The sequence below is a fragment of the Phocoena phocoena genome, chromosome 10 (genome assembly GCF_963924675.1).
Source record: "Phocoena phocoena chromosome 10, mPhoPho1.1, whole genome shotgun sequence".
Lineage (NCBI taxonomy): Eukaryota > Metazoa > Chordata > Mammalia > Artiodactyla > Phocoenidae > Phocoena > Phocoena phocoena.
The window spans coordinates 69,724,252-70,300,967 of NC_089228.1; the positions used below are offsets into that span (position 1 = coordinate 69,724,252).

General features: G+C 43.6%; 3 protein-coding genes across 3 annotated transcripts; all 3 read right to left on the minus strand.

Annotated features, from left to right (window-relative positions):
* Positions 1-43,284: 43,284 nt before the first annotated feature.
* Positions 43,285-55,254, minus strand: KCNK17 (potassium two pore domain channel subfamily K member 17). The gene is made up of 5 exons (XM_065885621.1): positions 54,975-55,254; positions 52,041-52,155; positions 49,303-49,463; positions 48,675-48,849; positions 43,285-44,028 (listed from the first exon to the last, which is right to left on the minus strand). The coding sequence occupies exons 1-5, from the start codon at positions 55,245-55,247 to the stop codon at positions 43,721-43,723; spliced, it is 1,032 nt and encodes a 343-aa protein (XP_065741693.1). The 5' UTR covers positions 55,248-55,254; the 3' UTR covers positions 43,285-43,720.
* Positions 55,255-57,101: 1,847 nt separating this feature from the next.
* On the minus strand, positions 57,102-63,508 carry KCNK16 (potassium two pore domain channel subfamily K member 16). The gene is made up of 5 exons (XM_065885727.1): positions 63,296-63,508; positions 59,808-59,922; positions 58,634-58,800; positions 57,638-57,803; positions 57,102-57,319 (listed from the first exon to the last, which is right to left on the minus strand). The coding sequence occupies exons 1-5, from the start codon at positions 63,506-63,508 to the stop codon at positions 57,102-57,104; spliced, it is 879 nt and encodes a 292-aa protein (XP_065741799.1).
* A 14,141-nt stretch (positions 63,509-77,649) lies between these two features.
* KIF6 (kinesin family member 6) lies at positions 77,650-456,705 on the minus strand. The gene is made up of 24 exons (XM_065885960.1): positions 456,640-456,705; positions 452,701-452,810; positions 447,576-447,650; positions 377,405-377,552; positions 372,666-372,775; positions 338,993-339,122; positions 316,422-316,628; positions 307,962-308,105; positions 306,953-307,039; positions 302,710-302,813; positions 260,339-260,444; positions 259,344-259,482; positions 254,797-255,012; positions 153,314-153,422; positions 144,362-144,417; positions 111,075-111,125; positions 92,574-92,658; positions 91,298-91,433; positions 88,878-88,975; positions 88,282-88,289; positions 80,133-80,162; positions 79,712-79,814; positions 77,993-78,099; positions 77,650-77,663 (listed from the first exon to the last, which is right to left on the minus strand). Exons 1-24 carry the CDS (start codon positions 456,703-456,705, stop codon positions 77,650-77,652), a joined length of 2,439 nt encoding a protein of 812 aa, XP_065742032.1.
* Between the last annotated feature and the right edge of the window lie 120,011 nt (positions 456,706-576,716).

Below are 576,716 nucleotides of genomic sequence, written 5' to 3' on the forward strand. Positions count from 1 at the left end.
TTATTTGTTTTTGAAGATTTCAGATAGGTCTCTATTGCCATTTCAATGTCTTTACCTTTAAAAGTGGAACATGATAATATTAGAATTTCATTGCTCTGTGGCAACATCTAAAATTTCTATTGTCCCCAAAACAACTTGGTAACAAGAGAGGCTCCCACTCTGACCAGTTCAGAGGTCACCCGAAGCTATTCCTTAGACAGGGTCATTTTTAGAGTAACATAGCAGGGCGTCAGTTATGGGACCTACCCCCAAACCTTTCTCTCCAACTATCATTGACCCTTGAAATTCTACCATTTGAGAGTCATTCCTTTGTGTTAAACATTGTCCTACCCACTAAGATCTCTTTTCAAACTCAGGGAAGGAGTAGGGCATTAAGACCCTATCACTTTACTTCTGTGGATCTTAACCTTTTTGTTTGTTTGTTTTGGTCACACCTTTGAGTATTTATGCGCCATTTTCTCAGAAAAACGCACTCATGCACAAACCGAAAATTTCTTACAAGTTCTGATGGTTCACAAGAACGCACCACCCTTACCGCCCACCAAAGTTGTTCCTGGCTGGGTGACTCTGTAAGCACCTTGGGCAGGGAGGTTCGGGGTGATTGAGTGGAGCTAGTTGAGAAGGAGAATAGAAGAGGAAAATGTGAGTGGAGAGGGTGGGGGGCCCAGGGAGCTAATTTGTATTTTCAAATTTGCCTGTAGCAATAACAATTAGGTAGCTTTTAAGTGTTCACTATGTGCTAGAAATTTAATAAACACTAAATGAGATAATGCAGGTAAATAAAGCATTTAGTCATTATTCTTTTCTCATTTCATGGTTGCAGTGACACCATGGGGGATTATTAGCCCATTTTACACATGCGGAAGCTGAGGTTCAGGGAGGTGAAGTAACTTGTTCAAGGTAACTTGCTCAGGGTGACCTGAGCCCAGAGAGTGTGGATCTCCTCGTTGACCTGGTCACGTGTCGTCACCACCGCCTTTCCCATGGCCTCCTCCAACTCTCCTGCAGCCTCCTGGTTTCCTTCTGTGCTGAGAATCCTTGCCCTGCTGGCTCAGGTCTTCCCCTACGCATTGTTGGGGTGACTGGGTGTGCCTGTCAGCCCTGTGGGGATATCTCTGTTGCCCTTCTATCCATCAGTGAGCAACTTCCTCTGTAACCTGTTGTGCCTCTTTTGGAGATGGTGGCCTGTCCCCGCTGTTCTCTTCCAGCCTGCTCCCTTTGCTGGTCACCCTCAACACAGATAGGGGTTTTAGAGATAAGAAGTATGGATGGTCAGTGGAAGAATTGCTCTTTGTGTGTAGGATGACGGTACCATACTGATCCTGCCGGTGTCTTTGGGTGACTGTTTACAACGCCTCATATTCATACATTTGGGTATTGACTCATTCATTCCTTCAATTTTTTTTTTTTTTTTAAAGCAACTGCTATATGCCAGACTCTGTGCCCAGCACTGGGCACTGTCCTTGTCCCAAAGGTCCTTTGAATGACCAGGAGACAAAACAGCAGTAAAAGTCTATCCAGGGTTGGGGGCAGGGAGCACAAAGGTGGCAGACTGTATCTGGTAGAGTCAAGTGACTTCAAAGAGAGGCTGACCTTGACATTCATTTTGGAAGCTAGGTAAGCTTCACCAGATGCACTGGGTGAGGGCGGCAGTGTGAAATAAATCACGAAGGCAGAAGGCAAGGACGTGAGTTGGACTCCATGAACTTGAACGCAGAAATATTTTCCATCTTTACTCGCACTCACCTCTAGCTGAAACTCAGCATCCACTTCAATAACAAGTCGCAGCATTAACAGCCTCTGAGACTCGGTCACCCACAGATGTCGTGGTTCTTTGGCTATCACAAGAAAATGGTGGCAGATACCTCAAAATATTGTTACAAAAACAAAGTATGTCAGTTATTAGACCCACTGCTGTAACTTGTAATACAACACGTTAATTAAAACCACATATATTACTATACACAGATGTCATTTTTTTTTTTTTTTTTTTGCGGTACACGGGCCTCTCACTGTTGTGGCCTCTCCCATTGAGGAGCACAGGCTCCGGACACACAGGCTTAGCAGCCATGGCTCACGGGCCCAGCCACTCCGCGGCATGTGGGATCTTCCCGGACCGGGGCACGAACCCGTGTCCCCTGCATCGGCAGTCAGACTCTCAACCACTGCGCCCCCAAGGAAGCCCCTACACAGATGTCATTTTTAAGAACTATTTTGACAATCGTGTTTTGATATAATTGGTTGCCTTTGGAACACAGCACATTTTATTTCAGGCATTTAAAAACATTTTACTAGGATGAAGTCCACAGGCCTCACCAGACAGCTAGAGGAGTGCGTGAAACAAAAAGCAGTTGAAGCACTCTGCCTGGAAGGGCTTCAGCCAGGCAAGAGTCCTGATCACTGCAGCATTTTCAAGAGCTCACCCAGGCATCTGTGCCCTTTAGGAGGCGATGGCACCAGTGCAGGCATGAGACTGTGGGCCCCAGAAGGAAGGTAGGAACAGGGGCAGTGGGAGGCAGGGATGCTTCAGGAGATGCTAAGAAGTTCTGGGGTCTCATCACTGTTTTCGGAGCTCCCCTACTTTACGCTGCTGTAGGCAAGACCTGCAGCACCCCGGAGTTTGGCAACCCAGGATACTCTGCCTCTCATCCCCCACTGCCTGAGTCCTCGGCTTGCATGGGAGCCTCTCCCCTAGCCTGTCTCCCCAACGTCCCTCACCCCCTGGCCGCTCTAAGTAACCCCAGAAGGCTTCGCTCAAAATCACTGTGTCATGCCCACGACAGCCCCATCCGGCCCCAACGTGGCTGCCCCCGAGAGAGACATAAAGATCCCAGAGACAAGCGGCCACTTGTCCACCAGATGGGAGAGGGGCCTGAGGATTGGTGGAGAAGGGGGCGGGGCAGGGAGGAGGATGAAGAGGATGCCAAGGGGAAGGAGGAACCAGGATTCCTGGAATTTCTGCCTTCTGAGCCGGTGCCAAGAGCGAGCCGGGCAATAAGCAGAACTCGGGCGCACACCGGACTTCAGCCTTGGAGTCCTGAGATGTGTTTCTGGGCGATGGCTCACCAGGCGCTGGAGCCCAAACCTTATTACAGGACCTGCAACACGTAAGCCACTATTCATTTAATATTGTAAGAGACCGGAATCCCTGTCCTGGTCATAAAACACCCCGGTCCTCACACCAGCCACCGAAATCTTCCTATTCTTGTGTCAGCGACCCAAGCTGGCTTGGTCTGGAAAAGCCATTGATTGGGACCTTACTTAAGGTGAACATATTGGGGTGAACAATCTAGCCCCTCTCCTCTTACCACCTTACTGTCAGGACAAGGAGGGGACTAGTCTAAGTGATGCCATGATATGAGTCACGGGCACTGTGTGCTTCTCATGTGCCAGGCTCTGAACTCAGCACTTAAACACGTCACTGCATTTAACCTTACAAGGACCCTCTAGGGTGAACCTGACAATTTTTCCCATTTTACCTGCGAGGAAACTGCTGCTCAGGGAGGGGAAGTAACTTGCCCAGTCCAGTAAGTGGGGAAGCCAGGATTGAGACCCAGGGGCGTCTGATGGCAAAGGCCTCTGAGTACTTAAACAGGGTGGGACCCAAGTGAGCTTAGCTCCTCCAGCATCCAGTCCCATGTACCTCCAAAACCAGGCTTTTACCTGCTGGGCCACAGCAGTGCTGGTTCTGCTGCCTACTTTAAAACTGAAAACCTGCAGATATGGCTTTAAAAAAGCTCTTATCTGTTAGGAGTTTCATATTGAAGCATCTACAGATGAAATGATATACTGACTAGTATTTGCTTTAAAATACTTTACCGTAGGGTCAGCAAATTTTTTCTGTCAAAGGCCAGATAGCAAATATTTTAAGCATGTGGCCCACATGATTTCTGTCACAACTACTCACCCTTGCTGGTGTGATGCAAAAGCAGGTATAGACAATACAGAAACGAATGGGCATGGTTGTGTTCCAATAAAACTTTTTTACGAAAAGAGGAGGCAAGTTGGATTTGGCCCATCCCAGCTCTAGTGCAAGAAAAGGAGAGGAACAGATAAGTGAAAAAGATTAACAAAATGTTGAAAATTGTTGACGTTGGTTAAGGGGTACCTGGTGGTTCACTACACTGTTTCCTCTATTTTTGAATATTTTGAATATTTCCATAATAAAAAATTCAAGTCCCCTGGGGAAAAAAGAAAAAAACAAAAAAACAAAAAACCTGAAAACCTTGGGCACAAGGAAAGTCCATCTGAAATTGTCTTCATTTGTCAGGAGCAGATTCCTATACAGGAAAGCTTCCCCATGACCCCCTGATGGACTCATGTCCTAGGCGATGACTGTCAGTGGCCGTCAACCTCCTCGGAAGAGAGACAAAGCAGTGCCCCCGTGGGAAGTAGCCAACACCACCCTGAAATAGACTTACGCCAAACTGAGCTTGAATCTGATCAAGTCTCTAGATACTACTACCATTCCTAGGAAATACAGGGGACAGAGGAACACGTTAAACTACACCACAGGGGTATAATTGGCATAATCCAGGTCAAATGACTTGGTTTCTTTAACCAATAAGTCACAAGAAAAAAAGAAAGAAAGAAAGAAAAAAGATGGGAGGGAGGAAGATTGAGCAGAGACCTATGGATTGCAAGGGACTTTGAAGAGAGCAATCAATTACGTGTAGAGCCTACATTTGGTTCTTGACTGAAACTTTTATAAGTGTAAATGGAGCATAACCTTCAAAATTGTGGATCACTCTACTGTACACCTGTCACTTATATAATATTGTACATCAAGTACCATCTAAAAAATGTTTTTAAAAAGAGACAATTGAAAATGTGAACACCAAATGGACATTTGATGTTTTTAAGGAGTTTTTGTTAATTGTTTGCCTGACCATTGGCTATCTGCTGCCTCTATTTTTTTTTATTATGGTAAAATACACATAACATAAAGTTCACCACTTCAACCATTTTTAAGCATACAATTCAGCGGTATCACGTACACAGTGTCATGCCACCATCACTGCATCCATCCCCAGATATTCATATTTTTAAGGTATAATATGGCATTGTGTCCAAAAGACATTTCCTTTTTAGAGATTAAATAAAATGTCCAAAGAATCTTGTCACCTCTCTGCTTTCCTATCGCTAGAGGATAATGTCCTACATTCCTGACGTGGCCTCTGGATCCAGCCCCTACCTGCCCTTCTAGTCGCATCTGCCACCACCTTCTCAGGCCACTCTCTCTGCTTCAGCCACATGGTCTTCATGCCAGGACCACATGGTGACTTTCAAGGGCACTTTTGCCTTTGTGAGGTTCCTTCTTTCATAAATTATATTTTACAAATGTATTAATATAAAGACCAATGCATGAATATTATATCTAAAACATTTTCTTCAACCCAAAGTCCATTTTTTTCTTCTGGTTTTAAAAGAAATTAAAATATTTGCATGGGCTCCTTTTAGTGTTGTGGGCCCCTGACGCTGTACTGGCGACAGCTAACGGAGAAATCAGCCTGGTCACGAATTCAGTCTCCACCTCCCCAAACACTCTCTCCTCCACCTCCATCCTGGCGAGCCCTGCTCTTCCTTGGAGAAGCCTTCTCTAACTTTCCCAAGTCCCCACGATGAGCTCGTGGCCCCCTCATGTGCACTCATGCTTCCCTACACCCTGGCTTCATGAGAAGCATCACGGTTGAGAATCATGTATTAATGTGTGTGATTCTTTGCTGTCTCCCCCGCAAAGATGGTTGTCCATCTCTGTAATCCCAGCACCCAGGCCAGTGCCTGGTGCTTAATAATAAATATTTGCTGAAGAAATAAATACATTTGAGGTGGGAAGGGACATCAGTGGTATTCTAAAACATTCAAATAGGAAAAAGAAAAATGTCAGGAAAGAAATACACCAAAAGGTTAACAATGTTTATTTCTGTGGGGGAGAGGGTTGGGGGGAGGTAGTAGGAGTTAGAAAGAGTGGTGGGTTTAAGAGTGAGTTTTACAAATTTGCTAAGAGACTAGATCTTAAATGTCCTCACCACAAAAAAGTAATGATAATTGTGTGATGTGATGGAGGCGTTAGCTAATGCTATGGCAGTAATCATATTGCAATATATAAATGCATCAAATCAACAGGTTGCATACCTTACACTTGCTCAGCGTTATATGACAATTATGTCTCAATAAAAAAAGAGAGTGATTTTTATCTTCTGGTTATACTTAAGTGCATTTTCAAGTTCTTTCTCAATGGCCACCTGGTGCTTGTGCCTTAAAAATATTAAAACCAAACAGCAGAGAAGCATTCTTTCCAGACAAGTACTAAAAGAAAAACTCTACTGCCTACAAACTCCTTGAAGCATGGCTGTGTCTATCTTGTTCTCCGTGGTGTCCCTCGTGATGGGCACATTATACGTGCTCAGTCATTACTGTTGACTGACCAAATGCTGATCCTCGGGGTCTGGATTAGAGATGGGAGCTGGTGACAGCAGGAAGGAGGCTGCTGTTTTGCCCCGATAAGGATGAGATGGGGGTGCTGCGCAATCAGCAGAAGGTGGAGAGTACGGGACCTTTCAGAGGTACGATTAGCAGGATACAGAGAGAAAGAATTCATTTTGCGTAGACAACTGGGTGGATTGTGAAGTAGGGATTAAGGCGGAGAGAGTACAGTGCAGGGGGAGAGATAATGAGCTCACCTTGGGCTTTTTACATGTAAGATGCTCTTGGCACACCTGGATGAAAAAGCCAGGAGGGCAGTGAGGATGAAGGACTAGGAGTTCAGGAAACTGAAGAGCCATATTCGGGGGCCACAGCACCCAGATGGCGTTTGTTGGCAGCTGTCTTCTCCCAAGTGGATCAAATTGCCCTGCTCCTGTTCCCAGGCTGGAACACCAAGATGTGGCCAGCTGTGGCTTGCTTCAGAGCTCTTGGAGAGGAAGAGGAAGCTTTGCTGAGACAAGGATGCAAACTGATCCCATGGGGTGAGGCAGAAACTGGGGAGAACTGGTCTAGCCTCTGAACTCAGGACTAGAAGCAAAACAGCCATCAGTTACATGTACTGAGTCAGAGTCCAAGTTGAAGTTTAAGAAAACAAGCACATAGGAACATAGAGAAGCAGATATTCTATTCAGTAACAATCACTGCCTTGGACCAACTGAATCATCCTTCAGCTCATGCCTAGACTGGAACCACTTCTCATTCCTAGTGTGTCCTTGCTCTGAAATGGGCATATGAGTCGCTGGGAAAAGAGGATTCGATGAACAAAGATTCGATTTGACTACAGCTGTGGCCAAAAAGTGGGGTGTGCCTGCAGGGCAAGCCTTCCCCTTGGGCAGCCAGGTTGCCGTGCACCCTGTTCACGCCTGCTGCCTGTTACTGTGCCCCAGATCTCACCATCAGGGGGTGTACTTTTGGGGGAAGGCATGGCAGCCTCCAAGGATCTTATTTCAAAATGTAAATGTCCCATCAGGGTAGCACATCCCAGTAGCTAAGAACTTGTTGTAAATTTGCTTTTCAGTTCTCTTTTCTCCTTGAGGGTTTGCTAGGATCAGCGCCCTGAGAGTAGACAGGAGTTTTAATGAGGGAAGGAAAGGACAGAGGTAGTTGTGTAATTTGGTCGGATGCAGGGGGAGGGAGGGGGCTGGGAGGTGCAGCTTGAAAGCTGTGGGCATGGGGTGGGGGTGGGGTATAGCATGGGAGGGGTCTGCATGAAGTGTAGCTGTTCCAGACGCATGTGGGGACCAGTTGAGCTGATCCTATAAGTAGCTCACATCCTCCATGTGCTTTGTGAATTGTTCTGAGTGGTCCATGTATGTTCCGTGATTTTTTTCCCAACTGTATAGAAAACCTCTTCTTCCAGGGGCCTTTCCTTATATTTCAGTAACCTTTGTTTTTAAAATACATTTATTTATTTTATTGTATTTATTTCTGGCTGGGTTGGGTTTTCATTGCTGTGTGCGGGCTTTCTCTAGCTGCGGTGAGCAGGGGCTATTCTTCGTTGCGGTGCTCAGCTTCTCATTGCGGTGGCTTCTCTTGTTGCAGAGCACGGGCTCTAGGTGTACAGGCTTCAGTAGTTGTGGCTCGTGGGCTCTAGAGTGCAGGCTCAGTAGTTGTGGCGCATGGGCTTAGTTGCTCCACAGCATGTGGGAACTTCCCGGACCAGGAATCGAATCCGTGTCCCCAGCACTGGCAGGCAGATTCTTAACCACTGCACCACCAGGGGAGTCCCTACTTCAGTAAACTCTGAATCGCTTGGCAGTCTCTGCTTTATAAGACATGCCCATTGTTAGCTTGAGGAGAAAAGCCCAGCCAGAAACCAAGCATCCAGCAAGCATAGTGATAACTTCAACAAGTTTTGCACACAACAGCATCTGCAAATAACACAGAGCTCCACAAACAGCTACAGTCTCCACAAACAGCTCTAGGCTCTGCAAACAGCTGTATATTTTAAAACAATTAAAATTTTAAATTGTGATTTAAAAATTTAAATACATTTACAGACCAGAGGCTCTGCAAATAGGGGTAGGCTCTGCAAACAGCTATGGAATATGTGAACAGCTATAGACTTTGCAAAAGAAGGCAGGCTCTGTGAACACCTGCAATCTGCAAGTGCCTGCAGGCTCTGCAAACAGCTACAGGTTCTGCAAACAGTTGGACAATAGGCTAAAAGTATCAACTACAGACCCAAGGCTGAGAACGCTATTAGAGCTTTTGAAACTGGTCACCACTTACCCTTTCCACGAGGAATACATATTAAGATAAAGATAGGAAGGGATGGGAGAAGGGCAAGTAAATTTGATAAATAAAGGTTAGGGGCTCTGGGTAGGTTGAAAACGTGTCAAAAATAATTCAACAAACATTGATGGGGGCATTTTGATGCGCTGAGAATGGTGCGAGGGACAATGAGAAGTGTGGGGAACTATGTGTTCTCACTGATCATGGAAATTCAAACTCCCCCTGGGGCCTTTCTGATAGCCCTTGGGAATACCTGCACACAGCACAGATTGATTTCCTTCTGAGTCATGATTACTGTGTACCTGGCTAATGCCCCTGGTTATCAACTGGAGCAATAAGAACATATTACAATCCACTTGAATACTGCATCCAAAGGAGGTTGACACCCCTGCTGATGGCTGATGGCATCAGGGCTGGGACAGTCTTGTCTGTGGGGACACAGGTACTCTAAGGGCAAAGAGTAGACCAGGACTGGGGGCAGGACTCCGTGCATGACACGACCCCAATACATGATCCCCACGTGTTCCTATGTGACCCTAAGGGTCAGAGAAGCATGGGAATGAGGCCGAAGCATTTGCTTGATTAAAGCAGGCTTGTGGCAGGAGATGATGGGCCTGAGACATAGACACACCAGCTGATGGCTTGGGAGAAAGATGGCAGTTGAGGTAAGAGGAAAGGAGCAGTCCTGGGGGCGAATGCACAGACACTTTCTGGCTGTATGGCCTCGGGAAGATGATTTAACCTCTGAGCTTCAGTTTCATATTCTATGGAAAGTGGGGATAGTAATAGGACCTACCTCATAGCGTTATGATAAGGATTAGATGAGCTCAGATAAATAAAGTGCTCAGAACAGCAATGGCGTATGCTGAGCTCCATCTAGGACAGGTAGGTGACAAAGGTAATGACGGTGATGGTGATGGTGATGGTGGTGAAGATGTTGGTGCAGATGATGGTAGTGGTGGTGGTGATGCCACTGCTGATGGTGATGGAGATCGTAATAGTTTCCAAGAGCTGCTTTAACAAAGTACCACAACTGGGTGACTTAAACAACAGAAATTTATTGTCTCACTGTTCTTTTTTTTTGGCTGTGCTGCATGGCTTGTGAGATCTTAGTTCCCTGACCAGGGATTGAACCTGTGTCCCCTGCAGTGGAAGCGCAGAGTCCTAACCACTGAACCACCAGGGAATTCCCTGTCTCACTGTTCTTTATTGTCTCATAGTACCTGTAAGTCTGAGGTCAAGGTGTTGGCAAGGTTAGTTCCTTCTGAGAGTGTGAGGGAGAATCTGCCTCTCTCTTAGGTTGGATGGCAAGCTTTGGCATTCTTTGGCTTGTAGATCCATTATCCCAATCTCTACTTTCACATGGCATTCTCCCAGTCTGTGTGTCTGTGTCCAAATTCCCCCTTTTTATAAGGACACCAGTCATATTGGATTAGGGCCCATCTTTTTTTTTTGCGGTACGCAGGCCTCTCACTGTTGTGGCCTCTCCCGTTGCGGAGCACAGGCTCCGGGTGTGCAGGCTCAGCGGCCATGGCTCACGGGCCCAGCCACTCCGCGGCATGTGGGATCTTCCCGGACCGGGGCACGAACCCGTGTCCCCTGCATCGGCAGGTGGACTCTCAACCACTGCACCACCAGGGAAACCCTAGGTCCCATCTTAATGACCTCATCTTCTTTGATCATCTGTAAAGACGCTATTTCCAAATAAGGTCACATTCTGAGTACTAGGAGTTAGGACTTCAACATTTTTGGAGAGACACAACCCATAACAGTGATAATGATGATGACTGTGATGATGATGGTGACGGTGTCCTTCCTTTCTCTTGCCTCTCTATGCCTGATTGAACAGTATAAAGAAATTCCTGTTCATTGCCTGGTGTCAGACCTTGCCCGTTTTAGGCCCATAGTGAATACCTACAGCATGGAATTGCAGTCAACCCCACCCTGCCATGACCTTGCTGGGTGACTTTAAGTTGGAGGTTCCCTACTCTCTGTTCTGAGTCCCCTCTCCGATCCAAGACAGAGGACCACACGGGGTGGGAAAACTCAGCCAGGGAAACAGGATGCAAGTTGTTTCAACCAGCATCACTATATTGATATTCCCAAGGTTTGAGCAAGCCAGGCATGAGGCTGTGTTGTTTTATAAGTGTCTGTATAAACAGATGGCAGGGAAACACTCAGTTGTGACAGGAAGGGAGGATAAGGCATGAAGGGTCACAAACACTCTGGCACAGTCTTCATCCCAGCTGAGCCCGGGCTTGGTGTTTGCTCAGATATGACCCTTCCCTGGCCACAGCACGGATTGCATCACCTGTTGCCCCGGGGAAGAAGGGGTTAATCTGGGGGGATGGAAAATAAATAAGCACACACTCCATGGCAACACTGCCACCCCCGCCCCCCACAAACACACACATTGCATACCCTCCGGGAATAATCCCACATTCTAACACATCATATAACAGCAGTCCCCCCCTTACCTTCTGTGCCGTTTGCAAAGCACTCGGGTACACTTCTTTTTTAAAAATTTTAAATAATTCATTTTGAGATCATTTCAACTTTACAGAAACATTGCAAGAACAGTACTAAGAACCCCCCTGTCTCTTTCACCCAGATTCTTTAACATTTCTCCACATTTGCTTTGTCACCTTCTCTCTTTTAATATACACCCATTAATCTTTTTCTGAATTTCAGAGCAAGTTGCAGAAATGACTGCCTGAAAATACAAGAATAATCTCCTGTATGAATCACTCTAGGGCTCTCCAGTGTAGGGAATTGACATTGGTAAGACCCTACCATTCAACCCATAGACCCTGTTCAGATGTCCACTGTCCCAATGATGTCTTTTTCCTCTTCTGGTTCAGGATGGAATCCAGGACCATGCAATGCTAAATGTTGTCATGGCTCATCCATCTTTTTTTTGGGGGGGGGAGGCGTACCGCAGCTTGCGGGATCTTAGTTCCCCAACCAGGGATCAAACCCTGGCCCTCAGCAGTGAAAACGCAGAGTCCTAACCACTGGACCGCCAAGGAGTTCCCCTCATCCATCTTTTTTAATCTAAGTTTGTTCATCTTTCTCTGACTTTTGCATCCTTAGCAGTCCTAAAGAGTTCAGGTACAAACTTCCAGTTATAAGAGAAATAAGTTCTAGGGACATAATGTACAGCATGGTGACTATAGTTACCAATACCGCATTGTATTTTTTTTTTTTTTTTTTTTTTTTGTGGTATGTGGGCCTCTCCCTGTTGTGACCTCTCCCGTTGCGGAGCACAGGCTCCGGACGCGCAGGCTCAGCGGCCATGGCTCACAGGCCCAGCCGCTCCGTGGCATGTGGGATCTTCTCAGACCGGGGCACGATCCCATGTACCCTGCATCGGACTCTCAACCACTGCGTCACCAGGGAAGCCCCACATTGTATTTTTGAAAGCTGCTAAGAAAGTAGATCTTAAGTTTTCATTACAAGAAAAAAAATTGTAACTATATGAGGGGATAGATGTTAACTAAACTTACTGTGGTGATCATTTCATAATATATACATATATCAAGTCATTATGCTGTACACCTTAAATTAATATAACATTATATTTCAACTATATCTCAATAAAACTTGAAAATAAAATAAGATACATTATATCATTTAAAAAAAAAAAGAATTCAGGACTTCCCTGGTGGCGCAGCGGTTAAGAATCCGCCTGCCAATGCAGGGGACACAGGTTCAATTCCTGATCCAGGAAGGTCCCACATGCCGCAGAGCAGCTAAGCCTGTGCACCACAACTACTGAGCCTGTGCTCTAGAGCCCGTGAGCCACAACTGCTGAGCCTGAGTGCCACAACTACTGAAGCCCAGGTGCCTAGAGCCCATGCTCCACAGCAAGAGAAGCCACCGCAGTGAGAAGCCTGCATACCGCAATGAACAGTAGTAGCCCCTGTTTGCTGCAACCAGAGAAAGCCCGCACGCAGCAACAAAAGCCCAACGCAGCCAAAAAATAAAATTAAAAAAATTACAAAAAAGAAATCAGACTTTGTATTCTGCAGGATGACCTTCAACTTGGGATCATCTGATGTTTTCTTCCGACCAGCCCAGACCATGCAAACATTCTTGACAGGACTACCACAGAAATGGTTCTGTGTCTTCATCATTTGGTCAAGTTGCTGGCCGCCAGGCTCCTACATCACAAAGTCAACATCTCCCCTTTGTAATTAATTTATACTTTGTAGGGAGATATTATGGAATTACTCCAATATCCTGATCCTTACTGACGCTCTCCGCACCAGCTTTAGCATCTGTTGACCATCCTGTCTGAATTAGACACCACTTTGGCGGTTACCAAATGGGAATTTTTCTATATCCAGCATTCCTTCTACCAATTTTTAGTTAGCATTCTACTACAAGGAAAACTTTCCTTTCTCCATTTGTTTGTTTATATCTGCATGGACTCGTTTATTCTTATTTTACTTATTTGATGGAAATGCATTAATATTATGTTTATTTTGGTTATCAAATTGTCCCAGATTGGGCCAGACAGACCCCTTTCAAGGTGGCTCCTGTGTCCTTTGACATGTCCTCATCATTGTTTGAGCATTTCCTTACTTTCTGGCACAAGAAAATATTCCAGCCTCATTTGTACTTTCCCTGCTCCAGCCCTGGAATCAGCCATTGCCTCAAGGAGCCCTGGTTTCTTTCAGTGAAGGATAGCATTTAGATACTGAGATCTGGGTGCTCACTGGGCTGTTGTTACTGGGGTATCGTTACTTCTCGGCTCCCTGAAAAGACAGAGCTAGGATATGTTTGTATACACTTTTCATTATTTGCAGTGGTTATGTTTTATAAAGTCGCTGCAAACACCAGATTAGCGAACATTGGGCCACTGAGGGAAAGTGGCAACCAATAGCCTTAACATAGGGCTAAGAGATCTCCTGGCCCCAACGTAACTGGTTCAAATCCAGGGCAGACAGAATATGGGGAAGGAAGCTCCAGCTGTGCAACAATACCCTGCCCAGCCATCAGATGGTGGTAGTGATGAAACTGATGGTGAGGAAGGGGTGCTGGCTGTTTAAGGCGAGGGCTCCAAGCCGGCGGCAAGGCCACTGGGGAAGCCCAATGAATGGCCTCTGTCAAGGGGAGAGCAGGCCTCGTTCATGGGTCCGACTTGGGTTCTCTTTTCCATGACTCAGCCACACGAACTCTTACTATTTTCCACTTGCCTGGGCCAGGGGACTTTCAGGGATCAGTGGCTTCATAACCGGGAGGAATCTGAGGTGGAGCGGGAAAGCAGAGGCCTGTGGATTGGCCCTGTGAGGAGATGGCAAAGGGATGGGGGTAGAGATCCCAGACAGCTGCGTACCCTGAAGAGTCTGACCCCAAAAGGAAAGCAGCCAAACCCCAATTCAGTGGCCAGTCCCAACTTAACTGACTGATTAGGACTGCTGGTGGGGAAAGGGGTTCCTTGCTTGGAATGGCTTAGAGCAGGACTCCTGAGATGGGGCCCTGCCAGCCTGACCGGCAGCCCCTTCTTGGCCTCCGAGGAACACAGTGGAGGTGGGAACAACTACTCACAAGTCTCTGTTTCCGTGCTTCTTGCCCCTGAACCCTCCCTGCCCCCCAACCCCAAGATTTGCTCCTTACCACCCCCCCCCCACAGTGCTTAAACATTTACCAGAGCCTAGTCAGGCGGTTTTCCAGGAGCTTTGGCCCCGTCAGGCACTGATGAGCGCTGAGCGTCACTCAGCGGTCCACGGAGCAGAATTGCTGACGCTGACTTCAATGCCCTCTGCCCCCGGCCCCCTACAAAGGCCCCCACTAAGGTCCACACCACTAGACAACCCTTCAGCCTTGGCCTACCTCCCAGACTCCCAGGAGCCATTGCTCTGAGTTACTTTACCACAAAAGCACCAGGTTTGTCCCCAGAATCCAAGGGGAATGGGGAGGGGTAGATGGGGGAGGCTGGTGGTTGTTATAGCCACAGCCATTCTGAGTGACAGGTCAGGGAGCTGGAGACCTGGCTTTCACATCCATGTGACCTTAGACAAGTGATGTAAACCTCTCTGGGCCCCCATGTCCTCATCTATAAAATGGGAATAACCAGATAGGTAGGTGGATAGATAGATAGATAGATAGATACTAGAAGTTTTGCAAGCCTCAAGGAAGATCATAAGTACTTTTAAATTGCTGAAAATAGGGACTCTCTACAAGAAAATGTTTAACTTCCACCTGGTTTCTTTTATCAGCATTTGTGTAGCTGTGGTGCCAGACGCTGAGGGAACACATGTCCGGCTGTGAAGCCTTATAAGCCAAGAATGTCATAGCTTCGATAGCATTTCTCAATTATTCAAAAGTTTCTGACACTTTCAACACTGATATGTAGTGTTGAGAACTGCCAACATTTTGTTAAAAGGGCATTTCAGCACTTTTTTTATTTAAGTGTTTTTCAGTAAAAAAATATATATCTTAGAATTGTATTACTAAAGATTATATTATAGAGTTCATTTTAATTAAACATAATGTATAAAGACTAACTTTGAGTTTTTCCAATGGAACTGCCACTTACTATCTAAGGAAAAGCATGATTTGTTGGACAACTTCAAAACGACAAGTTATATCATGTTTAGATTAGGGATTGAATGTATTTAAAAGTGGGCTGATACTATTCTATATGTTAGAACATCAACAATTTCAGGACGTGGTGTGTGGAATTCTTGCATTTTCCATCATGAAAAAGCCACCGGTCCCCTCCCATACCTTTCAAGCCTGGTTTCTACTAGGTGGGAGGAAGGGTTCAGGCTGGTTTTTCTAAGCACGTCTCCACTCTTAACACTACACATAGTCTCCACTTCCAATCGAAGCAAGGCCGAATTGGAAGGAATCAGCTTGTTTTCTGGTTCTGTTTTAATATTATTTTGGAAGAACCCAAGATGTCTTGCTGTATTTTAAAATAATTTCAATCAGATGAATGCAAATTGTAAACCTGGCGATAATACGTTGAGGCAAATTGCAAGACTCCTTCCTTGTGAAGTTGCTGTGCTTCAGCATTAGTAGTTTTTTCTCTTTCCCCTTACTAACCAACCAGCCATTGTGGGTAGACATAAAACAATAAATGACAGTATTGAAAAACTATTTAAAGTTGTTTAATGTCGACTATCATGTCCAGTTGAGTAAGAAGATGTGCCCCAGAGAGACAAGTCACAAGGACTGCTTGCTCACTCAGTAAGCACTCCCTTCACTCTAGGGGAAAGCTTTTTAATTTGTTTTAATTTATTTTTAAGTAGCTAATATGGTTAGGTGGTTTTAAATGCCAAAACTACCACAGCAAAGTGGAATTGCTGGGTTAAATTCAACACGCATTTATAATTTCAATAGCTGTTTGCCAGACTGTTTCTCCAAAGGGTTTGTTCCAATTTACTTGCTCAGCAGAAAAGTCTGAGTGCTGTTTCTACACATCTTTGCCAACTCAGGGTGCTGACGAATGTGTGATCTTGGCCAATCTGATAAGTGGAAGTGGTATGTTAGCGCTGGTTTAAATATGCAATTCTCTTTTTGCAGATGAGGTTGGCATCTTTTCAAATGTTTAAGAGTCATTTGAATTTTTGTTCTCCTGTAGATCCTTGATGTCCTTTGCTCACTTTTTTCTATTGAGGATTGTAAGTTTTTTTAAAAACTTAATTTGTAGGAGCTTCTTGTATATGAAGAAAATTAGCTGTATGTTTATGACATTAACCACGAATACTATTCCAAGTTTGTTGTTTGTCCTCCGGGTTTGTTTATGATAGTTTCTGTCATGCAGAACTTATATATATATATATATCTCAAATTTTTTGGAGTGGAATTTATCAAGCTTCTATTTTATGACTTCTAGGTTTTGTGTCCTAATTAGAAAGGCCTTCAGGGTGACCAAAATGATTATTTAATGTATTAAAATAGTAAGAGTTGGAGATGGAACTCATTTCCTTTAAAAGTCCTGGGCTAGGAAGACTTTGGGAGACCTTGCACTTTCACAAGCCTTTGGCTGGTATAAGCTGATTTATCCCAACCTCTGCACTGAACCAGAGTGAAGACTGATACCCAGAGACAGAAAGTCCACCCAGGGTTGGTGTAGATCCAGCCCACCCATCTTCCCACAGTGGGGGCATTGCTTTCTCTTCTCAAGGAACCCCCAGGTGAGGGGAGCTCAAACTGGGCCACATTTCTGCTTACAGCACACTCTCCCCGACTCTGCTGGGAAGGGGAAGAGAGGCTCCCATTGGCTGCAACAGGGAGGCAGATTCTCCGTGGGGAGCTGAGACTGTGCTCAGAGCCTATGCAGGTGGGAGGAGGTCAGCCAGGTGTGGGAGGAGCCTCGGCACCTCCCCGTCCACCATCTTCTCTGGGCCTCGCCCCTCCTGGAGCCCCTCCTGACCTGTCCGAATGCCATTCCTTAGTGCCCAGCACCTTTCCAAGAGCCTTATCCTGAGGATGGGTTCCTTTCATCCATCTCTGCATTTCTAAGAAGCAGTGAACTGTGTTTACCGCAAAGCTCAAGAAGCTCCAGCATCTGCCTTGCTTATGGGGGTCCTTCCCAGGCTGCGATGGACCCCAGCAATGCACTCCCAGGGTCATATATTTTTGTAAAAATTGCCGTTTTGGATTATTTTTCTAAGAGTGCTCCCTCCCCAACTGGGGCTTTCGGCCCCTCAATCCACTTCCGATCTATAGTTAAGCAGAAATAATGGTGGGATTTCAGGCCAGCTAGAGGGAAAGCCCCGTGTGGGAGGGGATCTTCCTGCCGTCTCTAACATCACATCAAGCCAGGGAACCGTCTTAGTCACAAGCTCAGCAGAGCAACGTCAGCCTGTTGCCAGCCGCTCCTTACACCGAGCCTGGCCCACGGCAGGACTTTACTGACGGGGTGAATGGATGAGTGAGTGCATGAGTGACAGCCCCCAACTCCGCCAGGTGTCACAGCAACACTCCACCCGCTGCTTCTCCTCTCAGCCCCTCTCAGAGGATGCAGGGTGGAGAGGAGGAGATGCAGCCAGAAGGTGCTGGTTCCCTCCTCCAGGCCCAGCTCAGCAGCCACTTCCTCTTGGCTCTAGGTAGAGGTGCAGGTGCCCCCCTGGTCCCGGGGGCTGAAGTGGGTGGGTTGGGACCCTCTCTTTATTCCCCCCGGGCCTGAGTGAGTAGGTCGTGGGAGATGTCCTTGAATGAGAAGTGCCCAGGGGGGTCCTGTGGCGGGGAGGTGATGGGTGGTGCAAGTTTCTGAGAGGGAAGGAGATGGGGGGCAGCACCCCACTGTCCACGTATACTCACCACCGCCTCCCTCCATGGGCTTTTGGGTGGTATTTCCCTTCTCCCCTTACCTTCTGTCATCCTGCGCTTCCAACCCTTCCTAACTAACAAGCCTTTCCCGATTATCTCCAACAAATCTGGAACGTGATTAAATCTGTGTGTTTCTTCACACCCATTGTTCTGTCTCCTCTGTTCCCTCCAAGGCTCTGTAATCCCTGCTCCCCATGTCGTGCTGGGGGCTCCTTCCTGATGGGGACGGTGCCTCCTCCCTCAGACTAGGGGCTCTCTGTTCCTTGATAACCGTTGGCATTTAGGTAAAAGTTAAGGGCGGAGCGTCGTGTGGGGAGTGTCGCTCTCAGACGGGGATCCGGGGTTGAGTGGAAACAAGGGGCTGTGACAAAGACCCCAAGAAGGTGTCTGACTTGCACATGGGCTTCCCCCTTTCTTCTTTGTTAATTAAAGAGGTCGTTACTAGGTTACACTTTAACATGCTTCAGAATTCCAAAGGCGTAAATAAAGAGTGCTGAGGGACATCTGTCTCCTCCAGCCCCGTCCTCTAAACTCCCAGTTCCCCTCCTTCCCCTCAAACACTATTGCCCCTGCACAACCACACACAGTGTATATGAAATGGGCGGGGGGGAGAATGCAGAGGGTTATATAAGCTTAGACTTGCCCTTGTATTTAAAAAAATCAATGGTGTGCAACCACTTCAGAAAACTCTTGGTGATATCTTTAAAGCTGACCACCTGCCTATCCTATGACCACACAATTTCTTTTCTAGGTTTCTTTCCAACAGAGATGCACATGTCCGCTCACCACAAGACTGTTCCAAATGTTCATGACGGCATCATGCCTAAGAGTCAATCATTGGAAACGACCAACAATCCATGGAAGGCAGAAAGGATAAATGAGTTACAAGGTATCCTTCTAATGGGACAGCAGTGATAAAAATGATGGCACAACTGGGTGTGTCCCACAAACACGCTGACAAAGGCAGATTCACAAGGGGTGTATGTAACTGTTTATGCAAAGATTTAGCGCAGCCATGATGAATCTACTGTCTTAGGTGTCAGGCTGTGGTGACATCTGCGGGGAGAGAGGGTGGAAATGGGGGCAGCCAGGAGAGGGGTTTCTGAAGTGTTGTGTGTGTCCTTCTCGGCTCGGACCCTGAATCTCCTGTACCTGTCCAGGGTGTACAGTGCACTAGGGTCGAGGACCCACAAGAAAATGGGATGGGGGACATCATGGCAGAGGGAAGTCATTATGTCTGAGAAGCGTGGGGAGCCCCACGGGGGCCATGTGGGCTGGACGATCAGCCCCCAACTTCGCCTGAGTAGCACATTGGCTGCAGCAGGGCTGGGAAGAATGGTGTGCTGGTGAATAAAGCGCAGGATTTGAGTCAAAAGCCTTTCTGTTCAGTTCAACAGACGCCCAAGTACCTGCTCCGTGCCAGGCACAGCCTCGGTTCTCTAGGATCCAAGAGGAGTAAGACCTGGTCTCAGCTCTCACGGGGCTCGCAGTCTGGTGGGAGGCAGATGCGGCATCTGTGTGAACAGCTAACATGCAACATGGTGCGTGCCACCAGGGAGGTGTGTGCCCATGTCACGGGAGCCCTGAGGAGGAAGCCTCTCTCAGGGCTGGGGATCCGACACAGGAGAGCTGAGTCCTGAAGGGAACAGGACCCCCAGGGCCAGCAGAGGTGGTCCAGGCAGGGCCAGCAGGGTCAGAGGCTCAAGGGCGGGAAAAAGCATGCGCTTTGGGGAACTGCATTTTCTCTGGAGCAGAAAGTTTGTGCAGGGAAGTGAAGAGAAGTGAGGCAAGAAACTTGGGCAGGGCAGGGCCCCGAATTGCGAAGAGCTTGATTTACAGTTTGGACAGGAGTCAACCTTTCCCTCCCTCCCTCCCTCCCTCCCTCATTTCTTTCTTCCTTCCTTCCTTCCTTTCTTTCTTTCTCTCTCTCTTTCCTTCTTTCTTTCATTCTTTCTTTCCTTCTTTCTTTCTTCCTTCCTTCCTTTCTTTCTTTCTTTCTTTCTTTCTTTCTTTCTTTCTTTCTTTCTTTCCTTCCTTCCTTCTTTCTTTCTTTCTATCTTTCTTTCTCTCTCTCTCTCTCTTTCTTTCTTTCCTTCTCCCTGTCTCTGTCTCTCTCTCTCCCTCTCTCCCTTCCTTCTTTCGCTTTTTCACTTTTTCTTTTCCCTTTATAAAACCAATACACCCGGGACTTCCCTGGTGGTGCAGTGGTTAGAATCCGCCTGCCAGTGCAGGGGACACGGGTTCGAGCCCTGGTCCGGGCAGATCCCACATGCCGCGGAGGAACTAAGCCCATGCACCACAACTACTGAGCCTGCACTCTAGAGCTCGTGAACCACAACTGCTGAGCCTGAGTGCCACAACTACTGAAGTACGCCTAGAGCCCGTGCTCCGCAGCAAGAGAAGCCACCCAATGAGAAGCCCAGGAACCGCAACGAAGAGTAGCCCCTGCTTGCCACAACTAGAAAAAAGGGAGACCCAGAGGCAAGAGAACACTGGGGTGTATATAGGTGTGGCTGGGGCATGGGGGTGAGTTTGAGGATGACAGAGCTGCAGGGTAGATTTGCAGAAGGGGAGCAGAGGTGGCTGCAAAGCACAGTAGGGGTCGTACTTGAAGGCCAAAGGAAGAATACGGGGCTTTGTCTTGAGGACAATGGGGTTTAGGCAAGAGAGTGCTGTGATAAATTTCATAGCAAATGGAATAGATGTGAGGGGGCAGGGAGATGGGAGCCAGGCAGGTGAGACTGTTAACACCAGGGGATGGAGGGGAGGGTGGTCCGGGCAAGGGCAGAGGCCAAGGGGATAGGAAAGGACAGGAATCACAGAGTCTTCTAAAGGTAGACTGGTCTTGGGGGCCAAGGACTGAGTGGGTGAAGGAGAGAGAAGAGCCTAGCATGCCTCCCAGGTTTCTGGCCCAGAAAACAGACTCAATATGGGTGGAGGGCCGTAAGGATATTATGAAGCTACACAAATGTTACAGCTACTTCTTCTTATTATTCAAATGCATCGTTTGCATGTGGCTCCCAGTCAGTGATGACTGATAGAAGTGGCAGGTGCCCTGCCCCGGGTTCAGCTGGCTCCCAGGCCCCTGCCCTCCCCTTGCCAGCCTGCTCCTTCCTTTTGAAAGGCTCTCCCAGCCAGCGTTCTTGGTCTGTGGATTTGCTTCAGGCTCCTTTCTCCTCTCTCCACCCCCTAGCTCCTAAGGAAGCAAAAAATTTTTCCTTCCTGGCCCTGAGCCCAGCTGTCAGCCTCATTGCATGCGTCCCCTCCCTGTCACCTGCTCCTTACTCACTCCTGCAGGGACATGCCCCACCAGACACAGGCTCAGCCTTCAACTCAATTTCCCTTTCTCCCACCAGCGTTTTCTGCTTACCTGTTGGGTCACTTGCCCTGAAGCCCCTTCCTTCCTCTTTGCTTCTCTCATCTTTCTCCTGAAGCTGCAGCTTCTTTGAAAATCTTCCCAACCCTTCTAGAGCCCCTTGATTCTGCGTGCGTGCACGTACCTCTCGTGTGCTGAGCTATAGGTCGGCTCTGATCCTGACAGGTGGCCACCCTGACCCCAGAATAAGGAATCTGGGCACATAACCAGGTTCGTGCAGGGAGATGTGCTAGACTGGAAGGTCCCCAGGGCAGAGCCTGGTCTGATTTGCTCATTGCACATCCCCAAAGCCTGGCACCCAGGAGGTGCTCGGTAAATATTTGTTGAGAGGAAGAAAGCGGCAGACACAGAGACGTGCCTGCAGACCTCCCTTCAAGAAAGGACTTGCTGCCTCTTGCAAGGAGTGTAGTGAGCTGACGAGTTCAGTTCTTAGCCTCTCCCTGGTCCCCAGTGCGGGGCCTAGGGTGAGGAGAGCAAGGCATCTAGGACACAAAATGTAAGGAGGTACTGGCTCTCAGGACCATGCAAACACCTTTTACTTTTTGCCTGAGACACCTCACTCACCTGTCTCTAGTCTTGGCCTTTGAGGGCCGGCCGGGTCTGAGCACAGCAGTGGTTCTAGGGCCTGGTCATTTCTGCCCAGCTCAGGCCGGACTCCTCCCCTGGGCAATCTTTGCTCAAGAGAAACTTTGCTCTGGTAGAGAACTGTCAGATCTGCCCAATCCTGTTTCCTTTCACTGGAGGGACTCCCCAGGGACCCTTTCCCATGCGTATCTTCATCTCGGCAGCTGCTTCCTGGTGATTACAAAGTAAAGCACACATGCCCCCGGGAGTACCTCATGCCCAGTCCTGGACGTAATGCCTGGCATACATAGATGCTCAATAAATCACCAAGGACTGACTGAATAGCGAAGAGATCCCCAAGGGTCTGAACACCTGGTGGGAATCCAGTGACTAGATATGCTGACCTTGCTAGATGTCTCCAAACTGAGGTTCCCAAGGCACACTTGTAGGCAGTAATGGAGGCGACAGAGCTGTTTCCACGGTTTAAATGGTCTCATGGAATTTATGCTTTTAGATGAGATAAGGTCACTCGGGTTCATGAAAAGGCCCGATCTTTTGCTTTTGGTGGGAATGATATCAGAGTGGTGTGGCAACCCAGTCTTATCTTGGATAAGCAATAATTTCCATCGGTACATGTTTTTCACTGGGTGTAATTGGGGCAGAGGAGAGCAGTAGGAAGCTCAATGGCTTTGGACTGTTGTACCAGATATCCTCAGGCAAATCACTGAGCCTCAGTTCCCCCATCTGTAAAGTGGGATCTAGGAATGTCCTGTTATAGGGGCTGTGAGGTTTAGATGAGACCACAATGTAAAGAGCTCACTACAGTGTTTAGCCCAGAGTAGAGTGGCAGCTACTAGTATCAACAACTAACGCCCATAGTTTGCCCATCACGACCTTTTAAAAGATGGAATTGATGGGCACGAGTGCCGTAAGGCATGATTGGAGGTGACTGGCCTAACTGCTTTGCATGGACCAGGTCGGGACAGAGACCATTCATTTTGAGAATAAGAGAGGACCCCAACTCCGAGGCCACAGCAAACACTGGCATGAGCTGGGCCAAGCTCCCTGGGAACCAAGGCTAAGCTCCCTGGGAGCCAGGGACAAGCTGGAAGAGTGAAGTACAACAAGAATCCTCAAGTTTCCAGCCCCAGGCAGAGCTTGGTGAGGAGTGTGGGAAGTGGAACGGCCTCTGTATTTACAGGATTAGGGTTTGGTCAGCGTCCCAGGGATGTTCATGTAAATCAGCCTGGAGGATCAATATATGCAAATGATTTGGTACCTGGGATCCACCACAAAGATCCACAGACCTGCCTTTCTGTGGGTGACCTGGGGCTTTTTAGAAAGGAGACTCTTCCCTTCTCCTAGGAGGCAGGAGGTTGCACGTAAAGAAAGCCTTTACGTGGTCTGGTGCTCTGTGGAATACACACGTGCACATATGGAATAAAGACTGGAAGGAAATACATCAAAGTGTTCACCATCTTTTTTTCACTTAGGGAGTGGGATAATGGGTAATTTAAATTTTCTTCTTTATACTTTTTTTGTTTTCTCTGAGTTTGTTCTCCATGGCTTGATGATGTAGGTGGATGGAGGGTGGAGTGAAGGAAGTCATCATATATTTTAAAAAATGTATTATCCATTTATCGTGAAGGTGAGGTTCTAGACTCAGCATTTTCGCATAATGGATGAGAATCCACTAGAGCGTATGGTTTCTAGCCAACAGGTGAAAGAAATCCAGCAAGGCTCTTTAAACCCCATTCAGGATGGGAGTAAGGGTGGCCCAGGAAGCCTGAATGATCATCTCAGATTCTCACTTACTCTTCCCTTCTACACAAGGAAGGAAAATGGAGACAGAGGACTGGTTTGCTCCCAGGGCAGTGCTCGGATGAGGTGGAAGCTCAGAGAGGGTATACAGTTTAATACCAGGCTCAGCTTCTCAGCCTGAAGAAGAAGAGTCTGGACACCGAGCCCATTGATAATCTAGTAAAGTTTGTGTTTGGCACTCTCACTCTCTTTCCTGAGCTATCTCTTCGCTTCTTGTCCCTCATCATCTGGGTTTTTTAATAGCCCTCCTCCACTCAAGCCTGACATATTCCCAAATTGTCCCTTTTCATACCCAGCCTCCCTCTCCACTTTACATTTCCCTCACAGCCCTGTTCTTTGCTGTCTCTTTGCAAAGCAGGCTAACCGCTAATTTATACTATAGTGTAAATGACTCCCACTCTGTATTACCATTCATAAAACAGGACACTAAGAAAACCAGTTTTACAATGGAATTCACTCCCTGGAGAAGTCAGTGTAGAGGACCCAAAACCTAGTGCTAGAATCAGAAGCCTCAGTTTCCTCACTTGTGGAAGCATAACAGGGACCTTGAAACTGTCTTGTCTTTTTAAAAATCAGGTCACAAGACACTTTCTCTCTCCATTGTCTCATTTGATTTTCACACTAATCCTGTGGTTATCTGGGCAGGAAGGCCTATTATTCTGATTTGCCTTTCAAAGCTTAGTTCAGATAAGCCTTTCTCCAGGAAACCCTTTTCCCCACCCCCACCCCCAGGCTAATCATTCCATCCTGGGGGCTGGGCAGCCCTCTGAATCTGGCAATGGTTCCTGCAGCTCCACTCGACCCCCCACCTGCATCAAGGGAAGTGACCCCTCATTGTCCCTTTTGTTCCCTAGGGCCTGGCACACAGTAGGGCTTCAGTGGCTGTTCTAGGAACATTGAATGACACCGACTCATCATTCACGGGGGAGACTGCCCTCTGGATTCTGTCTTCCACAGTGTTCATTAGCTTCCTCCTCCATGATCCTCTCTAGAAACTCAGTAGGTGGGCGGTGGGTGGGCTCTAATGACAGTACCAAGCAGGAAAGATTTAAGGGCAGAGCTCTGGACCCCCTCTATAGAGGCTGTCACGCTCAGGGCACCAGTCCTACAAATACAGCTGCTTCAAACACCAAAGAACTTTGAAATTACCTGCCCTGCCCCGGGTCAACTATCATCTTACAAGTGCCCAACACAGGGCTGGCAGTAGGTGCTTCCCTGATGTCAAATGCTAATTCGTGCCCCCTCCCCTTCCCAGAAGGCGAAGGTGGGCAAAGGGGACAGTCCAAATGGGTTTCCAGTATACACTTCTGTGAAGCAGAGGGGCCCCACCACCGCCCACTCCCCCTGCACCTGCAGCCATTGTTTCCTGCTCTCAGGGTTCTGGGTGCCCTTCTCCTAGGAAGGAGTTTGAGAGGTTGGGAGGGGTGCTGCGGAAGCTGGGTCACTGGCAGTGCGGTGATATAAAGCTAGGATTTGGAGCAGGGCAGTCCCAGCTCCACCACTTACCAGCTATGCCACCGGGACAAGCCACTGTGCCTCTTAGCACCCCAATGTCCTCATCCTGTAAAATGGGGGTGATAACATAGTAACACTACGACCTCACTGAACTGTTAAGAGACTTAGGTGAGGAAATATATGTGTAGTGATGGGCAGAGTAAACTAGAAAAGCAATTTTTTTCTTCTTCCGGTTTTATTGAGTTATAACTGCATACAGCGTTGTGTAAGTTTGAGGTATGCAGCATACTGACTTGACTACGTACTTATCACAGTAAAGTTTAGTGAAAATCCACCATGTCACATACATACAAAATAAAAGAAATAGAAAAAACTTGTTTTCCTTGTGATGAGAACTCTTAGGATTTCCTCTCTTAGCTTCCATATATAACAGACAGCAGTGTTCAGTATATCCCTCATGGTGTACATCACATCCCTAGTACTTATTTATCTTATAACTGGAAGTTTGTACCTTTTGACTCAGCCAATTCCACCTCCCCCAACCCCCCACCTCTGGTAACCACAAATTCGATCTCTTTTTCTATGAGGTTTTTTTGGTTTTTTTTTTTTTTTGCCACACCGTGAGGCTTGTGGGACCTTCGTTCTCCGACAGGGATCAAACCTGTGGCCCCGGACTTCCCTGGTGGCTCAGTGGTTAAGAATCCGCCTGCCAATGCAGGGGACACGGGTTCGTGCCCTGGTCCGGGAAGATCCCACATGCCGCGGAGCAACTAAGCCCATGCGTCACAACTACTGAGCCCGCGTGCCACAGCTACTGAACCCCGCGTGCCTAGAGCCCGTGCTCCGCAACAAGAGAAGCCACTGCAATGAGAAGCCTGCACACGGCAAAGAAGAGTAGCCCCCGCTCGCCGCAACTAGAGAAAAGCCTGTGCACAGTAACGAAGACGCAACGCAGCCAAAAATAAATTTATTTAAAAAAAAGAAACAACCTGTGGCCCTTGCAGTGGAAGCACAGGGTCCTAACCACTGGACTGCCAGGGAAGTCCCTCTATGAGTTTGTTTCTGAAGGGTAATTAAACCTACAACACTATGTTAATTCCTGTTACACAACACAGTGATTCGGTATTAGAATAGTAATTTTTATGATCATCTCCGAACACTGTTACCATTGGAGGGCAGACGAAAACTGGGCAGGACTCCTCCAGAGTAGTCTATGCCAGAACCCCCAGGCTGCAGTGACTCCAGGAGCTGCCTTGGCAGGTGAAGTGTACCCAGGCAGCCCTGCCCTCGCTGCTGGCTAGGGCTGGAATGTCCTGGGGGCTTGCGGAAAATTTGGAAAGGGGACCGGGTGCCTTGGTATGTGCAAAGCACAGCTTTCACTGGGCCTCAGAAGCTGCAAGCTTTGGCCAGGCTTTCTAGGTGATGAAATGTGCCTACACTGGGTGGAACCGGTCAGCCACTGCTGCGGCCACACTGCCCTACCCGCGGGAGTGAGAACAGAACAGCGTGTCTCTCTCTGGGTGTCAGCCTGGTCCAGAGCCCAGGGTCCAGGGACAGGGCTGGAGAGTCAGGCAGAGGGACGGAGACAGTGGACCCTGGTGCAGGGCCTTTCCCCTTTCAGGACCTCAGTCTCAGGAAATTTCTAAGGCCCTTTCAGCTCAGGGAGGTCTCCTTCCCCTTTCCCAGGGAAAGGCAGTAGGGCTGGGCGCTCCCTGACCTCTTGCTTCTACCAAGAAAACAGACTGGGCTCTAGTTTCATTTGTTCATTCATTCATTCCTTCGTTCATTCATGTTTTCCTAAGGACTGAGTCCATCCTGCTGCGGTTAAAACACCTAATCTCGAGGCTTGAGGGTCTAAGATAAGAAGAAAAGACACAAACTCCCACCTACGCCGAATCAGTCAGGGGATAGCAAGGGGGCCCCGACAGAGGGCGTGGTGGCAGCTCTGAGGAGCCAGGTGAGGCTGAAGGAGAGCAGGATGTGGCACCCTGGAGGGAAAGGGAGGCTCTTCCAGCTGAGGGGACTTGGTGTCTGTCTGAAAGGGCAGAAATCAGAAGCCCTAGGCAGTGAGTGATTCCCCTCAGACCCCCCAGACTTCCACTGCTGTGCACTGGTCCCTGCCTGGATTTGAGGCCTAGCCCTAGTCCCCAGGGGCTGGACGTCCTCCTGCCCCCACCCCACACAATTGGCCCCGTCAGCGGCTTCAGTGGCTGCCGGTGACCGGCTGAGAGCAGTCCCTGGCAAGGAGGCGGCAGGCAGCTGCAGGAGCTGTGCCAATAGCAGACCCTCTCATCACTCTCCCTTTCGGATTTCATTCCGGGTTCACTCAGCAGTGATTTTCCTACCGCTGAGTCACCCAGGGAAGGACAGTAAACGAGGGTGATTAAACGCGTTGCAGTTCCTGGGATTTCCCAATTCTGTTTACAGCAGTTCAGGGGAATGCCACAGAAATACCTGTGGTGAGATGGGCAAGGGCCCTATGGAAGTACGCCTCTCAGACTGCGGGTTCTCTGAGGGCACAGCCAGGGTCTCCCTGTCAGACCCAGGCTTCCTGGGGACACGGCTCTATCTCCCCTCAGACTGGGGCTCCCTGAGGGCAGGGCTGTGTCTCCCCCTCCTATCGGGGGCCTCCTGGGAGGAGTGACCAACTCTCATTTTCTGTCCCCTGTAGCCGCAGGTCACTGGGTACCTCTTCAGAGGTACAGTTGGACCCACTGTCGGGAACAGACTAGGTGCCTGGTGTCCCCTCTTGGGGTTCCTCTCACATCAGAGGAAGATGCACAGACATGAAGTCTCTCATCTCTCTCCTGTATTCCTTCCTCCTCTTTCCTTTCCCCTCTCCCAGTCAGACCACCAACGCCTGCAACCCTTTCCTCGTCTGTCTCGCCCAGTCATCCCACATTTCCATTCCTGCCCTGCCCTTTGGTCCCCGGTTCCATCCGAGAACAACTCTGCTACTCATTGACCAGGGAGCAAAGGTGGCAGAATCGGGCACCTCGGTGAAACCAGAGTCCAAACCCATGGGGCGAGGTCTGGCCAACCGCCCCTGCTGCTGACGGCTGAGAGAAGCCCCCCCGGGCTCCTCTGGCTCCGTCCTCAATGGGAGCCTGAGGACAGAGAGAACTGGCTGGCGCTTCACCCAGAGGGAGACATAATGGGGATGGTTTGCTGGTCACCGGCTGGTGCTGGGAAGGCGAAGGTCAGCCAACATTTCCACGGTCCCTGACATTGTCGGCCCTGAAGGAAGCTCATCCAGGTGACACCTGGCAGCTACTGTTGGCGGAGACTGTCCTCAGGACCGTGGGTGTTAGATAACGTTGACCTTTCTCAAAACTTCCCACCAAAATGGCACCCAAAGGGGCCAGATCACCTTTCCCCCCAGGGCCTTGGCTCAAAATAGCCTACCCGATGCGCTAGTAGGATCTCAAGCCTTCTATCTAAAACCCACATATAAATGTTTCATTCTATTCCATCATATCTGTGTTTAATACAACATGTTCTTATCTTCCTCACATTCTTTGACGTCTAATGGATGTTGCAAGAAGATGGGGCACATTTATCCTTTGGCTTTGCAGTCCTGCACCCAGTGGTGCCAGTGGTGGGAGCCCAGAGCGAGTGGCACAGGGCCTCAGGCTTAGTCCTACTGCAGACTCACCACCCAGCCGCAGATGTGCAAGAAGGCTCTCCGTCCCTCCCGTTCTCTCTTACCCAGGTGTTCCAGTTGGAGGTCAGTGGTCTCTCGGCCACCGAGGGTGCAGGCAGGTGGGTGAAGGGTCGGGGATCTGCTGCCCTGGGTACAAGGCACTGCAGTTCTCCCTCCCGGAGAGACCAAAGAGGGATTGCACGTGTGGATTAAGGCCGTTGATGCATCCATGGACCATCGGGGGTGTCCGCCACATCTGGTTCCAGGAGGCCGTGTCCTGCCCATGGGCCCGGCCACTTGACAGGCGTGCACATGGGACACAGTAGCTCCTGGCAGAGGCTGTGGGGTGCTGCCTGCCAGAATCTGGGGAAACCCCAAGGAGGAGGTGCTGTGAGAGCCAGGGAGCTGCTGCTTCCCGCTCCCCTATGCCCAAGCAGCCCCAGGACCCACTATTCCTGTCTCCCAGATGCTTCTCAAAACCCATTTCACTTTGTTATTTTTCCCCAGTTTTGAGGTATAATGGACATAGAGCATGGGGTAAGTTTGAGGTTTACAGCATAATGACTTGACTTTACGTATACTGTGAAATGATTATCACGATATGTTTAGTTAACATCCAGCATCTTATATAGATACTCCCCCACACACAAAAAAAGTTCTCATTCCTTGTGATGAGAATTCTTAGGATCTACTCATACAACTCAATAACAGAGAAACAAATAACCCAATAAAAATGGGCAAAGGACCCGAATAGACAATTTTCCAGGTAGGCCAACAGGTACATGAAAGATGCTCAACGTCACTAGTCGTTAGGGAAATGCAAATCAAAACAACAATGAGGTACCACCTCATACCCATTAGGAACCCAGAAAACAACCATGTTGATAAGGATGTGGAGAAATTGGAACCCTTGTGCCCTGTTGGTGGGAATACAAAATGATACAGTCACTGTGAAAAACAGTATAATCGTCTCTTTAAAAACTAAACATTGGGGGCTTCCCTGGTGGCGCAGTGGTTGAGAGTCTGCCTGCCGATGCAGGGGACGCGGGTTCGTGCCCCGGTCCGGGAAGATCTCACACGCCGCGGAGCGGCTAGGCCTGTGAGCCATGGCCGCTGAGCCTGTGCGTCTGGAGCCTGTGCTCCGCAATGGGAGAGGCCACAAGAGTGAGTGGTCCGTGTGCTCCGCAATGGGAGAGGCCACAAGAGTGAGAGGTCCGCGTACCGCAAACAAAACCAAAACCAAAAACAAAACTAAACATCGAATTACCATGGGATCTAGCAATTCCAATTCTGGATACATACCCAAGATAATTGAAAGCAGGGTCTCAAAGATACATGTGTACATCCGTGTTCATAACAGCATTATTCACAATATCCAAAATGTGGAAGCAACCCAAGCATCCATTGATGGATGAATGGAGAAGCAAAATGTAGTATATACACGCCATGGAATCTCATTCAGCTTTCAAAAGGAAGGAAATTTTGCAATATGCTACAACATGGACGGAACTTGAGGACATTACGCTAAGTGAAATAAGCCAGTCATAAAAAGACAAATACCGTATAACTCCACTTACGTGAAGCAGTTAGAGTAGCCAAATCATGGAGACAGAAAGGAGAACGGTGGTTTCCAGGGGCTTCTGGGAAGGAGAAAATAGAGAGTTATTGTTTAATGGATATAAAGTTTCAGATTTACAGATAATCATGGGCTGGCAGATCAGACTCCAATTAAAGCCTTCAGTCTCCACTGGCCCTACAACAGGAACTCCATTATCTCCATCTGGAACACCCTTATCTACAGCCGACAATACTCTCAGGGGTTTACTAGGTCCCAAAGGGCTAAGTCCTGAGGTTAAAGCAATGCAGGGGAGAGAACTGTAGCCTTTTTGTCCAACCTGCCCACAAATCTCACGGCCACAGGTCACTATTGTAAACTGGTACAATACATTCCTCTCCCTGAATATCTCTAAGAATTTACACAAATTGATCCACCTCCTCTCCTAAACTCAGAACAGTGGATGCCCAGCTGCTGTACTTTTTTTTTTTCTCTTAAATTTTATTTATTTATTTATTTTTGGCTGCATTGGGTCCTTTGCTGCTGCATGCGGGCTTTCTCTAGTTGCAGCAAGAAGGGGGCTATTCTTCTTTGCGGTGCACAGGCTTCTCATTGCGGTGGCTCCTCTTGTTGGGGAGCACAGGCTCTTGGTGCCTGGTAGTTGCTACACATGGGCTAAGTAGTTGTGGCTCACAGGCTCTAGAGCACAGGCTCAGTAGTTGTGGCACGTGGGCTCAGTAGTTGTGGTGTGCGGGCTCTAGAGCGCAGGCTCAGTAGTTGTGGCGCACGGGCTTAGTTGCTTCTTGGCATGTGGAATCTTCACAGACCAGGGCTCGAACCTGTGTCCCCTGCATTGGCAGGTGGATTCTTAACCACGGCGCCCCCAGGGAAGCCCGTACTTTTGAGTAACTATATGTTCTCCAGAAGTGACCCTTTGTCTCACAAAGAAGGTCAGTTGTCCTCCATTTCAGAAAAGAAGGAAGAAAGGAAAGAAGGAAGGAAAGAATAAAAGAAGGAAAAAAATACAGACTCTCCTGCTACACCTGAAAGGTGTGGCCAGGTGGGCAGGAGGAAATCCAGGAGAGTGCAGGCACACAGACGCTGAGCTGCTGAGAGGAGCAAGTAAGATGAAGCTGGAAAGTGTAGCTGGTGCTGTGGTCTGAATGTCTGTGTCCCCTCAAAATTCATTTGTTGAAATCCTAACCCCCAAGGTGATGCGATTAGGTGGTGAGGGCTTTGGGATGTACTTAGTCATGAGGGTGGAGCCCACATGAATGGGATTAGTGCCCTTATCAAGGGGAAAGCTCCCTCTCCCCTTCCACCATGTGAGGATACAGTGAGAAGCTGGCTCTATAAGAACCAGGAAGTGGGCATCCACCAGACACAGGCCCCTTGATCTCAGACTTCCCAGCCTCCAGAACTGTGAGAAATGAATTTCTGTTGTTTATATGTCATCCAGTCTATGGCATTTTTTTGTAGCTGCCAGAGCTAAGACACCTGGACTTAGCAACATGGAGGTCTGTCCTCAGAGAGAGACACTTTTGTGTCTCATTCCTCTCTGGAGTTGGGGGAGGGGTGTGGCCAGGTGAGGAAGCTGGGTCAGGGTTTGTCTTTGGAGGCACTGTGGGGTGGTGTGAACACCAGGGCTTTGAAGTCAGGCTGGAGGCTGGTTTGAACCCTGGCCCCAGCATTACCACCTCACTAAAATGAATGAATACGTCAGGCACGTAGGAAGTATTGAGGAAGTTGTAGTTTCATCTCTTTTCCCATTTTCTACTAAGGGTGCCCATGAGCAGTTCATGGTCTCTGAGCCTTGGTTATTGTTTCTGAAATGAAATGCCTGGCTCCATGTGTGCCTCTCTTCCTCCAGCAGGTTAGGCCAGAAATGTTGTCATGGCTATGGTAGAGAAATAGAAAGCAAACAGACTCATAAGCACCTTTTGAGCCTTGGTTGGCATCTCATTTGCTAACGTCCCATTGGCCAAAGCAAGCCACATGACCAAGCCTGTATAGTCAGCCTGACAAGTGTGGACCAAGAAATGCAGAAGACAGCAAGAAAAAGAGTTGATTTGGGGTCTTAAGAATTGCAGTTTGGGAGGCATTGATTCAAGGAGCAACTCAAACGTGCCCCGAGGGAAATAGAAAATGGCAGGGGTTTATAAAGGCAATAGACAAAGACATTCCGGATAAGTTATATACGTTATCTTTACAGAACTATGGGTGGTGCCCACAGGCATTCAGTCACCTGTGGGCAGCAGATTCATTGCTAAGCCGCTGTCTCTAGGGAGTAAAGAAGAAAAGTTCCAGGTGGTCTCAGGGTAACAGGGTCAAAAGTTTATTTTGCATTCAAAATGCAAAATAATGAGCATTGTTACTAAGGCACATCAATATGCATGTGTGGAAGGATGTGTGGAAGGTCCACCTCCTTAATGGCCTCCCAGCTCCATTTTAGACCCTGTGAGGGAATTCCCTGGTGGTCCAGTGGTTAGCACTCGGGGCTTTCACTGCCATGGCCCTGGATTCAATCCCTGGTCGGGGAACTAAGATCCTGTAAGCTGAGCAGTGTGGCAAAAAAAAAAAAAAAGAAAGAAAGAAAAGAAAAGAAAAAGAAAATACAAAAATAGACTCTGTGACATAAGTGACTCCATTTTGTTGTTCATGGTCCATAGATGTCATTGCAAAGTCATACGACAAAGGGCAGGGATCCAGGGAGGCATGAAGATTGGGACTATGTTCTTGAGGCTACACAGCAAGCAACACAGGGCCAGGGTACACAGCTAAAAGCTCAGTAAAATATTAGAACTTGCCAGGAGTTCCCCCCTTCCCTCCCATTTCCCAGAACGTGTGACAACTGATCATTTGAGGACTCTGAGCTAGAGAGAGGAGTAGTTCAGTTAGCTGGGAAGAAGGTTATCGGTTCAGATTAGGTTTAGCTGCCATTGACAGAAAATCGCAAGTGACGCTGTGCTAAATGAGGTAAATACTTCTCTCTCATGTAAACAAAATCCAGCAGAAGCAGCTCAGGGCTGGTACGGCAGCGCCACGATTGATGGGGACACAGGCCCTCCTACGTAATCGATTTCCTACCTTAACACAGCTTTTATCTCACAGTCCAAGAGGGCCGCTTACGCTTCAACCATCACACCTACCTTCCAAAACAGGAAGAAGGAAGGCTGAAAAAGGGAATACTCCCTTTCTTCAAGGACAATTCCCAGAGGTTGTACACACAACTTCTGACTCTATCCTGTTGCAAGCACTGTAGCCATTCTCCCCTTCTTACATAGTAATAGCATGTTTGACTGGTCCTGTAGCTGCTCCTCTAAAGACTACATTTCCCAGCCTCCCATGCAGGTAGATGTGGTCATGTGACTAACATCTGGCTAATAGACTGTGAGTAGAGATGATACTTACAGCCGCTAATTGTGACCTTAAAGGGAAGAAGTTTGATCTTCCTTTCCCTTTCCTCCCCTTCCCACTCTCTGGGATGTGGATGTGATGGCAGGAGCTGGAGCAGCCATCCTATATGATGAGATAAAGGTCTTCTATTGAGAATGAGAGAGCAACAAGATAGAAGGGTCATAGACCACCGATCGGGCATTTACATGAGAAATAAATACATTTCTCCATTACTTGGGTCACTACTATTTTGCATCTCTTGTTTCAGTCGCAAACCAATATCCCTTTTAAGGCACAACCCATTAGTCAGTACTTATCAGAAGGCTACACTGTCTCAAAGGAGCCTGGGAAATGTGGTCTTTATTCTGCGTCAGCCTTGTGCCCATCTAATGATTGGGGGTGCATCATTGAGGAAGAGAAGATCCTGGAGGCAACTCACTCATCCCAGCCACTGGGGGAATAACATCAATATCAATAGACACAGGGTAGAGTTCGTGGGGCCAGACAGACGTTGTGCTGGTGGCTTTGCCTCCACGTCCTGTCCTCATGGAACCCTCAGGGCCAGCCTGAGAGCAGGTATTAGAGTCCCAGTTTTAGAAGTGGGGAGGCTGTGGCCCAAGAGGTTGTGACCTGGCCAAGGTCACACAGCTCCTCGGAGTGGAACTGGGATTCAGACAAAGGTCTGTCTAGGCTCAAGCTCCTAAACCTATACTTGGTCCTTAAAGGGTGCTTCCTGGACCGGCAGCCTCAGCATAAGAACTGGCTGGAAAAGCAAATTGTCTTAGAAGTCACACACTCGGGGGGGGGGGGGTGGGGGGGTGGGGGGTGGGGACAACAACCTGTGTTTGAACAAGCCCTCTAGGGGATAAGGATGTACACTCAAGACTGAGAGGTTTCCAGGTTTCAGGTTTCGGATTGCTCCAAGGCAAACCTGAAAATGGCGCACAGGGGCTCTCACCTCCTCTCTCCCCAGGCAAACCCAACCACTAAGAGAGATTTAACCCTGACCAGATCTAAGCTTCAGTTCGCCTACCAGCCCCGGCCCTGGAACTTGACTTAATTGGTGCAGGCAGTCAGCTCAGGGTGGGGAGGTGGCTTTGTCTTCTCCTCAGGAGACTCCTAAAAGGGGTGGTAGAGAGGGAGGTAGCTGTGGCTCGGCCTCTGGACGTAGTTTTGAGGTGAAAAGGGGAGGTTCACACCATCTTGGAATCAAGCCTCTGGGCATCTGAAGTCTCCTGTTAAATGCACGAGATCACACGTTCTCTCTCTCTTTCTCCCTCAGAGTCCCAGGGCACTATTGTGCAAGGTATGCTTGGTTTTCAGTGGGAAAGAGGGGGATGGGAGTCTATGGCACAAGCTTCAGGGATTTGGTCATTTCTGGTTCCTTCCAGGGCAGGAGATGATGGTGATGGTGATGATCACATCTGTAGCCTTTACTCTGAGCCAGGCTGTTTTCTAAGCTCTTCATACGCATGGACTCATTTAATCCTCACAACCCTGTGAGGGAGGTACTATTATTAGTACCTCTGTTAGAAGGAGAAACTGAAGCACAGAGCACTTAAGCATGTGGCCCACTGTCACAAAGCCAGTAAGCAGTGTAGCTGACCTCTGAACACAGACGATGTGGCTGCAGTGCCCATGCTCTTAGCTGTTGAGCTATTCAGCCTCCAAATAATAGTAAAGACATTTATGGATTTTTTTATAGTCCAGGCACTGTTGTAGGTGATTTATATATTTTAAAAAGTGCAATGTTCTTACCATTGCGTCAAGTGAGATATTTCCAGCAGACCCTTGGTGTTGGTGGATTAGACATTTGTGGTTTGGGTTATTTTTCAAGACTTTGTGTGTGTGTGTGTGTCTGTGTGTATGTGTGTGTGCGTGTGTGTGTCTCACCAGGAAAAGTGGGAAAGGTGAGGCCAGAGATCGTTGCTCTTCCCATGGTGTCATGTTCTAAAATGAACCGGCACATCACACTGTGGTTCCTGGGGAAAAATAAACCAATCCCCACTACCAGTCAAAACAACAATATTTGTGCAGCTCCGGTAATAACCGCTGGAACCACCCTCCCTCCTGGCTTGCTGGCAGCGCCTTGCTCTCAGCTCACTCTCACTCTCAGGGTCCCTGCAGCTTTCTTTCCACAAAGCTCCTGTTCTTGGGCTGACAGCAGCTTCTGGCTGGTTCAGGACTCACCTCCTCCAGGAAGTCTTCCGGGATGGCTCATGCCTTCACTCTGGGTTGGACTCAGCTGTTCAGAACTGGATGCTCCCATGTTATCTCTCTCTTCCATTGACCTCTGTGATGCAAGCCTCTGTGGTTCTCCCTCTACTCCTGTGTTCAGACTTTCTACATCTGTTTTCCTCTCCTCCCAAGTTTGACTGGTCCCTTCTTTTTCTGCTATTTTCCTTTCCTTGCCTTCCCTCTCCTTCTCTTCTCTTTTCTTTCCCTCCCCTCCTCTCTACAGCCCTCCCTTTTTAAAACACTCTTTTCTACCCTTGACCGTTCCTGCTTTAGCTATCTCAAAGTTCTTCTACCTGGACTACTCTCCCTCCTCTTCACCTGTCAACCAGGGACTAGCTCAGAGCCTCATGCCCTGATCCAGCCTTTCCTGATGCCCACAGGCCTGACTGCATCACCTCCTCCTCTGTCTGCCCACAGCTCTCCAACATCTAGTCAGCTCTACGAGTTCAAGCATTTGAATCACTCTCGACTTACTTGGCATCATTTAAACATTTATTGTGCGTGCACCATGTACAAAGCCTGCCTCGTCCTTTGCCTGGAAAACTCCTACTCATGCTTCAAAGCTCTCCCAGACATTGTCTCCTTCTGTCTGGACCCCCTTTCCCACAGCTGGGCAGGGTCCTCTCTCCTGCACATCATAAGTGTGGTTAAGGTACACGGGTCAGATGCTGGCGGTGCCCTATCTGCCCTGCCCTCACTCTGCAGGCTTCTGCACCATGAGTGCTGGGGAGCTAGCACCTCCAGACCCAGGGAGCAGCCCTCAAGCAGTAAGAATGGGATTTGGGGATTACATACCCCAGCTTCCTTGCGCCTCAGGGGGGCAACTCTGAGGCATGCTCCACCCAGGCTCCCAGGGTTCTGCTTTGGGTGGAGCCCCAGCTGCCCACAGCAGTCACCTGCTCGTGGACATTCTCTGCCTTGGTTTCCTTTGCTTCCCTTGCTTTACTTCCTTACTGGTGCTTCTCGGCCCCACTTACCAAATGAACTACTTGTAGCCAAATCTTGTCCCATGATCTGCTTCTAGGAAACTCAAAGAAGGCAAATCATATAGAACTTACTCTGTTCAAATCATAAGACATTTTCTAAGTGCTCGATTCACATGAACTCACTTCATCTATGCAACAGCCTTCCTCGTGAGGCAGATCTTGCTATTATCATTTCCATTTCACATATGAGGGCACTGAGGCCCAGGGAGGTAGGGTAGAGTAGAGATGGTCCCACTTTTCTGGGGACTAAGGCATGTCCTTAGATGTGAGACTATCCCAGGACAGTGTTGGGAGAATCGGGACTAGGCGGTCACTCCAAGGTGAAGTCACTTGCCCAAGGTCACACAAGAGTGAGTGGGAAGATGTGATTGGAGCCAGGCAGGAGCTCCAGCGTCTCCCTCTGGACCTCCCACACAGCACGAGCTGCACTGCATTTTAGATGGGCCTGCTTCCCCGCAAGGTGGTGGGGTCACGTTTTGTACATTTCTGTCTCTAAGTTTTGCACCGAGGAGATGTTTGTTGGTGACTGAGCTGGATGTTGGAGATAATTTAAAAACAAAACCAAAAACAAATGAGTGAGGGCTTCCCTGGTGGCGCAGTGGTTGAGAGTCCGCCCGCCGATGCAGGGGACGCGGGTTCGTGCCCCGGTCTGGGAAGATCCCACATGCCGCGGAGCGGCTGGGCCCATGAGCCATGGCCGCTGGACCTGCGCGTCCGGAGCCTGTGCTCCGCAACGGGAGAGGCCACAACAGTGAGAGGCTCGCATACCACACACACACAAAAAATAATAACAAAAAAACAAAACAAACCTCCTCCCCCCAAAACAAAAACAAATGAGTGAGATGCAACCCCTGCACTAAGGGAGCATCTAGTCAGATAGGGGAGACCTGGTTTCTCAGGTCATGGAGCCCCCAGTCTGATGAAGGGGTTTCCTGTTGGGGGCAGGGTCTGTCCCTTCCTCCCTGACTTCTCTGCAGGGCCCAGACCAGGGTTTCCGGGAGGCTTTTCCCCTTCCCTCGTGCTCCTGTCCCCAGCCAGGCTGAGGTAGGCAAGAGTGACGAGGTTGCCCTGGCACCAAGTCTGGGCCTCCACTCTCGCTACCCAGAGCGTGAGCTGGATCTTGGACCAGGGCAGCTGGATTGGTTCCTCCAAGCATTAATTCAGTGCTTTGAGCCTCTGTCCCCACCATCTGGCTCCAGTTTGGCTCAAGGAGAAGGTGAGAAATTGATGAACTGGGTGCTCGGATCAATCAAGCCCTTGCAGGGAGCAGATGGCACTTTCCAAGAGTTCCTGGCAAAGAAGGTCACGAAGGAAGCATGTACAGTGTGGGCAGGTCTAAGCGATGGTGTGGCTCCCAGGGACTAGCAATAGGGGGGAGTCGTTACCCCCCCAGGCCTGACGGGGCAAGGAAGGGAGGTCTTACGAGAACCCAGCCAACACTGCTACCCTGGGAAAGGGGCCACCAGACCCTGTGCCCTTAGGTGAGGAACACAGCCACTGCTGGACCCAGAGGGAGAGGGGAGCAAATACCCTGACTTTTCCCTGCCACCTCCCCCCATCACTTTCCTTCTCAGGCTTAATCAAGTCTGAAGTCAAAGATCGAATTGGCCTGGGTGACACAGTCCTTAGGGGTCAGCCCCTGTCCCGCACCCTGGAAGGTTCAGGGGCTCAGAGACAGGCAGAGGGTAGATGGGGAGGGGAGCTGAGAGAGATGCACAGCCAGAGGGCTGCTGGCGGCTCCCGCCCACCCCTCTCCGCTGCCCCTCACCCCACCTCACCCCTCCTGACCCGAGAGGCCCTGGCTGGTGGGCAGATCGGGGAGTTGCCCCTCCAAGACTCACACTAACCCTCTCATTTTACAATCTGTCTCCTTGCTTCCCAGAACTTTGGCAAATTTATTCCCTCCATCCCCTCCTTATTTCCTGCCCCTCCCAAGTCCACTGGAGGGGCCAAAGGGCAGGCAGGTCCAGGAGGTTCTCTGGGAAGAAGGGGCGCGGAAGGGCTTCATGAACTGCTAGATGAAAGAGGGTGGAGGGGGAGAAGCTTCAGTCCAAGAAGAAGAGAAAGCGGGGGAAACAAATATTTCTGAGCCCTATTCTGTGCTAGATACAACATGGGCGCTTTCTTATCCCATTACTCATTTCCTCACATTCCTCAAAACATTCTTGAGGTTGGTATCAGGGTTTCAATTTTAAGGATGGGAAGACTGAGGCTCGGAGAGGTTATGTGACTTCTCAAACATTGTACAGCAAGCGATAGAGTCAGGATATAGACTCACGTCTGCCCGAGTCCAGAGAAGAATTAAATGAGGTATAATAAAAGTTGGTCTGAAAAGATGTTGAGAAGGTTGGAATGTGGGCAAAGGCTGAACAGGATCCTACCCCCAGGGCCAGACAGAGGGCAGGAGCCTGGGTCAGTGGCTGGAGGGGAGCCAGTTTGCACAGTTTTGCTTTCGTACTTCTGGAGAATGTTCCGGGGGTAGAGGTGGGGGTGGGCGGGGTGAGGGGAGCGTCCCTGGTGCTCTACAAGAGCCATGTCCAGCTCCAGCTGCTGTTCCTGCCTGCAGGCTGTGAGCTACAAGGGGTCCCGGAAGGCTTGGGAGAGATTTTTTGGTTGGAAGTCGGGGCTGGTAATCTTGGGCAAAGACCCTAGGGCTGAGCTGAGAAGGCCTCGGGGGAGGGAAGGGTGGCTGTCTCCTTGGCTCCAAAGAACAATTTTAAGTGAGATGAGTTTCTCCCAGCAAAGGGCAAAGGAGAGACAGGAGATAAGGGAGTCCTGCACTGTGTACTGGGGGGAGGGAGGAGGGTCGGTGAGGTCAGAGGCCCAGGGACCAGCACCGTATGTACATGGGGGGTGGGATGGACTGGGGCGGGAGGCCCAGGACCAGCCCTGTGGGTGGGCGGGTGGATCTGTGGGCTGGGAGGCCTTGGGGCCAGCAGTGTGGGGGGTTTGGGGAGGGTGGGAGGGGCAGTCTGTGGGGCCGACTTCAGCTCAGTGCTCTCCAGGCCTGGAGCCTGGGGTGGAACCTGGTGTGGTAAGGTCCAAGGGGAATTGGGAATGAGGGAGTCTTAGCACAGCTCTTGCCCCAGACTGAGGCTTCCTCCAGCTCCCTCTGAGCCAAGTCCTTCTCTGTCCTGGCTCCTAAAATGAATGGACATCCCTCCCCAAGCCGGACCTTCAGCATCGTATGGGCCATGAGGGTAGGCGAAAGGGCCTGGTGAACTTGTGTGTGTGTGTGTGTGTGTGTGTGTGTGTGTGTTTGAAAGAGAGAGAGAGAGAGGAGAGAGATCTCCTGGATCCAAACTCTTAAGACAGCCCCAGGAGTCGGGTCGGGCCAGGAGGAACTGCCCTCCCTGAAATGTGGTTAATTAGAAAATCCAGACGAAAGCTGAGGGTGTAGAAGTAGTAAGGCTCAGACTCCCTGAAGCCAGCCTCTTCTACAGATGAGGAAAATGAGGCGTAGAAAGCAGAGAGGCTGGTTACGAACTCAATGGGCTTAAAGGAAGTCTCCCTGCCCCCCAGGCCAGGCCCTCATTACATCCCAGAGGACTGGCAGCAACAGTTAAGGTTACCCAGGGCTTCCCTGGTGGCACAGTGGTTGAGAGTCCGCCTGCCGATGTGGGGGGCGCGGGTTCGTGCCCCGGTCTGGGGGGATCCTGCGTGCCGCGGAGCGGCTGGGCCCGTGAGCCGTGGCCGCTGGGCCTGCGTGTCCGGAGCCTGTGCTCCACGGTGGGGGAGGCCACAGCAGTGAGGGGCCCGCGTACCGCAAAAAAAAAAAAAAAAAAAAAAAAAAAAAGATTACCCACCCACGGGGACCCGTGGCTACCTCTGGTCTTAACATCCATCGAAAATCTCATTTTCCCCATGTTAAAAGAGCATTAAATAAATAGCTCCTTTCTCACAGAGTTGATGGGAGAAGAAAACGACCAAGAGCTTAGAATAGCATCTGATGCTTACTAAGCACAGAATAAATGTTAGGAAGTGGGAACGATGACGACCACGATGATCGTAAAAGATGCCACTGTTTTAAAGGGAACCACTGCTTGACATTGGGTCTGATCTTGTCCCGGCTGTGCTGGAGCCACAGAGCTGGGCAGCCCATCCAGGAGGGAAGGCAGAGGCAGCGGCTGGCTGGTGTGAGGGGGTCTGCCTGTCCCTCCGGGTCGTGGTCCCCTGCACGCAGCACACACTTCCTGGCCTCTGCTAGGAGGTTCCCCTGTGACTCATGCGGGTCCAGGCCCCTCATCCCGGCCAGCAGCACCATGGCATCAGCCTGGGAGCGCCCAAGGGCAGGGCTCCACCCTGCGTCACCACTTGCTCAGCCCAGCCTGCCTGGCCAGCCCCCAGCCCCGAGAGGGGTCCTCAGAGGCGCTGCCTGTCACCTGGCTGCCGGCCTGCACGGTGTCCGCCTCCTGCCCCGGCCACTGGGCCTGCCGTGGACCGCCAGCAGCTGACATGCACGTCATTCTTCCTCTGGGCTGTTGCACATTCTTCTGGTACTTTGCACAGTCACTCGTTTAAGCCCGGGAGATCAGCTCTGCTCTTATCTCCATTTTTCAGAGGAGAAAACTGATGCAAAGAAACTTTAAGTGGTTTGTCCAGGATCACAGGGCTGGTGGGTGAGCCAGGCAGGCTGGCTCTAAACTCACGCCCTTTACAACCACAGTATACTGCTCTGAGGGGCCCCTTTCCTTCCTCCTCCAGGACTTGGTGGCCCAGGCTGTGTGAGCGAATGAATGACTAGCTTCCTTACCCGCACACTGTGCACAGCTCTCTGGCTGACCCTATTGCGGCATCATCGCTCCACGTGGGAAAGACCTCGCCGCCCGTTCTGCTCTATGATTTCTGTCCTAAGGTCGGCTTTTCTGTTCTCGTGTCTTTCCCAGATCCCGACTTCGTTACTCTATTTCTCCCGCCGCTCTACAACCCCTCACTCTTCACCTGTGTCCCCTCCCCACTTCCGGATCTGTACTTAGAGTTCCAGCAACTCTTCTCATTGGCTGTGGAGCAGCTGTCTGTAAGGAACTGGCCAATCAAGAAGCCTTATTCTGCTCCACCCCTAGCACCACAGGTTGTAAGTTCCCTCTGGGGCAGGCATTGTGAGCAGGGGCAGGAGTGTGCACGGGTGAAGGGCTTGGTGGGGAGAGAGGGACTCTGTCTAGAGAGGCTAGGCGTGAGGAGAAAGGGGTTCAAGGCAAGACAGAGTTGGGGCCACAGAGGCCAACCCAGCACTCCAGTCTCTCCCTCTCTCCCAGTTTTGAATTGCTAGGTCCTCCTTCTGGCGTGTGCTAAGTGTCAATACAAGGGATGCTACTTCCAGACCTCCAGCAATCTCTTCCTCACCTCCACTTTCCTCTGCCCAGCCTGTGGGCCTTAAGAAGTGGGCACGGACCCTGCTGTTTACTCGCTGGTGTTTGCTCCTGGGTCTGGCCTTGGTCCACTTTGGCCCAGGTCAGTTGGCACAAGCTGGTTGGTGTAACAGCCCTTCCTTCCTTGGCCAGGAGGCTGCCCCAGACCCAGTTCCAGGAGGGCCCTGAGGCTGAGGGGTTCGTCACAGGGAGGGGCCACATGGACCCCCACCCCCCAGGTCCCTGTGATGCTACCTATAGGATGGTAGAGGGGAGCAGAGTTGCAGATACCCACTGAGGCCAAGAACCCAACTGCCCCAGGCGATCTGTAGGTGCTGCCTGGTACTGCCAGGGCCTCCTGGCTGGGCTTGGGTTCCCGGGTGAGGTGGGGACCACACAGTTATGTGCTGCTTTAGTGGCAACCCTGGGTGAGAGACAGAAATGCTTAGGGTGAGATGCTCTGCAAACAGAAGTGACCTCTGCAAATCCTACCTGGCTTTGCAAACTGTGGTTGGAGCCTTCAAATGCAGTGGACCATGTTGAGGCAGGAGGAGCCCACTGGCCTGTCCTGGGCTTTTCTGTGGTATGAGTGAGTGATAGAGCAAGAATTTAGCAGCCAAACTGGGACCAGCTGCCTGCTGGCTGTATCAACCTTGAGAGTTATCAGCAAATCTTTAGTGAGTTTACCTGGAAGGTCTCTGGGGTTGTGGGGGCCTGCAGTGCAGCCCTCAATCCGTTCCCTCCACCAGTCCTGGGCAAAGTCACCTGGGGAGGGAGTGATTTCTCTTTATGTATACTCCAGTCTCAGAAGCTGCCTTTGTCTCTGGTGCGTGTGTCATCCGGAACTGGAATTAGATTTGGTTATGAGTGACAGAAAAACCCAATTAATAGCATTTTAAATAAGATCAACTTTTATTTCTCTCTTACATAAATGAAGTCTGGTGGTATTCAGTCCAGGTTTGTTATGGTGGCTCTGCAAACATCAGGAATCCAGGCTCTTTCTATCTTATTGTGTTGCCAATCTCAAACATGGCCTCTACCTCATGGTACAACATAGCTGCCAGAGCTCCAGCCACTGTATCAGCATTGCAGCCAGCTAGAAGAAGGACGTGGCAAAGAGGAGCATCCCCCACACACTGAAAGTCACATCCGTAATAAGTCACACAGAATACTTCTCTGTGTACCCTGTTGGGCAAAATTTAATCATGTAGCTGCACCTAGCTTTAAGGGAAGACCAAAAAATGTAGACTTTAGTCTGGGTGGTCTTATGCCAAGCTTAAAATCAGGGATCTTGCTGCTGAAGAAGAAGGTGGAACAAACAGAATATAGCTAGCTGTCCTTTCCACAGTGTGAGACTTGAACAGAGGGTTCTGGGCAATTCATGATTACAGGTCCCTCCAGATAGCAGCCTGGCTGTGGGGAGTGGGGCTCTGCCCCTCCATCCAGGCTCTGTCTCCAGCTTCGGGGCTTGAAGTTCCCCTTAGAGCTGTGGCAGTAGCAGGGATACGATCCTCGTGGAGCCTCCAGCAGGGAGAGGATCAGTTTGATGATCAAGGCCAGCCACGCCATCCCAAAGAGGATCCACAGAGACACTGTGTTCTTGTACCACAGAGGGTAATTCCGGGAGGGGTTCATCCCTGGAGGAGAAGCAAGGTCAGAGGACAGAGACCTGGGAAAGTCAGGGCCATGCTCCCAAAACAGAAACAGACATACATGGCTTGATGTGTCTGAGTAGAATGTGGGAAGTCCAGACCGGGTTGAGATGGCTGGTCTTGTGGTCACCTCCCTTGCATTCTAGGAAGCCTCCCTGGATTAACTCCTAGGGTTTAGAAGCTAAAATTCTTCTTTGTCTTTCTGAAGGACTCTGTGCTATGTCCCAGTGGTCCTCAAAGTGGGGTCCCTGGACCAGTAGCATCAGCATCCCCTGAGAGTTTGTAAAAAATGTGAATGACTGGATTCCACTCCAGACCTACTGAATCACAAACTCGGGGTGGGCCCAGCAATCTGTGTTTTGACAAACCCTCCAAGAGATTCTAATGCCTGCTCTGTGGTTGGCCTGTTTTTGTGTTTGGTTTTCTCATGTCTGAAGGAAGGGAGCTTTCCAGGGGCTTTAGGAAGAACATTCTCATCCCAATGCCCTCCAGCTGCTTCTCCAGCCCCGCTTTGCATGCCTCTCCCCCTTGAGTGCCGTGCTCTAGTCACTCTGGTCTTTCCCCCATTTCTCCATCTACCCTCTTTCCTGCCCCTGGGCCTTTGTACTTGCTGTCCTCTCAGCTCAGAACGCTCTTCATTTCCTCACCCTTCAGATCTCAGCTCAGACTTTACTCCCCAGAGACTAGACCGGGCCCCTGTCTCCCGCAGTCTGTATGTTACTTACCCTCTCTGGGCCTCAGCTTCCTCATCTATAAAATGGAGACAACAAGACAGTCCACCTTCTGGGACTGTCGCGACCATCATATGGGTTCACATCATAAAGTGCTCAGGATGGTGCCTGGCATGTAAGACCTATAGTCAGGCGACTGCTTTCCTCGCCTTTGGATCCCCACACTGTACCCCAGCACAGTCAGGACTGGATAAGGAATGAGTGAGGGAGGGGACGGATGGAGGCTTAGATAAGCTGTGTCAAGAGCCTACTCCATCTCCATCCTCTTCCCTCTGTGCTGGAGGGTCTATCTTATCAGATCAGGATTGTTCAAAGGGCAGAGATCTGGCCTCTTATTTCTTTGACATCGTCTTCTGTCTCAACTCTCTGTACCGCCCACCCCTCTGTCCACCCCCTACCCTGTCCTGCTGGCCCCAACACAACCTCTTTTCCCTGTCTTCCCCAGCCCGAGCCCCTCTCCTGGGCCCCAGCGCGGGGATGAGCCCACAGCCCTGGGCCCGACGTCACTGCCTGGCGGAAGCTGGGATTGGATTAGGCTGATTGGGTTACAGGGCCACCATTCCGCTGGCGGTCCCAAATGAGATCAGCCGTGAGCCAGCTCCCTGCCCGTCAGCTCGACTTGCTTCTGGCAACGGAGGGGAGGAGGTGTTCTTCTCCCCTCTTATTTCATTGTTTTTTTAGCCGAAATCATAAGTGGCAGGAGACCTGGCAGCTGGCAAGGCGCTCAACGGAATTGCAAATGCATTTGGGGGAAGCGGAGGCTGTGAGCTAGGGAGAAGCAGGTGGCTGGGACCTGGGGGCTGTCCCGGCCACGGCATTGGGGCCAAGAGGAGCGACTGTGAAGACAACACACCCTGTGGCTGCTGACGCAGGACAGTGGACACCCAGAGTCCAGGTGGTGGACCTCAGCACTCCCATCCAAGAAAGGGGTTTCGTCCTATCCCTGGAGGACGAGGAAGGCTGAGAGACATGGGGAAGAAGTGACGGTGGGTTGTCCCCTCTGAGCTATGGAAGATATTAGAACATATGTGTATGAGGATCCCTGGCTTGGGAGTCTATCCTAGACCTGCCTGTCCTTGGCTTGCCTGCTCTATGACCTTAATCAACTTCCTTCCCCTCTCTGGGTCTGTAGATGAGGCAGTCAGGGGCTGGTTGTACAGGTTGGGCACTGCACAACCCTAAATGGTTGCCATTCACACAGAGCATGATGAGGATGGCACCCATGGACTGTTCCAGCTTCTGTCCTTGTCCCCCCTTGACTCTTATGACCTTTAAAAATGACAAGTATTATCATGTCACCTGCCCAGCTCCTCTGAAAACCATAAGTGCTTTCCTTTAGTCTTAGGACAGAGTCCAAAATCCGTGACTCGGCCTGTGAGGCCCTCTATGTGACCAGGCCCTGCTTCCCTCTCCACTCTGAGCTCTCCGCTTCTACACTAGACGTGGGCGACCATGAAATACTCTTCCGACCAGCCCGGCCATAACAGCCTCAACCCAGGGCTGTGTGATCTACAGAGGGCAAGTGAGGGTACGTGTGGTCACTTGTCACAAGACACTGAGATGGGTGCAGAGGGAAAAGTGTGAGTAGCACATCTCTGGAGATGTGGTGAAGGGGACAGTTCTGCCTGTTGCCACTCGGTGGGAGTGGGCTGCCCGGCAGTCCCTCTGGACTTAAAGGACCCTCGTAGGTTCATACCAGGCCTTCTCAGTCAGAGTTTTTGGTTGAAGGGGACTCTGGGGGCCCTGCGCCTAATACACCAGCTTCCCTGCCCTGCCAGTCCCTCCTCACTCCTGCAGCTGTGTGGATGTCTCTGCCGCCCCATCCCCCCGCGCCCCCCCCCCCACCACCCCGGTGGTGGCAGAGGCCTTGCTTCACATTTCCAGGTTGCCCATGTCTAGAGAGGCCTGCCCCCTCCTCCCCCTGCCCTGCCTTCCCTCAGAGGGCTGTGGGGCCTCTGGACATACTCACAGAGTGTGTCCTCAGTAACCCCATAAAGGTTCCTCCAGGTAAGCTTCTAGGGGAGCCTGCTGTCAGCTATTCCCATCTAGGACCAAACTTTAGGAGCCCTAGTGATCCATGGGCACAAAGAGACTGCAGTTGGGGGTCCCATTCCCTCTTCTCCTCCCCCCTCCTTGCATGGGCACCCTCAGAGAACAAGGACTTGTGGGTTTAGGACTATCACTGGGGACACATCCTGCGTTTCATCCTTTGAGCCCTGGGGTAAGGTGGGGGGCAGTCAGTGGAGGGGGCCAGCTGTTGCAGGAAAGCACTGAAGGTTTTCAGAGGAGCTGGGCAGGTGATATGATAGCACTTGTCATTTTAAAGGTCATGAGAGCCAAGGGAGGACAAGGACAGAGGCTGTACCATTCCATGGGTGCCATCCTCATCACGCTCTGTGTGAATGGCAACCCGTTAGGGTTGTGCAGTGCCCAACCTGTACAACCAGCCATGTGCAACAGCCCTGCCTAGACTAGGGAAACGGCAGTGGGAACAGAGAGGAGAGGGCATACCCAAAACTCATTCTCTGAGCTCTGAGGTGGGCAGATGGGGGCACGGTGGGCTCAGCTCTCCTCAGATACATCTCTCCTCTCTGAGGGTAGGAGTGATAGCATGACGCACTTGGAGGAAACTGTCCCAAAGCTTCTCTTCCAGAGCAACGGCCTCCCTTCCAAGACAGAGGATATCAGGAAGGGGCAGCATGACGCCCGACACCAGACCTTGCTTCCTGGGGAAGGAGAGGTTTAGGGAAGGGGACTTTGCACGCAGCCCAGAAAGCACTGAGGAGTCTTAGCCATCACCTAGACCAGCCCCTCATTTTATAGACAGGAACACTGATGCCCAGACAGGGGATATGTGAGGCCGTCTGGAAAGGGCTAAGAGTTTTGGAGTCAGGTCAGAAGTCATACCCCACCAGCTGTGCAAAATCTCAGGCAAACGTCTTGGCCTCTGTGAGCTTCGTCCTTCTCCTCAGTAAAATGTGGTGACAATCAACATTCTTGGTTGCTTAATGGGCTATAGCTGTTTGTTACTTTGGTAGGACCTCATTTCAATATTCCAGGCTGGGTTCACATTGTTTCTGCAGGAGAGCAGAAGGGCAGTGCCTCCAACTCACTTTAGGGCCAGAGACCTGAAGGAGGGCACAGAGCCCCTTGAGGCCATGGCCACTGCTCACTTGGTGACCCTTTTGCGGGGGGAGTAAAGGGGGATGGGACTGGGCTGGGTGTCCAGCCACCCCTGCGCCCCGCAGAATGTCCCTCTGTTGCCACCTGCTGGGCAACTGCCACAGCTTTTTAATACAAGGACAGTCGCTTCTGGGGGCCCTTGACTTGACCACGATGGGTGATGACCGCTGATTAAACCCCACCTTGGACCCTCTGGACCACACAGCCCTTTCTTACTGACCAAGTTTGGAGACCAATCGTTTGGGGGTTAGGGGAGGCTGGGATTTTCTGATTCTCCCAGACTCTCCTGCCAGACCCCCTGGGCTGTGATGTGGGCTTCGTGGCCCTGAACCCAGGGGCATTTCGTGGGGCGGGGTGAAGTGGGGAGGAGAGACCCTGGGACAACGATGGACGGGGGAGAGAACTCAGGGCCTCCCTTTATCTGATGAGCTTTAAGAATAATAGGTGAGCCTGGGGAATTCTCAGGCTTTTCAGGATGGCCAGAAGTGTGGCTCACAGCCTGAGGCACAGGGTTCAAACTCCACTTGTCACTTTTTAGCTGGGTGACCTTAGCCCTATCACACCACAAAGGCAAGTTGAACCTGCCAAAGCCCGTGTCCTCTGGACTTTGGGCCCCTAAACCCTTACAGGGCCTGGCACGCAGCAGGTGCCCAGGGACACCGACGATGGGCTGATGAGTGGAGGGCGCCCCTCCCGCCTCCCGCTGGGGGTTCTCACCAATCACGTAGTCGCCGAAGCCCACGGTGCTGAGGGTGATGAAGGAGAAGTAGAAGCCCTCCACGTAGCTCCAGCCCTCCACGTGGGAGAAGAGAAGCGGGGGCAGCAGCAGGAAAAGCAGGAGGCCGGACAGGAGGGCGCTGGAGCCCACCAGCCACCGGGCCTTGGCCGGGTCCTGAGGGTGCACGTAGCGCCCAGCCCCCATGAGGCCTCTGCTCAGTGCATGGGGCCGGGGGCAGACAGCCTGGGGGTGTACCGAGCCGACGGCAGGGTGAGCGCTACCCTCGTAAGAAGGGGGCCGCCTTTGGGGCCTCTGCCCCTGGTGTGAGTTCTCCAGGCTCCTGGACAAGGCCTTGGCTAGCTCCAGGTCCCACTGTGTCTCCCCACTGATGTCCCTTTATCACCGAAGACCCCTGTTCTGGGCAGTGACCCCAACCCCACCACACTCCCACCAGTAACCCCGATTGTTCCCACCAGTGAACCCTTTTACCCACCACGGCCATCATTTTCTACCAGAGACTCTCCCTCCGGGCAGTGACAACCTGGCCATCCACGGCCCTGATTCCCACCACAGCCCCCCATTCTAGAAGTGACCCGTCCCTCGCCCCTGTTCCTGCAGCCCCCTCACCTTCCAGGTGACCCCCAGCACGCGGGCGCAGCTGTGCACCCCCTGCTGCATGAGATGCCCCAGTCGGTTCAGCACCACAAGGTTGAGTGGAATCCCCACGAGAGCGAAGAAGATGCAGAAGAGGCGGGCGCCCATCGTGCGGGGGCTCAGGTTGCCATAGCCTGAGGCCAGAGAGGGACACTGCAGGAGGCCTTTCCATCTTCAGGGGCCCCCGTTCCTAACCCGCTACGGACACGGCAGCTGGTATGTATCATGGCCTTCCCTTCCCACGCAGGGCGCTATACTTGCTCCCTCAGTCCAGCCTCAGCCACCCTTCCCAATGCAGATTATGCCCAGATCGACAGATTGGAAAACCGAATCTCTAGGGGGTGCTGTGTGCGTGGGTACACACCACGGAGTGTGAGAATCCCGTCTGTCCTCGTTTCGTTTCCTCCCTCCCTGGGTGGGCAGAGGGATGTGGGAGAGGGGTGTGGGAGCCTGCAGAGCCTCCAGCCACTTCCTTCAGGATAGACGTTAGTTTCCCATGAGTTCCCTCACAATGGGGTATCAGCCCCCCATGGGCAGCAGGGACTTGCCAGCTTTGCTCGTCACGGTATCTCCAGCACCTAGAACTATCTGGACCATACTGGGTACTCAGTCTTTTCGTTGAATGAATGGATGGGTAGCTGAGTGAATCAATGAGCAAGCTGGTGATGGGTTTTATAGATGACAAATGATTTCAGGGCCCAGGCCCATCCTGCTGGCCCAGAAGTATCTGTGTGCCGGTCAGACCCTGTTTCATTCTAGGGCTTGGAAGGTACAGCCCTCCCAGGCTGCTGGTCCTAGGGTAACAGGGGTGCCAAGGAGGCAGCCCGCCGCTGCGCCTCTCAGGACCCCTTCCTTCTGTCGTGAACTGTCCTACATGTACCCGGTCTCCCATCTCCCCTCTCCCCCTCCTTTCTCTGCATTTTCTCCGTGTGCATGTGTGTCCGTGTGAGTGTGTGTGTGGTTGGAATCAGAATCATGAACTTCCCTCTTGTCCACCTCTGAATGGCTGTCTCTTTTTTCCTGCCGTTTAGAATTCCCACCCTAAGGGTAGGTGCTGTTGGAAAGGGCAAGGATGGCCCCCAGCTGGGTTCTGAACTCCGACCCTGCGGCTTACTGGCTACGTGATCCTGAGGAAGTCGTGCAACTCCTTTGCCTCAGCTTCCTCATCCGTGAGAAGAAGAAGCCTTATCCTTGGAGGCTGGACCATATGGACAAAATGAGATCTCGAGTATAAAAGTACTCCTACGGTGCCTGGTACGCAGACCAGGCGTGTGGGGTAGGGTGGAGGCCCCTTCCCCGGCCCTCCTCCCCGCTCAGAGCCGGCCCAGACAGCTTTAGGGCAGTACAGAGTGCAGAGAAGAGACAGGGACAAAGTCCACATCAGGAATGGTAGAGCTGGGAAGAGAGAGGCTGCGAAACTCTGAATTAGGTGGGCCGGTCACGGGCCCAGGGCAGAGAGTGTAGGAGGTGTGGGGTTCAGAGATGAGAGACCCCCGCACATCTGGGAGACATGGCCCACAGTGACTGTCCATCAACATCCCCTCCTGCTCTGGAGCTCAATAAATGGTGGTAGAGTGCGTATATTTGGAATTCGTTATGTCAGCATTTGTCGAGCACCCACTGTATACTGGGCCTTGTACTAGACCCCGGGGGTGTAAGGGTGAATAAACACCATCCTGCCCCAACCTTCCGGGGCGCAGGGGCCATGGAGTCGAGGGGCCTCCCAAGCATGCTTGCTTCAAGGTGGAGGACTGCCCAAGCCCCAGGGCAGCCTGAGATCTGCTTCCAAGAAGTATTATTTAAAGCCACAGGGAGAGTGCCTCTGGGTGCGTCTGCCTGGCTCCACCCTGGGGAGGAGAGTGACTGGAAGTTTCCTGGGGAGTGGAGCTGGCTGGAGGTGGTAGCCACCAGTGGTGTCCGCCCACCACCTGGTGGTGAGTCTGGTGTCATGCAGGCGCTCGGGCCGGGCGCCCAGGCAGGGTGCCCAGGCAGGGTGATGGGGCAGCCCCTCTGGAGTTATTTCCTGGGTGTCAGAGCCGGAGGGATCTAGGCCACTCTTCTTCCCCAAACAACAGTCCCCAGGCACCCACCCAGGACAAGTTCCACCTCTGCTCTCCTGAGGACAGGCCTAGAGATGGGGGAGGGAGGTCTAGCCCAGGGGTCCAGGTGTGTGAGGGAGGAAAGGCGTTGGAGAGGATGGTGATGGGGTGAGGGGGTGCCTTAGTGAGCTGTGGAGAGGTGGGAAGGGCCGCCTTCCCCAATGCTGCGAACAGGGGGTCAAAAGGCTCTTTTTGGATTTCTGCCCCTCCTTCCTCCCCAACTTTCCCTTACCTCCCCTCTGCCCTCACCACTCCCTAACCCAGGCTGAGTGCTGGGTGGGCCTGGCTGAGCAGACCAGGACACTTACTGTGCCCAGCAGCGTCTTTATTGCTACCCGGGGGGCCCTCAGCTGCCTGAAAGGCTGTGTGAGGCAGAAGTCCCCAGAGCAGCATTTCACAAACCTCCTGGGGACCTGGGTGCAATGCAGAAGCCGATTCAGCACATCTTCAGTGAGCCCAAGGTTCTGCTCCCAGGCGGTGCCCACGCTGCTGCGTCTGTTTACGCTCAGAGCCAGGGGGTCCCAGTAATCCCTCCGAAAGTAACTGGTGTCCTGTCCCTCAGGGGAGGCCGCCCTCCCCAGCCCCGCCTCCCTGGCCCCATCCTGCTCTTACCGATGGTGGTGATGGTGGACACGGAGAAAAAGAAGGAGCCCACAAACTCCCAGCGCCCCATGCTGGTGGTGTTGTCGAGGATGATGTCCCCATTTTGGTAGGCTTGGATGATGCCCTGGGGGAGAGGCTGTAGTGACCACCAGGCTCTGTGGGGTGATGGGGCCCCTGCACCCAAACACACACACACGCGCGCACACACACTCGTGACAATGATCCCAGCCTGTCTGGGGCTAGGAGGCTCTTTCCCTCCAACCAGGGGCTCCCCACGGGCAGGGACCATGGGGATAGCTCCTTCCCCTCTCTTCACCCCAGAACCCAGGTCAGCCCAGGATATCTCACTGGCTGGAAGAACTCCATTTGTTCTCTCCCCTGCTCACTCCTGCTCTTGCAACAAGCCCTGGTACATGTGGTGTATTAGGGGAGCTGAAGATAAAGGAGACGTGACCTCAGTCACACAGGCAGTGCAGCTCCATGATCGCGGGTGAGATATCCAACTTCTCTGCTCCTCAGTCCCCTTCTCTGTAAAATGGGAGTACTAATCGCACCCACTTCACCGAGTCGTTGAGGGTTAAATGAGGTATTAGGTGTAAAGACTTAGAACAGTCTGGAACATGGAACATGGGAAAGGTTAGCAGTTGCTATCATCATCATTACTGCAAATATAATGCTGTTGGAATACAGATAGGGAAAGTGTGCATTCTGATGGCGGTAGGGGCAGAAGGCTTCATGGAGGGGGTGATGTTTTAGTTGGGCCTTCCTTGAGGGTCGGATAGGACTGTTCCTGGTGGAAGGACGTTTAGGTAAATGGGGCCGCAGGAGCAAAGGCTGGGAGGGAGGACTGGGTCTGGGGTGTAGAATAGGGAGACTGCAAGGTAGTTGGCAGCCAGGCCATGCTTGACTCTGCCATGCCAGGGATGGAGTGGCAGGCATCTCCTAAGGTCACCGAGCAAAGGCGAGGCAAGCTCAGGTATGTGTGCTCTGTGGCAACTGGCAGCATAGAAGATGCTGGCAGATGGGAAGGGGAGAGAGTCCTGCAGGGGTGCGTGATGGGGAGGGCCTGGGCTGCATCCTAGCACAGAGTGGCCCAGGAGGCACAGAGAGAAGATATTCAGAAGCCCAGGGCTCTGGCCTTATTTGGTGTGGGTAGTGAGAGAAGCATCTAAGAACTCTGTGAAGGTGTGTGGAGGTGAGGCCAAGGACAGAGATTTAGAACAGGCGGAGGAACAGGGCTGGGAGGAGGAGAACTGCTTGCTCTTGACCCTGTGGGAATTTGAGGGCCGCGGGAAGTTGCACTTACATGTCTGCACTCAGGGGGTTGATCTGGGTTGGAGATACCACATCCCTATTCTTGGGGATGGTTGAATCCACAGGGGCTTGAGGAAGGAGGTGAAGTGGGGGTGGAGCAGGAGGGCGTGGAGAGGAAGAGCTGAGAGCCCCCCAGGGATCCTTGGGAAACACGCACATACACAGATCTGTACTGAGCCGGTACTCATGGTTGACAACCCCAGTGCACTGGCTATGAACCTGTGCATTTGTATTTAACCTCTCTGAGCCTCATTTTATCCATCTCTAAAATGGGGATGATAATAATGGCACCTACCTGTGAGGTAGGTGGGGATGAACCAAGTTAATACAGTAGGAACAGTGCCTGACACACAGTAAGTGCCACACAGAAGCATTTACTATCATTCCCGTTGCCATCATTGTCACGTTCCTTGGGCCCAGGCTGCTGGCAATTGAAGTCCACCACCTTTTCAAGCGGCGTGTCACACAGCCCCCAGGACTAGGCAGTCGGGCTGTATTTGTAGAAGTTGAGATGTAGGGGGTGGAGGTGTCACATCAGATTCTTAACAGAGATAGTTCTTTCCCTGTCCAGCTCCAGGCCCAGCCACAGCGGCCCAGTCTCAGGGCTCAGGACTCTACCTCCAATCCAGTGCTCCGGTCCCTTCCCACCCGACACACTTCCCTGAGACCTTCTGGGGACTAGCTTTGGGCTGGTGACTCTGGCACACAGGCCTTGCCCTCCTCGCCAGAGGAGGCACGGGGACTGCAGGGTGGGGATGTCGGTCTAGGGGCGCAGCTGTCTGCACCCGCTGACCAAGCCACGGTCCAGGACGTTGATGCTTCCGCCAAATCCAAGCAGCGCCGGGTCCCTCGTTGCCTGCCCAGAGTTGAAGGAGACCTCCGTCCATCTGTGAGGCCCTGCCCGGAAGAACCCTCGCCTGCCTGCCCTCCTCCCCAGGCCCCGATGGGTCTCCCCCACCCCCTCAGCAGTCTCTGTCCTCCCTGACCTCTGCATCCTCCCACCCGCCGCCCCCTTCAGCCCCTCCAGGCCTCCGCCCAGCGCTGTCTGCCGTCCTTGCCCCCAATTCTCAAATTTGCACCTGGGTCTCCGGTGGAAGGGGCCAAGGGTGCCCTTTCGCCCTTGGCCCTAGGTCCGACATCGACACAGCGCCGCACGGTCCCAGGTCGACCCCCTCCTGCCACTTCCCAAGCCGGCCAGCGCGCTCTGTCCCTACGCCGCCCGTACCCGGTCGGCCCCGCCAGCCAGCTCTGGACCCCGTTAGCGCGCCCCTTGTCGTCCTCGTCCCCAGATTCGGGTGTGTGCGCCACGCAACTCTCTGGACAGGGAGGGTCACGCCCTCTCGCCCCGAACCGCGGACTCGTGGCGCCGCGCTGCGCATTGCTCTCGCCGGAGCTGGGCTCTTTCCATCGGGGTCCAGCCCAATTCTGGAGTCCCCACTCGGCAACGCGCGCCTCCGTTCGTCCCCGCGTCTGTGCTCTCCACTTTCTTTTGGAGAAGTGCTCCCGGCTTTGCCCTGACCCGAGCCGGTGCGTGCCCTCTCGCCGCATGCCTGTGCACCCCGCGCTCCGCTGCGCCAGCCACCTCCCTACGCCCCACCACGCGCCCGGGCCGCCCCGCTCGCCCCTGACCCGGATCAGCGAGTCCAGCGCCGGGTCATCCAGACAGGTGAAGTTCCGCAGCAGCGCCCACTTGTCGCGCTGGAATCTCTCGCTGGAATCGTGCGCCGCGGGGCTCTCCAGCAGCCAGAACACGCCGCTGCCCAGTGCCAGGTAAGTCAGGTAGGCAAGCAGCAGGAGCCATGTGCTCGGCATCGCGCAGCCCCAGACCCTGCCCTCGGGCGCCTCCGGTGCTCTCCGCCTGCACTCAGCGGGAGAGGCAGGGAGGTCGGAGCCGGGAGCCATGGACCAGGACTGAAGCGGAAAGGAAGGGCTAGGAAGGAACTGGGCTGGTCCGTTCTCTAGCCAACGCCTGCCCGTGCCCAGTTTTCTCAGCAGAGGAGGCGTGCTGGGGAATGGGACAGCCCTGCCCCACTCCCACCGGGATCCAATCCCAGGGACAAAAAGAGGCCCAGCTGTGGGCATCTGGCCCCGCCTCGAATGTGTGTGGAGTGCCCACCCCCAGGCAGGCCTAGCTCTGGGAGAAGGGAAGGGCTGCTGGGTGACCGCAGGCGCTGGGAGAGAAGGGGCCCAGAGCCTCCCAGCGTCCTGTAGCGAACAGTGGGAGGGACTCTTGCAGACCGCACGCAGGGTGAAGAGAAAGTGCAAGCGAAGTTTATTGTCCTGGGGCACTGGGACTATTGCCACGGACTTGCTGCCTGTCGGGTCCTCTCTGGGTCTCTCCCATCACCATCCTTTCCTTTATGTGCCCGAAGATGAGGGGCTCCAGCCAATCACCACTTGCCCATGAACTTGGGAGGCAAGAGGGGCCTTGACCAGTGGGCTTGTCCATTCCCTGCTTCTGAAGAGGCCCCCTCACTCCCTCCTCCACCCAGGATGGAGGACGGGTCCAGGGTGTGTAAAGAGTCCTGGGGGTCCTCAGTGTCTCAGGCCTCTCCTCTGTCTTAGGAAGTCCTGGGTGTAACCTGGGTCTCTTGCTGCTGTAGCTCCTTCCCTAGGTGTCCCATCCGAGCCTCCTCTGCTTCACAGCCTTGCCTCAGTCCTGTCCAGAGGTCCCCAGCCACTTATGGGTCTGTCTTGCTGAGAGAGGTTTGCAGTCCTTGGTGAAGTTGGGCCTTGAGGTGGACTGGTGTAAATCTCTCCTTTCCTCCTGGCCAGAGATGCCACAGTCTGGCAGGAGAGAGACGAGACTGCGCAGGGTATTCCCAAGGGATGCTGGGCCTCCACGCAGGTCATTTCCCGGAAATCTCCTGGGATCAGCGGGCTGGTGTTTTCCCAGGGAGTGTTTGGAAAGGCTCTTAAGAGCCCAGAAGGGGTGATGAGGTCAAGGGGTGCCCTGAGGGGTTCAATGGAGGCCTTGCCCAGGAAAGTGGGCGGGGACACCCAAGCGTGCCCAAGCCTTGTTCACGGACAACTCTAGACCTGTAGGCAAGGGGAACTGGCAGGCTTACAGGCAGCTTGCCTACCCCTCCGGCTGGCAGCTTCCTGAGGGCAGACGTCCTATTTGCATGAAGATGGCCCCCAAGTCCCTGCCTGGCCCTCTCCCATCCTCGACCCTCCCTGCCAGCTGGTCCCATGGGCACTCGTCATACCCAGGTCTGCCCCTCATCATGGGGTTGTGGCCACTGGGTCAGGGTTGCCTCTCTGCTTGTCTAGTCCTTCCATTTGGAGGGCAGGAACATTCACTGTTGTTGCCCCAGAGCCTGGCCCGGTGCCTGACACACAGTGGGGGCCTGATAGCACGCTGTGCATGTATCAAGTGAGGCACAAATAAAGTCGCCCTGTGTTTGCTGTCCTGAACGAGGTCTCTTGGGCGGAGGATGCAGGGAGGGCGATGGAGATTTGGCCACAATGATCCATGTCTAGATTCAACTTTCTCGGGTCACTTTTGAGGGAGGGGCTCTGGGACAACTGTGCACATCCTGCACCCCACACACCTGTCTCCCATCCTGTCTCTACCTCTCTTTTCTGTTACTTTCTTGGATGCTCCTGTCTCCTTTCTCCATCCGGAGAGCCCCTGAGACCAGCTCTGGCTGGGAAGTGAGTGGGTTGGCAGAGGAGGAGGTGTGGCAAGAAATCCAGGGGGCATACGGGGTGACTGGGGATGCTGGGAGGGGCTTCTGTGGCCACTGGGGGGCCTCATGCAGAGATGGGAATCTTCTGAGGTCTAGGGAGCCCATTAGTCTCGGGGGCTCCCCTTTCCTTGAGGCCTCTGCTGAGCAGCCAGAGCTGGGAGCACCTGTGCAGAAGCAGGGGGCCCAGTGGGAGGACCAGTGCCAGCCATGCCAGGCCCAGGAGGATCCAGATGGCTGCCAGGCTCCGGTACACAGAGATGTAATGCTTGCTGGGGTCCGTGCCTGGCCGGGAAGGGGGACATGATAAATGCCAGAGGTCCGAGGGCACAGCCACCCCCCCCACCCCAGGTTCCACAAGGGCTCTCACCAGCCTCCCAATAACAAGGATCGGCAGTGGAGGTCCCTGGGGGAAAGGGTGATGGGTCCTAGACCAGCAATTTCTGAGGATGTTGTGAGAATTCACAGCAGCCTCACAAAGTATTTGTCTCCCCTGAGTACCCAGGGGCTCTCTGGTCCTCAGTAATTACCCACTGCGGACATCTCCCCATCCCCTGAATCCCAGCGGCCCCCACCCCGAGATCTGCGATGCCTCTTTCTCACCGACGACGTAGTCCCCGAAGCCAATGGTGCTGAGGGTGATGAAGGCGAAGTAGAAGCCCTCGCTGAAGCTCCAGCCCTCCACGTGGCTGAAGACCATGGGCGGGAAGATGAGGACGAGCAGCGTCCCCAGGGCCAGGAACAAGGCCAGGCCCAGGGTCTGCAGTAGCTGGAAGGGGAGGAGTCTGTCTCTGAGTCCACTTGGAAGACCCGGGATTGTAAATTGCGGGGTGTGGGGGGGGTGGGGGTGTGGGGTTCTGGGGCAAATTAGGAAGTGGGCTGGGCCATAGCCAGGTCCCTGCCCTGTCCTGCCCTGCAGACCTCTGGGATGGGGGTTGTATCTGTGTGTGTGTTACCTTGCCCAGGCCAGGGAAAGATTCGGTCAGAGGGATTGTGTCGGTGGGTCAAGTTGGAGACTCCTTCAGGTGTGGGGTCCACATGTACAGTCCCCCAGGGAACTCAGATCTGGGACGGAGGATGGTCATCGAACTGTCCCAGATTCCTCTGCACCCCTGCTTTCTTAGCGTGCCTAGCTTTGCAAGGGGCCGATGACAGGTGGGCACTGGTGGTGTTCAGGGTGGCGTGGAGTTTGCTTTTGGGGTTCTGTGCTGCCCAGATAGATCCCCCTTCAAAGAAAACCTTGCCAAGCCACTGGCAGGTGGCCTCCAGCCGGCAGCTCCCTCAGGGTGTATTGCAGCCTGGCCCAAGGGCACACCTTCCCAGGGCCTGACTGAGCCCAGGGCAGAGTCCTGGCCACGTCAGCGCCCACTGCGGGACAGCTGGGCCGGCCGGCACCTGCCGAGCTCCTCGAGGGGTGGACCAAGGCTTTGTCCAGCCTGCAACACAATTTAATTTCTCCTTCTGCCCAGTCCTTTTCTTCCATAGGTGTTGACCCCTAATACCATGCTAGCCAAACTCTTTTCTCAGTGTCAGCTTCTGGAGGACTCCACCTGCAACAGACTCTGTCCCAGCGGGGCTGTGGGGAGGGAGGGGCCCTACCTGGGAGCGCCTGGGCTGGTCCTCCCACCTCTCCAGTGTGGTCAGGTGGGCATGCAGCCCCGTGCCCAGGTGGTTGAGGAAGAGCACGTTAAGCGGGATGCCCACCAGAGCGTAGAAGACACAGAAGACCTGGCCTGCCTCCGTGCTGGGCGCCAGGTTCCCATATCCTGCAGTGGGAGGAGGGTGTGCAAATATGGGGAAAGGAGAGTTCAGAACTGCCTCCCCGACAGACTCTGGCAGAGGTAGGTTTCCCACCACCACTGGGGGTCGGGGCGTGGTGAGGGGAAACCCCTCTGCTCCCGTGAACACCCTTCTCAACCTCTTCTAGAATGATCTCTATTTGTAAGAATCCTGCTTGTCTTTGAAGGCCCATCTCCAAAAACACTGACTCTAGGAAGCCCTCCTGACTGCCACTCTCTTCCTCTCTACTAGGTGTGATCTCCCACAGTGCTTTGTGTCATTCCTATCTATATTCTACTTTGCCCTGTGCTCTTGTTTTTGGCTTATCTTATCCTTCTTTATTGGTTCAGAAGCTCCTTGAGAGCCAAGCTTGGGTCTGATCCAAGTTCATACTCTCCTACCTCCACTCTATCTTTGCTTTGAATGTCACCTGAGTTCAAGGAAGGTGTGTGGAACTGGACTTAATTGAATGGATATGGAGACCGGGGTTAGTGGGGTCTGGGGTTTCCTTGTGGGAGGTGGTGTGGGTTTTCTGGCTGAGGGGGTAGAGCAGATGCTTCACCATATGCCCTGTCCCCTTGGAACACCGAGATAGCACCTGCAGCTGGGTGGACAGTACACGCAGAGGACTCCCTACCCCAAGTCCCTGCTTCTCTCTACCTGAGAGACCTTTGGGCAGGTCCAAAATACCGGAAAATTAATACATCCGGGATCAGCCCTCAACCAGCAGGGGCAGGAGTTGGTAGATAAATACGCCTGCTTCCTCTCCCCTGGCAGGGCTCTCCTTAGCTTCTCAGAGGGTCTCCAGCACTGGTGAACCCAGTCGCCCTAACCAGTCCCCTGCTCATTATTGCAAACTTCGTTGCCTTTTCCTGTCTCAATTTCCCACTTGTCCTGCTTCCCGGAATCGTCTCCTAGTCTCAGCACCTGCTTTTGGGGAACCCAAAGTTCAGCAGGGGTATTGGGGGTGCCCTTCTCCACCCTGACCCTTTACCTATGGTGGTGACGACCGTGCCCGCAAAGAAGAAACTGCTACCGAAGTCCCAGTTGCTGGGGTTGGTGGAGTTGCCTTTGGGGTTCACGCCCTTCACCCAGGCTTCCATGATGACCTGTTGGGGGGGGTGGCATGGGGTGGGAGGACGAGGGGAGCTGACAGCACTGGCTGGTGGCCAGGCTCTCTGCAGGGTGCTTCCGTGTTGTCTCACCTGGTGATATTCTTACTCACACTCCCATTTCAAGGAAGAGGAAACTAAGGCTCAGAGTGGCTGACTTGCCCAAGGTCATTGAGGTCCAAATTCACTGGCTGCTCCACTGGCCAGGGCTGAGTGAGATGTGCTGTGAGTGTGGCTGGTGGAGGGGAAGGGGCCTAAGGAGGCGGAGGGTGCTTACGGACTGGGGTGCAGGTGGGAGATGCCACCTACAGCCAAGAGGGTGAGACTCCATGGGTGGTCAGAACAATGGGAAAATTTCAGGTTGGATGTTCCTGGAAGGGCTTACTTGGGAACTTGAGGTTCGGGACCACGGGAAAGCCATGGGGCTGCCCTCCCATGGGGCTGATTGATTCCGGACAGAGAACCCGGCGCTCTCTGAGCTTCCAGGTGAGCTGGCAGCCTTGCTCTTTGCTGCCCCCTAGTGAGTCCCAGCCCAGGCCTGCCAGAGAAATTCCATCAGAGGCCAGGGCAAAGGTCCTCTGGGTGTGTGTGTGTGTGTGTTGGTGGTGTATATGTATGGTGTGTTGTATACATGTGGCGTGTGCATGGGTGCCGTATGTTGCATGTGTGTGCATGCTGCTGTTTACGGAACCAGAACCCCACAGGCTCAAGCCTAAGCCCCTCTGTCCCCGGGCCCAGCCCTCTTGGAGGTGGGCAGGACTCCCTCGCCTATCTGCTCTCCATCCTCCTCCCCTGTCGCTGTGAATTGTCCCAGGGCAGCAGTGCAGCCTCACCACCTGGTAGATCCCTAAAGGCAGGAAGGAGGCGGTGGGGGAGGGAAAGCTCCAGCCTCCAGTTCCTGTGGGAACCGTTTCCCCGCTGGCTGGGTGAGTGTGCTCTGCCGGGGTGGGATGGCCCCTGAGGGCCAGGCCAGTCTGGGTGTCCTGACACAGGCTGTCTGCTTCTCCTCAATTTGGCAGAACTGGCCTCTTCCCATGTGAACTTTGGCCTCCCCTCTTTCCCACACACCCAGAGAGGCCAGGACTGAACATTCCAGAACACACCCGTTCCCCAGAGACCCTCGCACGTGGGAGAAGCACTTGCCCTAGACCCAGCTGTCCCGTACTCCAGCCTGAGGGTCTCCATTCTGCCCAGGAGGGGCTGTGATGTTGGCGAGGGCACTGGGCGTGGGGTGCCCAACGTGGACCATCCATTCTTCTCTAAGAATCCACGCGTGGTTAGAAAGGCAGACGCGAGTCCCGGGACCTTGGGCAAGGCCTTGTTTCCTCATGGTGTCGGTCTTCAATACTGTTGTTACTACTGTTTATAGCTTTTTTCCTTCTTGTCATCTGAACAGTACAGCTGACCCTCCACATCCATGGGGTCCACACCTGTGAGGTTCACATCCGCGGATACAGCGGGCTGGCTGTCAGGTACTTGAGCATCCACGGGGCTCCAGGAAGCAGTCCCGCGCAGATACCGAGGGGCAACTGTAATCTGTGTTCTTTGGGAATCTTTCTGTTTTTTCCCTTTTTTGGCCACGCCGCGCGGCTTGCAAGATCTTAGTTCCCTGGTTCCCTGGTCCAGGATGGAACCCATGCTCGCTGAAGTGGAAGTGCATGTCCTAACCACTGGACCGACAGGGAATTCCCCTCTGGGAATCTTACCCTAGCGTTCTTCTGCCTCTCAGCTAGACATACCCTGGCAAGTGAGGGTCCCTCCCAAGGGGGCTGAGGACCTCTGGGGAGGCCTGGGGGTTGTTAATCTGTGGCACCACCCTCGGGGCCGCAGTCCAGCCTGTGTCTCTAATTAGGCCCCAGCTATGAATCCCTCCGCCGCTCTCTGGCTCCTGGGTTTCGCCTCTAACCTGGGGCTGAGTGTGGAGGTGGGTCCGGGGCCTCCAGGGCCTCTGCCTTTTACCCGCTGGGTCTTGGGAGGCTGCTGAATCCTTCCCAGCCCCGATAGGGGTGCTGTGGTCCCAGCCCTGTGCTGCTGGGGAGCAAGGAAGTGAAGCCAGAGGCCGGAAGCCTCATTTCCTGGGAGAAAGCGCCTGGACAGGCCTCTCACAGCTCCGGAACGTTCTCTCATCTCCTAGGCCAGCCCACTTCTCGTCTCCTAGGCCAGCTGTTCTCCATCTTCAGGGGGAATTAGTGTGACCTGAAGGGCTTGTTAACACACAGCCTGTTGCCCCCACCCCGAGTTCCTGATTCAGTAGGTCTGCGGTGGGGAGTGACTGGTGGCATTTGTAACCAGTTCCCAGGTGGTCCACACCTGGGACCACACTTTGAGAACTGCTGCCCTGGGTGGTATCCTGTCCCCTGCACTTATGCTAATTTTTGTGTTGAAGAGCAGCCAGGCTTGGGTGCGAATTCTGCCTTTACCACTAACTACGTAGCTTTGGCCAACGTACTCGACCTCTCTGTTCCCCAGTTCCCACCTACAAACTGGAGACAGTGGTAGAGATAGGTATTATAATTATGAGGAAACACATGTAAAACACTGGGCCCCAGGTGATGGATCAGGACTGGTCTGACCCCAGCGTGATGACCCTGCTCCTGCCGTTTTGGGCACGTCGTAAACACTCAACACGCGACAGCTATTGTGATGATTCCGCAGCTGGCTAGTTCCTTTGCAGCGGGTGGGAACACTCAACCCCCTGGTCTCCAGTGCATTCACCTTCCCCTCACAGCACCCTGGTTTTGCCTGGTTTCTGGGAGAGAGGGTGCTGGGGCCCCAGAGTTTGTACAGAGGGGCCCGAGCAGGGGTGACCCGCTCTGCCACCAGAGAGAGGCCCGGGGGGGGGGGGCACCGTAGCTCAGCCACCCCAGCTGCTGCTCATCAAGCCTGGCTCCACGGCAGGCGTGGCGGCTGCCCCTGACCTTTATCTGTGTCTCCAACTCAAGTGTGGTCAGCACAGGGGTGTGATCTGGGGAGAGGGCAGAGGGTGCAGCAGCCCCGGAGTCGGGGAAGGGGAAGCTGTAGGAGCGTGCGGGGCAGAAATGTGTGCAGCGTTGATAGCACTGACACACGTTTCACATTTATGCAGCAAGTGGCAGCTTAGAGAGCACTTTTAATCAGCTGTCAGATGTCTGCAGCATATAAGGTTATTCTTCTCTCCTAGAAGAGGATCAGAGAGGTTAAGTGACTTGCCCAATGTCACACAGCAATCCGGTTGTAGACCTACGGCCAGAATCCGGCACTAGGTCTCATCTGGCTCTCTGTTCCCACCACACTCTGCTTCCAAATAGGACCTCAGCCATAAGTGATGGCTCTGGACCTGCAACGAGACCCCTCTTCTGCCCACCGGCCCACACCAGCATCTTCCCTTCACCTGTACAAACTGCTCCACGGCCTGCTGGTCCAGGCAGGTGTAGTTCTCCAAGAAGCGCAGCTTCTCAAACTGAAACTGGTCCCTGGACTGAGCCTCAGCCTGTTTCTCCAGCAGCTGGAAGATGGTAGCGCCAAGCAGCAGGTAGCAGACATAGGCCAGCAGCAGGGGCAGCACCTGGCCGCCCCAGCAGCTGCAGAGCCTGGTGCGGGGCATGGCGTGCCCAGGACTCTGCCAGGGCCGTGGGGCTGGCTGTGGGTCCAGAGGCGGGAAGCGCCCGGGGACCTGTGCCCAGCCTCCTGCCTGCCTCGCCCTCCTCGGCACAGGTGTCCAGAGGCTGGGGAGTCTGTTTGAACAGCACAGCTCAGCTTGGCTGCACTAAGTACCGTGAGTGCAAACAGTCCTGTCACCCCCCGCCCAGCCTTTTTTTTTTTTTTTCCATGGAGAGCAGCAAGTCAGGGGCAGGGACCCCCTCAGAGACCTAATGGTCCTCCTGAGGCCATCGTGTCTCACCTTCTGCCTCCAAGTTGGATGGGCGCTTTGGGGCCAAACCAGATGCTCCCCTTCACTCTGCCCAGGGCCCCTTGGCAGCCCCCAGCTTCTTACCCATGATAGCTTCAAGCCCCCAAGCTTAGGTGCTGGGGAGACATCAGAATGAGTGTGAATAAACCTTGCACTCAGTTGCCTTGGCTATGAAGTGGAGCTAGAAGGATGGACCCGCCTACTGGGGGAACCTGGGGATGCAGGAACTGGGTAGCAAATTGGGGCAAAGCGAACATACAAGTGACGGATTAGGAACCGTCTGAGGGTTGATGCTCCTAATCAGTTGGATGCACTTGCTTTAGAGCTTTTGCTGAAAATTTTCCTTGCTTGAAACCTTTAGCAGGTTAGCTTGGGAGTTCAAGTATATTCAGAGTCCTGCAACCATCTCCACAATCAATGTTGGAACATTTTTATCACCTCAAAGAGAAACCTTGTACCCTTTACCTGTCACCTCTATTTGCCCATCCTGCCCCCTTGACCTCTGGCAACCTTTAACTTGCTGTCTCTGGATTTCCCTAGTCTGGACATTGCATATAGATTCAATCATACAGTCCGTGACCTTTTGTGTCTGGCTTCTTCCATTAGCATAATGTTTTTAAAGTTCACGCATAGTGTAGCAAGTATCAGTACTTCATTCTTTATGGCTGAATAATATTTCATTGCATAGATGTACCAACATTTCACATATCCATTTATCAATTGATAGATATTTGGCTCCTATGAATAATACTGCTATGAATGTTCGTGTACAAGTTTTTGTTTTGTTTTTTTTTTTTGCGGGGCTGTATGTTTTCATTTCTCCCCTGTATGTACTTAGGAGTGGAATTGCTGGGTGACATGCGCACTCTACGTTTAACTTTTTGAGGAACCACCAGGCTGTTTTCCGAAGTGGCTGTACCATTTTATATCCCCACCAGCAGCGTGTGAGGGCTGCCAATTCTCCGCTTGTGTTTTCTGGTGTTTCCTGTAATGCGCCGCGCCGGCAGACACCGTGAGTTGCCAGCCTGATAGCCTTTCCCTCCTTCCCGGCTAACAGAATCCCACGTTTGTACACGTCAGCCCCAGGCAATGGAGCATGACTGGTCTCACCCATCACGACAGTCCCACTCCTCGCTGTCTCAGGAACAGCCCTGAGAGGGGGCTTTGTGTACGGGCAGTGGAGTAAGTGAAGGTGCATAGGGGTGTGGGGCAAGTGAAGCCAAACAAGGCACTGTAGTCCTGGCCTCCTCCTGGTTCCTGGGGAGCCCTGGCTGGTGAAGCACACCCCGTTGGTTCCCTGCAGGCAGGGAGGCTGTGCTTTCATATTCCCGGCCCAGGCAGTCATCCAGGCGTCCCTGGCTCTGCACCTACAGGCAAAACAGCTCCAGGAGCCGGTGGATAGTCTACTGAGGAGCCCCAGGTGCGGCCAGGCCATTGGAAGCAAACTCACGTTAAAGCAGAGGAGAGGAGCCCAGAAATGGGGAGGGGGCCAGGGGATTGACCGCCCCTTGCAGCCACTTTCCAAGCTCCCTTGCAGCTGGGGCCACCTGTGAGCCAGTTCTGGCCAATTAGATGTGGGCAGAGGCAGCTGCGGAGGTACGGGGCAAAGGTGTTCCATCCAGACCAAGGGTTTGGCTGCAGCCGGCCCCACCTTCCGCCCATCTGCCCTGAGTGCACAGATGACGGCACCTGTTCAGCCACCTCGTGTCCTTGAGGGAAGGTCAAGAGCGTCGCAAAGATGCTCCGCTGGTTTCCACGCCTACCTCAAGATTTTAAAAAGTCTTTCTTTAAAAGAATATTTTATTTACTTGTTTGTGCTGGATCTTAGTTGTGGCAGGCGGGCTCCTTAGTTGCGGCATGCAAACTCTTAGTTGCAGTGTGTGGGTTCTAGTGTCCTGCCCAGGGATCGAACCCAGGCCCCCTGCGTTGGGAGTGCAGAGTCTTAACCACTGCACCACCAGGGAAGTCCCTTAAGATTTCAGAAAGTTTGACACATAAGTCCTATTTGTTTAAGCCAGTGTTACTTCCCAATGGATACATAAGTTTTCTTTTCTTTTAATTGTTCAAGGCTTATTTGAGTTGGAAGGAATAGGAACACACTCTGGTTATCTCAAGTAATTGAAATAATTCGTGGTAGGAAGCCGGGAGCAGCCAGGGTTCTGGAAGAACTGGGCCATGACCTCACTCCGAACTCTCCCCCATTAACGTGCCCTGCCCACCCCCTCGGGGTGCCCCCTCCCCTCATCCTGTCCCAGCAGTGATTCCCTCCCTCTGCTGAGTTCCGCTCTAGGCTGACCCCGGCATCCGGTCGGCACCAGCTCCCGTTGCCCCGTGCTTCTCTCTTTTGGTATTGCTTGGCTCAAATCCTCTCAAAGGCTGGGGGTCCAAGAGCACCTTTGCACGTGAGCCACTTCACAGGTGTCTGGCCGTCCTTGGGTCATGCACGACCCTCAGCTGATGGGCCCCGGCCGGGGGTGGCAGCGTCACACGTACAGGTGTCACTTGGAAGGGACGGTGCAGAGGCAGACACCACGGGCGTTATGTCCAGGGCAAGCAACCATGGTTTGTGTAATGAGAGATGGGGGGCGGGCGGGGAGGGAGAGAAGTCTCATAGGAAACGAAAGCAAGGGGGAGAATGTTACTATTTTCAAGTGTATGAATATCTAGGGAGTGGTAGTGAGGACACGGGGGTCCTCATCTGCTCTAAGGCCAAAACACAGCACACACACAGTAGGTGGAGGTGCAAGCAGCGACGTGGAGGCTGCATGTTATAGGAACACCCCGATGCTGTAAGTGTGTGGAAGGCAGGCCCAGGTGTCCCTGCAGCACCTCATCCTCCTGCGGTTTAGGTGGGGCCCTGGCTGGGGGTTGCGGGCGCCTTCTCTGTAGTCCTGCTGGTTCTGGGTCCCTAAGGCCACCTGGGGGTCTAGAACCATCTTCCGGAAGGCCTTTGTTGCACCCAGAGCTTTCCCAGACAGCACCACACTGGGAAGCGGGCTTGTCTTGGGGCAGAAGGAAGCGTCTGGAGTCACAAATCTCTCCCCCTTGCCTGTTTCCTCCTCGTGTTTTGGAGAGACTGGGAGAGAGAGCTGGCCGTCATCTTGTCACTGCAAACTCACTACGTCCTGGCTCTAAGCTAGGGTTGTACTTCTACCTGCCAGGCTGTGTGACAAGCAGGTCCCATTTTATTGCCCTGGGGAAGTTCCATATGTGAAGAGCTCTCTCTTTACCGTTTGGAAAGCTATCGGCTGCTGTCTGGAGGACTTGGGCAGGTCTTAGTACCCTCTTTATTTATTTATTTATTATTTATTTTTAAACATCTTTATTGGAGTATAATTGCTTTACAATGTTGTGTTAGTTTCTGCTGTATAACAAAGTGAATCAGCTATACATATACATATATCCCCATGTCCCCTCCTTCTTGCGTCTCCCTCCCACCCTCCCTATCCCACCCCTCTAGGTGGTCACAAAGCACCTAGCTGATCTCCCTGTGCTATGCGGCTGCTTCCCACTAGCTATCTATTTTACGTTTGGTAGTGTATACATGTCCATGCCACTCTCTCAATTCGTCCCAGCTTACCGTTCCCCCTCCCCGTGTCCTCACGTCCATTCTCTACATCTTAGCAACCTCTTTAGCCCAAGTATCCTCGCTGGGTCTGGACATGGTCCGCAGGTAGGTGGTGGCTGTTCTCAGGTGGAAGGAAAGGAAGGGAGAGAGGGGTGAGCGCAGCGGGGGAGGACTGTCTGTGACAGGTAGGGGAGGGGGGCTGGCACAGCCGGCGTGGAGCCCTCCCTCCCTGAGGGCCTGGGCAGGAAGGGGTGCCAGGGTCACTGTGGGCCAAGATCTCCACTCCTTTATGGACCCCCTGTCGAGGGCCTCCTCCCACCTGTCCCCTGCCGCTGCTGCTTCCCTTCCGGCAGGGCATTACCTGACTGGAGTTTAAGACAGTCTTTCCCAGGAGCTCTTCTGGCTTAAGGGGGCCACAGAGCTAAAGAACGGAGCCATAATGGTGGACTTGATGGGAGGTCAGCTCGAGAGGTCCTCAGAGCCCTCCGTGCCCCAGAGGGAGCCCCCGCCCGTCCCTCCCTTCACTCGTTCAGTACACGCTAGTCGCTGCCCTCTGTGTGCTGCCACCTGCTTTGGTTACTCCCCTGCCTGGCTGTGGCCTGGCTTGGGTAGGTTTAGGAGGGAAGCCGCAGGCCTGCAGGGACCTCTGCTGCTCATCAGACGTTGCACCTCCTTGCCCGACACCTCCCCACGTGGGCACCACTCCGCCGCAGCCGTAGGGCGTGATTTACAATCCCTTTCAGGGAATTACTGCTGCTAATGGGCTGGGCCAGTTTGTGCTTCCCAAGCGGGGAGGGCAAAATCAATTAATGGAGAGTCCAACATGGCCAGGCCTGATGGCAGAGTGCGGCCTGACATCCGGCAGTGATAAGGGAGATTGGAGGAAAAAGAAGAAAAACACCGCCCCCCCCCCCCAAGATCAATTTCACGTACAGTGGGCAGAGGATGCAGAGCAAACAGAGCAGTTGGACGTGGGCCTCTTTCCGTCTGAATGAGCCTGGAGATGAGGGGAAGGCCAGCCCGCCCACACAACGTCCAACATCGGTATTCTCTCGAGGAGCCACTTAATAGTCACGTATCCGCACAAGTGAAAAAGGCACGTTCTGGACCGGAAGTAAGGGGAGGGGCTAAGGCCCCCCTGGCCCAGGAACCTCCCCTGCAGGGGAAAGGGCAGGTGGAGAGAAGGAGCTCTGGTTTCAGACCCTGCTGGTGACACACGGGGCCAGAGTAACAAGCTCTGTGTGTGGTTGTCTGGGCTCCTGGCGGTGTCCCCGCAGTGAAGGGTGTGGGAGAGCCTCCTGTGTGGAGGCAGGGGGTGCAGGTGTGTGGGGCTTTGTCGGCCCTCCTGGCCAGAGAGTAAGACGTCAGGGGAGGTCCAGCCCGACGGGGTGACCAACAGAGAGAGGGAGGGGAAAGCGGAGGGGAGATTCGAGGGAAAGGCTCAAGACCAACAAACAATCAAACATACCAGTTATTGATCTTGTTCAGAAATTTCCAGTGTTTATTGGAGCAGCAGGATCCCTTTCTCACGAGAAATCTTTCCCTGAGCCCCAACGTGTAGCGCAGTGGAGAGCGGGGCTCTGGTTGAAGTTGGAGGCGGCTCCCATTTTCACCAGCCCAGAGAGCTGGATGCAAGAGCCCCCTCCCCACCCCACGATTCGGAAATAGATGTCCTTGCCTAAGCTGGACTGTCCTCGGAGCAGACTCTGAGGCCAAACGTGGGTGTGAGTAGTTCATGTGGGAAGTGATCCCAGGAAATGATCCCAAGAAAGAGGGCAAGAGAGACAGGGAGGAAGGCGGCCAACGCAGTGTGTGTGACGGAGCAGGTGACTCCTGTGGGCATCGGGGGGCTCCACCTTGCTGGGCTCTCGGGGACACCGTGTAGGGCTCGCTTCAGAGTTGTCCCCCAGGGCGGAAGGAGGCTGGGGTGTTTATCCACCAGCTCCTGTCCCTGTCAGTTGAGGATTGCTCCAGGGCAGGTTACCTCCTGCACTGCCGGCTTGCCCTGCACACGGGTGATCGGAAGGCTCACCTCACCTTTCTCTCTTCTCTTGGGGGTCAATGTCCTGTACTGCCTTTGCTCCCATGTCTGAAAACCATTGTTTTACAGTTTTGTCTGGTCTTCAATTGCTTAAAGAAGGAGGCTAACTCAGGTCCCTGTTGCTCTATCATGGCCATACGTGGCAGTCCCACTTTTTCATGTACGGCGTGCTCTCAAGTGCCTTTCGATAGGCAGCACGGAGGGACGGAATGAACTCTGAGAAATTCCGGGTCTAGTCAGGGACTGTCTCTGGGTTTCAATTTCTGTAGCTGTTCTTACAATTAATGCTTCATAACTAACCACCCCAAGTCTCAGTGGCTAATGACAACCAGCCATGTATTTTCAGGAGAATGGGTCTTTGGGTCAGCCAGGGCGCAGCTGACCTGGGCTGGGCTTGATGGGGAAACTCTGCTCCAGGCTCCAGCGCTGCAGGCTGGGCTCAGGTCTGCTCACTGCATGTTCTGGGATGTAGGCTCAGGGGGCGGCACCTGCCCAGACCATGATCTTCCCAAGCAGATCACTGGCGTGCAAGACGCAGGCCCAACCATGCAAGCACATTTCACGCCTCTGCTTGTATCATATCTGCCAATATCCCACTGACCAAAGCAAGTCACAGGGCCAAGCCCAAATTTAAGGGGTAGGGAAGTGTACTTTGCTCCCATGAGGCCATGGCAAAGCTTTGGATGTATATTATTATTCTATTATTACAGGGGGCGAAGAATTAAGGCTAGGTATTCAATCTACCACAGTTTCTCTATCTGCTTTCTAAAACTCCCTCTTTTCAAGGTCCGAGAAAGTCACATTCCACACCTCCCTCTTCCTAACACTTCCTGCCAAGGGAATGGCAGAGCCAGTTCAGTTCTAGTAGGAACTGGGCTGGGTCACTGGCCAGGCCGCTTTCTGGAAGACATTTTGGAAAGCTCCACATTTCGGCCTGGAGTGAACTCAGATACTCCGGACCTCTTCATGGCTCCACTGAGCCTGGGTGCATCGCTGGAGAGTCTATTCAGAACATTTCTCCCACTTGCAGGGGCCAAAGAGCTTTGGGGTAGATGCACCGTGGTGGGGCAGGTGTCCACGTCAGAGGTCAGCTTCCCTTGGGAGGGACTTTGGGAGCTGTCTGTGTTCCTCTCTTCTTCATTTCCTCTCCTGCCTTAGTGATTGTTCTACGAGGTGGATCTGCACCCTGCATGGGGCCACACCACATGTCCCTGTCAATAAGGCCTTTGGATCCAGGAGATAACTTCTTGGCAGGGGAGCTACAGTCCACATACTGTAAGCGGTTCCAGAGGGCCGGGGCACTAAGGTGTGCCAGGTACACCGAGGCTGTTTCTGACGGACTCTGGCCCACTCCACACCATCCTCAGGGCTCTTGAGAGAGAAAGAGTGTGCGTGTATTTATGTGTGTGCCCTGTGGACTTCTGGGGAGGTTTTTAGAATCAGGCTGTAAGGGCTGCTTGGCCTCCCCTGGTTCTATGGACTTTCCTGAGGACTTATCACGTGCCAGAGAACTGTGAGGGCCACAATGCCCAGTGGGCCTCAGTCACAGAGCCCGAGGGAGGTCGTGGGGGCCTGAGAAGCAGGAGAGCTGGTTCTGACCCTGATACTCATGAACGAGTACCAGCTCGTGCAGGGGACACAGTGATGAGCAGGACAGACAGGTCCCTGTTGTCATGGAGCTTTTAGTCTTGGCGGTGGTGGTGGGGTTTGCGGACCATTAAAAAATAAGCAAATAGGGAATCCCCTGGCGGTCCAGTGGTTAGGGCTCCTCATTTTTGCTGCCATGGACCCAGGTTCAATCCCTGGTTGGGGAACTAAGATCCCACAAGCCACGCAGCATGGCCACAAGAGGAAAAAAAAAAAAAAGTAAATAAAGAAAGATGTCAGGTAGTAATGATGAAAATATAACAGCGTGAGGACCAGGGGGTCACTCTAGTTGGGGTGATCAGGGAAAGCCCCCCGAGGAGAGGACATTTGCCACTAACTGGCTATATATCAACAACTAGGTCCTCCCGTTCGCATTAGTTTTCTAATGATATAAATATATCTAATGATATAAATGAGTTTTCTAATGATATTTCATGACATGAAATGTCATGATCTAGCTTCTCCTGTATGATCCTTTTACCCAGACCTGAAAAGGGGTGGGGGAAGCCGATTATGCCGTGTTCTCTCTCTGCTCTCTCTCTGGGGTGGCGAGGGCCTGCACTTAGGGGACAGAGATAATGGGAGCAGTGGACAAGAACTTTTATTCAGTTGGCTTCATCTCCAGGTGCCATCCCTCTCCCTCCTCCACTCCCCTCCCCCGCTGCAGCTGGCTTGGACCCTTGCTGCCAGGACCCTGAGGTAGGTGGCAGTTCCCCTAGGGGCTCTGGGGTGGGCATGGGGCGGCCCACCCACCGGGCCGCTGGCTCTGTGTCTGGAATGCCGAGAGGGCTCCTGAGACGAGACCCCCCCCCAGACGCTCCCCCCGTGGGAGCGGGGAGAATCGGCCCAAATCCTGCAGAGCCCTAAGAGGCGGGGTGAGGGCGAGGCCCAGGGCACCCACACTGCCCCTCTCAGCTCTCTGCAGAGCTCCCGGAGCCATCCGCTGCTCTCTGGGTGCTGCCATGTCCTTAGACCTTGCAGTGGGGCAGCGGGGGTGGCTCCCTGGAGATACAGCTGATTTCGGCACTGCCTATGGGTCGTCCAGGCCATGGCGGAGGGTCCGGTCTGGGAGGTCAGGACTGGCCATCCAGATGCCCTGGATTCCACTGCCTTGTCTTTGGCTCTGACCTGCTGTGTGGCCTGCCCCAGCCATTCCTGGGCTTCTCAACCAGGGGCTGGGGCAGGGGAGCGGGTGGGTAAGTAGCTAAAAATAACCCATTATTTTTTCCCCCTCATTCTACCAGTGTGAGCTTCCCCTGCCACTACACTAGGATGGTACTATTTCATAATCTCCAAGTTTCTGATCGTCTGCGTGAAACACCACAAGAGTGAGCTAAAGCCCTCATCCCGCCCCAGCACCCTGGCATTGCCTGACCGCCAGCAGCTCCAGCACCCACAGCAAGGATGGCACCGTAAGCCTGCTATCCACCGTAAGCCTGCACCCAGCCTCACTAGCAGCCTCCAAGATATCATCCTTAAAGAAGTAGCCCCTCCACCAGAATCAAAGTCACCGGTGGCCCCCAGCAGCCCACAGATCACTGCTGAAGACAAGGCCTTCATCTGTACTCCGTTCTTGCTGCCACAATGCATGGTGGACGCTTATTGGAAACCTGAAAGGAGACAAGTGTTCTTGGTTAGGCTGTGCGTGGAGCACGGACCCCTCCTGGATGGAAAGGCAAGGGGAGGAGGCTGCAGGTCACCACTCTGGGTGTCGGGCAAGGCACCTCTCAGGGCCTAACCTCTCAGGGCTGCATTTGCTCCCCTTTGCAAAGGTTTCATCTCTCTGAGTCAGGATCCACCCTCGTTCTCCTATCCCATGATTTTCACTGACCCTCCTACTTAATTCTCGCGGAGATTCTCTCCTTGCTTTTTGCCCCAGATGTTCACGATATTGCATGATGTCTCCTCCTGACCATGTGGCTCCATCCTGTAGCCTCCCAAAGCTGGATATGGAGAAGGGTTCTCTGGACTAAGAAGCAGGACCCTTGAGTTCTAGCCAGGATGGTCCCCAACCTGTGGTGTGACTTTGGGCAAAACATGTTTGTTCTCTGGGCCTCACTTCCTCATTTCCAAATCGCTGGAGCAGACAAGGTACCTGGAAAAAGCAACGTAGCTAGCATAGCTCCTTGCTTCACAAAGAGTGGTCCACGGACCAGCAGCACTGGCATCTCCAGGAGCTCGTTAATAAATGCAGAATCTTGGGCCCACCCAGACTCACCGGACCAGAAAAGTGTGAGAACTAGTGAGTGACATGCAGTTAATTTGCTTAAGGTTTGGCTGTCATAATAAGAGCAAAAGGGGATTTCTGAAGATTCTCAGGTAAAGAACACAGTGTTGAAAAAAAATTGCAGCAGGCAGAGGTTGAGGGGTGAGGCAGCACGGGCAGCTGGGTGTGGCCGTGGGGACCCGGCAGTGGGAGAGTGTGGGCGTGGTCCGCTTGCTGTTGCTGGGGGAGAATCGGTAATGCTCTGTGACACATCGAATGTGGCAGATAACGGGGAGGAAGAGATTGAAAACAATTCAAGGCTGTGAGCCGTTGGTCCTTCAGACCTAGTTCTGTGTGCAAAACCCCAGGCAGGACTCACTGTTTAATTAAATGGAGATGGTCCTTAGTTTTAAGACGTTCTTAGCTGTCCTGATTGAATCCCAGGACAGGAAGGGAAAATGTCAGACACACCAGACCGTGGGAAGGTAATGTGCTCTAGTCACCCTGGACCCATGGTTCCCAGCTCTGCTACAGACTGGAAACCCCTGGGGAGCCCTTTGGAATCCTCCTACCCAGGCCACTCCCAGGATGGGTTAAATCAGAATCTCTGGGGTGGGTCCGGCGATTCTGAGGAACAGCCAGGCCGAAACCCATTGCTTTCATCTCTCCATTCCAAGGACTGGCGAGGGCAGGTACCGGGGGCCAGCAGGCATGTGGCTGCTGAGTAAGTCACGGGTCTGATGCTTCCTCTGCCCCACGGACAAGCACCCAGGGCCAGGATTAGTGGGAAGGAGTCTGAGCCAGCCCCCACCCCCGGGCTGTCACAGTTGCCTGCGGTGATGATGGGGGCAGGGCTGGGGCGCAGGGCTGGGCTCAGTGCGCAAGTCACCGAGACACAGCTCCTCACACAGACGGACCTCAGCCCACGACGGATGTGCCATTTCCAGTCCACTCTTTACTTTATGAACCTTATTTAATTGATGGAGCTCTCAGTCTATATTGGGATTTTGTGACTGTAGATTCCCAGAATGGAGGGTACTGCTGCACCCTTTACAAAACAATCACTGGTCTGTGTTGGACCAGTTCTCAGCTCAGAGGCCAATTTCCCCGATGATGGCTCCCTGGCGCTCAGCAGGTTACAGGGGACTTATATGGATGTTATCTCAGGAGAGGCTGACCACCCAGGCAAAGGTGGAATCTGAACTTGACAGATGTGACAGGGAGGCTGGAGGAGGTGACCTGCCCAGGGTCTCCCATGGCGGAGACAGCCCTTGTGTTTGGGTCTCTTCCCTCTCAGATCTGTGTTCTTTCCACTTCGCTGGGAGGGCTCCTGACTGAAGGAGAGAGCCGGGGTTTTTTCAGAACACAGGTGGTGGGGTTGGGAGCTCAGGGGGCTTTGGAGCCTCTTCCTGGCACCAGCTGGAGAAGAGGGCGTCGTGGTCACGGGGGTCACACCAAGGTTCCCGTCCAGACAGAAATACTTCCAAACTCAGGGATTAAGGAAGATTAAAAACAAAACAAAAGGCACTCTAGAAAGGGATTAATCTCTTAAAGCCATCCTTGGCAGTTAGAAACAGCAGATTTGAAGCCATGGATGACTAACGCCCCTTACGGGGGTGGGGGGGGGAGATACACCTGTCCACATGCGCCCCTGGCAGGGATTTAAACGCTCCACAGCTTTTCCACGAATCCTAAGTCAAGTAGATTCATGCTGGCCCTTGGTGAAGTCTAAGAGCTGGACAAGTCGGGCGAGGCTTGTGTTAAATCACTCTTTCTGGGCTGCTGCTCCCAGGCTGACGGTCACAAATTCCCCGTAACGAGCACTTCTGAAGGAGCCCAGGCAGACAGCGCCGCTAAATTAGGAGCAGAGGGGCCCAGGCCAGGGGAGAGGGAGTGTTTGCTTTGGCTGGGGAAGTGCCCGGGCCCCGGCCTGTGTGTTTGCCTGCCAGGGAGGCCTGATAAGTGGGCTGTGTAGAAAGCGCTGCGCGGTGGGACCTGGGCCATCTGTGCATCGGGAGAGGCTGCACCTGCTGCCTCTCAGCCCCGACCTGGCCGGAGAGGGACCCTTTGTCACCCTGTTTTCAGCTTCCTTGTGGCCCCATGGTCACTAAGAACCTGGAATTATTTTCCTTCACTTGAGAATAAAAATTGAACCCTCGAACTTCTGTTTGTTTTGATGAATTACTTCCAGGCTGCTGTTTGTTTGGAGAACAAAGCTCCCCAGCTGCAGGGAGGGTGGAGGCCAAGAGAAAACACCCGCCAGCAGGGTGGCTTTCCAGACAGCATAGTCCAGTGGAGAGAGCACGGGAGGCCAGGGTCCTCCTGGCTCTGCCATTTGTGAGCAGTTTCCTCTCCTGTCAAAAGGGGGATCACACTCTTGGCTCTGGGTAATTTACAGGAGTGTTGAGGGAATGATATGTGCGAAAGGAACGTATAACCGGTAACCTGCCATACGCATTGTAATAAAAGCGCCCCAGTCTTCGGCCCAGCTTTTTGCGCCAGCTGGGCCTGGTGTCAGCAGGAAGACGCCATCCTGACATAGACCTTGGGTGTCTGCCTCTTCTCTTCTGAGAAGGTTGGATGATCACATCTCTATTACGTGTACAAAAGCTAAGTAAACATAACATTAAAGTACTGCTTATTTGTAGACTTCTTGACAGGACAAATAACGGTTGATTTTTATGAATTTGTTCACTGAGGGGTGTGTCTCCCAGCCCCAAAAGCCAACACTCCCTCCACTTATGTCCTGGACATCATCCCCTCCAATTCCTCAAAGAACCTTCTCCTGCAGTTTTGGTCCTCTTTCCCAAATCATAAATTCCCTTCCTGCCCCTGCCACACCCAGCACTGGGCCTTTCCTTTCAGTATATAAGCGAGTCTTCATGACCCTCACGTGTCCCGTTCAGGCAGCGGGTAAGTCCCGGCCACCCTCCCCCTGGACCTTCCTGGGAAGGTGCTTCCCTGAGAAGTGAGCCGCTTCCGGCCCTCCACAGCCTACACTACATACAGCAGCCAGAGCGAGCTTTCGAAAGCACTGATCAGATCACATCACGCTATGGTTCAAATTCTTCACAGAGCTCCCACCACTCCTGGAATGGAAGCCAAGGCCCTTACCCTCACCTACAAGGTCCATGTGATCTGGCCCTGCTCCCTGGCTTGGCTCCCCCTGCCTGTAACCAAGCCAAGCTCTTTCCCCTCCAGGGCTGGTCACGTTCTGCTCTTCCCAGACTGAGTGGAAGGTTCCCTTCCAGAACCGCATGGCTACGCCATCCTCACTCTTCAGCCATCAGTTTCAAGCTCTCCCCCCACCGCCGTGTCCCTGGGGATCTCTACACATTACATATTTCAGCTATTTTAAAGCACTTGTTGGCACCTCGGATGACCTTATGTCTTTGTCGATGTGGTCATTGTCTGTCTTCTTCCTTCCAGAATGTAAAGGGCTTGAGTCTGTCCTGTCCTTGAGTCTGTCTGGCCCCAGCACCGGTACAGGGCCTGACATACAGGTGGTGCCTAATAAATGCAGTGTTCACTCACTGATTGTTCAGTATTGTTCTGTGTCTGATACATATCATTAGAGTATTTGGGGGAGAGATGGGGCCTTGAAGAGCACTGAATCTGAATTCAATTTTTTTCTTTTTTAGACAAGGAACCTGAGGATGAGAGAAGGCAAGTTATGTGGTCAGGGCGTCACGGCAGGTTGGTGGCAGAGATGGCGGGTCCCAGGTCTCAGAAAAGACCTGACAATGGCGCTGATGCTGCTGGTGCTAGTGGTGAAGAAGAAAGAACAGTCAGCGGGCCGGCATCCCAGCGAGGGTGAGGACGATATGATAAAGGTCACCCTTTCCTGGGGTGCCCTGTCCACGTGCAAACCTCCTACTGTCTAAACTGCAGGGAGTTGGCGGTGAAGCTGCGTGTAGGCCTCTCGGGGCAGGAGTCGGACATCACAGGATCCAGGTCGGCTGTTTCACGCATCAGGGTGCCTTGCTGCCATGTGAACGCAATGCCAAGCCTGACTAGTAGCCTTGGCATCACGGTGCTGGGATGAGGCTAAGACTAAAAGCGGGGCTGGGGTAGGGGGCCCCGGATGGAGTCTAGTCCCTGTGGGTCTCCAGGAGAAGGAAGGAGAAGAGAAGGCCTGTCCACGGTGGCTGGGCAGGTGCCAAGATAAAGGGGAGAGGTCAGTGATGGAGGCCAGGAAGGGTCTTCTCTTCCTCATCCTGTTTCTGACACACCACATATTTCTTTTGTAACTGTTACCATGTCCTCAGGCCTGAGCTTTTAAGTGGTGTTTACCTCTCCAACTCGCTGGCAAGGACCACGCTCCAAAAGGAGACTGAAATTTTGAGCCTGGGGTTAAACAAGTTACCAAACCATCACTCAGCCCTTCCTGTTTGGAGAGGGCTGGGCAGAGGGGAGTGGGCTCTGGGGACAGGCAACAAGAGGAGCTGAAGATCTGGAGCGGGGAGAGCAGCTTTGCCAAGCAGGGCAGGGGCACCTGGGCCAGCCACCCCCTTGGCCTGTCTCGGTGTGTCCGATGCTGCCTTCTGGGGCTTTCTCCAGGAGGAGGCCGAGGCAGGCACACATGAAGTGACTGCAAGGCCAGGCCCGAGGCTTTAGGAACATTCGGGAAGCTTCCAGCTTCCTCGGCTCTAGCCTCCCCCGCTCGCCGCCCCTTGACCATGGCCCTGGAGGAGCTGCCAGGGAAGGTGCACTGACCTGTCCTCTGCAGGATGCTCTGTCTGGCCTTGATGAAAGCCAGGATGTCGGAGTCTGTCCGGCTGTCCCCCGTGAGCGGGACCGACGACACTGGCCTCTCCGGGATCCTGGGGACAAGCACAGGTCACACTTTACCACGCCTTATGTTTGGCCCCAGCGCTCACCTTTCCATAGTGCTTTCCCACGTTCACTGACTGGATCTCACCCAGGGGCTGCGGGCTCCTGCCTCCTCGCCCCCCTCCTTCTCTGCAGCCCCCACAGCAATCCTTCTGCACCCAGACGAGGCACGTGTCCCCCAGTCCTTTGGCTCAAACGCTTAGTGGCTTCTCATCACTCTTGGAATGAAATTCAAACTCTGTCTCTGTGTGATGTGGGCCCATACACTGTGCTACGGCCACCCTGCTACTCTGTTACACCAAGTTCCTTCTGGCCTCAGGCCCTTTGCCTCGCTGTCTCCTCTTCCTGGGCTGCTCTCCCCTCAGACCCTTACACAGCAGCACAGACTTTATCTCAGCATCTTCTCCATCCCCTCACCCCACCTTCCTCTCCCTGCACCCACACCCTCCCCCCCACCCTGCCCCTAACTTACCCAAACCAAGCCCATTCTACCTGGGGCCAGATTCCTTTAGCACCCAACTTAGATGTCATATCCTTTAGGATGTGTCCCCACTGCATCCCCATCCCCTACCATGGCTTAGCTAGTTGCTCCTGAGACAGAGATAAGTCTTCTCCCTTCTCTCCTTAAAAACAGAACCATAATATTTAGCCCAGCAAGTTGCCACATTAAAAAACTGCATTTCCCAGGCTTCTTTGCAGCTATGTGTGGTCAGGTGACCAGTTTCTGGCCAATGAGATTTGTAAGAAGTGAAATCCCCTTAAAAAGGGAGGGACGCATGTCACCTTCTCCCTCCTCCTTTTCCATCCACCTCCTATACATAAAAGTCCCCTTGAGAAAATTCAAAGCAAGGTACTCTCCTGGCTCTGCCAAGTGTCCATCCTCACACCTGTCACTCCACATAGCAGGTGACAGTATCCACTCTCTTAGAAGGCAGCGAGGATTATAAATAACAAAGCGTTGTTCGTTATCACATGTAATTTTTGGCGTTCCAGCTGCAAGTCAGTGAGAAGTGCTAAAGCAGATTTGCGGCAGGGAGATTGGGACAGCTCTGGAGCTGTGTGTTCTGTCCAGGGTTGGGAGGGACAGTGGGTGGAATTCACCGCTGGACGGCCTGCCTGCCACGGGAAGAAGGGCATGCAGGTATTCTAGTCAGAGGGCATGGAGACACGTGCTGGGGAGAGGCCTCACCGGCTTTGTTCATCCTGGAGTGAAGGGCTCACAGGCCTGAGGCCAGGCTTCTCAACTCCATGCCCTTCCCTGCCTGGGGACTCTGCACAGGGCTGGTGGGCCACGTGGAACTGCCCCTGGGCTGGCTCCTGTTCCTTTAATGGCCCCAGGTACGTCATTTACAAGGATACATGAAGCCACTCTGCCTGCATGGGGCCCCAGCGACCCTGGGGAAAATTCCTTGGCTCTGGGAGTTGGCATCTGGGAGAGATCCCAGGGAATTCCCGGGGTACCATGGCGGAGGCCTGCCCTGGGCTCTGTGAAGCCACCACACAAGGGGCTCCTTGGGTTGTGAGGGAAGCAGATTGGCGATTTCAGCCTGCTGCACCCACAGCAGTGGCTGTCACAGGTGTCAGAGAGGGAAGACCACAGACCTGTCCTCCAGGGGGGTGCTGGGGCTGCTCTGCTCCTGGCTGTGCAGGAGGGGGCCAGGCGAGGGCAGGATTTTCCTGGCATATACGTCACTGCAAGAGACAAGTCGACAAAAGAAAAAGGTATGGGAGGAGGTTTACAGAAGAGAAATTTAGAGTTTATATCTAGGAGCTGTATGGACTGAAAATTTGTCTCCCCAAAATTCATACGTTGAAATCGAATCCCCAGTGTGATGGTATCTGGAGATGGGGCCTTGGGAAGGTAATTAGTTTGGATGAGGTCATGAAGGTGGAGCCCCCATTATAGGATCGATGCCCTTATAAGAAGAGGAGGAGAGATCAGAGCCGTCTCTCTACCAGGTGAGGGCACAGAGAGGAGGCAGTCATCTGCAAACCAGGGAGAGGGTTCTTACCAGAAGTGGATCCTGCGGACCTTGATCTGGGACTTCCCAGCCTCCAGAATTGTGAGAAATAAATAAGTCCCTGTTGTTCAAGCTGCTTAGTCTATGGCATTCTGCTACGGCAGCCCAAGCAGACTATGGCAGAAGCCAAGAATCCTCTGTTGTGGATGATGATTAGTCAGTTCAAGCTGCTATACCAGAACACCACAGACTGGATGGCTTAAACAACATGAATTTATTTCTCTCTGGAGGCTGCAAGTCTGAGATCAGGGTGTCAGCACGGTCAAGACTGCCGACTTCTCGTTGTGTTCTCACATGGTAGAAAGAGAGTGAGCTAGGTCTCTGGCCTCTTCTCATCAGGGCACTAATCCCATTCATGAGGGCCCCACCCTCATGACCTAAATGCCCACCTCCAAAGACTATCACTTTGGAGGTTAGACTTCAACATATGAATTTTTGGAGGACACATTCAGTTTATAACATTCTGCCCCTGCCCCTCCCCCCATTCAAGTCCTTCTCATGTAAAATACATTCATTCCATTCCACCAGCCCCCGACTTATGCCAGCATCAACTCTAAAGTCCAAAATCTCATCCATTGAAATATCATCTAAATTAGATATGGGTGACACTCAAGGTATGCTTCATCCTAAGGCAAAAATGCCTTGCCAGCTGTGGACCTGTAAAACCAGACAAGTTATGTGCTTCCAAAATGCAATGATGGGACAAGCATAGGATAGACATTTCCATTCCAAAAGGGAGAAACAGGAAAGAAGGAGGGAGTGACAGGTCCCAAGCAGGTCCAAAACTTAGCAGTGCAAACTTCATGAGATCCTAGGGCTTGAGAACGATCCTCTTTGGCTTGACACTCTACCCTCTGGACCCACTGGGGTGAGGGTCCTGTCTTCTGGACCCATGGGTGGAGTTGCTGAGCTCTGCTGGGCAGGGGTCGTGCCCTCATAGTTCTGTTGATCGGCTCCACCCCCACAGCCTTGGGCAGAGGCTGTCTGGACTGCTGAAAGCAAGGCTATCGTCTCCCTTTTTGAAATGGAGGAGGCAGCTGTGATGATCTCTGAATTGCCTTTGGGGTAATTCTTCCCTTGTCTTGAAGGATAGTGCCCATTCACAACAGAATAGTTCTATGGTCCTGTCCTGTGAGGTCCAAGAAGTCCACCAGCCTTCCTTTCTTCCTCCCGTCTCCTTCTGCTTCAGTTCAGTCTGGCAGTTTTTCTGCTGGGGAGGCTGATGAAGTCTGGGATTCACACCCACACTAATCCCCTAGCGTTCTCTTCTGAAGATGTTTTCTCATGTTTTACTGCACGGATAGGCTGAGAGTTTTCCAAATCTTTAAGTTCTAGTTCCTTTTTGCTTAATAATTCCATCTTCAAATCTTTCCTCTCTTCTTGTATTTTGCTGTAAGCAGTCAGGAGGAGCCAAGCCTCTCCCTCAACACTTTGCTTAGAAATCTCCTCAGCTAAATGTCCAATTTTATCACTTGCAAGTTCTTCTTTCCACAAAACACTAGAACATGAACACAATTCAGCCAAGTTCTTTGCCACTTTATAACAAGATCACCTTTTCTTCACTGTCCAATAACATGTTCCTCATTTCTGTCTGAGACCTCACCAGAATGGCCTTTACCATCCATATTTCTACCAACATTCTCTACGTGATTATTTCCGTATTCTCTAAGAAGATAGCAGCTTTCTCTACAGCTCTCCTCTTTCCTTTCTGAGCCCTCACCAGAACTGCCTTTAAAAGTCCATTCGTGACAACCTCAGCATCTTCTAGCACATGCTTCAAAACTCTGACAGCCTCTACCCATTACCTGGTTCCAAAACTGCTTTTACATTTTTAAGTATCTGTTATAGTAACACCCCACTTCTGGTACTAATTTCTGACTGAGTCTCTTTGGGCTGCTATAACAAAATACCGTAGGCCGAGCGGCTTATAAACAATGGAAATTCATTTCTCACAGTTCTGGAGGCTGCAAGTCTGAGATCAGGGTGCTAGCGTGGTTGTGTTCTGGTGAGAGCCTTCTTCTGGGTTTCAGACTGCCGACTTCTTGCTGTGTTCTCACATGGTAGAGTAAGCTAGGACTCTGGCCTCTTTTTATAAGGTCACTATTTCCATTCTCGAGGGCCCCACCCTCATGACCAAATTAGGTCCCAAAGGCCCCTTCTCTTAATACCCTCACATTGGGGATTAGAGTTCAACATATGAATTTTGGGGACACATTCAGTCTATAACAGATGGTTTATACACTAATTTTCATTGCTAGAGCATTGCATGTACCAGCTGTGGTCGTGGAACAAAAACAACAAGGATCACAACCGTCATTTATAGACACTGTCTGCACACCAGGTCCTGGGAGGGGGCTCTGCAAACATCACGCTATTTAATCCTCTCAATAGCCTCACCATCCCCGTTATATAGATGAGACAGCTGAGGCTTAGAGAGGTTAAAGAAATTCTAGAAGTTGCCCAGTGGTAAGTGGCAGTATCTGGATCTAATCACAGCTCTGTGAGGCTTCAGAACTTGTGCTTTATTAACCGGACTCAGCTCTGGCATTCTGAGGAAACACATGCTGGAGACACATGGCTTATCCCTGGCCACATGGACTGACCCTGGGTGGCCCTGGCTGACCGGCTCTGTGCTCCCTGAGTGAGGAGTTAGACCCAACAGCTCATGCAGGTGCAGTTTTGCCCATTTAATTGATGTGCACTCCTTGCCTTGGGTTCTCAGTTGGGAAACAGTGGAGCCCAAGAGCACCCCTTGGGAGGTGGAGAGGCAAGCTATCCTGGGATGTCAGTGACATGAAGGGATCCACTCCCTTGCTTTGCAATGTCCTGCCTAGACACAATATCAGAGCAGAAAGAGGCCTCCGAAGTCACCTCAGAACCCTCATTTCACAGATGGGGACTCTGGGGGTGACTGGCAGGCAGGGTTAGAGACAGGTGCTCTGGCTTTGCTCAGCACGCGTCAGCAGCCCCAGGCTCTCCACAGGCCCAATAACCTACTGTCCCAGCCGTGAGCACCGCTTCCTCTCCAGCTCCTGTCTCCTGCCCTCTCCTGTCTCAGCCAGGGCAGGGCCTCTTACCCTGGGCCTGCCTCCACCGTCTCAGGAATGTAGGTCCTACAAACGGGAAAGGAAATCAGAGCCTGGGATTTTTTTTTTCCCCCCCGTCAGATGTCTATTTCCCAGTGTCCCAGAGACTCTGCTCTGAGTCTTCGGGTGAGCTGAGCATCTGTGCTGTCTGATGAGGGTCACTGTAGGACCAGAGGCAGCCACAAGGTGGCAGGCTCTGCACGCCTTTCTTTGGAGAACAGAGGCAAGTTCCTAGGGTTCCTTCTGAATGGTTCCTGGTGCAGGCCTCAACTAGGGAAGGAGAAAGGGCTTTCCATCCCGCAGGTGCTGCAATGACACCAGGTCACGGTCAGTTTGGAAGCTGCAGCAAGTCTTGCAAGATCAAGCCACTGGCACACAAATGGCTCATGAACTCAATGGTTTCCCGGCCGAGCCTTTTCTAAGATGCCAGGGAGTGCTCACAGGTGCTAACTGTTGAGGGCTGGGAGTGGGTGGAAGAGGGCAGAGATGGAGGTGACAGGACAGATGGGGGCATCCAGCACCCTCTGCAGAGACCCAGCTGCCCATCCCGTTGCCTTGAGCAGCTCCCGCAGGAGGATGACGCAGTGTGATGGCTTGGGGCTCCTCCAGCCCCGAGGCTGCGGGAGCATCCCTGGATGCCATAGCTCGGCCTCTGAACCCTCAGGGTCATACCATGACTTTTGTCCTCTCTCCTGACCCACGAGCCTTTGACGGTGAATTCACTTCTCACGCTGACGTTCCTTCCGGAGACAGCGCACAACAGCCGTCAGAATTAATCATCTCTTCCTTCACAAGGATTAGTAAGTAATATTAATAGTAATTAGGCCTCCTAATGATGGTTGCCCATCAGAGTATTGTGAATTTAGTGTGATCAGCCCACAGGCCCGGAGCATCCCTGGGGAAGTGATGAAATCAGGTTTCTGTCAGAACCCGAGGAGCAAGAGGACCAGCCCCCGGGCTGCAGTGGTTCCATCAGGAGCAGCGTCTCTGGAGCTCAGGGGAGACAGGCAGCTGGACTCTCACTCTCCTGTTCCAGCAGCTCTTCAGTGGCCCCAGGACACTCGCCTGCTCATGGAAGAACAGTGTCAGAGGGACCTCGATGCATCTTACAGATGAGACGAGGGGATCCCAAAGGGGGAGCTGGCTTGCCCGAGGGCCAGCACCCAGAAGAGCACCCTTTGTGAAAGTCTAAACTGAGGGGACTCCTTGCAGGTAACCCATGGTGAGCTGATGGGCACCTTTGAGATCCAAGGTTCTGAACGTCAAGGTTAAGGATCTCTTGGCAAGCACATCCAGGGATCACCTTAACTTGGGATACCTAAGGAATATCTAGGAAGGCCAGGCCAGGATAGGCCCTGCCTCTCAGACAAGGTAGATGCTGGGGGAGGATTCTAACGGTGTTTCCCGAGGAGATCCTAGGAGGCCTTCCCAGTGGCCAGTTCTTAGACCCATTCCAGGGTGGACACTCTCTCAGAGAAGCTGGCAGAGGGATGGACAAATGGACAAACAATAGAGAGTGGCCTTGGCCTAGAGGGAGCGTGGGAGGAGGCGGAGAAAAGGGGGAGAAACAATGTAGGGTGGGAAGGGTTAGGTAGAGAAAGAAAGTGGGGGAGGGCTTCCCTGATGGCGCAGTGGTTGAGAGTCCGCCTGCCAATGCAGGGGATACGGCTTTGTGCCCTGGTCTGGGAAGATCCCACATGCCGCGGAGCGGCTGGGCCCGTGAGCCATGGCCGCTGAGCCTGTGCGTCTGGAGCCTGTGCTCCACAATGGGAGAGGCCACAACAGTGAGAGGTCCGCATACCAAAAAAAAAAAAAAAAAAAAGAAAGTGGGGGAAAGTGAGGGGAAGAAGGGAGTGAAGGAGTGAGGAGGAGAGAGGGGGAGAGAGGGGGAGGCAGGGGAGCATGGGGGGCCGGGGGGCAAGGAAGGAAGGAAAAACCGTGGCTCGACATGGAGCCTGGAGTTCAGGCTGCAGCTGCAGCTCGTCCCATTGTTAACCACAGAGTTCAGAGCATCACGTTCCCTTCCTGGGCCTCAGTTTTCTCATTAGTGAAATAGGATTGATTTCAGGGTTTCTCAACTGAACTCATGGGGCCAATCATCCCATCCTTGGATTGGAGTTCCCAATCCAAGGGAGCTCTGGTTTTCCAGTCAGAGGTTGGCCTTCTTAGGAGCCATAATTTTGCTGTTTGAAAATCTTGGTCTCTTGGGAAAATCAGATCGTGGACACATGGAAAGAGTGGGGACCCCAAGCAGGAGGACCTGGCACTTGGAGGAATATGAGGAAAACACATTTGTACAAAATAGTGCAGAATATGAGTGGGAAACTGTCACCTTCTACTAAACAAGAGGATACGCACGTGTCCCTAAAGGACGGTCATGGTCATTAAGGTTAAAGGAAACTGATGTGAGGAGTGAGGGGAGAGGGGTGGCCGGATGTTGACAGGCCTGGGTTCCAACCCTGGTCTCACCTTTTACTAGCTGGGTGACCCCAGCAAGTTAATTGATCTCTTGGAGCCAAAGTGTTCGCATCTGTAAAATGGGTGCAATGATAGCACATATGTCACACACGTGTTCAGTTCCTGGCCCTTAGGGCCCCCACAGGAGATGTGATTACCGTAAGAGAGGAGAGCCTTGGAGAAGTCTCCTTGGAGAATTTAAGGACGCCAACAACTAATCCTCCACAGTTGGCTGTTCACAGAGAATGTCTGCGAAGCCACGATGACCAGGGAAAGGGCCTCCTCCCTGCCTCACCCCTGGTAGAGCTCTGTGAGCTCTTCTCTGCCAGCATTTTAAAGCAGTGGCAGGTGACTTCTTTATCAGAGGAGGAGCCCGAGACCTTGCCCTTGCCAGTCTCTAGCAGGACCCTTTTCCTCTCACCTGTCCACTGTAACCTTTCCGCCCACAATGAACGGTATCTGAACTACTGTGTGGGAAGGAATTTAGGGGTGCCGACCACTCGTAGCCGAGGCGTCTTAACAGACACTTTTCAGGACACTTGGTTATCTCTGCCGAAGGTTAGAGATCCCACCAGAGCACCGGCTGCCACCACAGATGACAGAGACTGAACAGCGCCCCGAGCCTGCCTGAGAGTCCACTCCCCAAAGACCCTCCTTCCAGCATCATCAAAAGTGCTGGGGGTAGAGCTCAGGGAGCATGGTTTTGGGAGAAGCTCCTATAGGTAACCTGATACACGCCTTTGAAATTCAAGGTTCTGAGCTTCACTTGGCAGGCAAGGTCCTTATAGCCCTGGAGTCGTTTCACCGGGCCTTTCCCAACACACACACACACACACACACACACACACACACACACACACTTCATTGTCTTGAAGCAAAAGAAAAATTGGAGCTGGAGCTTCCTATTTGCTGGGCAGGATACTCCTATCAGTAGGAGCTTGGAAGAGGTCAGAAAAGAAGCTGGAGAAATAGTCAGGGGTTCTGAGAAGCGTCACACTGGGGAGGAGGGCTTATTCTCGTGTGGCAGACACTCGAGAGGCTCGGATCGGAGCCAGAGCCAGAGCAATGACTGGGGGAAGCTCTGGGCTGGCTGGACTAGTGTTTTCCAAACATGCTCTGTGGAGTCCTGGGGTTTCAGGGAGGGGCTGATCCAGCTTCTTTTCTGACCTCTTCCAAGCTCCTACTGATAGGAGTATCCTGCCCAGCAAATAGGAAGCTCCAGCTCCAATTTTTCTTTTGCTTCAAGACAATGAAGTGTGTGTGTGTGTGTGTGTGTGTGTGTGTGTGTGTGTGTGTGTTGGGAAAGGCCCGGTGAAACGACTCCAGGGCTATAAGGACCTTGCCTGCCAAGTGAAGGGGCCTCTGTTTTCCCAAGAGGCTTTGCCATTTTGCATTCCCATCAGCAATGAATGAGAGTTCCTCCACATCCTCACCAGCATTTGGTGGTATCAGTTTTATTTTATTTTAGCCATTCTCATAGGTGTGGAATGGTGTCTCATTATTGCTTTAATTTGTATTTCCACAATGACATATGATGTGGAGCATCCCGTCATACACTTATTTGCCACCTGTATATCTTCTTTGGTGAGGTGGCTGTTCAGATCTTTTGCCCATTTATAGATGTTTTTCAAATATCTTCTCCCAGTCTGTGGTTTATCTTTTCATTCTCTTAACAGTGTCTTTCACAGAGCAGCATTTTCCATATGAATATAGTCAAACTTATCAATTTTTTCTTTCGTGGATCTACACTGCCTTTTAAAACACCAGCGTAGCCAGACAGAACATACCTTGCCGGCTGTTAACCTGGGGCTTAGGGGCTCACATAGGAGATGTTTCCTAAAGCTAGAATACAAGCCGAAGTGCTGGCCCTAAGGGCCAGGTTGGGGGATGTGAAGAGGTCCAGGGAAAATGTCAGCCAGGTGGTGGACAGCTCTCTGGTTGGCTGTTTTGTTTTGTTTTAAGAATAGTTTCAGATTTAGAGAAAAGTTGCAAAGATAGTACAGAGAGTTCCCCTATACCCCATACCCAATTTCCCTCATTATATAATCTTATATTAGTGTGGTACATTTGTCACAACTAAGGAACCAATACTGATACATTATTATTAACTACCGTCTGTTCGTTATTTGGATTTTCTTAGTTTTTCTGATCTAGTTCCCATCCAGGATAGCACATTACATTTGGCCATCATATCTCCTTAGGCTCCTCTTGTCTGTGACAGTTTCTCAGAATTTTCTTGCCCTTGACAGTTTTGAGGAGTACTGGTCAGGTATTTTGTAGAATGCCCCTCGACTGGGACTTGTCTGACGTTTTCCTCATGACTCAACCAGGGTTATGGGTTTTTGAAAAGGAGACCACAGAGGTCATTGCCATTCTCATCACATCATCGGATCAGGGACACCGTCTGGCAACCCTCTCCCCAACCCCTTTTAAAAAGCTCTATTTCACATTTCCAACGTGAGAACTCAGCTCCGCTCAGACCCAGGCAAGGAGCGTTCCTTGGCAGTCGAGGCCGAGGCCCCACTCATGCTGGCCTGGTCTCTGCCATGCGGACAGTGGGCCTGTCTCAGAGATGCAGGATGGATGAGGCAGGTGTCATTGGCTCTACCGCCCGCGCTGTGCGGTTGGAAAGAGACAATAACGTGGGTGGCATGAGAAGGAACCTGCCTTCAGAAGGTGTGTGTGTGGGAAGTATAGTCTGTGCTGGCTCATGCCATCACTCAGGGACACTGGCTCTGGGCGTCCTCGCGGGAGGGTGCCCACGTCTCTCCTGAGTCTGTGCTAGGACAGAGTCACTAACTAGAGGTTCCTGGGTCCTGGCAGGCTGACTCCCCTCTGCCTTACCCAACATCCCCTCCACAGTTCCCCCCTCCCTCTCCCCTCCCACTACTGCCAACCGCTTCTTCCCACCCAGCGGCAGGACCAGGGCTTGCACAGTTTGGTTAAACTGCTTCTCTTGTCACTGTGGCAGTAGGTCCACTGGCTGTCAGAGCCGGAGGGAAAGGGCCGGGGTGGGGGGAGCGGGCGCGGTACTCCAGTAAAGCCTGAGAGCCACTGGCCTGAGTATTTTCAACTAATTTAACAGTGAAAGTCACTCATCTTCCTGGATCAGGCAGCCTACACTTAGAGCATCAAGATTGGGTTGAGGAGAGGTAGGGCATCTTTTCTGGGCATCCCAACCTTGTCGCAGGGTTCTCCCCTTACCTTTTGCTAGAGAGAAGCTGGGACCTTTCGTGCTGGGATTCTGGCGTCTGGGGGAAGGGTTTCATGTGATTCAATGAATTCACTGCTGGGGAGTTTACCTGTTGGTCCAAGAGAAAGTTTCACAGTGTAAGCGTGAATCTAATGACATGGGGAAAATGTCTTTGATGTTATTTCTTAAAGGGAAAAAGCCAGCTAGAAAAGTTGGTATGTACATGTGTGGGAAAAAATAAATCTAGAGGTAGTCATGACCTTAATGAGGGGCATCAAAACATTCTCTTTGGATGGCAGGATAATGGGTAATGTTTGATTTATTCTTTGTGCTTTTCTGTGTTTTCTAAGTTCTCCATATTGAGCCTGTATTACTTTTTAAAGTTAGGAAAAAGTGTTTGAAATGTGATCTGACAGTTCTCCAGAACTCCTTCTGGCTTTGCTTTCCCTCGTCCCAAAGAGATGCTGGCAGAATCGGGAGTGATGCATTCATCGTGCCTCACGCATTGGGGGCAGCTCCAGCAGGGTCCTGGAAACCTTGCGTGTCTCCACACAGGTCTCCTGAGCAGCGATTAAACCCCAGCTGACCTGAGTCTTAGCAGAATGCCCCGCCCTCCTATGTTCTAATGAGGGTTAAGGCTTTTAGCCTGCCCCACTCAGGGTACATCCGCCGGCTATAAAATGGCTTAGTGGCTGCATGGAATTGCTACAGGGCGCCCCATCATCCCTGCTGTGGTCACCTGGTCCCTTCTGTTTCAATGACATCCTGTGGGGTGGAGGGCACAGGGAGCTGACAGCTTGGCTACCCTGCCTTTCACTGTCTATGCAAGTAATAAACGGTCTGAATCCATCAGCCTCGACTGGGTCATACGGGATGATGGGAGAACCCTCATCACTGTCCAGTGGCCGGATGCCCATGGGCACCAGCAGTGGCTGACGGTCTCACCCACTGATGACCTCCCGAGGGAGGCTTCTTAACTGGAGAGCAGGGGCACTGTGAACGTGACTGGGAACCAATGACATCTTTATTCTTCCTAACTTCTACCTGAAATTTAACATATCTTTCGATGATTAAATGTAGACAACAAACCACAGTAGAATGGGTGGTACCAGTGACTCCGCCACCAGTAGAAATTACAGATATTTTCAGATCACGTTACAGTTTTTGCAGAAATCTTGAAATACTGTGTTCACCACTACTTTGAAATTGTGGTAAATATTGAGCCCCCCAGATCTTATTAATTAATGCATCTGTAAAATGGTATACATATTACTATACCATAACTGTGCTACTAAAATATTGTGATAACTGTATTTCCATATTATTGGTTTTATTTGTCATCTTGTGTATTTAACTTTATCCAAATATGTTTCTCCATCGTCTGGTCACGAGGCCACTCGGTAATGTATGGGTTACTGCTCGGTTGTGTCCTTGGGACACTATCTTCGCTGGCTCTCAGTTTCTTGTCCTTAAAATGACACAATCAGCCTGTTAGAGAATTTCTAAGGGTTCTTCCAGCCACAAAAGTGGTAGGATTATGTGTACATCATCTCTTTTATTATACACAGCTGAGGGGTCACATGAGGACAGTTGGAACTGGGGGTGTGTACTAACATTTCTTAACAGGTTCTTTAGCCTTCATAATATTATAGAGAACTTCTAGGAATTTGTCTAGGAAATATGCAAAAATGTATCTTCAAAGACTTTTCTAGTGAAACGACCCCCAAACAACCGAAGCATTAAACAATAGGAGGTTCAATATATTAGAATAAATCCATATGCTTGAACAGTGACAGCACCGGAATGATGTCATGGCGTCATGCCACGGAAGAGGTGGCATGCTGGACAACTAAGTAAAAACAAAAGCCGTTTGTGATACCTGAAGACTCATATGATTCTATTTTTATAAAAGCATAAGGATGTATATGCATAAAAATATAAAATAATATAATCCAACATATTAATATCGATTCTCCTTAAATGGTGGGATTATGGTGATTTTACCTTGTGTTTTTCTGTATTTTCTAAAATTTATACCATATATATATATATATACACACACACACATACGTGCATATATATGGCTGTAATAAAGAACAATCAGTGTTGTCACTGCATCTCAGGAAGCAATGGTGGCAATCCATCGGCTTGGGGAGCTACACCTCCCACTCCCTACATTTCTATGCGTCAGGCACTAGCAAGGAAACAGTGAGCCCCTGACCACTCACGTTCCTTGTTACTAAAACGAGCCCTCGCTTCAGGAGGTAGGGGCTGAGAGCACGTGCACTGCGGGTCTAAGCCCCCATTCTTTTTCCTCTGCTCCCCCCCACCATGGGGCTGGGGGTCTGGCCCCTCCCTGTCTGCCCCGACGCTCCTCAGGCCCCAGAAGGAGGGTGGGCTCTGGGGCAGTGAGGGGCATGGCTGCCAGTACCTGCAGGCTGGTGGCCTCCTCTGCCCACCAGGCTTCAAACTCTTTCTGCAGCTTCACCTTGGCTTTGTCCATGAGTAGCTGCAAATGCTCGATCTCCACCTTCAGCGCCTTCAGGTGCGTGAACATTGCTTTATACCTGCAGTGGAGTCAGAGAGGAGTCCTGAAAGTCACCGGCAGGGAGGGAGGGCTCTAAAGAGACTGGCGGCGGCAGGGCCTGAGCCTCAGAAGCCTGGCCATGCAGCCTTGGTGCCTGGGGCTGGGACCTTACAGTTGCCCACCCAGGCCAGAGTATGGCGCCAGCATGTGAGCCCACAGCCAGGTATTTCTGTCCATGGGCCATGGGGCTCTGTGTGTGACAGGACTAACCCCTCTCCAGGAAGGATGAGTACCATTACTGGGCACTGAAGGGCAGGCATTGCTCTAGGCCCTTGCCGTCTATAAACTCATTTAATCCTCTTCACAGCCCTATGAGGAAGGCGCTATTATCATCATCTCCCCTTTACAGATTTGGAACCTGAGGCATGGAGAGGTTGAGGAACTTGCTCTATGGCACCGAGCTAATAAACAGAGGAGCCAGGGTTTGAACCCAGGCCATCTGGGGGTGGGGGCAGTGTGACGGGGGGCGCTCAGGGTACATGCCTAGCCAGCCCAGGGGTGGGTGGTGTGTGTTATAGTGACAGCATTGCCCCCTTGAGAGTAAGGAAGGTTTCTTGTTTGGTTTACCCCAAACGTCTTCGTGGCAGAGGAGATAGCTGTTGAATGCCTAAATGAATGAATGAACTGAGAAGCTTGTATCAGTGATGACCAGATGTCTGTTTATGCTTGAGGTTCCTCGCTCTGCAGGTTAAATCATTCTGGAGCCCTAAATGGCCGCAGGAGGGTCTGATATTCTCTGGACACCTTGCAGATAAGGAGCCTCAGGAGAGAAGTGGGGGGAAGGAGGTCCTCCATGGTCATACTTCTGGGCTCCCCTAGAGGGCAGCAGCAGACAAGACTCGCCGCTTCCTGGGCTGCAGCCTGGGCTTCGGCTGCAGAGGCTGATCCCAGCGCTGGAGCCTGGCTGGGCCTTCTGCTCCCCACTCCAGCCTCACCCTGCCTCGGCTTCCTGCATCTCACGACTGCCTGCTGAAAGGTGGCACCTCCTCCAGCTATTTTAGGACCCGCTTCCAGAGTAGCTGCAGGCTTGGGACGGGCGTGGTCACCCTGCCCTGCCCCACAGCTCCAGGTGGCCCCGAGGGGCTGGGGTCAGGGTGTGTGTGGCGAAAAGAAAGGGCACCTTCTCTTTTCTTCCTGCAGTTGTGATCGCAGCTTCTCTTCCAGCAGGTCTGGCGTCGAGGGCACGGGTGTGCTCTCTGAGATACCTGGAGAAGGGAGATGCTGATGATTCCCTCCAGCGAGGAAGAAAGGTCAAGGGGGAGTGTGGTTTAGAGCGGATGACACAGTCATCGTGCGTCCCAGGTGAAAGGGGACCCTGTGAGTCCTTCTGGGGCCTTTGGATGGGTGGCTGCTTTACCCACCTCCTCTGGGTGGCAACCTCTGCTCGGCTGAGAGCCCCAGAGGAGGGTTCCATGATTATGCTCCATCCACTGTCCCTCCCACTGTCCCACATCTGTCACGGGAAGGGAATTCTTCCTTATATCGCTACCAATCCTTTTACCGTGGAGTTCACTCGTTTCCTCTTGAGTCCCCAGGGAAGATGCAAAACACCATTTCCCCCTCCTCTGATACTGAGCCCTTCATAAACCAAGAAGGCATCACTAAAACGGCTCACATCTTACTTTGCATCAGCTGAGGTGCCGAATTCTCCAGCCTCAAATCATGTCTCCCGTTTTTGACTTCCCTCTGAAGCAGTGGTTCTAAGCCCGATTAACCCGGTGTGCACCCAGGGCTGAGAACCATGCTCAGACGCCCTGCCCACAGGGCCCTGGCAAGTCCTAGGTGAGGGCTGTGTCCCCAGACACGCCAGCTGTCACTGCTGGTTGCCGGGTTGCCTGCTCTGGTTGCTTGTGTGCTTGTCTGGAGCCCATCCTTTCCTAGCCTGGTGGGTGGGGTCTGTCTATCTTCCCAGGAGGCTCTCGGTGGTTGTACTGCATTTCTCAGCCTCAGAACGTGTCTTAGGAGTTATGCAGCCCCACTTTTTACTCTTTGGAGGGGAGACTCTATCACACGCTAAGTGCTTTCTGGACATGATCAGACTTAATCCTTCTGGTACTCATTGGAGGTATTATTGCTCCCCTTTCACAGATAAGGGCATGGAGCTTCAAAGAGGTTAACCTGCCCAAGGCCACATGGCTAACTTGAGGAGTCTGGATCCAAATCCAGGTTTGTCTGGTTGCAAGGCTCTCGATTCAGAAATTCCTTCGATAACATTTCTGAGGATGGTCATCTGCTTTCTCCCCCCATACTGCTGGGGGTGAGGCTCAGTGCTTTACACTGGGCATACCTCCTTGCGGGCAGCTCTGTTTCCTCTTAATTGGAGGTGAGACCTGCCCCACTAACTTCTTTTCACCTCTCCTTTGGAGCTCTGGAGCAGCACAGTTTGTCCTCCTTCTTAATCTGATGGTTCTTTAAATACTTTAAAAGCAACAGCAACAACAACAAAATACCACATGTGCCTGGAGCTTTATTCCCGGGCTGACTCTGCCTAATTCTCTCACCTGAGGGCTCAGTAGCAAGGTGACTTTCTAATCGATCTGAAGTACAGAGCCTGAATCTGGACATCATACTCCGGATAGGCCCGAGAGGGGCAGGGTAGAGAAGAGTTCTCCTAGCTTTGAAACATTTACGTTCTATATTTCTACAGGAGGTGAATTACTAACAATGACCATTTACCGAGCGCCTTCTATATTCCAGGTTCTGCCAAGTTCTACTAGACGCTGGGCTAGGTGGTCTACTCATCTTATTGCTAATTCTCAAAATAACTCAGCAGGGAAGGCATCACCATCTCATTTCAGTTAGATTCTGAGGCTCGGAGAGGTTGGTGAATAACAAGGTCACAGAGCTAATAAGTGGTAGGGCTGGGATGTGAACCCAATTTTTCTGGTTCCAAAGAGCTAGATGTTTATACCAGGCAGCCCCCTAGCACTGTTTTTGTTTTTCAGCAGCTTCGTCATTGTCATGGTCATGTCAGTTTGTCACGGTCTTCTGTTAAGCTTGCGGTCAGTTTACCCACGTTCCTATATTTATGAGTGGTTGTCGAAACGCATTCTATTTCAGTCTGATTATCCTTTTAATCACAAATGCAACATTTCCCATTTATTGGGGGCTTAGCCTGCTGAGAGGTCCTTATTCTGGCATGCCTTATTCTTTCCCTTTGGGCTGCTTTGATGTCGTTATCTAACTCATTGATAAATACGCTAAGCGGATCAGGATTCTGTTCTTTGTTTGCCAGGCACCTGTGACCCTCTGTCCCTTGTGTCAAGTATCACCTGTGACTTGTAAACTGGCTGAGCAAGTGTCTCACTCATAGATACCATAGACTTCCCAGCCGAAGGCTATGCTGTCCCCCATGCTGGTGCATCTTAGTGGCCCTAATGAGCCAAACTGCCTGTCCTCGTCACCCATGGTCCCCCAGGCCTAGGCACCGGAAGCCCCTCGAGGGCAGGGACTGGTCCCTCTGCTCTTTGTATCTCCCCAGTGCTTTGTTTGTTCAGACTCCGCGTCCAGGGTGCCCTCAATGCTACCCGTGCTCACTGGCCCTTGTCCTCTCTGGGAGACGTCAGACCTGATAAACTGAAGGAAGTATCTCAACACCAAACTGATAACGGTAGGACTTGAAATAGAATATTTCCTTTCCTAATGGTTTCAGAAATGGACACGTGTATCTCCGAGTCTGTTAAAAAAGAAAAGCTGTGGCTCTCCTTTGTCCTTTTAACACTTTTTGATCCCATACCAAGGAACCCCCTGAGAGATGCAGTGAAGACCCTGCTCTGGGGTGAAGCCTGGGCCAGTGAGGAAACTGAGGCCAGATCAGGTAGGACCTTGAGGGCCTGGAAAGGACGTTGGCTTTGAGAGAGCTGAGAGGCTGGAGGGCGTTGCGGAGAGGAATGGTGTGATCTATTCCTTTGATAGCAAAGCCAAGTAGTTGTTTTGCGGGTCAAGACAAAGCTGCTCCAAACTGAAGCATAGTTAATGTGAGGTGGCGCCAGGGTGGTGAAAGGATCTGGGAAAGAAAGCTGGGGCAAGGGAACTTGGGCAGCCAGAATGAGGGCACAGCATACCCCCAAGACACAAGCTACCCGCGTTGCCATGACAACCAAAGGGGCCTCTTGCCAAAGTGATGTTTGCTGAGTGAAATGCATTGTAACCTCACCAGGAGACGGCCCTGGCTGCTTCTGCTGCTTCCTGCGGCTTGGCTTACCAGCCCTCTCTCAAGAGAAAGAGGGGCTGGGAACTGAAAGGGAACCAGACAAAACGACTGAGCAGGAACAGAGGAAAAGGGAGTAAGTAAAGGGCAGTTGCGCTTTGCAGGTCTCCATGCCCGCTGGGACTGTGGCCAGGGACAGAACCTCCAGTCACCTGACGGGAGGCACAAGGAGTCCTCCTTTCAAGCACAGGACTCTGGCTGGGACGGGAGCACTGAAGGTCATAGCCCTGAGTGGCCCATGAGGTCACACTGTGAGTCTGTGAGGGCAGCTGTCTCCCACACAATACAGAAGCGAATAAGAAGGGCTTCATTCCAGCGGCTGTAGATCTGAATGTCACACGGAGGAAGCCCTGAGCAGTCAAACAGTAACTGAAACTTACAAGGGCGTGGTGACTCAAGGGCACACACATCTCAGGCTGACCCCACCTCTGATGTGTCAGGTGTTTGGAACCAGCAGCACAAGAACAAATGGGTGCTTGCTGGGAAGGCCAGCCTCCTGTGGGTCCCCTTATACCTGGCATGATTTCAGGGTCACTGGAAAGATCACTGTACCTTCTCTTCCCACCTCCCCATACCCTACCCCCGGCCAAAACTCTCCTACAGTCAGTAAATGTCTGAAATGTGCAGAATCTCGTTTCTTTCATTCACTGGCTTTCTACTGGGAGTGCACCTGAGAATCACCTAAGGTGCTTGTAAAAGCAGAGACTGCTGGGCCCTACCCCAGACGTTCTAAGTTAGGATTTGATGGTAGGTTCCCCTGTGATTCCGATGCTCGCCCCTTGTTGAGAAACACCGTTCAAGGCTCTGTGTCCAGTTTCAGTGCAAGTACTCCGTGCAGGAGTCACTGAGGATGCAGGACCTGCAGGGGTTCATACAGGATGCTATACGGGGGCCAACATGGCCCTTTGCCCCCTGCCCACCTTCCAGACCTTTGGAAGCCACTGTGGGGCAAAGGAGCTCAGGGATTTGAACCAAGGAAGTCACACTCTCTGTAGGGCTGGGCTGCCTGCACTTGGCCCTTGCAGATGGTGGATATCTGAATAACGATATCCACCATGTGGCTGCTCTGTGGCCCTTATATAACAAGCCCATCACAGATGGGGAAACTGAGTTCTGACAGGGGAAGTCATCTTCCCTGGGATCACACCACTGGTAAAAAGAGCTGGAGTCGGACCCAGCTCTGTCTGACTTCAAAGCTGGTGCTTTTTCCCTTGCAAGCGACTGGCATAATGAAGGCAGCCATGGGGCAGATCACTGAGGCCGGCATTGACTCGTCCTTGGTATCTGAAGGTGATGCTCTTTTCCATGAATGCCTTTCAGGTGCGGGGCCGGGGCTGAGAAAAAGCCTCAGTCTCTCCCCCGAGTGCCAGCCTGTGCAGACTGCCCTTCCCTAACCGAAACCATGGCCTGCACGCTGATCCCACCGGGTATCTGCAGCTCGCCTGATGGGTGCGAGGAGCTTCGCTACCCACGTTCCCCACGGGAGCCTGGCCCCCCCAAGGCAGCCCCCAGAACACCCAGAGCCAGCCTGCTTGTCTCCTTAACTGTGTGTTAGGAATCCTAAGGAAGGCGGTATTGACATTTCCAACCAGGCACCAGCCGAAAGGGGCCCTGTGGTCTTCCAAGGAGCAAAGGCCGGTGCCCTGCGCGGGAAAGGCCGTGAATTACGTGGCTCTACCGTGGCGGACGAGACAGCAGAGCCACGGAGGCATTCCAGCAGGGGGCCTTAGCTAGCCAACTACGGATTCGCTCCCTGAACACCCACTCTGGGCCTCCTTGGGCTACACTGTCTCACAGAGCCCAGATCACAGCCTCACCTTGCTTCCGAAGTCAAAGTGTCTGTTCTCCCCAAGATGGATGATGTCAGTAGCTCAATTACCACAATGGTTAGCAGCTCAGAGGCAAAGATTCTGGCTTCCCGATCAGACCATTTCCTGTTTAATGGCTCAAATTTATTGCCAGCTGGAGTGATCACACGCTGACAGGTGCTTAGGGCCACCATGCCTCTTGGTGTTGATTTTGTGTAACACCATCGCTGTCCACGGCAGGCTCCGACTCAAGGGCGTGGTGAATACCCTGCGGACCCAGGGCTGTGGCTGATCATTGCTCGGGTCCCCACTCCCCACTGCCGTCCTTCCCGCAGGGAGAATGGGGCACTCTCCGAGAGCACAGATGGCCCAGCTTTAGCACAATCAAAATCCTTCCCCATGCCGGTTTGGAGCCTGGACTCTGCCCATGGAAGGCCAGCTGCGTCCCTTCCCTCCTGAGTAACTGCCTCTGCGTCCACTCTGGGCCTCTCTGCCCACGACCAGACCCCTGGGATGGTGGCCTCTCTCCTTCGGCATTGCTCCCCTCCACTGCATTCCCGGAGGAGGACGCGGCCCATACAGAGGGTCAGTGTGGACTTGCAAGCGATACAAGGGAGACCCCAGGAGCATCCCGCATTCACAGGAAAGATGCTTCTAGTCTCTTTACTCACTTCCCGACCACGATCACCTCTGCTCAGATGGGAGCTCTCTCTTTCCCCCAACTCTCCACAGTCCTTTCTGCTGGGACCCCAGCTCCATCTCTGCTTTCCGGTCGGCATTCTCTGGGTGCAGCCACTCAGAGCCTGGCACCTCCTTCTGAGGCTCCTGATACCCTCTCCCCACCCCCTTCAGAGGCAGGCCTGTGCAAAGTCTGCTCCTGCCTGCGTCCAGCCCACCAAGACCTCCTCACTCCTCAGAAGTGTGCCGACATTACTGAACTCAGGGTTTCTCTACGAGCCCGAGTCCGTCGGCAATTCTACCCTCTTGTCACTTTTGCCTCACTGACCAGTGGTGACCACATTTCTTAATCTCAGTGGCTTTTCAGAGAGACATTAGCAGGAAGCTTGGCATCCCTAAAACCCAGCTATATCCTTGTCACACTGGACCCAGCATGTCTGGAGTGCTCTCGGGATACCTGTGACCTGTTGGGGAGGGCAGTTTTCCCCACACCTGTGAGGGTGAGCACAGGCCTTCCTCCTGTGAAAACCTCTAATGATAATGATTAGTGGGGTTTGGTCAATTCTCTTGATTGGCTTGTAAAAGAAATTTTAGGACTTCTAGGAATTGAACTGAGAATCCTTAATAAAATCATCTCCCTCCACTTTTGGAAAACTTATCTGCTACTAGGCAATTTGTAAGCCAATCTGTTCATTTGGCAAAATTTTGTTGTATCTCAGAGTCAAAAGTGAGTTCGGAAACAGACTACACAGTAGAACTGGCACATTTTCAAAGTGATGTGGCAAGAGTGGGCAGACAACCAAAATGCGCACACTGGCGTTAGAAAAGGGCCAGAAGAAATTTCCGGAGATTTTTTTTTAAAGACCCTAGTAGTTTGCCTTCAGCCCACCTTATCCGCTTCACTGGGGGTAATGTGTGTAGAGATCCTTCCCAAGGTAGGCAGAGGGCTTGAAGGAGACAGCTCAGAAAGCTTGATGAGAACTCTTGGGAATCTGTGTGTTTGTGGTGTGGTGTGTGTGTGCACGGTGTGTGGTGTGTGTGTGGTGTGGACAGAACTGTGACTCCCCTCAAGAACTCTAGAGGGTGGGGCATGTGATGCTGTGTGAGAAGCGAGAGCAGAGTGGCTGCCATTTCTGTGGCAAAAGCATGGGCTCCAGCATGGAGGAGAGTCGGTTAGGGTCACCTGAGATCAGAGGCATGCTGGCAGATGTGTCACAACCGGCTCTCTGGAGAGAAAAGGCCCTGATTTGTAGTGTTTGCCAGTGTTTGTGGTGTGACTGATTTCACGCCACCAGCATGATTCCCCTGAATCTGGAGCTGGGAGGAGATGCCCATGGTCAGTGCTCGTGAGCCAGAGCGAGCGGGGTCCGGCACAGCACTCAGACCCTCTGGCACACCACTTAAAACTTAGATCCCTTTTAATAAAGCCACCTAGAGGGACCTTAGGAGAAACAAACCTGGCGGTGGACCACAGGAAGCCTGGGAGAGCTAGGCCTGTTCCTTTTGCGTCTCCAAATCCACTCTCCGCCCTCTCCTCTTCTGCTCCCCACCCCAGGAGCCTGGCTGGTAGAACAGTGGGCTTCCTTGCCCTCCGCCCTCTGGCTGGACTCAGCCGATGGGGAACATGGGCAGGGACTGGAGCATGGGAGGAGACAGGCTGAGGTATTTCTTTCCCCAGACATCTCTGTAGAGGCCACGAGCTGGATGCACTGCTTTACTGAAGGTCACAGCTCCTATCAGATGGCCAGAGCCTTTCTGCACAGCCATTACTTTTTTTTTTTTTTAACATCTTTATCGGAGTATAATTGCTTTACAATGGTGTGTTAGTTTCTGCTGTATAACAAAGTGAATCGGCTATACGTATACATACATCCCCATATCCCCTCCCTCTTGCACCTCCCTCCCACCCTCCCTATCCCACCCCTCTAGGTGGACACAAAGCACTGAGCTGATCTCCCTGTGCTATGTGGCTGCTTCCCACTAGCTATCTAGTTTACATTTGGTGGTGTATATATGTCCATGCCACTCTCTCACTTTGTCCCAGCTTACCCTTCCCCCTCCCCGTGTCCTCAAGTCCATTCTCTATGTCTGAGTCTTTATTCCTGTCCTGCCCCTAGGTTCTTCAGAACCATTTTTTTTTTTAGATTCCATATATATGTGTTAGCATACGGTATTTGTTTTTCTCTTTCTGACTTACTTCACTCTGTATGATAGACTCTAGGTCCATCCACCTCACTACAAATAACTCAGTTTTGTTTCTTTTCATGGCTGAGTAATATTCCATTGTATATATGTACCATGTCTTCTTTATCCATTCATCTGTCGATGGACACTTAGGTTGCTTCTGTGTCCTGGCTATTGTAAACAGTGTTGTAGTGTACATTGTGGTACATGACTCTTTTTGAATTACGGTTTTCAGGGTATACGCTCAGTAGTGGGATTGCTGGGTTGTATGGTAGTTCTATTTTTAGTTTTTTAAGGAACCTCCATACTGTTCTCCGTAGCTGCACAGCCATTTCTGTCTTCAAGTTTCATAACTGCTCACTCCCTTGCCCTCTTAGGCCTGATGCTTCCTGCCTTGCTGCTGTTAGTACCTCTGGGGATCTCCTTTGTGGTTTCCCTACCCTCTGCTCACGCCTTTGTCAACAGGACTTTATTCAACTCTCTTCACAATAGCTAATTTGAATAGTGCCACTTGCTTCCCGTTTGGACCCTGACCTGTACAGGTAAGCAACTGTCCGAATGAGGTGCATCCCTTCGAGACAAGGAACGCCTCCAGGGACCCGTGAAAGTACCCCGAATGGGCAAGAGTCATCTTTGCACATTTGCTGGGCCCAGAGAGCACAAAGCTGTGTTACAATGGCACCAACTGCCTTTCCTCCCTTCCTTCTTCTCTCCAACTCCTTCTGGGGAAACAGCTTAGCAGGCTGAGGGAAGAAGTGAGTTAGAGAGAGAAGGAGCTGACCATGTCCCTCTCTTCCTGGTGGTTGGCCTTAGCTGGGGAAAGGGAGGGAAGTCTTATCTTTGAGTGAAATTTGAACTATTGAGACTCTAGTTACAATACAGAATGACCATTGTGGGTTTCTGTCGTTTTTGTTGTTGTTTGTTTTGCTGGTAATTAACAATGAACAATTGAGTTACTGGGCTGCCCAGTTTCTTCCAGGGGCAGGAGAAGAACTCTCTCCATTGTGAGGATTTATAGAAACAGGGGGAGAGCAATAAAAAGCAGCCTTCACAGGCGCCTCCCCTGTATTGTTCAACATGCAGGCAGACCATCTGCAGCTGTTAGTCCCTCCCAGAGAGTACAAGGCACCTGGAGGAGAAAGTGAATGGCGGCAAACTTTCCGTTTTCCTCTTTAAGTAAAATGATCCTGACGTGAACGGTAGTGAGGAAAATGAAGATGAACTGGAATTGAATTGGGATTCACTTTTTACTACCACTTCTACCAACACAATGATTCCACGAGAACAGTCATTTGTGTTTGATTTCTGAACCGTTGGAATCTAGTCCTTCGTAGAAATTATTATAAACCATTACAAACACAAAAAAATATTCAAAGAATGATATAATACCAATAGTATTTTGGAAAATCTAAAAATCAGCAGTTTGCACAGCTGCCTTAGACTTGGGCTTTGTTTGGAGCTAGAACGGTTCAGAATTGGTGGAGGCCTCCTTGGTGCCCTCCCCTAGCCCCACCCTCCCTCCCTGAAGGTAACATCACTGTCCTGATGGAGCTCCATAGCCTTCCCTTCGTGCTTTTATACTCGCGCTCTGTGTCTCTAGTGCCCTGTAAACGTAACTTAGCCATTTCTTGACTTAAGGGTGGCAGAGTGTTCTCTTTATAACCGTTTGTCGGACTGTGCACCTGTGCTTGTGTGTTTTATGAATCTTTCATGTCCAAAGCTCCTATTCCCTCCCGCCCCGACAAAAAGTATTGAAAATTTTGGAATTTACACAAACGGTATGGGTCCATATATATCCTTCAGCAATTTTCTTTCTTTCAATCACCATTGTGTTTTTGAGATGTATTCACACTGCTACACGTAAATCTAGTTTATCCATGTTGAATTCTCTAGGGTGTTCCACTGTGTGACTGTATCACAGCTCTCGCTCCCTTATCCACCCCCTACTGGGGACCTTTGCGTGGTCTCCTGTCTCGCTCCCTTACGCACCCCCTACTGGGGACCTTTGCGTGGTCTCCTGTCTTGGTTCTTGTTCGTTTGACTGTCTGCTATGATAAGAACAATGCTGCCAGGAGTGCCCCCTCGGGCACACATGTGACACCATCTCAGGTATATGTTCCTAGGCGTGGAATTGCCAGGTGGTGGAGGTTGCATATCTTCTAGATATTGCAGATATCAGATATTGCCAGATTCATCCCCAATGGTTGGTCATAGACTTTATCTATACAATTCACTTCTCCCTGCTTCTCTTTCCCTTTTCTTTTTTTATTTGGAAATTGCTCTGCTCTGCTCTCTGGGTGTCCCCTGCCCACAGCTCTCTGTACAACAGTGCCCTCATGGTTTTCTGAATAGACATCAGTATTTTCAAAGCACCACTTAGAGCTTTATGTCGGTTATTTGGAACACAAAGCACCCATCGTTTGTATCTGAGCACAGACGACCCTGGCTTCTTGTTGGTAGGTCTTCCCCAAACTCATCATCAGTTTCCTTGGGGATTTAGGAAGGTCTTACCCAGCTCCACTATGCTTGCAACAGAATAGGTCCTGCAAAACAGTAAGAACTTTTCTGGGCTGAGACTGGCCAAACACAAGAGAGGACAGAGGGAGGAGCCGGCTGTGGTATATTTTATCAGATACATTTTTGCAGATGAAGTCAAGAGGTTAGAATTTTGTCTACTGTGTTTGATTGTTATGGACTGTGTCCCCTCCAAACTTCACATGCTGAAATCGAATCCCTAATGTGATGGTATCTGCAGGTGGGGCCTTTGGGAGGTAATTGGGTCATGAGGTTGGAGCCCCCATGAATGAGATTAGTGCCTTTCTAAGAAGAGACCAGAGAGCTGGCTCGATCTTTTCAGCACAAGTGGACACAACGAGAAGCCGGCAGTCTGCGCCCAGGAGAGGGACCTCACCAGAACCTGACTCTGATCTCAGGCTTCCAGCCTCCAGAACTGTGAGAAATAAATCTCCATTGTTTATCAGCCACCTAGTCTGTGGTAATTTGTTACAGCAGTCCCAACTGATGGAGACATCGGTCAAATGCCTAATTCACTCAAAGCAGCACATATGGTTTCTGCATATTTGCACAATGAAAAATATGGCTCTGGCAACTGGTAACAGGATCATCAGTGTTCAAGTGCTCAAAGGAATAGACAGCCCCTTCCTGGGGCTTGACGTATTTTTGCAAAGAAGAGTGATTTATAGAACCTGTGAGCAAATGTGGGTAGAGAGACGTGGTGACTGGGGACCATGGTGACCTCCACCAGTTATGCCAACTCATGTTGGTAGCCCAGGACTGTGGTAGCTCTGTGGCCAGGGCCTCTGCCCACTGCCTGGGCATTTGGTTCCCGACACCCAGAGTCACAGTTCATGACAATTCACTGAGCATCTACTTTGTCCTCGGCTCCATCACATATACACCTCGCTCAGCACTGAGATCAGTCCTGGGGAGTAGGTGTTCTTCTTCTCTTATGGACAAGGAAACGGAAATGCAGGAAGGTTAATGGGCCAAAGTCACATGACTAGCGAATGGCAGAGGCACCATCAAGCAGGGTTCTCCTGACTCTAGAGCGAGTGCTCTTTTTACTAAACCATGGTCGCTGTTCAAGACTCACCCCGGGGCTGATGCCCACAGCCTTCCATTCTCCAGAATGGCTGCTGAGGGAGTTGGAACTACTCAAAGGGTCTGGAGCCTTGGCAACTGGGAACTGGGCAGGGAAATGGGGTGGGGACTCCTTATTACTCCCAGCCTCCATCTTGAGCCTGGAAATTTGGCCAAGGACCTTGTGTCACCGAAGCTGACCCTATATTCACAAACACCTGTGGATTAGAATCGGCTCAGGTGGTGAGACTTTATCACTGGTCTTACAGAGCCACCTGAGTCCTTTTGGAACCAGCTGAGGTGCCATCTCAGCCTCTGGGGCAGCTGCTTCCTTTTCTTTCTCCCTTACTCCAAAGGGTCAGCATTTGGATCATTCATTTCAGGTAGGATGAAAACATCTCTAACCCATCCAAGCCCTCGCATGTCTCCTCGCCAAGGTTGTGAGTGTTTTCTGCATGTCTTAAGGAACTCTGCGTTCACAAAGAGATACAAGTGTGGCACTTGACGGCTGAGGAGTGTTAGATTCATTTGTTCATTCAACCAGGGATCTGTAGACGTCCGCTAAGTCCCAGGGACTGTGATGGGCTGTTGGGCACAGGATATCATTTAATCCAACCACCCCCATTTTACAGATGTTGGAACCTAGGCACAGAGTCCCTTAGCTGGCGAATCTTTAAGGCAAAAATCTGATCCCTTAGATATCACTGATTTATTCAGCTAACACTTAGGGAGGACCTTCTGTGTGCCAATCACTGTGCTTGGGGCTGGGGGAGAAGGATAAAAGACTGAGTAATTACTATACAAGTGACAAGTTCTCTTATAGAAGCATATGCAGAGTTCCGTGTGAGCCCAGGGGAAACTGAGATAGCTCTGGGGAAGGGAAGCTTGGACTGTCTGCCTTTGGAAATGTCTCGGAAAGAGCTGCAAGTTCCGAAGGGAGGAAGATGTGTTCAAAGCTCAGAACCTTTTCTTCAAGCAAAGGCTTAATGACAAAAAGAGAAACAGAAGTTGCTTTGGTTGAACCAGGTGAAAATCCTGGGGTCCTGCCATTTGCACCCTGGGTCCCCTCACCCTCACCCTGTGGTCCCAAAGGGGCCACAGGGTGGCCCAAATGGGTCCCCTAGAGCCCATTTTGAAAACCACTGGGCTGGCTGATGCCGGGAGGGTTGCTCCAGTTGTCTCCATCAGTGGTCCCTCCCCTCATCCTGGAATTCCTGGTCTCATACTGGGTGCCCAGGCTAGTCGGCTGAATACATTGATGACAGTCTGGCCTTTTGCTTTCTCTCAAATTTGTGGCTCCCGGGCTCAGAATTCCAAAAAGCATTTCAAGACTTAGGCTTCATTTTCCACCACACGGGAGAAGGTGGCAGTGGTGGTGGCCTGTCTTTGGAGAATGGCAGGGACGCCACAAGAGGTCACTGCAGGAACACCGTTCAGGAGAAAAGAACTCTTCAGAGCGCTCTAAGCTGGAACAACGAGGTAGAACAGGCAGCCTTCAGGGTCAGTGCCTCTGTCGACCCTCATTAAGGCCCTGCTGGGATTCACCGCTGTCACTGCCGGCTCTTCAGGTCAGGTAGCGTGCACTACCCGGTGGTAATCCGAGGGCCCCACGAGGCATTGCAGCTACAATGGCCTGTTCTCAGGGGTCGCTTCTGCGTGGCATGTGGTCAGCGTGGGACTCCCTGGGCAGCCCCAGATCTCGCTGGGCAGTGTCTGCAGCAGGTTTACCCAGAGATGGCCAGGAGTCCTCAACCCCTCCCTGGGCCTGGGCTGCAGGCGTGTGTACCCGGAGGAATCGCCCAGTGCAGGGGCCGGGTGAAGGCTTGGGTGAGGGGGGTCTCCAGGGTGGTACAGATTATTTACTCATCAGTCAGGTAGCAAATGCTGAGGCGTTCGAGCTACCGCCTGGGGCTTTCTTTTCCTAAAAGGCCTCTTTGACCAAGACTTCCTTGCTCAAAAATGCTCAGTGGCTCAACTGCCTATGAGAGAAATCTGGGGATTCAAGGCTCTCAGTGAACTGGCCCAGCTCACCGTGTTGGCCTTTTCCTTCATCTCAACTCTCCACAAAGCACAAAACAAACACATACCACACACACACACACACACACACTGTATACACCCCCCACATACATATACATACACATCACACACACACTATATACACATACATCCATACCACACACACACACACACTGTATACACCCCCCACATACATATACATACACATCACACACACACTATATACACATACATCCCCCTCATACATCCATATCACACACACACACACACACACTGTATACACCCCCCACATACATATACATACACATCACACACACACTATATACACATACATCCATATCACACACACACACACACACACACACACACACACACACTGAATCAGCCTTCCCCCCGCCCCCCACCTCAGCACACACACGACAACTATCCCCTGCTCCCACCCTCCTCTCTGTGGTTCTGACTCCTGCTTATTCTTCAAGGCTCAGCTCAGGCCCATGGCCTTGGTGACACCCCCCAGGGGCCACTCCCTCTGTTAAGATCCTGAAGCTCTGATGGTCTGTCCCTCTCACCTGCCACATTTCACATGCTACTTGGTAGTGCTATGGGCCTTTAAAATTTTAATCGCAGGCACGTGGTAGAATTTTGATTGTGAGCTGCGGGAGATCCAGGCCCTGATTAAATATTGCTTGGAAGAGACACCTGAGAGAGAGGGCACAGCCCCTGTTCCTGGGATGGCTTCCTGGGCTCTCGCCCTGAGCTGCGAGGCCGTCAGAAAGCAGGGTTCCTGGAGTACATCACCTCTCGGTGAGTTACGCGCTAATGTCAGGCCTCTCGCTTTTACAGGGGTCAATGCGAGAATCACCTTGTGGAACATTTCGGTATCTTCTGTAAAACTGCAGCTGACCACATCGTTCACTGTGTCACTTGATGTCCTTTATACAAAGGTCCCCACGATAAATTCTGGTCTGTGTTTAGTTCCAGAAGACATTCTATTTCTGCAGATAAATTAGTTAGTATGCTTCCTGTGGTCAGAAAATGAAAACTGTGTAACTCTGGGTACTCCTCTTTCTGCTTGGTGGCTAGATAAGACAGAGTCGGATTTATTGCCTGTGTGTTGTAATCCGCTCAGCTGTGGGCTCCAAAAGCACTTACTCCTTCTACTTCTTTTAAATGGACTTATTTTATGTCCAAATGTCTCATTCCACTTTTGCAAGATGTGTGAGCCTGGGAGTCATCTGGGGAAGCGTTGACTTGGCCTGTTTATTGCCTGTGCTGGCTGCCGGGGGTACAGAGATTAATTTGACTGCACCCAGCTTTCCAGGAGCTCACATTTTAGAGTGGAGAATAGCTATGGAAATAATTACGAAACAAGGCTGGCGCTTCATCAGAGGCGCATGAGGCTAAAGGACAAAGCAGACTGGCGAGAAGCAGGTGGGCAAGGCTGCATGGAGGAGGTCAAGGCCAACTTGGTTTGGGGCTACAGTAGGAAGAGGACAGTGGCTAGAATAATACATGTGTCTAAATCCGGAATTAGATAAAGAGTTATCTTTTTAATGTATATATTCCCTTGTTCTGGCTATGCACCCTTCGAGGGCAGGCACTGAATCCCTGTCCCTCTGTGGACTCCATAATGCTCAGCCTGGGGCTGAGGGCCGTGCAGTGTGGTGGTTACAGCACAAGCTCTCAATCTGCATTTGCGTCCTTAGCTGAGCAAAGCTGGGTAGGTTCACCTTAACCCCTTTGGGCCTTAAGTAAAGGGAGGATAATAGTAGTACCTCCCGCATGGGGATTTTAGGAGCTTTAAAGAGGGAAATACAAGTAAAGAGCTTAGAGCCACGGCACATGGGGAAGTACTCAAGAAACGTCTGCTGATTCGTCCCAGCTGCATCACTGACAACACTTTACCACGTTGGGGAGCTGGCACAACAGACAGGGAAAGACACACGCAGCTGAATTCAGCAAAGCACTCTCACTCAGCCGCTCGATCTAGTTCAGTCAGTATCACTTCCACGTGATGCTTAATTGAAAAATAATAGTTTTATTGTTTCCTGAAATAGTGTGCGGGAGTCATCCCTGCTCTAAGTCCACCAGTAACTTGTTTGTTGATGATATTCTTAGAACTGGTCATTGATGATTTTCTTAAGAAACCCACCCCCTCCAGCTCTGGCTGTCACATCAAGGGGGCCCACTGGGCCCAATTCTTCTCTTGCCACACTGTCTCCGTTGGTTTCCCTGGTCACTGCCTTTCAAAAGGACCAGGGTCCCTTGGGTGGGCAGTGAATGCAGGCAGAACCACAATGTGGATTTTCAGCTGGGAAGGGGAGTAGAAGTCTTCTTAAGAGCAAAGATGCTTACGCACAGAACGGGCCTTTCCATGGGTGCTTGTCTGTGTGCCGGTGGTGTGGTGGGAAACGTTTAACAACTAGCTCTCTGGGAAAGAAAGCCCCAGTTTATAACAGTATTTGCCCTTGGTGTAAATACTCCCACTGTGGCTGATTTCAAGCTGCCAGTGGGATGTCACTGAGGGTGGAACTGGGAAGAGAGGCACAGAAGCACACCGTGAGACAGTGTGTCCAGGACACAGACGCAGTCATTGTAAATAACCTCATGAGCAGAGACAGCAGTAAAATGTAGTAAATCAATCAGGAAGTGATACATTTTGAGTGTTCCCCAAATTCCCGACACGGTGACATGCTCTCCACTGGATCTGGCCTTCTTTCATCAGTCTGCTGTCTCTTCCACACGGGGCCTCTCACCTCACCACTAAGTATGCTTTACGAGATTACACTTCTGCAAATTTTCTTGGCCATATGTCTACTCATACAAACAGAGACATAGTCTTATGCAAAATACACGAGAAAACTTCTCCTGCTCAGACTTGCTTATTACTCCTGACCCCCCTAACCCCCCAAAACCCCAAACTCAACCAAGCGACCCCACCTGCACTTTCATGGAAACTTAGGAACATGTAGGTAAAAGAAAGAAATAATATCAAAGGGAATACTTGAAATGGAGGGTGAGGGAAAGTAGGGAGGAGAAGAAACAGACAAAGAAACAGAACAGAAAGGGGGAAGGAACCGCAACACAAACCCACAGAAATGCAAGGGTGAGACCAGGTGTAGTCACTGCCTCATCGCTGTACTGAAGCCCAAACTACAGGACGTCAGGAAGCCAAATACACCGAGCGAGTTGTTTTTGTTCTTACAGGAGCCAAGGCTAGTCTGAAGGGCAAGGGTTAAGGCAGGAAATGGCGCTGTAAATAATCTGCTGCATTGAGAGCTTTCTCTCAATGAGAAGAAGTCCCTTCTGAAATGTGTTCCTTGGGACACATGTGCACCGGCGGGTCCACAGCCCCATCAGACAAGCTCCTAAGGCGTCTGGATAGCAATGTGGCATTTGATCTCAAAATGGCAGCAGGGAGATGGTAACACTTCTTTTCTAATTGGGATAGTATGCTTTTAAAATAAATAGGTATTTCAAATGCTCTTAATTAGACTTTCAGCCAAAGTGCTTTCTGTTTGAAGTTTGCTGATTACTTCAGGCAAAGTTGGGCCCTGCTTCACCTGACACCTGCTATAGTTCATAAGAAGGCTCCCAGAGAGGTGAACGCAGGAATTAAGGCGGAGCCTGCGGTTGAAGAGACGCAGCAGGGTTGGGACGGGGGGGGGGGGACGGGGGCATAGAGGATGGAACACCTCTTGCCCTGAAAGCCATGGAAATGACTCCCCAGGCCCTAGAGCAAAACTGCCCTTGGACTTACTTGAGTGGTATCTTCCACATCATTGTTTCTGTTCAACAAGCATCATGAAGACTGAAGAAGAGACCAGGTGGCAGCCAGAGCTAGGGATGACTCCCTCTCCTGTGACCTGCACCTCGGCACAGCTCCCCACAGAGGTCCCTGTGCCTTTCCCAAGCATGGCGCTATGAGTTAGGGCCCCGGGCAGCCCTGGCTGTGTGCTGGGGAAGGTGCTCCGCAGAATCCTGGCTCCAAGACCCTGCCCAGGCCTCTGGCAATGGGAGGTCAGGCCCAGCGCATCTGCCTGACCCCTCAGTCCCGGGGCCAACAGGAGAAAGCTCAGGCTCCATCAGTGTGTCTTAGGCTTCCTTGTTCTGTGTTTCTGATGTAATCAGTAGTTATTTGGTATGATCATTGTTATGACCAAAACTAAACAACCAACCTTCCCAATAATCCAAGTTACTAGGCTCAGATGGATTACCCTCATGACGCTGGGGCTCTACTCCATTACCCCCAGAGATTCTGCGCACAGGACTTCTCCAACTGCAGGTCATTCCAGGGGCCAGCCCCTTTCAAGGGGAATCCCGTTGTTCGGAACGTATGAATTGCTTATTTAATCAAAGCTCTAGAAGGCTTGATCCCGGGCTAGTGGGAGAGGATACGGGGGGCCCTGCCCGGGGGCCCTGCCCAGGAGCCCTGTTCCACCAGCCTTCCAGGGAGCTGCACACTCCCCCTGGGTGACTTCCTTGGGTCACATGTCACAAGGGGGCATTTTCTGCAGATGCCCACTGCCTAAAAGGTGCCCAGGCCCTCTTACAATATCACTCTGTTGGTTTAGTGTTTGCATTATTAATGTATGAAGTGGGCCCATCGTTTTTGTGGGCAGTAAATTGCATGGGGACCAAGAGCGCCCAGTGTGGACTCAGAGACCTGGTTCAAGTCCTAGTTTCAACACTTACTAGCCTGTGACCTTGGGCAAGTCACTGAATCACCTTCATCTGGAAAAGGCACTGCACTCTTAGGACTGTTGTGAGGATGAGGAGACGTGCACATGAAGCAGTGCACAGAGATAGTTCAGCCACTGGTAGCTGTTTTCATCACCAACTGTTACTGCTGAGATGAGTTAGTCGTGGTTCTAGAAAGCTCCGAGTAGGACCCTGAGGAGCTGGGACATAGGGGGTGAATCGTCCCTGGTCAATTGGTCCCAACTGACTGGTCCCAGAGAGGAGGGGCGTCCCAAGAAAGCTGCACTGACCGCAAACCTCCCCTCCTTTAACCTTCCCGAGGGTTCTGGATGGGTTGTTGTTCAGCTGGGCGTGGGCTTCCCAGACCAGGTCAGCCTGTATTACCTGCCCTGTCTGCTTGCAGGCTCCACTTTGTACTCACCTTGAGCTACTTGCTGCACGTGCCGCTGGGTGATTTCTTCCTTCAGGCGACCTGTCAAAGACACAAAGGAAACCACTGGTGAGTCTCCAGTGGGCTGGAGGAAGACGTGGCCTAGGAAGCAGGTGGCGAGCTAAAAAAATTAGGTAGAGTATGAAAGACCAAGCAAGCACAGCCCTGCAGGCCCTGGATGTGTGGAGCAAGAGGCTGCAAAGGCTGGGGCCCTGGCATAGCAATATAAGCGCACATTTCACCTTTGGACTATCTGTGGGTTCAGTTATCTTAGTATGTCACTCATAATCTTTGCTAGGGCTACAGTCTCTTAAACAGTTCTATGTGTCTATTACTAATGAAAGGGGAGGCAGGATTTGATCTTTTAACAATTTATAGGATCCCTTTTAAATCCACTTCTTTCTTTTAAGCTATAAGAAACTGTGTCCAAAAATATGGTGGTTTTAGTTGATGATAACCTTAATATGAACACAACAGTTGACCATTTGGTAGGAGACACATCTAATTCCACGTTGCATCAATAAAGGTCTAGTGTGTAGATCAAGGGAGGTGAGAGCACCGCTGTACTCTGCAGTGGTCAGACCACAGCTGGTTATCTGTTCTAGGAGCTACTTTTTGTAAGGAACATTAGTAAAATAGAAAATACTTAGAAGGTGGTAACCGGGATGGTGAGGGCTCGGAAACCACGCCATGTGAGAAATGGTTAAGGTGACTGGAGATGTTTAGACAGGAAAAAAAATATTTGGAGTTATGGAGACAATGGCTGTCTTTAAAAATCTAAACATTGTTATAGGGATGAGAGAACAGATTTATTTTTGTCCTACTGCTGAGGGTAAAAGTCAAGTCGAATGAAGGCAGACTTGGGGCTCAATACGAGGAAGAAACAGCTCACAACGAGGACTGTCTCCACGTGGATTAAGTTGTCTCAAAATGGACTAAATCTCCTGGCAGAGCAGTGAGCCCCTTCCTGAAAATGCTCAAGCAGAAGCTGGGCAGCCATCTGTTGGGTTGTTAGATGGAGAATTCCTGCCCTGGGTAGGAGCTGGGACCAAATGACCTGCAGGCTTCCTCCATCTCTGAAACTCCGTGACGCCGTGCTTGAGGCATGGCTGCAACAGCAGCCCTGGGGTTAGTTTATGTCCAGGCGTTCAGCACACTTGTTAAAATGTCAGCGCTGTCTGTATTGCACACCCCATTTGGGAGATGTGATCAGGCCACTGGGGGATTCTGAGAAAGCCTGGGAACTTCATTGCTTCCTTTCCTCATATACAGTCCATTCTATGCCTCAAAGGCTACACCCGAACTGAGTTTCCAATGAAGCAGTCACAGGAGACCTTGTCACTCCCCAAAAGTTCTAGGGCACTCCTAGAATATTATGATTGGGAGGGATGGCAGAGGTCGTTCAGTTTAATTTCCCACACAATTTAGGAGTCCCTTCTACAGAATGAAATGGTCATTTCACCTCTGACTTATACGTACCCCGGCTGTTCCACTGGTTAAACTGTATATAAGGAATTGCTGATGTGCTATTGACACCTGATTCCTTGGAATTTTCCTATTTGGACCTGGTGTGTTCTCTGGAACAGCATAGAAAAAGGATCCTCTCGCATGAGCAGTGAGACCCCTTTACACACCTGAGGGTGCTATGGTTTCTCCACTTAGATGTGTCCTCTCTGGGCTAAACATCCCCAGTTCTTCCAGCTCCACCTCGGAGGCCACCGTCTCCTGGTGTGTCACTGTGCAGGTCTGCCCTGCCTTCCACGTGTCCCCCCTGGAGAGAACTACGCACAGAGAGGGAGCCAATGACTGGGGGGAAGCAATCACTGCACCCTAATTCCAAGTGGGGGCGAGTGAGAACTTAGAGAATGTGTTGGAAGGGGGTGAGGAGGCGGAAACCTAGCCCATGGATGAGTACTGGATGAGCCTGGAGCCACCAGGACCTGAAACCCAGCCCAGCCATGGCCAGAGGTGGGCTCTCTTCCCCACGTGACCCTACTGTCTGCACCAGCAGAGTCGACAAGTTGGGGGCACAGGGGTGGTGCTGGGCTGAGCCTCCAGTCTGCCTCAAACATTGCTGACTTAATTTTTAAAGACGCACGGCACACACAGTCTTCAAATAAAAGGAGACGGTGCTACGGCAAATGCAGCGGCCCATTTAGACACCTCTCTCGGTTTCGAGGAGGTCATCGAGGGCTTTCTCACGCCCACAGTATGGAGCACCGATGCTGTGGTGCCTGGCTGGTTTCCTGGGTATCTGGCGCAGGTGCCACGAGCCTCTAACGTGCCTGGGTACCACCCTCCTAATGAGACTGGACAGTGACCTGCTCCTTTAGAGCCCATACGGGCTGCCTGCCCCCCTGGAAACTACCTCCCCGACAACAAGCCTCCCCGCCAAAGAATGTCCTCGACGGCTGGCCTCCCTGACCCTGCGACTCCCCAGCTATGTGCCTCCCATAGGTGCTCAGCCTAGTGTGTTGTGGCTTCCCCTGTTCCTACCGGAGTGACCAGGCTCCCCTTCCCAAGCCCTGGGGAGGCTATTTTGGAATGACAGTGTGAACTATTCTCTACAGATCCAGCCTGGGAAATACTGCTCATGAAAATAAAGAGGCGGGGTTTTGCCACCAGCACTGAGAGTTCTATAAACTACACAGACACAGATACCCACTCCCAGAACAATGAGCCATCCCTCGGGGTCGTGAGGGGGGTCATCGGAACGCCGCAAATTGATAAAGGTAGGTGGAAAATCTGTTTAGTGATGCTCGATTCTGGCCAGTTGGCTAACACCTCCCACCACATGGCATTTTTTGCTTTTGAGGTCTTCCCAAACAAGCTTCTAAAAATAGCCTTATGGGCTGATACCTAATTGCATTTTCCAACAGAGCCATTCTTCATGTGAAGGTAACAGTCTCTGTAATCGGCTGGATCTTGCAGCTCCATAGGTCTTGGCAGAAGAAGGAGTTGAGGGGGGTTGCGGAATTCACTCAGCATGCAGCTCGCTGTCATTAGCACGGTGATAAATCTGCTACTTTTGGCCTGGGTTCCTGGACACATCCCTGTCCCGAGGTATGGAAAAGAGATGAAACGGAAACAGAGAACTCCCAGCCCGAGGCAGGAGATGGTCTGGGAGGGAAGCCGGGGAGGGGAGGAGCGCTCTGCTTGTAGGAGAACGGCGGTAATTTGTAATTTTGCCTCCGGTAACTTACAACAGTATACGCTGGAAACACCTTCTCTCGCTTTTGGATTCATTACTTGACAAGAGTGGAGGTGGCAGCAAGGGGTGCAGGGGTACGCTGAGCTCCAGGAGAGAGGCATGACCTTTAAAAACACCTGCGTGCAGGGTGCGTGCCAAGTGGTGGTTCGTATGAGAGGTATTATCATCACGCAGAAGCAAACTCATTCTTTTACAGTGATCCTCAGTTTTCTGGATAAAACAATTTTCCTCAAGCTTCACAGTGTATTTTGCACGCGTGTTAGCTTGAAACCATTCACCAAGCGAAAGCTGTTTAGCTGGTCCAGAACAGAGCCCTTCACTTATTCTCCCTAATTACAGAGGTGTAGGCAGAGAGAATTAAGTTCAAATCCCAGCTCTGCTACTTCCTAGTAGGGCAGGTTACTGGACATCCCTAAGCCTCAATTTTAGCATTTGAAAAATAGGGATAATAATATAACTGTGATAATACCTGCTTTACTGTATCTCAAGACTCGAGGGTGGATCAAGAGATAACGTACCAGCATCTGTGACACATGACACTAGCTTTAGGCATCAAGGTACTGTCAGACATGTTGGAAGGATACTATGTTCATAAGATGACAGGCCCTGAAGGGCAAAGGGCTAAATGTCGATCAATGCTAGAGGGAAGTTCAGAGGAGGAGGAAAAGGTGGGTTAGTGGCACTAGGAAAGGCAACATTACTAAAGGTGAGACTTGAGTAGGTTCTGAAAAGTGCAAGGGGTTAAGGGGGCCGTTGGGAAAGGCCCAGAGAGCTGGGCCCTTAAAATCGGGCACATCTCCTCCTTGCTAATAAATATTTCCAGTCACAGAGAGCTGTTGGAGCAAGATGGTGGAGGAGGCCAGGTATACATTGGTTTGGGGCAGGGGTTGGAAGGAGGGCTTGAATGAGGGAGTAAGGCTGGGGGGAGACCGAGTTCTAATCATACTAGAGTCCAGGATCCTAGGTAATAATTACCAAGGGCTTTGGACCCAGGTAAAAATCTCTTCTTCCATTTGACTATACTACTATTGTATCCCGGGAAAATCAAATGAAAATAAACTTCAGTAGCAGGATTGGGGTGTGGCAAGAACACACAGAATGTTTCCTGCCTGAGGGACCTCTTTGAAAGGGAGGGTCTAGTTAGTGGTTCTGAATTTGGAGCATCGATTGTGGCTGTGACGTAGAAGCCAGTTTCCCTGTGCTCTAAATAGAGGATTGTGATTACCAAAGGCTGGATTCCCTAAGCTGTTTGTAAGGCTATCTGTGAAAAGAATGGGCCTAGCATAAAATGAGCTTGCAAGCCTTAGATGAATTTCCAAGAAACGAGTACATAAATCATTTGAAGCCTTAAAATCAAGCACATTGATCTCCTTGCTAATAAATATTTCATCAGGCTTTACCTAAACTTGTTTGTGTAACTTGAGTATCTATTGAGGCAAGAACCACCTCTTCCCACCATAGCAATGGCGGGTAAAATTAAAAACGAGAATATCGAGAAGACTTTGCTGGGTTAGATTACAAGACGTATTTCTGAACACCAGGAGCAGGACAGAGATGCAAAATGGAAAGTGGAGCTTAAGCCTTCAGCCTCGGGGCTCCGGTCCAGAGGCAGGAAGGAGGTTGAAAGTGCAAGACATGGTTGGAAGCTGCAGGGTGGGGAGAGACTCCCCACCACCCAGTGTGTGAGTGAAAGGGGACGGAGGAAAACAAGGGCTGCCTGATGTCGCCTGGGGCTTGGGTCACGCCCACTGCAAGCCCAAGGTGGAAGAAAGGGCAGACTCAGCCTCTCTGCTTGCTAAGCCGAGCCGCCCACTCACTCTGACCAGGTCGGCCACAGCCCTGTCCCAATACTGCCGGGAGCAGTTGCTCCAAATTGTCCTTCTTAGAGCTGCTTTTGTACTGGGGGCCTGGAGGGTCTGTCAGACTGAGAGGGATGAGCACAAAGGGACAGGGAGAAAGAGAAAGAAATAAAATGGTTTTCATTAAAAACGAACCTGCCCACCAAAATGCCAAAGTATAATGCTAAAAAAAGATAGCAAAACCAATGGTTGGGACCTGAATTTGTTATAGATGAAAAAGTAGTTTTCTGGACAGGCAGAAAAAGACATTTATTGATACAGAAGCACAGAGGGCTGAATGAGACGTACTTCTTCTAACAGGCACACATTCTAACCGGTTTGATGCATACCCTTTTATTGTATGTAATCTTACATCTGCGTTATAAGTGTTCTGTGCTACAGAGCTCATTCTGTTTCCTGCTTATTTATCAGTACTGTGTTTTTGACATCTACCAGTTTTGCTATATGTGCATCTACTTCTCAGTTCATAAGTGCTACATACATTCCATACTGTGTACCCCCAAATTTTACTTCCCTTTCCTGAGGCTGGAACAACTAGATTGCTCCCCATTCCCACTAACAGAAATAGCACTGTGATGACCATCCTTGAACACGAAGTCTGGTTAAGTCTGTGAGAAAACTCCTTTGTTGGGTCTCAGCAGATCAGTATATTGAATTTGAGGCACTGTTCTCCATCAGGACTGTGCCAGTCTACACTCCCAAGACAGACGTCAAAATAAGCATGTTGAGAATACCCGAAGAGACGAATGCAGGCATGAGATTTCTTTAAAAGGAATAAGAAATCATGCAGCAAATAGGTATAAATGAAATAAGAACAGGTGGATAGGAAAGAAATTTTGAAATGATAACTAGAATCACTGAAACAAACAAACAAAAAGATAGAAGGAATAAGGGACTAAACCCCAGACTGGACATATTTTAAGGGTGAATTAGTGAACTGGAAGCTAATATAGAAAAACTCATCCCAAACACAGCACAGAAAGCAAGAGGTAAAAATGGAAAGAGCAGTTAAGAGTCACGGAGAAGAGATTGAGAGGTTTCATCATTTGCCTGATAAGAGTCCTAGAAGAAGGGAATGAGGCAATGGTGAAGAACCAATATTTGAAGAGATAGCAGTTGAGATTTTCCAGAATTGAAAAAAACATAAACCCTTGGGTTGACAGTGCACTCTGAGCATTGAGCAGGATAAATAAAAGTAAATCTACCCCCGGACATATCATAGTGAAACTGTATAACTTCTGGGGAAAAGAGCCACTATTATCAGCTTCCAGGGGACCTGCAAAGACCAACTTAGACAACAGCCCCGGCCGCAGTGACAGCAATAGGTCCTGGAGACAATGGAGGGAAATAACTGTCAACCTGAATTTTATACACAGTCCAACTATCATTCATAGGTGAGGACACAATAAAGTCATTTCCCAGGCTTCCCTGGTTAAGAATCCGCCTGCCAATGCAGGGGACACAGATTTGTGCCCTTGTCCGGGAAGATCCCACATGCCGCGGAGCAACTAAGCCCGTGTGCCACAACTACTGAGCCTGTGCTGTAGAGCCCGCGAGCCACAACTACTGAAGCCCACGTGCCACAACTACTGAGCCTGCGCTCTAGAGCCTGCGAGCCACAACTACTGAAGCCTGCGCACCTAGAGACCCTGCTCCGCAACAAGAGAAGCCACCACGATGAGAAGCCCGCACACCACAATGAAGAGTAGCCCCCGCTCGCCGCAACTAGAGAAAGCCCACGCACAGCAACGAAGACCCGACACAGCCAAATATATATAAAGAAAATAAATAAATTTATTTTTTAAAAAAGTCATTTCCCATCATAAGAGGACTAAGCTTTCACCACCACTCCCCCCATCTCCGAAAGGACTCACTGAGAGGCAGCCAAGCAAGAGAGCATGGACTCTGGAGCCAGGCTCCCTGGTCAGCAGACCAGCCAGGCCACTTGCTGGGCAAATTTGGGTAAGTTATGAATGTCAGTGTGCCTCAGTTTCCTCATCTGCAAAACAGGGATAATGACAGTATCTGTTGACGGGACCGAATTAGGTCACATGTGTAAAGGGCTTGGAAGAGTGCATGGCGTATAAGAACTATATAAGTGTAAGATTATTATCATGATCAGCAAGAAGAAAAACACAGAGAAATGTGGAGGATAAAGAAACAATGATGAACATAAAATAGTACAGTACTTAAGTAAAAATATTTAAGTAGCTACCATAAACACCCTGTGTGTGTGTGCATGTATGTGTGAAAACTAAAACTTTAAGCAGTAATAACACTGGAGCTAAGGTGACAGACCGTCCAACGGGGACTTAAAGCAGGCTACAGCCCTGGATGTGGGTGGAGGAGGATGGATTTGGAATAACTACAGACGTTGTTACACTTACTTTTTAACTCTAGAAGAATAGAAATATGTAGTATAGCAGCCAAATCAATAGAGAATAAAAAAAAAATGCAGGGGAGAGGATTGCAGAGAGGGAATGCCAACATTTTAACAATTCAACACGGCAGGAAAGGCGAAAAGAAGCAAAGAAGACAGTGAGAAAAAAAGGGCATAAATAATCCTGTTTGGTCAAACAATGGCAAGAGCCTTCCATATATGTGTATGTGTATAATTGTGTGTGTGTGTATGTGTGTGTGTGTGAGCACACGCACACCCATATACGCGCTTATATGAGTGTGGAGGTGATGTGCATGGGAATCTACAAAGCTGTTACAATGGGTTAGCTGTGGATGGAAGTGGTGTGGTGGATGAAATGGGTAAGGAGGTGAGAGCCAAGGAAGATGAAAACAAAACCACACATCAATAAGTGTGTATGATTTATGGTTTATGTAAAAGTATATTTGTGTATATTTATGAAAAGAAATGAAAATTTAAAGACCCACTGCAATATGCTTCCCGGAGAGGGAAATGTGATGCTGCTGTAGCATGCTGAAAATTGTGCTGGGGCACCTGCCACACGTGCGATGACTGAAGATACTCACAACCGGGGCCTCAGTGATAGGCTGGGGGTGATGGGGAGTGTTGCAGTTTATTTGTCAGAGCTCTGTTTTTGCTCAGGAACATGATTGAGAAGGGGGGAGGATGGAGGATGGAGAGTCACAGGGAGCCCAGGACAGCAGCAGCAACCCAAGAGCTGTCCACTGGCCTGGGCTGGGGGAAGCACGTGGGAGGTCTCCAGCCCTCCCTAGGTGCAGAAGAAGACAAGTCCTTCCTGGGTTCCCTAGAGACAAAGGTCCAGTGACAGAGCACAGAGTGGGAGACCGGAAATGGTCTAAATGCTGGGCAAATGTTTTTAAGCCTTCTCATTCCAAAATGTTATTTCAGTTCTCCAGAATTCAAGCTTCTTCTTCCATTTACTATCATATTTGGTAACATTATTAAGTCACACAGAGAGGAAAACGCAGCTCATTCTGAAAATATCAATAATTTTAAGAAAACACGTATTGTAACTTGCTTTGATTCCCCTCATGGGGCTTTTCACCAGGACACCCCATCACCTTGGTCCTCCCTTGTAGAAGAGGATGTGCCCTGTAATTGATGAGCATTTCAGCTCGGGATGAAAGCACCAGACAGCAGTCTGGGCTACTTTCTTATCTCTAGGATGGTATATGATAGTACTTTGGAGGACGCTCTCATTTATAAAATATGACCAAATGATACCATGTCTGGGAGACCCAATTCTTTTCCTATGGGATATTCATTCTGGTTACCCAGGTAATCATAATAATCATAGAAGATGAGCACATTCTGTCTGAAGCTTAGGCATTTGGCTATTGTACACGCTTAATTAAGCTAAGGAGCTTATTGATATCACTATTCCAGTATGTGATAATATTCCATAAACATATTCAGAGAATTAAGTAAATAAGTGCGTTTGTTAAAAGCTCAAACAAATGTGCAAGTAGGTAAAGCATAAGGAAAATTTTCAGCTCAGCAACCAGCATGAATTGTTACATACTAAACATCTCAGGGAGCTGAGGATTCATGATTGTGTTGGCATCCATTCAAAAGATGTTACTTCAGATGTTTCGAAGTTCTTATCTCAGCAAGGGAGGAATATAACTAGCTTCCACGACCTGCCCTGGAGGAGTAGGTATAGATCACAATCCTTCTTTCTGTGTGAAGACATGGCTCTGGTTGCCAGGGATGCTATTTGGGGCGAGGGGAGGGCCCGTGCAGCATGGCCTCTGACCTCCATCCCTGAAGCCCCAGGGGTAGTAGCACAGTACACTCTCAGAGGTGCCTGGACACATTCAAGGCTCCCCTGCTCCAGGATGGGGGCGCAGGTATATTCCACCTATTCCCAATGTCCCCTGCTCATGCTGGAGGCTAGTTTGTATGGCCCCCTCACTGACCGTGGAGGTAGAGGGCAGGGTTCACCTAAGGAATATAAAATACCCGCCAAGCACTAAGATGTTTGAGTTGGCAATGTATGTAGTTTTTAGATGGATTAACATGAAACTAGTGAGTTTTACATTGCTCTTTGATATAAATAATAAACTGTCTCACTCCAAGATAAAGTTTGGTTCTATTCACTTAGTTTTAAAAATTAGCTAGTGCTTAAAAAAAAGTCAATGGAAAGAAACATGCCCCAGTTAAGGTTCACTGCTGGTCAGACTGCCAGCTGGCATGTGAAATCACTGCTGTACACGGAGCGCTTCTTGACGTGGGAATTGTTCTCTGTCTGAAGAGGCTGGAGATTAGGGGAAACGTGTCAGTGAGTTTGTAAATAAAAGACGAAGTCGTACGGAAATGGTTTCAGCTTCCAGGTTCAAAAGTCATTGTTTATGTGCTGCTACACCTGTTGCTTCTTTCTTGCACAATGGGCCAAGCCCTTGTCTAATCCACGAGGGCTCCTGTGCTCTGTCTCTGCAGTCACGGGGCTGGGGGCGGGGGGCTGGGATCTATTAGTGCACCTTGGGAGAATCACCCAGGGGAGCCAATGGGGGCTAAGCTTAAGGGAAGGAGCCAGTGGGAAGACTAGGAAATGGTGGTGGAAGTGGGAAGCCAGAGAAGGGTGGTTGGCCTTCTGAGAGCACCGAACAGCGGTGAAGACTCATTCTGTAGGAGGGCCGTGGAAGCTGGCAGGAGAAATGGCAGCGGGAACCCTGGGCCTGGAAGAGTGGAAAGAACACGGGCTTTGGGAGGAGGCGAGTTGGGATTGCCAGTGACTACCTGTGAGTGACCTTGGGCCACTTCATCCCTTTGAGTTTCAATTTCTTCACTAAAATTGGGTGATAACACCACTCTGGTAAGGTTGCTACAAGAATTAGACAAGATATACATCAAGCACCCAGCACAGTGCCTGGCACATTGTAGGGGCGCAAAGTGGGGTAGCATTGGTGGTGGTAATAGTAAAAGTAATTATTATGGGGGGGGTGAATTACAAATAATACTGTATGGAGGACAGGAGAAAACAAACCCACGGCAGTTGTTTCTAAGGCCTTGGTTATGTTCACATATGATATGACATCAGCATTTTCCCCCGTTCCCTTTCCTGAAAGCCATCTAAGGTCTTAATTAACTCGTTTCCTTGGGCCCAGTGGACTGAATGGAGGTGCTCTATCCCCCAGTGGGCGCAATGTCCCTGCAACAGTCCCAACTCAGGGCTTCGGCAGCCACTGAGTCCAACTCCAACTTTTTACAAATGTAGGACCGCACAGACTACACCCCTGCCTTTGGATCGGTTACTCAGCCTCAAGTTCACCATCACTTTCATTAGTAACGGGGTCTTTCATATTCCTTTATGATGGTAAATATGATTGACTTCTGCAAGTGTAACTAAATGACTTTTAATAAGCTTGCTTGAAATGGTGGTGGTAATGGCTCTATTTTCAGAGCCTGAAATGATTCCTACCCTCATCCTTTTATTTTGTTTAATTTTCCAGAAAACAGCACTAGAGCTCTTTCTCCTGAGGTTTCTGTGGTGGCTAAATATTCCCAGCAAGGAGAGGGGTAGGGGAGCGGCTAAGAGGGAATTGCCGGCCATTTCACAGAGGATGCTCTTTAGCAAGAATGTGGTTCCCCTCCCTGAACTTGAACTCTGCCTTCATGAAGTTCTAGCGTACACGTCTCTATTTCTGTACAGATTTCAGTCCCAGTAGTTAAAAGCTGGTCATTTTGGGGATAAGCGGAACCCAGGGAGTTAGGACTAGAAAAAGGAGGCAAAGCAGATCACAAAACCAGGATGGAGGCTTTTGCGGCAAAGCTTTGGGAGAGATGAAGGAAGCGGAAGGGCGAGTGCCCCCCAGCCTGAGAACTACACTTCTTCATTCATCAGGAGGGCGAGGAAGGGGACGCGGGTCAGAACACGTGTAAGTACGGCTGACGGCGCCGGGTTCGGTGCTGCGGAGTCCGCAACTCCGGGTGAGAACATCGGAAAGGGGGGTGAGCACTCAGAGGGAAGGAAACAGGCACAGAGAAGGAACTGCCATCATACACAAAAGCGGAAATAATTTACCAGCTTCATGCTGAAACTTTAGGGGAGAGAGACCCTGAAGTTTCTTCAGTGCATAAGGAATGGCGAGTGGAAGTCAAGTATACAGAACCCATCGCGACAGACTGAAGATGAATTAGGTGTTGTGCGTTCTTTCGTGTACTCGCTTTAGTGTTTTGTTTTGGTGAATATAAAAATGTTTGCAGGGCCTTTCATGGGTTTACGCACAAACTCAGTCTTATTTTTCACAAAAAGCCTTAATCCTTAATTACGACTTTTCCTATCACAGGATATTCAAATCCCTCGTGGCTGGGGATAGATGAATAACTGCACTCTATAAATTAGAAGACACGACAGTGCACATCTCAGGGCACAGCAACTGACGAGAATCCTCATTTCAGCAGAAGCTACTTTCCTCTCAGCTCATGGAGTATACTGGTGGTCAGCTGCTTCAACAGCCCAACGGGTGTCAGGAGGCGAGCAGATCTTCACATTCTTTGGACTGGGGAAGATTAAAACTCTCAGAATTAGGAGCAGGTGCTGCCTTCTATGGGAGAGTCTGAATATTATCTTTGAGGCAAACACAGCTCTGTTTGAGATAATCTAACAACTTTAATGGACCATTTGAGTCTCTACATGTAAGGTTCAGCTCCACCATTCTTGGGGAGGCTCTACACATGAAATAACCCCAATACAGGTGCTTCACGATGAGAGTCGGGTGTTCCATTTGGTGTTGTGTGTTCAGAAACACAGATTGGACGTTTCTTTAGCAGAACTATGTGCTTGTGTAGCTAGCGAATTTTTTTTTTTTCTATATCTCCATGGAGATTGTCTTACGCCTAAAAAGTAGTGTTTGTGTTTGGACAACGTGATGGTTACTTTTATGAGTCGACTTGGCTAGGGCCTGTTGCTCAGATTTTTGGCCAAACAACTAGATGTTGCTTTTAGATGTGACTAAGATTTACATCAGCAGACTTTGAATAAAGCAGACTCTTCTGCAGGATGTAGATGGGCCTCACCCAATCAGTTGAAGGCTTTAAGAGAAAAAAGACTGAGGTTTCCTGAGAAAGAAGGAGTTCCAGACTGCCCCAGGGCTTGAGCTGTAACCCTCACTTCTTCCCTAGGTCTCCAGCCTGCAGACTGTCCTGCAGAATTCGAAATCTGCCAGCCTCCACAATCACATGAGTAAATTCCTTAAAATAAACCAATCTTTCCCCATCTGTCTATCTATCTACCCACAAATATCCTACTGGTTCTGTTTCTCTGGGGAACCTTGACTAATACAGATGGTGTGGGTATGTGTACTTGTCCAAGCACTTGCTCTGGCACTTTGGGATGGACATGAAGGCTTTAATCTTGTCCTCATCTTGTATGAGAATGGAGGCTCTCCTCCAGGTACCAACTAGTGATTGTAATAACGAGAAAGACACTATTGGTATTTAGTGAGCTGGGCCTGGTCCTGCACAATAAAGAACTGCCCGTCTCAACAGGCTGGTGGCATCCGCATTGAGAAACACTGCTTTTGAGGAAAGGTATGGCAAGGAGCTGGTTGCTGGGTGTAGCCCACCTGTACTAGTGACATGCTTGTGTCATTTAAGAAAATAGCTCATTTTGCACAGCAAAGGAAACCATAAACAAAATGAAAAGACAACCTACAGACTGGGAGAAAATATTTGCAAATGATGTGACTGATAAGGGCTTAATTTCCAAAATATACAAACAGCTCGTACAATTCAAGAACAAAAAAACAAACAACCCAATCGAAAAATGGGCAGAATGACAAAATAGACATTTCTCCAAAGAAGAAATACAGATGGCCATTAGGCGCATTGGAAGATGCTCATCATCACAATTATTAGAGAAATGCAGATCAAAACTACAATGAGGTGTCACCTCACACCTGTTGGAACGGCTGCCATTAAAAAATCTACAAATAATAAATGCTGGAGAGGCTGTGGAGAAAAGGGAACCCTCTTACACTGTTGGTGGGAATATAAATTGGTGCACCCACTATGGAAAACAATATGGAGATTCCTCAAAAAACTAAAAATAGAGTTGCCATATGATCCAGCAATTCCACTCCTGGGCATATACGCAGACAAAACTATAATTTGAAAGGATACATGCACCCCTATGTTCATAGCACCACTACTTACGATAGCCAAGACATGGAAACAACCTAAATGTCCATCAACAGATGACTGGATAAAGAAGATGTGGTATATAAACACGATGGAATATTACTCAACCATTAAAAAGAATGAAATAATACCATTTGCAGCAATGTGGATGGACCTAAAGATGATCATACTAAGTGAAATAAGTCAGAAAGACAAATACCATATGATATCACTTATATGTGGAATCTAAAATACAACACAAATGAACATAACTATGAAACAGAAACAGACTCAAAGACATAGAGAACAGACTTGTGGTTGCCAAGGGGGAGGCGGGTGGGGGAGGGAAGCATTGGGAGTCTGGGATGAGCAGATGCAAACTATTATATACAGGATGGATAAACAACAAGGTCCTACTGTATAGCACAGGGAACCATATTCAATATCCTATGATAAACCATAATATAAAAGAATATGGAAAAGAATATATATATATGTATAACTAAATCACTTTGCTGTACAGCAGAAATTAACACAATGTTGTAAATCAACTACACTTCAATAAAATTAAAAAAAAAAGACAATAGCTCAGTTTGGGAAAACAAACTGTTATGAACTGTTTGTCATGCTATGATCCAGACAATGGCCTGGAGAGAGTGAATATTTAAAGAGGCAGTTGGGCCTGGAGTTGAAAGCAGATTGCTCCTTGGAGCACCTGGACAGGGGGATGTGGAGGCCTCCACGAAGAAGTCTCTGGAGCCGCTGGGTCAGGGCCCTCCAAGAGCCCCACTGCCAGACGTAGCTTTTAGATAAGCTACTCTCTGAAGCATCAATGCACACACCTGCTGCTGCTTTTGATTTCTGGAAGGCATGTAGCTTCAACTTGTAACAAAATATTTGTAGTCTTCAATAAACTGTGGTGTTTCTTTAAAAAAAAAAAAATGGGGCTTTCCATTAGCCTCAAGCCTTTGGCAAAGTCTTGTAAAAGTCTGCCCGGCCCCACACTGGCCGGTAGCCAGGGGAGCAGGGTCCCTGAGGCTGGAGCAGTGACCACCAGCAGTGCCACCGTCAGAGGGAGGGGTCCCACCAAACGGCAGCCCCTGCAGTGTAGAGGAAGACGAAGCCAGGGGGAGGAACCGCAGGAACGCGCTCCAGAGCTGTCAGGAGGCAGCCCCTGGAGATCCTCATGGGAACAGTCTGGGGACTTTTTTCGAGACAAGTGGATGAATATGTAGCAGTAAAGCCAGCAGGGACTCTGGCCATAATCATTTGGAAATAAAAAGGAGGCTGGTGAGGCCAGGGATGTGTGAGACTCCTGGGGAGCAGCCTCCTCTAATGCTGTGCCCGTCCAGGGACAGGAATGGTGGCTTCTAAGGGCAGGCAAGAGGCGAGGAGCCATGCAAACTGGAAAAGGATGGCCTCCTCTCAAACGCGGCCTGGATGCTGATCCGAACTCACAAACTGCTGAAGAAACACAATCTGCTTAAATCTGTTCTTTTTCATCCTTCTTAAAAACATCAAAAGCTAATATTCTGCAGACAGCTCTAGGCTGGCCATGCTGGCCCGGCCTTGTGGGGTCCAACACAAACACACCTGATCTAGATCTGGCCGGCATCAGGAGGCCCAAGAAGCGGCCAAGGAATTAGGAGAGGAATCTGAGGACTGTTTCTCATCCCGAAAGGCCTCCACTAGAAATAGCTCTTGCTTTGGAGGAGCTGAGTGAGCGTGTGGAGAGGAGGGGGAGTGGGGATGTGGGGAGAAGCATATGAATCCATCCGGGTTCAGGTAAAAGGATTTTGACGCTGACCTGTCACTGGAAACAGATCTGACTCCTTCTTCACGGTGATGAGTATTTGTAATCTTTTCTCTTCACAGTCAAGGGTATCAGTGAAGAGTGACGAAGTGTGACACATGGGTTCCGTGGGGACTTTGCTCTGGGCCTTAGGATGTTGTCTGCTGGAGACGACAGCCTGGAGGTAATGACCTTCCGTACCACAGAATCGCAGAAATCTATTTTTTGTGGATTACGTGGCAGCAGACTAAAGTCAATGATCCTTTGTGGGTTGTTATTTTAGCCACGAGGGGGCATTCAGTGGAATTGGTGGTTTTTACCTGGATCTTAGGAAATCACCAACTGTGCTCATCCAATGGATGGACGACATTTTCTCGCATGATGTCACAAATGACATAAGATCTTGCGTGCACAGCAGGAAACAAACAGCTAAGTATCTGGATGGCAAACAGAGCACCCCTGATTCCTAAGAGTGTGACATTACCAGTATTGACATCGTGACATCTAGGAAGCTGTGGGAGGGCTCCGAGGCCTGCCTGTGTCTCCTCCACTCACTTTAATTCTCTCAGAGCCAGCCTGCATAATCCCGCTCCCAGTTTTCTCTGTCTTCCCTTCACCATTTGAGTTATGGTGACCCCTATGTTAGTGAGGTGTCTTCCAGAAGCAGACCCTAGTACAAGTAGCTTATTTGGGAAGTGATCCCTGGACAAACTGATAAGAAAGTGGGGAAGTGAGACAGAGAGAGAAAGTAGCCATTAAAGTGGGCACCAGCCAGCCAGTTCCACTGTGGGCAAGTGCAGCTGATAACTGGGGACCTCGGAGGGCGAGTGAAGGACACATGCCTCCAAGTTGTCCCTGATGGGGGTGAGGGAGCTGGGGTGTGTATATACCAGGTTCTAACAGTCACTGGGTGAGGGCTCCTGGGGGGCATTAATTCCCTGGCACTAGCCTGCCCCACGTGCATCTCTTGGATGGTCAGAGAAGGCTCTCAGAGAGACTGCAAGGTGCTAGCAGATGAGACTGTGCTAGGTGCACACACGATATGCATCGGGGATACGGGTGGGGCTCTGACAGCATCTGCTCTATCCTTTATTTCTTGTTCTTCATCCTCCTTGTCTGATAAAGATTAGTACTGCCTGTGGTTAATATAGTCTCTTACAAACAGCTAATTCTCTGGCTACCAAGCCAGCACAGAGAGAGGCAGAGGAAATTCAATATTCCAGCCAGTCCGCTGCCTCATTTCTTACAGGCCTGGCTGGTACTGGGGGGCCAGGTTTATTTTCTGGCTTAATAGCCCCTAGTTTTCTACTCACCGCATTTTAATAGACAGCGGATTTCCCAGACCTCGGCACACATTCTGCATGTTGGGGCGAGCTACTCTCTCTTGTGGCCTCGGTTTCCCGCTTTGAGGTGACACCTTGGAAATGAAGCTCTGATAGCAGAAGCTCCTTAACACTTCTTCACGGAGATCAGCTTTCACTCGGAGCACTGGAGAGGTGGCAATGTGTTGCTATGATGGTAAATGCCACTTTGACCAACCCCGGCAGAGGCGGACACCATGTGGAAGCGCGAGGGATTCAAGCCGCTTCAAGGACTCAAGCTAGAACAATGGGAACAATGCATTCTCCTTTACTCACTCTGTGCCGTGCCTGGCAGAACCTTGCAGCAAACTAGGAAGTCAGGGAGAGACATCCCTGGCTGGGGGCAGCTTGGTGAGAGGCTGTTATGTGGAGAGAGATGAAAAGATAAGCAAACTGTCTTTAAGTGGGACAGAGAACAGAAAGTCTCCAGAGGCGCATTTAAGAAACCCATAGAAGGGGAAATTGCATTATAGATGATTATCTCTGGTCAGATGTCCCCAGATCTTTTACTGGACACTTATTTGTGGTGACCTGTTACTCCACCACCAAGGCCTGGCTGAGAAGCCCTGACTGTTTTATCAGGGGCTCTACAGAGTAACCTCAGGGCCCAAACCCCATGAATCGTCTTTGTCCTATCTTCTCAACCAGCATATAAGTATCCCCAGGCTGGGACTCTCTCCTAGGGATTTGTGTGTCCCCCACAGAACCCTGGAGTTAATAGATGCATAATAATCGCCAAGTGAATAAATCACAAGACCTAAAGTTTCTGCCAATATTCCTGATCACAGAAGCCTTCAATTTCCTACTCTTTCACTCTTGACAGCCCTGCCCGAACTGTGGAAAAACTGTAGTAAAGGTTCCTACTGTGTTCAGCCTGAAATAATTTACCAAATCTTGTACTCTTAACTTATACACAAAGAAATTTTTAAAAATTTCAATTTCCCTTCCCAGAGAAATTAAAAAAACTTTCTGACCTCTACATAAGATTCATTTCAAAATTATAGCTGAGTTATGTTGTTTAATATTCCCTTCCATCTTCTTTTCTTGTGGACTCATCCTGTTTTATTTTAAATTTTATTGATTAAATTAGCAGACAGTAAAATTGACTTGGCTGTGAGCGCGTGTATGCGCGCATGGACAATTCTATGAGATTTAACACATACATAGATTTGTGTAACCACCATCGCAATCAGGATTCCCCGAAGTTCTATTACTTCGCAAAACTCCCTCATCCTGCCCTGTCGGATTCACACTCTCCTCCACTCCTGCTCGTTATCACTATGGTCGTCTTTTTCAGAATGTCACAGAAGTGGAATTAGGTTGTGTACAAGTTTATGAGCACAATGCATCTGAGGTTTTGTATGTTGTCATACGTACCGGTCGTTTGTTCTTTTTATTGTTGAGTAGTATTCTATTTTATGTAGTTGAGCCATTCACTCAACAAAAGACATTTGGGTTATTTCCAGTTTTTGCCAATTATGAAGAGGACTGCTATACACATCTGTCTACAAGTTTTTGTGGGAACATAAGTTTTAATTTCTCTAGGGTAAATAGCCGAGTTGTATCATATATCTATGTGTAACTTTATAAGAAACTGCCGAAGTTTTTTCCAAAGTGTCTTTACCATTTTGCATTCTCAATGTGTGAGTTCCACTTGTTCCACATCCTTGTCAGCACTTGGCATAGCTAGTTTAAAAATTTTTTTTAAATTGATTTCAGTAAGGTATAGTGATATCTCATCATTGTTTTAATTTATCTTTCTCTAACTACTAATGATGTTGACTATCTTTGCATGTGCTCATTTGCCATCGTATATCTTTGGTTTGTTTCAAGAGTTGTTTTTTTTTTTTTTTGCGGTATGCGGGCCTCTCACTGTTGCGGCCACTCCAGTTGAGGAGCACAGGCTCTGGAGGCGCAGGCTCAGCGGCCATGGCTCACGGGCCCAACCGCTCCACGGCATGTGGGATCTTCCCGGACCGGGGCATGAACCCGTGTCCCGTGCATCGGCAGGCGGACTCTCAACCACTGCCCCACCAGGGAAGCCCGTTTCAAGAGCTTTTTTCCTTAATTCTTGAAGCATAGTTTTAGGAGCTGCTTTAAGTCTTTGTCTGATAGTTTTTTTAAAAAAATAATATTTAGTTATTTATTTTGGCTGCACTGGGTCTTAGTTGCAGCACACGGGATCTTTAGTTGCAGCATGCATGCAGGATCTAGTTCCCCGACCAGGGATCGAACCCAGGCCCCTCGCATTGGGAGCTTGGAGTCTTACCCACTGGACCACCAGGGGAGTCCCTGTCTGATAGTTTTAACACCGTGTTATGTTGGGGCTGGTACTTATTTATTGTCTTTTCCCTTGTGAGTTGAGATTTTCTTGGTTCTTCTTATGCTAAGTAATTTTGGATCACATCCTGAACATTTTCAAGATCTTGTTTAAATCCTAAGGAGACTACTGATTTTTGTTTGTTTGTCTGTTTCAGCAGACAATCAATGTGGTTAGGTTCAGGTCACAAATTCCAGTAAGCCTTCTTTGGACTGTGGTTCCAATGTTGGCTCCGTTTTCAAAGGCTCTGCAGTGCTTTTCAGATTTGTTCCATGTGTGTGCTACCCAGTGGCCAGTATGGGACTTGGGTGCTGGTCTATCTTACAGCAGCATTGTCAAAGCCTTTGGCATGCTCTTTAGATCCGTGCATGCCTAGCCTGAAGGTGAGCCCTGTAGTTAATATAAACAACTTTATGGAATTACTGTCTTGATCGCCTTCTCTCTGTGATCTACCTGACACATTATGACTTTCTGAGGCCTGGCTCCTGGACCCCTCAATGCTGCCACGCAACTCCCAGGACTATGTCTGCATCTCAGACCAAGTAGTGGGAGGACAGAGAGGAAAGAGCAGTGGGAAGTCTTCCCGTGTTCCTGGTACCACAGTTCCTCTGTTCAGAATGGAGGAGTCTCCTCCATCAGAGTTCGAGGCTTCTGTTTGGTGGCTGCCGCTGCTTCTGTGCTCCCAGAAGATTCTCTGGGAGTGCCAATTTGATGGCACTTTGAATTCTGGTCTCCTTCCCTGAGTTGCCTGCTACCACTTGCTTTTTGGAATTCTCAGATAGCTGCTCCATGTGTTCTGTCCGTGGTTTATAGTTGCCTTCAGTAGGACAGACGGGATGGAGTGTGGTTACCTTGTCCAGAACCTGGAAACTCACACTGTTTTTTGTTTGTTTGCGTGTTTCTGTTTTGTTTTTTTTAATTTTAAGAATACGTCCTTCTCACTAGCCAGTTGTACAGTTAGGGCTGAAAAATCTTATCCATGGTATTTGCTTCAGTATCTTTTTTCATCATAAGAGCAGACTCATGTCTCTCCTTCACCCAGCTCATTAGCTGATCTATTTACACTGTATTTAATTCCTTATCAAACCTCAGGCATTTGTACCTTCCTGATCCTCTGACCTACCAACCAGGCCAATTCTCAAACACTGAATCTCTCCATTACCTGCCTTTCTGGTCCTGTGTCTAGAGCACTGTGGCTCTGCCTCGTATCAAATTCATACTATAGAAATTCTAACAGCCTGGACTTGGGTGATGTATGGCAATATTTATCGCATTCATATGATGTCTTTTGTCATTCTAAATTATGTAATCTTAAGCCATTTTCATTAAACTTGGGAACAAGAAAGGAGAGGCTGTTACTGTTATTAGCTAATAGTGATTCAGAAGCTCTAATGAATGCAATAAGACAAGAAAATAAAATACTAAGTGCAAATAGTGGAAAAAGATTTTTCTTTTGTGATGAATATGATTTCATTTCTAGAAAATTCAAGAAACTATAGAAAGAGAAAGCCCACTAAAATTGAAAAGAGAATTTGGTAGGATGACTGGGTACAAGAAAAAATCTATTTTTTTAAACAGATTTTTTTCTATCCCAGGAAATGGAACAATATTTCATTCAAGAAAGCAGCAAAAATTATAATACTCTCAGGAAGAAATCCTACTCCTAGGACTCTATTCCAAGGATTGGCAAACTAGGGCTGGCAAGCCAATCTGTCCTGTGGTCTGTTTTTGTATGGCTTTGGACTGTGACCTCAGCATGGTTTTTACATTTTTATAGAGTTGTAAAAAAAAAAAAAGAAGAAGAAGAATATGTAACAGAGACCATAGGGAGCCCACAAAACCTAAAATATTTACTATCTGGTCCTTTACAGGAAAAGTTTCCATTGAAGTAAAAGGAACAGTATAAAAGGATACATGTGCATGGGTGTTTATTGCAGCACATTGTATGGCAGAACAATGGAATAAGGCAAATACCTGTTAACTGGAAAATGATAGATAAATGTTGTGACACAATCATTCTATAGAATACATGCAGCTATTAAACAGAATGAAATATAACTACCCCAGCTGATGTGGAGGGATTTTACATGTATATTCATACGTATATGAAATTCAGGATACAGTGAAAAGCAGGATGCAGAGAAATGTACATAATATGCTTTTTAAAAAAATAAATTTATTTTATTTTTGGCTGTGTTGGGCCTTCGTTGCTGCACGCGGGCTTTCTCTAGTTGTGGCGAGCAGGGGCTACGCTTTGTTGTAGTGCGCGGGCTTCTCATTGTGGTGGCTTCTCTTGCTGCAGAGCACAGGCTGTAGATGTGCGGGTTTCAGTAGTTGTGGCATGCGGGCTCAGTATTGTGGCTCGTGGGCTCTAGAGTACAGGCTCAGTAGCTGTAGCACACGGGCTTAGCTGCTCTGCAGCACGTGGGATCTTCCCAGACCAGGGCTCGAACCCGTGTCCCCTGCACTGGCAGGCAGATTCCCGACCACTGTGCCACCAGGGAAGACCCCATAATATGCTTTTTATCTCTCTCTCTCTCTTTTTTTTTTTTTTTTGGTAAGACAAGGAACCCAATACTTCATATAAGTATATGAATTTAATATATCGACATGGATAAGAATTTAGAAAGGCTAAAGGGGCATGAATACTTTTGGTAGGCCTCAGAGGTTTCTGAGCGAGGAGGAATTGACTGGAGCTGTGGCTTGGGGATATTCACCTTTAGAATGCAATCTTTACTACTAATCACCCAGAATTCTAATTTAAAGGTGGCCAACTTCCTCCCTCTCCCCAAGACCCTTCTGTTCGATGGATTTCTCTCTTTCGGAATCAGTGTCCTTGGATTCTACTTTAGCAGCTGAACAGCTCTTTTCCTTTGGCAGCAGTTTGAGTCAACCCTGACTCTGACCTCCTTCCTCTGCAGTTCATCCTCTGCCCCCAGTAGCAGCAGAAGAGAGGTACTGACATTATTGTCCCATTGAGTGCTGACTACGGAGTCACCATCGCACCATCCGGCCTTCCAGGTGTTGGACCCCTTTTTGCATGTGACGTCACCTCTGTAATGGGAGTTAACGAAGGTTGTGTCCCAGTTATCTCACCAGGGATGAGGTGAAGCTAGACCCTTCATGACTCCTCTCCATGACATAGCTTTTCCGTTTTACAAGACACCTCTGCAGGAATACACCAAATACGTTGTTTCACTACCTTCAAATATAGACCTGGCTTGGCTTTGGATTACAGGTACAGGCAATTAATAAGCTTTATGTCTTTGATGTCCTTTGTCTATTAAGTTTACCTGGCACTTTACCCATGTCTGTACTCATTCCTTAATTATTTGCTTTTGTCTTCCAACAAAGGGAGTACCCAAGGACCCTAGTATTTGCTAATGAGTTACCAGGTAGTGTGGCATTCCAATTATTTATTAGCAGGTTTTCTAGATTTCAGTCTTGCCTAAACTTGTTTTGCAAAACACGATTAAGTTTTTAAAACATTCAGGCATCATTAAAGATGTCTTCAGTAAAGATTAAGTTAATAAAATCAGTTTTTACCTCATTACAGAGCTTATGTTTTCAGCAGTAAGGTCGCCAGGTTTGTGGTCTGCTAAAAGGTTTAAACATCTGCACGCAGGAATCGTGCATTCGTGTAGTGGCTAGTGGCCCAAAGACAATGATCTGCAATCATCATCGTGTTCAACTTTAACCCATATATGTTTCAGTGAGATCTGTGCAGTATGACCAAAGTTATCTTGGACATCTTTGGGGCAGAGTTATGGTGAGTCAGGGTTGATAACTCCCAACTTGTGGACGACTTCAAAAAAAGGAGAGCAGACAGATTAGTCTTATCCAAGGAAATTTTTAAAAATTAGAGAGAAGCAACTGTTTTAGGGTTCTTCCAAAAATCTTCAGAGAAAATTAAAACAAGTGACAGACTGGAAGAAAACATCTGCCAAATATTCCATGGAGAAAGGCCCAATATCCAGAGGATACTAAGTGTTCCTACAAATCAAAAGGAGAAATTCAACCACCCAATGGGCGAAGGATATGAGACACATGAAGAAGCACTCACGTCCACTGGCTGTCAGTGAAATGCAAATTAAGACAACAAAGAAATACCATTTTTTGCTCTCCAACTGGCAAAGCCTAAAATGACTGATATTACGATGTAAAAGCAAGGATGCAGAGGAATGGGTACTGTCACACACTGATGCAAATATAAACTTATGAAACACTTTTGCAAAGGCAAATGGGGAGTACTCATGAAAATTAAAAATGCATACCTGCTGCTGTTCTCCCCAGTTCTACTTCTAGGCACCTACCTCAAAGGAGCACTCATGTTTGGAGTGGACTCGATCTCTTTGACGCTTAGTGGCCCCAAATCTGTGCTTAGACACGCGATGGTTGGCTGCATATGTCTCTGTTTACTCCCAGTCCTTTTGGGCAACCCCAGCTCTGACCAAACGTTGATACCAGACTTTGGGGAGTCCCTGTGGCACTCACTCTGGTTTCCCTGCCACTGGGCCCCCTTTCAGATTTGCTCAGGTAGCTGCCCAGGGCTGGGCTTTTGTTCATGATATGCCTGATTAGTGATGTAGCCTAGATGTGCTCGGGAGGGAGCTTCCCTGCTTTATAAATGCTGCCTGAACGGCAGCCGTCTACCTGCCGGAAGGGGAGCACGGAGTGCCGGCGGCTGCACGAATGTCTCTGCGTGGTGTTTCGTTGCCTCCTCTGAAGGCCTGTGCTGCAACTAGCACGCCTTGCTGTGGAGCTGCACGTGTATGTTTTAGGCTTAAGTAAGTTGTGGTGCAGACCATCCATTAGAGAGTGGGGCTGGTCCACGGAGTCCTATTATTACATGAGGCCAACACCAAACCATGGCCATCTCCACCCGGAGCAGAACGGCCACTGCAGGGAGGGGATAGTCCCGCTCTTGTGTGCGCTGTATTTCTGAAACACGGTACTTTTCAGCAGGCGGGCTCATCAGTGATTTCAGGGTGGTAGACAGTGGACACAGCAAACCTGCTGTTTTCAGATCTTCCCTGCATAGCATCACTGACAAAGTCCCTACTCTCATTTCCGCCTTAACTATCATTATTCCCCCTTTTTAATCAATGTAAGAAAACGAAATACACTTTTTCTCCTTGGAAGTGAGAAAATACGGTACCAACTATCTTCCCCTGGCCAATGAGTAAGGTGAGCCCAGCTTGTGCTGCTGTTATTTAAAGACCATCCCCTTCCCTTCAGAGGGCGCCGACAGAGCCTGCGGGGACCACCCATGTACAGATACGCACCTACTGTTCCCCATCTGTGAGCTTCCTGGTTTACATAAAAGTTGGCACTTTTCTGCAGGGTTATTCTGATCTCTAGATAATAGTATCTGCTGGGAAACTTATTTTTGAAATACTTGTATGAAAATTATCATGTCAAGAATGTATGCTACTGCTGTGATGAGATTAGGGTGCCTCAGCTGCCTTCTGAAAATCTGAAATGACTCTCCTATGAGAAGAAATATTATTTTAAGGCATTTCATTAAATGAAATAGGTGTTGGGAAAATTGGTTGTTTGAAAAAGATTCAACTTAGAGCCTCAGCTTATACTGCATTCCACAATAAATCCCAAATGAGTTGAGTGTGAAAAATAGAAAGATAAAAAAAAACTATAAGAACATTTAGGAAAGCATTAAACAAATACCAGGCAATGGACAATCCATCATTATTGCTGTTACAATGACCCTTTCTAAGTACAAAAGCACTGGAGGAAGTTGTAAAAGAAAAGATCAACGAATTTGATGAGATAAAAATAAATAAAATCCCTATATATTATAATGCACTTTACAAAGACTAGTCACTATTCCTGTTGGTAAAACAAAGGGACAAGGGCAAGATGCTTCCTGGAGAACCTAGAAGTAAAGGAATTGATGTCGCCTTATAAGAGTTGAACTGGCAAAAATCTTCACACCCATGAGATAGAACCGAGAGAATGCAAGATGTCAATCATTGTGTCTGCTCTATCCATCCTGTTTATAAAACAGAAACCTCCCCTGTCACACCCTCTTTTGCCTAGGTGGACACTTTCTGAAACACAAGACCTCTCTTCCTCCCTGGCCACATCTGCCTGGACCAGAGGTACATTTCTGACTCAAAGACAGCACATTCTTAAGCTCGCCATCAGCAGCTGTCCTGAAGGCCTAGAAAAGATAAATCGGGCCAGTCAAGTTCTCTTTCTCATAACTTTGAGCTAAGAAACAAGCAAATAATTAGCTTGTTACCTTGGGAACAGAGTTAAAGGATGCTTTCAGGTACAGCTGGGACCAGAGCAGACCAAAGCCACGAGCGAGCAGGACCCAGGGTCAGCAGGGCCCGCAGGTTGCGAGAGCAGACGTGCACAGAGGTAGCAAGAGGCCCCAGGGGATGCACGGGGAGTGTGCTGGGCTCTGGAGCCGCGCTGGTTCCCGATGACCCCCCTCACCCCACCCCGGGTCCTGGCTCTGGCTCCCGTTGCAGCTCGGAGGGCTCTCAGATCTCATGGCTGTATCTCAGGGAGATTCATCACCATGCAGGCATCCTAGGCCTGAGCTAGCTCAACTGGGTTCCTATGTCTGAAAATCAAGGGGGCCAAGTAGAACTGATTATTCCTATGACCTGAAGCAATGTGACTTGGGGTTCACCCTCGAGAGGCAGGAGCGGGGATATAATTATCGTTTAGTAAGTAGAAACCTAACAAGTGGTTTCTATCTTTTCTGGAGAAAAGGGTATTGTGCACAGAAGAGGGGTGGTTGGGCTGGAGGCTGCCTGAATTGCTCTGGGGATATTCGCTCCTGCGGGCGGTGGACGCCTGGCGTGGCTTCCCCGTGACCGTGGGAACCTATCTGTCAAAACTCTTCTCCTTTTTTTGACTCCCTTTGTGCTTGGGGATGCTTATTTACTAACCTTCCAATAAGGAATCTACTTTTTCCCCAGGGAGAAGGGGCCCTGGATGGAGGCAGTTTAAGAGTTCCTGTCTATAAAAGAACATCCTCCATGGAAAATTAATAGCTTGCCTCTCTGGTTTATAGTGAGTTTGACTGGCATTGGACAGCCTTCCTGAGTCCACCCAGCAAGGCCAGATCCTGGACGTTGTTTCATTCACTAAGGTAAGACCACCCTGTCAGGACTCTTGGGAGGCAGCCATCCATCTTTTTTTTTCTTTTTTTCCTGGCATTCCGACCAAATCACTGCTTCCTTCTTTATATATGACAATTATTAGCATTACCTCTTGTCAGTTAATATACTCCACAGCCCTCCAGCTTGCTCAAATCATGTTGTTGTTGTTTGATCTCCAAAGTATGAGAGCAAACATTCAATCAATTCTAAGAAGACATCAGTTGTACTGGTTATGGGCTGTCACTCCAATAATTGCACGTCCTGGAATCTCAACATTCTGAATTGCTACAGAAAGGACTTTAAGAAATCTGCTTTGCTCTTTTCGTCTCTATATACACTGAGTCATCTCAGAAAGGTGCCAATCTATCCTGATTTTAATGATTCCTAGAATCTATATCCATTTAATTACCTTTTCTGACAAAAATGTCTTTTTCACATGATCAGCTATAGTTTCAATACAACTGAAAATTTTTTCTTCCTTTTTGAGTGTCCTTAAAGATGAACTACAATTTACTGGTCCCTCTGTATAACATCAAGTAATACCCAGTCTGTCCTCATGCAACTAGGTTTCTTTAACAGGAATCACTCATATGCAGTTGGTTAGAGGGAGCTGAGGTCAGTATCATACAGCAGACTCATTTGTTGACATAGGATTTTTTTCCTAGTAAATTCAAGTTTTGTATCACCAAGAAAAGGTCGTTAAACACAAAACTAGCAGAGCTGAGCCCAGCAGTTGAGGGGGGAAGCTCAGGACTGAACACACCCCTCTCCCCACACTCTTCCTCCGAGTCCATTGTGGTCAGTGATCCTTCTTAGAAGGAAGCGCTTCTTCCTTGTTGAGGGGCCCTTCCCATCTTTGTATGTGTTGTTCACGCCTCCATAACTCAGCCCTCAGCCCTTCCTATATGCTCTTCTACCATGATAGCCTCATTTTGGAAAAAAAATGGCTGTTTTACATAGTGTTTCCTTATGCATTAGGAATTTAACATGTCTTTTAAATTTATATCATTATTTTTATTAGCATTGCAATTGGTTTTCTTAGAGTACTCGTTATAAAATTGCATGGGTTTTGAGAGGTCTTCTCAGTCTTAATTCTTCTACAATCCCTGCTAGTTTTTTTATCATGCAATTTTGCATTTATTCCATTATGGCAGAGGCACCAGTACTTAAGCCAGTTTTTAAATTCCTCATTCACAGCTTTCTTTTTTCCAGGATAAATTACTCTAAACGTTGTAGTCTCTCACAGGAACTACTATTCATTCCTTTACAGATGCATCTTGTTTCAAGCCACAGATCAATATCTGAAAGGTTTGTAGTGAATATGATTGTTGTCGGCCCAACATTTCTTCCTTTGGGGAAAGATACCTCTTTAATTCCCTAAAAATCGTTTTCAGCTTGTGTGGAGCAGATGGGCTAAGCCCCGAGGAGTGGGCACAGGATCTAGGACCAGTCAGTCAGAGTGTTTCATTCCCCTGAATGCAGGGACTGCTTCAGAGATGGGGGTATGACCTCAGCCAGGCCAGTCATCCCTCCCTCCAGGGACTTTTGCCAATACTGTTGGAAAAGACCCTGTTTACTGGCATTATGAATTCTATAGACCATGTAAGCCTAGAGCTTTCAGAGGCACCTTCCCACTAAATGGGGAGAGGCTATCAGAGAACCTAGTCGAGTAGCACTGAGAGATGGGAGGAGGGGGATGAGGTTGCATGTGAAGCCAACTGTATTCCTTGGATTTCCTGGTTACATGAGACAATAAATTTCCTTTCATACTTACAGCCAAACATCCTGGCCAATACAAGCTGAACACAGATTAATTAAATTTGTTTGATAAGAGTACTTAGGAAAATCGAACTAAATACTCTAACAGGCAAGCAGAGCTTATTATTTAAAATAAAATTGGTGGATTACTTAATAAAGCCAAAAAAATCTACCTCATAACATTTTCATCACGACTTTAGCTGCTTTTCTCTGAACCATCTCTCTTCCTGTAGAGAGGCAGAGCTCCCGAGGAAACACAGCGCACCTGGAAATGCTGGGCAGAGCGAAAGGGTGACGTCTTGACTTTTGCATTTTTTAACTTTTGAGAACGTAGTATTTTTTCACTTTATGGTGACATATTTTTATTTTGTGGTCCTTGATGATTTCTATGTGTGCCCTTAATCAGGCTTTCTCTAGTCCACTTTATTGGTGCTGGTTTTGGTACTTAAGCATAAGCAGTTCATTACACCCATTCTTACTAACCTCATCTAAGTTTATGCTTTGAATTCTCTCATGTTTTCTGAAGCATCGGTAAACCCACTGAGCTGGAATTGTATAGAGCCTGAAAATACAACCCCTCTATTCTATTTTCCAAACCACTGAAAATGATAGTTGAAATGTGGGACACTGAAGCCTACCAGGGATGCTGCAAGCCCGCAGTGCACCTTTCTGCAAATTGGAAAAAGGCGCCTCTTCCTAGGGCAGATACAACTGTGGGCCAGTGCACATGGGATGGAGAGCAAGGGTAGGCTGGGTGTCCGACCCCACTCACGCCTGCAACTGAGCCCCATTGGGCAAAAGGTGACCTATCGTTAATCATGTTACAAAGACTCTTTTCATCTTCTTGGGCTATGTGTGCACGAGCTAGGGTCTAGTGTGAGCCTTTTGTCGGGCACATCAGGTAAAGGGCAGAGATTCAGGAGAACTGGGTAACAGCTTAGTGAAATGTTAAACTAAGAAAAAATCTTCAGAGTCAGATATATCTGAATTTATGGGGATAGTATACTGTATTTAAAAGTTTTGGAGTTGGACAGAAATGGACTTTGACTCCAGCTTGGCCACTTAGTAGGCCACCTCCCTGAAACTCCGTTTTTAAAAAATCTGCAAAATAATGATAATACTATATTTCATAGAATCTAGACTATATCAATTGTAAGACCCTGTCTCATTACAGAGGTTTTTAAAATGAAAAAATGGCCAAGTGAATGGTCAAATGTTTTCCTGACTTCAGAGGTGTTAAGACTGTAAGAATTGTTTATTTTAGACTCTATGACATATGGTAATATCCATTTTATAGGTAATGACTCTTCTCTGTGAGGATTAAATTAGATAATGCGCTTGTCAAGTTCTTGACACGGCCCAGAGTCAGTGCTCAATGAAGCTGCTGTGGGTGTGATGGTTATTCAGAGTTGGTGACAAATGATAACAAAAGGATAGACTTGATAGAGGTCCTCACGGCCTAGCCAGACGATCTGGATATAGCCTTTCCTTTACGCCAGGGTGAGATACTAGAAGCCAATATGCACGAGGTAGGTCTAGAAGTAAACCTCAGTGGAAGATGAAAGTACAGAAAATGTACGACGGAAAATAGTCCTGTGTATTCTGCTGATGGAGACCCAGATCTGAGTAATGATTTTCCCAAATCCCAAATGTTCAGGAGATACATTTTTAAAAAGTGTACTGTTCAAATGGTGGGTTGGGGGTCCTTCTTTGAATGTGGAGTAGGAGAAAGAAAACTTCCAGAATGTTCTGTTCGCTTTTCTAGTGTTTCCTGCTCTCTGACAGCTACTCCTATTACATTACCTGTGATTTCTGAAGTCATCACTGATTGGCTCCCCGGTGAAAACCCTTCTGTGCAGCGACCTGTGATGGGCATTTTCCTTTAGGCCTGTAGGGGTCTGTGGAGGGCGAAGAGGTGCTAAGACGTGTCAGTCAGACTCTTTCACCTGCCTCCACAGCAGCTGGTTCCTGGACTGGTCGAGGGTGGGCCTCAAGCCAAACAACAGCCATTCATTGTCCTTTGTTGCCAAAGACAATGCTGCCAGTGGTAGCTCACTGATGAAAACCAACGCCAGGATTTTAATAAGTGAAAAATGGCCTGGTTTTTGCCACTGCTTTGGAAGCCATCTGTTTCCTTCCCTACAGTTTGGGCTTTAATGGCATCTTTAGAGATATGATGAATGGAGGTGGGTATACATGAATGTGTTCAAAACACAGCCCCATGTGATGGAAAGCAGCCTAAATGCTATTGTGTATGGGACAGGCAAATGCAATGAAAATGGCTCTCCTTTCTGAAACAAAGACACCGTTATTTTTGGGGGAGATCCTAAGTTGGTTATTTCTTCCATTTCTGATTTCAACTTGTTTCAACATCAGGACTGATGTAAATGGTGTACAGAGAAGGACAAAAAAGGAGTTTGTGGCAAGAGTTTAATCTACCTAGTTTGGGTTGGCTTGTTATAAGAAAAGGAAATAATATGGAACTTTTGGTTGACTGATTATGCCATGTAAAAATTAGATATTATGTGGTCACTCCTGAATTAATAGCCTTTGGGGTTTTTAAGAATGAAATTCAAGTGGCAGCTCTAGATCACGATGTCAGAGAAAAAGCAAATTGCCTGAGAAGAGACAGTGGCAACCTGAGCTCTAAGCGTGTGGGCTGGCTGACGTGTAGATCACAAACGCAGCTTCCGTTTCCTCTCGGCAGGCCAATTACATGTGCACCCCCCAGCATCTCACTCCTGCCCCGAGGTCCAGAGGCAGGATGTGGCTCAGTTTGGGAGGGGAGCTGAGTCATCATCCCACGCAAGTCATGGTACATCTGTGCCACGCTCCCACCTCCTGACTCTTAGACTAATTAAAGGACTTGGAGGGGAATGAAAATTCCACTTGATTTAATTTCTCCCTAGGAAAAATGCACTCAGTAATGTCATAAATCTCTTGAAACCAGTTCCCTTCAAAGTCGCCTTGGAAATTTTAAATATGTGTACAAGTTCCACCTTGTACTTCCTTAATCTTAACCTTGTGTCTGAGATGCAGTGGTGGAGGGGCTACTCCCTGTGGTCAAGCACCATGAGGGCTTGTTGAGTAATGGGGCTGAGTCTCAGCGATCCACTGACCTGGGCCCTCCTTGGATCAAGAGCACATTTGAAAGATGCTTGGCCAGGAGATGGGTCTTAGTCTACTATTTGCATAGAATGAAGTAAGAGTAACACTGGTTTTATTAGCACCACTGAACTAGCAGCCACTTTCTTGTTAGCAATAAATGTTTGAATTTTAACACTGGTATGAGCCCTACTTATTATTATCTAGAAAGCAGAAAGGTCTGCTTGTCCAGGGCTTCTTCTAGTATACCTGGACTCTTTGTGTGTAAATTACAGACACCCTCTCTGGAAGATCAATTACATCCCTCAGACCCCGGGCCCCTGCCTCTTGGGCAGCTTGTGGGGCAGCCTCCAATTTGCCTAATCCCAAGAATGTGGCAAACTGGACTCATCAATGTATGTTTTCGCACCAAAATTATGGTGAACTTAGAATTAGTTGTGACAACAACTCGTTGTATTCAGAGAGAAACACTAAGTGTATTAGTATAGGCCACTGGTGCCTTCCATAATTAGCATAGTCCATTAGTGTTGGAACAGTTTCATTTTGGTTTCGAGAGTTAGATATTTTTCAAGAGCAAAACTTTACTATCACTTTCTGGGCAGAAACGGTTTATAAAAGGTCCTTCCCTCTTGTCTCCCCAGGGATGCAAACAGACCGTTAGGAGCTTCCGGTCAGACAATTCTGACAAGCCGGCTCTGGATCCACTTAAGCCTGCTTCCCCTTCCCTCACTATTGGTTTGGGTCACTGACCCCTTTGAGAATCAGATAAACTATGGATATTATCTCTAGAAAAGTGCTCCTGACCTCCAATTTTTTTTTTCATGCAGTATTAGGAGTTTTGAGAATTCACGCCAAGAAAGGAGTTTTACGTAGGATTTTAAGAGAGACCAATTACACTGAAGTAGTTATCAAAATTTAAAAAAATTTTTGTGATATAGAAATATCTATGTGCTTTTATATAAATGCATTAAATAACAAGATCTACTGGTGAGTCTAATAACTCCTGTAATTTTGAAGTACTGATGAGTATAAAAGATATTTTATGATGTCTGCTAACTGTGCTGTGAAATGAAAATGTCTGTGATTTCCGCCGTGACGGGTGCTGCTACCTCTACTGTGGTCTGCTGCTGACGTTCATCATTGGAGGGAGTGCTAAACTGAAGTTAGAGGTTAGTGAAAACAAAGATGCATTTTTCCTCCATCCAAGATCCTGGACCTTAAGTCAAGAATCTCAGAGACTCTGGAGATTCTTGGCCTGGTACTGGGCATGGCTCAGGGCTTGGTGGCCTCAACTTTTTCCACTCAGGCCACAGAAGAGAACGTGGGGCTCCCTGTTTCCCTAACTGAAGTGACCTGAGGCTGTTGTGAGCTTCCATATTCTGTAGGAAAAGCCAAAAGGGACATTCATAGTGGCTTCCGTCCTGTCCTCACTTATGAGAGGAGAAAGGTGAGGACAAGGGGGACACAGGGAGTCAGCTGTGACCAGGTAACTCCTGCTTTCCCTAGCACAGAGACGAAGCCACAGGGAAGCTGCAGCTTCGTGAAGCTGCCCCAGCCTGGGAGATGGGTCACTTTGTGTCTTCTAGCCTGGTGTGAAAGAAGCATTTTCCTCTCACTTTGACAAAGATCTGAGGCATACTATTTTCGAGTTAGCCTGTTGCCTTAACCTCACGGGTCCAGGGATGCTCACTAAAGTGAGGGAGCCCTGCTGGGCAGCCTATGCCCTGGGAAGGCACAGTGACTCGTTCTTTCCTCTCATCCTCCAGGCGGCTTACTGAAATGGCGCTAAAAATTGGGCACCTGGGCCAAAAACAATAAGTATAAGCTCTGGGAGGTTCCATGGCACTTGAAAATGAGAAATGTCGCTATAATTGTACAGTTATGACCAGTTGGGCTACTGCTGGAAAACACCAGGAAAAGCAAAACTTTCTCATTCGGATGCTAGAGCTCAAGGCTGTATGAGGACGAAAAATTCAAGTTCTAGACAAAAGAAAGTACTTCTCCTGATGGATGGTAGGAGAGATGACAAACTTCCAAGGAGAGGTGCTCTGAAAGCGGCTTCCTTGGCAGGGACCTCCTGAAACTCATCCTCACAGCTATTTGGAAGCACATCATGACCTGATTTTCACCAGGAAAATGGCCTGTGAAAGAGGCTCACAGAATATCATCTGCTTACCAATTTTAATTCTTGCTTCATTTATACTTTCTCCCAGGGCCTTTGCTTCGGAAAATCTGGAGGAAAAAAAAAAAAAGAAATGAGAGCTTAACCTTTTCTGTTCATCCTAAATTATGTTTTAAAAATAAGAGCTTTCCGAGAGGTCTCTAAAACATTATAAAGCTTTATCGAAAGACATAAAAAAAATTTAAATGAATGAAATATATTAGGCTTAAAAGTAGAGATAAAATTTGTATTAATTACTGGTATCATGAATTTTTACTACTCTCTCCAGCATAGAACTTCATTCTCATAGTCTCTGATTTATGTAGATTTATCAAATCTACTTTTGATTTCTAGTATTTTATGAGACAAGGGAACCAGAGTAAAGCACGGCTGTAAGCCTTCTGTACTGTGCTCTATTAATCACAGTGCCAAGATCTTAGAGTCAAAGAATACTTAAAGAACATTTTTTTTTTCTGACCAGCAAACTATGGCTGGTCGTGATGCGGATCCATCCCAACACCAGTTTCTGTAAATCAAGTAGTATGGGACACAACCATACCGATTCGTTTGTTTATTGTCTAAGGCTGCTCTCTCACTGCAAAGGCAGGGTCGAGTGGCTGGGATAGAGACTATAGGGCCTGCAGAGTTGAAAATATTTACTATCTGGCTTTTTCCAGAAAGAATTTGCTTACTCCTGTTATATATGATGCTAAATCACATTTTGGACATATAAAAACAAGAAGAAAAAATCCCTAATTATCCCCTACCCAGAAATAAGCTCATTTTGAGATCCATCCAGTCTTCTTTCTGGCCAGTTTTTACAGAGTTAAGATCATACCAATATATGATTTTTGTGCTTTGGGTGTTTTGTTTTTACTCAGCATTGAGTCCTTCCCTATGTTATCAGAAACTTCTCCACTCTCTTAGATTGCTGCCCACTAGTCTACCAGATGCTGTGCTGAGTTTACTGAATGACTCCTATTTTCTAACAGGTATTCCTGAGATGCCCCCTGAGACCCCAACCCGTGACGGAGAAGTGTAGGAAATGGCCTCTGTAAAAACCATACCATCCAGGCCCCTACACACAGCGGGCCCTTATGAAATGTCAATGCCCCATCCCCAAATCTTTCCGGATCCCAGTAAATCTCAGATGTCACATTGCTTCATCCATAAATGCTTTAGTCGAGCAGGAGTTTGTTAGAGGAAGTGGGGAGAAGAGGGCATTCCAGGCAGGGGAACAACACAAGCAAAGGTCAGAGTGCCCCGCAGCCTCCAGGCTCAGTGGAAAAGAGGCGTGAATGATGTCACTGCTATTTTCTGAATGTGTCTGCTGGGCCTGAGATTGCAGACAGACGTTTCCAGGGAAGGGGACTAAATTTTCTCTTAGTGTTCGGTTTCTTGGGACTCCACCTCTGCCTCCTTATTAAGGGTGTTCAGGATCATCACAGATGACATCCGTCCCTTCCTCAGCTAGTGCCTGTCACCTTCTGGAGAGAAGTGCAATCCCATTTCATGCCATGAAGACTGAATTCGGCTCAGCAAATAATCATATCATGTGTAGATCACTGTGCTGGGCTCTGTGGGCTCATTCTGGTCTCTGTCCCCTGGGCAGAGACTCTGAGGTCTGGTCCGGGCCACTTAGATGAGGACTATCTTCATACTTGAAGTTCTGCCAAGTGCGGGGCTCTAACTGTTTGGTGGTCGCTGCATCCATCCCCAATACCTAGGATTTCATGGGGTTTGATAGTCCTCAATTGCTCAATGAGTGGCCCCCCTTACTGCCTGTTCCAGAGAGTTCTGGAAGCTTTAGATTCTTGGGAATGAGGAAAACACAAGAGCAGGGCTGCAAAGCTGCTGACATTCATGTCAATGCTGGAGGAAACCAGAGTAGAGCTGGAGGAGGGAAGATCCTGCAGGCAGAATGGGCCATCTCCGCAGCAGCCCGGCTCAGAGAAGCTCCGACAGGCCTGGAAGGGAGCCCCCCAGCCTGGCCGGTGCCCACGTGTGCCTTAGGGGGCACGGCGAGGAGCTGCTTAGTGCTGCGGTCGACCGTCTCCGAAGAGCCACCCCACACCCGGGCTGGCGGACACCACCGGGAGCCAGGAGCTGTTCCATGCTCTCCTCCGCAGCCCAGCGCGAGCTCAAATGGGCTTTCCCACTGAAGAGGTGCGGGCCGAGGGCCGCCCTGTCTCCGCCAGACCATTTTCCCTTCAGGCTGCAGTTGTCACTGCTCGGACCACCCCACCCACGTGTTTTCCTGATCTCTGGTTGTCAAGACAAACCCTTGCCTAAGGAAGCACAGCCCTGAGGGGGAAGGAGGGGAGTAAGGGATGGCGGGAGAGATGAGAAAGAAGGTGCCCCCCCCCCGCACTTCTGCCCTGTTCCTCCCGGGCACCCTGCACCTCCACACCTCCCAGCCCAAGTCTCCCCCAGCCCCGCCCCCTCCCCTTCCTCCCGCCCCAGCCCGCGTTCTGATCTTCCCAAGCGGGAGCCTCCTGACTCCTGAGCTTCTAAAAGGGGCACATTCCCATTAGGGATGTGGTCCAGGTGGTTGAACCTGTGCTGACTTTCCCCAGGGGTGCCGCCCTCCTGGACGATATCTGAGGCTGCTGGGAGGAAGCTGGTGCCAGGGAGCCGCTGAGACTCAACCAGTACCACCCGTGAGCCCCTGAGGGTCTCCTACTCCCGGTGCCAAAACATTCCTGTCGGGGAATCTCTGCGTGGCTCCATGTGAGGAGCATATGGTGCTGGGGGCAGTTCCAGAGTGGGGCCCGGCAGACTGCTCTGCCCACCTGCCCGTGCAGAGAAAGCTCTATCTTGGGGCGAGGCCTGGGTTTGGAAGGAAGAAGGAACGCAGCGCTCTGGCTGTTCCTTCACAAGCCTGGCTCCCTGTGACATCCAGCCCTCACCCACCCAACAGCACCCACTGTGTGCCAGGCTCTGTCCACAGAGTAGAAACAATTCTCTCCCGTTGGCTTCCACGTTACATCACCCACCACCGTTTTCTGCCCTCTCTCCCTGGCTGCTGCTTCTCAGTCTCCTGTTCAGGCTTTTCTTCTGCAGCCTGCTCCTTAGATGTTGGTGATGGTCAGGGTTTAGTCTTAGACCCTCTCCTTAAGCTACCTCTTCTCTCTGGGCATTCCATTCGTTCCACTCTAGGCAGTGCCTTCATTGGTCACCTCTAGGGACACCTCCCAGATCTCCATCTTGGCCCTGCTTTATTCCCTGACCCACTATCCAGTTGCCCATTTGATGCCCTGCAGATAATTAAAACCCATGGGATCTAGAGCAGAACTGATGCCCTTCCCTGAAGACCTCCGTGCCTTCCTCCCATCCTCTCTCCTCTTGCTGCACAGCACCCACTCATCCAGGTGCTCATGCCAGTAACCTGCACGCCATCCTCTGCCCTGCTCCCCATTGGGTCCTTCACTCAGCCCTGGAGTCTCGCCCATTCTGCGTCCTCAGTACCTGTCCTGACGTCCCACTGATCTTCACCCTACTCCATCTGCCTTGGGAAGGAGCTGTCGCTCTCCCCCAGGCCACTTCAACGACTGCTTGCTCAGCTCCCTGCATTCATGCTGCCTGCCTTTGGGCTATTTCCTACCTTTCAGTCTTTCCTGTCTTCTGGTCTGGGGTGATTAACTTAATATGTTGATTATTCATAGAGTGAACAAACATCCAATCTTCTTCCCCATCAGAGAGAAAGACCGTATGTCTGTATAGTCTGTATCTATGCCCTTTCTTTCCTCTGTTGACTTGTCCCTGACATGGTACTTTGGCTGCCTCTGTTATATTGTGATGAAGATCCACCTTTCATTTCCTTTACACTTTTTAAAAATACCGAAACAGAAACTTTCATCCCACTTCCCCATCAAGATGGCTGCCCTCTTGTCTCCCATTAAGCGGTTCCTTCCCTGACTCTCAGGAAGCCGCTGCTGCATTCACCTACTTCTAGGAAGCGGTTCTCATGCAGTTTTCTTGGCTGCTAAGGTTTCTCAAAGTCAAGTTCAAATTGTCATTCTCAAGCCAAAAAGCAGTGTTCTTGAGTACCATTTTTGTGGCCAGCACTGTTTTAAAAAACTGTGGGAGGCTTAGAAGATTCTAATCTAATCTCTGCTCTCAGAGTTCATAATTCTTGTTCAGGAGACAAGGTGTAAATACAAAAAACAAATGGCAAAATAATAAAGGTTAAAACTGGAGTCTAATAGGAACCAGGGAACTCCTATTTGTCATGGACGTTATTTCCAGATGGTGCCGCGAGATTTCTCGCCACTCTTGGTCCAGTTTTCCCGTTGGCGTTAGATTGCTGATCTACTCTCCATCCGAATGATCCAACTGAGTGAAGGATCCAACTGAGTGAAGGGGTGCTTTTCTTGGTTTACTTCACATTATCAATGCCTTCGTTTCCAATTGTGGCTAATCTCCCCATTTATTTATTCTTTTGTTACTTAATGGGACTCAGTGACAGGGGATTCAGTTTGCATGAAAGATCTACCACAAAAGAAAGTTAGCTGTGTGGTGCCCAGGCACTGGAATTTGCCAAGCATGGAGTTTCCAGCCTCTCTTCATATTATTATATACTATGAGGATGAGTCATGCCTGAAAAATGTAATGATTTTCAACTGCACTTCTACTTGAATTGCCTTCTATTGAGAAATCCAGCTTAAGAATTGCCTCACGTGCTCTAGTTCACCGAAGGGTAAATATCCCATGAATGTGCCAACATCTTGTTTCTGTTGTCACAGGCAGGCAAGCACAACTTTCCCCAGACTGGGGGCAGAGCTGAGATGCGCTAGAAGTTCCCTGTGGGGTAGCAAAGGGTGCCGGCAAGAAGGGGAAGAAATCGCTCCTACTGAGTAACACTGATGTCTGAGCCATTGATGGTCCCCTCCTGCATCTCGGCATCAGCCTTGCACTCGGAGGGAGCTGAGGGAATTCAAAGGGATCTGGGCCACCAATAGTCCCTACATTTGAGCTTAGAAGCTACTTGCCATTGGCTAACAAGGTTCGTGTGTGGGGTCCTAAGCCCCTCTTTCGTGGACTTTTCCAACAGGACGGCTCAACACCTGAGCCATCGGATGGCAGAGTTCTTTGACGTGAGAAGCGGGGAATAAAGTGGGAGCCCAGGCCTGTGGGTCTTGGTGGCTTAGGATTACCAGAAAGGTAAGGCTTTCTAAGAGAAAGTCTGCTAGAAGTAGGGTTAGGGAACAGCCATTTAACGCCGCCCTGAGGAACACCCCTCTGGCACATGTCTGTATTTCCAGGACCGGTCAGTCCTCCCACAGATGGTCCATGTGGTGCTCCTGGTCAGTAGAGGGAATGGGAGCAAATCTGTGGAAGGGATCAGGGTTACTGCAGACCGTTTTCTAAAGGGAGGCGTGGAAGTCATGCTTTATTTTGATGTCTGCTATGGGAGCACTGGTTGTAGTTATTTGTTTTCATATAAAAACATTTCTCTTTGTCCTCTGCCATCGCAGTTATGAGCATGTAATATCTGATAATTGAATACTCTCCGTGAATGCAAAAAAGTTTCCAATCCTGAGAAAAGAGTAGGCCATGGCTTACTCTCCCCAGTACCAAATATTCCTTTAATAATTGGTAACATTGAACAGATGTAGACATTTTAAAAATGTGGGCTGGCCTCCTGACTTTTCATTTGATTTTAAAAGACTGATTTACTCCTGGGAAAACCTCATCTCAGAGGAGAGCTTTGTGTGAATTTCATTAATTCCTTTGCTTCATGGCCACAAGGAAGATGGGACCACCATTATTACCAGCCCATCCTGTGCGATGTAGATGTATTTGAACCCAAAAGCACATCTGTCCCGTGGGCTGTCAGAACTCTACTATTCTACTAGAGCTAAGTGAGCTCTGTGTTGGAAGCCCACAACATCCTCATCTCTGCCATCCCCTCGACCCACCCCCCGCTGGGAAAAGACCTAAACTCAAGGGTACAAGCCCGATCCTGGAGTCATGCCAATCTAGAACAAGGAAGACAAAGTATTATGTTCTTCCTAAGCCAGTGGTTCTTCAACCTGAATGTGCAGAGGAGTCGCCTGGTAACTGGTTTAACCTGTGGAGTTTTGAGGCTTTCCTGCAGAGGTTCTGGGTCTCAAGGTCTCTGGACAAGGTCTCTGTCTGGCCAGTGTTTTTCAAACCTGGTGGCATGTTGGAATCCTGAAACAAACGGATGCTCAGGCTCTACCTAATTCAGTGAGACTATCTGGGGAGTCAGGCCTAGGCTCTGGTAGCTTTTACAAGCTCCATGGGTCATTTTACTGTGAAGCAAGGGTTACGAGGTGCCCGTATAAGCTATGAAGCCTGAGGTGCGGACACAGCTGAGAGCTCCTCGGAAGTCACTGGACGAGGCAGTTGTCATCCAGCTTCATATGCTTGTCTCCAGACGAACAAGGTGTCCTGCTTCAACACATCCAACTGACTCTGCTGAAAATACATGGCCTGCACCAGGGAGGAAGCATTGGAAAGTCTGTGAAACCCCTGGATTCACAGGCTAAAGTTTGTGTGGATGTGCATATTCCATTCCTCTGGGGACAGAGTCTTCAGTTTTCCCTAGATTCACTTTATCTTCTCCCCACCCCTTGGTTTATTCATCTATCACTTATATCCCATGTTGGGCTCCCATTCTGCTCCCCTCAGAGGCAGCCATTCTTACGGTCAAAGTAGGTGAAAGTATACTTTTTGTTCAGCTGTTTTTGTTTGCTTTGTGTGCATCTGTTTATAATTTACATAAATTGTGTGTTCTTACTTAGCGCTGTCCTTGTTGGTATGTGTGCATTAATCCATCTCCCACCTGCCACATCTGACTCCCCAACATGCAGCCTGCACAGAGAGCTCCCCAGCATTCTATCTCTCGACTTCCCCAGGGATGATGCCCACAATGCCCACAAGGTCTCCAGTGCTCCTTGGCCACAAACAGAGCTGCTGTGAACATCCTCATGTATGTCCCCTCCTGAATCCATGAGAACCTCTCGGGAGATACAGTCGGCCCTCTGGCTCTGTGGGCGGAACCTGTGGATTTGGAGGCCCGACTGTACTACCCATTTTTTATAAGGGACTTGAGCCTGAGCCGTTGGTAACTATGGGAGTCCTGAAACCAATCCCTATAGATACTGAGGCATGATGGCTCAAAACCCAGGAGGGGAACTGCTGGGTCACAGCGGGTGCAGACACCTCTTTGGTTAGGAGGGCTGCTCTGGCCTTCACTGAATTCCTAAAGTGATCTGGGATCCATGTCCCCCAAGTGCAAACGTCACTGGTCAACAGGCTGGGCTGGGCGCTCAATGCTGCTTGCCTTTCCTTTTTTTTTTTTTTTGCGGTACACGGGCCTCTCACTGTTGTGGCTTCTCCCGTTGCGGAGCACAGGCTCCGGACGCGCAGGCTCAGCGGCCATGGCTCACGGGACCAGCCGTTCCGCGGCACATGGGATCCTCCCGGACCGGGGCAAGAACCCGTGTCCCCTGCATTGGCAGGCAGACTCCCAACCACTGCGCCACCAGGGAAGCCCTGCCTTTCCTTTTTCTTTTCCCCCACTTCTCCTTCCACTTCTAAATGTATCAGCATCAGCCCATCTTGCTGTGTTTTTCTATTCAGGCTTCCTTCCAGGCTCCCCTCCCTCTGACATTTCCTACTGCCCGGCTCCCTGGAGCCTTGCTGGGTCAGTGTTTCCCTTGTTTTTCTCTCTCTCGCTCTCCGCCCGCACCCCCCCCCCCCCCCCCCCCCCCCCCCCCCCCCCCCCCCCGCCCCGAGTGGCTTGCTTCTGCCTGAGGCCTACAATCTTGCCTAACTCTCTCCCCTTCTGAAACCAACTTCCCTTCTCCTCAGGCCACTCCCCTTTTTCTTTTACAAATGTCTCCCACCTCTCACGGGCTTTCTGAACACATTGCTCACCCTCTCTTCTTTGCTCAATTCCTTCTCACTTGCCCCTTCCCTCCCAGCGCCCAACCCGTGCTCTTCCAGCTGCCAGCCCCCCATGCACTTGCCTGCTGCCTCCTGCTTGTTTCTTTGGAGCATCTGACACCCCCGACAACACGCTTCTGGGAGCCGTCTCCCCTCTCGGCTCTCAGGCAGGTCTTTCCTGCTGGCTCTTCCCCTCTTCTCAGTCTCCCTCATGGCCTCCTCCCTACCCCCCACCCCTTTCCTTGAAAGCTTTCCCTGTGGTTCTACCCTCCAGGCCCTTGTACTTCCACATGTTTTCCTGAGAGAGCTCATCCCCTTCTCATGCTTCCTTGAAACATTTATAAACATATGACTCTCAAACCTGGATCTCATTTTAATTCAACAAATAGTTTTTAAAAATGTACTGTGTGCTGAGATGCAGTCATATGTGACATATGAGAGTTCGCAGTCTAGAACTCTAGTTTTGAACTCTAGAGCCACACGTCCAGTTTGAGGACATGCGTCGAATTCATGGATTAGTTGAAACAAATGAGGTACCTCTAACTTTTTTCTAAAGGGTCCAGAACACGGGCTTGCTGGACAACCTGTCAGCAGATGGTGTAGCCTGCTCTGCTTCCGGCCTGGGGAACACACCAGAGGTGTCTGGGTCACAGGATGTGCATGTGAATACTTCCTTTGACCAAGAAGTACAGGACGGCTTTCCTGAGCAGCCAGAGGGCCTAGAGTTCTAAGATGTATCATTTGGTCTGTAGACACTTTTTTCCTTTGCCTTTGGGGCAGTGAAATAGCAATAGAGTCCCAGGCTGATGAGAATTCATGTGAGATGTGAGAACTGTATACAAAGTGCTGTCAGTCACAGCCCTGCTCTAACGTCGCTTACCCAGCAGTAATGGGATGGTGAGGCTTAACGTATGGGAGAGAAGTGTACCAGCCTGGATGTCATTCAACGTGAAACTGCATACACCTTGTGCCTTTTTTTCAGAAATCAATTTTCTCTAGGCTGGCCCAGCTAAGCTTTGGAGGACCAGCTGCTCACCGTGCCAGCCTTACCTCTGCTTCAGAATCTGTTTGCTGTCTTCGATGGTGACGCTGTCAGCATGGTCCCTCTTGAAAATTTCAAAAGCCTCCTGGCGTCCAAATGACATTTCCTCTTTCATCCCTGTTTGGAGACACGGGGAAATGGCCTCAGTCAGAGCATCAGGATCCCATTAATTTCACTGTCGCTTTAGTCAGACTGTAAGGCCAAAGAGGCCCACAGCAGAGAGGCTCCTGACCAGACAGGTGACCCCAGGCTCTTCCAGCTGGCCGACACCAGCCGCCGAGGAGGCCCTTTCAGTGACACCTGCCGCGCCCTGTGGGCCTGAGCCTGGGCATCCACGTGACTCGTGGGGGGTGGAGTTTGGAATGTCTGGTCAGAGGAAATGAAAACCAGAGCGCCAAGCCCTGGATGTCCGGGGACATCTGCAAAACCACTTTCTGCCATCACTCAGGGCCACATTTCTGCCCATTTTCCTGTTATGCCCCATTTTCGTTTTCTGTGAAATTTTACCCTGAATTTCCAGGCATTTAATTAAAAGAAGTATAATCCCAACTCAAAGATTAAGAATCTAGAAAATTCTGCCCTTAGTCTCCATAGAGTGACTCATCCTTGCTACCTGTGTCTAGTGAGAGGCCCCAGTTCTAACTTGAGAGTTAAGTTCTCAATCACAAGATCCGCAAGCGGACTGCGGTGCAGGTTCCTGGCTCAGGTCTAACTTCAACCTCCTGAGTCCCTTTAAGTACTTGATTTTTTTTTTTTTTTTTGTTACGCGGGCCTCTCACTGTTGTGGCCTCTCCCGTGCGGAGCACAGGCTCCGGACGCGCAGACTCAGCGGCCATGGCCCACGGGCCCAGCCGCTCCATGGCATGTGAGATCTTCCCGGACCGGGGCACGAACCCGTGTCCCCTGCATCGGCAGGCGGACTCCCAACCACTGCGCCACCAGGGAAGCCCTCCTGAGTCCCTTTAGCCATTACAGGCCAAGCCTGGGCTTATCTCCTCTGTGCGCCCCCTGTCCCCCCGTCCCAGAGGCTGGGCGCTGCTCAGGGGCCAAACTCTGAAACCAGAGTCAGAACGGCCAGGGCCCTGGGAGTGAGCAGATGGCATTCCTGCCCCGAAGCCCTCTTCCTCACAGCCTCCCAGGGTGAGGCTCCAGGCAGGTGTGGGTCTGGGACTCCCATGGTGACAGCTGCATTCACAGCTGGATTTTGGATAAATCTATGGAGTCATTTTTTTATGCCTCTGCCCTTGGTTCCCTTTCCTGTATTTTCATCCACTTAACTCTATCTTTGAAGCCCTGGCTGAGTGCTACCACCTCCATGGAGCTTTCTGTGAGGCCCAGACTAAACAAATCCTTCCTCCACTGTGTTTCTGTGACATGCACAGCCCAGTAGACACTGCCACTTCACGTGCCAGCCCTTTCTTATGAAATGCATGTCTCTTAGGAGGTAGAGATAATATTTTTTGTGAGTCCGCAGTGTCTCGCTCAATGCCTGGCATTTAGAAGGTGCTCAACGTATGTCTGTTAAATGAATCGGGTCAGGAATGAACCAGGAGTGATGAGGAGCCTTGCTCTCGTTGCTATAGGAACACAGTCCAGGACTAGAGGGACTCGCTCTGAGACCTAGGGTTCCAGAGGTGCGTTCATGTGGGCCACATACCACATCTTTTGCCTGGAAAAGCCCCGGTGTAAGGAAGTGGACCAGCCCATCTGACACCAATTTAATGATTACTGTTGATAAAAATAGCACCATGAAGAATGTCTGAATGGTGAGGCACACAAAGACACCCCACCCTTTTCCAATCAGAAGCAAATGGGCACATCTCAGTTCTGTCTCCACATCTGCCCCGCACACTCCCGAGTCGGGTGGGCCTGGGAAGGGGTCTGGGCGATGTTCAGAAAGATGAGCCCTGATACGCGAGAGACATTAGCCAGAGAGTGCTTTGGCCCAGCAGAGCCCACCAGGAGCCAAAGGCCTCATTCCACACCTTCTCCCCACCCTAGTCCATGCCCAGCTCTGACAATGTATGCCTTTTATTGCGTCATTTTTATGATTTATCATTTTTATGATTTGTTTTAACCACAGAGGGTAGAGGAATGAGTCTCTCTGGACTAGGGCTGGGGGAGAGGGAAGCTCCACCAAGACTACACTGGAATCCGCCTGCCTGTGGGACCCCCAGATTGCTTCCCACACGGGAGGTAATGAGAGGGCTTCCACCAACCAGAGGCGGCAAGGGTGGAGGTGGGGTGGAGGGTTGTTCAGAAAGCTGCAGCAAAGAAGAAGCATCCATGGCCTTTACTCTCCCAGGCTCTGCTTCCTTTTAGAGCTGACAGCCCAGGGTGACAGCTGGGTGGAGAGGCCAGGGCAAGGTTTCCCCGCACCCATGGTGCCGATACGGCAGTAGGTCCCGGAAGAACTTACAATCAGCTGAAAACCCCACGGGGCCTTCCCTAAGGTGTGGAGGGGTCCAGGCAGTGGGAGCAGAAGGGACAGGGGGCGCACAGAGGAGATAAGCCCAGGAGGGTAGTTTGGGAGCATTTTGCAGAGAATTTTGAAGGTCGTGCTAAGAAATTTGGGGCCAACGCCGTGACATATTATACACAAATCCCCAACTTTCAAAGACTTAAAATTTAGTAAAGTACACATTATGGGATAGTTACACTGGAAGTATTTGATATTTTTGGTGATTTAAAAGGCACTTGGGGTCCTGCAGTGCCATGGGCTTATGCTCAGGAACACGGGATTGGCTTTCCTCCTGCTACAGTGGAGGAAGATTCTGGCATTGGTGTTCTTTGACGGTGATGACCTCAGGTGAATGGACATGAGTGTGACGGCTGTAATCCCAGCAGCTCGTATCCTAAGTGTCTGCTCAGGGAGGTCAAGGTGAGGTGGTGAGGATGCCCATAGACTGAAGGCCAAGAGGCAAAGCCAGGCCTGGAAGCCTACTGGGGCTTCACAGCTGCCACGTGGAGGGTGAGGCTGGGTCCACAGGGAGGGGCACGTGGAAGGAACCCCACAGGCAGCTGCGGTGTGTGACCCCGGCTCCACCTACGTCCCACTCTTGTCCATTCCCGTTCTGCTGGCTCAGAGCCCATATCCAGCCCCTTTTGGACTGTGCTAATAGACCAGTTCTCACTCCAGTTTGGGGCCAGCCACTAAGCTAATCAGCAGCTTTTTATTGACTGAAGAGATGCCTCCACCTCCCTTTCCCTCTCAGGGTTTGCAAAACAGCTCTTTCTCGTCTGGCGAGCTCTTGCCCCTAAGCACACATCGTGCACTAAAAACACCAGGAGCCGTGGAGCGCGCAGTGACTGAGGGCTCACTTCGCTATGAGATTATCATCGATTTATTTATTCTCTCGATAAGTATTTATTCATTTTGTTTATTCACGTGCTAGGCATGTGACAGAGATATAAACTTGAAGGAGAAGATTACAGCATGATCCTTGCCCTTAAAGAGTTCAAAATCTAGTAAGGGAGAAAGAAAAGTGAACAAATAATTACAAAGGAGCTGCTGCTTGCTGTAAGGGAGGCGTGTTGTCCAGCCTGAGCGGCGGGGAGGGAGGGAGGGCCGGCTCTGTCAGGGAGTGTGTGAAGGGTCCTGGAGATGAAGCGGCACTTGCGAGGTGGAGAAGTGGAAGAGATCCCAGGAGGAGCGGTTGGAGGAGTGTGGATGAACAGGGCAACTGGATTAATATGCGCGGCTCTGCCACCTGATAGGAATGACCTTTGGGTGACTCAGAAATGAATTTTTTGCATACCTGACGCTAAGCATGGTGCCAAGTGCTTTCTTACATATTATTCCAGTTAAACTTGTTCGTGATCCCTGGTCATAATTTCATTTTACAGAGGAGGAAACTGGGGCTCACTTAAAGGAATGGTTATAAAGGGGTAAAAAATTGCCCAGCTTTCCGAGGAAGGTAGACCCGCTTTTAGACCAGTTTTTCCAGGGAAAAGTATGCCTGATAGAGGAAGCAGGTGGTGGGCCTCCAAATGATCTGGTAGAAATAGATTTACCCACGAGATTGTACTCTTATTAGTGCCTATCTTGTCTAAAACTTTTAAGTCTTTTTTTACAGTATCACAGAAAAAACAGAACCATGAGTTTTGTTCACTGTTTGCAAAGTTCACTTCATATGTTTTTTTTTTTTTTGCGGTACGCGGGCCTCTCACTGCTGTGGCCTCTCCCGTTGCGGAGCACAGGCTCCCGACGCGCAGGCCCAGCGGCCATGGCTCATGGGCCCAGCCGCTCCGAGGCATGTGGGATCCTCCCGGACCGGGGCACGAACCCGCGTCCCCTGCATCGGCAGGCGGACTCTCAACCACTGCGCCACCAGGGAAGCCCCTACTTCATATGTTAATATGTTCTGTTAGTGTGTCTAGAATTTGTAAGCACCATGAGGGCAGGGGTTTTTGTCAGTTTGGTTTGCTGCAGTCTTGCTAGCACCTGGATAGTACCTGGCACACAGGGGGAACTCAATCAAATATCTTTTGAATGAATGAATGAGTGAATGTATGTTTTAGATACTTAGTATTGTTCCTTTTAGGACAGGGCACTGTGACGCGATGGTGGAGGAGAGGCACGCACCCACTGCTCTCCCTCTCTCCGCCATCACGCTATGGGGTGGGTCCCTGTATGGTGTGATTTTAGAAACCCAACACCATCTTCTCCCCACTACATGTTACCATTAGAGGTGAATTTCAACTCCAAGAAGCTTTTATAAAAAAACAAATACTCTTGAAGCCATCTATTTTAGGGCTAGCAAAGAAAAACTCCATGATTTCTTGACAATTAGCTAAGAGGTTCTGCAAAGATGAGGCATAAGATGGTGTCTCAGGCTGGTGCCAGAATCAGGGGGATCTGAGCTTGCAAGGGAAGATGGATATACTTTCCCCCAACTTTGTTGAGTCTGTCAAACTCAGAGGCTCATCAGCTTTGGCCCTCAGGAGTTCTGATTTGCCATGCCCACTTCTAGTTCTCAGTTGTTTCCTTTTAGTGAATTTCAGTCATAGGTCCCAGTGTTAAATCCCAGAAAATATGGATGACTCAGAGAAGCCTGCTGGCTTGCTGAATCACAGGACTGTTTAAAACCTAAAGGAGAGTAAATAAAATATCACAGGGTAGTATAAAATTTCAAACAAAACAAAGCAAAAACCAAAACCCAAAAAAAACCCTAAAGGAGAGGAGTTTCTCAGTCTCAGCACCAAAATAGGACATTTCAATTCTGGGCTGCGAGTTGGATGGAAAATATTTCCAAGTCCTGAAGGTACAACCTCTTCTGGATTTTGATACCTATTAAAGAGCACTTAGATAGAAACGGCAGTCAATGAGGTACCCTCCAAATTAGCCTTGGAGTTGGGTTTCTGGAAATGATAGGCACCCAAAGTTCTTAGGTACTGGTCCCTAACACATTTCTTAATGCTCTTTTTTTTTTTTTTTTTGCCATCCTGAAATTTGGTTCCTTATTTTTCTAAAGAATACAAACCAGTCCTTTCGGAAGTCCTCCCTGCCCCCAACACAGGGCCCCATGGAAACCAAATGGAAAGAAAAAACAACGGAAATGGAGAGTTTATGCTGCTGCCGTTGGGCCTGCTGTCTGATTTCCTTTAGTCTGGGGCTCCTGGGCCAGAGCTCATTTTCCTGGCTGCCCCCAAACAACCTACTACTGCTTAAGCTATTGCTTAAAAATTGACAGGAATAAAATGATGGAGAGTTGTGTTATTCAAGCTGAAAAATTATTTGCTAATCAGGGCCAAAAATATATTTTCCTTGGGAAGGACATTTATTCATGTGGTGCCTCACTTCCTTCTGACTGAAGAAGGAAAGAGAGAAAAAAAGACCAACAGGGAATGAGGAAAAGTGAGAGATGGGGTGGATTCCAAGGGGAGAGGGGGTGTGAACCCACCGTTTGGGACTAAAACCATGAGAAGACTCAGAGCTGGGAAGGGACATTCAGGGCTCAGGCAGGGAGAAGGTTGGTATGAAGGGGATGATTACACTCTCTGTGGCTTGGTAGCAGAAGCTTTCGAAACCAAAGATAGGGAATGGCTTTGATATGTAGTGTTATGATGAATACCTACAATATGTAGACCACGGAAGTGCATACAGGAATGAGAAGCAACAGGTAGGGATAGAGTGTGATTTTTTGGTATCTGATATAAGTTCTATATGCACTGAAATTTCTCAGTAAGTGTTGACTTAGGTGAAATATACAAAAATAGCCTCCCACAAATAGCCAGAAGAGAATTCCATCCTCTAGTGTGTGGAGAAGTTAGAATGAATGGGCCAACGGGAGGGAAAGGAACGAAGACTGTAGATGACAGGAAGGGATAACTTATCAAGGTGGCATGAAACATATAGGTCAGGAGGGATAGGAGGACCAAGGGAAGGGTCAGTGGTCCAGCTTTCTTGGGAATGGTGCTTGGAACGAGGGTGTCCGCAGGGCCATAGAGAGGAAGTGATGGCTTCAGGCTGAAACTCGGGTGAAGGACAAGTCAGCAGCTTCTAGCATGGAGAGCAAAGGGTCCTTTGATGCTGGACTGAATGAACTCATGAGATCGGGAGGTGCTAAAGGATGGACCATCTCCCAGAAAGATTAGAAAGGACATCTGAGATGCTGTTTTCATTGTCCTCCCCACCCCATCTGTGGGGTAGATGCTGTCATCTAGGAAGGAGGAGGTTTTTGGAAGTTACATGAAAGACAGAGATGGCACATATGTAGCTCCCATGTTCCCACTTTCCTTCCTCATACCCATGGAAGACATTGCTAACCAATCATAGCATCCTTTGCTGGGGAACTTAATTATAGCACTAGAGTTGTCAGCATAGCTCTTCAGGCAGCCTCTTCCAGTCAATCATCCCTGGCATAGAAGCTCTTCCTATAATAGATGGCTCCCACATTACTACCCAATTAAATGACAGCTGCTGTTACTTGCATCATTCCTGTGCTTTAAGGGAAAAATGGCTGCCTTCTTCCATCACCTTAGGGGCTGACATGAAGTTAATTTTCCCCAGGGAGTGGCATCAGTGCCCCGAATCACTGAGAGTGGCCGTCTGGGAGGAGATGCTGAGGAGCGCTCTATTCATGTCTCTCCACTGCCAGGGTGGTGGAGGTCACCACAGGAAGTGCCATGTGCCATGGCTCTGTTTACTTTAAGGGCCAGGAGCAGCTCATCTACAATTTGTGGGGTTGCTGGGTGGGTACAGCAGGGTATGGAATCAGAGGATGAAGGCAAGACAAAACCACTTAGCCACGGCCAAAGTGACTACAGATGTGAAGACCAAAGAGCAGATCTTTTGGGGGTGACCAAGGACACTTGCCCAACCTGCTTCTCCCTTTTGATTGACAACTTCTGGAATGGGTTGGTGCCCCAAAGGCTTTGGGATCAAAAGCCTATGTTCAAACCAGGTGATACCACCTGGGCTAAAGTCCTCAGATTAGGACTTGCCTTGGAGTTTCCTAAATGGCCGCATGAAAGATGTCAAAGGAGAACCTTTAATTAGTAGATTCTTAGAGCTGGCTTGGAGCAGGCTGAAGCATGGCAGGCTTGGCAGGAGCTCTAGGGAGTGGAGTGAAGGGAAGATCCAAAGTGGAAAGCCACTGAAACCTTAGGAGACCCACCCCATGGTGGCACCACATCTAAATAAATCAGATGGGTTCCTGACTCCTGGTGCCAGAAATCACACATCCCACTGGCAACCTACCAGGCCCAGCAGCACAGACCATGTAGGCTGGATAGAATGAAGGGGCAGCATACGAGGCAGGCTGTGTTTCCTTTTTGTCTTGGTACCGGGGTTGATTCACCCTCCTGATGCAGCTGTGTCATGGATGTGGGCCTGAGAAGGTGAAGAAAGGTCCCATGTGCCAGCCCAGCGGATGGGCTTGGAGCCCCTGAAAGAAGGGCAGCTGCTTGAACATAGTTGCCCATTTCCAGCAGTAACATAAAACCTTCAGACAATAGTCCCAAGATCATCTGCCGAAAGCTAACCTAACCCAGCATCTCTGGGGTTTTTATTTTGTGAGTGTTCTCATTCAGGACAAAGTGCCCATGTGGGTTGCTTAGCGAGATCTGTGGATAGACACAGGCATGGAGCTTGGAGAGCAGCCTGGGTCATGTTGGCATTTCTGCGTTTTGGAGTTCACCCAGGAATCTGGAGGCCAGCGATGTTTCCACGAAATAAGACATCATCCTGCAGCTCCTGCTGCCAGCCTAACCTGGACCTATGGGGTCTTTTTCATTGATTTCAACCCACGGATGTGGCAGCCCGAAAGGGCCTTGGGGTCTCATTCCATGCCCAATATTTGGACCAACCTTGGGAATCATGTGCGTTCTAGCCCTTTGTGGGTTAAAGGGCAGTTGACTGAGAGGCCCACTAAACAGAAAGGTAGCATTCCTCTTCAGCTTAGAAAGAGGCTCCAAATTCTGTGGAATCTGAAAAATACCGGATTCCCTGAGTTTGACATGTCTTGACCACTTCCAAAGGCCATGGTTAATAGGATTCTGTTGCCTGGTCACCACCCTGATGAGTTTGGTTCTTGTGTCAGCCTATGCTTTGGGGACAGTGGCTAAAGCTGAGTTCACATGTCCTATTGTCTGAAATGAGGCAAGTTTTCTATGTATGCCTAAATTGGGAATAAATTCCACTCGTCTCAAATTTATTTTGATACATTTAAAAAATAGAATTAAAGAATTACATTCTAGCCGAATAGCAAAATTCTCCTTCCCTGAAATGTATGCGGATTTAGATAAAATTCTGTTTCCCTGGCTTGGAAATAAGTATAAGTCAAAATGGAGTTTAGATATGCCAGCGTTCATTCTTTGGGGAAAAAAAGGAAGGGGGAAATTATTTTTTGTGTGTGTTTTCTATGTGACAGGCACTGTTCCATAGTTCATAAATATTAACTCAGTTAATCTTTACAATAACTCTACTGGTGGTGGTGGGGAGCTAATGCTTACTGAGAACTCTGTGCTACGGGTATTATACATGTTGTCTCATTTAATTCTCACAGTGACTCTGTCAACTACGCAGTATTGGGCCCAGTTTACAGGTAAGGTAACTGAGGTTGAAGGAGGTTAAAAGTGACCCCAACACAACAGTTAGTAAAATGGCAAAGCCATAACTTGATTCCAGGTTTGTCTGACTCCAAAACCTTCTCTTTGCATATAGTGTTGCTAGATGGAAATCATTTGCCAGGTAGAAATGATCTCATAAGTACCAGCAAACCACTGAGGTCAGACTGATGGAGTCAGGACTCAGAGGTGGTAAAGAGAAAAAAGGCAGTTTTTGGAGGGTTGTGAGCTGGCATGTGGACTGAAAACCATGAACGCATATGGCAGCTCAGAAGAATTGGGGAGATCTTTGTGAAGGGGAAACAGGGAAGGCACCAGGTGGCTGGGAGGAGCTACTTCACCTGGGGACCTGTGGGGTGGGGTAAGGATCAGAGGTAAAAGGGGAGTTGGCTGACTTGTGGTGAAGCCTTGACTCTCTATGAGGACTTTGTTAGTTAGCCAATTACGGCTGGACCAGTTAAATAGTTATCTTTCCCTCAGGTATACGGAGCTTGTGTTCAGAAGGGTCTCCATGATAAAAAGAATTTATGCACTTAAGACGGTTTTGTTGGACTGAGCAGGAGGGATACTACAGGGAAGAGAAGAGAAGGGGCAGGGTCCAGGTTCTCAGAGTGTGGACTCGGCAGAAAATAAGCTCCCACCCCAAAAGAGCAACAGTCATGAAAAAGAGGTGAAAAGGATCTAGGAGGCCATCATTTTCCCTTTGACCTCTCTGCATCCTAACTGCTTCTTTTCTGGAAAACATCTCATTCTTTAAATGAAACATCTGTTTGTTCCCTCAGGCAGTGAGTCAGTGGGTGAGGCAGACCATCTGTTAACAAGTACTGAGCATCTATGCTATCGACAGCCCTCTCCCATGGCTCGTTACAGATAAATAGAAGAGCCGCTGCCCTTGGCCTTAGGATAGAAAGCAGTGGGAACATGAGAAGGTCAAAGCTTACGTTACAAAGCAGGAGAGCACCCGAGACAGGGCACTGAGAGTAACGCGGTACAGATGGTGCGGGTGGTTGCACAGGCACAGAGGGGCTGGTCAGACTGCAGAGGGGCTCTTGGAGGAGCGTTCCTTCTGGGGCAGGTTTTAGAGGAACCGAGGGGCAGGAGCTAGAGGAAAGGAGCTCGGCCTGGTGCAGAGCCTGGCTGGGAGTACCTGGGCGTTTCCTTGGGCTGTGGGGGAATTGGGGCTCGAGGGACCACTAGGTGCAGACACCACACTCCTCACTACTTCCCTGCTTGCCCAGGAATCCCCAGGCAGAGGCCACTGGAGTTTTCCACACCTACTCAGGCAACTCTCCTTCCCTCACATGACTGAGGAAGAATACTGGCTTTAGCGTGTAACCTCAGTGTTCCTCCTGTCCAGTGGCTGCAAAAAGGAAACAGGATTTGGAGTGAGAAGCCGTGGGATTGAGTGCTGGCCTCACTCTAGCTGTGTGACCTGGGTGGGGTCTGCCATTTAAATTGCTCCCAGTCTCAGCCTCCTCATCTATAAAGTGAGGCTAACAGAACTCATGTCTCTTAATGTAACTGTGAAGGGGTAATGAGAGGAGGTGCCACGAAGTGCATAGCTAGCTCCCTTTTAAAACTACTGAATACCTTTTTTTCCCCTAACATCTTTATTGGAGTATAATTGCTTTACAATGGTGTGTTAGTTTCTGCTGTATAACAAAGTGAATCAGCTGTACATGTACATATATTCCCATATCCCCTCCCTCTTGCATCTCCATCCTCTCCCCCTAATCCCACCCCTCTAGGTGGTCACAAAGTACCGAGCTGATCTCCCTGTGCTATGCAGCTGCTTCCCACTAGCTATCTATTTTACGTTTGGTAGTGTATATATGTCCATGCCACTCTCCCACTTCTTCCAGCTTACCCTTCCCCCTCCCCGTGTCCTCAAGTCCATTCTCTACGCCTGCGTCTTTATTTCTGTCCCGCCCCTAGGTTCTTCAGAACCAATTTTTTTTTTTTAGATTCCATATATATGTTAGCATACGGTATTTGTTTTTCTCTTTCTGACTTACTTCACTCTGTATGACAGTCTCTAGGTCCATCCACCTCACTACAAATAACTCAATTTTGTTTCTTTTTATGGCTGAGAAATATTCCATTGTATATATGTACCACATCTTCTTTATCCATTCCTCTGTCGATGGACACTTAGGTTGCTTCCATGTCCTGGCTATTGTAAATAGAGCTGCAATGAACATTGTGGTACATGTCTCTTTTTGAATTATGGTTTTCTCAGGGTATATGTCCAGTAGTGGGATTGCTGGGTCGTATGGTAGTTCTATTTTTAGTTTTTTAAGGAACCTCCATACTGTTCTCCATAGTGGCTTTATCAATTTACATTCCCACCAACAGTGCAAGAGGGTTCCCTTTTCTCCGCACCCTCTCCAGCATTTATTGTTTGTACATTTTTTGATGATGGCCATTCTGACTGGTGTGAGGTGATACCTCATTGTAGTTTTGATTTGCATTTCTATAATGATTAGTGATGTTGAACATCCTTTCATGGGTTTGTTGACAATCTGTATATCTTCTTTGAAGAAATGTCTATTTAGGTCTTCTGCCCATTTTTGGATTGGGTTGTTTTTTTTTTTGATATTGAGCTGCATGAGCTGCTTGTATATTTTGGAGATTAATCCTTTGTCAGTTGCTATGTTTGCAAATATTTTCTCCCATTTTGAGGGTTGTCTTTTCCTCTTGTTTATAGTTTCCTTTGCTGTGCAAAAGCTTTTAAGTTTCATTAGGTCCCATTTGTCAATTTTTGTTTTTATTTCCATTTCTCTAGGAGGTGGGTTAAACAGGATCTTACTGTGATTTCTGTCATAGAGTGTTCTGCCTATGTTTTCCTCTAAGAGTTTGATAGTATCTGGCCTTACATTTAGGTCTTTAATCCATTTTGAGTTTATTTTTGTGTATGGTGTTAGGGAGTGTTCTAATGTCATTCTTTTACATGTAGCTGCCCAGTTTTCCCAGCACCATTTATTGAAAAGGCCATCTTTTCTCCATTGTATACTCTTGCCTTCTTTATCAAAGATAAGATGGGTTTATCTCTGGGCTTTCTATCCTGTTCCATTGATCTATATTTCTGTTTTTGTGCCAGTACCATACTGTCTTGATTACTGTAGCTTTGTAGTATAGTCTGAAGTCAGGGAGCCTGATTCCTCCAGCTCTGTTTTTCTTTCTCAGGATTGCTTTGGCTATTCGGGGGCCTTTTGTGTTTCCATACAAATTGTGAAATTTTTTGTTCTAGTTCTGTGAAAAATGCCATTGGTAGTTTGATAGAGATTGCCAGCAATCCTTTACAAATATGCTTTACATCTCTTTATTTCTCCTGGTCTCTTTTTAATCCCAACCTAAGGCACCACCTTTGCTCACCTGGACTGTCTCCTAACTGCTTTGCTAAGCTTCCATCTTACTTTCCTATGATGTTTTCCTCACATAACAGCCTGAATGATTTTCTAAGAACACAATCATGTCACTCCTCTGCTTTAAATTTTCTAGTGGCTTCCTGTGGCCCCTGAACACGCCCCAAACTCCTCAGCCTGGCAGGCCTCACATCATCTGGTCTCTGCCTACATGTCTCCCTCCCCACGCCCCACTCACATCTCCTTTCCTCGTGCCTTCTTGGCTCACTGGTCTTCTTTCAGATCCTCATATATGTCAATACTATTCTTATCTCTGGGCCTTTACACTTGCTGTCTGTTCCTTTTGTCTGGAATGTTCTTTCCCTGAACATTCTGTATGACTATCAACTCCTTATTCAGTTCTTAGCTCATATGTCAGCTCCTTTGGGTCCCCAACTCAGCCCAATTTTTTCCTACCCTGTTATTCGGTTTTATATCCTTTCTAACATTTGTCACCATCTGAAACTACAGATATGTATGTATTGTGTGGACTGAAAACTCCATATAGGCATATCTATCTTGTTCGCTGCTCCTTCTCTGGTGCTGGGAAGAAAGGAAAAAAGGAAGGAAGGAAGAAGAAAAGAAGGGAAGAAGGAGGGAAGGAAGGTAGGAAGGAAGTGAGGGAGAGAGGAGGGAGGGAGGGAGGAAGAGAGGGGTCACAGTCTTATCGGAAATAGGTCCCCCTAACAGGCACGAGATTTGCACCCTTATCCTGCCTTCCACTTCAAGGCCAAACTGACTCCTATGAAGACTCCCAGGTTTGAGCTCCCTCCTCTTTGTATCCACAATCAGAATACTTAAAATGACCCTTCTTTCCCAGGGACCTGCCTGGGTGAACTTCCACAGGCCCTTGCTAACCCATCCCCTGAGTAACTGCATCACCTCACTCTCCTGCTATCTCTCTCTCACTGAGTTTTCACTTTTTGTGGTTGTTTTTATTTTCTGAATATTAAACCTAGAACTAATGATTTCTAAAGGGAGCCAAACTGTACGTCACATGTAAGTGGTGAGGGGCCTGTAAGAACAGCTCTCATTCCCTTCCCTGGCAAGACCTTCCATTTCTAAGACAGAGAAATGAGAATCTATGGGGCTATCTAGCATCATTTCAGAATGTGATAGGGTCATCCAAGTTAATATCTGTGTCTGGCATTCATACATCCTCAACAGGGAGAAGTAATTTGCTATTGTGAACCATTTGTATTCAGCCATTCAGGAAAGTTTCTGAAGAATTTTTCTTTCATAGGTGCATTATCCCATAAGGATTCAGAAAGGAATAGAGTTGATGCAGAAGGCAAGTCCTGAAGATTTAAACCCCCATGTCTTTGCCTAATGAGGTAAGAATATGTAAAAGGTATTATTGGGCTTCCCTGGTGGTGCAAGTGTTTGAGAGTCCGCCTGCCGATGCAGGGGTACACGGGTTTGTGCCCCGGTCCGGGAAGATCCCACATGCCGCGGAGCGGCTGGGCCCGTGAGCCATGGCCGCTGAGCCTGTGCATCCAGAGCCTGTGCTCCACAACGGGAGAGGCCACAACAGTGAGAGGCCCGCATACCACACACACACACACACACACACACACAAAAAGGTATTATTTTACTACTCCTAATTATCACGATATAGCTTGCCCATTGCCAAAAATTTGGGAAATAAAGAATGGTATAAAGAAGCAGGAAAAAAAATCACTCACAATCCCTCTACCTCTGTTTTTTCTATGCTTTGCTTTATTACATAGTTAAGATGATAATGTATATACAATTATGTAATCTGTTTACTTATTTCACTTAAAATTATGTCACAACCCTTTATTCTAAGTCATTAAATTCTTCATGAATATTACCTTTTACGGTTATATCATTTCATCATTATAGTCCATTCCCTAATATTGGACTTATACATTATTTTATATATATGCTCTGTAAATAATGCTGCAGTGAAGATCTTGGTGTATAAATTTTACTCCACATTTAATTACTTATTTTCTTAATTAATACAACTAGTATTTACGGAGTGCCCACTATATCCCAGTTACTGTACTTAGAGCAGATGAACAAAGGTCTACTTCCTTGGAGAGCGTACATACTCCTGAGGGTGTACAGACAAGAGGAGCAAATAAATCCATATACTGATTAGCTCTATGAGGAGAGGTGATGCAAAGTAAGGGGACAGAGGGAGATGAATGACGGGGGAGGCGATTTTCCTCAGGAGGGTTAGAGGAATGTCTCTCCGAGGAAGTGGTATTTGCACAAAGACATTTTGGATTATTTCTGTAGGTTAGATTCCTAGAGGGAGTTTCTGAATTAAAGTTCTTGCTTTCTAGGAAGCCGGTTTACTTCCTGACAGTTCTGGAAGAAATCACAGTTGTAGAAATGCACCCTACTAGGGCATGATCTTGATGAGCAAGTTACTTAATTCCTCTATTCCTTAGTTTTCCTGTGTGAAATGGAAATAATCACACCTGTTTATGTACACTGTGTGTGTGTGTGTGTGTGTGTGTGTGTGTGTCACGGGGGCGGCAGGGCTGCAGGTGGCCACAGGGAAGGGATGTTAAGGTTCTTGCATCCCAGGGGAACGAGGGCAGGGAGCAAACGCTTGTCTGTGAAAGGGGAGAGATCAGGTTGTTGAATGTATGCAGGGCATTCCAGTTGATGAAAGTGTAGCTGAAAGAGGGTTCTGGAAGGTGTGGCATGAATCCTTACTGTGTCTAACACGTATCAGGTGGTCAGTAATGTATTTTGAAGGAAAGGAACCCAACCTCTCAAGAAGAGCTGACTGACAGAAGGAAAGGTCTTAAATGACTGGTCACGTAGCAGTGCCCTCTGCCTCATGATTTGTCAAGAAGACACTACAAAGACAGCCTCTTTTCATTCACGAGTCTGCAAATAGGTGGCATCCTCAGTTTTCTCAATCACAAAATGGAGCCAGTAATGTCTACTTCATAGGCTTGTTTGGGGGATTAAGTGGGCTTGAAATATGGAAAGAACACAACGCTGTGACTTGTTCACAGTAGTTATAAATGCTTGTTTTTCTCCTTCAACTTTGTATAATTAGGTGGGAAAGGATCTGGGATAGTGAGAGGTGGGACAGTGGTGTAAAGCACCCAGAGGGCTCTAAGTAAACCTCAGCCCCGAGAACTGGATAGTTTATTTGCTTATGCACCAGCGTTTGGGTTGTATCCTTTTGAGTTCTCAGATCTGCAGTAATAAAATCATTTTGTTGCATAAGACAATTAATATGTGCTAATGTTGACAAAAAACTCCCAGGAAGGAGTTTCAAGGCCTTGGTTGATGGCTGATGGTAAACAAAGTTACCAAAGGCATGCACTGTAGCCTCAGACATAAATGCTTTCCTCATCTAAAATGATTAACCTAATTTGGAAAACAGCTCAAATCACATATTTCCTTTGGGTCTTTCCAGCAGTTTTCCCTTGGGCTCCAGTCCCTCCACCTCCACAGGTCCTGCTGTAAACTCTCTGCTGTGTCTCTCCCTCCTCCATCAGACCCTTCTCATCCAGGCGAGGCTCTTTGTAAGATGTGCCCGCCTGGGGACCTGGCGGACCCTGCTTGGGTCGTGCATATTTGTATGGGGTGGGACACACATGTGACATGCCCGCTACTATCATCCTCCCCTTTCCCAAACTCCAGGGATGTCCAGGGGATTCCTCACTCTTGAGGCATCCAGGGGAGGCCACAGATCGTCTCCATCTGCTGCTGGCCTCGTGGCTCCTACTTGCTTTTCTCTTCCCCTGTCTTTGCTGCAATCTCTTCACGTGGTAGCAGCATGTAAGCGGCTTTTCTCAGTACTTGCAGTAATAGCCTTTGTCTGACTTCTTCCTTCACTGTTTAGTTTTCTTTTTATAACCCTGCCTTTTCTTTAAGCCAGGAGCAGAACTGGATTGTGGAAAACAATGCCAAGGGCTTGGGGCCCTGATTTCTGCCATCTGCTATGGCAGGAAGAGGCGGGGGAAGGAAAGGGTGCTAAAAGTTAAGTAGCAGGATGAAGAAGAATCTCAGTTTGATTTGCTTAAAAGCTTCTCGCATTGGCATTCATCTGTGGTGGAAAATGTTCACTGGCAGATGCTCTAGGACCTGGTTAACTGTTTGTAGTTCACGTGGCTGGGTAGACAGACTGTCCCTGCTGCCGGGGCCCAAGAAGCTGCCTTCCACTTCACTGGGTCCGCTAATGAGCTTTGGGTTGCCTTGGTCAGTAATTTGCTCTCTGGAGACAAAGAATGCTAAGAGTGAGCAGGCTGAAAGGCCCTCTGGCTGGGCTTCCTCATGTTACAAACAGCCAGTCTTTGAACTTGTAATTATGAGTCATGGGGCTCCCAGTCTGGTGCAAAAGTGACTCATTTTAAGCAAATTATCAGTGTTTTCCCTATTACCAAATGCTGTGATCAGCCATTCTGTATATATAAAAAAAGGAACTGTTTTATTAAAAGAGCAGGATGTGTGGAAGGAGAACGAGCTGCACTATGCTTTCCAGACGTATGGACCCAAGTCAAGCTCAGGCCCAGTGTGAGCCAAGCAGCAAAACAAAGAGTAAAAATGGCACAGAAAACAAACGAACAAAGAAAACTCATTTCAGAACAGATGCAAAACCAACTCTAAGCCAGCAGCATACGATTCCTATAATGCTATGATTCCTGGACATTCTCCCCTGCCCTCCTTCCAACTCACTTGGACCTACTGGAATCGAGGTCAAGGAAGAGATATCCATCTTTGGGTTAATTTAACCACAATGTTGTTAGAGAGTCATTGATGATAGATGCCTCTGAGTTGCCCAAAGCTAGTTACTTAGACAGATGGACTTACAGACACAGCAATCATAGTAAATAAATGTGATCTAGTGATGAGTCTGTGGTGGAAGGAGAATTCCACGGCCTTCTGTCCTAGAGCCCTCTCCTGAGGACACCTGCTATGTTAACGGTCTTTGGCTCAGGAAACACTTGAAATGATCATTGCCCCTTAGTCAGTTGCAAGAGTAGTAACTGATCTGAAAAGACAATTTTTCTTCTCTGATGCCTTGGGTATGATGAACAATTCCCAGGACCGCAATAAGAGGAAATGGGCCCAGGTTTGAAATTTCTAATTAACACCTTTACATAGGTTTCTCATTCACCTACACCACTGTAGGAAGATTCCATAAGCTACATGGGGAACTTGGCTCTGAGCTAAATTGTCTGACTTACAACCTTTCCAAATTATTTTCAATTTAAAACTGCCTCTCTTGGGATTGCCCTGGTGGTCCAGTGGTAAAGAATCTGCCTTACAATGCAGGGGATGCAGGTTCAATCTCTGGTTGGGAACTAAGATCCCACATGCTGCAGGGCAACTAAGCCCGCATGCCACAACTACTGAGCTCGCCCGCCTCAACTAGAGAGCCTGTGTGCCACACACTACAGAGCCCACGTGCTCTGGAGCCTGTGCACCACAACTAGAGTGAGAAAATTCGCACGCCACAACTAGAGAGAAGCCCGCATGCTGCAATGAAGAGCCCACGCGCCATGATGAAAGATCCCGCGTGCCATAACTAAGATCCCACGTGCCGCAACTAAGACCCGACACAGCCAAAAATAAATAAATAACAAATAAATCTTTAAAAAAAATCTTAAAAAAACTGCCTCTCTTGTTTTTTGAGAACTTTATTTCTCACCCCTTGCATAGAAACCATATACCAAAAGACTATTTTTGTATGTTCTCAAATCCCCAGAAGAAAATCCATTAATCAGTCACTCAATGTTTTTGAAATATCACCTTCTAAGCCTTCTGCTAATCATACCAATTGATAAAGAATCAGCAAGAGCCATAAAAAGTAAAGGTGGAAGATAATAGTCAGCAGTCATCTCCTAATTGACAATTCCAGTACCTGTTTTCAATTTTCATACCTCTTGACCTCTCTGCAGTATTTAAATATTCCTTAATTATTAAAATTTTCTTCTCTGCCATTTTGGCGTAGTTCCCTCCTTATTCTCCTGCCATGTCTCTGACTGTTCATTGTGAGCCTCCTTTACTGGCTGCTACACTGCATGCCCACCTAAGGAGGAAGTCAGTGGGGATGCAAAGGAAGTGTTGAATTCTGCGGACATTTCTGATGGAACACGATGACATATACTATGTGAGTCTATGTTAGAACCCTTGAGTTGCAAATAATGGAAAGGTAAGATTGAAGATGGCTTTAAAAAATGGATAGTATTAGTTCAGGTAACTGAAAAATGCAAAGGCAATGCTGGTTTCGGGCACTCTTTGACACAAAGACTCAAAAAGCAAAAGAAAGAAAAGGTTGATCTGAGGAAGTCACTCAAAACGCAGCACAGACATCTAAAGAGATGGAAAATATGAAAGAGAGACAGTGATGTGAAAGACAGGGTAATAAGACCTAACCCATGCCTAATAGGAGTTTCCAAAGAAGAAAACAGAATGGGGGAGAGTCGATATTAAAAGAGATAATGGCTTTGCATTTTCCGGAAATAATAACTATGTGGATCCTGGTATTCAGGAAGCACAATAAATCCTGGGCAGGAAAAATAAAAACAAAACTCATTCCCTAAACATAATATTGATACCAAGGGCACCAAAGACAAGAATCTGAAAAGTAGCCAGGGGTTTTAAAAGGCGTATTACTTACTAAAGAATGGCAATTAGATTTACAGCAAACTTCCCAATGATAACAACGGAAACAAAAAGACAATAAGATAGTAGTTTTAAAGTTTTCAGAGAAAATATGTACCAACCTAGAATTCTATATTCAGCTAAATTGCCGTTCAAATGTGGGAGATAGAATGCTTACTCCCCTCTCCACTTTTATGCAAAGCCCAAACTTTAGCATCAATTCCAAGCAATCTTTACTCCAGCTACGCACAATTTTTCACCAGTATCCAAACACACTGTATCTTCTCAGGACTTCGGGCTTTTGCAATACTGCCTCTTTGGCTTGGAATGCCCTTTTCCACATGGCAGGCACCAACTTATTCTTCTATTTTATTTCATGAAGAAAAATGTTGAATGCATAAGAAAGAAGGAAGATGTAAGAAGAAATAGTAAAGACAAGTAAAGTTAAATAAATAAGTAAATTAGGAGGATAAATCTAAATAAGTAGTGCCTGTATATAACAATATTAATACTATTTATTAATTTGGAATAAAGGAAGAATAAAAATAAATCTAGTAATATATTGGACAACAATAATGTTTAAGATAGAGAGTGCTTTGAATTAAAATGTTCTAAAGTTCTTTTGTTTAGGAAGGGGTAGAACTATTAACTAACTTTTGATTTCACAAAGTAAAAATTGCTTGTTAAATTTGAGAATAATAGAAATAGCATATAAAATGTCCAAGCCAATATAGAAAAAATAGAGGAAAAAGCCCTCAATAAATCTACTGGAAGTAGGAAAGAAACAAAAGAAGCAAAGACAAATGATAGTGAATGGAAAGGATAAATTAAATAAAACCATGAAATCCAAGATATTAGTAATCACAATAAATGGAAATTGATCAAATTCACTATTATAACAAGAAAGATTGTCAGACTGGATTTTAAAAATCCAACTATATTTTTCTATGAGAGACACATCTAAAAATATAAGGACCTAGAAAGGTTGAAAGTAATAGGATTGAAAAAAATATTAAAAGCAAATGCTAACCAAAAGAAAGCTAGTGCAGCAAAGTTAGTATCAGGCAAAATAAATTTTAAGCAAAGTGCATTGTTAGGGGTTAACAGGCTCATTATGTATTGATAAAAAGAAATCACAAAGCAGATACAATAATTCATAAATTGAAAGCTCTGATAGTGTAGCATCAAAATGGATAGAACCAAAGTAAACAAATTACAAAAAAGTAGCCAAATCAATTACTATAATGGAACATTTAAATACACCTTCTCAATAATGGAAAGATCAAATAGACAAAATGAGTAAAACTGTTGAGGAGTTGAAATAATATGGTTAATGAGCTCAATCTAAAGAACACAAAAAAGTCCTATATCCCAAAATGGGAAAATATACTTTCTTTTTAAGCATACATAGAACATTGACAAAAACCAAACATATACTAGTTCCCAAATCAGGTCTTAACAAGTACAAAGATTTAATCATAGAAACCATGTTCATTGATGATAGTGCAATAAAATTAGAAATTAAAAACAAAAATACACCTTTAAAAAGTCCATATGTTTGATCATTTATAGAACATCTTAAAATTACTTATGGGTCAATAAAAACACAAAAAGGAAAGTAGACACTATTTATAACAATGTTAATGCTTTTATAGCAAATCTTGTGGAATGCAGCTAAAACAGTAATTAATGGCAAATTTATAGCTTCAGGGTTCTATTAGAATATAAGGAAGATTGTAAGTTAATGAAATAAGCATACACCTTGAGCAGGTAGAGAAACATCAGGATAAATCCCTTACAAAAAAGAAGGATATAAGAGGAACACACCTGTTCATATCATTCCCCCGCTTAGAGAAATATTCTGCTTACTCCCCATTCTGCCCTTATAGAAACCCCAAATTCTACCTTCAATTCCAAGCAACCTTTATTCTGGCTAAATTTTCACCAGTATCTAAATGCACTGTGTATTTTTATGCTTTTGCAGTACTGCCTCCTTGGCCTTTCCCACATGGCAGGCTCCAATTCATTCCTCTAATTTCAGTTCAAGTGCTACCTCTTCTGGGCAACTTTTCATGACCCCTCCTGACAGAATTATTAACTTCCTTATTGCATTCTTTCACATTCATTTCAATATAAAATTATTTTTAATATGGAAGTGAGCATGCATGAATGAATAAAAGTGCTAAAGTAGGTAGTCAAAAAAGAGTTTTTGGAAGACATCAACCTTAAGCTAGAATTTGCTTAAAGCTCAGCTAGATCTTGTTTAAGGCCAAACTTAATAGCAACAGGAGTAACCTCAGCAATAAATCATAGTTAAGATTTATTGAATGCTGCTCTGTGCCAGTTAATAGTTGAGGAGAGAAGAAGTATTCTTCATGGGCAGATGACACAGGCAATATAAGTGAGGCCAACCATATTGGTTGGCTAATCTAAAAATCATCCCTAATCCTCTTCACCTTTGCCTTCTTCTCACTCTAGACAAGCATTGTTCAATAAAAATATAATGCAAGTCATATATATAATTTTAAGTTTTCTAGTAGGCACATTAATAATGTAAAAATAAACAGTAAAATTAATTTCAATAATATATTTTATTTAACCCAATATATCTAAATATTATAATTTCAATATGTAATCAATATGTATAAACAAGATATCTGCATATACTTTTTATAATAAATATTTGAACTCCTTTGCATATTTTATACTTAACAGTACATCTCATTCCAGACACTGAATTGACATAGAAACACGATCTATATTTATGTTTCATAGAATTTACAATTTTTCCAAACATCCTTAAAGGTTTTCCAATAACCAAAATGAGTGCTAAAAAAGTATTGTCTTTTAATAGTTGCATCCATATTGACAAAGCTGGTCAATGAAATGTTTACATGTAATACTAGAAACAATGCGTGTGCCTGTTGACACGTGTACTACAATACTAAAATCTTGTGCCACGCAATGATTAAAATGCATGATTATAATGAAATGTAGTCCAACTGAAACAATAAACTTGTAGCTGATGGATATATGTTTTTTACTGCTTCCATTTTTATATTTAAATTAAATATAAAATAATTATAAATTAATACGATAGAGATTAAATAAAATTAGAAATTCAGAGCCTCAGTTGCACTAACCTCAATTTAAATACTCAATAGTCACAGGTAGCTAGTGGCTACCACATTGAACAGTGCAGCTCTAGAGGCTGGAAAAGCCATATATCCATGTTCCCAGCCTTCCTGGCACCCTTAGGGTGGCTGTATAATACATTTTTGACCAAAGAAAATGTATGACAAAGTTTCTAGTGGTCTTTTAGGAAGTCTTTTGCTTTCCTGATAAAGGGACAAACTTAAGAAGAGAATGTGCTAGCACCATTCCCTTCTCCTTCTTCTTGCTTTGCATGTGAACATTATGTGATGCCTGGAGCTATAGTAGATATCTTGTTGCCATGATGTAACTCATATGAGGATGAAAAATAAAAACACTAGAACGATGAAAAAATAAACAATTTGAAACCCTGAGGAAAATCACTGAGCTGCTGGACCAGCTCTGAGATTGCCTACCTTTGAACTTCTTGAGAAAAAAATAGTGTCCCTCTCTATAACTTAAATCATTAATAGACAGATAATGCTTGCAGCTGAAAGCATTCCTAATTGATACAATGAGCATGGAATGCTGGGAAAAGAGACAGTAGGCAGCCTGAATAGGATAGAGGTACATGTTAAGGAATAGTAATAAGTTTAAAGAGATGGGGTAGAGCCAGAAAATGGAGGGTCCACTAGATAGCTCAGCTGAGAAGCCCAGAGTAGTGTAACTGTCCTTGTCTTATGAGCTTGTCATGTTCTGTCTTTTGTATAGTAGTTTATATATATGTTCTTTTTTGGTTACTAGATTATAAAAGCTGAGTACTTTTACAGAGAAAGTATTCAGTAAATACTCATTAGCTGAATGATTAGATATAGAGCTAGAGGGATGAAGACTGTCTCTTCAGCATAGATCAGATGTTTAACATTAAAAAAAAATGCAGCAAACTAAACCCCTCAGTGAGAAACCCTATTAAAGGTTCCTGTATTAATATGTCAAATAGAAAGTCCTTGGCCTAACTTTTCTGTCCCACAAACACCTAAAACAAAAAGGACAACATTGAATTGAATTTTGCCTAACCCTCTCCACTTTCAACTTAATTACTAAGTAGCACCTTTATACTTCCTCTGACACTTGGCTTCTATTTTCACCTCTTTGAACATGTCATACCTAACTTCATGGTGCCCTTTCTGTCTTTAGTCCTCTTTTATCTCATTCCCACATCCCACCCACAGTGTGAGAGCAGGCCAACTCCCAGCTCGAAACCTGTGCAAACCTCTACTGGCCAATCTGCCTCCAGCCCCATCAACGCCAAACTACAAGCCAGTCAAATTCCTCTGACACTATATTTTAAAGAACATGTAATTTTCTTTTTCAGATTTTAAGATAATACATTCCTTGTAGAATATCTGGAATAAACTTAAAAAAGAAATCTGACTACCAGGAGATAATAACTATATTTCAGGGTATTTTCCATCAGACATTTCTCTATACATGTTGAGACCTATGTAACATAATTAAAATCGTATTACAAACAACACTTGCATTCATCCTTTTCATTTCTCATCACATCGTGAAACGTTTCCTCTGTAATTAGGAATTCTTCAAAAGCATTAAAAAAAATAACTGCACGATACCCCATCAGATAGCCATTCTTTAACTTAACTATATCTTTATATCATCACTTCTCTTTTCTGATTCCCCACAGTGACTGCCAATTGTCTTTTGTATTAAATAAAAATTCCAACTCTTGGACTCTGTCAGGTGCTGTCATTCTACATCTGCTTCTACCCTCCAGCTGGTGTTTCATGTTCTAGCCAAATAAATTGGCTCACTCTTTCCCACACAACTTGCCTCTCTCCTTCTGGGCCATCCTTCATTTGCTTCCTCTTACATCTCTGTCAAATCATTGTTCTCCTTAAAATTTACCCCAGGTGTCATTCCAGTAATCTCCCACTATCCCTTTCTTTATATTTCCCATATCCCAGTTTCTCTAACATGGGTTTATGACTCGAACAGTTTGTAGCCGGTTGCATATATGTTTCTACCACGTGGGTTATGGTGTGATAGGGTGGTAGGGGCCAGCAAGATGGGCCAAGAGCAGGAGGAACAGAGCTAGCAGGTTGGGGGCCGCTTCTTCTTGACCCTCCGTTGCACTTTGTGAGGTCTGGTTGGCTTTGGAAGGGAGACCAGGCCTCATATTCTCGTGCTCAGGACTGAGTGGCGGGGAGTGGTTCATGTTGGCCCGGCTTCGATTAACAAGATAGACTATCAGGCATTTGGAGACCATCTGCATTTCCAGGCTAAATGAAAACATGTTTATTTTGGCTGCTGAGTACCTGGAGGATGAGGGAACCTCTGTGCATATGAGAGTCTTAGCCTTCTTTTGGAAAAAATGATCTCAATTAAATCCAATATCTGCTTTAGATTAGCCAGTGTGTTAAGTATAAACTTGTGCAGTAACTTAAGGGTCCTGGTGAAATGTCCCTACTTTTGCATTTAATGTTTCTTTATCTCACACAGCTATTTTTTTTTTTTTTTTTCCGGTACGCAGGCCTCTCACTGTTGTGGCCTCTCCCATTGCGGAGCAACAGGCTCCGGATGCGCAGGCTCAGCGGCCATGGCTCATGGGCCCAGCCGCTCCGCGGCATGTGGGATCCTCCTGGACCGGGGCACGAACCCGTGTCCCCTGCATCGGCAGGTGGACTCTCAACCACTGCGCCACCAGGGAAGCCCACAGCTATTCTTTTATAATTGAAAATTGTGAACATCTGGTTAAAAGTTGAATCTGGAATACAAAACAGCCACTAGCCTCCTCCTTCTCAGCCTAATCAGGCTATCACTTGTCTTGACACAGCCTAGATGCCAGCAGGCCGAGGTGGCCAGGCCAGGTGGAATGTTGGCAAGCACCACTCAGTGGAGTAGGACTTGTGCTAACACCCCGAAGGACCCACTGATCCCCTGACTGTGGGAGATGGTTACAGCTTGTTGAATTCAGTGTAGTGATCTATTTACGATGGATTAAAGATCTTTCAAGAACTGCCTTTTTTAATTGATCATTTTTACCCTTGTTAACATACAACAAACTTTGGGTTACTGAAAGCATGACTGTCCCAGTTTATGGCAAAAGAAAGTTACATGCAAACCAGGTTTTGTGCTTGTTAGCCACCTGAGCAAAAAGTTGGATGGGAGCTAGCAGCTTTAAGATGTACCCATAAATTTTAATTGGTCAGGACTTCATTCTGTAGTCCACTTTCCCAAATATTTCTGGTATCATCAGATAGCAGTATATTTCTTATTTCAAGAATAGGCCATGGACTAACTCCGTTGCTTCCCTAGGTGAACAGGGATGCCATACCCTCAATATGCATAAGCTGTGAAGTAAGCAGCCCTATTATTTGGTTACTAGCATCACTGGCCATGAAGTTATCAAGGGAGGGCAGAGAGGAAGGTCAGATGTTACCATATAGTGTGATAGACACATCTTTGGCAAATGAAGAATTTTGGACGAGTAACTCTTGTCTCTTCAAAAATCAAAGCAATGACATTGTCATCAAGAGACAGTTGTAGGCAACTGAGAAACAGCTGCCAAATGTGAACCCTCTGAATCATCCTTGACTCCTCCTTCCCCTCCTTCCCCATTTAATTGGTCACAAAGACCTTTTGATTTCCTCTCATAAAAATCTCTCCTACTCATCTCTCCTTCATCTTCAACACTGAGGTTTTGGTTCAAAACCTCATCATCTCATGCCTAAACAATTTCATCTCTTATCTTCCGAATTGTCTCTCTGACTCCATTCTAACCCTCTCCTTATTCTTGTCAAGAGTATCCTTCTAACGTCAATCTGATAGTTTCTCTCTGAAGCTTACATATTTGCAGAGGTTCCCTAGTGTTTATGTTTACCGTACCATTTCCAAACCTTATGGATTCAACAAGTGGGCCTCAACTTAAGCCTTTACTTCTGCTGCCCCCCACCAGACAGTGCGTCTTGTGTTCTGACTACACTCAACCACTTGAAGTCCTCCAGACATTTCATACCTACCAGGCTTTGGCACATCTCTGTTCTTTTTGACTATGCTGTTCCCTGTTTCTCAAATGTTCTTCTCCAGCACCTCTGAATTTATTTCAAGAGGCAGCTGAAATGTTGCTGCCCCTGAAGCCCACCCTAATTCCTCCAGAATAGAACATCATTCCTTCCTCCCCATGACACACCACTCTCCACATGCCGACCCCCCACCCCCCGCCCCAAGGGCTCCTTTACTTTTATCTATCTCTTTGACTTCTCTGTGAGTTCCCTGACCTTAGCACTTTGTACTCCCGGAACTAGCACAAAGCCTCACATATGTATCCTGCTCATTCATGTTTGCTGAATACATAAACATGGTGATAGAGGAAGTTATTCTGATAAAGAGTTTTGTGTGACACCAAGACCAACTTCCCTTCCTCCTTCTCTCCATTCCTTCCTTCTTTCAACCCTTCCCCATTCCTCCCTCCCTCCCTCCCTCCCTTCCTTCCTTCTTTCCAACAAACACTGGATACCAGAACTCTTTCATACTTTTTGGAAGAACATAGAGCAATGGTTCCACAGTTAAAAAATCACAGATAAGGGAGTTAGCATTTCCAAAATGGTGGTATGAGGAGCTCAGAGGGCCTTCTCACCAGAAAACAACCATAGCTAGTGAAAATTTTTTTTAAAATTCTGGAAATTTCCTAATGGGACATAGCAAACGGAGAAATATGTATTCAAGAAGATCTACTAAATCTTGGTAAGAACAGTGAGAGTTTGTGGCATTTGAGCCAGGACCTACTCCCTTCCCATTTCCCACTTCTGCGTGATGGAAGCTTTACTCTGGGTGAATGCAGATTAGAACACAAGGCTCCCTCTCCCCTTAGATCCCAGACTAGAATTATGGTATCTCTCTAGGAGGGGTGGGCTGCCAACAGTTCTCATGATCCCCAGCTCTGTGTTGCAGAAGTTTTATTCTAGGCAGGAGGAGATGACAAGCCTGGGGCTTCCTTCTTTCATCCATCCCCCACTTTAAAAGCAGAATCTCCACCCCAGGAGTAGCAGATTAAGAATACTGGGTCTTTATTGCCTTGCCCCGGTTTGCTCATAAAGTGATGGTTCCATGCTAGAAGAGATAAGGTGAGAAGACAAAAGGTTACTGCAACTGGCCAGCACTCTAGTTGTGAAGCAGGAGTGTCACTTCAAGAGAAGCAGACTTGTCATGTATAAGGGAACCCCAGGAAGATTAAAAGCTGACTTCTCTTCAGAAATGATGGGGCTAGAAGGCAATGGGATAATATATTCAAAGTCCTGGAAAAAAAATTGTCAACCAAGAAATTATATCCAGCAAAAGAAAAATTAAGATGAAATAAAGACATTCTTAGATAAACAAAAACGGAGAGAATTCATTGCTAGCAGATCTGCCTGACAATATATACTAAAGGAATTTCTTCAGGCCAAATGCAAGTGACTTCAGACATTAATTCAGATCCATAAGAGGGAAGAGGCCAAGATGGTGGAGTAGGAAGACCCTGAGCTCCCCTCCTCCCATGGGTATACCAAAATTACAACTATTCACAGAGCAACTATTTATGAGAATGACCTGAAAACTAGCACAAAACATCTTCTACAACTAAGGATATAAAGGAACCACAACAAAATGGGTAGGAGGAATAGTCAAGACCTGCACCCCCAGCTAGGTAACCCACAAACAAGAGGATAATAACAATTGCAGAGGTTCTCCCCAAGGAGTAAGGGGTTCACACTCCACATCAGGCTCCCCAGCCTGTGGATCCTGCACCAGGAAGATGAGCCCCCAGAACATTTGGCTTTGAGGGCCAGCAAGCCTTGCTCTTGAGGAAGCCAGAGGGCTAGAGGAAACAGAGACTCCATTATTAAAGGGTGCACATAAACTCTCACAACACTCTAAGGTCCAGACTAGAAGGAGTAATTTGAAAAGAGCCTTGTCGGACATAATTTCTGATCTTGGAGAGCCTCCCAGAGAGCCAAGAGGCAACTGGAACTCACTCTGGGGACATATTGGGTTGGCCAAAAAGTTCGTTCGGGTTTTTCCATATGATGCTATGGGAAAACCCGAACGAACTTTTTGGGCAACCCAACAGATATTGATGGCAGCCATTTTGGGGAGATAAAATTTCAGGAGAAGAATTAAATGAAGTAAAAGTAGGCAATCCACCCAATAAAGAGCTCAGATAATAATCATAAAGATGCTCAAAGAACTCAGGAGAAGAATGGATGAGCACAGAGAGAATTTCAACAAAAAGTCAGAAAACACAAACAAGAACCAAACAGAGCTGAACAATACAATAACTGGAATAAAAAATATACAGAACTAGAACAAATAATTCTAAAATCTGTATAGAAACAAAAAAGACCCTGAATAGCCTAAACAATCTTGAGAAAAAAGAACAAAGCTGGAGGTATAATGTATAACATTCCCTGATTTCAAACTATACTATAAAGCTACAGTAATCAACACAGTATGGTACTGGCACAAAAAATAAGCACACAGATCAATGGAATAGAATAGAGAGCCCAGAAACAGACTCACATTTACATGGGCAATTAATCTATGACAATGGAGGCAAGAGTATACAATGGGGAAAGGACAGCCTCTTCAATAAATGGTGATTCATGTAAACGAATCAAACTGGACTACTTTCTCACACTATATACAAAAATAAACTCAAACTGGATTAAAGATTTAAATATAAGACCTGGAACCATAAAACTTCTAGACCAAATCAAAGTCAGTAAACTCTTTGACATCAGTCTTAGTAATATTTTTTTGTAATATGTCTCTTCAGGCAAGGGAAGCAAAGCAAAAACAAACAAATGGGACTACATCAAGCCACTGAGCTTCTGCACAGTGATGGAAATTATCAACAAAACAAAAAGGCCACCTACTGAATGGGAGAAGACATTTGCAAATGACATATCCAATAAGGGGTTAACATCCAAAATATACAAAGAACTCATACAACTCAACATCAAAAAAAAAAAAAAAAGAACTCTATTTAAAATGGGTAGAGGTTCTGAAGAGACATTTTTCCAAAGAAGACATACAGACACATGAAAAGATGCTCAATATCACTAATCACCAGGAAAATGCAAATCAAAACCACATGAGTTATCACCTCACACCTGTCAGAATGGCTATTATCAAAAGGACAACAAATAACTAGTGTTGGCAAGGATGTGGAGAAAAGGAAACCCTCGTGCACTGTTAGTGGGAACGTAAATTGGTGCAGCCACAATGGAAAACAGCATGGAGGTTACTCAAAAAATTAAAAATAGAACTACCATATGATCCAGCAATTCCACTCTTTGGTATGTACATAGAGAAAACGAAAAGACTAATTTGAAAAGACAAATGTACCCCTATATTCACTGCAGCATTATTTTCGATAGCCAAGATATGGAAGCAACTTGTGTCCATTTGGATGAAGCAGATATGGTATAAATACACAATGGAGTATTATTCAGCCATAAAAAAGAATGAAATTTTGCCATTTGCAACAATAGAATGGACCTGAAGGGTATTATACCAAGTGAAATAAGTCAGGCAGAGAACAACAAATACTGTATGATTTCACTTATATGTGGAATCTAAAAAGCAAAACAAATGAACAAACATAACCAAACAGAAACAGAGTCATAGATACAGAGAACAAACAAGAGGTAGCCAGATGGGAGGGGAAGGGCAGGGGGGGGGATGAGAGAAAAAGGTGAGGGAGATTAAGAAGTATAATCTTCCATTTACAAAATAAGTGACTCATGGGTATGAAATGTACAGTGTAGGAATAGTCAACAACTATGTAACTATGTAGTTATGTAGCCAATAACTATGCAACTATATAATATCTTTCTATGGTGACAGATGGTGACTAAACTGATCATGGCGATCATTTTGAAACATATAGAAATATCAAATCACTGTACTGTGCACCAGGAAGTAACATAGTGTTGTCGGTCAATTATACTCCAAACACAAACTAACAAAGAAGTTCACAGAAAAGGAGATCAAATTTGTGGTTACCAGAGTTGGGGGGTAGTGGGAGGGGGAATTGGATGCAGGCAGTCAAAAGGTATAAACTCCCAGTTATAAGATAGATAAGTACTAGGGATGCAATGTACCACATGATAAGTATAATGAGCATTGATGTCTATTATATATGGAAGTTAAGAGAGTAAATCCTAAGAGTTCTCATAACAAGGGAAAATTTTTTCTATTTCTTTTATTTTTTATCTATAAGAGATGATGGGTGTTCACTCAACTTATTGTGGTCATCAGTACATCATGTATGTGAGTCAAACCATTATGCCATATGCCTTAAACTTATACAGAGCTATATGTCAATTATATCTCAACAAGACTGGAAGGAAAAAAAAACCACATGAGAAAACAAAGAGCACCAGTAAAGGTAATTATGTGCATAATTATAAAAGACATTATAGCTCATATTTCTTCTTTTAACTGACTTTAACAGCAATTATATAAAACAATACGCATGTAATCATATTGTGTGGCTTATACCATATAGAAATTTAATAAAACAAACAACACAAAAGAGGTGGGTGGGAGCAAAGTTGCATAGGAGTAAAGAAATTACCAAGTTACACCAGATGGTAACTTGAATCCACAGGAATAAATGAAGACAATCAGAAATGGTAAGTCAGAAATATAGCAAATTCTATAAATATATAATTGCTCTCCTTTCTTCTCTCAGCTTATTTAAAAGATATAAAATTATATAAAGGAATAATTATAATATATGAAAATAAAATCATAAAATAATATATATAGTAATGCTGGGTTTGTAATATATAAAGATGTAAAATGTATACCAATAATAGTACAAAAAAGGGAAAATGGAATAGTGCTATATATGATTAATATTTTTTTATCTCACTGGAATTAATTAGTATAAATATGAAGTAGATTCTAATAAAATTAAGATGCATATTTAAGCCCAAGCAACCACTAAGAAAATAACTCAAAAATATAGTAAAAAAAATCATTAAAGAAATTAAAATGCTACAAAATATTTGCTTAATGCAAAATAAAGCAGTTAATGAGAAACACAAAAGAAAAATGGCAGCTATAAATCCAACTACAGCTATAATAACATGAAATGTGAGTGGATTAAACAATCCAATCAAAAAAGCAGAGATTTTTCAGATGAGATTAAAAAAACAAGATCCAACTATGTGCTGTAGGAGACATGCTTTACATTCAAAGATACAAATAGGTTGAAAGTAAGAGGACAAAAATGGTGTATCATGCAAACAGCCAACTAAACAGCAAAGCTAAAGGGACTTACCTAATATAAGACAGAATAGACTTTAAAACAAACATTGTTACTAGCAATAAAGAGGGATATTTTATAATGGTAAAAGGGTTAATCCATCAGGAAGATTGACAGTTACATGTATACAACTAATGACAGAACTGCAAGAAAGATAAAGCAAACTCTGACAGAATTGAAGAGACAAATAGACAATTCAACAATAGTATTTGAAGATTTCAATACCCCATGTTCGTTAATGAATAGAACATTAAGGAGAAGATCAACAAGGAAATAAAAGACTTGAACTATGCTATAAACCAACTAGACCTAACAAACATCTATAGAACACTCTTTCCAACAACAGCAAAATATACATTTTTTTCAGATGCAACATTCTCCAGGATAGACTATAATCCAGGCCATAAAACAAGCCTCAATACATTTAAAAGGACTGAAATCATACAAAGTATGTTCTCTGACCCCAGACTGGTGGCAGGGAAGACCAAAGGGGATCATATTGCAGAGGAAGGGCCAGGAGCTGAGATATCAGGGACAAGGAAGGAGCAGTTAAGGCAGAGGAGGGGACTTCATGGTTTGTGGTTCAAAGTTCAGAGGTCTCAGAGGAGTTTTATATGGATTAAAGATCAATGCAGTAACAGCAGCTCATGGTGTGGCAGGTGGCTGAGTTGAACAATGCGGCTAAGTACAGATCAAACACCCACCTGGTAGCTCCTTCCCAGGACACAGGGGGTCACAAATTTCTCTGTAGGAGCATCTGGACTGGTCACAGCAGAACATGCAACAGTGTACCCTAGTGAACTTGTCTCTAATCACTTCAGACTGGAATCTACCAGATGACTGTCCTGGAGATTATCTAAGGATGATGCCTAGGACACCCAGGAGTATGATTAGGAGGGGTTTCTTTTCATGCTCCCAGGTGATGTGGAAGATATCGCACATTCACAGGGTCAAGCTTAGGTAACATATTTTGGGGTACGAAAGATGAATAATATGTCACTTTTTCACCTACATGAGTAAATTTTTCACCTACGTGAGACAGATGTTCCTACTACTCTCTGTGAGTGAAACATTTGGAGAGAAGCGTTAACTCCATCCGTGAATACCCCTCCCAGCAGCCACATGAGCTTCCAAGGGAGTCGCAGGCACTAACAGCCCACACTCCTTTATATGCTGCCCTTTTTAATGTGGGCTCCTTTAAGATCATATTGCTTTAAGATGATCAAATTTTTCCTTTAATGGAACACCACTAAGCTCTTTTTCCCCTTGACCTTTTAATTCATGTTGAATAATAAAACTTAACGTTGAGCTGTGATTTGACATTACAATGACAGAGATGCCAAAGCTAAGGCCTTGAGTTGGTCAGAAGTTTGCAAATCTTGGTCCAGCAGGTTTTCAGGATGCAGTCTGGAAGTGTTCTAAATGCCAAAAGAAATGTGATACCCCTCTCCTCTGTTTTCATTTCCTTTTATCCTGGTCTTCTTTTCTCTTGGTATCTTTTTTTTTTTTTTTTTTTTTTTTTTTTTTGCGGTACGCGGGCCTCTCACTGTTGTGGCCTCTCCCGTTGCAGAGCACAGGCTCCAGACGCGCAGGCTCAGCGGCCACGGCTCATGGGCATAGCCGCTCCGCCGCATGTGGGATCTTCCCGGACCGGAGCACGAACCCGTGTCCCCTGCATCGGCAGGCGGACTCTCAACCACTGCGCCACCAGGGAAGCCCTCTCCTGGTATCTTTTATAGTCTCCACTTTTCCCCCTTGAGGTGGCCTCTCCAGCACGTGGACCCACCTCTCCCCAGGGAAGGCTCTGCTGTGTGCAGAGTGGCTGCATTTGCTGCTAGTTTTGCTTCCTCCTCTCTGACTCCCTGACCTTTCTTTCCATTATGCCTCTGTGGACCACACCCAGACTTTTTACTGCCTTCTTCTCTGGTCATGAAACTGAGCACTCCCTTTGCTCTCTGCCAGCTGTGCACATGGATCTATCATACTCTCTCTGGACAACGACACTAGTCACATAGCCAGGCCTGGGCACTCCATATCTTGAGTTTTACTTTTCTGTGGTCATTTTATAGGTCCTCCGTTCATAAAACCACATGTGTTCAGAAAATGTGTGCCCCTGATGGCTGCAGGCTATTCAGAGACCCTCAGGTGTCCTGACCCTGAATGCCACCAGGAGGGGGTGAGAGAGTAGTAAATATCCTTTCCCAGCCCATCTGGGGGAACAGCTCGAAGTAGAAAAGGTCTAAGTAATTCAAGCCTTTGTATTCCTCCCCGTGGAACTACTTTAGCTCTAGGAAAGAGAGGTTCTCCCTACACACTCGCTGAGCATCTCAGTTTTTGGGATACATATATGGTCTTTCTGAATAAACATTAAAGACATCATAGAGAGTGGAGTAAACAGTAAATACATGGCCTTCTACTTCTTCCATTTTTAAATGAAGACCTTGATACTGTTGACACACCAAAATAGCCCAAAGTCCAGGAGTCCTAGCACAAGTGACCCTTAAAATCTGTCTTAGAGCACTGTATACTAATATAAGTAGCAGGAAACCCCTCCCTGTACCCTGCCTTCCAATCCTCTACTAATCTACATCTTCTTCCCCTTTACAAGCAAACGCCTAGAAATGCTATCCGTATTCCCTGGCTCCATTTCCTCAACTACTCTTCACACCTCATTTCACTGTGGCTCCTATACTCAGCACTCTACTGAAACTGCTCTTCCGAGGTCAGCTTCCACCTCCTTATTGCCACACCCAATAATCTTTTTTTTTTTTAATAGATCTTAGTTATTAGAGCAGTTTTAGGTTCGCAGCAAAATTGAGGGGAAGGTGAAGAGATTACCCATTTACCCCATGTCCCCACACATGCATAGCCTCCCCATCATCAACATCCCCCACCAGAGTTACAACTGATGAAACTACATTGACCCATTATTATCACCCAGTGTCCATAGTTTACAGTAGGGTTCACTCTTGGTGTTGTACATTCTGTGAGTCTGGACAAATGTATAATGACATGTTCCACCATTACAGTATCATGCAGAATAGTTTCACTGCCCTAAAAATCCTCTGTGGTCTATTTATCCTCCCCTCCCCCTAACACCTAGCAACGAATGAGCTTTTTACCATCTCCAGAGTTTTACCTTTTCTAGAATGTCATATAGTTATAATCATATAGTATGTAACCTTTTTATATTGGCTCCTTTCACTTAGTAATATGCCTTTGAGGTTCTCCCTCATGGCTTGATAGTTCTTTCATGGCTTGATAGTTCATTTCTTTTTAGCGCCAAATAATATTCCATTGCCTGAATGTACCACAGTTTATTTATCCATTCACTACTGAAGGATATCTTGGCTGCTTCCAAGTTTTGGCAATTATGAATAAAGTTGCTATAAACATCCATGTGCAGGTTTTTGTGTGACACATATTTTCAACTCCTTTGGGTAAATGCCAAGGAGTACGATTGCTGGATCTTATGGTAAGAGTATATCTAGTTTTGTAAGAAACTGTCAACTGTCTTCTAAAGGGGCTATATCATTTTGCATTCCTATCAGCAATGAATGAGAGTTCCTATTGCTCTACATCCTCCCCAGCATTTGGTGTTGTCAGTGTTTTGGATTTTGGCTATTCTGATAGGTGTGCAGTGGTATCTCATTGTTTTAATTTGCATTTCCCTGATGGCTTATGATGTGGAACATCTTTTCATAAGTGTATTTGCTGCTTGTATCTTCTTTGGTGAGGTGTCTATTAAGTAAGGTCTTTGGTCTATTTTTTTCACTGGGTTGTTTCTTATTGTTGGGTTTTAAGAGTTTTTTTGTATATTTTGGATAACAGCCCTTTAACAAATATGTCTTTTACAAATAGTTTCTCCTAGTCTGTGGCTTCTCTTTTTATTTTCTTGACAGTGTCTTCCAGAGAGCAGAAGTCTTTAATTTTAGAAGTTCAGTTTATCAATTCTTTCTTTCAGAGATTATGCCTTTGGTGTTATATATAAAAAGTCATTGCTAAACCCTAGGTAATATAGATTTTACCCTATGTTAACTTCTAGGAGTTATAGTTTTGGGTTTTACCTTTAGGTCTGTGATCGATTTTGAGTTACATTTTTGTGAAGAATATAAGATGTGTGTGCATGTCCAGTTGTTAAAACAGCGTCTGTAGAAAAGACTATCTTTTATTTCTATTGCATTGCTTTTGCTCCTTTGTCAAACATCAGCTGACTATATTTATGTGGGTTTATTTCTGAGTTCTCTATTATCTTCCACTGGTCTATTTGTCTATTCTTTCACTGATACCACATTGTCTTGTTTATTGTAGCGTTATAGTAAGTCTTGAAGTTGGGAGTGTCAGTCCTCCAACTTTGTTCTTCTTTAATATCATGCTGGTTATTCTGGATCTTTTGTTCTCCATGCAAACTTTAGAATTAGTTTATCCATATGCACAAATAAATTTTTGGGATTTTGATTGGGATTGCATTAAATCTATAGATTAAGTTGGGAAGAACTGACCTTTGAACATTATTGAGTCTTCCTGTCCATAAACATACAATGTCTTTTTGTTTATTTAGTTCTTTGGTTTCTTGCAGCTGAGTGTTATAATTTTCCTCATATAGACCATGTACGAATTTTGTTAGATGAATAACTAAGTATTTCACTTTTCTGGATACTAATGGAAATGGTATTGTGTTTTTAATTTCAAATTTCACTTATTCATTGCTGGTATTTAGGAAAGTGATTTATTTTTGTATGTAAACTTTGTATCCTGCAACATTATTATAATCACTTATTAGTTCCAAGAGTTTTTAAAACATTTATTATTGTTTATTTTCTACATAGACAATCAAGTCATCTGTGAACAAAGACAGTATTATTTCTTCTTTCTCAATCTGTGTGTGTGTGTATATATATATATATATATATATATATATATATATATTATATATATATTTATTTATTTATTTTAAGAACTAACCATTTTATTTATTTATTTTCTTGGCCATGCCTCATGGCATACGGGATCTTCCCTGACCTGGGATAGAACCCATGCCCCCTGCAGTGGAAGTGGAGTCTTAACCACTGGAACACTAGGGATGTCCCCAATCTGTATATCTTTTATTTCAATTTTTGTCTTATTGCATTAGCTAGGACTTTCAGCATGATGTAAAAAACAGTGGTGAGAACAGGATATCTCTGCCTTGTACCTGATCTTAGTGGGAAACTTTTAAGTTTCTCACCATTAAACATGATGTTAGCTGGAGGTTTTTTATAGATAGTGTTTATCAAGTTGAGGAATTTCCCCTCTGTTCCCAGTTTACTGAGCGTATTGATCATGAATGAGTACTGGATTTTGTCAAATGTTTTTTCTGCATCTACTGATATGATCATACAATTTTACTTTTTTAACCTGTTGATGCGATGGATTATATTAGTGTATTTATTTATTTATTTATTTTTTATAAGCAGGTTCTTATTAGTTATCTATTTTATATATATTATTGCATATATGTCAATCCCAATCTCCCAATTCATCCCACACTCCCCACCCCTGCTTTCCCACCTTTGTGTCCATAGGTTCATTCTCTACATCTGTGTCTCTATTTCTGCCTTGCAAACCAGTTCATCTGCACCATTTTTCTAGATTCCACACACATGCGTTAATATACGATATTTGTCTTTCTCTATCTGACTTACTTCACTCTGTATGACAGTCTCTAGGTCCATCACGTCTCTACAAATGACCCAATTTCGTTCCTTTTTAAGTCTGAGTAATATTCCATTGTATATATGTACCACATCTTCTTTATCGATTTGTCTGTCGACGGGCATTTAGGTTGCTTCCATAACCTATTGTAAATAGTGCTGCAATGAACATTGGGGTGCCTGTGTCTTTCTGAATTGTGGTTTTCTCTGGGTATATGCCCAGTAGTGGGATTCTGGGTCATAGGGTAGTTCTACTTTTACTTTTTAAAGGAACCTCCATACTGTTCTCCATAGTGGCTGTATCAATTCACATTCCCACCAACAGCGCAAGAGGGTTCCCTTTTCTCCACACTCTCTGCAGCATTTGTTGTTTGTAGATTTTTTGATGATGCCCATTCTAACTGGTGTGAGGTGATACCTCATTGTAGTTTTGATTTGCATTTCTCTAATAAATAGTGATGTTGAGCAGCTTTACTTGTGCCTCTTGGTCATCTGTATGTCTTCTTTGGAGAAATGTCTATTTAGGTCTTCTGCCCATTTTTTGATTGTGTTGTTTGTTTCTTTAATATTGACCTCCATGAGCTGTTTATACATTTTGGAGATTAATCCTTTGCCAGTTGATTCATTTTCAAATATTTACTCCCATTCTGAGGGTTGTCTTTTCGTCTTGTTTGTAGTTTCCTTTGCTTTGCAGAAGCTTTTAAGTTTCATTAGGTTCCATTTGTTTATTTTTGTTTTTATTTCCATTATTCTAGGAGGTGAGCCAAGAAAGATCTTGCTGTGATTTATATCAAAGAGTGCTCTTCCTACATTTTCCTCTAAGAATTTTATAGTGTCCAGTGTTATATTTAGGTCTTTAAATCATTTTGAGTTTATTTTTGTGTATGGTGTTAGGAAGTGTTCTAATTTCATTCTTTTACATGTAGTTGTCCAGGTTTCCCAGCACCACTTATTGAAGAGATTGTCTTTTCTCCATTGTATATCCTTGCCTCCTTTGTCATAGATTAGTTGACCATAGGTGCGTGGGTTTATCTCTGGGCTTTCTATCCTGTTCCATTGACCTATATTTCTGTTTTTGTGCCAGGACTGTATTGTCTTGATTACTGTAGCTTTGTAGTATAGTCTGAAGTCAGGGAGTCTGATTCATCCAGCTCTGTTTTTTCCCCTCAAGTTTGCTTTGGCTATTTAGGATCTTTTGTGTCTCCATACAAATTTTAAGATTTTTCGTTCTAGTTCTGTAAAAAATGCTGTTGGTAATTTGATACAGATTGCCTTGAATCTGTAGATTGCTTTGGGTAGTTAGTCATTTTCACAATATTGATTCTTCCAATCCACATTCATGGTATATCTCTACATTTGTTTGTGTCATCTCTGATTACTTTCATCAGTGTCTTATAGTTTTCTGAGTACAGGTCTTTTACCTCCTTAAGTAGGTTTATTCCTAGGTATTTTATTCTTTTTGTTGCAGTGGTAAATGGGAGTGTTTCCTTAATTTCTCTTTCAGATTTTTCATTATTAGTGTATAGGAATGCAAGAGATTTCTGTGCATTAATTTTGTATCCTGCAACTTTACCAAATTCATTGATTAGTCTAGTCATTTTCTGGTGGCATCTTTAGGATTCTCTATGTATAGTATCATGTCATCTGCAAACACTGACGTTTTACTTCTTCTTTTCCAATTTGTGTTCTTTTTATTTCTTTTTCTTCTCTGATTGCCATGGCTAGGACTTCAAAAACTATGTTGAATAATAGTGGTGAGAGTGGACATCCTCGTCTTGTTCCTTATCTTAGAGGAAATGCTTTCAGTTTTTCACCATTGAGAATGATGTTTGCTGTGGGTTTGTCATATATGGCCTTTATTATGTTGAGGTAGGTCCCCTCTATGCCCACTTTCTGGAGAGTTTTTTTTTTTTAATCATAAATGGGTGTTGAATTTTGTCAAAAGCTTTTTCTGCATCTATTGAGATGATCATATGGTTTTTATTCTTCAATTTGTTAAAACTGATTGATTTGCGTATATTGAAGAATCCTTGCATCCCTGGGATAAATCCCACTTGATCACGGTGTATGATCCTTTTAATGTGCTGTTGGATTCCGTTTGCTAGTATTTTGTTGAGTTTTGCATCTATATTCATCAGTGATATTGGTCTGTAATTTTTTTCTTTTTGTAGTATCTTTGTCTGGTTTTGGTATCAGGGTGATGGTGGCCTTGTAGAATGAGTTTGGGAGTGTTCTTTTCTCTGCAATTTTTTGGAAGAGTTTGAGAAGGATGGGTGTTAGCTCTAGATGTTTGATAGAATTCACCTGTGAAGCCATCTGGTCCTAGACTTCTGTTTGTTGGAAGATTTTTAATCACAGTTTCAATTTCAGGGATTGGTCTGTTCATATTTTGTATTTCTTCCTGGTTCAGTCCTGGAAGGTTATACCCTACTAAGAATGTGCCCATTTCTTCCAAGTTGTCCATTTTATTGGCATAGAGTTGTTTGTAATAGTCTCTTATGATGCTTTGTATATCTGCAGTGTCCATTGCAACTTCTCCATTTTCATTTCTAACTTTATTGATTTGGGTCCTCTCCCTCTTTTTCTTTATGAGTCTGGCTAATGTGTTATCAATTTTCTTTATCTTTTGAAAGAACCACCTTTTAGTTTTATTGACCTTTGTTATTGTTTTCTTTGTTTCTATTTCATTTACTTCTGCTCTGATCTTTATGATTTCTTTCCTTCTACTAACTTTGGGTTTTGTTTATTCTTTTTTCTCTAGTTCCTTTAGGTGTAAGGTTAGATTGTTTATTTGAGATTTTTCCTGTTTCTTGAGGTAGAATTGTATAGCTATAAACTTCCCTCTTAGAACTGCTTTTGCTGCATCCCATAGGTTTTGGATCATTGTGATTTCATTGTCATTTGTCTCTAGGTATTTTTTGATTTCCTCTTTGATTTCTTCAGTGATCTCTTGGTTATTTAGTAATATACTGCTTAACCTCCATATGTTTTTGTTTTTTACGTTCTTTTTCCCCTGGAATTTATTTCTAATCTCATAGTGCTGTGGTCGGGAAAGATGCTTGATAAGATTTCAATTTTCTTAAATTTGCCGAGGCTTGATTTGTGACCCAAGATGTGATCTATCCTGGAGAATGTTCTCCGTGTACTCGAGAAGATAGTGTAATCTGCTGTTTTCAGATGGAATGTCCTATAAATATCAATTAAATATATCTGGTCTATTGTGTCATCAAAGCTTGTGTGTCCTTATAAATTTTCTGTCTGGATGATCTGTCCATTGGTGTAAATGAGGTGTTAAAGTCCCCCACTATTATTGTGTTACTGTTGATTTCCTCTTTTATAGCTGTTAGCATTTGCCTTATGTATTGAGGTGCTCCTATGTTGGGTGCATATATATTTATAATTGTTATATCTTCTCCTTGGATTGATCCCTTGATCATTATGTAGTGTCCTTCCTTGTCTCTTGTAACATTCTTTATTTTAAAGTCTATTTTATCTGATATGAGTATTGCTATTCCAGCTTTCTTTTGATTTCCATTTGCATGGAATATCTTTTTCCATCCCCTCACTTTCAGTCTGTATGTGTCCCTAGGTCTGAAGTGGGCCTCTTGTAGACAGCATATATGTGGGTCTTGCTTTTGTATCCGTTCAGCAAGCCTGTGTCTTTTTGTTGGAGCATTTAATCCATTCACATTTAAGGTAATTATCGATATATATGTTCCTCTTACCATTTTCTTAATTGTTTTGGGTTTGTTTTTGTAGGTCCTTTTCTTCTCTTGTGTTTCCCACTCAGAGAAGTTCCTTTAGCATTTGCTGTAGAGCTGGTTTGGTGGTGCTGAATTCTCTTAGCTTTCGCTTGTCTGTAAAGTTTTTGATTTCTCCATCAAATCTGAATGAGATCTTTGCTGGGTAGAGTAATCTTAGTTGTAGGTTCTTCCCTTTCCTCACTTGAACTATATCAGGCCATTCCCTCCTGGCTTGTAGAGTTTCTGCTGAGAAATCAGATGTTAACCTTATGGGAGTTCCCTTGAATGTTGTCATTTCTCCTTGTTGATTTTAATAATTTTTCTTTATTTTTAATTTTTGTCAGTTTGATTACTATGTGTCTTGGCATGTTTCTCCTTGGCTTTATCCTGCCTGGGACTCTCTGTGGTTTTTGAACTTGGGTGGCTAGTTCCTTTCCCATGTTAGGGAAGTTTTCCACTATAATCTCTTCAAATATTTTCTTGGATACTTTCTATCTTCTCCTTCTGGGACCCCTATAATGTGAATGTTAGTGTGTTTAACGTTGTCCCAGAGGTCTCTTAGGCTCTCTTCATTTCTTTTCATTCTTTATTCTTTTTTTTTTTTTTTGTGGTACGTGGGCACTGTTGTGGCCTCTCCCATTGCAGAGCACAGGCTCCGGATGCGCAGGCTCAGAGGCCATGAATCAGGGGCCCAGCTGCTCCGTGGCATGTGGGATCTTCGCAGACTGGGACATGAACCCGTGTCCCCTGCATCAGCAGGTGGACTCTCATCCACTGCGCCACCAGGGAAGCCCATTCTCTATTCTTTATTTTGTTCCATGGCAGTGAATTCCACTATTCTGTATTCCAGGTCAGTTATCCGTTCTTCTGCCTCAGTTATTCTGCTATTGATTCCTTCTAGTGTATTTTTCATTTCAGTTATTGTATTGTTCATCTCTGTTTGTTCTTTAATTCTTCTAGGTGTTTTTATTTAATTCTTCTAGGTCTTTGTTAAATATTTCTTTCATCTTTTCGATATTTGTCTCCATTCTTTTTCCAAGGTCCTGTATCATCTTCACTATCATTATTCTCTATACTTTTTCTGTAAGGTTGCCCATCTCCACTTCATTTCGTTGTTTTTCTGGGGTTTTGTCTTGTTCCTTCATCTGGTACATAGTCCTCTGCCTTTTCATTTTGTCTATCTTTCCGTGAAAGTGGTTTTCATTCCATAGGCTGCAAGACTGTAGTTGCTCTTGCTTCTGCTGTCTGCCCTCTGGTGGCTGAGACTATGTAAGAGGCTTGTGCAAGCTTCCTGTTGGGAGGGACTGGTGGTGGTCAGAGCTGTGTGTTGCTCTGGTGGGCAGAGTTCAGTAAAACTTTAATCCACTTGTCTGCTGATGGGTGGGGCTGAGTTCCCTCCCTGTTGGTTGTCTGGCCTGAGCCAACCCAGCACTGGAGCCTATGGGCTCTTTGGTGGGGCTTATGACAGACTCTGGGAGGGCTCACACCAAGGAGTACTTCCCAAAACTTCTGCTGCCAGTGTCCTTGTCCCTGTGGTGAGCCACGGCCACCCTCCACCTCTGCAGGAGACCCTGTAACACTAGCAGGTAGGTCTGGTTCAGTCTCCTATGGAGTCACTGCTCCTTCCCCCTGGGTCCTCATGCACATACTACTTTGTGTGTGCCCTCCAAAATTGGTCTCTGTTTCCCCCAGTCCTGTTGAAGTCCTGCAATCAAATCCCATTAGCCTTCACAGTCTGATTCTCTGGGAATTGTTCCTCCTGTTTCCAGACCCCTGGTTGGGAAGCATGATGTGGGGCTCAGAACCTTCACTCCAGTGGGTGGACTTCTGTGGTATAAGTGTTCTCCAGTTTGTGAGTCACGCACCCAGCAGTTATGGGATTTGATTTTATTGTGATTGCGCCCCTCCTACCGTCTCGTTGTGGCTTCTCCTTTATCTTTGGATATGGGGTATCTTTTTTGGTGAGTTCCAGTGTCTTTCTGTTGATGATTGTTCAGCAGTTAGCTGTGATTCTGGTACTCTTGCCAGACGGATTGAGCACATGTCCTTCTACTCCACCATCTTGAACCAATCTCCTTTTAGTTGATTTTTGAATGCTGAGCTAGCCTTGCATAGCTGGGATAAATACCACTTGGTTGTGGTATATTATTCTTCTTTTACATTGTTGGACTCAATTTGCTAATATTTTGCTGAGGACTTTTTTGGGAAAAACTTTTCAGCTTTATTGAGGTATACTTATTACAGAAAATATTGCACATTTTAATTTACGTATTTTGATGAGTTTGGACATATGCGCACATCTGTTATATCATCACAACAATCAAGGTAATAGACATATACATCACTTTCAAAAGATTTATTGTGTCCCCTTGCTTTTTTTTGTGGTAAGGACAGTTGGCATAAAATCTACCGTCCAAAGAAGTTTTTAAGTGCACAAAACTGTTGTTAACCACAGGCATTATGTTGTAACAGTAGGTCTCTAGAACTTACTCATCTTGTGTCAGCGTAACTTTATACCCAATGAGCACCTCTCAATTTCTCCCTCCACCCATTCCCTGGAAACCATTATTCTAGTCTCTGCTTCTACAAGTTTGACTATTTTAGATACCTCATACAAATGGAATTGTCTGGTGTTTGTCCTTCTGTGACTGACTTATTTCACTTAGGATAATGTCTTTCAAGTCTATCCATAGTGTTGAAAACAGTAGGAATTCCTCCTTTTTAAAGGCTGAATAATATTCCATTGTATACATACATGCCACAGTTTCTTTATCCATTTGTCTGTCAATAGATATTTGGGTTGTTTCCATATTATCTATTGTGATCAATGCTGCAATAAACATGTGAGTGCATATATCTCTTCAAAATTCTGATTCAGTTATTTTGGCTATATATCCAGGAGTGAGATTACTGGATTATATGGTAGTTCTATTTTTAATTTTTTGAGACATCTCCATACTTTTTTCCATAGTGGCTGTGCCATTTTGCATTCCCACCAACAGTGTACAAGAGTTCCAATTTCTCACACCCTTGCCAACACTTGCCATTTTTTGTTTTTTTGATAATAGCCATCCTAACAGATGTGAGATGATATGACATTGTGGTTTTGATTTGCATTTCTATGATGATTAGTGATGTTGAGTGCCTTTTCATATACCTGTTGGCCATTTGTACATCTTCTTTGGAGAAACCTCTATACAAGTTCTCTGCCATTTTTTACTCAGGTTATTTTTTAATTAAAAAATTTCTGTTATTGAGCTGTAGGAGTTCTTTGTATATTTTGGAAATTAATTATCTGTCATATACATGGCTTGCAAATATTCCCTTCCATTCTGTAAGTCGCTTTTTCACTCTGTTGATTGTTTTGTTTGCTGGGCAGACGTTTGATAAAAGTTTGATAAAAGGAAACACTTCTGAACACATTTTATGAGGCCAGTATTACCCTGATACCAAAGACAGACAAGGAAAGAAAATTGTAGGTCAATATACCTGGTGAACACAGATGCAAAAATCCTCAACAAAATTCTAGCAAACCAAATTCAACAGCACATTAAAAGGATCATACTTCATGATCAAATAGAATATATTCCTGGGATGCAAGGATGGTTCAACCTATGCAGATAAATAAATGTGATACACCACATTAACAGAATGAAGGATAGAAATCATATGATCATTTCTATAGATAAAGAAAAAGTACTTAAGAAAATTCAACACAATTTTATGATAAAAACGATCAACAAGTTACATATAGAAGGAATGTACCTCAGCATAATAATTGCCATATATTACAAGCCCACAGCTAATATTAAACTCAGTGGTAAAAAATGAATCTTTTCCTCGAAGATCAAGAAGAAAACAAAGATGCCCACTCTTGCCACTTCTATTCAACTTAGTACTGGAAGTCCTAGCCAGTGCAATTAGCCAATAAAGAGAAATAAAAGAAATCCAAGTCAGAAAGGAAGAAGTAAAAATTTCTTTGCTTGCAGATGACATGATGTAGAAAATCTTAAAGATGCCACAAAAAATCTTTTAGAAATAATACATGAATTCTGTAAAGTTGCAGGATACAAAATCAACCTACAAAAATCAATTGCATTCTTACATGCTAACAACAAATGATCAGAAAAGGAAATTTAAAAAATATCATTTTCAATAGCGTCAAAAAGAATAAAATACTTCAGAATAAACTTAACAAGGAGATGAAATATTTTTACACTGAACACTACATTTATGAAAGAAAATGAAGAAGACAAATAAATGAAAGATACCTCGTGTTCATGGAGTAGAAGACTTAATATCGTTAAAGTGCCATGTTACTCAAAGTTATCTACAGATTCATTCCAATGCCTATCAACATTCCAATGGCATTTTTTATAGAAATAAGAAAAAAGTCCTAAAATTCTTGTGGAACCACAGACATAGAATAGCCAAATCAATCTTGAGAAAAAAGGAACAATGTTGGAGGCATTACACTTCCTGATTTCAGAAAGTTACCATAATTAAAACTGTATGGTACTTGCACAAAGACAGATATATAAACCAATGGAACAGAATAGACAGCCCAGAAATTAAACCATGCATATACAACTGCAAATGATCTTTGACAAGGGTGCAAGAATACACAATGGGGAAAGAATAGTCTCCTCAATAAATGGTATTGAGAAAACTGGATATCTACATGCAGAAAAAGAAACTGGACCCTTATCTTATACCATACACCAAAATCAACTCAAAATGGATTAGAAACTTAAACTTAAGACTGAAAACTATAAAACTCTTAGAAGAAAACAGAGGAAAGCTTTCATGGCATTGGTCTCGGTAATAATTTCATGTACATGAAACCAAAAGCACAGATAACAAAAGCAAAGATAGACAAATGTTGAGGATGTTTGCATATATGTTCATGAGAGATATTGGTCTGTAGTTTTTTCTTTTAATGTCTTCATTTGGTTTGGGTATTAGGGTAATATTGGCCTCATAGAATGAGTTAGGAAGTATTCCCTCAGCTTCTATCTTCTGAAAGAGATTATGGAGAACCAGTTAACCCACCTGGGCCTCCTTCCTATTGTGGAAGGTTACTGATTATTGATTCAATTTTTTCAATGGATATAAGCCAATTCAGATTGTCTATTTCTTCTGTGAGTTTTGGCAGATTGTGTCTTTCAAGGAGTCAGTCCATTTCATCTAGATTATCAAATTTGTGGGCATAGAGTTGTTCAAGGTGTTCCTGTGTTCTTCTTTTAATGTCTATGAGGACTGTAGTGAAGTTCCTTCTTTCATTTCTGATATTAATAATTTGTGTCCTTTCTCTTTTTTTCTTAGTTAGCTGGGCTAGAGTCTTACTGATTTTACTGATCTCTTCAAAGAACCAGCTTTTGGTTTTATTGATTTTCTCTACTGATTTCCTCTTTTAAATTTCATTGATTTCTGCTCTAGTTTTTACTGTTTCTTTTTTTTTCTGCTTACTTTGGATTTTATTTGTTTTCTTTTCCTAATTTCCTAAGGTAGAAGCTAAGATGATTGGTTTTAGATCTCCCTCCTTTTCTAATACACACATTCAGTGCTATTCATTTTTTTCTGAGCTCTACTTTCTCTGTCCCACAAAATTTGATACCATGTTTCCATTTTCATTTAGTTCAAAGTATTTTAAAATTTCTCTTGAGATTTCTTCTCTGGCCCATGTGTTACTTAGAAGTATGCTGTTTAATCTCCAAGTATCTTGGGATTTTCCAGCTGTCTTTCTGTTATTGATTTCTAGTTTAATTCCACTGTGGTCTGAGAACAGATATTCTGTGATTTCTATTCTGTTAAATTTGTTAAGGTGTGCTTTATGGCCTAGAATGCATCTATCTTGGTGAAAGTTCCATGTGAGTTACAGAAGAATGTGTATTCTGATGTTTTTGGATGAAGTAGTTTATAGATGTCTAGTATATACAATCGAATGATGGTGTTATTAAATTCAACTATGTCCTTACTCATTTTCTGCCTGCTGGATCTGTCCATTTCTGACAGAGGGGTATTGAAGCCTCCAACTATAATAGTGGATTCATCTATTTCTTCTTGCAGTTCTATCAATTTTTGCCTCATGTAGTTTGATGTTCTATTGTTATGTGCATACACATTAAAGACTGTTATGTCTTCTTGGAGAAATGACCCCTTTATCATTTGATGCCCTTCTTTATTCATGAGAACTTTCCTTACTGCGAAATCTGCTCTGTCTGAAATTAATATAGCCATTCCTACTTTTGATTAGTGTTAGCATGGTGTATCTTTCGCCATCATTTTACTTTTAATTTATGTGTCTTTATACTTAGAGTGGGTTTTGTAGACAACGTATAGTTGGGTCTTGTTTTTTGATGCCCTCTGACAATCTCTGTCTTTTAATTTGTACATTTAGACTATTGACATTTAAAGTGGTTACTGATACTGTTAGATTAATATCTACCATGTTTGTTACTTTTTTCTATTTCTTGCCCTTGTTGTTTTTTCCTATGTTTGTCGTCCACTCTTTTCAGCCTTTTGTAGTTTTAATTGATCATTTTATATGATTCCATTTCTCACCTTTCTTAATATATCAATGGTACTTCTCTTTCCACTCTTATTAGTGGTTGCCCTAGAGTCTGTAATATAAAACTAATCCAAACCCACTTTCAAATAACACTATTTTATTTCATTGGTAGTGTGAATAATTTATAACAAAGTAATCCTAATTCCTCCTTCCCATCCCTTGTATCATTACTGTCATTCTTTTCCCTTATGCATAAGCATATATACAGTTGGCCCTCTATATCTATGGGTTCTGCATCTGCAGATACAGATGGCTGATTGTACTACACCATTTCAAAAGACTTGAGCATCTGTGGATTTTGGTGTCCATGGGGGGTTCTGGAACCATTCCCCTATGGATACTGAGGAACAACTGTGTACAGACACATACATGTGCACACAAACACACACACATATATATAATACCTTAATTTAAAATACTTTATTACTAAAAAATGCTAATCATGATGAGCTTTCAGCAAATAGTTATCTTTTTGCTGGTGGAGGGTCTGGCCTACAATTTGATGTCTGCTGACTGATTATGGTGGTAGTTGCTGAAGGCTGGAGTGACTGTAGCAATTTATTAAAATAGACAACAATGAAGTTTGCTGCATAGATTGACTCTTCCTCTCACAGATGACTTCTCTGTAGCAGGCAATGCTATTTGATAGCATTTTACCCACAGTAGAGCTTCTTTCAAAATTAGAGTCAATCCTCTTAAACCCTGCCACTGCTTTATCAACTAAGTTTATGTGATATTCGAAATCCTTTGTTGTCATTTAAACAATTGTCACAGCAACTTCACCAGGAGTAGATTCCATCACAAGAAACCACCTACTTTGCCCATCCATAAGTAGCAACTCCTCATTCGACAAAGTTTTATCATGAGATTGCAGTAATTCAGTCACATCTTCAGGCTCCACTTCTAATTCTGTTTCTCTCACTACATCCACCACATCTGTAGTTACTTCCCCCACTGAAGTCCTGAAGCCCTTAAAGTCATCCATGAGGATGAGGGTTGGAATCAACTTCTTCCAAACTTCTGTTAATGTTGATATTTTGACCTCTTCCTATGAATCACTAATGTTCTTAATGACATCTAGAATGGTGAATCCTTTCCAGAAGGCTTTCAATGTACTTTGCCCAGATCTATCAGAGGAATAACTATCTATGGCAGCTATAGACTTACGAAATGTATTTCTTAAAGAATAAAACTTGAAAGTTAAAATTACTCCTTGATCCATGGGCTGCAGCATGGATGTTGTGTTAGTGGGCATGAAAATAACATGAATCTCATTAGATATCTCCATCAGAGCTCTTTGGTTACCACGTGTATTGTTAATGCAGTAATATTTTGAAAGAAATCTTTATTTTTATTTTATTTTTTAAAATAAATTTTACTTATTTATGTATTTATTTTGAGCTGTGTTGGGTCTTTGTTGCTATGTGTGGGCTTTCTCTAGCTGTGGCGAGCAGGCGCTACTCTTTGTTGCGGTGTGCGGGCTTCTCATTGTGGTGGCTTCTCTTTGTTGCTGAGCATGGGCCCTAGGTGCATGGGCTTCAACAGTTGTGGCACACAGGCTCAGCAGTTGTGGCGCATGGGTTTAGTTGCTCTGCGTCATGTGGGATCTTCTTGGACCACGGCTGGAACCCATGTCCCCTGCACTGGCAGGTGGATTCTTAACCACTGCACCACTAGGTAAGTCCCTGAAAGGAATCTTTAAAAAAAAATTGTTTTTGAGCAGTAGGTCTCAACCGTGGGCTTAAAATATTCAGTAAACCATGTTATAAACAGATGTGCTCTCATCCAGGCTTTGTTGTTCCATTTATAGAGCAGAGGCAGAGTAGATTTAACATGATTCTTAAGGTCCTAAGATTTTCAGAATGGGAAATGAGTATTGGCTTCAACTTCAAGTCACCAGCCGCATTAACCCCTAAGAAGAGAATCAGCCTGGCTTCTGAAGCTTTGAAGCCAAGCATTGACTTCCCTCTAGTGATGAAAGTCCTAGATGGTATCTTTTCCCATTATAAGGCTGTTTCATCTACATTGAAAATCTGTTGTTTAGTGTAGCCACCTTCATTAACTATGTTAGCTAGATCTTCTGGATAACTTGCTGTTGTTTCTATATCAACACTTGCGGCTTCGCTTTGCTATGGAGATGGCTTCATCTCTTACACATCATGAACGAACACCTGCTAGCTTCAGACTTTGCTTCAGTAGCTTCTTCACTTCTCTCAGCCTTCTAGAATTGAAGAGAATTATGGCCTTGCTTTGGATTAGGCTTTGGCTTGAGGGAATATTATGGCTGGCTTGACCTTCTATTCAGATCAGTAGAACTTTCTCCATATCCACAATAAGTCAGTTTTGCTTTCTTATCATTCTTGTGTTCACTGGAGTAGCACTTTTCATTTCCTTCATGAACTTTTCCTTTGCATTTACAACCTGGATAATTGTTTGGTTCAGAGGCCTACCTTTAGGCCTATTTCGGCTTTCGACATGCCTCCCTCAATGAGCTTAATCATTTCTAGCTTTTTACTTAAAGTGAGAGAAAAGGGACTCTTCATTTGAACACAGAGGCCATTGTAGGTTTATTAATTGGCCTAATTTCATTCTTGTGTCTCATGGAATAGGGAAAGGAGAGTTAAAGAGATAGGAGAATGACTGGTAAAGCAATCAAAACACACACAACATTTACCAATTAAGTTCATTATCTTATGTGGGCATGGTTCATGGTGCCTCCGAATAATTACAATAGTAACATCAAATATCACTGATCGTAGATCACCAGTAAGTTTTTATTTATCATCACCAATTCCCCCTCCAATGCTCTTCCTTTCTTTATGTACATCTGAGTTTCTGACCTATGTAATTTTCCTTCTCTCTAAAGAACTTCTTTTAACATTTCTTGCAAGGCACATCTACTGACAATAAATTCCCTCAATTTTTGTTTGTCTGAGAAAGTCTTTATTTCTCCTTCACTTTTGCAGGATAATGTCACAGGACATATAAGTCTAGGTTGGTGTTTCTTTCTCACAATACTTTAAATAATTAACTCTACTCTCTTCCTGTTTGCAATGTTTCTGAAGAGAAATTGGATGTAATTCTTATCTTTGTTCTTCTACAGGTAAAGTGTTTTTTTTCTCTGGATCCTTCCTGGGTTTTTTTTAAATCTCTGACTTTCTGTCATTTGAAAATAATATACCTAGGTGTAGTTTTCCTGGAATTTATCCTATTTAGTGTTTTCTGAGCTTCCTAGATCTGTGGTTTGGTGTTTGACATTAATTTAGGGGCTTCTAAGTCATTACTGTTTCAAATGCTTCTTCCATTCCTTTCTCTCTCCTTCTGGTGTTCTCATTACACATATGTTACACTTTCTGTAGTTGTCCCACAGTTCTTGGATATTCTGTTCTATTGTTTTCTGTCTTTTTTCCTTTTCAGTTTTAGAGGTTTCTACTGAGATATCTGCAAGCTCAGAGATTCTTCAGCCATAACCAGTTTACTAGTGAGCCCATCAGACATTCTTCATTTCTGCTGCAGTCTTTTAAAATCTCCAGAATTTTCTTTTAGTTCTTTCTTAGAATTTCCATCTATCTGCTTACATTTCCCCTCTGCTCTTTCATATTTTCTATTTTATTCATTAGAGGGCTTAGGATCCCTTAGGATATTAATCAAGGCTTTTAAAATTCCTGGTTTGATAATTCCAACATTACTGCCTATATCTGAATCTAGTTTTAATGCTTTCTCTGCCTCTTCAACCTGTTTTTTCTTTGTTGTTGTTTTGCCTTTTAGTACATCTTGTGATTTTTTTTCTTGATAGCCAGACATGATGTACTGGGTAAAAGGAACTGCTATAAATAGGCCTTTAGTAATGTGGTGGTATGGTGTGTGTGGGGAGAGGGAAGCATTCTGTAGTCCTATGCTTAGTGTAGTGAGCTTATGCTTCTGGACTGTGAACTTCACACATTTCTCAGTCCCCACCTCTCCCCTACTTCCCCTTAGATGGGACAAAATAGCTCTAATGGGCTGGAGTTGGATATTTCCCTTTTCCCACATGGAAGGCTAGAGTCAGCTGGAGTTGGTTATTTTCCTTCCCCTAGGTTGGTTAGGCTCTGATAAAACCCAGAAGGTTAAAGAGTTTCTCCTGAGAGAAGATCTTGCTAAGAAGAGCAGATCCATTTGCATGGAATATGTTTTTCCATCCCTTTACCTTCAGTATATGTATGTCCTTACTTCTCAAGTGAGTCTCTTGTAGGTGGCATACAGATGGGTCTTGTTTTTATTTATCCATTCAACCATTCTATGTCTTTTGATTGGTGACTTTAGTCCATTTAAAGTAATTATTGGTAGGTATGTACTTACTGCCATTTTATTAATTGTTTTTTTGGCTGTTTTTGTGGTTCTTCTCTGTTCCTGTCTTCTCTTTCTCTCTTCCCTTGTGTTTTGGTGGTTTTCTTTAGTGTTATGTTTAGACTCCTTTCTCATTGTCTTTTTATTTTATGTATCCCATAACTAATTATTGTAATTTTAATTAATTTTACTACTTTTGCCTTTTAACATTCATTCTTGCTTTACACTACCTTTATTAAGTATTTACCTTTTCCAGTGAGATATTTACTTTCAGGTGTTTCTTATTATTAATCAGTGTCATTTCTTTTCTGCTTAAAGGAATCCCTTTAACATTTCTTGTAGGGCTGGCTTAGTGCTGGTGAACTCCTTTAACTTTGCTTATCTGGGAAACTCTTAATTTTACCTTCAATTCTGACTGATAATCTTTCTGCGTAGAGAATTCTTGGCTGGAAGTTTATTCCTTTCAGCATTTTGAATATATCATGCCATTCCCTTCTGTACTGTAAGGTTTCTATTGAAAAATCTGCTGATAGCCTTAAAGGGTTTCCCTTGTATGTAACACTTTTTTTTTTTCTCTTGCCACTTTTAGGATTCTCTTTTTATCCTTAAATTTTATCATTTTAATTATAACATGCCTTGGTGTGTGTCTCTTTGTATTCATCTTATTTGGAACTCTCTGGGCTTTCTGGACTTGTACGTCTGTTTCCTTCCACAGATTAGGGAAGTTTTCAGCCACTATTCCTTTAGATAGTTTTTCTGGCCCTTTCTCTCTCTCCTCCTTCTGGGACCCCTATAATGCAAATTTTATTCTGCTTGATGCTGTCTCAAAGGTTCTTTAAGGTATATTCACTTTTTAAAATTCTTTTTCTACTTTGCTGCTCTGTCTGGGTGAACTCCATTTCTTTGTCTTCCAGCTTGCCGACTTGTTCTTCTACCTCATTCAATCTGCTGTTGAATCCCTCTAGTGTATTTTTCAGTTCAGTTTTAACTTATGTTAGATGCTTTCTTATATTTTCTCTCTTTGTTGAAGGTCTCACTGTGTTTGTCCATCCTTCTCCTGAGTTTGGTGAGCATCTTTATGACCATTACTTTTAACTCTTTATCAGGTTGACTGCTTATTTCTGTCTTGTTTAGTTCTTTTTCTGAGGTTTTGTCTTGTTCTTTAGATTGGAACACATTCCTTTGTCTCCTCATTTTGCCTAATTCTCTGTGTTTGTTTCCATGTATTAAGTAAATCAGCTCCCTTTCCCAGTCTTGAAGGAGTGGCTTTAGGTAGGAAATGTCTTGTGGTGCTCAGAAGAGCAATCCCACCTGGCCACCAGAGCCAGGTGCTCAAGGGGTGTTTCCAAGGTAACACCCCTAAGGGGTGTTAGAAGGCTACATGAGCCCTCCTGCTGTGGCGGAGCCCTGGCTGCTGCTGTGGCACACTAGTGGGTGGCGGTTGCCTCTGGAATGGCTGCAGGACCTGGCTATGGCAACTACCAGGTGCTGGTGGATGGAGCTGGCCCCCAGAACAACTATAGCATTCAGCCATAGTGGCTGCTTGCTACTGGTGACCAGGGCTGGCCCCCAGAATAGCTGTAGGGCTCAGTTTTGGTGGCTGCCAGGCACTGGTGGGCAGGGTTGTCACCTGGCCAACTGTGAGGCCTGACTGAGGCACAGGAATGGATGGGGCTCTCTGTAAGTCATGCCCACTGGTGCTAACAGGTTAGATGGACATTTCCAAAATGGTGCCCACCAATGCCAGTGTTAGCAAGGTAGCCTGAGATCACAAAAAATGGCTCCCACCAGTGTCTCAGTCCCCAGGGAGCATCCCAAATTTTTCCTGCCTCTCTGGTAGAAGCTTCAAGATTAGTAAGTGGGTCTCCCTCACCTATGGTCCATGCACTTTTCAATGTGCTATTTTTGCCCTGGTTTTTAGGTCAAGTGAGTCTGTTCCTTTTAAGAGCAGGTCTTCTGTTCCCTGAAGTTCTGTAGTTTTCTTGGACGTATTCCTGTTGGTTTCCAAAGCCAGGTGTTTTGGGGGCTCGCTTCTCCTGTACAGGATCTAAGGGTTGGGGGTGCCTGATGTGGACTCAAATCTCTTGCTCCTCAGGGAAAGTAACCATGACTTTGTGATCCTTCTTGATTGTGGATTGCCACAACTGGGGCGTGGTTTTTTTGCTTGGTGTGGCTCTATGTCTGTTTCTCCTACCTGTCTTGATGTCGCTCTTTTACCCTTTGTTGTGGAGACTCTGTTCAGCCAGTGTTTAGGTCTCTTTCAGAGGGAATTATTCCATATGTAGTTATAAATTTATTGTGTCTGTGGGAGGAAGTGTGTTCAGGATCTTCGTATACCACCATCTTGAGTCCTCTCCTAACATATTCATCCTTAAAGAAAATATCTTTTTTACTTAAGTTCCCTTTAATTGCAGGTATCCAGTATCTAAGGCAGCTGGTATACAGTAAGTGTTCGATAAATTTCCTTCTTTACTTTGCTTGCATGAATGAAGTATTCAATACATCCTAACAAACCTTACATTTCATGCCAGATACCCAGACGCTTGACTAATTCCATAGGGTTAATAACTGATCAAAAACCCACAGTAATAAATGAGCTGGACCGTCAGTTCCTCCTTGAAGGGGCTGTGGTCTGAAGCTTCTTTTCTATTTCTTTTTCCACAGAGGAACTGTGGGCCCATAGTAGGGCTAAATACTTGGTGAGAACTGTGTGTTGTCATGTTGTGGTTTGTAAATTGTGACAGAACAAGCTTATCTCTGGATAAGAGGTCAACCTAAAGAGTGATTCCATCTCTAGCTTGCAGTTGAACTGCCTTGCAGTAGACCCATTGCCCTGATGGTTACCAGGGTAACCATTCAGAGGTACTGATTACTCATTTATCTCTGTGTTTGGATACAGGACAACTGCTATGACCTCAGACGGTCACAGAACAATTTTATAATGGTTCTGTTGCAGAAAGCGAAGGTAATGCTTCTTCTCCTGCACTTCTCAGTGCCACAGTTCCTTCCCTTAAACTAATTTTGCAATGAGCTAAGAACTGAATCCTGGAAAGGGCCATACTTTTGGGTTCAGAAGACTCAAGTTAAAGTCCTGACTCCTCTTTATGAGGTGTGTGACCTTGGGCAAGTCACTTAACCTCTCCTGGCTCCTCCTTGCCTACAAAATGGGTGGGTGGTGGAGATGGAAATAACATATAAAGGTGTTCGGGGGAGGAAGTTACACAATGAATACAGATGCATGGAATAGACTCTTAAATGCTAATATCTGTTAAAATTGTTTCTTCTTGACCAGTCATTTAAACACACACACACACACACACACACACACACACACACACACACCCCAAAAGTGACAACAGAAAGGAAAAGAACCAGTGGTGGTAAGTTTGCAGGTCTCCTAATTTTCCAAGGGTCCTAATTTTAAACAGCTGATCTCTATCAACAGAACTACTTAAAACATCAAGTAGAGTCCCCATTCACATCATTTTCCTAGGTCCCTGGCAATAGTTTTTAGCATTATTTTCAGTCACAGAGGGTCTGGAATTGGGGCTCTAACCTGAATTTCAGGTCTGCTTTCTCATTCCTCTTTTCCTGTCCCCTTTCTGCCTCACTGCTCCTTAGTGTGGCTGTCACCTCTGACCCAGTCCCTGGCTTGATGTGATCTTATATTCTGGGCTGGGCTCAGCTTTAAAGGACCTCCCTGTAACTGTGGAGGAAAGTCTCGTTCTCTGAGGAAGAAGAGGAGCTTCATAAGCAGGTGGAGGGATTCATGCTTCTTTTGGGGGTGGGCTTTCCTTTTCACACAGCTGTTAGAAAAGTCACTTCAGGTAACAGTGCACCATGGAAAGTTCTGCCGTGGTCTTGTCTTGCTGACAATTGCTCTCACCCTCTGCCCGTCTAGCGGTGGCTTTTCTTTGACTGAAGATAGCATAAAATAAACAGTTGGCAAATGTGCTGCTGGAGAATGGAATTCCATAAAAGTCATAAAACTAACAGACAAACAATCAAACATGCTTTGCTTGTGGCTTATGGTTTTTTGATGTGGGAACGCATAGAAACAACAGAGAAACGAAGAAAGCAAGCTTGAAACTCCAGCTAATGACAGTTTTCATGTCCACAGGAGCTGAGTTCCGGGTGGATTCTGAGGGAAAATGAAGCTGGAAGGAGCCTTATTTTATCTCTACTGATTTACTAGTTAGTTCTATGGAAACCAGTTAATCATACCAGCTCCAAACCACTCTTTAAATGAACCAGAACCCATGGAAAAGAGCTGTAGGATTCCTTCCAATGCCCCCCCACCCCCCCAGCTGAACTGTCCCTCACCCTCCTAGGGATGGATGAACAAGGTATTTCATGTACCATTCTCCATTTTTTAGCCCAAGGTAAATAGTTATTCACTCTTAGAATGCTGCACGTAATCTCTGAACATACATATGTTGCTTTAAATCTGCTCCGTGAGCTTATCACATCTTGAAGAAAGAACCATATTTAATTGAAGATTTCTAACTCCAATAGCACAAGCATTTATGCAACCATTTATCTACTCATTCATACAAACATTTATTGGATTTACAAATTTTGACTGAAAACCTACTCTGTAGCAAGGCACTTGGGAAAGCTCTGGGACACATAGAGAAATGATGAAGTCAGTCCCTTAAGAAGGAGCTTAAAATCCATCGGGCCCATGAACTGATGAAAAGATGCTCCACCTCACTCATAATAAGAGAAAAGCAAATTAGAGCTGTACGAAGATTTCTCCCAATAGACTAGAAAATCCTCCAAAGTGATAACCCACTGTGTTGGCAAGGCCGTAGGGAAGCGGGCAATCTCAGATACTGCTGGCAAGAATGCAAAGTAGTACAACTCCCCAAAGAGGACAATTCTCAAATCTCCATTAAAATTATGAATATATGTAGACTTTGATGCAGTGAGCCCATTTGCAGAAGTTTATTCTACGGTTATACATGCACACATACAAAATGATATAAGGGCAAATTATTTTTTGCAGCGCCATCTATAACAGCAAGAGATTATTAAAAAACACATCCATCAATAAGGGTCTGGTTCTACATATAGTGGAACACCATGCAGGTGACAAGAAGAATGATGTGGAAAAATCTTCAAGATCTATTATTAAGTGAGAAAAGCAAAACCCAGAGAAGTGTGTATAGCATGTTATTTATTTCTTTATTGTAAAAGGATGGAAAATAAGAATATACATTAATATTTGCTTGAGTTTGCGCAAAGAAACTCTGGAATACACAAGGAGGTCATGAAAGTGGCTTAGAGTGGTGGTGTTGTGGTGGTAGTGAGACATCGTGCCTGGTGGGGATAGAGCAGATGGGGAGAGAGGTGGGAGCAAAACCCTTTACTGTATGCCTCTATATTGTTTGGATTTAAGAGTCACATGACTGTATTACCTCTTCAAAAAATAAAATAGGTACGTTTTAAAAATTTTTTTAGGGAAGACATCACATGTTCCAATAATGTGTACAATACATGTTGCTGCCTTATTTTCTTATTAAATTTAAAACTCCTTGAGGGATGAATCACATAAGAGTCTTTTAAACTAATCTCTCATATGGTTTCTCCTTCTCCAATTTCTCTTATAAACCCTTGCCAGATTAATCTTCCCAAATACCCCTTTAGACAGATTGCCAGAAATGTTTCCTTAGGGTCTCTGCATCAAATTCAAACATCTCTGTTTGACTTTTAGGTCTCTCCCCAAACTCACCTCACCCAACCGATGCAATCTAATGTCTACTACTGTGATTCCCAACAAGCATCTTGTGCTCCCATCAGGCTGGGTTCAACATTGTTCTTGAACGTTTCCATCCCTGTGCTTTCGCTTGGGCTATTTCCCCTGTCTCTGGGGATGCCTTCCACTTTGCCCTCTGTTTATCCTGAGCCTCACTGTCTTCCAAGGCCCCTCCCTTCCCTAAAGACTATGCCTTGAGCCCATACTGATCTATCCCTTATGTGACCTCCACGATACTTACCATCAGTAGTGCAGGCTTAACTTTGACTCCATGTAAGATTGTTAGAACCTTAGAGATAAAGCCTATGGGACCTAAACACACACACACACGCATGCACACACACACACACACACACACACCACTGGGACCCTCGGGAGGCAGCAACATCAACCATACACATCTACAGCTTTCTGGGTCCTACTAAGAAGAGGTTGTCCAGTCACAACTGTAAGGACTGGCTAGACCTCAACCCATCCCCCACTTTCTGCTTTAAGTGGGGTTTTAGGGACCCCGAGGAAATTCTCCAGATTCCTGTTAACTCTTACTTGCATAATAGGCACCCTACCTTTAGACCAAACTGAAATCCAAACATTCCTGGCTGTATCTAGGGAACTGGAGGGTGGACCCATGTGGAGCACCCCCTCCCCCCGCCCCACCATCACCACCAGATGAGAGAAGAGGCGAGAGGACATTTGAGGTAAGAGAGAAGAGAGTTCAGCACCCGTTCTCAATCCCTTTAGCCCGCATCTGAGCGCTATGGAGCAAGACACTGCAGGCCAAACTAAAGGGTCCATTTCCACGAGGAAGCCAGGAACCACACGGTAAGACTCCGAGTTTGTGAGGGAGCCATCTGCTCTGCCAGCGTGGCTCTAGGTCAGTGAGAAATGGAGCGAATGCAAGGCAGCTTCCACATATTTTGAGTTTTGCTGCTGGGAGGAGAACCAGAAGCCAGAGTCTGAGCCAGGCGGCCTGGTGAGTGCGGGGCAAGTGACTACTCAAGGCATGGATGTCAGGGAGGGGACTGCTATGGAATTACAAGAAATACCAGTTCTTGAGCAACGTAAGATCCCCGTAGGTGCCGTCAGAAATCCCTGGGTGGTGGGGGGATTCTGAGGATGGGAGCGGATGGTGGCAAGAACCAAGACATGTAGCTGATTTCTGCTGGCGTGACCTCATCCACACCCACAAGGAGAAGATGCCTCAAGAAATTCGGCTTACACTTGACATTCATCAGTGAGCTCCTCCCACAGTGTGGGGCCCATGGTCTCACTGGTAATGAACACATGGTTTGAGTGACAGAATTTTAGAGTATGAGTTAGGAATGGCCAGTAGGTTGCATCCTGAGTGCTGACTCCTTCTCATCAACTGGGGAGTGGCCCCTTGGAGTTCCATCGGGAAGGATTTTGAATGCCAGTCCGGCTCACTGGGAGAGAGCACATTAATCCACTACACATGTCTGCCCTGGGCTCAGAATGGGAGGGTACACTTTCTGTGGACTTGTTATCCTTGATCCCATATTACAGACAGGGAAACTGAGCCCTAGAGAAGGAAAGTGGCTTGTTCAAGGTCTCCTTACCAAGGTAGAACTAGAACCTATAGTTTTTCTCCATTACCCTGTAAGGTCTGTTTTTGTTTTGTTTTGTTTTAGATAAAGGAAAAAGTAAGGATAATCAAAATAACGAATGATCCAAAACTTTGACTTCAGTTAATGGTTTTATTCTTCCATCCCTTCCCTCTGTCCCTCCACAGAAAACTGTGAGTTCCTCATAAAAGAGACAACAGATTTGAGATTTTCTCCTTCCTCTCTGGCTCTCTGCCTACCCTTTGGGGGGTGGGGTGGGGGATGACAGGGAACCAAATAGACAGAATATAGGCAGTCTGAAGGAGCAAGTAGGAAAATATTTAGTTCATGCACAAACAGCGAATAATCCAGAATCGATGGTACCTGCAACCCTTTCTTGTAGGCACTCAGATCTTTTCCCTTCACAACTGCTGCTTTCCTGAAGCTCCTTCCTCCATCCCTGCCACGTACAACCCCTACCCAGCTCCCCATCTGATTTCTGCAGCTGGGTTTATGAGGAAATATTGATCTTTTAAGATTTCCCACCTGCCACATCACATTATGAGTCACCACACTGGGGTGTACCTTTGTCTGATGTGCCAACGTTCTCTGCTAGCATCTGAAAAGGCAGTCTTTCACTCACGATAACTATTTGAAATCCATTGATATAGAGCAGGTTTTAAACTAGTTCATTTCAAGCATCTGAAAGAGATCTAAGGTTTGACCCTAACGTGAAGGGCGTGGGCACTTAAATGTTTTGCTGTTCTTCCAGGCCTTTATCCAGGATTCAAAGGGAAAACTCAAGGACTGTTCCTGTAATATTCAGGATATTAACCCTAAGAGAAAAGGGAAATGGAAAAAAGCCTTTCAGGAGCAATAAATGAAATGAGACAGCCTCTGATGGAAGACAAGGTATCTAAGAGTGACATTTCTCGGTGACTAGCTGCTATATTCATTCCAAAAACATTTACTGAATTCTGACCGAGGGCTAGGAACCAGGGATAAAAAAATGAACCAGTCATATTCCATGCTCTTCAATTCACTGTGTGGGGAGGGCTACACGCATGTGAACGGGTGATGTTGGTGCAGTGTGACAAACGATAATGAAGACGAGGGCACGGAGCTATGGGAACACTTTCAAAAGTGACTTAAGGGGACTTACTGCTGCTAACATTTATTTTGTGCTTTTATACTCTGCCCTACATGTGCACCTGTGCATTTTTTTCCTCATCTCTGCTTTTATATTGTAGGGACCACATCTCAACATACTTTTGTTGTTTACAGGGTCTTCCCTATAGAGATGCTTACTAAATAATTAGATCCACAGGTATTGATCGAGCAGCTGGTACCTGGTGTGACACAGAAAGCAGAGGAGGCTTACTGTGATGAATACGTTCATCCCCCCGTTCAAGATGATAGTTCAGTGAAAATGAAAGGCATAACATGATAAAGGGTCATAAAAGCAACACACACAGTAGTGCTGGAATGCAGGGCCAGGAGTGATCAGTTCTGTGTGGATCAACAGGGAGGCGTGAAGCAGGGGACACAGCGTGGAGCAGGGTGGGAGACAACCACAGGCAAGAGTTCGGGTGGAGCGGCAGAAGAGGCAGGAAATAAAGACAGGCCAGGGCCATGCTGGGGACCCTGAACTTTATTTTCTAGGCAACAAAAAGCCTATTGCTGATTGGCTGATGGAAGTGATTAATTTCAGGAGTCCCGGGTGTGTGGGAACCCGGCAATATTACTGGAGTTCAGCAATTACTGAGAGTCACCTGGACTGTGGACCCTGGTGCCATTTCTCTCTGCATTAACCTACATTCCCTGTGTTAAGTACTGGGCCTTTATATGTGAAGGTATCGTTCTTCCCTCTCGCACAGGCCAGGCCACAGGGCGCTGTCTCGAGACACTCCGGTGGTCAGCCTGCACTTGTGATGCATCATCCCTGCCCCTCCTCAGCCTGGTGTTTGCTGCCCCTGGGAAGCTTCTCTTACCCAGTCTACACAGCGAGCCCTCTGGGCCCCTTTCTCTGCTCTCCTCTCTCTGGCTATTCCTCTATCAGGTTCTGTCCCCCCCGCATTTCACTGCCACATCCCCAGCCCCAGCCCCGGGTTCTTTCCTTGGCCCGAGGATTTCTCCATCTTATAGATGAGGAAATAAAACCTTAGTGAGGTTGACAGACTTGCCCCTGTCACTCTCTAGAAAGTGCACTTAGCAGAAAGGGATCAGCAGTGGTGCCCCCAGCGCTGGGACACTGGGTTACTTTCTGGCAGTGATGTTAACACAGTCTACACATAGTGGATGAGATTAACCACCTGCAGAGCCATTTCATACACAGGATGTCCCACAAGTGAAGGAAGAAAGGAAAGCTCTAGAAATTTAGAAAGCTCAAAGAGTTCACCCCCGATATTTTATCTAAAAACCTCCCCCCCACCCTCCCCCAAAACCGCAACTCTTACTGTGTTTGATTCTCTCCAGAGCGCTGCTTATGATGTCTTTGGATACCTGATTGGTAACTGTCCCATTCACTTGAATATGAGGCCCTTGAAGGCTGGAGTTTTGTGTCTTCACCAAACTCTGATCCCAGCACTTAGAACAGGGCTTGGCACATAGTAAACAATGGATTAATGCAGCCTGTAGCTGAGTGATTTTCAAGTGAAGAGCTTGAAAAAGAACTACCCATGTTCCCCACCCTCCAGAGATTCTTATCCCTCACCTCTCTCATTGATAAGCAGTGTGCAGAGAACCACTGTCACAAAAGGAGCTGTTGGCCTTTCACGTATTTGAAGCAGAGCAAAGGAGCAAGCCTGAACAAGGGTATTAACACATTTTTAGAAAGAATGTGCCAACACAAGAAGGAATGGTAAGAGATAGAGCTGATTCGTACATAGCACTTACTCCAGGCCCAGAAAAGGGCTAGGTGCTTCGTATTTTGCAAGCATTGAATCTTCACAACAACCCTATGAGGGAGATGGTATATATTAACCCCATTCTGCAGATAAGAAAACTGAGGCACAGGAAAATTAAGTCACTTGCCCGAGGTTGCACAGCTAGGCAGTGGGATTCAAATCCCGATGGTCAAGCTCCAGAGCGCACACCAGGCAATCCAGAGCAATGCTTGTGGCAGATTGAAGATGGCCACAAGCACTCTAACATCCCTCCCCTCGAGGGACTCTGCGTACCCTCCTCTCGAACCCGGGTTGGCCTGGAGCTGACTTGACCAATAAGGAATGACAGAAGTAACACTACACCAGTTCTGGGTCTAGCTTTTAAGAATTTCCATTTCTTTCCTCTGGAGCCTTGAACTTCCACATAAGTGGTCTGACCACCCTGCGGGAAAGGCCAAGTGGAGAGGCCCGGAGGCTCCGTGGAGAGAGTGGAGCTTGGCAGGGCCCAGCCCTCCCTTCTGGGGCTCCGGGCCTGTGGAGGAGCCATCTTGGAGCCCCAGCTCCGGCCGGCTGACTCCACTGGGTAACTCCATTCGATGTCACGTGGAGCTAATCATCACTCAGCTGACCCCCATCTAAATTCCCGAGTCACAAAACCATGAGCTGTTAATAAAATGGTTGTTGCTCTACACCACTGAGTTTTGGGATAGTTCGTTGGGCAATTATGTTACATTAACCAGAACAGTGAATTCACACTTTCTGAGACACGCAGAAAGAAATACATTTCTGAGAAAACACACATATACACTAGAGAAACCCTGAAGTTTAGCTTTGACTCCAGACTTTGGAAGTGCCGGTGGCCTAGAGCCTAAGACATCATTTCTGGAATCTCTGAACTCATGAGTGATCAGTGACAACGTGGTTGCCCAGGCTGCACGAACCCAGCAATGTCAGTAATAAAACAAGGGATGTTTGTTCACATAGGCTCTTAACATCCATCCATCCATCCATCCGAAATAAAATCTCACAAAACAACACTTTTCCTTATTACGTGTGATACACTCTGACAGTCTCTGTTCTATTTAATTTTTAAAATACTCACTGTGACCCACTAAGTTACCTTCCTGACCCACCAATGAGTCAACGCCAGCGGTTTGAGGAAGGATGGGCACTGAGGAGAAGCTTGTCAGAGAATGGGCATCACCCAGGAGAGGCAACGCTCAAAGTCAGCCAATCCCGAGGTTCAGTTTACTCGGCAGACAGAGTGAGGTTGGAGACACTGCCCCCATCCCCTCCCTCCGTCCTGGCTTCATGATGTCGATGTTAAGACCTCCCATCTGACTGCCTTGTACTGATTCCAGACTCGATAATCAGCTTGTATAGTTTGGCCTGTAGTTTCTACATATGCTGCTCCCTCTGCCAACCCCACCACTGCCCGATGAACAACTCCTACTATTCACCTGTCAGGACCATCAGAGATGCCCTCTTCCCCCAGAAGCCTTCCTTGACTCTCCGTGGCTGGGTTAGGTCTCCCCTCTATGTATTCTAAGCTGACTGTATTACCCTTGCCTGTTTACTAGGTGGTCCACTCTGAGAGCTTAGCAACTGTATCTTATTTAGCTATGACTCCCTAGAACCTGACACAGTACCTGGCACTAAGTAGGCACTTGGTAAATATCTGTTGAATAGGCAAATATCTGTCCAACCATGTACATATAACTACTAGAGAAAGACTGTCCTGACCAGCCATTCCCCAACCAAACGTAACGTTAGAATTCCAACTTGCTTGGCAAACATAAACAATATTGTAAATTCTTGTCAATTGACATTTTGCAATTTATAGCCCTCTCTTCTGTGTGTTTAGGTTGCATGAGTCAGTCCCCACTAATTTCATTAACTCTGGGAGGAATCACAAGATTGTTTCTAGAATGGCAGTGCTGACTACAAGACCTTTATGATTTTACTGAATTAACGTGACCTTCTAAAGTCTTGACGGCAGCCATCATGCGTTTGACTCCGATAGCCCTACCTTGCTCCCTGACATCAATTATAAGTGCAGGGCCAATATCTGAAATCTGAGGCTTTAAAAAATACAGCTATTTTCTATATCTTCGTCTGAATTGAAGTGATGACAGTCTTAGAAATAGGTTTAAGGTATTTTTCCACTTTTTACAATTTCATATAAAATCTTTGTTTTCTAAATTGCCTTTGACTTTGAATTTCTTTTGTGGGATTTCTTTTTTCCTTTTTGAGGCTCAGTTGTTTTTTTTTTTAAGGAAAGCTATTAACAATTTTCCAAACTGCTTTTGTCCCAAATCACATAAGTTGGTACTCGTTGCGTGTATCTCTTAGTTTAAAAAGTCAGGGATGGTCATGGTAATGGACTTGAGAGATATCTCAGCTGGAACTGAGGTCTGCAGGGACCTAAGCAATTACTGTTGTTATTAAAATAACCTTGGATTATTTATTTCTTACTTGTTGTCAGGGTAGAAAATGAAGAATATTAGTACTTGAGCAAAAATCTCAAACAGGAAATCGGAAGACCAGAAAGGGATGATAACTGTAACAAGAGCAGCAGTATTTCAGTGGCTTCAAATAGCAACACTGATCTGGGAGGGAGTATTTCCCCCACTGGCTGGTTTAATAGAACCAAGAAAATAGCTGTGAGGGAGACACACGTGGGAACAGGGTGGGAGGATAAAGTTCTTATAAATGAGCAAACTGAACCTTACAAAAAACTACTTAATAAAAACCTAGAGGCACTATGACTTTATACTGTTAACAGTCATTTCAAAAAGAAAAATTAAGTTCTTTTTTAGAGCAGGGCACAGAGTCTAGGGAATGATCCAAAGAGCAGAAAGCAGAAAATACATTCAGAAATGAACTACTGGTGGTGCCTTTGACCTGTGACATTTTTGTTCTTATCCTCTGGCCAAATTTCACCCTTGGATATACGTAAAGGTTCTTACCAAATTAAGTGGAAGTTAAATGTGCATGCTCAAAGGACAGATTTGGCCTGTAGTATGTTTCCAAAGATATTAATAAAGCAATAGAAGTGAAAAAGATTGTTAGGCCATCAGAGTTCTTGCTTCAGATGAGAAATGCCAGGACAGACGGGAAGCGTTGCGTTACTTTCTCCTTTGGAGAGGCTCTATCTTTGGCCTCCCTGGCATCAGGGCATTCTCACTAACACTTAACTGTGTCCAAAAAAGCGTGGTCTACTCCAAGGAAACATCTCAACCCCTGCAGCAGAGGGCGCCTAGACAATGTGAAAGCAGAAGGGGTTGTGAAGACATCAAATAAGGGAAAATATAAACTTTTATTCCAAAGGAGAAACAGTCAGTCATCACACCTTTCTTGATGAGAGATATGGGAATGCTATGGGGGAAGAAGTACTGGTTTGGGAATACAGACAAGCAGTTTTTGAGTTTGATATTTGTTACCAATAGGCTGCCTGACTGTGAGTGCGACAAAGGACTTCGCCGTGCTGAGCTTTGGGTTTGTCATCTATAAACAAAACGTCTGGTTGACAGGATACATAACGTGTCCTTAGCTCTAATACTCTGTGATTTTATGAGATATAAAGTTATCTATAAAAGTACTCTACTAGCAATTAAAGGCAATGACGAAAGTCATAAAGGGGCAAGAAAGGAAGTTAAAACAACTCTTCTTTTGAGAAGATTATGGCAATGCTTAGGAAAAACCACATTAAATAATAAGGGTAATAATGTGACATGAGTAATAATAACAATGATTTATTTAGCAGCTACTACACAAATGTCAGGCTGTGGGCCAGGCACTGTATATTCACCACCCCTAACCCTCAGCAGAGTCTGCATACTAGGTGTGGTAGATGGTATTTTCCAAAGATGGCAATGATATCTCCCATCCCACACACTCTTGTAGAATTTTGTCCCTTCACTGTCAAGAAGCGGAGTCTAATTTCCTTCTCCTTGAATCTGGGTGAACTTGTGACTTATTTGAAACCAACTGAATGTGGCAGAAGTCATTCTGGTTGGTCCTAGGACTACATCATAAAAGGCAGTGCAGCTCCTGGCTTGTGAGCTGGAACATCAGCTCTTGAAGACTTTCACTGTTAAAAAAGCAACCTGGCTGCTTATATGTTGGGAGCTGCCATCTTGTGAGAAAGCCCTCACAGAGATCACATGGAGAGGTCCCGAAACAATGTGAAAAGAGATGCCTGGATAGCTCCCAACTTTTCCAGCACCCCCTCTCCCTACCGTTCAAGCTCCAGCTACCATCTGACTGCCACTACATGAGAAGCCCTAAATCGGAACTACCCAGCCTTCCCAAATCCCTGATGCAGAGAAACTGTGAGAGATAGTGAAATGATTGTTGTTTTAAGCCACTAAATTTGGAGTGACTTGTTACCTAGCAATAGCTAACCAGCAGGTTTGGGTACCTGTGGTACCTAGAATTGGGGTATTGCTGTAAACAAAACCTATAACATGTGACGTTGGCATTGGGACTAGGCAGTGGTAGGAAGAGACTCAAAGAAATCTGTTAGTCAAAGCCTAAAGAACGTTAAAGAGAATATTAGCAGAAACCTTGAGGAGGATTCACGGAAAGTGATGGAAACATTATTTGAGCTGGAGAAAAGGACACTTTTTAAAAAAAAATTTATATTTTTCCATCATTTTTTTTAAATTTTTATTTATTTTTTTGGCTGCTCCACACGGCTTGTGAGATCTTAGTTCCCCACCAGGGACTGAACCTGGGCCCTGGCAGCGAAAGCACCAAGTCCTAACCACTGGACCGTCAGGGAATTCACAGAAAAGACACTCTTGTTATGGTGGTGTAGTGGTGGGAAGTTTAGCAAAATTGTCACCAGCAATAATATGGAAAATAGAGATTTTTATAATTAGAGTCCACCTCTTGATGGTGAAGGGACAAAATTCTACAAGAGCGTGTGGGATGGGAGATATCATTGCAGCCATCTTTGGAAAATACCATCTACTGCACCTAGTGTGTAGACTGTACTGAGGGTTAGGGGTAGTGAATGTATATTGCCTGATATTTGTGTAGTACCTTGAAATAAATCATTGTAATTATTACTCATGTCATTATTATTGCCCTTATTATTCAGTGTGGTTTTTTCCTGAGTACCTAATGAACTCAAGAATTTAGCTAGAGAGTTTTTCAGGAAGAGTATTAAGGTTTCTTCTAGCTGCCTATATTACAATGAGAGAGGAGAGAAATGAATTAAGGAACAAGCCAGTCAGTTTTTGAGTAGAAGTTGGAAGAATTTTAAAGGGTCCAGCAGAGTCTTTTCAGTTAGCAATGGGTTCTTGAATTAAGGAATAGCTTCCTAGAAAAGATGACATCCAGGGTGGGACAGTAAGATCCTTCGTTAAGACTCTTAAAGATCTCGAGATCTTGTCCCTTTCTGGCAGATAAATGTTGTCCTAAGGATATTAAGGGCATATCTCACAGATCCTTATAGTCAAATAATAGGGCTTCATTGTCCCACAGCAGCCTCACAGGGAGCCCAAGGTAGAAGAGGACCTATTTTAAAGAGATTCATGGGTGTGAGTTTAGTCTAACAGAGTGGATTATAAATTGATATGCAGGCAGCCCATGAAGTTTTGTTTTCTTTTTTTTTTTTTTGCGGTACGCGGGCCTCTCACTGTTGTGGCCTCTCCCGTTGCGTAGTACAGGCTCCGGATGCACAGGCTCAGCGGCCATGGCTCACAGGCCCAGCCGCTCTGTGGCATGTGGGATCTTCCCGGACCGGGGCACGAACCTGTGTCCCCTGCATCGGCAGGCGAACTCTCAACCACTGCGCCACCAGGGAAGCCCAGCCCATAAAGTTTTAAAGGAAATTGTATCAGTTTGGGCTGAAAGCGAAGAGATGGTGCAAAACATAAAGAAGGCTTTGGACCCCCAACCTTTTGAGGATAGAAAGTAAGCACAGAAGTTGCTCATTTGCAAACTCAAGCCACTTCTTATGGAAAAAAAAAAAAGGATGACCCAGAGACGGGAACCAAGAGCAGAGCCAAAAGCCATGGAAAACATTAGAAAAACATTAGACTTCCCAGAAAGTTGGACTGGGTTCTAATGATGGACCTGGAACTATGTGCTTGGATATTTTTATAGCTTCTCTGACACAGTGCCTGCTGTGTGCCACCCAGTCTCCCTTTTTTGGAACAGGAGCATCTACTGCAGTTATCTAACCTCAGAGCCAAGTTCAGCATGTATGTTATATGTTGGGGGCAGGTAACCTGTTTCTACAGATCTTCAGCTGGTACTTACAAAGTAGTGTCCTAGGAAGAACACCAGGATCAGATTTAGAGCCTAGACCTTGAACTTAATGCTTTATTCAAGCTCTTGATTTTTATAGGAAAAATTATAGCTCAATGCATGGGAACTGTCATATTTAATGTGTTGATATCATTTTCTCCTTGACATCTAAACCATTATCTTAGGTCTTACTTCCTCTATGAAGCTCACAGCTTCATGACTGAGAATAAGCTCCCTTAGAGCAGGAATGGGGCTTAAATTTGCCTAGTATGCAGCTCAGGGTCTTGCACTTATTAGGCCTACGTTAAGTGCTTGATGATAATGAAAATGGTCTTGAAAACCTTGTGCTCTTCCTTCTTCTACAGAACCTAGGGGATGTACTTCTTGCTGCAGAATTCTTAGTTCTAACACTGTCAATCCTGAATGACTCAGAAACTATTTCGCAGGATAAATCTTGTAAATTCTGAAGTTTTAGAGCTGGAAGGGATCTTAAAAGTCCAAAAGTTCACTCCCTTCATTTTACAGATAAGGACATTGAGGTTTTATTGGTCAGTGGGATGATTTACCATACAGTGGTTAAGTGATCTGCCCAAGGTCATGTCATTAATGATAGAGCCAAGACTAGAAATTTCTCCTGTCATTCCATTCCTGCATTCAACAAAATCTTCTGAGAGCTTGCTATTTGTAAGACATGGGTTAGATTTCCTTTTCTCTTCTGTTTCCCTTTGATACTCATTAGACGATGTTAACCAGAATCAGGAAGTAGAGAGGCATTTAAGCCAGTCTGTTGACTCCTTTTGTAGTAGTTCTAGAAAAGGTTTGATGGGTGGAGATGTCAAAACTATTGCCTTTGGCATGGTATTGTCTGTGATTTTGGATTATTTATGCCAGATATTTTGTATACCACTTTACTACAGATAATCAGGAATTGAATACACTGGTTATTTTCCAAGTAGAATATATTTCTTGCTCATGTGGCCACCTTCAAATTATACAAAATCTAATTCAAAAATTTACAGCAATCCTTCTTACTAGTTGCTCTGGCCTATTCTCTGGCCTTTTCCAAAACCCATCACTGCCTCTCAGTAAGACAGAGCTCAACCTGGAGCTCCTCCTGGCCTGAAGAACCTTTTGGTCTCTTTCTACATACAGGTTGGTGAGGTCCTGGCATCTTTCATCAAAATCTTCTCCACTCCTGGCACCAAACCTCTTGTTGAATAACTCCCTACATAAAGAATATTGTCTGTTCCCAAGAGCATTGAGAACTTTCTTGATATTCTTGGGAAAATCTCACTAATGAACCCACTTCCTCTTTAATCCTTTAGGGACTGTAAGTGTGGAATGTGGATTCTCCCATCCTTACCAGTGTTTCTTTCTTGTCTAGTGTTTATTACCAACTTGATACATAGCTTAGAGGGTAAGGGTCATATCTGGTAAGTGACTCTGGGTAGCCCCTGGTAATCTGAATGCACTCAAGAGAATTTAATATTACCTTTTGAGTTTAAGATTGCACACTCACTCAACTGACTAAGTCCTAGGAATATTCCTCGGTTTTAGTCACTTGAATGTTTATATATTAAGAAGTAGATACAGCCTCTTCCTTAAAAAGTTTCTAAAATAAAAGGTTTACAGTGAAATAAGTGATAAATTAACAGAAATTAATACTCAATACCAAACAAGAAAATATTGGGTTTTTTTGAAGGTTAAATAATCATAGGCATTTTTGTAGCACTTAGAGAAGGGCAGACACTTGAAATAGTATTTTTGTAAAAGAAATATGAAGAACTACATCATTCAAACTAAAGCATATGCTATATCTGATATAACAAACAAATCAATGCTTTTAGAATTCTGAAGTTTGGAAGGAAAGACTAATATTCAAATGTAAAATAATGGGGTATTTTATTAATGGTGAGAAAAAATATTGTGATATTTGCTTATTCTCTATCTTGGGTCCTTTTTTTTTTTTTTTTTTTTTGCACTGGTCCTTTTTGTAGAAAAGAAAATCAGATGAATGCATGGTGAGGTATATACCTAATGGCAAATGGTTAAAATCTACAAGAAATTCCTCTTATGACTTTATAGACAAAAAAAGATATGGAAGTCTATATGAGCATGGTGAATCCACAGAAACTTTCTAAATAGCTGGGGTAATTGCCAGGATCATCTTTCACCAGCTTCCAAACATCCTTTTTGCATCAGGAGAGTTTCTCAGAGGATGTGGATATGTGGACATCAGAGGCCTCAGAGCTGCCAAGTTTATTCGGAGAAAGGAAATAAAGGTGGAAAAAAATCTGCATGTGCGGCTCCCATCCCCCACATCGGTGGTCACTCCGAAACGAACCAGTCGCCAACAACATTTTCAGCCGATGAGATAACTGCATTCCCAAACAGCCTCAACACGGACAAATTACTGTAATTACAACAGTTTCCGCAGAGTCCCGGTTCTTTTGAGGCACTAGTGAAGGGAGAACTGAGGGGACTTGGTCTGGCCTCTGCTCTGTGTGTCTCTGTACTAAAGGGAAGCTGGGATGGGACGGTACACACAATTTAGCCGGGTACAAACAGGGAAGCAGGCCTGGGCCCACTGGCTGCTAAGTCCTTCCTCAGCGGCACCCTGTTCTACTGGCTCTGTCCTAGATGGAGATGTAGGCTTCCTGAGGGCAGCCACAGTAACCACCGCCTTTGTACTTGGTATCTCTGTGGTTCCTTCCACCAGCGCTGCCTGCTACGAGGAGCACCAAGTGTCCCCTCTGTTAAAGGTTTTATGCATACAAAGGTGTGGGTAGTGCAGTGATCAAACACACCTGAAAAATGATGGGTCAAACAAAACAAACAGTTGTATGGGGGGTGGTATTCTAGACCTTTAGTAAATTAACGCAGAGTGTCATTTTCTAAAGGGGAGGGTGGGCTGTTTAGCATGAATGGGAACCCCTCATTCACGGACTTTCCCCAGGACTATGATCTGGGGAAGGCTGCCTTCCAGGTGGTAGATGCTCCACATCTTTTGAGCTGAATTGACGTGGAATAGTAAGTCCTACCCTTTCACTGGTTACCCCTCCACATCCTTGAGAAGAGCATATTTCTCCTTGGTTTTGCTTTAGTGTTAAACACTCTTTCAGACTTCCTTCCCCTGGAATGATCACCATACTTTCTTATTCTTCATAACTTTTGAAAGTCTGTCTGCCTTGCACACCATAAAAGCTGGGAAGACAGGTTCACCACACGTGCCCACGGGCTCCCTCTTCTGGGTATGATCATTAACAGCCTTCAAGAATAGGGTGTCCAGAAGGAATCCACCATTTCACAGGTGCTCCCACCAACTAAGGTAATCTACTGATAAGACTGTTACTACTGCTGTGTTTTGGGCACTGCCTCTCTCTAGCTGCCCAGGATCACATCGGCTTTGCTGGCAGGCATCACACAAAGTTAGCAGCCCACTGAGATCCCTGCTTCTTCTACACAGGGAGCTGCTTCTCCTGAGACCCTCCTTTTGCCATTTTCTTTTTGTTTGTGTGGTGGTTGGTTTGAAACAGCTTTATTGAGATATAATTCACATAGCATAAAATTCAACCACTGGAAGTGTACAATCCAATATTTTTTCATACATTCACAGAGCTGTGCAACACTATTGCCACAGTCAATTCTGAAACATTTCCATTATGCTAAAAAGAAAATCTGTACCCTTTAGTTATTACCTCCCAGTGCCCCCATGCCCTCTGGCCCTAGGCAACCACTAACCTACTTTCTGTCTCTACAGGCTTGCCTATTTTGGACATGTCATTTAAACAGAAACATATGTGGGTTTTTATTATTTATTTATTTACATCTTTATTGGAGTGTAATTGCTTTACAATGATGTGTTAGTTTCTAGTTTATAACAAAGTGAATCAGTTATACATATACATATGTTCCCACATCTCTTCCCTCTTGAGTCTCCCTCCCTCTCACCTTCCCCATCCCACCCCTCTGGGTGGTCACAAACCACCTAGCTGATCTCCCTGTGCTATGCGGCTACTTCCCACTAGCTATCTATTTTACGTTTGGTAGTGTATATATGTCCATGCCACTCTCTCACTTTGTCACAGCTTACCGTTCCCCCTCCCCATATCCTCAAGTCCATGCTCTAGCAGGTCTGTGTCTTTATTCCCGTCTTACCCCTAGGTTCTTCATGACCTTTGTTTTTTAATTTTTCTCTTAGATTCCATATATATGTGTTAGCAAATATATAGATTCCAGATATATGTGTTAGCAAATATATGGTATTTGCTTTTCTCTTTCTGACTTACTTCACTCTGTATGACAGTCTCTAGATCCACTGTAGCTTTGTAGTATAGTCTGAAGTTAGGGAGCCTGATTTCTCCAGCTCCGTTCTTCTTTCTAAAGATTGCTTTGGCTGTTCAGGGTCTTTTGTGTTTCCATACAAATTGTGAAATGTTTTGTTCTAGTTCTGTGAAAAATGCCATTGGTAGTTTGATACGGATTACATTGAATCTGTAGATTGCTTTGGGTAGTATAGTCATTTTCACAATGTTGATTCTTCTAATCCAAGAACATGGTATATCTCTCCATCTGTTTGCATCATCTTTAATTTCTTTCATCAGTGTCCTACTTTTCTGCATACAGGTCTTTTGTCTCCTTAGGTAGGTTTATTCCTAGGTATTTTATTCATTTTGTTGCAGTGGTAAATGGGAATGTGTCCTTAATTTCTCTTTCAGAGTTTTCATCAGTAGTGTATAGGAATGCAAGAGATTTCTGTGCATTAATTTTGTACCCTGCTACTTTACCAAATTCATTGATTAGCTCTAGTAGTTTTCTGGTAGCATCTTTAGGATTCTCTACGTATAGTATCATGTCATCTGCAAACAGTGACAGTTTTACTTCTTCTTTTCTGATTTGGATTCCTTTTATTTCTTTTTCTTCTCTCATTGCCGTGGTTAAAACTTCCAAGACTATGTTGAATAACAGTGGTGTGAATGGGCAACCTTGTCTTGTTCCTGATCTTAGTGGAAATGGTTTCAGTTTTTCACCACTGAGAACGATGTTGGCTGTGGGTTTGTCATATATGGCCTTTATTATGTTGAGGTAGTTTCCCTCTGTGCCTACTTTCTGGAGAGTTTTTCTCATAAAGTGGTGTTGAATTCTGTCAAAAGCTTTTTCTGCATCTATTGAGATTATCATATGATTTTTATGCTTCAATTTGTTTACATGGTGTCTCACATTGATTGATTTGCATATATTGAAGAATCCTTGCATTCCTGGGATAAACCCCACTTGATCATGGTGTATGATCCTTTTAATGTGCTGTTGGATTCTGTTTGCTAGTATTTTGTTGAGGATTTTTGCATCTATGTTCATCAGTGATATTCACCTGTAGTTTTCTTTTATTGTTACATATCTGTCTGGTTTTGGTATCAGGGTGATGGGGACCTCATAGAATGAGTTTGGGAGTGTTCCTCCCTCTTCTATATTTTGGAAGAGTTCGAGAAGGATAGGTGTTAGCTCTTCTCTAAATGTTTGGTAGAATCCACCTGTGAAGCCATCTGGTCCTGGGCATTTGTTTGTTGGAAAATTTTTAATCACAGTTTCAACTTCAGTGCTTGTGATTCGTCTGTTTATATTTTCTATTTCTTCCTGGTTCAGTCTCGGAAGGTGTGCTTCTCTATGAATTTTTCCGTTTCTTCCAGGTTGTCCATTTTATTGGCATATAGTTGCTTGTAGTAAACTCTCATGATCCTTTGTATTTCTGCAGTGTCAGTTGTTACTTCTTTTTCATTTCTAATTCTGTTGATTTGAGTCTTCTCCCTTGTTTTCTTGATGAGTCTGGCTAATGGTTTATTAATTTTGTTTATCTTCTCAAAGAACCACTTGTAGTTTTACTGATCTTTGCTATTGTTTTCTTTGTTTCTATTTCATTTATTTCTGATCTGATCTTTATGATTTCTTTCTTTCTGCTAACTTTCAGTTTTGTTTGTTCTTCTTTCTCTAGTTCCTTTAGGTGTGAGGTTAGATTGTTTATTTGAGATTTTTCTTATTTCTTGAGGTAGGCTTGTATACGTATAAACTTCCCTCTTAGAACTGCTTTTGCTGCATCCCGTAGGTTTTGGATCATCGTGTTTTCATTGTCATTTGTCTCTAAGTAGTCTTTGATTTCCTCTTTGATTTCTTCAGTGATCTCTTGGTTATTTAGTAAAGTATTGTTTAGCCTATATGTGTTTGTGTTTTTTATGGTTTTTCCCCTGTAATTCATTTCTAATCTCATAGCGTTGTGGTCGGAAAAGAGGCTTGATATGATTTCAATTTCCTTAAATTTACTGAGTCTTGATTTGTGACCCAAGGTGTGATCTATGCTGGTGAATGTTCTGTGCACACTTGAGAAGAAAGTGTAATCTGCTGTTTTTGGATGGAATGTCCTATAAATATCAATTAAATCCAGCTGGTCTATTGTGTCATTTAAAGCTTCTGTTTCCTTATTTATTTTCATTTTGGATGATCTATCCATTGGTGTAAGTGAGGTGTTAAAGTCCCCCACTATTATTGTGTTACTGTCGATTTCCTCTTTTATAGCTGTTAGCAGTTGCCTTATGTATTGAAGTGCTCCTATGTCGGGTGCATAAATATTTATAAGTGTTATATTTTCTTCTTGGATTGATCCCTTGATCATTATGTAGTGTACTTCTTTGTCCTTGTAATAGTCTTTATTTTAAAGTCTATTGTGTCTGATAAAAGAATTGCTACTCCAGCTTTCTTTTGATTTCCCCTTGCATGAAATATCTTTATCCATCCCCTCACTTTCAGTCTGTATGTGTCCCTAGGTCTGAAGTGGGTCTCTTGTTGACAGCATATATATGAGTCTTGTTTTTGTATCCATTCAGCCAGTCTATGTCTTTTGGTTGGAGCATTTAATCCATTTACATTTAAGGTAATTGTGTATATATATGTTCCTATTACCATTTTCTTAATTGTTTTGGGTTTGTTTTTTGTATGTCTTTTCCTTCTCTTGTGTTTCCTGCCTAGAGAAGTTTCTTTAGCATTTGTTGTAAAGCTGATTTGGTGGTGCTGAATTCTCTTAACTTTTGCTTGTCAGTAAAGGTTTTAATTTCTCCATAGAATCTGAATGAGATCCTTGCTGGGTAGAGTAATCTTGGTTGTAGGTTTTTCCCTTTCATCACTTTAAATATGTTTTGCCACTCCCTTTTGGTTTGCAGAGTTTCTGCTGAAAGATCAGCTGTTAACCTTATGGGGATTCCCTTGTATGTTACTTGTTGTTTTCCCCTTGCTGCTTTTAATATTTTTTCTTTGTATTTAATTTTTGATAGTTTGATTCATATGTGTCTTGGCATGCTTCTCCTTGGATTCATCCTGTATGTGATTCTCTGTACTTCCTGGACTTGATTGACTATTTCCTTTCCCATGTTAGGGAAGTTTTCAACTTTCTTTTTCTCTTCTTCTTCTGGGACCCCTATAATTCGGATGTTGGTGCGTTTAATGTTGTCCCAGAGGTCTCTGAGACTGTCCTCAATTCTTCTCATTCTTTTTTCTTTATTTTGCTCTGTGGCAGTTATTCCACTGTTCTACCTTCCAGGTCACTTATCCGTTCTTCTGCCTCAGTTATTCTGCTATTGATTACTTCTAGAGAATTTTTAATTTCACTTATTGTGTTGTTCATCATTGTCTGCTTGCTCTTTAGTTCCTTGTTAACAGTTTCTTGTATTTTCTCCATTCTATTTCCAAGATTTTGGATCATCTTTACCATCATTACTCTGTATTCTTTTTCAGGTAGACTGCCTATTTCCTCTTCATTTGTTTGGTCTGGTGGGTTTTTACCTTGCTCCTTCATCTGCTGCATATTTCTCTGTCTCCTCATTTTGTTTAACTTACTGTGTTTGGGGTGTCTTTTTCACAGGCTGCAAGTTCATAGCTCCCGTTGTTTTTGGTGTCTGCCCCCACTGGGTGAAGTTGGTTCAGTGGCTTGTGTAGGCTTCCTGGTGGAGGGGGATGGTGCCTGTGTTCTGGTGGGTGGAACTAGATCTTGTCTTTCTGGTGGGGTGGGCCACATCTGGTGGTGTGTTTTGGGGTTTCTGTGCACGTAGTATGATTTTAGGTAGCCTGTCTGCTAATGGGTGAGGTTGTGTTCTTGTCTTGCTAGTTGTTTGGCATGGGGTGTCCAGCAGTGGAGCTTGTTGGCCGTTGGGTGGAGCTGGGTATTAGTGTTGAGATGGAAATCTCTGGGAGAGCTCTCGCTGATTGATATTACATGGGGCTGGGAGGTCTCTGGTAGTCCAGTGTCCTGGACTCAGCTTTCCCACCGTGGAGGCTCAGGCCTGACACCCGGCCAGATCACTAAGACCCTGTCAGCCTCATGGCTCAGAAGAAAATGAAGAAAAAATGAAACAAAAGAAAAATAGTAAAGTAAAAAGAGAGTAACCAAACCAATAGACAAATCCACCAATGATAACAAGTACTAAAATCTAAACTAAGATAAACATAAAAATCAGAAACAAATCAGTCGCAGACAGCAAACCCGAAGTCTACAGCTGCTCCCAAAGTCCACCACCTCAATTTGGGGATAATTCATTGTCTATTCAGCTGATCCAGAGATGCAGGGTATATCAAGTTGATTGTGGGGATTTAATCCACTGCTCCTGAGGCTGCAAGGAGAAATTTCCCTTTCTCTACTTTGTTTGCACAGCTCCAGGGTTCATCTTTGGTTTTGGCCCTGCCTCTGCGTGTAGGTCGCCCTCAGGCATCTGTTCCCCACCCAGCAGCGGCTGATTAGGGCTCTCTTGCTCTGTCAGGCCAGGGAGAGGGAGCGGTACTGTAGTCATAATTGGAATGCAGGGCGAACCTGTGGTGGCAGAGGCCAGTGTGACATTGCAACAGCCTGAGGTGCACTGTGTGTTCTCCAGGGAAGTTGTACCTGGACCTCGGGACCTTGGCAGTGGCATGCTGCACAGGTTCCCGGGGGGGAGTGTAGGTAGTGACCTGTGCTTGCACACAGGATTCTTGGTGGCAGCAGCAGCAGCCTTAGCATTTCATTCCCATCTCTGGGGTCCGAGCTGATAGTCGTGGCTCATGCCTGTCTCTGGACCTCACTTAGGTGGTGCTCTGCCTTCTGTGGGCACACAGGGAATGAATCCTCTCTCCTCACGCACCCTGAAACAATGGTCTCTTGCCTCTTAGGCAGTTCCAGATATTTTCCCGGACTCCCTCCTGTGTTCACACAACCAACCCTAGTCCTCTCCCTGGGGTCTGAACTCCAAAGCCTGAGCCTCAGCTCCCAGCCCTGCCCACCCCGGCGGGTGAGCAGACAAGCCTCTCGGGCTGGTGAGTGCCGGTCAGCACCGATCCTCTGTGCAGGAATCTCTCCGCTTTGCCCTCCGCATCCCTGTTGCTGTGCTCTCTTCCGTGGCTCTGAAGCTCCCCACCACCGCCGCGCACCCCCTGGCTCTGCCAGTGAAGGGGCTTCCTAGTGTGTAGAAACTTTTCCTCCTTCATAGCTCCCTCCCAGAGGTGCAGGTCCTGTCCCTATTCTTTTGTCTCTGTTTTTCCTTTTTTCTTTTGCCCTACCCAGGTATGTGGGGATTTTCTTGCCTTTTGGGAAGTCTGAGGTCTTCTGCCAGCGTTCAGTAGGTGCTCTGTAGGAGTTGTTCCACATGTAGATGTATTTTTGATGTATTTGTGGGGAGGAAGGTCATCTCCATGTCTTACTCCTCCGCCATCTTGAAGGTCCCCCCATATGTGGTTTTTTGTGACAGGCATCTTTCACTGAGCATGTTTTCAAGGTTCATCCATGTTGTAGTACGTATCATCAGTACTTCCTTTTTGAGGCTGAATTGCATGAATACACCACATCTTATTTACACATTCATCAATTGCTGGACATTTGGGTTATTTCCACCATTTAGCTGTTGTGAAGAATACTACTGTGAATATTCCTGTAGATGTTTCTGTATGAACATGTTTTCAATTTCTTTGGGTATGTACCTGGGAATGGAATTGATGGGTCATAGGGTAACTCTATGTTTAACTTTTTGAGGGACTGCCAGACTGTTTTCCAAATGACTGTCCCATTTTACCTTTCCACCAGCAATGTATGAGAGTTCCAATTCTTCTGTGTCCTCTCCAACACTTAACTTTTTGATCTAGCTACTACAGTTGGTGAAGTGGTAATCTTACTGTGGTTTTGATTTACTTTTCCCCCAATGACTGATGTTGTTGCATATCTTTTTACCTGCCTATTGGTCATTTGTATATCTTCTTTGGAGAAATGTCTATTCAAATCTATTGCCCATTTTTTAATTGGGTTATTTGACTTCTTATTGTTGAGTTATTAGTACTCTTTATATATTCTGGATACCAGACCCTTATCAGATATATCAATTGCAAATATTCTCTCCCATCTCATAGGTTCTCTTTTCATTTTCTTGATGGTATCCCTTAAAGCACAAAGGTTTCGAATTCTGGTGAAGTCCTATTTACCTATTTTCTCTTTTGCTGCTTACGTTTCTAGTGTGTATCCAGAAAACCATTGCCAAAACCAAGGTCAGGGAAATTTATCCCTATGTTTTCTTCTAAGCATTTTATAGTTTTAGCTCCTTGATCCATTTTGAGCAATTTTTGCATATGGTGTGAGATAGGAGTTCAACTTCATTTTTTTGAATGTGGGCATCCAGTTGTCCCAGTGTCGTTTGTTGAAAAGACCATTCTTTCCCCACTGAATGGTCTTGGCATCTTTGTTGAGCATAAGTCGACAATAGATATACGAGTTTATTTCTGGTCTCTCAATTCTATTCCACTGGTCTATATTTCTGTCTTTATTCCAATACCATACTGTCTTGATTACTGTTGTTTTGTAGGAAGTTTTGAAATTGGGAAGTGGTGAGTCCTTTAACTTTTTTTCCTTTTTTAAGAACACTTTTGTTATTCTGGGTCCCTTGCATTTCTATATGAATTTTAGGATGAGCTTATCATTTCCACAAAGAAGCAAGCTGGGATTCTGACAGAGATTGCATTGCCTCTGTAGATCAATTTGGGGAGCATTACCATCTTAACAATATTAAGTTTTCTGATACATGAACATGGGCTTCCTTTCCATTTATTTAAATCTTTAATTTCTTTCAACAATGTTTTGTAGTCTTCAAAGGATAACTTAGACTTTCATTTATTAAATTTATTCCTAAATATTTTATTCTTTTTGATACTGTTGTAAATGGAATTGTTTTAATTTTATTTTCAAACTGTGCATTGCAAAATGTACAGAAATACAATAGATTTTTACATATTAATGTTGTACCTTGTAACCTTGAACTCTTTGATTTGTCCTAATAGTTTTTTTTCCCCAGTAGATTACTTAAAATTATTTATATACAAGATCATGTTATCTAAGAAGAGAGACAGTTTTAATTCTTCCTTTTCAATCTGGATACTTTTTATGATATTGATTTTTTAATACTAAGAGCAGAACTTTACATTTATTTCTATCCCATTTAATTTTGTTTGTTTTAACCCACAGTTAAGGTGCTTTTGTTTGTATAGTCTTCCAGTGTATTTTGTTTGTAATTCACCTTTTTATCTCCAGAATTTGGCACAGTGTCTAGTGTTTTGCATTCAATAAATGTTTGCAAAATTAAGACTGTGGTATGAATCTCCAACTTTTGTAAGCTAGTTATGTTCTGTGTATTTAATTGACACTATTGTTAAACAACATGGGTACCAATAAAATTTCTAGAGCACCAAGATTTCAACAATGGTGGTAGTCGTGCCTAGAATCTGCCCTTTCACAGTAGCAAGAGGCCACACGAGGAGCAAGAAATGGCAGCCTCAAGAAGCAATGGATGTACAATCATTATGAAAAAGAATATGGAGGTTCTTCAAAAAATTAAAAATAGAACCTTATGTAATCCAGCAATCCCACTCTTGGGGATATATTCAGAGGAAATGAAGTCAGTATTTTGAAGAGATAGCTACACCCTCACGTTCATTACAACATTATTCACAATAGCTAAGATAAAGCTACAATCCAAGTGTCCATCAATGGACGAATGGATAAAGTAATAGAATATTATTCAGCCTTTAAAAAGAGGGAAATCTTTTCATTTGCCACAACACTGATGACCCTGGTGGACATTATGCTAAATGAAATAATGTAGGTACAGAAAGACAAATACATCATGATCACTCACACAAGGAATCTAAAAATGTCAAACTCACAGAAGCAGAGAGTAGAATAGTGGTTGCCAGGGGCTAGGGAGTGAGGGAGATGTTTGCCAAAGGAGCCAAAAGTTCTTTTATGCAGAATGAACAAGTTCTGGAGACCTAACGTACAGCATGGTGACTATAGGTAATAGTACCGTATTGTATTCTTGAAATTTGCTAAGACAATAGATCTTAAATGTTCCCACCACACACACACGCGTGCACACACACACAACGTAACCATGTAAGGTGATGGATGTGTTAATTAGTTAGGTTGTGGTAATCATTTCACAAGGTATACATCTGTCAAACATCATGTTGTATACCTTACATATATACAATTTTTATTGGTCAATTATACCTCAATAAAGCTTGGGAAAAAATAAAAATAAAATGAAAAAACAAAAGCAATGGAGACACCACTGGCACAGACATTGGCACTGGTCTTGTGAACACTGACAACAGAGAAGGAAGGTGAGGCAGCAGATGGCACTGAAGAGGCCGAGCAAGAAAGGAGAACAGCTGCCATAATAAGGGGGGGAGAGACCTGGGTCATGTGCAACTGTGAAATTCTCTCTGTGGACTCTTACAGTTAATGGAGGGGGTGTACCCTCAGGGAACTGGGGACGCCAGAAGAAGAGGTAGGAGTGAGAGCCAACTGTGAGAGCCGTTTCACCTCAGGCTGCAGTGGGCTGGAAAAACTTGAGCCCGACGAGCGAAAGTCTCTCCGTTGCAAATTATTTCTTCAGTTCTATCTTCCCCTCAAGATGCCAGTCCATTTTTCTTCTTTCCCTTAATTTTAAACCCCTAAGCTGCCTGCTCTACTTCTTCAAATCCCACACAACCCGCAACCCATTACACTGTGGCTTCGACATCCACCACCTATTGAAGGAGATCTACCGAAAGTCCCTCAGATTGCACTGTCACATCACACTTCATTTGCCACATGACCGCAGGCTGGATGGGAGCCAGGCGAGGCAGAGCCTTCTGCATCTAGACGCTGTGCTCAAATGGCTTAAGTGCCTCCTGCAATAATAGTGATCCTGATACAGTGCTAACATTTCTTGAGTACTTAAGTCTGCTCAGCCACGATTTTATGCATGTGAATATATATATGTATACATAGACATATTTAAGACTCATAGTAACCCTCTCAGAGTTCGGCAACTTCCCCTTTCCTTGTAAATGGCAGAATCCAGGACCTACACCATGACCCTGGTAAAATAACCGCTAGGGTCACAAAATAAAGACCGCAAACTGGAGTTTTCAGTCTCTTGCCTGCTTAATAGGGGCAGGCTTGACTGCAGACACTACGTGGCCATGTCCTGCTCCTCCACAGGGCAGCAGCTGGGTTATACGAAACATGGAAAACTGCTCATTCTACATCGACTCCCTGTTGCGATCTCGCGAAGTTCCTCAGTGACAGGAGCCAGCCTGCCAAAATGTCAGCATCGGGATCTGGTCCAAGGTAAACATCAGCCCTGCGTGGCTAATGCACTGAACTGGAGTTATGCTGCTACCCGCCCCTCCTAACTCAAAGACGACTTGTTGGATCCAAGAAAAACAGATCAGTCAGCATGAAGATTGGTACCGTTGTCAAGTGGAGAAGTCAGTGCTGTTCAAGTCCACTGTCATTAGCTAAGTCTGAGGAAGACCTTAAGAATGGCATGCTTCTGACAGACCCCTTACTTGGGCTCACCAGACCTTATTTGTAACCTCCCAATATCCTAGGCAGTTGGGTCTGTGTGGAGAGAAAGGGATTATTTGATCTGTTTAAGCAGTCTATTCTAGCACAAAGCACAGTGTTCAGGGTTCCTGACCACCAGTCTAACCTGTTGTATATATTAAACAGTGAGAAATTTCAACCGCAGTGACAGCTGCCATGTGGTCTTATGGGGCCAGACCTCCAGATAAAGCCATACTGAAGTCACTTCTGACAACTCTTTACTCTCTGGTCACCCCCCACATCCCCCTGCCCCCAACTCATGTTCCTAACTTTTCCTAATGTTCCTGCACATTCTCTCTCCCTGTCCTCTTTACCATACAGCCCATCCCCCTGGGCTATTCCTCTCCACATTTCCGTAAGTGAACATCTAACAAACAGATTATAAATGATTGGGGACTAGAGAGTCAGCTTAGTTATTTTGGAAACTTATTCTTGGCTGCTCATCTTTAAAGGAAAATTCTATCCTATTAACTAGGAATCCAGGATGTCTTACAGAGAGGAGAATTCTGGGATTCTCAAACTTTAGGGTACATCAGAATCATATAAGGAACTTGGAAAAATGTAGTTTGCCTGTAGCGGGACCCATATTCACCAACTGCCCGCAGGAGCTCAGGATTTGGCATTTTGAGAAACGCTGTTCTAGACACAGACCAATTCCCTTCTTCCCAATTCCTGGGCCCTGCACAGTCTACATTTTCAAAAGCTTCTCAGATGATCCTAATGCAGCTGGGCCACAGACCTCACTTTAAAAACCTAGGGAGAGATGGGGTGATGTGTGTGTGCGTGTTTGGGATGGGGCATGCCATCTGGGGTGGCTTCAGTTAGGGAAAGGCAGAGGGGGATGCACAGGGAAGATGAGGCTAGAAAGCGGGCTCAGGGCTGGGCTGCGTTCCAAGTATGGACTCTAACGTGTCGGGGTGGGAAGACCATGAAGGCAGCTGAGCAGGTGAGAGAGATCCAGGTAGTCTTGCGGGCGACTCACCTAGTGGCGGCATGGAAGTGCTTGGAGAGTAAGAATGGAGAAAAAGAAACCAGCTTTAATAAATACAGGTGAGAAATATTCCATTGTACATATGTGCCACATCTTCTTTATCCATTCATCTGTTGATGGACACTTAGGTTGCTTCCATGTCCTGGCTATTGTAAATAGAGCTGCAATGAACATTTTGGTACATGACTCTTTTTGAATTATGGTTTTCTCAGGGTATATTACTCATCCATAAAAAGAAACGAAATTGAGTTATTTGTAGTGAGGTGGATGGACCTGGAGTCTGTCATACGGAGTGAAGTAAGTCAGAAGGAGAAAAACAAATACCGTATGCTAACACATATATATGGAATCTAAGAAAAAAAAATGTCATGAAGAGCCTAGGGGTAGGACGGGAATAAAGACACAGACCTACTAGAGCATGGACTTGAGGATATGGGGAGGGGGAAGGGTAAGCTGTGACAAAGTGAGAGAGTGGCATGGACATATATACACTACCAAACGTAGGGTGGATAGCTAGTGGGAAGCAGCCACATGGCACAGGGAGATCAGCTAGGTGGTTTGTGACCACCTGGAGGGGTGGGATAGGGAGGGTGGGAGGGAGGGAGACGCAAGAGGGAAGAGATATGGGAACATATGTATATGTATAACTGATTCACTTTGTTGTAAAGCAGAAACTAACACACCCTTGTAAAGCAATTATACTCCAATAAAGATGTTAAAAAAATAATACAGGTGAGAGACGATTAAATGGAAAAGAAAGGGCAGCTTCCTGAGTTCAGGGGGAGAACTGGCCAGAATGAATAACCAGTTTGGTTGTGGGGAACTAGGGGGTGAAGGCATCTGAAATCACAGGAAGTTTTCCTACCAGGACAGCTGCTGAGATCATCAACTGAGGTAGGAAAATACAGGAGGAGGAGCTAGGGAATTAAAAGGAAGTGAAATTGGGAGCACATTTCCCTAAGGGTGCTAACGGAGGTACCCCAGGAGCTTGGGCTCTGGTACTTACTAGCTTTATGGTTTGAGGCAACTTACTGAAATGTTCACATCCTCAGTTCTCTCATCTATGAAATGGGGACAACAACGTTACTTTTGCCTCAGGGGGGTTCTTTGAGGATTAAATGTGCGAAGAGTTAGCACAGATCCTGGCACATAAAAGTGCTTGACAAATGCTCTCATTGTTGTCTAAGGGTCATCTCGGTAGAGATGGGAGTTAGGGGTTGAAGAGACAGGCAGAGCCAGAGCTAGAGACAGAGGTGTGGAGACGTCCGCATAGGGGAGGTAGCTGAGCTTTGAGAGGGCTGAAATCCTTTAGGGAGATGGGATAGAAGGAGATGCAGACCAAAGATCTGGGAGCCAAGGATTTGTGGATTTGGTATAAGCAGATCCTGAGGGTCCTGACCCTCATCTGGTTATTTTTCCGGAAGCCTTTGGTGGGCAACCAGAGGGCTGGTGAGATATATTTTTAATAATAAAAATATATTTATACTAATAATATATATTTTTCCCCATGAGGCTACATGCTACCACTTGACTATTCCATTTCTTTATAAAATATTTTCTTTCTTTCTATGCAGCCAAGTGCCATGAAAAGTCTCATGTTTTTGATAAAAATATTTTAGTCCCCTTCTCCAGGTGTGACACACCATTTGTCTAATACCTTCGTGCCTAGCAGCCTGTACTTGCAGATGATCAGAAACAAAACCCTGGAAGAAAGGTGAGGATCGGGGTTGGGAGAGTTCTAGTATAATTGCAAGCAGAGTTTTGCAAAGTGTGAGCTCTGTGCTAGCAATGCAGATTCCCAGGGTCCACCCACGAGGATCCTAACAAGGGATTCCTATACCCATTAAAGTTTGATAACCCCTGAACTAGAGGGATGGGTTCCAGAGGCTACGACCAATAACGAAGAAGCCAGCGTAAATAACCAGAAATACAAGGAAGAACCTTTCGTCTCTGCAGAGAGACTAAAGGGGTGGTGATGGTTAGAAACAACATTATTTTTGAACTCTATTCTTTTCTTTTGTCCTATGATTCTGTGTTGTCTAACGTAGGATTTTGTGTACGTTCCAATTGCCATCCTTTGTTCATTTGCTTGTGATGCTGGTGGACCATAAAGAAGGGAGCATTTCCAGGTTTTCTGGAAGGTGCGGCCTCACTCTTTCCCAGCCCCGCAGGACCCGGGGTGTCTGCGGCCTCCCACCTGCAGCCTGTGCCCAGTCTTGGCCGTGGCAGGTTGCACATAAGCAGCCTCAGCCACTGAGCTCTAGGACGAGTCTCGCCACCACTTGCCAGTGTTCTAATGCGCCTGGCGGAGAGCCTAGGCTCCGTTGTGTCTGCCTGTCACCGTCTTTCCCTTCCTCCCCTCCATGCAAGCACAGGTTGTGAGAAAGCGTTTTGCCCCAGCTTCTCTGCCGACTACTTCAGTTCCCTGCTGAACTGCAGGCCCATCCTGGGCTTCATTCACATTGGCTGGGAACCCTGACATCCATCTGGGCCCCTGCAGATCCTTGCAGCCAGCAACTAGCTTCTATTTCTTGTACCTCTAACCACAGGCTAGGTTCTTAACACAAATCGACCGATTATGAAGAGCTACAGGAATGTTTCTGTCCTGAAATATTCCTGTAGCTTTGCCTCCTGGAAGGACGTCCACTAAAATTCGGTCCTGTGAGCCAGGCACATCTATATGTTTTTAGTTTTATTTCTCAGTTAGTTCCTCAACAGCCCAAAGAAGTAGGTATCATCCTCCATTTTATATAGATAAAAGAAATGAGGCTCAGAGAGGTTAAGCAACTTGCCCAAAGTCACAGAGCTACTGAAGGCATATGGATGAAGATTCTAGTTCAGATCTTCATGACTCCAGAACTCATGTTCTTTCTTCCATAATGTAAGGGCTGGCTTCCTGCTGGTGTTCCCATTGGAGTTTAACATGACGTTTGAAATCCTACAGCAAGTGATCTGGCTGCCTTTTTGGGGTCAGTCACCCTGATGCGAGGTTTGTGTCCCCCAGTGTCAGTGGCATATGCATCAGGCTTCCTCCTCTTCCTCCCTGCAGACTCCCATGTGCCTGCACCTGCTCACGTCACGCAAGTAGCAGACACTGGCAGGCTGCTGACTTTTTCACTCTCGATCTCTACTCACCGTCATCCACAGTACATTGAGGCATCGTTACCATGAAACTAATGAGGCTCCGTTTTTAGAGCCCCTCTTGCATGAGCCCCTGAGTGGGTCTTAGTAGTACAGGGATGTGGTCATGAGGTACTGTAAAATTTTCAAAAGTAAGATATTTTAATCACAATCGGTCAAGACCCCTGGATCTTCCACTTGGATTTCCCCTCCATTCCACTTCCCACCTAGTCTGGAAGTGTGGAGTGCCAGAGTCACCACTGGTGCTTTAGGATCTGACTAAGGAGAACGTTTCATCTGGTTTTAGCATAACATAGTTGCATGGCTTTTAGTTGCTGCTGTTTATGCTTAAGTTATTGCTAGTGGTCCTAGTGTCAGAATAGCCTCCTGCGATGCATTTTCCACTCACTGCCATCTCACCCGGCGTTGTGGCAGGAAGGTACAGGTCTGAGGTTATGCCATGATATGAACATGCCCTGTGGCACCCAGGGCTAGATTTTGGTATTGGAATAGAAATAAGGTTTGAATGTATGAACACAGAGACGAGTCCGTGGAGGTGGAAAAATTCCTCCAATTCTGATAGCTTACATAAAAGGAAACAGGATGGAGTTTTCACAAATTTGACAACAATAATAATTTACACGACATTAACAGTGACCAGTTGAAAAGCTGAAAGAATCTTTTCTAAACTACCAATAAGATAAACAAGTTTCAGCTGACCATGCTTAGAAGAAAAATTGAGTAATCTTTCTATTCTCTCTATGGAAAATAATATTACCGAATGGTCATATGAAGTAGTGATCAAAGATTATGCAGTGAAAACGTAGAGAAAAAGTATCATAGAGGTGTGTCAAGCAGTTAGCTAATTGAAATACTGTATTTTTCTGGATTTTGTTATTTGTTAGCTTTTTAAAATTTGTAATATGCTGTGATTAAGTTCTTTTCTCATTATTTCATTAATATTCAATTTCATATCTACTTCTGAATTAATAGTTTTTAATTCTTTTCCTTAAAGAGGACCCCCTCAAACTGCATAAGCTTCAGGCCTCACAAAACCTGGATTTTCCCCTAACAGTGACATTTATGAAAGCGCTGTCTAGATCTAGTGGTGAAACTTGTAAAATGTTGGTAGGTTCTTTTTCTTTTTAAAAAATCTTGTTGGGACTTCCCTGGTGGTTCAGTGGTTAAGACTCCACTCTCCCAATGCAGGGGGCATGGGTTGGATTCCTGGTCAGGGAACTAGATCCCGCATGCCACAACTAAGAGCCTGCATGCCGCAACTAAAAGATCCCGCATGCAGCAACGAGGATCCCGGGTGCTGCAATGAAAGAGCTGGCGCAGCCAAATAAATAAATAAATATTTTAAAAAAGTTTTGCTGTTGTTGTTCTCCTCTTTCCTTTGGGAAGTTAAAATGCTCAAATGAGGAGCAAATCCCTGTCCTTCACCTTCCTGGTTCCACCTGTACACTGGCATCTTCATTTAGGCATTAGCATTTAAGCAGAGAGAACGACGCAAGAGATTAAAAGAGACAAAAAACCTCTTTCACATAGGGCACACAGTGGAAAAAGAAGGCAAGTGTGTTCTCTAAATATCTATTAATTACATATATACATAAACACAAAATGTATAAGATTTAATTTTTGCATCCCTTAGACTAATCCTGAAATACAAAGAAATGAAATTATTCAAACTTCAATGAAGTCCCCCAATATTTTCCTTGCTAATCAACACATAGAGAGGCCATATATATTCACATAGAAAAAAAAGATGTAATGAAACACATTAAATTACCTCATTTAATGAAACTACTTGGATGAAGTTTCCAAAAATAATCATTCAAACTCAAGATTCTTTTCTTCTGGAGATGATGTCCTCTACTACTTGGTTTAATCATTTTCAGGTTAAATGGATGGATGGACAAATGGAAAATAACATAATACTAACTTGAACATCAAAACCTGATTAAGCTATATGAAAAAAACTTCTACATGTAATGCACATTAAATGCACGTGGATCAGAATGAGGTAAAGGAAATATTTCAATTACGAGGATGGGATTTCATTCTATATTTGAGGCTCTTCTTGTAAGCCTCATTCTGTTTGTTCAGACAAAAGGGCTTTCCCACATCTTTATCAAACCCAAATGTCTAGAGACAGGAATGCAGGCTTTCATAGTTCAGGAGGATTTAAAAAGAAAACTAGGTGATGTCATGAATAGGAACCATACTGGAAGATGAAAAATAGGAGATTAACACCAAAATAGACCTTCTTCCAATGTTTGATCTGGACGCAGATAAAACTGGCCCCCTCTCCTCTCCTTTGGTGCGATTGTGTCACCTGCTGTTGTGGTCTGGGCTGTATTCCTCCCAGCTCTCTCCCACTTGCCATCCCTTCATAAGTTCCCTACCCATGATTCTCTTCCATTTCTACTCTCCTGGTCACCATTCTGATTTTGATTCTTACCATTAAACCTTTGATGCATTATATCCTAAGTAAGAAAAGAAAATTTTCCTCACCAACTCCCTCAAATACTTCTCTCGTATTGCACTCTGGTCTGACAGACCAGGACACACCTGACAAAACCATCACAAAGTGATGTAGGAGATGCAGGTACCTCATCTCTCCCACCACAGCAATGGAAGCAAAAGCTGCAAGGGGGCCCTCTCCACTGTCAGCCAACTGCAAAGAAATACCCAGCACACCAGATTGCTAGGTCAAAATTTCATGACACTGAATTCCATCAGTATGGGAATGTCTAAATCACCTGTGACATGACCACATTTACGCGTCATGTAAAATACTGAAGTGGATCTATGTATGAAAGTGGGTAAACCTCCAAGACATCTTATTGAGTGAAAAAAGACGTTTCAGAATGATAGCACTTACTACAATGTAACTTTCATGAGGGCAAAGATCTTTGTTTTATTCAGAGTTCAGCTGCCAGCACCTAGAACAGTTCCAGTACAGAGTACGCACTTAACGTCTGTTGAATATTGAATGAATGAATTTAAGGAGAAATATAGAAATATATTCAAATTAAATAATGCTATACATTTTCTATGGATTTATTTATTTATTTATTTTTGCGGTACGCGAGCCTCTCGCCTTTGTGGCCTCTCCCGTGGCGGAGCACAGGCTCCAGACGCACAGGCTCAGCGGCCATGGCTCACGGGCCCAGCCGCTCCGCAGCATGTGGGATCTTCCCGGACCGGGGCACGAACCTGTGTCCCCTGCAGCGGCAGGCAGACTCTCTACCACTGCGCCACCAGGGAAGCCCTCTATGGATTTATTATATAAAAAATGGATTTATATATTAAATAAATATATAAATAATATCATCTATATTATATATTGTATTATTTATATATTTGGAATTATGTTATTTATATATAAATATACATACATATACATATGTGTGAGTATATATGTATGTATTTAAAGAAAAAGTAAAGTAAACATACATATAGTTTTAACTGGGGAGGTGGGGATTGGGAGATTGGTGTGAGTTGTCAAAGGAAACAGTGTTATTTGTAAGGTTTTAATTTTTTAAAAGGAAAATATGTATGAGCATTACTTGTAAAATTAAAAGTTTTATGGCATCATCCTTGCTAAGCCATATGGATGTGTGGCCACACACGACATAGAATCATCTTACAAAATCCTTCTACAGTCTGCACGCAACAAATGTCGGGTCTGTCTTGATAATAAACTCTCCAGATTTCAGCATCAGTTACCAGGAGACCAGCTGACTGTGGCTGGTTCGCCGACCCCTTTCCTGTTCTTCCCTGACCTCTGTAACCCCAGGAATTAACTTCAGTGAAATGACAGCTGTACCTCATGTGGAGTGAGCCCTGAGAGGACAGGAAGGTCAGAGCAGCAACATTTCCAAGCAGCACACTTCATTCTCCATGCTCCCTCCCTGTACCCTGTCCTTCTCCCTTTGGCCTGCTCTCCAGGCTTCTAGAAAACAGGCCTCCATCACTGTGGTACCCCACTCACATGTGTCATTTCCTCAGAGTACCTGTGTTTATCTTAGCTAAGTAAAGAGTTGACCAAATGAAATGCACTGAAGTAGAATAATGGGTGTCTCTAGCTTAACCTTTTAAAGGTTGTTACTTCATTTGGCCAAATGAAACTGAAACTGAGGCAATTTCAAGCTTAGGGGAGAAGGCTATGTTGGGCAGAGCATCCCTAACCCCCACCAGAGGCCTTTACTGTTAGGGATCAGGAAAGGGTGCAAAGGAGAGGGTCATGGTGAGAATCCAGATGCGGCAGCTTCCATCTTAACCTTTGGCAGATCGGTGAGGGACAGGGAAGGACAGGGACTGAAGAGAGTTCCTCCCCCTGGATGCGTTAGACACCATCTATTGCACTATTCACTTGCCTGCACTTGGTGAAAACTGGGGTTTTAAACCCCAGGGTCAATCTTCTGTCAAACAAAACTATTTCACAAAAATGGTACTTTGAATACCAAAGCAATGAGTCCGCGGATGATGAAGTTTTATGGGTTCTGTTTGCTAACGGCAAGAATCGATTCTTTCACACAACATATGGAATTAAAATAGAAGGGGTAATGAGCAATGATGTTATGAAATGAAAATGAAAACCAATTAAGTTTTTACTTCTGCTTAAATTTGTTTTTTAAAAAAAGAGCCTATCTATTGTATATCCGAGCTAACATAATCCATTTAACAGACCTTGATGAGTTCGGAGAGCACAATAGTCTGTCTCCCTGGAGGACGCTATCAAAAAGCCATCTTGGGCCTTGGTGAGAAAAATCAACAAAAAACCCCCACATTAGGCAGAACATCACTTTTCCATTATCTCATACATACAAAATGCCGTTCTGATCCTGCTTGTGTTTACAGAATAAAGTGGGTCAAAGGAATTCATTGAGATCATAAAGGGCAAGAGAAATGCTAGAGGATAGAAACCCAGTAGCTGCTAGACTTAATGGAATGGAAAAAAATGGAAATTTAACCGATGAGTCAGTAAATCAACCATTTAGATAGTTCTGGACCAGCAAGTATGGCAGGAGATTTCTTTAATTTAGTGCAGACTAAGAGGACTAGAACAGGATATACTAGAAAAGCCCAAAAGATGAGAGTCAGTGTGCGTGTATGTGTGTAGTGTGTAAGCGTGCTGTGTGTTATGTGTGAATGTCTGTTGTGTGCGTGTATGAAAGTATGCGTACACACGTATATTTGTACAGCTGGCATTGATAGAAGTGATTTAGAGTCACTGCGCATTATCTGAGTTAAGTGATGAGCATTGCAGACTAATGGTTAAAGAAACTCCATTTGTCTTTCTCATGTCATTATCAGTGGACTGTAAAATACCGAGGTTACATATCTCACTGAGAGTTTTACTGTAATAAAGGAGGATGATTAAGCAACACAGGGCTTGAACTATGAAGTTCTATACTATAGTCCTGTGAAAAGAATATGCCGGGCATTACCTTGTGATCAGTAATATAAATTTCTACTGAAAGAAAAAGATAGCATGAATACACTCAAAGCCCAGGTGGTGTTCACACCTCAATTAGACCACTATTTGGTAATGAGGCCTGAAGGGTGAGCCAGTGACTACATGGCACTTCTTGCAAGAACCACTGTCTGAACCCATTAAACCCTTGCGGGTGAAGTCACTCACATGTTGCAAAATGTCACTCAAACCATCCAGACGGTAAGTGTTGAGCTTCCAGAGAAATTAAACTACTAAACAGAGATCTGTAAACACATCTCAGTGGCACAGCTGGAGAGGGAAACCCTATCATCTAAAAACTCAGGGTATCCTTGAGTTGATTTTCATCATGCAGTGAAGATGGGAAAACTACAGTGTTAAATGTTATTATCTCTTTGTTATATCTGTTAACTTGGCAAAGGCATATGACATTATGCACAGAACTGAGTTCTGGAAGATTCTAAGTCTGGATGCCTTGAGAAGTTCATAAACATCCACAGGCTCTCCTGATTGTAAGGTTGGTGAAGTGAGTGTGGAGGGTATTTCAGTGGAAGAAAGTTGCATATATAATAGTTCTGTTTTGGTTTGTCACCTTGAGGAAACCAGGCTCAGGGTATTTCTGGGCATCTGAAAAACTTCCAAAGGAATAGGCCACATTGTTAATGAAAGTATTGGTTATAAAACATATTTCTGAAAATAACCACATACAAATGGCTGGGCTCTAGGAACACACTCACAACAAGATATGGCCATGGTGCCATGATGTCTTGCCATAGTCTAAGCCAGTCCTGGGCACTGACAACTGATCTGAAGAATAAGTAGCTGGATATACTAGTACCAGGTGAACTCGACAAGTAGCAAAAGACTGCAAACAGTGTTCTACGTGCACAAACATCCAGTGAGATGCTGACGGGAATTCGAGGCAAAAGTGTGAGGAATACTATGTACTATAGCACCTCTGTCCTCCTCCTAGGTTCAGAAACCTGGACTTCCACCAGCCTTGGAGGAAACAGATGAGGGACAAAGTACAGAAAGCTGCAGTGCCCTGTGTGCTAACGAGCCCACAGAGACCTCCCTATTCCTCTCCTGGAGCAGTTCCTTAAAGGCTACCTATGATTCCCTACACCAAGGAAACATCACAAAGAAAAGGGCCAGGGGAAGTGTTGTCAGATAAAATACAGGATTTCCCAGTTAAATTTGAATTCAGATCAATAATGAATAACTTTTAGTATAAGTATGTCCCAAATACTGAATGGGACCTACTCAAACAGAAAACAAAATATGTTGTTTATCTAAAATTCAAATTTAACTGACTGTCCTCTATTTTACTTTTATTGTCCCTGCCAGAGGGTATACACCCCTCTTGTATTGTTTGTAGAAGGTGCTCAACACAACCCAACTTTATGCCGCTCAAGAAGTTCAGAAAAGAGATGGTTATAGGATTCCCAGGAAATCTCTGTTCACCAAAATGAAGTAGAAAACCAAATGCAAAGAACTTAACAGATTCATGGAAGCACGGCATTAACGAATGTAGCATAATTAGAGGATGAAGAGACAGATCAGCCTGAAATGCAGCGAGATAGGGTGAAGCAGTATTTCTGAGCAGAGCTTTCTGGCTGAGGGAGGTTAAGAAGCAGAAAAACAGGTGACAAAGGGCTTCTCAAACAATGACTGAGGTTCTAGTCAAAAGACAAACTTCACATGTGCACAGTGCAGAAAGTCTTATTGCTTCCATGGTGGCCGTTTCAGTCACACCTGCTCCCCACTGAATGGATATACTGATTGTGGTAAATATTAATAACATAATCATAAACATGAAAACCAGCTAACCCTAACTGTAGTAGGAGCAGAGTGGCAAATTCTGGCTTGGGCTGTAGGAGCAACTGATAGATGTTTTATAAAGATCATGTCTTAGGCTCCAAATAAAGTCAGGGTTCATCTATCATGTTTCCAAAATACATTCCCTACCAAACACACTGACAGAAACCATTTTTATCTTTGTTGGTATAAATCCCAGAAAATCAGTTTTGAAAAAGGGAGTGCTGATGGAATTCTCGAGCTCCAGGGTGAAGGCAAATACCATAGCTCAGGGCAATTGTTGTCTCTCATCGCAAGATGAAGTCTGATTATACTGTGGTCACAGGGAAGTAACAGAGCTAAAACTGTCACATAAGGATTCTCATCTCTGACTGACCCAAGTCAAACATAGGAGAAATAGAAGCTCCTTGATTCAATTCTATTTCTCTTGCTTTAGTGTCTCTGTGCTACCTCCAGAGGGGGCTCTGAGGAAGCCTCTGAACAGTGAAGACATATTTAGCAGCTTACAATTTAGGAAATACAACATCAAATTTATAAATATCTGACTTAGGAACGACCCATATCTACAAAACCATACAACCACTGCCACTGATGCAAGAACAGCCCCCAGGCCGGTGTCCCCATCCCTAGGAGAGCAGGTGCTGTTGCAACCAAGCAGGACTCCATCAAGAGATGAGCATATGTGGCCATACCTACTGCTTCGCCACAAGGTGGGGAAAACTGTACCTGAGAGACAATTTTCAGCTCCTTCCCAAGCTTTTCCATGCTGTATCCTTGTCCTAACCTCCACAGGGGCTGGGGTTTCACTGGGAGTGGAACATTTTAGAAGCCAGCTAATCTTTCTCCCCACCTCCATTCCAACACATCATCCAGGGAGAGTTCATTTAAAAGGGAATTCTCAGAAGCATATCATTTAAAAACCAATAAGAGACTGAATCTGCTACACTTATTAGGCCTGTAGCCTCAAGGATAATCAATCTTACCACGACTTGTATCCCTGTCATCTTCGGCCACCCATAAGATGCAAGCCCCTCCGAGCGGCTGTTACCTCACATGTGACTCCTGACTTCCTTGCTCTACCTCTGCTCATCCCACCCAACCCTCCTGCCACTACTGGCCTCCCAGAGAACCTGTCCTAGGCTGCTCTCTGGACCCCACACTCCACTGTTGATTAAACTCTCTCACATGCTCGACATCTTCATGAAACACCCCCTTCAGCTCTTTCTAATCACTGAAATCTGACTCTTCCCTCAAGGATACTGCCTGCTCTGGAGCCCTCTCAAGTGGAGGACGTTCATTCTCCTGTAACGTAAGTACCAGAAGGGCCAGAGACAGTGCTGAGTGCTGGCCTTCTTCTGGCTCCTCGATACCATTTCAAAATCACTTTTTTTTTTCTCTTTTAAACACCAAAGCCAAATCTTTTCCTCCTTTGAGGTCTGTGCCATTTGGTTCTGCTACCCACTCTCTGTGATGCTGTAACTTAAGGCTACTTGGTATGTATATATGTACGTATAGATAGATAGACAGACAGACAGACAGATAGATAGACTGATCCAACAGTGAACAAACCAGGCTGACTTGGGCTCCTGGCTCACAGTATTCCTTTCCGCCCCATTTCCTGCCAATACCCGGAATGACTTCAACGCCCACAAAGAAACTCCACTTAACAACCCCAGCCTCAAAATTCCTTAACCTCCAGTGACCTGTGTGACCACTTCCATCTCACTTCCTCACTTCCTACTCTTCAATCTGGTACAGTGAGATTTCTGCTCTCACAATCTTTGAAATTGCTTTGGCAAAGGTCACTGATCACTTCCCATCCAACCCAGTGGACTCTCTGTAGTTCTCATCTTACTGGACCACTCTGTAACATCCAATACAGTCAACCACATCCACCTCCTTGGAACTCAGCCTCTAGCCTGGCCTCTGAGGTCTCCCTCTCTCCTGATTGTCTTGCCTTTCAAGTTCTCCCTTGCTGGTTCTTCTGCCTCAGACTACACCATCTATTGGGGCTCCTAAGTGTTCTGCTTTTGGTCCTTTGCTACCCGTCCCATTGGACGACCCTGTCCACTTTCATGGCTACAAGTCCATGACAGATCCATATCTCTACTTAACCCCTCCCCTTGAGCACTAAAGCTGTGTATGTGCTGGCTTAGACACTTCCACCTCATACTCATTCTCAACATATCCATAATTTGACAAATAAACTCTCCCTCTAAGCCTGCTTCTCTTCATGTATTCACTGGCTTGGTAAATGGCACCATATCTGCTCAGAAACCTGGGAGAGCTCCTAGACTTTTCATCTCAACCTCATTCTGAGCAGTCACAAGTCAGTTCTCCTTAGGTACTGCAAGCACTTTTCTCATCCTTTCAGTCCCTACTGTGTCTGGTTTGATTCTGGCCCTTTTAATTTCCTACCTCGATGGCTACTAGAACATCCTGTCCACTTTCCCTCCAGTTTCCAGTTTACTCAGCACGTCGCTATCAATGATCTTTCTTTAACAGAAATCTGGCCACATTACTCTCATACCAAAGAGCTGTAATGGCTCCCCACTGCCAACAAATAAAGTTCTAAATTCAGAAGCAAGTCTTTTAAGCTTCTCATGAGCGGGTCCCTCTTCAGCTTTATTTCTTGCTAAATACCATTCCATCCAACAAATCCTAAAATCCACCCAAACTAAACGCTTGCAATGTCACAAACACACCGTGTGTTCCACATCCCTATGAATTTGCTTGAGAAGTTTCCTAGTCCTCAGTGCTCTGACCTTTCTTCCCTCCTCTATTCATTCTGCCAGACGTAAATTGATTACTCTGTGAAGATTTTGTTCAAGGCCCAGCTCTTCCGCACCTGTTTCCTAAACCTGCCCAGGAAGAGTTGACCTTCCTCTTCCATGTCCCATGGCACCATATATGCATATTCACCGTAAGTCCTCTTCTAGACTGTAAACCCTCTAACAGGCACTGCGTCTCACTCACCTTCTAATCTCCAGCACCTAGCACTGCCTGGTTCATTGCTTAAATTCAAAGAACATGTATTTAATGAATTAATTAGGAGCCCCTGCTCCTGCAGCTAAGGATAGTCCTTCATGCTTTCCACAAGCTCTGTAATAGAATGTCTCATACTCTACACATCATCTCGAATAGCACAGCACTACACACGTTCTAGACAGTAAATAAATATATAATTGATTAAAGAATAATGTTTTATTGCTAAAGTCTGGGCAAGACTCTGCATGTGTGTGCATGTGTGCTTGTGTGTGTGAGAGAGGGAGAGGTAGAAAGACAGACAGAGAGAGAGAGAAGACCTCTATTCCCCTGCTGGCAGAGTGATAGGGCTGTGTTCTTGGCGTCGCAAGCAGCAGGATACGTTTTGTCATAAAAACAGTGCTAAAAATGGTGATTAGATTATATAATTCCTTTATTTTTCAGCTTTTCAATCATTTTTCTACCCTATTTATTCTGACTCCCTGTACATCTTGTTAAAAACAAGACAACAGGCTCCAAATGGAGTCACTTATGCTAAACCCCACATCACCAAATGGAGACTTAATTACAATTTTGGCTCCTCCGGAAATGGAGTCTTAAACCAGTCAATCAAGAATCGCCTGGTGGGCACTAGACAGACAATCTGCCTGACAGACCCCTGACGTGCCCCAAAGGAAAGCGACCTTGCCATAACCAAGCTGCCTTTTGCCAGTATAACTTCCTTGTTCCCGCTCCCTTCTGCCTGCAAAAGTCTTTCATTTTGTACAGCCCCTCAGAGCTCCTTGCTGTCTGCTAGATTGGATGCTGCTTGATTCACGAATGGTTGCATAAAGACAGTAAGATCTTTAAAGTGTACTCAGTCGAATTTTTTTTAAACAATCTCCAAAACCCCAGCTAAACAAATATTCCTGCCAACTCTACATATTTTTTCCTTGCTTTCCTGTTTTCAAGTCTTTGCTCATATTAATCTTTAAACCTGGAATGTTATATAATGTTCTTCCCTCCATCTTTGAATATCCAAACTCTATCAATCCTTTGAGGCCTAACTTCCATGTTGCTTGCTCTGTAATGTCTTTCCTGATCTACTGATTAAAACTCTTCCCTTCTCTTTTGAATTCCTGTAGTAGCATGTCTTATAGCTCCTGCTTATAGCACTTGTTATTTTATTCTCTGCTCTTTGGGTACTAAACCAGGCCCCAACATTTAAATTAAGCTCCCAGAGCCAGAGAGCGTTTCTCAGTTCACCTCAGTCCTCGGTCAACACCACCCTGGGCCCCTCCTTGCGTATATGGAGGATTCAACAAATTCTCCCCCAGTGAGTAAGAGAAAAGAGTCTGGAGCCTCCAGGCCATGGCTTTCAGGTCACTTTTTAAATGTCAATGACGTCACCTGTGAGGAGTGGATTCTGTTAGCATCTCAAACCTTAAAGGAAGTGGTGAGTCATGAGGGACTTCTGGAATATTGACCGGTTCCGGTAACTATTTGGAACGTGCAGCCAGAGAACTAAAACAGAAAAAAACAAAACAAAACCCACAACAAGACAGCAACAACAAAACCCCCAAACTATGACACTCCTTCTATTTTAAAGAGACCAATATGAATGACTCTTTGCAAACTGTGGGATTGAATAATCCCTGTCATTATTCCCATAAAACTGAAACAGACATTTAACCTCCAAAACAACAAAAGGCCCTGAAGCCCCTAACCTCCCTCTGTCTTGGCGGGCACCTCATGCAACGACTGGGGGTGGGGTTCTCTGGGGAACCACGAGTTGGGTTTCATTTTCTTTTCACACAAGAAATTTGAAAGAAGTCATTTTTAGCCTAAAGTGGGGGTGAATAGAAAAAGGGGGAGGGTTACTGAAGAGGAAACAGTTCCACAACAGTCTCAGAGTGGAAGATGGTCAAATTTACTTGCTTTCTGCATTAAGACAGGGATGGTTAATAGAATCTGACAACACCTACATAAGGCAGTAGTACTTTCCATCCAAACAACATGCTTATTAACCTTTTGCATTTGGTATAGTTTACACAAGCCTCTTGTATATAAAATAGTACATGAATATAAGCCTAATCACCTACTAAGATGTTAAACACTGCAACAAACTATCCCATTACCTGTGGCTTTGCAGCACTGATTCACCCGCAGCAATTTTCACTCTAACCGTAGTTTTGCCAAAATAAAATCAATCCCCCATCAATCCCTCCTCCAAATGGTTAGATTATTATCAGCCCATTTGTGAGCCTATTCCTACTTAAAGTCATTGCTAGAACTATATCCAATGACAGTGAAAACAACTCAAAAACCCTTTCAGCTATAAGGCTTTTCTCCAAAACTCTTTTACCTCATTTGTACTTGGACTTTGCAAACAATTTCCATTATTTTCTCAGTGATTTTCTATTCAAGTGAACTTAGTTCATCCTCCAAACAAAACTATAGTCTGTCTCAATAGCAATATCAAGGGACAAAAAGAGTTACTGAAAAAGTTAACTATAATCATGAGTTAGGAGAGAGATTATGAGATACTATGGGAAGAATAATTATTAGAAGGGAGATGGTGCGGGCAAGAACAAATAGAAATAGAAAAGGTCTGGCATACAGCAAGGGGCTGGGCAGTGATATCAGAGGCAATTTCTGCACGGGCACAATGGTGTGTGTCTTTGGAAAAGGCCAGTAGAGAGTTCCTTCCATCAAGCGCATGCGGTTCTAACACAGGAACGGATTGTGACGTTTCATTTCGGCAGAGACGCCAGTGCTGTATTCTCTACAGCCAATGATGCCAATTGTCGCTGGGCCATGGGAGGCACCATTTCTCACCTCTGTGAAGAGCCTCACCAGCCACCCAGAGACCTGGGGACCAATCCTCACCCTTACCCGCCATAGCCATCTAGTCACTGAGCCTTGCTCACACTACCTCCTGGAGTGTTTCTGATCTCCCACCTCTCTCTCATCATCTCCATCCTCTGGCTGGGACTACTGGACTGCAACAGCCTCCTAAAGGGTCATCCTGTCCTGCGCCCTCTGCCAATCTGTTCTACGCATGTCACTCAACCTGTCTTCCCAGGCTCCCACTCCCCGGATCCCACCACACCTGCCTTTTCCACTTCATAAAATGCTCCTTTCCACCACAAAGGCCTTGGAAGCTATTGAAGTGATTCCTTCTGCTTGCAATGTTCCTTCCAGCCACACCCCTACTCTCGTGGCCCTTTTGGATCTTCCTGGTCTTAACCTGAGGTAGAGCCTCCCTGGTGTGTGCTTCCCAGTCATACAGAGGTGTACTTTTGCAATTAATTGTTCAAGGCTCTCTTCCCTGTTAGTCTGTACGTGCTCTGAAGTCAGGGACTGTGCTGGTCCGTGCACGTCCTCATCTATAATATGGGGGTAAAACAAGAACTTATAGAATAAGGATTAGATGAGTTCATTCAGGTAGCAAACTTTGAATAGTACCTGGTACATACAACGACTATGTAAAGCTCTAGCCATATGATAATAGTCGGCACAGTACCTAGAACAAAGTGTGCACTCAATAAATATATATTGAATGAATAAAGGAATGAAAAATATGATGGTTGAACTAATGAACTCACCAAAGCAGAGGACCTCTTTTCTTCCAACCAGCTGTTGCCCATAAGAGAGTATAGAAATACTGTACGTAAAACGATCACAGAGAAGAATGATTGCTTTTCCCTGTCTACAGCCAACACGATCAATGCGATCAATGGTAAAAATAGCATTTTTGTTTCCTGGGATTTTGAATTTATCCTACTGTGTTGCTAAAGAAATATTCACAGCAAGGAGATTTGGAATTAAGAGATACAGGAATATAACATCACAAAATACACTTCCAGGCTTCTCAGTCTTGTCTTTATTAACTAAACAGTGTCCTTCTTAATGAACACCATACTCTAATTATTCCCAAACTAGAGCCTTTAGAAAACCACACACATCAGGTTGTCCATCCCAACAAATGTTTACATGGAAAATTTCAACCTACGTTGCCAAAAGGGAAGCTCTTCACCCCTTTGTTCTGGTACATTCCATACTTCAGATTCCTCAGTGTCTTCAGGAGAAAGGCATTTGTCACATAACTATACATCATGTTCTGCTGGTCTAACAGAAAGAGTAACATACACAAACCAATCTGGGCTTCTAGCATGGCTCTGTGGTTGCTCTTGTGGCAGTACCGACACACTTATCAAAGGCTACACTTGGAGAAGGTGCCTCAGTGTTAGTCCGACCCTGTCAATCCTATTATCTGACAAAATTGTGTGTATTCATTGTCCTTTAAGGCAGACTGTGATCTTATTTTAAAATTATTTTGCTGCAGATAGCTCATTTAGATTTAGAAATAAACACTGCTTCATCACGTTAGTGATGATCATTCTTTCCCTCCTCTATTGGAGGGACGTTTCTGTTCCTTTCTCTAGAGTTAACTTTTCTGCTGTTGTCCTGGACCCTCTATTTCAGCCTCTGTGACAACCCACACTTTGTGTTTTCAGTTCAGTCAACAACTTTAGAAACCGGCATTTAAGAGATTTGTTAGTTATAAAAAATTAATTCTAACAAATGAATTGTGAGAGCCTTTGTCCTTGCACATTGAAAGCTAAAGGATGCTACACTGCATTCCATTATGGAGAATGAATTTTTTTTAGGGTGGATATACTTTACTTGGGGTTTTGTGTTACTGCTGCTGCAGCTGCTTCTACTACAACTTCAAAACTTCAAGAAATGTAATATTAAAAAGGATAAGATTTACGATGAATATAATAATAAAATTATAATCATTTACATGTTTGTTTACTTTTTATATGGATATATAATTTGACAGCCTATGTTTTCTATTTACAGTTATATAGTTTATGTATATCAATAAATATAACTGACCTGTTTTTCCATGGAGCAAACTGGATCTGTACTGAGAAGTGCTGGAGTCCGGGGCCTGAGTGGGAGCTGAGGGTGGCAACATCCTCGGACCTTCCGGGTTCCCAGGTGGGAAGGGGGAGCTCTGGGAGCGTCTCAGTTCACTCCTGTCCATGCTGGAGACGTGGAGAGCATCCTGAGCTTTCTTCTTTTCCTTCTTTAACATAGTTACCAAAATATCTAAAACTTGACTTAAGGATTTAGTGATTCATGCTAGATTATAATGATCAAAACACTCATTTTCAAATGAGATTAATATTCCCAATAATATTTGCTATTTGTCATGCAGTAAAGATGGACTAAAGAAAGACTTCACCTTCCTGAGGTCCTTGAAACAGTGATGGATCATTTTGGGAGGCTGCCGGGCTTTCAATACGGCACCATTACCACTATATGAAAAATTAGCAAACCCAAAGGTCTTTAAAATCTTCTGAGTTTAAACTAATTCGGACTTAAAACTTTTATGAAAGGGTTTATAAAAAGGAAAATGAACACCAGGTAGTAGTAGACAGTGGAGCTACGTCTCCACCTGTGAGTAAATAGGACTTTAATGCAGGAAGCTGCTCTGGAGGCAGCAGGATGGGGAGGGAGGGAGGATGCCAGAGCCCCGCCCTCTCCCCCGCCCCCAGCTGGCAGGTCAGCCGAGTCAGTTCTGGTGGCCAGAGCACCCCCATGTCCAACACATGCTTCTTTAGTGTATATTCAAATGGGGCTTCAAGTCACTTTCTTAAAAAGTCTCTAATGTTTGGTCCCTCTAATTTCACCAAAAAGAGGTGAATTATTGGTAAAGATATATCATTTTAAAATGCCAATTTTGTGGGCCATTTAGATCTATTAGGAGCACTGATTCTGAGTGATAAAATCACTCCTTTCTACCCTACTTTACTGTTCTTTCAGGTTCAAGATGTCAAGAACTCTAAGGGGTTCTGCCATCACGAAGAGAAAAGACGATACTCCCTCTTGAGAATCTCAGAGCTCTACCTGCATGTGCAGTGAGATGAATTCAAGGCTTTCACCAGCCCTAGAGATGGCTTCATTAAAACAGGAGTCTGAGGAAACACAAAGGTGGTGTGGGAGGGAAGAGTGCTATGTAGAAAGGAGTGGAGGGGGGGCATCCAGGTACACTCGTCCTTGCGCAGGTAACATGGAATGCACTTGACTTCCATCCTCCGTCTCAGCTTTGACCTCACCTTTTTGGTGATTTCTGGAAGCACTACCAGTTTTTCTCTCACATGCCCTGACGTGGCCTCCATTCTTCGCCTCAAAAAAGCTTGTATTTACCAAAGGTGTTCACAACTTCTGTGGTGTCTAGGCACTGGTTCTGTCCAGCTTCCCTACTGCGCTGTGTGGGGATAATTAGCAAGACCATCATATACTTTCACTGTTTCGTGCACGGCCATGGCAACGTCCTTTCCTTCACTCAGTCAACGATACTCATTGGAGCTTATACCGTGTGCCGGCAGTACAGTATTCTAGGCACAGAGATAGAAAGATGAAAAGGCAGACTGGTTTCTTGCTCTCATGAAGCAGATGTCCTACTGGAGAGACAGATCTCTCTCTCTCTCTCTCTCTCTCTCTCTCTCTCTCTCTCACACACACACACACACACACACACACACACATGACATTAGAGGGTAAAAGTGCCAGAATGCTTATTTTTAAAAAGTCAAGAGTGACTGAGTGGCCGCTCTCCACTGGGTGCTCAAGAAAGGTTCAAGCCTCAAGAAAGGCTTTTTAAAAAGTGACATTTAAGCTGAGATCTGAATGACAACAAGAACCAGACAGAGGGAGGGCATCTAAGCAGAGGAAGTGGTGAGTGCCGAAACCCTAAGGAGAAATGAGCTGGGCGGTGGTTCCCAAGCAGGGGCTATTTCACCACCCACGGGACACTTGGCCACGTCTAGAGATATTTTGGATTGTCCTTCTGGAGTGGGGGGTAGGTGCTGCTACTCGTGTCCAGTGGGTAGAAGCCAGAGATGCCACTCAACATCCTCCACTGCCCGGGACAGCCCCAGTGGCAGCAGTGCTGAGGCCGAGAAACCGGGTGTTAGCAGAACAACAGGAAGGCCGCTGTGACCGCAGGCTAACATGTACAGGGTGGGGGAGGAAGACACGAAGCCAGGGGCTGGGCAGGGGCAAGACCACGTGTGGCTGCCTAATCCGGAGGAGGGAGTGTGAATGTCGCTCTACGTATAATGGGCAGTCCCTCGACGGTCTTCATCTGATTTACATTCATAAAAGCCACAGTAGAGATGCAGCTTCTCTGCTGCCTCCCTTCCTCTCACCTCTCCTTTGTCTTGCCCCCCTTCCCACTCCCGTTTCACTTGGGCCTTCACTCATGCCAAGTGCAGGGCTGGGGACTAAGTGTCACCTTGTTATGTGTTTTGTGAAGGGATGTCTGAACTTTATTCAGACTGATAATGTCACTGAAATGACACCATTTTCCCTCCCTTTGCAAGAACATTCCATGCTGCTCACTCATTTTGTTTGCAGTACTATCTTTTCTTGAGCTCAAGTATTATCACTTTTTCTCCTATTCTAAGCCGTATCTTTCTCACTCCTCCTATCACTGTCCTGGCCTTCTTGGTTCTACCAAAAAAGATATGAAAATATTCTCCAACCTGACTGTGAGATACTATGAAATTTCAGGAGGCTTTCTTGGTCATTAGCCCTTGATAAATGTAAGCTTTGTGACGAGTACATCTTAGATGCTCTTCTTCCTTCTTCTGAGTCTGCCCAGTGTCTGTGGGGTCCTATCTTCCACGACATAACACTCTACGGCGCTCAGAGCACTTGCCATAAGGCAGCTTACCGACTTTGCTTGGTACTGTGACGCCGGCGAGAACCAGCTTCACCGGGTAGTTACAGAGATAACGGGTGAGGAGCTAGGACGTCAACCTGGGTGTGAACTTTAAGTTTAGTGCTCTTTTCACCATGCCTCCCACACACCCTCACTTGCAAATATGAGTCTCAGAAGGCGGGGACCCTGCTGGAGCTGTTCACAGTCAGTAAAGAATCCAGTGCAGCCCCACAGGGACAGCGGTACCTGGATTTACCAGTGAAGAATGATGTATGTCTCTCTCTCACTCTCTTCTCAAAATAAACATATATGAACAAGCCTAGACTGTTCCCTCTCTGTCATATCTCATTTCATTCCTCCCATACACACAGACATTCATAAGCCCAGAAGGGGATTAAGGAGTTGGTAGGAGTATTTAGGGGAGATGATCCTAAACTAGGATCAAGGCCAGGAAAAGAAGCAGAGCTCAGACTGGGGCTGGGGCCAGGACTGAGGTCCAGGCTGGGACCATCTCTGGAGATGGATAGGGTAGGAGAGAGGAAAAGGAATGCAAGGGTGACAACATTGTGGGCAGTGCTCAGAGACAGGGGCTTGTGTGGGAGTGTAATGCACAGTCGAATCTACTGTTACTGGCCGGATAATAAAGCAGCTCAAACTCACTTGAATCAGACATACAGGGTCTGCTAATACTCAACTAAAATCAGAGACTGAAGTTAATCAGGCAGAATGCCTACCTCATATTTGGTTTGGTTTTACCTCTTTATTACTGGATTTCCTTCATGTAGGCTATTTTTAGGAATTTTGCACAATAGCTAAAGCTAAAATGCCTTTTAGTAATTTTTAAGAAAGGAACAAAAATATTTGCTCATAAAGAACTGACTAAAACCGTTGCTTGTGCATGTGTAAAGCCTGCAAATGTAATGAAAATGTCAAATCTTTTGCAAGAAGCTTGAAAGATAAAATAAGAAACAATAGTGAAGAAATGCTGGGGAGACCTGAGGTCTAACCGCCCAATAGGGGCTTTTTAGCAGCAATCACCTGGTCTGTAAGAGAGGCAGCTCTCGTGGGCTGCTAACCATTTTCAGCACCCAATATGCCGTCTCCTAGAGCCGTAAGACGTCTGTCCTCAACACTCATCTACACATTTGTAAGTGGAACTCAAAGCAATAGATCTGGCTTTTAAGTAAAAAGTTACATTTAAATCAATCTCTGCTCTTCATAAGCTAAATACCATTTGTCATTTCTCAGCCATCATTTGAGTTTCACCCACACACCAGCCACAAATTCTGGGCCATAATGAGGCTGTGGTCAGCCCAGTGTCTGGTCAGCTAGCTAAAGATAACCAGCTAACTTTACTGGCTCAGGACTAAAACAGAAAGAGCACTGCGGAGTAGTCAAAAAATATACTAAAAGAAATTTAATGTTGAGACATGGTGTAAGAAAGCCCATGCTTTTCAATAAACTGAAATATCTCCCATAATAGTAACTATATCTGGCTAAAAACAAAGTAATTTTTTTTCTTTTATAGCAACTCTGGTTTTGACTAGTTCCTACCACGTGTTTGCCGAAGGGATATTTTACTTCTAAATGGAAAGAAGCAATGTGAGCTGGAATCTGGGTGGGGAGCTGGGGTGTGTGGTTAGGGGAAGACAGCTAAGTGTTCCCCGCTTCAAGCCAGTAGAAGACTTTCTCATCACTTCAGAAAGGATACTGATTTCATTGTCCCTCTGCTGTAGAATATCTCGTAGCTTTTTATATTCTTCCTCTTTTAATGGTTCTTGACTGTTTTGATCTTTGATTTCAGAGGAGGCTATGCTTGTTCCATGGATCTTCTTGTCATTCAATAATTTCTGAAAGATGAAACAAGAGCTTAGCGTCCATACCTCAACTCCAAATGTCTTTGTTTCTTTGATTCTTTTCGCCTTTACCAATGCCTTGCACACATCAGGCGTGTGTGTCCTCCTCTGACTCCCTGACTTGCACTGCATGCCTTTGCTTGAACGTGTCTTTCTCCCCCTCCTGCCTGTCTTCTTTCTGTCCTGCTTCCTCATTCCCCTCCCCCTTACCTTATCTCTGCTTCCCTAAACCAGGGAATTCCTGCTCAAACCTTATCTCCTCTTGAACACTTTCCCTTTCTCCATAACCCCATACCACTAATTCACACTTTCTAAAAAACCACTTATCATGTATTCTAATTATTCTTTACATATTTGTCTTCTCCGTGACTTACTCATTCAACTTTGCCTTCCCTACGCCTGGTCCAGAGCCGACTCACAACAAACGTCTGTTATCTTAATGAAGTAAGCCAAATTACAAGTCAGGCAGAAGTGGAGGTTAACGATATTGCCGCTGTGTCATCATGAAAGGAAAACCTAAGGCTGAAGCTGCTGCAGAAAAATGAAGGACACAATTCTTTTGCTATAGCTTCAGAATAAGTAGGTTTTGAACACGGAACTATTCTGTGTAGAAGGTAGAGATTCCTGGCAAAAGCTTTAGAAGCCCATGGTCTGAGCTTACTCATTGGGAAGTAAGATACAACCTCTGAAGAAATTCACTGATCCTCTCAGCATTGATTCGAAGATCACACTGTTCTAGACATGGGAAGCTAGGTCCTAAACATTTCAAGAGCTGGTCAACTAGGAGAGCTTTATTACAGTTTGAACACGGCAGACAATGGCTTCTACTAGTGGAAATGTTTAAATTTACCTTTAAATAATGGAAACAGTGATGAATTTTACGCATATCAGCGCCAACCTCTAGTTTACTCTCTGGATCCTGGTCTTCCAAAAAGGATGTTATTCGCTTTTCCAGCCTAAAAAAATACATAATGTATGAGAATCAACTATGACCTCGAAACTTTAGAAATTCTAATGGCATTACTTTGATGGTTAACATTTGAAGTACAGGATATTGTTCTCACTTCCTTATGAAAATATGGTTATCTGATTTGACTATAAACATTAAGGGGGAGGAAAGAAATCGACAAAGTGAAATCTGGAAATGATGCAATTATTTGACTAATTTCCAATGACTTTGCACATGCAGCTTTCAATACAAGAATCATTTGATTTCTACAAAATATGCGTTCTAGCCAAGCTGACTTTCTATGTATGCCCCTGTGCCTAGCTGCAACATTAATACAGAGAGTAATGAATACGTTTTTGTGTTTTTTAAAAAATTAGTTTCATTAAAAATTCATGCTACTCACACTAGTTACAATAGCCAGGTCATGGAAGCAACCTAAATGCCCATTGACAGATGAATGGATAAAGAAGATGTGGGACATATATACAATGGAATATTACTCAGCCATACAAAGGAATGAAATTGGGTCGTTTGTGGAGACGTGGATGGACCTTGAGACTGTCATACAGAGTGAAGTAAGTCAGAAAGAGTAAAACAAATATCGTATATTAATGCATATATGTGGAACCTAGAAAAATGATACAGATGAACCGGTCTGCAGGGCAGAAAGAGACACAGATGTAGAGAACAAACGTATGGACACCAAGGGGGGAAAGAGGTGGGGTTGTGTGTGTGTGATGAATTGGGAGATTGGGATTGACATATATACACTAATATGTATAAAATAGATAACTAATAAGAATTTGCTGTATAAAAAATAAATAAAATAAAATTCAAAAAAAAAAATTTATGCTACTCAGCCTGAGCTGGGACCTCAGTGATGCTCCAAACCCTTTTAATCATTCCTGCTTGACATACAGTGTTCACAGTGGCTCTTCCAAATCCTTCCACAGCCTGAAGCCCGCCACTACTCTTTCACTCTCCATCAATAATGCAGCTTCTCACTAGACTGAGAAAGTCAAAGCCGTTCAAGGGGGCTCCTTCGGCTTCCTTTTCCTTCACCTCCCAGGGTCTCTGTCTTACTACTCAGGCCCTCTTCCTTCTTTTAAATATTTTGGATACTATCCTTCCTCCTTCTCATGGCCAACCTCTCCCCTAGGCTCTCTTCAGGCTCCTATCAGGGTTGCCTGATTAATTCCCTCCTTATCACCTCTCCATGCTGACTCTTTCCCCTCTGCTTACAATGATTTTCACGCTTTTCCTATTCTAAAACAAAGAAAAATAGAAAATAAACACCTGCCTTTGGAGGGACCATCCACCCCTTCATGAAGTCCTGGTTTAGTTAGTGGCATCACGTGTGCTTATACTGTCTACATGGCATTCTAGGGTCTGCACAACACCTTGGCTTCTCTATTAGTTTATGAGCACAATGGGACAATTCTTTTTTTTTTTCTTATTAAAGTACACTTGATGTACAATATTGTTTGTTACAGGTGTACAATATAGTGATTCACAATTTTTAAAGGTTATGCTCCATTTATAGTTATTATAAAATATTGGCTATATTCCCTGTGTTGTACAATATATCCTTGTAGCTTATTTTATACAGAACAGTTTGTACCTCTTTGTTTTTTTTTTTTTTTGCGGTACGCGGGCCTCTCACTGTTGTGGCCTCTCCCATTGCAGAGCACAGGTTCCAGACGCGCAGGCTCACCAGCCATGGCTCACGGGCCCAGCCGCTCTGCGGCATGTGGGATATTCCCAGACCGGGGCATGAACCTGTATCCTCTGCATCGGCAGGCGGACTCTCAGGGAAGAGTCTTCCTTGCGCCACCAGGGAAGCCCAGTTTGTACCTCTTAATCCCCTAGCCCTATGATTCCCATCCCCGCTTCCCTTTCCCCACTGGTAACCACTAGTTTGTTCTCTGTATATGTGAATCTGTCTCTTTTTTGTTATATTCACTGGTTGGTTGCATTTTTTAGATTTCACATATAAGTGGTATCATGAAGTATTTGTCTTTTTGTGAGTGCATATATATGTGCTAATATGTTTATTCAGGCTATTTTTATCAAGTTATCTAGGAGAAAAGATTTTAAAAAATAATTTAGATTAAATAATATATATTTCTTTTCCAATAACCCTAAAGAATGGAGAAAAGGTAAAAAAATCTGATTCCCCAAAACTTTGTTATCACTTGTGTTCTTGTTTCGAAGGAGGTGAGGCATTTTGATGGCTGGGATATTCAGTTTTTGTTTTTTTTATTTTTTAACATCTTTATTGGAGTATAATTGCTTTACAATGTTGTGTTAGTTTCTGCTGTATAACAAAGTGAATCAGCTATATGCATACATATATCCCCATATCCCTCCCTCTTGTGTCTCCTTCCCACCCTCCCTATCCCAACCCTTTAGGTGGTCACAAAGCACCGAGCTGATCTCCCTGTGCTATGCAGCTGCTTCCCACTAGCTATCTATTTTACATTTGGTAGTGTATATATGTCCATGCTACTCTCTCACTTTGTCCTAGCTTACCCTTCCCCCTCCCCGTGTCCTCAAGTACATTCGCTACATATGCGTCTTTATTCCTGTCCTACCCCTAGGTTCATCAGAACCTTTTTTTTTTTTTTTTAGGTTCCATATATATGTGTGTTAGCATATGGTATTTGTTTTTCTCTTTCTGACTTACTTCACTCTGTATGACAGACTCTAGGTCCATCCACCTCACTACAAATAACTCAATTTCCTTTCTTTTTATGGCTAATATTCCATTGTATATATGTGCCACATCTTTAGACATTCATTTGTCGATGGACACTTAGGTTGCTTCCATGTCCTGGCTATTGTAAACTGCTACAATGAACATTGTGGTACATGTCTCTCTCTCCCTTTTTTTTTTTTTTTACATACAGCAGGTTCTTATTAGTTATCTATTTTTTTTTTTTTTTTTTTTTTTTTTTTTTTGCGGTACGCGGGCCTCTCACTGTCGTGGCCTCTCCCGTTGCGGAGCACAGGCTCCGGACGCGCAGGCTCAGCAGCCATGGCTCACGGGCCCAGCCGCTCCACGGCACATGGGATCTTCCCGGACCGGGGCACGAACCCGCGTCGCCTGCATCGGCAGGCGGACTCTCAACAACTGCGCCACCAGGGAAGCCCTAGTTATCTATTTTATACATATTACTGCATATATGTCAATCCCAATCTCCCAATTCACCCCACCCCCACTCCCACCTCCGCTTCCCCCACTTGGTGTCCATACGTTAGTTCTCTACATCTGTGTCTCTATTTCTGCCTTGCAAAGCAGTTCATCTATACCATTTTTCTAGATTCCACATATATGCAATAATATACAATATTTGTTTTTCTCTTTCTAACTTACTTCACTCTGTATGACAGTCTCTAGGTCCATCTATGTCTCTACAAATGACCCAATTTCATTCCTTTCTTTGGCTGAGTAATATTCCATTTTATACATGTCCCACATCTTCTTTATCCATTCATTTGTCAATGGGCATTTAGGTTGCTTCCATGACCTGGCTATTGTAAATAGTGCTGCAATGAACATTGTGGTACATGACTGTTTTTGAATTATGCTTTTTTCAGGGTATATGCCCAGTAGTGGTATTGCTGAGTCGTACAGTAGTTCTATTTTTAGTTTTTAAGGAACCTCCATACTGTTCTCTAAGTGGCTGTATCAATTTACATTCCCATCAACAGTGCAAGAGGGTTCCCTTTTCTCCACACCCTCCCCAGCATTTATTGTTTGTAGATTTTTGATGGTGGCCATTCTGACCGGTGTGAGGTGATACCTCATTGTGGTTTTGATTTGCATTTCGCTAGTGTTTAGTGATGTTGAGCTCCCTTTTATGTGTTTGTTGGCAATCTGTATATCTTCTTTGGAGAAATGTCTATTTAGGCCTTCTGCCCATTTTTGGATTGGTATGGAAACACAAAAGACCCTGAATAGCCAAAGCAATCTTGAGAAAGAAAAACAGAGCTGGAGGAATCAGGCTCCCGGACTTCAGACTATACTACAAAGCTACAGTAATCAAGACAGTATGGTACTGGCACAGAAACAGAAATATAGATGAATGGAACAGGATACAAAGCCCAGAGATAAACCCATGCACATATGGTCACCTTATCTTTGACAAAGGAGGCAAGAATATACAATGGAGAAAAGACAGCCTCTTCAATAAGTGGTGCTGGGAAAACTGGACAGCTACATGTAAAAGAATGAAATTAGAACACTCCATAACACCTTACACAAAAATAAACTCAAAATGGATTAAAGACCTAAATGTAAGGCCAGACACTATAAAACTCTTAGAGCAAAACATAGGAAGAACACTCTTTGACATAAATCACAGCAAGGTCTTTTTTGATCCACCTCCTAGAGTAATGGAAATAAAAACAAAAATAAACAAATGGGACCTAATGAAACTTCAAAGCTTTTGCACAGCAAAGGAAACCATAAGCAAGATGAAACGACAACCCTCAGAATGGGAGAAAATCTTTGCAAATAGAGCAATTGACAAAGGATTAATCTCCAAAATATACAAGCAGCTCACGCAGGTCAATATCATGGGGCAATTCTTAACTCTTATTCCTCCATGTGTTCCCTCTCCCCCACCCTGTATCTAGAGCATCAATATAGAATCAATGGAAATGATTCCCTGTATGTTGGGATAAGACTCTTGACAAGGAAGGTGTAAGAATGGCAATCAGTATCTATTATGCTAACTATCATCATACAGCAGAAGTCTATCTTCCTCACATTGTTTTGAAAATATCTGCACACCTTCAGCATCAGTTTAAATGGTACACATTTTCTTTTCACTATTACTGTCAGCCCACTCAAATAAGATGTAATGATTTCCTTCACATAGCAGCTTTAGATTTAATTCTTATCTCTTCCTACAATCTGTGACACATGATAGCTGATGCTTCCAAGTATGAGACAATTTGTATCATAATTTTTAAGGAGCTTCTTCAGGTGGAGGGATACTTATTTGCATTATTTGCAATGTTTCCTTCTAAACTAGGGTTTCAAACCATGAGACACACAGAGAGATTAGTTTCTGATACAACATTTTTAATGTTTCTTTAAAACATTTTTTTTTAAATGTAAAGTATTATAAAAATAGATGTTTATGAAAAGAATTCCAAACAACACAGATGTGAATAAATTAAAAAGTAAACACTCCCCTCCCCGCCTCCATTCTCATCTTCTTTATTCTCAATACTTTGGATAATCCATTATTAACAGTTGAAATATGTTCCTCTAACTCTTAACGAAGCAGATACTTATATTCTTACGTACATTTGTAGATTTTGTTTGTTTATATAAAAATGAGATCACACTTTGAATAGAGTTCTGTATCATTATTTTTCTAAACAATTTACCACCAATAATATTCCATGTCAGTACATATATAATAGAACTATTTCAATTTAAAAAAAATATATATATATATATATTTTTTCTTTATTTTCTTTATTTCTTGGCTGCATCGGGTCTTAGTTGTGGCACATGGGATCTTCGTTGCAGCAAGTGGGATCTTTTTGTTACAGTGCACGGTCTCTTTGTTGCGGCGCTTGGGCTTCTCTCTAGTTGTGGTGTGCAGGTGTTCTCTCTCTGGTTGTGGCACTAGGGCTCCAGAGTGCGTGGGCTCTGCAGTTTGTGGCATGCAGGCTCTCTCGCTGAGGCGCATGAGCTCAATAGCTGTGGCACATGGACTTAGTTGCCCTGCAGCATGTGGGATCTTAGTTCCCCAATCAGGGATCGAACCGGCATCCCCTGCATTGAAAGGAGGTGGGTTCTTTACCACTGGACCACCAGGGAAGCCCCAGAACTATTTTATTTTTAATGTCTATATAGTATTCCACAGTATGGGTGTCCTGAGCCTCTCATGATGGACATTGAGGCAACATATTCATAGTTGCTACTTTCCTCTGTCACCCATGAGGAAGCCCGGATGTACAGTTGTCAATTAATGAAGCTTCAAAAAATTGTAATGTGTATCTATTTGTATTTTCCCTGAATACTTAACAAAAATTCTGGAACTTTGAAAATTACCACTAGTTCTAGGATATACCCATTCTCTGGAGTAAAAGCATTTTTTGGTTTCCAGTGTCCCTAACATTTCAAATAGCTAATACTAGGTTAGAAGCAATGGTTAATCAATTCTTCCGTCTGGCTTTTTCTTTAGAAAATTATTTCTCCTGTATAGTTTGATCATAAAGTAAATATTTTAGGAAACGTCCCATGAAGCAGGGCTGAAGTGGACTCCTAGTTCACAAGAAAGCATTGTAAGACACAGGCCTGCTGATTAGCTGAGTGACCACTCACAGATCACTCAATCTCACTGGACTTTGGCTGTTCCATCAAGACTCTTGTCCTGCACAATAACAGTATTGGATACAAGGAGGACCAGGGACGTAATCCAAAGAAATGGTGAAGAAGTTCTGCCTAAATGAAAGAACTGGATTGCTTTACCCATTCTGAGACTCGACTAGTCTGATATAAAACTAAGAATGAAAATCAGGTCTTTTGATGTGCAATTTTTTTCTCAGTGCTTGAGACAACAGAGCCTCTTTAGATAAGAGAAAAATGCCTGGTCTTTCTTTCATACATTAAATGATTTATTGTTGAATTAATTTTCTTAGCAACCAAGGAGTTGGTCTAATAATTAAAGTACAGAAAAATGCCTAATTCAGATGTTTCCGACGTACTCCTCTCACAGTTAAGAGTGAACAATTGACCCCAAATTCCCCGCATTTTCCTATCTCCCAAAATAGTTCCCAAGTTCATACCTAATCACTGCTCCCACTGAGGGGTCTCCCAGCTGCCAGAACTCTGCTGGCCAGTGAAGAACTGTTTGCAGAAAAGGGTCTCCAAGGAGGTCAAGTGAGTACGATAAAGTCTGTTCTTTATGAGAAGCCCAAGTAAACAAGAAACTTTACTTATTCTCTAGTTTTTCCAGGAGAAAAGAAGTAAAAGAATCCTACTGAAGAAGTAAAAATAAGCCATTCAGTTCTAGTTCATATGGACAAGAAAGATGGTAGATAATTTACATGTGTCTGAACACATAACTTGACTGGTAGGTGTTTGGTGACTATACCTATTTGCACCAAATTGACTGCTGATGAGCTGGCTCTGACAACCTGCAGCCTAGTTCAGCAATTCCACTGAACTATAAATTTTGATGCGTAACCACACCATAAGAATTGACCATAATTCCTAACATGTGCCTTCCCCCCTCAAGACCAGCATACTCCTCCCTTTTTGTTCCCAATATTTCTTGCCAAAGAAATGAAATTTTGTCTGTAGCCATATTTTTGTGGAAATTTAGGTTTAGTAGTGTGAATAAAAAGGGAAAGCAAGTTAATTGTTGTTAACAATAGCTAATATTACTTGGGCAAGCAGTAAATGCTAGCTACTAGTCTGTACCACTTGAATACATCATTTCCTTAATTTGCACAACAACTAGATGAGCTAAGTACTATTATTGTCCTTATATCATAGACGAAGGAACTGAAGTACAGAGAGGTTATATATCTTGCCCAAGGTCATACAGCTAGCAAACAGCAGAGCTGGGATTCAAAATTGGGGAGGCTGACTTCAGAGTCCAAGGTTTAAGCACTATGCTTACCATACTGTAGCAAAGTTACTAAATTTATTTGAACGTTATGCTGGGCAACGCATTTCTAAAAGGGAATGCCATACCTTCTAGAATTCTTTGAGGAGGTAAATAGTTGTCTATTCAAGAGGGAAATAACTGGGTAGCAGTTGCTTGGATCTTAATAAGGCCACTGATCAGCATGATTTATAACAGCAAAAGAAGTAGGAAAAGAATCAGAATGTCCCACGTTAGGAAATTAAATAAATTATGGCCTAGTTATGTACATAGTTAAGCAACTGTTTAAAATGGTGGTGAAGAGGTATACTTACTGACATTAAAATATTCATGATATATTATGATAGGTTAATAATGAATCCCTTTACAAGGATTCTGCAAGTACCCTGCAACACATCCAAAAAGACAGAAGACAAGAGACAAGGAAGGAAGGAAGGAAGCAAAATCCTGAGATTTTTGCCCCGTTGCCTTTGGCTCAAGAACGTTTATTATCTCCTTGTGAGAATAGAGACTAGTGATCCAAGCTAAACTTGTTCTTCTGCAATATTTTTATGACTATGTTATATTCAACTGTTTGTTAAATGAAGTTCATTGTTTATACACTGAGCATGATTGTGACGTTCTCACTATTCTAAAATAATCTTTGTTTGTAAAAAAATAATTATTAACATGCTCCTGTCAGCATTAGCATATCAAAATGGGCTAGAAACCATATCTCTATGTCACTGGTTGTGGGAAAGCTGGGAGAAAAGAGGAATGGGCATTAGTAAGAGGAGCATACCTAAACTGGGGTATGGAAACCCTGGCTGGTTCTAAACCCCTGGGACAGCTATGGGAGGTGAGCCCCAGGGAATAACTGGGGGACGAGGGTAGCAGAAGTGTCCTACAACACAGTATTCCAGGGAATTTACGGAAAACAGTGTTAGGGAGTGCAAAACACCAGGACCTTGTCCTCTGATACTGAGCTGGAAAGAGTGAGGTGGATAAAAGATACCCCACTTGGTGGGTCAGGGCTGTTTGGTGGTAGAATCATGGAAATGCCTGGTATCCCTGCACTGATGGTTCATCTGGCTTCTCACTGGTTCTGAGAGAGGAATAGGAGGTTCATTCTAAAGGGCTAGAAACGAGCGCTGATTGAAAAACTTAACTAGTACTAATTATACCAACAAGTATCAAAATCTGCCCGACCTCTACCAGTCATTTTGCCACTAAGCATTGCACCAGCAAGGATAGGCTGTCTCTGACAGCCTAAGCAATGGGGTTGCTGACAAACTAAAGTTACATATCAACATAAGCAAAGATATTTTTTAAAAAGCTGGAAAGCAATGATAAAGATAGAAGGAAACCTGGTAACTCTTCACTTCTAGGAATATAACTAAATAGGAAGAATGAGATAATAGTTATACAATTAAAAAATATTGATCACTGTAGGTAAAGAAGGTGGCTGAACAATTAGGTTGAATGATCTCAACTGTCAACTAATTAATCAGCTTCTGTGGGTCACAAATTTCTCATCTGTAGAAATGGGCCAAATAATATCATCTCTCAACTCTTTAAGCTCTATGAAATAAGGTAATACAAGGAACAAAGAGAGGGTATTTATTGTCTGGCCCATTAATGCCTTGCTATTCTTAGTGTGAAAAATAATAGGCCAACCTCAGATGCATCACCCGGGAGCCTTGCAGAGATGTAGAATCGCAGGCCCCATCCTAGACCTGCTGAGTCTGCAATTCAACAGCACTCCCGGGTGATTCGTTTAAGAAGCATTACAACAAGGTAACTCGTTGCTGAACTTTGAGTCATGTACATATACACAGTTTTTGGCCCTGGAAACCAAAAAAAAAGAAGTAACTCAAAACGTTACATGAACGAGTAACAACATCCCTTGATGGTCAACTATGTCCTGGCTACTGTGCTAGCAACCTGACATGTTTTCTTATTTAAGTGGGAAAAGAATTAAACAGAATATGATAGTCTGGTTCTCTTTATAACTGGCTTCCCCTAGCTATTTTATTATTACTTTTATTGAACATCCATGACGTGTCAGGCACTCTCACATGTATTGTTATTTATCGGTACCATAAACCTAAAAATTATTTTCCCTCTTTCATAGATGAGGACAGAAGCACTCATAGAAACAAAGTAACTTGCATACTGTTACAAGTTAGGAAACTGAAACACTGTGATTTAAAAACTGGTCTTTTGAATCAGGAACCCTCCGGAACCCTCACTCTTTCCACACATATCACAAAGCCTCTCAATCAAGTCAGAAAAATGTCTTCCATTTGCCATAATCCCTAATATACTAAATTTGTGTTTTCAATTCAGAACTTCCCTACAGACTTTTAAAAAATATGGGCTTCCCTGGTGGCAGTGGCTGGGAGTCCGCCTGCCGATGCAGGGGATACGGGTTCGTGCCCCAGTCCGGGAGGATCCCGCATGCCGCGGAGCGGCTGGGCCCGTGAGCCATGGCGGCTGAGCCTGTGCGTCCGGAGCCTGTGCTCCACAATGGGAGAGGCCACAATGGTGGGAGGCCCGCGTACCGCAAAAAAAAAAAAATGTAAAGATGCAAACAAGGGCAATGAGATCATCAAATAAACGTTGTGTCTTGCATTTCAAAGAAAATAATGTTTAACAAGATGCAACAGTGGGGGCTCTTGAGACCCAATGGTGGGGGGTGAAGGAAAGCCTTATTTTGACGTTACTAACATGACAAGCTTCTTTTATAGGGTATGGCCCTTTAAAACATACAGTGTTGGAAAAGCACATAATTTATAAAAGGAAAGTTCAGATAAGAACAATAAATTCACAATTTATGGTTAACTACAATCCACAGGACATGAAAAACTGAAGGCTGAGATTGTGCCAACAGGACTACAACCAAAGGAAACTATACAAATATTTTTCGGGGTCATTAGTTTCATGTTTGTTTTTTGTTAGATTCTGCTGAAAGAACTATTCCCAATTGGCTTAAAGGTGGTTACTTCAAGATCTTTTTTTTTCTTTTAGAATTCTCTGGTCCATGACAAGCATTATATACATTTATATGATCCCCAAGCCCTAACCAGTAAGTGAAAGACATGGACCCTCATGTGCAAGGAACTGAGTTCACTGTCAGCCGCTTTGTTGCAATGAGATCTTTTTAATAGCAGTAGGGGCCAGGAAGTTCCTGGTTTGGGTGACACAGAGGAAATTCCTATACAGAGTTTACTGTCAACATTTCTCTTAGTAACACATATTCCCTTTACCTCCACCAAGCAGTTATATGGCGCCTCAAAGGCAGAGCTGCACAACTGCTTGATACTTTCAGTGTTTTGAAATAGCAAACACAAAACATCCAAATCAAAACCCAGACTGGTGTGCCTCTTTAACAGTGAAGATATAGCCTATTTATAGGAAAATACATTCCTGGCCATGTACTTCAGTTTATGGAATTTAAAAACACTATTTTAAAATAATTTTTAAGTAAAATAAAATAACTTTAAAGACCCTAAAAAAACTTTTAAAAATGCAATGATGAAGGCTTTTGAAAAGTTATAAAAATTGATTTTGTCAATTCATATTTTCATGTATCCAATTTACTAAAGGCGTATATATATATATATCTTGATATGACCAAACGTTTTAACTTCAGTAGACACAGAAAGGTTCAGTGGTTTAGAAGAAACGTAAATAAGAGATTAAAATAATATAATCAATCCCTAGCTATTAATAACTGCCTCTTTAAATTCTACATGTATTTTTTTTTTGAATTTTTTATTTTATTTATTTTTTTATACAGCAGGTTCTTATTAGTCATCAATTTTATATGCATCAGGGGATACATGTCAATCCCAATCATCCAATTCATCACACCACCATCCCCACCCCCCCACGGCTTTCCCCGCTTGGTGTCCATATGTTTGTTCTCTTACATCTGTGTCTCAACTTCTGCCCTGCAAACCGGTTCATCTGTACCATTTCTCTAGGTTCCACATACATATATTAATATATGATATTTGTTTTTCTCTTTCTGACTTACGTCACTCTGTATGGCAGTCTCTAGCTCTATCTACGTCTCAACAAATGACCCAATCTTGTTCCTTTTTATGCCTGAGTAATATTCCATTTTTTATATGTACCACAGCTTCTTTATCCATTCGTCTGTGGATGGGCATTTAGGTTGCTTCCATGACCTGGCTATTGTAAATAGTGCTGCAACGAACATTGGGGTGCATGAGTCTTTTTGAATCATGGCTTTCTCTGGGTATATGCCCAGTAGTGGGATTGCTGGATCATATGGTAATTCTATCTTTAGTTTTTTAAGGAACCTCCATACTGTTCTCCATAGTGGCTGTATCAATTTACATCCCACCAACAGTGCAAGAGGGTTCCCTTTTCTCCACACCCACTCCAGCATTTGTTGTTTGTAGATTTTCTGATGATGCCCATTCTAACTGGTGTGAGGTGATACATCATTGTAGTTTTGATTTGCATTTCCTTAATAATTATTGATGCTGAGCAGCTTTTCATGTGCTTCTTGGCCATCTTTGGAGATGTCTTCTTTGGAGAAATGTCTATTTAGGTCTTCTGCCCATTTTTGGATTGGGGTGTTTGTTTCTTTAATATTAAGTTTCACAAGCTGTTTATATATTTTGGAGTTTAATCCTTTGTCCATTGATTCATTTGCAAATATTTTCTGCCATTCTGAGGGTTGTCTTTTCGTCTCGTTTATGCTTTCCTTTGCTGTGCATAAGCTTTGAAGTTTCATTAGGTCCCATTTGTTTACGTTTGTTTTTATTTCCAGTACTCTAGGAGGTGGATTGAAAAAGATCTTGATGTGATTTATGTCAAAGAGTGTTCTTCCTATGTTCCCCTCTAACAGTTTTATAGTGTCCGGTCTTACATTTAGGTCTGGAATTGATTTTGTTTATTTTTGTGCATGGTGTTATAGAGTGTTCTGATTTCATTCTTTTACATGTAGCTGTCCAGTTTTCCCAGCACCACTTATTGAAGAGACTGTCTTTTCTCCAATGTATATCCTTGCCTCCTTTGTCATAGACTAGTTAACCATAGGTGCGTGGGTTTATTTCTGGGCTTTCTATCTTGTTCCATTGATTGATGTTTCTGTTTTTGTGCCAGTACCATATTGTCTTGATTACTGTAGCTTTGTAGTATAGTCTGAAGTCAGGGAGTCTGATTCCTACAGCTCCATTTTTTCCCCTCAAGTTTGCTTTGGCTATTCGGGGTCTTTTGTGTCTCCATACAAATTTTAAGATTTTTTTGTTCTAGTTCCACAAAAAATGCCATTGGTAATTTGATACGGATTGCACTGAATCTGTAGATTGCTTTGGGTAGTATAGTCATTTTCACAATATTGATTCTTCCAATCCACATTAATGGTATATCTCTCCATCTGTTGGTATCATCTTTAATTTCTTTCATCAGTGTCTTATAGTTTTCTGCATTCAGGTCTTTTGTCTCCCTAGGTAGGTTTATTCCTAGGTATTTTATTCTTTTTGTTGCAATGGTAAATGGGAGTGTTTCCTTCATTTCTCTTTCAGATTTTTCATCATTAGTGTATAGGAATGCAAGAGATTTCTGTGCATTCATGTTGTATCCTGCTACTTTACCAAATCCATTGATTAGCTCTAGTAGTTTTCTGGTGGCATTTTTAGGATTCTCTATGTATAGTATCATGTCGTCTTCAAACAGTGACAGTTTTACTACTTCTTTTCCAATTAGTATTCATTTATTTCTTTTTCTTCTCTGACTGCCATGGCTAGGACTCCCAAAACTATGCTGAATAATAGTGGTGAGAGTGGACATCCTTGTCTTGTTCCTTATCTTAGATGAAACGCTTTCAGTTTTTCACCATTGAGAAAGATGTTTGCTGTGGGTTAGTCGTATATGGCCTTTATTATGTATAGGTAGGCTCCCTCTAAGCCCACTTTCTGGAGACTTTTTATCATAAATGGGTGTTGAATTTTGTCAAAAGCTTTTTCTGCATCTATTGAGATGATCATATGGTTTTTATTCTTCAATTTGTTAATATGGTGTATCACATTGATTGATTTGCCTATATTGAAGAATCCTTGCATCCCTGGGATAAATCCCACTTGATCATGGTGTACGATCCTTTTAATATGTTGTTGGATTCTGTTTGCTCATATTTTGTTGAGGAATTTTGCATCTATATTCATCAGTGATATTGGTCTGTAATTTTCTTTTTTTGTAGTATCTTTGTCTGGTTTTGGTATCAGGGTGATGGTGGCCTCACAGAATGAGTTTGGGAATGTTCCTTCCTCTGCAATTTTTTGGAAGAGTTTGAGAAGGATGGGTGTTAGCTCTTCTCTAAATGTTTCAGAGAATTCACCTGTGAAGCCATCTGGTCCTGGACTTTTCTTCATTGGAAGATTTTTAATCACAGTTTCAATTTCATTACTTGTGATTGGTCTGTTCATATTTTCTGTTTCTTCCTGGTTCAGTCTTGGAAGGTTATACCTTTCTAAGAGTTTGTCCATTTCTTCCAGGTTGTCCATTTTATTGGCATCGAGTTGCTTGTAGTAGTCTCTTAGGATGGTTTGTATTTCTGCGGTGTCTCTTGTAACTTCTCCTTTTTCATTTCTAATTTTATTGATTTGAGTCCTCTCCCTCTATTTCTTTATGAGTCTGGCTAATGGTTTATCAATTTTGTTTATCTTCTCAAGAAATCAGCTTTTAGTTTTATTTATCTTTGCTATTTTCTTTGTTTCTATTTCATTTATTTCTGCTCTGATCTTTATGATTTCTTTCCTTCTGCTAACTTTGGGTTTTGTTTGTTCTTCTTTCTCTAGTTCCTTTAGGTGTAAGGTTAGATTGTTTACTTGAGATTTTTCTTGTTTCTTGAGGTAGGCTTGTATAGCTATAAACTTCCCTCTTCGAACTGCTTTTGCTGCATCCCATAGGTTTTGGATCATCGTGTTTTCATTGTCACTTGTCTCTAAGTATTTTTTGATATCCTCTTTGATTTCTTCAGTGATCTCTTGGTTATTTAGTAAGGTATTGTTTAGCCTCCATGTGTTTGTGTTTTTTACGGGTTTTCCCCTGTAATTCATTTCTAATCTCATAGCGTTGTGCTCAGAAAAGATGCTTGATATGATTTCAATTTCCTTAAATTTACTGAAGGCTTGATTTGTGACCCAAGATGTGATTTATCCTGGAGAATGTTCCATGTGCACTTGAGAAGAAAGTGTAATCTGCTGTTTTTGGATGGAATGTCCTATAATTATCAATTAAATCTAGCTGGTCTATTGTGTCATTTAAAGCTTCTGTTTCATTATTTATTTTCATTTTGCATGATCTGTCCATTGGTGTAAGTGAGGTGTTAAAGTCCTCCACTATTTTAGTGTTACTGTCAATTTCCTCTTTTGTAGCTGTTAGCAGTTGCCTTATGTATTGAGGTGTTCCTATGTTCGGTGCATATATATTTATAATTGTTATATCTTCTTCTTGGATTGATCCCTTGATCATTACGTAGTGTCCTTCCTTGTCTCTTATAACATTCTTTATTTTAAAGTCTATTTTATCTGATATGAGTATTGCTACTCCAGCTTTCTTTTGATTTCCATTGGCATGGAATATCTTTTTCCATCTCCTCACTTTCAGTCTGTATGTGTCCCTAGGTCTGAAGTGGGTCTCTTGTAGACAGCATATATGTGGGTCTTTTTTTGTATCCATTCAGCAAGCCTGTGTCCTTTGGTTGGAGCATTTAATCCATTCACGTTTAAGGTAATTATCAATATGTATGTTCCTGTGACCATTTTCTTAATTGTTTTGGGTTTGTTTTTGTAGGTCCTTTTCTTCTCTTGTGTTTCCCACTTAGAGAAGTTCCTTTAGCATTTGTTGTACAGCTGGTTTGGTGGTGCTGAATTCTCTTAGCTTTTGCTGTCTGTAAAGCTTTTGATTTTTCCATCGAATCTGAATGAGATCCTTGCCGCGTAGTGTAATCTTGGTTGTAGGATCCTCCCTTTCATCACTTTAAGTATATCATGCCACTCCCTTCTGCCTTGTAGAGTTTCTGCTGAGAAATCAGCTGTTAACCTTATGGTAGTTCCCTTGTATGTTATTTGTCATTTTTCCCTTACTGCTTTCAATAATTTTTCTTTGTCTTTAATTTTTTCCAACTTGATTACTACGTGTCTTGGCGTGTTTCTCCTTGGGTTTATCCTGTATGGGACTCGATGTGCTTCCTGGACTTGGGTGGCTATTTTCTTTACCATGTTAGGGAATTTTTCAACTATAATCTCTTCAAATATTTTCTCTGGTCCTTTCTCTCTCTCTTCTCCTTCTGGGACCCCTATAATGCGAATGTTGTTGCATTTAATGTTGTCCCAGAGGTCTCTTAGGCTGTCTTCATTTCTTTTCATTCTTTTTTCTTTATTCTGTTCCGCAGCAGTGAATTCCACCATTCTGTCTTCCAGGTCACTTATCCGTTCTTCTGCCTCATTTATTCTGCTATTGATTTCTTGTAGTGTAGTTTTCATTTCATTTATTGTATTGTTCATCTCTGTTTGTTTGTTCTTTAATTCTTCTAGGTCTTTTTTAAACATTTCTTGCATCTTCTCGATCTTTGCCTCCATTCTTTTCCTGAGGTCCTGGATCATCTTCACTATCATTATTGTGAATTATTTTTCTGGAAGGTTGCCTATCTCCACTTCATTTAGTTATTTTTCTGGGTTTTATCTTGTTCCTTCATCTGGTACATAGTCCTCTGCCTTTTCATCTTGTCTGTCTTTTTGTGAATGTGGCTTTTGTTCCACAGGGTGCAGGATTGTAGTTCTTCTTCCTTCTGTTGTCTGCCTTCTCTCTACATGTATCTTTTGAACCACTTTTTTGCTGTATGCAAAAACTCTATTATTTGTGTTTAATGTAAACATGAATACCTATCTCCATAAGTTCATCATAAATAAGAAACTGACTTATAGGAAAGAGAAGGATGGGGTGGTAGAATGGGGCAGAGAAGCTAGTTAGGGAGCAGGATATCTGGTGGCAGGAAAATGTAAAAGAAGTTCACATTCAGGAAGGGGGTAATGACAGGAGAAATGAGGTAGAAAAGGTTTCATTATGCAGAGACGGAAAGAGCTAGGAGAGAGAAGTTAAACTGGGCTAAAGCTTAGAGAAGAGTGTAGTGTAGAGACAGACATTTAGGGCAAGGACTCGGGAAAAGGATGAATTGGATTAGCATGTGGAGGGGCTACCAGGAGACCCCCTTGGAGGAGATCACTGGGGACAGTGAGGAGCAAGAGGGAGGGAGAAAAGAGGGGGACAGGAGGGGGCCGGGGGAGGTGGGGGAACAAGGACAGGAAGGAGGAGAGAGGGGAGAGGATGGGGCAGAGAGGAAGGGAGAGGAGAGAAAGGCAGACTTCAGATGGATAATACCAGAGTGCGCCTATGGAACAAGGTTAATCAGGAAATTTGGAGGAAGAGAGCCAGGTGAAAGTGGATTGGGCTCTACCATAGCTATATATCTCATCTCCATGGTTAAAGTTTCCCAGCTATAGTCTTCCCTGACAGTTCATTAACTTGAAGGACTAGTGAAAGCTTTATCCATCCTTTGCTCCAATTCTCTGAACTCTTTTTCTGTAATTCTGTCTTATATGAAGTTATATTTGTAGAAAACATTAACGTTTAGAGATAAACATTTCTCAGCTGGTTCTTTTACCAAAATTTAAATAAGAGCCTCGGTTTACATACAAATATGCAGAAGATAAATATTTTTTTAAATTAGAAAACTTGTAAAAGTTTTAAAAGACATATGTAAAAAGATTTTGTGGGCTTTCCTGGTGGTGCAGTGGTTGAGAGTCCGCCTGCCGACTCAGGGGACACGGTTTTGTGCCCCGGTCCTGGAAGATCCCACAGGCCGTGGAGTGGCTAGGCCCGTGAGCCATGGCCGCTGAGCCTGCACGTCTGGAGCCTGTGCTCCGCAACGGGAGAGGCCACAACAGTGAGAGGTCCGCAAAAAAAAAAAAAGATATTGTTATGTAAAAACACAAAGTCAATCCTTGTGGGTATGTTCCCATTTGATAACAAATAATTGTTTTTAACATCTTTATTGGAGTATAATTGCTTTACAATGGTGTGTTAGTTTCTGCTTTATTAACAAAGTGAATCAGCTGTACGTATACATATATCCCCATATCTCTGCCCTCTTGCATCTCCCTCCCACCCTCCCTATCCCATCCCTCTAGGTGGTCACAAAGCACTGAGCTGACCTCCCTCTGCTATGTGGCTGCTTTCATCTAGTTATCTATTTATCTATTTTATATTTGGTAGTATATATAGGTCCATGCAACTCTCTCAGCTTCCCCTTCCCCTTCCCTGTGTCCTCAAGTCCATTCTCTACATCTGCATCTTTATTCCTGTCCTGCCCCTAGGTTCTTCAGAACCTTTTTTTTAGATTCCATACATATGTGTTAGCATACGGTATTTGTTTTTCTCTTTCTGACTTACTTCACTCTGTATGACAGACTCTAGGTCCATCCACCTCACTACAAATAACTCAATTTCGTTTCTTTTTATGGCTGAGTAATATTCCATTGTATATATATGCCATATCTTCTTTATCCATTCATCTGTCAATAGACACTTAGGTTGCTTCCATGTCCTGGCTATTGTAAATAGAGCTGCAATGAACATTGTGGTGCATGACTCTTTTTGAATTATGGTTTTCTCTGGGTATATGCACAGTAATGGGATTGCTGAGTCGTATGGTAGTTCTATTTTTAGTTTTTAAGGAACCTCCATACTGTTCCCTACAGTGGCTGTATCAATTTACATTCCCACCAACAGTGCAAGAGGGTGCCCTTTTCTCCACACCCTCTCAGTATTTATTGTTTGTACACTTTCTGATGATGGCCATTCTGACTGGTGTGAGGTGATACCTCATTGTAGTTTTGATTTGCGTTTCTCTAATGATTAGTGATGTTGAGCATTCTTTCATGGGTTTGTTGGCAATCTGTATATCTTCTGTGGAGAAATGGCTATTTAAGTCTTCTGCCCATTTTTGGATTGGGTTGTTTGTTTTTTAGATATTGAGCTGCATGAGCTGCTTGCATGTTTTGGAGATTAATCCTTTGTCAGTTGCTTCATTTGTAAATATTTTCTCCCATTCTGAGGGGTGTCTTTTCTTCTTGTTTATGGTTTCCTTTGCTGTGCAAAAGCTTTGAAGTTTCATTAGGTCCCATTTGTTTATTTTTGTTTTCATTTCCATTTCTCTGGGAGGTGGGTCAAAAAGGATCTTGCTGTGATGTATGTCATAGAGTGTTCTGCCTATGTTTTCCTCTAAGAGTTTTATAGTGTCCGGTCTTACATTTAGGTCTCAAATCCATTTTGAGTTTATTTTTGCATATGGTGTTAGGGAGTGTTGTAATTTCATTCTTTTACATGTAGCTGTCCAGTTTTCCCAGAACCACTTATTGAAGAGACTGTGTTTTCTCCATTGTATACCACTGCCTCCTTTGTCATAGATTAGTTGACCATATGTGTGTGGGTTTATCTCTGGGCTTTCTATCCTGTGCCATTGATCTATATTTCTGTTTTTGTGCCAGTACCATATTGTCTTGATTACTGTAGATTTGTAGTATAGTCTGAAGTCAGGGAGTCTGATTCCTCCAGCTCTGTTTTTTTCCCTCAAGGCTGCTTTGGCTATTCGGGGTCTTCTGTGTCTCCATACAAAATTTAAGATTTGTATAAGAATGCCATTGGTAGTTTGATAGGAATTGCATTGAATCTGTAGATTGCTTTGGGTAGTAGTCATTTTCACAATGCTGATTTCAACATTGTTGAAACAATGAAGAATCAACAATGTTGATTCTTCCAATCCAAGAACATGGTTGGTATATCTCTCCATCTGTTTGTATCATCTTTAGTTTCTTTCATCAGTGTCTTATAGTTTTCTGCACACAGAAACAGTATGAAACAGTATGTTTCGTCTCCTTAGGTAGGGTTATTCCTAGGTATTTTATTCTTTTTGTTGTGACGGTAAATGGGAGTGTTTCCTTCCTTTCTCTTTCAGATTTTTCATCATTAGTGTATAGGAATGCAAGAGATTTCTGTGCATTAATTTTGTATCCTGCAACTTTACCAAGTTCATTGGTAACCAATAATTTGATTTATTCTCTCATATGGAAAATAGTTTTCAGCTGTTTGAAATGTGTTCATGTAGTATTAAATCTAAAGCAAATTTATGTAAATTGAATCATACATTATTATCAATTTCTATATTAAATTGAAGATGGGTTTACAAGGTAAAGACGGAGACCCTAAGATGCAAAAAAGTCACAATAAGGAATATTGAAACCTTAATAAAGTAAATATTTAAAAGGAGATGACCATTAAATTGTTAAAACAATGATGCCAGACCTATATAAAGAAAAATACAAACTTAGAGAGGGATCAAAGAGGAAAAGAGCACACTGGGAGTCTTATGATCCTGAGTGAGAAGGTGCGGAACTGTCATGTCTCTAAATTATCAATAAAAGTTAAAGTAAATCCAATAAAAGCCCCAATGCATTTTTTCCACAAAAAAACATATACACAAAACCCAGAAATTTTTATACACATTTTTGGGGGTGAAGGTTCTATAAATCCCCCCAACTTTATGCTTGGGCCCGACAGCACCTCTTTTGGAGATGTACATATATATTGATGTGAGAAGATATTACAATCAAGTGAAAAACATAGGTTAAAAAACAGTTCAAATAGCATGAGCTCATTTTTATTAAAATACATATTTATATGTATTCATTGAAAAATTTGGAGGCTTATAATAAACATTTGCTATCTTTGAGTAGTGGAATTACAATTGATTTCTACCTTTTTTTCTTTTTCTTTATCTGTCCATATCACTTTTCCACAATGAACATGAAATGTCTGAAAATGAAAAATTATAAAACCCCTACAATTCTCAAAGTAAAATTTAAAAAAAATAGATAAAATTCTAAAACTTAATTTATAACATTTCAAGTTACTCTCCTTGAGGATAATGTTATGGGAAAGAGACACACATTATTTGCTATTAGGTCCTTGAAATGAAATCCACAGTTATATTCCAAAGCTGTTCCTCTGTTCCTTCCAGATGGGTTTGGTTTGTTGATATGATCTAATTACTTATTTTATGGTGCTGATTATAGTGGTTGGTGGCTATTCCTGCATTTGTTTATCTATCCTTTGAGCAAGCTATCAGGAACCAGGTGTTAGACATCGCTGTAATTTATTATTTCCATAAGTGCACATTTTCACACTGTGGGTTTTCTTTAAGTGGCATAAACCATATAAAACTGTAATTAGAACAAACATTTGTTTCAGGAAGTCTTTAAAAATACCCAGCTCCATGTATATGCAGACCTTTCCTGTGAAAAGGTTATGGGGGAATGCAAGAGAGAAATACAAATATTCCTGTGTGATGTGATGAAGGGTCTCATTCCTTCTTTTAAAAGAATTCCCTGGAGCTCACAAAACCTAACGTGTAAAAAGCGTTACCGTTGAGAAAGCATTAAATAATGGGAAGAATGAAACAGTATGTTCATACTTTCACACTCAAGACTTTCTAATTTAGAATCAAGTACTTGGACTTCTGAAGAAAGAGCTGTCTAGGCCAGAAGAATCCAATGTGTCAACTGTAGTCCAATAAATGGCATTGCCATTCATGCCTCGTCCTTTTTCTGTTATCTGGTTTTGGTATTCATTCATTTGGCCTATTAGAACCCAAAGCACTTAAACTTTAGGAGAATAAAGTAATCATTAAAGTATAGAAACAGGCCTGAGATGGAGACAGGCCTTTTTAATCATATTAGATAACTACGTCTGAAGAACTCAAATGCTTCCATAAACTACCCAAGGATAATTAACACAAGCTGTAGACCATGCTTTTAGTTTTGGTTTTAATATCTTCAAAATGTGGTGTCAGGACCAAAAACACTTTGTACCAAAGTGGAGAAACCTCATCTGTAGTGAATTATATCTCATGAATGATTTCAGAGATCTGATTTCTTAAAAAATAAGTGAGAGAGCATTAGCCATTAATGACCCTCTGGGATATTTAATCCACAAAGCTTAGGTTATTGCTTCTCAGCCAGCCATTATGAGAAGCCGGGGTAAGGATGCCTAGGATTCAAGAGATGTGAATTCAGGATCATGATACTTTTTTTTTTTTAAACATTGCATGATTACTTGGGCCTCTCCTCTTCAGGTGGTGTGAATTAACCGTTTGGAAAACACTGACCATATAGAAGATGTTTCTCAATTCTTTACCCACTGAGACATATTAGAAAGGAACTATATTTGAGACTTAAATTTGTCACTGCATAAGGACAGATTCTAAGAAGACAAGGAATAAAAATCAAGAATGTGCTAACTCCATTCATTCTTACATTGATTCAGAGAGCAGAGCATTTACTATTGGCCTACCGTGACTCAGGTGTTGGATAATTAAAGATCAGTAAGACACACCCCACTCTATTCACTTTACATCCTCCTGGATCTCAAGCTTTAAAAATCTTTGAGGTGGTGTTCAATGGCAATTTTAAAACAGATATAAACACAACCATCAATTAGTTGTTTTTAAGGCAAAACTATTCATGGAAATTATGCAAGTGAAAATAAGAACCCTGATCATGCAAAACAAAACTGAAATCGGGTTACAAATATTGCATCAGACACATATTGAAAGCTTATTTGTTGTTTATATGAAATTCATTTTAACTGGATATCCTGCATTCTTATATTTGCTAAACCTGGCCACCCTGAGCTGAAAGCCAGAGAGCCAGCAGGCACTCCAGCTTGGAGCTGGCCTGTGGGTGCAGCTGCTGGGACGCGTGGTCCTAGGCATACTGGAGGGTGCTGACAACTGCTGTTGGTTAATAATCTGCTCCCTGGTAACAAAAACAGGAGAGGCCCAATGCCACTGTTCTTTTCTGAGAGGGTAAAAAGTACTGTAAGCATTGCCCACAGCATCTAAATGTTTCCCCAGTACTACTACTAATATACTACATTTTCAATTGATCTTAAAGCTACAAATTCAGAGAGCTATAAAACTGTTTAGAGTCCTTAGGGAGCCAGAATTGGTGAAGGCTGATTCTCTCCGGGAAAAAAAAATCCAACTTGGTAGAAATCTTTTGTAAGTCACATCACTTCTCTGGGTCTGTTTACGAATCTATAAAAGAAGAAAGCCAGACTGTGGCTTTGCTCATATCGATCCCTCCTGCATTTGAAATGTTCTCCCTGTCCAACTTCGCTTTTCTAAATCTTGTCTTAATTCACGGGTCTGCTAAAAGTTGTCCCTGAGCTTCCTCCTCAAAAGTAATCTCTGCTCCTCCAATTACCCCAGCACTTCTCCTGTGTCAGGTATCACTTTTTACCTAATGGACATTCATGTACTCGTCTCCCTTCCATGACTGAAGCCCTCTAAAGCCAGAACCTGTCACTCATTCATCTTTGTAATCCCCACTCTGCCATCCCGGCACCAAGTGCCTCATTTTGTTTCATGCCCCTGCTGTGGGCTGTGGATTCAGCCTTTTCTATGTACCCCTAAGGAAGGCAGACTTTTTAGGGTAATTTTGCATATGTCATTGCCTGAGCATTTTCTGATTCAAGTCAGACCCTCAAAAATGCCTTTGTACAGATCTGAGAAAGAGCAAACAGGAATAGAAATAGCTAAAGCAATGAAAATCCTATTGCGTGCACTCCTGAGGTTGTGTAATTGCAGTCAGAAGTCTCTGCATTTTCAAAGGCTGATTGGGGACACTTATGGACTGAGCAGATAAGTCATCTTTACAACAAAAATATGGACCAGCATCACCATTCAAACCAGAAAGCATGGCCAGTGTGAGTGCGGAGGGGTAGCTCACCTGAGCCAGAAGACAACGCAGAACCAGAACCGTGAAAGAAGAGTACCTAAGCCAGAATCGGAAGGAACCCTACCCTAGAAGAGGATGGACAGCTAAAACCAGACCTACGTAATAAGTTATTACTAACCTATATATTACCTGCACAGGATATGTATGAAAGTGAGTTTAAGTCATAAAGCGCTTTTCAGGAAAAGAACACTAAGAAAGTGAAAACGTAAATATCGAAGTCTAACCTTTTAGAAACAAATATTGTGCAACCTTTGCTTTCCTAACTCAGTGAGGAAACATGATATTCTGGAGGTTCAAAGCCCAGCTCAGCCACGGAAGGATCTGCTCAGCAAACGGGAGGTGCCTGGGGAAGCCATGGGCACGACGGGGTCACCCAGGGAGACCCTAGAGTAAGGCGCATCCTGTGTTAACGAGGTCTGGCACGAGGCAATCCCAGGCTTTCTACCCAGCCATCTGAGCTTCTAGTTGTGTGATACATTCAACGGAAGCCATGTGAGAACATGTTTCTGTGAAATCAGTGATACTGACTGAATCAAACACAAAATCCCATACATTTCCACTCTTCCTCTTTGGCTGACAACAACAAAGAATAAGAAATGACCTTTGGAAAAGTTAGTCATTCGATCCAAATGGTGGCTAATAAGGATAATTAGGGTCTGTCCCTGTGTTTCTTAGTAATTACCTCATAGGTTAGTGGCCCCATGATTGCTTGAACTGTGAGGAATTTAATTATTGGCATGAACTCTTGAGTTTTATCAGCTGTGGTCACTTCTACATAAACTGTCTCATATTAAAACAAGCACTGGTTAATATACTTCTAACACACCAAAAACGAGCCAACAGCAGTGGGTGGATATTTACTTTACGGCCCTGTTCTCTGTCTTACTTCAGAAGCCAATTCCTTAGGATAGAAAGGGGGACACATTTCTTACCAGGGGAAACATATAAGTCCTTTCCTTGTCTCTTAGCAGACCTTCCAGATAAGACCATTTCTAGACAGCATAGCTAGAGTGAATGAACAACAGTGAAGAAAACCTAGAATTCCAGATAGACCTTAGTTTCTGACGATGAACAACATAGAAAAATCTAGCTAATTCTAGAATACTGCTTGCATTTTGCCCTGTTAACTCCTAGAAGCAAGATTCAGGTTTAAGTCATCACTGTAAATCTTACACCTTTGTGGCTCAAGGGCCACAAAAGAGCAGCTCGGGAGACAGACAAAACAGGGTTTAAACTCTAACTCTGCTTCTCATCTTATTGACTGACTGTTATTTGTCTCATGAAGTTATTGTGGAATTTTTATTAGACTAATGTACATAAAAGTGTAATGCAATGCCTATTGGCAAATGCTCTATAAACAGCATTTATTTTTACCATAATTATTAGTACATGTTTGCTGAATGATTTGATGATAACTTATGGAAAATGTTATGAGTTAAAGAACACTTCACTTTTGTATCTTTAACATATTTTTAAATACCTTTATTTTGTCTGATCATAGAGTGATGCATGCCTAATGCAAAAAGTTTAGAGAATATAGAATAAAAATGATTACTCTAATCCTGGAACCCAGAGATAACACTGTGAAATTTTGGTGTTTATCCTTCCAGACTTGTTTGTAAGCAAATATACATATATGCATACAAATGTATACATACACGTGCACGTTTTGGTTACAAAAGTAACAACATATAGAGTTTGGAAGTGTTCCCAGGTCAATATATGTATAGGTCTTCATTGATATCAAAAATCGCTGCATTAGGCAGGAATAGAGACACATACGTAGAGAACAGACGTGTGGAAAGGGTGGTGGGGGGGAATGAATGGGGAGATTGGGATCGACATATATGCACTACCATGTGTAAAATAGAGAGCTAGTGGGAACCTACTGTATAGCACAGGGAGCTCAGCTCGGTGCTCTGTGGTGACCTAGATGCGTAGGATGGGGGGCGGGGTGGGAGGGAGGTACAAGAGGGAGGGGATATATGTGTACATATAGCTGATTCACTTAGTTGGATGGCAGAAACTAACACAACATTGTAAAGCAACCATATTCCAATTTAAAAAAAGATTGCTGCATTACGTTTCATTAAATGAATGTATCATAACCCAATTCCCTGTTATAAATGGTGTTGTGATAAATATTTTTATCTATACATCTTTGTACATTTGTCCTCAAGGACAGATTTCTAGAAGTCAAATTGCTGAGCCGAGCCGAAAAGCATACCCATTTAAAAGCTTATACGAACGCTCTACAGGGCTGTCCAACAAGGGGAACAAGCTAAAAATTTGCCCCAGGACTCAGGACCAGGCTTCCCTGTCTGCCACCTCCACTGGCCCTGTCTACTCTGCCTGCAGGGTAAGAGCTCATCCATGCCCTCGCTGACGGGTATCACCGTCTCTTCATTCTTACCAATACGACTGGCAAAAAAATTGCATCTCAGTTTAATTTGCATTTCTTTGATGATTAGCAACTTCTTTGTTTCTTGATGGTTACTCTCTTCCTCCAAACTTAGAGGATAATTTATGGCTATCAGGGAACATAAGAAAAAGTGAGATGCAGAAAGAAGAGGAAACATGTGGCCGCAAATTTCAACCAGGGGTTGCAGATTAAATAGAAAAGTAAACACACAGTACCGTACTCTGCGCGGCACGTGCTAGCTGACTGGTCGGAAAGCAAACTGATGAAGGAAGCAATTGAAAAGCATAATTGTAGGAGGTGGGCTTGTGAGCAAGAAGGGAGAATCTGATTTCTCCAGTAAACTGAAGAAATCACACACCAGGCACTAGTTACCTTGACATTGACGGTGACATATTTTTGAGGCTGTGGCCAAAGTCATGAGTATGCTCGGTTAATGATAAACACAGGGGGACCACTAGGGGAACTGCGCTGGGAGGATGGGAATGAGAATGAAGAATACTCTGAGGAATAGAGCAACAAACAAACAAAGACAACCAGTCTTGAGTCATCACTGAGTTTAGCTCCTTGGAGTCAGGTTGCTAGAACTAGGACAGGTTGTTTGCCAGGCCAATCAGGGCAGGCTAAGAGAGCCTGTCCTTGTGTTGTCTTGAGGGATGTTCGTCTTTTGCCTCTAAGGATGTAAAGCTTCGCAGTAAAGCCGAGCCTCGATAAGAGAGCCTGTGAACGCCAGACAAGATGGGTTCTGGATGCTCGGGAGAGGGTCAGCTGGAGGAGGAATCAGGGGCTACCTGCAAGAGGCACCTTACATTTTATTTGGATGCCTTCGTAGGGAGTTGGATGTCTCCTGTGAACTCAGATTTACATATTATTTTGGAGATAATTCTTCCGTTGCGTTATGCCAAACTAGCATTTTTTGATAGGTGTAAAGGTAACAAGAAGTAGGATTTATCCCAACGTTCCACTGAACACAAAATAATTGTCATCTCATAGCCCAGTGAATGACACAGATTATCCTTGCTCTGCTTTGGGGTGTCGTTAACTCTATTGGTGCTATGATGTCCTGCGTTGGAGTTCTTTAATATAAAAAAAAATTTTTTTTTGAATTTTCTCACAAGTTCTCAGATCTTTACTTGAATATCAGGGGGATGGGTAGCTATATTTTACAGAGAAGACAGCTGAAAAATAAAAGCAAAGTGTCTATATCTAGATCCTAGCAACTTGGTAGCAGTTCTGAGGGTCCTCAAGTTTGCTTTGATATTGCATGTGGATAGCTCTTGAAGCAGGTCATTTTCTGGCATTTTATTTTAAAAGCTTGATCTATACAGACAGTTATTTGGGTGATTCATTAATCTTTCTTTCATTAAGTCCTTTACACTCCTGGTCTTTATTGCCCATTTTGAATATGATCATTTACTTGTCTTTATTTCTTTCTTTTGAAAACCAGATGTCACACATCCTCACATGGTTCCTGCTGGCCAGGCACCATGCTTTATGCTTCTGCGTAGGCTGCTTTGACAGCTTCTAGCACAGGGCTCCGATGCACCTAACAATCCTCAGAGACTGGTAAGTAAGGCCTCAGGATGGATCTGAATCTCCAGATTTCAGCAGCAGCAAGGCCAAGGAATGAAATAGAAGGAAAAATCTTAACACCTCCTCTCCCAAGCCTCAGGGGATGAAGCTAAGACAAACTGTTCTCTCTGAACTCTGTTCAGCCCACAGATTTGTAAGCAAAGAGTTAAATTAGAAGATATACCCAAAGGTTCGGTTCCTAAAATCATACAAAAAAGTGAGCCCCGCTTCTCCCCCCAAACAAGTAATCAAAACAAGATCCTTCTCAGTAACTGCAAAAAAAAAAAAAAAAAAAAAAACCACCAAGAAAAACACTTCAACTCAATTCATTTTGCCAATTTATAAGATTTTAAGATGTTCCCCAACAGTTTTATCTTTGTGTATTTTTAGTACAACTATTATACAGATGTTGAAATGCTAAATTCAGAAAATGGAAAACAGAAGGTTTTGCTGACATGTCCAGCATTTGAAAGGAAGAATGGAGAGTTCAAAATAAAAACCCTGGGAAGTACCTAAAAGAAGTATTAAGGTATAAAAATAAAGTATTTATGTCAAACTTAAAGAGATGCAGAGAATTCCAACTGGCAGGAATCCTGAAGAACAGGGTGGAAGAGAGAACAGGGGCTTGGAGTCCATATCTTGATGTTGGATATAACATTTATAAGTCCCTTGCAAAGTCATCTAGGGGAAAAAGTCTACACCAACGTCACTCAAGCAAAAAGTATCTGCCTTTTACTTCTGGCATGTCTCCCACGCGCTCAGATACGGGCATTATATATACATGTTGCTTTCCTTTTTATGTCTGCCTGTATTTTTCAGAATTTCGATGAGTACATATTACTTACATACTTACATATATTTTATCATGTAAATATACATATATACATATTCACAAAGATTTTGTTTAAATTTATAATTTTGTTTTAAGTACAAATATAAACTTTATGCCTCAGTTCTGACTATGATTCAGGCTGCTACTTTATCTTTAAATTTCCAAATATCTTAACGGTCTTAGCGCATTTTTCACACTTCGGGGGTATGGGAAGCTCTGTTATGGTTAAGGAAGCGGACAGTAAGATGGAAAGCAAACAACTCCAATTTGGAAGCATTTTGTGAACAATCCATTCCGGCAATTTATAGTCTTTGTTTTCTTTAGCCCTTTAGAGATACAGTCTTATATCAACTGTATTAGAAAAGCACCACTCTGAAGTGACTGATTAATAATACACAATATTATAGCCCAAATATACAAAAAATGAATACAAATATTATAAACTAATTTAAAGTTAAAATTCCAGGAGCAGATGTAATTTAGATCTCAGAAACAACTATGTGTGTTATGCAATAATTTGCTATATGCCAAGAGAGAACATTTGTTTTTAATCCCACTGTGAAATTTAGTGTAAGAGTGGAGTTAACGAAGAAGGGCATTTTTTTCTGCTGTTTGTTAATTAACTAAAAATAGCTTTATTTTGCCACTTGGAGGTGTAAAATCAGTAAGTGACGTGAATTCTTTTAAAAATAACCTTTAATTTTCTGTAGAAATTTTAGGAAATAGAGCCAGGTAAAAAGAACTAAAAACAGAACAAAACAAACCAAAATCCACCACTAGTAATTCTAAAAACATTTTCCTGGTTTTTCCTTCCGGTACTACCTCTTTCTTTGTACATGAATGTGTAAGTGTGTGTAAATGCTAAAGAGAGACATTAAAACATGGTTTGCTCCTTTCTTTCTTTTTTTTTTAAATAGTTTTTTTTTTTAATATTTATTTATTTTGGCTGCTCCAGGTCTTAGTTGTGGCTTGTGGGATCTTCACTGCGGCGTGCAGGATCTTTACTTGTAGCATGCAGGCTCTTTGTTGTGGCATGCATGTGGGATCTAGTTCCCTGACCAGGGATCAAACCTGGGCCCCCTGCATTGGGAGTGTGGAGTCTCACCCATTGGACCACCAGGGAAGTCCCTGCTCCTTTGTTTCTAATAGAGGAGGCTGACAAAATATCTAATTGAAGTGAATAGATTCCTCAGCAGCAATAAAAGTTGTATCAAAGAAGCATAGGTAATAATAATAATCATAATAATTGTGTTTAATGCATAGCATGAATTACTTTATCAATCCTCATAATAGCACAGTGAGTGGGTACTGTTATTATTCCCACACAATGGATGAGTAACTGAGACACATGTAGATGATATAATTTGCCCAAGGTCACACAGCAACGATTAGAAGATTGAGGTAGAGGGATCAGTTAAGATCCCCTTCGATTAGAAGGAGAGTCAAGATTAGAATTCAAGTCTCTTGACTCTCAGTCCATTCAAATAAATTTTCTCTGCCTTATCTCAGTCAGACAAAGCTCACAAAATAGCTGTGGGCAAAATTCTGAATATTTCAGATACTTCCTCCATCATTCACACTGATAAGATGAAACCCACACCAGCGGATACCAAACCAGTGCGTGTTGAATCTAAATGTCAGGAAGTGCTTACTGTTCACAGAGACTGGTTCTAAGGATCCTGGTGCATACCAAACACCTGGGCAGCTCTGAGTAGAGGTCCTAGATGGAAAATGAATGGCTCATGAAAGGAGCCAGAGAGGGAACCGAGGCCCTGACAGAGTGCTCACCAATTCACTCAACAAATATTTATGGAGGGTCTACCATGGGCCAGGTACATGGAAAACAACACAGATGAGGTCCCAGTCCTCATGAAGGAGGGAGAGACAGACAACGGATAATGAAACATTAAACATGACGTTGCTGCTATGAAGAAAAATAACTCAGCATAAAGGAGATAAAGAGTGACAGGGGAAGGTGTATTTTAGATAACATGGCCTGGGAAGGTCTTTCTGATAATGTGACATTTGAGTAATGAAGTGAGGGAGGAGTGTTTCAGGGGAGGGATGGTGAGGAGGAGAGGCTTGGGAGGGAATGGGGCTGCAGAGGTTGCCAGGGGCCAGGCCATGTGAGGCCACTGGGTCCTGGAAAGAGGTTCTGGATAGTCACAGTAGTCAATATCACTGTCATTGGGACAATTTCATCCATAATAATGAGAAATTAGGCACAAACTTTCTTGAGATTTTTCATTTTTTAATGAACAATCTGGTGTAGGACAGCGTTCAGTCATATTTCTAATAATTTTCAAGAGATTGTTCAGATTCCTGTATAAGCTTCTCTCTCTCTTTCTCTGTCTCTCCAACCTCCTCTCTATCTCTACTTCTGTCCCTCTCCCTCTCCCCATCTCAATCCCTATCTCCATCTCAATCTCTTATCCTTAGGGAACACTGTTTCCTGAAATCTACTCCTCTCTGTCTCCACAGTGGAAGAACAATCAGGAGAGCTCATCATATCATAGAACTTGTACAGCATAAGTCATGATTTTGAAACGTATTTTTAATAGTGGTTTGACAAATAAAACCACTTGGATTTTGAACTATACTACAAAGTTATAGTAATCAAAACAGTATGGTACTGGCACAAAAACAGACACACAGATCAATGAAACAGAATCAAAAGTCACACATATATGGACAATTAATTTATAACAAAGGATCAAAGAACATACAATGGAGAAAGTCTTTTCAATAAATGATGCTGGGAAAATTGGACAGCCATATGCAAAAGAATGAATCTAGACCACTGACTTATGCCATATACAAAATTTAACTCAAAATGGATTAAAGACTTGAGTGTAAGACTCGAAACCATAAAATTCCTACAAGAAAACACAGGTGGTAAACTCATTGATGTCAGTCTCCACCACATTTTTGTGGATCTGACTCCAAAGGCAAGGGAAACAAAAGTAAAAATAAACAAATAGGACTACATCAAACTAAAAAGCTTCTGCACGATGAAGGAAACCATCATCAAAATGAAAAGGCAACCCACTGAATGGTAGAAGATATTTGCAAATCATATATCCAATAAGGGGTTAATATTAAAAACATATAAAGAACCCATACAGCTCAACAACAACAAAAAACAACCTGATTAAAAGATGGGCAGAGGATCTGAATAGATATTTTTCCAACAAAGATATACAGATGGCCAACAGGCACATGAAAAGATGTCCCACATCACTATTAGGGAAATACAAATCAAAACCATGATGACACACCATCTCACACCTGTTAGAATGGCTATTATCAAAAAGACAAAGAATTACAAATGTTGGAAAGGATGTGGAAAAAAGGGAACACTTGTACACTTTTGGTGGGACTGTAAATTGGTACAGCCACTATGACAAACAGTATGGAGATTCCTCAAAAAATTAAGAATAGAACTATCATATGCCCCAGCCATACCACTTCTGGGTATTTATCTGAAGAACATGAAACACTCATTGGAAAAGATATATGTACCCCTATGTTCATTGAAGCATTATTTACAAGGGCCAAGACATGAAAACAACCTAAATGCCCATTGGTGGATAAATGGATAAAGAAGATGTGACATATATACACAATGGAATACTACTCAGCCATGGAAAGGAATGGAATCCTGACATTTTCAACGACATGAATGGACCTTGAAGGTGTTATGCTAAGTAAAATAAGTCAGACAGAGAAAGACAAGTACCATATGTTTTCACTCACATATGGAATCTAAAAAAACAAAACAAACACACAAAATAAAACAAAGAAAACCTCATAGATACAGAGATCAGATTAATGGTTACCAGAGGTGAAGGGCGTCAACTGCATGGTGATGGATGGTAGCTAGACTAGTTGTGGTGATCACTTTGTAGTGTATACAGATATTGATTATAATGTTCTACACCTGAAACTTATTTTTTTAAAAAAAGAAAAAAACCATTCTTAACAGTGGTTTGACAAATAAAATCACTTTGGAGGCCAGTGACAATAAGCCAAATATAAAAAGGATAAAGTATTATTGATTTAGAGTTAAGTACTGACAAGAGATTCTCCCTAAAAGACTGCTTTGGTATCTATCAGTAATTCTCATTAGGACTGTATTAACTGTAATATTGAAGGGAATCATTTATTTTTTGCTTGCTTCCTCTCATTTCAAAACTAATCGGAGGGTCACAGGACAAGACTTATCATCATGATGATGGTATATCTCAAATTATATGGGATGGTCTTGATTTTAGTTATTTTGTCCCATATCTTTGGGAACAACTTATCAAATTTTAGGTTCAGGAGAGCCACTATACCTATAGTTGAAATCTGTTTTTTGGTTCTAATCCAGTTCAAACATATTGAGAAACTGAACCCAATTAAACTTTTATTAGACTAGTCTAATAAAAAAAAATTGAGCTGCAAGTTAAACATGGTGGAAATGACTTTTCCTGAAGTCACCTTTAAATGCTTACTTTAAAAGGATGAAAGTGCTGATGGGTTTTCTGTATGTCACTTCCTCTATAAAGTCTTTCCTCCATGGTCCTCTGCCCTTTGCAAAACAGCTTGCCCTCCCCATCTTGGATCCGGGTGTCTATGACAGCAGCTCAGCACCATCACTAAGCATGTATGTCTGGTCATCTGCCCCTCTCTCTCCAATGGCCAGCCTCCTGCAGGACCCTTTGGTTTGTCTCTGAGCTTCCGATTCCTAACACAGTGCCTGACATGGTATCAACAATACTCAATCAGTGTTTATTCACTAGAAAGAATGAATAAAGGTATAAATTAGTTTTATTTCAAAGTGAGATTTATTTGGTGCAAAAATGGGGATTTAAGTCTCTTCCTTTAGGTATATTTATTTGCATTGAAATAAAAGTTTGGATATCAATGAAGATTTTATTAGTACAGATATGCCCTTTTGAAACAAATTTCCTGTTTGTGGGTTTGATAACACAATGTGTTTGGTTTTAAACTATATTTAAACTGTATTTGGTCTTAAATCATTTAATTGTATTAAAAGAAATCCCATCAGATAACTATTTCCAACTATCGCGCCAAGCCCCAAGGATGAAAGGTGAAGGCCTACCCTCTGTTTTGCACATGGTTTAAGAGCCTGAGGGTCAACTCCAGCACAGCTCCCAGCTTTACTGACTGTTTCAGTCTGGAAAGATGGGATTATTCCCCAATAGGAGAGGAAGTAGAGCAAAGAGGAGTTTGGGGACTCCTAAAGAGCAGGAGTGAAGGCTGCCCTGGCCAGAGCCCCAGGTCATTTCCTGTTTGGTAAAATGTACTTCAAACTAGGGCATCATTTCCTTCAGGTAACACTTGCCTGCACAGGTGGATTTCCATCGTTCAATACCTTAAATTGTGTGATTACGTGCTCATGAGCCAGTCAAATACCTCTGAAGTTTTTCCCGTTGTGGGTTTAATGTAGCGTATGCATAATCTTTGCTGTATTAATATTCACTGCATATTCTTTGATTGTGGGTCACAGAATGATACGAAGAAAGGTGCTGTGTACATTCATTTAAAGCAGACATGGCTCCTGCCTTCAAAGGCCTTTCCATAGGGTGGGGACACAGATAACCACCAAACAATGCCACAAGTACATGGCTGTAAACAGAGATAAGTGCTCCGAAGGAAAAGCACAGAAAAACACAGAAATGTACAGCACAGTCATGATTTAGTTGGGGCTGCAAGTCAGAGAGGATGTCTTTGAGGAGGAACAATTTAAACTGAGGTCTGAAGGATGAGTAGAATAAACAAAACAATGTGTGTGCGTCTGTGTGTGTGTGTGTGTGTACATGTCCCTATGCCTGTCATCACAGGCAGAAGGCAGAAGCGACTGCACATGCAATGGCCCCAGGTTAGAAGACAGGACGAAATTAAACACTGAAAGGTCGGTGCTGTCGAAGTAAAGGGAGCAAAGGGGAGAGGAATATGAAATGTGGCTGAAAACACAGTAAGGGGTCAGAGCAGGCAGACAGTTGTAGGCCACATGCAGGATTTTGGTGTTTTCCCAGGAACAACAGGAAGTCAGAAGTCACTGCGGAGTTTCAAGAAGAGTGAAATGGTAAGGACTGTGTTTTTAAAAAGGAATATTCTGGCTGCACAGAAAAAGATTTAGAGGGGAGCGGAAGAACCTATTATGATACAAATTTAGTAGTAGAAAAAAGATGACGGAGGTTTGGGCGAGGATAACAACAGCAGAGGTGGTGTGAAGTGGTCCAAGTCAAGACATGCTTTGAGGACAGAGTCAACAGGACTTCCAGATGGGTTGGATTTGGGGGATGAGAAAATGATTACAATCACAGGTAGCTTCTAAGTTTCTGGCCTGGGCAACTGTACGGCTTGTAGAGACATTGACTGAGGGGGATCCAGTGGCTGAGATCAGGTCTGGAGAAAGATGGAAAAGAATTCAGCTCGGGGCATGTTGAATTCAGGGCCAGCTGTCAGGTAGGCAATGTGATCAATGAGCAGGGCATTCAGAGAAGAATAAATATGGACGAGTAAAATAAATACGAGTCATCAGCATCTGGATGGCAACTGACGTGTGGGTGTTGCGGAGATCATCTAGGAAAAAGTATAAAGAAAAAGAGAAGAGGAGGTCTTATGACCATGCCTTGAGGAATACCCACATGAAAGGAGGATAATCTGGCCCAAGAAGCCAAAGAGCAGTCAGGAGATGGGAAGAAGACAAGAGAAGAGAAAGTTTCAGCGAGAGCGTGGTGCATAATGTTGAATGCTGCTGAGAGGTCACCGAAGATGAAGACTGACATAGGCCCATCAAACTGATCTACACTGGGGTCCATCAATGGGGCAAAAGTCAGATTGGAGTGTGTAGTGTAGTGAGTGGGGTGGAAAGGAAGGGAGACCGTGAGTGAAGGCAACTTCTTGGAGTCGTTTAGCTTAAAGGAGAGGAAAGTGACAGTAGGTAGAGGGGGATGTTTGCTCAAGGGGGAGCATTTTGTTTCAAATACGGGAAACTTGAGCCCAAATACTAAAAAGAAGAGCCCAGTAAAAAGAGAGAAGCTGTAGACAGAGAAAAAAATAGAAGGGGAGTTGAGGTCCCTGACATGGCAGAAGGCACTGGGGTTGAGAGCACAATTGGTGAGGTCGGCTCTGGAAGAGACACCTTCTCTACTGTAATAAGAAGGAGTAGAGGGTGGGTACAGGTGCAGGATGGTGTGCAGGTTTGGTAGCAGAGCAGGAAACTGAGGAAGTTCTCCTCAACTTGTATATGTAGTCATTAATTGTAAAAATATATGTGTGCTTAGGGGCTTGTCATCAAAGATACGTTGCTATTATTAAACTAATTATAGCAAAATTTTACTTAAAGGAAAATCCCTCATTGTACAGTTTTATTTTGCTTTGGCTTGTTTAATGACTAGTCTTTTAATTCTATGTTTCGTCATACAGATTTCTCCAGTTTTTTAAAAGTCAGGTTAGTTGAGGTTAAATTTACAGATGGTAAAATTTTAAATTTACCCTTTCTAGGTGTGTAGTACTATGACTTTTGACCAATGTGTATACTTATGTAACCACCACTAAAATCATGATATAGAATATTTCAGTCACTCTTAATACCTCCCTCTTGTTTCTTTTTCACAGTTTCTTCCCCTACCCGCAACCTCGGCAAATATCACCCCCCACCCCTGCCACACACACACACACACACACACACTGTGCTCAATCCCTCTAGGTAGCCTTGTTTATGTGGTCTGCTTCATCTTAGAATGGTGCCTTTTTCCTCGTGACATCCTTTCAGGCTTCGTTGGCTTGCTCAGTGAGTGATATCTGCAATGGCTTCCCCCATTCCTACATAACGATTTAGCTTTTCATTATCATAGATTATGAGCAAATACTGTATTAAACCATGTGTGATAAATCGATATTAGATTTAAAAACATGGAGCTGAAAGTGAGCATAGATAGCATTTAGTCATAAGATAGCATTTACACATAAAAGAGCCATTAAAAACTAACATGATTAGAATTAAAAGTATAATTAATGTTTTACGATTCTCAGTGTCCATTTGTTCTTTCTACTAATACACTCTTTTATTCTCTGTTTTATATATACATATGTGTGTGTATAAATGTGCCTGTGTGCATATATCTTATTTTCCCAATAAAACTGTAAATCCTTGGAATTATTTGTTGTATCCTATATTACTAACCCCCCCAAAACACCTATTAAAATGATTAGCATCCAGTAGGTACTCAATAAATTCAGTTTGAAGGATTAACTGATTTATAAAAATTAACTAAAGGAAATAAGTTAGAGACAGACCAATACTGTATGAACTTACTTATGTGTACAAAATTAAATGTTGAACTCAGAGAGTAGATCAGCGGTTGCCAGGGCCTGGAGGGCAGGGGAAATAGGGAGATGGAGGTCAAAAGGTACAAACTTCCAGTTTTAAGATGAATACATTCTGAGGACCTAATGTACAGCATGGTGACTATAGTTAACAATACTGTATTGTATTCTTGAAAACTGCCTACAGGGTAGATGTTAAATGTTCTCTTCACACACAGAAACACAGTTACATAAGTAACTATGTGAGGTGATGGAGGTGTTAACTAACCTTATCGTGGTAATTATTTCACAATATATACCTATATTAAATCATCACACTGTACTCTTTAAACTTACACAATGTTATATGTCAATTATATCTCAATAAAGCCGGGAGATAAAAGAGAAAAGAAAAGCAAAGGATCGAGATGTTTGTAAATTTACTTTGGGCAAACTTGAGCCCATGGGATCCAATTCAGTTCTGTCTCAGAAAGAAAATGTTGCTGTGCGGAAAATATTCTACTCATTTAGACTTGGGCCAGGAAATAAAGCTTCCACCCTAGCCGGAGGCCTAAGGGATTTTTTTAAAGGAAGAATGAGATATGTGTTTAGAGAACCAATCAGAATTAAATCTTCACCCAAGAAGTTTTGTATAAACATTAACTTGGCTATACAGCCTCCATCCAGCTGTCTCTTTTCAAATTTTACACAGGCAAAAAAAAAAAAAAAAAAAAAAAAAAAAAGATGTAAACTAAAAATATCCCAATAACTGGAGGCTGACATCTGAAATCCTCTTCAGTTGAAGCATCCAAGTCAATGCAACAGATATTTACATTAAGAACTGAAATTCTGGGAAATAGTTCAAAAAATTTGATAGGGCTAGGTATTAACAGACATCTCCAAACTGTCCAATGCATACTACATAGAATATATTATCTATTAAATATCTGCTTTCTGATGTCCTTCGCAGAATCCCTGAGAGGAATGTCTTCATGCCATGCCAGTCAGCATAAGCCCAGGAATCAGCAGCACAGACAAGTAGACAAGGCTAGAACATTCCTGCCACTCTGCCCTGCCAAGCTGTGGGACTCTTCCTCTCTGCTACACTACTACCTCCCTCCCACCCTTGCCATCCGGGAGTCTGGGCGCAATGGGAGGACTGAAGCTCATTCACATTCCTGAGTAAATGTCCAGGGGCCCCAGAAGACAAAGAAGCACAGACGGTATTAAATGGCAGAGCCACGTTAGGGGCAAATTTTAACTTATCTCTTTTACTTTAACATGATAAAGCACTCTTAAATCTGATGAATTTTAAGTTGTACCAATATTGATCTAGCTAATTATGCCAAAACATAAATGCAACTATAATATAACAAAAACAATAACAAAAAACCACATTATCTGAATAATCCTCACCACCAGCATGAACAAGCACCAAGGTTACTGGATTGTGAAACTCTACGCTTGGCTTTGGCAGGGTGAATGCAGTTTGCAGCGTGAGTTCTCCCCAGCTGCTGCTCAGAAACCACTGATGAGACGTGATGCAATATAGCGCTCTTATACTGACAGCAGAGAAGCGACTTCATTGCAAATTGCTGAAGTTCACTTATTAGCACATAAACTAATTTTACATGATTCCTGAGCTCAAAATTAATCATCACTATCTCTGCAGTCTCATGTTTTATTCATCTCTCCTCATAATACTTATATGTTGCATCATAATTACTTGTGCTCATGTCTGTCACTGCCAGTAACTTGTGAACCGATTGAGAGCTGGATCTAGGTTTTGTTCATCTTTGTGCTCCCTTCAGGGCCCAGGATAGAGTTGTGTGAATAGTAGATGAATAATAAACATTTAATGCGTGAATGAGTGAACCAATTGTCCAGAAAAACTAATGGCAACCCTACATACTGTCTGTATGGAGTCTGTTCCAATTGACATTTGTATATTTGTTATCTGTGGATCAAAGGAAACCAATCCAAAATCTAACCATCTGTCAGTATTTTAGATCTGTTGTCACAATTTTATTTCTCATGATTCTACCCCGAAACTCCTGTGACTGGCAAATTTGCTTGTTGTCAGTAACTTTTAGATAGAAACATCTGTTTACATAATAAATGGCAAGTTAGTAAAAGAGGTAATGTAAACGTAATCCAATATTAAATATCATAAAGAAGTTATAACAAAATGTGCTTATTATTGTTTCTTATTCTTCATAGAATTTTTCTTTTTGCGAAAGTATAGTCTGTGGTAGTCTCTTTAAGAGAGGATGTAGCATGGTAAATTTTCTGTCTGAAAGCTTGTATGCCTGAAAAGTGGCTTTATTTCACCTTCACCTTTGAATATTAATTTGGCTAGATACAAAAATCTCCATTCATAGTCCTTTTTTGTTTTGTTTTGTGTTTCAGCACTAGAAGTTCTTGTTTCCAGAGTTGTTGATGAGAAGTCTTCTCTAAAGCAGATTCTTGGTTGTTAATAATTTTCTTCTCAGATAACTTTTAGGATTATTTTCTATCTGGTGACGTTCTAAAAATTTTCTACAACATTATTATACTACTCAGCACATGGTAACCCTTTCGTTCTGAAGTCCTATGTCTTTTTCTTTTTTTTAGTTCCAAGAAATAGGTTTTCTTTCTTTAACTATTGGCTCCCCTGCATTATCTCTACTTCTTCTCCATAAATTCTGTTTTCCTACATGTTGACAAATCTAGAGCTATTCTCTACGATTCTTTTCTTTAAACTTTCTCTTTTTACCCTTTTATCTTATATTCTGGAAGAATCCCTTAGCCCCCACCTTCCTGGTTCACTAATTTGCCCCTCTGTGTTTACATTCTGCTATTTGGCCATCATTAAGTTCTTAATGGCAACAAGTACAATTTTTCATTTTCAAGATCTCCTCTTGATCCTGTTATTGTTTCATGGATGGAATGCCATGTTTTATATCTCTAAAGATAGTAACCACTTTTCTTGCTTAGTTCTGAAGCCCTCCAAGCTGTAAATGCTTGTTCTTGGCTTTTTCCGTGTTGGTTGTCCTCATATTCCTAGTCACTCCCAACTGTGAGCTCACATTTCCTGGACTCTAAGCTCTCTCAGCTTGGGCAGCTAGTCTCAGGTGAGGGACTGAAGCAGCTGTGGGTGCCTGTGCTCCCTACTGTTTTCAGTGAGAACAGGAGATGGGCAGAGCTGGAGACAGCAGCTGGTCTCTAGAGCTTATGCAGTCCCTCTTTGTCCTGGGCATCATCAGCTACCTGGGGTCCTTCCCTATTTCCCCATCCTAAACACTGACCTAAACACTGCGGGGAGAAAGGAAGAAGGGAGTACACAGGGGTTCATAGGAACAAACTCCTCCCACTACAAGAGCTCTACCAACCCTCAGCAGCTGTTCCCAGCCCTCTCCTGCTCCAGGGTGCCACCACTTCTAGACATGGGACCTTGGTGGTGCTGCACCATGACTTGGTCTATCCTCTTCTCTTGCCCATCTCAATCCCACTGTTCAGTCTCCCAGGAATCCCTTGAAGCTTCTAATCCCTTATCAAGTTTACTTCTTATTCTTGGCTGTGGCTAGAGATTCCGATGTTTCTTTATATCAGTTCTAAAAGCCCCCCAATCTGGAGGGAACCTGCAGCATATTTTTGTACATTCTGACATTTTGAAACACAACAGTCAGAATCTTACCCTTAAACGGAGCCTTCTGAGCAACACAGAGTACACAGGAATTAGAGAAAACACTGTTACTTATTTGATATGTTGGTCATTTCCCTGTTTGCTTTTAGATCCAATTTCCACTTTTCCCTTGTTTGACTCTGCATCACAGGAAACTACACTCCCTGACTCTTTTAACAACTGGCTTTTGGGTAAGTGGTTCAGCCAGCGGGAGGCACTGGTGGAGACTGAAAGGGGAGGTGAGGGAGAAGCCAGGCCTCCCTGCTGGGATGATGCCTCTACAGCACCCATGGCTCTTCAGAGGCCTCAGCTTCCATTCTGTCGGGCAGCGTTCATCTTGTCCAGCTCCTGCTGGCTGGCACTAGTCTCTGGCCTTGCTAACACAACCTTCTACCGATGTCCCTCCAGTCCTGGGGGCGTAGGACCTCCTCCTGCTGCTCTGATCTCTGGGGTGCTGCAGTACCTCATAGTACCATCTCCTGGGCAACAAATTTCCTATATTAAATTCCTGCCGTTGAGAGGCCTAGAATGGTTTTGTTTTGCTGGTTGGATTCTGATTTGAAGATCAAAGTTCTGAAGAGACTTCTTCAAAAATAATATTGGGTAAGTCCTTTCTTTGAGGGGAAGGGAGCACCACAGTAAAGGAGTTTTAAACTTGGGCTTCTCAATATCTAAGATATCCCAAGTTATTTCAAGGAGTGACATGAAATTCTCTAAAATGTGAAATTTGGCAGTCACATTTCACCCTAATTGCATATACGCCACAAAGTGGTTTTGTAAGGAAAGCCTTAGGGGCCTATCATATTATTAAACACAGTGTTCTAGAACCAGGAAATGCTATCCTAGAGGAGGAAGGCTTTGAGTATAACAGAAACCTTGCCTAAGGCTTCTCAAGCTTTACACCTACCTTCAGGGGCAGCCATGAGCTTGTTTCAAGAAAATACTTTCATCATCTGTTACCGTTTTCTCTGTTGAGAGAGGGTTATGTGAAATGACAGAAAACCTTAAAAAAAATCTTGTGTAGCTTTGTTATTCTGAAATAGAGAATACCAGTGCCTTCTAAGCCTAGTCCGTTATGATCACTCCACAGTGCTTAATAAGCAGCACAGAAACAACTAGAGAGCCCGCCACTGTGGCCCGTGATCAGAGAGAGAACGAGAGCCACGCTGTGCCCCTGGTATGCCATATGGCTGCAAATCTAAAGGCTCTGAAAGATGCCGCACTTGGAGGAAGCCCCGAATACCTGCTTTCATTTCCATCTTGAGTGTTTGAACTGTTTGTTTGTTTGTTTTGTTTTTTTGCTGTACGCGGGCCTCTCACTGCTGTGGCCTCTCCCGTTGCGGAGCACAGGCTCCAGACACGCAGGCTCAGCGGCCATGGCTCATGGGCCTAGCTGCTCCGCGACATGTGGGATCTTCCCGGACCGGGGCACGAACCCGTGTCCCCCACATCGGCAGGCAGACTCTCAACCACTGCACCACCAGGGAAGCCCGAGTGTTTGAACTGTAATGTATGGACCATCCATTTATTAAAGGAGAGAGCTTACTTTGGCATGGGATAAACTGGTGCTTGCAGCAAGATGCTCTTTAAGACAAGGGACGTTTCTTGAATTCCTTTCAGATCTGAGATCCACAGCTTAAGAGTGTTTGGTGTATACATTTAAAAACTGCATGACTATTATACAACCTCTTTTCTTCAGCTGGCATGAGAAGGATATTCCCGTCCTCTCTATGCTCTGTTCTTTACTTCCTCAAAGCTGAGGAGGCAAAAATCCTGCCAGCCTTATCCAGCTTTTCATGGAAAGCCGCCACTCTTAACTGGCGCCTCAATGCAATTTCAGACCGTCCCAGGAGAACTTCGTTCTTTGAGGTGAATTCATAATATTAGGGCCAACAAAGACGTTAACACAGACTTGAACGGTTAAAGAAAAAGAAAAAGTCTGCAGTCTTACTGAAGGAGCTCTGCTTCTGTGAGTGCCTCTGTCCTCTGCTCCCCAGTGACAATGGCCAGTTCATCCTTCAGTTCCTGGATTTCCTTTTGTAGGCGTATAATCATCTGCAAACGGCAAGGCAGGAGCGTAAATGTCAACTCCTCACTGAGGGGAACTATGTGACAGAGAACCATACATCTTTTAAAATTATGAACAAAAATGTACAGAGGATGATATAAAAGGCACTCTTGTACTTAGCACCCAGCTTTGTTAAATCTTAACATTTTGTCAAAATAGTTCTAGGATTTTTCTTAACAAATAAAATATTACTGATGGAAATGGTATCCCTTATTCCTGTTCCCCTTCTGTCCTTCCTGGAGTGATTGCTGTCCTGCATTTAGTGGGTAGCATTTCCCTGCATGTTTTATACATTTACTCCATATGTACAGATGTGACTGTAAATGATGTATGATATCATCTTGCATGCCTTACACTTTATGTAAATGTTGCCATACTGCATGTAACTGCAACTTGCTTTTTTTTTCCCCCTCACACTATGTTTTTGAGATTATTTATATTGCTTCATGTGGCTCTAGTTCATGAATTTTCATGGACATATAGTATTTCAGTAAAGGAATGTATCACAATTTACGTATCTATGTCTCCTGTTGAGGGACATTCAGGAGCTTTACTTTTGCGATTACAAAGAGTGTTGCTGTGAACATTATAAGTCTCTGGGCATGTGTGGGAGAGTTTCCCTGTAGTGTTTACCTAGAACTGTGTGGAGGTAGAGTTAGTGCACCCCCTTATTATATATTGCCAAACTGCTCTTCAGAATGGATGCATAAATTCATATTCTCAGCAGCTATATATGTAAGTTCCTGTTTCCCCACATTTTTGTCATTTTGTACGTAGTATTGCCAGACACTTTAATCTTGCCTATCTAGGTGGGTGTAAAATGGTCTCTTATCTAGTTCTAATTTAGAACTAGTATTTTCATGATTATTAGTGAGGTCGATCATCTTTGCATATGCATACTGGCTGTTTGGGTTTCTTCTTCTGTGAATTATTTATTCACCATCTTGCCCATGTTTCAGTTGAGTTGTTTTTCTTTTCCTTATTAATTTGCAGGTTTCTTTATATATTCGGGATGTGAACCCTTTGTTAGTTGTATGCAATGCACATGTTTTCTCCCAATCTATGTAATATTTTTCACTCTGTGGTGTTCTTTTTGTTAAATGAAAGTTTTAAATTTCAATATAATTTCATTAGCAACTTCTTTTGTTTTGAGCTTTATATTTGTGTCTTCTTTAAGAAAATCTATTTTACCTAAAGCCATAGCAATGTTTTCCTATATGCTCTTATAAAAGTTTTAAAGTTTTGCTTTTTACATTTAGGTTGATAGATTTTATTTTGTAGGAAGTGTGAGATATGGATCTAATTTTAATTTTTTTATGGCTAATCATGCAAGATTTTCTATTATAATTCTGTTATATATTTCCACATGTAACTTGTTTTTTTTTTCTGGGCTACTGGTTAAAAACATTTGTCTACTTGACTATATGTATGGTAATACTACACTGTTTTAATTACTATATCTTAAAAATTTTTGGGCATCTAGATAGAATAAGCCCCTTCCATCTTGTTCTCTTTCAAAATAGACTTCACTATTCCTGATCATTTGCTCTTTCATATAAATTTTAGATTTGGCTTGTAAAATTCTACCAAAGGCCCTCCTCAAATTTTAACTGGAAATAAATTTGAGTAAAAGGTTAATTTGATAAGACATTAAAGTAATGCTATGAATCATTACATCCATGAACATGGTATAGCTTTCTGATTCCTTTCAATACCAATCTGTATATGTCTTTAATTAGATTTTATTTCTATAATTTTAAAGTTTTTTTTGCTATTATAAACAGAATTTTTATAAAATTGCATTTTCTAATTATTGGCTTTTGATATATAGGAAGGCAATTCATTTTTATGAATGGATTAATTTTCTGAATATTATTTTGGTTATCTGTTTACTTGTTATTAAACACTCTTGGATATTCTATATGAGCAATCAAATTGTCCACAAGTAATGACAGATATTCTTCTTATCAAATCCTCATAAATTAAAAAAAAAGTCTCTTTCCTAAGAACCTCCAAGTATAGTGCTTAAGATATTCTTGTCTTATTCCTTCTAATGTTTCAACTTTAAAATGTTTGCTGTAGTTTTTGGTTGATACCTTTAATCATTCGAAGGATGTTCACTCATATTCATAGTTTGATGAGTCTTTTCAAACTATGGATGAATGTTTATTGTTATCAAACACTTTTTCTGCATCTAGTGACGTGATCATTTCATTTTTTCTTTTAATTGTGAATGTGATGAATCACCTTAATTCATGTGATTTTACTTTTTAGTATGAACTACTTCAGATATACAAAAAGGTATAAATAATACCATGTACCCACTACTTAACTTAAGAAATAAAACATTACAGACTCTTGTGAACGCCCGTCCCATAGAGTCTTCCCTAAATTTGGTGTTTATTTTTCCCATTCAGTTGTGTTTTGGGTGGTTTTGAGGACAACTTTTCAACTGTCACTTGTGCTTCAGAAAAGCTCTGTACATAAAATAATGAACAGTAATATCAGTTTTTAGAAGCAATTATAAAGGAGATGAGGAAACAACACTTGTCAATTACCAGATAATTCTACACCAGGAAGACCTCAACATTTGTTCAATTAGCTATTAGTTTTTGACTCCTGATTTGTCGTTTCTTTAAATCTCTCACAGACTTACATCTAACACACAATAATGTTCAAATTCCTCAAGTTCCTTCAAAGAAAAGTCTCTCTAGCCAAATTTGAAGGGAAAAAATAACCTCAATGTCTAATATGTTTATTTTCCTTCAGTTATGAAGTAATTTTTGTCTTCAGGCTAATAGTGCATTCCTATCTTTCTCATTCTGCACAGTAATATTACAGGGCTGCTGGCAGGGTAGGAACAGCAGAAGAATTCATCCTAGGAGTTCAGTTCCATTTGACTTAGGCCTTTGAATTGTGTCTCCTTTTTCCAGTGGAGGTACCCTGTGGTGCTGACCAGGGACTGGACTGGAAAGGGATCCTGCCTCACCCACTGGTTTCTCCAGAAGAGAATGCTGTCAGGGGAGCTCGGGCTCCCTGAGGCAAGTAGGACAAAACAGTCAGCCCCATTATTCTTTTGTCCTTCTTTTCCTCTACCCTTCAATGGAATGATTTCAGGGAAGGAAGGGCAAACACTCAAGAGGAAGTAGTTAATATGGGTAACAGTGAACTTGAGATTTTCTTGTTTGGAATTTGAGAAATTTGTAAATGAAGCACTGTTGGTAAGATTTCACATCTTTTTTGTAACGCATACCACTAAGCTTACACCAGCTTATTTTCTAGAGAAAAAAAAAATTTTTTTTAAAGGTGACTGATTTGCAAAGTAATATAATCTTAATTTTGGAGTTTTACAAAACTGAAATATTTTATTTCAACATTTCCAATGTTGACAGGAGTTAATTCCTTGTTGTATTTTATTTGAAGACTAACAAAATAGAGAAAAGAAAAAATATCTGCATTTATAATGAGTAGCTGAATCATGTAACTTGCAAATATTTTTCCTTTAAAAAAAGAACTTTGATAAAGAAGAATTCATTTTTATAAAACTAGAGGCTTGGCCATTTTTCCATGGATCAAACCAACTATTAACTTTTAAAAAATCTCTAGAATAAGTAACAGAACAGTCATGCAAAATACTATTCTATTTAATAACCATTAGGACTTCTTTTTCTCGATAAGCTTTTATAAAAGATGGTCTATAATTATTGTCTTTAGAAAGTTAAGCTGACTTTTTTTTTTGAAAGGCTACGACCTGCCTACAAATATAACTGTGTATGATTCTGTGTATGTCCCCAGGACTCACTGTGCCCCTAACTGATGGAGTAAAGGGGGCTGTAGGTAAGAGCACAGGCCCTGGCGGCAGACTGTCTGTGTCTGAATCCTGCTCTGCTACCAATCAGCACTGTTACTCAGATCAGATCACTAAATATTTCTGCGTTTCAGTTTTGTCATCTGTAAAGTAGAGGAAGAGATGGCATCTACTCATGAGGTTGTTGTGAGAATTAAATGATTTAACACATTTCCAGTATTCAGAACGTTGCCTGGTTACAGAGACTGAGTGTCCCCCAAAATTTAACTAATCTTTGATATACTTCGATTTTTTTTAACATAGTTAAAAGTTGCTTACCAATCTGGGATCGATTTCTTCATTAAGAACAGCTTCATTCTTTATGAGTGCCACTCGTTGTGCAAATCTACAGGTAGATATAGATTCCTAAGAAAGCAAGATAAGTCCTTAAAGTGTTATGGCATAGAGAGATAAAACAATTTCTGTTCACAGGAAAAGCGTGTACACCTAGAGTGATGTGCATACAACACAACGAGGAAACATGCTTCCAAATTAGGAAGTCTTGCCTTTCCCTGGAACATTATTTTTCATTAAAATTTTGTTTGGGCTTAATATAATGACTGATGCCCAAAGTGTGGAAGATCCTGAGGTCCTAAATGACAACTGGTATGTGCTTTTCAACTACTGATTTGTCAAACCAGAACCACATACACAAACCAGAATCATAGCAGGTACCACAATCCATAAGCATCAAAGGGTAAAAAATAAATATTTTTAACAGGCACAAAAGAGAGGCTTTTCAAGGCATCTTACAATGCACTTGGGCTTGGCCTTGTTTGGGGAGGAACCCTGCAGCTCCCTGTTTTCCTCTCTTAGAGAAAGTCTGAGTCCCAAACATTAAACTGAAATGCATGAAACATCAGCTGGCTCTAAAGCAACCCAGGAGAGCCATTTGGCAGCCAAACCCTGCTAAGGCGTCCTGGGTGCTGTGCCCAGGGACATGTCTAGGGACACACCTTGGAGATGTCTCCAAGGCACCTAAGCAATCAGGAGCAAAACCGATCAGGAGAAGCCGATGGGTCTCCTCCCTCACGTCTCTGGCAGGTCTTCCAAAATTTGTGTATGGTTTTCTGCAAACCATCCTGTGCTATGTGAAGTCAGTTCTCAAATTGGGGGAATTGCAATTCTGGCAAATAACCCAAAGCTATGAACTCTGGTGGGTCTTCACCTCTGAAGGCATACCCTAACCCAGTTGAAAAGACAGAAACCCACCCAGGACCCTCAACTCCGTCTCACAAACTAGCATAAAAACTCAGACTGAGATCTCCAGAAAGAAGAAGCAACATACATCGATATTCCTTTTCTCTAAAGAGAGGGTGGCAATCATGGTCGTCATGCAGTTCCCTCCCAGGCTGTCTCTCAGGACACTGGTCATCATGGAGTTCCGATATGGAATGTGTGAGCGGTGCTTTTCTGAGAGGGCAATGATGACCTGTGGTGGAGGGGAAAAAGAATAGCGTTAACTTAGCAGAAAATGCACACCGGACAAACTGAGCTGCGACGGCAACAAGGATACAAAATGCGGTGACCCCCAAAACTTGGGCTCAGAATAAATATCTTAAAATATTCAGTACAGTAACAGTGAAGATGGAATGAAGCAAATATAGTAAAAACATACCATGATGAACCCTGTCATTTTTGGATAGATGATATAACTTGTGCAGAATTGGATACATTTTTATTCTGTTTTCAGTCACTGAGAAATTTATATAAAAACTCAAGAGTAAATCATGCCAGATTTTTAAAAATCCTACCAAAATTGGTCTGCATGCCTCATCTTCAAGGTAAAAGAGGCAGAACAATAAATAAGAACCACAAGAGGCAACAGGCCCTAGATTCTGGGGCCAGATTGTCCAGGTCCAGATTCTAGCCATACCAGGGCATGCCACTCACCATCTCTGCCTCAGTCTCGTCATCTGTAAAACTGGGAAAAGACAGTATCTACCTATGAGTAGTTGGGATGATTAGAAGAGTTAAAATGTGCAAATTACGTTGAGTAGAACTAGCCCATAATAAGTGCTGTATATGTGTGTTTGCTTTCACTGTAAGTGATGGGGGAAGTGCACCTTGGTTCAACTAGAGCCTGCTCATCTTGCTCCTTAGCAGTCTTACGTACTTAGTAGGAGGGTGGTAGATGGATGGATGGGAGATGGATGAAGGGCTGCTGTGGACTGTCCCCAAGGGGAGCCACCAGGGGTTCAGGGTTTTCTGGGGAAGATGAATCCAGTGCCAGGATGCCCACTGCAAAGCATCAGGAATAAGTCACCCACAGATGTGACATGTGACTTCAGGGGCATCACAAGGCCCTGGCTCCTGAAAATACTTCCAACACCTGCCATTGTTCTAGTCTTCCCTCTTCCCAGCTGTGTAATTCCCATCATCAGAACTTTTTCTACTCCTTTAGTTTACAAAATAAGATGGGAACATTGTTTTTGAAGGCCGTTTTTAGCAAAATCATGTAACGATACCACTGGTCTTGCTTTAAGCTAATGACCCACAGGTTTTACTATAAACCAGAAATCCTGTGAGATTCTCTCAAAAACCACTTTTCCACTCTCAGAAATGGGCCTTCGCACCTTATCCTCTTGTTTCAAACATCTACCCAGCCTCCTCTCTCCACCTTCAGTCTGAGCCGATGGCCACACACTCTTCTTCTAGGTGTAAGCGGTCTACCTGCCCCGTCCCTCAATCCCCCACACATTCCACTCTTCCTGTGGTTACTGTCCTGCTCCTGCCCAAGTCCAGCCCTGTGTCCCCTCCCTCTTCTCCTCTTACCTACTTCGCTCCTATAACTAACCCCTCTCTTTGCATTAATTTCTCTCTCTCACCGGAATCACTCCCATTCTGCAAGCCCACAACAGTACTAAACTAAGTTGGCTCTTGCCAAGGTCATCAGCAACCCCCCTGAACCAAAAGCACTGACTGCTCTCTTACTAGACCTCTGATTTGAGTAAGGCATCAACATAGGTATTCATTGCCTCCTTCAGGAAATGCTTTATTCACTTGGTAATCAGGACATCACACTTTTCTGGGTTTTACCTTTCCTTAAAAACTAGATAATGAATACTTGCTTTTCTTCTTCCCAAATTGTACCTGTTGAAGTGCTCCAAGGCTCAGTCCCGGATCCTCTCCTCTTTCTTATCTACACTGTCTCTCTGTGTAATCTCATCCAATCCCCTGGCTTTAAATACATCCATATCCTATCCGAATGTCTCCCCAATTTACAGCATCAGCCTCAACATCTTCCCTGAGCTACTGTCCCTGAGGCGACTCTGCATCTCCACCTGGATGTCTGTTCCTGACTGTCTCTCCCCTCTGCCCCCAAGCCTGATTCTTTCTCAGGCTTTACCCATCATTATTGATGGTGCCACCATCCACCAAGTGGCTCAGTCCAAAACCCTAGGCAACATTCTTGAATTCCTCTCATCTCCAACATCCAATTTCTATTAGGTTTATCTACAAAACATACCCAGAATTGGATCACTTTTTCCCACCTCGTTTGCCACTGCTCCAGTTTGAGGCACCATTTTCCCTTCCTTGAATAACTGCTCTCAAGGCTCTGAATCAGTCTCCTTGTTTCTCCTTTTGCCCACCCATGGTCTCCTCTCTGCATGGCAGGCAGAGAAACCTTTACAAAAATGTAAGTTACATCAAGTCACTGCCCTGCTTACAACCTCCCGATGCACTTGGTATAATGACCCAACCCCTGTGTGATCTGGCTCCTGTCTACGTATCCAACCTCGTCTCCTACGGTGCTTTTGTGGCCCACACTGGCCTTGCTGTTGCTTCACCATGCCAAGCTTAGCCCCACATCGCAGGGTTTGACCTTGTTTCTTCTACCTAGGATGCTCTTGCCCCAGATTTTCTTACAGCATCCTGCTTCTCATCAATCAAATCTTTGCTCAAGTTTTATTTCCTCACAAGGGCTTTCCCTGAACCCCCTATCAAAAGTAACACCCCGATATCCAGGCTTTAACTCTATTTTATTTTTCTTCTGGTACTCACCACTATTGGAAATTTTATTTATTTACTTGTTTGTTACCTGCTTCCCTACGAGAGTTTCTGCTCCACAAGGGAGAAGCAAAGGACTTTGTTTCTCTTGCTCGTGGCTCCATCGCCACTGCCAAGAACAGCACCCAGCACCCGGGACATGTGGCAGACACTGAGTTGTCTCCCTCAGCTCTCATGATAGTCCCCATACTACTTCTGCTTCCTACAAAATTACATTTCCTAGTCTCTCTTACAGCTCATGGTTTGCATGAGACCTAGCTCCATCAAGCAAACACCCTGTGTGGGATTGGAGGTGAGTGATGAGAGGTGGTGGTCATAAGGAGGAAGACCGCATTTGTAGGTGGGTGGCAAAGGCAACTGGTTTTTTTGAGGCAGCTACAGGGAAGTTTCTGGAATCTAGGACTTAATGTCCTAAGTACCCAGTGGGGATAACAGTGGTGTTTTACAGAGCAGTTCAGTGGTGTGATTAGAAGTGTCTCTTGGCTGGGACTTTCCCAGTGGTCCAGTGGTTAAGACTTCGCCTTCCAATGCAGGGAGTGAGGGTTCGATCCCTGGTCGGGGAGCTAAGATCCCACATGGCTCGTGGCCAAAAACACCAAACACATAAAACAGAAGCAATACTGGAACAAATTCAATAAAGACTTTAAAAGATGGTCCACATCAAAAAGATCTTGAGAAAAAAAAGAAGTGTATCTTGGTTGTTCTGCTCCTAGCTGGGTAGTACTCAAGCCCAGTTTCCTAATTTTTCTTGAGATTCTTTATGTTTAATAAACTCTATGCTGCTTAAATTAGTTAGAATCAATTTCCCAATTTGCCGCTAAAAAATCTGATTAACACAACATGTGCTCAACACTTTTTTGTTAAACGAATATAAATAAATGAGTGATTGGATTAATTAGTTTTACCTAGGAAGGCAGTGGGAGGGTCATTAGTAGTGAACGAGATTTGGGAGAACTAAGCTTCAATGTAACTGGGAAGAAAGTGAGAAATATGGTGGACCCGATCACTTTGAAGACTTGTAGCACAATAAACGCAGTTTTAGGCCATTTCTTTTTCCTTTTTTTTTTGGCTGTGTTGGGTCTTCGTTGCTGCACGCGGGCTTTCTCTAGTTGCGGTGAGGGGGGGCTACTCTTCCTTGCGGTGCGCATGCTTCTCATTGCGGTGGCTTCTCTTGTTGCAGAGCGTGGGCTCTAGGCATGCAGGCTTCAGTAGTTGTGGCTCACGGGCTCTAGAGGGCAGGCTCAGTAGCTGTGATGCACGGGCTTAGTTGCTCCGCGGCATGTGGGATCTTCCCGGACCGGGGCACGAACCCGTGTCCCCTGCACTGGCAGGCGGATTCTTAACCACTGTGCCACCAGGGAAGTCCTAGGCCATTTCTTTATAAGCGGGTCCTGAGCAGGTACCCTCCCAGCTCTAGAGGACTTTAGGAATACCATAATAAGCCCAGACCCCCTGGACAGAAACGGATCTTCAGAGTGACTTAGAAATAGCCGGTATTTGAGAGAGAGGCAGAAGTAAATTATTCATTGTGGTGCTGCTTTGGGTTCTCTACACTGGGCAGAAACCAAATGATCTGAATGGCACAGGGTGAGGAGGTGTTCATCCAACCTGGATTTTTTTAGTGTCTACTTCCATTTTGGATTTCATGTACAAATACAATAACACGTTCCTGAAGACATTCTTTAAGCAACAAAGGGTGGAACCCCACATTACACTTAATAGTATCTCCACGTACTGAGAAACTATGCCTGAAATCAATAACTCAGTTTACTACTTCATTCATTAAAGAGGATTTCTTTTAAAGAACTCAGATGTCCATGGAAGATTATCCCCTGAGAACTGACAACAATTTGGAGAGTTACAACTAGCACCGCACCACCAATTTTTTTCTCCTGAACGCAACACGTTCAGTGGAAGCCAAGTGGAAAGTAACACTTTGAAAAAGTCCCACTCATGTTGGAAAACTGGCCGGGGTGACCCTGATTCTGATTTCTGGAGAAGGAGAGAGCAAACACTCTCTGTTCCCAGTGGTTTCTCACTTAACATTTGGGCTGACAAAGACCCGGGGTCACCCAAGGAGCACTCCGTGAGGCTTACGGCTGGAACAAGTACGCATGGTCCCTTCCTTTTCCTCCATGGACTCGATTTCTAGGGTCAAGATGTACCCTGTTATTATGGCTTGAAATGTTTTTGAGGAGACTCTTTGGAAGAAGTACTACGTACACAAGGAAAACTCCAAAACCAACAGTGCTCTGGCCACTGGAAATTTATTTGCTTCTGATCACAATAAGGGGCATTCAACTCAGAACGGCTGTGCCCTGTGAGCAGGTGCAGGGTCTCACAATTATGGTCAGAGGGCCATTACAATTCGCATGGAATGTCTATAACCCTAATGTGGGCTAATTCATGGAAGAAAGGCGACCAAACTGTCTTTTCCTAGTCCATCTCCATCTTATATATTCAAACTGAGACAGAGAAGATGTCTCAGTTTGATTATATTATGGACATCTACATGAATTTCTATTACAGCATTTATCTTACTGCATTCTAAGTATTTGTATGCTTTGCTCTTTCACTGGATGACACGGTAGCACAGGCTTTCTCAATTATACATCGATCCCCATTGCCTAACGTAACTTGTAGCACCCAGTGGACACTCAATCACAATTTGTTGAATGAATGAGTGAATGAATGAATGAAGCTATTTAAACTAAACTGTGTTATACTTCCAGTCTCAAAGGCCCATAATAAAGTACTTCATAAAGAAAATATGTTGGGCTTCCCTGGTGGCGCAGTGGTTGAGAGTCTGCCTGCCGATTCAGGGGACACGGGTTCGTGCCCCGGTCCTGGAAGATCCCACATGCCATGGAGCGGCTGGGCCCGTGAGCCATGGCCACTGAGCCTGCGCGTCCGGAGCCTGTGCTCCGTGGCGGGAGCGGCCACAACAGCGAGAGGCCCGCGTACCGCAAAAAAAAAAAAAAAAAAGTCCTTGAATTCTGTTATTTCATCAACAGTATCTGCTCACTCTTTTTACTATTCTCCTTCCTAGGTACTCTTTGGTTCCCTCTCACTTATGTCTTTCTGTGTAGAATTCCAATATTTCTCTACTATCCACAACTTTTTCTCTAGCAGCTGCTCCTAGCTTTACTCAATCTCACATACTCATGTCCACACACCGCAGTCTTCCATATTTATGTTCTTCTTTCCTCTCACACTGATCTTCTCCTCCTCCTGTCTCCATTATTTTATGCCATAACCTCCATGAAGACCCTTGTACAACAGTGTAAAGAGCTAACGGCTGCAGTGATGCAGTGGGCATCTATGAAACAGATAAGTTACATTCGGAGAGCCAAAGGTCAATGACACGTGAATGTCACTGAGACCCTGGGTGAATCCATCGCGCAGATGGAGCTAAGGGCTGACAGACTCCCAGTTCTCACTGCCTGACATGCCCTGACCCCATCCTGGCTGGGCTCACTCCTACACATTCCTCAGATCTCTGCTTAACATCAGTCCTGAGAGAACTTTCAGTAACTCTCCCTTCCTCAGTCTAAGTCCAATCCCCCACACTCTCCTCGCCCCTTGGACTTGCTCTGCAGTCTCCCATCGGGATTGCAGCCACGTACTTAATGAATACTTATTCAGTGCATGTCTCCCTCCACTGGACCATGAGATCTTCGGGGCAGGGGCTGTTTCTATTTCATTCAGCGCTGTGGTCCAGGGCCCAGCACAGTCCTCAGCACATAGCCACCAAGACTGCTCACATGAGGCTGATGTTACCAGAATTTTGAAGAGAAGAAATGTAGGGAGAGGAATAGTTTTAATGACAAGTAACAGCTTGCAAAGGTTGTGTAGAATGAAGAAAAAGAAAAGATAAGGAGCAGAATGTTTTTCTTGAGTGATTACAATTGGTGGAAATTTTGATTCAACTAACAAATATAAATATAATTTCGTACGATGGATGGATATAATGGGAATTAAATGATAGTGAAGACTCTGAAACAAGTAGGTATATTTGAAATAAAGCACTTTGAATATAGTCCATTATACTTTCATATCAATGTTACATAAATGTCCTATAAAGTAAAAAGATCTGTTAAGTAAAAATAGTATGTAATATGTGAACAAGAAGGAGTTCAGGAATGCTGACTATCGTCAGAAACACTAAAGTGATCTGAACACCATGCAGGCCTTAATCTCTGGGTGTTGCATTACTGGGATTCATTTGGTCAGAGCCTAATTGTGTGTGCCTTGTTCACAGAAAGTTCCCTTAGGTTTCTCTCAATCTGCTTTTTCAGCCAGCTTGACCGTTAGAAAGCATTTAATGTCAGGACAACATCATTCTCAAAAGGGTTCATTATGCAGCTTTAAAAAAGTAGTCTTTTTTCTCAAATCTTTCAGTCTCCAACATTCATTAACGGACCCTTTTGCCTCGCCAATATCCTCTGTACTTCTCCACGCCAGTTTTTGATCATGTTTCTCTTTCTTTCTTTCTTTCTTTTTTTTTCAGAATTAGTTGCCATCTTTAACATTCAACTCACAACATTTATACTCACAGAGCTGAAAGGAACTTGAGAAATAATTTAATTCAATGCACTCCTTTTAGATGGGAGAAATTTTCTCTGGAAGATTTATTTAGCAAAATTCAGATGAGCTTTCTCTGCCTTTGGAATAAAATTCGGAAATTAAAAATTAAGCAGGCACTGGGATGGACTGTAGTAAACTTGGAGTAGGGACAGGGAGGGAAGCTAAGGCAAAGAGAACCATTGCAGGGTCAGAATCACCAACTAGATGAAATCACTACAAATGGAAAAGATACTGGTCATCTCCACATTATGGTCTCATAGCTAATCTACCAGCCTGAAAAAAATAGGCCATGGAGGTCGTTTCCAACTTATATTCACACCCACTACTAATTTTACAAAAAAATACAAGGTATAGTGAAAAAAAGTATAGGTTTTGGAGCCAAGCAATTCGAGGTTCAAATCCCTATCTCAGCACTAGCTGTGTAATCTCAGGAAGGCCTGTGGAAGACCAGAGTTAAAAAAACTGTAAGAATGTGGGTAATAACTAATACCTACAGTGCAGAGCTGTTGTGAGGTTTAAATGAAATGGTTTATACAGAAGTCTAGTAGCTATACCAATGTTTACAGCAGCATTATTCACAATAACCAAAAGGCGGAAACAAGTCACGTTCATCAACAGATGAATGGATATACTAAAAACTATATCTCTATATTTATATCTACACACACACAATGAGATATTATTTAGCCTTAAAAAGGAAGAAAATTGTGATACACGTTAAAACACGATGGACCTTGAAATTATGCTAAGTGGAAGAAATGAGACACAAAAGGACAAATATTGTATAATTCCACTTATACGAAAATCAGGAACAGGCAGATTCATAGTGGCAGAAAGTAGAACAGAGGTGATGGGGGCCTGGGAGTATAAAGAGATTGTGAGTTACTGTTTAATGGGTACAGAGTTTCTGTTTGGGATCATAAGAAGTTCTGGAAATGGATGATGGTGATGCTTGCACAACATTTTGAAGGTACTTAATGCCACTGAACTGTAAAAATTAGTTAAATGGTAATTTTACGTTATATATACTTTGCCACAGTAAAAGAAGAGAAACAAAACAAAACAAGACAAAAATGCTAGTAGAATGCGTGATGTGAAGTACACGGTCAAAAAATAGTTAAAATAGGTACATCCCACCCTACCCATTTACCTGTTCTAAGTAATGTAGTGACAAGTTGATATATTTGGCCTCTGTCAGAAGCTGGCCCCCGACTCCAGTCTTCGCAACTCGCTCTGAACCAGCCAGGTCAACCAAATGCAGCTTGGCCTGTCGCACAGTTGCAGATCCTGGTTCCTTGCTTGATAAGTGAATGGTGAATATGCAGTGGGAACGGGTTGAAGCTTGGTTCATAGGAGTCTACAATAAAAATGTTGTAAAACAAAATTGATAAACCATTAGCCAGACTCATGAAGGAAAAAAGGGAGAAGACTCAAACCAATAAAATTAGAAATGGAAAAGGGGAAGTAACAACTGACACTGCAGAAATACAAAGGATCATGAGAGATTACTACAAGCAACTATATGCCAATAAAATGGACAACCTGGAAGAAACGGAAAAATTCATAGAGCAGCACACCTTCCGAGACTGAACCAGGAAGAAATAGAAAATATGAACAAACCAATCACAAGCACTGAAGTTGAAACTGATTAAAAATCTTCCAACAAACAAAAGCCCAGGACCAGATGGCTTCACAGGCGAATACTATCAAACATTTAAAGAAGAGCTAACACCTATCCTTCTCAAACTCTTCCAAAATATAGCAGAGGGAGGAACACTCCCAAACTCATTCTACGAGGCCACCATCACCCTGATACCAAAACCAGACAAAGATGTCACAAAGAAAGAAAACTACAGGCCAATATCACTGATGAACATAGATGCAAAAATCCTCAACACAATACCAGCAAACAGAATCCAACAGCACATTAAAAGGATCACACACCATGATCAAGTGGGGCTTATCTCAGGAATGCAAGGATTCTTCAATATATGCAAATCAATCAATGTGATACATCATATTAACAAGTTTAAGGAGAAAAACCATATGATCATCTCAATAGATGCAGAGAAAGCTTTCAACAAAATTCAACACCCATTTATGATAAAAACCCTGCAGAAAGTAGGCATAGGGGGAAGTTACCTCAACATAATAAAGGCCATATATGACAAACCCACAGCCAACATCGTCCACGATGGTGAAAAACTGAAAGCATTTCCACTAAGATCAGGAACAAGACAAGGTTGCCCACTCTCACCACTCATATTCAACATAGTTTGGGAAGTTTTACTCACAGCAATGAGAGAAGAAAAAGAAATAAAAGTAATCCAAATTGGAAAAGAAGAAGTAAAGCTGTCACTGTTTGCAGATGACATGATACTATACATAGAGAATCCTAAAGATGCCACCAGAAAACTACTAGAGCTAATCAATAAATCTGGTAAACTTGCAGGATACAAAAGCAATGTACAGAAATCTCTTGCATTCCTATACACTAATGATGAAAAATCTGAAAGTGAAATTAAGAAAACACTCCCATTTACCACTGCAACAAAAAGAATAAAATACCTAGGAATAAACCTACCTAAGGAGACAAAAGACCTGTATGCAGAAAATTATAAGACACTGATGAAAGAAATTAAAGATGATACAAATAGATGGAGAGATATACCATGTTCTTGGATTGGAAAATTCAACATTGTGAAAATGACTATATTACCCAAAGCAATCTACAGATTCAATGCAATCCCTATCAAACTACTACTGGCATTTTCACAGAACTAGAACAAAAAATTTCACAGTTTGTATGGAAACACAAACGACCCCGAATAGCCAAAGCAATCTTGAGAAAGCAAAACAGAGCTGGAGGAATCAGGCTCCTGGACTTCAGACTATACTACAAAGCTACAGTAATCAAGATAGTATGGTACTGGCACAAAAATAGAAATATAGATCAATGAAACAGGATAGAAAGCCCAGAGATAAACCCACACACACACTGTCACCTTATCTTTGATAAAGGAGGCAAGAATATGCAATGGAGAAAAGACAGTCTCTTCAATAAGCGGTGCTGGGAAAACCGGACAGCTACATGTAAAAGAACGAAATTAGAGCACTCTCTAACACCATACACAAAAATAAACTCAAAATGGATTAAAGACCTAAATGTAAGGCCAGACACTATCAAACTCTTAGAGGAAACCATAGGCAGAACACTCTATGACATAAATCACAGCAAGATCCTTTTTGACCCACCTCCTAGAGAAATGGAAATGAAAACAAAAATATACAAATGGAACCTAGTGAAACTTAAAAGCTTTTGCACAGCAAAGGAAACCATAAACAAGACGAAAAGACAACCCTCAGAATGGGAGAAAATATTTGCAAATGAAGCAACTGACAAAGGATTAATCTCCAAAATTTACAAGCAGCTCATGCAGCTCAATATCAAAAAACCAAACAACCCAATCCAAAAATGGGCAGAAGACCTAAATAGACATTTCTCCAGAGAAGATATACAGATTGCCAACAAACACATGAAAGAATGCTCAATATCAGTAATCATTAGAGAAATGCAAATCAAAACTACCATGAGGTGTCACCTCACACCAGTCAGAATGGCCATCATCAAAAAATGTACAAACAATAAATGCTGGAGAGGGTGTGGAGAAAAGGGAACCCTCATACACTGTTGGTGGGAATGTAAATTGATACAGCCACTATGGAGAACAGTATGGAGGTTCCTTAAAAAACTAAAAATACAACCACCATACGACCCAGCAATCCCACTACTGAGCATATACCCTGAGAAAAACCATAATTCAAAAAGAGTCATGTACCACAATGTTCACTGCAGCTCTATTTACAATAGCCAGGAATGGAAGCAACCTAAGTGTCCACTGACAGATGAATGGATAAAGAAGAGGTGGCACATATATACAATGGAATATTATTCAGCCATAAAAAGAAACGAATTTGAGTTATTTGTAGTGAGGTGGATGGACCTAGAGTCTGTCATACAGAGTGAAGTAAGTCAGAAAGAGAAAAACAAATACCATATGCTAACACATGCATATGGAATCTAAAAAAAAAAAAAAAATGGTCATGAAGAATCTAGGGGCAAGACGGGAGTAAAGACGCAGACCTACTAGAGAATGGACTTGAGGACACGGGGAGGGGGAAGGACACAAAGTGAGAGAGTGGTAGTATATATATGGACATATATACACTACCAAATGTAAAATAGATAGCTAGTGCACAGCAGTCCCATAGCACAGGGAGATCAGCTCGGTGCTTTGTGATCAGCTAGAAGGGTGGGATAGGGAGGTGGGAGGGAGGGAGACACAAGAGGGAAGAGATATGGGGATATATGTATATGTATAACTGATTCACTTTGTTATAAAGCAGAAACTAACACACCATTGTAAAGCAATTATACTGCAATAAAAACGTTAAAAAGAAAGAAGTAATGCGAACAATGAGAATTTCTGTAGAATATCAACAGATTTAAATTTATATTTCCAGTGAAAAGACTTCATTTCCCAGGAAGTGAACACTTTCAAATGGAGTAAAAACACTTGTAGCTGAGATCCTTAACATGAATTATTTTCTCCTGAATGACTGATAACAGATGTGGCCGGGTTCATTCAGAAAGTGAAAAAAGAGTGTGAATGAGGTAAAGTTTGGGACCTCTTAACCAGTAGTATAACGTTATTTCATTACATGACCACAATCCATACCTTAACTTTGGCTAGCCATATTGAAAATTTTCAATGTGAATTTCATGGTAAAAGAGCTGAGAATGGGTTCATAAAGAGAATTCATTACAGAATTGTAAACACAATCCACAGACAAGGATACCCAACATCACTGCTACTAACCAACACTGAACTGGGGCTTCCAGTCAAGGTAATAAACAAGAAAAATATATGAGGCATAGTGATAGGAAAAGAAGAAATTAAAGTGTCATTATATACCGAAAATATTGTGGTTTACAAAGAAAATGCGAGAATGTCTACAAATAAACTGTTAAGGGCTAAAAAGATTAGCAGGGTTGCTGGATGCAAGGCCAATATGAAAAATCAATAAAGTTCTAATAATCCAGCAACAATTAATCAGGAAATATTTTATTTGTAATAGCAACAAAGATGATGAGACACTAACAGATTAATCTTATAAAAGATGTGTAATTTGCAGAGAAAATGAAAACCTGAATAAATGGTGTACCAGATATTAATATACCATTTCATAGATGGGAAAATTCAAAATTAACCTCCATATTAATCTCTCTATATTAATCTATATATTAATGCAATTGAAATACAAATGCCACTGGTTTTGTTTGCAGAACAAAACAAATTAATTCTAAAAACCAGATGAAAGAGCAAATATTGGCAAAATAATCAAAAACAATTCGGTGAAAGAATAATAAGGAAAGGGGTCTTGTCTTGCTATATATCAAGGAATAATCATAACACCATAGTAATTAAAACAGTGTGGGACTGGTGCGGGAACAGATAGAGAATTAGATCAGAGAAACATGCTGTGCTCATTTAAGGAACTCTGTATAAGGTATGGGTGACATCACACCACAGTAGAGAAAGGACGGACTTATTAACAGATGATGTTGGAGTAATGGTCTAACCACCTTGAAAAAGTAAATTTAGATTGCTCTCTCACACTATACACACAAATAAATTCCAGAATGTATTACAGACTTATGTGTAAAAGAACACAACCTTAACATTAATAAAATATAGAAGCATATTGTAATCAACCCAAGGTAGTAATAGATAATCTATGATAAGACACAAAACACAAAACTGAATGGATTTGAAATATTTGACCAAATAATCCAAAATTAAAGAAATTCTGTGTGATGAGATCTACCGTAAAGTTAAAAGACTGGGCGATGATATTGGCAATATATATGGCTGACAAAAGATTAATATTTGAAATAAAGAACCCCCACAAATCAATAAGAAAAACAACACAGAAAAAATGAGCAAAGGATATGAACAGGCATCCCATAAAGAGGAAACATGAAAATGGTCAACAAGTCTTTGAAAAAATTGCTCAAGCTTACAAATAGTCAAGACAAGTAATTAAAACCCAACAACAAAATACTTCATTCACCTCTACTAGACGGGCAAATTTAAAAAAATAAACTCTAACAAAACAGGTGTTTGTAAGGATATAAGGAAGCAGGAACTTTTATACACTGCCGGTAGGAATGTAAATCAAGAATCTTTTTTGAGAGAATTCCCTATGGTCCACAAGCCAGCAACAGCCTGGCTACTAGGTATATTTCCTAGAGAGAAACCTGGGCCAGGTACCTTACCTGGGAGAGAGAGAGACAGAGGCAGAGAGATGGATGGACATTAACTGCAATACTGCTTGGGGTAGCAAAAAGTTGGTGCAAGATGTACAGCCTAAATGGACATCTGTGGTGGGAAAGATGAATAAACTGGGATAATTCAAATTACAGAAAATTAAACTTCTGTATAGATTGACATAGATTTCTAAAATAGAGCGCTGAGGAAAAATGGCAAGTTAAAGAATAATATAAATACTATGATAGAACTTAGATAATTAAGAAGACAATATTATCTAAAAATATTAGTTCATGGTGCTATAACTTAGGTCATTAAAAGCGTAAAAAATGGACTGGAGGATACAGCAAATTAATGATAGTTGTTGCCTTTGTGAGGGATGGAAGTGAAAGGCCAACAAGGAGACTTCAACTTTATCTGAAATATCCTATTATTTTTATTTAAAAATTCTCAGAAGTAAATAGATATCAGATATCTAAAAATATCTAAGATAAAAATTATCTAAATATATTCCAAAAGAATGCTCATGTGAGTAAACACGTTCAGATCTCCACCTTTGCAAAACAGGATTTAACAAAAGACTTTCCATACAGATATACATGTATTCAGATAGGGTAATATATTTAGATGCTATTTCAACCAGAAATTTTTTCTGTAAATATAAATTCTTGATATACACGATCACTGATTTACACCAACTAGCAAAATACAGAGATGTCAAAATACTGGCATAGTTTTTGTGATGATGATGTAGCTAGGGAGTTACATAGGCTGAAAATTTGACCCATTACTCGTTGCCACAATAACTATACCTAAACCCAGCCAGTGTGTGACTCTGCATGCTAAAGTGGATCAGCAAATAACCGTACATCTAAAACCGCAAACTCAAATTTAGAACCTAAGTTGAGGTGTTTTGGAAGTGACTGTAAGTTATTTGCAGAACTTAAACGTGGGTTTCATTTCACTGTTATATTTGCACAACAATGAATCGTACAGCAGTGTAACAAAAGTCAAATGACCATCGATAGAAATGACTAACATAGAGACCATCCCCAACAGCTGTCTTCAGCTTCCAAATTGATGCACTGAAATCACAGTAAAATGTGGACCATTATAGATAGAGGAAGAGTGATCCCCTTTCAAAGGGTACATCAAGTTACATTGTATTTCTGTAGTCTGTAATTAAAACGCGGTAATATGTGTAGGAGTCCATGCCTACAATTTTGTAACTTCTCATAAATATTTTCTGCATGAAGTAGCAGCTGGTGTGCTCTTAGCGAAAAATTTCTTAAACCTCAGAAAACATTCTTTATGTAGAGCTGTTTAAGTGTGATTGAATATGCCAGTGTCTGCTCTGTGTTTATTTAAGGACATCTTTATGTCTCCTAGGCATGCCCCTACGTTTGTCCTTTTAAAGGTAAAATTGTATTTAAACATTTTTGAAACTGCCTAAGAACAGATGGCACCATTTAGGCAGATTTCATTCAAATTTAAGTGCACGTTTTAAACAAATGTGCTCTTGGCACTAGAGACAGAGCCTTTGGAAAAATTCTAGTGATGATTAATCATCTGCATGCAGAGAGCCTTCACATTTCATATCATTCTGAGTATATAGCCCCGTATTAGGCAGTACAGAGACAAGGAGGAAAAGAAGGCCTGGACCTTGCCCTCAAGGCATTTATAATCTAGTTCAGGAGCTAATGACAAAATGTGTGAAACGAGAGTGAACAATGAGAAAAAGGTAAATGTGCAGGAAAGAAAGTGATCTGTTTTCAGCACTGAGCATCCTGATCTTTCAGGTAAAACCTACGAATGTTAACCATTCCCTCATTATGGAAGCTCTCCACGCTCCTTCTATTCCTAGGTTTCTAGAGTCAAACACTCTCTCTAGGGCTTCCCTGGTGGCACAGTAGTCGAGAACCTGCCTGCCAATGCAGGGGACACGGGTTCGAGCCCTGGTCTGGGAAGATCCCACATGCCGTGGAGCAACTAGGCCCGTAAGCCACAGCTACTGAGCCTGCACGTCTGGAGCTTGTGCTCCGCCACAAGAGAGGCCGCGATAGTGGGAGGCCCGTGCACCGCGATGAAGAGTGGCCCCCGCTTGCTGCAACTAGAGAAAGCCCTCGCAAACACAGCCAAACATAAAGAACTGAGTAAAAAATTTAAAACAACAACAACAAAAAAAACACTCGCTCTAACTGCTTGCTCTGTCTCCTTTTCCTTTATTGGACCCTTTTCTCTCCAGTCCCTAAAATAGGCATGTCCCAAGCTATGGTCATCATATTTCTTCCTCTTGGGGAACTCTTCCATAGCTCTGATTCTCATTGGATTGGTACTGCAGTGTAGTTAAAAATCACACAACCAAAATTTTAGAATTGGGTGTCGGATGACCTGGTTTCTTCAAGCCCTGGTTCCATCAGTTACTAGTGTGGAAATCTTAAGCAAATTTACGTAAAGTAATTTTGGTTTTTCATGCCTTTGAAATGCCATAATCAGACTTGCTTTGCTGCAAAGAGTTGTACTAATTACCGATTGAAATGTTGAGGTGGTCCATGAACTGTAAAAGGTCATAAAAATGTCTCACTGTTGATGTTCACTCTGTTCAGATATCTCCCATGCCCTTATTTCAAACCACAATTTCTCTGTACCCCAGAGTAGAATGTCCAAGAGCTGGACTGATAACTGTCACTAAAATGCCCTGCCAGCATCTTGAACTTAATGTTACCCCAAACAACCTCATCACTTTCCCTCATTCTGTGTCCCACGGATGGATATCCAATCCGTCCTATTGCATGTACCTCTGTCAGCTTTGCTCCATCTCCAAATATCTTTTACCTCTCACCTGGGCTACATTCTTTCCTTACTAGTCTTCCCCTATTTATTCTTGGCTCCTCCAACTGTTCTCCACCTTGCAGACAGAGTAGTACTTCAAAAACACATATTTGATTACATCAATCCCACCTAAATCCCTGAATTAAACTAGCATGCTCCCTAAGACTAATATCTCCGGTTTCTACAACTGTATCTGATACAACTGTTTATCAAACTATTTTTAAAGTATGGCAATCTGACACTCTGAACTGAATTTATGCTTTCAAATGTAGCCTAACCACAGCAGAGGAAACTGGAATCTGAGCAATCCAAATCTAGCGTTGCCAATAAATAGCACACAAAGTGATAAACCATATTTGCTCCAGCCTTTTACCCACGCTATGGAATTTCTTTGGGAAACACACACACTTGTTTATTTGATGACTGCATTTGATTAGTTTTTATCCCAACATTACTATCTGTTGAGATAATTCTGAATTTTGACTGTTTTGCAATTCTGCGCTGTCAACGAATGAAACTATCCTGTATCTCCTCACCCAAACAATTTTGTAAGACATGGAGTAGGGCAGAACAATAGTATTCCATGAAGACACCCGTACTTTCTTCTCCACTAGGTAATAATTATGGGTATTTTCTAATTGGCTTCAATCCAAGTACTTTCATATACTTTCAATTTCTCTTTATATCTCCCAAGGATATTTTGAGAGACTTTATTAAATAACTTGAATTCACTTGACCTATGAATTTTTATAACCCTATCAGAAAAGTGAATGAAATTAGTTTAAAGTGAATCATTTAACAATCGTTTTTCAGATTCTTTTTTAGGATTTGGTATCAAAAATATTAACCTGTCATTTTCCAAATGTTTTCTTCTTTTGCAGAGTTGAGAATAAATGACTTTCTTTTATAGAGTAAAAGTCTAAAACCCAGGCTCACTGGGTCCCTTACAGATTCATCATATTGGTAATCTGTGGTCAAGGAAAGTTAGTTTTCCTCTTTCTCAGCTCCAGCCCAGCAAAAGCTGACTTCTCACTGAAGGCCTATCTGAAAGGTTACCTCCTCTACAAAGGCTCTCCACTTCCCACCTCCTCCCACCTAGACTCTGAGCTCCTTGGGGGCAGGGACGGTGTCTCACATATCATTGTAACCCTAGCATAACATTACACAATAGTGTTCAAAAATGTTTGTTAAATCGTTGACTCTTGCTCATTTCTAGTTTTCTGGAATCTCTATGGCATGCTTCATAATTTCTAAAAATTGCCAAATAATTCAGAGACTATAACTGCAAACTCTTTAAATCCATGCAATACAAGTTGAGTCTAAAACTTAGAATTATTTGTACAGCAAGATTGACTCCAATCTCTACACTTATCTTGGGCTTCAATTACCCTTTGTGCCTGACTCCAGGGCTCTTATTATCCACTACACTGTACATCTTCAACTGCCTTTTCTCTTGCCTGGAATGTCCTCTTGATGGTCAAGTATTGGCCAGTATGTCTTATGGGAAAAGTGTGCCCTTCTCCTCCTCCCAAAATAAGCCTACTCAAAATTCATTTATCTTCATGAATTCCCTTGGACTATTCCCAATTGGCATTAACTACTGTGTTCAGAAAGGCCATTTAAACATCTGTGCATAGAGTAGAAGATAATTAATATCCAAACTCCGGAAAAATCCATTGTTCCAAATGGATTTTTAAATGTCTATCATTTAAAAAATTGTGACATTGTAATGGACAGTTTACAGCAGAGGGTAGTGAGGGATGACGGTGGAATCCACCAGGCTACACCTGAGTGTTTGGTGGTCAGCCCATTTCTTGCAGTGTAAAGAGTGGTGCAGATTATAAAAGGTGCTTCAAAAATGACCTTGTCAGTCAATGGTGGCTTCAAACTGTCTATCTAAAAGGGGCTTGGAGTAGCAATGTACTTGTGGAGTGGTACTTGAAGCTGCTTTTGCAGCTTTACATAACATAGCATTAAATCGAGGAAACACCACATGTCCGTATTGAAGGCTAAAGCTCCTTCTCCACCAGCCCTTCAAGCCACTTAGTGGCACTGGCTGGGCTACCACCCTAAGAAGCTCTTTCACTGAACAAGAATCATTTTCTGCAGAGCAGGAGATACTCCTAGGCTGAAAGAGAAATTTGAAAAGAAATGGTATAGCAACAAGAATTGGGTAACAGTGATAAGCATTTACAAAAGCCTGTTTATTCATCTTTCCTGTTGGAATCTGCAGATGTACAACTACTAATCCTGATGCTCTATGATTTTGTTACGCATATTCCTATTGGTAGATCAACAAAAATTTTCACTTTTTTCATTATTTCTTCATGATTTGTGGGTGTGTGGCCATTTTCAAGATTGAAAATTTTCATTTAAGGGCAAAAATTGATATGTGAATTATGATTTTTGTGTTTATATAATATACTATTATGTTTTTTTGTAACAATTTTTCTACTTTTAGTTAATCTCATGTTTTCAATCACTTCAAGAATTATTACAGGGCTTCCCTGGTGGCGCAGTGGTTGAGAGTCCGCCTGCCGATGCAGGGAACACGGGTTCGTGCCCCGGTCCGGGAAGATCCCACATGCCGCGGAGCGGCTAGGCCCGTGAGCCATGGCTGGTAAGCCTGCATGTCCGGAGCCTGTGCTCCACAACGGGAGAGGCCAAAACAGTGAGAGGCCCGCGTACCGCAAAAAAAAACAAAACAAAAAATGATTACAAATAGTTAATAAATATAGTCTTCAATGAGTCAAGTAATTTCTTTATATTACATATTAAGATTTCCTAGGATCCTTTGAATACTTTTTTTTCCTTGTCATATCTTATAGCTTATATTCCACTCTTATGTACCAAAATCTTTCTTTCTTCAATCAGGTCTCTATTTTGCAGTGAAATAGCTCAACAAGAATTTCCCCTAATTTAGAATAGGTCAGGTGAAGAAAATTCTCTCTTAGGTTGAACACGAGTATATAATACACATGCTTGAGACTTTTTAAAGCAAACCATCTAAGAACAGCAGCAGACACAGAATCCAGAATTCAGCTTTCACTCCAATTCTCCTTGTTTGATAACATTTTCTAACCAGATATCCTAATTGATCTGTTCCTTTGATCATTAGCTCTAACTGAATTGAAGACTGAAAATACTAGCCTCCATGTGTTTCCCAGACTGATACCTGAGCCTTTTAGGTTAAAATCCACCCTTAACTGAGGATTATCTAAACCCTCCCCCAACTGGTTAAATGATTTCTTATCTAATTCCTCCCATGGCAAATGGGTTGGTTAGGAGGCCCACCACACACTTGTTGTACTCTAACTCAGCCTGGAAAAGTGAGGCCTGACCAAACTTAATGGTTTAGCATGTGACCCTATAAACACCTGTCTTGATCTTTTCTGAAGTTGTTTCAGAACATACTGCTTTAGCAGCAAAATATCCCCAATTTGATAGCCCTCTATTGGAATTAATGACCCTAAACTGCTCATTTTCCTTTCTGATTTTTCTTTTTATAAGATACCTGGCTTTTAGAAAAGTAATCAAACTCATTTTCCCTAGTTGCAAGATTTCTAGGTCCAGGGTATTATCAAAGCAACTGTGTAAAAGAGAAAAACAGACCAGGCACACCAATTTTTTTTTTTTAATTTAAAAGTAAGCTTTGGAGCAATCTGAAACATATGATAAGAATGTTTTAGCAATTGTGATTCACCTTTCTGATAAGAATAGCCTATTTTGTTTTATTATATATTCCTTCTAACAAGTCTGGAATCAATTTGATGGATTTTTGATTTTCATGTCTTCAAAGATCTGTTAGCTGACTTCAAAATTTTAGGAAAATTGAATGCCAGAATTAGTAATGGCTCTTCTTCTGTTGGATGTCAATATTTAGAAGATTGCTTCCCTATGGGTCATTTCTCCAAAATGTGGCAAATCAAATACATTTATATAAAAATATAAGCATGATAAAGTCAGCGCACATGGCAAATTGAGGAAGAATTTTACCTACATGTTTAATTAGAGCTATGTTCAATTATCATCCTTGTTTAATATCCTTGAACTGGGTATCATCATATCAACACCAGGACAAAGGTTTGTTCTCTAACAATGGAAAATATATCATCCCAAATGCTCCCCCACCTTTTATTTACTTGACTGCAAGAGGAATCATAGCTAAATTTGGTCCTCAATGGCATTCTTGTTGTCTAGCATATACATTTTTCATCTTTTAAATTAAGGTTAACATTTTTTCTCTCTTCTCTTCCTCTTAAAATTCAGTCGGGCTTAACAATTTCCAAGTCTGACCATACACATAACTGGAAAAAATGATATTATGGGGCTAAAAAGTCTAACAATCTTCTCAAGAATTTATAGCAGTTCATTTAAACTGTCTTTAGGGAAAACCTTTTTCTATACATACTGTATACCTCGAGATTATAAGTAAACTGAAAATACCTGTTACTATCCTGTGTATAGACAACTAGAAACAGGTAGTGATAACACACAAAGCAGAACTCAGATATACATTTGAGTAATTTTACTCTTATGAAACAAGTTTATCCTGTCAAATTGATTGTGGTAGCTCTCAATGCAATGTTCGAGTTCAGACATCGAGGTCTGTATCGGACACAGATTTGAGGACCATGTCACTCACAGTACAGATGCTGAAGGAAGAACTCTAGAAGCATAGATGTCTGGTGATTACATACATTATTTCACGCCATTTTATAGTCCAATGATATTTTTTCCACATTTTGAAGATTCCACAGTTCTCTCTATGGCTATGAAGATCTCTTGCTGTTAGAATTGGCAAGAATCCAAATGGCAAGCCCAAAACGTGATCAAATTACTTGTTGAAGGTTTTGGGCAGTTGATAAGACCCCTGTCTCCTCCCTCCTAGTCTGAAACCAATACAAGGACTAGTGCAAAAGTCAGCCTGCCAAAAAAATGAAAGTATCTATCAACAAGAAATGCTAGAAGAATAGCTTCTTCTTAACATTGACTTCTTATAGCCCAAACTGACTTCCTGCCATTTCCCTCATGTGTATTCCTGATTGAAGATAAGCCAAAAGCAATCTATCTGAATTATTAACCCTATTTCTTACAGAAATGGTTTTACTCAGGGGCTAATCTATGCCTCTTTGCCCTCTGATCAATTCCTTCCCTTTCCTCTACTTTGCTCTACATCACAGAGATGCAGAGTCCTAAAGGCAGCATTTCCCCAAGACCCCTTTTAGCTGGCATCCAGCTGGAAAGTCAGGGAAGGGGAGAGATACTCTGGCTTTTCCCTTCCTCATGCCTTCCACTCTCCTGCCAATGCCTCCTACCCGCTGAGACCTGCCTATAGATTGTCATAGCTTCCTGTTGTTGGTCATCTCTACGAGTTGTATTACCATCCCCTGTTTGGCTTCTCAGATTCTTCCGTCATCCATGAAACAAAACTATCTGCACTGATTTCTCCTGTTTTAAATACAGAGTAGCTTGTTTTCCTTGTTAGATCCTGACTGATACACTCAATTAAATACACAGCAATTTAGCATAAAGCTCTCAGATGTTATACAAGACTGACAGAAGTATAAAGTCTTTGTATTTCTTTCAAAGTTACAGGCAAGACACTGCCCATTTTGCCACACAAGACCCTTTAAACAAGTATGGATACAATCTGCCTGCAATTCAATACCCGTAAATTTGCTCTCTGAACAATGAAAACTATATAACCAAAAATGTCAAAACGATGCCCTTGTTTTTACTTGTCTGCCTGAAGAATCATAGCTAAATTTTGTCCTTAATGGCAATAATTAACTCATTCCAGTTGTCTATCATATCCATCTATCTTCTTTTAAATCAAGTTTACCTTCAAATTTTTTTTTCCTCTTTGACATTTTTTTTGGTCCAGGTTTATATGTGTTTTAATATTGTAAGCTGCTTCAAACCCATTTGGAAAATAGATGATATATATAATACTAACATAAACATTGTTTTCTTACTAAAAAAGCCATGCTATATTTGAATTTTATGAAGAATAATGAGTTAGTATTTTGTAAAAATGATGCACATTTATCAAGATAGATCAAGTTATATTATGGTAGCAAATGAACAAATAGCACCATAATCTCAGAGGCTTAAAAATCACAAAGATTTCTTTGTTGCTCATATTATTTCTCCAGTGTTGTTAAATGGTGGCTCTGCTCCACATACTTGACACCAGCAAAGCTGATGGGGGTGCTGCCATCTTCTAAGACCACCTCCACAACATAAAGCTTCAGGGTTTGCCACAAAAGGGAAGGAGATTAAGGAGAACTTTATACTCGTTCTCAAAGGCTTTGAAACAAAAGTAACATGCTACTTTCACTCAGATTGCACTGGCTACAGCAAGTGAACTCCCTTAACTTCAAGGAAGCATGTGCTAGAAGAAATAAACAGAAGTTTTGGTAAGTGCTGGTAATCCCTACCACACTTTTTATTTTAAAAATCCAAACAACACAAAAAAGAGCAAAGATGAAAGTGAAAATCTCCCCAAAATAACAATGTTAATGTTTGATAAAAATTGTGTTTAGATACCTTTAATATAGAAGAACATATACAAGTACTTTACCAAAACAAAAGCATACTACACATACTATTCTTAATTGAAAATGACTAAATTAAATCTTATTTGAATTTAATAGAAAAATAAATAAAACTGAAGGGATTGGTGAGCTTCAGATAAATGTTTTTTCATGGTAAGAGATGTATATCTTTTCTCTAAAAGTATCTCTTTAGAATTAAGGAAAACTCATGGAATTAAAGGACTTGGGTCATCATGATTTTAACTACATGGTTGACATTTAGACAGTATCTACTCCTTTCTTGCTTTGAAATATAAGGAAATTAGCTCACTTATAACACCACTCCTCCTCTACTTTCTAACTCCAAATTTGTGTTATATCTATTATTATTTATATTTTCAAGGTTTATAATATTTACTTACACAGTTGTTTAGTTTTATGTCTACATTTAAATAAACTCAATGTTTCTCACCAGTCCTTTTGTAATGCTTCTGGGTTCTCACATTCGTTAATTTGATTTCTCTCTTAGTTGGTTAGCCTTGATTGTCAAGCAATTTTTAAAAACGATCCCTTGGTTCATTTTCTTCCAGGATTCACACATGCTTAAAAATACTTGTCTGATGTTTTTGTTTTTAAAGGAAAACTTGAAAATTTGGCTGGGTATAAAATTATTGGGACACAATATCCTTGCTTCAGAACTTGTTCCACTGTCTTCTGGCACTGAATATTGCTAAGGAAAAGTCCAAGAGCAAACTTTTTAAAATCTTCACTCAGAGTTGGCTTGCATTTTTCAGACTGGATGTCCATAAGCTTCTTTATTTAGCTTTGGAAATTAGTAACTTCAATAGATTTTATCTTGGAGTTGAGCTTTCTCCATTTTTTCTTAGACACAGCATGACCTTTTCATCTGCAGATTCAAGTAATGCCAGATTTCAGGAAACTTCTCTCTCTCTCTCTCTCTCTCACTCTCTATCCATGTTTTTTCTGTTCCCCTCACTCTTCTTCAGGATTTCTAATTACTCAAAATTGGTTTCTCCTTTGGCTCTCTTTCTAGGTATCATTTTCTCTCATTATTTTAAATATCCTTAGTTATTTTTCAGCCACATTTCCTCCTCTTCTTCTTCCTTGTCTTCCTTCTCCTCCTCCTTTTCTCCTTCTTTCTCTTTCGTTTCTTAATGGCACTTTCATCACTATAATGGCTTTCTTCTTCTCTTTCATTTCTGAGTTCTTCAAGCTTGCTTTTATCTTCTTGTCTTGTAATCTTTTCTTTGAAACTTTCTATATTTTTTAGCTATTTTTAAAAACAAATATTGCTTTTAGGTAACATATTTAAGATTCTGAAGTATACTGTCTTGCTTCCTAATGTAAGGAGTCTTCAAATGTATGTTGCTTTTCCCTCCACACTCCATATACATGGAAAGATCTTTAGTATTTTCCTTTTGATAATTTTATCTTTGAGCATGTGCATCTCTTTCCTAGAGAGTAGTCTGGGAGATGGGTAAGGGAATATTCAAATTCAGTTTGTGTCCTGAGTACCTTTACTCTGCACATATTTCATTCTTAGCCTTAAGAGCACATACTTTCCTCAAATTTTTGCACTAAAAGGTCTGGGATGGCAAAACCCCTTAAGTCACAAACTCCCTGAATCCCACTCACCAAAGGCCATCTTTCTTGGCCATAAGCCTAGACCACTGACCATAAAAATGGCCTGTCTTTAAGGTTTCTTCTTTAGACTCACCTTCTATAGTGTAGAATGAATATCTAAATAATATTGCCCTATCGTACTTGTCTGTTTTCTTAGATCTCACCACCCTAACCAGAAGACCAATGGATTTGCATTTAAGAATTGTGACACTTTCTTTAAGGAGAAACTGTATCCTGCCTGAGGTTGGAGGATATATGTGTTGGCTCTCAGCAACCTCCCTCACCGTAATTCAAATTTCATAGTATTTGGCAGATTTCCTCACGGTTTGAGGTTATGGTTATTTCCTTATTTCACTGAAGATGGCTTTTTCCCTTCTATTTTTCATTTTTTGTTGTTGTTGGTGGTGAATTTCAGTAACAGGGAGTAGAGTAAAAATTACTTTCTTCTGCTATTTAATCAGAAATCAGAATTTTAAAGGTCAGAAGAAACTCAGGAGCTAAATTTTTACAGCCAAGAAGATTGTGTTTCTCTAATTATGTATATGGAGTGAGTACATTTTAATATTCTATTAATGGCTGCACCGTACCACTTCATTTATTTTAATAAACGTTTTAGACTTGAAACTTACGGTTCATGCAATACCACTAATCAGGTTAGATGAGAGCAGAATGCAAACTATATTATAAGACAGAATCACTAGTTAAGAAAGACTCTGTATTTCTCATATATAAAATATAAAAAAGAGGGAGAAAAATGCTTGGGATATATTAAGTGCTCAAAATTTAAGTTCCCTTCTTTCTATACCTACTAACATATATACAGTAGATAAGAAAATTTAGAATTGTCAACACATCTTTTGCTAAGGCTTCTAGCTGCCTATTGGGACCTAATGATAAAAGATGTTATTCTCATTATAATAAGAGCAGTGTGAAATGGATTTTCCCTGTTAAATATTTTGCCCTTCTCAGGCTCACAAATCTTGGTGTATACTTGCTAATTATATACAACTAATATATCTTTCCAACAAAAATCTGTGAGGATGTGTTATTTAGTGTCTCTCTAATGGTGTGATGGAATATGATTCTGGAACACTAATTGCAGCCCAAATCCTTTTGTTTCCCACACACACTACACAAGGAGATTGAGGCTTAGAGAGCTGTTAACAAACACAATCACACAGTCAAGCTGCTCCTTCCTTCCCGTGCTGTCCTCGTGTTATTAGACAACGTGTCCAGCGACAGCTGTTTCAGTAACTGTACAAACCTACTCACTCCACTCACAGCCTGTCTCCCAATTGTCTTTGACTTCTACAAGGTCACACAACTCACTCCAAAAGTTTGACAAGAGTGCAAAGTCTGAGAGCTTACAAAACGCATCAGCACAACTCAGATACATTTAGTATGTTTTTTATTTCAAGCAAAGAATTAGGCAGAAAGACCTCTAATAGTTCCTGGGAAAATAATTTACAAATCCTGTAAATGTTGTTGGGAGGATGGTTATTTAGAAAGTGATGTCTTCCAAAAGGTCTGAAGTACCACAAATTAAATTTTAAAATGCCAAAGTCATCTGTGATGCACTCTGTACTCACCAAGAGGCACAGTGTACCATAAAATCACCCCCAATTCTGGGTTTGAGATTGCAGGTCTTTTCTCCTGAAATCACCAGGTCTTCTGCTTCACATTAATTCGACAAAAAAATATTTTTAGTTAATGACTGACCAACTATGTAGTTGCCAGATGCTGAGAGAATAGAGTTGAACAGGACTACAGTCTTGTCTTTCAATAGTTGCTAGCTGAGAACTGTACGGTCTTTCCAGATGTTATACTATATATAGCATATTAGCGCTCCTGAATTCATCAAGGTCAAGAGCAACACCAGATACCAATCATACAAGAAATTACATCCAAGGTTATTTGGACACTGTATTAGTTTTCTAGTATAACAAACTAGGTGGCTTAAACAATAGAAATTTATTATCTTACAGTTCTGAAGGCTAGAAGCCTCACATGGAGGTGTTGGCAGGGCTGGTTATTCCTTCTGAGGGTTATAAGGGAAGGATCTGTTCCAGGCCTCTCTCCTTGGCTTGTAGATGACTGTTTTCATGTTCATTGGCACACTCTCTCTATATGAGTCCGTCTCCAAATTTTCCCGTTTTATAAGGTTACCAGTCATATTGGATTAGGGCCCAACCTAATGACCACATTTTAACTTGATCACCTCGGTAAAGACCCCATCTCTCAATAAGATCACTCTGAGGTACTAGAGGTTAGGGCTTCAACACAGGAATTTGACAGGGTGAGACAATTTAACCTACAACAGACACTACTGTGAAGCTTTGGTAGAAAGGACCCTGAACACTATTCTCTTCTCCAAATTGGCTTGTAAAAGAAGGCCATATTAGTCTAATTATTCACTTTGAGCAACATTATGACTCCCTAAAATGAATAGTTAAATGGCACTTTTATCAGTGGAGATTGCTCCTAGAGGGAGCATCTGATTTTGTTAGTTCAGTACAGCTTCTGTCAAGATCCAGGTGAAATCCCCATGCTCCAGAAACCTCCGATAAAATCCACTCCAACCTGATGATGACCATCCCCTTCCATGTCCCAGGCCAAAATGGGAACAATGGGGTAGATGCAACTGGTCATCAGATTTCAATTCAAAACAAAACACTTTCTAATAAGTAGAATTATTCATCAGTGAGCTATTGCACTTCTAAGCATGGCATCCAAAGGAGAAACCGTAAAATAAAAAGATTGACTATGTTAAAAAAAAAAGAAATGAAGACTAAAAGAAAATTTATAAAATGGTGGAAAATGTTTGCTAAATATATGACAAAGGCAAAAGTTATCTTTATTCATTCACTCAACAATTATTTACTGAGCTCCTACTATATATCAGTCTTTGTTTCTAGGTGCGGCAGATGTGAACAAGACCAAGTGCCAGCCCTCATGGAGTCAACAAATCAACCAGACCTACCCTGACACTCCAAGAGAAGAACAAGTAGAGCACATAAACAAAGACAGAAATGCAAATGGCAAATAAAGATATAAAATAATTTGGTAATCAAAAATGCAAGTTAAAACAAATTTTTTTTTGCCTACCAAATTGGAAGAACTTTCAAATCCTGTGATGTTGGTGAGGGTACAGAATATGGACCTGATCACATACTTCTCTGGGAGTGGGTTTCAACCAGCTTCTTAATGGTAAAACCCAAACTGCCCCCAAATTTAGAATGAGCACATTTAAAATGCTAAAATGCATATTCCTGGGCTCCACTGCAGATTCTGAATCTATCCATCAGATATGGGATCCAGGAAACTGTGTCTTTTGACTACCATGGGGTATCCTAATACAAGTTATCCTTGGGCCATACGTGGGGACAGAGTGCTCTAGACCGTGGGCAGGGCTGAACAAACAGTTCCAGCAATGGGACTGTGCAGGACCTAACAATCAAGTGCAGAATATCTTGTTCAATTAGATGTAACTAATTGAGAGCAACATTTCAATGATAAGACAAAAAGGTACCAAGTTATACTTGCTACTGGTGGGCTTTGACACTGGGTCACACACAGTTCAGCTTTCACAATATCTATTCTCTTTGGTACAGCAAATCAACTTTTGAAAAAATTTACCCTAAGGACATAACCACGTTTTATTCAAAACATTGGTAGGATTACAGGAATTATTTAAGAGTGAGTTCTAAAAATAAGAAGAGGATAAAGCTATTTTTAATAACTTTTCCTTAAAATGCTGGCTATAAGTAGAGAACTTAAAAGGGAAGAGCTCTTCACTTTAGGTCCCCATATTTAGACTTTGTTTTGCAAATGTTTTCTGGTTACCATGCCAACTTCTGGATTTCTCTATGTAAATGGGAAATTGGGAACCTCGCCTTTTAAAAAAAATGATTAGTGTGTTCTTTTTATCCTGGTAAGCTCATTCTGTGCTGACAAATTATACTCTGACAGCTTGGTTGTAATCTAAAACATGCCTCTCTGGAGACTGAATATTAAAGTATTTCCAGGGATTGACAGTTACTCTTCATTTATATTTTTATGTATTTGCTTTCAATGAATTCAAGAGATAAACTGAAGTGCTACATACTTGCTATATTTTTAAAATAATTCAGAAATGTATCCTCACTTGAAAAATCTGACATATGTCAATTTGATTATTGAACTTGTGAACTGTGGTGTAAGGAAAGAACATAAGCTTCTGAAACGGTCGGACTTGGAGCTGAACCCTGGCTCTGCCACCTACTAGTTGTGTGACCTTGGGCAAGTAGTCTAACTCTTTGAGCCTTAGCTTCCATCTATAAAATAAGAATCAGAAATAATATATACATATATAAAGCATCTACAACAATGCCAACTCTATTGAGCAGGTTCTTGATATAACATGGTAGCTATTCCCAAAGACAAAAATAAAAGCCAAGCACAGAAACATCCAAAACCTATTAGATTTGGTTTAAAAGAAATCAGGCTTCACACAGGAAAAAAGTGAATACATTTTTAAGGTAATGCATAACCAACATTGTTAGAATTGGACTTCTTCATGTTTCAGCTATTTATACTATTGTTAAACACTCAACAGTAAATAATAGGAAAAGACTTTTGGAACTTTGTGAGGTGATAGGACATGATAGATAAGCTTGTACAAAGAAGCTTAAGGTCCTCAAGACTTTACAATAGTCTGAAAAGATGCAGTTGGCTAAAGTTAAGGCGTAACTTTAAAATAGCAAATGGCCAAGGTTTTTAGCTAATAGAGGTCATAGTGAACCAGGGCCAGGAGCCCTCCCTGACACATTAAAGATGAGGGGATGTAATTGTGAGGATGAGGCCTGGAGTCCTCTAGGGATGTGTCACCTCAGGAAGAAGGTCAGCAGTGAGGCAGGGACAAGCTTCCCCGTGTTTTCCAGCAGCATTAATGGATCTACCTTTTTCATATTCCTCTGGTGGGCAGGACCCATCTCTAGTTTGTCCCGCTCCGTTTGATGTTTATTAAACTGTGTATGGAGGAGGATTTTTAGTGGGGCATGTTAAATTTTTCATTATTACACTCCCTAATTCTTAATCTGCCTTTATTCCATTCTCTTCAATTATTGTGAGAAGAGCATCACGGATGATCGCATGGACAAAATGTTGAAGCAATACACAAATGCAAAACATTGTAAACAAAAGAAGATATTCTGAAATTAAAAACTATGTACCGCTCTCTTTAAATAAAAATAATAAGTTAAGGGTCCTCAAATCCATATTATATGTGGCACCTAAGCTCAACTTATTTAAGTTAGTCCATTGAAGAGTACTGATGCAGACCTAGTAAAACAACAACAACAAAACTAAGGTGCCAACACAATAACAGATGTCAACACCATGCTTTCACTACCTGACTTTTCTTTCCATTTGTCTATCTTGTATTTAAGGTGGTGCATTCCAGAGGGTGAAAATGGGGCAGAAAAGAAGTCACTTGAGGGAGACTTTCTCAGACTACTTCTCCTCCCAGCTTACTGTCCTCACCTATTGTTTGTCATCAGAGACAAGGTAGAACACAGAACCCGGGGAGTGTGGTTTAAAAAGGAAAACTGCCCGTGATCACAGTAAGCTGTTCACTTGGGGAACTGTTCCCACATCACCACCACCACTACCGAGACCACTTAATTCCTTTCACTGCAGTGTCGCTGGATGAGACTTTTGTGACCCTCCATCTCCAATCAGTAACTGGTTGAGGTTAGGGCCCAAGACTGAGTTGGCTCCAGAATCCTGGCTCCAGAATATGGTTCCCAGGTAAAATATAGGTGCTCAGTTAGGTTTGAATGTCAGATTAACAACAAATAGTTTTTAGTATAAGTATATCCCCAATATCGCACTGAGACATACTTATACTACATACCATGGCAGTGTTCCTGGATCTGCCAACAATAGCTGCAAATGCATAGAGCACTTTCTATGTTCCATGCATTATTCTAAATTCTTCACAAATATTAATTCACTAAATACATGAAAATACATGGATAGGTAAACATATGCCAATACATGGATGACTGGAGGTTAGGAAGAATAAACTATGTATTTTAAGTTTCAAAACTTAAGCAAAAATTCTTATAATTAAGACTTTTGATGAGTTGTCACTGACTAGCTGCAAATCAATTTGTAGAAAATTTAAAAATATAAAACTAAAAAAGACTAGATTTTTGTCCCTGCTCATTAACTAGCTGGAAGACCTTGGGAAAATCTCCTCAATTCTCTGGATCTAGGTTTCCTTCTCTTAACATGAAATTGGGATGAAATTATTTTTAAAGTCATTGCTGCCCCTAAAATTCTATTATATCTTATAATGTGCAAAAAACAGCTTGCAGAGAAATGCTTATTACCTCTGCAATCATTCTGTTGGTGTCTCCTAAGAAAAGCAGATTCAGAGCCTCTTCCTCTGTGGTTGCCAGATGAAGAGACAAGTTTTTCAGGTGGATATTCTGATCAGGGTCCTCCAATATTGTCACTTTCCTAGGGAAATGGGAAGCAACAACACAAGGCACTTTGAGAATGAAAAGAACTTCAAGTCTTTCTTACAGGTTTCTTTTTTAAAAGCTGTATGTACGATGTCTTGAATTTATAAAATCCAATAGTACACAAGACACCAGACAGTACTGGATTAGCATCAAACACTGACATTCCCTTGACAGTACTACCAAATAGCTTTGGGGCTGAAAAGTATATTACAAGCTCCTGATTTAAAGCCATCTGTCTTGGTAATTATCAGAATCCCAAAGCATCTTAAAATACATATTCTTATTGAATTAAAAATGCAAATAGTTAACCTTCTACCTGTATCAGGAAACTTGGCTATACAGTATTTTTCTATGTCATAATTCAGTTTCTTACATAGGTAATGCACAATTTTTTCTCCTTCTGATTTTTCCCCCTTCCGATTTTTCCCTTTTGTTCAATTTCATGTCATTTTCAATTTACATGACATTTCAAACTGGTTAGCTCATCAATTTAAACATGATGAAAATTGAGGCATCTGTTACCCCACTAGGAGTTGTTCCCTTATCTAGTTTTCTTATCAAGGTGAATTTAAAATAATCAAGAAGTCTTGTAATAAAATTTTAGTTTGTAATTATTATTTTTATGTCCATCAGATGTGTTTCTTGACTTTTTTCATTTACAACATCACTTTTCCTTCCACTGAATCCTTACAGTAAGAGCTTTAGGTCTGGAATTACATTCATCTATTACAACTGCCTCAGTGGGCATCCTGGTGCCAACACCACTTCCTCCCAGGTGAATTCTAACCCTGTTTCGAGAGTTGGCTTGTCAGTACTCTCCTTAGAGTCCTCTTAGGATTTTCTGAAAATGAACACAATTTGGCTAAACTCCTCACAGTCTTGCTTCAAATGCCTACAGATTCAAGCAATAAAGTTACTAAAGAGAGTTCCCTTGTGCCTCTTGAGTTTTGCCTTCTTGATTTTCTTAAAAATTGTTGAAGAAAGGAAATCTGTAATTCACAAGTGTTGCAAGTGTATCTCCAGATATCTGCACTTGCTTACAGCATTTGGAACTGATGATAATAGATAAAGGTTGGCATCGTTTAGTACTATTTCTCCCTTCAAAGTACAACTAGCAAGTGGACATGTGTCACTTGCCTATTGACAAAAACACATTTATAAAACCTTAAAAGTGAAGATTTTGCAAAGAGCATAATTTTTCAGTCTTCCATTTTGTAAGGAGGTTATCTGGACTTTCATATGTAATTTGTGGGCACTTAAAATACTAATTGCAGGAAGAAAATGTAGCTCTACCAGCACCTCTGTGACCAATATGTCACTAATAATCTAGCCTGTTGCCAAGTTTTGGACTCCTTTCTGTCTCCTTCAACAATACCACCTAAGATGGAAAAAGATCTCTTCCCTTAATGAAAACAAGTATATTTTATTTATTTTTCAACAAGACTCATAAGTGAGCTTCTTAAAAATGCTTGAGTTAAAAAATGCTTAGAAAACATTAAGGCATTTTTAACTGAAATAGATGAATTGTGCTCCATTTTTAGGAACCCCCTTTATTCCTTAAGCTTTGCTTCCACCCTGATCCTTCTGATATGCTCGAGAAGGTTTGCCTAAATTCAATCCCTAAGGACACAGAAATTAGAATTCTTCCTAAATCCACAGATTCTAGGTCTTAAAGGTAAAAAGAAGTTAAGTAATATTGGAAGGAAGCTGAAAGCATGAAATAAGTGATGAGACAGTATATTAGAAGTGAGAAAAGAAGAGAGTTCTGTCTTTTTCAACGGGAGGAAGAAAACAAATTCTCCAACTCTGAGGCAAAGTCACCTGTGGTACATGTTGCAAGACCAAGTCTGATACAAAACCAACCTGTGCAAGTTGAGAAAAGGGAGAGGTGGGGGAGCGGGAAACAATTCAAAGACGAGGATGCTCACATTCACTGGGCACCAAAAGTATGCCAGGGGTCTGCACTGTCTTCTGTAATCCAGTTGTAACCCTGGCTGCACACAGGAATAGCCTGCAGAACTTAAAGCAACACACCGGTCCCAGGTGTCCTCCTAAGAGGTTCAGATTTGACTGTTCTGGGGCGCGGACTGGGTATCAGAATCTGTAAAGGCTCCAGGTGATTCTAGGGTGCAGCCAAGGTTGAGAGCCATTGACTTCGTCTTTAACGACCACACAAGGTGCACACAGGGGGAGGAGGTTTCTGATTTCTTTATCTTTACTCTCCACCCAGCTCCACCCCAAGCCCAAAGGGGAGAGTTACTCATTTTACTGGTTGGAGCTGAAGTCACTTTGGGCCATATCTACTAATAGGCAAGGTCCCTGTGAATTTTAAAAGGCTTGTCCTTCCATGGGAGGTTTCTTTTCTACTTCCCTGACCATGCAGCTGATAGGTAAACTAAGCCACCCATTAACCACAACAATAACTAAAGCTCAACTGGGGATTATGGATATTCCTAAATATCCATAGGGTTTATATCATTGCTAAATCAAAACAAAACCTAAATGATATATCATAAATAATCTCACCACTACTTCACTGAAATGAATGCAGAAAACAAGCAAGTATGGAACTCTAAAAGTGTTCATTTATTAGACAACCTAAATGGGTCACTGATTTAGGATTATATTTACAAAGAATAGTTAGAAGCATAAGGTAGAAAGCGCGAAATGTCATCAACAGCATTCGGCTAGGCTACTCTTTTCCTTCTAAATCATTCAGAGCCTTTGATTTGCAATGGACCTACCTCAGAACTATTACACTTCTATATTTACTTCCGGGTGCTCGTCCAGCTTTGTCACTTTGATCACAATACAATTTGCACATGCTTCCAGTTTTTCTGTATAGAACTCTCAGCCATCTTTTGTAACCCTGTAACTCATCACCAGGCATTTCTCTGGCACTTTTCTGATACTGTTTTCCTCACTACTTTCTGACTTCTTGCCCGTGGAGGTTTTGAAAAGTAAATAAAAAGACAGGTTGGTGTCCAGTTTACTTTGGCTTCTTTCATGGTTCTCTCCCTGCTTTGGGCTCATCTGTTGGGCACGCTTTAATAAAAAGACTCCACCTCTGGCATCTTTCTGGAATCTTCTTCAGTGCAACTGTCTCCAAACAGGGTCTCTCTTGCCAGTTCTTCTCCTCAGATTCTTTCCTGGTTTCTGCCCAATCCCTTGGGCATGAGGCTTTGGACCTTCCCTTATTGCCCTGCCTGCCCTCATTGAAAATCCCTTTTGCACTTAAGCCTCCCAACCAATTTGTCACTCCCACCCACTCTCTTGCCTTTACTCAGAGAAGTACAGCCTGAGCTGGGTACTACCTCTTGACTAGGTCGACTAATCTAGGAGTGAGAATGCTTTAAACTCTGCTGCTGGTGGAAAGCTTTTCAAAGTTGGAGGAAATAAGAATCATTAGCAGAAGTTTCTCTTCGAGCTGCTTCCTTTCCTGGCCCTTCCCCACCCCCCTGCCACTCCCCATGCCCTCAGCTCTCTAACAAATCAACAGCTATTTCCTGAATCCTCAGTCTACCACTCGATTCTGACTATAATTTTCATAGCTTGAAAGAGGGCTTTATTGGAGTTTCTTAAATAAACATCTTAATTCCAAGATGGAAACCCCCCAAACTATTTATTTGATTCCTCTTTGAAAGGGCCTGTGAATAGTTTTCTCTACAAAATGTTTCTAAAATGTTTAGATTTCAAGCAAAAAGCCACTGATAGCCTTAACTTGGACCCCTAAGTGGAAAAGTTCTGCTAAGTATACTCAGCCTACTCAATGATGGAGAAGAAGCAAGCTTTGTGTTTTCTCTGTAAACAGAGACTCTTTTCCATTTGGCTAAGTAGTTGGAATTTTCAGGCTTTCTAACTGACTGGAAGACATATAAAGAGCAATGGCCAAGCTCTTGTTGCCAATAATGGAAGCCATCAATGAAAGAACCCTCCCCACCCTACATCCCATCTCCACAACATTCCAATACCACCAACTTGCTGAACAGGGACTTTCCAGGAGTCACTACAGTGAATCTGGTTTCTCATTTTCATGTTATAGACAAATATTGCTATGGTGAGTTCTGTTATTTTTTTCTACTTGCGAGTGCCCCGTGTGATGGTGCCGGCCAGGCACTGAACAACGGCACCATGTTCAAGATGGTGCAATTCACATGAGTCTGTAGATTTATTATGACTTATGTCTGTCAGGGGGCAGTAAAGTGTCTTCCAACAAAACCAGCATATTACAACAATTTTTCAACAGGTGGCAGGGTTGCCTTTTAATAATCACATGAAGGTACCATAAAGATGAGAGGTAGCTCAGTCTAGTTACCTTGACTCAGAAAAATATCCGTAGCAGGCAGCCCTCATGAAAATGGAAGGGTGTCCATCAGGCTCTTCTAAATAACTGAATAATCTCACATATTGTATACAGAGCTGCACCATTCATTCCAATAAAGAGAATATTACCTAATTCATCATTTTCCAACTTCCTTTTTCCCCCCACCCCAACACATTTTCAGAAACTCTCTACAGGGTAGATTTGGGGGAAGATGTACATTTTTAAAAGAGTGTAAGGGGAGCCCTTCTTCTTTAGATTGATTAAAAATCTAAAAGATTTCTTCTGTTATAAAATATAATAGTTGAAACATATCACTTAAGAAAGTTTTATGAACCTGCAATAAATTTTTGTGTTGGTCTTAACCTAGACAGAATGCGCTAAAAGTAATGGATACTTTCTCTCAAGATCACTATTGAGATATTCTGAAAACTCTTTCTAGTAACTTGAAAAAGATATCTTTTCTTTCTTGTTTTATCTAATATTATATCTTCTTACTGATAATGAAAAATATAGCCAATCACATGACACTTTAGATTGAGTTATTTCATTTAACCTACTAAAAACACCAGGTTCTCTACTAAATATTTAAAGAAGAGATTATACCACTTATCTACAATCTCATTCAGGAGAGAGAAGCAGAGGAAATACTTCCTAACTCATTCTGTGAGGACAGCATTACCCTTATACCAAAACCAAAGACATAACGAAAAGAAAATCTATGTTCTCTCATGAACATAGATGCAAAAATCCTCAGTAAAGTATTAGCAGATCAAATCCAACAATGTAGAAAAATAATTATATACCATGACCAAGTGGGATTATCTCAGGTATACAAGGCTGGTTCAACATTCAAACATCAGTCAATATAATCCATCACATCAACAGACTGAAAAAGAAAAATCACATGATCATATTAATAGATGCTGAACAAGTATTTGATAAAAACCAATACCAATTCATGATAAAAACTCTCAGTAAATTAGGAATAGAGGGGATCTTTCTCAACTTGATAAAGACTATCTACAAAAAAACCTACAGCTAACATGATAGCTAATGGTGAGAAACTCAAAGTTTTCTTAGTAAGATCAGATACAAGGTAAAGATATCCCCTCTCACCGCTCCTTTTCAACATTATACTGGAAGTCCTTGTTAATGCAGTAATGCAAGAAAAAAAATAAAAGGTATACAGATTGGCAAAAAAGACATAAAGATGTCTTTGTTCACAGATGACGTGACAATCTATGCAGAAAACCTGAAAGAACTGACAAACAACTCCTGGAACTAATAGGTGATTAGAGTAACACTGCAGGATACAAAGTTAATATACAGAAGTCAACTGCTTTTTTGTATACTAGCAATGAACAAGTGGAATTTGAAATTAAAAACACAAAACCATCTACCTTAGCACCTAAAAATGAAATATTTAGATATAAGTCTAACAAAATATGCACAATATCTATATGAGAAAACTACAAAACTCTGACGAAAGAAATCAAAGAACTAAATAAATGGTGAGATATTCCATGTTCGTGGAGAAGGAGACTCAATATTGTCCAGATGTCAGTTCTTCCCAACTTGATCTATAAATACAACGCAATCCCAATCAAAATCCCAGCACATTATTTTGTGGATATTGACAAAATTATTCTAATGTTTATATGGAGAGGCAAAAGACCCAGAAGAGCAAAAACAAAATTGAAGGAGAAGAACAAAGTAGGAGGACCAACACTACCCAACTTCAAGACTTACTATAAAGCCACAGCAATCAAGACAGTGTGGTATTGATGAATGCATAGATAAATTGATCAGTGGAATGGAACACAGAGTCCAGAAATAGACTCACATAACTATAGTCAGCTGATCTTTCACAAAGAAACCAAAGCGGTACAATGGAGCAAAGACAGTCTCTTCAACAAATGGTTCTAGAACAACTGGACATCCACATGCAAAAAAAAAATGAATCTAGACACAGACTTTGCACCACTCATAAAAATTAACTCAAAATGGATCACAGACCTAAATGTAAAATGCAAAACTATAAAACTCCTAGAAGATAACATAGGAGAAAACCTAGATGGCCCTGGGTGTGATGATGCCTTTTTGGATATGACATCAAAGACATGATCCATGAAGGAAATAATTGATAAGCTGGACTTCATTAAAATTAATAGACAATGTCTAAAGAATTAGAAGATAGGCCACAGACTGGGAGAAAACATTTTCAAAAGACACATCTGGCAAAGGACTGTTATCCAAAATATACAAAGAACTCTTAAAGCTCAACAATAAGAAAACAAACAACCCAATTAAAAACTGGGCCAAAAACCTTAACAGGATCTCAAAGAAGATATACAGATGGTAAATAAGCATACGAAAAGATGATCCATGTCATATGTCATCAGGAAAATGGAAATTAAAACAATAATGAGATACCCCTACACACTTATTAGAATGGCCAAAATCTGGAACATTGACAACATCAAATGCTGGGATGTGGAGCAACAAGAACTCTCATTCATTGCTGGTGGGAATGCAAAAATGGTACAGTCACTATAGTTTGGTAGTTTCTCACAAAACTAAATATATTCCTCCCATATCATCTAGCATTCATGGTCCTTGGTATTTACCCAAAGAGGCTGAAAACTTATGTTCACACAAAAACCTACACATAGATATTTATCGAGGCTTTATTCATAACTGCCAAAAACTTGGAAGCAACCAAGATGCCCTTCAGTACGTGAATGGATAGATAAACTTTGTTACATACAGACAGTGGAATATTATTCAGTGCTAAAAAGAAATAAACTAACAAGACATGAAAAAACATGAAGGAGGCTTAACTGCATATCACTAAGTGAAAGAAGCCAGTCTGAAAGAGCTACATACTGTATGATTCCAATTATATGACATTCTGGAAAAGGCAAAACTATGGAGATAATAAAAAGATCAGTGGTCACCAGGGGTGGAGGTAGGGGTAGTGATGACTAGGCAGAATACAGAGGATTTTTAAGTCAGTGAAAATACTCTTTATACTATCATGATGAATATAAGTCATTATACATTTGTCCAAACCTCTGGAATGTACACCACCAAGAGTGAAACCTATGGTAAACTACGGACTTTGGGTGATTTTGATGTGTCAATGTACGTTCATTCTTTGTAACAAACGTGTCATTTTGGTGAGTGATGTTGATAATGGGAAAGGTTATGCATGTGTGGGGGTAGGGAGTATATGGGAAATCCCTGTACCTTCCTCTCAATTTTGTCGTGAACCTAAAACTAAATACTTCATCATGAAAAAAAGAAAGAAAAACAGGTCCAAACTGAAAGCTGTAAATTCTTCTTTTTTTTAAATTGAAGTATAGTTGATTTACAAGAGTATATTAGTTTCAGGTGTACAAAATAGTGATTCATTATCTTTATACTTATACTCCATTTAAAGTTATTATAAAATATTGGCTATAGTCCCTGTGCTACACAATATATCCTTGTAGCTTATTTATTTTGTATGTAGTAGTTTGTACCTCTTAATCCTCAAAGGCGCAAAATATACTGAGCGCTTGTTGTGATGAATTCTTGTCTTGTTTTCCACATTAACTTCTTTCTTTTCAATTGGCAAATATCCTCTACTAAATATTACCATTATTATTTCTATTTTTATGTTTATTTTTTATTTATTTTTTCTTATTAGTCATCCATTTTATACACATCAGTGTATACATGTCAATACGAGTCTCCCAACTCATCACACCACAACCCCCACTTCCCGCCACTTTCCCCCCTTGGTGTCCACACGTTTGTTCTCTACGTCGCTGCCTCAATTTCTGCTGTGCAAACTGGTTCATCTGTACCATTTTCTAGGATCCCCATATATGCGTTAATATATGATATTTGTTTTTCTCCTTCTGACTTACTTACTCTGTATGATAGTCTCTAGATGCATCCACGTCTCTACAGGTGACCCAATTTCGTTCCTTTTTATGGCTGAGTAACATTCCATTGTATATATGTACCACATCTTCTTTATCCATTAGTCTGTTGATGGGCATTTAGGTTGCTTCCATGACCTGGCCATTGTAAATAGTGCTGCAATGAACATTGGGGTGCATGTGTCTTTTTGAATTATGGTTTTCTCTGGGTATATGTCCAGTAGTGGGATTGCTGGGTCATATGGTAATTCTATTTTTAGTTCTTTAAGGAACCTCCATACTGTTCTCCATAGTGGCTGTATCAATTTACATCCCACCAACAGTGCAAGAGGGTTCCCTTTTCTCCACACCTTCTCCAGCATTTATTATTTGTAGATTTTCTGATGATGGCCATTCTGACTGGTGTGAAGTGATACCTCATTGTAGTTTTCATTTGCATTTCTCTAATGATTAGTGATGTTGAGCATCCTTTCATGTGTTTGTTGGCAATCTGTATGTCTTCTTTGGAGAAATGTCTATTTAGATCTTCTGCCCATTTTTGGATTGCGTTGTTTGATTTTTTGATATCGAGCTGCATGAGCTGCTTGTATATTTTGGAGATTAATGCTTTGTCTGATGATTCATTTGCAAATATTTTCTCCCATTCTGAGGGTTGTCTTTTCTTCTTGTTTATGATTTCCTTTGCTGTGCAAAAGCTTTGAAGTTTCATTAGGTCCCATTTGTTTATTCTTGTTTTTATTTCCATTATTCTAGGAGGTGGATCAAAAAATATCTTGCTGTGATTTATGTCAAAGAGTGTTCTTCCTATGTTTTCCTCTAAGAGTTTTACAGTGTCCAGTCTTACATTTAGGTCTCTAATCCATTTTGAGTTTATTTTTGTGTATGCTGTTACTGAGTGTTCTAATTTCATTCTTTTACATGTAGCTGTCCAGTTCTCCCAGCACCACTTATTGAAGAGACTGTCTTTTTTTCCATTGTATACCACTGCCTCCTTTGTCATAGATTAGTTGACCATAGGTGCATGGGTTTATCTCTGGGCTTTCTATGCCGTTTCATTGATCTATATTTCTGTTTTTGTGCCAGTACCATATTGTCTTGATTAATGTAGCTTTGTAGTATAGTTTGAAGTCAGGGAGTCTGATTCCTCTCACTCCACTTTTTTCACTCAAGACTGCTTTGGCTATTCGGGGTCTTCTGTGTCTCCATACAAATTTTAAGATTTTTTGTTCTAGTTCTGTGAACAATGCGATTGGTAGTTTGATAGGGATTGCATTGAATCTGTAGATTGCTTTGGGTAATATAGTCATTTTCACAATGTTGAACTTTCCAATCCAAGAACATGGTATATCTCTCCATCTGTTTGTATCCTCTTTAATTTCATTCATCAGTGTCTTACACTTTTCTGCATACAGGTCTTTTGTCTCCTTAGGTAGGTTTATTCCTAGGTATTTTATTCTTTTTGTTGCAATGGTAAATGGGAGTGTTTCCTTAATTTTTCTTTCAGATTTTTCATCATTAGTGTATAGGAATGCAAGAGATTTCTGTGCATTAGTTTTGTATCCTGCAACTTTACCAAATTCATTGAGTGACTCTAGTAGTTTTCTGGTGGCATCTTTAAGATTCTCTATGTATAGTATCATGTCATCTACAAACACTGACAGTTTTACTTTTTCTTTTCCAATTTGGATTCCTTTTATTTCATTTTATTCCCTGATTGCTATGGCTAGGGCTTCCAAAACTATGTTGAATAATAGTGGTGAGAGTGGACATCCTTGTCTGTACCTGATCTTAGAGGAAATGCTTTCAGTTTTTCACCACTGAGAATGATGTTTGCTGTGGGTTTGTTGTATATGGCCTTTATTATGTTGAAGTAGGTTCCCTCCATGCCCACTTTCTGGAGAGTTTTTATCATAAATGGGTGTTGAATTTTGTCAAAAGCTTTTTCTGCATCTATTGAGATTATCATATGGTTTTTCTTCTTTAATTTGTTAATATGGTGTATCACATTTATTGACTTGCATATATTGAAGAATCCTTGCATCTCTGGGATAAATCCCACTTGATCATGGTGTATAATCCTTTTAATGTGTTGTTGGATTCTTTTTTTTTTTTTTTTTTGGTGGTACGCGGGCCTCTCACTGCTGTGGCCTCTCCCGTTGCGGAGCACAGGCTCCAGACGCGCAGGCCCAGCGGCCACGGGTCACGGGCCCAGCCGCTCCGCGGCACGTGGGATCCTCCCAGACCAGGGCACGAACCCGCATCCCCTGCATCGGCAGGCGGACTCTCAACCACTGCGCCACCAGGGAAGCCCTTGTTGGATTCTTTTTGCTAGTATTTTGTTGAGGATTTTTGCCTCTATATTTATCAGTGATATTGGTCTATAATTTTCTTTTTTGTAGTATCTATGTCTGGTTTTGGTATCAGGGTGATGGTGGCCTCATAGAATGAGTTTGGGAATTTTCCCTCCTCCACAATTTTTTGGAAGAGTTTGAGAAGGATGGGTGTTAGCTCTTCTCTAAATGTTTGAGAGAATTCACCTGTGAAGCCATCTGGTCCTGGACTTTTGTTTGTTGGAGGATTTTTAATCACAGTTTCAATTTCAGTGCTTGTGACTGGTCTGTTCATATCTTATACTTCTTCCTGGTTCAGTCTTGGAAGGTTATACTTTTCTACGAATTTTTCCATTTCTTCCAGGTTGTCCATTTTATTGGCATAGAGTTGCTTGTAGTAGTCTCTTAGGATGCTTTGTATTTCTGCCATGTCTGTTGTAAGTTCTCCTTTTTCGTTTCTAATTTTATTGAGTCCTCTCCCTCTTTTTCTTGATGAGTCTGGCTAATGGTTTATCAATTTTGTTTATCTTCTCAAGAAACCAGCTTTTAGTTTTATTGATCTTTGCTGTTGTTTTCTTTGTTTCCATTTCATTTATTTTTGCTCTGATCTTTATGATTTCTTTCCTTCTGCTAACTTTGGGTTTTGTTTGTTCTTCTTTCTCTAGTTCCTTTATGTGTAACATTAGATTGTTCTTTTGAGATTTTTCTTGTTTCTTGAGGTAGGCTTGTATAGATATAAATTTCCCTCTTAGAACTGCTTTTGCTGCATCCCATAGGTTTTGGATCGTCGTGTTTTCATTGTCATTTTCCTCTAGGTAGTTTTTGATTTCCTCTTTGATTTCTTCAGGGATCCCTTGGTTATTTAGTAACGTATTGTTTAACCTCCATGTGTTTGTGTTTTTACGTTTTTTTCCCCTGTAATTGATTTCTAATCTCATAGCATTGTGGTCAAAAAAGATGCTTGATATGATTGCAATTTTCTTAAGCTTACTGAGGCTTCATTTGTGACCCAAGATGTGATCTATCCTGGAGAATGTTCTGTGCACACTTGAGAAGAAAGTGTAATCTGCTGTTTTTGGATGGAATGTTCTATAAATATCAAGTAAATCTAGCTGGTCTATTGTGTCATTTAAAGCTTGTGTTTCCTTATTAATTTTGTGCCTGGATGACCTGTCCATTGGTGTAAGTGAGGTGTTAAAGTCCCCCACTATTATTGTGTTACTGTCGATTTCCTCTTTTATAGCTGTTAGCAGTTGTCTTATGTATGGAGGTGTTCCTATGTTGGGTGAATATATATTTATAATTGTTATATCTTCTTCTTGGATTGATCCCTTGTTCATTATGTAGTGTCCTTCCTTGTCTCTTGTAACATTCTTTATTTTAAAGTCTATTTTATCTGATATGAGTATTGCTACCCCAGCTTTCTTTTGATTTCCATTGGCACGGAATATCTTTTTCCATCCCCTCCCTTTCAGCCTGTATACGTCCCTAGGTCTGAAGTGGGTCTCTTATACACAGCATATACATGGGTCTTGTTTTTGTATCCGTTCAGTAAGCCTGTGTCTTTTGGTTGGAGCATTTAATCCATTCAGGTTTAAGGTAATTATCGATATGTATGTTCCTGTGACCATTTTCTTAATTATTTTGGGTTTGTTTTTGTAGGTCCTTTTCTTCTCTTGTGTTTCCCACTTAGAGAAGTTCCTTTAGCATTTGTTGTACAGCTGGTTTGGTGGTGCTGAATTCTCTTAGCTTTTGCTTGTCTGTAAAGCTTTTAATTTCTCCATCGAATCTGAATGAAATCCTTGGTGTGTAGAGTAAACTTGGTTGTAGGTTCTTCCCTTTCATCACTTTAAGTATGTCATGCCACTCCCTTCTGCCTTGTAGAGTTTCTGCTGAGAAATCAGCTGTTAACCTTATGGTAGTTCCCTTGTATGTTATTTGTCATTTTTCCCTTACTGCTTTCAATAATTTTTCTTTGTCTTTAATGTTTTCCAACTTGATTACTATATGCCTCAGCGTGTTTCTCCTTGAGTTTATCCTGTATGGGACTCTCTGCACTTCCTAGACTTGGGTGGCTATTTCCTTTCCCATGTTAGGGAAGTTTTTGACAATAATCTCTTCAAATATTTTCTCTGGTCCTTTCTCTCTCTCTTCTCCTTCTGGGACCCCTATAATGTGAATGTTGTTGGATTTAGTGTTGTCCCAGAGGTCTCTTAGGCTGTCTTCATTTCTTTTCATTCTTTTTTCTTTATTTTGTTCCTCAGCAGTGAATTCCACCATTCTGTCTTCCAGGTCACTTATCTGTTCTTCTGCCTCATTTATTCTGCTATTGATTTCTTGTAGTGTAGTTTTCATTTTAGTTATTGTATTGTTCATCTCTGTTTGTTTGTTCTTTAATTCTTCTAGGTCTTTGTTAAACATTTCTTGCATCTTCTCGGTCTTTGCCTCCATTCTTTTTCCAAGGTCCTGGATCATCTTCACTATCATTATTGTGAATTGTTTTTCTGGAAGATTGCCTATCTCCATTTCATTTAGTTGTTTTTCTGGGGTTTTATCTTGTTCCTTCATCTGGTACATAGCCCTCTGCCTTTTCATCTTGTCTATCTTTCTGTGAATGTGGTTTTCGTTCCACATTGTAGTATTGTAGTATTTCTTGTAGGATTGTGGTATTTCTTGCTTCTGCTGTCTGCCCCCTGGTGGATGAGGCTATCTAAGAGGCTTGTGCAAGTTTCCTGATGGCAGGGACTGGCGGTGGGTAGAGCTGGCTGTTGCTCTGGTGGGCAGAACTCAGTAAAACTTTAATCTGCTTGTCTGCTGATGGGTGGGGCTGGGTTCCCTCCCTGTTGGTTGTTTGGCCTGAGGCGACCCAACCCTGGAGCCTACCCAGGCTCTTTGGTGGGCTAATGGTGGACTCTGGGAGGGCTCACGCCAAGGAGTACTTCCCAGAACTTCTGCTGCCAGTGTCCTTGTCCCTTGGTGAGCCACAGCTGCCCCCCGCCTCTGCAGGAGACCCTCAGCACTAACAGGTAGGTCTGGTTCAGTCTCCTATGGGGTCACTGCTCCTTCCCCTTGGTCCCGATGCACACACTACTTGGTGTATGCCCTCCAAGAGTGGAGTCTCTGTTTCCCCCTGTCCTGTCGAAGTCCTGCAATCAAATCCCGCTAGCCTTCAAAGTCTGATTCTCTAGGAATTCCTCCTCTCGTTGCCAGACCCCCAGGTTGGGAAGACTGATGTGTGGCTCAGAACCTTCACTCCAGTGGGTGGACTTCTGTGGTATAAGTGTTCTCCAGTTTGTGAGTCACCCACCCAGCAGTCATGGGATTTGATTTTATTGTGATAGTGCCCCTCCTACCATCTCATTTTGGCTTCTCCTTTGTCTTTCGATGTGGGGTATCTTTTTTGGTGAGCTCCAGTGTCTTCCTGTTGATGATTGTTCAGCAGTTAGTTGTGATTCCAGTGTTCTCGAAAGAGGGAGTGAAAGCATGTCCTTCTACTGCACCATCTTGAATCAATCTCCCCATTATTATTTCTAATAATAATATTATTAGACTTGAACTCTGGTCTTTTGATTTCACAAAGAACTTAATCAACACCCTAAAGTAATTCTATCACCACAAGTCTGCCATTTCAGAGGTGCTGGCAACCTGTATATGATTTATTGCCTGTCTGAAAAGGAGCAAAATTGAAATGATTCATTTAATGTAATGTATCCTACATGATTCAAGGATGCCTGATGTCACTGTGGCAACATCTTCACACTTTCAAGAGGTTTCTGCTTCTTACTGTGCTTAGGCTTTCATATGCTATGAAAACAGGTATCACCAAAAGAACTCAAGAAAGAGAACTGGAAGCTGCTACAGAAATGAAAAACCAAAATGAGAATTATCCATGACAGGTAAAGACAGAACCAGACTAGGCACAATTAATGTGTAGGAGAAGCAACACTTTTCTCACAGGTGGTTATATTTATTAATTTATTGGTTATTGTCATTTAATTATTTCACTAAGATTTAGCATCTATATGAAACATACTTTCATTTCTATCTTCTTTTTTCTCAAAATTATTGCCATATATGATAGAATTTTAGTTTGCTAATAAATTGATAGGATCATCTTTCTGTATTATATTAAATTAACCAAACTTCTCCCACCCCAAATCAATATCACTTTGCAACCACCAACAGACAAATGGCTTCCAAATCTAATGTATGTAACCATGGCTTATCATCGACTTATCTATTGCCTACAGGCAACCACCATTAGCATGATTTTCCAGATGTAAAAATTTAACATAAAAAACTATGCTGTTATCCTCCCTCTAACACTAATACCCTTTGCTTCAGCCATCACATTCCTTTTGGTGCTCCAGGCTCACAAATAATGCATCGTTTAATGAAATGTCTTGTTTGGCTTAATTTCATATGGAATTACAGAGCCCATACACTAAAATTTATCTCCTTAGTGCTACCAACTTTTTTTCAAAGAAAATAATTTTCCTCCCATTTTCACTAATACTTGCTTTCTAGTTCAGATTTTATAGTTTCAGTATGACAAATTATGTGCTCAAGTTTTCCACATTTGGGGAAATTATAGGAATAAATAGATCTCAAGGCAATGGATTTGTAATTTTGGAAAGACACAACACTTCCTCTGCCAAGTAAATAGCTTTATACACCTCTAAGTTTCCACTATTGCATTTTACAAGTTTATTTATTTTTGTCTATTTTCATTTTAACATAAATTTTATTATTTTTCCAAGTATAAAAGTAATACCTCTTCTTGTGACAAAGTTCAAAAATTTTAAAAGTAAAAAAAATTTTAAAAACAGAGTCCCATCACAAAGACAATGATAATGATATAATTCCTTAATTTTCTTATGTATATTTTGCAGATTTGTGGTAGAATTATAAATATATACATGTTATTATATCCTTTAATATTAATGATGCTATCTGCCTTTTACTATTTTTGGATACAGGTGCAGGGAAGGAAATGGGGGATATACATGGATTTTTCCCTCAAATAACTAATTGTGGCTCACAGTGCAGGTTGCCTATATGGGATCTGATGTCCCTTTCTCCCTATTAGGCTCTGATTTTGTTCAGGGAGTTATTTTAAAATACTAGAATTTCCCTGACTCCCGTGCAACTACAGTGGCCATGTGACATAATTCTGATCAGTCATAAGTTAGTGAAAATCAATGGGTAGAGCTTCAGGGAAGACTGTTAAAGGGGCAGCCTCAAGCAGCACATGACTTTTGCCTTTTTCCTTCCAGGAATGTGGATGTGATGTGGAACGTAATGCAGGCATTTTGCAGAGGACCGAAGCCATGTGCTGAGAATGCAGCCCTGGCTGCCATCTCCAGAATTCTTACCATGTCCGGTGGTTGCGGGGGAAGGAACAGACTATTTGATTAAGCCGCTGTAAACTGAACTGCTGTTACCCGCAGTTGGCAGTTAATTCTCTAACAAAAATGTTCAATATCATTGACTGAATAACTCTTCCCTCTATCTACATTAAATAATAACATGTTTATAGGATCTGATTCTGGTTTATCTGTTTAATTTTGAAGGAGTATAACGTGATTTCATTATTAGAGTTTTTACCGAATTTCAGTATATATGGTGTCACCAGTACTCCCTCATTTCTCTATTTTTCAAACACTTCTTTGCTCTTCTTGGTTGTTTATCCTTTCAGATAAACTCTGGAATTCTATCTATTTTCTAAAGCCTTTCGGGTTTTGCTTGGAATTTCATTGAACTTCTACATCAATATGGGAAGAACTGACCTCTTTAAAGTGTTCACATTTCTCATTCCTAATAGCTCTCCATATACCTTCAAGCCTTCTTTTATTTGTCACCCCAAACTGTACTATTGTCTTCACAAAGTCTCTGAACATTTCCTGAGTACTTCGCCTTTTTTCGCTATCAAAAAAGAGATCTATTTTGCCTTTATTTCTTCCACCTGGGTTATTCCTAGGGCTTGCTTCTTCAATTGAGTTAGATATGTACTGGAAGATAATAGGTAGTCAGCCAGCCTGAAGAGCATCAGTCTGACCTCTGGTTCATAATCACTAGCTTTCATTTTGTAAAATGTCTCCAACTATCCTAGAACTCAATCTGAAAACACAAGGTCCAGTGTAATTAGCTAAACTGCTACGGATACGTGGGCTAACTGCTATGGAAGTTTCAGAGCAGGGAGATTAATATGCTACCTGTGACCCTTATCACCTGGTCCAGATGATCACTCTAGCCACCTGACGGAACCTCTTCCCCTCACTCACTGAGATTTCATTCTCAAGGCTCTTCCCCACATACACCCTCTCTACCATGACTCAGCACTCCTCCTGCCTTGGCAGCACTGCCAGCTTGTGGCTCAGTCAGAACTCTGGTCTTGGCATATGCCAGTAAAATCAGGATATCACTGAGGATCATGGGAGCAAAGACACTGGTGTGAAGGGACTGAAGTGAGCTGTGACAGAAAATTATTGGCTGATATGGGCTCCATTCATGAGACTACTGCAGCTCTAAATGATTTGCCTGCCTTGTTTTGCATTTTCAGACATTATTAGCTGGACACTTTAGAAGTTATGTTTTATGGAAGTCTCCTGAGGTGTTTCATATGCATGTTACATTTTCCAACTAAATGGTTAGTAAAATGAAGAATACAGTTTAAATTCTTTATAATGCCCCCAAAGAGATCACCGAAATTCTTGTAGCATAGTGAATACTTCATACATATGATGTTGACACTCTCATAAGGTTGTAATGCTTTTTTTCTCTATTGCTTGCGCTGTAAGAGTTACAGGTGTCTCCAAACCCTGAGTATTCTTCTTAAGGACAGAATAAAGTGACCTGGCAAGCCCAAGTTATGCAAAACCCTTTTAGGTAATCTTATGGTTTTACTTTCGATGCTCAAAATTCGGAACAGATTTCAAGAAAACATGGTGTAGTACCAGCATAAGTCAAATAATTCATACAGCAAATTACAAGGACTGGACAATAAGTTAAAAAACATCCCCAAATCCACATCAATACATAATTTTAAAAGTGCATTTCGCCTCTTAATCTCAGGAAAAGAAATTGTATGCAGTTGTTTATATACAAAGCATGAGGAAAATGTAATAGACTGAGGTGACAATGTTTTTCATGTCATTCATGAATCTCATGTGACTAAAACCCCTGAAATCACAGATATATTTTTACATTCCAGATATATGAAGGAAAATACTGCAGCTGTTTCTCCCATCCTTTTAGTCATCACATATTAGGCAATGGATGGTGAAAGCTAACACCTCTGTATGAACTGAATGTTTGTGCCCCCTACACCACCACCTGCCCCACAGAAAATTCCTATGTCGAAGCCTAATCCCCAATGGGATGGTATTCTGAGATGAATCTTTGAGAAGCAAAGGTTCTCTCTCTCTCTCTCTCTTTCTACCATGAGAGAACACAGAGAGAAGACAGCCATCCTGCAAGCTAGGAAGAAAGCTTTCATCAGGAATCAAATCTGCCAGCACCTTAATCTTGGGCTTCCCAGACTCCAGAACCGTGGTAAATGAGCATCTGCTGTTTAAGCCACCCAGGCTATGGTATTTTGTTATGGTAGCCACCCTGACTAAGACAGCCTCCTATCTAAGACATTTCTGATATTGAGAATGATCTCTTTTCAATCGGCCATTCAGAGTAGAGGAAACAGCTTTCCCCTTGTTATTATTCTAGTGGGACAGGCTTTGGGTAGAAGTGTGTCACTTTCAGGCTGGAGAAGTTCTCTTTTCCTCTACCATGGTCATTTGCAATGTTCTATGTTTTCCAGGAACATAGTCCCTGGCCAATTCGTCACACAGGGTATGACAGACCATCACTGGTCACTGGTCACTTGTTCAGATAATCCTGCAGGACAGCACCCCCAGCTTCTCGAGAGGTTGCTTCCCAGCTGTGTCAGTAATTGACTCAGTTGAAGAAAAGGCTGGAGTTTAGTTTTAACTTTGAGATCTGTGCTTACAGGCCCAGAAATCTCAAATGCTAACTGGGGCCAGAAAAATGACACAAATGAAAAGTGTAATGCAGTAGGTAGGTATAAGAATTGAAGGATGCATGTTTCATCTAAAGGCAGTAACTTCAAAAATTTTAAACATAAAATGTGTAGACCAAACAAAACATATTTGGTACTGATACAAGGAGTGTCCAGAGCATAAGTGGAAGGACTGGCTTTCAAAAGGACAGAGTTTCCTGAGATGAGAGGAACATAGGTGATAGGGAAAGAGGGAGGAAGGCAGGAAGTTGAGGGAATTCATGTCTGACAACTTCCATATTCTCTGAGGTAAGGATGCAATCGGCATCGGAGAGAACTGGGACAGGTAGTTCTCGACTACGGAGACATACGTTTGACATAATTATTGTGAGGCGTGAGAGGAAAAGTTCTGGGAACGTGAAGATATTGCTTAGCAGGCTGAGGGCCCAGGTGAGGTTGGAGACTTTAATGTGGCAGAGTTTTCCTCTAGTCTTCTCTGAAATCTGTGTCCTCAGAGAACCCAAGGCATCTTGTCACTTAATATGTAAGATGAAAATGATCAGTGTATGAGTCTGTTCTACTAGATGAGAGCCCTTTGAGGTCAGGAACAGATGCTCTCAGCCTTGCAGAGTGTCTGACACACAACAGACAGAGCTGCACTGGACTCAAAGCTTTGGCTCACACAAGAGGCTCCCAGGGCCTGAAGAAGCCCAGAAACCACAGTCGGCTCGGAGCTCAGATGGAAAACCAGGATAAAAATGGATCCTCCAGGCAAGAGCACCATCACCCCCAGCTCTAATGTTTGACTGACTGAGGTTGATATCCTACCTCTTAGCAGACACAGAATTCGGGGGAAATATCACACAGTCTATGTGAACCTTAGTTTAGTCATCTATAAAACATGTATTATGAAGTAATAGGGAAGAAGCTTTTGTATTCTACTACAAGTTAATCACTAAAGGGATGTTGCCTATAAGCTTAAAGTATGCATAATGGCCCATCTCCGGGAACCCTGCTTCCCAGGTAATGAGCATTAAGCTAAAATACCTTTGTATAGCTCACAGGAAACATCCTGACCAGACCCACCCATGAATGACTGCAGGGAGGAAGAAATTAACGCATCTCCTCCGGAGGCTGATGGGAATCAGGAAGTGTTGGACTTTACTCCCTCCCCTTTTAGTATAAAAGGAGCCTGAACTCTAACTCAGTCAGGATGGTTCTTTGGGGCATGAGCCCACTATCTTCTCGGTTTGCCGGCTTTCCGAATAAAGTCATTATTCCTTGCCCCAATAACTCATCTCGCAATTATTGGCGAGCAGTACGAGCTTAGACTCTGTAACAATGATACCCACTTCCTTAAGTGAGAGGTTTTCCCTGGTACCTCTAAAAAAAACTTTCCCCAGGTGGATGAGTGAAGGGATTAAGGCAGACCATCTGTGTTAGAAGCACCTGGGATGCTTATTCAAACATAATTGAACCTTCTGGAGGTGGAGGCCAGGAATCTGCATTTTTAACAGTCATTCCAGGTGCTTCTTACACGTAGTTAAATTTAGAGCCACCGGATTATAACATCTTCCAATTTTGCCCCTCCTTACTCCCACTGCCACGTGTATGGTCCTAATAACTTCCCACAATGCTTTGGGCTCACTCTGACCTCCATCCATCTCATTCCTGTCCAGTACACTACTGACTGTTCTTTCTTCCTGAAAGGTAGTTCCAGTCATGCTGTGCCCTGGAATAAAAATCTCCAACGGCTAGATCTTGTCTGCCAAATCCTTGCTTTCATACCTTTCCAATCTTAATGTTCTCACCTGCTCCCTTACTGGGTTCCTGCTGAACAGATTTATTAACTGTCACAGAACAAGCTCTATGCTTTGCAACTTCCCTACCTTTGTTTCCACGTGAATGCCACACTTCACTGCTCCAAGTCCTAGCCCTTCCCTCAAGGGCTATTTCATACGCCATCTCCTCTATGAGTCCTTTTCTGTTTGCTTGACCTGATGTGATTTCTTTCTCCTTTAAGTCCTTGTCATTCTTTGCACCTCTCTTATGATTTTCATATTCCACTTTATGCTATTTTGTACTATTTTTATCCACTGTGCTATGAGTTCCAGGAAGGCGAAGACTATGTTAGTAAGCTCAGTGCCTAGCATAGTGTGTGGAACCAAGTTGGACCTCAATAAATGTTTGCTAAATACATGAGTGATTCCACATGACTAGGCTGTAAGCCAGGAAGGCAGACACTTCTGTAACTCCTGTGGCACTTAGCAGTGTTTTATATCCAGTAGGTATTAGAAATATGGTGAATTAAATTTAACATCTGTCAACTTTTTCTCCTTTGATGACAAATTATTTAAAAATCACAACACAGACAAGATTTCAATACTGAACACTAGACTTTACTGACTTTTTTTTAACAGTAATAACCATGACTGTCTTTGGAACCTTAAATGGAATATGCATCCCTATTTAGGAATACTAAAATTATACTAAAGTAAGGTGACTATTTTCCCTATGGTTAAGACCAGTAGTTATACTGTTTTACTTCATGAGACATACTTAGATTCTAACTATATTCCCTTTATAGCATATGACATAATGAGCTTTCAAAAGTAGAAGTTCTATTTTCATTTAAATTACTAAATGCAGAATAGCTTTAACACACACGTGTGTATATGCATATATATGTCTATAGATAAAAATATAGCCACTTACTGTTTTAAATTAAAATTATTTTTTGTGATAATTGTAGATTTACATGCAGCTGTAAGAAATAATGCAGAGAGATCCCACGTACCCATTACCCGGTTTTTCCCAATGGTAACATCTTGTAAAACGATATTAAAATATCACAACAAGGACATTGGCATTGATACAATCCACTGATTTAGTTCAGATGTCCCAGTTTTGCTTATGCTCACGTGTGTGTATGTGCTTTAGTTCTATGCACTTTAATAGTTGTGTGTATCCACAGCCACAGTCGAGATACAGAAGAGTCCTTCACTACAAGGATCCCTCACTGGACTCATATAACCATTCCTGCTTCCCTCCCTAACTCCTGTCAAGCACTAACGTGTGATCTACTTCTCTAATTCTGCCATTTAATGAATATTACAGAATTGAAATCACAAAGCATATTCCCTTTGGGGATTGGCTTTTTACACTCAGCATAGTTCTCTGGAGATTCATCCAAGTTGTTAAGTGTATCAATAGTTCATTCCTTTTTGTAATTGCTGTTTTATTAAACTTAAAGATCCATAGTTTACATCAGGGTTCACTCTGTGTTGTAAATCCTATGGGTTTTGACAAATGAATGAAGTTATGTACCCACCATTACAGTATCATATATAATAGTTTCACTGCCCCCAAATCCTCTGTGCTTCACCTATTCATCCCTCTATCCTTGGAAACCCTCCTCAATCACTGGCGACCACTGATCTTTTACTGTTTCAATAGTTCTGCCTTTTCCAGAATGTCAAACAGTTGGAATCGTACAGTGTATAGATTTTTCATACTGGCTTTTGCACTTAGCAATATGCATTTAAGGTTCCTCCATGTCTTTCTGTGGTTTAATAGCTCATTTCTTTTTATTGCCAAATAATATTCCACTGCATGGATGTACCACGGTTTGTTTTCTATTTGCCTATTGAGGGATATATTGGTTGCTTTTGGTTTTTTGGCAATTATGAATAAGGCTGGTATATCCACTTGTGGGTAGGTTTTTGTACTGTTATAAATTTTCAGCTCAGTTAAATACCCAGGAGTATGACTGCTAGATGATATGGTAAGACTATACTTAGTTTTGTAAGAAATTGGAAACTGTCTTCCAAAGTGGCTGTACCATTTTGCATTCCCACCAGCAATGAATAAGAGTTCCAGTTCTTCTGCCTTCTTGTTAGCATTTGGTATTGCCAGTTTAAAATTTTTAAAAGGTGTGTAGTGGTATCTTCTGTTTTAACTAGAATTCTTTAATGACAGAAGATGTTGAGCATCTTTTCATATAATTATTTATCATCTACATATCTTCTTCAGTGAGGTGTCTCTTCAGAACTTTTTCTCATTTCTTAATTGAGTTGTTTTCTTATTGTTGAGTTTTAAGAGTTCTTTGAATGTTTTGGATACAAGTCCTTTATCAGATATGTGTTTGGAAATATTTTCTCTAAGTCTCTGGTTTGTCTTTTTAGTCTATTGACAGTGTCTTTCAGAGAGCAGATGTTTTGAATTTTAATGAGTTCAACTTATGTATTTTTTCTTTCATAGATCATGCTTTGGTCTTGTATCATTGCCAAATGACTAGAGCGATAATTGCAAAAAGTGACTGACTTTAGCTTGGTGCCCTGACAGCATGTATACAAAGTCTACAGGTAGTCAATAGGCACACGCTTCTGCAAGGGCAGAGAGGTAGAACTCATTAGAATATAAGAGAAGAAGAAACAGAAAAGGCAGAGTACATGTGAGAAAAACAAGAGCATCCATCATGTGATTTGGGGGAAGCTGTGCTGCTCAGTGGTAAGGAACCTGTTACTGAGGCTATTATTGTACAATATCAAAATGACCTTGAATTCCATTTTACACGGTTAAGCCAAGTTTAAGAATGTGGAAGGAATCAAATGTGTATATTGTCATTGCCCCTCAAATCGATGACTGCAGGAGAGGACCAAGGTCAACAGACATTTTGTCTACTGCTTTTGGATGGTATTCAAAGTGCTTGGGACATTCCAGCTCACAACAAATAATGCCAGTCAGCCTAACTCATAGGATTTCAGAGTCAGAGCTTGTCCCAGTTCAAAAGTGTGTGAAACCAGATTAACAGTGCATACGCTTAACCCAATCCAGGTACAGCAAAAGTCACACCCCATTATAAAGAATTGTTTTCTACCTTAATGAAAGGCAAATCCCCTAAAACCCCCAGAAAACTAGCAGACTCAATACCAGTCAAATCCCATTATCCCCACACCAATAGACTATGCAGCTCTTGAGTTGTTTTGGAATTTTATACTATTGAATATATGTGAAGTAAACAGGCCATAGTCCTGGCATATGGGAATCTTTTTTCTTAATGAGAATCTTCTCATTTTTATTTTAATGAGATTTGTTATCATGTAATTATAGTCTGAAATGTAAGATAAGAAAATCTTTCAAACCACTTTTGTATGCATGTGTTTGTGTGTGTGTGTGTGTGTGTGTGGTAGTTCATTGAAAACATCTATTTTGAAACTGAGGGCACTTCTGACTTGAGTCAGTGAACTCATTCTCCAACAAGAGGACAAAGCTACTAAAGAAGGAGTAGTAGTTTAAGACAGAAAGCTGGCACCAGCTATAGAGACAATCTGACCAACACTGAGAACCACTACTAAATGCCAGGCACACTGGGAAGTGCAGAGACACAGAGTGAATTAAGGCTTTGTCCTTGCTCTCAAGAGGCTTAAGGTGCCCAATTCAAGATGGTGGAGGAGTGAGACGTGGAGATCACCTTCCTCCCCACAAATACATCAGAAATACATCTACACGTGGAACAACTCCTACAGAAGACCTACTGAATGTTGGCAGAAGACCTCAGACTTCCAAAAAGGCAAGAAACTCCCCACGTACCTGTGTAGGGCAAAAGAAAAAAGAAAAAACAGAGACAAAAGAATAGGGATGGGACCTGCACCACTGGGAGGGAGCTGTGAAGGAGAAAAAGTTTCCACACACTTGGAAGCCCCCTCACTGGCGGAGACAGGAGTGGGCGGGGAGGGAAACTTCGGAGCCACGGAGGAGAGCGCAGCAACAGGGGTGCAGAGGGCAAAGTGGAGAGATTCCCGCACAGAGGATCAGTACCAACCAGCGCTCACCAGCCTGAGAGGCTTCTCTGCTCACCCGCCAGGGCTGGTGGGGGCTGAGAGCTGAGGTTCTGGAGCTTGGACCCCAGGGAGAGGACTGTGGTTGGCTGTGTGAACACAGCCTAAAGGGGGCTACTGCATCACAGCTAGCCGGGAGGGAGTCCGCGAAAAAGTCTGGAACTGTCTAAGAGGCAAGAGACCATTGTTCCAGGATGCACGAGGAGAGGGAATTCAGAGCACTGCCTAAACGATCTCCAGAAGACAGGCGCAAGCCGTGGCTATCAGTGCAGACCCCAGAGACGGGCATGAAATGCTAAGGCTGCTGCTGCAGCCACCAAGAAGCCTGTGTGCAAGCACAGGTCACTATCCACACCCCCCTTCCAGGGAGCCTGTGCAGCCCACCACTGCCAGGGTCCCATGATCCAGGGACAACTTCCCTGGGAGAACACACGGTGCGCCTCAGGCTGGTGCAACATCACGCTGGCTCCTGCTGCCACAGGCTCGCCCCGCATTCCATACCCCTCCCTCCCCCGGCCTGACTGAGCCAGAGCCCCCTAATCGGCTGCTCCTTTAACCCCGTCCTGTTTGAGCAAAGAACAGATGCCCTCAGGCAACCTACAGGCAGAGACGGGGGCCAAATCCAAAGCTGAACCCCAGGAACTGTTCAAACAAAGAAGAGAAAGGGAAATTTCTCCCAGCAGCCTCAGGAGCAGCGGATTAAATCTCCACAATCAACTTGATGTACCCTACATCTGTGGAATACCTGAATACACAATGAATTATCCCAAAATTGAGGCTGTGGACTTTAGGAACAACGATATATATATATATATTTTTTTCCCTTTTCTCTTTTTGTGAGTGTGTATGTGTATGCTTCTTTGGTGATTATGCAGTATATCTTTGCTTTTACCATTTGTCCTAGGGTTCTGTCTGTCGTTTTATTTATTTATTTTTTTTAGTATAGTTTTTAGCATTTGTTATCATTGGTGGATTTGTTTTTTGGTTTGGCTACTCTCTTCTTTCTTTTTTTATTACTTTTAAAGTTTTTTATTTTTAATAATTACTGTTTATTTTAATAACTTTATGTTATTTTACTTTCTTTCTTTCTTTTTTTCTCCCTTTCCTTTTGAGCCGTGTGGCTGACAGGGTCTTGGTGCCCCGGCCGGACGTCAGGCCTGTGCCTCTGAGGTGGGAGAGCCAAGTTCAGGACATTGGTCCACCACAGACCTCCTGGCGCCATGTAATATCAAACAGCGAAAGCTCTCCTAGAGAGCTCCATCTCAACGTTAAGACGCAGCTCCACTCAATGACCAGCAAGCTACAGTGCTGGACACCCCATGCCAAACAACTAGCAAGACAGGAACACAACCCCACCCATTAGCAGAGAGGCTGCCTAAAATCATAATAAGGTCATAGACACCCCAAAACACACCACCAGACATGGTCCTGCCCACCAGAAAGACAAGATCCAGCCTCATCCTCCAGAACACAGGCACTAGTCCCCTCCACCAGGAAGCCTACACAACCCACTGAACCAACCTTACCCACTGGGGGCAGACACCAAAAACAATGGGAATTACGGACCTGCAGTCTGTGAAAAGGAGACCCGAAACACAATAAGCTAAGACAAATGAGAAGACAGAGAAACACACAGCAGATGAAGGAGCAAGGTAAAAACTCACCAGACCAAACAAATGAAGAGGAAATAGGCAGTCCACCTGAAAAAGAATTCAGAGTAATGATAGTAAAGTTGATCCAAAATCTGGGAAATAGAATGGAGAAAATACAAGAAATGTTTAACAAGGACCTAGAAGAACTAAAGAGCAAACAAACAATGATGAACAACACAATAAATGAAATTTAAAATTCTCTAGAAGGAATCAATAGCAGAGTAACTGAGGCCGAGAACGGATGAGTGACCTGGAAGATAAAATAGTGGAAATAACTACTGCAGAGCAGAATAAAGAAAAAGAATGAAAAGAATTGAGGACAGTCTCAGAGACCTCTGGGACAAACACTAAATGCACCAACATTTGAATTATAGGGGTCCCAGAAGAAGAAGAGAAATAGAAAGGGACTGAGAAAATATTTCAAGAGATTATAGTTGACAACTTCCCTAATATAGGAAAGGAAATAGTTAATCAAGTCCAAGAAGCACAGAGAGTCCCGTACAAGAAAAATCCAAGGAGAAACACACCAAGACACATATTAATCAAACTGTCAAAAATTAAATACAAAGTAAAAATATTAAAAGCAGCAAGGGAAAAACAACAAATAACATATAAGGGACTCCCCATAAGGTTAACAGCTGATCTTTCAGCAAAAACTCTGCAAGCCAGAAGGGAGTGGCAGGACATATTTAAAGTGATGAAAGGGAAAAACCTACAATCAAGATTACTCTACCCAGCAAGGATCTCACTCTGATTTGACAGAGAAATTAAAACAGACAAGCAAAAGCTAAGAGAATTCAGCACCACCAAACCAGCTTTACAAGGTACGCTAAAGGAATTTCTCTAGGCAGGAAACACAAGAGAAGGAAAAGAGAAGGAAAAGAACTATAATAACAAACCCAAAACAATTAAGAAAATGGTAATAGGAACATACATATCGATAATTACCTTAAATGTAAATGGATTAAATGCTCCAACCAAAAGACATAGACTGGCTGAATGGATACAAAAACAAGACCTGCATATATGCTGTCTACAAGAGACCTACTTCAGACCTAGGGACACATACAGACTGGAAGTGAGGGGATGGAAAAAGATATTCCATGCAAATGGAAATCAAAAGAAAGCTGGAGTAGCAATTCTCATATCACACAAAATAGACTTTAAAATAAAGACTATTACAAGAGAAACAAGGACACTACACAATGATCAAAGGATCAATCCAAGAAGAAGATATAACAATTGTAAATATTTATGCACCCAACATAGGAGCACCTCCACACATAAGGCAAACAGCACCTCAATACATATGCTAACAGTCATAAAAGGAGAAATCTACAGTAACACAATCATAGTAGGGGACTTTAATACCCTAATTTCACCAATGGACAGATCATCCAAACAGAAAGTAAATAAATAAACACAAGCTTTAAATGATACATTAAGCAAGATGGACTTAATTGATATTTATAGGACATTACATCCAAAAACAACAGAATACACTTGCTTCTCAACTGCTCATGGAACATTCTCCAGGATAGATCATATCTTGGGTCACAAATCAAGCCTTGGTAAATTTAAGAAAATTGAAATCGTATCAAGATTCTTTTCTAACCACAATGCTATGAGACTAGATATCAGTTACAGGAAAAAATCTGTAAAAAATACAAACACATGGAGGCTAAACGATACACTACTTAATAACCGAGAGATCCCTGAAGAGATCAAAGAGGAAATAAAAAAAATACCTAGAAACAAATGACAATGAAAGCACGATGACCAAAATCCTATGGGATGCAGCAAAAGCAGTTCTAAGGGGGAAGTTTATAGCAATACAATCCTTCCTCAAGAAACAAGAAACATCTCAAATAAACAACCTAACCTTACACCTAAAGCAATTAGAGAAAGAAGAACAAAAAAACCCCAAAGTTAGCAGAAGGAAAGAAATCATAAAGATCAGATGAGAAATAAATGAAAAAGAAATGAAGGGAACAGCAGCAAAGATCAATAAAACTAAAAGATGGTTCTTTGAGAAGATAAACAAAATTGATAAACTATTCGCCAGACTCATCAAGTAAAAAAGGGAGAAGACTCAAATCAATAGGATTAAAAATGAAAAAGGAGAAGTAACAACTGACACTGCATACAAAGGATCGTGAGAGATTACTACAAGCAACTATATGACAATAAAATGGACAACCTGTAAGAAACAGGCACATTCTTAGAAAAATACAACCTTCCAAGACTAAATCAGAAAGAAATAGAAAATATAAACAGACCAATCACAAGCACTGAAATTGAAAGTGTGATTAAAAATTTTCCAACAAACAAAAGCCCAGGACCAGATGGCTTCACAGGCGAATTCTATCAAACATTTAAAGAAGAGCTAACACCTATCCTTCTCAAACTCTTCCAAAATATAGCAGAGGGAGGAACATTCCCAAACTCATTCTACGAGGCCACCATCACCCTGATACCAAAACCAGACAAAGATGTCACAAAGACTACAGGCCAATGTCACTGATGGACATAGATGGAAAAACCCTCAGCAAAATACTAGCAAAGAGAATCCAACAGTACATTAAAAGGATCACACACCATGATCAACTGGGGTTTATCCAAGGAATGTAAGCATTCTCCAATATACGCAAATCAATGTGATACACCATATTAACAAATTGAAGGAGAAAAACCACATGATCATCTCAATAGATGAAGAAAAACCTTTTGACAAAATTCAACACCCATTTATGATAAAAACCCTTCAGAAAGTAGGCATAGAGGGAACTTACCTCAACATAATAAACACCATATATGACAAACCCAGTCAACATTGTTCTCAATGGTGAAAAGGGAAACCATTTCCGCTGAGATCAGGAACAAGACAAGGGTGCCCTTGTCTCACGACTCTTATTCAACATAGTTTTGGAAGTTTTAGCCATAGCAATGAGAGAAGAAAAAGAAATAAAAGGAGTCCAAATCAGAAAAGAAGAAGTAAAGCTGTCACTGTTTGCAGATGACATGATACTATAAATAGAGAATCCTAAAGATGCTACCAGAAAACTACTAGAGCTAATCAATGAATCTTGTAAAGTAACAGGATACAAAATTAATGCATTCCTATATACTAATGATGAAAAATCTGAAAGAGAAATTAAGGAAACACTCCCATTTACCACTGCAACAAAAAGAATAAAATACCTAGGAATAAACCTACCTAAGGAGACAAAAGACCTGTATGCAGAAAACTATAAGACAGTGATGAAAGAAATTAAAGATGATCCAAACAGATGGAGAGATATACCATGTTCTTGGATTGGAAGAATCAACATTGTGAAAATGACTATACTACCCAAAGTAATCTACAGATTCAATGCAGTCCCTATCAAACTACCAATGGCATTTTTCACAGAACTAGAACAAAAAATTTCACAATTTGTATGGAAACACAAAAAACACCCAATAGCCAAAGCAATCTTGAGAAAGAAAAACAGAGCTGGAGGAATCTGGCTCCCAGACCTCAGACAATACTACAAAGCTACAGTAATCAAGACAGTAGGGTACTGGCACAAAAACAGAAATATAGATCAATGGAACAGGATAAACTCACACACATATGATCACCTTATTTTTGATAAAGGAGGCAAGAATATACAATGGAGAAAAGACACCCTCTTCAATAAGTAGTGCAGGGAAAACCGGACAGCTACATGTAAAAGAATGAAATTAGAACACCTCCTAACACCATACACAAAAATAAACTCAAAATGGATTAGAGACCTAAATGTAAGACTGGACACTGTAAAACTCTTAGAGGAAAACATAGGAAGAACACTCTAAGAACACTCAAAATGAATTAAAGACCTAAATGTAATGGCAGACACTATAAAACCCTTACAGGAAAACATAGGCAGAACACTCTATGACATAAATCACAAGAAGATCCTTTCTGACCCACCTCCTAGAGAAATGGAAATAAAAACAAAAATAAACAAATGGGACCATAAATAAGATGAAAAGACAGCTCTCAGAATGGGAGAAAGTATTTGCAAATGAAGCCACTGACAAAGGATTAATTTCCAAAATTTACAAGCAGCTCATGCAGTTCAATATCAGAAAAACAACCCAACCCCCAAATGGGCAGAAGACCTAAATAGACATTTCTCCAAAGAAGATATAGAGAGACTGCCAACAAACCAATGAAAGGATGCTCAACATCACTAATCATTATAGAAATGCAAATCAAAACCACAATGAGGTATCACCTCACACGGGTCAGAATGGCCATCATCCAAAAATCTACAAACAATAAATGCTGGAGAGGGTGTGGAGAAAAGGGAACCCTCTTGCACTGTTGGTGAGAATGTAAATTGATACAGCCACTATGGAGAACAGTATGGAGGTTCCTTAAAAAACTAAAAATAGAACTACCATATGAGCCAGCAATCCCATTACCGGGCATATACCCTGAGAAAACCATAATTCAAAAAGAGTCATGTACCACAATGTTCATTGCAGCTCTATTTACAATAGCCAGGACATGGAAGCAACCTAAGTGTCCACTGACAGATGAATGGATAAAGAAGATGTGGCACATATATACAATGGAATATTACTCAGCCATAAAAAGAAACGAAATTGAGTTATTTGTAGTGAGGAGAATGGCCCTAGACTCTGTCATACAGAGTGAAGTAAGTCAGAAAGAGAAGAACAAATACCGTATGCTAACACATATATATGGAATTAAAAAAAGAAAAAAGGTTATGATGAACCTAGAGGCAGGACAGGAATAAAGATGCAGATGTAGAGAATGGACTTGAGGATACGGGGAGGGGGAAGGGTAAGTTGGGACGAAGTGAGAGAGTAGCATGGACATATATACACTGCCAAATGTAAAATAGCTACTGGGAAGCAGCTGAATAGCACAGGGAGATCAACTTGGTGCTTTGTGACCACCTCAAGGGGTGGGATAGGGAGGGTGGGAGGGAGGGAGATGCAAGAGGGAGGAGATATGGGGATCTATGTATACATATAACTGATTCACTTTGTTATACAGCAGAAACTAACACACTATTGTAAAGCAATTATACTCCAATAAAGATGTTTAAAAAAAAAGTGGCTTAAGGCTATCTCTAGCAGGACAATAGAAAATATCTAGATCACTTCTTATTCTTTTGTGAAGGGGAGAAGAGCCACCAAATAAATCCTATCTTATGAGGTCACTAATCTTTGAACTCTAGACATTGGAGGTTAGATGGTTGTTAAATATTATATAATTCAATGTCCACATTTTACACACAAAAAGAAACCCAGAAAAGTGAAAAAAATTATCTAAGATTGCAGGTCTGGGGCTAGAACCCAAATATCCTGACTTCTAATCAAGTGTTCTTTTCTCTATATCCCACTACCTCTCTTAGAGGTCAAAGGACTTTTCTCTTTCCATAGTTAGGCTGCACCTAATTATATCAATTAGACTCAGACTCACAGGGCTCATGTTGCTCTCCCCACTCTCATCTTCAAAATGTCTCCTTCATGTTTCAATTTAACAGATAATTTCTAAAAATTTTAAGGACTTACTTTGGCATAGGTGGAAGAGAGACTACCAATGCAATTAAGGCATACTTCTTTCCTCTGAGCAATGTATGTAAATGTAAACATCTGGTACAGTATTCTCAGACACCCAAGTTATATATGTGAAATGCATCACCACCACCCACTCAAGTTTTCTAATGGAAATCTCCCTTTTATGTCAATGACTCCTTAATTCTCTAGGTCCCATGGTAAAATCTTGAAGCTATTTTTGCTATTCTGGCATGAGGGTGAGAGTATCTTGTTTTTAATCCTTGTTCTACCATTAACCAATTAGTTTTGAAACCCTGGGCAAGTCCTACCTCTCTGAGCTTCATCTCCTGTCAGTAAAATGACTAGAGCACCAACTTGCTGTGATTCACCTTCTTTGCAAAACCAGTCAAGTCCAAGGTGCTGGGCATAATCTTCCTTTCAGTCTTTCTTTTTTTCCTTTTCTCTCTTTCTCCCTCTCTCTCTTCCTTCCTTCCTTCCCTTCTTTCTTTCTATTTATTTATTGCATATCTCTCAGATTTCTCTCTCCTCCATGTTCATCATGGCCAAGCCCTTCATTTCTGGATTATTACTAAACAAGCTATCAAGCTCTTCCGTGTAGATATGACTTGTTAAAAACGATTTTAAACAAGAGTTAGCCTAGAGGTATACAGGTTAGACTGGAGGCTAGAAAACTAATTAAGAAGCCTGTTAGAATAGAGACAAATCTCACACCAAAAGCCTGTCATTCAAATCCCTCAAAAGCTGGCTTCAGCTGGCCTTCCTGCTTTTACTTCACATGACTCCTCGACACATGGCCTTTATGTATTTAATGCCACTGTTTCTATCCTTCCTATGAGGAAAGTGCTTCCTTTTCCTGAAGTTATTTCCAATAGCTTCTTTGAAATCAATTTCTTCCATGGAGTCAGTAATCTTTCCTTTCTCTTAACTTTTATACACATATTAACAGTGCCAACAATAATCCCCTTTTCTAACTCCCTCTAGTAAATATTGTTAGCATAAAAAAAGATGAGATGTAAAAACTCTTAACATTAACAGAAGAATGTATATAAAGGTTATATAACCTATTTTCTTTATTATCTCTTCTTGTTTCCTTTGCAAATTAAAATAAGCAAATGGTTGTTGAGTTTTTTGGTAGAGGATTAATATATACTTTAAACTGCTTTAGAATATTTAATAAGAAAAATATTACAATGCATTTTCTTGGCTCTACCAACATTCTGAAGATGTCTGGACAAAAGTATATGAATTGTTACTAATTAATATATGTATACTTTAGGCAAATATTCAAACAAGCAGCGAGTAATGTTATATAAATGCTTGCAGAGTAACTTATTCCATTAAGAGATAAGCTCTGAAGACTCTATTTATATTTCAGTTATGAAACAATCAGTGCCAGTCTGACCAAATGCGTGTCAGTGTTAGTCAATAACAGCAGAGAAGCGTTTGGGGAAAACTTAAAGTTTTATTTTCTCTCTTTCAGATTCTTTTATTGCTAATTTGAATACCTTCTTCAGAGAAAGGCCACAACTAGAGGAGTAAAAGGGTTTCATGTGGCAAGAGCAAAGTAGTACTGTCACATCCCATCAATCCTCTCAGCGCCCACTCTCCGAGAATATTCACTGCATTGGTTCGTGCTGACTCCAAAAAAGATTGTCTCAAGAAATGAATTTCAAGCAGTTTTGGGTCCCATCACTACTGTCTATTTGTTGTAACTGAAAAAAATATCCACTATATTGCAAAAAGATTCTGTTATCCAGTATTTGCTAATTATGATTGAGACCAGAAACATACAAAGTTTCAAAGAAAACAAATGAAGGGAACATCTGAAAGTAATTTTCCCCCATTCTTTGTTGTTCTGCTACTCACGGCAAATCTTCCAAACTGGAGGCTTCATGTCTTGGATCCAATAGATCATAACCACATTCATTGTAGATTTCCAAATAGGAAATGTGCGTTGTATATATTTTGCTGCTGTCCTGATTGGGAAAGAGAAGGACATTATTAAATGGCTATAAATCACGATTCGGCTTAGAGAAAGATGAACACATTTATCACTAGTTTCCTCACAGTTTCCCTCCTTCACTCTCTCACTTTGTATGGTTTACATTTTCAGTTCGTGACACTTTCAAGTTGCCAGTTACCATATGTATGAGGCTTTTTTTTCCCCCAATGGCCAACACCCATGATTACAAGCAACTTCAGTCTGTTATTTTTTATTAGTTCCACATTATTCATAAAAAGTCAATATACACTTAAAATGAGCCAACTTGGTTGCAGAACTGTATAACACACCATTTTTTACTTTCCAGACAGAAAAAAGAACAGAACACAGAATTCTTACTTCAGTTTAAAAATTTCAGTAGCCAGAGAGTTACCATCTTCAATCCTAATTCCTTTTTAACTTTTCTAATATTCAAATTTCCAATGACAGATAACAGACAATAAATAGATATGGAAAGTGAATTCCAGGGAACATAAATAATTTAGATCAATCAGGTAACAGTAAGAGTGGACACTAACATTTCACTACCTGTACCTTACCTGTTGGGTTAATTTTCCTTGCCCAAGTGGCAAATTAGGGATATTCAACTGTTGGTTAGGGAGAGGTATTTTCTGTGGGTCATTGCTGAAATGCAATAATATAGGCATCAATGTAATTAGGATAAAAGTCAAGGTGACTGGTCCTACTCTCAGTTCTGCCAACAGACAAAGAGGACCCACTCCCTCTGAGATGGAATAAAACAGGGAATTTGTTCAGGTCTCGAGAAAATTCCAAGCTCACTTTTTCAATACCAAATATCAATAATAGCACTTCTTGTTTCCCCCAAAACACAAATGCTTCCATTTCTCTGAATATTAGAGTTTTGCTACTTATAAGAGGAGAATATATTTGTGTCTTCTGGCAAGAAGGTCGGCAGATTGTCAGAGTGGATATTCACAGAAAGGATTCTCATCTATATCCAGGACAATACATCTGACAGGTGTTATTCAAAGAAGGAGAAGACCAAGTCACAGAGATGGGGGAGAGAACAGTGGCCTGCAAATCCAAAGCTGGAATGCTAGTCATACTAGCTCTGAGCCCCTACCAAGTCAGGCCTCTGTTTCCACACTCATTAAGGTGAAGAAATTGGATAATGACTCCCTCGGCATTCTTCAGATTAAAAAGAATATGATTCTCTGGTCCTAAAATGTCTCAAACTATCCAAATAAAGATACTACCATTTCATAAAAATGAAATAATACAAGAAAAACTAAGGCAGCTCTCAGCCAGCACATGACTGTAGTAAAACACTCAAGCTACAGCTGAAATTCCATGTTTGGTGTTCTGTGAAGGTGACAGCATGGACTGAATCTTTACTAATCAAGTTTTTCCCAAGCAAATGCCAGAAAGTCTGTTGATGTGGGAGACTCTGGCTGCTTATGCTGACAAACGGTCTATCAATTATATTGATAGAGCTATCAACTGTCTATCATTACTAAAGTAACCTCATTTAGTAATGGCATCATATCAGCATAATTTTGGGGATTATAGCTTGAATTAGTACAGGAATCAGAGACTACAAATACTAGACAGACTCTGAGTGGCCTTTAGTCTAATCCAGTGTTTCCTAAAATATTACTTAAAATACTTGTGGAAAAAAGTGTTCCATGATCAGCATGCATACTGTCCATCTCTGAAAGATTCTCAGAGCAAGTTAAAGCCCATGGGGAATCACCCAGCACCATCCTGAGATCCTGTTTAAAACAACGTATTTCTAAAACTTATCTGAACATATGTGAAATATCCCATAGATTATGGTTTGAGATTTTAGCATACATTTATGAGTTCCTCTTAGCACCAGACAAAACTGGGTTAGAACACTGGATCTGCCTTTATAACTGAGTGATCCTGCACCCTTAACCTCAGTTGTTTAATCACGAACTTGGGGATAACAACCTTTAGAATATGGCAGAACTGTTGTGACAGAGGAATAAGGTTCTGTATTTTAAATCCTACCAAAAATGTGTGGCCTGCTAATAGGCACCAATAAATCATTGCTGTTGCTGATGTTATTATTATTGCTGTTATTATTTTTATTATTATTATTTCTGAAAGCCTCCAAATAGAGAATTCAGTATGTGAATACAAAAGGAAAGGAAAAGAAAGGCAAAAAGAGCAGCCAACTCCTACGTTCATCAGTAGTGGAGAAACTCTCTTCTTTCAGAAACTAGGAGAAATAATAAAAAGTCAGGAAAATGGCAAGTCCATTGCCCAGAGATGATAGGGATAATGCCTTTGGCTCCTCTGGCTTCTGCATTTTCTGGGCTTTTATTGGAATACACACTTAAAATTCACTGAGCTATGTGGCAGCTACCTTTCCTCATTACTCCTTTTTTACTCTTCAGAACTGCCAGGCTGTAATGTAACACACATGTTTGCTGCAGACAGCCTTTTCTCTTGCCCCCAAACAAGTATGAACCTTACAATACTCAAAAATAATGAGCAGTGATTTCTAAAATAAATGGAATCAATTTTCTTCTTTTAAAATCTTTGCAAATGTGCTCCTATCACACTCACAGGCATTTTAGGACCCAGTATGCACTAGTTCTTAGTTTATCTTGAAATAAATACATTGCATAAGTCAAATGTTTCCTTTAAGGATTCTGGAGAGCACCATGTGTCCTCTAAAGTAATCAACTGGGAGCATCTGAGTACCTGTCAGCATTTTTCAGCTAAACAATGAGGACAAACTTTATGAAGAACTTCAAAGTTGCCTCTGACTTGTTTCACCATAGCTCAGTCGGGTTATAACTAATGTGTTGTACCCCACTGAGTTAATCTGTTCGTCTACAAGGAGTTATCCTGGCTATAAGCTGACCTGATGGGCTCTCTCCAAACCAAGAAGTTATTTAGAATCATTCGGAATGAAATGGGGTTTAGAGTAATATCAATGACAAACAGATATAAAATTATGAACCCAACAGATGGTAGGTACTTGGGAGATATTTAGACTTTTAAAACTGTGTTTTGGTAACCATAGACAAAAATTAAAAAGAGACAAATAGATTTTCTATTAGGAAAGAATTTGTTTATTCTGTTTAACTTAATCAGGGGAATTAGCTTCATTTGTTCTGAGTTTCAAAGGGTTCTTTGAAATTGTTCAGCAATCATTTGGCCACACGCATATATATATGGACATTAATGGCAATAGTAATAACTATCATTTTTTGAGCATCTCCTATGTGCCAGGAACTGGACAATATCTTTAAATACATTATATTCAACTCTCACAGCTACTCCACAAGACTGAGGCATTAAGGAACTGCCCAAGGCCACATCCTGTAAGTAGTGCACTTAGAACCAGGTTGGCCTGCACCAACTTCAATGATTTTCCCAAGACAGCACGCTCCCACATTAGGCCACAGCAACAAAAACTATTAGAAATTATATTCTCAGTTGGCGAAATCTGGGAACAAAACAGAAGAGCTAATGTCAGAAATAAATGAGTAAATGAAAAGAAAGGATTTGGATCCAACGTATACACTATACGCTATCCTTGCTTTCCCAAATTTTCTGGCATGCAGAGCTGGCATGTTTCCGCTAGTGAGTGATGAGCTGAACTAATGGGTAATTGCTACTTTATGGGTGGAAATTAGAATTATGCAGATCTCAGCAACTTCTCATCTTTGCAACTCAGAATGCAAGCAGCATACAGCTGAGATATCTTAGAAAGACTGTTACACTGACCTAGTTAGGACATTTGTTATACAGAATTGCTACAACCAAAGAATTGTTGGAACTAGTAGGGACGCTGGAGATCCTCTAGTACAATTTAGTCCCTACTTTCACAGAGGGCAGAACTGAAACCCGGAGAAGTTAAGTGACACATTACATAGAGTTTGTTTAAATACAACCATTAAAATAAAGCCAGTCTGATACCCAGAGGCAGGGTATGTAGTGGTTAAAAAGCACAGAGTTTGGCATCACACAGATCTGGGATGAAAGCTCCAGATCAGCTACTTATGAGGATGCAGAGGAAAATAAATATATCCCAAGACTCAGTCTTCCCAACTATAAAATGGGGATAGAGGTACCTACATTGTTAGTTTTATTAAATCTTGATAAAGCAACAGGCATTTGGAACCACACAATAAATGATGCATATAATATAGATAGGAAACTCCCCTTTATAATAATATTAATTGCAATAGGATTTTTACTGTGGTAAATTCCTCTGGGCTTCCATTAGAAGTGTGAAAAAGTACAACCACATTATCCTATTCAGTGCTTTGAAGCTAAAACAAAGGTCCATTTTGGCAAAAGGATACTCTTCAATTTAATGACAAATATAAAAGTTGGTAAAATGTGTTTTAACCTCCATGGGTGTATCAGAACAAACTCCCTTTGAGCCTTTGCTGAAGTAGCATCCCCTTTAATGAGAAGCACCTTCTGGATTTTCACCTCTTCAGCAAAATCCCAAACTTTCCTTAAATGTAAACGCCAGAGTCACTACACAATATTTCCTCATTTAGGTATAATATAACAAAATGTCACGATAAATTTTCTGCCCACAGTAAATTTCTGCTGAATATATCAAATATAAAATGAACTTAAAGCTTCATACCTTTTGTAATTGCTCAAAAATGTATGACAGTGTCCTTGGGATAATGCCTCTGTCACTGTAGCGCTCTGCCCCACCTGTGATGGTGAATGTCTTACCGCTGCCTGTTTGTCCATATGCAAAGATGGTACCATTGTAACCTGCCAGTACACTACATAAAGAAATAGCAAAGTTTTATTATCAAAATGGCTAATTGCATTTGTATTAAATGGCTAGTATTCTAAGAGCAACTTGATTCAACACTACTGAAAAGACATTTATAGAAATATCTATAGAAATATTTATGTATGTGACTATCTAGCTAGAAATTATTTTTTATCTAGGAGTCTCAGCACATCAATCCTTTTTTCTGAGAGAGGACCTATAACTCAAATGGGATCCAGTCATCTTAAATATTTTCTTTATTTCAAATTATTATTTTAGAATACAATTGACCCTTGAACAACAGGGGTTTGAACTGTGTGGGTCCACTCATAAGCAGATTTTCTTCACCAAATACATACTACAGTACTACACGATCCTCAGTTGGTTGAATCCCCAGATGCAAAACCATGGATACAGGGGGATGGCTGTAAAGCTACACTTGGATTTTCAACTGCGGGGAGGGTTGGTGCCCCATCCCCTGCATTGTTCAAGGGTCAAATGTAGTCTACCCTTTTATATTTACAAAAAAGTTGCAAAGATAGTACAGGGAGTTCACATATATCCCACAGCTAGTTTCCTCTATTGTTAATATCTTACATTAGTATTGTACATTTGTCACAATTAATGAACCAATTGAAATATTATTACAAACTCTATAAAAATCTCCTTACTTTTTAATCTAATGTCTCTTTTTTCCCAGCTTTACAGAGATATAATTGACATATAACATATATAAGATTAAGGTGTGCAATGTGATGGTTTGACACATGTATATATTGTGAAATGATTACCACAGTAAGTTTAGTTAACACATCCATCAACATATCCATCACCTCAAATACTTGTGGAAAAAAGTATACTTTGTGGTGATAACATTTAAGATTTACTCTATTAACAACCTGTAAATACTTAATACAGTACCGTTACCTATAGTCACTGTGCTGTATATTAGATGCCCAGAACTTACCCATCTTATAACTGGAAGTTTATACCCTTTGGCCAACATCTCCCCATTTCCTCTACCCCATAGTCCCAGGTAACCACCATTCTACTCTCTATTTTTTTTTCTCTTTTTAAAATTTTATTTATTTATTTTCCATTTATTTTTGGCTGCATTAGGTCTTCATTGCTGCGAGCAGGCTTTCTCTAGTTGTGTCAAGCGGGGGCTACTCTTTGTTGTAGTGCACAGGCTTCTCATTGCAGTGGCTTCTCTTGTTGCAGAGCATGGGCTCTAGATGCACAGGCTTCAGTAGTTGCAGGATGCGGGCTCAGTAGTTGCGGCACATGGGCCCTAGAGCACGCGGGTTTCAGTAGTTGCAGCGCGTGGGTTCAGTAGTTGCGGTGCGTGGGCTTCAGTAGTTGTGGCACATGGGCTTAGTTGCTCTGCAGCATGTGGGGTCTTCCCAGACCAAGGATTGAACCCGCGTCCCCTGCATTGGCAGGTGGATTCTTAACCACTGCACCACCAGGGAAGTCCCATGTACTCTCTATTTCTATGAGGTTGTTTTTATAGATTCCATATATAAGTGAGAACATATAGTACTTGTCTTTCTCTGACTTATTTCACTTAGCACAGTGCTCTCAAGGTCTATCTATCTTGTCACAAAAGGCAGGATTTCCTTCTTTTTTAAAGCTGAATAATATTCCATTGTGAAAATATACCACATCTTTATCTATTCATCCATAGATAGACACAAGTTTTTCCATGCCTTGGCAATTGCCTCGGAAATGCAGATATCTCTTTGAGATAGTGATTGCATTTCCTTTGGATATATAGTTGACCTTTGAACAACTTGGGTTAGAACTGTGTGGATCCACTTTGACACAGATTTTCTTTTTCAATAAATACAACTAGCCCTCTGTATTCAAGGGTTTCACACCTGCAAATTCAACCAACTATGTATTGAAATTTCCATCCAGGGTTAGTTGAATCCACAGATTTGAAACCCACAGGATACAGAGAACCAAATATGGGACTTGAGTATTCATGGATTTTGGTAACATGCAAGGGGTCCTGGAATCAATCCCCCACAGATACTGAAGTTATACCCAGAAGTGGGACTGCCAAATCATATGGTAGTTCTGTTTTTAATTTTTTAAGGAAACTTTATACTGTTTTCCATGGTGGCTGCACCAACTTACATTTCCACTGACAGTGTATAAGGGTTCCCTCTTCTTCTCTTGAAATCAGGTAGTATGATGCCTCCAACTTTGTTCTTCTTTCTCAGGATTGCTTCAGCTGCTCAAGTTCTTCTGTAGTTCCTTACAAATTTTAGGATTTTTTTTTCTATTTTTGTGAAAAATGCTGTTGAAATTTTAATAGGGATTGCATTGGATCTATAGATGGCTTTAGGTAGTATGTTCATTTTAACAATATTAATTCTTCTGATCCAAGAACATGGTATATCTTTCCACTTATTTGTGTCTTCTTCAATTTCCTCTTCAATGTCTTGTAATTTCCAGTGTACAGATCTTTCACCTCCTTGGTTAAATTAATTCTAAGTATTTTATTGGTTTCGATGTTATTGTAAATTAAATTGTATTTTTTATTTCTTTTTCAGATGTTTTGTTGCTAGTGTATAGAAACACAACTGCTCTCTGTATTTTCATTTTGTATCCTGCAACTTTAGGGAATTTGTTGATTAGTTCCAACAGTTTTTTGATAGATTCTTTAGGATTTTCTATAAGTAAGATCATATCATCTACAAACAGAGACAATTTTACTTCTTCCTCTCAAATATGGATGGCTTTTATTTCTTTTCCTTGCCTAATTGCTCTGGCTTGGACTTCCAGTATTATGTTGAATGGAAGTGGTAAAAGTGGGCACTCTTGTCTTATTCCTGATTTTAGTGGGAAAGCTTTAAAGCTTTCACCATTGAGTATGATGTTAGCTGTGGTTTTATTATATATGGCATTTATTATGTTGAGGTACATTCTTTTTATAGTCAATTTAGTTGAGAGTTTTTATCTTGAAAGAATGTTGAATTCTGTCAAATGCTTTTTCTGCACCTATTGAGATGATCAAATGATTTTTATCTTCTATTCCATTACTGTGGTGTATCACATTTATTGATTTGCATATGTTGAATCATCCCTGCATTCCGGGGGTAATCATATTTGAACATCGTGTATGATCCTTTTAATATGCTGTTGAATTCAGTTTTCTAGTATTCTGTTGAGAAGTTTTGCATCTATATTCAACAGGGATATTAGTCCATACTTTTGTGGTGTCCTTAGTCTGGCCTGTTATCAGTGTAATGCTGGCCTTGTAAAATGAATTTGGGAATGTTCCCTCCTCTCTAATTTTTTTAGAAGAGTTTGAAAAGGATGAAAAGGTGATAATTTTTAAATATCTGGTAGAATTCACCAGTGAAACCATCTGGTCCCAGGATTTTCTTTGTTGAAAGGTTTCTGATTACTGATTCAATTTCTTTACTGTTATTGGTCTGTTCAAAGTTTCTATTTCTTCATGATTCCATCTTGCTACACTGCATATTTCTAAAAAAGTTTTTCTAGGTTATTCAACTTGTTGGCATATTAAGGTTCACAGTAGTCTCTTATGATCCTTTGTATTTCTGTGATGTCAGCTGTTATGTCTCTGTTTTCATCTCTGACTTTATTTGTTTGAGAATTCTACCTTTTACTCAGGCTAGCTAAAGGTTTGTCAATTTTGTTTATCTTTTTTAAAAAAACAACTTTTCATTTCATTGATTTTTTTCTATTGTCTTTCTGGTTTCTATTTTGCTCATTTCTGCTATGATCTCTACTTCCTTCCATCTTCTAACTTTGTGCTTAGTTTGTTCTTCTTCTAGTTCCTTGAGTTTTAAAGTTAGGTTATTTGTAATCTTTCTTTTTCTTAATGTAAGCATTTATAATTATAAACTTCCCTCTTAGAACTGTTTTTGTTGCATCCCTTAAGTTTTAGTGTGCTGTGTTTCCATTTGTGTTTCTTTCAAGCTATTTTTAGATTCCTCTTTTGATTTCATCTTTGACCCTTTGTTTATTCAGGAGTGTGTTGTTTAATTTCCACACATTTAGGAATTTTCCAGTTTTCCTCCTGTTATTGATTTCTAGTTTCATACTGTTGTGGTTGGAAAAGATATTTGGTATAATTAATGTTCTTAGATATTCTAAGGTTTTTTGGTGACCTAATATATGATCTATCACACATGGAGAATGTTCCATGTATGCTTGAGAAGAATGCATTCTGCTGCTGTTGGTAGGAATGCTCTGTATAGGTCTGGTAAGTCCATTTGGTTTAACGTATAGTTCACATCCAATGTTTTCTTATTGATCTTCCATCTGGATTATCTATCCATTGTTGAGAGAGAGGTATTGAATTCCACTACTATTATTGTATTGCCTACTTATACCTTCAGATCTGTTAGCATTTGCTTAGGTGCTCTGATGTTGGATGCATATATATTTACAATTATTATATCTTCATGATGAATTGACTCTTTTATCATTATAATTAACTTTGTTTCATGTTACATTTATTGGTTTAAAGTCTACTTTGTCTGATATAAGAACACTCTTGCTTTCTTTTGGTTTCCATGTGTGTGAAATATATTTTTCCATCTCTTCACTTGAGGTCTACATGTGTCCTTAAAACTGAAGTGAGTCTCTTATCAGCAGTATATAGTTGGGTCTTGTTTTTTAATCCATTCAACTACTCTGTGCCTTTTGACTGGAGAATTTAATCCATTAACATTTAAAGTAATTATTGATAGGTAAGGATTTAATAATGTCATCTTTTTCATTGCTTTCTGGCTGCTTTGTAGTTCCTTTGTCCCTTTCTTCCTCTTTTCCTGTCTTTCCTTGTGAATTGATGGTCTTCCATGTGGTATGCTCTGATTCCCTCCTTTCTATCTTTTGTGTATATCCTATAAGTTTTTGCTTTTTGGTTACTATGAGGCTTACATAAAATATCTTAACGATGTAACAGTTTATTTTAAGTTGATAACAACTTAACTTTGATCACATATCCATTTGATCACATACCCAAAATTCTACCCATTTACTCCTTGCCCCATATTTTGTTTTTGATATCACAATACCTCTTTTTGTATTGTGTATTCATTAACAAAATATTGTAGCTATAGTTATGTTTAGTACTTTTGCATTTTAAACTCTATACTAGAGTTAAACAATTAACACATCACCATATTACAGTATTAAAGTGTTCTGAAATTGACTATATACTTACCTTTACCAGTACGTTTTATCTTTTCATATGTTTTCATGTTGCTAATTAGTGTCTTTTCTTTTCAGCTTGAAGAACTCCTTTCAGCATTTCTTGTAAGGCAGGTCTAGTGGTGATTAATTCCATCAGCTTTTGTTTGTTTGGGAAAGTATCTCTCCCTCATTTCTGAAAGACAACTTTGCCAGTGAAGTATTCTTGGTTGGCAGGATATTTTCTCTTCTTCTTTCAGCACTTTTATATATCATTCCACTCTCTCCTGGGCTGCAAATTTTATGCTGAGAAATCTGCTGATAGCCTTATGGGGTTTCCCTTATTGTGAGGATTTTTTTTTCTTGGTGCTTTTAAATTTTTCTCTTTGTCTTTGATTTTAGACAGTTTTATTTTAATATGTCTTAGATAAGACCATTTTGGTCTGAAATTTTGGGGTGACCTATTAGCTCCAGGAACATGGATGTCCAAATCTTTCCCCAGATTTGAGAATTCTTAGCCATTATTTCTTTAAATAAGCTTTCTGCACCTTTTTTTTATCCCTCTCTTCTCTTTCTGGGACTTTAATAATGAGTAGATTCTTTTAATGGTATCCCATACTTCATGTAGGTTTTCTTCACTCTTTTTCATTCTTTTTTCTTTTTGCTCCTCTAACTGGATGATTTCAAATGACTTTTTTTCTAGTTAATCAATTCTTGCTTCTGCTTGGTTGAATCTGCTATGGAAGCTTTCTAATGAACCTTCAATTCAGTTATTGTACTCATTGACCCTAGGATTTTGTTTGTTTTTTTAATGGTTTCTATTTCTTTGTTGAACTTCCTATTTTGTTCATGCATTGTTTTCCTAATTTCATTTAGTTGTCTATCTTTGTTTTCTTGTAGTTCACCACATTTCTTTAAGCAGGTTATTCTGAATGCTTTGTCAGAAAGTACATAGATCTCTATTTCTTTAGGGCCGGTCATTGGAGCTTTATCAATTTCCTTTGGTGATGTCATGCCTGCATGGGTGAACTTGGATCCTGTGTCCACAGGGGCTGACCAGGCACTGGGAATCACTGGGGTTGGTCTGGCATCTGGGTCCAGTCAACAGCAGGGGTGGATTGGGAGCCTGAGTTCACAGGAGCTGGCTTGGAGGCTGGTTCACAGGAGCCAGCCTGGTGCTATGGACAGTCTGGAGCCTTGGGCTATGGGAGCGGGATTATTATAGAATATTTCTGCTCAACAGAATTTGTCACCAGTTGTATAGCACTATCCCATTAGCAATGTCATTTGAATATAAATTTCTTAGCCATAAATGCTCTAGGTAAATGAAGTCTATGACTTTAAGTATCAAACATTAAACATTTTATTGTTTTTTGATAGAAAACCTTCTAAAATATATTAGGCATTCCTGTTTTGAAAAGCAAAGGATACAGAGAACAAATTAGCATTTTCATTTTGATTTAGCTACAGCCTATGAAAAGTGAGTACTGTAGTGTGCTACACTGGCACCTGATGATTGTTATATCTACTTTTTTAACTTAAATATTCTCTCTTTCTACCAGTTGTCTTAATATACTATCCTCTAATATGTGCTCACTCTCCCCCCATCTTCAGTGGAACAGAAAACCAAATGGCAAAGCTTCATAGAATGCTATATAAAGATTTTTAAATGTAAGTTCCACCTATATATACTCTATGGCTATTTCTGTATTACATTGCTACAATAAAAAACTAAACAAAGAAATGTAAATGCGCAAAATTTGTCTCCAGTTCCTTTCTGTACAGCCTCCTCATCCAAACTCAATCTGCCCCCTCTCCATTGGGCACTGGGAAATTTCATATGCTTCCAGTCTCATCTGTCTTAAGGGAAAATACTAATTAAAAATAAAGATGGTGGGATAAGGACCTTTAAAATTTACTTCTCCACAAGAACAATGGAAACAGTGGCAAATATAGTAAAAATCAAATTTTTTAAATCCCTAGAAGTTATCCAAAGGCTCACAACAGTCCAAGGAGTGCTTAGTCAAGAAAAACGGCTGAGTATCAGTAAAAACAGTGAGCTTTATGATATTTTAACCTAATCATTCCCAACTCCACTGTAGCCTTGAAAGACAATAAATAGCCTTGCAACCACAGTAAGTGTGACTGTGCAAACTAGCAACCAGGAGACTAGCAACAATTGGGTTTGGAGCTCCCCAAAAAGCCCAAAGAAATGTACTTCTCTGATCTGTCTGGAAGCTACCTGGAAAAGCCCCACTCTGAGCACTTGTCATTGTCTGACCTGACTCAGAGTTTACTCAGTGCAAAGAGCCTCTCCGCATGGTGTTTATTGAAAAACAAAAAAAAATCAGTGCTAAGTGTCTAATATTACAGTTGCCCTAACCTGCAATGCTAGGAGGCAAACAAGATGGTGAACAAAATCTTACAATAAACGTCTGTGGAATGATATGTCTATGAGGGGGCTTGAAAAGTTATGATATATTCCTGGGGCTCTAGAGGGACACATACACATGCAGGGCTATGTGCATGCCCAGGGAAGACCTGAGATGGTCATTATATCTCACTTCTGGCTGACCTTGAGGCTCTGCACAAGCATAAAATGAAGGCTAAGGCAGAGTTATCAATTTCTAGAGCATTGAAGGGGTGCCCCAACACATACACAGAGTCCTTCATCAAAAGCTTGGAAACTGGTTCAAGGCATTTATGGAAATCTCTGTCCAATCATTAGCTGATGACCAAGCAACTGAGCAGGGATTTCAGAGGCTGCATACAACAAAGAATACAGACTTTACAGAATTAGTCTAGAACATTCACTAAACAAACAAACCAGCAGCAGCGACAATAATAACAAATAACAAACCCTGGGGAGGGTAGGCATGTGATTTTCAGAACTGACATATTATATTACTTAAAACGCCCAGTTTTCCAACAAAAAAGTTTTGAGACACACAAAGAAATAGGAAAGTATTTCCCATACACAAGAAATAAAATGTTTAATAGAAACAGTCCTGGGGGAAGCCCAGACTACAGCTCACTAACTAGTTAAATAATTTATTATAAATATGTTCAGAGAACAAAAGTAAAGCATGTTTAGAGAATTAAAGAAAGTATGAGAATAAGATCTCACATAAAAAAGAATATTAATAAAAATAATTTTTTAAAAAAGAACCAGTAGGGCTTCCCTGGTGGCACAGTGGTTGAGAGTCCGCCTGCCGATGCAGGGGACATGGGTTCGTGCCCCGGTCCGGGAAGATCCCACATGCTGCAGAGTGGCTGGGCCCATGAGCCATGGCCGTTGAGCCTGCGTGTCTGGAGCCTGTGCTCCGCAATGGGAGAGGCCACAGCAGTGAGAGGCCCACGTACCGCAAAAAAAAAAGAACCAGTAGAAATTCTGGAGTTGAAAATTAAGATAACCAAAAAAAATTTTTTTTAATTCACTAGAACAGCATATTTGACTTAATACAAGAAAGAGTCAGTAAACTGCATGGTAGGTCAATTGAGATTATCCAGTCTGAGGAAAAGAAATTAAAAAGAATGAAGAAAAATAAATAGAAACTTAAGAGATCAACATATACATAATGGGAGTCCCAGATGGAGAGGGGAGAAATATTTAAAAAAATAATGGCTCTAAACTTCCAAAATTTGATGGGAAACATTAATCTATAATATATTTCGAAGAATCTCAGTATAGGGGCTTCCCTGGTGGCGCAGTGGTTGAGAGTCCGCCTGCCGATGAAGGGGACACGGGTTCATGCCCCGGTCTGGGAAGATCCCACATGTCGCGGAGCGGCTGGGCCCGTGAGCCATGGCCGCTGAGCCTGCGCATCTGGAGCCTGTGCTCTGCAATGGGAGAGGCCACAACAGTGAGAGGCCCGTGTACCGCAAAAAATAATAATAATAATCTCACTATACTCCACGTAGGACAAACTCAAAGGTATCCAAGTCTAGACATGTCATAATCAAACTGTCTAAAGACAAAGCAAACCTTAAATGTAGCAAAAGAGAAGTGACTGATTACCTACAAGGAATCTTCAGTAAGATTAACGATGGATTTTTCAACAGGAATGATGGAGGCCAGAAGGCAATGGAACAACGTATTCAAAATGCCAAAAGACTAGTTTGGACATCTTTCTTTGCAGAAATTAACAAGTTTCTCCTAATATTTATATTTTAATTTTGTTTTCAGATTGGTCATTGCTACTGTGTGGAAATACAAGTGATTTTTTTACATAGATATTATATCCTGCAAACTTGCTGAATGTGTTTATTACTTATAATCATTTTATAGTGGATTCCTCAAGATTTTCTTATATACACAATTATGTCATCTGCAAATAGAGATACTTTTACTTCTTCGTTTCCAATCTAGACATCTTTTATTTCATTTCTTGCTTAAATGCACTGGCTAGTTTGCGAGTGACAAATTCTCTTGGTTTATGTTTACCTGGGAATGCCTTAATTTCTTCTTAATTTTTGAAGAATGAGTTTGAAGCTATAGAATTCTCTATTTGCATATGTGATTTTTTTGTTTTATTTTATTTTATTTTTCTTGGTGTCTCTTACTCTTCTTTTTTAATTCAAGTATAGTTAATTTACAATGTCATGTTACTTTCAGGTGTACAGCAAAGTGATTCAGTTATTCCTTTCCATTATAGGTTATTACAAGATTGTGAATATAGTTCCCTGTGCTATACAGTAGGACCTTGTTGTTCATCTGTCTTATATGTAGTAGTTTGTATCTGCTAATCCTAAACTCCTAATTTATTCCTCACCCCCTTTCCCCTTTGATAACCATAAGTTTGTTTTCTACGTCTGCGAGTTTGTTTCTGTTTTGTAAATAAGTCCATTACTATTCTATTTTAGATTCCACAAATAAGTGATATCATATGATATTTGTCTTTCTCTGTCTGACTTATTTCAGTTAGTATGATAATCCACAGGTCCATTCAGGTTGCTGCAAATAGCATTATTTCATTCTTTTTTATGGCTGAGTAGTATTCCATTGTCTATATATACCACATCTTCTTTATTCATTCATCTGTCGAAGGACATTTAGGTTGCTTCCACATCTAGGCTATTGTAAATAGCGCTGCAATGAACACTGGGGTGCATGTATCTTTTCAAATTAGAGTTTTCTCCAGATGTATGCCCAGGTGTGGGATTGCTGGATCATATGGTAACTCTATTTTTAGTTTTTTAAGGAACCTCCATGTTTTCCACAGTGACAGCACGAATTTACATTCGCAACAGTAGTAGTATTTTTAAAAGACAGAAAGAGAAAGTAATAACTAATAAAAGTAATGAAAAGCAAATGATGAATTTCAGCAATGAACAATGGGATACACATTTTTGTTAAGAAATATTTCAGAACTTCCTAAAACCAACAATGCAGGTTACTGCCTAAATCATCCTAGCTAGAGACAGTTCTGATTTATGTAAATAAATCAATGCTTTATAAACCAAAGTTTGATATCAGATGAAAGCTCCATTGTAGAAACCTTCTCTTTCCTTTTGAAAAACGCATTTTTCCCTAGAAATTTAAATTACAAAGCTAAGATATTTTGTCATTTCTTATCTTTCAGTATTTGCATGAATAAAACAAAAATAAAGCTTCAGGCCTCTTGCAGATTATAAACTGGAGTATTATTCCACACACATCACATTTACATACTAGAAAAAATACAAACCATTTTAGTTTTTCACTTTTATTACTCTTTATTTGTTTAACTGCAAGTAGAAGAAACCTTCTAGAAGTATCTGCATAAAGAAGTATCTGCATAAAGTATCTGCATAAAGTATCTGCAAAAAGGAGCTTTAGAAAGCTCCTTATACAACATCTAAATCAAAGCAATCAACAACAAATTATTACTGTGATGAGAATTTAGTTCACTAAACCAAACAAATGATATTATAGTCCCTCAAATTTGAAAAGCTAAGCAGATTTGAAAACAACAACAAAGTAATAGGATCACGGATTTTATAATTGGTGTCATTAGCAGTTTTCTAACTACTTTTTGTTCAATAGAAGAATCCTTCTAAGGTATTTCTGGAAAACAGATATCTGAACTATACTTAAACAGCTGTTTGATTCAGGAGCAGGATAGAATCATATCTGGGTGGGGCTGCCTTTATTTTTGAGGGGAGAGAGGCAAGTGAGGTAGTACCTTAAAAGATCATGCAGTTGAGACTTAGAAAAATTAATAAAATACAGAGAAATACGTTATTTATAATTTTAAAAACTTTTTATCAGAACGAATCAAATTAGTTCACCAGAAAACACAAATAAACTAGTTAGTACTAAGAGCAGAATATTTTAAGCAAATAGATATTATACTATACAGTATGTTTAATTTGACTAAAAATCTTTACATCAATAAGACTAATCTGGACCAGAATTATCAAAATTAAGGTCCCTATTGTAAATACATAGCTACCTTATTACTTCATCTTGCCTTTCACCCAGTTCTAAGAGCCCCAGTAGCTGAAATTCACTAATTTTTATTTGGTTTTAATTTTCAGAACAGTTCATTTCTGTCCACTAAAGCCCTTCTTCTAGAATAAAGTCCCTCAGAAGTAGCCTCAAGCAGCTCTTTGGTGCAGCCAATTGTCTTTTACAGAGAATATGATAAGTGACTCTTACTTATTTCACTTTCAGAATATTTCCGAGTGCATAATTCAGCAGCTTGAATTTTTAAGAGGAATTTGAACCCAAGACAGTAGCAACTCATAATTAACACAATTAACAGGACTCAATTTTGCCATAAATAAAAATAATCTTCCCATCTGTTAAGCCAAGCGACCCCGTAATTTGTAAAATTTCTAGCAAATTTTGGTCATGGGGCATTCCCTTTGCTATAAAGGGGAAGGAGGTAGAAAAAAATAGTGAGGGCAACCTACGCTTCAGGGAAACTTCAGAAGGCAGTAGACTGGAGAGCTAAATTGCTCTGCCCAGCAAGCTTTCTTAGTCCCTCTTCTTCTGATAATAAACCCTTCACCCACTCCATTCCATTCTTCAAGCTCATGAGGAACAGGCAAGTGTGCAGGGCTTATAACTCAGGCCTGGCCAATCACACCACCTCATTCCACCATGGTCCCCCCCAACTCCTGTCCTGTCTGTAACAGTAATTCTTCTAAGAGGCTGATGACATGCCTCAAGCAGAGCAAATAAGAATCCCTCCCATATGAATTTTGAGAGGAAAAAAGCTTCCTTTTTGCTGGGGTCCTTGAATCATGGCTGCCAGGGGCCATCTCCCCTGTCTTTCTGCACCGGGAAGAAGCAGAACCAAGCATGGGTCAGATGGGTGGGGAAGGAATCTTAGCCTTGTCAAGTACCTAGTTCAAGTAGCAATGACCCTGATTTTTGCAGCACCCCCTTCAGTTCTCTGAGCTAACCCAGTTATGTGAGCCAAGAAATCCTCTCTTTTCTTTGAGATGGGATTCTATTTTATGTCCTAACTAATACAAAGTTTCTGGAGCGACCTGCAAAACATCTTTCGTACCTTGGTTTACACCAGAGATCTCAAGCTGGCAATGAATCTTGCCTACAAGAATGCTTATGTGGGACATGTGTTCTCCCGTTTGCCATAGTCCCCTAAACTCCCTGTTGTCTTAGACTCAGTTGCTTCCCAAATGTATGATACTAGCCTAGACCTGAAGGCAGGGCTGCATCTCTGTACAGTAATGGATTGCCAGCCACAGTGTGGTCCCTGTGAATGCCATCACTCCCCCAGAGGGGCACAGTGCTGTCATTCATGAAGACTATGCTGAATCATGCCCCCTTCAGATATGTAACATGGATGTACTGGTTAAAGGCATATAAGTTTAGTTTCCCTTGGTTTAGACATCGTCCTTCTAAAAGCACGCTCTGGCAAGATCATTCTAAGGTCTTGAGAGATCCACTTTTATGATGTATTGATCTAGCTGTAAATCCTAGTAAGAAAAATTAGTTGACCTAAATCAACCACTAGTTATTTTTTGGAAAGGAATATCCAAGGCAAGGATATCTAGATTAAAAACAACCTACACATTCAAAATGTGTTTTTGTCAGAAAAATAAAACTGCAAATGTAGATTAAGTGGTAATTCATACACTTGGGATCATTATTTAAAGCTTTTTGTAAGTGTCTATGGGAACACTGGTTATTGGACTAGGGTCACAAAAAAGAAACTCATAAGCCAGATTCAGTCAAAAGAGCATTTTGGGGCTTCCCTGGTGGTGCAGTGGTTGAGAGTCCACCTGCCGATGCAGGGGACACAGGTTCGTGCCCTGGTCCGGGAAGATCCCACATGCCGCGGAGAGGCTGGGCCCGTGAGCCATGGCCGCTGAGCCTGCGCGTCTGGAGCATGTGCTCTGCAACGGGAGAGGTCACAACAGTGAGAGGCCCGCGTACCACAAAAAAAAAAAAAAAAAATGAGCATTTTGTTTGTCCAGCACTATCTTTTTTTAACAAAATTTAATCTGAATGCTCTTATCCTACAGGACTGGTGCTCTCCGATTTGGGCACAGATAGTACCACTCCCTATTCCCCTCACTGGCTTATTTCAAATTAGCTGCCTTCCCTCTGTGGAATTTTTTTTTTTTTTTTTCGGTACACGGGCCTCTCACTGTTGTGGCCTCTCCCGTTGCGGAGCACAGGCTCCGGACGCACAGGCTCAGCGGCCGTGGCTCACAGGCCCAGCTGCTCCACGGCATGTGGGATCTTCCCAGACCGGGGCACGAACCCGTGTCCCCTGCATCGGCAGGCAGACTCTCAACCACTGTGCCACCAGGGAAGCCCCTCTCTGTGGAATTTTGAGTTTTGCAACCCCTGGTATAAAGTAACTCAGATAAATGTTAAGAGATTAACACTATGATTTTTTTTAAAGTAAACTAAATTGAACTAAATATAAGAATGGTATGAGCATGAACAAATCTTCCAGATTTTGCAACGTCATAGGTAAACCCCCTCACACCATCAACCACCCAAGAAACAGACTGGATATCTCTCCTATCATTGCTCACATTGCATAAGTTTTAAATTAGATAGGAGAACAGGGATGTTGGGTGCTTTCTTCTCAAACAGTCCCTTTGGCACAATCAGAACTCCCACTCTTGGATGTGTCACAAAAACAGGATCAGCAACCGTCTGTCTTGAATGATTTGCAAATTCTTCTCCTTGGATACAGGGGCTAAGAAAAAGGACCTTTTTAGGTTCTTTCCAGCTCTATGATTCTCAGGGATTTGTTCACAGTCTTGTCCCAACTACTTCAAACCAAACTTTGCAAGAGGCAAACACATCACAGGGTACATAATCCAAACAGACTCCCTTGAAAGGATTCTCAAGATCTAAGCACACTAAACGGCTTCATGTCCATAAGTTCATGGACCAAATCCAGGCCAAAGTGCTCTCTAATTGAGGTTGTTTATTATTTCCCAAGTTTCTGAAGAAACCATTTTGTCTCAGTATTAATAATGAGCAGCTTAAATCTGGAAACATAACAGAAATGCATGAAACTTCAATAGAAGAAAATGACCCCTTCTGAACACAATCCAGTTCTGAACTATGTTTTAGTTTCAAGTCCAGTATACTGTATTAAAAAGTGAAGTCTAAATTTTTATCTTATTTACATTATGAAAAATGCATTTACTGTAGCATTTCTGACAGATATTTTTTCTGTGACCCTTGAGAATAAACACTTAGATTCATTAAATGCATAATCATTTTCAGATGACCATCTAAAGAGGCAACTAAAATGAAACAAAAGTTTTAAACAGTAATGTGGAAAAATCCATTGTCTACAGAAATTTATTTGAGCAGAATCTTGCATAAAGTCTGAATTCATTTTTTTGTGTATATTTTGAAGGGATACAAAAGAGAATAGAAAACAATTTCCCCTAAAATTGTAACACTGAATTTTCTGTCAGTAAATTGATAAACCACATTTTTGAAGCACCCATTATATTATATTAAAGCCTGGCACTGTGTGCTATGTGAATTTATAGGGGAAAGAAAAACCTTACAGTGCAAAATAATTAGCAAGATAAGTATCTTTAAATATATGAGGATGTGCATATATTATGCCTACATAATCTTCTAATTTACACATTCATCTATAATTTTAAAAACCCCAAGTGACTTATTTATAAATATGTTTGTAGAGAGATGAAGGATTTATAAAAACTCCTCTTTAAGGATTTGTCATTAGAAAGGCAAAGGGAGAAAACTGTATTTTCCTGGAGACTCCATTCTTTTCCTCTCAAGACTGAACAAAGCGTTTGGGCTCTCCAGCCGTCTGAGTAGGTAGAAACAGAAATCCATGAATGTAGGTCAAGAGGTGGGGAATATAGGCACAGAAAAGAAGGGGAAAAGGGGCCCACATTGTGGGGATGAGTTATCTGAAGAGTTCTGAAAGAGAGTAGAGAGTGGGAAAATGAGAACTGAGTGTGGGGCAGAACACAGCAGGTGGTTGCTATCAGTGTGGAGGATGCTGAGAGAAACAGCAATGGAGAAAGGATGTGAAAGATGTTTGCAGCACATTAAATACGCACTCTCCTACCCTTTGCATTTGCTTGAGAGCCTGGAAACAACCTGACGTCTGTGTATCTTCAAAATGACACACTACACAGATTGGATCACATGGAGCTCTAGTTTATATTTGAGTTACAAGCTTTCTTGTCTAAACTTTCATTCTCAAGATTAAATAAGAACTAAATAAGATCTTCCAACTTGATGTCAATTTTGTGTGAAATGGAAGACATTTTTCACATTCTTGGGAAAATTTAAATGCACTTTGATTTCGATGGACGATAATCAAGGGGGGGGAGAACCTTCAAGATGGCAGAGGAGTAAGATGTGGATATCACCTTCCTCCCAACAAATACATCAAAAGTACATCTACATGCGGAACAACTCCTACAGAACACCTACTGAATACTAGCAGAAGACCTCAGACTACCCAAAAGGCAAGAAACTCTCCATGTACCTGGCTGTGTGGCTGACAGGGTCTTGGTGCTCTGGTCGGGTGTCAGGTCTGAGCCTATGAGGTGAGAGAGCCAAGTTCAGGACATTGGACAACTGGAGATCTCCCAGCCCCATGTAATATCAATTGGCAAGAGCTCTCCCAGAGGTCTCTGTCTCAACACTAAGACGCACCTCCACTGAACAACCAGCAAGCTCCAGCGCTGGACGCCCCATGCCAAACAACTAGCAAGACAGGAACACAACCCCACCCATTAGCAGAGAGGCTGCCTAAAATCATAATAAGTTCACAGACAACCCAAAACACAACACCAGAGGTGGTCCTGCCCACCAGAAAGACAAGATCCAGCCTCATCCACCAGGACACAGGCACCAGTCCCCTGCACCAGGAAGCCTACACAACCCACTGAACCAACCTTACCCACTGGGGGCAGACACCAAAAACAATGGGAACTGCAGACCTGCAGCCTGTGAAAAGGAGGCCCCAAACACAGTAAGTTAAGCAAAACGAGAAGACAGAGAAACACACAGCAGATGAAGGAGCAAGGTAAAAACCCACCAGACCAAACAAATGAAGAGGAAATAGGCAGTCTACCTGAAAAAGAATTCAGAATAATAGTAGTAAAGATGATCCAAAATCTGAGAAATAGAATGGAGAAAATACAAGAAATGTTTAACAAGGACCTAGAAGAACTAAAGAGCAAACAAACAATGATGAACAACACAATAAATAAAATTAAAAATTCGCTAGAAGGAATCAACAGCAGAATAACTGAGGCAGAAGAACGGATGAGTGACCTGGAAGATAAAATAGTGGAAATAACTACTGAAGAGCAGAATAAAGAAAAAAGAATCAAAGGAATTGAGGACAGTCTCAGAGACCTATGGGACAACATTAAATGCAGCAACATTCGAATTATAGGGGTCCCAGAAGAAGAGAAAAGGAAAGGGACCGAGAAAATATTTGAAGAGATTATAGTTGAAAACTTCCCTAACATGGGAAAGGAAATTGTCAATCAAGTCCAGGAAGCAGAGAGAGTCCCAGACAGGATAAATCCAAGGAGAAACATGCCAAGACACATATTAATCAAACTATCAAAACGTAATGCTAAGAGCCATAAAAGGGGACATCGACAGTAACACGATAATAGTAGGGGACTTTAACACCCCACTTTCACCAATGGACAGATCAACCAAAATGAAAGTAAATAAGGAAACACAAGCTTTAAATGACACAGTAAAGAAGATGGACTTAATTGATATTTATAGGACATTCCATCCAAAAACAACAGAATACACTTGCTTCTCAAGTGCTCATGGAACATTCTCCAGGATAGATCATATCTTGGGTCACATATAAAGCACTGGTAAATTTAAGAAAATTGAAATTGTATCAAGTATCTTTTAGAACCACAACGCTATGAGACTTGATATCAATTACAGGGAAAAAACTGTAAAAAATACACCCAAGGAGGCTAAATAATATGCTACTAAATAACCAAAAGATCACTAAAGAAATCAAAGAGGAAATAAAAAAAATACCTAGAAACAAATGACAATGAAAACATGACGGCCCAAAACCTATGGGATGCAGCAAAAGCAGTTCTAAGAGGGAAGTTTATAGAATATAATCCATCCTCAAGAAACAAGAAACATCTCAAATAAACAACCTAACTTTACACCTAAAGCAATCAGAGAAAGAACAAAAAAACCCAAAGTTAGCAGAAAGAAAGGAATGACAAAGACCAGATAAGAAATAAATGACAAAGACCAGATAAGAAATAAATGAAAAAGAAATGAAGGAAACGATAGCAAAGATCAATAAAATTAAAAGCTGGTTCTTTGAGAAGATAAAAAAAATTGATAAACCATTCGCCAGACTCCTCAAGAAAAAAAGGGAGAAGACTCAAATCAACAGAATTAGAAATGAAAAAGGAGAAGTAACAACTGACACTGCAAAGGATCATGACAGAAATGCAAAGGATCATGAGAGATTACTACAAGCAACTATATGCCAATAAAATGGACAACCTGGAAGAAATGGACAAATTCTTAGAAAAGTACAAAATTCTGAGCCTGAACCAGGAAGGAATAGAAAATATAAACAGACCAATCACAAGCACTGAAATTGAGACTGTGATTAAAAATCTTCCAACAAAAGCCCAGGACCAGATGGCTTCACAGGTGAATTCTAGCAAACATTCAGAGAAGCGCTAAGACCAACCCTTCTCTAACTCTTCCAAAATATAGCAGAGGGAGGGACACTCCCAAACTCATTCTATGAGGCCACCATCACCTTGACACCAAAACCAGACAAAGATGTCACAAAAAAAGAAAACTACAGACCAATATCACTGATGAACATAGATGCAAAAATCCTCAACAAAATACTAGCAAACAGAATCCAACAACACATTAGAAGGATCATACACCATGATGAAGTGGGGTTTACCCCAGGAATGCAAGGATTCTTCAATTACGAAAATCAATCAATATGATACACCATATTATGAAATTGAAGAATAAAAGTGATATGATAATCTCAATAGAGGTAGAAAAAGCTTTCAACAAAATTCAACACCCATTTATGATAAAAACTCTCCAGAAAGTAGGTGTAGACAGAACTTACCTCAACACAATAAAGGCCATATATGACAAACCCACAGCAAACATCGTTCTCAATGGTGAAAAACTGAAAGCATTTCCACTAAGATCAGGAACAAGACAAGGGTGCCCACTCTCACCAATATTATTCAACATAGTTTTGGAAGTTTTAGCCACAGCAATCAGAAGAAATAAAGGAATCCAAATAAGAAGTAAAACTGTCACTGTTTGCAGATGACATGATACTATACACAGAGAATCCTAAAGATGCCACCAGAAAACTACTAGAGCTAATCAATGAATTTGCTAAAGTTGTGGGATACAATATTAATGCACAGAAAACTCTTGCATTCCTATATACTAACGATGAAAAATCTGAAAGAGAAATTAAGAAAACACTCCCATTTACCACTGCAACAAAAAGAATAAAATATCAGGGAATAAACCTACCTAAGGAGACAAAAGACCTGTATGCAGAAAACTATAAGACACTGATAAAAGAAATTAAAGATGATACCAACAGATGGAGAGATAGATCGTGTTCTTGGATTGGAAGAATCAACATTGTGAAAATGACTATACTACCCAAAGCAATCTACAGATTCAAAGTAATCCCTATCAAACTACCAATGGCATTTTTCACAGAACTAGAACAAAACATTTCACAATTTGTATGGAAACACAAAAGACCCCTAATAGCCAAAGCAATCTTGAGAAAGAAAAACAGAGCTGGAGGAATCCGGCTCCCTGATTTCAGGCTACACTACAAACCTACAGTAATCAAGACAGTAGGGTACTGGCACAAAAACAGAAATACAGATCGGTGTAACAGAATAGAAAGCCCAAAGATAAACCCATGCTCACCTTATCTTTGATAACAGAGGCAAGAATATATAATGGAGAAAAGAGAGCCTCTTCAATAAGTGGTGCTGGGAAAACTGGACAGCTACATGTACAAGAGTGAAATCGGAACACTCCCTAACACCATACACAAAAATAAACTCAAAATGGATTAAAGACCTAAATGTAAGGCCAGACACTATAAAACTCTTAGAGGAAACCATAGGCAGAACACTCTATGACATAAATCACAGCAAGATCCTTTTTGACCCACCTCCTAGAGAAATGGAAATAAAAACGAAAATAAACAAATGGGACCTAATGAAACTTAAAAGCTTTTGCACAGCAAAGGAAACCATAAACAAGATGAAAAGACAACCCTCAGAATGCGAGAAAATACTTGCAAACATAGCAACTGACAAAGGATTAACCTCCAAAATATACAAGCAGCTCATGCAGCTCAGTATGAAAAAAACAAACAACCCAATCCAAAAATGGGCAGAAGGCCTAAATAGACATTTCTCCAAAGAAGATATACAGAGATTGCCAACAAACCCATGAAAGGATTCTCAACATCACTAATCATTAGAGAAATGCAATTCAAAACTACAATGAGGTATCACCTCACATCGGTCATAGTGGCCATCATCAAAAAATCTACAAACAATAAATGCTGGAGAGGGTATGGAGAAAAGGGAACCCTGTTACACTGTTCATGGGAATGTAAATTGATACAGCCACTGTAGAGAACAGTATGGAAGTTCCTTAAAAAACTAAAAACAGGAGTACCATATGACCCAACAATCCCACTACTGGGCATATACCCTGAGAAAACCATAATTCAAAAAGAGTTATGTACCACAATGTTCATTGCAGCTCTATTTATAATAGCCAGGACATGGAAGCAACTTAAGTGTCCATCAACAGATGAATGGATAAAGAAGATGTGGCACATATGTACAATGGAATATTACTCAGCCATAAAAGAAATGAAATTGAGTTATTTGTAGTGAGGTGGCTGGACCTAGAGTCTGTTATACAGAGTGAAGTAAGTCAGAAAGAGAAAAACAAATATCATATGCTAACACATATATATGGAATCTAAAAAGAAAAACTGGTTCTGAAGAACCTAGTGGCACAACAGGAATAAAGGCGCAGACGTAGAGAATGGACTTGAGGACATGGGGAGGGGGAAGGGTAAGCTGGGAAGAAGTGAGAGAGTGGCATTGACATATATACACTACCAAATGTAAAACAGATAGCTAGTGGGAAGCAGCCGCATAGCCCAGGGAGATCAGCTTGGTGCTTTGTGACCATCTAGAGGGGTGGGATAGGGAGGATGGGAGGGAGACGCAAGAGGGAGGAGATATGGGGATATATGTATATGTATAGCTGATTCACTTTGTTATACAGCAGAAACTAACACAACATTGTAAAGCAATTATACGCCAATAAAGCTGTTAAAAAAAAAAAGGATGTTAAAAATAAAAACAAATAAATACCCAAAATGGAGAAAGGATAAACAAATTGTAGAAAAAAAATAATCAAGGGGGGTAATTTGCCCTTGGGAACAGAAAGGTAAATAAAAATGCATCTCATGAAGTTGCTAATCACTCTTCACCATAGTTTTGGTTATATCATGCATATACAAGAATCTAATGAGATAGAGGAGCTGAGAGTCTGAAGCAGAAAGATATGAACTGATTGGGATCACTCATAAAGGAATTTGGGGAAAGGAACAGAAAACAAGGCAGAAGATATGGGCCAGACTAGTACTGAGCTGACAGTTCAGCTGAGTAATGTCAAGCTCGTCCTGCAGGCCATGGAAAGTCACTGAAGGGGTGATACAGGTGGGTGGTGGCCAACGGGTGAGTAGTGGTCACTAGAGAGGCATGAGAGCAGAGGTGGGCAGGCCAGTGTTGGCTGAGACGTCATCCTATGAGGGGCATTTTAGGAGCCACTGTGGGAAGAGACGTGAAGAGAACAGGAGGAAACAGTGTTCACAGCATTTTGTGAGAAACATATCCTGCTATTAGTTTATGGATAGTATAGTTGAGATACTATCTTACCAAGTGCTATTAACATGGTCTTAATAAACTAAAAAATCTCTAGCCTTAAAGCAGTCGATAAAAATGTACATATCTCAATTTTCCTGCAGCACTGCAAATTTAATTTGACAAAAACTTAACTCATTATTTTTCCTCGCAAACATATTTCTCCTCTTTCATTCTCTATAGAATTTCTCCTGAGACTTCTCTGTTATCCCCACTTTAAGATGAAAAAAACTGAGCTTTAAGAAGTTAACTAGATCAAGGTCACACTTAGTAAGTGATAAGACCAAAATTAAGGTCTACCTAATTCCAAATATAATATTCTTTCTACTACCTAATTAAGTTATAAAATGAATCTGACCATCTTTTTTTAAAACTTAATGATCCAGTGTATTCATTAGAATCTTATCCAGTTAAATATTCATCTCAAAGTTGCTTCACTCAGAAGTTCATAGGAAAAAAATAACATAAAAGTCTTAGAGATTACATTTACTGGCTTCATTTTTTTTTAAAGTGAGGGCTAATCATAACAGAAACATGAAGATTAAGGTGACAGATTAAGTTGTATACAACTAAACTACCTATTCTAATAGGTAATAGTATAAAAATTATAGTATTATAATAGTATATTCTAATACTTTTCATTTTCATTGCTCATCTTAAAACCACACCTTTGTGGCTCACACCACATGTAGTAAGCATCTTATAGGTATGAATGTAGTGCAGATCTATAATCTTTTCATCTTGAGTACTTTGATTTTCATTAATTATACAGTAAAATCCTGAAAAGCACTGTTTTAGAACACTTACCACTAACTAGGATGGCTAAAGTTAGGACAGAAAAATAATAACAACATTAATGTCTGTGTCACCCATTGAGAGAGAAGCAAAAGACGTGCCTTTGACATCAGCATGTTAGTAATGGCATTAATAGCACAGGAGATAGAAAAGAATGTCTAATCTTTTTAGGGTTTTCCTCCTGAGGGCAGCCAACAAAGGGAGAAAGTACCAGTGACTTCGGGGACAGCCTCTAGGAAAGGCAGAAGTTTAAGAGCAGAAGAAGAAAGGACTCAGATGTTCTCCTCAATTTCCTTTGATGCCTGATATCTAAAAACTCTTTTCAATTCCCTATCTGGAACCCAAGGACCACAAAGGGATTGTAACTTGTAATGAGGTGCTAAATATATTTTACATAAAAGGTAAGCCCCCGGGTGGCTAGAAGGCTCTTAAAATCTAAAGGCGAGAGAAGGGCAGAACCACTTCTCCCTAACTTCACAGTTAGCTGACTGTTAAAGAGGAACAACAGACAGCTTTGTGAGACTGCGAAAGAAGAAATTCCAGAGAAAGCTGGTGGGAAGGGATTGATTTTATAGATCTCCCCAGGGAGAAAGCTGGTACGGGGACCTCTGGATGCACCGGAAAAAGAAATACTCTTGAGTACAAAATGGGATACACTAGAATTAAACAAGCAATTCTCCAGGTTCTTTCAAACAAGAGGAATTGGTTCCTTGATGTGGCCCATTATTATGACCTTGTTGCTCTCAGCGTAGGATTGCAGGACTTGTGGGAGCGTATGCAATGGCTGTAACAAGCTATTCTTTACAAAGGTGACGAGAAGAAAGAGGCTAATAGTAATGAGATATTAATAACATTAAATGTGCTTCAGGTGAACAGGTGGAGGAATTCACTGATATCCACAGTGAGGATGACAGGACCTGAGGGTCGTGGGGGACATGCTGCTACTTAGAAATGAACATAGAGGTCGTCATACAGGAAATTTTTCAGCTCCTCTCTCCCCTCCCAATCTCCACCCCAACATATATAAATTTATCTCTATTAGTCGTGTTCCTCCTCCTCCCATCCAAAGCTAATCGCTTCCAGCTAAATTCTAGACTGTAGTCTCTAGATGGGGACCTCTCCCCATCAAATAACTCCTCTCCCGTATTTTTGACTCCTTCCTTTCTACTGATTGCTTCCTTCTTAGAAAATAAGAAGCTCAAGTTTCTCCCATCATTGAGAATATTTTATTTATTTTTGATTATACAAGTAATTCATAAATGCATGAATACAAGCTTATTAAAAATTTCAATTACATATAAAATTAAGTCTCCCTTGGACATAATTGCCCTCGACGAACCTCAAACTTTCACCAGAGTGAATCCCCGTTATTCCTTTTGCAGAACTTCCAGGCTTTATTACATATAGAACTGTTTTATGTCCTTTTCCCTTTTTAAATAACTGGTTTAATACTCTCTGTATTGTTGGGTGACCTATTTTGTTTACTCGGTAATACGTCTTATCACATCAGTAGACCCATCACATTCTTTTATACTCTAAGTCTGTATAGCATTTCACAGTAGAAATATACACCTTATTTAACCAGTCCTCTTCTGATGAACATTTGCATTCTTTCCGGTTTCTTGCCATTGCAAATAATGCTAGAAGGGACAACAGCCTTTACTATTTCTCTACAAGTGGACGCTCTGAAGTGAAATTTCTGGAACTTGGAGCAGGTATACTCTCAGTTTTGGTAGATACTGACAGTGATGTCCTCGAAAGCAGCCATAGCAATGTATGTTCACATCTGTAATTGAAGAGTTACTGTTTGCTCATTCTGTCACTTATTCTTACATTACCAAATCGTAATTTTGCCAATTTAGTGAGGGGAAGAACTTTCTCATATTTCTAATTTTCATTTATCTGATTGTAATGTGATTAAGCATATTTTCATATTCATATTAAGCATACTTTCATATGTTTATTGACTAATTATAATTCTTCTTCAGGGGACTGCCTGTTCATATCTTTTGACTAATTTATAATGGATTGTTTGTCTCTTTCTCATTCATTGGGAGGAGTTATTTCCATGTTATAGATATTTGTCCTGTTATATGTTGCATGTTTTCTCCTATATAGTAGCTTATCTTTTAATACTGTTTATGATGGCTTTTGCTGTCCAAATTTTTTAAAAATTTTGATCAAGTCAAATTTGTTTCTTGCATTTTATGTCATTAAGAGGGCCTTCTGTTCTCCAACATCATAAACATGTTTTCTCCATTTCCTTCTATTTATCACTTTATTTTTTACAATTAGTTATTTAATTCATCTTTTTTTTTTTTTGCTAATGACATGAGTTAGAATCTAATATTGTTTTTGCTCAGTTGATAGCTAATTCCCCCAGCACCATTTATTAAATGATCCATCATTCCTCAACTCATTTAAAATGCTACCTTTATCATACATTTTCATTTATACATGATACTGTTTCTGAAATATCCATTCTATGCTAGCACCACACTATTTTAATTACCATAGATTTATAATATGGTTTGATATCTAGTAGGGCAAGTTTCTTCATCTTTGTTCTTCTACAAAAGTGTCTTGGCTAATTCTTGCACATTTTCTTTTCCTTGTGAATTTTAAAATCAGTTTTGTCAAGTTCCAATTGCTTCTAATTTATTTGACCACAGAACTCATTTTTCAAAGATCGTTGTTCAAAAGAACATATTTCAGTGATATACTGGCTTAGATTTTATCTGGCCCAAAGATTTATTTTGTTTGGTCAGTAGAGTGTTGACCTGTTCATGTTTTTAAAAACATTTGACACCCATCTGAGAGCCAAAAGCAAATAATGAATGTGCAACAGGGTGTGTGTATGTGTGTGGTGGGGTGTCTTTGCTTTCCCAAAGGGCAACAACTGGCTGGAGCTGAGTGGTGACTGCTCCTTGTATTTACTTAGTCACTAAGTCCAAGTTTTCCAGTTTCTGAACTTGGCCCATTTCGCTTATTTGTGCTATTTGCCTGGACCCTAGACTGCCTTTGCCTCTGAGAACCTGCATTATAGTAATACCATCCTAACTAGTCTTCAATTCATCTTCTCTGTACACTGCCACCAGAATGATTTTTCTATAACATCTATAACTCTAATTTTCTATAACATCTAATTTTCTATAACATCTATAACTGATCCACCACTCTAATTTAAAGTATTTGGCAACTTCTCATTGCTTCTAGGATAAGGTCTGGTGTTCTCTGTAGGCCATATGAGGCTTTTCTTAACCTGGAATATTTTTCATGTGTCATTTCCCATTACCTCCACATTATCCCTTCTCTAGCCATTTGACCTGTCTACAGTTCCCCATAGGTTTCCTATGTATCCATCCATACTAGAATTTAAGTTGTTTGTGTGGAAAGCCAAGTCACCCCACCACCCATAAACCTCACCCTCCGACCCTCTGCCCCATTCAAATTTCTTCTTTCCTCACATGTATTTGCCTATATGACACCTATGTCTCCAGGTCTCTGATTCAATTCCACTACTCTCCGCTTTTCACCATTCTTTCTGACCCCTTCTCCACTGTCACCCTCATCTTCCCACCATTCGCAAGGAAGGACTGAGGCTCTTCTTCTGTGTCCCTCTTCCACTCATTACACTTCCACCAAATCAATAAGTGACTGAGTTTCTTTTCTATTTGACCCATAAGACTGTGTTCTCCTTGTGGACAGAAATGCTATCTTAATCAATCCAGTGTCTTCTAGGGCAGGGTAACTAGAAGTCTACAGGCATTCAACAAAACCTATGGGAGAGAAGTTTGGAGAGAGGAAGGAAGGAAGGGAGGAGGGTCTGATAACTCAATCATTGCCTCTATTCTTGGGGAGCTTAGAGCCATGTAGAATTCTGTTCATTATTTAAAATAGTAGCATAGTCAGCATGACCAAACAACTAAGTCTCCAAGGGAAGAGCGGCATTAACTTTGCCCTGTATTTTAACAAGTGGACACAATTCATAATTATTTCTCTGACAAACTTATAAGAGTTGTGCAATACCACAAATAAATTCTCTCTTAAAGTTTTTAAGCTTATTCTGTCTTAAAACCAATATATTTTAAACATTTCAAATAATAAAGAAATTTGGTGGTAATAAGTGATTAAGTATACAAATACTTGCTTTCCACACTGGTACTTAGCAGTCTGTAAAGTCAAGGCAACCTGTACTGAAATAAGACTGAAGGATACTCTTTTGAACATTCTTCTCACACATTAAAGACCAATCAGGTATTCCAGCTTTGTAAAAAAACAAAAAAGCAATCTCCATAAAATACCTAAGCACCATAATCACATTTATAGAACATTTTTAGTTGTATTCTTAGTTGTATTAGTCCCATTTTGGCATTTTTTCAGCATCTGTCTAGCAGACTTGTGCATGTATACATAAAACACAAAATTCCATTAATACGACATTAAGGTTTCAAGTTTAAGCACAGAGGAAACTGAGAAGTTATGGCTCTCGAAACAACTTTAGCTAACCCCCTTTCCATATTCTATATATGAACTAAGTTTAGATACCGAAAGGTTAAGTTGAGCTGGAACACAAAAAGAACACATATATAAAGAGTCCAAATGCTCATCCTCGTTAGCGTGTCTATTTTTATTTTCAAAGAACTACAGAATAATATGATCTATTTTCCATATACATAATGGATACACACAGAGGGAAACTGGAACAGACCCTATTTCATTTAAATATTCAGGTGGTTTAAAGCTGAATATTCACACTGCATTAAAAACATCTATATTGCATTAAAAATTGCTATGCATTTTCAATATATTTTTAGTTCAAAAAATTAAAACAAAAATATAGAAAGCATCTATTTCCAAAATAAGAGAAGTACACAATCTTATTAGGTATCTTGAAAATTTTGTAATGGTTAAAAGAACAAAATAATTATACCTAACCATCTTACAACGTCTTTCAGTTCTATTCTCTATTTTATTTTCTCCCTAAACTCCTTTGATGCAGAAATTTTAGAAAGAATTCTGTCAGCTTGGAAATAAGCACCCACCTCTCTTGAAGTGCATAATTTGTTTCACAAATGAGAAAAAAAAAAGCTTGTTTTGTTCTTCTACTACTTAATTCAGCATATTAAGTTTGGAGTTATACATTAAATGACTTCCCTGTGAGCTGAAGCTAAGCACACATATTTCCAACCAAGGGGAAAAGTTTAGAGTGAATGAAAACAAAACTCAATAATGAAGGTCTTCACACAGGGGGTGGTCAGCCAAGCTAGAGCATGAAAGTGGGTGTCTCTTATTTGAATATACAAAAAAGAACTACTGAGTCATTTAGGTACCAAGGCTTCGTTTTGGGTTATAATGAATAGCAAAAACTTTGGGTTAGAAGGACCAGTCTGGTTTGTCCTTCTGCTCTCAGGTAGGGCCACCCAAACTATCCTAGACAGAGGAGAAACTGAACTATATTTACAGCCTGCCACAATTGCTCCCAATAACTCATTCTAGTATTAAATAGCTCTGTCATGAAATCTTCCGAATACCTCTAGTAAATCCTTTGTGTTGAAATTTAAACCGGAAAACTGGCCCCAATGAGACTCTGACATGTGGCCCCCTAACGTGGAGGTTATACTATACCATTAAGGCTCATACAATAGGACCGATTCTCCATGTATTTTATAGCGACTTCCCAACAGTTACTTAAGAATATCAGGGCCAAGAAAGTGTTATATACAGAAAATATATATCCTATTTTGTTTCAGTATTTGGAATATCATCTCATTAATCTGGGTTTTTTTCCTTAAATGTGATCACAAACCTAAGGCCGGCAAAGCAGCAGATTACAGGAAAAGACCATTTCTATATATTACCGCTGCCCTGGTCAGTCAGCAGTCAAACTGGCTTTTTCACCATATTCATAGTTGATCACATCGTGGTTAATTAGCTCAATTATGCAGTGATATGAGTCAGTAAAGTTGTATTTTGTATGATTTACTTAGCCTCAAAGAAATGGCTTCAATTTGACCATGCTGAAAACTGGCCAACCTAGCCATATTATATTTACCCACAAATTCATATACGTAGAATAAATGTCTCATCAAAATTGCCAATCAAAAAGTTTGTTGAAGGCCTATTACTTACTTAATCCATTTCTTCATTCCAACAAATGGTTATGATTCCCCTTCTTTCACAGCACTATTCAAGGTACAATATAATACAAATCAGGAAAGTCCATGTGCTGTAGCAGCACATATGGAGGGACAACCTAGTCTACACCTGGAGGGGAAGCTTTAAGCACAGGGTCTTGCTCAATCACTTGGGGGCTATCATGAAATTGGATCAGGATATTGTGTGAGTAGCCACCTGTGAGTGTGTAAAAGGCCTAGTTGTGTTGCCAATGTCTCTTTGGAGGTTCTGAGGTGCAGGTTGCTAAGACCAGATATATAAAATGCTCACACAATTTTGTCAATGAAGCTTTGCTTCAACAGCCGAAATCTTGCACTTTTTTTTCTAGGCCATTTAAAATGGACTTTAAAGAGCCAAGTTTTGTCGAACCGAGGAGCCCCGATACTCTCTTTATTCTATTCAGTGATATGAGTGCCATCAGTCTAAACATGCTCAGCACTGGGACCCTTGTAAAAGAACTTGACAGAAACTTCAAAATAATAACTGTTAGCATGAGATAATAACATTGTCTAAGTAGAATAATATGATCCAGAAGCTTCCATTTTCTTTGCAAATAAGTAGAAAGTTAAAATAGAATTATTCTGGTCAACAAAGCCATTATGAATGATTCCATAATTACATCAAGTTTTTTAAGGCAAGTGATAGCTTCCTTTCCACTGCCTGTAAATCCCATGATAGCACCTTGTAGTGCTTCACACAAAAAGCTCGTGCCTACAGATTTGTTTACTGTACTGCTGCTCTCAGTGAGAGCTGCGAAATCCAAACTGATCTTACTTTCACCGCAACTATTGCTCTACGAAATCAATCACCCCCAAAAGGCTGATATCTGTAGGAACAGGCACACAGCGACTATCGTTCACAGTCTGAAAAAAGACACATCAAAGTCTGCTACTTCAAAAGCTATTCTTACTCTACAGTTATGTACTGATAGAAGATTTAATAATAATATATCTTTTTTTAATGGGCGGCCTCAATTCTTTATCAAGATTCATTTCTACCATCTTCATAAAGCCTTTTTGATTCTGCTGCCACACGAATCCCCTTGATTTGCATTTCTTTTTAAAATTTCTCTGATTATAGAAATAGTATATGCTTCTTATCAAAAACACAGCGTAGATTAGAGTAGCAAGTCAAAGTCCTCCGTAACCTTGTCCCACAAAAATAACCCAGGCTAACATATGCTATTATACCTCTAGATTTTTGTCACTTGCCTACATGTCAAGAACATCTTTCTTTCTTTTCCTTTTTTTTCTGCTAAGTCCAACCCCCATCCCACTTTCTTCCTGGGGTCCGGTTTTCTTCCACTCTTAGAATCGGAAGCACCCCACCCTACCACTAGTAGTAGAACTGGGGGGAAATGAAAATCAAGGACTAGAAAAGGAGTTTGAAAGGCATATGGTACAGGCAAAAATAGAAGAGAATGGTGCAAGAGACAACAGAGTCTTGGAGCTAATAAAGAGTAACCTGAGAGAACAAAATAAAGTCCCTTCCCATGAAGAAGCTGATGAAGAGTTAAAAAAGACCAAGGAGTCACTACCAGATTGATATCTTCCAACATCCCTCAATCCTTTACCACCCAGCAACCAGGAGACGTCTTTGAAAAACATAAATCGGGCCAATCTCTGAGCAATAATTCTGCATAGAGATATTTTGATTTTCAACCCAGTAACCTCAGCCAACCAAAGATGGTACAACTACTTACCTTAATTGTGCTGGTGACTTTGCCACCCTAGGGAAGTTTAAATAAATAAGAATAGAGATAACAAAGTAAATCAAACCCAACTCTTAATACTTTTATGGAATATGTTAAAGAGTAATTTTCATATCACTGGGCTATTCTAGGTATGTTTATTTAAAGAGTTTTAAATACTTAAAGAGATTATGATTTCAATTTGAAATATGTTAATTGATTTCAGACTTGTGATATTAAATCAGAAGGTGTAAGAACATTTTATTTAATTTTGGAAATATTGTGGAAATGTTTAAGAAAGGTTGACTTACTACATATATATGTTTGATTATTGTTATCTTTTAAGTTGCTTATGTTCTTAGAATGATTTGCTTGTTAGGTTTGTAAGTCTGCCTTACCAGGCAGTTTAGGTAGTTGAGAAATCAGATATATTAAATGAGTACATGAAGTTTAAGGGAATTGAATTACCTAAATTGAAATCAGAACTAGCTGTATAGAGAACTTTCAACTCTTAAACTTGAGTAAGCTAAATGTTAATGAAATAATAAATGACACTGTTCTTATTTTTATATTAAAATGACTAGATTTAAAAATAGAATCATAAGATTTGTAGGTTGAAGTACGTTTCTGAATGCATAGGTTTAATAGGTTAAATATTAATTTAAAACCCAATTAAATGTAAGAAGTCCTTTTAAAAATTCCCCTTGGACAATAAAATAAACTGAAAGTAAGCTCCAAGAAAGCAGGAACTTTCTCTGCCATGTTTACCCTGGTGTCCCCAGAGCCTAAAACAATGTCTGTACATAGCAGACAGTCAAAAATACTTGTCAAATGAATACATGCAGTAGGACTTTGAGCTGGGAATCCATTTGGCGCAGTTTCTTCAGCTTCAACTTCGTATCATTCTGAAGATCTAATTCGTGTGACCAGTCACACTAACACTAATGGAAAAACCTGTGTTCTAGAATATTTGTAGATTTAAGGAAATTCACATTTTGGAAGAAGATCGCCAGGGGACACTGCAGATAACAAGAACTGTGAGTATGGGAGTATAAGGATTTATTTCTTGGCTGGTGATTGTAGACAGATTACAGGAAGAAAGAAGTAGGGAGTTGGTGGTACATTGCAGAGTCAGAAATAAAACTAACCAGACTCAGGGGTCCCTCTGCAAGATGTTCCATGTGCTACTGAAACCACAGCAGAAGTGTGGCCGGCTGCGCGGTGCTGGACATGTGGAAGAGGTCAGAATGAGCACAGTGTGGGCACTTTTAGATTTGACAATGAGAAGCTCCAGGAAAAACGTATGTTGAAGAGAGGAGCTTACGAAATATGAATAGCGCACAAATCAAGTTGCAGAGGATTTTGGAGGGAATGAGGCCAAGGCAGCCAGAGTAGATGGTCACTTCCAAGACCTGAGCTGGGAAAGGAAGTAATTACAAGGAGTAGTACGTAAAAAGATAGAGCCAAGTCTGAGGAAGCAATCGCCTTTTATTTATTTATTTTTTAAGCTTCTCTTAAAGGTATAGACTGAGGAGAACATCTTACAATGACAGCGAAAGAGAGGAGGAGGGGGAGGCAAGAAATCACATCAGGTGAGAAAGTATAGCTTTAAGGGAGAAATCTAAATCGATTCAACGAACACTACTAGTCACCAGAGCAGACAAATGAGCCAATAAAAATCTTGAAAGACTTGTTCTTAGTACCTAATGTGTGCTAGGTAGGGACTACTCTACGAGCTGGGGATACAGCGGTGACTAAGACATACAGCTTCCCTGTCCACGTGGGACTTACACTTGAGGTGAAATGATGAGCATCAGAACTCATACCAATTTAAAAAGTAAAATAAATGCTGTATATAGTATAAATTCATGTGGTGATAACTGCCATGAAGAAAAATAATAAAGCAGGGGAAGGAGATGGAGAATGAAAGGATTTTACAGGATTGTTGGGCCAAGGAGGAGCAGATAAGAGAGTTCAAGCTTGGCATTTTGAGGGTGGAAGATAGAAAACTGAGAAAGGAGACAGAGAAATTTGGGTATCCTGAGAATCTCCATCTCCTGAAGTATATGGCTGGCCTGAGACAATGGCATGACAATTACCTCTAATTTCCCCACATGATGGCAGCCTTGATTCTGAGACTGAAAACTATTAAGCTTTTTAACCCCTTAACATCTCACTGACAGATGGTAGCACGGGGAAGGAGCTGTCATTACAGGTCCTCTCGTGGTATTTCTAAATAAATCAGGGTGCTCCGGCCCCAAAATACACAGTGTTTTTCATGACAGTGGACTTTACATAAAAGTATGTGAAACGTGGAATTAGAGATGGAAAGACGGAACATGTGCTGGCCATGAGCAACATCCAGTTACCAGCACAGGAGATCTAGAGGAAAAACACAGCTAAAACAGGTTTATTTTTCTCTTCTCTAGCCTGAGCTAGAGTTGTGAGCATAACAAGTTAGACAGACCTTTTTCGCATGCCTTTCAAAACTTGGATAAATCTTTTGTCCTCTGTGTGATTTATTTTAGGCTTAGAAAAGCTAAGTATTCGACTGCATATTAAGTTAAGAGCGATTTCTTTTACTGGTTCTGTCTGCAAAAGAAGAGTGATCATAGGACAAGTTCAAACATTGACTCGTCCAACACAAAGTACACAATCACGACAAATTAAAAGTTGCTTAGAACTTTTGTCCTAGAATCCAAAGGGCCCTGAGAAGTCTCTCCCTGCTGAACACCTCCCCATGAGATGCAGAGACACAGTACATGCCAGGATCCCTGTTAAGGTCATTCAGCCTTTGCTTGAATACTTCCTATGATGAGAAGCTCATTATCTCACATAGCAGCCATTTTACTTTTGGTCAAGTTTAACTGTTGCTCAGGCCTTCTGTATCCAGAGCACCTCATGATGGTAACTTTCACTGATTGTTTCTGTTCTGCTCATCAGGTCCTCCAAGTTAAATTAATTATTCTTTAAATCTCTCAAATGAGAAACACAAATGTAATTCAAATCCGCCTCCATTATAATTTTAAGTAATATTTAATGTTAACTTCAACGTAGTAAAACAATTCCATGAAAACATATTATTTTGGCCTCTTTTCAGTAATGACAAGTGGCATCTACTACGAATGCAATTTATCTGGAAAATTACCTAAAATTATAAAAACCATTGAAACATTTATTCCTGAGATTAAATATTGAGCACTTTGACTATATTATAAAATTCTTATTTCAGGTAATGGCTAGAAAATAGCTTGAATATTTACTTTTCAAACTTATTTATTTATTTTTACTTCATACCTGTACATTTGATTCACGAAATAAAGGATAAAATATATTCTCTTAAAGCATTCACCTAGATGTTATGAGAAGTTGCAAAAAGGTACCCGAGGGAAAAAAAATAAATGAGAAAATCTAACAAAACAAACCAAGCTAAATGTTTCAAAGGTCACTTTTTAATTACTTGACAAAGCATCCATTATGTAAACAAAACTCTACTCCACAAGGCATACTATCCCCCTACCACCACTCTGACTTGTAGAGGAAATGGCTAGAATCATTCAAAGGGGTTCCTTTGTTTCAGTATACTAATATTAAATAATCTTCCACGAGCATTATGCAAAGCACACACATATGAATTTATCCAAGACATAGAGGCTCTCCACAGAAGTGAAGAACTGACCTGAGTAATTCATCTAAGTGCCACGTCTTTGAGGTGCTGAATCATTTCCTTTACTTTAAAATATTTTCCACATCTCACACAGGTCTATTCTCAGTTTATTTTCTTTTGAAAATGTTACTGTTCATTCATAGCCAGCTACTTTCAAAACTTTAATTGTAATAATAAACTCTCGGGTTTTTTCTGTATCTTGGCTGATCCCTGTCATGTGAGGTACTTAGGTTTTGTACCTCAAACAAGAGGCTAAGAGGTACAGTCCCCAGGACTAGAGGAGCCATGTTTAGAGGTGTGCTGGCCCCTTTGGTGATGCGGCATGGAGCCCGCAGTCACAGCCAGCAGCTAGGACAGAGGTGGCAGGTGCTGCAGGGCGGGCTCCTGGGTATCCTGGCCTGGACTCCAGCACACTTAGACTTGTGGAAGCATTGCCCGTGATGGCAACCTACTTGCTGTTTGCTTCTCTTCCTTTAAAACTGACTTTCTGAGTAGCCCAGGCAGGAGGATGGAGTGAAAAGCCCACTCTCCTAGAAATCACTGAGAAAGGGTCCTTTAATGGAAAAGCTACCCCAGGCCTCTGCTCAGATAGGTGAGAAAGTCAGCACTGCACCGTGACGCTCTGAGAAATCCATGGGACTCTGCCTCCCTCTTTCCGTGAAGGTGTGCTGCTACTGCCCGCTTCTCTGTACCACAATCTGTATTTGCCAGCTCAGCTGCCATAACAAAATACCACAGACTGGGTGGCTTAAACAACAAAAATTTATTTCTCACAGTTCTGGAGACTGGAAAGTCCAAGATCCAGGTCCAGTAAGGTTTGGTTTCAGGTAAGAGCTCTCTTCCTGGCTTGCAGGTCTCTCTGCCTTCCCCTGTGTCCTCATGTGGCTGAGAGAAAAAGACATCCCCCTCTTCTTCTTAGATAGCCATAGTCCTATTCGAGTAGGGTCCCACTTTTAGGACCTTGTTTAACCTTAATTACCTCCTAAAGACCCCATCTCCAGACACAGTCACATTGGAGTTTAGAGCTTCAACATATGAATTGGGGGTGAGGCGCGGGGGCACAATTCAATCCATAGCAAGTAGAAAAGAAATTGTTAGAATGGAAATAGAGCAGCCCATAAAATCTCCAGGAAATTTAGAATACTAGACTCGGAAAATAGGCAGGAGCAAAAGGAGGCTAGACAGCCAAAAACATTCCCAAACTATGCCCATAACCATTCTGATGAGGACTCCATTGCTACCACTGGATGCCACAGCTGAGACTGTCAGCCCCTGCTGCTTAGAGAGCCAAATGCCAGTGTCATGGCCACTGCCACCACCATCAGCCTAGGTACTCACTTCCCCTGCTTCTGTCAGTCCTAACTCAACATCCCAGACATCTGATTAAGAAGCCTAGGTCGAAAGGCAGCACCCTAGCTGCAAGGGATGCTGGAAAAGCAAGACTGGGGCTTTTTCAAAGTTCTATAATGCAAGGCAGGCCCTACCTCCCACCAAGACTCATATCCTGCATAGTTCTCTAAACATACGAACAAGGTTCAAATGCTAGGTAGACACTCCTCCAAATGACAAATACCTATATAATTATCATCTTCTATTACAAATGGTAAGTTAATAGGTGGCATATATACATAACTAAAACAAAAGTTTCACAAAAAGAATACCCTTATCATAGCCATGGACTCTAATATCGTCTGTCTCTTCTATTTTATGTCATTAAAAACTTCTGATCACAAACAATTGAGTTTATAACCTACTAGATCCTGAATTGCAATATGAAAAACACAGGACTAAGATTAAAGTCAGAAGATATGAAAAACATTTAGGAAGTTATCCAATTATCAGGCAGGAAAGGATTAGGGTGTGGGCTAGGGCACTAAATGTGGGAACAAAATACTGGGAGCAGATATGAAATGCTTCGAAGGGGAAATATTGACAGGACTTCTTGATTAGTGAATGTTGGCTGGGGTTACAGAGAGAAAAGGCTAAAGCTGAAACCCACAATTTCTAGTCCAGATAATAACTTACTTCTTAAATAAGTTAACTTCTTTCACTGAGAATGTGGTTACATCATTAGCTTGCCTAACGAATTTTCAAATACCAACAACAAAAAATGAGCTGGAGTCTCGGACCAAGTAGGAAACCCTGTGTGAAAAAGTCAGCACAAGGGGTCAGACCAAAAAAGATCAAATTGCTATCAGACGTTTATATTGCACTGCCTTTCTGGGAAAGAGGAAGTTTAGAGAAGGGAGAATTTTGAGAACATTTTTAACCAAAGGGGAAAATAATTAGAATAGGAATAAAAAGGAAAAAAATTCTTAAAGTAGCTTAACATATGTCCAATATTTTTAGTATTCTTTATTGTTGTAAAAATACTCTAAAATATAGGAGTATAAAATACCAAAATGAATTTATTCACAAAAGATTATAGAGAGAAGAGACACAGAAGTTAGCCTTCTGTGTGAAAATTTTCCCACAAATCAATTGTATAAACTCAACTGATATGTCTGAGACATGGCAAAAAAAGGAAAGGGGGTGGATGCCATAAACTATAGATCAGTCAGATAGAGGTTGATCCTGAGCAAAATACAGGAAGAGATTATCACATGGCTAGCCTGTGTGCCTTCCTAAGTGTCTCTTCTACCAGCCTGAGTGTCATGAAGGAAGGAGCTATGGCTTATTCTTCTTTATATCTCTGGTACACACAGTACACAAAATGGTATGTACTTAGAAATATTGGCGGAAATGAACTGGACCGAGCCGAGCAAGTTCATTAAGAATAAGCCTTGCGAGCCAAATATTGAAATGTAAACTGAAATGAATAGCAGAGTTGGACACATTTGTAAGTAATTCCAAAGAGGTCTGATCGGGCTTCCCTGGTGGTGCAGTGGTTGAGAGTCCACCTGCCGATGCAGGGGACACAAGTTCGTGCCCTGGTCCGGGAAGATCCCACATGCCATGGAGTGGCTAGGCCCGTGAGCCATGGCTGCTGAGCCTGCGCGTCTGGAGCCTGTACTCCGCAATGGGAGAGGCCACAACAATGAAAGGCCTGCGTACATGAAAAAAAAAAAGAGTTCTGATCAATGTCCACTGACAGAGATATCTTTGGTGGCATAACTCTGGGCTATGTACATGAACTGCTCTGATTTAATACTTTTACCAAACGCTATGGAAAACCAAGCTGGTTTGTACATCAAATATACAAATGATTCAGGTCTGGGAGGTAAAACTAACGTACTAGGTGACTGAGCCATGATTCTTTTTTTAAAAAGCCAGAATGAGGGACCAAATTTAATGACAACAACAATAAAAATGTAACAGAGATCAATAGAAAGTCCTGCAGCTCAATAATAACAACAAACAAACTGCATTAGTACAGGATCAGGAAATGTAAAATGACTAAGACGTCCAATTCTCCCCCTATGGCTGACCAGAAGGCTTGAAATCACTCCTTCTAAAATCTACTTAGAATTTCTGGATAAAATATAATGTATACACTTTTTTTTTTTTTTTTTTTTTTTTGCAGTACGCAGGCCTCTCACTGTTGTGGCCTCTCCCGTTGCAGAGCACAGGCTCTGGACGCACAGGCTCAGCGGCCATGGCTCACGGGCCCAGCCGCGCCGTGGCATGTGGCATCTTCCCAGACCAGGGCACGAACCCGTGTCCCCTGCATCGGCAGGTGGACTCTCAACCACTGCGCCACCAGGGAAGCCCTAATGTATACACTTTTAAGTGTATAGCTGAATTTTCCCCCAGAAATGTAAGGAAAATATCTAAGGACCAAAAACAAAGAAGTAAATGAAAAAGTAAAAATGTATGTGCTAATGCTAGGACAACCCTAGGAGTATGGGAGTAGGAAAAGAATGCTGATATCAGTAACCAGGATTTAGCCCAATATGAACTGGGTATTTAGAAACAAGATTCCTTATAAGCCTGGGGCCTATAAGTAATAGCCTACTAAAGTAATAAACAACAACAACAAAATGCATATCCACCTATCAGCATAGGAAATGGCAAGGAAACTTATCTGTCCCTGCCTGAACTATGGGTCGGAAAAGAAAAAGTCTTCTTTCAGCCTTCATAACCACTGACTTACTCATGTGCATAACTGGGGTATAAATTTACACTACCCAGCTGGTCTGCAAATCCCAATCACTGAAATTAATGTAAAAAGTGGTTTCAAGCTGATGACAGCCCTGGGGCAGCAGGAAGCAGCAAAAATAAATCTAGTCATAGCAACTTGCCCTTAATGCCATAGAATAGGATTCCAACTGACCAAGCTCCACTGAAGATGAGCTCACAATCCAAAATAACAAAACCCACAAGGACACAATCTACAGAAAACAGTCAGTAGGTGTAACAAACAGCAGGTTCAGATCTACAAGAGCTTTAGATATAAAGACTATACAATAAGTGTGTTTAAAATTAAATTAAAATTAAATGTTTTAAAACACAAAGATTATGCAATACATGTGTTAAAATACTTAAAATAAGTAATAAAAAATAATAGCAAGATACTATGAAAAGCAGGACAGACAGAAGAAAAATGACCAGACAGAACTTCTAAAAATGAGACTATGATTATTGAAATTTTAAAACTTCAATGTAAGGGTTAAACCAATTAGACATAGGTGAGGAAAGACTTGGTGAACTAGGAGAGATTATCTGAGGAAATTACCCAAAATGAAACAAAGAGCAATACAAAGATAGACAATACATATTTTTTTAAATCTAAGAAACAGCAGTGAATGCAAAGGAAAATGAATATGAGTTGCAGAAGTAGACACTAAAGAGAATAGAAGAGAGAAAGTATTCAAAGAAAGAATAGTTGAGAATTCAACTATTAAAGAATAGAGAGAAAGTATTCAAAGAAAGAATAGTTGAGAATTCAACTGATGAAATCTTAACATTCACTAGTTTCTCAGCCATAAAAAGGAAGGAAATTGGGTCATTTGTAGAGATGTGGATGAACACAGAGACTGTCATACAGAGTGAAGTAAGTCAGAAAGAGAAAAATAAATATCGTATATTAACGCATATATGTGGAATCCAGAAAAATGGTACAGATGAATCAGTTTGCAAGGCAGAAACAGAGACACAGATGTAGAGAACAAATGTATGAACACAAAGCGGGGAAAGCCAGGGGGTGGTGGTGATGGGGTGAATTGGGAGATTGGGATTGACATATATCCACTAATATGTATAAAATAGATAACTAATAAGAACCTGCTGTATTAAAAAAATAAATTAATTAAATTAAATTAAAAAAAGAATAATGATGATTGATTTGAGTCTTATTAAAACAAGATGAAATTAAAATATTTAAAAAATAAGATAAAATAGGAGATATAACCAAAGTTAATCATATAGATCAGATTAGAAATATTAATTTTAGACTTTATGAAGTCAAGTATGCTTACAAATTTTTAATGATAACCACTAAAAGAAAAGAAAGATAATATAAAATTTCAAGAAAAGAAGTGAAGAAAATAAATAAGACAAAGTTGGTCAGCAAAACAGAAGGTAGGAAAAGAGGAGGAAAACAAAAAAGGCATAGAAAAAGGATAAATAGAATGTAAATATGATAGAAGCAACTGCAAATATTAGTATTCACTAAACTGACTAAAACTTGGATAAAAAAGTAAAAGTCATCCATACATCATTTATAGAGACACAAACTAAGATGTAAGAACAGGAAATTTTTGAAATGTAAAAAGATGTAAAATTTGTAAATAATCAACTATATTTCAATAAAAATTGAAAGATGGAAATTATATTTTTATATATCCTACTTAGTATGGATATTCACACATTTATTGTGAGTATATCAATGTATTTGATTACTGCATGCTGGCTCAGACCCTTTGGTGCTATTATGTAATATTCTGTACATGTACTGTGGGCTTTGGTTATGGGCCTACATAAGTTGTTTTTTGTTTGTTTGTTTGTTTTTTGTTTTTTTTTTTAAGAAGATGTTTGGGGTAGGAGTTTATTAATTAATTTATTTATTTTTGCTGCATTGGGTCTTCGTTTCTGTGCGAGGGCTTTCTCTAGTTGTGGCAAGTGGGGGCCACTCTTCATCGCAGTGTGCGGGCCTCTCACTGTCGCGGTCTGTCTTGTTGCGGAGCACAGGCTCCAGACGCGCAGGCTCAGGAGTTGTGGCTCACGGGCCTAGTTGCTCCGCGGCATGTGGGATCCTCCCAGACCAGGGCTCGAACCTGTGTCCCCTGCATTGGCAGGCAGATTCTCAACCACTGCGCCACCAGGGAAGCCCCGTACGTTTTTTTTTAATAGACTTTAAGATATAAAGAATTGTTAGACATAAAATCAGTCACTGCATAGGATTAAAGGAAAGATTCTCAGGAAGATGAAGCAATTCTAAATGAATAACGTAACTTCCAAGTATACAAGAAATAAATTGACAGAATTACAAGTAGATACATATATATGGAAGTTCTTATACATCTTCGTTGGTTCTTGATAGATTGAAAAGAAAAAACATTCTACAGGTATAGCAAACTTCGACCACAAAGGCAACAAGCTTGAACCAAAGGACAAATAAGGAATCCTGCATAGAATTAGTTATTATAAGACTTTAAACAATCTGAAATTGTTCCTTGGAATCATGTATCAGGTGGAGAGTCTGGTCAAATGACCTCTAGGATCCTAACTAACTATGGGGTTGTTTAGTCTAGTTTCAATAAATATTTCGCTCAAAGGTTTAAAATCCAGGTTTTCTTCTTCTTTTTTTTTTTTTTTTCAAAACTGGGTAAGGCTCTAGGATGAGTTATAGTTTGAGGTATAAACCTCAACATTCCCACAGTGTTCCACTTTGAGTTTGGGGTGGGGTGGGGATCACCAAGCTAAACCCAAAGAAAACTTCATGGGTGTAGTCTAAAGGGAACCAAATCAAACGAACCAACAATTTTGCACAAATTCCCATGAGCCAAAACCACTGAATTTCACTCAGCAACAAAGATCTAGATTAGACGCCCCTCATCAACTCGAGCCAAAGTTTCCTAAACCTCAGACATGTCAGGGCACTGTTCAGTTTGAAAGATGAACAAAAGCCTAGATTTCAAAAGAATTAACTTAAAACTATTCAAGTTTCTATAACATTTTGGAGTCTTTACAATGGAATAAAATTAGAAGAAATAAATCATACAAGGCCCCGGTACCCTCTGCCAGGCAGCAATATTTCTTCCCGGACATTCACCATGGGGAAAAGAAAAAGAATTTGTGTACTGATGTTCAACAAACAAATGACAGCAGAATTCTAGAAGGAAAAAATAAATAACAAAGCACATGTTGAAATAATATAATGGGTTACATTTATAACTAACATAATTATAGACAGACTTGGGTCCAAACATCAGTCTGTATATACAATTACAGTTCTACCGTTATAAAAACAGATAAGGACAAAAGGGAGCCATCATTTAAGTGGTCCATAGAGACTACTTGTGTGGAAAACACTGCTGTGTGTACTGACATATGAATTTACATTTGCCAATTTATGACATCTGAGTGTCCCTTTTTAGAGAGTCCAATTAATCTGTTTACCTTATATCATTTTTAAGGGAAGAATTAGGAAGGTATTATCTGCACTGATGCTTACCTTACCCGGGGGTGGGGGGCCTGGGAAAGGCAACCGTGGGAAGAGGGCAAGAAGGATGGAAGAAAAATTAACAGAAGAATCATCTGTCCTATGAGCTTCTAGACCCTTTGGCTTTTTCTTAAATTCGTTTCGACTTTTGTACATGACATTCCATCTCCCTGGAGCGCCATCCAGAATTTGAGATCAGTCAGCATCAGTGCATAGATATCACATGGCAAGGTTTCTTTCCTTACATGAAATCCATTAATAACAATGGTATATTATACGTCAGGCATTTCAAATAAAGCAAATACAGTTAATTTTAACTTCCCAAGCAAACTATCAGTTCTTTGAGAGCAGGCATGGCACCTCAGTATTTGTCTGTACCAGGTACCACTGCACCTATCCCAGCACTTTTGGTGAGTACGCACTGACTGGCTTAGATTGGCCTTCAGACAACTTAGAGCCTAATAAGATAAATAGCTGGGGAAAAAAGATAAATAAGACAACATCAACACAAAATCCACCGAAGCATATATAAAACTGTAGAAAGGAAATGAGTCAGGTGTTTTTTAGTGGAAAGATTGTGCTTATTGGTAGAGGAAGACAAGATGGGCTTATCAATGAAGATAAGATCTTAATATAAGAACTAGAAACAGGAGAATGCAATATGACAGACTGGGGATGAGCTAAAATCCCCCACCCTACTTTGACAGCTTGACCAAGACTAGAAATAACTGGCCATTAAGCAAGCAGCTTTGTTAACAAGGGCAGGATAAGATGTAGGGGATTCAAGTAATAGGTTCAGGTAACTATAGAAATAGACATTTGATAAACATGCATTTAAAACCCATTTTCCCCAGGCACCATTTTATCAGGAAAGATGGGGAGTGCAAGGGGCAATATAGGTGGGGAATGCAAAGATAAATAAAACACAGCCCTTGTCCTTAGTATGTTCACTGTATGGGATACAGACAGGTAGGACAGCATGATAAGGGCCATGTATCAAGTATCATGGGTAAAAGGAGGGAGGGTATAAATACTTCTATCTGAGAGAACCAGAAAAGTTCTTAATAAATGACTTTTAGATAACTCAGGACATTTTTGTATAATATAACATTTATATGGCTCATAACATTTGAGCCATTAAAATAAAAATTTGACAATCTGATTTGAACACAATTACCTAATGGTAATTGAAAGAGAGATGGCAAATGAAATGGTAAATGAAAGAGAGATCTCTATATCAAAGCTGCTTCTACATTTCAGAATAATATACAATTAAAAACAAAAACAGAACCCTTCATTGCTCTGTTTACAACAAACTGTCAGTACCAAATACTTGATAATAGGAACTGAGTTCTGTTTCTTCTTGTTTCATTTTCTGACCCTTGTTCATGTATATTTTCATGTGTAAAAACAGCACCTAATGATGTACCTTTTCATGCTACAAAAAGGAGAAAACAACTCCCAACTTTTTAAAAGATTTAACTCTAGAATCTTTTCTAGTCACCAAATAGTAATTGCCTTTTCATTTTTCTCTCTTCCTCAGCTACTCCTTCTTCTTCCAATACTCATATCATTCAGCAAAACACAAGCAAACAAAAAGCCCAAAGCCAACATCCATGAAGAACAGCAGGGAGCCTGGATGAGAGAGGCAGGAGATTCGCTAGACCTCACTCACTTCCCATCTCGGAGTCGGAGTTTTCCCTTCCCAGTCCTGGAGAGAAATGGAGAATCAGCTATTTGACCCCCAGTTTCCGTAGACTGGAAATGCAATTTCTGGCTTTGTGACAAATTCTACTGGAACAAAGCCAACAGCATGCCCCATGGATTCACTATAATGGGATTTTTAACTCTATTGGCATTACGTATAAATTCAAGGAAAAGTACATCCTAGGCAATGGTGAACATAATAAGAGCTACAAGTTCACAAGTGTAGAGTTAGGAAAATTCACTGCTTTTTTCTTTCAGAGGAAAGAAAATATGCTTATGGAAGGGCAATAATGCAGTTCTGTCAATTCACTTGTTCCACAGGTATATAAGGACTCTAACTACATACCAGGTGCACATGGAGGTGCTGGGAATGCAGCAATGAACGAGACAGAAAAGGACCCTGTTCTCATGGAGCTTACATTCTAGTTGAGGGGAGACAGACAATTAATAAAGAAGATAAGAAAATGTAAATGTTATGAAGAGAATGAAAACAGGGTGATGTGTGTTAGAAAGTAACGAGATACATTACTTCAGATTGGGAGGTCAGAGAAGACGTCTGTGAGGAGGTAACATTTAAGCTGAGATCTGAGTGACAAGAAGGAAGAACACCTAGGGATTAGATAATAGCCCCAAAGGCAGGAATAACCTCTCCTTATTCTAGGAAAAGAAAGAAGGCCACTGTGACTGTGGCAAGGGGAAGGAAGAGGTTAAGTCTGAGGGGCCAGGAGAGGCCAATTGTGTAGGGTTTTGTAAACAATATAAGGGAATCTGGGCTTTAGTCAAAGTTCAACAAAGAGCCTTTGTAGTACTGTAGCCAGGGGCGTGATTAGATCTGATGTACACTTTTAAAGGCTCATTTTGGCTACTGAGTGGTGAATGGACTATGAGAGGGCAAGAAGCAGAGAGTTGCTGCAACACTGATTGGGGCGGCCATAGCCAAGCTGGAGAAAAATGGATCAATTTGGGAGACGCTTTAGAGTTCAGTCCATAAGACTTGCTGATGGGGGATGAAAAAAAAGAGCGATCAAGAATGACTGGAGTCATTTACGGAGATGAGGGCAACTGAAGAAGGGCAGTTATGGACGAGGATTAAGAGTTCCTTAAAATATATTACCTTTTAGATGACCATTAAATATCCAAGTGGAAATGTCAAGAATATGATTAGATATAGAAGTCTGGAGTTCTGGGAGAGATCAGAGCTAGAGATAAAGATTTGATAGTTAATGACGAAAGATTATATTTAAAGCCATGGGAATGAATGAGATCACAAAGACACCAAGAAGAGAAGAGTTCGTGCAAGGATGAAGCCACCAGTGTTAAGGGCTCCTGGAGAAGAGGAGGCAAAAAGATAAGGAACTGCCAGGTGGGTAAGGGAACAGGACAGTGTGTGAGTCCATCTGGACCCTCTAAGAAGGTGACACCAAGATGGGATTAGACATATGAAACAGATATAAAGGAGGAGGGAGGAGCAGATGAAGAGAGTTTCAGACCTTTTGCAGGTCTGACATCTATGAACGGGGAGGAGGATGGAAGGGTTTAATGGGAAGAGCTTCAGACCACAGTTCAGTTTTAAGAAAGACCTGGTCTGGCCAATGGGGACTTCCTGATCCAAGGTAATTATTAGAGGACTCTCATGTGGTGAGACTGTCCCAGTTCTAGTACCCCCTTCATGCTTAGTTATTTGCTGGGAACACTCCAAGGAAGCCTGGGCTCTGTTTCCACTGTCTTAGATCTAAGGGTATGAGAGCTGGAGGCTGTCACCCTGCAGCATATTCTCACGAAGGAAGACCTGAGTGGGACACCTCCATAGCCACCACAGTGTAATGTTATGAAAACCTAGAGTAAAAGAGTGTTTCAAAGAGGAAGAAGAAGTTAGCCTTGTCAAATGCTGCTTAAAGATCAAGTAACACAAGAACAGGCATATGGCCATTGTTTTTGACATCACGGAGTTCACTAATGACCTCAACCAGAGTAGTGTCAGGAGGGCAGAGAAGACAGAAGTCCAGCTGGAGAGGGTCAAGGAATGAAGAGAAAGTGAAGAAGTGTAGACAAGGAGACAGACAACTCTTTTCAGAGAGTTTTGCTGGGAAAAGGGAGTAGAGAAATGGGAAATAGCTGAAAGGGTTATAGTCAAATGAAGTGCATTGTTTCATTTTCAGATAGGAGATACTCGAATGTATTGATGAGAAGAATCCCTTAGATTTGAAAAATCAGTGAGGTTGCAGAAAGGAGAAAATTGCAAGTGCGATATACTTGAGACAAGAAAAGGCCTCAGGAAACAAACGGAGAGCTGGCCTTTGGCAGGGACAGAGGGACTGTAACTACTGAAAGAGGAAGGAAGCCAGAGAGTTAGGTACCGATGCGGGATGGCAGATTTGGTGGTGGGATAATAAGGTGAGTTAGGTACCAATGCAGGCTGGAAGATTCAGTGATGGGAGAACGAGGTAGTCTGACTGGGTCTATTTAGTCAGTGAAGTACAAAGCAGCTGAGAGGAAGGTGGTTGGAAAAGCATATGGGAAGTTTGAGAAGAATTAAACTGGGAAATAGTCATCTCTGAGAGTGAGAAAGCAAACCTACCAGGAAAGTGTATTAGGTCTGTAAGGCTCTCCTGTGTCTCTCTTTGAAGCATGTGGACATGAGTTTATAGTAAGACGCATCAAAACAATTAATGCTTTTCTGTAGCAATATTCAGTGGCCTAAGTGTCGGCGTGGAGTAGGCGGCTGATTAGGTTTAACAAGAGAAGGGGTTTTGCTGAGTATGTGGCGGGGAAAGAGGTAGAAGAATTTATGGTGTTTCTTGGCCATGGATCCACCCCCACATGATGGTGGTTACAGTGGTTGAATGGCTATGGCTCCTTCAACGTTCGAAACTCCTAGAAAAACTTCTACTCTTCTCCTCTGTTTGGGCAACCTCTGTACTTACCCTTCCTTTGTTGCTATTGAAACTCACAGATATCAAAGTTTATAATGAATATAATGCAAAAATCTGCTGCATAGGTTTATTTTTGTTTTAACTGAAGTTAATGACTATTTTAAAAATTTTTGTTCTTTTATAATGAGGATTGGATTTTTAAAACATCACTGAATTTAAATATCCCTTATTTGGATGGCAGATGAAAGGGCATTTTGATGAAAATAAACAAAATAGCTCAACATGACATCTTCTTAAGTCTTTGCCAGGACAATACAGTAAGTCATATTTGGTAGGGTGTTTAGCTTAATAGTTCTGTCTAGATCTCACATGCACATAAAATGGGAATTTTTTTAAAGAAAAGATACCACCACATTGATCTTTTTTGGCATTCGCCAAAGGTAGGTGCAACTAGAAACTCCCCATTTATTTGAGCAAATCTTTACACTTATATACTCTCTTCATGCAAAACATAGGACCAAAACGATGCTAGTCTTTACACCAATCATGTGGTAAAACGGAAACCTTTTCATCAGCAGCTTTCTCTTATAGTCTTAAAACTACAGTTTATTGCAGAATAATTCTTAATAAATACAACACCAAGGTAAGTAGTCTGAGAAAATATAAATGATGGCTTGTGCTCACAGATTCGAATTTCTGGTCAAGCTCCCAAGTTTGGCAGTTTAAGCCCAGAGTAGTATCGTATGGGGTTCCAGGCAACAAGAAGAGAAAACTGCCAAGAGACTCTGGCCTTCTCCCATGATCCAACCGCCCACGTTAGGAAAAATGACTGGGAAGCACATTTGTCAAGAACAGAACCTTCCCTACAGAACAACCACCCAAAACCCAAACTATAAACAGCTGCTCATTCAAATGTACTATTTTTAACAACAAGAACACCTGAATCATAAATGTATGTTTTTCTTCTTTGAGCTCCTAAAAATCAACTGCATTTTTAAAGCTTGTGTATTCCTGAGACCAAAAAAAAAAAAAAAAAAAAATTATAGGCTATCATTCTATGAAGTTTTAATGATCCAAGGATCCCTAAGGGACTGTTATAGGGCTGTTTCTCTATTTTCAGCATTTTAGCATGAAGAAATGAAGCTACACTTTAGGAAGCTGCTGTGTTGGAAAAAATTTTAACTGCCAAATAAGTCATCCAGAAGCAGCATACTGTAGCAACCAGGGGTACCTCGAGTCCAGAATCAACACACTGCAGCTGCAGTCAATAGCAGCACCATAGCACAAGGCCAAGAGGACGGAAAACGGGACAGGTTATGCCACAGAAGGATACGGAGGGCAATGAAAACTGAAGAATGAGTGGCGAATGCGGGGGGCAGGGCAGAAGAAGACACATCCCCTAACACAAAGAGGACAGCAAAGTGGGAACGAACTGACAGGACTGAAATTATGTAAAAACGAGGTCATTGTGAGAAATGAATACTAACTTCTAATGTCAGGCTCTTAAGAAAAGAAACAAGCTAAATTTGAACCTTTGATGAGTTCATATTTTAAAGAGAATACTTAGTTGTTGGCAAAGAATGTTTTTCAAGCAGTGTTGAGGATAATAAGTAAAATTTGCACTTCTTATTCCTTCTCATCAAAGAATATCATTCTTTCAATCTTTCCTGGGTAACAGAAAAAAAAAAAGTCACTCTCTTTTGAAGTATTCAGATGAAGTGCTAGGTGAGGAGAGAGCACTGGCGATAATTTGGTGGATCAACCTTATCTGTCATCAACATGATTAATGTTAATATATTTTATTACTGTGACTATTCCTGGAAAAACAATGAAATCCTGTATCACTCATGTTATCATACCTGGATACAGCATGTAAGACCATGTAGCCTGGAGCCAGGTTGAATCCTGGCTCTATCACATCATAGTCCTGCAACCTTTGCAGGTGACTTAGTGTTTCTGTGCTTCGCTTTCCTTTCCCCTAGAACAAGGATACTATTTATACTTACTTCATAGTATAGCTGAAGGGATTAAATTAGTTACTCCATATAAAGCATTATATCAGTGAGGATCCCAACAGGAAATAGATGGCATACTCTATTCATTGAGGGCCTTTTTACAAAGGTGTGGGACATTCTGGGGGGCCATAAGGAACAGCGCTGAGACCCGGTGCAAGTAGTAGTGGATTTGACATCACCCCTAGGGCTAAAGAGCACAAGGGGAAAGAAGGGTAACGAATCCAGAGGAGAGAGAATTATAGACAGCAGGCTGCCTTGAGAAGTAAGTGGTCTTCAGTCTGAAGAAAACAGCCAATCCAAGGTGACCTTACAGGTAGAAACCTTGGGGGAAAGTGACCTCATTGTCCCTCCCCCTATGATCTCCCACTGGGGCTTTCCATTGGCCGAAACTACCCAGCAGCCAGGGGGCAGGAAGCAGATTGATGAACCCACCAGGCCCAGCAATGAGGACAGAGACCAGGTGGAAAGGGGAAGATGGGAGGTCTGGAGGGGCAAACGAAGAGATCCAGCTCAAGCACTTCCAGGTACCGAAACCGTCCAGTGATTATAAGCATCTTAGCTTCCACAAATATACATTAACTGCAATTAATTACATCATACCAGTCAGGACCAACCGTGAAGATTAGCTCAGCTAGGCTACAGTTCAAGATTAACATACCCATATTTTCACTTTGATTGATATAGATCAGGGATCAGGAACTCCTTATTTATTCAATTTATTATGATCCAGGAGAAAAGAAGTATCCCAGGAACTAGCTGTAGCCTTTCTCAGATTGCCCAGCAAGAAGCTGCTACAGTATTTTGCAACCAAGCCAAACCCATAAAGAGAAGCATGGTAAGGGGCAGCCTGGGATGAATTCTCCTGAGCCTTGGGCTTCTACAACAGAACAAACGGAGAGTCATGAGGGGGAGGAGGAGGACAGTTTACAATCTGGATTTTTATTTATTGTGAATAAAGACTATCTAATTATGAGATATACTCAGTGTAGAAATGCCTGGAAATAGCAACCTGAAACGTGCTTTCTTATCTCATCACTTAGAAATGTACTGTAGGGCTTCCCTGGTGGCGCAGTGGTTGAGAGTCCGCCTGCCGATGCAGGGGACATGGGTTCGTGCCCCGGCCCAGGAAGATTCCCACATGCAGTGGAGCGGCTGGGCCCGTGAGCCATGGCTGCTGAGCCTGCGCATCCGGAGCCTGTGCTCCGCAACGGGAGAGGCCACAACAGTGAGAGGCCCGCGTACCGCAAAAAAAAAAAAAAAAAGGAAAAAAAGAAATGTACTGTAAAAGGTATGAATATTTTGATATTATGAAAAGGTTAATTTTTAAATGCAAAATGTAAGAATTAAACATCAGGTTATGAAATGCTTAATAATAATGCACATGTCCATATATATTTGATCACAAAGCCAAATATAACACAAGGTGTCATTTTAAATTTTGTTAATAATCACATTTTTATTATCTAATTCAAAGTATAAGAAACTGTGCATCATTTGGTAAGTGGGGAAAAGTAAAAACATTTCTTTGTATTTATGTAATTAGAATATTATTAAATTTTTATTAGAAATAAACTTTATAATGTAACATTTACTAATATAGTGACATAAGCTAGGATAATTCTTCCTTTTACTCTATATGCCAAATGATTACATAATTTAAAACATCCCTAAAGGAATTTTCAGTATTACATTATGATGAAAGAGCAAGTGAATCTAAAAGGGTGATAAACACGAGTGTAATAGGGAAGAACCTTTTGTATTCTATTGATATAGTATTACAAGTTAATAACTAAAGGGATGTTGTCTATGAGCTTAGATTATCCATAATGGCCCATGTCTGGGAACCCTGCTTCCCAGGTAATGAGCATTATGCTAAAACATCCTGACCAGGCCCACCTGTGAATGACTGCAGGGAGGAAGAAATTAACACATTCCCTCCAGAAGCGGATGGGAACCAGGAAGTGTTTGACTTTACTCCTTCTCCTTTTAGTATAAAAAGAGCCTGAATTCAAACTCAGGCAAGATGGTTCTTTGGGGCATGAGCCCACCATCTTTCCAGTCTGCTGGCTTTCCGAATAAAGCTGTTATTCCTTGCCCCAGCAACTTGTCTCTTGATTATTGGCCTGCTGTGCAGCAAGCGGTATGAGCTTAGTCTCGATAACACTAGTATAAGGTAATGATGTAATTAGATAAAAAGGCAGAGGCCAATTCTTGTTAAGTCTTGCATGTAAGGCCTCAAATAAGGGGCTTAAACTTCATTTTGTAGACAACAGGAAGTCCCTGAAGGTTTTCAGCTGGGAAGGAATAAGATTGGTGCAATAGTTTAGAATGATGAACCAGGTATGCAAAATGACCTGGGTAGCGAGAGCCTCGAACAGGAGGCCAGCTGGAAAAGCAGATGGGCAGGGGTCGCTTGTGAGCAGGGGCCTGAATTGAGGGTACTGTGGGGAATGGACAGAGAGGTGGAGACAAGAATGAGAGAGACAGTGAGGGGAGGGAAAAAGGAGGAGGAGGGGAGGGAGGGAGAAATGGACGGTGAAGAAGAATGGACAGGACTTGTTATTGACTAAATGCAGAGGACAAGGGTAAAGGAGGACTCAAAATAACCTCAAAGTTTCAAGCATAAACATTGCCGTGTGTCATTAACAGGAGAGAGATCAGGAGGAGGGGCAGATGGGTGACTGCATTAAGCTGATAAAACAACAAAGGGAGAAGACAACACCATCCAGATGGAATGGCCAAAGGCAGGGGAAAATGCAGGGACAGGAGAAATCCACTGATGGAGATGTGAACTTCAATGAAGAAAATATGCAGACAATATCACAGCAACAAGGGCTGGAAGTAGGGTTGCCGGATAAAATACAGGATGCCCAGTTAAATTTGAATTTCAGATAAACAACAAATAATTTTTTAGTGTAAGTACGGCCCATGCCACATTTAAGACACATTTATACTTCAAGTTTATTCATAGTTTATCTGAAATTTAAAGTTAACTGGGTGTCCTGCATTTTCATTTGCTAAATCTGGCAACCCTAGCTTAGGAAGTGAAGTAGCAAATGAACTTCTGTTTAAAGAGGCAGACTGAACTGGAGATAAAGGCCTAAGTGGTAAATTTAGTAAAAAGAAACCCAAACTTAAAACTAAAGAAAACAAGTCTTTCTATGTTCAAATTTTTTAAAGCCACCTAATTTCCCCAAAGTAACCATTGCCATTCTTTTCATAACACGATGGCCATATGGAGACATGATGAACTTTGGTTTAGTTTAAGGTCACTGTAATAGATCATTTAGAATCACGCTCAAAAAGAATCTTACTGAGGAAGTTTCACACTTGCTTTTTCATCCGTACTTCCAATCTTAGAGAGGTTGAAAACATCGGGTAAATAGCCAAACAGCTTTTCAATATACTGAAGTTGTGATATATGAGATTCTTCACAGCGTGGTCTCAAACACATTTGAACATGTTTACAGTTCAGAAAAAATATGTTATGTGCCTAACGAAGAATGATGGTTTTATCACTGAGGTATATCTGAACCTCTATTCATTACTTATTTTGTCAAGTAATCTCTAGGGAGAAATATTTCTACCATACCTATACTTTAATACATTTACTGGAGGCTACTTAATATACAAGCCTATCGTACTCTTACTATTCCTTAAAGGAGATACAATGTGTGAGGTGAAACAGAAGAGTTGTAACTATTGTTTTCTCATGACAGAAGAGTGTGCTATACTTAAAATATACATAAGCCCTACTTTTAAAAGTGACACAACAGTGCACCAGCTAGTTAGGTAAGAAATGAAGTAGCTTCTCAGCATCGAAAGGATAACTATCATAAACCTCACATATAAATTCACTTGAGGAAGAATGCAGTGGTAACGGAGCGACATGTGAGAAAGCAGTGGTCACATATGATGTAAGCGTAGAGCAGCAACGCCCAGATCAACATACACATATGCCCGGGGAAAGTCAGTACGTATAGTACATATGTGGCAGGACTCTGAGAAGATTCACCAGGAACCTCTTTAAAGCACGTCTGAGGCCTTAGGCAAGAGAAGGAAAGGAGCTCTTAAAGGCACCAAATTAGCACAAACCCAGAGATGTTTAAGACTTTCCTAACTTGGAAATGGTCACATGGTCAAATGGTCACATGGTCTTCCAGTCCTGACCAATGCTTGTGTATTGGAAATGAAGTACGAGGCAGAGACTCCTTGTTGCCTCCCAGTAGTCATTCTCCCCTTCTTCCTTAGTAACCAAACCCCAGATTATAGCTGGGCACGTGGCCTCCCAACTAAAAGATTTACATTTCTCTGCCTCACTTACTGCTTGGTGTGGCCACGTGACTGAGTTAAGACTAATGAAATCTAAGTGGAAATGTCGTGTGGGAATGCCAACAGTTCTCTTTAAGAAGCAGCAGCGGCAATCTCCTCCACCTACTCACGCCTTCCTCCTTCCTAGAAGGTGCATCTCTGGGCTGGAGTTCAAGCAGCCATCTTGTGCCACAAGGTGATGTGATAAGGAAGGTGGTCACAGACCTGCCCATGCAGTCTTGGACTGCCTATCTCCAGGATTCTTTTAAGTGAGATAATAAACGCTCATATCTTTAAGACCTATTAAGTTTTTCTGTCACTCACAGATACATCAAGACCTCATGGATTCGAGAGTATATATATGTATATAAAATATCCCGAAGTGTTTACAGCCTAACACATGGTAGAAACCTAACACGTTAGTTCCTCTTTATCTAGTATGGCATCATCACAGTCAACCCAAAATCTACACACACATGTCAACATCCCATTAACCAGGTAGACTGAGCTGTTAGATACCATAGAAGGACACAGCCAAAATACAAACAAGCTCTGTTCTTGTTCCTTATTGTCTACAGTCATCCTTGAAAGTCCTCAGGCCTTCAGTATTTCATAGGTATCTCCAAATTGATTTGGCTTTCTTTAAGTTGCCTACTTATTCAAGGCAGAAGTTTATCTGTCCAGCTTGTTTTCTTATCTTGCTTCCTTGGGAACACCAACATCCTGTCCTTCAGCAGAACTTCTCCCCATCTCCAAGTGATACAGGTAGGGCCAACAGTGAGGCTAGGGGAATCTAGGTAAAGAGGGTACCCCATCCTCTAGTGATAGTGATTCGTTTGGGCATGGGCATGGTGCCAGAATCCTCACACGGACATTCTATTAACGTCAGTAGGAAAGATAAATGTCCTTTTTGAAGGTTGTGGTTCTGCAAACCTGTAAACTTGGAGCTGCCAGCCACATGGAGGATACTGAGACTGAAGTCAAAATATTTCTAGGGGCTTCCCTGGTGCCACAGTGGTTAAGAATCCGCCAGCCAATGCAGGAGACACAGGTTCGAGCCCTGGTCCGGGAAGATCCCACATGTCGTGGAGCAACTAAGCCCGTGTGCCACAACTACTGAGCCTGAGCTCTAGAGCCCACGTGCCACAACTACTGAAGCCCACGTGCCTAAAGCCCATGCTCTGCAACAAGAGAAGCCACTGCAATGAGAAACCCACGCACCACAACGAAGAGTAGCCCCCCGCTCACCACAACTAGAGAAAGCCCGCGTGCAGCAATGAAGACCCAAAGCAGCCAAAAATAAACAAATTAAATAAATAAATTTATTTTTTAAAAAAATTTCTAGACTTCCTAGTAATGTAAGGCAATAAATTTCTTTTTCTTTGATTTGAGGTAGGTTTTTATTTCTTGTCACTGAGACAGTTCAGTAGACTAACATTAGACAGGTCATTTTTCCAGGGTTCAATGACATATTAAGAATAAAATAGATTGGGAAACTATAGAATCCACAACTTTTTAGTATCTGCATTGGTATCTTCTTAGTACTGCAAAATTCTGATTCATATTACTCATATAATAGTAGTCATACAATATTACTAATATCACATGGAAACTGGGAAATCTTTGGAGCTATGCCTTCATCTAATATAGATATGAAACTATTGCCGTGATTTTCATCCTTCTAATTAAAGACGCTAATCATGCTTTTACATCATATCAACATTTAGAAAATAGTTTTGGTGTGCTACTTAAGTGTTTCATTATTTTGGTGGCTTCCTTAGAAATCTAAATTTTATTGTCCTGATATAAAAACTCCCTCTACCAGAAACATACAGATAGCACAGCAACTTTCAGTAACAATTTCTCCCATTAAAGAAGCAATTCCATTTTTTAAAAGTAGCAGGCAGCACAAGTTTGTTATTTAAAAAATGGATACTTCCTACTTGTAACAATAATCCTGATTTGTCTCAGTGAGAAGAAGTGTTGGTGTTCTCATGATAAAACTAACCAAAATTAAATCACAAATAAAAGAAATATTGATTTTCAAAGATCCTAGTGCTTGAGAGTGAAGTTAGTAAATACACGTTTATACAAGTTAGTAAATATACATTTGAATTTCTACAGAGCTATGGATAAAGAATATTTTATATATGAATAAGAATAGTTCCTAATTCCTAACACAGTTGGCTATGCACCTAAATTAAGAGTGAAAATACAGACACTCTTAAGTGAAAACGTACTATACTTCTTTTATCATTTAGATTGAGGCAAAACAGGGTCTCATAAGAGATAAATATTCTTAACAGGCAAATAAAGAACTCAGCCACTGGGGTTTTATTTTTATTTCAATTGTTTAAGCTTTTGTAACAAAGTTTTTAGTGTTCTGAAAGCCCTTCACAGCTATAATTATATGAACAACACAATTTAATTAGCATGCATTCAGTGTACAGCTCTATAATAGGAATTTTCATTAATTAAAATAGATGGAAATACAAAAGCATTAGCTGTAAACAATTTGAGGAATCAAGAATCTAATTTGTCTTTTGCACAACAAAGAAAAACACATTGCAGTTATGTGAATAAATCTGGCTTGCACAGCAATTGCATGTTTATCTAATAATTTCAGACTTCATTCATTTTAGAAATATTCACTGGGTATCTACTATACGTCAACATTGTTGTAGGTCTTGGGAATCATCAGTGAACAGAACAGAAAAAGATTCCTGTCCTTATGAAGTTGACATTCTAGCAGAGGAGACCGATAATGTACAACAGACACAGTACATAGGTAAACTATACATGTCAAATGGTGATAAGTGCTATGGAAAAAAAAAAGGAAAATGTAGACTAATGTAAGGTGGTCAGCGGTAGCTGGGGAGACGGGTGGGCTGCAGTTTTCACTAGCTAGGGTGATCAGGGCATGCCTCATTAAGAAAGTGACATTTGAGCAAAGACTTTAAAGAGGTGACAGTGTGAGCTACGTGGGTATCTGAGGGAAGAGCATTCTAGGCAGAGAAAACAGCCAGGGCAAATGCCCTAGGGCTGAAGATTTGTGGACTGTTGAAACCTGAAGCCTAGAGAGCAAAGGGGAGAATATGAGAAGAAAATAAAAAGCTATAAGGTAAGGGCCGCTTTGTTTACAAGGGGGAAGCAGGAGGGCCTTTCTGGTAGGGCTAGTTACAATATTTGTGAGGCCAAAGACGTAATGAAAATGCAGGGCCCCTTGTTCAAAAAGGAAAAAGTGCTGTCAAAGATATTAAAATATAAAGCCTTCTCCCTTAAAAATATTTTAGTAATTACAGTGATTACTTATAATTAGATGAATAATAGTATTACATGAGTAATGATAAACTTCTAAATTGTAAAAAAATAATATGTTGGTGTTATAATTTTATATAACACAAAAATAATAATACTTTATTAATATATCTTGATGGATCATACAATTGTCTTTCTATGTATGCATTTACTAGGTCATCAAAATTTGTATTTTGAGCAATTTCATTTTCAGTTGATATAACTGAAAGCTCTTAGCAAATGCAAGATCACAAATAATTTTTCTTTCAAAAGTTTTCCTTCTTGTGATGATAACTTTTAGGATGTACTCTCTAAGCAACTTTGAAATATACAATACAGTATTATTAACTATAGTCACCATGGTAGGCAGAGGTGGTCAAAAGGTACAAACTTCCAGTTATAAAATAAGTAAGTCATGGGGAGGTAATATACAAATAATGTTTTAAAAATTTTTATTGGAGTATAGTTGATTTACAATGTTGTGTTAGTTTCAGGTGTACAGCAAAGTGAATCAGTTATACATATACACATATCTACTCCTTTTTAGATTCTTTTCCCATATAGACCATTATGTACAAATAATTTTTAATTTTGAGAAAGATCTTTCTGCTGATGTAACTGTTACTGGAGTTGTTAAGAGTATTTCACAAGCTGTGACAACACTGAGATAAATTTCCTATAAATTATTTCAAAATATAAAATTTAGTATATCTAAGCTGATGAATCTTATAAAACAATTTCTCTAAAAAGATTTAACTCTTCATACAAATCAGTTTCATGTTAGTTTGAATTTAATTGTTTTATAGATTTATTTTATTTATTTATTTGTTTGTTTGTTTTTGGCTGCGTTGGGTCTTCGTTGCTGTGCGCAGACTTTCTCTAGTTGCGGCAAGTGGGGGCTACTCTTTGTTGTGTTGCGCGGGCGTCTCATTGCGGTGGCTTCTCTTGTTGCAGAGCATGGGGCTGTAGATGTGCGGGCTTCAGTAGTTGTGGCACACGGGCTCAGTAGTTGTGGCTTGCGGGCTGTAGAGTGCAGGCTCAGTAGTTGCGGCGCACGGGCTTAGTTGCTCCGTGGTATGAGGGATCTTCCCGGACCAGGGCTCGAACCCATATGCCCTGCATTGGCAGGCAGATTCTTAATCACTGCCACCAGGGAAGCCCTGAATTTAATTTTAAATGCAAATACATACAATGCATTTTAATGTTTCCTCTGACATCTCCTGTAACTTGTGGAAGTTGAACAAGAAACCGAGTGGCTTTATAATTTGTACATAATTCAAGACACATGTTTATATATTCTATCACCATATCTATATGATTACAAGGAAAATTTTCATTTAAAAATTGTCTTCTGCATTAATTGGTTCATCTCAAGCTTCATATGAAAATAGTGTCCTTTTCTGTTGAACGTGATGATCTTTAAATTTAATTTCTAAGGCTGCAGATATTTTCTTTACAAAGTTGCAGCAGTTTTCAAAACTGAAAACTCTAACCTCTCTGAAGAATTCTATCAACTCTCTGATATGCTTTATTGCCATGTCCATATATCCGCTTTTATTTTGTAATAACTTACTGATAAAGTTTGCAGCCTGAGCACCAGCAGTTCCTGTCCCAGTGCTAAGGCTGGAGACTTAAATATCAGATGCTGCTAGGACCAGCTCTGGGTACACAAGGGACAGCCAGCCTTGCATGCCTGTCCTCGCGCTGCTCCCTTGGGAAGCCCCTATCATCTTGAGTGGTCACTTCTGCTGATGCTATGGTGGTCACTCTCACTTATCTAGGTCCAAGCCCCAGCATGCCTGCCCCCTCAGGGTCCTGCTGTGCCCTGGACTGCTCCCAGGTGTGCAGCTGGCCAAACACTATTGCATGGGTGCTGCCTGCTGTGCCCGAGCTGAAAGGTCAAACAGGATGGAGACTGAAAGATGTCCACTGATTCAGCAACAGGAACATCACTGGTGAATTTAGTCAGGGCAACTTTTGTGAAATGGAAGGAAATACATAAACGCAACTGTGTGATACAGCAATTTCACGATCAAAGGACTATATGAAAGGAAGATCTATTCCAGTTTCAGCTCCACAGACTAATTACCGTGTGACCCTGCAGAAGTCAATTAAATGTTCAGAGCCCTGGTTTTCTCATCTAAAATGGGAATAATACCTAGCTACCCATAGGGTTATGGTAAAAATTAAGTGAGATAATACATGTGAAAGTGCTATAAGATTGGCAAAGCTCTATATAAAATGAAATGTATTCACTGTTATCAAATAACAATAAGTAAATTTGTTCATGTTGTTTAGCAAGAAGTACACTAAAAATCTGACCAAAACCACATGGCCAAGAATAGGAAAGGCCAAATTCACTGAGAATGATGGAAATTCTGCTAAAAGAGCTCTGCTCCAAGGAAAGCAACTTTCAAATGAGGAAGATATTTAGATCTGCAAGTGATAAAGCACTAGCTAAATTTACTGCTATAGTTTCTCCAACAATTTAAACAACATGTTTTAACTATGGTTGCGCTTTTTGCCACAGTCGATTATAAATGCAAATAACTATAGCAGTTGTAATCAATCACTACACATTTGTGCAGGAAGGATTTTCCAGACGGCTTTGCATTCTGTTTGCTTTCTTTGCATATCATTCTTTGGGAGGATATGAAGGTGAATGGTAATAACTAGCAGTATCTTTGGATCATCTGTAAACGTATCCTCAAATCCTGAAATAAAGATCTATGGTAAAGCTGCAAACTTGTGCCTCAGGAGAAACCAAAGCTAAAGACAGTCAAGGGGAAAAAATCCATAAAGAAAAACATTCATAACTCAGTAAAATCCTGAATTGGAATGAAAAATCTTTGTCTATGGAAATGTTGGTGAGGAGCCAAAAATGGATGATAGCTAATAGTTATTGAGCACATACTATGTACTGTGGCATATGTTTTTCATGTATAGTCCATTTGATCATGGCAAATGAAGTAGCAAATGAAGTAGCTATTACGGTATCACTTTCCCCATTTACAGACTAAAAACTGAGACACAGAGAGATTAAGTAACTTGCCCAAGCCACGCAGCTATTAAGTATTAAAATTGGGAGCTGAACCAAGCTTGTATGGCTCCAAAGCCCACAGTCTTAATCAATGTGTTATACAGTCTCCCACAATTACTTCTTCAAAGAGAATTATAAAGTTCCTAAAATTACTTAATTACGTAACAGTCTAAATAGTTTCTGATGTCTCTGCTACTTTTTAATCTTCCTAAAAATGTTAACAACAGAGTAGTAAACCAAGATGGGTCCCCTTCTGAACATGGGGCCCTGTGTTACTACATACTACACCCATGAAGCCTGCCCTAGCATTAGCATGAAGTGCTTTGATTTATTTTATAAATAAGTGGGATGTAAATTATAAACAAACAAATACCAATTTTGGAATTGGAAAGTTGTGTAGGGTACACCTCAGATCTCTGGGAAAGATATCATTAAAGACGAATACCACGAGTACCCCCTCTGTTCCTACCCACTGACCCCTCTCAACCTGTATTAAGCTTTGTACCAAGATCAGAGAATCCCAAACTTTAGTTCTATTTTAGTGCATCAGAATTACTTAGAGGGTGGTTTAACAATCTGTTGTTAAAACACAGATTGCTCTGATTTAGCAGGTCTGGGGGAGGCCCAAGCATTTGCATTTCTAATAAGTTCCTAGGTGACATTGATGCTGTTGGCCCAGGGATCACACTTTGAGAACCATCAGACCAGACAAAAAGGCAGCTATCTGTAGTTTCATTTTCAATTCACTGAAAAGGCCTCTGTCCAAATAATATCTCCGGAAGGAACCAAACGTGAAACTCCTTTTACAAGAAATAAAGTCCATCACTATGCATTCAGCAAGAAAGGGAAGGCTACAGCTCCCAATAGATAACCCTTTACGTGCTAGTTCTATCACTCAACAAATATTCATAGAGTAGGCAGTATGTATTTGACACTGTTTTAGGAGCGGGGTATACAACAGTGAACAAAGATAGACCCCGGGCCTTCAGGAAGTTTATACTTGAGTGGACGGAGACAGGCAATAAACAAATTTAACAAGTAAATACTGCCTATAGTATGTTAGTTGGTGATACATGCTATAAAGAAAAATAGAACACATTTAAGGACAGAGAAGACATCTGAGCAGAGACCTGGAGGACAGGAAGGGACAAGCCAGGAGCAAACCTGGGAGAAGAGGGTTCTAAGCAGTGGGAATAATAGCAAGTGCAAAGGTCTTGAGCTGGGAACACACTTCATGTGTTTGACGAATAGCAATATAATGTTTTAAATTATTATGAATGAGGGAAATTTTCTACTGTCCTCAAGGATTAATGAGAAAAATGATACTGAGTGTGTGAATGTCAGAATATTGGGAAGAAACAAGGAGAGCTCTCGTCACACTCAATATGCAGATAACTTCTCCATTCTGGTATCACAATGTTTTAAGAACACAATTTCACATAATGTAGAGGTTAAATACAAATGCGCTTCCTCACCCCTCGGGTGGGACAATGCTGAGGCCTGTTCCTCGCAGTCCCCCAGAGAACACCAGTGGGATTGAGTCCCAGTTGCCTACAGCGGTAACCTGCTCTTTAATGTACCTGCAGTGGCTTCCTTTCCTTCCCCACCTCACTTCACCACAACCTGACTGGTGATTCCTGGGCTCACCTTGCAAGTAAACTACTTCCACTCAAATCCTGGCCTCAGGATCTGCTTGAAGGAGTAGGCTGGCAGCCTAAGACAAGTACCTTCTAGCTAAGGAGTCACATCGCTGTGTGAGGGCATCTCTGATCCACTTGTCAGTCTTTTTTTTTTTTTACTGTCTTTAATTCAAGCAATGCCTTTTATTTTAGCACTGGCCCAGCAATTTTCATCACATGTATCTGCTCTGTCAGAGAACTCACAGTCCCAATCAAATGGCTTCATAAAACTCTCAGGCCATTTTTTCAGAGGTATTTTATCAAATGAATTACAAATAGCTTTACATGTAGTTATCATTGCAAAAATGATGGTATCATGCAATTTCCTGACTGGTCATCCTTAAGAGACATCCAGATTGAGACTCATTTGTTTATGTACAATAATAAAATCCATATTTTAAAAGTGCATCCTTAGTACAATCTCTGCTTGTTTGATGGACTGCCGCTGCTCTCTCCAAGTTCATTAGCTGTGGGTGGAGTGGCATTATTATCCCCTTCCTCATTAAGATCTTGGAGTACCTCGAGGTCATGCTCTTATATAATTCCAGGGTTAAAACCCTGGATATGTGTTCCTGTTTTTAAACACAAAGCCATGTTTTCAGTTGAAAGTATAATTTAAAAAGTGTTAAAACATTAAGAATATTAGTAAAATCACAAAAGCCATAAATGTGATTTATAAGGAAATTCAGTGTAGCAGGAAGTGGAGCCAAGTACAGGTACATGTTTATAAACAACACATCTGGTAAGTGAACTTGTGGCCTGAAGTTGAACAGATCTGTGGGAGCCAAGGGGTTTTTGTACAATTTGGTGGTTGACCAGTGTTTTCTGCTTGAAAGCCAACTTTGAGAAAAATAAATGTTTACTGGCAGGCATGTTTGGGTGAATGTCTAATGAAATTAGCTTTATTGAGACCCATGGGGGAGAAGTTCTAGTCTAATCATTCAGATTACTGAATTTACTGAATAGAAGGGCATCATAAAACAAAGGACACTAAAATTTTCATACCTGGTGATACTAACATTTTATTTTGAAATACTTATAAATTTACAGGGAGTTGCAAAAAGATTACAGTGTGGTTCGGTGTACCTTCACCCAGTTTTCCCCAATGGTTACATCTTGCATAACTATAGTATATTATCAAGACCAGGAAATTGACATTGGTACAATACACGTGTAGAGTTCTATGCTATTTTATCACATGTGTAGATTCAAGTAACCATCACTGCAATTAAGATACAGAACTATTCCATCACCACAGAGATCTACTGATGTTGACACTGTACCAGTCTGAATGGAGTATAGAAACCTTACTTCCCTTTAAATCCCTTTACCCTCCCCGTTTGTAACTGTCATCAGACAATGCTTTGTTTTTTGCTTCATCAAACACGATTTTTCAAACTCAAGAGAAGAAAAGTTTATTTTATTAGTGTATATTTTTGTTCTTTCTCTTGTTCCTTCTTTTGTTCTAATGTTCCAAGATTCATTCTTTTTTCATTTTCCTTCTTTTAAGAACTTCTTTTATCCCTTCTTTTAGGATAGATATGCTGGCAACTAATTCTCTTAGTTTTCCTTTGTCTGAAAATGTCTTTATTTCCCCTTTATTCCTGAAGGATAATTACACTGGGGACAGTATTCTGGGCTGACAGTTCTTTTCCTTCAGCACTTGAGAATATTCTGCTACTTCCTGCTAGACTCCACACTTTCTGATGAAAAATACACTATAATTCAAATTATTTTTTCCCTGTAGGTATCATTTCTTTCTCCTTGTGTTCAGATTTTTTTCTTTGTCTGTAGTTTTCTGAAGTTTAACTAATATTTGTTTTAAAGTGGATTTCTCTGAGTTTATCCTGTTTGGAACTTTCTCAGCTTCATAAAGTTCTAGGTTTATGCCTTTTGCCAAATTGGGGGAATTTTCAGTCATTATTTCCTTAAATATTTTTCAACTATACTCTTTTTCTCCTGTCTTTTGGGACTTTGACAACATGAATGTTAGATCTTTTGCTGTAGTTCTCACAGGTCCCTGAGGGTCTGTTCATTGTTGTTGTTTTTTTTTTTCAGTCTATTTTCTTTCTGTCATCCATACTGGGTAATTTCTATTGTTATATTTTAAAATTTATTACTTCTTTCATCTGACCTCTCCATTCTGCAGTTCTTAATTTCAGTTATTGTACTTTCAGTCTGAAATTCCAATTTGATTCTTCTTTATATCTTCTATTTTTTTTGCCAAGACTTTATATCTTTTCATTTGTTTCAAACATGTTCATGATTGCTCACTGAAGCATTTTTATGATGGTTGCTTTAAAATCCTTGTCAGATCATTCTAAGATCTGTGTTATCTATGTTTTAGCATCTGTTGATGGTTTCTCCTTATGGAAGTTGGTATTTTCCTATTTCTCGACATTTCTTATTTAATGCATAATTTTTCATTGTATCCTGGATACTTTAGGCATTAGTTACTGAGAGTCTAGGTCATACTTAAAACTTCTATTTTAGCAGGTCTCTTCTGACATCATGCTACTGCCAGGTGGGGGTAAGGGTCCCGGTTCACCACTCTGCCTCTCTTGACACCTGTGGAGGGGCCTCATTCCTGTGGACAGAGGTGAGATTTCAGGCTCCCTTCTAGGCCTCAACCGACACCTCCCTGGACAAGAAAGGGAGGGGCACCTTGTGATGCTCAGTGACCTCACAGCAGGGTGGGGAGGCCTTGATACTGCTGGATGGTGGTGAACTCCAGGATCCTCAAGAGACTTCCACTGACAACCTGAGGGAGGGGAGAATGGAAGCTGTTACCTCCAAGTGGGGAGGAAAGTCCTCCCACTCCTCAGATACCACCCTGGCAGCAGCAGAATGGGGTGCCTTGTTACAGCCCGGCCTTTGCAGTCTGGGTGAGGGTGGGGCCATGAGTTTTTCCATGGTATTTGGATGGAGCAGGGCAACCAGTATCTAAAAGTTTCTGTCTCACTGGGTTGCCCCCTTTCCTGGTGACTTGGCTTTAGAGAGCAGAAGTTTTTTGGCACTTTTGTCTAAGTCTACTGGTGTTTCTGGGTTGCCAGTTTCTCCAGCATCCAGTCTGGGATACATGAAGCAACAAAACAAAACATAACAAAAAAAACACAGGGAACTCATGGCTGTGTCACTCCTTTAGGTCCTGAAGTCCCCTGGCCAGTCTACCTTCTTATCTCCACCTTTCAGGGTCTTCTTATATTCTTTTATATATAACGCCCAGAGCTTTTAGCTGTACTTAGTAAGAGGATTAGAGAGAAGTATGTCGACTTCATCTTTGTCTGGAGACAGAAGTGACTGGCCATAGTTTTTTTTTTTTTTTTTTTTTTTTTTTTTTTAGATGTTGGGGGTAGGAGTTTATTAATTAATTTATTTTTGCTGGGTTGGGTCTTCGTTTCTGTGCGAGGGCTTTCTTTAGTCGTGGCAAGCGGGGGGCCACTCTTCATCACGGTGCGCAGGCCTCTCACTATCGCGGCCTTTCTTGTTGCGGAGCACAGGCTCCAGACGCGCAGGCTCAGTAGGTGTGGCTCACGGGCCCAGCCGCTCCGCGGCATGTGGGATCTTCCCGGACCGGGGCACGAACCCGTGTCCCCTGCATCGGCAGGCGGACTCTCAACCACTGCGCCACCAGGGAAGCCCTGGCCATAGTTTTAAAGTGGCAAAAAGAATAAAGATTTCTAACTTTTCAACCCTTAGACTGAACAGGGCATTGACGTTCACAAAGTACATTCATATTCATTGTTTCTTTTCATCCTCAAAACAACCTGGTAAATGTAATATTATTAGCATCAACCTTTCTCAGATGGTAGAACTGGTTCCAAAGTGAGAGGCCTGACCCAGAGTCACATAGTGAGTTAGTCACAGGGCTGAGGCCAGAATTAGATTATTCTACTTGTTGCCAAATTTTTTGAGCCAGATGAGGTAGAAGCATGAGTACACAGAGGTGAATAACTGGCTAATAAGATTTATTTTAAATACTCTTCTGTGGCCCTCCTTCTCTCCCTTTCTGGTCCTCTTGTCTTGAAGGTGCAGGATCTATTCTCTGCCTGTGCAGCAGGACTGGGCAAGCTACGTGACCCACAACATCATCAGCAAAGCCTGTTTTCCAGGGCACAGGTGAGAGCCCTGCTGGGCTTGGCCCTGGCCCCACTGGAGTGTGGGACTGCCCCTCCCATGAGGAAATCCCTCTACCAAGCCCTGGCCTCCCCCCAAGCCAGAGCACAGGTGGACAGGTATTCTCCAACATTCTTCTCCAAGTCTGAGGTGGTAGCCCTGGGAGCTTTCTTTTCCCCTTCACCCCCTTCTTCTCATAAATTGAAAGGCTGCCCTTGATATTGTTCATCATTCGTGAAATCAAAGGTTAAAAAGCAATGGTTCACAATAGGTTTTCAGAAACCATCCTGGCTGGCCTTGTCGCAGTGCAGAGGCTTTAGCTGCCCAGTGGCACCAGCTATGGGGACCTGTATCTTGGGCGCAACCAGTCCTCCTGGCAGTGTGCGCCCTATTCATTTTGGTCAAACCATGTTCTTCTCTAACACCAAATTTCCAAATTTTTCCAAAAGCACTCACTGTACCTAAAATGAATTTCCTACACCCCAAGCTTTTAGGTAAAGCATAAGATTGGCTGGAAAACTGGGGTTCTGCAGATTTACAAGTGCATGTGATAAAACCCCCGAAAAGTCTAGATTTCAAAGTTTTCTGCCTAAATCTTTAAGTAAAACTCATACTCCAGAATGATGTGCTGCGTTCAGCTTGTGGCTTCAGGTATCCCCTGATAGAGCACCACATACTCCCAAGATCGATGCACTCCAGCTTGAAAAGCGTAACACCAGGTAAAATATCAAGTAAAGCTACAACCTCTTTTATGTGGTGCAGTGCCATACGCTAAACACATCTGTGGACCTACTAAATTTTATCTTTCCAAAAAATTATTCCAAAACCAGTGAGCAAAATTAATACGCTAGAAGGCAGTTTTTACCTTCAAAGTTCAGAAGAGGCGGAATGTACTTCCTAGTGGAGATGTGCTAACGAACAAATAACCACAAAGATTCTTTTACTTAATTTCCCATGATACAAATTTATAGCTTTATAAATTCTCACCACCAGTCCTGCAATTCTGCAGTCATGGAGTCATATCACTGATTTGAGTTAAGTAGGGAAAGATGCGTCTAAATTAGTAAGATTCCTGAACTACAGAATTTTGGTAAGAAAGATGATTAATTTTATTTAGCTTTAATTGTACACAGTAACCAGAATTAAGCTACAATAGGTTAACCCAGTAGAGCACCCTTAAAGGGACAGTGTAAGATGAACTGGATTTACACTGAGCATGTGTTCCTGGAGACTAATCTTCACCAGAACAGCAGGCACTTCCGTTTAACATCGAAAGTGGCACAGCTTCCATTCACCAGGCCTGCCAAATTATATAATTCTTAAAAATATATTTTTCAATTTATGGGATAAATATTACTTCAAATATTGTGTATAAATGACTTTATTGATACCTTGTATTTTACCATTCAAAGTCCCACAATTCAAGTTTTCCTAAAGTGTGAACATACTATATATGACATATTTAAAGGCAATGAAAACAAAGATTCCCCCAGGCTCTTAGTTTAGTGTTAATTTCCTTGATAACCCTCTCCTCTGCAGATGAATCACAGAGAGACTTGAGTCTGCCTCCATCTGTCCATCCACTATTTTTTTTTTTTTTTTTTTTTTTGCAGTACGCGGGCCTCTCACTGTTGTGGCCTCTCCCGTTGCGGAGCACAGGCTCCGGACGCACAGGCTCAGTGGCCATGGCTCATGGGCCCAGCCGCTCCGCGGTATGTGGGATCCTCCCAGACCGGGGCACGAACCCACGTCCCCCGCATTGGCAGGCGGACTCTCAACCACTGCGCCACCAGGGAAGCCCTGTCCATCCACTATTGAAGAACACTTTCCTGCAGAGTAGGAGCCTGGATTAGTGATGCTGAGCAGAGCCCTTGGTGGTGAGCAACACCCAGGAGGAAAGAGTGTTCTCACACCCAGCAGACAAGCTCAGGGCACACCATTCCTTCACCACAGACACTAGGGGAGCCACAGTGAACAGAAACAGCATTCTCAAACAGACAATGGCACTCTCAAATGACAGAGGTGAGCCCACCACTGAGAATCACCAAACATCCGAGGAAAGTCTGTACTGGGAAAGCAACGCACCAAACTCAACAGTAGAAGAACATTCACATAAAGAGAAAGTACATAGAAAGAAAAGCCAGTGTTTCCAAGAAAGATAATTTTCTTCAGAAGGAAAAGGGAGGAGATCACATGAATAAACAAGAATAGACTTTTTTCATTTCCTACAAATGAAAACTAAAATTGTAAAAACTAAAAATTTAAGAGGTAGGTGATAGAGAATATACATGGCTGAAAAGCAAACCACCATCCTGGAAGGATATAACTGGTAGTTCTGGATCCAGAAGTTCCAGAAAGAAAGAATAAATAAGTTAGAGGGAAGAAAATTAATTTTTGAATCATCAAAGAAATTAGCAATGTGATGAGCCCTGAGCTTGAATATAAGGGTTTTCAGATTGAAGTGGCTGAATGAGAGATAAGAATAAATGATTATATGAAAAAATAGCCATACCTAGACAATCAATAGACTCACTGATATAAAATTTCATAAAAAGAAAAAGAAAAAAATCCTAAAAACATCCAGGAAAGAAGGGTATTTCCTAAGAGGAAATAAGAGCCAGATTGACACTGACATCTATTCAGCAACACTGCATACAAAGAGACAATGAAGCAATATCTTCATAGCTATGAGACAAAGGAATTTTTAACCTAGAATTCTATACCCAGTCAAACTGTCATTTAACTGTGAAGGGGAATGAAAAGCTTCAGAAAGCTCCCCAGTCTTGAACTCTCTCTAAAAACTTATTAGAAGATGATTACCAGCAAAACTAAAAGGGAATCCAAGGAACAGACATAAGTATAAGAAACAGTGAAAAGCAAAGAAAAATAACTTAGAGATAAGTTTAAGCAAATGCTGATAATGAAAATGATTTTCAACAATCCTGAATAAAATGATCAGTAGATCTCAATACCTAAAGTGCTGGGAAAGTAGGAAAGGCAAAGTAAAAGTGTGCTAAGGTCCCTGCCTGGGGAGAAGAGAGACAGACAGGCAGGCAGATGGAGGAAGTTCAGATGTTGAGAAAAAATACAAATAAGTTTTAATATCTGAATTTAAACCACACAGAGGTGTGTACACCTTGAGAGAGAAAATGGAAAGTGGCAAAAGCAACAAAGAGCACAGTCAAACCAACAAACAGCATGAAAGGGAAAAAAAATAGAGAGTATGATAAATAGAAAAAAAAAACCTGAGAGGATAGCTCCAAACACTATTACAGTAATAATAATAAATATTAACAGGTTAAAGTTACCAATTAAATATCAGGGACTCTGAGTTTAGCTACAAAAGCAAAAGCCAAATATATTTTATTTACCAGACCTATATTTAAAGACAAAATGACACAGGGAAGTTGAGTTAAGAGATCGAGAAAGATGAAGCAGATAGAGGCTAGCATGAAAAAAATAGCAAAAATAGTTTCAGGAAAAATGGGATACAAGAATAAAAGTATTAAAAAGGACAATGAGGAATGCTTCCTACTGATGAAAGATATGATTCACTAGGACCAACTTGAGCAGCCTGGACAAAAATACTCTTGCCTGTCATTTTTCAAATCCTGTCATCATCAATCAGGCTGGGCATCTTTGTCAAGTCAGTGAACAAAACAAATAAATATCCAGCCTTCAATGGAGCTTTTGTTCTAGTAGAAGACAGACAAACAAAGCAACTAGTAAGTAAACTATATAGTAAGTCAGAGGGTGATAAGTGCTCAAACAAATAAAATAGGGAAGCGTGACAGGGAATGCAGTTTCAATTGGGTACTAATAAAGGAAGGCCTTCCTGAGAAGGGGATACATGAACAAAGACTTCAAAAGAGCTGAGGAAGCAACTAAGCAGATTTCTGAAGGAAGAGAATTCCTGTCAGAGGGCACAGCAAGGCCTCAAGGGGGAAGTGGGCTCAAGATGGGAGAGGCAGTCAGTAATGGGGGGGGGGGAACAGACATCCATGAAACACAAACTAAGGTCCCCTCCCCGAATGATTTTAGAAAGGCTCAAAATAAAACACATGGGATGGGCTACCTGGAAAATGACATAACCCAAAACATTACTAAAAAGAAGAGAATTTTAGAAATGTGTGACATCCAGTCAAGGAGACCTGAATTTAGTCTAAAGAGATGCTGTTGGATTGTGACTACAACTAAAATAGCTTAAGCCTACTCAATTATATTCTACCCACTATGACGGAAGACTGTATAAAAAGAGAAGGGCTTAACAAGTTTAGGGATCTAATGGACAGCATGGTGACTGTAGCTAATAGTATTTATAAATGTTAAAAGCTGCTAAGAGATTAAATCTTAAATGTTCTCACCACAAAAAAGAAATGGGAACTACGTGACAAGATGCAGGTGGCAGTTAATACTATGGTGAGAATCATTTTGCAACTTATAAATGTGTCAAATCAACACATATACCTTAAACTTACACAATGTCATGTGTCAATTATATCTCAATAAAGCTGGGAAAAAAGAGAGAAGGGCGTGCTTTGAGTGGGATTCATGAGATAGGAGTCTGGGAGACAATGTGTGTCGATATATTTTCAGCAATGTCGTGGTTGAGGGTGTACTGATCCGTGGACTTGAAAAATGGGTTTACTTAGCAGACATATTTTTCATTTGAATAGTAAAGGTAGATATATCTGGGGTTAATTAGGTCATAAAATCACCCAAATGATTTCAGGATCAGAAAGCAATCTTATTACTAGTAGTTTCCCATACAGACTCCCTACAGAAAGAGAGCGTGCTTATCTAAGGGCTTGAGAGTCTAGTCTCAAGGAGACTTTGCCAACATATATTAATAAAATGGCACTCCAGTTTATTCGGAATCATTTATTCTCATGTGAGTTTGGTTCCAGTAGTCAGCAGCCTGGAACTACCCGGGTATACAGAAACAAAAGGGACCTAAGCTAAGAGTCAAGCTTTGAAATAGAGTTATTACACAGAGGTAGAGTTGGGTCATCCAGAATTAGGCCTCCCAGGTGTCACAGTCCTTCATCTGTCTAACCATATGTTTGAAACATTGTACTCAGAAAACAGCACTGGACTTAACAGTCAGACAACCATCTAGGACTCTGCTACTACTAGCCACTAACCCTGAGCAGTGCTACTTAATCTCTCTAATCCTCAGAGATTTACATATCTTTCAAAATGGGAGTAATAATAGCTATTCTGTCTATCTCACTGGTTTGTTTTGAGGCTCAGAATCTAAATCTAAAACAAACAAGGTGTAACAATAGAAGGTATTAGTACTGCCATCATCACATGCCCTACAGCCTGAGTACATAATTGATATACTGAAGCACATTACCACAGTTATCTGAGAATTGAAGGCAAGATGAAAAACCACTAACCCACTGAACAAAATATAGGAAATCCTACCTCTCAGCAACTGGTTTGGCAATGTTTTCAAAAATGGTCTCTTGCTTTTCATTCTGATCAAAAATCCTTTGAAATCTGCAAATGTGAAAACAGTAATTATTTAAAAGCTTGAGCCTTCAAACACTATTGGATTAATACATACTTTTTTTTCTCCTAAAAGCTTTGTAAATTACCTCATATTTACATCACTGGGCTTAACTAACCTAACACAATGTTTGCCCTGTAGCCCCAAACACACTGTACTCTTGTACCCCTGTATACAAATGGTGGGTAAACAGTATTGCTTTGACAAGATCTGCACAATAAATCCCTCTGAAAAACCGCAGCAGCTTTGAACCAAATAATAAACTGTGTGTTTTTTAGCTCTCAAGAGGGACAGTGTCTGCAATTGGCATCAAATTCAAATCTAGATAAGTGCATGAAATGGAAACCCAAGAACAGGATGTAAACAGCCAAAGAACTTCTGATGTCTGACCTGTAAGAAAAGAATGCAGCTGTGAAATGTATGATTTTTGAACTTAGTTTTAAAGTTTTAAACTGAAGTTTATTTTCCATTAATTAGGTACTGCACCTAGTATCAGCTACTTAATTCTTAGAGGACAGTTTGTTTCATTTTGTTGTTCATGAGTCAAAAGTCAAACAGTAAATTAAGATAGACCTGTCCTATAAAGGAAATCTTGATCCGACTGGCAAGGCTCGAGCCATGGGGAGGGGGGATGGTATCCATTGCACCCTTCTTGCAATGGCACCCTGATTTACCTTAGTACAGGATCACAAGCACAGCTGAAAACCTGGGGGGAGACTCACAACCTATCCTTATACAATGTGTTAACTCACAACCAGCAAATATAGCCCCCATTCAAACATCATGAAGAAACAGACAGGGAGCAATACAAACAGGAAGGAAAGTAAAAATGGGAGAGAAGGCAAGGAGAAGGGGGAGAAAGAGAGAGAGAGAGTGCATGCATAAGCACAGAGGGCAAAACGTTAACAATTGATGAATTTCCCACAAAGGGTAAAGGAGATTTCATTGCATCATTCCTCCACCTCTTCTGCATATTTAAAAGTTTTCAGAATAAAAATTGGGAGAGGGGGTACATTAAAGCAAAACCTTTGGAACACCCAAATCCCAAGCAGCTTTCAAAGTGCTTAGGAACCTTTGGTGTGTGTATCTGCCCACACAAGTGAGTTGGGCACATGTTCAAGTAAAGTAGAGACTACATGAAATGTAGGTTTGTTTTCACTACTCAGGAGTTCAGAAGGATGTCTGGAGCTGGGTTGGATATAAAATGGAATGAAATTCATTGTATTTAATCAACATTAATTTCAAAAGATTCCTATAGCATACCAACCACCCTTTTGAAGAAGCAAATAATGAAACTATATACAAAGAGAGATTGTAAGGCACTCTGGGTACTCATTTAGCAGGCCAGGTTATATTTCAGCAATATTTACTGAGTGTGCCCAGACACTCCTCAAGACCCTATAGGTAGGTGTATGAGGGCTTCAGATAGGAATGTTGAGATAACACGGCTGCTCACGTGCTCTCCAGAGCACTACCCACTGTGATGTCTGAGCACAGACCCAGCGGTGCTTTTAGGTGATGATGCTGTTTTTCTTCTTTTACCAGGTTGGTGATGACTGAGCGAATGAATTAGCCATTCCCAACTCCACTTCCTTAAGAGGAATGACATCTACCACCATGTAAACCAAAGAGATGGCAGGAGTTTCAATAAATCACACATTGTGCATTAAACATAAAATATCATCACCCCCAAACATTTTACTTTATATAATGCAGTTGTATAGTAATCTGGAAAGTCATTATGATCAGCTATCTTCTGAAAACCACTGAAGAGCAAAATAGAATCAAAGAGTTTAATAAGTTCAATCTAATCCTTTACAGAGGAAGAAATTGAGGCCCAGAGAGATAAAGCAACTTACTCATGGCCATGGAGCTAATCTATAATGTGCCTTGAGACATAATGTAGGTTTCCTGATTCCTAGCAGGCCCTTTCATTTATTAGGAGGTTGTGTAGGCTTTTTCTAAAGACCATTTCAAATGTGGTCATTGCTTATCTCTTCTCACCCCAAACCTGTTCCTCCCGGTCTTCCTCATCCTGGTAAATGACACCTCCATCCTTTTAAAAGTTCAGTCCAAAACCCTTAGAGTATATCCTTGACTCCTTTCTTTCCATTACACTCTATATATGACCCATCAGCAAACTCTGTCAGCTTTGACCTTCAAAATACATCCAGAATCCAACTATTTCTCAACATTTCCACTTGCTACTACTCTGGCCCAAGTTGCCACAATTTCTTGCCTGGTCTCCCTTGCCCCCTCACAGTCTATTTCCACATGCTAGCAAGAATGATCCTGCTCAAACATAAGTGAGATTATTCCATTCTTCTGCTCACAACCCCCATTACCTTCTCTCAGCACTTTGGGAAAAGTTCCATATGATCTGTCCACTCTGCTGCCCCTTTAACCTTCTTCTTCCCCTCCAGACCCCTTGCTTACTCTCCTCCAGCCACACAGATCTCTCACTCTTCTTCAAACGTGCCAGGCACTCTCCCATCCCAGGAACTTCGCTCTTGCTACATCTTCAGCCTGGAATTCCCATCCCCCAGGTATCTGAATGTCTCGTTTCCTTACCACCTTCAAGTTTTTGTTAAAACGTACACCTTTCCTGAAGACCCCGTGAAATATTGCAGCCACCCCTCCACTTTGCTGCCCCTCATCCCAGCACTCCTTGTTCCCTTCCCTTGCCTTATTTTTCTCCACAGCACTCAACACTTTCTGATACATACACCTTGCCCGTCCATCTCCTCCCACTAAAATGTAAGCACCTAAGAGCAGAAGCTTGGTGGCATTCCCTGCTGTATTCCTAGCCATTAAAACAGCATGCAGTGGATGGTTAGTAAAGATTTATCGATTGCATGAATTTTCTTGGGAGAAAACAGCCTTTAAAATGCTTAAATATTTATCTCTGAACATATGTATTTTACTAATTTCTTTATTTAAAATACTAAACCAATGTTTTTAATTCAGAGATTTAGAAAGAATGATTAAGAGGTTTAAAAATAAGCAGATAGCACTTTTTCAATAAGCATGTGTTTAAATTGCACTCTGTTTGTATCTACATAACACACAGAGTACTTTGGACAGGGCCGATGGATAGAAACATGGCCAACTGTTTCTTAGCATTCAAACAGAATCATGCTGAATAAAATGTTTTAGCAAACTGTGGCTTTGTGGAGACAGGCCTAGGGTATCTGTCATTAAGTCATAGCTACTAAGGTATGTAGCATGCTTACACCAGTGGGAGAATGCCCCTTCAGAAAAGTAAGTCATATATTAGAAGGCTACTCCTTAAAGGATAGAATGAAAGGCAAAGAGGAGCCAAAAAGACCAGGTTAGGACCATCTCACCATGTAACCTTGTGCTAGCCATCCTGCTTGTACTTACTGTAAAAGGAGACGCAAGAAGAAGAAGGGGTGGAGGCGCTGGGAGAGATATATACATGATAGACAAAGGGGGGAGTTGTGAAGACCAAAGAGAATCTTTATAAGACAAAGTAATAATAACAATAATTACAATAATAATGAGGGGGGAGGAGAAACAAGAAGTAGAGAGAGAGAAAGAGAGAGAGAAACACAAAAAAATATCTGAGATGGTTTTATCCAAAGGGCAAGGGCAAGAAGAGTCTCAAAATAAGGCCTGTGAAAAACAGCATAGAGAGGAATGCAAGAGAGCAATTAGGATTCCTTCAGCAGGACCCAGGAATCTCCTACCTAAATTTAGGCCAGAGACTAAATATGGGTTTAACTCGGGCTCAAACTTCTCCAGAAATCAAAAGTGGGGATTAAAGGAAATGATGTCATCTGAAACTGGAAAATAAAGGCAGTATGAAACAGCCATAATCCCCAAATTTAAGGCCTGGCTACTAGAATAGTATTCAGACAAAGGGCACTGATGACAATCCAGGGGTAGCTCTTTGCTACTTTCCACCTGAACCATACAGTTCCGAACTGTGCTAGAGAAATAAAACATAACACATAAATATGCATATAAGTGTAATTTAAAATTTTCTAGTAGTTTCACTTCTTAAGTGAAATGAAACAGGTAAAATTATTTTTAATAATATATTTTAACACAATATATCCAACATTTTATCATTTTAACATGTAATCAATATGAAAAAAAATCTTGAGCTATTTTATATTCTTTTTATTTCACACTAAGCCTTCAAAAATCCTTGATATATCTCACACTTACAGTGCATCTCAGTTCAGACCAGCTACATTTCAAGTGCTTAAGAGCTACATGTGGCTAGTGGCTGATACACTGGACGGTACAGATACAGAGCGTACATATGTACACTTGAGGTCAGTACACCATTTATGTTATTAAGAAGGCTCACCTATACAGCGCACATCTTTAATAAAGTTTAGTCATGCACCGAACTTCTTATAAGAGCTAAACTATAGTGGGCCAAAAAGGAAAAAGATAACACTTGATAAACAGATATAGTAAAGAAAGGCTGAGATCTTGGGCTATCCTGTTGGATACAGAAATATATCCCCTTTTTAACTTTGGGCACAGCAATGAAAAGACAACTTGAATTCTATCTACTAGATAAAATAGAGAACTGTGGGCTTCCCTGGTGGCACGGTGGTTAAGAATCTGCCTGCCAATGCAGGGGACACGGGTTCGGGCCCTGGTCCAGGAAGATCCCACATGCTGTCGAGCAACTAAGCCCGCATGCCACAACTACTGAGTCTGCATTCTAGAGCCTGCAAGCCACAACTACTGAGCCCACGTGTCACAACTACTGAAGCCTGCGTGCCTGGAGCCCGTGCTCCACAACAAGAGATGCCACTGCAATGAGAAGCCCGCGCACCACAACTCCGGCTCACTGCAACCAGAGAAAAGCCCACGTACAGCAACAAAGACCCAACGCAGCCAAAAATAAAATAAATTAAATAAATTTTTTAAAAAAGAGAGAACTGTACTACATTCTCCCCAAGAAATGGTGCCAGTGATTTCACAGTGGCTATTAACGCAGTACAAGAATTAGTTCAATAGTAAAACAGAAATGAAGATGAAAAGAGAAAGGCTTACTTAAATCTGTAGCTTTCTCGCTTATTATTCACAAATCCATCTGCCAAATCACGAGGTAAGATGATCTCCAAGCTAGGTGTTAATTTTTCATCTTCATCTATGGAATAAATCTGAAAATGTGAAGACAAGTGAATATAAAATGGTAAAATTATGGCTTGAACAATGACCATGTTATTATGACATGCATTGTAATGGTGTTTAAAAAACTGCATTTTTCAGATAAAAAGTCATAACATAGCACAATTTGGATAATTTTTCTCTTTAAACTCTGTGCGCACACAAACAAATATATGGAACTGAACAAGAGGTAAAACCTAAATCAATGCCCAATCAAAGCTCAAATCCTCTTTGAATGATGTAACATTCAAATTTGAGTATCAAGTGTCTGTCTCCATTGTTGAGAAGCTAATAGCCCTGACAACAACATATTATCTAAGTATTACTTTGGAATTATGTACCAGAAATTAACATTTTACTACAACCAATAAGCATTTCTGAGCACTTCCAAAATGCTAGACACAGAGACGAAAGGACTGGGTCTGAGCCTTCTCAGAGAGCTCACAAGAATGCCGTAATTCAAGTTATGTTCAAAGAAGTAAACGTTTCCACGAGACATATTCAAGCATCTGATGAAAGACATGTGGTTTCAAAGGAGACATGTAATTCATGTCTTTGATGTCATTTTCAAGATTCTCCTCCCAGCTCAGCCACTAATTAGAAAATGACCTGGGAGAAATCACTTAACCTCCTTAAGCTGATATGGAAATGAAGGGTCTTAACCAATCGCCTTTACAATTGTAATATTCCCTGATTCTTTTCTTGGTTACCTACTCCTTTATTTATTGGCCAGGAAAAGCAAGAGTCAAGCCTATAAAGAGATCATGGGGAATAAAGAAAAGTCTACGATCCAGTGTCCAAAGACCTGGGTCTAACGCTGATCTCAATTCACCAGCTGTGTGACCAGCTACTGCTTTCAGAATCTCGGTACCTTATACATAAAATGAAGAAAACAGAATTGCCTCCATTACAAGATTGCTGTGGGGATCAAAGGATGTCATGGAAATGGAAGCATTTTGTAATGCACCATAAAAAATGTTAGTCATTAGATTTAGAGGTTTTTAAAAAAGATTTCTTGTCTTTCATCAAGAAATAAAATTCCTTCTAACAGGCAATACTTCCTGTTTAAGACCCATTTAGATGCTTGATTATGGGGGGAAAGTCATATTTTTAAATAAGTAAAAGCCTATCTAAATCTCCAGAAAGTCTGAATAATTTTCCTATGCAGATTTTTATTGAGCCCTCTCATTTAAAATGTGAGGAGCTCATGTAAGAAAAGTCATGCTGTAAAATAAAATTATTTGTAGAAAGTAATGGCAGCAGGTCCAAGGCTTTCTGGCTAGGTTTTCTCAAGAGACATTTAAAAATTATATAGTATAGGGCACTACATTATTTTTTTTTAAAGGTTAATGGCTAGACAGGTGAGTTAAAGGAGTGTGTAAGACATAAAACATAAAGGAGTGAGGGGTGCCATACATTTTTTTAAATCTGTAACACTCAGTACTCAGAAGAGAAAAAGGACCAATAATTAGAGTAGCTACTGTGACCCTCAACTCCTCTCATTAAGCCATTCTTTGAGGCATTAAGAAAAGTCCCTAATGAAAAAACTTGTTTACTCTAATAGATTGGCTTTCTACCATTAGTCATAAAAATGTGAGATAGTTTGCTTTTAATAGGAGACAGATCAAATGCAAGGATGAATATGAAAATATTTCAAAATATACAAAGCAGTATACAAATGAAAAGCATTGCCATTGTTAAAATGATCACAGAGCATCTTCTTACGTACCTTTTAATGTATTAATCTATAAATTATCATAATTTAATATATAGTGCCTTAGGGAATATGATTAATGAAGTAATGGAGCCACAAAATGAAGAGAAAAAAAAAAACACTTTTGAATCACTTGGTTTAACGTTACAAGGAGCGTTTCTAGTCAGAGAAACAACCACACAATCTTTGGGGGGCAAAAGGATAGGGTGCTAAAAGTGGGATTTCTAAGAAAGAGCAGGGATACTCTCTGCTCCAGGCACAGATGAACTCAAAATTCGTTCATCTGTGTTCTCTCGTGTTTGTGTTATGCGGCATAATGTTGCATCTCGGTAAGAATCTGTCATTATTAAAATACACTATGATACCTAAAAGTACTTCCTGGAGTAGCAAACAAGCCACTCCACCGAATCTCACCAAAGAAATGCAAAAGGAGGCACACTGAAATATTCAAACATTGCATTTTAAGGAAAGAGGAAGTTCAAATTAAATCCAGCGTTCTCCATCAACCCACCACCACCCCCAGTCCCACTTCTATCCATCTTCTCATGTTACCATATCCAAGCACCTGTTTCTGACTGCTGAGTCAATGTAGACAAGTTCAATATTTTTAGCTAAGAATCTGAGGAGGGCTGGGGGGGTAGGGAAATGTTACATATAATTTTTATAACTGATGCACTTTTACAACCCTTCTTGAAAATGAATGTAGGAGGAGAGAAAATGGGATGATACCCATGGCTCCTTTCTATACTCTTTATTCCTTAAAATTCAAAAAAAAAAAAAAAAGCCAATATTTTCTTTGGAGTCTTCTCATGCATCTTTTCCTAAATGTATTCCACGAAGGAAAAGACTGATGATGACGATGACAAGACACTATATTCTCCTTGTTTTAAATACATAAATTACATGAGGCAAATGCTAAATTATGAGCTGCTATGATGTTACATATATACATACACACTGTGTAGATATGGGGTAGAGATAAAATATTATTAATAATATGCCCATTCCAGAGACTCATGAACAGGACTCAGATTGCCCTTGCCTCTATCCTTATTTTGTGAGGCAAAAAGGTTTTGTCCCAAGAGCCAAGAGCTTTGGGAAAAAAAAAATCTTTAATTAAAATCAGGGTTCTGCCACTCAGTAGGTGGGTAGCTTGGCCAAATTATTTAACCTGTCTGAGGCTCAGCTTCCTCATCTATAAAATGAAGAAAATGACATCAATCTTGCGGAGTTCTCTTGAGACTCAGGGATAATGTAGACAAAGCACCTAAGTGGTAAGAATGACTATGGTCCTTCCCAGGGAAAGAAAACAACGTTTGAGAAGCATTCAAAGTACAATATCTCTGCTCAGAGTAAGGGTCATGTCTTAACCTTCTTTGTACCCTTTCGAGTTTAGCACCCTAGAGGAAACACCTAGTAATGCTCAGTTAATGTTTTCTGAATAAAAAGTTTATGTGTATTCTGTGTCAGGATGCATAAATATCTATCCATATCTGTAATGAGTGTATGTCAACGTTCATGCTTCTGTTCCTGATAACAATAGTTAGTCAACGAATTCTAAGGGCCCATTGCGGGCAGAGCACCGTGTATGCTTTGTGTACCTTTATCTGTAACTACTGTCCTATCATCTCAGACATGGATAGGCACGTTTCTCTTGCTTGCACGTTTTGCCTGAGGACGAAAGAGAAGCTTGAGTGTACCTGGGTGGGCACAGCTGTGTGACTGTCTTCCAGAAAGGTGCAATAACGGTGAACAGCTGAGGCGCAGTCTACGTGAGCGTACACGCAGACGTACCTCACGTGCACGTGTCCGCCGCTGCGTGAACATGTGTGTCCGGGGGTACGCATGTGGCTCTGTGAAGGTTAGTCTGGACCCGCAGGGCTGGGTTGGGTGGGAGTGTATTGGGTGTCTGTCTGTCCGCGCCCCTGACCGCAATGCGCGGGAGTCTGCGAGGCTGCCCGGGCTCCGTGTCCAAGTGTGCTGAGCTCCGGGCCGCATCCAGCGCCTGGCGCCGAACCACTCACCCCAGCCCAGGCCCCTCGCGTGCCGCCCCTCCCCCGGTCTGGGAGGCCCCGCCGCGCCGGCGCCCGTGCTGCTCCGACCCGTACCCCTTGTTGCTGCTTCCGGAGAGTGGGCTTCACCCTGGCGAAAATTTGGATAGTCTGCTTCACCATCTCCTCCCCGGTTCTTGCACTGACCCTTGACCTCTCTCTCAGACCGTGGCTCCCAAATCTTCTGACTCCCGCCACCTCAGGCGAGACGAAGCCTTAGCAACAGTAACTAGGGACACTACCCAAGGAGCACCGCGCCAACCAGGACCGCCTCCTCTCCCTAATTGGTTGCTGACGGGTTGGGGAGGCCCGAAGGGAAGGATTGAGGGTGGGGCGGGGCAGAGCCTAGCGGGGAGAGCTGCGCATGCGCACGGTCAGGTCCGGCATCTGGCTTAACGCCAGAGCTGGCCTGGAGAGTGGTTAACGGGGTGATAACCATCGTGCCTTGCTAGTTCTTCAATCCATTCTTTCTCTCTGCCAACACCTCTTTTTAGCACTGAAGTCATTCTGGTTTTTATTATTCATTCATTGAAGAAATGGCACTTGATCTGTGACAGCAATATACTGGCCCTGGATCCTGAGCTGAGCAAAACTTCCTGTGCCCACTTGGAGATTAGGGTCTGATGAAGGAGACAGAGTTTTAATAGGAAATTACAAGTTACGTTGGGGTAGCGCGGGGTTCTGTGGAAGGGCATCTCATCTAGTTCTGTTTTGGAAGAGGCCAAAGTTGGAGGAAGGGGGACTGTTTCCCATGCAGTGGTCCTGGCATGAAAGGATGGGCTCCGGTGTGCACTGTTGGTGGGAATGTGAGTTGGTACAGTCACTACGGAAAACAGTGTGCACGTTCCTTAAAAAATTCAAAATAGAACTGCCATGTGATCCAGCAATTCCACTCCTGGGTATATATCCAAAAGAATTGAAATCAGAGGGATATTTGCACTCCCATGTACACAGCAATATTAGCCAAGATATAGAACCAACCTAATTGCCCACTAATGGATGAATGGATAAAGAAAATGTGGTCTGTATAATGGGATATTATTTTATATATTTATGTTTTATGTTTATAATGGGGATATATATGAAGATTATTCTGCCAAAAAAGAAGGAAATTCTGCCATTTGCAGCAACGTGGATGGGCATTACGCTTAGTGAAATATGTTGGAAAAGACAAATACTGTATGCTCTCACTTATATGTGGAATCAAAAAAAGTTGAACTCATAGAAACAGAGAGTAGAATGGTAGTTTCCAGGGGCTGGGGAGTAGGGGAAATGGGGAGATATTGGGCAAAGGGTAGGAACTTCCAGTTATAAGTTCAAGGGGCTTAACATACAGCATGGTAACTATAGTTAACAATATCATGTTATATATTTGCTAAGAGAGTAAATCTTAAATGTTCTTTTCAGGAAAAAAGTAATAATGAGGTGATAGAGTTGTTAACTAGCCTCATTGTGAAAATCATTTCATAATATATGCATGCATCAAATTGTCACATTGTCTACCTTAAACTTATATGTCAGTTATATCTCAGTAAAGCTGGAAAATAAGTAAATAACAAAAAGAAAAGAGGGGCTCCTCAAAAGACACTGTTAGCACATGGAAAGTTGTTCCACATCATTATCCATCAGGGCAATACACGTTAAAAACCACAATGAGATATCACTACACACCTATCAGAATGGCTAAAATTAAAAATAGCCGCAAAACCAGATGCTGACAAAGATACAGAGAAACTGAATCACTCATACATTACTGGTGGGAATATATAATGTGAAACATATCATAGATAATTGTACAGCTACTCTAGAAAACAGTTGGGTAGTTTTTTTACAAAACTAGAGATGCAGCTACTATAAGATCCAGCAATTATGCTCATGGGTATTTATCCCAGAGAAATGCAAACGTGTGTTCACACAAAAATCTATACATGAGTGTTCATGGCAGCTTTATTCATAACAGCTCCCAACTGGAAACAACTCAGATGTCCTTCAACCACTGAATGGTCAAACAAACTGTGGAATACTATTCGGCAATTAAAATGAAGAAACTACTGATACATATAACAACCTGGATGAATTTCCAGGGAATTATGATGAATAAAAGAAAACAGACTCAAAAGTTAAATACTGTATGATTCCATTTATATAACATTCTTGAAATGACAAAATTATAGAGATGGAGAGCAGATTAGTGGTTGCCAGGGGTTAGGGAGGCAGGGGGTCGGGTGAGGTGCTACGGCCCTAAAAGGATCTTTGTGATGCACTGCTCTGTATCTTGACTACGGTGGTGGGCACAGAAATCTACATATGTGATAGAACCGCACACACACACACGTGTGCATATAAAATTGCTGAAAGGTTAGTAAGATTGAATAAGATGGACGGATTGTATCAACATTCATTCCTTGGTTGTGATATTGCACTATAGTTATGAAAGATGTTACCAGTGGGAGAAACTGGGGGAAGAGGATGCAAGATCTCTCTGTGTAATTTCTTATAATTGCACGTGAATCTACAATTATCTCAAAATAAAAAGGTTCTAAGAAGAAAGGCTTAGAAAAAAAAAAGAAGAAAGGCTTAGAGAATGAAAAGACAAACCACAAACTGGGAGAACATTGCTGCAAAACACATACCTGATAAAGGACTGGCATCTGGAATACTTAAAAACTCTTAAAACTTAATAATAAATAGGAAAACAAACTACCCGATTTGTTTTTTTTAGAAGGGTGTCAAAGCATTAAACAGACATTTTCCACTATAAGGATGGCGAGTACATGAAAGATTTTCAACATAATTAACCATTAATGAAATGAAAAATTAAAAGTACAATCAGATACTATTACATACCTTTTAGAATGACTAAAAAGAAGAAGATAAGCTGGCATTAGCAAGAGCTGGCATGGATGCAGGGTATCTGGAACTCTCAAACATGGCAGGAGAGAATGCAAAATGGACCAGCCACTTTGCAAAGCAATCTTCTACTTTCTTATATATAAAACTGTATATATACTTACCATGTGACCCAGCAATCGTACTTCTAGGTGTTTACCTAAGTGAATTGAAAACTGATGTTCACACAGAAAGGCAAACAGGAATGATTATTGTGGTTTTGTTCACAACTGCCAAAAGCTGAAACAAAGCAAATGTTCTTCAACTGCTGAATGGATAAACAAACTGGTACATCCACACAATAAAAAGAAATGGACTGCTGATGCCTGTAACAGCATAGGTGAATTTCAGATTTATTATGTTGAGTGAAAGATGCCAGACACAAAGTTACACACTTTAAAATTCCACTTTCATGACACTCTGAAAAAGCAAAACTATAGGGATAGAACCACTGACCAGATCAGTGGTTGCCAAGGGCTGGGGGTAGGGAAAGAGGTTGATTACAAATGAGCATGGGAGAGTTTTTTGGGGGGTGATGGAATGGTTTCATATCTTGATTTTAGTTGTGGTTACATGACTATGTACATTTGTCAAAAGTCATAGAACTATCTATACACTTAAAGGGGTAAATTATACTGTATATAAATTGTACTATTATAAGAAAAGCAAAAAAAAAATAGAGGATGGGGAATGAACAGGTGTGGCAGTAGTGGGGATGGAGGAGAGGAGAGAACCAGGTATTTATGAAATAGATTTTAAGGACTTTTTCACCTGGTGCTGTGTGGAAAGGAAGAAATGACTCAAGATTGGGCAACTGTGTTGTTTTCATACGTTGGCTTTTGTGAATCATGCTGCAGGGAACATGGAATGCATGTATCTCTTCAAGATGCTGGTCTCATTTCCTTCAGATATATTCCCAGAAGTACGACAACCTGTGTCCATCTACGAACGAATGGATAAAGAAGATGTGTTGTATATACATATACAACGGAGTATTATTCAGCCATAAAAAGAAGGAAATTGCAATTTGCAATAACATAGATGAAGGTAAGTGAAATAAGTCAGACAGAGAAGGACAAATACTGTATAGTATCATGTATGAGTGGAATTTTTTTTTAAGTCAAACTTATAGAAACATAGAGTAGAGTGTTTGTTACCAGGGATTGGAAGATGGGGGAAATGGAGAGATGCTGGTGAAAGTTTCAGCTATAAGCTCTGAGGACCTAATGTATAGCCTGGTGACTATAGTTAATAATACTGTATTGCATACTTGGAATTTGCTAAGAGAATAGATCTTAACTGATCTCACCACCAAAAAAATTTTTTTAAGTAAAAAAATTTTGTGAGGTGATGGATGCATTAATTAACTGGATTGTGGTGAATATTCCACAAAGTATACCTATATTAAATCACCCCACTGTACACTTTAAATATATACTTTTTTTTTTTTTTTGCGGTACGCAGGCCTCTCACTGCCGTGGCCTCTCCCATTGCGGAGCACAGGCTCTGGACGCGCAAGCTCAGCGGCCATGGCTCACGGGCCCAGCCGCTCCGCGGCGTGTGGGATCTTCCCGGACCGGGGCACGAACCCGTGTCCCCTGCATCGGCAGGCAGACTCTCAACCACTGCGCCACCAGGGAAGCCCTACAATTTTATTTTTCAATGATACCTCAATAAAGCTGGAGGGAAAAGACTGGGCAATTGGGTGTGTGGTGCAGGTACTCACATGGACATGTAAAATAGATCAGAGAGGGAAAGAGGAGCATAAGAATTTGGGGACGTGCTCAATTTCAAGCTCCTGTGGGACTTCAATCCATAGTTGGATAAAGTTTAGGAGAAAGCTATGGCTGAAAATACGGAGTGGGGAGTCATCACAGGGCTTTTTTTTCCCAGAAGGTGATCAAGTCATTTACAAGGAGGGATGCTGCAATCCTAACACTGACGGTTGGAGGTGTAAGCAGGGCTACAAAGGAGGCTGGAGGAGCAGCTGGAGTGATGGTCTGAGGCAGAAAGAAGAATGTTGTAGCATGAAAGCCAAGGGGAGAGGACGCTTAAGAAGAAAGTGTCCAACAGTGTCGGATACTAAAGAGGATGCACTGAAAAATGTCCATGCAATTTAGCAACTAGGAGGTCATTGGTAACCTAGACAGCGGCTTCAGTGGAGCGATGGGGTCGGAAGTCAAGATTACAAGGAGGCCCAGGAGTAAAGGACAGGCTACCATTCCAGAAGCTTGCTGCTGAAGAGTTGTGAAGAAGTAAAACACAGGGTGAAAGCTTGAGGAACCCAGGGTAAGGAAGGGTCTTTTGTTCGTATCTAAGGGGGTAAAACCAATAAGGAAGGGGAGGTTGAAGGTACAGGAAGAGAGAAGATAATGTGAATAATTGGCATTATACCAAGATGGTGCAATGGAAGAGGCTAGGGAGCAAGGGTATTCATAAAAGATCATTTTAAGTGTTGAATCATGGAGTCTAGGTTGCTTAGAGCTGCTAGTGACATTTGACATGGAAGAGCGTTATGAGGTTTGGAGGGACAGTGATGGGTCCAGCATATGGGAAATTTACACTTCTTGTCTGAGCGCCAGGCCACATGACCAAAGGCATTGATGGGGAGGAAGTGTGGGTTCAAATCCCACTTCTTTCATACCTAAGGGTGTGACATTGGACAAATTATTTGTTTTTAAGTCTCAGTTGTCTCATCCAGTAGATGGGGATGGATAATAACAACAGCTGTGTCGCTTAGTTGGGAAGAATACATGTGGATACGCATATAAAACCATTACTGTCAGGTGAATAGAGAATGCTCAGTACCCAAAGGGTTCTGACCTCTGGACTGGATTCCTTTGATTGTAAATGCCTCCTAAGGGGTGGAAACTGCAACATATATATGGATAGGAGACATACCAGGGCTTATAAACTCACATCTCCTGGGGCCAGACCGATGGAGTAAGCATGTCAAGCAAACAGGTATACGACAATAGGTGGTGGTCCTGTCAACTGGAGACTCTGTGCCCCCAACTAAAAATATTCACATTCAAAATAGCTAAAGTACAAGGCTTCCTAAATAAAGCACGACCGTGAGCCCCCAGCTTACAACCTCTGTTCCTGTTGCTGGTATAGCCGACTTCAGTAACTCCCAGGCCCAGTGCCTCTGACAGGTTTACCAAAATCTCAAACAGATGGCTCTAATGGGTATTAAATAAGTTTTGAGATTAAATCTCCAAGTTACAGTGTCTTTCCCACAACTATTAATAGGTTGACATTCACTATTATTACTTGCACCTTACCCACTTGCTTAAATACGGGCATTAAGATGCCTTCAAGTTGTTTAAAAGATTCTTGAGCTCTGCAGTCGCCAAAATAACATATAACTGCACCAGGAAAAAGAGCCAGGGTTTGTAAGCCTCAAATCTGAAAGAAATCAAGCTGTACCTGAAATGAATTAGTCTATAAGCAAGTTAGTTGGGTTTTGTTTGTTTGATTGTATGTTTTTAAAGAAAAATCGAAACTGTGATCCAGTACTAGTTTTCAACTAGCTCTTTAGCTGTTGATCCTACAACTATATAAAATGCGTTCATCTTTGTAGGTCTGGAGAGGGACCAGTTAAAATTTTATGGGCTGGTAATTTTGATATTATAGAATATGTACCTAAAATTACCTTACTGCAGTAAACTTCTCCTTCCTCTATTTTATTCCGTGGCTTTGGGGGATTTATGATTGTTTGTTCAAAAATCTTTCACTGCCGTAGCATCCCCCTTTATTATCAGATGAGCAAGCATGTTCAGACAGGAGTGGTAGGGCCTCCACGAACAGGACAGAAAACATTTGATTGGGGTCTTCTCCTATTACTTTACTCCAAGGGGCAAGACAAGGAACCAGAATTTTGCTGTTTATTAGTAAATAGCCTTATTAATAGAATAAAAGTCAACCTCTGTAAACTGTCCCTCTACTCTCTTGAAAGCTGCTCTTATCCATAATGAGAACTCAAGAATATGTTTGGGGATGATGGACAGGACGTCAGGCATGATTCCTTCATGCTTGCTCAGGGTCCCTGACTGAGGATCCCATGGAAAGGAGTTGAAAGCTGAGGAAGAAAGCATATTTTCTGTGGTGGATGCTTTCCTTGAAAATCCCCTTGTCAGCCGAGCTCCAGCTCATCGGTCGTATGAATGGTCCGTATCAGAGGGATCCGCTCACACCTGGTAGAATAAAAAAGCCACTTATTCCGTTGTTTCTGAATCAAGTGGAGAATACATAGAGCATTTTCTGGTACTCATTAAATGCAGAATAGTAACAACATGCTGTTAAACTGTGGAGCAAGGGCACCACAAAATCTGTAATATATAATGTCAGCAAAGAATTTTCTTTTGAGAGTATGTTCAGCTAATTTAAAGCATAATTTCATTACCATAACCATCTTCACACACAGAGCAGAGTGGAATTCATAAAACGTTACCAGCACTTGGGTTCATAGGATCCCAGTGGGAATCACTGGGTTTGGTAAACTGGCACCCCCTCCCTTTCCCTATCAGATGGTGGATGCAGATTTTTGACATTATACTGGGACCTGTCTCGGGTTCACCCCTCTCTGGCTGAGAGGCAGAGGCTCCTTTCCTCCTGCTTTGTCTGATCCTCTTCCTGCAGCTCTCCTGTGGCTCTCACTGAACAGCGACATCAAAGTCATTTATGGCTGGAAGCTGGTGGCCAGCCATATGGAATTACAGCCCAGGCTCTCGCCGGATTACAGAGTGTAGCATATGAACCAAATGACAGTGCCATGGCACAAAGGCTGGTAAAGCCTCCAGTTTTGAGTTGAAAATATGACTGTGTATTTACGCACAGGCTCCTCATAAACAACCTGAATGTTTCACCAACATTCCCATGAAGCAAGGGATGGGCCGAGTTAAAATAGCTCCAGAATGCCTCTCTTCTAAGTAAAGTACCCACCCTGTTCTATCTCCTCCGGTTGTTCACTTTAACGTGTTTCCCTGCATATTTCAGAACTCAAGAAATGCTTACCGACAAATAGCATAACTTAAGACATAAAAGAAAATGGCTCACATAGCAGAGTTCCTTTATCGAATGCATTATTATTGCCACAAAGTCTAACAACACCTTACCCATCCTGGATGTAGCTCTTTAGCAATCACATCCGCCTACATCTCCACCTCTTCCTTTCCTATTCGCGTCTCAATCCCTGCAGTCTGACTTTCATCTCCCACGCTCCACGGAACCTGTTTAAACTTTGCACCTCCAGAGTGATACCTTTCTGTGTATACATCCTGGAATAACATCATGATAGACCCAGTTGCCCAGGCTTGAGCTCAGAGTTGCTCCTCGCTGCTTCCTCCCTCTGAGATAGCTATATCCAGACAGTTTCCAAGTCCCAGTGATCCTACCTCCTAAATATCAATAACTTTTGTCTCTTTCCAGTCAACTCCATGCTTGCTACTCATTGCCTTAATGTGGCTCTTCGTCCTCTGCCAGCATTAGCAAAGATCTCCCAACTGCTTTTCTTGTCTCTAATCTCGTTCCCCCTTTATTTCATCATTGACACCTGCTACAGGATTAGCTTTATACAATGCAAATAAGTCCACATCACTCCTTGTTTGAAAACCACCAATCCTTCCCTGTTACAAATAGAATCGAATCCAAAGAGCCTCCCTAACCTGGTCCCAAAATGTCTTTACATCAACTTCACAGCCCTTATCATGTCCTCCACCCCTACTTCCCTGCCCCTCAACTCCAGCCACTGATTTCCCGCAGTTCCCAAACTTGCCATGCTTTTGCATGTCTCTGTGCCTTTGTCTGTGCTTTTCCTACTGTTTCCAGTGCCCTTTCCACCTTGTCCATTAGGAATACTCAACTCACCTTTCAAGACCCAGCTCAAATGCCACCTGCTCTGTAAAGACCATCACCCCCACCTCCCCTTGGCAAAGTTAGTGACCCTTTTCTGTGCAGCCACATCTTATACGTCCCTTTGTAATAGCACTTATTGTTCTATCAACATTGCCTGTATGTATCTGTCCCCCCTTCGTGCCAGGGATTATTTAAAACTTCAACTGTTTCCTGTTTCTGTCTCTGTATTCCCAGTGACTAATAAGGCTTTACGCACATACCAGAGATTTCTACATGCCTCATGAATGAATGAGTGCATGCATAACCCATTGCAAGGAATCAATAAAATAAAACCCCTCCAATTTAAAATTTTTATCTGAGGCTCATATTGCCATGGTGAAAATCCTCCTCCTCCTCTCTCACCCCAGAGAACAAAGGTAACCTGCAGAGTGAGTAGACACTGAACGGTAGAAAGAGTTAGAAGCAAACACAGCATCACCATTTCCATTTCTGAGCCCTCTTTCTTCAGGCACAAAAAGATGGTTACCAATTTCCCAGGGTGATAAAGAGAACACATTAACATTCGTGTCAGTGGACAAGAACAGAAACAGAGTGATAAGTATAAAAGCAAAGTAGTCCCATTGTTAAGTCAGTGAGTTTCACCCAGGGTGTCTGGGAAGCGCTTAATGAATCTCGGAATAAACTTGTTTTTAATTTTAAAAAGAATGCAGTTTACGAACGATGAATTAAATGTTTATTCACCTTCTTTTGTTTCACCTTAAAAAGGGTTTGTTGGAAAGTTTGACATAGACAGTCGCTGGCACTTCAGTAAACTGCTCTTCCTTCTCTTCCATGAGTTTTACTCCCCCAGACACTAGAGGAGTGTTGCCTAAAATACACAGCCTCTTGCCCTTTTCTCCCTCCTCTTTTCCCAGCCCAGCGTTCAGGGCCAGGTGAAACATCACTTCCTCTGAGCAGCCTCTCCTGATCCTCTCAAACTCCATACAGCGCTCTAGCTCTGAGTTCCCTTAGCATCCTGTATCCTTACACCACACTATTATTATTACTTATAATAGACACTACGTACTCACCATGGTTGAGATTCAACCATTTTGTTGCGTGCATAAGTAGTCTGGTTTTTTGTTTTTGTTTTTGATTTTTTGGTTTTTTTTTCGGTACGCGGGCCTCTCTCTGTTGTCGCCTCTCCCGCTGCGGAGCACAGGCTCCGGACGCACAGGCTCAGCGGCCATGGCTCACGGGCCAAGCCGCTCCGCGGCATGTGGGATCCTCCCGGACCGGGGCACGAACCCACGTCCCCTGCATCAGCAGGCGGACTCCCAACCACTGCGCCACCAGGGAAGCCCAATAGTCTGCTCTTTTGATTCGCTGCTAGTAGTCCATGGGTTAGATGTGCCACGGTTTGTTTATTCACTCATCCAGGGTAAGACATAAGTCTTCATTTCTCAAGGGTTAATGCCTAGTAGTAGCATTGTTGGGTCATGGGGTTAGTGTATGATTAAATTTGTAATAACTCCTAAAAATTTTTTAGGAGTTTTCTCACTGTTTTCCACAGTGACTATACCATTATGCCCTCTAAAATACCAAAAAATTTTTTAGGAGTTTTCTCACTGTTTTCTGTTTCTCACTGTTTTCCACAGTGACTATACCATTATGCCCTCTAAACAGCAATATCTGAGAATTTTAACTTCTTTCTAGACTCATCCGCACTTGGTATGGACACTCTTAAAACACTTTCTAGGCATTTGATAAGTACTGGTATCTCACGTGGTTATAATTTTCATTCTCCTAGTGACAAATGATGGTGAGCCTCTCTTCACAGGCTTATTTGGCATGTATATATCTTTTTTTTTTTTTTGCGGTATGCGGGCCTCTCACTGTTGGGGCCTCACTCGTTGCGGAGCACAGGTTCCAGACGCACAGGCTCAGCGGCCATGGCTCACGGGCCCAGCCACTCCGTGGCATGTGGGATCTTCCTGGGCCAGGGCACAAACCCGTGTCCCCTGCATCGGCAGGCGGACTCTCAACCACTGCACCACCAGGGAAGCCCTGGCATGTATATATCTTTGATGAAGTGCAAACCTTTTGGCCACTTTTTAATTGAGTTATTTGCTTTTTGTTGAGTCTGTACATATATACATATATTATATATGATTTATGAATATTTTGTCCAAGTCTGTAGTTTATCTCTTCATTCTCTGAACAGTGTCTTTCACAGAGCAAAAGTTTTTAAAATGTTAATGAAGTCTAATTTATCTTTTTTTATGGCTCATGCTTTTTGGTGTTAGATCTAAGAACTCTTTGTCTAATTCATGATCATAAAGATTTTCCTTTTTTTTATAAAAAAGTTTTATAGCTTGACATCAATAGTCTTACATTAAGGCTTATGATGCATTCTGATACATTTTAAATTAATTTTTTATAAGGTGTGAGGTACATGGAATTGAATTGAATGTCTTTGGAGACATTTTGCCTTTACCTTAGAACACCCTGCTTCCAATTCAACCACTGCAAGACTTAAGATGCCCCATTTTCTTATGTCATGGTTGTAACTCTAGTGAGAATCTTTGAGGCTGGGCAAATTTGAACTGAAGAAAGGCTTAATTTTAATCAGACAAGCTGACAGCAACGAATATTAATAAAGAAGAAATAGTGCAGGTGCTAAAATATCTAGTCCTTGCTTTGACAAGTATTGGTTGGCAAAATCAACATACAGTATGTGTATGTTTATCTCTATGTATACGTCTGTTCATTTATACAGTCTCTCACACACGCACACACAGACGCATCTATAGACTCTTAAATATTTCTGAGTTATTGCCTCTCCTTAGAGCTTTAAACCGTAATTTTACTTGTTCAGAAATTCCAGCTACCCTTTTCCCAGAGGCTTTAGAGTTTGTCACAAAGTGTCACATTCTTCAGTTTATAAAATGGCCTTGACTTGGGTAGACCAAAGATGGATCTTCCATTACATCACTTAGAAATAGATAGGCCTTTCCATAAACGCACTTAGACAATTTATCCCAACTTTTACTTTTTTTCTATTTCATTTTCATGTTTTAATGGCCCTTTTGCTGGCAACCAGCACATCCCTTTGGGCACCGTTGGCAACGTCAGGAAGCTTGAGTGCATTTGACTTGCCCTGAATCAGCCAGGATGGCAGAGTGTCTTCTTTTTATACCCTGAGGCCTTCACACAGAGCTGGGAGCCTTTTAAATTTCTTGAATTGAGGATTACTGACTTCCTCTGTTATTAATTCTTCAGTGCTTACGGGTTCACTTAATATATCTCTGTCAGGCTTTAGCCTAAAATATTATCTTTGAATCAAAAAAAAAAAAAAAGCAGTTTTCTAGGCCAGACTTTACCAAAAAACACAGAATACTTATTGTAAAAGATTGGAGTGTTCAACTCTTCACTCCCCTGCAGTAGGGCTGTACATCTACACCCTTCCCCTTGCAGCTTGGCACTGTACCACCACAGGACAATGGGACAGTGGAAGGAGTTTACTTCCCACCATACTTCACTTTGTTGGCACTTGGCTTGGCCAATGGAATGTTGCGGAAACGGCATGAACAAAAGCTTTGTGTATGCTTACATGGTTTGGCTTGCCTTCTTGCACCCCTGTGATTCCCATAAGAAGAGCATGGCCCTGCTGGCTTCTATCCCTTCAGTTTGGGCCCAGAATGAAACACAAAAAACTAACCCAAACCTGATCTGCAACCTGGACCTAAACTAGCCAAGCTGCAGCCTGAAGCAGAGCTGCCCTGGCCAACCCACAGACCAGTAAGTAAGAAAAGTAAAATGCTTGCTGTTTATAAGCCACTGAGTTTTGTTACTTAGCATTATTCCAGCAATAGATGACTAATACACTTACCTATCTCTCAGTCATGTTTTCCATAGACAGTCAAGTCCATATGAAACCCAACACAAATTGTTACTTGCTAGGAGAAACAAACAAGTGAATATTGTAGCCATGAATCAGATAGGTTACCATCTTCTCATGGATTTTTCTCCAGCACAGCCCATTCTTCAAGAATCTGCTCTAAGCAGATTTTCTGAGCATCCTTTTAGTCGGATCAGCCTGTGTAAAATTACAGAATGCGAAGGCTGTCATTTCCTAGTTGTCCTCATAAGTGCTGGATCCCCACAACTGAAGCCTCTATCAAGTTGTTATGTTACGATTCATACATTAGCAATGGTACAGCTTCCAAGCTGTAGGAGCCAGATTTCTTGGCAAATAGAAAGAACCATTAAAATTCAGCCTTTACCCAAGAATATTAACAAACTCTGATCGTTAGCAGTTAATGTCCATTGCAATGCTCAGTGTGTATCAGCAGGAAATGACAGGCTGTCCTTTGTCTTCCCAATATCGCCAGATGAACACAATTTCTTACCTTCCTAGCTCCATGAATATATGTGCATTTTGCAGTTACATTACTGGGGTTGGCCAGACCTCACGAGTATATTTCCTTACACTTAGATTTTTAGCTAGATAATTTTAATTGGAATCTTTCATTACAGTGTACTGTTTCAAAATCTAAGGACATAGCTGGAAGTTTCCTTTACCAAGCATCTCAGAACAAGCTGCCATCATCTTACCAGCAGAAAGTTCCTAGGCCACCTTGAGCCTCAGATTTGTATCTTTACAGCATGATCAAAGAGTCTTCCTAGTTTTAATGCCCTGAATATTGAAAAATAATCACCAAGCCCATAAAAGTCATACTTAACCTTATAAAACATGTGTTGGCTCAGTTCATTTTCTCAAAGCTCACCTCCCCTCTCTGCCTTGACTTTGTCTACTGCTCATCCGGCCATTCCTTTCTTCCTTGAATCAGATTGCTTCTCTTCTGACTAGCCAAACACAGGCGGATTGAGCAAGCCTTAACCATATGAGAGATCTTTAGCCTACAAGAGCAAACATTAAGGGGCGACATTATAGTCACCTTTTAACATTTGATGGTGTGTCATGTAAAAAAGGCAATACGTTAGAAATGAAAAAAGAAAAGAAAGAAGGAGTAGGTTTGTCCTGTGTTGCCATGGAAAGAACAGAGCTAGACAAACCAGTAAGAACAAGTCATAGAAAAGAAATCTGGCTCAATGAAAAATCTTTCAAACAATTGGTGATGTCCAGTTACAGAATAAAAAGCAGTGAGCCCCCGTCAGTGAATGTGTTCAAGCTTCTCAGGCATAATAGATACTTAATTCCTATGTCTCTGAGTACCTTCCAGCTCTAAAATATTATGATCTGATCTATTTGATTCTCTGTAGTGTATCAGTATGAGTGTTTGTGCAGTGCAGGATAACATGGGCCATAACATTTTCATGATTCTGAGATTAAATGGAAAAGCCAAGCAGAATTTGTAGTCTTGAATCTAGTATGTCCTTTTGAATAGTCCTGGCTTCTGTGGAGTCCAAACTGAAATATCTTACATCGTAAGACAGAAAGCATTCTATGTCTGCTGGTTAGTTTTCTGTTATACCCACAGCCTGATCTCCACTATCTAGAAACATAAATATGTGTATATCTCTATGGCTGAGATCATGTTAATTTATTACCTCCCATGGTAGTCCTGAAAGAAGCTCGTTACTCCACTTTCTATTTTCTGACCACAACAACTTCGGGGTTACGTTTCTTTTAATCCAGTTATATTAACATGCAGAGTGTACCAAGAGAAACACTTTCTATGCAGACTTAATAAATCAGGAATACAATTCAAAAGGAACAAAAATGGTATATAGTGAAAAATTCTTCCTTCTCCCTTCTTTAAAAAACCATAGGTCAGATTTAATAAAACTATATTTAAGACTTAACTTGACCATCCAGATGCTTTAGTTTGAGATTGGGATTATTTTCTTCTACCTACATGTAACCTTTAGAAAGTCCTTCACTGTGATTGATTAGTGACAAAGTAAGTGTTTGAAAGAAAATGTCTTTCCTGAAGCATCTTTTCCCTGGTGCAAAATTCTAGGTTAGCAGTCATTATTTATTTACTTTTTTTCAGCACACCAAAGCCTGGATTCCGGCCTCCATCTATGTTGTTGAGAAGTCAGTTGTCAGTCTAACTGCAGCTCTTTTTGAAGGCGTTCTCTTTTCTCTCTGGCTGCTTTTACGATTTTCTTTTTGTCTTTGGTTTCCTGCAGGTGCCATCTACTGCACCCAGGTGTGAATTTCCTTTATTTATCTTGCTTTTGATTCATTATGCACCGTGAATTGGTGGTTTTCATCAGTTCTGGAAAATTCTCACCTATCATTCTTCAAATATTGCTTCTCATCCTTTATCTTTTGCTTTTTCTTCTTGAATCCAATTAAACATCTTAAAATTCCTTGTTATATACTCTATGCCCCTTATCTTCACCTCTGCATTTTCTAGGGATTTTGTTTGTTTCTCCATGCTTCATTTGTAACATTTTTGATCCATTTTCTAATTCTCTAAGTCTCTCTGTAGGTGCTATTAAACCTCCCCATTGAGGTCTTATTTTGGTTACTATTATTTTCAATTCTACAACTTTTTATTCGGTTTCTTTTCAAAAAAGCCATGTCACTTTTTATGGTTTCCAGTTCCATGCTGTAGTTTTCAGCTTGTCTTTTTAGCTCATCGAATATACTAAACATAGGGTTTTTTTGTAGCCTGTCTCTAGTAATTTTAAAATCTGCAGTCCTATAGCCTACTCTTTTCACTTCATATTATATTGTTCACATCATGTTATCGGTCTCCTTTCTTATAATTTTGATATCTGGATAATATTATGTTGATTAAAGGAATGATAGTCTCCTCATCAATAAAATGGGGATAGTCTCACCTCTTGGGGTAGCTGCCTGACTCACAATAATTTATCTCAGAGAGTAGACCCTAAGTAATTATTTCTGCCCCTATGTATCTTTGCAACGATTATGACTTTAAAAATAATGTTTATGAGTAGATGAAGTCTTGAAGGAAACATGGAAAAATGAAATAAGTTGATAGGGTATTTGAGTTGCATGTGTTTAAATTTTCCATTATTTATATTGAAATACACTTGCACAGTAAACATAAATCATAAAAAGTAAAATAAAGTTCTTTAAAGCGAAAATGGTAATATTTTATATTTTAATGAGTACTTACTATGTATCAGGCCGTATTCTAAACTCTTCACATGTATTAGTTCATTTAATCATCTCCCAGCAACCCTCTTTGAGAGGTATGATTATTATTCCTATTTTACAGATGAGAAAGTTGAGGTACAAAGGGCGTAAATAACTGTCCATGGTCACACAATTAGTAAGGGGCATGGCCAGGATTCTAACACAAGCAGTTTGGCTCCAGAAATCACTTTCTTAATTATAGCTTTATGAAAAAAGAAGAGGAAACAGGAAAGAAAAAAGAGTATCAAGAAGTATACCTACACCAGTATAACTCTTTTTACCACACCTTCTTTGACATCCCCAGCTCCATTCTGTACTAACCTTAGAGGACTACGAAAAGATGTGAAGAGAAAAAAAGAAAGTGTTCTAGGTACTATGGATGTGTAACAAGTCACCCTAAGACTTAGTGGCATAAAACAGCCAGTTATGGATATCATGGGTCAGGAATTCAGAAAGGGTAAAGGGAGCAAGACTTGTCTCTGCTTCACAATGTCTGGAGCCTCAGGTGGAAGACTTGAAGCTGGGGATAGAATCATGCAATCCTCTGAAGGCTCCTTCACTCACATGTCTGGCTATTGTTGATAACCATTAGCTGTGAGTCTCAGCGACTCTCCAGGGAGACTTTCCTCAGAGACTCGTTTGAGCTTCCTCATAACCCAGGGTTGGCATCATCCAGAGTTAGCACTTTCAGAGAAAGAGAAAAAGAAGTAGAGATAGAGATGGAGATGGAGAGAGGGAGAGGGAGGGTGAGTGCGGCTAAGGCTGAAACTTTTATGACTTAGCTAGGGAATTACACACCATCTTTTCTGCCATACTCTGTTGGTTGATGTAGTCATGAACCCCAGCCAGGCTCAAAAGAGGGACAGTCACATGTAAGAAAACCATATGAGTTGGGATATATATTGGCAAATATAATATGCCTGAAAAGGAATATACAAAAGTTCATTTCTATGTTGCACCGAAGGCAACAGAAAGAAGAGTGGTGATTTAGGCAGTCTTTTTTAGGTAAAAATACAGCTAACAGAAAAATATGCAACTTCACCCAGAGTAATGGTGAATAAACAGATATATTAATTTACTTGAATGCAAATGAATTTAAAACTAACGATCTTTCTAAATCTTCCCTGAATGATTTATAAACTGCCTCCAGTATTTTACAGTAGGACGCATTCTGAAGGAAGAAAAAGTCTGACTTCACATATAATGACTGATCTTTATATCCAAGGACCAAACTTAGAGTGCAGCCGTGGGACAACGCTTCCCATAAAGCAGACAGACTCTGATAACAAGGGCTTATATGGGGTGGCAATTTCCTTCCTAAGTGTAAATTATGACGCGAACAGGCGCTTCATAGAACAGAATATGTGTCTTTATTGTCACTGAACAACAGTGACACCAAAAGATTCATTTTAAGAAAAACAAATATGATCTTTCAACAAACATGGTCAATGAGACCAGATTGGACATTCTACTTATGAAATGAAACTGACGCCTATAACAAACCAACAGATTATGACATACTGTGCCTTCCTGAATATCAGAAAGCCTGAAATATCAAAGACTGTCCTGCATTCACTGGTTTTACCTAAGACTCTGATTTTAAGGTCAAAGGCAAAGCCGGAATGGTTAGAAGAAGCTGGCTGTGAATCTCCACTATATCGCAGAAGGCCACTTCTAGATCATCCCTACCCCAGTATGTATCAGATGAGGTGGGGCAAATTTCAAACCAAACAGGCTCAATAAAATCCTATTCAGGAACAAATCAATATGTATTAAAATAAAATCCAAATTCTCAACCTGTGCAAAAACAGCTGTGAGTTATTAGCAAGATATCGCTTAAAGAAAATGATCATAATTATAAAATTCAGAGGCATCAAAGCCAGACACAGGCACAATCCTATCCAGGGCAGATGGATATGTGGGTTGGACCAAACGCTTTATGGGAACCTCAGTAGATATGCAGCTAAGACGGTGGCAGGGAGGACCAGGAAGAACCGGAACCTCTGCTGGACCACACCTCGTGCCCGCCCAAACCCTCTGGAATGTGTGAGCTCCCTCACCTCATGCCAGGTTGTTTGGTCCCTGGTATCCTAGTAGCAATACCTTTAAGAACAACAACAAAGAATTCTGAGGCAAGACGTGATATTAGAATAACTACTTAAGAATCTCTTTGTGTGTCTATTATTTTTTTTTTTTTTTTTTGCGGTTTGCGGGCCTCTCCCGTTGAGGAGCACAGGCTCCGGACGCGCAGGCTCAGCGGCCATGGCTCACGGGCCCAGCCGCTCCGCGGCATGTGGGATCTTCCCGGACCGGGACACAAACCCATGTCCCCTGCATCGGCAGGCGGACTCTCAACCACTGCGCCACCAGGGAAGCCCTGTGTGTCTATTATTTATCCTGACCACTGGCAATTGGCAAGCTTATGCAGAGATCACCTGCCTGTTTTTTTTGTTTGTTTTTTTGCGGTACGTGGCCTCTCCCATTGCGGAGCACAGGCTCCGGACGCACAGGCTCAGCGGCCATGGCTCACGGGTCCAGCCGTTCCGCGGCATGTGGGATCTTCCCGGACCGGGGCACGAACCCGTGTCCTCTGCATCGGCAGGCAGACCCTCAACCACTGCGCCACCAGGGAAGCCCGACCTGCCTGTTTCTTTAAGTCATGAAGGTTTTCTTTTATGGTGGCAGGAGTCTGTTTAAGATTGTTAACTAGTAAAGGAATACTGTGAATATAATTTAATAGAGCTTGTGTAAATCGGAAGTAAATCCAAATTTACATGTGGGTTAAAGAAAACCTAGAGGATGACTATATAAAATTCTTCCTGTTGAACTAAGTGATTTTTAAATAATTTAAGAATATACTCTTGAGCTAAAAACCTCGGTTGTTGGGAAAACTCATTTTCCCTGCAAAAGGAAAAAGAAATTTCCAAAGGCTGCTTATGCATTTTGCTGTTTGGCACTGGTATTCAATTGCCAGACATTTCTGAAAGTGTGTCTTTGGAGACATATCCAGCTTAGTGGGCACGGAGTCTGGATTCTGCTGCAGTGCAAGATGCAGATGCTGATCAGTGCATCCTCCTTCCTGCGGGTCATCCTGGAGCTCTTGGCTGACCCTCTACTGGAGGACAGAAGAAGCTTGCCATTCTTTGGGGAGCAAACTTGAAAAATGACGTTTTATTTCAATCTCACGCATAGTCAACATGGACCTAACACATTATGTGAGTTCCTTCCCTTGTCTGACAGTGGAACCGATGGCCCACTCTGGTCCTCTCTCACTTAGCCATGTTAGGTCATAGTTGTCCACACAGCAGTCTCCTTACCACACTGCAGGGGGACGCCACCCACTGCCCAATATCATCGGAATATGTTGTCTCTCTGTGTTCCCACTTCTCAATGGCTGCTGCTTTCACCGCTCCTCAATGGCTTTCAAAGGCCTCATTATCCATTTGCCAATCTCAGCCAATAAGCGCCTTCCTTCTGGCCACAGACTTTATAGAGCTGCCCTTCTCTCTCATATCACTTGTCAGACCCAGAACAAGCTCCTGCATCCGTATTTCCACATAGGGAGGTTGTTTATAAAAGGCCAAGGGGCTTGCTTCATTTCTCCATTGTCTGGAACATACCCATCATTGCACCCAATTATACAACATATTAATGGCTTCTGAAAATAATGCTTACCGTGTCTCTTGGAAAATCAGGATAAAATTCACTTCGAATAAAATGACCAAGGTGAGCTTAAAAAAGAAACCCAGAAGAACTCACTTTCTGAAACAAAACAGAAGCCCTTTTGGCCTGAGCAATGTCCTCAAATTTATTTCCAGTCAAGGATTATCATGGAGACAAATAACCCAACAGATACTGTTATCGAACGCAAGTTTATGTGCCCAATGAGCAGTGAAACCAAACGAACTGGAAGGTCGGATTTTGGAGCAGAGAAAGGTTTATTGCAGGGCATGCAAGGAGAACAGGTGGCTTGTACCCCAAACCCCCAAACTCCCTGAAGGGTTTCAGCAAGCATTTTTACAGGCAAGGTGAGGGAAGGGCTTGGGTGGTTGCTGCAAACATCTTGGTGTTGGAATCTTTTGTTCTTGCAGTTGTCCCCATGGGTCAGGTCACCACGTTCCTGTAAAGCTCCACAGAGATAAATGTTATTCTCTGCTCTGCAACTTTTTATCTCTATATGAATAGAAAAGTGTTACACCCTTAAAGGTCAGAGCCTTGAGAATGGTCTATCCTGTATATTTCAGGCCATAGGCAACATTCTTCACTTGAAGCAAAAGCAGTAGAATACAAAGTTTAAAGTAAAAGAAGCAGAGCTAGTATGTAGTCAGATTTGCTCTTTCTTATTATAGTACGTGTGGACTTTTCCTAGTAGGGCAATGGATTCTCTAGTCTTTTTCTACCATTCTCTTCCCACTCCAGAATCCATACTGCTGAAAGGTACAGAATCTACGGGACCAGATTGTAAACGTCTAGAAATCAGCTTCTGAGACTTAAAACACATCATCATGCATAGGGTAGGGTCCTCAGATACTGTTAATTTAACCATAGTTCAGCTTCCAGTTATGTGACATAAGATAAATATTTGATAATACAGGCTGGATTAAATTACCTCTGTATAATAGGTCTGACATTTAGAAGCAGAATTTCTAAGATCTCAAGCTACGAAAAAAATATAAGAAACACAGAGAAATTCCCTCCTATCATCACACAAATAGTGAGATACTCTCTAGGGAAGCTGAGAGGTTGTTCATAATTAGTTGAAAATGTATTTCAGCTGAACTAGGATCCCTCACGTGTACATTATCCTTGGAGGATTTCAGCCACTTTTACGGGCTTCAGCTACCTCCTAACGGTGGATGATTCTCAACATGCTTTCCAACTCCTATCGCTTTCATGATCTCTAGACCACTCATTCCAACTCTTTCTTGGAAATCTTCACTTGAGTGTTCGACAGCCAGCGCAAAATTAATATGTGCAAAGCTAAACTCTAAATCTGCTCTCCCTCCTATTCCAAATCTTATTTTATAACATTATCCTCCCTGCTGGACCCTAGCCAGAAACCCGGGCATCATCCTTGACCTTTTCTTCAACCTCACTCTCTGGAGATACAATCAGTTACCATATCTCATCTTGTGTGCCTTCTTAGCTCTTTTTATTTTTAACAGTTTTTTGAGTTTTAATTTACATTTCATGAAATTGAAATTTTATGAAATTACATTTCATAAAATTCACTCACTTTAAATAGGCTCTTCAATGTGTCTCAGTAAATGTATATAGCTGTGCAACCATCACCACAATCCAGTTTTAAAACACTCCCGTTATACCGAAAAGTTCCCTATGCCTCTTTGCATGCCCACCCTGGCCTCAAACAACCACCTATCTGTTTCTACAGTTTTGCCTTTTCTAGAAATTTTGTATAAATGGAATCACATAATATGACAGCTTTTGTATCTGGCTTCTTTCGCTTTCCATGATGCTTTTGAGATTCATCCATGTTGTTGCATGTACCAATAGTTTGTTCCTTTTTATAGTTGACAGTATTCCCTTGTATGAGTATACCACATTTTGCTTATTTATGGACATTTGATTGCTTTTCCAGTTTTGGGCTACGGTGTCTAATATTGCTAAGAACATTCTCACACAAGTCTTAGTGTGGATATATGTTTTTGTTTCTCTTGCATAGAACTAAAACTGGACTTGCTAGTTTATACGGTGAGTGTATGTTTAACTTTTTAAGAAACTGTCATAGTTTTGCAAACTGGAGCTCTATTTTACATTCCCACCATCAGTGTATTTAGCTTCCAGATCCTCATTTTCCCACATCCTCATCAACACTTAGAATTGTCTATCTTTTAATAGTAGCCACTCTAATAGGAGTAGCAGGGCATTTCACTACCATTTATTTTGTATTTCCCTGCGGGCTAATGATATTGAGCATCTTTTCATGAAATTGCATCAGTTTATCTTCTTTGGTGTTCATATTTTCTGCTCTTTTTTATTGAGTTGTTTGTCTCTTATTATGGAGTTGTAAAAGTTCTTCATATTTTCTGGATGCAAATCCTTTACCGGGTATATGTTTCGCCAATATTTTCACAGAGTCTGTGACTTGCCTTTTCATTTTCTTTGTGGTGTCTTTTGAAGAGCCAACATTTAACTTCTTAGCTCTTTTGAATCTGGCTCATGCCTCTCTTCCCACAGCCACTTCCTTGAGTTCAGCTCTTTCCCATTCTTGGCTGAATTTTTGTAGTAGCCTAATAAGTAGTCTCTTTATCTCCCCATTGCATTTTCTAAAATGTCTTTTGCTTTCAGGACTAAACATAAAATTTGTAGCCACACATACGGGACAACTATGGAGGGATGCCTCTCACATCTCTCCCTGAAGAACCTGATGCAGAGAGCATAGTGACTGACAGCCTCCAGCCACCACAGCTGTGGATCCGCCACAGCACTCACTCCAAGGCCACTCTTGCTCCAAACTGCACCAAGCCAGTGACTGAGCACCACGCAAGACTCTCCTAACAGGCGACCCTTGCTCGGGAGCTCCTAATCAGCCTTGCCAAGGCTTTCTCAGGATTTTGCTGCAGTCTGAAGCTTTTCTGACCCAATCCCGCCTTTCCTCTTTCACAGGTGTCAAACCTACATCACAATCTGAAGGCTCTCCTAGCCTTCTCCTATTTCCTCTCCCTTTATCCTTACAGGTGTTTTTCCCAATAAATCTCTTGCCTGTCTAGTCCTATCTAGGCATTTGTTTCTCAGAGGACCCATCTGACACAACAGGCAAGGCCATTCTTGATCCAGCCCCCAACTGACTCCTCAGTCGTCAGTGAGCTTGTGCCTTCTCCTTTCAATATCATGACCATGGAGGGAACCAGGGCTTCTTCTGCCATATCCCAGCTTCCTCTCTTTTGTTCAGACTTCTGAGGCAGCAGAAGAAAAGTCCATCTGCAATACTAGAAACGCTATGATAATGTGCTGAGGAAGCCTTATAGGAGGAAGCCTTATAAGAAGAGCAGGGACTCCAAAGAAAATTCAGCCCTTCCAAAGAATATGTACCCCCAACACCTTCTTTGAGCTATGTGTTGGAGGAAGAAACAAAAAAAAAAAACCCTTTTTCCGTGGGGAGTTATTCTCCTTGTACCCATAAATAAATTCACTCTTCCTTGCAAAAAATGATGCTTCTGACCCTACTCAAATGTGCCATTGGAAGGGTTTTGTCAGTGAGAGACAGCAAGGGGACATGCAGTGTTTATCATCATAGAAGTCTCATGGGGCTCTTAAAAAGTTGCACGGCGCTGAGTCCCAACCCAAATCTCCTAGACTAGACTTTCCAGAGAAAGGCACTGGGAAGATTATTTTGGACAAGTGCCCCAAGTAATTCTCAGGATGTTTGAGAAATACTGGTAGAGTGGTTAAGAATACAAGTACTAAAGCCAGCCCTGATTTAGTTTAATTCTAAATTCTAGCCTTTGCTAGCTGTGTAATCTTGGACAAGTTCCTTAGTTTTCTCATCTGTGAAATGCGATAATGAATAGTACTTCCCACATAGGTTGCCATGAGCACCCAAAGAGTTAGTGGTTATAGTATGTGTAGGACAGTGTCTGTGATGTAGTAAATTGCTCATGAAATCTGAACTCTGTACTGTTGTTGGTATTGTTATTATCACCACCATTATAAGTCTCATTAGTGACAGATCAAATGCAACAAAATCATGAGCACCTGCCAGGTATTATGCTAGGGTCTAGTATGGAGAGAGTGTGTTTTTGAGGGGTAGGATCAAGATATAGAAGTGAGCACGACATACCATCTGCTCAGAGCTAGGTGAGTTTTTCCTTTACCCATCCACGCTCTCCCGTCTAATCTCCATCACCCATGGCATTCATTAGGTAGCTATATGCCGGGATTAGTAACGGGCTCTGTTGTTGGTGGAGAGACAAGCTTAACAGTCTTTGATCTGGGCTTCAGAGAGGCTCTGAGATGTACAGGAAAGAGTCTCTGAGTCATCAGTTCAGAGTTCAAATCCCAGGGTATCTCATTAGAGTACTGAATGACCTTGAACAAATTACTTAAGCTCTCTGAGCTTTTGTTTCCTTAATTTCTGAATGTTTTCTACTTCTCTATCGTGGGCTATTGTGAGGCTTAACTGAGATGATGTATGGAAACTCCCTGGCACATGCTGGGGGCTGAAGAAATGGACGTCCCACCTTGTTTCATTAGGACTGTTTTTGTTCACTGAGATAGATTTTAGTTTTTAGTTCACTGAGTAACCTACCCACAGAGCCTGGATGAGCCCAGCTGTATCCCTGTGAGAGGAGAGTTTCAAGGCCCTAAAGGCTCCCCAGACTGCCAGACTTATAATCCACTTTCAGATAATCCACTTTCACTGTGGATGCCTCTGCATGAGAACTGTCACCCACTCCTTGCACGTGTATTATCTTGTCCTTTACTCCTATAGTTTGGGAATGGCAGTTCCAGGGTCCTTTAAAAATACTGATAGACATACATGTCAGCTCAACAAATCCAATTCTTTCCCCAAACTTTGACTTTGGTTTCATCAACGTGATTTCGAATTCTTGCTCTCTGCCTCGATGCTGAGCACATATGGCCTCTGTAAACATGTCTTCAAAATGTTTTCAAAGTTTCCAAAGTGAACTTTGGAACAGGACAGTAATATCGCCAAAGCAGCAGTCATTGGGAAAATAATCTTTTTAAACAGGCTAATATGCTTTGGACTTTGATGTGTCCAAATTTCAGAGGAATGTATAAATGTGTTGGTATAAATTTTATTTTTTAAAAAAATTAGGACATTTCCTGAAGTAGTTGCCAAAATGTTGCCTAATTTAGAATTATTCTTTCCACCCTGGTTTGCAAGGGCTTTGCTATGGGGTAAGGTTACATAACGGAGATTGCAAATCAAAATTTGCTTCTTACAGATTTCCAAGCTTAAAGCGAAGGTTAGTCCCCAAAAATGGATTAGAAAGTACTTGAAAGCTTTCTGAAGTGGTGGGTAGGATTACACAAAGATAGTGATGGGCAGTTCATAACGTTTTTGCTATTTTTCAAGTGTGATGGTGAACTCCTGCAAGTTAATAAAACAGAAATAGAGACGTAACAAAAACTTTTTGGCACTGAGAATGAAAATGCTGGGATATTCTAAAAATTTGCTAGATAAGCAATTCATGTTCAAAGTGAAGTAAATCATACAAATTATACGATTGTTTTATTCAAATATGAGTCTATACTTCAGGGAAAAATGATTTCTGAGGAACAGAATGAAATTCTGGACATCCCTTGATGAATAATTGCAACTACTTAGATAAAACTGGGATGGAGTCACATGAGGTGGAACGCCAATTCCTAGGAAGTTGAGCCACAGCGGATCCTTATGTAACCTTGTACAAAAAAGGAGAGGTTATCCCTGGGGTGACGGGAAGAACCTCCGTTTTTTGACAAAGTGCAGCAAGTAAGTGGAATCCTACCAGAAGAGTTTTAGAAATGCCACTAGATGAGGGCTAGTGCCACAGCTGGAGTGGCAGCAGGCAAGTTCTCGCCTCCTTTCTGGTGTGAGCTGAGAGACTGTTTAAGATGTTTAAGAGAGTCCTGCCCAAATTAAGAGATTTAAAGCACATCCCAATGCAACCTGGCGGAGGGATATTTTTTAACCTTAGTCCCTGGCATGTGTTTTAGTCATTTATTCCTGCATCACAAATGATCTCAAAACTGTGGCTTGAAACAACAATTTATGATTTTTCATAATTCTGCACTCATTTGAGCAGTTTTCTTCTCCAAGAGGTGTCAGCTGGAGAACTTGGAGGCACTCAGCTGGTAGCTGGGCTGGCAGGTCCAGGAAGGCATGCTCACAGGTCTGTCTACTTTGGTGCTCCATCATGTTGCCTCTCCACGTGGTTAGCGTGGGCTTCCTTACAGCATGGCGTTCTCAGGGTAGTCTGGCTGCCTACGTGGCAGCTGGTTTTGCCAGATCTTGGAAGTTCCCACTCAGGGCTTTTGTCACATTCTGTTGATCAAAGCAAGACATAAGGCCAGTATAGATCGAAAGGGAAGAGACACGGATCCCTCATCTTGATGGAGTAGCATGCACGTACAAGGAGGAAAAGAACTGATGGCAGCCCTCTTTGGGGGGTCTCGACCATAGTCTGAAAAAGTGGGGCATTCGAGGCTGGCGGTCGATGGCGTTGGAGAAGAGCATGAAATCAGGCTAAGCAGGGGACAGCCCTATCTGGAGGCACAGCTGGTGTGTGAAGCTTATTAAAGCGTAGGCAGTCGGGCACCAAACTGCGGGTAGAAGTTCAGAAATAGTGCAATGGGAAGTTGATCCTAAGGAATCGTAGGGGAAAGGAGAAAAGGAATCTGGGAAAATTATACCAACACAAATCAGGCTTTCCGTGATACCATGGATTTTTAAAAGTTAACTATCTATACAAAAACAAGATCTTTTTGCATCATCTTTGTATCACTGATGACTCAAAGCTTATGACTTTAGGTGAAGAGCAGGGAGATAAATGGCTCAGAAAAGGTGGGGCCAGAAAAGCACAGTCAATTGCCTGAGCTTGTCCTGGTTGCAGTTGGCTTCCCCATCACTCCTTTGGAGCCTTGACAGGAAGTAACCAGCGTTCTCATTGCGGAGAGGAAGTGCTCTCCTAGGGAGTGCTTGTAGGTGTGGTCATCCTAAAGACCTTTGCTGATGGGAGTGCTACTGGCGTTTAGTGGATAAGGGCCAGGGCTGCTAAACATCCAAACACCCCACACACTTGAGGAGAACTGTTCCAGCCCAAATGCCAGCAGCACCCTAGTTGAGAAACACAAAGTAGACAATTGGGGTGATATAGAGTATTTGGGTGGAAAATATTGAACTTGGAAGATGCAAGGACTGTAAGATCCCACAATAGGCTGTAGTCTTATGGTAAGACCAGAGTCAGAAGTGATACTAAACTGTAGGAAGTATGGTGCCTATAGAAAATACACTCTTTAGATCACGTACCCCTAAACGGCCGCCTTTGGAAACATGCATTTCCTCACTTATCTCAACCATTCTGAAATGTTAGATGGAGAATCAAGAAAGGTTATGATTTTTTTATAGAGCTAAGACTGTACCATAACCTTGTGAAAACGTCTTTCTAGGGATTGGCTTATCTCTATCTGTGGAAATTATGGCATCTTGTTTTTGTTGTTCTTGTTCAGAATCAAATATGTTCAGTTTTGCCGTGAAGAGATGTTTTTGTTAACATGTAGAATCCTATTTTATTCTTCCCTAATCCAACTGATTTTTCCCCCACCTGCCAACCAGTTTTACATTGTCTGTCAAATCCGGTCTTTGATGGCAGTGGAACCTGACTTACGTAGAACCTTACATGGGGTCTAACATGTTGCTTTTCCTCCAGAGTGCAATTCGCATCGTGTTGCAGAGACATACTCTGCAGCCTTTCTCTGGCAGTGATACAGTTAAGAAGTGAGCTTGAATTTGGGAGTCCTGATCAGTCTGATCATAAAATTGTCCCTCCCAACACCAATCTTTTTCTTCTATTCCTCCTTCTCTGTTTCTTTTTATGCTTTTACTCTTTTGTGTAGCTGTGACTAATACAGAGATTTTTCTCAGAGGGAGGAAAGTGTTCCATGTGAAGCTTGGTATTGTCCATCCCAAGGTCTGGAAATGACCTAGGTGTTTGCTGCTGTGTGGTCAGCAGATGGATATGTCTCACCCACTCCTAAGTTTCAAATTTTAAAAGCTTTTTAACAACCTCTAATTTGTCAATGGATAATACAAACTAGGCACAAACAGCAGTGATTTAACTGGGTACACTGACATCTGCTTTTACAGCCGTGTACTTTTGAAAATTGTGCACAAGTATGTTGATTGAGTTCACGTTGACCAGGAAGAAAGACACTGAGAGGGGCAAGCTCTAACACATGTAGTATAGATTTTTATTATCCATACAGTGAATTACCTGTGGCAAATTTGAAATCCCCACTTTACTTCTTCTTCTACCTAGCACTTATCTGGATTCCTTCCCTCTGTGGTTGGTTGATGTGTGCTCTGGGAATGCGAAATCATTTCAGTGCATTCTCTTTGATGACTTGGAAGGCATTTGAGACCACGCAGAGCCGCAGGGTCATGGTTATAAACAACAATTATTGTACTGGAGATTTACAGATGTACTGGTCACTAGAGGGTTGTGGTTAATAGAATGTTAAACAACAAAGAGTTTATTGTATAACTATGGAGGAAAAAGCTCCCCAACAGCAAAATACATAATCTCAGAAAGTCAGGAGATCTGGAGGAAAACACACAAAGTTAAGTTTTTCCTTTATAAAAAAAATGCTTCCCCCAAATTAAATGGTTCGAGTTTTAGAAACTTACCCTGTGGGAAATACATTGCTTCAGAGGAGAAAGAGATTAAATGTAGATGCAACAGGCAGTGTCTCCCATATGTAAACTCTTTTCCACAATGTGGTTAAGCATTTGGTGAAATCTGATTAACTCCAGTCACTAGGGAACCGTTCAGTGGCTTTTTACTTCATTGCACTGATTCTGGCCCTGTGGACCTCCTACTGCACATGGAACATCAGACCTGATCTTTCTGTGGCAAATTCAAATGCAGTTCAGGAGCTACCATGACCCTTTACACTGAACGCATAAACCTGACGCTGCCTTTTAATACCATCACTTGCCTTAGACTCTGGTAACCAGATACATAAATTGGGTCTTGCTAAGAAGTTCACCAAAACCTAAGAAAACTCCATCGTGGTTATGCTCATTATATCACAGTGGATGGGGTTGTTTCTGACCATTTCCCAAGACCAGTGAAGTGAGCTGTGTAACAGACCAAACCCTACTGAGTTTAATGCGTTAGGTAGACAGGCTACACAGTGCCAGGCAGCTGGTGGTAGCATGTGTTTCTGTCCAGTGACTGCTCTGGATGTCTTTGACTTGCCCCTCCAGATCCATTCCCTACCCGCTTCCGTCCTTCTCTGTGTCCAGGGAGGCTGACCTTGGATTTGCCCGATAGAGAGGGGAGACACAGCATTGGGAGACTCAAAGAAAGGGAGATCAGGAGATTTACCCCTCCCACTTCTGGTTCCCAACCTAGCTGGTAGCTACTTCCTTCTACTGAAGTCAGTGGCTTCTTTGGGTCAGCCCACTCTGCCTCTGTGTTCTGGTAACCACTCTCTCCCTTCAGGTTTAGGAACTGCAATAACTCCTGCTCCGGCTAGCCCCAGGTTGCTGTAATACCTTTTGTGGATTCTCTTTCCTACCCAGACCTTTGGAAGTAGCCCCTCTGTTAAGCTGGCCTTAAGTAACCCAGTGAGTACGATGGCCTGTCTCCTGCCGGAACCCTGATGCACACACAGACTTAGCCCACTCCTCTTTGTATGTAACTCCATGTGTCCCAGGCTGCAGGTAGGAATGGGATAATAATAACAGACACAAAAGAGTATTTTTCTAGTTCCCCTGCCCCCATGCTCCCTGCAGAAATTTCAATTCCTTGGTGCCCTAACAAGAAGTCCCCTTGATTTGACCCTTTGGATACACAGCCTTCCTCCCTTCCTGCCCCAGCTCAGTATGCTGACAACTCTAGCCATCTGAAAAGGCAGCAGTGCCAGCTTTGCCCCCGATGGCTCCCCTAGGTCAGCTGCTGCAGAGTGTCTGGGCCAAGGTCCCTGGTGTGGACTCTGAAGTTGACACTGTGGCTTTCAAACTGCAGCTGCCGTCACCAATCCTGGCTGTCACTGCTATGCTCTGCTCCTCCAGTCTCAGTGTCCCATGGAAATGATACTCTTTATCTTTACTTGCTTTTTATCAGAACTCCCTTGGCCAGAGACTTGGTCATAAGCCCAGTGGAATGGGTCAGAGTTTAGTGTAAGTGAGAGATAATGCACTGATCTTAGAATCAGGCATCCCTTTGGTTTACCAGCCCCTTGTCCTTAAACCAACTTCCCCAACTCCATTTATCCTTCCCTTGGGAAGTGTTCTCTCTCAGGAGTCAAGTTTCTCATGTAAACAGTGCCCTGTTGGGCTGCCCTGTTATTTATTCTTCCAGACCTGCCTAGAAATGTCTGGATCCTAAGGGGAATTCGGCTTAGATTCACTCGATACCTTCGTCTGCTGGCTATTCTACTTTTGCCCCAGAAACCCACCCTCTACCCATATCTGCCTCAATCTGTGCTCGGGAAGGCTAAAGTCTATGGATTCCATTACCCAGGCTCCCTTGCCCTCTCAGTGCCATTTGGGCTCAGGCAATGGAAGGCAGTGGCAAGAAATCAGAGGGTGAGCAGAGAGAGATCTCAGTGTTTACTCCCCTCCCCACCCAGCTGGGGTGCAGTTTGGTAGTAGCTGTTTACATATAGTTACAGTACCTACCAGGTCGCCGTCACCAGGGCTACAGCTTTTGCTGCATTCTGGCAAGAGTGCCCCCACTCCTTAGTCCTAGGGATGTGTGGTGGGCATAGCTGCCCCCTAAAGATGACCACGGCCTAATCCCTGGAGCCTGTGAATACGTTACATTACATGGCAAAGGGGATTTTGCAGGTGTGGTTAAGGTAATGGCCCTTTTAAGATAGGGAGAGTAGCCTGGGTTATCCAGATGGGCCCAATCTAATCACACGAGCCCTGAAAAGCAGAACTTTCTCCAGCTGGAACAGGATAGATGCCCCAGTAGAATAAACCAGAGACGCTCCAAGTGTGAGAAGGATTCAATGTTGGTTCTGAGATGGAGGGGCCAGGGAGGAGGCTCTACCCCCAGCTGTCAGTCAGTAAGGAAACAGCTCTCAGTCCTCCACCTGCAAGAAACTGGATTCTGCCAACAACCTGCATGAGCTTGGAAGTAGGCTCATCCCCAGAGCTGCCAGAAAGGAACATGGGCCTGCGGACACCTGTCTCCAGCCTTGTGAGACCAAGGAGAAGGCCCAGCTGAGAAACACTGTAACCAGACTTCTGAGCTATATAACTGTGAGATAATAAACAGGTATCATTTTAGGCCACTACATTTTTAGTAATTTATGGCAGCAGTAGAAAATGAATACAGGTGATGACGTCTTTCCTTTGTTGCTAGTCTTTGGGTGCTGCACGGTCCCCTCTTGCCCCCTTAACTCTGCCCACACCATGTCAAAGGCTCTTTTCAGTTGTGCCTTTGAATGACTGCCTCTTTCCTGCCCAGACCCTGACTCACATGCCGGGCTCTATTTAAAAGCCCTGAAGATACTCATCTACGTATTTGCTAAGTGATCATAACATGTTCTTTTATCTTTTCCTTTTATTTGATGTTTGCATTTTTTATTTAGGTATATAGTTGATGTACAACATCATATAAGTTTCAGGTGTACAATATAGTGATTCACAATTTTTAAAGGTTATGCTCCATTTATAGTTATTATAAAATATTGGCTATATTCCCTGGGTTGTACAATATATCCTTGTAGCTTATTTATTTTATACATAGTAGTTTGTACCTCTTAATCCCCTCTCGTCTCTTGCCCCTCCTCCCTTCCTTCTCCCTGCTGGTAACTATTAGTTTGTTCTCTACATCTGTGAGTGTTTCTTTTTTGTTATATTCACTAGTTTGTTTTCTTTTTTTTAGATCCACATACAAGTGATATCATACAGTATTTTGTCTTTCTCTGCCTGATTTATTTCACTTAGCATAAGACCCTCCAAGTCCATCTATGTTGTTACAAATGGCAAAATTTCATTCATTTTGAATGACTGAGTAGTATTCCATTGTGTATATATGTACCACATCTTCTTTGTCCATTCATCTGTTAATGAACACTTAGGTTGCTTCCATATCTTGGCCCTTGTAAATAATGCTGCTGTGAACATTGGGGGCGCATGTATCTTTTTGAATTAGTGTTTTCATTATTTTAGGATATATACCCAGGAGTGGAACTGCTGGGTCATATGGTAGTTCTATTTTTAGGTTTTTGAGAAACCTCCATACTGTTTACCACAGTGGCTTCACCAATTTACATTCCCACCAGCAGTATGCAAGGTTTCTGTTTTCTCCAAATCCTCACCAACATTTGTGGTCTTTTTGATGATAGCCATTCTGACAGGTGTGAGGTGATATCTCATTGTGGCTTTAATTTGCATTTCTGATTAGCGATGTTGAGCATTTTTTCATGTGCCTGTTGGCCATCTGCATGTCTTTGGAAAAACGTCTATTCAGGTCTTCTGCCCATTTTTAAACAAGTTATTTGTTTTTTTGATATTGAGTTGTATAAGCTGTTTATATATTTTGGATATTAACCCTGGTCATGACATGCTCTTGAAATACAAAGCGTGATAGGTTTCGTCCGTGTATATAAGCCATGTGTCTCACATAGCCCAGCACCTATTAACTGATAGTGGGGATTTTTTTTTTTTTTTTTTTTTTTTTTTTTTGTGGTACGCGGGCCTCTCACTGTTGTGGCCTCTCCCGCTGCGGAGCACAGGCTCCGGACGCACAGGCCCAGCCGCCATGGCTCACGGGCCCAGCCGCTCCGCGGCATGCGGGATCTTCCCAGACCGGGGCACGAACCCACGTCCCCTGCATCAGCAGGCGGACTCCCAACCACTGCGCCACCAGGGAAGCCCGATAGTGGGGATTTTAACACCAAATGGAGATTTTATGTGTGGGGTCGGTGATCTAAGAGAATTTCGCTGCTCTTATCCCTGGGATTTCTGAGGTCCTTCTGGAATAGGATGAGAACAAAAATCAGAAAGACATGACATTTGGTGCCTCAAAACGTTCTCAAGGGTTCAGCTACTCGGATACCTATGTACCAAGGTCGGCTGGGCAGGTCACGGCACGGTGTGTAAGACTGAAGGATCTGATCCCAGTGTAGACAGCTCATTCCCATCTCTCAAGAGCATGAAGGACACCCAGTCCTGCCAGCTGTCTCACACGTAGAGTTCCCCCCATGGTCCAGACGAGATGGTGTAAGTGGATCCACGCTGCCAGTGAGAGGCTTGCAGGTGGTGGGTATTTTTCATTTGCCAAATACAGTTCATCACGAGATGCTGTCCTGCTGTCCTTGCTCCCCTGAGTTCACAAATACAACACAGCATCATCGCCTTGGCTTTTGAGAGGCTCCCAATATAGAGACTTTTAAAAATCATCTTCTGGTCCAAGAGAGGGAATTAAGGCTGTGCTTTAGAGAAGCAATATGGTAAACACTGGAGTCATGATGAAAAGACAAAGGATTGGATTTCACGTTACTTTGAAGTGATATCTCCCCTGATTTACATTCCCCAGGGGTCGTTTGGGTGTTGGGTGTTTTCACGGGGACGTGGATCATGCTTCCATGACAATAAGCCATGGATGTTGGTGTTATAACAACCCTGCAGCTTAAAGCAGAGCACAAACTAGACACTTCACAGGGCTTTGTTTCTCTCACCAGTCACAGCCAGTCCCAGACGTAATGGGAAATATGTCACTAATTATAAACAAGCAGACAATGGAGTTTGTTTTTTGCCCTGAAAATCTGCTCTCTCTCCCAGTCAGATCTGAATGCATTTTCAAGTGTAATAGAAACCAGAGCTAAGTGCTTTGAGGCTTTTATTATGTGCACAGAAGTAAGTGAAAAACTCAATCCAAGTTTTTAAAAATTGAGCCCCACTATGTGTGGATTGCTTTACATATATTTTTCTCTAGCAGGTAAAAATAATCCTGCATGTTTATTATGATCCCTGCTACCCATAATTTATAGATGAGAAAACCAAGGCTTGGTGTGGTTATTTTCACTTGGACAGGGCCACCCTGTTAACAAGTGTTGAAGCTGGAATAAAACGTTATGTCCATCTGGCTCCAAACCCTAGGCATCAGCCATTTCATCACACTTCCACACCAACTAATTTTTCCGAGGAATTTAGGGATACTTAACCTTCTTCTCGGGGATGCATTACTGGGGCTGGAAGGAAACTCTTGCCTTGTCCACTCTTTTGCCTTCCAATAAAACTACATCCAGGGCTTCCCTGGTGGCGCAGTGGTGAAGAATCCACCTGCCAGTGCAGGGTACACGGGTTCGAGCCCTGGTCTGGGAAGATCACACATGCCGCGGAGCAACTAAGCCCGTGCGCCACAACTACTGAGCCTGTGCTCTAGGGCCCATGAGCCACAACTACTGAGCCCACGTGCCACAACTACTGAAGCTTGCACGTCTAGAGCCTGTGCTCTGCCACAAGAGAAGCCACCCAATGCGAAGCCCGTACACCGCAGCGACGAGTAACCCCCACTTGCTGCAACTAGAGAAGAGCCCGCGCATAACAACAAAGACCCAACACAGAAAACTGAACAAAGCAAAACAAAAACACTACATCCAAATTACTACAGATAAATACTATTTCTAGAACCTTCTTCTAATGGTTCTCACTGCCCGGAAATTCCTTCTTATGTCTGACCCGAGTATTTCTTGCTGTACTTTGAAGGCGTCTCTCTTGCTATGCTCTTACTGTAGAGGGAGAGCAGCTTAATATAAAAGCACCTCGCAGATCTGTGGGTTGTGAAATAGCTGCTCACCGGCCCCTCCGCTCTGTGGAGGGGGAGAACTCATCCTCTTAGACCAGACACAGAGCAGCTAAAGAAAATCAATCTCCTCTGTAGGAACTCAGCATAGGTTTGGGGTTTTTTTTCTTTTAGTTTTTAACATCTTTATTAGAGTATAATTGCTTTACAATGGTATGTCAGTTTCTGCTTTATAACAAAGTGAATCAGTTATACATATACATATGTCCCCATATCTCATCCCTCTTGCATCTCCTTCCCTCCAACCCTCCCTATCCCACCCCTCTAGGTGGTCACAAAGCTCCAAGCTGATCTCCCTGTGCTATGTGGCTGCTTCCCACTAGCTATCTATTTTACGTTTGGTAGTGTATATATGTCCATGCCACTCTCTCACTTTGTCCCAGCTTACCCTTCCCCCTCCCCATATCCTCAAGTCCATTCTCTAGTAGGTCTGCACCTTTATTCCCGTTTTGCCCCTATGTTCTTCTGACCATTTTCTTTTTCTTTCTTTCTTTTTTTTTTTTGATTCCATATATATGTGTTAGCATACGGTATTTGTTTATCTCTTTCTGACTTACTTCACTTTGTATGACAGTCTCTGGGTCCATTCACCTCACTACAAATAACTCAGTTTCGTTCCTTTTTATGGCTGAGTAATATTCCACTGTATATATGTGCCACACCTTCTTTATCCATTCATCTGTTGATGGACACTTAGGTTGCTCCCATGTCCTGGCTATTGTAAATAGAGCTGCAATGAACATTGTGGTACATGACTCTTTTTGAATTATGGTTTTCTCTGGGTATATGCCCAGTAGTGGGATTGCTGGGTCATATGGTAGTTCTATTTGTAGTTTTTTAAGGAACCTCCATACTGTTCTCCATAGTGGCTGTTTCAATTTACATTCCCACCAACAGTGCAAGAGGGTTCCTTTTTCTCCACACCCTCTCCATCATTTATTGTTTGTAGATTATTTGATCATGGCCATTCTGACCGGTATGAGATGATATCTCATTGTAGTTTTGATTTGTATTTCTGTAATGATTAATGATGTTGAGAATTCTTTCATGTGTTTGTTGGCAATCTGTATATCTTCTTTGGAGAAATGTCTCTTTTGGTCTTCTGTCCATTTTTGGATTGGGTTGTTTGTTTTTTTGATATAGAGCTGCATGCGTTGCCTATATGTTTTGGAGATTAATCCTTTGTCACTTGCTTCATTTGCAAATATTTTCTCCCATTCTGAGGGTTGTCTTTTCATCTTGTTTATGGTTTCCTTTGCTGTGCAAAAGCTTTTTTTAAAATTATTTTATTTTATTTTATTTTTTTCTTTTTTGCGGTGCGAGCCTCCCACTGTTGTGGCCCCTCTCGTTGCGGAGCACAGGCTCCAGACACGCAGGCTCAGCGACCATGGCTCACGGGCCCAGCCACTCCGCAGCATGTGGGATCCTCCCGGACCGGGGCACGAACCCGTGTCCCCTGCCTCGACAGGCAGACTCTCAACCACTGCGCCACCAGGGAAGCCCTGTGCAAAGGCTTTTAAGTTTCATTAGGTCCCATTTGTTTGTTTTTGTTTCCATTTCTCTAGGAGGTGGGTCAAAAAGGATCTTGCTGTGATTTATGTCATAGAGTGTTCTGCCTATGTTTTCCTCTAAGAATATGAGGTGTCTGGCCTTACATTTAGGTCTTTAATCCATTTGGAGTTTATTTTTGTGTATGGTGTTAGGGAGTGTTCTAATTTCATACTTTTACATGTACCTGTCCAGCTTTTCCAGCACCACTTATAGAAGAGGCTGTCTTTTCTCCACTCTGTACTCTTGCCTCCTTTATCAAAGATAAGATGACCATATGTGCGTGGGTTTATCTCTGGGCTTTCTATCCTGTTCCATTGATCTGTATTTCTGTTTTTGTGCCAGTACCATACTGTCTTGCTTACTGTAGCTTTGTAGTATAGCCTGAAGTCAGGGAGCCTGATTCCTCCAGCTCTGTTCTTCTTTCTCAAGATTGCTTTGGCTATTCAGGGTCTTTTGTGTTTCCATACAAATTGTGGAATATTTTGTTCTAGTTCTGTGAAAAATGCCAGTGGTAGTTTGATATGGATTGCATTGAATCTGTAGATTGCTTTGGGTAATATAGTCATTTTCACAATGTTGATTCTTCCAATCCAGGAACATGGTCTATCTCTCCATCTGTTTATTTCATCTTTAATTTCTTTCATCAGTGCCTTATAGTTTTCTGCATACAGGTCTTTTGTCTCCTTAGGTAGGTTTATTCCTAGATATTTTGTTCTTTTTGTTGCAATGGTAAATGGGAGTGTTTTCTTAATTTCACTTTCACATTTTTCATCATTAGTGTATAGGAATGCAAGAGATTTCTGTGCATTAATTTTGTATCCTGCTACTTTAGCAAATTCATTGATTAGCTCTGGTAGTTTTCTGGTAGCATCTTTAGGATTCTGTATATATAGTATCATGTCATCTGCAAACAGTGACAGCTTTACTTCTTTTCCAATTTGAATTCCTTTTATTTCTTTTTCTTCTCTGATTGCTGTGGCTAAAACTGCCAAAACTATGTTGAATAAGAGTGGTGAGAGTGGGCAACCTTGTCTTGCTCCTGATCTTAGTGGAAATGGTTTCAGTTTTTCACCATTGAGGACGATGTTGACTGTGGGTTTGTCATATATGGCCTTTATTATGTTGAGGGAAGTTCCCTCTATCAGCATAGGTTTTAACCTTTCCTGGCCTCTCCCAACTAAAAGTCCAACTTGGCATAAATCTTCAGTGCTCTTAATGATCTTTTTCACACCTCTGCTCTCCCCCCGACCCTGTGGCCCCCACACTCAGCTTATTCCCCACTACCCTTGAGTTAAAATATAGGGAAAGAGAAACTGGACATCAGGCTGAATTGAGTTGGATATAACATCAACTGCTGTATTAAACTTTGCTGAAAAGTGTCTTTGTGGAGATCAAGCTGATAGAAGCACAAAAGGCCAGGAGAAGTAGGGAGGCCAGGTCTCCTGCCCAGCACTTCTGAGGCCGTTAGACACACCTGGCTGAGTATGTGAGCAGCTTGATGGAGCCTCTCATGCGGTTCGAAGATCAAAGCGGAGTCTCCCCCATGTCTGGTCTCTTCTGAAAGAGCCTCAGGCTCATCTGAGAATGGAAACCCAGAAGAGGAAGGCTGCCTTCTATGGCCAGATATCAGAGGGAGGGCTGGGTGGCCTGATCAGTGGTTGGTAACAGAATTCCAGTCCAGAACTCACAAGGCTTTGAAAGGGAGCCAAGGCATTAGATGGCAGGCCCTGGGCTTGGTTCAGAGGAAGCCACAGTGGGTACCAGGATGCTGTGAGGACCTGGGAGCTGGTTGGCTTCCCACTGTTGGCATCTGACACCCTGGGTGTCCTGGGGGAAGAGTAAACCCATGCAAGTTGGGTTCCTGCCATGCTGTCTTCTCCTGCTCCGTGAGACGTCCCTGAGCTGTTACCTCCCTTCTCAGGGCTTCAGTCTTCACCTGGATCGAGACTGCCCTCCCTCCATCCGAATTTTCATGCTCAGCTTGGACTACTCTCCCAAGCACCACACTTCTATTTTGACAACCCCTGAACATATCTCCCCAGAGACCCCACAGGCTCCTCAAGTTTAATATCCCAAACCGAGATGACCGTTTTCTCCTCTTCAAAAATGCTTCTCCTTGGGCTTCCCTGGTGGCGCAGTGGTTGAGAGTCCGCCTGCCGATGCAGGGGACACGGGTTCGTGCCCCGGTCCGGGAAGATCCCACATGCTGCGGAGCGGCTGGGCCCGTGAGCCATGGCCGCTGAGCCTGAGCGCCCGGAGCCTGTGCTACGCAGCGGGAGAGGCCACAACAGTGAGAGGCCCGTGTACAGCAAAAAAACAAAAACAAAAAATGCTTCTCCTTTGTTCCCTGCATTGGTCATTGGCGTGACTCGTACTGATTCTCCCAGGTGGGAGAATTCCAAATCCTCTGAGCCCTCTGATGCCCAGACCCCGCCCTCAGTCACTGTCTTAGTTCAGGTCTCACCTATCTCAATGGAGGACTGTAACAACCTGCCACTAGCTTCCCCACCACAGCCTTTTCCCATCATTGACTCCACCCTCCACCCTGTTCTAAACCCTCTAGATCCAGCCACACCCCTGCTCTGTAGCTCCAGTTGCTTCCATGCTGCCTGCAGGACACAGACAAGGCTCACTGGTCCCTCACACTCTGACCTGCAAGTAAACTTCCTGACCTCATAGTCCATCGACCCTCCTCACACCCTGCAGAGCCTCAAGGCTCTGGAACCAGCTTGCTGGGATTTGAATCCTGGCATCTTAGACAAGGGTTTTACTTTGCTTTTATTTTTTCCTAAGGGTGAAAAGCTATTGGGAGGCATCTGGCAGTCTCTGCCACACTCACTGATAGACCTTGCAACCCCACTGGAGTGATACAGATATAGATGTATACATCTACACATCAGTGCATATATAGATATATACTTATATTAAAAAGTACCCACTGAGAACTTTCTAGGTGGGTAGGCACAGTTCTAAATACCTTATATGAATTATTTATTCCTCCATCAAGCCCTCTGAGGTAACCATTATTATTAAACCCAATTTATAGATGAGTAAATAAAGGCACAAAGAAGTTAAGAACCGGCTCAACGTTGTATAGGTAGGAAGTAGCAAAGCCTAGACTTGAACCTCTGCTGTGGGACTCCAGAACCCACACTATTAAGTACGATGCCATACCTCCTGTGCTGCATTACCCCCTCGCAATACACCTTCTGAGTTAGGGAAAGTCCCCCTGCCTGGGCACCCCAGGGATCTTATTCTCCATTAATTCCCTTGTATTTTAGAACCATGGAAAATCAAAATCGGGAGGCCTCTCGGCTCTGGTCCAGGTTTTCCACTGTTCAGAGAGGGAAAGTGACTTATTCAGAATCACACAAGAGAAGGGTAAGGCCCAACATAGAACTTCCACGCTGCTTTTGTGTTATGTCTCTGGACTTAATTTATTACTCATTAGCTCCTAGTTATCTCGCTTCTGACTTGGGATTCCTGCAATATCTACTGCATTTCAGAAAGAAAGGGGGGAAAATGTGTGTATGTGTATACACACCTCCCCACACCCACAGACACACACACACTCAATTCTATAGCTGAAGATCTCTCTTCTAGCTTCTCCGTAGTGAGTTCTTGATCCCCAAACTCTCCTTTTCCCCTCCCTGGGCATCTAGCCATCTCATCCTTTCCCAGTTCTTGTTGATTTTATCTAGGCTAGAAATGTGGAAGCAACTACAGTGCCTCAAAGGGCTAAATACCTTACGATGACTCTGCTCATCTGTTACCAATGCCCGGCGAAGGCAAACAAGGACTAACAAAGGCAGAGGGATAAACACGTTTAAGCCAGACTGATTTCCAGAGAAATAATTTAAAGGCGGTTCAAACAAGCGCTTCAAACACACAAGAATAATGATTTCCCCATGGATACACTGTGTGCTTGCTGGCACTGTAACTTTGGCCTTACATGCAGGATCCCATAAAAAGTTAGGGGCAGGATAAAAAGAAACAAGTAGTGCACGATGGAGTGAAGCTATTTGCACTGCAGCAGAATATCCCTGACCCAAATTACCCAGCCGGAGTCAGCTGTCTGGGGATTCCAGATTCCTGAACACAGCAAATTTGATGTCCATGCAAGTGCCATTGATGGATGCTGGGACACACCAGGAAAAGACCCCTACCTGTTGCCTCCCTGTAATTTTTTTTTTTTTTTTGGAGTGTGCTCCTTAACCTGCCCACAAGGTAGGTTTGCCCATGTTTATCTGTTTCCTTTTTTTGCAGAGAAAAATGCCCATGCGGACATGCAGTTGGCCAGTGGGGAAATGGCTTGGTCCCACTGGGTGAGGCCAGAGTCACAGGGAAGACTGAGTTATTTTGCATTCTGGTGCAGTCCACCCTTCCACCCCTCTGAGCCACTGGAAACCATGAGAGGTTTTAGCCATCTCAATCAGGTTGTCTGGCCCTGATCCCCAAAGACTACCTGTAGGCATTCCCATCACCCTCACTGTAGCCCAAGAGTCGATTTCTTAATTTTGAAACACACTACACTGGAGGAGAAAGAGGCCTCGAGGGCACAGAGTTGAACCCACATTTCCCATAGAACTTTGGAACGTCTATCCATGGACATGTGACAATATGCCAAGCAGTGTAAAGCTTTCACAGCCCAGTAAAGCTCAGTTGCCAACATGCATCCTAGTGCTGGGAAGCTGATACCTCTCTTAATGAAGGAAGAAATGTTACCAAAACATGAAATAGTGTGATGCCAAATGAGGAGACAAATCAACAAGCAAAAAAAAAAAAAAAAGTGAAGATACTATGAAAGACTTGGAAGACAAAAGCGTAGGTACAACCCACAAAATAAAAATAAAATCAGTTCTTTGCACAGACTGGCATGAATCTACACCCATTTAAAATGTATTCAAATATCTTGTATTTCACAATAAAGTCTTTTAATTTTTTAAATTTATTTCTCATGTTCCATTGTGTCCTTTCTAACGTTCCTCTTTTATTTTTCATGGTAAAATTGCCTTATGGCCAATCAGTTATGTGGCAAAAATGTTTGTGGCAAAAAATGCAGCAAAATGTTTACAATAAATAAGCTTATGGCGAAAATACCTAGAACTGTTTTCAGTATTTCAAGAAGCTTTTTTAAAAGTTTACCTCTTTGGCAATAGCACTGCATGTTCTGGTTGAAGAGTAGGTTTTTCACTTACTGCTAGCATTACATTAACTCAGAATGTCACGATGCTATTACATCCTGCTCATGAGTGTTGACTGGTTATTGATGGCACCTTAGGACTCACTGGGACTTTTTAAGGGCATCAGATCTTGCTGTTAGAGCCACAGGCTGTTTTCCCCTTCTCTCCCAATGTGCATCCTACCCAAGTCATCACTTTTGGCTTAGGTTTCTCAGATGTACAACATGTGCTTCACTGCTGAATTCGGAGCTCCTGAATTCTGTTCTTTCCCAAGCTGGGAAAGTCTCCACATGAGTGAAGAATAGAGAGAGCACAGGATAAGAACTTTCCTGGTCTCCTCACTTGTCTTCTCTAAACATCTCATCGGCAAGGGGGTTGGTAGGAACTCGGTAGGACTTTGTCTTCCAGGGGCCTCGGTGTGGGCCCTGGATATAGGCCAAGCCCCCTTTGGGAGGAGTTCCGAGTGAGAAGCCCAGTTGTGGGGCTGATCAGGAACCCCAGTGCCAAAGGAATCTCGTTTATCATCTCATTCATTATTAGATCGGGCCACATATGGATACAGAATGACGGCCAAGGTTGAACTACCCGTCACAGAAAGGGTGCTGAAAGGGGACTCGTTGGTGAGGTTGGTAACCGCTGTCTAGCCCTGCATGGATTCTTCTCTCTGTCCTGGCTTCTCTGGCCTGGTCAGACCCTGTCTCTGGTTTGGAACCAGCCACTCAGCCTTTGGGCAAAGGCTGAAGACCCTGAAGATCCTGTTCTTCAGTCGGGAGCCCGGGTGCTGACGGCCTGTCCTAGCCGGAGCCCTCTCGCCAAGGCAGAAGGCAGCCCGTACTCATGATTGCCCTGCTGTTTGGATCCACACCCTATAGTAGGGACCAGCAAGGAATGCCCTGAGTCTGTCTACACCACAGGTCTTGCATGTACAGATTAGCTGGCAGTTAGGATTGCCCACACCACTGCTCCTTTCCAGTATCCTGTTTAAAGGGTTTTTCATCTGTGTTCATGGATTTATTTATTAATACTGCGGCAACAGTAGCTAGTGTTTTGTGTGCCCTGCACTGTGCCTCACATACATTATGTTGGCATTATTCCTGTCATTCCCCTTTTGCAGAAGAGACAATCAAAGCACGGAGAGATTAGGTAGCTTGGTCATAACCACACAGCTCTGCTGTTGCACACATAGAAATGCTGAGAAGTTTGATAAAACAAAACCAGCAGAATTCTGGACTTGCTAGTTGAGGAAGAAAGTGAGAAGGCGCCCAAGGGACACTTAATAAGAATAAAGTGGGGCTTCCCTGGTGGCGCAGTGGTTGAGAGTCTGCCTGCCGATGCAGGGGGCGCGGGTTCGTGCCCCGGTCTGGGAGGATCCCGCGTGCTCTGGCGCGGCTGGGCCGGTGAGCCATGGCCGCTGAGCCTGCGCATCCGGAGCCTGTGCTCCGCGATGGGAGAGGCCACAGCAGTGAGAGGCCCGCGTACTGCAAAAAAAAAAAAGAGTAAAGTGAACAGAGCCCTCTGAGTGACTCTGATCTGGCCTCATCGTAAGGCTGATGATGGCTGCGTATGCCCAATCTTCCCAGAAGCATAGACTGCTAAACAACTGATGAAACTCTGTGAGCAGATAAATATGGTACTAGCTTAGCTTCGACCCCTATTCTCATTTACTCTCCCCTAATTTTGTCCAATATGTAAGCATTTTTTTCTTAGCTTCAAAGGGAACTTGAAAAACAAATGAGAGGAATAAAGAGAACAGGGAAGCCTGCTGACCGTGGCTCTGGACTCACAAGCACACTCTGAGTGCACACTTATGTAAGAACAGTAAGAATTCGCACACTGCCATCTCTGTACATAAGGTTGCGGCGTTCATAAATTTTGGCCTTCTGGTTATAAGTAAAAGGCATGGCCTAGAAATGCATGAAGATGACACTCCGGAAAAAAGGGCAGAACGCTTTTTGAAGTTCAGGTTTTATATTTTAAAGCAATGACACGGAAAGATAATCTGACTTGTTCAAAAGGCTTATTTTTAATCTAAAAATAACGACTTTCTACTAAAAAGGGAGACTTGGGAGGAATAAGGAGAAACAGTTTTCTGTGGGTGATTTATAAAGCAAGCTATTTCTGGGGATTAAGACTGTCTACCTGGGTTTGAGTTATTTGATTACTTAAAAACTTGAATGAACATGAGGCAGTTAATTTGCTGGCTTTCTTGTCGACCTCTGTGTCACTGTGTCGTCTCCAGATGAGCGCGGGTGAGATTTATCTGGGATGGCCCCTCTGCCGCACTTGGGCCTGCAATAGCACTTAGTCCCTCTACCTCCCACGGGCCCCTCCTCCACCTCTCTCACAATGGTTGCCTTTGAGTCCGGAGAGCCTCAGTCTTGTGGGCCTCTGTCTAATGTCTCTGAGGAAAATGCTGGAATCCCCCGGAAGGGAGCAGAAGTGGACGAGGAGACGTCATTATCCCAGAGCTGACTGTAAATTGTGCTGTTTAGTCTGTAAAGCAATTAGGTCTGGGGAGTGTAACGTGATGCTGTAGGCTGGCTGGCCTCTGTGCCCTTGTGGGTCTGGTCTGTTAGTTCTCCATGGGCACCAGCACCAGGCTTTTCGGGCCAGTACCCTGCTCTCCCTAACCCAAATGCATGCGCTGAAATACATCAGTTTCCTCTTAAGAGTTGAGTAGCTGTGTGTACAAAGGGCCTGGATCCCGAGGACCTGAGTTCAAACTGCAGCTTTGTTTCTTTCTTGCTGTTTACTGAAGTCGGGCCGGTCGCTGCAGCTGCCCTGAGTGCATCTCGGTTGCGTTAAATGGGCCTCATCACCTCTACCGCATAGGTTGAACCGAACTGTGCAGGGCTGGCTGGGCCTGGCATGTGGTTAGAGTGTACCGTGTGTTCTCCTAGGTCTATCTGGGTCCCTTTGCATTGTGGCTGGTGACTACTTGATTGGCAGCAGCCATGTTCAAAACATCTGCCATCGTTTCTATCCGCTTCTTGAGAACCCTGGCTGCCCTGACGACCTTCTCCATGGATGTCCTTCCACCGCCACTTCTGCAGCATTCTAGCTGTGCCCTGTGCTACCCGGTATTAAGTCGGTCTCCCTTGCTATTCCCTGTGACAGTATCCTGGCTGTTTCCTACGTACCACTCAGCCAGAGATTTCATTTTTTCTGTTTACATCTTCTTATCTGTCTTCCCCACTTGACTGTGACCTTCACAACAGCGTGGACGTAGCTGCCTTAGTCACATTATGACCTGGTACCTAACATAGTACCTGACACATAGTGACTGCTCAGTAAATACATTGTGGGATGAATGAATGACAAATAATACATGCACGCCCAATAGGCAGGTTGGGGCCGATGCCCTCCTCCTTGCTGGCCTGATACAATCTCAAGGTCAGAATCATGTCCTTGGAAGGTCTGACAGGGCAGCCTCGTTCCTGATTACCCCTGGGCACCTCCTCCCATCCTCCATACCACACACAGCCTTGGACTCTCTACCTCTGGGCTTCCTTGACATAAACAAGAAATAACCTTCTATTTCATTTACGCTACTGTTACTTTGGATTTTCTGCCATATGTGGCCAAAAGTTATTTGGATTCTATGCCAGGGAATTTATGTTCAAGGGCAGCTCCACTGGGCTAGAGGCTGCTTCGGAACAACAAAGTAATGAAGGCCCTGTGTGTGTTTGAGTGGGGGGAGGCGCTGGGGGCAGCGGGGGTGGGCGTTTCACCGGAATCCTGGGTGTGTTTGGTGCAGGAAGGAACTTCTTTTCCCCAGTGAAAGATAAAGCCCGAGGAAGACTCTTCCACACTGCACATTGAGGTGAGCCTCCTTTGCTCTGTGTGGACTCCAGTGCACATTTGTTTTAAATTATTCTCTAATTGCTTAAGTGTTTGTGGTGTCTTTGCTCTTAACTTGGGGGCCTGGAGAGTGGAAGGAGGGAATCGTGCTGTCCCTGACCCTCTACCCCCAGGATGGAGACCCTCACAGAAGCTCCGCTTACTTGGCCCAGTGAGAGGCCAGTTGGTCAGAAAGACAAGACCCCTGGGTGTGAGAAATGGAAAGACCACCAGGCTTCCCTTCTAATCCTCCAAATCCCAAGCCCTGCCTTGGTGTTGTATTGGGAAATCTGACTGTTTTGCTTTTGTGGCAATGCTAACATATACCCAATTAGTCTGTTTTTCTTAAAATCCACCCACTCTTCAAAAGGAAAAGAAAATAGCTGGGGCTGAAAATAGTTCAGTTGTATATGTGGGAGCTATTGCCAGAGCTTTAATAAATACCGAAAACCTCTTATTGGTCTTTGCCAGACCTGCTTTCAGGGCAAAAAGCTGCAGGGACCTGTCCGAAGCACTCTTTGCTGGGATCGTGGGTGGGATCTCATGGCTGTGGGGGGGTGGGGAGGGGAAGATCCCACATCTCACGGAAGGTAGGAGTCATCATAGTCAGAGACTGTCAGAGATGAGAGAGACCAGGAAATCATAAAGATCAGCCCTATCGTTTTACACCTGAGATAACCTGAGATGCAGAGATGGGGGAGGAATTGCCACGGGCTCACGGTTTGGAAAGCAGAACGGTGACCTGAACACATTCTTGGTTCCCCTCTCTCCTTTGACTCCTCAAGTCAGAGGCATAGAGAGTCCAACTTCCATATTTAAGGGGCAGTCCTCCCATGAGCCACACCTGTGATTTCTTCCTACCCAAATCCAGTGACTTCTATATTCTGTTCAACTCTAAGAAAAGCTAATCATTCATTGAGCCCTCACTCTGTGCCTCAGCCCCGTACTTCACACATCGCTCATTGGATCCTTATAACAACCTTCCAAGGTTGATATAACTATTAGGTAACTATCATAACTCGTAATACTTGCAAATAATCGATAACTATTATTATCCCCTCTGAGGCTCAGAGAAGTTATCAATGACTTGCCCAAACTCACACGACTTGAATGTGATGGGGCTTAGATTTGGGCTCAGGGATTCTTACAGGCTGACCCCCGAGTCCCCAGCCTTAACCACTGTACCATATGGCTTTCCAGACTTAAAAGGTTTTAACTTTTCTGTTCAAGGAATCTGGTACTACTCATCAAACATCAACAGACCACATCCCCGGAGTGATTTTTCTTTGGTGATGATGGAGTCAAATAGATCTGTTCATAGTTTCTGGTCTGCTGTGCTTTGTGGCCATGCTTGTGGCCCATGTTTAATGGATAGAGCTTGTATAAATCCTCAACTCCTGCTTGCATAGTTTTGAATGGGAGCCAGGACAACAGAGGGCGCTTCAACAGAACCAGGCTGCAGTACAAACTCTTGGACTGTGTGATCCAGCATATCCAATGATGCTTGAAGTGTCTAGTCAGATTGGGATGCTTCTATGAAGCCTTTGGCTGGCCTTGATAGGTGAATTACAGCACAAAGTGTCAGAATTTTGAGCAGATGTGCCATCCTATGTGGATAACTATCTTCCTTTGAGAAATAGCTCTGCCTTGCTCCTGGGTCCTAGTAGAGGCTGAAACCCCCTGACCATGGGTCACCAAGTTACCATATGACTTGAGTGGCACATCATGAATTAGGTGTCAGGTGTCTGACACATTAAAACACAAAGTTGGGCATGCAGGGACCACTCCATCATCAGATGGAAGTGACATACATGAAATTGGGCTCAAACAGGTCTTAAAGCACAAGGAAGTTGCATAAGCAAGTGGTCCAGATGCCGAGGCCCATACTCCTGCCGAGGGTCCTGGGCATTCTCACAGGGCCCATGCACAAAAGAGCCCCACATTTGGTTTAATGCTCTACTGTCACTGTGTTGAAATCCATAATTTTGGAGGAAGAGGCCCTTCATTTTCATTTTGCTCTGGGCTCCACAAATTATGTAGCTGGTTCTGTTCCTGCCACCTTGCTTCCTCCCTCTCAACCTGTCTCCATGGCTGCATGGGTTTTTTTCTATGATCAGTTGATTTAAGAAAAAAAATCTGGGGGCTTCCCTGGTGGCACAGTGGTTGAGAGTCCGCCTGCCGATGCAGGGGACACGGGTTCGTGCCCCGGTCCGGGAAGATCCCACATGCCGCTGAGTGGCTGGGCCCGTGAGCCATGGCCGCTGAGCCTACGCGTCCGGAGCCTGTGCTCCACAATGGGAGAGGCCACAACAATGAGAGGCCCATGTACCGAAAAAAAAAAAAAAAAATTTGGACTTGATTTACATATGATTCTCTGCAAGATACTGACAGTATGTGAAGGTAGATGAGTACAAAACCATAGCCCCTCCTGGGTGTCCCTGAAGGACAATGGTGAATAAATATCCTTCCAGTGTACAGAGTTGTTCATCTTGCCTGGAAGAAGAGATGGCAAAGGCTGGGATCTACACTGATTCCTGCATAGTGGATAATGGTTTGACTGGGTGGTCAAAGACTTGGAAAATTAATGACAAGGAGGCCTGGGGAAGAGGTAGACGGTTAGATTCTCTGAATGGGCACATAAAGTAAAGACATTTGCATCTTTGCTCACCAAAGAATGGCCTCAGCAGAGGAAGAGCTTAATAATTCGGTGGACAAGACGACTCATTCTGCAGGTCAGACAGCCTCTTTCCCCAGCCACCTTTCCTTAACCTATTGGCTTATGAAAAAAGTGGTCCTGGTGGCAGGATGGAGGTTATGGCTGGGCTCAGCAACATGGATTTCCACTCATGAAGGCTGATCTGGCTACAGCCGCTGCTGAGTCCCCAGTATGCCAAGAACAGAGACCAACAATGAGCCCTTGATAGTACACCGTTTCTTGGGGGGAATCAGCCAACCACCTGGTGGCAAGTTGATTAAAGTGACTGCTTCCATCATGGAAGGGACAGCACTTTGTTCTTACTGAGCAAATACTTTTTTTAGTATATATATAGACTTGCCTTTCCTGTTCACAATGCTTTTGTCAAAACCACTATATGTGGACTTACAGAATACTTTATCCACGGACATGGTATTCAATACGGTATTGCTACCGCCCAAGGAACTCATTTTACAGCCAGTGAAATACAGTGATGGGCTCTTGCTCATGGGTTTTCCTGATCTTACCATGTTCCCCATTACTCTGAAGCAACTGACTGATAGAACAGTAGACTGGCCCTTTTGCAGATATAGTTACGGTACCAGCTGAGGCAATGTCCTACAGGATAAGGTTTATGCTCTAAATGGGTGACCAAGGTATAGCGCTCTTTCTCTCGTAGCCAGGATTCATGGGTTCTTGAATCAAAGGGTGGAAATGGGAATGGATTCTCTATTACCTCTAGTGAAACTTTTGCTTTTTGTTTCTGCATCTTTGGACTCTTCTCGTCTAGAGGACTTAGACAAAGAAGAAATATGTCCACCACTAGTGATGATTCCATTAAACTGGATGCTGGAACTGCCTCCTGACCACTTTGGGCTCTTCATGCTAGGGAATCAACAGGAAGAGAAGGGGAAATACTGTGCAAGCATAGGTGATTGACCTTATCAAGGGGAAATTGATGGCTGCTGTACAGGGGGGGAAAAGGCATAATACGCTAGTATGTCTGGATGCAGGAGATCTCCTGGGGCATCCCTTGGTTCTCCAATGTCCTGTGATAGAGATCAATGGTAAATGACAGCAACCTAGTACATGCTGGAGTGCTGGTGTTCCGTACCCTTGAGAGATAAAGATGGGGTTACCCCATGAGGTAAGAAACTTTGATCACTGAAATATGCTTATTAAGGGCAAAGGTAATATTGAATGGATAGTAGAAGAAGGTAAACACCAGCTCTGACCATATAACCAGTTGCAGAAATGATGACTATAATGGTTATGAGTATTTCTTCCTTATTTTACTATGAATATATTAACCTATTTTTCTTTACCTCTCCCATTTCTTTACCATCTAACACAAGATGTGTTAACAGTAGTTAACTTTACGCCTTAGTATTTAAATTACCAAATATCTCTAGATGAGCGTGACTCAGCTGGAAGAGGAACGAACATCTGGCAAAGATGGATAAAAGAAATTTGTATCCTCTTTTACAGATAGTTGCATCATGTAAGGCAAAGCATGATCTTGTTATTGTCTTATTTGGACATTAAATATGATGATGAAAATAAATATGTATGGATGCCAAGCTGTCATGGGGTGTAGTGTGGTGGCATTGTATTATGTCAATTTAGCTAAGCTGAAACTGTGTTTCACAGAATTCTCTTCTCTGCATGGTTCCAGGTTAAGCCTGGCCACAAGAGAAATTTGCATAAAATTTGAAAGGCAGACGGGAAGCTGTGGTCCTTTTATTATGCTCCGAAGGTTGCTTTAGGGCAGGCACTATTGTAACTCAAGCATCTTGTGATTGATCTGCTGGTTCACCTTGTGGGTGAGGGGTAGAGGCTGAGCACGCAGCTCTACCAGCTCCCACCCGATATCCTCCTTCCGTCTCTGAATCCTGGACCAGGTCCATGTGAAGCTTATCCTGCAGGCCACTTGGGTCATCTAGGGTAGAGGTGGCAAGACACAGACATAGTTCCAGTCTGTCCTTCCAGGTTCTAGCTAAACCTTAGTCTCCCCACTTCATATGCACCTTCCGTTCATAACTGCCCAGCTCTGTTGACTTTGGACCCAACGTGAGATGCAGAAGTGATAGCCTTAAATAGACTGCATTAACACCCCCGTGCTAGGTCTCATCCCTATAATAAATCCCTTATTCTATATAATTCATAGTGGCTCATCTTCCCTGAGAGAACCCTGATACACCTAGACTGATAAGCCCTCTCTCAAAATCCTTTCATATTCATCATACCATTTAATCCTTATAATAACCCCTTGAGGTAGATCTTACTATCATCAATTTGGAGATAAGTAATTTGAAATCAGAGAGGCTAAGTGACATTCCCAAAATCACACAGCTATTAAATAGCCAAGCCAGGACTCAAAGCCAGGTCTAACAGATCCTGAGTTCAAAATTCTTCTGTTCCCCAAACAACTTTGAATCTACACTTTGTTATATTGCTGAATCTGAGTCCTTGCTGTTTCTGATCCTTGTGTTCCCAGAGTCTAAGAAGTTAGTTTTCATGGGGGGTGATTATAAAATCAACTGTACTTTTGCCTCCCGCTGACCTTTCACTCCTTCAATGTAGTGGGTGTCTTTTCCCTGCTACTAGGTAAAATCTCAGGCCAAGTGACTTTTCAGTTCATTAGTAGGCAATAGAAAGCTCTACAAATATGTTAGAGGGTAAAACATAGACTTGGTTTAAAATATTTAATCCTGTATATTAATTAGCACTTCAATTTGTTTAGAGTAAGACTCCTTTCTTTTCTGAACCCCATACACCCACCTCTTCCCCAGCTAAAATTGGTTCCAGTCTAACTGCCTACCTTTGGGGAAAGGATGTGGTTAGCATTCTCTTCTCTTTCTGGCCTGATTCTTGCCCCCGCTCCTCCCTCAGGATTGGAGTTGGGAGGAAGGAGGAGAGGCAGGAAAGTGATTTTTTTTTTAAAAACAGTTTTGCATATCATATTTTATATACCATAAAATTCACTCAGTGTAAGTATATAATTCAGTGATTTTTAGTAGATTTATAGAGTTGCGCAACCATCATAATTTTAACTCTGTCAGAACATTTCCATTACCCCAAAGAGTTCTCTCAAGCCCTTTTGCAGTCAACCCCCATTCCTTCCCACAGTCCAAGGCAACCACTGATCTGATTTTTGTCTTTATAAATAACTTGCCTTGGGCTTCCCTGGTGGTGCAGTGGTTGAGAGTCCGCCTGCCGATGCAGGGGACACGGGTTCGTGCCCCGGTCCGGGAAAATCCCGCATGCCGTGGAGCGGCAAGGCCCGTGAGCCATGGCCGCTGAGCCTGCGCGTCCGGAGCCTGTGCTCCGCAACGGGAGAGGTCACAACAGTGAGAGGTCCGCATACAGAAAAAATAAAATAAAAATAACTTGCCTTTTCTGGATATTTCCTATAAATGGAATCATACACTATGTACTATATTATGTCTTGATTCTTTCACCAGTGTGAAGTTTTGATGGTCATCCATATTGTGGCATGAATCAAAAATCTGTTTCTTTTTACTGTTGAATAATATTCTATTGTATGGAGGTATCATGTTTTATTTACCCATTCACCAGCTGATGGACATTTGGATTCTTTCCAGTTTGAAGATATAAACAATGCTGTTATGAACATTCACATACATGTCTTTGTGTAGATATATATTTCTCTTGGGTTTGTTCCTAGAAAAGGAATTTCTGAGTCTAATGGTAAATTTATATTTAAGTTTTTTACAATTAATTAATTATTTTAACATCTTTATTGGAGTATAATTGCTTTACAATGGTGCGTTAGTTTCTGCTGTACAACAAAGTGAATCAGCTATATGTATACGTATATCCCCTTATCCCCTTCCTCTTGTGCCTCCCTCTTGCGTCTCCCTCCCATCCTCCCTATCCCACCCCTCTAGGTGGTCACAAAGCACCAAGCTGATCTCCCTGTGCTATGCAGCAGCTTCCCACTAGCTGTCTATTTTACATTTGGTAGTGTGTATATGGCCATGCCACTCTCTCACTTCATCCCAGCTTACCCTTCCCCCTCCCCGTGTCCTCAAGTCCATTCTCTATGTCTGTGTCTTTATTCCTGTCCTGCCCCTAGGTTCATCAGAACCATTTTTTTTTTAGATTCCATATATATGTGTTAGCATACGGTATTTGTTTTTCTCTTTCTGACTTACTTCACTCTGTATGACAGACTCTAGGTCTATCCACCTCACTACAAATAACTCAATTTCATTTCTTTTTTTATGGCTGTGTAATATTCCATTGTATATTTGTGCCACATCTTCTTTCTCCATTCATCTGTCGATAGACACTTAGGTTCCTTCCATGTCCTGGCTACTCTAAATAGTGCTGCAATGAACATTGTGGTACATGTCTCTTTTTGAATTATGGTTTTCTCAGGGTATATGCCCAGTAGTGGGATGGCTGGGTCATATGGTAGTTCTATTTTTAGTTTTTTAAGGAACCTCCATACTGTTCTCCATAGTGGCTGTATCAATTTACATTCCCACCAACAGTGCAAGAGGGTTCCCTTTTCTCCACACCCTCTCCAGCATTATTGTTTGTAGATTTTTGGATGATGGCCATTCTGACCCATGTGAGGTGATACCTCATTGTGGTTTTGATTTGCATTTCTATAATGATTAGTGATGTTGAGCATCCTTTCATGTGTTTGTTGGCAATCTGTATATCTTCTTTGGAAAAATGTCCGTCAGGGTCTTCCACCCATTTTTGGATTGGGTTGTTCGTTTTTCTGATATTGAGCTGCTTGAGCTGCTTGTATATTTTGGAGATTAATCCTTTGTCAGTTGCTTCATCTGCAAGTGTTTTCTCCCATTCTGAGGGTTGTCTTTTTGATGATTTCCTTTGCTGTGCAAAAGCTTTTAAGTTTCATTAGGTCCCATTTGTTTACTTTTGTTTTTATTTCCATTTCTCTAGGAGGTGGGTCAAAAAGGATCTTGCTGTGATTTATGTCATAGAGAGTTCTGCCTATGTTTTCCTCTTAGAGTTTGATGGTGTCTGGCCTTACATTTAGGCCTTTAATCCATTGGAGTTTATTTTTGTGTATGGTGCTAGGAAGTGTTTTAATGTCAGTCTTTTACATGTAGCTGTCCAGTTTTCCCATCATCACTTATTGAACAGGCTGTCTTTTCTCCACTGTATATTCTTGCCTTCTTTATCAAAGATAAGGTGACCATATATGCATGGGTTTATCTCTGAGCTTTCTATCCTGTTCCATTGATCTGTATTTCTGTTTTTGTGCCAGTACCATACTGTCTTGGTTACTGTAGCTTTGTAGTATAGTCTGAAGTCCAGGAGCCTGATTCCTCCAGCTCTGTTTTTCTTTCTCAAGATTGCTTTGGCTATTCGGGCTCTTTTGTGTTTCCATACAAATTGTGAAATTTTTAGCTCTAGTTCTGTGAAAAATGCCAGTAGTAGTTTGATAGGGACTGCATTGAATCTGTAGATTGCTTTGAGCAGTATAGTCATTTTCACAATGTTGATTCTTCCAATGCAAGAACATGGTCTATCTCTCCATCTGTTTATATCATCTTTAATTTCTTTCATCAGTGTCTTATAGTTTTCTGCATACAGGTCTTTTGTCTCCTTAGGTATGCTTATTCCTAGGTATTTTATTCTTTTTGTTGCAGTGGTAAATGGGAGTGTGTCCTTAATTTCTCTTTCAGAGTTTTCATCAGTAGTGTATAGGAATGCAAGAGATTTCTGTGCATTAATTTTGTATCCTGCTACTTTAGCAAATTCATTGATTAGCTCTAGTAGTTTTCTGGTAGCATCTTTAGGACTCTCTACGTATAGTATCATGTCATCTGCAAACAGTGACAGTTTTACTTCTTATTTTCCAATTTGTATTCCTTTTATTTCTTTTTCTTCTCTGATTGCTGTGGCTAAAACTTCCAAAACTGTGTTGAATAATAGTGGTGACAGTGGGCAACCTTATCTTGTTCCTGATCTTAGAGGAAATGGTTTCAGTTTTTCACCATTGAGAACGATGCTGGCTGTGGGTCTGTCATATATGGCCTTTATTATGTTGAGGTAGGTTCCCTCTATGCCTACTTTCTGGAGAGTTTTTATCATAAATGGGTGGTGAGTTTTGTCAAAAGCTTTTTCTGCATCTATTGAGATGAGCATATGGTTTTTCTCCTTCAAGTTGTTAATATGGTGTATCACATTGATTGATTTGCATATATTGAAGAATCCTTGCATTCCTGGGGTAAACCCCACTTCATCATGGTGTATGATCCTTTTAATGTGCTGTTGGATTCTGTTTGCTAGTATTTTGTTGAGGATTTTTACATCTATATTCATCAGTGATAACTGGTCTGTAGTTTTCTTTTTTTGTGACATCTTTGTCTGCTTTTGGTATCAGGGTGATGGTGGCCTCATAGAATGAGTTTGGAAGTGTTCCTCCCTCTGCTATATTTTGGAGGAGTTTGAGAAGAATATGTGTTAGCTCTTCTTTAAATGTTTGATAGAATTTGCCTGTGAAACCATCTGGTCCTGGTCCTGGGTTTGTTGGAAGATTTTTAATCACAGCCTCAATTTCATTGCTTGTAATTGGTCTGTTCATATTTTCTATTTCTTCCAGGTTCAGTCTTGAAAGGTTGTGCTTTGTAAGAATTTGTCCATTTCTTCCAGGTTGTCCCTCTTATTGGCATATAATTGCTCTAGTAATCTCTCATGATCCTTTGTATTTCTGCAGTGTCAGTTGTTACTTCTCCTTTTTCATTTCTAATTCTGTTGATTTGAGTCTTCTCCCTTTTTTTCTTGATGTGTCTGGCTAATGGTCTATCAATTTTGTTTATCTTCTCAAAGAACCATCTTTTAGTTTTATTGATCTTTGCTATTGTTTCCATCATTTCTTTTTCATTTATTTCTGATTTGATCTTTATGATTTCTTTCCTTCTGCTAATTTTGGGTTTTTTTGTTCTTCTCTTTCTAATTGTTTTAGATGTAAGGTTAGGTTGTTTATTTGAGATGTTTCTTGTTTCTTGGGGTAGGATTATATTGCTATAAACTTCCCTCTTAGAACTGCTTTTGCTGCATCCCATAGGTTTTGGGTCATCGTGTCTCCATTGTCATTTGTTTCTAGGTATTTTTTGATTTCCTCTTTGATTTCTTCAGTGTTCTCTTCGTTGTTTAGTAGCATATCTTTTAACCTCCTTGTGTTTGTATTTTTTACAGTTTTTTTCCTGTAATTGATATCTAGTCTCATAGCATTGTGGTCAGAAAGGATACTTGACACAATTTCAATTTTCTTAAATTTACCGAGGCTTGATTTATGACCCAAGACATGATCTATCCTGGAGAATGTTCCATGAGCACTTGAGAAGAAAGTGTATTCTGTTGTTTTTGGATGGAATGTACTATAAATGTCAACTAAGTCCATCTTGTCTAATATTTCATTTAAAGCTTGTGTTTCCTTATTTATTTTCAGTTTGGATGATCTGTCCACTGGTGAAAGTGGGGTGTTAAAGTCCCCTACTATTATTGTGTTACTGTCGATTTCCCCTGTCATGGCTGTTAGCATTTTCCTTATGTATTGAGGTATTCCTCTGTTGGGTGCATAACTATTTACAATTGTTATATCTTCTTCTTGGATTGATCCCTTCATCATTATGTAGTGACCTTCTTTGTCTCTTGTAATAGTCTTTATTTTAAAGTCTGTTTTGTCTGATATGAGAATTGCTACTCCAGCTTTCTTTTGATTTCCACTTGCATGGAATATATTTTTTCATCCTGTGACTTTTAGTCTGCATGTGTCCCTAGGTCTGAAGTGGGTCTCTTTTAGACAGCATATATGTGGGTGTTGTTTCTCTATCCATTCAGCCAGTCTACGTCTTTCGGTTGGAGCATTTAATCCATTTACATTTAAGGTAATTATCTATATGTATGTTCCTATTACCATTTTCTTAATTGTTTGGGGTTTGTTTTTGTAGGTCTTTTCTTTCTCTTGTGTTTCCTGCCTAGAGAAGTTCCTTTAACCTGTGTTATATTTAAGTTTTTAAGGAACATCCAAACCATTTTCTAAAGGCACTGTACCATTGTACATTCCTATCAGCAAGTTATGAAAATTTCAGTTTTTCCACATCCTGACCAACACTTACTGTTGTCTGTCCTATTGATTGTAGCCACTCTAGTAGATGTATAGAGGTATCTCATTGTGATTTTAATTCTCATTTCCCTAATGACCAATGATGTTGAGTATCTCTTCATGTACTTATTTGGCATCTGTGTATCTCCTCTTATAAAATGTTCGAATATTTTGCCCATTTAAAAATTGGGTTTTTTGTTCTACTTATTGAGTTGTAAGAGTTCTTTGTATTTTTGGATATAAGACCTTTATCAGATATATGATTTGCATATATTTTCTCCATATATGGCTTGTCTTTTCCTGTCTTTTCATTTTCACAGTGTCTTTTGAAAGGCAAAACTTTAAAAATTTGACAAGGTCTAGTTTATAATGTTTTTCTGTTATAGATTATGTTTTTAGTGTCCTATTTAAAGTCTCTTTGCTAAACCCAAGGTCGCAAACATTTTCTCCTCTTTTTATTCTAAGTTTCGTAGTCTTAGTTCTTTCATTTAAGTCTATTTATGATTCAAGTTATTTTTTTTTAATGTGGATCTCCAGCTTCTCAGCACTATTTGTTGAAAAAATTATCCTCTCCCCACTGAATTGTTGAAAATCACTTGTACAGAAGTGTAAGCTTTATTTCTGGACTTTTAATTCTGTCCCATTGATCTATAATATAGATGATATGTAGATTCTGTATGCCCACTCTATGTCAACACCACACTGTCTTGATTATTGTAGATTTATAGTAAGTTTTGAAATTGGGTAATATAAGTCCTCCAAATTTGTTCTTCATTTTCAAATTTGTTTTGGTTCTTCTAGTTCCTTTTCATTTCTATATAAATGTTAAAATAAGCTTGCCAATTTAATTTTTTGCCAAAGTCAAACAAGCAAACCCTGCTGAGATTTTGATAGGAGTCTATACATCAGTTATGATGTATAGCATTGAGTCTATACATCAATTTGGGGAGAAATGCCATCTTAACAATACTGAGTCTTCCAATCTAGAATACTTAAAAGTATGTTGTTTAGTTTCCAAATATTTAGGGATTTCCCAGATTTCTTTTTGTTGTTTTTCATAATTTACTTCAGTAATCTGTGATCAGATGCCATCTTTTGTATGCTTTCCATCCTTTAAAATTTATTAAAACTTGTTTTATGGCCCAGCATATGGTCTTTCCTAGGGAAGGTACCAGGTGTGCTATACTAGAAATGGAGTTTTAGGCAAGGAAGATATTTCCTAGTGATAAAATGGTCACCAATAGCTTCAGATTATCAAGCACACTTGAGACAGTGTCCAGCAAAGACCATGTACTAGGCCATAAAACAAGTCTCACAAATTTTAAAAAGATTGAAGTCATACAATGTATGGTGTTTGACCACAAGGAAATTAAATTATAGTATCAGACAAAATAGACTTTAAGATACACATACACATGTACACAAAATGTTATATCAGGTTGGTTGGTAGAGTTGTTCAAGTCTTCTATATCCTTGCTCATTTACTGTCTAGTAATTTGATCAGTTCTGGAGAGCAGAATATTGAAGTCTCCAACTATTATTATTGAATTTTCTGTTTCCCCTTCCTATTCTGTCACTTCTTATTTTATGAATTTTGAGGTTCTGTTATTTATCATATCTTCCTGATGATCTGACCATTTAATAATTATGAAATATCCTTCTTTGCCTCTAATACTATTTCTGGTTTTGAAGTCTATGTTGTCTGATATTAATAGCCACTGCAGATTTTTTGCAGATGCTGTTTGCACAGTATATTGTTTTTCCAACCTTTTGCTTTCAACCTGTTTGCGTCTTTGAATCTAAGGTGTGTTTCTTTCAGACAGCATGTAGTTGATTCTATACGTTCATTCACATTTAATGTGCTTATTTTTATGGTTGGATTTATATTTACTATTTTGGTATTTTTTCTGTATATTTTCTCTTCCTCCTTGACTGCTTTTTTGCATGTTAAATACATTTTTAAGAAGTGTCACTTTAATATCTGTTTATTTTAACTATGCTTTGTGGGTAATTTTGCCTAAATTTTTAACAATAGTTTTGCTGGATTTAGAATTTATTGGTTAGGAATATTTTTCTTCAGCACTTTGAATATGTCATTCCAATCTTTCAGATGAGAAGTCAGCTATTAACATATTGATGCTCCCTGTATGTAAAGAGTTATTTTTCTCTTTCAAGATTTTTCTCTTTGTCTTGGCTTTTAAGAGTTTAGCTATGATATGTCTAGGTGTGAATTACTTTGTGTTTATTCCACTTAGATTTTTGAGCTTCTTGGATCAGTATATTAAGTAGATCAGTAGATTTTCATCAAATTTTGGAAATTTTATGCCACTATATCTTCAAAAAAATTTTTTTTTCTGTCCATTTCTCTCTCTTCTCTCCTGGGACTCCCATTATATCCTGATGTTGTTCCAGAGGTCTCTGAGGCTCTATTCACTTTTTCTTCATTTTTTTTTTTTTCTATTCTTCAGATTGATAATTTCAATTGATCTATCCTCTAGTTCATTGATTCTTTCTTCTGCCATCTTGAATCTGTTTTTGAGCCCTATAGTGAATTTTTTACTTTAGGTGTGTTTTGAATTCCAGAATTTTCATTTGGTTGTTTTTAAAAATATAATATCTGTGTCCTAATTGAGAATCTCTATTTGTTTAGTCCTTGTTGTCACTCTTCCTTTAATTCTTTAAACATTGCTTTCCTCAGTTCTTAAAACATATTTATAGTAGGTGCTCTTAAGTCTTTGCTAAACCCAGCATTTGAAGATACTCATAAGTTTCTATCGCCTGCTTTTTTTCTTGCATATGGGTAACACTTTACTGTTTCTCTGTGTGTCTCGTAAATTTTTTTGTTGAAAACTGCACATTTTAGATTAATTTTTTTGTAGCGACTTTGGATCGTGAAGGTTGTTGTTGCTATCACTTGCCTTGGCTAAATCTGTGAAACCTGCAGTATATGGATAGTGATGTCTCAGTTCAGTTCAGTTGTGTTTTGATATCCTTACTTTCATTTATAAGCTTGGCTTCCTAAAGATCACCCTTGTATCTTCCTAGTGCAGTGGTCAGTGAATGATTTCACACAGCCTCAAGTCCAAATACCAGAGATTCCCAGTATTCTTACCCAAAGTTCATCAGTTTGTAAAGTATAAACACTTCTCAGATTGTCATATGCCTTTGGTTGATTTCCATAGTGCCAAAATGGTTGTGTTTGTTAATTTAATCCTGATTTATAGTTGCTTTGGGGAGACTGTTTGCTTATCTCCTTACTCAGCCATAGTTAGAAGTCTCCTCTTCCTCAAAGAAGTTTTTACTCGACTGGTATGGTTGTAAAATGGTTTGCATATATCAGGCTCTTTTCCCTATGAGCTCTTGGTGGGTTCTTCAGAGACTATTCAATTGGGTCCCTTCAACTGCACATCCTATATACGGGCTTGTGCATTCTCTTCCTTCAGCTGATTTTCTCCCATTTAGTTGGTTTGCCAGTAGCCCACTCTGCACCAGCTCTTGATATTGTGGTCCCATAATTCTTCCAGGTAGTCCTCTTTGATAAGATCTAAATAGGTCTCCTGGCTCACTTTCTCACCCATGTGGCCCACATATGGTTGTCAGGACACATGGATAAATCCTTGTCCTAGCAAGCCTTGGAAGTGCCAGCCTTCCCAGTAAAGTAACTACTCTCCTTTGATCCACCACCAAATCAATTTACCATCTGTCTCTTGCCTTCTAGGTTTCCAGGCTGGAGTTTGACACTGTCCACAATTCCCAACTTCAGGAAGCACTTAGGTCCTTGAGTCACTCCCCTCAAGCTGTTCTCACTGTGGGGGTGAAGAGAAGGAATTCTGGTGCAGGCATCTCAGGGAAATCTTCCTCATCACATTCTTTCTCAATTTCCATGCTTCCAGTTCTTCTTATAGGAAGGAGTTTTTGGAGACATGAAACCAGTTCCTAGATACTTCCTTTTGAAGATCCGCTTCTCACTCTGAAACATTATTTTATAATTTCTTATCTATTGCATCTTGCTGCCTCATTAAAAATTCCACTTCAGCATCCCATTACAATTGTGTTTATTTTTAGAGACTTCTTCTGGTCCCCTTCAGACTAAACAATGTTTCTGAAAGTCATGGGATGTTCATAGATGTTATGTGAGAAATGGGTCCTGTGAGGAAATAACTTTGGGGAATACTGTACTGAGCTAAGTTCAGCAGATCTCTTTTGCTGTGGGCCTTCTCAGAACTTTCCATATGCTGATAGGCACTGTGCAGTTCCAAGGATGGGGGTAGAATATATAGTTTTTATCAAACTTATTTGATCATGAGAAACACTCCCTCTGCGTTTTTTGGCAGCCATTTAAAGGGCTTAGCATTGTCCAGAATGTATTTTGGAAATTGCATTTTGGCCTGGAATTGCAACTGGCCTGGAAGGTACCAGTGGAAAGGGAAGGTATTTTCTTATTCATCCAAAGACAGGCAGTGTACTATTGACCTTCACCTCATCCTAACCACAGTGATTCTGAAAGTTTCATGTGCTTTTACTTTTTTTTTTTTTTTAACCTGCATGTAGCTGAGCTTTCTTTCCCTCCACTAGATTGAATTTCTTATTGCTAGAAATCCCATCTAGTGCAACTTTGCATCACCAGGGCTTACCACAGTGCCTCAGACTTAGCAGGATGAGTGAATAAATAGCATTCAAGAAGGATTTCTTTGCTGCTGCTTCTGCTACTGTTTCTTTCTTTTAAAGAAAGTAAGAAAAAGTCCCTATACTAGAGTCCCGAACCACATATATGCATCAATCAAACAAGCCTATTGGGTGTTTTTGAGACTCCCTAGTGTCTGTAAATCTGTGCTTTTGAATATTTGCAGGATTCAGGAGATGCGCAAATGTCCTTGCTTTCTCCAAGGGCAACCAGGGTGGGTTTTCTCTTTCTTTATTTCTGTGTGTATGATTGTATACACACACAGCTGAAGAGATGAGGTGCTGAGAACTTTCCAAAAGAAATGAATGGGAGAAAACAGATTGCCAAGTTCCTGAGCGGTAATTAGGAACAGATTCCTAACATCATCACTCTACCATTTTTAAGATATTTTCCTTTAAAAGACAAAACCACCGAATGATGAAATGTGTCATGCTTCTCCTGATGTCCCTTAGTCTTCCAAAAATCCCTGCTCACCTGCATACACACCTATACGCCAGCCCAAAGTCACACAGACCCAAAGATTGTAAGCAGTCTCAAATTATTTTTCAATGGAGAAAAATGAGCGTGTGTGTGTATGTGTGTGTGTTACCCATTTTCATTCCCAGTATAGGTCAGTTGGGAAGATTTCTTTCTCTCAAACATTTCAAAATACAATGTCACCTTGAAGCTGACTGGAGCATTTAGCTCTGAGCATTATTTTTCAAAGAGTTTTGAGCTACTGAAAATGGGAGTTTGTATGCAGCCCTGACTGCAAGGACTCTGGCTCCAGAAATAACATAAGCAGCTGTGGCTACTCGCGGGCATGGCCTTGGGGACCCTGGGCTCTGATCACACGTTGTCTATGGGGGTCAGGAAGAAATTCCACCCCCTTTCTCACCCACTCAAGCACTCTGCACACTGTGTACCATAGCCCATCCCACATCTGGCCAGGTGTGGTGCCTTACTGGCCTCTGCTGGTGGGGGGGGGGGGGCACATACCGGATTAGACACACGCACAGCCTGCCTTGCCGTGGGGATGGAGTGCTGCCGCCACGATGTCCCAGGATTGTGTGTCTTGTGGTTAAACACTTAGGATTTTGACGTAGGCAAGGCAGCAGAGCCGACCCTCAAAGCCACTGCAAACAACCTGAGAAGGCTTCTCAGAAATGCAGTCCTGTGCTTCGGAAGGAGACAGCCTTTATGGGGGCAATTTTCCAATCGCTGCCTATTTGGTGTGGTCATGTCTGAGCCAGGGGAGGTTTCCTGGCAAACTCCAGGCGAAGATGTTTGCAGAGAGCTGGATGTCAGGAACCTAGTGAATTGTACATTAATGTTAAGTGCATTCTTGGTATTAACTAACAGAAGAGCTGTGTGTGGGGGGGTTGGTGGGGAGATGGGAAAAGGCAAAGAGAGGAAGAGGCATGTAAGAATAATGGCCATCTGTAATTACAAACATTCTATAATTCAATCCTCACTCTGGCACCATGGGTTTGATCCTCCTATTATTCCATATTTTTTCAGAGAAGCTAAATGATGCTCTTACTAGCTGTAAGAGCTACAGCTGGGATTAGAAACCAGGCTTTTCTGATGCCATATTCTAACGCCTTTCTACAAACCTCCCACCATGATGAGAACCTAAAACATCTTCAAGCAGTTCATGTCCTATTGGCAGGTCCTTTCCAGGAAGAAACTGTGATACCTCTGACCTTTCTTCAGTTGTAGCTTTAGAAGTTACTGTTGCTTAATGGAAGTCCAGGAGGCCTGTTGTAATCAGTGGAGATTACATCCCTCAATATAGGTGAAAGAAGCAGGATGGGCCCATGATCAAAACACCTGATGTGTGATGTGTCTGTGCTGACCTGGGCCCAGTTTACAACAAGCTTCTTCTGCCCTCTAGGCATTACCAGCGCGCTTGATACAAAGTTTGGCACTTCCCTGATCAGAGCCTGGGGTCAGCAGGTGGAATCCAACAGCCTCAGTGGTGGAATGAGAGAGGTCTCACAATTCTTAGCGTTCCTCTTCCTCTCCAGTCTCAGAAGAACTCACTGAAGTAGGGACTTTCAATCCATTTGCCTCAAAAAACCTTGTCAACAATCCTTTGGGATGGAATGTTCTTCATCCCATGTTATTGCTGAGAAATTGTATTAGTCAAGGTTCTCCAGATAAATAGAACCAACAGGATGTGTGTGTGTGTGTGTGTGTGTGTGTGTGTGTATAAATAGACAGACAGATAGATTTTAAGGAATTGGCTCATGCAATTGCGGAGGCTTGATGAGCTCCAAATCTGACGTGGTAGGCTGGCAGGCTGGAGATCCAGAGAAGAGTTGAAGTTCACGTCTGAAGGTTGTCTGCTGGCAGAATCCTGGAGGTCAGGCTTTGTTCTATTATGACCTTCAAAAGCCGATTGAATGAGGCCCACCCACATTATAGAGGTTCCCCAATTTAAATGTTTATCTCATCCAAAAAACACCCTCATGGAAATATCCAGAACAATGTTTGACCAAATATTTGGACACTGTGGCCCAGCCAAGTTGACACATAAAATTGACCGTCACAAACACTAAGCTTCAGAAAGTTACCTGCTATGCTGAGCTCACAGAGCAGTGAGAGGCCAGGCTGGGGATTTAACCAGCGTCTCTGATTCTAACACCTGAGTTCTTTCACCATCTTCTTTAGCCCGTGTCAGTAAATTGGGGAAGGGCATCTGTTAATCATCACATTGATTGGATGGCTACTCATGGGATTCTCATTGATCCTTCACAAGGTTTTGGCTGAGTGCTCCTGGGATCTGTGTGGTATAGACTAGGAGCTCTGGCCCTGGGAAGTGGGCCAGGAGGGACCTTTGTCAAGCCTACTTCTCCCACGAGTCAGCTGGGCCTTGGAGGTACATGGTTGGCTTTGGAAGCAGGGACAAGCTTGCTGAACTATTTGAGGATGCCTCTGGGAGCGGCTGGAATTTTCCAGATGAGCAGTGCGCTGCCCAGAGCCTCACTGTGTGTTCAGGGAACATTCCCGGGATATGCAGGTGACTGACATGAAGAAAGATGGAGCCACCCCCAACCCCTGGGGCAGTCTTGAGAATAGGAGATTACCACCCCCTAGTGTTGGGGGTAGGGGCTCCATCTTTCTTCATCTGAACCAGATGATCTTGGAAGGGGCCCTCCCACTTTACAGATTCTTCAGGGCTCACCAACCTCAAAAACAGCCTCTTAGCATTGAGAGCCACATATCTTATAAGCTTTACCTGTTCCTCTTCCCAACAGAACCCAAGTAAGCTCACCTGGGGAGGGATGGAGACACGCCCCCTCCCCCAGACCTGGAATATTCTTCCCCTGTTCCCATCATCGCCCACCACCTCTAAGCCTCTGGGCCTCTCTCGCCTCATCTTTAATACCTTTCTCTCTCTCACTTTGCCTGGAATAAGTTAACGAGGATATTCTAAAAGGAGTTAACTCTAAAGGGAGTTAACGAGGCTATTCTGTTTCTCATTAGGTGTGCCTCTTCATTTCCGTTGTGTCTGCTCCTGCTAACTCCCATTAATTCTGCTACATTTCCTTCTGACTGTGGACAAGTAGCTTGGCCTGTGGGGTGATCTCCACGGGAGAATGATCACACCACAGCTCCTGATCCTAGAAATGCGTCAGTCACAAAGACCTCTTATGCTTTAGTCACTTTCCTGCATCTTTTCTACACTAATCATTAAAAATAGATACCATTTATCTACTACTTGCCATATGCTGGGCAATATAGACAAAAATAGTTAGAAAAAGCAGGATTTAAGTTGAGGGGAAAATGGTGGTTGGAAAGTAGATTTGGGCGTAGAGACAATGGTTGACCTTCCCAGACAGTCGTGGAGCCTGCGGTGGGACTCAAAAGAAAGGAGGAAATCACAAGAGGAGAGTCGGTGATGGGCAAGAGAAGGTTGGTGGCTGATAGATCCCTGGGAAACATCCACATCCAGGTGGAAGAAGGGAGAGAAACTGCACAAGGGAAGTTATGCTGGGAAGATGTCCCTGAGAGAGGGGAGTGCTTCCAGAAAGGGGTGGTGTAAACATCTCCAAGGACGTGACAATGAAGAGTGACAAGACCAGATTCAACTAAAAGGCCATGTGACCCTTTGAAAGAGCAACTTTCTAAGGGATTCAGGGCAGGATGTCAGAGTATAGCTGGAAGGTGAGAGGGATTCAGGGTGACGATGGGCTGGACTTAATTCCCTAGGTGGACTGTGACACTTTCTAGTTCCAGAATTTACTTTCAATCTCTTTCATCTTGGTTGAATTAAATAGAATTCATGCCAACTTAGGAGTAATAAGGATTCTTTATTGGACTTTGTTGTTGGGTTATGGACGTTGTTGCAGAAAATACACAGAACTGGAGTCAGAAGAACTAGGTTAGGATCCAAGGGTCCCTTATTTTGTTGACTGTGTGATCTTGGGCAGGATATTTATCAAATCTGGCTTATTTTCTTATTTAAAAAATGGAGGTTATAGTGATACTTCTCCAGATTGTGAGATTCACAGGAGATATATGTGAATAGGCTTTGAAAACTATAAAGAATGATGTCAGCATAAGGTTAAAAAGAACTGTCGTGCTTATGAGCTAATGCTCAGGAATCGTCACAATATTATATTTTGGTGGATAGATGGGAGTATATCAGGTAAGATTATACTTGGCTGTAGAAAACAAAAGACTCAACTATTATAACTTGAACACATAGGAGTTTTTCTCACCTGACAAGAAGTCAGAGGAAAGTTCAGCCACTTACGGATGTCATCTAGGGCCTCAGCTCCGTTTACTTTCCCGCTCCGCCATCCAGAAGTGAGTGGCTTTTTTTTCGAGGTTGCAAGATGGCTGCTGTACCTCCAGGCATCATATCTATGTCCTAAGAGAGAAGAAATGGGGGAAGGAGGAATAGCGAGTGTCAAAGGGGCATGCCATCTGAATCTGCCTTTTTTTTTTTTGCGGTATGCGGGCCTCTCACTGTTGTGGCCTCACCCGTTGCGGAGCACAGGCTCCGGACACGCAGGCTCAGCGGCTGTGGCTCACGGGCCCAGCCACTCCGCGGCATGTGGGATCTTCCCGGACCGGGGCACGAACCCGTGTCCCCTGCATCGGCAGGCGGACTCTCAACCACTGCGCCACCAAGAAAGCCCCTGAATCTGACTTTTTCTTAAAGAGTCTTTGTGGAAGCTGACCTCTGCCTTCTGCATGCCAATCTCACTGTCCAGAACTGGGTTTCATAGCCACCTCTAGCTACAAGGGAGTCCGGGATGGTGAATATTGGAGGCTTCCAGTTTCTTTAGCTGAGGAAGGCAAGGGAGAAGGGGCTTGTCAATGGCTTTTGGAAGCCAATGTGCAGTGTCCACCACAGAGCAGAGCTCACCCTGCCAATGGAACTTTGATGTGAGGAAGGGGATGGAGGGACGTGGCAGTGGGTATGATGCTCAGGAGGGCAACTTGACAGTGACCAAACAGCAGGGCTCTGGGCCCTCTGTGGCTTAGACCAAAAACATCTTGGCTGTCTCCCACCGACAGGCCCAGCCTCAAGGCTTGGCTCTTTTTGGCAATCAGCCCTAACCAACTGCCGCCAAAGGGGTAAACGCATTCCAAGTCCTCGGGTCTCTGCTGCGCTGTAACGTGGTTAGAACCACACCCCCACCTGGGCTAACAGGAAGCTCACTGGAGTTGTGCTGTTTTCGTGATGATTTGTGGTTATCTGTGCTCATTCTCCTTAATGGGGAGTCGAATACCTACACACTTACGTTATCCAACTGTACAAGCAATTTGCATCCCATGCGTGTCATTTTTCAGTTCATTCTCCAGTCTTTGGGAACCATGTAGGATAAGGCATTACACTCTCTTTCTCTCCACTCTTCAAAGATGGCCTTTAAACCAAGCCATTTCCCTAAACCCCTTCAGCTAGATGGAGAAACAGATGACCATTAGAATCCAGACCTAGAAAACTCTACCTGGGTCAACACCCAGCATGGGCACCATCCGCTTACTCACTCCTGGGAGCGTGGGGGAAACAGAGAAGATCCAGACTCACCCTGAGGATGGTGTCCGTCATGGAGGAGACAGTTGTTCTTAACTAAGGCAATTTCCAGTCCAGACCAGCAGATGGATCACAATCACATTTAAGAAAAAAAAATTAAAAGCAATTTAAAAAAGTATGAATAAGAGCTATTGTAAATGGCTCAAACTCTGTACGTAAGCAATGAAGTAAGATGAACTGACTGGTACTGAGTTGGAAAAGCTATACAGAGGCAGGGAGTGTGGAAAATAATTTAATAAAAAGAAACTTTTTTTTCACGCACGCACTCCCAAAGAAGAAATGGAAAAGTTGTTAGGGTGTGGACCAGGGCTTCTAATTAGCTGCTCTGTTATCCCCTTTCTTGCCCTAGCACCTTCCTGGCACTTAGTGTCCCCTGAAGGTACTTGGTCGAAGAAGTCTCCCCACCCACCCCCAGCACCTGACCTCCCAGCCGGCTCAGACCAGGGGAGGAGTGAGGAGAAACCCACCCACCCCCTAGGTCACCACTTCTGCCTCCTTGACCCTTACATGTTTGCAAAACAGAGGGAGCCCTGAGAAGGCTCCTCGCCAGCGTTGGAAACAGCTACCCTCATTGTCTGTCTCGCCCTGCCGGCTGCGCTCTCCCTTCCTCCCTCCCCTGCTCTCTGTCTGAAAGTGTGAAAATTACAAATCCCAAGGAACTGCAATCAGAACTCTACCTAGGGAAAATTCAGAGTATCCTTGCCATAAATATCCCGCTCCAAGACGCCTGACGTCAGAGCGGGGCGGGCGGGCGCGAGGCCGGCCCAGGGGGAGCGGCGAGGTTTCGGTCGGAAGACTGCGAACTCAGTTCAGCGCGGAGCCGGCGCGGCGGGCGGCGGGCGCGCAGCCGGGCGCGGGGCTGCGGGAGCGGCGGACGCGCCATGGGCGCCCCGGGGTAAGTGCGGCCGTCCGGCTCTCCTCCCTGCTTCGCGTCCGGGGGCGGGGAGACTTTCCGGGGCACTCCCCCACTTCTCTCCCCCTCTACTTTCTTTCCAACGCTGAAAGGGGATTGGAAAGGCAGCGGCTCCCCGGGCTGCCTGTTTTGTTTCTCCAAAGTGCTTGCAGGAGCCGCCGAGGATACTTGAGTGGGGCTCCCCGGGCCTGCGTGCGTGTCTGCGCCGATGGGTGTGATTTGCGTGTCTGGATGGGCACATCTGGACACAGGAAATGTCTTTGGAAAACTTAAAAAAAAAAAAGTTTGTGGCTTTGAAATCTGATTCCTTGTTGTCACAAGCGGACAGACATAGCCGGTGCCCCCCAAACTGACAACTTTTTGGTGGTGGCTTTTCCCGGTTCCTTCGGGTGATTTAACTCTTTACAAGCCCCCGGCTCCCACTTGCAAGCCTGGCTCCTGGCCAGCAGGCTGGGCAGAGGGAGCGGGGAGGTTCTTGCTCTCAGAAGCAGTGGGACTTGGGAGAGGGAAGGAGCATCCCAGGAAAGGGGTCCTGAGTGGGGAATCCCAGCATCTGCGACTGCTGCCCATCCATCCGCCTGCTGTGGCCCTGACAGCGCCAGGCATTGCGGCTTTGACTTAACCGCGAAGGAAGGATCTGGTCTGGAGACAGGTAATTGCAAAGGGAAGGAGGAGGAGGTGGTGGCCAGGACCGAGGCTCCGTGTCCAGCCCTGCCGGAGAGTGGAATGGACGTGTCTGCCACATGTGCCCACGGTGGGGGCCGTTGAGGGTTTTCTGGGAGCGCCCTGGTGCCCCAAACAAGATGCAAGCTCATAACATAAAGAAACATGTCTGAGCTGTGGGGTGGAGGAAGGGGAGTGGTGGGGGAGAGGGAGAGAGATTTTTATCAAAATTGAACACAGATTTTTGAGGTCTGGGCTTGATTTAACTCTTCTCTCTCTGCCTTGGCCACTTTTCCACAGTCCCGTGGTGGATTTGCAAAGTTCCTGGGAAGGTGGCAAGGAAAAAAAAAATAAAAATAAAAATCACACCTCTCCAGGAAAGAGGCCCTGGAGATTTTCCTTAAAGCCTACAAGGGAAAGAGAGCAACTTCCCATCTTTAAATAGTTTCAAGTTTTGAGTTGCTCCCCGCCTTTCCGAGTGTGGTGTCAGTTTCTTGGATTTCTCCGAAAAGTTGGCAGAAGGAGGGAATGGATTTCCCCTAGGTCGTAGAGGGGGAATTGTGCCCTACTGAGTGTAGGCGGACGTGGGGCTGTATGGATCCACCAGCCCTGGGTTGCCCAGTGCACGCACTGGATGTCAATAGTTGTTCCACAAAGAGAGCCGTTTCAGCTTCATCCCGCGTCTCTGGTTTTGTATTTTGCAGCAGAACCGACCTACAATGTTTAGGTCGGGGGAAGATTACTGGACTCTCCCTGTGTCCTAGAAGAAAGGAGAGAGTAACAATAGAGGGACGGGGAGGAAATCTGGATACAGAAAGGACCCACAGGAAGTCGAAGATTTGGGAAGGATTTTAGAAATTATACAAATTGACCCCTAGGGAAGAGCTATAAAAGACTGAGCAGACTGCAATGTCAGCTATAGACTCCTTTAACTTCAGGAGTATGTCTTCAACTTGAGTGCAGAGAAGAAGAAGGAAGTCGCGCTAAGGGCCGTGTAAACAAAAGTGCGTGTGCATGGGTAGCGGGGTACCCGCGAGATGCACGTGTAGGCGCTTGTTTCTGTATTGGTGACTGCGTGGGGGTGGTCGTGGCCTCAGGCCTGGAAGTGTAAACGGGCCATTTCTCAGTTGCTCTGGGAGCTGCATCGACCCCCATCTCTCCCTTTTTTTAAAAACAACAACAACAACTGTGCTATGATTGTCGTGTTCCCTGGTAGTTGCACGCCGCGGCTCCTAACTCCTAGCTGTTTACAGAGCTTTTCGTCCAGACCCTCAGATGCGGAGGGAATACTCGTGCCCCCATCAGGACAAAAAGAGGAGAGAAACTTCTCCTGGGCCTTAGAACTGAGAAGAGAGTCAGGAGTTCGGGAAGGGGGAGGGTGTGAGGGGGGTGACCAGTAGAAAGGCCGGTGGAGGTGGAGGTTTTTAGTTTTGGTGAGTGTAGGGGAGGTTGAAAGACTACTGCTTTCTGTGGGAAAATGTCCCCTCCCTAGTCTTCTTTCCCAACCCCCTGTCCCCAAAGTGTTTTGACACAAAACAGGTTAAACTTTTGCCATTACCGAAGAGCCCTGGATCCAGAGGTAAAGAAGAGGGTGGGGCGAAGTATAGGCGGTCAGGAGGGTGCAAAGATCATCGGTAGGCCCAGGCTGGCGTCTTTCTTACGGCGCAGCTGATGGAAGTAATGATTTGAATCTTCCCACTCATTCCCACCATTTACAAAGAGAAGGCTGAGTACCCAGGGGTGGAGGGGACCCATCTGGGAATCTAGGGTGGTCTCTCGTCCCAGCACAGGACACCTCGGGGACAGCTGAGGGTGAGATCTGGGCTCTCAGCTCTTTCATCACCCTCTCTGGAGGGTCAGTGGAATCCTGACCCTTTTGAGTTTGCTCCGGGGAACATTTCACCGACTTCAGACCGGGGACGGATTCTCAGGCCGCTGACTCTTGGGCTGATACGGAAGCCTGCTCATTGGCCCTTCTATCAGCTCAAGCTTCTGGACCACACTTCGGTCATCTCTGAGATCAGAATGCGTAGGGTGCCTTCTCAGGCTCTCCAGAAGGTCCAAGGGGCAAAGGCACCTGACAGAAAGAACCACTTGGGGGATGTCCTTGGCTTTGACAGCAGGTGACCCTCTAAATCTCCACAGCCAGAGTCTCTGTGTTCAGGGACTCTGTGTCCTTCAGCTCTGGATTTCAAATGCAGCCTGGCACCACAGGAAGAGTACAGACATCAGAGCAGTCTGCCCTGGGAGAGAACTAGTAACCTGGGATACGTTACTTATTCTGTCTGAGCTTAAACCTCAGTTGATATTTACCTCACGAGGTTGTCACAAACATGATATTTATGCAAAGGGACTAAAACAGAGCTAGGAATGTTGTACACCCTTAATAAAGGGAGTCCCATAATTTTATTTTCCAGTTTTTTAGCCATCAGGAGCCCGTGTGGTTTGGAAAGGACCTCTTGCCAAATCTGGCTATGTATTTTCCATTATTGAAGGCCGTTGGGTGGAGTTTCTAGGGCTCAGGTCACCCTTACTTCCTCCCTCTAGAAACATCGGCTAGTGGGGATTATCCGGGAGCATGGCCGGTTCGTTAACCTGAGGGGCGGGAGAGGGCACGAGGCATCCTGGATATCTGGTCTGGAAACCACTCCTGTGTTTGAGCTCTCGGGAGGGAAGAGGGCAGCAGAGCCAGTTGTATGTGTGTGGCTGGGGGCAGCGGGTGGGAAGGTGGGAGGGGGACAGGAAGATCAAGGACCAATGGAGTCTTGAAGGACAGGCCCGAGGTCAGAGGCAGTCACTGCTCCTCAAGCATGCTCAGGTCAGAGTGAGAGGGGAGAATCTGATGGGTTGTAAAACTGGAAGCTTTAGCCATCTGTAAACACCTTGGTGGGCAGGGGCTGGGGAGGCTGCCCCCTCCCACATCGACATGCTGTCTGGTGGTGTGGCGTGGCTGGTCCAAAGGACGGAAGGAGCATCTGATGTGGAGAAAGCAGCTGCAGGTTCTCTTGGCCCATCTCAGAGCTTCTAAGTTATCCTTCAAGTTGACATTTAAGACTTTGAAGATCGCATTTGTTTCTGCTTTGTCCAAACTCTCTCTTTAACCATGGCCTGGGATGGCTTTTCGGCTTTTAAGAGGCTCAGCCAGTGGCCGGCTTCTCTTCAGATGGCCCAGATTGGGGGTCGGTGAATTCCTCACTCCTGGCACTATCTATTTCTCCAGACTCACTCCTCACATTTTTTCTGGTTTGTTTTCTTGTTTCATTATGAGGTTTTAAAACTGCACCATCCCAATGCTGTACAGTGAGGAAATGCCTTTTCTTTCGACCCGGGGATCATCGTCCTAGTGCTGGGTGAGACTTGTCAGACTATGGGCGTTAGCAGGTGTTGTGGAGTTCTTTCTGGGTCTCCCCCTCAAAAGAAAAGAAAAGAAAAAAGAAACCTGGGAAAAAGAAACTCGAGGGAGTTTGGTAGCTCTTTGAACCCTGGCTGAAGAGGAGCTAAATTATTTGTAGGATACCCCACGGGTCTGTGCAAAGAGCTTCAGAATCAACAAGACCCAGGTTTGAGTTCCGGAACCGTCGGGTCACAAGGTGTTCAGCCTCTGAGTCTTCTTCATCTGTCAAATGAGAACGAGAGGTGTTCTCACATCCCAGGGTTGTTCTGAAGATGAAATGGAATAATATATGGGAAGAACCTAGCACACTGATCAGTACTCAGCACAATGGTAATGTCCTTCCCTTTTTAGTTCTAAGCCCGTGAAAGTACATGGGTTTGGACATTTGTCCATGAGTCAGAGTAAATAAGCCACTTATTCAAGGCTTCACAACAGTGCTTAAAGGTCAGCTATCCCTGCCTGGAGATGGAGGCAGGGGATACCCCACTTTACCTTCACTGTAAAAGTGGGGCACAGATCTGCGCTCCCCATGCCAGACAAATGGCAGTCCCATGCGATGCTCTACTAGAAAAAAGGAAAGACCACCGGGTCACTTACCCATAAACCTGGGCTGTTAGTGAGCTACGCATAGAGCTTGCTTTAGAAATCCCAAACACTGTCTTGGTCCAAAGAATCGAGGTCAAAACAGGGGAGGGAAACCACTGAGGTAGGACCAAGCATTAAAACTGAAAAATAATGGCACGATGACAATAATACCTGACATTTGTATAGCAGCCTACAGGTTGAGGCCTCATTTCATCCTCATAATAATCCTATGAGATGCGTGTTATCCACATTTTACAGCTCAAACTGGGGGCTTAAAAGACTTCCCCTCACAGGGAGATCAGCTCGGTGCTTTGTGACCACCTAGAGGGGTGGGATAGGGAGGGTGAGAGGGAGACGCAAGAGGGAGGGGATATGGGGATATATGTATAGGTATAGCTGATTCACTTTGCTCTACAGCAGAAACTAACACCACATTGTAAAGCAATTATACTCCAATAAAGATGTTAAAAAAAATCATCTTCACCTTTCAAAAAAAAAAAAAGGCTTCCCCTATTTCACACAGTAAGTGGAAGAAACAGGAGGTAAGCAGCTACCCAAGCAGTGTGGCTCAACTCCTCACCTGGGAAGCTTGTAGAATTATCAGTGCCCGGACCCCCACCCCCACCCCAGGCCAATTAAATTAGAATCTCTAGGGTGGGAGGGCCCAGGCACTGATTGTTCTACAAGCGCCCCAGGTGATGTGAAGGGTAAGTTGAGAGCCACGGGTCTAAGGGAATCGTGAAGAGGACCAAGGTGAGGAGTCAGGGTATCAAGCACAGGTGAAACAAACAAGCAAATCATTGCGAGGATTTAAGCTCCGTGAGGGTGGAGACTTGCGTGGTTCTCTCTCTACCCAGAACCTAGGACGTGCTGGGCATAAGGTAGACGCTCGGTGAACGCTGGCTGAATGAATGAACTAACTGCTCTAGCTGGGGAGCCGACAATTTCAGCAGCCAAGTCCAGCCTGTCGCCTTGTCATGTAAGTAAACAAGCCTTGTACGTTATTGGCATATAGCCATGGCGTTTCTTTATGTGTTGTCTGTGGCTGCTTTCATGTGAAAAGGGTGGAGTTGAGTGTTGAAACAGAGGCTGTGTAGTTCGCAGAGCTGAAAATATTTACTGTCTGGCCCTTTAACAGCAAAAGTTTGATGGCTCCTGCCCTGGTTCTCAGAGTGACCAGAGCAAGGGTAGCGTAGGGAGGGCTGTTACAGTCTGGTGGTCAAGCATACGGATTCTAGAATCAGACAGACGTGTGTTTGAACCCTGTCTCCGCCACTTACCTGTTGTAAGACCTTGCATGTTATTTCACCTCTCTGAGCCTCAGTTTTCTCATCTGAAAAATGGGGAGGATAATAATACGGACCTCACAGGATGGTTGTGAAGATTGCCAGCCCCCGGCCTAGAGTAAGCACTCAACAGACGGTAGCTAACCCACCTGTGATGGCTGTGGTTGTAGTTCCTGGCAACTACCCAGTCTGAAGGAAAACTGAAGTCAGAATCTAAATCTAGTGTCACGAACAGAATGAAGGATGTGGCGGGAAAAATAATCAGTCGGTAGGTTGGTGGGAGGGAGAAGGACTGACGTGAGGCTTTCAAGGTAAAGGGGGTCTTTTTAAGACGACACAGCTCAGGCCCCCCGACATGGGAGTGAGGTGCTGTTTGGCTGACGGCTGTGTCAGCCGGTGACGCCCATCATCCCTCAAGGGTTAACTTAGGCTTTATCGCACTGAGTCTAGTCACAAGCATGTCCCACCTCTACGCCCTTGTTTGTAGTTCGTTCTACATGAAAGACGCTCCCCCAGTCCTCATCTTCCTGGGCTACTTGTCCTGCCAGCCTTGCTCAGGGGGCCTCTTTGCTCCCAAGCTCCCTTAGCAAGCCTCCCCGCCCCCCCCCAGTCACCCCTCCCTCCTCCCTCCCACAAACGTAAACCGCAGCTCTGATGTAACACCTAATGCACTGCGTCACAGTCAAGGCAGGACGGAGTCTCTGTCTTCTGCATGTTTGGAGCGCATTAGAGCCAGATTGCATTGTAGAAGCCACACCTGGTAGCCAAACCGTGTCAATTAAACCCTTGGTTCAACTCAGTGACAGCTGAGTTAACTCTTGGGGAATCCGTCTGGGACTTGCCCAGGAGCAAATCCCCATAGCCAACCAGATAGAGAAGAGCGGTCCAGTTTATAGACTCCGTGGATCCTTTGTGTCCTCATCCCTCTGCGCTACGGTGGCTCCTGCCCTCTGGAACACCTCTCCTAAGGAGTAGCCAGGGACAGGGAAAGAGGGAAGAAACTTAAAACCAATTCTTTGACTTCTTGTCAGCAGATGTGGTGAGCAGTTGGGTTTTGGCTTCTCTGGGCTTTTCATGTCTATGTGCCAAAATAATTGCGAGTTGGCTTGGTGTGGTCAGCTTTCATTAGCACGGTAACAGAGCGAGGCATGGTCACAGGTAATAGCAAACAGCAGATAATTCAGGGCATTGCCATCCAGATACGTAATTCGGTGTTGTATAATTTTTATGGATTTTAGTGGCAGATTTATGTTGGTGGCAAATATATATTGTATATGGAATAATATTAAAATTGTTATTTTCTAATGATTAAGGAGAAGGCAGGCATAGAAGAATTTCAGCCTTAAATTAAATATTCCCTTTGAGCAATCCCAGATGGACAATTAGGAACTGATTTCTAAAGGGGAGGGAAGAGAGGGAATGAAATAGTATTTTTATAGAGCTCCCCGCTATGCACATGGCACTGTGTCGATAATCTTTTAAAATAATTTTTAAAAATGTATTCTTTATTTGATTTTTCAAAATTATGACAGTAATTCTCGCTTGCTTAAACACATGAATCAATATCATGCAGAGATACAAAAAGACAAGCGGAGAACGAATAGCATCTCCGCACCCTGGGAATTAATGTTTATAGTCTAGAGTTAATCATTCCCTATCTTTTCCTTTGTTCACACAAATACTACAGGTGTGTATACATGTATGGTGAGTCTTGTCTGAGTGTCTGTTTTTCACCGAGATGGAATCTGTGTCTATTACTCTGCAGTATACTTTTCTTCCCTTTGACCATTTATCAAGGTTGTCCCTACGATGGATGGAACTCTTTATTTTTTTCTGATTTCTTTATGCCTAGACACACACAGCTCTATATATCAGTATTTGAGGTCATGCCATTCTTGTAGCGAGGTTCAATTTTTTCTTGTTATCAGTCAGTTGTTAAACGTGGTTTCATCCTGGGTGATCACCGGTTTGGGTCCCTGAGTCTGACATATCAAGCATCCGTCACCCAGGAGAGCTGAGTGATTGACGTACCTAGTCTGTGACCATCCTGGCTATGGCTGCATGCTGTGTGTGGCCCTTGTTTGTCCCCTAGGGAAGCTGTTGAGCGTCAGGCCCTGTGGCTGCCCCCTCCTTCTCATCCGGTTCAGTTTTCCCTCCTTGGGTCTCCTCAGTCGCTGACTATGTAGGAAGAGCGGCAGGAAGCACCAAAGACGGATACGTTGGACTGGAGGACAGCGTTGACGGAGCAAGTCAGGCAGTGCGGGGGAATGGTCGGGTGTGTGGACCCTGCGCTCAGATCAGCGCCCTGCACCCCTCGACCCCGCAGGACTGAGTCCCAGCGACAGGCTGTGCTGGCAGTGGCCAGCCCTCTTTGGAATTGCCTTCGCCGAAGAGAACCGCCCCAGCGGCAGTCTCTCTACGGGGTCACCTGCATTCAGTGACCAGTGGGGCCCCTCTGCCCCAACGTGGGCAAATTCTAAAGGGCATCCCCGCTTCAGGGCTCCCCAGGGGGCCGGCTGAGGCCTTCCCTGAGGCCGCCTGGCAGCTGTACTTCTCCCTCTGCCCAGTGCCACCTCCTACCCGAACCTCCCACCCGTGAGCGATTGATTCCAAGAACCCTTCCTACCTGCCCCAGAAGTTTTACTTATTTTCCGTGAAATTGTTTTGGAAGAGTCTGTTGTTTTCCAGATACTTGGTGGTGGCTATGTCAGAATATGAAAAAGTGCATTTTTTTCCTTGTGCTCTATTTTGTGTGTTTTCTAGGTGCGATCCCGCTGATTTCTCTACAGATAGAGTTGTTCATAACTGGGAAGGCTGAACAGATATTTTGATTTTATTGCCAAATTTGTATTTGCCCCTGCTCCCTGCCCCAAACCCCCAATGCTAGGCTGAGAGGTGTGGGCGTATCAGGTTGGAAGCGTGACCAGATGGCTTTGTTGGCATCCTGCCTGGAGACGGGCTGGACAAGTTGCCCTTTGGGAATTCCTCTCTATCTTACCAGTGCTTCTGTTATATAAAGGGGGTGGTCTCAGGGGGCTCTTCTGGCCCACTGGGAGCCACCTTCCTGCCTGTATAGGTATTCACATCATGCCTGCCTGGGTCTCTGCCAGATCTGATTCGTCCTTACGGGGGTGTTTGTTTCTTACTGCTTTGTCCCAAGCAAGGGAGGTCTTTGGTGCTGTGTACTGAACATCCCACCTTCCGGATTATGTGCACTGGTCGGCTGCTTGAGCGCCAAAGCAAAGCTTGCCCGCGTGATGGATTCCCAATGGGACAGACTTGGGGACACAGACTCACAGCTGACGTCTGACCCCATTCCTGGGCGTCATTGTCAACGCTCCCTCCCTCCCTTCCTCTCAGACACCACAGCCCCCAGCCTCAAGTTCCGCCGATCAGGCAGCGAGGGAAGGGAGTGATTCCAGGTCAGTGGGAAGATCCCTCAGTATCTCCACAGTGCCAGAGGCAGCTTTGAAGCAAATTCAGAGTTTCTGTGGACTTTGGGCAGTGGACTTTGGGCAGTAGAAAGGCCAAGCCATTTTAACTCTTCTTTGCCTTTTTTTTTTTTTTTTTAATCTCCATCAATATATTTTATCAGTCTGTTCCCTATCATGTGACATTGGGCCGGCAGCTGCCCAGAGAGAGCTAGGAATTGCCTCTGCCTTTCTGAGACACTCAGTTGATAATTTACCATTACCACTGCCCTGAACAGAGGTGATGTTATTGATGTCTGTGGGCTGCCTACATGGAAGCTGGGACTTAGAGCTGATAAACAGACCAGACTTCTGAGTAGAAAGCTGTGGGTCAGAGCGTAGGCACTGGCTTCAGGTTCTGGCTCCACTACGTGTTAGCGGTGTGGCCTTGGCGTGAGTTACTTCATCTCTCTGTGCCTTAATTTCTTTATCTGTAAAATGGCTTGTTATGAAGATAAAGTTAATGCATGATTCGGTAAAAAGAAAAAAATAGTACTTGAAACCATGGCTGTCGCATAGTAAGTACTAGGAAGTGTTAGTGATGATGATGATGGAGAACAGGGACCCAGCCTCATTAGCTCTGTTGGCCCCGCATCCTGCACGATGCTCGGCCCAGAGCTGGGGCCCGATGAGCATTTATCAAGTAAAATATGCCACTGCCTTTTGCCAAGTGTCTACTGCCTGCTCAGTCTGCTCAACTCTCTACCAAAAAAATGTTTTACATTTAGAATGTTTATTTCATTGAAACTTTTTATTGAAGTTCGACACGATTCAGAAAACACAGCTTATAAGTATGTAGCTCAATGGGTTTTCACACCTGTTTAACCAGCATCTAGATCAAGAAACAACATTCCAAAGCTCCCACCTCCCCCATCCCGAGAAGTCCCTTGTGTCCCCTTCCGCTTACTCCCCTTCCGTAATCCTAACTTCTAACAGCAAAGATCACTTTTGCCTGTTCTTGAACTTCAAGTAAATGGAATCGTACAGCGTGTACTCATCTATGTGTGTCTCCTTTTGCTCGGGATGATGTGTCGATGGCTCCTTCCCATGGTTGTGTAGTATTCCATTATGGGACTATCTACATTTTATCCACTCTTCAGCTGGTGAGCATTTGGGTGGTTTCCAGGTTTGGGGCTGTTGTGAATAGGCCTTGCTGTGAACACTCGTGCACTTGTTCACGGGTGAAGATAGGAATGCTTCTCTGTTGGTGTGTTCCTGGAAGTGGAACAGCTGGAACCTAGGGAATGCACGTGTTCAGCTTTAGGAGATATTGCCAAACAGCTTTATAGAGTGGCTGTACCATGTTTTCCACTTTCTGTAAAGACGAAGAAGGCGTTTTAACTTGGTAGTGTAGGGGCTTGAGGCCTGGTAATATCCTGGGCTTCCTGAAATGTGCATATCCTCCAAGCTCTTGGTATCTGAGAACTCACATGTTCAAGAAATCCTCGGGGCGGGGCGGGGTGGGGGTGTAGGCATGTCCTTTTTGCCAGGCGCTGTACTAGGTGTTTCACTTACACTCCTTCACCAAATCCTCGTAACCATCCCATGAGCTGAGATTGGTGTTATTAATCCCTCTTACAGATGAGGAAACAGGCTCAGAGCAATTGAGTGAGATACCTAAGATCCTACAGGAAGAAACCTGTCAGAGGATGTAAAACAGGTGTGCCTGCATCTAAAGCCATTTTAGGATCTGACGGTGAATCATTTTGGTTTGGTGCTGACACAGGAGAAAAACACAGACCCTCTAGAACCTGTACCAGCTGTGGGTGGTGGCTATGAGAAGACATTCTGTGAGACGGAGCAGAAATAAGGCAACCTTGGGAGGTCAAATTGTTTTCCTGCCCAGGGACAGCTGGAGAAAGTCATAACTTTCCTGGAATGCAAGGGCGACCATGTCATTTGCTGTGTAAACCGGGACTCTTTCAGGAGCGAAAGGGCACTAACTGGATAGGACGCTGGGAAGCAGGCGTGAATTGGGACTGTCCCAGCTTTGCTCACCCCCCTGGAAGTCTGAGCGGGCATCCCTCTCCTGGTCAGTGGGCTGTACAGGTTCTTTTTAACTCTCTCAGAACACTGTCTCTCTGGACTCTGCCCTCATGTGATGTACTTCTAGTCTCCTCTGTTTATCTTAAAAATGAGTCTGGTTTTCTTCTTCCCCTCTACACAACATTCCCCGCTCAGATGGGGCTCTGACAAGGTGAGCTTCCTTTAACAGATCCTGTTACCACTGAGATGCATTTGCCAACGGAAGCTTCTAGAAGTCTAGGGCTGTGCCGTAGTCACTGTGGTATCTGTGGCACTTAGCCGGGTGACAGACACAGAGTTAACGCTCCAGGAATATTTGACTGTGTGTGACATTTATCCATGTGCTTGTTCGTTCATTCATTTATTGTTCATAAAACCAGAGCTTAGTTTAGATTCTATCCTCTTTTTTTTATCTGATGCCTATTCCACTGGTCCAGAAAGAAAAGCCAGTTGTGCGTGTGTATGTGTGTGTGTATGTGTGTGTGTGTGTGTGTGTGTGTGCGCGTGCACACAAAGGACAAAGAATAAAAGGGATCAACTTAATGAGTAGCAAACGCATCGTGGAATTTGATGTCAGGATCTAGCTTTGAACTTCAGCCATCCACTAATGAGCTGCATTGGCTTAGATAAGCCATGTAGCATTTCTGAGCCTCGGTTTCAGCCATGTGTGCAGTGGGAACGACAGTAATGCCCGGGGTAGAGGAGTGAAGTAAATCTACGATGCAGGGTATAGGGAACGTGCTCAGTACACTGTGAAGTGCTGTGTAATTCCTAGCTGTTAGTGGTTGTGGTGGTTCGACAGCTATTTGAGAAGCACCAGTGGGAGGCGCTGTGTGCTGAGGCAGGTCCTGTGGAGTGCACCCCCCCCCACCCCGTGAACAAAATCTACACCCCCTCCAGGGCCTCTGGTCTCTCAGTGAGGCATCAGCGCGAACGTGGCAACCCCCTGTGGCTGGGAGCTTTTATTAATAAACGAGGAAGGAATCAGCAAATTCTTCAAGGTCTTAGGGATTTGAGGTGGATGTCAGAGATAAGGATGCAAAGGATAATTAATTTCTCATTAAGGCCATAGCTGCATTTTCACCAGAGCGACTGCAAGAAGCATTTAAGGGCTTACGTGTGTCCTGTAGTATCTTTGGTATAGTATGGTGGCAGATTTCTGGGGTCAAACTGCTGGGATGCAAGTTCAGATTCCACCCTTTATTAGAATTGTAGCCTTGGGCAGGGATTTACCCTCCCTGAGATTCAGTTTCCTCATCTGTACAATGGTGATAGTAATAGTTCCTACCTCCAAATGAGGACAAAAGTTAAGACTTGCCTAGAGCACAGTATGTACTCCATAAACCTATGTTATCATTGGCCAAATTATTTGTTTTCCATTGGAATACGAGGTACTGTATGGTGCTGATGCAATACATAGAGAAGGGAAGATTGTTTTGCGATGGGAGATGATGTCAGGGAAGGCTTCGTGGAAAAGAGGCATCCCCGAGGTTGGCTTCTTTTACACCCGGAGCAAAAAGGCAAAAAGTTTATGTCCATGATTACTCTGTTCTTAAAGCTCAGAGAATAAGATTTAGCATGGAAGAAATTCCTTTCCTTAAGAGACATAAGTTGAATGCCTACTGGAACTTTGAAGTTGAATACCGCGTGTTCCCTGCCCTCATGCACTTCCAAACTGGTTCATCCATCCTTGTGCCAGGGACAGGGGATATTAAGATGAATCCTCCAAGTACTAACGGTGTTGTCGAGGAAGGATCTAAAAGTGAAGAATACTATCCCATGTCATCAGTGCCGTGAGTGGGAGATGCTCAAAGTTGAGAAACTTAGATTCCATTTAAGAGTGTTTGGGAATGTGAAGAAGTTATGGAATCTCCTTCCTAGTTTCTGTTGTGATGATAGGATGGTAAATACATGGTGCTTCCTGCAGCAGGAGGATAGACAAATGGTTCCTGTGGTTCCTTCGGTGCGTCTGTGACGTTCACATAGTTGTGTGTCTTACAGGTAAAGGGCACAATGAACACACTCTGAACTTTTCCTAGACAGTGTTGACAGGGTCTACAGAAATGCATTTCTTACGTTGCCCAGGGATTGTTGGCATTTTTGTTTCATGGGCTTCATCTCTAATGTTATGACTCATTTAAAAAATCTCTATCTCAAAGCCAGTTTGCAAGAGGAAGTCTTCCCTCTGGCTCTGGCCACAGCCCCTCCTCCCTCTCCAAGTTTCCTAGTGAAGAAGTGATGAAATAGTATCCAACTTGTTCAAACTTTTATAAATTAAAAGAAAAATTCGTTTGGTTTTTCAAAGCATGCAAATGCAATTCTAAGACTGCAGTGATGCTATAGAATAGTAAACGTGAACAAATGTTCAACCTGGCTCGGAATCAGGGAATTACCGTAAACTGAAGTCTTAAAGAGCAGCCATTTCACACTCATCAGATTGCTCCCCCCCGCCCCGCCCCATTTATACTCCTTCCATTGTATGTAGAGCTAAAGACAACTCCCATTCACTAATGGTAGGAATTAAATTGGTACGGACGCTTTGGGGAGCTACTTGGCACAATCCAGTAAAGTTGAAGATCTACTTACCCTACGACCTAGTGATTTCATTCCTATGTAAGTCTAGAGAAACTCTAATACATGTGGAAAAAAAGACATGTTCAGGAATATTCATGATGGCATGTTTTTTTTAAGAGCTAGAAAACTACCCAAATGTCTCTCATCAACCAGAAGACTGATTACGTCATTTGATTTGTATGTACAATGGAATACTACGGACTATAGTGAAAAATGAATAGACTGTGCTATAGGGATATAACCCCAGAAACAATATGAAGTGGAAAAAGCACGTTGAGGAAGAATGCCATTGCTATTAAATCATACAAAATAATATGCTTTTATTTACACATGTTTACCTGTGTAATTAAAGTGTAAAAAAACCCCTTATTTTGGAATAACCACCAAATTCAGAGAAGTGACTCCCCCTAGGGAAGGCAGGAAGGAAGACCAGGGAGGGACACGCAGGGCTTCCATTTGTATCTGCGGTATTTTATTGCTCGTGATGGCTACGCACGTTTATTATCTACATTTTGTAGAGAGGTAAAATATTTTCTAATTGAAAACAAGGTAATTTCTAGAAATGGGCACAAACTCCTGCTCCATCCCCTCTGCCTGTTGGCAGACACACTGTAGAGTGACTGTGAAACTGCTCTCCATTTGCTCTAGGTCCATACGGGAAATTTTAGGTAGATGTGATCGTCTTCAAATGGAACGTTCTCCAAACATCTATATGGGCCCCGTATGCACACGGTATTCACTGGTTTTTGAACTAAAAATCTTGACCTATTTTTTTCTGACTTGTGGGTTTGTTGGGATCATATTTTGATATGTTGGTAGAGATGCAGAATAGGGCCATAGTAATAGAAACCAAACAGCAGCTCTCTGGCTCATTCTCTAGCAAATTGCTGGAGCCTCCTCTCATCCCATCTCTCCCTTGGGAGTTACTGGGATCCCTTGCTGGTGCTGGCAGGTGACCATGGCCACAATCCTGACATCCCTTTGATAAGGATGTGGGACCAACATTCTCAAGTATTTCTGACTGCCTGGGTTGGGGAGGGGGAAGAATCTCCCTCTCTGCGGGCTTCCCTGGTGGCGCAGTGGTTGAGAGTCCGCCTGCTGATGCAGGGGACGCGGGTTCGTGCCCCGGTCTGGGAAGATCCCACATGCCGCAGAGCGGCTGGGCCCGTGAGCCATGGCCGCTGAGCCTGTGCGTCCGGAGCCTGTGCTCCGCAACGGGAGATGCCACAACAGTGAGAGGCCCGCGTACCGCCAAAAAAAAAAAAAAAGAATCTCCCTCTCTGCACCATAACTGCCTGGTTTCAAATGAAGTTCTCCATCCCTTCTGAGTCCCATCCATTCAGCCCTGGCTCTGTTGCTCTCGCAAACGTCCTCAGGTGGGAAAGCACCCACCACTGGCAGTTGCTTCACTTTCTTTTACTTGACAATGAAGTCCTGCTGACTTCTTCCCTAGGTGCCTGTTGAAATGCAGTCCATCCATCTCTTTTATGTGCCCTCCTCTTTTCTGCAGCCCCCTCTCCCTTGGAATCTGGTCCGGAGCTCAATCCCAGTGACACACACCGTGTTGGCCTTGAGTGCCCTGTCCTGTGTTGTGCAGCCTCTGTCCCTGACCGTGACCCTCAATGCTCAGTGGTTCTGCACCAGTGAGCCCCCTTCTCTGGCTTGCGTGGTGCTTGCACTGGGGACTGACGCTGGGGGTGGCTTTCCTCTCTGCCTGCGGCTTATTTATACATCATATAATTCACCTTCATTAAATGGGAGAAAGTTGCACAAAACTGGGACTTTGGGGAGCAAATCCTAGGTACGTGGTTGCTCTGAGAATGGACACTGTAGCCCATATCAGGCTCTGGGCAGGAAACAGCTGGCACTCCCCAAAAAACTGAACTGATAAGAACGTAATGAGAGGTCTATTTGCAGAGAGATGAAGGGCTAAGGAGATGGTGAGGCACCCAGGAGCCGACAACAACAGGAAGCTCTTAATACTGTTACTCCTGAAGGGGCAGGGGGGAGGACTGGTGTTATCAGAGCCCTGTGGCAGCCGGAGCTGAGGAGGAAGGGCTGCTTGGCTGGAGCTGTGGCCCTAGAGGAACACAGCCCCTGCCAGAGCCATGGCTTAGCAGAGGGACAGTAAGGGAATAACACCTGAGATCTCTCTCCTCCCACCCTCCAATCCCCTGCTGTTGCTTCCAACTGGTCGAGTCCCACTGGGCAGCAGAAGCCTAGGAAGCTGGGTGATGCATTCTGGAGAGGCCAACCTTCCCATTCCCCCCCAGGGTGGGATCTTGGCAGAGAAGGGCAGGGAATGGAGGCAGAGGGGCAAGCAGAGAATAGGCAGCACCTTGTATATTCCTATGTGATGTGCAGTCATCATGTAACTAGAAAGACCAGGTGTAATGAGAAGTCTCCTGTAATCCAACCTGTAATAGTGTTCGGGCGGTTTGGGCTATGGTTTGGGGGACTGGTCGACCCCTGGCTTGGATGGGTAAGCAAGGAAGGAGGTCTGGGAGGGAAAGGAACTGAGGTTCGTGGTTATGGGTCATGTACTTCGTTCTGTGCTTTGAAAAGGAAGATGATTTGAATGAGACTCAGGGATTGCTGTTTATCATGCTCCAGGTAGTAACCATACCTTAAAATGATTGAGCTTGGTGGTCTCAGGTGGCAGGTTGTCTTGAGACCTGTTCCGAGCCCAACCCAAGTGACACACACCACGTTGGTCTTGAGTGCCCTGATGGATACGCATGTGAGGCTGAGGACGCCCTTAGCTGGAGCTAATCTTCCCGGAGTTTTCCTCCTGGCTCCAGTTTCATCCACATCACTCATTACCCTCGCCCTGAGGCTCCCCTGAGCACATCTCACCTGTGAAGGCTGTGATAAATGTCAGAGAGGGAGCCTTGATCGAATGACCCTAATTGCAGAGACATGGTCTCTAAACACTGTGGCAAGGTACAGAGAAAGGAGAAAATAACATATCTGAACTCATAGGGGTACAGGGCCTGCCCTGGAGAATTCCCAATCCAGCATGTACATGCCAAAGATAAGGGGCACCTGCAAAGCAACATATCAAGAGAAAGTTCACAATATACGAACAAAATGTGTACTTGGTAAAGAAGGGTAGGAGAATAGAGCCATTGAAGTTGGTGGGCTTTGGTAGCAGAGGGAGTAATAGCCCTCTGACCTTGGCTAAACATTTGACTTCTCTCAGCAGGCCTCAGTTTCCTCATCTGTAAAATGGGCAAACTAAAGGTCTATTTCTCATTAGACAGCTGCAGGGGTTACATGGGAACGTGATATGAAGCACAGGGCCTAGCACACAGTAAAGGTTGGCTATTATCAACATCATTATTATTCCTGAAGGTGAATGCCAGTCACCACTTGGAAAGAGGAGTGAGGATTCCAAGATTCCAGAAGACTTGGCACCCCCTTGTGTCTTTTAATTGACCTAGTTCATTGCCCTATTCCAGCCAACCTCACAGGCCTCAGTTCTTTGACTCCCACTCATGTCCCGTCAAGGGTGACATGGGTGCTTGTGGACCTGTCCATCGGCTTGGTCCCCTCTAGGTGGAGAATCGTGAAATGTTCAGGAGGAAAAGTATGAAGGGTCATCTTGTCTCGCATTTCCCAAACCGCATTTGATAAACCACTGGGTTCCCACAGTGGCCCTGGGAAGAAAGTTCTGTGGTTAAAGAAGTTGAAGCAGCCCTTCCATCTTTGCTCTTCTTTCTCTCACGGAGCTATAATGCTCAGAGAAGCACTGCAGTCAAAAACTGGTTTCACATTGTTTAAACTAGTACTCTCTCAATTTATTTATCTAAAGAGGACTTATTCCATGGGATGCCCCACAGCACTAGTGTTTTCAGGCATATATCGGTTAGAATTTGTGTTCAGCTACACGGTACAGAAGCCCAACTACATGGTACAGAAGCTTAACCAGGGTTCTTTACTTTTCTCATTTTTAGGACAGCAGATGCAGTCCTGAGTTGGCAGAGTGCCACCACAGTACCATGAGGAACCCAGGCTCCCTCTATGTCTCTACTTCAGCCTTCCTTAGAATGAGATTTTTGCCTTTGTGCTCACTGCCTCTTGGTTACAAGATGGCTGCATCACCACTAGCTTCACATCTGCATTCCAGGCAGGAAGAAAGAGAAGGACAAAGCACAAAAAGTGCATGTCAGCTAATTGTTTCTCTTTAACAAGCTTTTCTGAAATGCTTTTAACAAGCTTTTTTTTAACCTGTAGAAACTGGTTAAAACTGTGCTAAGGAGAGACTTCAAACTAAAAGGGAGTCTGGGGGGCTTCCCTGGTGGCACAGTGGTTGAGAGTCCGCCTGCCGATGCAGGGGACACGGGTTCGTGTCCCGGTCCGGGAAGATCCCACATGCCGCGGAGCGGCTGGGCCCGTGAGCCATGGCCGCTGAGCCTGCGCGTCCGGAGCCTGTGCTCTGCAGCAGAAGAGGCCAGAACAGTGAGAGGCCCGCGTACCGCAAAAAAAAAAAAAGGGAGTCTGGGGGGAAGCTAAAAGCTTTTTAAATGGGCATTTTGCTACCTCAAACCAAAGCAGAGACCTCTTAGTATGGAAGAAGGAGAGAATTAATGTTAGGTGGGCAATTCGCATCATATGCCACGTTCATTGATCAAACCTTTGCTTCTCTCTTCAGCGGGTCGAATCTAAAAGCATCCCATGCAGAAGAAATAAAAACAAAGCAAGCAAAGAAACCAACCAACCTTTGTAATCAGTAGAAAACACACATTCTAAGCAGCAAGGCACTGGGGCCCACAGACTCATCGGGAAGATGCTGTCGGTGCCCCGTGCAGGTCTCGGGGCTGCCGTGGGTATTCCAGCTAATGGCTCACACCTGTGGGGACTGCCCTGGGGTTATTGAACCCCCTCACCCCGAGGTGCTTGGGGATTACATCGTGCTTACCCCACCCTCTCCTGCATCCTGTGGCTGGCGACTAACTGGCGAAAAGGTACAAAGGCCCCACTCCCTTGCCCCAAGCGGGGGCTGGGGGGGCAAATGTGGCAGTGCCCTTCCTTCCCCAGAGCTCCCCATAGGATCAGGCTGAAGCTAGACGTCTCCTAAAACCACATCCTTCCCGGCCCTCTCTTCTTTTGCTCATTCCCTTCCTGGTTTCTCCTGAGAGCACGGCCTCAGTACATGACGTATATATGAACCTCTGCTGTCTCAGGCTCTTCTTCCAGGAAACTAGATCTAAGGTGTCCTGGGTCAAGCAGGGGGCGGGAGTCTGTGTGGTCTTCACGTACTTCTAAGGGATTTGGTGTAAAACCTGTCCCCTCCGTCCTGTTTGTGGCCACTTTGACTTAGCCTGGGTGCCGTGGGGACAGCTCTGCATTTCACCTTGGTGATGGCTGTCGGGGGACAGCATCTTTGCAAATCCTGTCAAATATGTTTGGGGAGAACTCAGCGCAGGGCACTCGGCAAGCAGAGTCTAGCACTGTTATCTTCTCAAGGCAGATATTCTTAGAAACACTGATTTGCATTCTTAAGCCCATGAACTGTTTGAAAGGACTTGTCGTGTGTGGGGTGTGTGTGTGTGTGTGTGTGTGCGTACGCGCGCGCGATTTTCCATCTTGTGGCAATGGCAGTGGGGTATTTATAGCTGGATCTACAGAGCCATTCTCACATGGCTAAAGAAAATGAAAACCTCATGTGGATTTTGTTTTGTTCACCCCCCCGCCCCCACCCCCACCGCCTTTGCCATTGCAGACTCTCCGGTTCTTAAACCCTTGTTGTTGTAACTAGAGCCGCACGGAGCATCGCTGCAATGGTGAGGTTATGTAAATTTACTATTTCAGGCAAAAGCGCTGGTTCTGCCCCAGTTAGGCCTAAGAGGGGACATTTGGGGTGAGCTTGCGGGTGACCCTAAATGGCAGCCCCACCCGTCACCACTCTCTCTAGAAAGTCTCCCCCGGATTAACTCTGTGGAATGTGGATTCCCCAGGTCACCCCATGATCCCTCTGCGCATATGAGCTCCTTGGAAAGACAACTATTTTCTTTCCCCCTTGTTTTTTCGGTATTCTTAAGCCTTTCATGTCTGTGTTTTGCCTTCTCGGTTAGACAGAAAACACCCCTGGGGCCTGGTCTGTTTGCCCAGGTTAGTCTGAGCTCTTGGCAGCAGCTGTGTGGGGAGCTTGGGGTGGGCGTGGCAAGTGCTGAGGCCCCTGCTTCCTCCAGATGGATGAGGAACTCCTGGGGTTCTCTGGGCAGCAAGGTCGGGGTGTTGACCTGATCTCTACGGAGAGGCCAGAGTGCTTCCTGACCATTTCAGCTGAGAAGGCCAAGGGACCCAGGACCCCTGTAGACCGTCTACCATTTCTTTCTGGTGACCTGGAACCCACACATTAGCACTTTGGATTAAAGCAGCTGGGGCTGCAGAGGGTCTGAGCTGTGGCCTGGGGAGGGGTGCACGGCCCTAACCTGCCAGAACATTCGAAGCACCCGAGGGGCATACGATGGAGGGCGCTTAGTAAGCTTAGCTGCTGTGACCCCGGGAGCTGAGTCTTCTCACTGCCTGGCCATCCCCAGGGCTGTCAGGCCTCCTGCAGCTGGCCCACTGCACGGAGAGCTTTATAAACTCCCACTCGTTAATCTCTCCATCAGTTGAAGGCCTACTGCGTGCCAAGCACTGGGCTGAGCACTTGCCCACTTCAACACACCTCATTCTCATAAGACTTGCAAAGTGGGTGTTATCCCATTTTACAGAAGAGAAAACCGAGGTTCTAAGAGTTTAGGCACCTTGCCTGAAGCCACGTAGATAGGTAGAGGCACAGAGGGCCTGTCTCCAAGAATCACGCCCTCTGTATTGCACCCTTATACGTCGTAACCATCTCCTTTCTCCATGAGCTGAATAACCGACTGTGACTTCCGCCGTCCTGTAACTCTGTACCATCAACAAGCGTTATTCTGTATCCCCACCTCCCCACCCTGCCTTGGTAGGCTTCTAGTCGCAGAGTGGAAGGTGCCTTCTGATCTGGGGGTCAGTGGGGAGCTTCTGGAGAGCCTGTGCCTTGAACCCTCGGGTCCTGCACCTCCATCCTGCCGCCCTCCTCTGCCGTGCACGCACCACACCCTCTTTTCCTGCGTCCTTCCTCTTTCCACTCCTGTGAGTTCTAGAGGGTTTCCAGCCCTAGGGTAGAGCCAGCAATTCATTAGTCTTTGTCCTGTTTCCAAGAATCCCAGATTTACAAGAATTCCTCATTGAAAAGTCAGGCATTCTTGGGGAAAGTGTGTGTCACCGAGAGAGAGAGATTCCTCACATTGGGAAATGAGATCCCAGGCCAGTCCAGGAAAATAACTGTGGATTTCAGAGCCAGATGGAAGTGGATTGGCTCTGCCTGACACCCCATCCCCCGGCTACCCACCCCTCACAAACCACATCTGGGGAATTTGCCTTCCCAGTTCATCTGAGGGCATTCACCGGATGACATTTTCCTCCGGATACAGAAGGGAGGAAGAGGTAGATTGGGGTGCGCGTGTGTGTGGTGTGTGTGTGTGTACACATAGATCTCTTCACCTGCAGGTCTCTTTCTGTGCAGTTCCTCTTGGCGTGAGCCACTCACCTCATGCAGAACATTCTAGTGAGTTTTGGTTGGGGGGAGTGGATCCCAGGATACAGAATGGCAGACAATGAGTTCAGCTGGTCACCTCCTCCTACTCTGGGGCAGCTCCGCCTACCAGAGTGTCTCAGGTCAGTGCAAGGAAAGGTGCTCAAGGACACTGAGAAAGGAACCTCTCATGGCTACACCTTCACAGGCTAGAAATAGAGGACAAGAGGCAGCGTGAGAGCAAAGGGCAGAGCAGCTGCAGAGTGGGATATAATCGAGAAAAGCTTTAGAAGGATATGAAGGTAAAACACACACACACACACAGACACACAGACACACACACACAAACTTCCCTCCTTGATTATAAAAGAAATACAGGTTTATTATAGAAAATACATAGAAGCAGAAAGACAAAAAATTAGCCTGTAAACCCATCAGTGGAGGACTGAAAGGGGCTTGGACCTTTCTGTGCCTCCACCCCTGCCCCCCACCTCCTGGCCACAAACACCCTTGGAGAACTTGCCCCCCTCCCCAGCCCAGTGAATATCTGGTCACTCACATTCCAGTCTCTCTGCACATTTTTAAAGCAAGGTTGAGTACACACTGTTTGAGCAGATGTTAGACAGTTTTGTGCATGGATTTTGTCCCCTCCCCTTAGTGTCAGCAACTTTGTAAATGAGAGAAATTTTCAGCTAGCTATGGAAAGAGGCCCTGAGGCATGGTTTGGTGGAGAGAAAGCTCAGAACTGGAGGAAGGGTGCTTCAACACTGGAGGGTACCCACTGGGATGAAAGAGCTTTTAAACGATGGAGGGAGACAAGGATCTCAAGCTCAACCTCCCGACTCCTGCATGGGCTTTGAGCACCCAAAGCCTTGAACTGAGGCTTGGGTTCCCTGGCCACACATTTAGCTCTGATGCTATTACTGAAGCTTATTGTAGGGTGGGCGCTGTAATGAGCCCATCACATACACTTCGTTTTTACAACTCTGAGTTTTAGGTGGTTAGTTACTCCACTTTACAGGTATGGAAACTAAATCTTAGAATAGTGAAGAACCTTAGCGAGGACAGTTCCACAGCAGTAGAGCTATGATTTGAATTTGTTTGTCTTTCTTCTAACCACTGCCCTGAACAGCTTCCTGTCCATGATAGAAGGTGTTTCCTGGTTAAACGTTTCTTGCTCAGACTTTCTGGATGGACTCACCAAAGAACAAGGGGGCACATTCCCAGTGGTTCCAGGGAGGGCAGGTAATCAGAATTATTGTGTTTTCCCTGGGGCTGGGCAGGGGCGCGGGGGGACTCGAAAGCCTAAGCCCTGCCATCCGTAGTGGGCATCAAATCAGTAATCCCAGTGTCGCCACTACTCACCACTAGACTCTTCCTCCAGGAAGTCTTCCAGGTTGAAGTCCAGTTGACACTCATCCCTCCCTTCCTCCATTCTCTTTGTTAGTAGCCTTCTCCAGTTTCCAGCTACTCAGTAGTTGATCTTGTGGCCAGTTGTCACCTGAGCAGCGCTGTCTTTGAGATTCAGAATAAATTAGCTGGATCCAGCCTGCACAAACACAGGAAGCCTGGCATCCCTCCAAAGGAGCAGTGGTTCTCAAAGAATGGTTCTGGACCAGCAGAATCAGTATCCCCTGGAACTTGTTAGAAATGCAAGTCCTTGGGCGCCCCCCACCCCCCAACCTGCTACAGCAAAAGCAGCAGGTGCGGCCTAACTCTTTGTTTTTTCAAGCCCACCGGGTGATCCTGGTCTCACCGAAGTCTGAGAACCACTGGTCTAGAGATGCCCAAGTAAGAGTGATGGCTTCAATGTTTCCTGTCACCTCTGGCTCTGAGTTCCTATTTCCATCCAACTAGTTAAGGTTATTAATTATTGCTGGTCATGAGCAGGGTGGCCATGAAGTTACGAACACGGGCCCTGGAACTAGACCACTTGGATTTGAATTCTCGCTTTACCTGCACTCACTGTGGTCCCTGAGTAGGTGGCTTAAATCCCCTCTGCTTCTGACCTCTTATCCCTCATAAGGTTAGCCATGACGTCCCCCACAGGGCAGCTGCGAACCTTTGGTGTGTTTGCATGTCAAGTACTTGAATAATGCCTGGCACACAGTAGGCCTGCAATAAACGTTCACTGTTATTACTGGTTTCATGCAAATGGGCTCTCCTTTGCACTGTATTAACCCAGTGGTGAAATTTAGTCCTTACACCCTGATTTACAGAACCCACACACATACCGTTTATACAAGGGCTTTGTGAACATGGTAAACTTTAAGGAGGTTTGAGGAAACCAGTGGTGTTTGCATTACAACAATGCAAACAATTGAAGTTGAGAATTGGGCAACCTTGTTCTGAGAGGTGGATTGCTTGGCCGGAAGTCCTTCCTCGCTGCTCCCTTCTTGGTGCTCACCAGCAACTCAACCGACTCCCTGTTTATTGTGCTGAGTGGTTCAGCTACCTTTCCCCTCCAGCCCCACTCCTAAACTTTGCTCTTTGCCTCCCTTGTAAATCTAAGGACAACTTCTAAATAATGGACCCTCTTATCTGATTCTTACGCTGGTTTCCACCCCATCAGGGAGGAGAGAGCAGCAGTGAAATGTATTTCCCTTCCCACGTGAACTACACTGCCTCTCAGAGTGCTTTCGTGGCACGGTCAACTTTGGTGTATCTATATGTGCGTGTGAATATCGATATGGATCTGCTTATCTGTATCTTTTTTTTTCCTGTTGGAGCATGGCGTTGCTCCGCGAATCTTCTCCCTGCTGTTTGTTATAAACCTTCACACCTGCACAACTAGGGATTTAGTCTCAACCAGGGTCTCAGTCTTGGTACTAGCCTGGATAATCCTTTTTTGGGGAGAGGTGGTGCTGTTCTGGGCATTATAGGATGTTTAGCAGCATCCATGGTCTTTACCGATTCGATGCCAGTAGCATTCCCTGGTCGTGACAACCCAAACTGTTCCCAGACATTGCTAGATGTCCTCAGAACTGCCCCCCAGTTGAGAATGACTGGTCTAAGCTAAGTTCTTTTGTAATAGTTTAAATCCATTACATCTTAATCTGTCCCAGAGTTTACCTCTGTAGTGTATTTATGGTTAGGGAACTGGATTTATCCATTGAGAAGAAGGATGCAGAGTCCCAGCAGCCTCTGGGTCACCAGTGATTCCTAAGGAGAATCATCAATGCTTTGTAACTGCATTTCCTCTAAGGCTCCACGCTTAACCTACATGTGTTTAAGCCAAGGACATCCTGCTCCCTTCCCAGTACCCCCTCTAATCCGCTTGACTCCCCCCACCGCCACAGCAGGAAACCTCACAAGAACTAGGAATGGCCTTTGGGTTTCGGCTTATAAATACTCACGGTCTCATTTTTCTTACTGAGAAAAAATTTTTTTATCATGTTTAACATTCTTGTTGCCGTAGTGGAAACTTTTGTTCTTTGGAGAGTTTCCCATTCCAGGCCCAGGGTCAGATTCCTCAGCGGAACTCTGAACATTTTCTAGGGAAGTTTCTTTCACCAGTGAGATTGTACCTTTGATACATTTACACGACTGAGGTTGGATTCCGCGTTAAGACGTCCCAGGATCCTAAGGTACACAACGAGGGAAACTGGAGGAAGAGCTGTATATCTGGGACTCAGTGGGAGGCTGTGATTAAAATCATTTTATGGTTCCATTACTTTTTTGTTTTTTTTTTCTCCTTACACTCTAGCATCTCAAATCTAAGACGCACAGACAGTGTTTCAGTCAGTATAAGTTAGATTATGCTGTGGTAACGCATAGCCCCCAAAGTTCAGTGACTTAAAACAACAGAGGTTTCTTTATTACTCATGCTACCTGGTTTGTAGTAGGTCGACACAGGACCTGTACTCATTACAGTCACTCAGGAACCCAGGCTGGTAGAACAGGCACCTCCCTAAGTGCAGACGATTGCTGTGCCAGAGGGCTAAAGAGGGTCTGGTTCTGCCAGTTAAATGCTCTAGACCACTAATGACACTTGTATTAGTCAGAGTTCTCCGGAGAGACAATAGGATGTATGTATCTCTATCCCTCCCTTCCTCCCTTCCTCCCTTCCTTTCTCCATCCCTCCCTATCTTTTATTATTTTAAGGAACTGGCTCACTTGATCGTGGGGCTGGCAATTCCAAAATCTGCAGGGCAACCCTGCAAGCTGGAGACTCCTGGAAGAGTCAATGCTGCAACTCAAATCCAAAGGCAGTCCAGAGGCAGAATTCCCTCTTCCTCGGGGGACGTCAGTCTTTTCTTTAAGGCCTTCACATGGTTAGATGAGGCCCACCCACATTCTGGAGGGTAATCTGCTTTACTCAAAGTCTACTGATTTAAATTTTTGTCTCATCTTAAAAAAAAATATCTTCACACCAACATCTACTTTGAACAAATATCTGGGACCGTGGCCTAACCAAGCTGACAGATGACATTAACCATCACAACACCCAGCTTCTACTCTCAGCTCATGGGCCAGAGTTAGTCACGTGGCCCCACTCAGACACAAGCGTCCAGGAAGTATGATCTGTTGTGTGCCTGGAGGGACGAGTGGGGACCAGTGATATTTGATGAGGCATCAGTAATGATCACAGGTGTGACTTCTGTTACCTGAGGATGAGAGAAAGCCTCAGTCTGTGTTGTCCCCATTCCGACACGTTCTGCGAAGTCGATGTGGAAATGGTTTTGTTTTTTATATTTTTTAATTTTATTGGAGTATAGTTGATTTACAATGTTGTGGTAGTTTCAGGTGTACAGCAAAGTGATTCTGTTATACATACACATATATTCATTCTTTTTCAGATTCTTTTCCCATATAGGTTATCACAGAATGTTGAATAGAGTTCCCTGTGCTATATAGTAGGTCCTTGTTGGTTATCTTTTTTATATATAGTAGTGTGTATATGTTAACCCCAAACTCCTAATTTATCCCTCCCCACTCCCCCTCAAGCTTTCCCCTTTGGTAACCATAAGTTTGTTTTTGAAATCTGTGAGTCTGTTTCTGTTTTGTAAATAAGTTCATCTGTATCATTTTTTAAATTAGATTACACATATGAGTGATAACATAAGGGATTTGTCTTTGTCTGACTTCCTTCACTTAGTATGATAATCTTTGTGTCCATCCATGTTGCTGCAAATGGCATTTCATTGGTTTTTTTATGGCTCAGTAATATTCTATTGTATCTATGTACCACATCTTCTCTATCCATTCCTCTGTCGATGGACATTTAGGTTGCTTCCATGTCTTGGCTATTGTAAATAGTGCTGCAGTGAACATTGGGGTGTATGTATCTCTTCGAATTATGGTTTTCTCTGGATATATGCCCAGGAGTGGGATTGCTGGGTCATATGCTAACTCTATTTTTAGTTTTTTAAGGGACTTCCATACTGTTCTCCGTAGTGACTACAGCAACTTACATTCCCATCAACAGTGTAGGAGGGTTCCCTTTTCTGTACACCCTCTCCAGCATTTATTACTTGTAGACTTTTTTGACTGGTGTGACGTGATACCTCATTGTAGTTTTGATCTGCATTTTCTTTTCACGTGCTTTTTGGCCATCTGTATGACTTCTTTGGAAAAATGAAAAATATCTATTTAGATCTTCTGCCCATTTTTTGATTGATTTATTTATTTTTGATGTGGAAATAGTTTTAGACTTAGACCTATCTGCCCTCTTTGCTCATAGGAGATGTTCTGGAGGGGTTGGGTTACAGCACAGCCTGGCCTCTAGGGGACTACATTTTAAGACTGTTACTCAACACCTTCCTCTGTGTTTTCTTTACTATTACGTGTTTTCTGTGTGTGGTGTCGCATTCGAGAATCCTTGTACGTTGTGTACTTGAAGAATGCCCTGAAAAATAATGTAGCCTTTGTGACTTTCTGTTAGTACAGAGTCTTCAGGTTGTGTCTCTCTTGCTTGGATCAGGAACGACTCGGGTGTCAGCCCTTACTTTGCCACGGTGTCACTCTGTGCTTCTGACAAGTCCCTCCCCAGTCTGGGCCCAGTTTTCCCAGCTGTCTAGAGGGGCATTGAGCAATGGGGTCTCTAAGTTTCCTTCTGGCTCTAATGTTCTGTGTGCCTTTGGTCCACACCCTCTGCTAAAGACCTCTACCGCCACCCCTACCCTGAGCCAGCGTTTGTGGACTGGCTGCCTGGTTGGGTACAGCGGGGGCTGCATGACAGTTTTCCTCCGTGAAACTGGCAGGGTCATTCTGGGTTCTCACTTGAAGCTGTGGCCTCATTAGTGCCCTGGCCATGCTGTGTTCACGAGCCCAGAGAGAATCTGTTCTACAGCCCAGCTGGGAAGCACCATCCCCACGCCTGGTGGGTGGGGGAGCCCAGGGCAAGAATGTGTTGGGCTGGAGCACAGGGAAGCGTGCAGAGGGCAGGGCCAGGAGGTGGGAACCATCTGTTTTACCCGAAAGTGAGGTCTGGGAGCCAGGCCAGCCCTTCATGGCCGTCCGGGCAAACCTAATGCCCAAGGGGCAGAGTTTCGAGGACCTCAACACCACTTGCTTCCACAGTATTCATATTTGACCCTTCCATTACCCACTCCAACCAGTTTTTTAGCTTAAACGAGATAATGTTAGAGGGAGGACCTGGAAAACTATCCATGCTCTTCAAACAATAATAATTACTATTATCACGTGCTGCCTTGTTCCATAGATATTTTGGTGCTCGGGATGGAAAAGTGAACAAAGACACGAAATCAATTAGAATACAGAGTGATGCCAGCATGCTCTGGATGGGCAAAGCTTGCGGGAGCTCAGACAAGGGAGCAATCAGTTGTGCTTGTCAGGGTGGAAGCCTCCATAGGAACGGTGACCATTAAGCCGGGTCTTAGCGTCAAGGACTTTACAGGAAGAAGAAAAGGGCGTTGTAGGCAAAAGGTACTGCATGAGCAAATATCAGAGTTCTGGCTAGGCTTAGGGAAACCTCTGGAAGCCTGGCCTGGCTGCTGGGTGCGGTGGGACAAAGTGAAGGGAAGCATCAGAGGGGGTTGGTGATCACGTTATGAAGGGTCTGGAATAACATATGAGGAGGAGTCGGGTCTTAACTGAGTTTTTTTTTGTTTTAAATTACCAGGTATGGAAAAAGTTTTAATTTCAGTTTTGGCTGAAAAAAAAAGCTATTGCTTTAATTTTATTGAAAGTCTGCCTGTAGCTTGATAATGGGCAAAATGTAAATAGATTTCATCACAGTGTTGCTGGGCTGTCCTGTTCCAGGACATTTTGCTCCTCTCCTTCCTCTTAGAACTTCCGTGTAGAATAGAGCAGAGAGATCTTCCCGCTCTAGTTTTGGTCATTTTAAATATTCAGGTAGGAGATAGGAGGCAGAATATTTATTGTTTTCTCTTTATAAAAGGAAGAACTGCTTATTTTAGAAAGTGTAGAAAATAAAATGGTAAAGATGAAAAAAACAAAACAAACACAAGTAATTCTACCCTCCAGACAAGTTTGGTGCTACCATTTGGGTAATTCCTTCCAGTGAGCATTTAAGGGCAGACACCTTGTCTTGCACGTTGCCTTTTTCACAGCGTGAACCTGGCCCTGGTAGGGGCTTCGTCAGCATTGTTGACTGATACGGTGAGGTTCCTCTAGACCCCTCTAGGGAAAGCTTAGTGGTTGAGTAGAACCACATATGTTCAAATCCTAATGTTTCCATTCATAACCTGCAGGACCTTGGCCATTTCCTCTCTCTAGGCCTTAGTGTCCTCATCTGTAAAATGGGAACAACAGAAATAACGGTATCTACACACTCAAGTGTGGGGACCAAATAAGCTCTTTTGTGCAAAGCACATAGGAAGGAGCCTCGCACACAGTGAGTGATTCACATTTGTCACTGGTTTTTGTACTGCCCTCTGGGGGAGTCCAGCCCTGAGGGGGGAGCTGCGGGTGGACAACCTTCCCTATGAGAACAGTGTGTCTCATTGTCCTATGCAGCAGGAGAGGGGTCAAGCTTGTGAAGCCCTCAGGATTAGACTTGTGAAAAAGCCGGGGTCCCGGTGCTTGTCCCTGGCTTTTCCCTGGAGGAGTCTGGCTCATCCCCACTGGCTCCTTCCCGTGTAGCTTTTTCCCCATGGGCTCCCCAGGCAGGCTGTCCCTTTCAGGAAGCAGCCACACTCTTTGCTGCTCCTCCGTGGCCCTGCCTCCCCTGCTCGGTGCCTCCCTGGGCTGCAGCTGGGACCCTCCAGCAGAGGGAGGCTGCTTTGAATCAAGTGCGCACTCCCCAAGAATCCATGCCCGAGGAAGGACTTCCTGGCCACAGCGCCCACTGCAGCGCTGGACTCCCACCCCTCCGCCCTGGCTCTGGGACATACAAGGATCATTCTTAAGGACTGAGCTCAGGATCTCTAAAAAGAAAGTTGGAAAATAGCTGGATAAACTTGGGAAGTGAAAGAAACCGTCATATCTTCCTACTTGGATTGTGGATTGCAGTTTTGGGGTTGAGTCTGGTGATTCTTGCCAGATGGAATCTGATGGGCAAACGTGGGAAGGAGGGAGACGGGGGTGGGGTGGGGGGGTGGTGCTGGGATTCCCACTGGGTGGTGAGCCTTGGACTTAGGGCTAGCCCCCTCCCCTCCTCCCAGTGGTTGCCACCCCTGAGGCAGGGAGCTGAAGGTTGACATCTGGAAACATCTGGAACCTGGCCCAAGGGGTGAAGATCAGGGAGGGGCAGATTTCTCTCATTTGGGGAAAACAAAGTGTGGTCAGTAAGGGCTGTTTGCAAAGATGCCCGAGGCCAAATGCAGTGAGCGACACTGATTTCTGTCTCAGCTGGGGACTCAGGGCTGAGGGGACAGACCAGGCCCCAGGCTTGTTCTCCAGGCCCCTTGGACAGGGCAGCTGCCCGTGAGCAGAAGCAGCAGGCAGGGCTGTAGCGGAGGAGGTAGGTCTGCCCCGGGCTGGGAAGAATGCAAGGCCTGTTGTTCCGAAGCCTGGGAACGCCGCCCTGGAGGGAGGCCCACGCTGCTGCCCCAGCTCAGAGTGAGAAGGAATGGCGGGAGGGCTCCCTGCAGCAGGCAGAACGGGACTGAGCTGGCACCTCTACCCTCTGCGGAGCAAGCGGTCCCCCAGCCCTGTTTCCTGTGGCATGGGCACAGGTGAGCTCCCTGGCTTTGAATGCCCAGGTGCAGTTTGGAGGGCTGGGAGGTAGCCTCCTACGGAGAAGGCAGGATACAGAAGCAGCCTCAGCCCCTGCGCTTACCCAGGCCCTGAGCTCCAGATCAGAGATGCGGTCTGCCAAGTTCTGCTCCAAGAGCTATTTCCTGTGCTCCATCGTGTGCCCGGCTCTGGCTGTGGGTTTACCGAGATTAAAAAAAAAAAAAAAATGCCATGATGGAATTGGGAGGGTGCAAAGATCTGGAAAGATGTTTTGGATGTGAGATTAAAGCTGTCTTTGAAAAGTAACAATAATTACCATTAATCCTGTACCTTGAATGTGCCAATCACCGTACCAAGGGCTTTATGGTCACCGTCTCATTTAATTCTCGCAGTAATTCTTGGAGTCGTGAATAATTGCGGAGATTTTATGGATGAAGAAACTGAGGCTCAGAGAGGTAAAGGACCTTGCCTGAGGACACAGAGCTGGCAAATGGCGGAACCAGGACTTGAACTTCTTCATTCATTCAATCATTCATTCGTGTGTTAGGCCATTAGGCTCAACTTTATTAAACTATGTGCCAGCCATTCTAATGGACACTGAAGACACGGCTGGGCATTAGACTGGGGGAGGTCTGGCCAGCCTAACTCCACCACCCGGTCCTCAGCCCCATGCAGAGTCTTTCAGATGATGAGCCCAGAGACCCTTGGGGAGAGTTGTGTTGAAAACTCAGCTTGAGAATGTTCTTTTCCTTAAGAAATGTTTCCTGTTGTTTTCACTTTAATAGTAATCTGAAAATTGAATGCATTCATTGTGAATCATCTGAGTGGCCATCATAGAACCTACTACTGGCCTGAGATTTTAGTCCCCGAGTTTATGTTTCTGAGCAAGTTGGCACCAAGTGTGGTTTCCTAAAATGATAGTGTTTAACTTTTAATGCTTTGTTTCTTAAACCGGATTCTACATTGTATGCTTGGAGGTCCAAATACCAAAGATTAAGAGAGGCTACACCGATTCTGCTGCAGGGAGGGTGCGGTGTAGTAAGGGTCTCCCAGGAGCAGAGGGTTCAACATCCCCTTTCCCTGGGGCAAAGTGAACTGGACTCAGCCAGGGTGAAGCAGCGTGGGCTTCTGATCTTCCAGCCTCCTGGTCTCCAGGATCAGGGGGCACCCAGTCCAGAGACTCAGGGAGGAACATGCAAGTCATGAAAGAGGAAAGTCCCCAAATTAGGTGCCAGCAGCCCCTCTTCCAACACGGCATCTCTGACCTCTAGCAAATGGATGTTCCTCTCTAAGCCTTTCCAGATGGGTCAACTTGTGCCGAGGCTGGGAAGGGAAAGTGCCGGGCCTCCCGGGAGCACTGTGTGATCTCCTCTCCAAGAGGGGTATCCTCTGGCCACCCCAGAACTTCAGACCTCTCCGAGGGTCCAGCTGTTGGGCGACAAGGCTGTAGCAGGATCCCTGACATAGGGAACTGTAGTTGTGACCCAGGCCTCGCCACCCCGAATATGAGCAGATACATTGTGCTGGCCTGGTGCCTCGGCCCTTGGATGGGGCTGGGCGGCTGGTGTGGATCAGATGACCCCCCGGTGCAGGCGGCCGGAGGCGAGAGAGCCGGGACCCAGACCTCCTTTTCTTCCTCGTCCATCTCCTTTTTCTCCTCCTGCTGCTGCTGCTGAGGTTTTGGGTCTTGCCGTGTGGTCATACCTCCTTTTGAGTAACGATCCCGTGAATCTTTTCCTCTCTGGTTACTGTCCCTCCCCTAGATCCTGGGCGATCATCCTGGGCAATCATCCTGGGCTTGGGCTTCCTTTCTCCAGACCTCTCTCTGGCCCCGTCCATCTTCTACATTAGGAGTTGCCAAGCTGTGAAGTCCCGAGGGCACAGAGTTTGACTTTGGGGGCCGTAAGGTCTCCGTCACATTCACTTGACTCAAGCACCAAAGCAGCCCGTGACAGTATGGAAATGAATGGGCGTGGCTGTGTTCCAGTGAAACCGTATTTACAAAAACTGGCGGACTGTGGGCCAGCTTTGGCAGCCCTGACCCAGATGGAGTTGGCCTGTGTAGAACACATTTGCTGGTTCCCTGTGGCCGGCTGGACTCCTTCGCACGATGGGCCGACCCCCTTCTCCATCTCTGCGTGCGTCTTCTTCACTGAGTCCTTCTCGTACTCCCGTGAGCCCCACTCTCCATCCCTCCCACCCAGGCTGCCTTTTCTTGAACTAACTCTTCCCTTTCCTGCCTCTGAGCCCTTTTGCCTGTTCAGTCCCCTCTGCCCAGTCCTATCTACTCATAAGATTTTGACTCCTTGTTCAGGTCAGATGTTCCCTCTTTGTGTCCCGCCATGACCCTGAACCCCTGTACCCTCTCCAGCACAGGGAGTTCTTCCTCTCCTCTGTGACTCTGTCACTTCGTTCTTGCCTTGGAAGCGACCCTTCATATGCTATACTTTAGTAATTTGTTGTTCCTGACTATATCTCCTCAAGGGCAGGAATTGATAGGATAGGACCTGGCTATGTCCGCCACCTCCCCCATCCCTGGCTCCGTGCCTGCCAAGCAGTAGGCAGGCAGGGAAGTAGCGTTGGCACAAAGGCTCATGACCTCTCCCTTTCCCCCTCTAGAGCCCCTGTCACAGCTGGGGTCTAGCTGAGCCATTTTGGGAAATCAAGATCTCATCACGTGTCAGGCCCTGAAGCATCCTGGTGCCAAATCCATCTCTGGCCCTGTAACCTGAGCCTGCTTATTCCCTGCGCCCCCTGATTGGGTGGCGCTGTTTGTTTTGACATCCCGAGAGGGGCATGAGTGGGAACACGAGAGATCCAGATTTCAAAGCAAGAATTTTCTCTTGTAGCCGCTGTAGGCCAGGCCCCTGCCAGCTCCAAGGCTCCTGTGTTAGCATTTCCAGTTAATTAAGAAAACAAGCCCCAAATCCCTGACGGCGATGGTTCTGCAGATTCAGGACAGAAGATGCGTGTCAACGTGTAGGAGAGGCCTCCAAGCTCCTGCAGGCAGGGTGAGCCAGAGAGGTGCCCCCCGTGCCTTCTCAACAAGAGAAGATGTGGCCGAAATTGGATCTTGGGCAGCCAGCTGCAGACAGGGCCCAGAGTGTGAATTTCTGGTCCCCCTGCCCATCTCGGGGTGTTTTCAGAATGGACGGAGTATGGAGCAAAGCCAGCGGGGTGAGAAGAGCAGAGGAGGATACTCCAGAGCCTGGAATTTGCCACTCTTCTTCTCCAGAGCCAGGTTATTCCAACTGCCTGGCTAGTGGAGGACAGTGGTGAGAGGTGGCCTGGGGATGGCTTCAGCTGAGCCCATGGGAGCTGACCTGCCAAGGGGGAGCCCCAGTCAGGGCTACCCCTCACCTATGCAGAGCCTTGGTGTGAATTTAGAAAGGGTATCCTTCCTTAAGGGAAATGTAGTTAAATATACTGCTGTAGGAGCTGCCCAATCCACCCTCTCCCTTGCCCACACTCTCTCTGTGGTACCCAGGAGAAGATGCTGGGCCTCCACCAGCACCATTCCCTGACCCGGGTGGGGATTGGAATTGGGCCTCTGGGTGGTGCAGGAGCACAGGGGCACCAGGCATTGGTGGTGAGGGTCTGGCCTGCACCTTCTCTCCCAGGTGTGCCTTCCCTGCGGCCACGATGGATTCACACATCCCCGTGGAAGTGGGACTGTCTTGCAGGTCACAGCCTGGACACGGCATACGGTGGTCCTGGCGCCCCTTGGACAGAGTGTGGCAGGAGAGAGACCCAGTCCTCCTCTACCACTACTGGATGGTCCGGGGCAAATGGTTTGGCCTTTGTGAACCCGGTTTCTAATGGAAAATGGCCATGAGGCGCACATAGAATGTGTGTCCGGAAGGTGTAGGCGTGTTGGTAAATATTGGATAAGGCGTATGCATACTGGGCCTGGCTCAGTGAACCTGGCTTCCTTCCCCACTGGACGTCTGTCTTGGTCCATCCTGCCTGCTGGCCGTGTATCTGGCTCCTGGAAAAGATAGTGGGGAGAAATAATCACATCTAATAAAGATGTGATTAGTTTCTGCTCAGCTAGGGGAGGAGAGGTCTGGGGAGGAAGGGGTATAGGGTCAGCTCTCGGTATCTGGTTTAACTGTCCAAATAACCAACAGTTGGTGACAGATAGTTTTTGACTTTTGAGAGCCTCCCCTTTATCCCTTGGGGAACCTCAGGGCTCCTTGCCTTCTCCACCTCATTGCTTCATCATTCACAGGGCAAGGCCACATTCTGCAAGCAGGCGGGGTCATTTGGGGAAAGCAAGTCTCTGAAAAGGTGAATATCCCTATAGTGCTGTAAAGTGGGAGAGAAGTCATTTGAAGTTTTGGGGAGAGTTTCAAATCTTTGTTTCCTTCCTTCCTTCCTTCCTCCCTTCCTTTTTTTTTCTTTCTCTCTCTCCTTTCCTTCCTTCCTTCCTTCCCTCCCTTCCTTCCCTTTCAACACAATCCTTAAGTTGTGTAGCTGGTATGACCAAATAGCTCTTCTTTCCTGGAAAACATATCCAAAACGCCACCTGATCCTCCCCAAACTCCCAAATCCCTGGACACCAGGTAGGTTTGCTTTCAGCTTCTGCTGCTGATTTTAGAGCCGCTTTGCATGCCAAAATTAAGGAAACTATACATAAAATGAGGTGTGGAATATGAGAAAAGGTACTGATGGTAGATGAATAATGATAATCGCTTGTGAAGTCGCAGGTTTCTATGACGTCCACTTGGCAGATCAGAACCTTTTGGACTGACTGTTGGGAAGATCATCTCTTTTTGAAAGGGTTTCTAAATATTCTGCAGGCTTCAAAGAGAAGATCTGAGGTGAAGACTGGGAGAAGTTGTGAATTTGTTTCCAGAGTATTAGGGAACACATCATCCAAAGAGAGAGGCGGTATAGCTTGGGCCCTCGCAGGACTCACGATCTTTAGGGAATATATTCACTGAGGAATCTTGGTGAAGGTTTTCAGAGTTTTTAAATGACATTTTTGTAGTTGTTGTTTCTGCTGAAGATAGCGTATGTAGAACCGTTTAGAGGAAACCAAGAACTGAAGAACCAAACCAGGGTTTGTCTGTCACTGTTCTCTAGCAGGAAAGAAGAGTTCCTGCTGAGAATTTGAGGATGGGGTTCTAGATGTGGGCTGTCGTGAGTCTGCTCTGGGTCCTGGCGTAAGTGACCTTGCTTCTTCTCCTCTGTAGGGTGGTCTTGAAAAGTATGGTCACCTCCACTCTCAGCACCCTGTGCTTCCCAGCAGCCTTGAGGGAGCCTCCCTGCAGGGTAGTCAGAGAAAGGAGTCAAGTTCCTTACACACTGGCGGGGTTGGGGAGTGGGGAAGTGGAGCCATCCAGAAACAGAACAGGGTAGTCTTTTCCAGGGTCAGATTTTTGCACCCAAGCTTGTGGAATGGCACTTGGTCACTCCAGAGAACAGTGGCCCTCGTGACTTGGCTCTCTGAGTAGGGGTCCACTGAGACGCCCCTGTGCCTGGCGGGGTGCGGGGCTCGGGCCTGGGCTGCTTGTTCAGGGCCTCTGTCTCTGTGTGCAGTATGCTTCCCCTCGACCTCCTTGGTCTGAGCATAGGTTCTCTTAATGGACCAAAGGAGACTTTGGAAAATCCCAAACCCAGTTTCAGAGTTCAAGGAGGGTGGGTCCCTCAGGACCAAGCCCTGGGCTACTTCTCAGGTCTGGCCACACCCAGCTCTGTACGCCCCGCCTCTCACCGGCTGTATCTTAACTCTTGCCCTTCCTTCTGCCTGAAGGTTGGTACCTGGTGAAGTAATTAGCCATCCTTCAAGGCTCAGTTCAGAACACCACCACTTCCGTAAAATCTCCTCCCCGCGGTCTCAGGGAGGTGAAGTTCTCTTCCTCTCTGTCCCGGCAGACCTACCCCTGATGTGGCACTTAGCGTGATGCTTGAAAACCACTGTTCCGCCTGGCTGTGTCTAAACCATGAGCTTCCGGAAGGCAAGGGTTCGGACAGGCGGACTGTGCTTTCCTAGTCCCCCTGACAGGGTCCAGCACACAGTAGGTCTTCACTAAATATTGGCTGAATGACAAGCAAAGGGAACCTGTGCTCCTTGCAGTTTTCCACCGAGAAGGAGGCAAGCAGGAGTGGCCGGTGTTTGGGCCATTTCCCCAGGGCCCAGCTTCACAGTGGTGTCTGAACAGAGCGCGCTAATCGGCACCTCCCCGCACCCATCCCTTCCATGCCAGGGGCTGGGAGCGTGTGCGGATGGGCCTGCAGTGAGCCCAGGGCTGGAGTGGGTGCCAGCACCGTGCTGTCCTTCTGTAGAGACCAAGGTGCAACAGCTGTCTGCTCTTCCTCGCCTTGGTCCCCAGTGGCCTGTGATTCCAGCAGCACCTGGGGAGAACCCCACTGCTTGTGCCTGTGAAGGACGCCCGTGCTGGAGGCTGAAGAGATACCTTGTCTGGCGCCAGTTAGAGTGTTCTAGCGTGTTGAGCTTTTTATGCTTATCAAGAGGAACCTGGGCAGTATCAACTTCCACGAATGCCGGGGGCATCGGAGGAGAGCAAGGGCTCCTGGGGGTCAGGAGTGAGCTTACCTTTGGGGAGTTTGTGCACTGATGTACTCAAGCACGTTTGCCGTGTGCCTCCCACATGTGCCGTCACTGTTCTAGGCTCTGAGGGTGCAGCCTGACCGTGTTCCTGCCCTCGGTGGGGAGCTTACTTCCTAGTGAAAGTCCCTGAAGACTGAGAGGATGGGAGCGGAGGCCAGTTTCCCCCACAAGGTGATTCTGAGCTGGCCCCTTGGTGAGGGATATCGTTTCTCCATTCATCAACCCCTGCGTTCTTCCCCAAGACGTTGCCTGCCAGAAACACCTCGGTGTCACCCTTCCAGATTCTTGGCCCTCCCTCCTTCCGCAGGCCATGTTAGAGACCCCTCCCCTAGACTCCCACCTGCGCTGTGCCGCTCTGCCCCCTCCCCGGCCAGCTTACCCGTGGTCCTCCCTTTCCTGACTGACCGAGAGCATCTTTGATGACCAGCTCTGTGTTTTATTCACGGCCACCTCCCTGCTGTGTGCCGTGCTTGGCACAGAGTGGGGCTTCCACATGCAACTGAGGAATGACTGAGCCATGGGGTAAACGCTGGGTTTCATTTATTCACCTTCCTCAGGCATGCTAAGCTTGTGTGTCTGTGTTCATCTCTTTCTGGGTCAGTCCTGGAGAGGGATGGACTCTTGGGGAAGTTGCTGGAAAGCTGGAGCAATGGGGGAAATGAAGACTTGGGGGGAATGGAGAAGACCCCCGTTGGAGTCAGCTCTTCTGGGTGTCCTCTCTGTGACTTGGCGGCGTGAGGCTCACCTGCCTTTGAACATACTCCCCCACACCCCCCACCCTGGGCTGGGAAGGTGGGTAGGGCTCAGAGCCAACAGAGCTGAGCTCTGAACACAGACCCTCCTTGTGCTGAGGCCGGTAGCTCCCTCCTCGTGGCTAGGGACGAGGCAATGCTGAGGGACAGACCTGTCCCTACAGGCCTCTGGTTCAGTCACCCCAGCTGGGCCTGCAGGAGAGCAGGCCGCCTGGGAATGGCTGGGAAGGCCAGGCCTTGGGCCCACCTCCCCCGAGGCCAGGATGTGGCGTGGGACCCAGGCAGGCGGAGGTTCCCACCGCTCACTCCTGCGCCCGAGACGCTCCAGGCTCAGGCAGTGTGTCCCAGCAGGAGGGGGTGGGGAGAGACTCCAGCTGCCCGGGTCAAGACTCCACGTCAGGACCAGGGCAGCTCCACAGGCACCCACCTCTGACATTTATCCTCCACCTGGACAGCTGCCAGTGGCCCTACAGTCCAGCCTTGCCTTGCCACAGGGGGTGGGGGGAAGAGATTTGGGGATTAACCATTGCAGGCCCTGCCTGAGTCAGGCCGAGACTGGTCCTCCCAGATCAGCCGTCATCCATCCACCATGTACCAAGGGCTGGAGTGGGCAGATTCACAAATGTTTTCTCATTTCATCCTCACGTCAACCCCATTTTCCTGATGAGTAAACTGAGGCATGTGGAGTTACATAATCCGCCTAAGGTTCTACAGTTAGTAAGAAAAGTTTCCTGTATTCGTTCTTTATTACAGGGTCTGCTATGTGCTCGGCAGTAATTCTAGGCACTGTGGATACACAGTGAATGATGGACAAAAATGTCTCAGGGAGAGATAATAAATAACGCATATAGCATCTCACATGGTGATAGGTCTACGTGGAAAATGAGGCGGGAGAAGGGAGTGGACGGTGCTGGAAGAGGGTTTTTGTTTTTGCTTTTGTTTTAAACCGTTATTTGTGCTCTTGGATATTCATCATTGACTACATTCCGTGCATTAAACATTTTTTTTTAATTTTAATTTTATTTTGCAGTATAGTTGCTTTACAGTGTTGTAGTAGTTTCGGGTGAACAGCAAAGTGATTCTGTTATACATATATCCATTCTTTTTCAGATTCTTTTCCCATATAGGTTATTGCAGAATACTGAGTAGAGTTCCCTGTGCTATAAGGTAGGTCCTTGTTGATGATCTGTTTTATATGTAGTAGTGCGTGTATGTTAATCCCAAACTCCTAATTTCTCACTCCCCTGCCACCTTTCCCCTTTGGTCACAGTAACTGTGTCTGTGAGTCTGTTTCTGTTTTGTAAATAAGTTCATCTGTATCACTTTTTAAATTAGATTACACATATGAGTGATATCATATGGGATTTGTCTTTGTCTGATTTACTGAGTATGATAAGCTCTGGGTCCATCCACGTTGCTGCAAATGGCATTATTTCATTGTTTTTTAGGGCTGAGTCATATTCCATTGTATCTACGTACCACATCTTCTTTATCCATTCCTCTGTCGATGGACATTTAGGTTGCTTCCGTGTCTTGGCTATTGTAAACAGCGCTGCAGTGAACATAGGGATGCATGTATCTTTTCGAATTATGTTTTTCGCAGGGTATATGCCCAGGAGTGGGATGGCTGGATCATATGGTAGCTCTATTCTTAGTGTTGTAAGGAACCTCCATACTGTTCTCCATAGTGGCTGTACCAATCTACATTCCCACCAACAGTGTAGGAGGGTTCGCTTTTCTCCACGTGGAAGAGGGGTTATTTTAGATAATCTCAATGAGAAGGTGAATAATCATTGCTCCGCAGACAGTGCTTGCTGGGAGCCAGGCACGACCCCGATCACCGTATACAAGACCACTAACTCAACCCCAATTACGCTAGGAGGCAGATTACTATTACATTTTCAGATGGGAAACGGAGGCACAGGAAGGTGAAGTAACTGGCCAAAGATAACACAGCAGATCAGTGGTGCTGGGGTCGGCACTCAGGCAGCCTAACTCCTGAGTTCTGGTTTGTACCCACTGTGCGGTCCTGCTAAGCCTGCACAGACGGTAAGTGAGTGGGCAGGTGAACGGCCCTGCAGGACCCTATCCCGACAGGCCAGGCAGGTGTAAGGGGGCAAGTGGCCTGGTACCCCCTCCTCTGCAGCCCCCTTGGTGAGGAAAGGGCAGAGCGGTGGGCAGATTCATTAGAGTTAAACCTGAGTGAGAAGGGAGGGCGTGACTATGTTTGCCGAGAACAGTAGGAGAGGGTGAAAACTCCAGGCGGGGGCCTGAGTCTCAGAGGCTGCACCTCTCCCCTCCCCACCCCGGTCCCTCCAGGCTCCCTCAGCTCTCCTAGGACTCAGATCTGAAACAAGTAGGACTGGCTCTTGCTCTCGTCCGCATCTGCCCTGCCTCCATGTCAATCCAAGAAGACCCTATTTAGTCATGATGTTGATGGGGCAGCTAATATTTTTTGAGGGTTTCCTAAAATGGCTGGGGAACGTGTATACGGTACAATTCACGTGTGCAGGATAAAGTGATTATTTGCTCTAATTGATAACTTGCAATTAAAATCTTATCTCAGTAAATAAAGGTACTTTAGTCTCTTCCGATGTGAGACAGGGGCTCGTGGTCCAGTGAGGTCAGGATTCGGACCCCCTGTGAGGTGTCCTCCAGGGCCCTCCTCCTCTGCCATCTGCTTGCTGGGGAGGCTCCAGTTTTCTCAAGGCTGCAGGGTCCCTGCTGACGTCCACTGATGTGTTCTGTGTTCCCTCTGCGTCTTGGGCCCCTGTGCTGAAATCCACTGAAGGAGCCAGGTCTGGTCTTGTCCCGGGGCCTTTGAAGGGCTACCTGCCACCTGTTGCTGAAGCTGTGACTTCTTCAGGCCCCGTGGCTCTCCCGGGACTCCCGCCTGCCCCTGGAGGGCCCCAGTGTCCAGCTGTTGCCTGGATGTGAGGGCTCTGGATGGGTGGGCCCAGGGACAGCCCCCGGCCCTTGCTAACCTGCCCCTGGCCGAGCCCTGTTGCTCTGAGCCCAGCTGAAGGCAGGACTTCTCCAAGGGGCGTGGCATTTCCCCAGGTGTACATCGCTGTCCTGGGATTCTCCAAGTCATTGGCTCCTTTCTAAAGATGTCCCTCCCCCCTGGTGTGGAAGGGAGTGAAATCCTGGCCATTTAATTCCTTTCCCTCCTAGTCCTAGAAAGGTTTTCTGTTCCTCATTCCTGTCCAGAGAAAACAACATTAACTCTTAGTGACCCTTCCCTGCTCTACTGACCTTTTTGTTTTGGGGGTTATAAGTCTTTGACCAGAGAAAATAAGGCTGTGTCTTAGCGCTGATATTGGAAGGGTACAGGAGAAAGGAAAGGAAAAAAAAAGAAAAGTAAAAGAAAAAATTACCTGAATTTCCCAAAGGCAAAATATATTGGGAAATATTTTCAATATTTCCCTTGTAAAGTACTCTGTATCAGACACGCAGTATTATTCCTGAGTTGTCAGCTACTCCTCATGGCTACACTATGGGGTATATCGTGTCATGACAGACGAAGGAGGTGAAGCTTAAGGAAGTTAACTTTCCCAGAGGTCTTAGAGCTAGTTAGTGGCAGAGCCGAGCATAGAAGCGAAAACTCTAGATTCTCAACTCCGTCCTATTCCTGAGGGCTTTGCTTCTCAGAAAGGAGTCTTGGGGTCAAAGTTCTCTAGCACTCAGTAAAAATAAAATGTTGCCCCTTGAATAACGTATATCATCCCCAGAGAAAGGGGGATTGGCTTCAGTGGACTCAACCAGTGGTAAAAATATCAAGGCAAACACCTCATGTCGTAGGAAATCTCATTCCATGCTAGCAAGGGCTGTTGGTCTTCAGATTCTCTCCCGTTCCTGTGTATGGGAAAACTTTCGTCTTGCCATTCTCATTCAGTCTTGACACGAGCAATGATTTTCACTACCTGTTGGGATGACTGTGCTTGACAAAAAGTGTGATGTGACAGCCTCCCTCCACTCGGCCTCCCTAGTTAAATAAAGAGGGCTTCGACTCGCAGCTGTAGCTGTTTTGTGCAGAGCCTGGTACAGCCCTGACTCAGCTCGCAAGTCAGCCCAAGCCCTGCCCTTTTCTGTCTGCCAGTAGCTGTTTTCCAGCTATGAAGGACCGTGGTGCAACATTTGAAAATTCAGCTCTGGCCCCCGCTGGCACCGGAGTTGAAAGGCCAAGGCGGGTATCTGAGCACCACCTATAAATAGCCAGGGGAAATAACATTTTGCTTTATATATTTAGCTTTTATTACACAATCAGTTATTGGTGTTATAACATTATTTTTTTCCCTTTAAATAAAGGAAGGGGAAAAAAATCCCCGCACAGTCATAACACATGCACATGGATTCATTTTCCCAAAAGCCCCAGTGCCCAGGGCGTTCTGAGACGGAGGGGTGAGGAAGGGAAGGGAACAAAGTCAGTGGGACGTGATTAAGATGACCTGAAATGGCGGGAGCCAAGCCACTGCACAGGCTCATTAACAGACTTACTGCTTTCTCTTCATTGCCTCCTCCAGGAAGCCCCCCCGGTGTCCTCCTGGTCAACAACTAGGCTCTCCACTCACGTCACAGTGCCTTACTGTGTGCATCCCATATTGTATTATGACTGTTTATGTGCCTGGCTCTCCCACTAGACTGTCATCTCTGGGTGCTCAGGAACATGTCTTATTCATCTCTTATCTCTGGTGCCTGTTACATCCAAGCAGGTCAATAAATGTTGGTCGAGATGGTTCTTACGATGCCAAATACAGGGGCTGAGTCAGTTACTGATGATGACATGCACTGAGGCTCAGACAAACTTCTAAATTCTATAGGATGGAAAGCAACATGGAACCATGAAGCGTGTTATCCGTGTCTGATACGGGTGTGTTTTCTTTGGTGTGGTTTGTGTGTGCAGGACAAAGAGGGTGCCATCTCACCAGTGGCTGATCGGTCTCTTCTCATGCTAAGAAAGAGGATTGAACAGCACGATCATGAACTTGAAGAACATGACAAGGGGGCCCCATTATCTCCTTAGGACTGTGAGCTCCCACTCCAGTGCTGCCTTCCTTAGGCTGCGGGAGGGCAGGGACTGTGTCTCTTTTGTATCCGAATCCCTGCTGCCCAGTCACAGAGTGTTACCAAGTCCAAGCTTGTACTGCTCGCTGCATGACAGGCCAATAAATGGAGAGAAATGAGTGGCTGGTGCAATGAATAGTGACTTTATTCAGAAAGCCAGCAGACTGAGCAGATGATGGACTAGTGTCCCAAAGAACCCTGTTACCTGAGTTAAAATTCAGGCTGCTTTTATGCTAAAAGGGGAGGGGCCATGGCTGGTTGTTGCAGACTTGGTGCTGGAATCCTTTGTTCTTACAGCTGTCCACATAGGTCTGGTCGCACTGTTCCTTTCAGTATCCAACAAGACACTTGTGGTTCTCTGTTCTGCACCTTTATCCATGTATCTCTATATGAATGGAAGAGTGTTGTACCTTTAAAGGTCGGAGCCTTGAGAATGGCCTATCGTGTATATTTCAGGCTATAGGCAACATTCTTTTGCAAATGTACAGATGTGCAGAGCACGACTAAGCACAGGCAACAGAGTACAGGGGTTAGAGCTAAAGGAACAGATCCAAGATGGAGTCAGGTTTGTTCTTCTCTGTTACAAGAGCAGATGCTCAGTAAACGTTTGTGGAATGAATGGATGGATGGATGAGTGCACACACGAAGGAAGGAACTCTTGCAGTCAAGTGAAGTTCATCAGGGAAGACTTCAGGGAGATGAGCTTTGAGTCTGGTTATGAAAGAGGAAAGAGTGTGCGGTGGCAGAGAGGGCTTTGCGGTCGGGTGAGGGGAGACAGGCCATTGGTACCCGTTGGCTTGGATACTTCTAACCAGATGCTGACTCCGAATGGCCATCTCTTGGGGGAGAGGAAGACTTGGGGGGCTGTGGGAAGTCCTACAAAGACACGAGCCTGGAGAGAGGGTTTTTTCCCCTTTTTATTTTGCTCCTTTTCCTCCAACACTTGGAACTGAACACATTGCTAGGATTCCTTGAGTCCCTAGGGCAGGGGTCGGGGTGCAGTTAGGGGGGTAGTTCTAACAAATGAGTCTGACAGAGGCATGTGGCGTGCGGCCCAGAGAGATAGGGAGTGGGGAAGGGGGAGTGAATTGAGAGTTTGGAGAGGAGGGAGTTCTATTTTGGGTGACTTTGACTCCCAGCCTCTCTGTCAGCCAGATCTGCAGCAGACCCCCACCCTCTGCACACAGTTCGCTTGTACCTTCTGTGCACTGGCTTCTGCTCTGTTTCTGGCTCCCCTCCTGCATCCTTTCAGACTTGGCTCTCTCTCTCTCTTTGGTGTTCTGCCTCTTGGTATTCTTGCCTGCATCCGAAACCTCCTCTCGACCTTTTCAGAGAAGCTATCCCTGAATAACAGCAGCATCTACAGATAATAATCAACACCTGCAATCTATCTGCAGTCCTACTACGTGCCATGCACCACACTAGGTGCTTCGTGTGTCCTGGTTCAACTCACAAGAAACACGTGAGGTCATTAATCCTGTGATCGCTATTTGACCAGTGAAGATACTGAGCCCCAGAGAGGTTGGGTGAAACCCCAGGCAAGGCCATCCTTAATGTTGGTGGCAAAGATCTGCCCAACTCAGAAGCCTGTGCTCACAGCTACACAGCCCTCCCTCTGAATCAGAAACTCTGGGGGTGGGGCCCAGTGAGCTGCATTTAACAAGCCCTCCAGGAGATTCTAGAACCAGTGCTTTAGCTGATCTGGCTGCGACCTGGCTGAAAACCTCCAGGTCCACCCAAGATTTGGAGAAAGCTGATTCATTCAGTGCTATTACTCATCCCTAAGATTCCATTGACCCGCTCCGGGCATAGGGCAAGACGCTTAAGGTTCCTGAGACCTTGTTCCCCTGGTTGTGAAATACAAGCAACCCCACCCTTAGAGGGGAGCATCCCTGGCTTCTCGTTTCCAGGAGAGGATCTCCCAAGAGTGGTTACTCAACACTGATGGCACCCTAGCATCACCTGGGGAACTTTTACAAGTTATCAATGCCCGGCTCCCTCCACGGACCAGGCCAGCATGTCTTGGGGTGGGATCAGGGCATGAGCGGCTCAAATGGACGTAAGGGTGGAGAACCTCGGCCTGTTCCTCCCCATCACTTCCTCAGGGGAAGGAGTGAGGCACCTCTAACCAATGGCTCTGGGAGGTTATGAACTGGGTCTGCCTACGCTCGCTCCCTTCCCTGGGCTCTGCCACCTGCAGGGGGCGCATCTGGCCAGCTCTGGGGGTTGAGGTCGGGAGCCCGCTCCTACGGGAAGGTCCACGGTCACCCTCCTATGCTGAGGACTGGACATGTCAGCTGGCCTCACTCATGCGTGAGACATTAGCAAGTCCATTTGGCCAGAGAGACACAGCCGCTTACCCCCACAGCTCTGTCAGGAACGTGGCTGATACCCTGACCTCTATCTGTTTGCTTCATGTATCTGTTTCTCAACTGGTCCTGAACTTGAGCCAGAAGAGGAAGGTTTTATGTATGGACCCCACAAAATCCCAACACCAAATGCTGGACAGAGTTAGTGTTGAATTTAATGAGATGTCATAAACAAGGCAGCTGATTAGTTAGTGGTCAGTAAAAGTTTGTTGCCTATGAATCAAAACCTAGGCCCCTCTGGTCACCGCTAAACCTCCCTGGGGAGGACTGAGCTCCCAGCCTCAAACCTCCACCACCAGTTAACTCCTTAGTCCTCTCACTTCACTCAAGGCAGTAAATGTCGGTGATTCTGGGTAGGGGTTCGCAAAGGATCTCTCTGCAGCTGAGAGAAGAGCAAATTATTTAGAATTGGCTGTACCTTTTTTTTTCAACAAGTTCCCAGGTGACACTGATGCTGCTGGTCTAGAGACACATTTTGAGATCACCTGAGCTAAGTGTGAAAACAAAAGGCGCTGGCCGGAGGGAATGCCGGGGGGAGGGGCATCTCTTGATCCAGGTGGGGTCCAGTGTTTGGCAAGCTTGGTTGCAAATTAGAATCACCTGGAGAGATTTGCAAATTCCAGAGCCCTGTAGGGTGAATGACTGATCCCGTTTTCCCAGGACTGAGAGCTTCCCTGGGATGTGGGACTTTAAGGATTAAAAGTGGGACAGTCCTGGGCAAAGCAGGATGAGCTGCTCACCCCAGTGGCTCCCCCGCACCTGCCCAGGGATTCTGTTTTAATTGGTTCGGGTTGCGATCCAGGCATAGATATTTTTCAAAATGCCCCATGATTCTACTGTGTAGCCCGAGATGAGAACCTGGGGGATTTGATCACAGCTCTGGAAAGAAGGGGTGACTTGTGAAAAAGGTTGGTACAAATGCTGGTAAAAGAGAAGGGAAGGGGATGGAGAGTGAATGAAACCGCCTGCATCCCAGTCCCTTGGGGAACTTGTTAAAATGCAGATTCCTGGGTCCTTACCCAGATCTACTGACCTGGAAAGTCTGAGAGCAGGGCCCTGGGATCTGCATCATTGAGAAGCCCCTTAGGATGCACTGTCCTTGGAGATCTGCTGAGAGTGGGAAAACCAAAAGCTAAATTGAAGGAAGAGAGCTGGAAACCCAGGCTGCGCTCCAGGTGGGCGGCTTGTTGAGGGTTTTTGGTCTGAGGCCAAGAGGAGCATTAGTAAGGTAACAGGTGGAGTCCAGAAGAAAGGGGTCAGCCTCAGCCTGGCTGGAGGGCAACCAAATCAGTAAGAAGGGATGGGGCCTTGAAGAAATGGTTCCAAGCTAAGAGCACATACCAGCTCCCTGAGTGAGTGCGAGGTGAGGTCAGTGCTGCCAGCTAGATGTGCAGGACTCATGGCCCCCCACCTCCTAACTCTGTGACCACACAGCCATGTCCTGTGTGTCTGAGTGGGGCCTGAGCGTCCACATGGGAGATCAAAGGGCCCATACAGGAAGCATCTCTAAGTGGAATCGATTGGGCGTGGAGACTGATTGGATAATTTATAATGTAAAGGAGGGAATAGCATGTGTGTATGTGTGTGTGTGCGTGCGTGCGCGCACCTGGTGGGCTTTTGGACAGGCTGTCCTCTCGCCCCAGCCCAGTCAGTTATGGGCTTGTGACCTTGGGCAGGTCACTTGACTTCTCTGAGCCTCAGTTTCCTTGTCTGTAAACTCAGGACGCTAATACCCACTTCTCAGGGTTTGATGTGAGAATGAAATGAGATAATACATGCAAATACCTGGCATGTAGCAGTTCTCAAGACAGAGGAAGAGTTCAGGATGATTCTGTGGTTTGAACCTCGGACTGTGGAGTCGTTCACAGAGAAAAGCAGGGGTGGTCCAAAGGGGGGAGGAGATGAAGGCGGTCTGAGAGGGAGTTGATGGGAGTGGTGCCAGCGCTTCTGAACAGAAATGTGGGTAGTTGGAAGTGAGTTGGAGATGGGGGAGAGGAGGTTTCGAGAGTGACTGCTGCCGAATTTATCTGAAATAAAGAGATGGAAGGTTTTCTGGGAGGAAGAAGGGTGAGGGAGAAGGACAGAGACCCGAGGTGTGAACCTTGGCAAAGCCCCAGCACAGCTGCTGCGGGCCCGGCCCTGTGCTGGGCGCAGGGTTCCTGAGAGACTGTGCTACACTGTCCCCAACCTCAAGGACCTCACAGCCCAGTGAGAGTGACGCTAATTCAGGAAGCAGCCAGGGCTCTGATGGGAGAAAGGCAGGATGCTGAGGAGGGGCCCTACACCCACACCTGTGGGGAAGGGCGCAGGCTGCCAGGTGAGTGGCCGGGGGCGGGCGGGGTGGGGCAGGACGGAGTGTTCCAGACAGGGGGATCAGCTGGTTGAAATCAAGAAGGAGGGAGAGAGAGTGAGTGTGTGTGGAGCACGGGGACATGCGGCTCAGATTTCACATTGCTCTGAAACACCGCGAAGAGGGAACTGGGAAGAGGGCCTCTGCAGGGGGAACAGGATGGAAGGAGGTGATACTGATGCACACAATGCAGTTTTCAGGGGAGGTGGGCGCTGAGGAGGGAGGCGAGGGGGAGACATGAGGGGCCCTGCTGGGTAAATAAAGCCCCTTAGATGGAGACAATCAGGACACAGCTTGCAGGGGTGTCAGGGTCAGAGAAAGGTGATTTAGGAATGGGGGAGTCCATGCATAGACTGGGAACTATGGAGGGGATGGTCTGAGTTCCAAAGAGGAAACCCTAGCTTCTGTAGCCTGAGGTCTCACAGCCAAGATCTCGTTTCCCTTGGAGGAAACATCCCGCTCCTGGAAGCACAGAGAGGAAAAATGTCTTATGCCTTTTATATGCAAGATGCCTTTTGTTTGCTGGAGGGTGGGGAGGGGGGAGAGTAGGAACAAACAGAAATGAAAATGTCCAGAGTTGCGTCTGGGAGTGCCAAGATCTCATTTAACCACGCAGGTTTGTAAAGGCGCACACCTTTGCCTCGCTGAGTGCCGCTTGAGACGCCTCTTGACGGTGTCTGGCCAAGGTCTGAATGCCTTTGACCTCCATTGGACTCTGAGGAAAGGTTGAAGGACCTGAGTTCATTGGATTTTCCATGAAGATTTATTTCTGGGGTTAATAACTTTCTCCTCTCTCTCTAACCCACTCCCACCCCCTGCCATGTGATAACTTTCATTCAGGAAGAGGACCTGCTATACACGGCACCATGTCATGTTCTCAGGGGGCTCAGAGTCTAGATGGGGGAAAAGCTCATCGGCATAAAAAAAGATAAATTAATACATTAAATAACACAAGTGCCACAGAGTACTATATGATGCAGTGTCCTAGAAACAGAGTAGACGACAGGGGCTCTGAGTTTATTTGGGAGAATTCAGGTAGATGAGGATGGGTAGGAAGGCTGCTTGGAGAAGGTAGGACCTGCATAGCGGAAGGAGAGGAGGGGCAGGAAGCAGAGGTGGGCATGGGGATGGGGTGAGGGATAATACTGCCGACCCAAATGTATTGGGTTGGCCGAAAAGTTCATCCGTGAACCGCTTACGGGAAAACCCGAAGGAACGTTTTGGCCAACCCAATAGAACCAGCAGAACCAAGTTTTGAACTCTGTTTCAAAGCTGACACATTCTCTTGCTTTTAGTATTTATCCAATTGCAGAAGGACACACAACCTTTGAGTTATGTAAAGCCATCACATCGGTGATAGGCTTTATAAGGGATAGCGTCAAGAATTCAGGAAGTACATACTGTAATGTATCTGATGCATCCGCTCTCATTGAGTTCCTGCTGTGTGTGCGGAAAGAGCCCGGTGGGGGGAGTCGGAGATAAAGTGGAAGTGTCCAAGCCCTCTAGGAATTTTAATCCCTTGAGCAATGGCGCGTTTAGGGAGGAGTGACCAGGGAGCCCGCAGCGGAGGGGTGAGGTGGGATAAGGAGGAAAGATGAGGGTGGGGGACAGCCCAGAAGTTACTGAGGGGCCCTTCAAGGCCCTTCGGGCAGGAAGCCACCCCAGATTAAAGTAACTTGTCTCTGTTCTGTCCTGACCATTCAGGGACTGTGGGTAACGTTTTTGGAAACACAGGGAGTGGCTGGCTGGGCTGCTCTTCCTGGGAAAGGCTGCCCGAGCTGGCTGCCTTAGAAGATGGGCAGGACCAGCTGTGCAGTGCATGGGCCCCAGTGCCAAATGGAAATGCAAGGCTCCCTGTTCAAAAATTACTAAAGATTTCAAGACGGCAACAGCAGAGCCTTAAACCAAGCCCGGGGCCCTTCTGAAGGTACCCAGCTCGCATACCCAAGAGGCTGGTCCAGAAGATGGGATAGCCTGGATCTTTCTGTGACTCGGTGTGCCGTAAGATGATGGGGCTGGATTGCTGTCTGTGGCTGGGGTACAGGGCTTCTCTGTACTAGTGCCGAGTTCTTCCCTGAGAGGTAGTTGGGATGGGTGATGGGGAAGGGATGGAGAGGCTTCCATGGCTGGGGGTGTGGGGGGCGACCGTTTACCGTGATGCTGCCATTTCTGTGCCATGGGGAGGCTGTGTCTGAGTTTTGGAATCAATTAGACTGAGGTTCAACATGTTTTATGAACCCTGCTAACTTGGGCAAGCTGCTTACCTTCGCTAAGCTTTGATTTCCTTGTATGTAAAAATGCACAATATCATCTTTGTAGGATGTTGGAATACATTAAGTGAAACAATAAATGTGAAAGTTTGAGCCTAGCCTAGCTCTTAGTAAATGTTAGTATCCTTCTTTCTAAAAATGTGCTGAATATCTATCTTGTAAAATATGGAGCATGGAATAGATTGGGTATACATTATTGTCAGCTATTTGTTTTTTTCCACCTCAGGCTTATTGGGGAAGTGGCTAAAATATAACACCAAAATTTCAAATGGCAGAGCGAGTGTACACCCCGTTATAATAGACACCAAAGGAAACCCAGCTGCATCTGCTGGACACACGCATACACCCAGAGGAAGGTGCACACGTGCATGTGTACATACACGCTCCGGAACTGAATTGAAACTAGGTTGGAATGAGATGGTGTAGCACAGGAGAGAGCCCTAGTGTGGGTGTCATCTCCCGGTTTTGAGCCTCAATGTCCTTATCAGTCAAAAATACTGACCTTGCTGGGTTGTCTTGGGATTAACTGAGATGATGAACGTGAACACCTGGTCTCTGGTCCGTGGCAGGTACAAGAATCTTTTGGTGGATCTCTGCTCCCGGGCCTCAGTGTGGTTCACGGGAAACTGAAGACAAGACATTGCCTTCCCCACAGTAACATTTCCTGAATGTTATGCTTGGCAGCTCCTTATAAACTAAACGTGGGCTGATTTGAAATTGACGTGGGGGCTGATTATCAGTGATATTACTGTTTCCTCAGCTCTGCAGAGACTTGAAAGTCAGTAGAATCTTGTGTGTTTGTTTCCTGGGGATGAACACACATGTACGCACACCATACATACACACACCACCTACACGTCCGTACTGTACCACATACACACATAAACACACACACTACACATATCATGCTATAAACATACACATACACACCACCCCGTACATATACCTCTGTGCCATAGCATCAAACCCTCTCACATGCCAACATGCATTAATATCTTCCCTCCCTCCCTTTCTTCTTTGGTCATTTCTGAGTACCTCCTATACTTGCTTGTCCAGTGTGCAAGGGTTGGGTATCCCCGCACCCCAAACCCACATCCCTCCTGATGTCTTGCCCTAGAAACTCCAAGTCACGGCCACCTTTCTCAGTCCCCTTTGCCACCTCATCTGCCTCTAACAAATTCCCAGGCTGAGTACCTTATTTTTAACCCACCCAGAAGCCTGGGGCTGCTGTCAATTCAGGTCTACCCGCCAGAGACCTCCAGGTGAAACTGGGCTTGTGCTTTACCAGGCTCTTCCGTGGGCGGAGCCCTGAACCTTAGCCACCACTGGGGAGGAGGCTGGGGCTGGGACAGGGGAAGGGAACCTGGCTGGAGGGCCTGTGATGTGCCCAGTGCTGTGCCGGCTTCTTGATATGTGCTCTTGGTGTGATGCTCACAGTAGCCGTGGGAGGTGGGCTTTGTCGTCCGTGTGCCCATGAAGGCAGTGAAGCTCACAGGCCCTAAGTAACTTAGCCACAGGCTTAATATGAAAGCATATACTCCTTACAGTAAACTACCTGTCTCCTGGAAGACCAGACCAGACCAGATCAGCTGAGGCCTGGGCCTGGAGGGAGCTCCTTGTTCCCCTTCCCCCCGCCTCTGGGCTGTGAGGTCTTTTCTAGAACCTGTAGAGCAGCTTATGATACTAGCAATCTTCTAGAGGGTTGCCAGCTGCAGTGGCCGGAGCCCTTGGCAGTTGGAGACGGTGAGGCTAGGAACAGACCTGTTTTGTTTGTTTTTAACAACTCTATTGAGGTATAATTGGCATACCATAAACTTGACATAATTCAAGTACATAATTTGATACATTTTAGCATATGTATGTACCTTTGAATCCATCACTACCATCAAGATCATGTTTGACCATCATCCCCCAAATTTCCCTTGTGCTTTTTTATAATCCACCTCCTCCCTGCCCGCCCTCCACCCTCTCCATAGGCAATCACCCACCCGGTTTTATTCGCTATAGATTAGTTTGCATTTTCTCAAATTTTAGACAAGTGGACTCATACAGTATGTACCCTTTTGTGCTCTGGTTCCTTGTACTTAGTGTAATTTTTTTTTTTTTTTTTTTTTTTTGCGATACACGGGCCTCTCACTGTTGTGGCCTCTCCCGCTGCGGAGCACAGGTTCCGGACGCGCAGGCTTAGCAGCCATGGCTCACGGGCCCAGCCACTCCGCGGCATGTGGGATCTTCCCGGATCGGGGCACGAACCCACGTCCCCTGCATCGGCAGGTGGACTCTCAACCACTGCGCCACCAGGGAAGCCCAGTGTAATTATTTTGAGCTCCATCCACGTGTGGTGTATATCAATAGTTCATTCCTTTTTATTGTTGAGTAATATTCAATTTTATGGATACACTGTATGATATTTTTTTAATTGATTCACCTGTTGATGGACATTTGGGTTGTTTCCAGTTTGGAGCTATTACAAATAAGTTGCTCTGAACATTCATGAATAAGACATTGTATGTGCCTATGCTTCCTTTGTTTTGGGAAAACACCTTGGCGTGAGATGACTGGATCATATGGAGGTGTAAGTTTCTTTTTAAGAAACAGCCCAACTGTTTTCCGTAATGGCTGTGCCATTCACATCGCACCAGCAGTAAGCGCTCCAGTCCTCCCTCACACATGGGTAGAGATCTGATTTCAAA

Coding starts and splice junctions, on each gene's coding strand:
- KCNK16 (XM_065885727.1), bottom strand. CDS start 63,508: ATGCCCCGCACCAGGCTCTGCAGCTGCTGGGGCGGCCAGGTGCTGCCC. Junction 58,801..59,807: donor CACGGTCGTCACCACCATAG/GTAAAGGGTCAG, acceptor CTCCCACTGCAG/GATATGGGAACCTGGCGCCC. Junction 57,804..58,633: donor ACCAGCCCAGGCGCTCCCAG/GTAGGGCCCCTC, acceptor CTCCCCTTCCAG/CTACTGCAGACCCTGGGCCT.
- KIF6 (XM_065885960.1), bottom strand. CDS start 456,705: ATGGTGAAGCAGACTATCCAAATTTTCGCCAGGGTGAAGCCCACTCTC. Junction 307,040..307,961: donor TAGAGAAAAGGAATATCGAT/GTATGTTGCTTC, acceptor TTGCTTTCTTAG/GAATCTATATCTACCTGTAG. Junction 92,659..111,074: donor CGTGCAGCAAGTAGCTCAAG/GTGAGTACAAAG, acceptor TCCCTTCTCCAG/GTATCTCAGAGAGCACACCC.
- KCNK17 (XM_065885621.1), bottom strand. CDS start 55,247: ATGGCTCCCGGCTCCGACCTCCCTGCCTCTCCCGCTGAGTGCAGGCGG. Junction 49,464..52,040: donor GTCCACCATCACCACCATCG/GTAAGAGCAGGA, acceptor CTCTGGCCTCAG/GCTATGGCAACCTGAGCCCC. Junction 44,029..48,674: donor CTTCGGCGACTACGTGATTG/GTGAGAACCCCC, acceptor CTTCTCCTCCAG/GGATGAACCCCTCCCGGAAT.